The sequence below is a fragment of the Bufo gargarizans genome, chromosome 5 (assembly GCF_014858855.1).
Source record: "Bufo gargarizans isolate SCDJY-AF-19 chromosome 5, ASM1485885v1, whole genome shotgun sequence".
Lineage (NCBI taxonomy): Eukaryota > Metazoa > Chordata > Amphibia > Anura > Bufonidae > Bufo > Bufo gargarizans.
In genome coordinates this window covers 346494371-346968012 of record NC_058084.1, presented here as the reverse complement: position 1 = coordinate 346968012, position 473642 = coordinate 346494371, and the positions used below count along the sequence as shown (strand labels likewise).

Below are 473642 nucleotides of genomic sequence, written 5' to 3'. Positions count from 1 at the left end.
CATCTGCTGATGATTGGCAGTTCTCTCCTAGAGAGAAAGGGAGAAAACTAGGTAGAAGACTGTCAGTCATCAGCAGGTGGGCGGGAGAGCAGGAATTTATGAATAACCATGATTCTTCTCAGGTCGCCGTGACTCTTTTCAAGGCCTGGTCTACAATGATTATGATGCTGGTTCTCAGCAACCACTTACTTTTAACTTATAAATGACAGACCGCTGAAATCAACTCACCTGTCTGTACTTTATGCTGCCTTTAGTATGGACAACATAAAGTTGATGACGGGTTCCCTTTAAAGAATAAGATAAATATTCTTGTATATGCCTTGTGTATACCTGTGGTATTTGATAAGTAATTGGTGGGTTGTCGGCCATTTTGATTCCCCCCCCCCCCCCCCAGATATGATTTTCCTAATGAATCCTACATTTCCCATCATGCCTGAATTTGCAGAGACAGAGGGGGGTGAAGACTCCCCACACTGGCGGCCATGACAGACTAGTGACAGCTTCTATCCCCTCACACTGCAGAGTCTACATGTTCTCTTCTATGATGCAGCTTGATCTGGTCTACCCCGGTCATCTCTCTACTGGTTTTGGCTTACAAATAAGTGGGTCAAAGACGTGGTTTTGTATGCCCATTCTCGTATTGATCTAGCTGCAACAACTGGTGAATTTTCTGCTGGAGGTTCTGACAATATTCAGATTCATATGCATTTCAGCATTTATACAATCTGGTCTTATTGTCTCAGCCCAGAAAATGGCCGCCTCTCCTGTGCGGAGGTGACAGGTGCATCTTAATAAGATTAATGTCAATGTGTAGAGCATTGCAGTGAGCCGGGCGGCTTAGTCAACGGTCTGTTTAGAACGTGGAGTAATTGTATATATTTATATACATTTTCTTCCTCCGCCGCCTTTTATGAGTCTGTGTGCCAGTGGAACTTATCACCTTTAAAACCACAAGGGGAAAAAATAATGAGCCGCTTGTACTTGTTCTCAGTCAGAGGCAGTTTATTTAACTTTGATTTACATTTATAAGCAGCTTTGACAGGAGTTTTTGATTCATTAAGTTGCCATTCGGATTGAAAACATTAAAACCCCTGTCACCTTCCAACTTAATGGACTCTGTCCCCAACAAAACATATGAAAATATAATTTAAACTCACTTTTCACAGACACAGTACAATACATTCACTATACACAATGTAAAATAGTCCCATCATTACCTGTGGAATAATACTGTCACACGGAGTAGGTAAATAGAAACTGGAATCCGTTTTATAGCTGAAAAGAATTTACATGCAACAATGATATTATTTTACAACTGTTTAGCTGTTGCTCTAACATCCTGCCTGGGATATAAAGAACTCTGCCAAAAAAAAAGATACAGGATTTTTTTTCCTTGCAGGCCTGCCAACAATGCAGAAGATTGCAAATTGCCTAATAGGGCTTGCTGAATGCTTCCCGCTTCATCCCCATGTCTGGATCAGGCAGCACAGAGGGCGTCACAGAATGGCCCCGGCTTTAATCATGAGCTTCATTTTCTTTAATTAGTGGTTACCATTCTCTAGTCTAATTGTTCATATAGAGCAGGCATGGCCAACCTGTGGCTCTCCAGCTGTTGTAAAACTACAACTCCCACCATGCCCTGCTGTAGGCAGCCTGGGCATGCTGGGAGTTGTAGTTTTGCAACATGGAGAGCCTCAGGTTGGCCATTCCTGATATAGAGGTCCATGCTTGGAGTCTATTTTCAAAACAAGACCCCCAAAATATTGTACGACTGATGCACAAAATCAGTGGCATGGTCAATGAATGCGTTTAAATGCTAATTTTTTTTTTATGTTGCTCCTCGGTATCTGATGATAAGCTACTACATTGTTTTTATGGTGTATCTATCACCTGACTGGCTGCCCTTGTAAAGAGGTTATCCCATGATTTTTAATTACAAACCATTAGAAAAGCATTCAGATCCAGGTGTTGGTTTGAAAACTGTAGAATATTTTTGGTGGGACAACCCCTTTAAGAACCACCCTAATTCAAATGACACCAAAACGATCATGCCGTTTGACTAATAGCTATTTGCGGAATGGCACGGACAGCCTTTACATATAACTGCCTATTCTTGTCCGCAAAGCGCGGACAAGAATAGGACATGGGTTTTTTTGCGGGGCCACGGAATAGAGCAACGGATGCGGACAGCACATGGAGTGCTGTCTGCATCTTTTGCGGCCCCATTGATGTGAATGGGTCCGCATCCGAGCCGCCAAAACGGCAGCTCGGATGCGGACCAAAACAACGGCCGTGTGTATGAGGACAATCACTGATGGAAATCACTGACCAAAACACTGATGTGCGAATGAATCTTTATTCACACAGTCAGCGTTCGCTTTTTTTGAGCCAAAACCAGGTGCAGGCTGTAAACACACATGAAGTGCAGATCGTTCCCTTATATCTAATATCTGTGTAGCCTGCACTCCTGTCACTAAAGGAAATCACTGACCAAAACACTGACGTGTGAATAAGGCCTCATGCACACGACCGTGCCCTTTTTATGATCAGCAAACTGCGGGTGCCCTCATTGGCTTTAGTGGGTTTGTAGTGCATTTGGGTTTGACAGCACATGGATGATCCGTGTCTTTTCCACATCCGTATGTCTTTCTACAAAAAGAACACGTCCTATACTTGGCCAGAAAATTTGAACTACGGACCCGTTGAGGTCAATGGGTCTGCAAAAAATACGATGCAACATGGACGGACCACAACGGTCATGTGCATGAGGCCTTACACGGATAGGTAATATGGCACTCATAGAATTCTATAGGCCCATGCTGCCTATTATATGCACTGCCATACACTGCAAATACAAAAAAAATGATCCACCCAGCGATGATTTTTTTTATTTTTTTTTACATCATTGTATATTAAAATATTCTGAATTTTGTGCATCAGACATCCAATCCATGTATCTGTACAGGTAACTCCGATACAACAGCAATAAATGAAGGTGATGGTGCGTCCCCAGACTTCAGGTACATGTCACAGCATATCTTATTTCTATATGACACCTCTATATACATGCCCCCACCACAAGGACATCCGTGAGGAACTCTGCCAGCAGAAAAGACTTCACAAGAAGGTGCCAAGCTCATCTCCAGAACAACAGTCTTTGCATCTACTGTTACTTCTATGCTCGGCGTTCAGTTTCTGATCCCGTCACAGCACTGAGAAGTATTTTAGGTTGGTCACTTTATTCACGTTATAGAAAGGATCTGTTTTTTTCTTTTTCCACAAAACAGCTCCACTCTTCACCATCAGGTGATGTCTGGTATTGCAGTTCACGCCCATTTTAATGGAAAGGGGCTGAGTTGCAATACCCTGACATAGCCCAAAGATTAGAGTGGCACTGTTACTGGTTTTAAAAAAAAAAAGTCCTTTTTCTAGTCCCATACCTAAAATAATCTTAATTTTTATCTACCGTCTTTTCAAGTCAACCAGTAGTGCTGTGTGTTCTGTGCATTAGATGAGCGAGGAATGATCCAGACATGTTAATGTAAGACAGGTGACTGTAACTGTGCCACCTGCGGCACACAGCACTGCACCCGGGTGTGCCATACGGCTAAACAGATAGCTACATATGGAATGAAACAAACATTACAAGCAAGGAAAGTACAATTAAAAAATAATCACTATAAACATCAAACGAGAGTCTCTTGAAATTCCTTTCCAACTGCCTGGCCCCCTTTCTGTGGCTAGAGTTGGAGGGGTGCAGTCAACTTGCACATATTCTGTGCTGTATTCACAATAATTGGCATTTCAGAAAACATTAGCTCGGTTGGCAATAGAGAACTACAAAGTGCTTTAAATCTCCATCTTTATAACGGAGACATTTATCACAATTCAGACAAAACTACTGGAAATAAACCCCACAGAATGAATACTTGGGCAGCATTGCATGTTTTTGTCAACACGGATGTATCGACGTGAATACCACATGACATGGCGATAATGTAGGAGATACACCTGTATGCACGGGGGGGTTCTGTAGAGGATGGCATTCACACCTCCTTCATCTGATCCTGTGGATACAGCAGTCCCTTAAAGAGTTTGTACAGTATTAGGCTACATTAACACAACTGTATGAATGAGTCCGTATCCGGACCTATTCATTTCAATGGGGCTACAAAAGATGCGGACAGCACACCGTGTGCTGTCCACAGCCCAGCAAAAACTATAGACTTAGAGCATGTCCTATTCTTGTCCACAATTGTGGACAAGAATAGGTATTTTCTATGATAGCGGCGGTCATGTGCGGCCCGCAAATTGCGGAAAGCACACGGCCTGGTATCCGGTATTTTGCATATCCGGAAAACACTACGGTCGTGTAAATGCCTTAGACAAACATGGCTGCTTTAATTTAGAAACAGCACCACACCAAGGGTTGGGTAGCTAAGGGAGAGTTCACATCACCGTTATTTTTCTGTTCTTCTAATTCGTCAGAAGGACAGAAAAAATAAAAATAAACGTATCCTGTGCATCAGTTATACACATTTGGCATCCGTTTGAGGCCATTTCCATCTAAGATCCGTTTTAGACGGAAAAAAAAGTCCTGCATGCAGTACCTTTTATTTCCGTCTAAAAAAAACGGATCTCAGACGGACATGGCTCAAACGGATGCCAAATGTGTATAACTGATGCGCAGAATCCTTTTTTTTTTCTGATGGAACACTCCCTAAGCTCTAATGAAATAATTGATGCTAAGCTGCTATGCCACACACAACCTGGGAACAGGTGTGGTGCTGTTTTTGGAAGAGTTAAGCCATGTTTTGTAATACCTCACAACCCCTTTAATAAGATGTTGTCTCCTGGACAGAGTCCCCTTAGGGCTCATGCACCCATCAGTATCACAGTTCCCTCCAGACGCGGCATATTTAGAGCCAGAAATTATATATCATCCTATGGGATCAGGAGAAAATCCCAGAGCAAGGTCTTACATTACTGGATCTGAGCCTATCCTTGACACTTAATATAAGACTCCTGTAGGGGCCATGTTCACAGAGCCTTAAATCAGATTATCCTAAAATCCAGAAGGGGGTCCAGAAGTGTGCCCACTCCCCAACACCATAAGCCTCTATCTCTTCTAACCCATCCAACACGTTCACTATATTCCAACCACCTGTCTTGCAAACATCATCCTATATGATCTTTTACCTTAGAACCAGCAAAAAATCTCCCCAAAAAACTAGACCATAAGTATAAAAAAATAATAAAATGTATCTCCGACCTCATCCCTGAGGCACCTAGTACAGCTTACACGAGCCTCAGAACATTGAGCAGATCCAGCTGCTCTTTTGGCTACAAAACAAATGAAGGCCTTCTGCTCAGTGTGGATGACCAAGAGGTCCAACTTCAGTTCATATGATCACCAGAATAAGCCACTGAGCGATTAATATGACTCTTAAAGGCGAACTACTGTAAAACCTATATCTAAGGCCACATTTCTTAATTTATTTTTCCTATAGCAAGCTCAAGGTACAAGCTGCAACCCTGTTTGTGTCGCCACAACATTTACTGCCCCTGAGCTCCAGTGCTTCCCTGTTACCATGGTGACCTTGTTCCTCACAGCATCCAATCAGAATCCAGCTTTTATTTTTAAATTTTTTTTAGGTATCAGATTGGTTTCTCTAACACCAACTATCCCTATGATAACAATGAATGGCCAGAGCACAGGAGTGGGATGTATCGTGGTGTCATTTGGAGAGACAGATCCACTCAGCTTAAAAATATTTGAAAAAGGTTGTCACACTTTAATACGGGCTTTCTGAATTCTCCTTTAAATTCCTATAGGTTAAATGTAAAGCTCGCACAATCTGTTTTCTTTTATATAAACAAGACAATATCGTATGACTCTAGAACCTGAAGTCTATGGGCAACAATTAAGGTTTGCATATTCGTGGTCACTACTTCCCTAGTACGCCCAACTGCAGCAGATCTACACTTGTCCATCACTATGTTCCCTGTGAAGGTACAAAAGTTCAAAGTAACTGAGGAGGCCATTTCAAAAAGGGACCTGGTTGTTACTCCTGTGACTCTCGTGGAAGTTGTCAAAAATATACAACCCCATTAATCAAAAATACTTCCTACTAAAATATAGTCAGGCACAATTCTAAAGGGAAACATATTACCCGTTACCATAAAAGGCTTCTAAAAAACTTTAGAAGAATTGTGCCACTTAGTAAATGTACGAAAAGTCGACCCTGAAGCATGAACTAGCCCTGGTTCTTCTCTTTGTGCTCTGCTTTTGCACCTTTAAAATGGCACACATGTGACCATCGGTACACTTGCCCTTCTGAACTTGTCTCAAGTAGCAAAGAAAAAAGAAAAATGAGAAATCATCTTCTGAATTTTAAAGGCTATGGATACCTTTGAGGAAATTTTTTATGATTATATTTTACTCATTTTGGGCTAAAAATCATTTGATTCAATTGGTCTTTTCTAAATATTATCAGCAGTTTTTGTGATATCTGCGGTTAAAAAGCTGTCTATTTGCAGACTGTCCCTCCTGAGTTCCTTTAGCTGACAGCTTATGTGAAGCCTTATACCTGATCTCCTGACCTCATAAACACTCATTTATGCCATATTTTTAACAGTTTGACAAGAGTTTAGCTGTAATGAGTGTTTATGATGTCAGGAGATCAGATGGCTGATGGAACTATGGACGGACAGTCTGCAAATAGACTGATTTTTAACTACAGTTATCACAAAAACTGATGAAAATGTTCTCAATTGCTAAAAAAAATTTAAGCCTAAAATGAGAAGCAATCATAATTTTAAAAAAATGCCCAAAGGTGTCCATAGCCTTATGTTGCTAAGCTCCAATCTATGGCTCCTTACCAATTGTTGTAGGAACCACTGAATCCTTGTGCTGTCTAGACTAGACCATGCCATATGATACAGCCAAAGGACACTATAAATTCCTGTAGATCTACAGGGAGTCCATGTCCTGTTCATTGTGCATTCAAGAGGCACCCTATTCTTCCCAAGAAGGAAAGGAAACCCCTGTTACAGTATGCAATGGAGATTTTTTTCTCATGGACTCACAGGTACAATACGGGCCCATGTATCTGTAATACGGGGTCATGTATCTGTAGTACGGGCATGTGCATGAACCATGGGACATGACAATATGATGTAGTGAACCTTCAGGTTGGATAAAAAATGACTGAGCAGTTCCATCATTTTTGGGGTGCTCTTTACGGCACATTACCTTTAATTTGTATTAAGTCCTGTGTTGCTAAAACCTGCAATGCTGCTTGAAATATGAAAATTATATTTGGCTAGGGTGGCATGGACAACTTTGCATCTGTGGGCAGAACAACCAGAAACCATGGCTGGTTCTTCTTACAACATTAATATTGTCTCACTGAGTCAGTGGAATTACCCATTGTGTTTACTAGGCCATCCCGCCAATGTGCATAACATGGTGGCAGCAAAGAGAGGGTGAGTTACTTCACCTCTCTTAGTACTGGCTTCCTGGCCTACCACAGAACATAGGTGGTGACAGTAACCCAGCCAACGTCTATAACAGAAGACTTTTTTTTAATCCTTTTTCTTTTTTTCCCCTGCTAGTTGCAGACAAGAATTTTAGCACTTTAAATGGTAACAAAAATAGGATAAGCAAGATAATAGGAAAATGATAGCAAGCGCGACCTTTATATGTATGTCATTTAAGTATGAAAATATTTCTTATAATATGTTAAACATTCTTATTTATACTTCCATTACCTCTGCAACCAATACCAAATATACTTATACTGAGTCTAACAAGTAAGGCAGGTTAGCGAGTCTGAACGCGGTGGTCATTTGGTTTTAAGCGCACATTAAGCTCCTGTCACCAGAAAACAATGAGAGGATTAATGTGGTAGTAAAATTCTGCAACAAAATGACTCAAGTTTATCGAGAGCTTTTTAGGTTCAGTTTCCCTCAAGTACAGAGGATAGATGTATAACTAACTATGTATGGTTCACGTGGCGTTTCCAGGAATATCGTCAGTTTTTATAGTTTGTGCCCTTTTCCCTAGTTGAATTCATTAATGGGGGGAAAAAAGTCTATTTTGTACAACTGAAAAATAAAATACTCCCTGACTGCTAGAGAAATGGGACTTAAGGAGAGCCCTGAACACGGAAAATTGTCCTTATTGAACCAACTTTCCCACCATGCCGATGAATGGACCATATCAGAACAATAGTCAGGTCAGGGGAAGGCAGTAATCATTATGTCTATGGCCAGCTTACAAGCCCTTGCGAAAAACTGAATGGACTAAGTGGTCTTCTCCGTGGACACATGTAAGTCCTATTTCCTAGTCAAAATGGACTCACACATGCCAGATTTGTTGCCAACATTTCTGCACTCCTCAGAAGGAGGCTTGTAGTAACCCACACACTTGCTGCCAAAACAACCCCTTTCAGATGAATGGAGCTGATTTTAAGTCACAGAAATTCTAGCCAGGAATGTGCTATGTGTTTTTTTTGACTTGCGCCATAACTGTGATGTGCTTCCTCGGCCTATTTCCTTTGATAATGCCTATAGTACATATTTAACGCTGCTATAACCTGTCTGCATTTTTTGTCACACACTCTTCTCTACATAGGAGGTACGGTTAAGCTATATGACCACAATAAAATAATGACATGTGACTATATCTTGTTTTGTTGCTGCAAAACTTTGGGCCTTGACTTCTGAAGAATTTCCATAGGAAACAAATTCACATGCAACAAACTGCATCCACCTAGCTTAATCTATTGAAAACAATGGCATACAACTAGAAGCAACACTGTGATGTGAACCTGCCTGATAATGTCAAGGCATCATAATCAAAGGGCTAGAGTAATAGAGAAGCAATGACTGGAGGGGTAATGGGTCCATGGACATGCCGTGTGAGACATATAAGATGGCACGGCCATGACTTACTACTGATCACTTCATTGTCAGTCCTATATATAAACTGATGTAGACATCTAGGTCCAAAGCAACCAATCAGAGTACAGCTCTCATCCAGGTTGGAAAATAAGGTATAAACTGATCGGTTGCGTTGGGCATCACCATATACTTTTTGTCTACATGGTCTTTTATAGTCTCTTTGGGGCTTCTGATTAGAGATATCTATATACAATTCTCCACGTTAATGCTCATATCTAACACTTTATACACAATGTCGGCTATATACATATTCATCAATCCTTCACTATGGAATCCTTTGGCATACATATCAATGTTATTCTGTGCACCTGGGACATTTAGTGCAAGTTTTGCTGTGGAGATAATCAGCCATATTGCCGGCTGGAGTCCAGATAAACAGCTACCGTCATTCATAGTCACATATGAAGGAACACTGAACCTAAGTCCCTAAGATAAAACTTGGCCAATATTCCTTAAAGCGTAGGCCCACAAAATTTGTTGCGTTCTAAATCAAAATCCTCTCAGTTGCTCTTTGTTGCTTCCTTAGTCTGTTGCTAAGGAGCAACTGACATGACTTGTAAAGGCCAATCTCATTGATCATGAACCTACTTCTATTGCCACCAGTCATGGGTGGTCTCCAGACTCACTTGGCAGTAAAATAGTTCTAATGGTCTCAGTGCTGAGATTACTCTCCCCATTCACATAGCACATCTAAACAACACAACACGCATCCCAATTGACTGTACTGTCTTTTAAGGTTGGGAGGGAGAAGCGGCTGTTTCCCCCATTGAAGGTTTGACCATATATTATTGTTATTGTAGCACCGTATCAAAGTAATGACAATGGGTCTGGTAAGGAACATGTGCAAAGTACAAAAAGGGTCACTTTAAAGAAGAGAGATCCTTCCAAACAACTGGAATCCTTTCATTAAAGCATGCACTGAAACATAGGTTTCGTAGGATTTTGGAGCACTTTCTCCTTAAAAGCAACATAAAGGAAAAAAATAAAGTAAAACCAGAAGGTGGCTGTTCTCAGAATTAGCATCTGCTGGTGAGGGTTTCTTGGCACAGATGTCTTCAGCTTTTATTGCTGCATTTTCCTGATAATCTCAGCAGAGACAGGAGGATGGAAATTGATTGTGTGGTGACGGAGACCCTGAGCTGTCTTGTAACTCTTCCCACAGCGGCATTTGAAAGGTTTACGGACTCGTATTTGCGTTCTGTGTCCATTCTTGGCGTGGTACTTAATACCGTTTACATTCTGTGGGTGAGAGGAAAAACAATACAGATGTTAAATTAAAATGTGAGATTTTCTCAAGATTATGTTCCTCCTATATGCCAAGAAATTTGCCTTTATGTCTATAATGCCCATGGACTTTAAAGGGGCTTTCCAGGATTCTTATGGTTTTGAACAGATATGCTCATGTAGCTACTTACCTCATGTGCATCTTCTCCATTTTGGACTCTCCTGACCTGGTTTCACCATGTAAACAAATCACTCTGGTTCCTATCCTGTACGTAGCACTTCCTGTTGCTGTATCCAACCAAACCCATGATGCACTTCTCCTTTCTCTGCCACACCTCCAGCACCGCCCCTAACATCCAGCTAGTTTATAGCTCCTCCCAGCCAGCTAGTTTCATAGACACTTCTCTATCATTACTTCTGTTGCTGCTATGATAAGCCCATGGACATGACATCACAGAAAATAAGAAAGAGCAGCATGTCCACGGTCATGTGACCACAGCCCAGAATCGAAGATAGGAGCAATAAAGGTAAAATAAATATATTATAAAATTATGGCTACCTTCATAAATGATTAAACTATATAGATGCAAACCAAAAACCCCTTTTTAAAATAGGGTCCTTTGGCATGTTTGACTGGTATATGTCTGAGCTGTATTGAGAACCATAAAAATTAAGCATTCAAAAAAACATGTATTACAAGTTACACTGTTGAATGACATGAATGTACTGTAACTATAGACATACAGTTGTATACATCTAAGGCTTATGCAAAATAACTGGAGCCCCAGTCATGGGTCTTCAACACAGTAAAAGCCAGTTATTCCTCCGGGGAAGGAAAACCAAGCAAATGGGGAGAGTTTCAAACTTAGTACATAGTAACCAAACAAGGTATCAACCTAGCCTTATAACTGTTTTTGGAAAAGCTGGGTGATAATTAACATGGCCTTCAGGAGGCTGGTGTCACACCCAGCCATAGCCAATAACATGATATTTTTTTCTGGCATTTTTGAGGGGCTTTGTAGTTTTTGGTGCGTTTTTTGTGGCTGCTGTTTTTTGCAGTGTTTTTTTAGGCAAAAACACCAGCTCCAGATGTTGCATGGAAATATTAAATGTAGGACAAGCCGGCATTTCTTTTGCAGCGGCCCTTTTTTTAAACCCCAAGGGTCAATGTTATTTTTTTTAAATCACAGCATGTTCTGGGTTTGGATTTTTCTCCTATAGACATCCATTGTTTTGTTTTGTTTTTTGTATCTTTCGAAAAAGCAAGTGCCAATATGTGTTTACACTTTTTGTATCATACTGCTTTTCAGAGGAAGTGACATTACGGGAGGGGGGTGGAGGGGTACATACATGCCTATGAATTAAGATGGTAAAACACACTATATTGGCAAAAACAACTAATGAACTCTGAGCAAGACAGGCTTTTTGTGCTCCCCCCAAAAAACAGAAAAATTTTTCTAACTGATCCTTCAGGTCTTCATTAGTTTATTTCTGTCCTATAGAGCAAATCTACCTAACTATAAAATAGATAGATAGATAGATAGATAGATACAGTAGATAGATAGATAGATAGATAGATAGATAGATAGATAGATAGATAGATACAGTAGATAGATAGATAGAAAGTTTACCATCCATATATATATAGTGTAACCTACAAATATGTTCCCTCAAGAAAGACAAATATACATGCCCAATATAATGAATCACAAAATAATAAATTTATTAGACAAAAAAATCTAAATCACATAATTAAAAACATACGTAGGGTGAACAACATCAGAAGTGGGTAAAAATAGCCACAATTGCTATACCAAGATACTGGCCACTGGCCTCAGTACCCCCAAAAAAGATGTATAACATGTCAGAAAATATCAGGGGGAGCATGTGGTGGGATAGAGTAACAATACCAACTCATATAGTAGCCAAGTAAATAACTATCCACCAATATAAGACGAGGATGTCCTACTCAACCCTCAAATAACACTGACGAAGCTGAGGCATTTCCTCGATCATGTCTACAGGTGGGTTCTGTAGGTGGGAAGTTTTATTTATATTTTATACTTATGTAGCCTGACCTGATAGTTTATTTTGTAGGTCACAGTATATATATATGGATATGCCCCTGCTGTTAATTGTTTGAGGCTATGTGTATGTCTAAAGTTTTACCATCTAGTCTGCTAATAATTGTGACAGCCCTTAAAATGACGGCCAAAATACGCAAGCGGTTATTTTAAGATATTGGCTGCAGTGAGGCTAGTCCAGAGAGTATTTAGGAATTCTTTACAAACAAGAATTGCCAACTTCACACCCATCCTAAGTAAGATCCAAAGCTGTGAATAAATAGGACAGTTAGGCCCCCTGCACACGAACGTGTGCACCCCGTTGCTGTATTGCGGACCGCATTTGCGGATCCGCAATACACGGGTGCCGCTCCGTGGGCATTTCGCATCACTACTTGAATGGGTTCCGCAAATCCGGAGATGCGGAATGGTGCGGAACGGAAGCACGGAACGGAACCCTACGGAAGCACTACTGGAGTGCCCTATCTTTTTGCAGAACGGCCAGATCGCGGACCCATTCAAGTGAATGGATCCGCCATCCGCTGTGGCTGCCCCACGGACTGTGTGCCCGCATTTTGCGGGCCGCAGCACGACCTCGGGGTGCACACATTCGTGTGCAGGGGGCCTTAGGACAATGCAACATGCTCAGGACCAGAAGGGTGCTGTGGAACTAACATTTATGCTGTGGAACTAAAAATTCACCCCAAAATCTGCACTAAATGTGCATTTTTTACAAGCTGATGATGGCATTATTATTATTTTACTTATTGCAATTAAATACATAGTGAAAAGCGGCTGCATTTCTGCAACAGAAAGGACTGATTTAAAGATCCACAGCATGTCTAGAATACTATGCAGATTTTTTTTACGCTGAGAATGAAGGTAGTTAGTTAAAACCCCATCTTGTCCAGGATTCTGATATGGCCATCAATATCGGATCGGCGGGTGGGGTTTGAAACCCTACACTGTGTAGTGGACGAAGCTGAGAATTGCAGAGCTGCTCCATTCACTTAAATGGGAGTAGCACTCCATCCAATCTGATATTGAAGGCCTAGCGTGAGGATAGGGCATCAATATCAAAATCCTGGAATCCCTTGAAACTTATCTCCTATTCTTAGCAATTTCACATCCACTTGCAATTTAACCACTTAAAAATCTGTCCCACTTCTGAGCACATCAGGTGCCCTAGATGCCGGGTTACTGCTGTTTTAAACAGCAGATACCCGGGCCTAATTATAGGATCGGTGAGAACGCCAATTTGCAGACATTTTAACCCTTCAAATGCCAGTGGTCAATTGTAACCATGGCATCTAAGGCGGCTCTCAGGCGCTGACATCGGGGGAGCAGTTTGTTCCTTGTGATAGCCTCAGTCCCTTTGAAGCATCCGAGGCTACCAAAGCAGTAGGCCCCAGGTGGCAGGATTCCATAGAAACATAGTGCAACTCCTGTAGGCAGCAAAGGTAATTCAGTGCAGTCTATGGGACAAGCAATCTATCAATTGCTTGTTAAAGTCTCCTAAAGGGACTTGCAATATGTGTTAAAAAAATAAAGTTTTTTAAAAATATAAAAATATAAAAAATTCAAATCATCCCTTTTCATTTTTAATAAAAATAAAGATTATTTGTATCACCATGTCCCAAAATGGCTATACTATATAAATATAAATCTATTTATCCCATACTGTGAACACCGTAACGGGAAAAAATCAAGATGGCCGACGACACTTTTTCATCGCTTCACCTCCTGGTAACGTTTTATACTTTTTTTTTGGGGGGGGGGGGCCCCAAAAAATGTATAAAACATTACCAAAATGTTATACACACTCCAAAACTGTATCAATAAAAACTACAGCTCACCCCACTAAAAAGGGCCCCCACACAGCTCTGTAGACAAAATATAGTATACAAATGAAGATAACAGGTCAATTTAACTGCAGAGGGAACCTCATAAAACTGAGGAAATTGCATTTTTTCTTTCCAATTTCACCCCATTTGGATTTTTTTTCCCAGGTTTCCCCTACATTGCATGCAATATAAAATGGTGCTATTAGAAAGTAAAACTTGTCTCGCAAAAAACAAGCCCTAACAGATATGTGAACAGAAAAAAACTGTTTAAAAAGTTATGGCTCCGGGAAGGAAGGGAGTAAAAAACTGAAAAAACAAAAACAGAAAATTGTCCCATTCTTAAAGGGTTAAGACAATCCAGGACTAAAACAACCAATTACGCCCCATGCAAATGAACGTGGTTTGGTTCCGCATCTGAGCTGCATTTTTTGCGGCTTGGATGCAGACCCATTCACTTCAATTGGGATGCTAAAGAGTGCTGCCCTCATCCGTTGCGCCGCACAAAAAATAGAACATGTCCTATTCTTGTCCGTTTTGCGGACAAGAATAGGCATTTCTATTATGGGCGCCCCATTCTGTTCCGCAAATTGCCTTAGTGCGAGTTCGTCAAAAGGGTACACTGATATTTACCATTATAGGTAATTTGCAATTAAAACGCTATGTGAACGACCTTGGATTTTTGAGCATGCCCTTGAGTACATCACTAACTATTCTGAGTTTCCAGTGGATTCCAGAATAATAAGGATATTACATGACTGTAACTAATATGCAAATTAACTCATTAAATCCGTGTATTGCTTTACAATAACATTTTTAATGGCATTTTGATTGGCAATGAAATTCTCAATAAAAGGCCTTGCGCAAACTACACATTTTATATGTTATTTTCTAGCAATCTGAATCACACGCTCCACAGGACTGGTGGTTTTAACATCCTTATTCTCTAAATATTTATTTCTTTAAACATATTTTAAAAGCATTATCCAGCAGTCCTAGAAAAACATGGCTGATTCCTTCCAGAAACATTCCAGTCCTATCCATGGCTGGTACCTGGCAATGCAGCTCAACTCCATTGATGTGAATGGGGCTGTGCTGCAATACCACACACAGCCTGTGGACAGGGTGGCGCTGTTTTTGGAAGACGGCAGCCATGTTTTTCTATTCCTGTACAACCCCTTTTAGAGTTAAATTAACAAATGATAAATATATATTATCCTCCTCACATAGGAATACAGACTGCACAGTAGTTACAGTTAACATGGCTGTGCTGTTCGTTTCTGATATCAAGCATTGGCAGTGGTGAGCGTCCTCCTCTGCCTGCTATCAGACGTTTATTGCCATTTGGCATTTTAATTGCATTCTCCAGATTAATTTTTGCTCAGATGTGACACGTACAGTGGTGTTAACCCTTCGGGGAGCGCTGGCACAATGCACTTCCTACAACACGCGATGTGTGGACAGGGGCATCTTTACAACATGAAACAAACAAATAAAAATCATCTTGCACTTGTATAAAACGAAGCAAACGTTCTGTTAATGGGACTTGATGAGCAGTAAACTCTGCAGATCATAAATACCCTCGGCTTGTTAAGTCTGCGCAGCTGCGGAGCGCACTGAAGACAATTATATGGCGGCTCTTATCATTCATGGCCTCTGCCTTGAAAAAGTAAAGTCTGTAAAAACCTCTGTTTGAAATGTGCCCATAACGAAAACGGTAAGAATTTGACACCTGACTTGATGAGCTGGAAATTTCCCTCTAGTCACAGCTTGAACTCTCTCTCAGATTTTCACTACATACAAATTAATACTCAAGGCCAGAGGCTGTGGCAGGAAGGAACTAGTATGCACCAATACATGGAGAAAATGTATTCCCTGTATATAGCACCAAATGGGCTTACAATCTATTTCCCTTCTTTCCAAACATGCACCCTAGCGTCATTTTCATGGTAAGCCAATTAACCTCTCTCAATATACTTTTGAAGATTAGGAGGAAACCCACAGAATCACAGAGAGAACATACAAATTCCATACAGATGTTGTCCTCGGTCAGATTCAAACCCAGGGCCTCAATGATAATAACCACTGAGCCACCCCTCTGTCATCAGCCACTTTCCCTAATGGATCTAATCCTTTTTCCTACCTTAAATACACAGGAAATAATTTCATAGGATATCAATTAGCCTACAGGTATCTTTTTGGATACTTGCGGATGTTCCGCTGGAGCTAGATTCAAACCCACAACCACAGCGATCCAAGGCGATAGTGCTGACCACTTAGCCACGGTGTAACTAGCAATGACAAATGTTTGTCTTTTTATACTGGACCATTTCAATAAACTAATATTTTGTACCTATAATATATGCATATAAATATTATACTGAGTGACATCATTCTAAAAAGTGTGAGGTCATCATATATGTAAGGATACGGCCACACGCTCAGGTTTCCTGATGTACGTTCTGAAGCCAAAATCAGGAGTGGATCCTAAAAGGAGAGAAAGTACAGAGGACAGATACGTAATTCACTTCTGGTTTTGGCTTCCAAAACTGCATGTAGCTTAGGCAGGATACCGAATCTCCTTGAGGAGACCAGTCCTGTATGGAGACTTACTGGCAATGCTCCATGAGAAATGAATGTTCAAAGAGGTATCTCCCAAGAAAGAGAACTGGCAAGATGGTTCTCTTTCTTGGGAGATCCCTTTTTACAAGACTGCATGCAGAAACCTGACCGTGTGGCCATACCCTCACATATCAAGTTGAGGATACGATTGCATCATATTAAGCTTGCGCCATGAACATAACTATATACTGTATAAAGGGCAGATACAACGTCTCCTCTTCTTTTTCGAATTGACTCCTGGTTTTGGCTTCCAAAACTGCATCAGGAAACCTGACCGTGTAGCTGGACCCTAAAAACCTGCTAGGCTAACCGAGTGTTACCTATGAAGTAATAATGCATCATCTTGTTCCTTTAGTCCTGCCTGGAAAACACTTAAGGACACACATAGCTCCCAATACAGGATTGTGCCATGAAAGGTGAGTAAATTGCGCTCAGAATGTCTGGAAACTTGATTTAAAAGGGTAAGAGTAAGTCTTTGTGTGGCTGTGTCCACAACCTAAGCCACACCTGCAGGGAAGGGGTGAAAATGAATTATGACCGAAGACAAGATTTCGTTCAGCCCTAATAAAACGCACAGAGCATAGGAGCAGCAGGCAGGGGGTAAGCAAAGTAAGGTTGGAGCCGGATCTGAATGAGTAACATAGAAATAAATTCAGCTTCTATAATTACCGGGGACTTGCTACTTCTTTTTCCACTCTGCTAATGTCAACATTTTGTTTTGTGTATCGATGGCGCTTGCCAAGGTCTAAAGGTATGAAGTATAAAACAGTGCCAATCTTGTAAATGGCTTTTAATGCCCTGGTTAACTGCACTGGAGGCGACAAATTATGAATTCAGATGACTCTATTTAGTTTTGAGAAACACAAATATGATTCACTAGGGAAGCGATGTGGCAGATGCACGGCTAACAAACTAATTGAATGAATGATGAGATGCCAGTCTAGAACTGGTGGAAATAAATATGGGACTTCACAATCCACACTGCAAAGTTGTTGAAGATAAAAATTATCAATAGCTGTACAGTGCTTCCAAACTGTGGAGCTGTGGAAAAAACCTGTCCACAAAGCCATTCGTCCTAGCAGCATTGGCCAATTTGATCCATATTATCCTTGGCATGGTCCTCTGCCAACCATTAACGATGGCCAAGATTTCGATTGTGTGCACATTTGGGTGGGCAGTGACTACAATTCTAATTGCTTGAAATTATTATACCAAAGTAGTGGTTTCCATAGCTCACAGGCAATTCTCTGAGAAAACATTTTTCATCATCAAGATAACTCTGGAACATTTAGGGTATGTTCACATGGTGGAAGAATGTATTTGCAGCAGAAGTCCAAGGATGACTCCCGGATTCCTAGTGTGAATGCCACAAAGCCGACCTCCTTTAATGTGGGACTATGTGTCGAAATCCGTGTGGAGAATCGGTCTTCTGAACATGCCTTTGAAGGGTATAAACATGTTTACAACCAATTGTTTTATTGTTCCAGTTCATGTAAAATAAAAACTTTTAATATTTAAAATATCCTAATGATTTGTATCTACAGCTCCTATACAGACCAACAGTATATGTCTCCATGGTTACAGACTACAAACTATGTGTAGATGTACTGGTCAATATGAGAAATCGCCAAGATGCATTATGTTTCAACATTTCAGGACCATGAACAATACACCGAAAGGTGACCCCCCTAAAATATATTTATATTCAGATTATTTCATCATTAGATATATAACTGATGGTGGAAATAAACTATCCCTGCACCTCCTATGCTCAAAATATTTCATCTAGAATGTTCTGTTGAGTTCATAAACTACGTGCTTGTATAATTCCTGTGAATCCGCTAACCATGGCTTTGCCTCATTCACACGTCCGTGATGATATCAGTGACAAGATGGTCAGTGGTTCAACTGTGATGATGTCCGTAAAGGATCCGTGTTTGGTCCCTGTATCAGTTTTTTTTCATGTGTCATCCATATTCCACGGGCACTGCCCAGCTGAAAATTAGTTTTAAGAGCATCTACTAGCAATGATCCGTGAAACACGGATGAAACAGGAATGCCATCTGTGTTGTGTCCATCCTTTTCCATGGACTACAATGGGAGTGATGGATATGTAAACAAAAATAGGGCATGCTTCCATGGTGTAACCCCAGATCCCCAAAATATGGTAAATCATGAATGTGTGAATCAATGGGTATGTGTGTTGTCCATGGAGGCCTAACTAATACTATGCAGACTACTCATCAGTGAAACTACAGGCTTGACAGTGATATATATAAGTGCTAACAAAGCAATAAAATGATAAGCAAAGCATGCAAAGTTTACTGAAAATAAACACATAAAGCAGTGCAAGCTGAAGTGCACGTAGGAACAAGGTAAAACTACTGTGACAACATGAGCAGCTATGAAACTCACATAAAAGATCTGCAAACAGACACAGGGTAGGTCAAGGGCAGAGTTAATGTGTCGATTGTCAGGGTGCAATTTTAGAAATGGATGTGAATCATAAATGCATGACAACCTATGATGAGACTCAGGGAATCAGCTCTCAAACCTCAGTGCAGTGCAACATCAAGGCCATCAGAAAGGTCTGAGAAACCAGGAAAGAGAAGCTAATGCCAAGTCAGGCCGTGCCAAGAACAGCACTTGCATGGCTTACCTTCTAACAGATCCGACCCACCTTTTGGGTAAACAGTAAACTTCCTTTTGGCAGCGTGTTCAGTTACAATATATCCAAAACCCTTACAGACCAAGTAAAGCGGCTTATACGATCTTTAGCCAAAATGACAGCATTTTGAGATAATTTCTCAATCTAACACTAATAGGAAAGCATCAAAAATGATTTTAAGATTTGTCAAAAACAGGGTTGTAGGTTATAGGGTTGTGATGCTATTTATCCATTAGTACATAAATCTTTATGCACAACTTTTTTTCTGTTTGCTTATGTAACTATTTTTGGCGCTTTTTATTCCTGATAATACATCATTTTTATTTTAGTATTTTTTTTATATACCTGGGAAATACATAAAAAAATGTAAAAACAGTCTTTTTCACATTTTTCATTTTTTACTAATACACAGTGCAATTAAAATAACTTTCTAAATGAAGTCTTCTTCCCATAATGGTTGTTTTTATATAAGGAATGTATGGGTTATGGTTGTCGGGGGTGAGGCTAGAAGCAGTGGTGTGACTTTTTTTTGTTTGTTTCTTATTCTACATTTTGTGCCCCCCCCCCCTACCATAAGGTTATACAAGCACTTTGGGTGCATTTAAATATTATATTTTTTTAGCTGCTGATTTCTCCTGTAACTGGGGCTGACATATTAGCCCTAGTTACAGGGGGAATGCAGCCCCCAGAGGCTTTACAATGGTGTGAAGCAGCTGAGGAAGGAAGGGGGGGGGGGGGGTAAAGAAAGGTACCTCCAGTCCTGTCAGTCAAAACTAGCTCATTTGAGACCCAAAGATGACCCAATAGAGTGTGCCCTGAGATGGCTTGCAGCAAAGGAACCGCTAAGACCACCGAGCATCAGAAATCGGGAGTGCGGGATTTAGACTATAGGTAACGCTTGTCTACAGCTAACAGACCTCACAGGTAAGGGTGCCTCTGGCTGCCCTTTCCTATCCATGTACTGTTGTTTGGAGTCTGCATGTAGCAACTAGGAACTGCAGACATTACTAAAGAAGTTGGACTTAGGTGAACCCCTCAGCTGAGTTAGTACGTTAGGCATTGTTGGGTAGAAGACCGTTTCACACACGAGCACCAGAGAAAACACCTGCTTCAGCTAGAATTTGTTGGAACAGTGTTATCAAGTTTTGTTCCTCCATCTTGAGTGGAACATTTTATGGACCTTGTATTCCAGTAAAGACCTCTTAGTTTGGTTCAACTGAACTTCGCTGCCTGACTCTTGTCTTGTTGCACCACACCAGTACACTACCAAGGGAACACACCTTCCATCAAGCAGGAGACAACAACCAGGGTGTGACCAGGAGGAGATCAACTACTACTCACATCATCCAGATACACCCCCAATCCACTATGGCAGTCTTGGAAGCAGTTGAGAAGGATATTGCCACCCTTGCTGATCTGTATATTGAGCACTGTGTATACAGCAATGGAGATGGCAGGGATGGAAACACATGTCCCTGCCAAGTCTATGGGGGACCCAGCTGTCAGTAACATCGAGCTCCATGCTCCTGCCATTTCTGCAAGGACATTCATGAAGTGCTTGCAGAGATAAGCACGGGCGTTCTGAACTTATATCGTCTATGGGCAGTCCAGAAGTGGGAAATACTTATTTTTGTTTGACAGTAAAATGGAAATTTGACGATGTAATGTCTACATATACATCTAATTTGTTAGATTTTCTCATTCTTCTATGAAAAATAAAAGGGTTGTTTCAAAAAGATATAAAGCTGGCAACCCCTGTTATCCCTGGGAAAGTTAGGCCAGCCATACAAGGCCAGCCATACATTCAGATGAATGGCCAGGACGGATTCATTAGGTTACTATATGGACGGCAGTCATCCTGATTTAAAGGGGTAATCTAATCCCTGTAATGACCCTCCTCTAGAGCATAAGTACCTGATCCCCAGCACTCGGGTCCTTCCAGATCCCTGCTTTGCAGGCCACAATACGGGAACAGCCGGACAATGGCCGTGTGCATGAGGCCTAAAGGCTCATGCACACGAACATATTTTTTTTCGTTCTGTTTTTTTTTACAGGTCCTTATACGGAACCATTCATTTCAATAGGTCTGCAAAAAAAATAAAAATTCAGTTTCCGTATATCCGCATGTCCATTCCACAAAAAAATAGAACATGTCCTATTCTTGTCCATTTTGCCGACAAGGACAGGCATTGTTACAATGGATCTGCAAAAAAATCGGATCCAACACGGATGTTACGCAGAGGTCATTTTTTGCTGATCTTTGTTTTGTTGTCTGCAAAATACATATAGTCGTGTGCATGAGCCCTAAGTTGTCTACAGAAAGAAAAAGCAACGTGATATTGTAGCTGGCAGAAAGTAATCACCTACGTTTTTCCCATAAAAAGAGACATTACTACACTTGTGGAGCTCTGCTGCCAGCAGGCCACACACAAGGCGCTACAGCTATAGTTACAGTCATGTGAAAAAATTAGGACACCCTTTGAAAGCATGTGGTTTTTTGTAACATTTTTAATAAAAGGTTATTTCATCTCTGTTTCAACAATACAGAGAGATTAAAGTAATCCAACTAAACAAAGAAAACTGAAGAAAAGTCTTTTCAAGATCTTCTGTAAATGTCATTCTACAAAAATGCCTATTCTAACTGAGGAAAAAGATAGGACACCCTCACATGTATTCCCTCTTAAATTGGCTCAGATCTCACACAGGTATATCACACCAGGTGCACATAATTAGTAGATCGTTACTCTGCATGTTGAATGAGGCTTGCCCTATTTAAACCTCAGACATTTAGTTTGGTGTGCTCCTGACTGTTGAAGTGAGAGTGAGCACCATGGTGAGAGCAAAAGAGCTGTCAGAGGACTTCAGAAAAAAGATTGTAGCAGCCTATGAGTCTGGGAAGGGATTTAAAAAGATCTCAAAAGATTTTGAAATCAGCCATTCCACTGTCCGGAAGATAGTCTACAAGTGGAGGGCTTTCAAAACAACTGCCAACATGCCCAGGACTGGTCGCCCCAGCAAGTTCACCCCAAGAGCAGACCGCAAGATGCTAAAAGAGGTCTCCAAAAACCCTAAAGTGTCATCTCGAGAACTACAGCAGGCTCTGGCTACTGTTGATGTAGAAGTACATGCCTCTACAATCAGAAAGAGACTGTACAAGTTTAACTTGCATGGGAGGTGTGCAAGGAGGAAACCTTTGCTTTCCAAGAGAAACATCGAGGCCAGACTGACATCTGCCAGAGATAAAGTTGACAAAGACCAGGACTTCTGGAATAATGTTCTTTGGACAGATGAGTCCAAAATTGAATTATTTGGACACAACAGCAGAGGACATGTTTGGCGTAAACCAAACACAGCATTCCAAGAAAAGAACCTCATACCAACTGTGAAGCATGGAGGTGGAAGTGTCATGGTTTGGGGCTGCTTTGCTGCAGCAGGACCTGGTCAGCTCACCATCATAGAATCCACGATGAATTCTACTGTGTATCAGAAGGTGCTTGAAGAACATGTGAGACCATCAGTTAGAAAATTAAAGCTGAAGCGGAACTGGACCATGCAACATGACAATGACCCAAAACATACTAGTAAATCAACCAAAGATTGGCTGAAAAAGAAGAAATGGAGAGTCCTGGAATGGCCAAGTCAAAGTCCAGATTTGAATCCCATTGAGATGCTGTGGGGTGACTTGAAAAGGGCTGTACGTGCAAGAAACCCCTCAAACATCTCACAGCTGAAAAAGTTCTGCATTGAGGAGTGGGGTAAAATTTCCTCAGACCGATGTCGAAGACTGGTAGATGGCTACAAGAACCGTCTCACTGCAGTTATTTCAGCCAAAGGAGGTAACACTTGCTATTAGGGGCAAGGGTGTCCTATCTTTTTCCTCAGTTAGAATAGGCATTTTTGTAGAATGACATTTACAGAAGATCTTGAAAAGACTTTTCTTCAGTTTTCTTTGTTTAGTCGGATTACTTTAATCTCTCTGTATTGTTGAAACGGAGATGAAATAACCTTTTATTAAAAATGTTACAAAAAACCACATGCTTTCAAAGGGTGTCCTAATTTTTTCACATGACTGTATATTCATGGCACTAATATGATGCAAAGGTATGCTCAACTTAATATGTAAGCGTATGGCCACACGGTCAGGTTTCTGCATGTAGTTTTGTAAAAAGAGATCTCCCAAGAAATAAAACCATCTCGCCAGTTCTCTTTCTTGGGAGATACCTCTTTGAACATTCATTTCTTATGTAGTATTGCCAATAAGTCTCCATACCATGGAGCACTGGCGTAACTATAGGGGTCGCAGCGGTCGCAGTTGCGACCGGGCCCCTAATCCAGGGGGGCCCAGAGGGAATACTTCCATAATGGAAGCGCTTACTAGTCTGTAGGGGGAGGGGGAGAGAAGCGCTGTGAGCGCTGTCCAGTACTTACCCCTCCTCCTGCTCCCTCTTATCAGGGCCCGCGCTGCTGTGTCCTGGCTGCCTGCAGCGTCAGGACGTACAGAGCGCACTCTGACCTGACGCTGCAGGAGGTCAGGTGACTGCAGCGCGGGCCCTGAAAAGAGAAGACAGCCAGGACAAGGAGAGTGGCAGCAGGAGAGGTAAGTTACTTTATTATTTTACAGTCTGATCTGAGGTCTGAAATGGATGTCTAATGGGGAGTCCGGAGAGGTCTCACTGGGGGTCTGGAGAGGTATAATGGGGGTCTGGAGTGGTCTATGGGGGTCTGGAGGTCTGACTGGGGGGTCTGGAGAGGTCTGACTGGGGGTTCTGGAAAGGTCTGACTGGGTGGTCTGAAAAGGTCTGACTGAGGGGTCTGGAAAGTTCTGACTGGGGGTCTGGAGGTCTAATGGGGGTCTGATTAGGGGTCTGGAGGTCTGATGGGGGTCTGGAGGTCTGATTGAGGGTCTGGAAGGTCTAATGGGGGTCAGATATGGGGTCTGGAAATCTAATGGTGGTCTTGAGGTCTAGTGGGAGTCTGGAGGTCTAATGGGGGTCTAGAGGTCTGATATGGGGGTCTGAAGGTCTGATATGGAGGTCTGGCGGTCTAATGGGGGTCTGGAGGTCTAATGGGGGTCTTCTCTGAGGTCTGATATTGGGTCAGAGTGTTACATGGAGGTCTAATGGGGGTCTGATCTGAGGTCCAAAACTGGGGTCTGACATAGAGGTCTAAAGGGGGTTTGGTCTGAGATGGGGGGGGGGGGGATCTCATTTAGGGTTTTATATGAGGGTCTGATCTGAAAGGAAAGAGGGAATTTTTTTGTACTAGCGCACAATATAAAGGGGTGTTTTTGTACTGACGCACTATATGTGTGGTACCGGTATTTTCAGGGCGACTGTTTCTGCAGAAAAGCATTGGGGAGCACAGTGGACACAGTATTGGGGGTGGCAGGATAGGGTGTTGAGAAGGAGGATGGAAAAGTAGGAAAGTAAGATGTCTGTATGTTAAACGCCCCCTGTTGGCTGAGAAGAAATGTTCACATTATCTAATTGTCCTGAGGGGGGCACACAGCTTGGTTGCACACTTCACGAGGGTGGCTGAGGACAACCAGGGGAGGTGTGCAGATTGAAAAGGAAGAGGTCTATGATCTATAATTGTACTGCTATCATGAAAAGGAATAAACTATCCTCTATTTGACAAGCGATTTCACACAAAAGCCTTGGGAAAGAAGAAAATAAAAAGCATCTAATATTTATTCAAGTCTCTGTATCGTTACTTTTTATTTGCCGCTTGCTCCATGTTTGTCAGCTTTCCTGTGGCTCATTAATTTCATTCCCTTCTGACTTAATGGTGTGCACGATATCCTTGAGACAGTCCTTGTGCATTCAAGATGAAGGTGGTGTGATAGGAAAAGCAGGCAGGAACAGCCCGGGCAATAAAAGGAGGGGTGGCAGTCACACAGAGAACAGACAGGATGTAGCAAATTACGAGCCCTCTACCTCTAGCTTCTCTCTTCTAAAGAAACACTTGCCGCAGTCTAGGGATGCCCCCTGGGAAAAGGGACCCCTGTTACAATGGCAATGGCTAGTTTGCTTCCTGACTTAAGACATTGTCGTTTTACAATATGCCCTCCCACCATCACCACTTTACTCATAAACACTGCATTCTTGGGAAGAAAAGGATATGTCTGTGTAATGGGCATCTGTGATTTTCTGATGTCTAAACCTAGACGAAACAGATAAAAAAAATAAAAATAAACCTGCACCGGCCTCTTACTAATTGAGCCGTAATTAAGAACAAGAGCGTCTTACAGTAGGGTTTCTGGATGTGCCATGCTGTACCCACTAACACTAATTTATTGTATCTGGCTGCGCCATAAATATGTTCACACTGTTCGAGGCTTAAATGGACAGGAATAAACATCATGTGAGACACAAGTGTTAGTGAGACAGTCAAGAAGCTGGGGAAGAAAGCCGCTCATACACAGCGGTGACAGCCCCGGGCGCACCTCTGCTGGGGCAGGGGCTGGGATACCATGTTTAATTACACCTCTAATACAACATTTTTTACAGTCCCTCTTTTTTTAACTTACATAATATCAAAAGTCCATTCGCCTCGTGGCACAAACCAGAGACAAAGGCAATTAGGAAAGCAGCTATTTCGGCTGCAGTTCTATTGGCGTGACAAAGCAGCAATGCACAATCTGAACACGGCTTGAGCAAGACGGAAAATATTCATGGGGAGAAGTTACTGAGTTGGGTATCTTTGGATCACAAGTAATTATTGCACACTGCAATAGATATATAATCATAAAGAAGAGTAAATTACCCCATAACCCCGCCTCATAGTTTACTAGTCCCTTAGCGATCTTGAGATGGAAAATGGACATGAAATATGTCTGCCTTTAGGAGATGGTGGAGAAGAGGTGGTTCCTAAGGGAGGTCTGCATTTAAAGGGGACCCGTCACCTCTCCAGACATGTTGTAGAAACTACTTGTATTCTCCATATAACAACATCTATTCTTATGACTCTATGTTGTGCTATTCCTTTATTATTCCTACTGGAATTTATGAATGAATTGTCAGCAGCTTGCAGTAAATGTACAGATGGGTGTCTCTGTACAGTCTGACACCGGTAGCCCTGATTGGACAGAGTGAGACATACCAGTTACTGGTAACACCCAGCAGTACCTTAACTGCAGACAGCTGGCAATTGATTTGTAAACTTCTAGCAAGAATAATAAAGGAATGGCACAGCACAGAGTCATAGGAATAGATGCTCCAGAATTGTTGTTACATGGGGAATGCATGTAGATACTAAGAAATGGGGGAAGGGGAGGTGACAGGTCCTCTTTAAAGGGCATCTGTCAGCAGATTTGGACCTATAAAACTGGCTGACCTGTTACATGTGCACTTGGCGGCTGAAGACATCTGTGTTGGTCCCGTGTTCATATTTGTCCGCATTGCTGAGAAATATGAAATTTTAGGAGCAACAGGGGCATTGCAGTTACACCTAGAGGCTCAGCTCTCTCTGCAACTGCTGCGCCCTCTAGACTTTGATTGACAGGGCAGGTGTGATGATGTTTACACTACCTGGCCCTGTCAATCAAAGTGCAGAGGGCGTGGCAGTTGCAGAGAGAACATAGCCTGTAGGTGTAATGGTAACGCCTCCGCTGCCCCTAGAGGTTCATTTGCATATATTTAAAAAAAAATCAGCAATGTGGGCACATATGAACTCGGGACCAACACAGATGCCTTCAGCTGCCAAGCGCACATGGAACAGGTCAGCCAGTTTCATAGGTACAAATCTGCTGACAGATGTACTTTAAAGTGCACCACAACAATGAGGCTTATCCAGTAATATTGCCTGTCCAAGATAATTTTGTTAAAGGGGTTGTCTCATCAGAGAAAATGGGGGAATATCGCTAGGATATGCCCCCATTGTCTTATGGGTGCCGCTGGGACCAGCATCTATATAGAGAACGGAGCCCCGCAAGGTGGTGGCTGGCGGATTCCGGTCCGGCCACCACCAAGCCGGCTCCCCATAGAAGTGAATGGGAGCGCACCGCGCCTGCCCCATAGAAAATGAATGGAAGGGGCATGCGCAGTGCGCCCTCCTTCACTTGCAGGCCTCCGTTCTTGATGTAGGTGCGGGACCTGCACCTATAAGACAATGGGGGAGTATCCTAGCAATATACCCCCATTGTCCATGATAAGACAACCCCTTTAATATCACTGGTTAGAGCAAAAGCTGGTAGATTTTGCACCTTACAAGCCCAGAAGAGATATAGTCATAAGGTAGGTGTACCCAATGGCATACCAATATCAACTGCTATGGGTCCCAGTACCTGAGCAAGAGTCCTCCACTCTCATGTTTCCCAAGTTAAACAAAATGGCTTCTTTAACATATAAGTAGACCAAGGTAATAACTACAAGTAACTATGGAACCATCATCTGCAGGATACCAGTAAACAATGATCAGAAGGTGAGCGATCAGAGGATCACTGCTGTACTGCCATAGGAAACATTAAGGAATTTGGGTAAATGGGAAGGAGTGAAGCAGTGCGTGATGGAGCGCAGAGCCATCATCGTTCCATTTCCTGAAGTTACTGGATGCAGTTGGTGGTCCTAGTATTGTGGGCCCCATGGTTAATTGTTACGCCCCTGGCCATTTCGACAGCCGCTGGAACATTCCATACGCAGACAGGGGGCTAGTTAAGACACATATGCTTCTTTGAATGGAGCGCTCACTGAACTCCTGGTCACTCACTCCCAACTCACTGACAGCAGTGTCCTTTACAGGGACATGTCCTACTAATTGTAAGACCGTTTATTCGACCTCTATATACCACATTTCAAGGTCCACAGGGAGTATTCCTGTTTTGTGAAAAATAAAGCAACATTCTCTGCTTGCTGTCAGCAAATTAAAATATTTTTGTTAACTATTCAGAATCTGGAAACCTTTCTAGGTCATGTCAAACTGACGCAGATGAACAGCTCACAAGGCTAAATGCACACGATCAAAATTGGGTGTGGATTTGCGTGTGGAAAATCCGCACCGTAGGTCCTACACATTGTATTCTATAAGAAAATGAAATTCCCATCTACACGATGCATATTTTTTCCGTGCAGATTTTTATCAGCGGTGCATATTTTACAATCCATAGCATGTCAATTTATTTTAGTTTTCCTGACCGGATTTTCTCTATTCACGTAGTAAAATCCACAGATTGTCTGGATAAATTTCCCTGCGAACACCTGCGGATTTCAGGGCAGATTCTCCGCACATAAATCCTGGGCGTGTGCATGTACCCTAAGAATCATTGACGGAGATTTATCAAACTGATGTAAAGGAAAACTGCCTTAGTTGCCCATAGCAACCAATCAGTTTCCGCCTTTCATTTTTCAAAGGAGCCCTGAAAAATTAAAGTGGAATCTGATTGGTTGCTATGGGCAACTAAGCCAGTTCTACTTTACACCAGTTTTGATAAATCTCCCCAATGCATTGTGTTTAGGCTTTACGCACATACATAGGAGAAATCATAATCACATTACCTTATATCTCTTTTTACATCCAGGAACTGGACAGGCAAATGGCTTCTCATCCCCTCCATTCATACACATGGAGCTTAGAATTGCTTCAGAACTAATGGCACTCTCTGTGGTCCACGACTCGTCACTGTCTGAGTCTTCATAGTCTACTTCTTCCTCATCATATTCGCTACCTGTGGAAAAAGAGAATATATGAATAGAGCCTATGGCTGATGGTGGACATCATCAGTGAATCATTACTGTGGAACCTTCCTTAATACTGAGGGTACAACATTATAATGAAGGCAAAGTGACATCATTGAGATATGAGATGGACACTGGATCATTAAAATATTTAATGGAGCCAAAAATGCTGTAAGGCTAGTTTCACACACTAGCGGTAAGAGATTCGGCAATGCCAGATGCAGAGCCTGCCGAATGTCTTACCACTAGTGTGAAACTAGCCTAAAAAAACATTACTCACCACTTCTATCTCCTGCCGATCCAGCCCAGATGCGCCAACGGTCCCCCATCTGGTTTTGTTTACAAAGTGCCATCTCCAAGGTAAATGCATTTAGTACAACATTTGACCACAGAGGCCACTGATATGGCTGGTATGGCACGTCATCACCAGTAACTTGTCATGTCAAAGTCATGGACAGCAGTTTAACAAACATCTCATTTAGCTAAAAGATTTGAAAAGTATAGTGGAAAAACACAGGGGCGGACTGGCCATGGACCTTATAGGGAAATCTCCTGGTGGGCCAATACCCAGCTAAGTAAATACGAATCTGATGCTCCCTATACTAATTAATGGTAGGAGCATCAGGGACTTATGTACAGCCGCAGGGGTCCTCCTGAATTCAACTATATCGCTGTCCTCAGGATGGTAATAATATTAAATACTGCAGCAGGTGGGGCAGTATTTGTGCTGCACTGTGGTATTTTGTGCCGGACTGCGGTATTGCTGCCCCCCCTCACACTTCTGTTGTCGACTGTTTGCGTTGTCCCTGCCTACTTGTGTTGTCCCACCTCCTGTCAGTTTGGACCTGTCTACAACATGGGGCCACTGTTAGGGTTTTTTTTTGTCCAGGGCCACTTTAAGTTCCCAGTCTGGCCCTGGAAAAATCTCCGAATTTTATGAGGAAAGTCCTCCATTACTGCTGACTTACGAGGGCAGGGTAAAAGTTGATGGTTTCTGAGGAAAATATGAAGGGCCCCTCCTGAGTAATACAGCCATCATACTAGTTAAATAATACAGCTATACAATGCCATCTAACAGTACCAGTATATATTTTCACATCTCATTTTCCTACACATCCCTTACTTATACCTCTAACGTGCCCATAGGCCTCCTTGCAAGCAGCATATGGCAAATATTGTCCTTTTGGCATACACAGGGCTGGTATGCAATGACAAGCAACGTAATGTTTTTTTCACAAGGGAGCCTATGGGTGATGTATCCCATTGTATGCATGTAGAGTGAGATGTGTCACCATCTTCCGTCTGATATCAGGAGACCCTTCTGATGTATATGTCTCTGACACAGGCCCAGATGTGAATAGTTCTCAATAAGGCCACACAATACCCAAATAGCAGTACTGTACAGTGCTAATAATAATATCACTATGCTAAATACCAGGGGATTATGTCTGGTGTTGACGACGAGTGGTGGAGGCCCCTAAAAGGTGGCCAATTAACCAATTTTGCCCATGATATACTCCAGCCTTGCCTTAGGCAAGTACAAAAGGCTGGCTCCAACTCTTCCACAAGACTCCGTTACACAAGAATTTATACCATCAAATGAAAAAGAGGAGGGTTTTAGCACAAAAACGAGAATGCAAGCAAAACCCACGAACGTTACCTCCCTGCACCGCTAAGCTCTTCGTCTTGTGACTAGCATGAAAAACCTTTCTCCAAGGTAGGGAGCAAAGCATACCATCCCAGTGCCTAAGAGCTGCCCAATGCTTAGGAGCATAATTCTACAGATCATAAACCGTGTCAAATAATATGTTGACAAGTCCTAATGCATTTACTAGCCCTGTGGAATTAATGGGAATTATGTCAGAACATTAATAAGAGTTACAGCAATTACGGTCGCACAGTTCAGTCCCTTAGGTGTGGGAATGAATGGCATTGTAAGGCCGGCCAGGCCTGGGTTCTGTGCGCAGCACAAGGTGTCCGGGCACCTGGAGCTCATTTCTCTTTTCATTTCAATTTGTGTTTTAAGCTTATTAATCAAGCTGTCGGAAGGGGAGCAATGCAATCGAGCGGGTGGGGGGCTCGTTTTACTACTGTGCTGTAATCAAAGGAAACCTGGAAGCTGAGACTCTACAAAATTCAGTACATGGGACTGTACCCTTCTGTGATGGGAACAGTCAAGCGAAAAGTAAAAGATATATGTCATGGAGGGGAAAAAACGAGTTCTTTATACCCTGTAGTGTGAAAGACAGACAAGGAACATGTTCTATGGGGAGGTACCCTACATGTAGTTACTTTCACCAGACTCAAAATGACTACAATTCTCTTAAAGGGAATGTGTCACCTATGACTTTAAACCAGAATGTGTCACCTCTGACTTTAAACCTAGACTAATTAGACCAGATAGCGACGCATATCTTTTTTTTCTAATCTGTTTGTAATTTCTGATTGCAGATTTTTGTATTCTGTTTCCTGAGCATAATTATGGGGGCGGCCATCTTGCCTTAGCTGTTCTTAACAGCATTAAGAGATATGCATTACAGCAGCCGCCATGGACCATAGACACAGTGGTCTGGAGATGATCCTATTGACTTCTATGCAGTGGCGTACCTGCAATAGAGGGCAGAGCCTCGCGACTGCTAAGGAGCCTGAAAGAAGGGGGTTCGGCACACGAAACTTGCTCTACTCTTCCCTGGTTGAAAACAATGCACTTTCACACAGCCACCAATTTAAAGAAATTATTACAGTTTCCATGGTAGTTGTATTAATTCCTATGCACTGAGCTCCCCCTAGTGGTGGCTGCAGCCAGCTAGCTTTGTAATAGAAGAGAAAAAGATTTATCAATGTATTTTTGACAGTTTTCTGGTGTATATACACTGAACAAAAATATAAACGTAACACTTTAGGTTTTGCTCCCATTTTGCATGATGAGCTGAACTCAAAGATCTGAAACATTTTCTACATACACAAAAGACCCATTACTCTCAAATATTGTTCACAAATCTGTGTTAGTGAGCACTTCTCCTTTGCCGAGATAATCCATCCCACCTCACAGGTGTGGCATATCAGGGTGCTGATTAGCCAGCATGAATATTGCACAGGTGTGTCCTTAGACTGCCCGCAATAAAAAATAAAAGGAAATTTGTCAGAAATCTGGGGCATGTTCTGCATTGCCTGGGAGTGATTGACACATGTACACTGGGAAACTAGGTGCACGGGGCCCACACTAAGTTTTGCTATGGGGCCACTATGAGATCTGTATGTACCCCTGCCTCTGTGGGAGAGTTTTCTAGGCCTGCTCTGTGACCTGTGCAGAGGTCAGGAGGTTTATATTATAAGCTGTGATATAACCTATTCTGAATCTATAACCTATGGTGGATCTTGTGTAATCAGATGTTATCTGTCATTGTAATCCTGCCTGTGATAATAATGATGAAAAGTGGTCTGTACAGACCAAGTGGCACCTATTATTAGGCTTATGGTACTTTCACACTAGCGTTATTCTTTTCCGGCATTGAGTTCCGTCCTAGGGTTTCAATACCGGAAAAGAACTGATCAGTTTTTCGGCCTTATATACTATGTTACTATGTAAATGCTGGCTGTCGGGTGGACAAAAAACTGTTGCCAGATAACCGCCGAAACTCACTGCAGTCAATGGGGATCCGGCGGTGAAGTAGAGGATACGGCAATGCCAGATCATGCGAGATCTGGTAGGTTGCTCTGTGCTGGATCTAGAGATGTAAACGAGGACTTACTTTTTTTGCTTATTTGTTTTCTTAAAGTCCCTTCTGACCAGTTCCAGTGGGACTGGAGTGCTGGAGCCTGCTCAATGCAATGCACACATTAGGGAGTCCTCGTATTCCTGAGTGTAAGAAGAAAGCTGTAAATCATCTGCAGAAGGGCAGGGGGCAGCCGCAGCTCATGAAGATAAGGATCCCAGCGCTCAGGTCCTGCTGGAGTTTACCATCAATGATTTAAGGGTCTCTGTCACTAGACTATGCTACCCTCACAAAGGGGGGCATGAGTGGTGACAGATTCCCTTAAAAGAGGTTGTGCCACAAACACTATTCTACAGTTTTCAAACCAGCACCTGGATCTAAATACTTTTGTAATTGCATATAATTAAAAATTTGTATAGCGCCACCTGCTGTTTATTGTTTTCCTTATTTCTCTGTCCACCTAACTGAGGTGGTCGCACACGCTCAGCTTAAATGTTTAACTGCCCCCGGCCGTATGTTCTGTTAGAAGCTGTGGCAGTTACAGGGAGAGAGCTGAAGCAGAAAGGACACGGTCCCTAAGAAAAGACAAGCCCCTGAGCTGTGATAGGTGTAGAGCTGCAGCAGCAAAGACACGCCCCTGAGCTGTGATAGGTATAGAGCTGCAGCAGCAAAGACACGCTCCTGAGCTGTGATAGGTATAGAGCTGCAGCAGCAAAGACACGCCCCTGAGCTGTGATAGGTATAGAGCTGCAGCAGCAAAGACACGCCCCTGAGCTGTGATAGGTATAGAGCTGCAGCAGCAAAGACACGCCCCTGAGCTGTGATAGGTATAGAGCTGCAGCAGCAAAGACACGCCCCTGAGCTGTGATAGGTATAGAGCTGCAGCAGCAAAGACACACACCTGAGTTGCCAGCCTGACATAAATTTAGCAGAACAAATGGAGCAATGAATGGAAAAATCTCTGGATCCATGTGAGGTACAGGGCTGGTTCTAGCTTTGTTAGAAAGGTATTGTCATGTTCTATATGATGTCTGATTTTAACTTTTTACATCAATCATAACATTATCCCTTTAAATAGCTGTCAGTTCAAAGATGTCTGACCAGTAAGTATGACACGGCTCACCCGGGCCAACTCTGGCATTCTTCGTTCTCACACCATGTCCAATCCCACAAGCCCCAGCAGGGGGATAGTTGGAAGGACCCCATACGTGTGACATTGAAGGCAGCTTTCATCAATATTAGGCTAGTTTCACACTAGAGTTAAAATCTTCTAGCAGGCTGTTTCGGCAGAGGCGCCCATTGACTATTATGGTACCCGGCGGGGATCTGGCATTACTGCCGGTAGTCAGCCGAACAAAAATCGCAGTGTTTTTTTTGTCTGGCTGATTCCTGGCACTAATGACGGAAAGAAAACCAGATCCCCCAGGGTCCCATTATAGTCAAGGGGACCAGGCAGTGCTCCACCCCTTTCCGACTATGCCGAATATGATGAACTCCAGCTGTTCCTCTGCTGGAACAGCCTGCCAGAAGATTTTACCGCTAGTGTGAAACTAGCCTTAGCGTGCATGGACCTGTGAGTTCTTCCAACATGCCTGATTTAGGTAAACTTGTATCCCCCATTAATTAAATCTGAAGCATCTTTTCTGACATCTCCGTGTTGTACTGTTCCTATGTAGAAATGCACAAAAAAACAGACAATTTGTTTTACTATTCCCCGTATCATACATTTCCAGGAGGAATAAAACAGAAACAGAACAATGCAGGGTTTATCAAAAGGCCTTTCACATCTATAACAGATTTTAGAGTATACTTCTGCTCTATATACTGTAGGGAGCGGAGTGGAGGAAGATTTTTTTGCAACAGCTTAGACCATTTGCATCAAAACCCACATATATCGTATACATAGATACCTACATATAGATTTTGCTGAGCATTCTCTGCAGATTTTGCAGGGGAAATTTTGCGGGGAAGAAAACTTCTACTTGAACTTACTCTAAACCCATCTCGAGAACTAACCTCTTCCAACAAACCTGCTGTTCTTGTAAGCGCCACTTTATAGATTATAAACGTGTGTGCTCCAGGCTATCTAAGAATATGTGTGCATATGAATGTATTACTTATAAATGTTTTAAGACATGTACAAACACAGAGCTATAGACGCATAAAATTTGTATATAAAATGTAATAGTGTATGAACAAAAGCCTAATGAATTTGTACAATAGATGTATTCAGTATCGTCAGATTTATTCTTTCCCTCCTGCAAAAAAAGTGTAGTTCGCTTTATTTGAAGAAATCTTTATGAAGTTAAAGAAGGTCAAATGTTTGATTAATACTTGACATTTACCTATATTACAGAATACTGGTTTACTCCCAACTGTAAGGTACTTTCTAGTTTAATTATCATAATTTATGCGGTATATAAATCTGTCAGGCTAGTTTAAGCAATAAAATGAAAAAACAAAACAAAATAAAGATTACCTACATCTTTCAGCAGATAAGAAAGTTAGGAACTATATACGTAGTACATTATAAATTGCCAACTAACGATATAAATGTGCTGTACTGCAGGATTACAGTGTACACTCCCCTAGGATAAAAATTTTTCAGATTATAGGATTAATTTACATAAAAGAGGTGGGTATCTGTAAATACTTAATCATGTATTATTTCTCACAGTATGTATAATACACTTCAGAGCTGTATTCACAATTCTGCCATTGTCTATTGATGATTGTTGATTGTTTCCAATGACAACCAGTAGTATTGACATAGCAGCCCTGGGCTAGTAATCTAAGCTGGCAAAACACATTAGATAGCTGTAAGCTGAATGCTTGTTTGGCTATCTCTCCCGATCCTCTTACATAGTGACCTCCACAGTGCCCACCCCTTTAACAGTGACTTCCACAGTGCCCTCCCTCTTAACAGTGACCTCCACAGTGAACGCCCCTTTAACAGTGACCTCCACAGTGCCCGCCCCTTTAACAGTGACCTCCACAGTGCCCACCCCCTTAACAGTGACCTCCACAGTGAACACCCCTTTAATAGTGACCTCCAGTGCCCGCCCCCTTAACAGTGACCTCCACTGTGCCCATTCCCTTTAATAGTGACCTCCACAGTGCCCGCCCCTTAACAGTGACCTCCACAGTGCCTGACCCTTTAACAGTAAACCTCCACAGTGCCCGACCCTTTAGCAGTGACCTCCACAACAGCTGCCCCTTCAATAGTGGCCCCTGCCATCTTAATAGTGAACTTCACAGTGCCCGCCCCTTTACCGGTGACCTCCACAGCGGCCTGCCCCTTTAATAGTGGCCCCTGCCCCTTTACCAGTGACCTCCACAGAGCCCTTCCCCTTTAAGGCTAGGACTACATGACGACATGTGTCGCGCAACATTTTGTCGCACTTATGTCACGCAACAATTTTTATAATGATAGGCTATGGTGTCGCACTGCGACATGCTGCGACTGTGACACGCTGCGACTGCGGCATGACAGTCGCAAAAAATCCATTCAAGATGGATGCATGTAGCAGTGTAGTTGTGCCCTATGTGTTGTGCAGCCCTAGCCTAAAGCTGACCTACAGCAGTGAAGAAAAAGCTGGGACCCCCACAAGATTTGTTTCCAGGTAGCAAGGGATGTGTAGACCAAGTTTAACGGTGACCGCCCCTTTAACAGTGACTTTCACAGTGGCCGCCCCTTTAATGGTGATCGCCCCTTTTAACAGTGACTTTCAAGGTGGCTGCCCTTCAGCAGTGACTTTCACAGTGGCCGCCCCCTTAACGGTGACCGCCCCTTTAACAGTGACTTTGGTGACCGCCCCTTTAACAGTGATCTTCACAATGGCTGCCCCTTTAACGGAGACCGCCCATTTAACAGTGGCTTTTATAGTGGCTGCCCCTTTAACGGTGACCGCCCCTTTATCAGTGACCTAAACAGTGGACGCCCCTTTAACGGTGACCGCCTAACAGTGACTTTCACAGTGGCCGCCCCTTTAACAGTGATTTTCACAGTGGCCGCCCCTTTAACAGGGACCGCCCCTTTAACAGTGACCTCAACGGTGCCCACCCCTTTAACAGTGGACTCCACGGTGCCCGCTTCTTTAACAGTGAACTTCACGGTGCCCGCCCCTTTAACAGTGAATTCAACAGCGCCCGGCCCTTTAACAGTGAACTCCACAGTGCCCGTGTAAGGTTATATTTCCCTACCTCGTGAGATTTCCCTACCCCGGCATTCTGCGCCTGCACGGCACACCTCCTCATGTCATGTCCGGTGCGACCGGAAGTGACGAGGGTAGGGAAATCCCACGAGGTAGGGAAATATAACGTTACACCCGTCCATTTAAGGCTACTTTCACACTTGCGGCAGGACGGATCCGACAGGCTGTTCACCCTGTCGGATCCGTCCTTCCGCTATTTCGCCGTGCCGGCGCTCCATCCCTATTGACTATAATGGGGACGGGGCGGAGCTCCGGCGCGGTACGGCAGTTCGCGATGAGAGGCCGCTGGACTAAAAAGTCGGACATGCAGTGCACTGCCGAGCTGCGCCAGAGCTCCGCCCCCGTCCCCATTATAGTCAATGGGGACAGAGCGGCGGTCCGGCGAAATAGTGGAAGGACGGATCGGACAGGGTCAACAGCCTGTCGGATCCGTCCTGCCGCAAGTGTTAAAGTAGCCTAATAGTGGCCCCTGCCCCCCATGCATGTAGCAGTGTAGTTGTGCCGTCATACGTCATATGACTGAATATTTCAGGACCTGTGAACTGCTAAAACCTGTGATCAGTTTTTATGGCAACCTGGAGTAAGACCTGCGAGCTTCTATTGGCTGATAAGGGACATGTGACCGTGTGTATGGCAGTTAGGATGGCAGGCTTGTATTGGCTAATGCAGGTCTTTTTTGGGAATATTTCAGGAACGGTATGTCCTAGAGAGCTGAGACCCCCACAATATTATTTCCAGGTAGCAGGGGATGTGTATACCAAGTTTCGTTGAAATCGATGGTTGCGTTTTTGAGTTTTCGCGGAACATATATATATATATATATATATATATAAAGTCCTTCTTTATGTATATAGAATAATATGGCTCTGCCTGATTGGAGCAGAATTATTTTTCCAAGTCTGGTAGCTGAAAGCTGCATGAGAGATTGCCTTTAATATTTAAACTTTAACCCCACGGCCATAAAACGGATGGCGGTGTAATCTATCCCTTGTCTAGATTATGGCATACGCAGGAAAAAACATGGTGTAGTTTTCAGAAAACAAAGCAGGACATTTTCCACCTCCAGTCACGGGATGTTAATGGCATTCTGGCAAATGTTTAAACGATCTCCACGCCGCCCCTCCATCAAACACTCAGCAAGAATTAAAAACAGTTGGGGCAGAGAAAAATTAACATCTGGTACAAGCTTATACTGTATGCGCCTTCGAAGCACTCCCCTAATTAATGTGGTTTTGGCATGTGTTGCTGGAGAATGTAATTATAAGATAGAAACACAATTCTGAATACGCTTACTAACAAACTCCCTGGCCGCATATAAAGAGGCTTTCCAACTGTTTAGAGAACCAAGTGGATCTTCTAGGCTTGGAAGAGGAAACACTATTGGGTGTATGAATGGGAACAGGAATGATACATGAACACTACAGCGAGCTAATATATGAATCACTGAATAGTATTCACAACTCTTCTGGGTTTAGGCTGTGTTTCAGTTAGGTTTAGGCTGTGTTTCAGTTAGGTTTAGGCTGTGTTTACCCTTGAGCTTTATGCTTTCCATAGGGGGCTGTGCTATAGCACAGTCTGATGCACTATTTTTACAGTCAAAGATACCTGTAATCCAATGGGAACCTAAAAACTGATCCAACATAGTTGTCATGGCTCCTTTATGAAGGAAAGCCATGATGCTAATGTGGATATAAATAAATGTAACTGTATTCTCCTCTTTCAGGTGACCACACTAACGTGGAGGATGCCCAACTCTCCCAAGATGACAGATGTCGAAGGAAAGAAGGATCAGGCACTTGGATTTCAACATGCCCAATACTTTTGTTCTCAAGTAAGATAAGTCACTGCCATAGATGTCCTCCCCCTCTCTACAAGCAATATCCACAGACGCATGCTCGGCCAAGCCAAGCGTGCATGTGTATGGGATGGGTTTGGACCGACAGCTGTTAGCCATAAACTATCTGAGGTGTATGGCTGGCTTAATTCCTAAAGGGCATCTGTCAGCAGATTTGTACCTTTGAAACTGGCTGACCTGTTCCATGTGCATTCAAGGCATCTGTGTTGGTCCTATGTTCATATGTGCCCGCATTGCTCAGAAAAATGAAGTTTTAATATATGCAAATGAGCCTCTAGGCGCAACGGGGGCATTGCCATTACACCAGAGGCTCTGCTCTCTCTGCAACTGCCGCACCCCCTCCACTTTGACAGGGACAGGTGTGATGATGTTTTCACTGCCTGGTCCTGTCAATCAAAGTGGAGAGGGCGCAGCAGTTATAGAAAAGGCAGAGCCTCTAGGTGTAATGGTAACGCCCCCATTGCTCCTAGAGGCTAATTTGCATATATTAAAACGTCATTTTTTTTCAGCAGTGAGGCACATATGAACATGGGACCAACACAGATGCCTTCTGCAGACAGATACGCTTTAAATTCATTTAACGGATCTGAAACATCTGATACTATAGAATCATGTCAGTTTAAGGCCTCATGCACACGGCCGTTGTTTGGGTCCGCATCCGAGCAGCCGTTTTTGCGGCTCAGATGTGGACCCATTCACTTCAATGCGGCCGCAAAAGATGCGGACAGCAAGTTGCTCCGTTCCGTGGCCCCGCAAAAAAAATAGAGCATGTCCTATTCTTGTCCGTTTTGCAGACAAGAATAGGCATTTCTACAATGTGCCGCCCGTTCCGTAAATTGCCGAAGGCACACGGGTGGCTTCAGTTTTTTGCGGATCTACGGTTTACGGACCGCAAAAAAAACGGTACGGTCGTGTGCATGTAGCCTAAGGCTGAGTTCACATCTGCACTGTGAACTCCAGCAGTCTGTTCCGACAGAGGAAAAGACTGCCGAAGTTCACCTTATCTGAAATAGCCAATGCACCGCCAGATCCCCATTCACTGTAATGGGATCCGGCGGTAAACGGCCCGCTTTCCGGCATACATGTTGTGTGTAGCATAGTACAGTGCCGGAGTTCACAACGCAGATGTGACCCCAGCCTTAGGCATTCCAGATTATGGGAAGTTACTATTGTTCATAAACCATTTAAATCGTCAAGGGATTAAGAATTGCTAATCCAATTTTACAAGAAACAAACATCTTAAAATGTAACTTGCAGAACCTGTCTTCAAATAGCGATCTTGGCCTCTCCTTGTGTACATAACTTTTTAAGATGCTGGACAGCCAGATATATGCTCTATGTATTCTGCACTATATAAAGTGACATCGTAGCCCTAATCCCACATGAGGCCCTGACTGCGTCTCTTTGATGTCCGTGCTACTTAGGATCGACCTGATTAATTAGAAGTTTTAAAGTCTGATCTACAGGGATCCCCCCACTGTGGCCGAGGCTCTGAGATGTCACCTGCGGAGTTTGGCACACAGCTCTGTACTCTCAGACGTGGTACCGTTTAGGACCACAGTGTAAAAGGCCTGTAATGGGTTTAATAAAGTAAATGGAACAACAAATGCAAACCATATTTAGGCTTCTACTAGCCCCTCACTGTGCTGTTTGGGGAAACTCCAGTACAACGCGCTTCTTGTCTGGTAAGGCTGATAAAAGTAGCACGGTGAATTACCTAAAAACACAATTGTGTTTGATGGCAGATTAATAAGTAAAAATAGAATTAATGGATTTTAATATTAGATTTAAATTGAAAACATAACTTTTTTCAAACAATAAAAATTGCTACCTCGACTTCCAGGTGCGTAGCTTGACACAGCCCATAACCTAGCGCCATTCTCATCCCTGCTACAAACTATGGAGATTTATTTCAGACCGCCATTTCATACATCACTGTAAAACTGGAGTTTGCTGGAGTAATAAGCGCTAAATGTATTAGAGGGCACCTGTCAGCAGATTTGTACCGATGACACTGTCTGACCTGTTACATGTGCGCTTGGCAGCTGAAGGCATCTGTGTTGGTCCCATGTTCATATGTGCCCGCATTGCTGAGAAATATGAAGTTTTTATATATGCAAATGAGCATCTAGGAGCAACGGGGGCGTTGTCATTACACCTAGCGGCTCTGCAGTTAATGAGGACTCTGGAAGCTGCAGGTCCCATCCTTACCCTTCATTATCCCTGCTCTACTGTATTACTTTTTGCATTATTCCTGTACTTTGGCATTATTTGTGAATAATACTTGCATGTGGTATCATTATATGTTTCTTTACTCTCTATGCTATGGTGTGTATTGTCCCTGTCTCATCACTGTATAACTAACGCCTGTGCTGTAACTCCATTATCCTGGTCTCGCGATGTCACTGTGTGCACTATCCTTGTTCTATGATAAGGCTGTAACTTTATTATCCCAGTACTGTGACATCACTGTGTGCATTATTCCTGTACTGTGACATCACTATGTACATTATCCCAGCATTGTGACATCACTGCGCACCATCCCTGTACAATGACAATACTGCACATATTATTCCAGTACTGTGACATCACTGTGTGCACTATCCCTGTACAGTGACAACACTGTGCATACTATCCCAGTAATGTGACATTGTTGTGTTTATTATACATGTACTGTGACATCACTTTGTGCACTATCCCTGTACTGTAACAATGCAGTGCACAGTATACCAGTTTTGTGACATCACTGTGTGCACTATGTTTGTTCTGTGACAACGCTGCCCATATCATCCCTCTATTTTGACATCTGTGTTTATTATGCATGTACTGTGACATCACTGTGTTTATTATGCATGTACTGTGACATCACTGTGTTTATTATGCATGTACTGTGACATCACTGTGTTTATTATGTATGTACTGTGACATCACTGTGTTTATTATGCATGTACTGTGACATCACTGTGTTTATTATGTATGTACTGTGACATCACTGTGTTTATTATGCATGCACTGTGACATCACTGTTTATTATGCATGTACTGTGACATCACTGTGTTTATTATGTATGTACTGTGACATCACTGTTTATTATGCATGTACTGTGACATCACTGTGTTTATTATGCATGTACTGTGACATCACTGTGTTTATTATGCATGTACTGTGAAATCACTGTTTATTATGCATGTACTGTGACATCACTGTTTATTATGCATGTACTGTGAAATCACTGTTTATTATGCATGTACTGTGACATCACTGTGTTTATTATGCATGTACTGTGACATCACTGTGTTTATTATGCATGTACTGTGACATCACTGTTTATTATGCATGTACTGTGACATCACTGTTTATTAAGCATGTACTGTGACATCACTGTGTTTATTATGCATGTACTGTGACATCACTGTGTTTATTATGCATGTACTGTGACATCACTGTTTATTATGCATGTACTGTGACATCACTGTGTTTATTATGCATGTACTGTGACATCACTGTTTATTATGCATGTTGTGTGACATCATTGTGTTTATTATGCATGTACTGTGACATCACTGTGTTTATTATGCATGTACTGTGACATCACTGTTTATTATGTATGTACTGTGACATCACTGTTTATTATGCATGTACTGTGACATCACTGTGTTTATTATGCATGTACTGTGACATCACTGTGTTTATTATGCATGTACTGTGACATCACTGTTTATTATGCATGTACTGTGACATCACTGTGTTTATTACGCATGTACTGTGACATCACTGTGTTTATTATGCATGTACTGTGACATCACTGTTTATTATGCATGTACTGTGACATCACTGTGTTTATTATGCATGTACTGTGACATCACTGTGTTTATTATGCATGTTGTGTGACATCATTGTGTTTATTATGCATGTACTGTGACATCACTGTTTATTATGCATGTACTGTGACATCACTGTGTTTATTACGCATGTACTGTGACATCACTGTGTTTATTATGCATGTTGTGTGACATCATTGTGTTTATTATGCATGTACTGTGACATCACTGTTTATTATGCATGCACTGTGACATCACTGTGTTTATTATGCATGTTGTGTGACATCATTGTGTTTATTATGCATGTACTGTGACATCACTGTTTATTATGCATGTACTGTGACATCACTTGTGTTTATTATGCATGTTGTGTGACATCATTGTGTTTATTATGCATGTACTGTGACATCACTGTTTATTATGCATGTACTGTGACATCACTTGTGTTTATTATGCATGTACTGTGACATCACTGTGTTTATTATGCATGTACTGTGACATCACTGTTTATTATGCATGTACTGTGACATCACTGTGTTTATTATGCATGTACTGTGACATCACTGTGTTTATTATGCATGTACTGTGACATCACTGTGCACATCATTTAATTGCTGAGTATACAAAAAGTATATTCTCAAAACTATTAGGAACTGTTAGAGAAAAGTGAGTCAGTCTATTCCAACAGGGCCTAACACGACTTAGGAAAAAGATGGAAGGATATTTCTCCACTTTATCTGTTGTGTATTCTGAGAGCGGCTCTGTGCCAGTCGCTGACACCCGCTGTGGCAGTCCTAGGTACATTAGTAGGATTACTTCAACAAAATATTTCTAAAGACATTTTGGAAATGTGGATGTGCCAGGGTGGTTATTCACTGCCAGGGTGGTCCTCTAATCCACAGTGTTCATTACAGTAAACAGTATTCTTGAAGCTGCAGCCTTCAAAGCTATATCTAGATTACAAGGAAAGGCTGTGCATCAAAGAAAGTCAAAAATAAGGTAACCACGTGTCCAAAATTCTGTGCTTCAAGTTTGCATACTTGTTTGCCTTTACACTATCCAAAATGAGTAATAACTGTCCACAGCCTACAGCATAGAGAGTGCCTAGAGGACATTTAGGAGCCTCAATCAGTGGAAAAAATTGCAGATTGGTGTCGTCCCACCCCCCTGATGTAAAAAATCCAGAGGTTTAACCTGATGACAAGTTAATGATGCCTTTGAATGGTTCCAAGCAGTACTCCCTACATTAGGGCCACAGATTATCTGCAGAGTGTCGCAACTAAATGACAAGACATAATTGAATGATTTTGCACATGTGGTATAACGGCGATAACTTTATTTGTACTTGTTCCGTTTTTCGTTTTATGAGGGCTAAAGTATACAAAAAGTGTAAAACAAAAAAAGTATAGCCCGTTGAATTGGCCAATTTACCCTAAAGTATTAAAATGGCTTGCCCATTTTGATACATAATATGTGTACCGTATAGTACACATGGCTGTGGCGATGGTTTGGGTTAGTGTGGGTGGTGTGTTTCTTTCTCTTTATCTGTATATTATTTTATCATATTTTTAATTTACAGATGCAGCAATCAGCTGTTATTTGTGAAGAAACCTTGGCATAAAGGTCCAATCACACGACCAAAATGTTTTACTGTCCGCAAATTGTGGATCCGCAAAACACGGATACCGGACGGGTGCATTCTGGTTTTGCGGAATGCCCACGGCCAGCCCTGTGATAGAAATGCCTATTCTTGTACGTGATTACAGACAATAGGACATGGTCTAACTTTTTTGCTTGGCCGCGGAACAGAACTATGGATGCGGAACCGAACTATGGATCTTTTGCTCCCCATTAAAATGAATGGGTACCCACCCATTCCGAAAGATTGCAGAATGGATGCGGACCCAGAAATATTATCGTGAGAATGGACCCTTAGACCCCTTGCAGACTAGCGTGTCCGGATTATGTCAGGATGCGTTGCGGATGCGTTCAGTGAAAACTGCACGATTTCGCAAACAAAGCCATTCAGTTTTGTTTGCGATCGCGTTCAGTTTTTATTGCACGGGTGCAATGCGATTTACTGCGTTTTGCATGCGCATGAAAAAAAATGAATGTTTACAAACAACATCTCTTAGCAACCATCCGTGAAAATAGCATTGCATCCGCACTTGCTTGCGGATGCGATGCGATTTTCATGCAGCCCCATTCACTTCTATGGGGCCAGCGTTGTGTGAAAAATCGCTGAACATAGAACATGCTGTGATTTTCACGCAACGCAAAAGTAATGCATAAAAACCGCCGCTCATGTACACAGGCCCATTTAAATGAATGGGTCCGGATTCTGTGCAAGCGCAACGCGTCCGCATCACGCATTGCACCCGTGCGGAATTCTCGCTCGTGTGAAAGGGGCCTTAGAGTTAAATTTCCCTGCAGCGCCGCCACAGGAGAAATTAGGTATGACACAGTGCCCATTCAAATCATTGAGTCTGTATAATGCAGGAGAAGACAGACTGCGAAATGCTCTTTATAAATGCTTGAACCTGACCAAGAGAGGAGGATCTAGAACATGGCATCCAGTTTATTAAGAATTTCCTAACAGAGAATATGAAATGTCGGGGGCAGGGCCAGAATTGGTTTTGCCCTTCATGGTGTCATTGAAAACATAGTATTTTTTTGTGGTATTCCCCCCCCACCCCTTCCTATTTTCTCTTAAATTTCTCCTCAGATTTTCACTGAGCCGGTCACAAGTCAGACAGCTTCAGGATTGGTCAATTTGGTTGCTGGGCAATTTTGCCCAGCGTTGCTATTGGTTAGATCTGTTGCTGCCTGGTTGCTGGGCTTATTTTCGATTTTTAAATGGAACTTTGATTGGTGATGGGACCTTTGTTGCGGGAATTTCGGCTATTTATGGAGCAGTACTTATATTGAGGATTCAGTCAGCGTGTCAAGATTCAAGCTGGAAGTTCGTCCCGCCTGCCCTCCCAAAGATATGTTGCGGTCTTTGGAATTTTTTTTTGGGGGGGGGGGGGGTTAGTCGCCCAGCCTTCTGGGTGGTTAAAAGATAAGTGGTAATGGACCTTATTATTTATGGGTATTTCAAATTTATAATGGTTTATTTGCTTTTGGTTACCCCAAAAATTTTATAAAGACCGCGGCCATTTAATCCATACTGAATTTTGTTATTATTTACGATATTGTTTGTTTATTGTTCAATATGACACCATTTGGCCCCTTTCACACGAGCGAGTTTTTCGTGCGGGTGCAATGCGTGACGCATCCGGACCTTATCCGTCACGCTCGTGTGAAAGAGGCGTTAGGCCTCTTTTAGACGGGCGTTGCGGGAAAATGTGCGGGTGAGTTGCGGGAACACGCACGATTTTTCCGCGCAAGTGCAAAACATTGTAATGCGTTTTGCACTCGCATGAGAAAAATCGCGCATGTTTGGTACCCAAGCCCGAACTTCTTCACAGAAGTTCGGGCTTGGGATCGGTGTTCTGTAGATTGTACTATTTTCCCTTATAACATGGTTATAAGGGAAAATAATAGCATTCTGAATACAGAATGCATAGTAAAATAGCGCTGGAGGGGTTAACATTTTTTAAAAAATAATTTAACTCACCTTAATCCACTTGATCGCGTAGCCCGGCATCTCTTCTGTCTTGATCTTAGCTGTGTGGAGGAACAGGACCTGTGGTGACGTTACTCTGGTCATCACATGGTCCATCACATGATCTTTTACCATGGTGATGGATCATGTGATGACCGGAGTGACTCACCACAGGTCCTGTTGCTGCACAGAGCTAAGATCAAGACAGAAGGAGATGCCGGGCTACGCGATCAAGTATCACGATCGGCGTAACTGTCACATATGTGACACGGAGGGAGGAACAGAGGGAGGCCCTGCCCTAGTGAGAGGGAAGGTGGTGACCCCTGACTCACCTTGCGGCTGGCGCCTGGCTGCCCTGTCGTCCCTAGACGGGTTCCTCACCCGTACGCCGATCACGTGCCTAAAACCCTGGCTTTCCCTAGGATGAGCCCTAGATAGTGAACAGGGCGGTGGGAACACTAGTCCGCACCACTAACTCTAAAGGAAAACACCAAGGGGAGGACAGACAATACAAACTAAACATATAATCCCAGGTGGGCAACAACAGGAGACAACAAAAGCCCAACAGGGATCCGGAGGGTAGCACTCTGGAACAACAACCAGATTCTCAGCTCCAGTGGGTCAGCATAGATGTCCAGGCAGGAAGCTCTATAACTGGCAACAAGAGAAGTGTGAGAGGAGAATATAAGGAGTTTGGGAGTGGCAGACAAGAAACAGCTGAGGAGGAGAAGCTACGGATCCCTGAGTGAGACAAAAAGGATAGCAAGGCAAACACAGAAAACAAACACTAAGAAACACCGTGATCTTTAGACATAGAGTGCGCAGCCACCCGCTGCGACTTCCTGACCCCGGGTATAACGGAGTCAGACGTGGCTCTTGACACCCTCGTGACAGTACCCCCCCTTTCACAAGGGGCCTCCGGACACTCAGGACCAGGTCTCTCCGGATGAGAGACATGGAAAGCCTGAATCAACCTGTTGGCGTTTACCTCTGACGCTGGAACCCACATTCTTTCCTCGGGACCGTAACCCCTCAAATGCACCAGATACTGAAGAGAGCGGTGGACCCGACGAGAATCAACAATTCTGGATATTTGAAACTCCAGATTACCATCCACAACAACAGGAGGAGGTGGCAGCGGTGATGGTTCTAGAGGTGGAACATACTTCTTGAGCAACGACTTATGGAAGACGTTATGGATCTTAAAAGTCTGAGGTAGCTCCAGGCGAAAAGCCACAGGGTTAATGACGGCTACAATTTTATAAGGACCAATGAACCTAGGACCCAGTTTCCAAGAGGGAACCTTCAACTTAATATTCCTAGTAGACAACCACACATAGTCATTCACTCCTAGGTCCGGACCTGGCGACCGTTTCTTATCGGCCATGCATTTGTATTTACCACTCATATTTTTCAAGTTAGCTTGCACCTTCTGCCATACCGATGAAAGAGATGAAGAAAACCGTTCCTCTTCGGGAACCCCAGAAGACCCCCCCTCTTTGAAAGTACAAAATTGGGGATGAAAACCGTATGCACCAAGAAATGGTGACTTGCCAGTGGATTCCTGACGGCGATTATTTATGGCAAACTCGGCTAACGGTAAATATGATGACCACACCTCTTGGTTTTCAGACGCAAAACACCTTAAATATGTTTCTAGGTTTTGGTTGGTACGCTCAGTCTGTCCATTCGACTGAGGATGGAAAGCTGAGGAAAAGGATAAGTGTACCCCTAAACGGGTACAAAAAGCTTTCCAAAACTTAGAAATAAACTGGGTTCCCCGATCCGAAACCACATCGGAAGGGACCCCGTGAAGCTTCACGATTTCACTGATAAACACCTGAGCAAGAGTCTTAGCATTAGGAAGTGCGGGTAGCGCAATAAAGTGTACCATTTTGCTAAACCTGTCTACTACTACCAAGATAACTGTTTTACCCGCAGACAAAGGTAAGTCAGTGATGAAATCCATTGATAGATGTGTCCATGGTCTATTGGGGATGAAAAGTGGCAATAAAGACCCTGCTGGACGTGTATGAGAGAGTTTCGCGCGTGCACAAGTAGAACAAGTAGACACGAAATCTATTACATCCTGACGCAACCTTGGCCACCAAAAACGACGAGACAATAGCTCCAAGGTTGCTTTACTACCCGGGTGCCCAGCAAGTGCCGAATTATGATGTTCCTTCAATAACTCAAGACGCAGGTTTAACGGTACAAACAATTTCTCTGAGGGGCAAGAGGCCGGGGCGTCCCCCTGGGCCTCTAACACCTTTCCCTCTAGAACAGAGTGTACAGCAGAGACAACCACTCCTCTTTGTAAAATAGGTACCGGATCACTAACATTACCCCCTCCAGGGAAACTACGAGACAATGCGTCTGCCTTGGTATTTTTTGCCCCAGGACGATAGGTGATTACAAAGTTAAATCTGGTAAAGAATAGCGACCACCTAGCTTGTCTAGGGGTGAGACGCTTAGCCGATTCTAGGTACAGAAGGTTTTTGTGATCCGTAATTACCGTGACGGGGTGGATTGCTCCCTCTAAGAAGTGACGCCACTCTTCAAACGCCAGTTTAATCGCCAACAGTTCCCTATTTCCAATATCATAGTTCTTTTCTGCTGCAGATAATTTTTTGGAAAAGAAAGCGCAAGGACGCCATTTGCCAGGAGACGGACCCCGAGACAATACAGCCCCCACTCCCACCTCCGACGCATCAACTTCAACAATAAAAGGCTGGGAGACATCAGGTTGAATTAGGACAGGTGCCGAGGTAAATCTCTCTTTTAGAGAGGAAAATGCAATTTTAGCGGCGTCAGACCATTTAGAAAAATCAGTCCCCTTCCTAGTCATGTCAGTAAGGGGTTTAACGATCACTGAATAATTTTTAATAAACTTTCTGTAGAAATTTGCGAAACCCAAAAACCGTTGTAGAGCTTTAAGGTTCTCAGGAAGATCCCAATCTAAAATTGCCTGGACCTTCCCAGGATCCATACGGAAACCTGAAGCAGATAATAGATATCCCAGGAATTGTATTTCCTGAACGGCGAAGACACATTTTTCAATTTTCGCATATAATTTATTCGTCCGTAGGACCTGCAGTACTTGCCTGACATGTACTTCATGTGTTTTCAGATCAGCCGAATAAATTAAGATATCATCTAGGTATATGACTACAAACCTGCCGATGAGATGACTAAAAATATCATTAACGAAATGTTGGAAGACAGCAGGGGCATTGGTCAGACCGAAAGGCATGACTAAATTTTCGTAATGCCCCTCAGGGGTGTTAAAAGCTGTCTTCCACTCATCCCCTTCCTTGATACGAATCAGATTGTAGGCCCCCCTAAGATCAAGTTTGGAGAACCACCTAGCACCCGCAATCTGATTAAAAAGGTCAGGAATGAGAGGAAGAGGGTATGGGTCTCGGACGGTTATCCGGTTTAGCTCACGGAAATCTAGGCAAGGACGCAGGCCCCCATCTTTCTTTTTAACAAAGAAAAACCCTGCAGCCACGGGTGAAGAAGAGGGTCTGATGTGTCCCTTGGCCAGACTCTCGGAGATATAATCTTTCATGGCTTGTCTCTCGGGACCCGAAAGATTATACAACCTGGACTTGGGTAATTTTGCACCGGGAATCAGGTTAACCGGGCAATCATAAGGACGATGAGGTGGTAGCTTCTGACAACCCTTTGCAGAAAAAACGTCCTCAAAGTCCGAAATAAATGTAGGTAGGGAAGCTATGGAGGCGATTAAGCAATTGTTATTTAAGCAATTCTCTCTGCAATGCTCACTCCACTCCAATATCTCCCTGGCCTGCCAATCCACCACTGGATTGTGCGCTACCAACCAGGGAAGACCCAATACCACAGGAGAGGGAAGGCCCTCCAGAATGTAACATGAAAGACGCTCCTTATGGTGGTCCCCTACCCGAAGGTGTAAGTTATGGAAAATGTGAGTGAGGTTTCTCTGAGACAGAGGAGCAGAGTCAATCGCGAATATGGGAATGGGTCCAGAGTGCAGCGTACAGAGAGACAAACCCATAGTGCGGGCAAAATGGGCATCTATCAAATTTACCCCTGCACCACTGTCTAGAAAAAAAGAAATAGACTCCGTCTTAACACCAAAAACAATAACCGCTGGCAACACAAATTGAGATGTTCGTATGGAGGAAACGTATACCCCCCGGCTGACATCCTCCGCACAGCCTGGGGTTACTAGTTTTCCGACGGTCTTTTGTTTTTGGGAAAGGAGGGACAGACATTAATGAAATGACCCTTCCCCCCACAGAAAAAACAAGCCCCCCACCTACGGCGAACCTCAGGAGGACGGACCTGACGAGAAGTTCCTCCTAGCTGCATAGGCTCATCCAAGTCAGTACAGACTAACTGCTGCTTGGGAGAGGTTACCGATTGCTCAGGCATTTTCGATCTCTCCCTAAGACGTCTATCTATCCTGATAGAGAGGGACATAACAGCATCAAGGGAAAGGGGGGTCTCATACAGCGCCAGCGCATCCTTAACCCTTTCAGATAACCCAGAGCAGAACTGACTCCTGAGAGCCGGGTCGTTCCACTGAGTATCCGTAGCCCACCTGCGGAACTCTGAGCAATATTCCTTTGCTGGCCGATCTCCCTGTAGGAGTCTCCGTAACTTCGACTCAGCCAGGGCGACACGGTCAGGGTCATCATATATGAGACCCAAAGCCCCAAAAAATCCCTCCACTGACCGGAGAGCCTGGGAACCAGGGGGTAACGAGAACGCCCAGGATTGCGGGTCCCCCTGAAGCAGGGAAATAATCCCCACCCGCTGTTCTTCATTACCTGAGGAGTAAGGGCGCAGCTTAAAATATAATTTGCAGGCCTCACGGAACAACACAAATTTGTCCCTTCCCCCAGAGAATCTGTCAGGAAGAACAACCTTGGGTTCTGTAACAACCTGGTTACCCATAGCAACCGCTAGGCTTACGGTCTGCTGCATTTGCTGCTGCTGTTGGAGGACAGACGCCTTCAATCCTGCCACCTCCAAAGACAGGCCTTGAAGCTGTTTTGCCAAAGCAGCAATAGGATCCATATTGGATTCTAAGTAGAGAAAAAAAAAAATTATATATTTTTTTATTTAGTTTTTTTCTCAAAAAAAATAAGGGCCAGTTATAATATCACGATCGGCGTAACTGTCACATACGTGACACGGAGGGAGGAACAGAGGGAGGCCCTGCCCTAGTGAGAGGGAAGGTGGTGACCCCTGACTCACCTTGCGGCTGGCGCCTGGCTGCCCTGTCGTCCCTAGACGGGTTCCTTACCCGTACGCCGATCACGTGCCTAAAACCCTGGCTTTCCCTAGGATGAGCCCTAGATAGTGAACAGGGCGGTGGGAACACTAGTCCGCACCACTAACTCTAAAGGAAAACACCAAGGGGAGGACAGACAATACAAACTAAACATATAATCCCAGGTAAGCAACAACAGGAGACAACAAAAGCCCAACAGGGATCCGGAGGGTAGCACTCTGGAACAACAACCAGATTCTCAGCTCCAGTGGGTCAGCATAGATGTCCAGGCAGGAAGCTCTATAACTGGCAACAAGAGAAGAGTGAGAGGAGAATATAAGGAGTTTGGGAGTGGCAGACAAGAAACAGCTGAGGAGGAGAAGCTACGGATCCCTGAGTGAGACAAAAAGGATAGCAAGGCAAACACAGAAAACAAACACTAAGAAACACCGTGATCTTTAGACATAGAGTGCGCAGCCACCCGCTGCGACTTCCTGACCCCGGGTATAACGGAGTCAGACGTGGCTCTTGACACCCTCGTGACATCAAGTGGATTAAGGTGAGTTAAATTATTTTAAAAAAAATGTTAACCCCTCCAGCGCTATTTTACTATGCATTCTGTATTCAGAATGCTATTATTTGCCCTTATAACCATGTTAGAAGGGAAAATAATAATGATCGGGTCTCCATCCCGATCGTCTCCTAGCAACCGTGCGTGAAAATCGCACTTCATCCGCACTTGCTTGCGATTTTCATGCAATCCTATTCACTTCTATGGGGCCTGCGTTACGTGAAAAACGCAGAATATAGAGCATGCTGCGATTTTCACGCAGCGCACAAGTAATGCATGAAAATCATCGCTCGTGTGCACAGCCCCATAGAAATGAATGGGTCGGGATTCAGTGCGGGTGCAATGCGTTCAACTCACGCATCGCATCCGCGCGGAATACTCGCCCGTGTGAAAGGGGCCTTCGATTTTCTGAAGTAGAAAATCCTTTCAAAAATATGCCCTTTCAGGAAATATGTCTTTAAAAAACTGTATGTGACAAAGATGAAAAGAGCTATGGTAGGTGAGTCCCTGATACAAAAATGATGCAGTGAAATTTCTGAAAGGCCCTGAACTCTGGGACAGAGCGGTAACGTGTTCATTCCGTACTCCATTAGCCCTCCAGTCATTCTGACATTTAAGAAATGTCCTGTGCTCACAATGTGGTGGAGTTTCTTCCAGGTTCGCATACATGCACGGATATAGGTGAGAGCAGTCTGCTCCGCATCTCCTGACTTCTTTGTGATCTCCCTGCCAAGGATGGTAATGTAGGACTCTGGACACACACTGCAGTGGGAGTTACGCTATCACATTTCAATTATTTTTTTATTGCTGAAACCAGAATCTACCTTCAGCCTTCTTATCATCAAATACAAGACAAAATGGAGTGTTGTACCATTGATTTATAGAGAATAAGATTATGATTGTTTTTTTAGAGACTTTGCAAAGCTATCTTAAAAGCTGTGCCTATAGAGCCGGCATACCACAGTCAAAGAGCAACGATACTGTGCGAATCGGTTGTTAAATTACAAGCTGAAGCCTTTCTTAGAGAAATGGTGGTAACGTTTACAGACGTTAAGGTGACTGAGGTTTGCGTGCTGTTTGGCAAGATCCTAAAACTGACGAGGTGCTTAAAGGGTTTTTCTGGGACTTTTACACTGATTACCCACATCAGTATCTAATTGTTGGGGGTCCGACACCCGGGACCTGCACCGATCAGGCGCTGGCAGTAGTGCCGCGGCCTTCTCATAGCTTACCAAGCACAGCGCCGTACATTGTATAGTGGCGGTGCTTGGCATGGGACAGGGCTGCTCCTAGGCCAAGTGACCAATGAATGTGTCTGGCCTAGGCTAAGCTGAGATAAGGCCCCGGCGTTACTGCGAGCGCCAGTGCCATCTCAAACAGATGATCGTTGGGTGTCCCGGGTGTTGGAGCCCACCGATCAGATACTGATGACCTATCCAGAAGATAGGTCATTAGTATAAAAGTTCCAGAAAACCCCTTTAAGCCTTCCCTGAACCTATAAAACTGACACGGAGAAAACACAGTGGTCACTGCTTGAGTTGTAGAGTCACAAATGGATTGTTTGACCTTATAGGTTCACAATGTCATTAGACAGGGGGCTAAAATTAAAAATGCCTACTTTGTTGCTCCCAAGTCACTTTATTCTTACTTTACGTTCAACTTTCATATGTCCATAGCAGTGTGTCAGGAAATGCACGGGCTTAGGTATGGCAGACAGGACAGACAGATATGCAATGTGTAGTGTCACAATGCGTTGAGGAAAGTTGAGTGAGTACTTCCAGTGGCACTGGTACTGCCATCTTGTAGAAATGGAGCAACTGGAAAAACACGTCAGTGGTGTAAAATATAAAAGTGTAAGTGTAATGCCTCATTCACATGTTCGTGTCCGTGATGAAATCCATGATAAGATGGTCCATCCGTGAAGATGTCTGTAAAGGATCTGTGTTTGCTCCATGTGTCCATTTTTTGCTCTCCGTGTGTCATCCGTGTTTCACGGACATTGTAGAGCTGAAAATTAATTTTCATAATGGTCCCTAAAACACAAAAGGCATTTGTGTTGCGTCGTGTTTTTCACAAACCCAAAGACTTTAAAGGAGTTTTACGAAATTTTAACCCTGATGACCTATGCTCTGGATAGGTCAAAAAGATTTGTAGGAGCAGCACACGAAGGTCTCAGCGACCACACCAGAATGCACCAGCCCCGCTACAACCGCAGAATCTCCAGTATCTTCTTTATTGATAGTACTTCAATGAATGGGCACACACGGCGACAAATGCAACGTTTCGGCTACATCGTAGCCTTTGTCAAGCTACAACAAAGGCTACGATGTAGCCGAAACGTTGCATTTGTCGCTGTGTGTGCCCATTCATTGAAGTACTATCAACAAAGAAGATACTGGAGATGCTGCCGTCACCTTTTACTTATTTATCTCTATGCTCTGGATAGGTCATCAGTATCTTATTGATGGGGGTCCAATGCTTGGGACCCTCGCCGATCAGCTGTTTGAGAAGGCCCGTTGCTCGCAGTAGCGCCCCAGCCTTCTTGCGGCTTTCCGTAGGCCAGTGACGACATGTTTATCCATCAGGTGGCCTAGGCGCAGCTAAATCCAACTCAAATGAATGGGGCTAAGAGCGATATCAAGCACAGCTGCTGTATGATGTAGCTGTGGCGTTCACAGGAGCACCAATACCTTCTCAAACAGCCGATCGGCGGGGGTCCCAGATGTTGGACTCCCACCAATCAGATATTAATGACCTATCCACAGGAAAGGTCATCGGTATTCAAATCTCCCCTTTTAATAGGCATGATGGATCCGTGAAGGGACAAAATAGAGGATACTTCCGTGCTAAAACACATACATACATTCAATTGAATGGGTACGTGTGCTGTCCATGGAGAGCTGTACATGTGAATGAGGCATAACACTGTTATTGACAAAGGCCCGGAACATTGATGGGAACAATATGCTTTCTAGCCACCCGGTTACTTTTAGGACATGCTTGTTTTAAAATCACTGGAAAATAGTAGGAATCTCAGGAAGTGACATTTTGCAATGGACTAAGGTGTGGTCTATGCAATTGCAAATTTATGAATCCATGGGGGTTACCAAATATGGATGAAGGCAAAGCTATTGCAGTGAATTCATTGAACATGTGCTGGCGTGCCCTTCCAAATGTAGCCTTCATACAGAAGGAAAGTCGTTATCCATCTCCTCTGCTTGCCTTTGGGGATTGGGAAGGGTCACTGACAAAAAGCCAGGAGACGGTGTCCCATGACTGTCTTCTTTACAGGATATTACTGAACTAGCTTCTTCTCCAGTAAATAATTTATGTCAATGAACAGAAACAGTATATTTTAGTGAACATTTAGATTTTCTATATATTAATACTTTAATTAAAAAAAATAATACAGAACATATTTACTCAGTAAGCAACTTCATACTTCAATGTGGTCTTCCACAAGCTCACCAAGAAATCGGTGTAGTTTAGGCAGAACAGATTTCCATTTTACCACATAAAGAAGCAACTAAACCAAGTTATCAACAGGTAACAACTGCCTAAAAGATATTGAGCCAATTGGGCTCCAAAAAGGTTCTACCAGATGGTACTTTTATGTATTAGTCCACCAAGAAATTAGGATGCCATACCTCTTTACACACAGCAACCAACAGCGCTTGTACGGCAGCCCACCCAGGCCTTGTGCATATGTGCTGAAGGTGCTGTTGACACATCTGATCTTTATACTTTGTCATAAACTCAACAGCTATCATCCTCCGATTTGGTGGTATTTATATTTTTGGAGTCGGGACATTTCCACTCACTGCGAATTTCCCTTCTCAGATGGTTTTAGTGCAATTCTGAAGGTGAACCTGTAAATGTGCTTATAATTCAGAATTTATATTATTGACCTATCCTGCTGATCAGCTGTTAGAAGAGTCCGGGCGCCCTGTAGGTGCCCCAGCCTCTTCCTAGCACATAGGACTTTAGCGTACATCTGTCACATATCCTAGTTCAAGTCAATGGGGCTGAGCTGCTATACCAAGCACAGCCACTATACTATATACGGCGCTGTGTTTGTAAGCTGCTAGGAGCCCGCAGTGCTCCTGTGAGCGTGGCGGCTCCCTGAAACAGCTGATCAGCGGGAGTACCAGGACTCGGACCCCTGCCAATGTGATAATGATGACCTATCCTGAGAAAAAGTCATCATTCTCAATTCCTGAATAACCCCTTTAAAATATATTGCTACTAAAGTCCCTTTTCTAATCTACAGTTTAATGTTTACGAAGGATCCAGTTAGTTTATGAGAAGCCATAAAGCCATTATGTAATCATTCAAGCATGAGGTTTGTGTCTTCAGATGAAATGTCATCTACTATATTGTTCAATGTGGTTACCTTCTGGGGCCAAGTTTGTCAAAAGGAAGACGCCAACTGTATATGTCAAATATTCATTTTTAAAGGGTATGTCCACTATTTTAAGCTCATGTTACATCCAGAACTTCATTCAGAGTTCTGCTGATTGACATTCAAAAATGTTGACAAGTTTCTCTCCAAACAAATTTCAACCTGCATACAGTAGTTGAGTTGTTATAATGTAGCGGGATAGTTCATTATTCCAATTTCACATTATGATGTACAGTATAGTGCTCAGAGTAAGGCCCCTTTCACACGGTCGAGAATTCTGAGCGGGTGCAATGCGTGAGGTGAACGCATTGCACCCGCACTGAATCCGGACCCATTCACTCCAATGGGGCTGTGCACATGAGCGGTGCATTGCGTAAAAATCGCAGCAAGCTCTATATTGTGCGTTTTTGACGCAACGCAGGCCTCATAGAAGTGAATGGGGCTGCGTAAAAATCGCAAGCCTCTGCAAGCAAGTGCAGATGCGGTGTGATTTTCACGCATGGTTGCTAGAAGACGATTGGGATGGGGACCCGATCTTTGAGAAAAATCGGCATGTTTGATACCCAGACCCGAACCCGGACTTCTTCAGAGAAGTTCGGGTTTGGGTTAGGTGTTCTGTAGATTTAATTATTTTCCCTTATCACATGGTTCGGGTTTGGGTTAGGTGTTGGGTAGATTTTATTATTTTCCCTTATCACATGGTTATAAGGGAAATAATAGCATTCCTAATACAGAATGCTTAGTAAATTAGAGATGGAGGGGTTAAAAAAATAAAAATAAAATTAAACTTACCTCATCCAAGTGGATGAGGTGAGTTTAATAATTTTATTTTTATTTTTAAACCCCTCCATCTCTAATTTACTAAGCATTCTGTATTAGGAATGCTATTATTTCCCTTATAACCATGTGATAAGGGAAAATAATAAAATCTACCCAACACCTAACCCAAACCCGAACCATGTGATAAGGGGAAATAATTAAATCTACAGAACACCTAACCCAAACCTGAACTTCTCTGAAGAAGTCCGGTTCGGGTCTGGGTACCAAACATGCCGATTTTTCTCACGTGCGTGCAAAACGCATTACAATGCTTTGCACTCGCGGGGAAAAAATCTGCCATTTTCCCGCAACGCACCCACATCTTGTCCGGCCCTCACACGCGACGCCTGTGTGAAAGAGGCCTAAAAGCTATGATTCCCTGAATGCAAATTTCCAGTAAGGGATGGCAAAGTCTCCAGAATTAGAGATGCAGCTCTGGATTATAATCTAGCCTGTAACTCAGGATCAGTACAGGATGCACAGTATTTGCAGATACTGAACATTTGATGTACCCTAGGTTATATCTTATTGTAAACTGATAGTTCATTATTCCAATTTCACATTATGATGTACAGTATAGTGCTCAGAGTAAGGCCCCCTTCACACGGGCGAGAATTCCGAGCGGGTGCAATGCGTGAGGTGAAAAATAATAAAATCTACACAACAGGTGAGAGTTGCATTTGCATGCAGCAATCATCTCCTCTACAAGGGGAATAGTGAAGGCTACGGTAATCACTCTTCCCCATACAGATTCTTTGTTTCTGGGCAGCAGATTGCCGTTTACACCAGACGACGTGCTGCACCGATTTTGGTGTCTGCAGGAATGGAGATAAATGTCTGATCGCTGAGGATTCCACTGCACAGCCCCGTCTGATCATAAGAACAGGGGTCCCATTTTAGTTCTCACTGCACCCCATGCAGCCAGGATGGGCCTAAATGGATCAGCAGCTGAGCATTCACTCTGCTTCTTATTGCAGGCTATGCACAGAATTGGAAAGAGACACCCAGTGAGTTCCGTCAAAAGGGCTCAATGCCGGAAAATAACTGATCAGTTATATCCCCATGCATTCTGAATGGAGAGCAATCCGTTCAGGATGCATCAGGATGTCTTCAGTTCAGTCTTTTTGACGGATCAGGCAAAAGATAAAACCGCAGCATGCTACGGTTTTATCTCTGGCCAAAAAAACTGAAGACTTGCTTGAATGCCAGAATGCCAGATCCGCCCTTCCGGTCTGCGCATGCGCAGACTGAAAAAAAGGTGAAGAGAATAAATGCCGGATCCGTTTTGCCGGATGACACCATAAAGACGGATCCGGCATTTCAATGCATTTTTCTGACTGATCAGGAATTTTCAAGACGGATCAGGATCCTGATCAGTCTTACAAATGCCATCAGTTGGCATATTTTTTGCCGGATCTCTCTGCCGCAAGTGTGAAAGTAGCGTAATCAGACATTTATTTCTATCCTGTGTATGGAAAGTAAACTTGGCTGTCAAAGTAAAGATATTAAAGGGCTTCTGTCACCCCACTAAAGTGATTTTTTTTTTTTGGGCTGGTGAAATTAGTTATATTGCGATATATCACAATATAATTCTGTCACTTACTTTGATCCAGCAGTTTCTTCCAAAAACGAAGTTTTATCATATGTAAATTAGGTCTCTAACAGCAAGTAGGGCGTCTACTTGCTGCTAGCTGCCGCAGAAATCCGCCCCCTCGCCGTGTTGATTGACAGGGCCAGCCGGGATCTCCTCCTCCTGTCGGCATTTCAAAAATCGCACGCCTCTGTGGGTTCGGCGCAGGCGCTCTGAGATGAGGAGGCTCGTCTCCTCAGCACTCCCTCAGTGCCCCTGCGCCGATGACATCACCGAAATAGAAGACGTCATCGGCGCAGGCGCACTGAGGGAGTGCTGAGGAGACGAGCCCCCTCATCTCAGAGCGCCTGCGCCGAACCCACAGAGGCGCGCGATTTTTGAAATGCCGACAGGGCTGGCCGGAGGAGGAGATCCCGGCTGGCCCTGTCAATCAACACGGCGAGGGGGCGGATTTCTGCGGCAGCTACCAGCAAGTAGACGCCCTACTTGCTGTTAGAGACCTAATTTACATATGATAAAACTTCGTTTTTGGAAGAAACTGCTGGATCAAAGTAAGTGACAGAATTATATTGTGATATATCGCAATATAACTAATTTCACCAGCCCAAAAAAAAAATATCACTTTAGTGGGGTGACAGAAGCCCTTTAACCTTCACTTATAAAAACTTTCAAATCTGCCCAGTGTATACATAATTATAAAGGTGTCACTTTGAAACCCAATGACTAGATATTACCTAAATTAAGATTTGTTCCAAACTCATTCCTCTTTTGCTCAGAAAAAGGCACTGCATTTGTTAAGTAGAAATTGAAAAATACTTGATAGACAGAAACAAGCCTCCTCATTTATTGCTGGTATTCGGTGCTCCGTGCAGCAAGAATTCGATAGCTTAGTAATGGATATGACAGACACCGAGTACTTACGTCCAGACCACATCATAAATTACCATTTTCAACAGTGGCTAAGTAAAAACTTATGTTTTACTCTTCCATTAAGCAGCAGCCAAATGGAACCGTTGTCTGCGCTCATTGATGAAATAACTTTGGCGTATTTATTAGGTCTTACCATCTTTAATTGGAAATACTTCATGTATGTACAATACAATCTCCTTTTCTTCAATGAATATTCATTTTAAAGGGGTTTTCCGAGATTCTGATATTGATGACCTATCCTCAGGATAGCTCATCGATTTCAGATCGGTGGGGGTCCGACACCCGGCATACCCGCCGATCAGCTCTTTGAGGATGCAGTGGCACTCCAGTAAATGCTGCAGCCTACTTTCAGGTTAGCAAGCACAGATAAACTTGAATGGGATGGAGCTGCGCCAAGGCCATGTGATTGATCCTTAAATGTACACCCTACGGTCTCAAATTGACTATTGAGGGGCAGCAAAGTGCAGTTGCGGAAGCTTAGCAAACAGCTTTTTGAATGACTAATCTATTTTTTTCCATACGTCACATTCCCATAGTAAGAGGCAAAGCCAGGGGCGGACTGGAAACTAAAAGTGGCCCCAGAAATAAACTAAAAGTAGCCCGATGTTGTAGATGGATTAACATTGACAAAAGGCAGAGCCAACAGAAGTAGGCAGTGCCAGCAATACCATAGTGCAGCACAAGATACCACCCCTGCACCACCAAATACAGTGCAGAACAAAATACTGCCACCCCTACCCCTCCTGAGGATGGCGATCAATGTGATCAATATGTACTTATTCGGTGGCTTGAGAAGGGCTCAGTCAGCGCCCTGTCCATCAGCCCACCTGGAAATTTCCCTGTAGAGCATATGGCCAGTGCGTTCCCTGCCAAAGCGCTCTTACGGGAGTTTTCTGGGACTTAGATATTGATGGTCAATCCTCAGGGAAGGTCAGCAATATCAGATTAAGGAGGGTCTGACACCCAACACCCCTACTGATCATCTGTAAACTCTACAGTGAATGGAGCCGGGAGCAGAAGGCTCTATCCACTGTGTAGCTTCTGGCACTGGCGTACCGTTTCACTGACCGGCACAGCCAGTACACAGTGGAGGGAGCAGTTCTGCTTCTGGCTCTGTCCTCTGTATAGTTTCCAGCACTGGCAGCTAAACAGCTGATTAGTGGTGATGCTGGGTGTTGGACTCTTACTGATTTGATATGAATGACCTACCCATAAGTCCAGGAAACCCATTTAAGGCTACTTTCACACTAGCGTTAATATTTTCCGGTATTACAATTGGTCATAGGGTCTCAATACCGGAAAAAAAAAACGCTTCCATTTTGTCCCCATTCATTGTCAAGAGGGACAAAACGTAACTGAACAGAACGGAATGCTCCAAAATGCATTCCATTCCGTTCTCATACCGGAGAGCAAATCGCAGCATGCTTCGCTTTGCTTTCCGTCCTGGGATGCGGATCCGATTTCTCTGACACAATCTGTCACAATAGAAAACGGATCTGTCCCCCATTGACTTTCAATAGAGTTCATGACGGATCCGTCTTGGTTATGTTAAAGATAATACAACCGGATCCGTTCCTAACAGATGCAGATGGTTGTATTATCAGTAACGGAAGAATTTTAGCTGGACCCTGCAAAAACGCTAGTGTGAAAGTAGCCTAACAGTGCCAGCAGAGTGCCTCCAATAAACAGTACCAGAGCAGAGTGCCTCCCAGAAACAATTTTGCCACCAGCAGTGTTCCACATAAACAGTGCATAAAATTTGGTTAAAAAAAATTCTGTCTGAAGCCCCCACTAGGGGGAGCTCAATACATATATTTAGTATTTTTACAGCTCCTAGTGTCAACTGGGGCAAAAAAAATACATACAGTGTATAGCTAGTGACACTGCAAACAACCCTTCTTGCCTTTTTGAGAGAGACTTTTTTCTCTGCAAGGAGTTTTCTTTTATTTGGCAAAGTAGGCAAGTGTGATATATCTCACTTCACAACATACCTCAACCCATGTGCAGTGAAGTAGTGATCATGTGTGCATGAACAGTACGTGACTGCTGAGGTCAGTGATTGGCTGCAGAGGTCAAGTGATGAGGAACAGGGCTTCATCCCTTCTGGATAACAGGGACCAGAAATGGCATGGACTAGAACACTGGAGTGATGGCACATTTTAAAGCTTATTTTATTACTCTATGATATTTCCTGCACATTTCGGACAACCCCTTTAAAACAGCAGCTTCCTTTATTGTCTGTGACAACTAGTACTACACTGATTTTTCTAAATGGATTTGGAAAATTGCTAAAATTATTCCACTTGTTTGATATTTTACAGACTTCATCTAGTTATTGGCAAGCTGTCAAAGAATGAAGCAGTCGGTGTGAGATGGGTCCCCCCTGTTCCACCGCACTCTCCAGGCTCTGGACTATAATTATTGCACTATATGGCTTTTCATTTCTACCCTGCTGGCAACTGAATAATTTAATATAACTTTTTTTCCTAATTATGTTGCAGAAACTGATATAAGTATCCAATGAAGATCAACTCCATAAAGCAATGACCGTTAGCTAACATCGTTTGGGGTGCTTCTAAAATTTTCATGCATGATTAACAATTTCTAAATTCTAATCATTGTGCAGGAAAAGGAGTGTTTACATTGGAATCTTAAAGTCATTATATACTGGCCGTCAGGCATAAAAAAAAAAAAACGCCAGTACCCAAAATGAGGGTGAATAGGAGTTGTACTTTCAAGGCAAAAAAGATGAATTTATGACGTCCATAGTCAGATATGAAAAGGCGAGACTGCTCTGCAGCGTCTCCGGCAGTGATGTGGGATAAGACTTTCCAATCCACAGGGCTTAGAGTGTCTGGTACATACTTACTCAATTATTCCACTTATACAACAAGCTATAGACCTGTGTTTAATAAAACAGGAGCCTCCAAGGTGGTTACGTATCTAATATACTAAGAATGCACACCAAAATGCTGTAATTCTCCAAAATGCTAAAATGTAATTAACTTTAAATTGCCCTTCTATTTTACCCCAAAAATGTAACAAGAAAAAGGCTCTACTTTTATCCACCAAACATAATGGACAAACTACGAATAATGAAGCAAACTTTGCATGGTTACAAACTATCTGAAATTACTGCTACTCTGCGAAGTATTATTAAAGGGTTTGTCCACTTTTGACAATCACTATTAGTTACAAGGTTTTCTGAAAATAATAACAGGAGTATAACTTTTCTGCAGTGCCTCCACAGGGGAAATGAAGCATTGCATGGTGCAAGTCTTCCAGAAAGAGAAATGTGTCTCCAACTACCGTAATTGATGTTAATGGATATGTAAAGGGATTGTCTCATCTTAGACATTGGTGGCATATCGCACATGTCATATTAAAGGGTCACTTTTTTAGTTAAGAAGGAAAGTGATATGAAGGTTAAATCACCAGAACAGCAGTGCTAACAGCGTCAGCAGCTAGAACTTCAACATCCAAGACTAACCTTATGTTAACATAAAGCTCCTGTGACATTATTAACGGTTAGTGAGAAATATCACTTCAAAACCAGCTTAAAGGAGTTGTGTCAAAGTCCCCACCGATCCTAAGAACTAGGGTACCGTTCCTCTTTTCTGGTGGAGCAGCAGGTCAAGGATGTGCCCTGCTGCATTCACTCTCTATGGGACCTCCTGAAGTAGCCAAGCTCTGTACCGGGGTATCTCAGGCAGTCCCATAAAGAATAAATGGAGTGGCAGCACATGCTCAATCTGCTCCTCTATCAGTGGGGGTAAGGCTGTGAATAGGGTACAACTTTTAAAGTTGGCGCAACTTCTTTGAAGGCTATGGACACCTTTTACATGAAAAGATGATTTTATATATGTTTTAGTCTGCAATTTTCATTCATTTATTTTCACATCCCTGATAATCAAACTGCAGATTGCTTCTAGTTTTAGACTTTTTTTCATGAAAATGGTTTCCTCCCATCCATGCTAAATGTAAGCTCTATTTGTAGAGGATGCTGCTGTCTTTACTAGCTCTCATGTATTAGCACAGCTTCATTCCTGGACTGATTTCCACTTGTACATTTCACAAGGGATCTCCTCTCACTTCCATTGACAGAAACAGATTCTGTGGAGCATGTGCTTTCCTCCCTAACTACAGCCTGTGTGAGGTTGCCCTTAGATGCTTTCCCCCCTCTCCACACTCTGATCTGTGTGTACAACCTCCTCCCCAGATTCAGAAGCATCAGCAGCTAGGTGAAGAACTATCCCACACTCTGCAGAAGCAAAATAGGAACAGATTTTTAAAGCAGACTATCTAGAAAGTTGAATGTTGCATTTAAAAAACGAATGAACAATAAACATTCAGGGCAAAGGTGTCCATTGCCATTAACTCATCATTTATTATAACTTGGACAGAAACAAATTTAGTACTGATTAATAAATACATATTAGAGACTAAGGGAGCCATTTATTAAGCTGAAAAAACAGCTTAGGGGTTTATTAAGACTGGTGTCCTAAACGCCGGTCTTAATAAATGTGCTCCAAAATGCCTAATCACTATCATGCAGTACTATCTCTTACCTGTAGGGGTGCTACTGCGGAATGAAGACGATGGAGTGATGGGTGGAGTGACTGGAGGGGTGAGGCTGCCACTGCCATGGCGGGGCGGTGTTGACACATTTCCACGGGATACAGAGCTTGACAATGTTAGGGAGAGCTTGGGCTGAATTTTCTTCTTTAAGGTTTCTTGTTCACGTCGAGCTGCTTCAGTCATAAATCTATGAAAAAATAAGAATGTAAATCAAGTGCGTCGTTATCATTCATATGGCCCCAAAGCAAAATAAGACGGGGCCCCACCACCTAGTCTAAGAAAATAAACAGCACCATAAATAGCAATAATTAAAGGTATGCATAAAAGCACAATATATCAGAAAACCCACATTAGGACAAAAAGCCACCATATTTTATTCCCCACAAAAAGCTACAATGTTCTTGAACCTAACTGTCCCCCAACATCTTGGCCCCATAGCAAGTGCTATGGCTATAGTTACGCCCTTAATGTCAATCCTCGTACAAGTAGAAAATCTACAGCCGGACAAATATTAAATATTTTGGATATTTAGAATATAATATAATGACTGCTTGATGATTATTGTACACCCTTACAAGGAGATTATGGTGAAATCACTTTATTTATCGCCTTTATACTGTATATGCACTCAAACTAGAAACTGTAAAAAAAAAAAAAGGGGTGAGCACCCAAAACATCTACTGAAAAATAGAAATAATTTTATTGGCTAGTAAGAAATGTACAAACACAAATACCAGTAAAAACACTTAAAAGTACACTCGGTATATAAATGCAAGGAGAACGACCTTGATACACACCTACCTCCCAGAACCCTCCTTCCCCAACAACATGTAAACTTGGGGTCAATAAAGTGATTCCACATGAAAGGAAAAACATCTAAATGTATATCCCAAAATCAGCAAAGGAAAATAGGAAGATGTGCAGCAAAAGCAGAAATGATAGCAATGCAAAGAAACAACATAAGCATATCACCAATAATGGGAACTGGTCCAGAGGCAGGAGGGGGGTCAATGTGCGCCAAACGTGTATCGCCACATCTGGTCCACCTTTATATATAATATCAGGAAAACACAGATGTAAAGTAGATGAAATGGAAGACAATAAGGCACATCTGTCAGAAAATATTGCATTTACTAGTAGGAGACTGCTGCTTTGCCCTCTACCATACTTTACACTGCAGCTTGAATACTGTGTATAGACAAATCCCCATCAGAATTCCACTATGAAGACAGATCATGGACACTGATTTCTCTTACAGCAAAGATACAAAAATTAGTATACTAAAAGCAATAAAAACACCAAGGCAGAACTCTGTGTTGTTTCATTCTTTTGTTATTCCTCCTGGAAATTTAGGAAAAAAATAGATAACTGGGTGTTCCCAGTTTATCTGTCAAAGGGGCATGTAGCTACACTGACCAATCATTGCTGATAGTTTCAGACTGTATAGTGACACCCGACTGTCAATAAGAATAGTAACACCCAATTTCCAATCATTCACACATTTCCAGGAAGAATAGCAGAATAGCATAAGGAATACTATGCATCATGATGAAAGCTGACAGATGCTCTTCAAAGGCACTGTCTATGACAACAACCCCTGTCCGGATGCCCTATCTGACCAGGCCTCTCTGGCCTTAAAATAGGTCCAATCATCAATGTCATGTACCGATTGTCATAAAATCTGGGAGAATGTAGATTTAGCATCCCCATACCAAATATTAGCTGTCACTAGGGAAGCTGCTTGGCCTGGATAGCTCTTTGCAGCAGTGTTCTTCTCTGGATAATAGGGTCTTCTCCAGTCCTTTATATGGTTTAGGGAAAAGGACGTTACGAGACATTTCAGAGACTGAATAATCATGGTCTTTGAATGTTTCTTTCAGAAGCCAATTTCTAATGTCAGATCTGGTTAGGACTACTGGATTTTATTGGGTTTGGATAGCAAACTAATAAGGCTTTTGTTCTGCAGGACTGAGCGTCACAATGGGTAAAGGCCTGGAAACATCAGGGGAAAAAAATGAAAAATATCCTAATACCATTAGGTCAAACAGAAAATGTTATTACATTTGGACTCCATGCATGAACAGATAATATGGTGCCTATTTCCAAAAGGAAAATTAACTATAAAAAAAAGTCTATTTGTTAAGACAAACCAAGTGTCAGAGAAAGATCCAGAGCAATTATAATGACTGTTTCCCAATTCAGAACTGTGGCAGATAGTTCTCAAAAAAATCAAGCAGTGTCCCCGTCTGTCACTATTCTGTACCATAGCCTGCAGGTGACATTGTAAACATTGAGGATGGGAGTGGTACGGTTCTTACTATGAGGGGTACCTGTTGCATATGTTGCCCCTAGACCATCATTCTAAACATATATACAGTACAGACCAAAAGTTTGGACACATCTTCTTATTCAAAGAGTTTTCTTTATTTTCATGACTATGAAAATTGTAGATTCACACTGAAGGCATCAAAACTATGAATTAACACATGTGGAATTATATACATAACAAAAAAGTGTGAAACAACTGAAAATATGTCATAGTCTAGGTTCTTCAAAGTAGCCATCTTTTGCTTTGATTACTGCTTTGCACACTCTTGGCATTCTCTTGATGAACCACATCTTTAAATGCTGCTAAGGCTACTTTCACACTAGCGTTTTTGCTGGATCCGGCAGGGTTCAGCAAAAACACTTCTGTTACTGATAATACAACCATCTGCATCCGTTATGAACGGATCCGGTTGTATTATCTGTAACATAGCTATAGCATAGCATAGTATAGAAAGTCAATGGGGGACGGTTCAGTTTTCTATTGTGTCAGAGAAAACAGATCCGTCCCCATTGACTTGCACTTTGGACGGTTTCCTTTCCGGTATGAGAACGGAATGCATTTTGGAGCATTCCGTTCTGTTCAGTTAATGAATGGGGACAAAACAGAAGCGTTTTTTTTTCCAGTATTGAGACCCTATGATCGATCTTAATATCGGAAAATATTAACACTAGTGTGAAAGTAGCTTAAAGGGAGTCTGTCACCTCCATATGGCCATATACAGTGCTTACGTGGCTCTGTAGCAGACCTATACAGGATTGTAACGGTACCTTTGTTCTTTTCTTTAGACCTGCACCAGCAGGAAAAACAAAGTTTAATTCATATGCAAATGAGCACTCTCAAGTGCCCAGGGGAGGAGTTCAGTGTGTAGGTGCCCAGGCGGCTCTGCCTTCTTTTCACTTTACTCCTCCCCAGCCTCTGCCTTTGCCCGCCCTCCAAGTCTCTTGCCTCATCGATAGGGCAAAGGAAGATGCTGGGGAGGAGTAAAGTGAAAAGAAGGCAGAGCCGCCTGGGCACCTACACACTGAACTCCTCCCCTGGGCACTTGCGAGTGCTCATTTGCATATGAATTAAACTTCGTTTTTCCTGCTGGTGCAAGTCTAAAGAAAAGAACAAAGGTACCGTTACAATCCTGTATAGGTGTGCTACAGAGCCATGTAAGCACTGTATATGGCCATATGGAGGTGACAGACTCCCTTTAACAACAGCTCGGGTAAGATGGTTGACCCAAAATCATGTGCAGAATATAGAACCAAAAAAAGCCTACAATTATAAAATAAAAACAGATTAAAAAAAACAAAAACGTGTCACTATCTGGTTTTAGTTTGTAAAAAAAAATTATATACACTGCTCAAAAAATAAAGGGAACACTTAAACAACACAATGTAACGCCAAGTCAATCACACTTCTGGGAAATCAAACTGTCCACTTAGGAAGCAACACTGAGTGACAATCAATTTCACATGCTGTTGTGCAAATGGGATAGACAACAGGTGGAAATTATAGGCAATTAGCAAGACACCCCCAATAAAGGAGTGGTTCTGCAGGTGGTGACCACAGACCACTTCTCAGTTCCTATGCTTCCTGGCTGATGTTTTGGTCACTTTTAAATGCTGGCGGTGCTTTCACTCTAGCATGAGACGGAGTCTAGAACCCACACAAGTGGCTCAGGTAGTGCAGCTTATCCAGGATGACACATCAATGCGAGCTGTGGCAAGAAGTTTTGCTGTGTCTGTCAGCGTAGTGTCCAGAGCATGGAGGCGCTACCAGGAGACAGGTCAGGAGACGTAGAGGAGGCCATAGGAGGGCAACAACCCAGCATCAGGACTGCTACCTCCGCCTTTGTGCAAGGAGGAACAGGAGGAGCACTGCCAGAGCCCTGCAAAATGACCTCCAGCAGGCCAGAAATGTGCATGTGTCTGCTCAAACAGTCAGAAACAGACTCCATGAGGGTGATATGAGGGCCCGACGTCCACAGGTGGGGGTTGTGCTTACAGCCCAACACCGTGCAGGACGTTTGGCATTTGCCAGAGAACACCAAGATTGGCAAATTCGCCACTGGCGCCCTGTGCTCTTCACAGATGAAAGCAGGTTCACACTGAGCACATGGCAGACGTGACAGAGTCTGGAGACGCCGTGGAGAACGTTCTGCTGCCTGCAACATCCTCCAGCATGACCAGTTTGGCATTGGGTCATTAATGGTGTGGGGTGGCATTTCTTTGGAGGGCCGCACAGCCCTCCATGTGCTCGCCAGAGGTAGCCTGACTGCCATTAGGTACTGAGATGAGATCCTCAGACCCCTTGTGAGACCATATGCTGGTGCGGTTGGCCCTGGGTTCCTCCTAATGCAAGACAATGCTAGACCTCATGTGGCTGGAGTGTGTCAGCAGTTCCTGCAAGACTAAGGCATTGATGCTATGGACTGGCCCGCCCGTTCCCCAGACCTGAATCCAATTGAGCACATCTGGGACATCATGTCTCGCTCTATCCACCAACGTCACGTTGCACCACAGACTGTCCAGGAGTTGGCAGATGCTTTAGTCCAGGTCTGGGAGGAGATCCCTCAGGAGACCGTCCGCCACCTCATCAGGAGCATGCACAGGCGTTGTAGGGAGGTCATACAGGCACGTGGAGGCCAAACACACTACTGAGCCTCATTTTGACTTGTTTTAAGGACATTACATCAAAGTTGGATCAGCCTGTAGTGTGTTTTTCCACTTTAATTTTGAGTGTGACTCCAAATCCAGACCTCCATGGGTTGAAAAATTGAATTTTCATTTTTTTTATTTGTGTGTGATTTTGTTGTCAGCACATTCAACTATGTAAAGAACAAAGTATTTCAGAAGAATATTTAATTAATTCAGATCTAGGATGTGGTTTTTTTGTGTTCCCTTTATTTTTTTGATCAGTGTATATATATATATATATATATATATATATATATATTACACGTCGTTTAAAATCCCATTCTCTTGCATGGTACCATACTTTTATGAAGGATGCAGGGCTGATACATACGGTACATAGGACCCATGTGAAAAACAGTGCAGACAAAAAATGCAAGTGTTTTCAAGTAACCAGTCAGAATCCAGCTGCTATTTTTTGAAGCACTGGTCAGAATGGAGTAAATTCAGTTACAAAGGTAATTTTGGTTAAGCGCCAGAGCAAAATAATGGTTTTGAAGGTTTTCAATAATCATCGGATTAAAGGTTATGATTTCTAGTAGCATGGATTAAGGCAGACATTTAATCAGTCTACCCAGGACGAGGTTACAGGAGGACAGCCGGCAACGGCCGCTTCTGGCAGCCACATATAACTAAGCTTAAAATAAGCGTATGTGGATTGCAAAGCAGGTGCAGGCTGAGCGGTCTTTTTTTCAGTTCCTCAAACTAAACCGAGTGGGTGAGAAATCAAGATTTTAACGGACTGCACAACCACCACAAGAAAAGTATAAAAAAATATTATTTTAAAGTGTGTGTGTGCAAATATTATTTCTGAGCTTTTTATATTATTAATTACATGGCTGGGAGGAAAATCTATAATGCTGCTTCTGTCCTATTTTATGTAAAAGCAGATTAAAGTAATATGTGCCTCCCAAGTTGTGGCGGAACTACAGTGGAAGAAGTATTTTCACAGGGGAGCTACTTCCTTGTTACCCATCAGCATATCAAAGAGCTTTCTATCATAAGAACTTTGTATGTTTATTATCATGTATTATGATTAGTAAAAACGTTGGGACCCATAGTGAACTATTGTAATGTTTGGCGGAACCTTTACTTAAAGAGGACCTTTCACCGATTATGACACTGTGAACTAAGTGTACAGACATGGAGAGCGGCGCCCGGGGATCTCACTGCACTTACTATTATCCCTGGGCGCCGCTCTGTTCTCCCGCTATGCCCTCCGGTATCTCAGGCCACTAAGTTATAGCAGGCAGAGATTTCAGTCACTAAGGTATGGTAGGCGGAGTCTGCCCTTGTTCTGCTGTAGCGCTGGCCAATCGCAGCGCAGATATATGATGTTTACTGCCTCTTTAATATATAAAAAAAAACAAGAAAATGAATGACGAAGAATGCTGGTAAAGACTTGAAGGCTTGATCGGCCTCCTGAGATCTGATTGTGCTGTTAGCGGGGTTAGATTTTGCATGTGCATGAGACCTAATGCAAAAGCATTGCAAGACTCTGGCATTCATCCGAAGCTTTTAGCTGAGCAATGTCTACGAGCAGATGAGATAATGTGCGCACGTGTTCTGTCACCAACTGTCCAAACACGAAGGCCTTCCTGGGTACAGTAGGTTGTTTATGTGGTAGCAACGTACACGTCTCGTGTAAGGAACAAATCTCCCCCATAGCCTTATTAGGCTACTTTCACACTGGTGTTTCTGGGTCCACTTGTGACATCCGTTTCAGGGCTCTCACAAGCGGCCCAAAATGGATCAGTTCAGCCCCAGTGCATTCTGAATGGATAAGGATCTGTTCAGAATGCATCAATTTGGCTGCGTTTGGTCTCCGTAGCGTTTTTTAGACGGTCACTAAAACGCAGCTTGCAGCGTTTTGGTGACTGTCTGACTATGCAGAGCCAAACGGATCCGTCTTGACTTACAATGTAAGTCAATGGGGATGGATCCGTTTTTCACTGACACAATATGGTGCAATTGAAAACTGATCCGTCCCCCATTGACTTTCAATGTAAGTCAAGACGGATCCGTTTTGACTAAGACTTTTTTTTAATGAATAATGCAAACGGATCCGTTATGAACCATCACAAGTGTTTGCATTATTGGTCCGGATCCGTCTGTGCAGATACAAGACGGATCCGCACCGAACGCCAGTGTGAAAGTAGCCTCACTCGTGTACCCCTCAACTAAGAGGCATGAAAATCACTCCCCTCATCCTCACCATCACTACTGATAATATATATGGGACAATGTACTCTCTACTGTAAATTATAAGAATATTAGAAGTCTCCAACCAGAGCCACAAATAAGTGCATTTATACTGAATATTCTTTGTAGAGTATACTGGGGGGGGGGGGGGGGCACCATTTTTTCTTATGATACACACACCACAGCTGTTGCAGAACCTCTTTTTGAAGAAGAGAGATTATTGTCCTCTATAGATTGATTTATTTTCAGCAAGAAGGTCTAAAGCACCTCAGGTGTGTTATGGTGTTGTAACCATGTAAGGCTCTGTTCACATTTGCAATACGGGTGCTGCAATATCAATGCGGCAGAACTTAACCTACCCCATTATAAGTCAATTGGGTTCGTCAGGCGCAGGGTCCATTGTGTAACTGATCCGCAATATATGGAAATATATATAAAGCCACATAGGTGAGACACTTTCGGTTTTGCTCCCATTTTGCATGAGCTGAACTCAAAGATCTGAAACATTTTCTACATACACAAAAGACCCATTACTCTCAAATATTGTTCACAAATCTGTCTAAATCTGTGTTAGTGAGCACTTCTCCTTTGCTGAGATAATCCATCCCACCTCACAGGTGTGGCATATCAAGGTGCTGATTAGCCAGCATGAATGTTGCACAGGTGTGCCTTAGACTGCCCACAATAAAGGGGGGGGGGTCAGAAAACCAGTCAGTATCTGGTGTGGCCACCATTTGCCTCACGCAGTGCAGCACATCTCCGTCGCATAGAGTTTATCAGGTTGTTGATTGTGGCCTGTGGAATGTTGGTCCACGCCTCTTCAATAGCTGTGTGAAGTTGCAGAATATTGGCAGGAACTGCAACGCGCTGTCGCATACGCCGATCCAGAGCATCCCAAACATGCTCAATGGGTGACATGTCCGGTGAGTATGCTGGCCATGCAAGAACTGGGATGTTTTCAGCTTCCAGGAATTGTGTACAGATCTGTGCAATATGGGGCCGTGCGTTATGCTGCAACATGAGGTGATGGTCGTGGATGAATGGCACAACAATGGGCCTCAGGATCTCACCACGTATCTCTGTGCATTCAAAATGTCATCAATAAAATTCACCTGTGTTTGTTGTCCATAACATACGCCTGCCCATACCATAACCCCACCGCCACCATGGGCCACTCGATCCACAATGTGGACGTCAGCAAACCGCTCACACGTCTGCCATCTGCCCTGAACAGTGAAAACCGGGACTCATCCGCGAACAGAACTCTTCTCCATCGAATGTGAGCATTTGCCCACTCAAGTCGGTTACGATGACGAACTGCAGTCAGGTCCAGACCCCGATGAGGAGAACGAGCATGCAGATAAGTTTCCCTGAGACGGTTTCTGACAGTTTGTGCAGAAATTCTTTGGTTATGCAAACCGATTGTTTCTGCAGCTGTCCGGGTGGCTGGTCTCAGACGATCATGGAGGTGAACATGCTAGATGTGGAGGTCCTGGGCTGGTGTGGTTACACGTGGTCTGCGGTTGTGAGGCTGGTTGGATCTACTGCCAAATTCTCGGAAATGCCTTTGGAGATGGCTTATGGTAGAGAAATGAACATTCGTTGCACGGGCAACAGCTCTGGTAGACATTCTTGCAGTCAGCATGCCAATTGCACGCTCCCTCAAACGTTGCAACATTTGTGGCATTGTGCTATGTGATCAAACTGCACATTTCAGAGTGGTCTTTTATTGTGGGCAGTCTAAGGCACACCTGTGCAATATTCCTGCTGTCTAATCAGCATCTTGATAGTTGCCTTTAAATCCATGTACTATAGGTTACTGAATGGTAAAGAAATACGCAGTGGTGTACATAGAGAAGTAAGGGCCCCATAGCAAGGCTCATACCAGGCCCCCCCACACAGGACAGAAGGGTTTCTGCATAAAACCCTTTCAATGGGCCATTTCTTTAGAACAGGCATCCTCAAACTGCGGCCCTCCAGCTGTCGCAAAACTACAACTCCCAGTATGCCCAAACAGCCTACAGGTATCAGCCTACAGCAAGGCATTGTGGGAGTTGTAGTTTTACAACAGCTGGAGGGTCGCAGTTTGAGGATGCCTGCTTTAGAAGGTAGAGTCCTGACCAAGTCTTCACCCCCAGTAGAAGAGGAGATGATTAAAACTGGGCCACCTCTTGCCATGGGCCCTATAGCAGTCGCATGGTCTGCTGCTATGGTAGTTACGCCCCTGGAAATACAGTAATTCTTACTAAGGGCTCATTCAGACAAGAGATGTTGATGTCCAGGTTCTGACACAGCGTTAAATGGACTGTGTCTGGACTAAACACTGACCCATTCTAGTCAATGAGCCAATTCATATGTTAGATTTTCGGCATGCAGATAGCACCACTTAGGTCACATTTTCATGCAACAGCACGGTAAATACAGACAGTACAGACATGGAGAAGTTTAACATCACGCATCTGAAAGGGACCTTACATTTCTGCTCTTGGGCAGGTGACAGGAACTTTGTTCCCTCGCTCCCGTCTCGCTTGCACTGCATTTTCCCACAATCTGGGATTCTCATACCCAATAATATGTGGCTTGCTTTTATAAGCCAGACCGCTAATGCATTGAAAACACATAGTAATACACCGAGGCTTAGGACATGGAAAAATCAATGCGCGGCAATCTTTATTAATACGTTAATGGAGAACACAGCGGCAGAAAAACTGGAAAATATCATCTAACTCACTTAATGTTAATTGGAGCGGCATACACCAAAAATGAACTTTTCCTTTTAGGCGATGTCAACAATGCATTCACACAAATTACAGCGGTAATGAATGACTCACGCACATTACCTTAATGAAAGTAATATAATAACAGTACAATATATAGCCGCTTGGATTTTAACAATTAAATGCCTATTTCTTCAGACTCCTGCTCCAAAAACTATTACCATCTGACAGCTGTAGTCCGGGCCGAGTCTGATGATTTCATACTTGGTGCAGAGCCTGGAGAAGGGACACTGCCCACAATTCTAGGTTGTTTACCAGACTCGGGCTAGACTGCTGCAAGAAATATGTGAGGCTAGCAGTCCCTTCCCCCAGGACTACGGCTCAGCGGTGTGCAGTACAGTACAACAGCGCCCTCTGCAGGTCAACAGGTGCATTCACATCCTATAGGTTAATAGAATTCAGCGAATTAGGCAGTCACCATAGGGAATAGATGCAGCACAATAAATATTTCTAGATTTCCTCTCTATGATCACAGCTTGTTTTGACGTATGCTTTTTTTAACAGTTTTAATTTAAAGCCAAATCCATTATTGGAAATGATCTGGCAATCATAACGCGGTTTTATGAAATCCCATCCAGGTACTGCTCTATTTTAAGAACTGCAAAGGGTGAAATCCACAGCAAATTCTGAATTCAACACTTTTTTTTACAGTGGCCATCTCTGCAGTAAATTGTGTAGCTTTAAAGGGCATCTGTCAGCGGATTTGCACCTATGAAACTGACTGACCTGTTGCATGTGGTCTTGGCAGCTGAAGGCATCTGTGTTGGTCCCATGTTCATATGTGCCCGCATTGTAGATAAAAACTAAATTTTTTGTGCCCTCTGCACTTTGATTGACAGGTCCAGGCAGTGTAAACATGATCACGGCTGGCCCTGTCAATCGAAGTACAGAGGGTGAAGCAATTACAGAAAGAGCAGAGCCTTTAGGTGCAAACGTAACGCTCCGTTGCTCCTAGAGGCTGATTTGCATATATTAAAACTTAATTTTTCTCAACGGTGTGGCCACATATGAACATGGGACCAACACAGATGCCTTCAGCTGCCAAGCGCACATGTAACAGGTCAGCCAGTTCCATAGGTACAAATCTGCTGACAGATGTTCTTTAAATATATTTCTTTATATTTCTAATCCCTTTGGTTTTGGCAGGTTTCACTTGAAATGGACTCTTTCACAGTTCCTTACACAGTGCTAGGTTGGGCATGGTGCCGTTTCAGAAGACAGTCATGAAGAACATGGGTGTTTGAGGTGGTCCCAGTGGACAAACCCACATCAATGAGACATTATTGGCTTTAAAGGGGTTGACCTGTGGCAACAACTTGTCCCCTATCCACAATGTTAATACAAGCCATTTACTAATGTATTGTGATTATCCATATTGCCTTCTTTGCTGGTTGGATTCATTTTTACATCATATTATACACTGCTCGTTTTCCAGGGGTTGCGACCACACTGCAATCCAGCAGCGCTGGTCATGCTTGCACATTATAAGAGAAAATACCAGCCCATGTGCACTCCCACGGTCCCAGCCAACAGAGAGGCCAGAGCCTTTTTCTATAGTGTGCAAGCACAACCAACACTGCTGGATTACAGGTTGGCCATAACCCCTGGAAACGAGCAGTGTATAATGTGATGGAAAAATTAATCTAGCCAGCAAAGGAGGCAATATGGACAATCATAATACATTAGTAAGTGTCTTGTATTACCATAGTCTACATTATAAATGCCATTTGCTAGAGTGAGTTAAGGCTACTTTCACCCTTGGGTTGTTCATTCTGGTATTGAGATCCGGCAGAGGATCTCAAACACTGGAATTAAATGGATCAGTATTGATTTTGTACTTCAGGATGCATCTATTCGTGAAATCAAAATGGAAAAACGGGATCCATTACTAAAAATACATTGAAAGTCAATGGATGACGGATCTGTTTTTTAGGCATCTAAAAATACTGATCCGTCACAATTAACTTACATTGTTTTCAGTGCTGGATCAGTTTTTTTTTTTATTTTTTCGTTTTTATGAACGGACGCAAAACCACAGCTTGCAGCGATTTTGTGTCCGGTCACAAAACGGAAAGCTGATGGAACGGAAGACATCCTGAACGGATCTCTTTCCATCCAGAATGCATGAGGACTAAACGGAAACATTTTTTTTCCGGTATTGAGATCCTCTGCCGGATCTGAATACCGGAAAACAACAACGCAAGTGTGAAAGTAGCCTAACCCCTTAAGGTGGCCTAACACATTAAATGACTGGTGCCCGAAATTGATGGTTTTGGCAGAAATGGACGACCGTCTAATATGTATGGGAGTGTCCTGACTCTACCCCGACTGGAGATGATGGGGAAAAGAAGGCTCAAACAATTGGATATCAACATGCCTGATACTATTGTTTTAAAAGTAAACATAGAATGTGTCGGCAGATAAGAACCATTTGGCCCATCTAGTCTGCCCAATATACTGAATACTATGGATAGCCCCTGGCCCTATCTTATATGAAGGATGGCCTTATGCCTATCCCATGCATGCTTAAACTCCTCCACTGTATTTGCAGCTACCACTTCTGCAGGAAGGCTATTCCATGCATCCACTACTCTCTCAGTAAAGTAATACTTCCTGATATTACTTTTAAACCTTTGCCCCTCTAATAGAAACATATTTAGATCTAGTCACTGCTAGATTTTAGAACTACCTGCACAGGACAGAATATGTTACATGTGGTATAACTGTTCGTATTGAATCATTTTGATGCATACAGTGAATATGATTCATTTAATAAAAAGCCACTTTTTGCTTTGATGACTTAGTGCTGTGCTTCACTTCTATGAATGTTGCTGGACAAGGAAGCTACCACCAAGCAATTCTACCTTTACTAGTGTGCTAACCATAACAAGAGTTACTAATGGGCATACCAGGCCTGTTATCAACTGTTTTGTAATGAATCTTAATGTATTTTATTGACTTATAACTCACTGTATCCGGAGGCCCCTCTTCCCCGAGAGGACAGGTTGCATGCAGCTGATAGTCTATGTAGAGGGGAGGGCTCAAAGGAGAATGGAGCAGTGATACACACACAAAGATACTTCTGAAGGCTCTGGTAAGTGGTATACCTCATCTCAGTGATTGATTCATAGCTACAATGATTGCTGCTATATAATGGCTGCATACTGCTGCTTCTTTTGAGAGATAGGGGAGGAGGATCTATTCTTTTCTCTGTGCTGTGTATGGGAGACATCATAGGAGCTATTCTCCACCTCCAGTCTCCATAGACTTTTATTGACATCATGTGACCTGATCCCTCAGTCAAGCTAACAACCCCTACAGATTCTAACACTGAATTAAGACTAAGTGAACAGTTAAAGAACCATTGGAAAGAGGAAAGGAGCCTGGCAAGTAAAGAAAGAGGCATTTTATTTTATCTATTAAGCTATCTTCCAAAGTTCCTTATCTCCACTTGTACTACTGATTTATCCAAACTTGTTTATAATCAGATGTACACTTTAATAGGCAGTGATCCTTAAACTGCAGAAAAAAACAATATAATATGAAAAACAGTCACAAGTTGAATGTTTTCTGGTAAAACCAAGTTGTGTACACTCAGTATTCGTCATTCTTTATACTTCTAGAACTAGCAAGCGCACAACTAATCATAATTACAGAGAGCACAGAAGTTCAGAACATAATTTGTCTGATCATCTATGCACTTGACCTAGGTCAGATTTTACTGTAGGAATCAGGAGACAAGAACAGTCACAAAGATGTGCGTGAAATTAATAATTGATTGTTTTACGGAATGTTTATATCATCTCAAATGGGTATTAGAAATAATGTCTGCAATTAATCCGGCTCTTCACACCAACAGATCATCTTCAGCTTTCCAAACAAACTGTAAATTAATTATTAAGCAAAGAGCGGACTGCTGAATTAATAGCTCAAGGCAACAGTGGCGAGGGTTTTATTTCTAATGAGCAACTAATAGTGTGAAAGTGGTTTCATTACTGTCTGATGGAGACAAATGTAAACAGATGGAAATGAATCAACTGCAGTGAAGTTTTGTCAGTGTCAAGCAGTTCAGAAGATGGTTAAGCAGACACAGAGATCAACATATGTATTTAACGTATAAAAAAAGACTCCAGTCTTTTGGAGTACTATATTAAATGGCAATTAATCTAAAAACGGAAGAAAAATTTCGGGGAATAATATCTATTAACCCGCAAGACAGAGATGTAGCTTCTTCTCTGATGCCTGCCATATTTGTGATCAGGTAATGAATCTCCATATTAGCTTGGCATCACCGGCTGGGCCAGAGTCCAAGACAACATGCTTCAATGGCATCACGTTGAGGACCTCTGTGAAGAACATTTTAACATTATGGCCTTCAGCTGACAGAAGGCACCAAGTGCCAAGATGAGAATTCCCCAAGTTCCATAAGATGAAAAAAGATTGAGATTCCTCAGTGGTTGATACCGGAATCTCAATCTTTTTTTCATCTTATATTTACTGACTAATACAGTACAAATATATATTTTTTACTTTAGCGAAACCAAGTTCCACATACACAGATGTACGTACAATGAGAGCAATAGATTTAAGAGGTTGTGTATAGTATTATGTGTGTGTATGCATATATACTGTGTATATATATATATATATATATATATACACACAGACACACACACACACACACACACACACACACAAACCATATTTTTCCACCTGTAACAAGCACCCGCCCATAATATACGCAACTAATAACGCAAAAATACGGAAAAAAAAAAGAGTCATATCTCAGATCAGACCCCCAGTGTTAACCAGACCTCAGCACAGAGCCCCGGGTAGACACCCAATGTTAATCAGACCTCAGATCAGACCCCCAATGTTAAAGAGGTTCTCCGATAATTAAGAAAATAAAATTACTGAAAATACTTAAATATTATTTATTATAAATATATTACCAAATACCTTTCATTAGTTATAAGGGTTTGTTTTGTCTGGGGAGCTATCATTAGCATAAATAAAATGGCCACGGTGTTATGACTACACACAAAACCTGTCCTAATCACACAGCCGGACAAGTTACTTCAGAACACTGAGCTAAAGAGCTGCCTCATCCTCCTCTCTGCTCTACCTGTCAGGGATTATGATCCTGAATACAGTTGAACATAACGTTGAGACATAAAGTACAGACAGGAGGTGGGGGTGTGGTAATGAGCAGCAGCTCTTGTATGCAGTCTCCATTACCACAGTCTGTCCTGTCCGTCCTCTCAGTACTTGATGTCTCCTCATGAACTCCCTTCCTACAGAGATTCAGCTAATGATCATCTGTATCCAGGATCATAAACCCTGACCAGCAGAGTAGAGAGGAGGATGAGGCAGCTCATTAGCTCAATGAAGTAATGAGCCATTATAACTAATAAAAGGTATTTGGGAACATATTTATAATAAAGTAATATTTAAAGTAGAACTCCAGCAAAACTTTTTATTCTCTGACCTGCTAGAAAGTGATGCCATGTGACCAACTTTCTGATCTCCAACTGACATAGGACAAGATGTCAGTTATGACTGAGGGCATGTACCGAGTGCAAAGCTGCTAGATATATGAAGGCACAAAAAAAGACACATTAATACAGTATGTGGGGAGAGCGGAGATATGGGGAATCATACTATGGGAATACTGACCCTAGATGCTCCCTTACTCTGGCTCAGCCCAAAGATACACCCATAAGGTAGGAGCACTCTGTCCCCGTGCCTATTCCTATTGTTCCCCTATATACCCTATCAAAAAATGTTTGTAAAACCCAACGTGTTTCCCCATATATATTTGTAATAATATTTCAGGTTAATCAGGGGATAGATCCAAAGAAAATGGTAAACCAAATTAAATAAACAAAAAGAGTTAAACTTCAATGTCAATTTGATACTATGGTTACCATACGGTTGGCCCAAGTCTGCATAGGGACTCTACGCTACTAAGGATACGCGTACACCAATATACAGATAAAAGGTAAAGGTAAAGGTCCAATCGAACCACTCACGTGCACCAGCAGCAGCAGGGCTGAGGCAACTCTATTGTGCAGGCTATCCTATTTAATTTGGTTTATCTGAACATACCCTAACAGTTCAAGGCTTTCACCCAGTTTTTGTTTTTTAAATGTATTTATAAACTTAGAAATAATAAAATTTTCGAATACACACAAAATTCTGGTTACACACCTTTCTATGCTCAGTAGAATAGTATAGCCAATGGATAAGTTCTGTGAACCATGGTATCATTCATGTGACACTGTTCACATCATGTGACCAGGGTCGGACTGGCGCAGCAAAGTACCAGAAGAACCCTAGTAAAACAAGTCTCTTAAGGTCCTATAGGGAGAGTGTGGGCCCTCAGAATAATTTCCTCTTGTGAGCCCAGGAGACTTCAGTCCAACGCTGCATGTGACCCACTGACAATCTGTAACTAATAGTGTTATAAGACATACTGTACATATGCTGGGTCAGCACACAGGTCGCATCCATGAGATAACTAAATAGGACTAATGGTGGAATAAACATTATTATTGTGGTTCTTATAATAACTACATTATAGTCACCTCAGACATTGAGGGTATATCGCTAGGATATGCTCCCAATGTTTGTTAGGTGCGGGTCTCACCTCTGGGACCTACATGTATCTTTAGAATGGAGCCCGCAAGGTGAAGGAGGGCGTGAAGCTGGCTCGACTATTTCTGTCAGCCCCACAGAAGTGAATAGAGTGGTGGCGCACTTCCTACTCATTTCAAAGAAATTGCAGAAAATAGTAACGCGCGCTGCTCGGTTATTTTCGGCGTTCCCATAGGAATGAATGGAGGGTGTCCGTCCATGCACGTTGCACCCTCCTTCACTAAAGACAGGTGCGGGTCCTGCATCTATCAGACATTAGGAGCATATCCTAGTGATATGCCCTCAATGTCTGAGCTGAGAGAACCCCTTTAAACCATGTCATGTTTAGTGTCATTGTATAACCTATTTTGAGCTTGTATTTTGCCTAAGGATCTTTACCGGTGTTATTTGGTTAATAAAGAAGACATCATGACTCTTATTCTCCTTCATGTCTATATTCAACTTTGATTTTAAATTTACTCAACAATTAGTGTTCCTAATATCCATCGTTGGTGTTACATTCTTCAGCAGCGCTGCCTGTCTCCTTGTATTATAAGTGCACACTTTGTTCTACACAGAAATTGGCAGTTCATTTATTTTTGCTGATCACGCCTCAAACACTGCGGCTGTTGTTACGGTGACTACCTGCTGTGCACATCACAGCTACTGCACAGAATCCAATGTATGCCTATAGCTACATGCATGCTACCTCAGCTGCTGAATTATGTCCGGTTTTCTTTTCCAAAACAGACAAACTTTCAAGTATTGCTCTGTTTCCTTTCTCCCATTTGCCCATAGTTTCCCAGGGAGGGTAGGCCAAGAAAAGTAAACCCTTTCAAAGTGCAGTCTGATTAGCTTAGTAACGTTCTGCTACAAGACCCAAACAGAGCAAAATTGAGAGCTGCCAGTCACCATAGCACAAGTTCACAGCGTCGTCTGGCCAATTCATCACTGTGAGGTGTTTTGCATATTTCTATAGACTCAGTTGGCCTCATTTACCAAAAGTGTAACAGTCTATCGATCTATTTGTCTATCTATCTATCTATCTATCTTAAGTCTATCTTAAGTCTATCTATCTATTGGTCTATCTGTCTATCTATCTATCGATCTATCCATCTCATTTTTATCTATTGTCGGGTAAACACTATCTACACTCCTCAACACTGAAATTCCAACACCAACAATGACAAACTGTAAGATTATGTAAATTGAGGTAGTAGCAGATGTCCCTGAGATCTACAGATGATCAAATTTTCAAGCACCTAGCTCCAATCTGTAGTATGTGGGAGAAGCATAAAAGCCAGATTGAAAGCAACTTTTTTTTTAGCCACATGAAACCTCAAAATTTTATCAAGACGGATGATTGTGCGATGCCTCTTGTTAGTTGACATGCCAGTTATCACCACTTGTCAAAAACTGAGAGGGATGGAATCCTTGAACTAAAAGACCTTGACTTATCACTCCAGCAGATCACTACGCACCTGGGCCAAGATGTCTGCCCTATTCATTGTTGCCTATCCCAGACAGAGGGTTGGGAGGACAATGATGAACTGGAACTGGACAGCAAGATGTGCACAGAGGTGAACCTCTGCACAGACGGATGGTCTAATTTATAAGGATCCATTCTGTACTACTAGTGAAACTGGATGTCACATCCTAAGCCTAGGGTGGAAACAGTGTCTACCCAAACCATCAGAAGATGTCTGAAGGACTATGGGCTATAACCCAGGTGACTAGCTACAGGTGTTCTATTGACTTCACGGCACTATCATGGTGCACAGCAAGGTGGCAATAGAGGCTGGAATGGAGATCTCTCCTCTTTAGCGATGAGTCCCGCTTTTGTCTCAGACAGTACAATAGCAGGAGATTGGTCTACAAACCACGTGGGATGCAACATGTGAGGTGATGTGGGTGTCATAATATACGGTAACCGGACACAATTAGTCTTCATTTCAGGCACAATAACAGCTCAGCGTTACATTGATTTGGTTGTGGAACAAGTGGTATGACCATATCTTCAAAGTGTCCCTGGAGCCGTTTTAAACTGTACAACGCCAGGCCACATATTGCTTGTGCTACTGTGAGCTGCCTGCATGGCCTAAACATGCGATCACAGAAGAGGAACGCCTCATGACTTGTCTCCCATTGTGCACATCTGGGATATGACTGGTCAGCAATTGAAAAGGAGCTGCCAGTAGAAGATCTTGATGATTTTCATGCCCAAGTGCTTTCAGCGTGATAGTGTGTATTTCTGCACGTGGTGTTCATAGTTAATACTGAATAAATTGAGATGTTTTGAATATGGTATTTCCATTTTTTGTATTATTTGCATATCATTTACATGTCTATCCATCCTGTGATTTGCATAATTCCACGTTCTTCCTTGCAGTTTCAATGTTGAGGAGTGTATGTATCTATAAATGTATCTATCTTTATATCTATCCAATGTCATGTAACAATTTCTTATAGGACTTGATACTTGACAATATTCCAAAGGTGGTTAGTTTGCTACTGCTCTATTGTGTAATAAATAAAGAAACTGTCCCGCAAATAAAAACAAAATTTTCCCTCTTCCACCAGCTACTCTCAATTTTACCAATATTTTACCAATATTTTTGCAGTGTGTTTTCACTGCAGCAGCCAAGTGAGCTGCTCTGTGTCCAGCTTATAATTGTAGCAGTTCCCTCTCAAAGAAGGAAGTCCCAGCATGACTTCGAGCACTAATCAGTAGCTAAACAACATTATGTTAAATCCATTCTTATATCTGTAGTTTTTTTTTTTAGAGCTTCCAACCATTTATCCAAAAAGGGATTTACAGTGCACAGAAATGTGATGTTTTTAATTTAATGGACTGCTGACAGACAACTTTTATCACTCTACTGTTTTCAAGATTCCCTTTGGGACAATGCTATTTTTACATGATGCTACAGATTTAGCATCATGTGGGACAATCTAACTGTGAAAGGCTATAGGAGAGGGTGTCTGTAAACTGATCACATGTTGAGATCTTATAATATGGATCTGTGAATCATAATAAGAAGCAATATTAGTAATTTTTTATAAACACATCTTTATATAGTCTACTGCAAGAAATCTGTATCAATGCCCAACTTCCTTCCTGTAACAGAGACTCTAAAATAAAAGTTCCTAAAACTGCCGCGGTTTATATCATTGTGCTGGCATACAGATGTGTACAGCATGAGGCATGCCTGCTGAGATCTGGAGAGGGCTTGCTGTGTGAGGGCCATTTGCGCTCTGTTCCATCACTGCGCACCATGTAAACAGATCCATTCTGCTATTAAATGTCTTGTACAAAGAATGGCTGGAATACACTTTGCAGTTTATATCTTCTAAAGCTTTTACAAGATTTGTACCCCAGCTTCTGACAGATAAGGAAAAACATTCAGCAAAGTAAACTTATGTATTAAAGAACCACTGTACCTTCACACAATCTTATTTCATTTAATAGAGAATGGTGTAACTATTAAATTTCCAAATCAGTTCAGTTGAAAAATCTGCCTGCATCCACCTGAAAAAAGCTGTAATGTCACGGCCACAAGGGGTCTCACATGCACCTACTTTGCAGTCCACTGCCTGTTGTCAGGCAAGATCCGCCTCTAATAACAGAGAGACAGAAGACGGCAGACAGGAAATGGGGCATGTCACTGCTTCTGAAGATAACAGGAATGTCCTGATCTTCTGTAAGTGTGATTTCCCCCTCCTTATCTCTTCTGTGAGCTCTGGAGCTTAAACAAACATAGTGAGAACTAAGGGAAATGACATTACAGCAATACAGTGCTGGCAAATTCTACGGAGGGAGACACCTACTGCTTGTGAGAGAATTGCATCTAGCTGTGCAGCTGAAACAGGAACTAATGAGGATTAAAAAGACATTAGGGAAGTCCAAACAAAGACATTCTTTCACAGTTATGATTGTACAAAGAAGCACAGTCATTATACAAACTTGTTTTGAAAATTTAGCCGAAATGTCACCTATTTATAAGTTTTATCCCGCTGAAGAGATTTTACCAATGTGACTGTGATAAGGCTATATGTACTCAGCCTCGATGGCGATGATCTGATATAATATTCTGATAAAAATGTGCAAACGTTGAACCTGTCTAAATTTTCTTGGACCTACTGAAAAACAAAACTGAGTGATCAGCTCATATATTGGCTATTGTGAAGCTCGTCTAGTTCATAATATCTTACCAATTGGCGCTTCAGTCCAGAAATAACCAGTTCACGTTTTGTTGTTCACTTTATGAACATTCAGATTGTAACAAAATATCACTGGTATAGATTTGTGAATCAATATTGAAGAAAATCTTATTTTTGTGGAGAATTTTTTTTTTTTTTTGTGTCCATAACTAAAGGGGGCTTCTAAGATTTTATGAAAAATTGGGACTCCCATTCCCAGCTGGGCTTGCAGAGGTCATGTCCTGTTCATTGTTCACATACCACTGCAGCCACTCACTGGCCTGAGTGGTCACGTTTGTGTGAATGGCATGGGACCACTGCAGTCCCGGTGGGTTTCAGAACAGCTGGTACCGAACCAGCAGCAGGACATGCAGAAGGTAAGCAAAGATTTTCTCTCTATTTCATACTGCCCCTATTCTCGGCCAAATTCTATTTTTTGGGAAAAAAAATGAAAAACAATGTTAAAGGTTTTGCCTTTTGAAACACAACCCTTGTCCATATGCTCATTTAGGTCATATGGATGTCATAGAAGAAGGTCTCCCAATCAGGCCCGCCATTAAGAGCCAGATAGGCAGACAGATATGCTCCTACAAACCAGACTCAACCATGAATTACATGGATGGCCATTCATCCAACTGGCTGGTAAGTGATACTACATTTATCTGATTAGATTGAGGATTATCTAGGCTAGACCTGCACCTTTTTTAGCCCAGCCACTTTAAAGTACAGGGTTTGCTTAAAAAAAAGTCCATCATATGTGAGATAAACAATATGATGGGAATATACAACTATAGCATGAGTTGTCTACTATGTAAAAAAAATTGAAAACAGAAAAAAGGAAATTCTTGGACCATTTGTAGAAATCTAACTCTAACACAGCCTAATAGGCATCACGTGAGGGACAAAGCCAATTACCTACGACATACTTTTCTCTAGCAAACTTTGTGCATGATCTCCAATGTATCAAACTGATATAGCAATTAAGGTGCCATACATCACTGCGAGTGTCCCAGATATAATTTAGCAGTGTATTCTTCTTTGAAGACCAGTGTCCAATAAGATTAATAAAGCAATAAAGGGGTTGTCACATGGAAATGATTACTATGCAATGAATAGGGCATTTCAAACTAAGTATTACTGCAATCTACATCCAATAAAGCTACTGTTATTTTTTTTTATGAATATTGCATTATCCTTTCTGGTAGCACCCCCTGCTATCTCTTCTTCCGGTCTATCTTCTTCTGCATTCAAAGGTGGACTGACATGCTCAGTTGCTTCCATGTTTTCTTCTTCCTCTCAGTCTAATTTCATAGAAATATATAACCATACCTCACTCTAGACAGTGGAGAAGGAATTTGGGGCTGGCCATTCTATAGTAGCGAGCTATTTGTATGCAGGGGAGGAAGTGGTTAACAAGAGCGGATTGCAGTGTACTCCCAGGAGATGCAGGTGTCTGATGGTCACATGGGGCTAACTGCTGCCCCCCCCCCCCCCCCCCCACAGAAAGTGAATGGACAAGAGCTGGCAAAGGGTGAGTAAAGAAGATAAAAAGGGTGAAAATTACACTGGAGAACACATAATAATGGAGTGCATTATATTTTTATTGATGTAAACTGAGAACTGATGCTCAAAATAAAGGATCCTTTCTTTTCTGTTCTTCTGACAGATAAGAACAGAAAGCTCAACGCAGATGTGAACACGACCATATGTGTTTTGCGGTCCTCAAATCGCAGACCCCCAAAACACGGATCCCGGCCATGTGCATAACACCATTTTCTTTTCACTTTAAGAGAAATGTTCTATCCTTGTCTGTTTTTAGAACATGTTCTATCTTTTTTGCGGGGACATGTCCTTTGTAGACCCATTGAAAAGAATGGGTCTGAATAAAGTTCCGCAAATGCGGATCAAATGTGGACCAAACATACGGCATACGACTTCTGGTCCCCACAGGTTACATAGAACCCCCCCCCCCCGAGACTCTCTCAACTCTGCGGACTATGTCACACAGTTCTGCGCTCCAACATCCTATACTATGAATTAAATTCTCCAATCTTGAAGGTGAAATTATGAACATAAGCTAAAATGCAGGATATAAGAGAAGAAAGACGGGAGGCAGCGCCTCATGTGTGGTGCGGTTCGATATTGAAATAGTGGTATCCAAAATAGTTGCGCTTACCCTCTGCCGCTGTGAGGAGTCACAACAGCTATATTTCACTTCGCTGGCATTATCCGACCAGCATACGGAATGCCTGCGCTGCTGCCTGGGTTCCTACCCGTGCCGGGGATGAGGACGTCGGGATGAAGCGGTCAGTGAGAAGAATAAATGAAAAGTTGGAACCTCTGTATCGGCGCTGTCAGCAGGAAAGCAGTACCTGGTACCACATCCCTGCTGACAGCGCCGATACAGAGGTTTCAACTTTTCTTTTATTCTTCTCTCTAAAATGCAGGATAAGGATGAATGGTATTCCATTTAGAAGAACATGTACATGTCATAATGACTCTGTGTTGTGACTTTCTTCTGGAACAGAGAACCTCTCGGTGACGGGGGTTGTAATAATTAGGAAAATGTGACAAAAACTACTGAAGTGTAAACTAATTAAAAGGAAGTTGCATTAAATGACATGTACAATGTGTCCCTAATGTTAACAGATTAGCTTTCGTTCTTATTGAACTTCACTTCTAAAATGTGTCATGTTTTTAGGAACCATTCAATGTATAATGTGCCTGTGATTTGTATGATGTATTCTAATCATAAAGATGGGGGCTAACAGTCCCAGCCTGTCTATGTGTTAGTCTCAGTTCACACTAGTGTCATGAGCTATGCTGAATTCACCTGCAAACAGATACCAACGAATCCTGATGAAACCCTACAAACCTATAATGGGGTCTGCCAGGTTTCGGTCAGAGGTTTGGTATTTTTGACAGCAAGAATGCACATGGCCCATTTAATGCTACAAAATATACAGGAGCCTCTGTTGTACTGACAAGCGGTGCCAATATGAACAGAGCCTTACATGGTGGGTAGAGATAAGCGAATTTCATATTTAGAAATTCGTTCACGGTTCATTTGGTCGTAAAAGCAGAATTGCGTTATGGATTCTGTTACCACGGACCATAAAGCAATTCTATGACGGAGTCCTCTCCTGCATAACGGAAACGGGACGGATCTGTTATGCAGTCCATAGACTTCTATTATGACGGAATGAATAACGTAATGCCTCTAAAGGCATTCCGTTATGCATTCCGTCATAGAATTGCGTTATGGTCTGTGGTAACGGAATCCATAACGCAATTCTGCTTTTACCACCAAACGAAGCGTGAACGAATTTCATAACATGAAATTCGCTCATCTCTAATGGTGGGCCATTCATTTTAATAAGGTGGCATGTAGTATTACATCTCCCTGTATTACTAGTCACAGCTTTCCCTGGCAATAAAAGCGGCTGGCTACGGTTTTCTTAAGATAGACCCGTGTAAATCAGCTGATCGACATTCATAAGAGGTAACAAGGAGTACCATTTTATAAAACACAATTATGTATTTATGTATCTATTGCTCTTCAATAACCACAAGCCAGCATTGAAAGGGTTGTGCACCTTGGGCAGACCTGTGAGGGGAAGCATACAGAACCGGGCCCCAGGAGGTGAATGAGAGCGCACAGCGCAAATGCGGCCACCCTCCTTCTGAAAATAGAGCCAGTCCCATAGATATGAACAGAGAGGTGGTCGTGCTATTTTCAAAACTTCCTTCGAAGTGAATAGAGAGCATGCGCGCATGAGCGGTGCCCTGTCCTTCACTTTTGGGGGCCCGTTTGGGAGATAGAGTCAGGTCCCAGAAGTGGGACCTGCAACTATCTGACATTAATGGCATATCCTACCAACATAACAGCAATGTATGAGATAATAAAACCCATTTGAATAGGTTTCTCAATAGATAACCTTTTTATAAATAAAAGTTGGCCACGTAGCAAGGAAAATGTAACATCACATGGCTGCCTTTCAAATGAATGGCCAAGCATGTAATGCAAGGATGAGAATGACCCGAGCGGCTCTCAGTCCTGGCTTATAGAGGGGTCATAGGACCATAAACCTCTTCTTGATCTGTATATAATGTTGGAAAAAACCATGTGTAGGGTAGTGGATGTTTATATAGGGGCGGTCCCACTAACAATTTAGAGAACAATATAGAATATGAGGGAGCTTAAAATATAACTTTTACTATTAGACCTTTTAAGAAAATAAGCGCCACAAACAGATGATTGAGGTATGGCTTAAAAAGTATGGAACAGTCTTACCATTTCGACACACCCTGATAGGGATCAGCCTAGCGTGGTTGAAAAAATACCGTGTCTCGGACGATGATTAGATGTGGTCGTAGGTTGTTTGAAGATGTAGACTGGTGCAGGAACCAATGTCCCTAGTAAGCCCTGGATGGGGAGTGGGGCATTACTAATGTACACCTGTCTACACAGAGTTCCTACCCTGCAAGGGGCGTCCCTGTCCGGATACCTTACCCTAAGATAGGGAGGTATCCCTATTTATGCCCTTTAGGATAGTTCCCGACGTGTCACGTTTCAAGTGGTATATCATCAGGGGGAAAAAATCCAAAATGTGCAAAAGGCAATCCTTAGATCAGTGGATCTCTTGGATTAGAAAGAACAGGACATTGACGGTCCTATGGAAAGGAGGACCCCACTAATTGTTTAGGGGCGCCTCCGGGGCAGCTGAAATGTAAAGGACACATGCATGCTGATCATGGATACGTTCTGTACCGGCAGAGAGAACAAACTATTGGGTGATTGAAATCCAACTGCCTAATGCTTATGTTCACTGTCTGCTGTTGAGGGAGAGCCAGGAGGCCTCCATACACATCAGATGGATTGCTGGTCCCAACAAAATACTCTGGAGGGATTCAAGAGTGGAGACCCAGTTGTCTATACCTGTTAGGCTCTCTCTCCCGAGAGAAGGCAGAAGCTCCAGTACTAGGGGCAGAACACCATCTTTCCCTGTGCAATTAATTGCATAACATCTAATCACTTTGGAATTGGAAACTGGTGCAATCCAAGAACAGACAGAATAGCAGCAAGTTTACATTTAGTGCAGCGTCTTCATCAGCCCATTATTACACATGGCTGGTTATAGGACAGCCTGTTTTGCGAAATTATTGACAAGAGTCTCAATTACTGGAACTCTATTTTTGGATGAAAAACCAATGGAGCTTTGTTTAAAATGAACGGGCAATCTTAGGTGGCAGTTAAAGGAGGAACTGAGCAAGTATGTCAATCTTAGTGAGCTGGACAGAGAATTTAGAAAAAGGTTGAACAGTAGGTGGCACTATACAGATACATTTTATTGAATAACTCATAAGCTATACTACATTTTTAATGACATGCAATTATAAAAGTATTCCAATCCAGGTGCTTGTTTAGAAAATGTACAGTATTTTTCATGGGACAACCCCTTTAAGGGAAGTTTGTCGTATATTTGTCTCACTGGCTGTGAAGAGATATTACTCTAACCATAAATGCTAGGTGGCCTATTTTGTGAAGATAAAGAGGCACTTAATATTTTATTAATCATTACTGAGTATTTATTGTGTGACCCTGACAGCGATCTGCTGCCATGATAAATTATCTGATCCAAGCAAAATGCAAAGAAAGAGCTAATTAACCTAACACAATCTACTTAATAAAAGCTTTTCTTGTCATTTACAATTTGGTCGCGTGGGCGCCATTCATGCACCCAAACAAGGCTCCTGCTGGAGCGATTTCTCATAGGGCTCTCTTACTTGACAAATGTAAATAAAGTGTTTTTGAATGCCTGAAGTGACCTTTTATGATCAGCATCACAAGAACATATTAGCTAATTGCCAGATAAATGTCACAGTTAGAGATGATAAACGTATGGCCTAAACACTGCTGGATGTTGAATTTAAAGCTTCAATGTAATACATGTCACCTAGCGGTGAAGGATTTGCTGAGGAATTTTCACTGAGGGAGTACATTCAACTTCAGAGATGTAGAGAAAGGGAGTTGGTTACATGCTGCTGAATGGCTGCATGTAATTTACCTGTTTGGTGTTTGAGATTGTGCTTGGACTTCTTGCTGTGAGAGAGGTAGACAGCTCTACTGTACTAAAGTTACTCTTTGTAGTTACTGGTTAGGCTACTTTCACACTGGCGTTTTCTGCGGATCCGTCATGGACGGAATCCGTTCAGATAATACAACCGTCTGCATCCGTTCAGAAAGGATCAGTTTGTATTATCTTTAACATAGCCAAGACAGATCCGTCTTGAACACCATTGAAAGTCAAATGAGGATGGATCTGTTTTCTATTGTGCCAGATTGTGTCAGTGAAAACAGATCCGTCCCCATGGACTTACATTGTGTGCCAGGACGGATCCATTTGGCTCAGTTTCATCAGACGAACACCAAAGCGGAATGGAGACTGAAATGATGCAAACTGATGCATTCTGAGCGGATCCTTTTCCATTCAGAATGCATTAGAATGCAAACTGATCCGTTTTGAAAGTAGACTTAAATGGGTTTTCCTTCAAATAAGACGTGCCATCACATCATGACTGGTGAGGGTCCAACCTTGAGGAACAAAGAGGAAGAAGCCGCTTCTCTGCAAAGTGCTGCCCCCAACCACTTGTGCAGGGAACTGCAACACAACTCCATTCAAGTGAAGGAGATTGTTGTATTTTTGCTGCTAAGAGCATGGAAGGGAGTAGAGAGTGCAAAAAAAGATAAAGCACTTGATTATGAGTATCGGTGAAGGTCCTGATAGTCCAAGCAAAGCTATGGCATATGGTATCAACATGCCAACAAATTCTCCTAGACAGAAAACCTTTTTGAATAAAAGGTTTTGCTGGAGTTTGTGATTATAAACTGACAAAAGCAAGATTTAAAAGGAAAATAAATATGCTACAAATGTGAACCCTTCAGAAAACTAAATCAGATTTTCACACAATTCCAAAAAGCAGATAAAGATAACCAAATTAAACAAATGAGTCAAAAATATCAGACCTGGTCATTTATTTACTGAGGAAAATGATCTAATGTCACACGTCTGTGAGTGACAAAAATATTTTAACCTGTATAATTTTAAGGTTAAATTAGAATCAGGTGTTTTCAATTAAAGGGATTACAATCAGGGGTGAGTGTGTTTTATTGGAAAAGTTTACAAAGTTCACAAAACCATCACTAAAAGGTTTCGACTCCACCAATCCACAGTCAAACAGCTTGTTTATAAATGGAGGAAATTCAAGACCATTATTACCCTGCCCAGAAGTGGTCGACCAATAAAGATCATGCCAAAAACAAGGTGTGTAATAGTCTGCGATGTCACAAAGGAACCCAAGGTAACCAGCAACTAAAAGCCTTTCTCACATTAGCTAATGTTAATCTTCATGACTCCACCACCAAGAGGACACAGAACAGCAATGGTGTGCATAGTAGGATTGAAAGCAGAAAGTCACTGCTCTCCAAAAAGAACAGTGATGCCCATCTCCATCTGCTGTTCGTCAAGAATTACTGGAACAAGCCAGAAGGCTATTGGAACAATGTGTTTTGGGTGAGACCAAAATAGAACTTTTTTTTGTATAAGTGAGAAGAATTATGTTTGGAAAGAAAAAACACTGCATTCCAGCATAAAAACCTATTCCCATCTGTAAAGCATGGTGGTAGCATCATGGTTTTGGGCCTTTTTGCTGCATCTGGGCCATGACTGCCTGCTATCATTGATGGAACAATGATCTGAATTATACCAGCAAATTCTAAAGGAAAATGTCAGAGCATTTGACAGTGAGCTGAATCTCAAGAGAACATGTGTCATACGGCAAGACAACGACCCTAAACACACAAGTTGTGCTACCAAAGAATGGTTAAAGAATAATTAAGTTATTGTTTCGGAATAGCCAAAGTCTTGACTTTAATCCAATAGAAATTGTGGAAGGACATAAAGCAAGCAGTTTACTGGAGGAAACCCACCAACATAACAGAGAAGCTGTTTTGTACTGAGGAATGGGCTAAAATTCCTCCCAGCCTATGTGCAGGAGTAAACAGCAATTACTGGAAATGTTTAGTTGCAGTTACTGCTACACAAGGGTTAACACCAGATACTTAAAAAGGACCTGTCACCACTCCTGGCATGCCTGTTTTAGTAGCTTCACGCATTCCCCGTGTAATAACAATTCTGGAGCATCTATTCTTATGACTCTATGTGGTGCTATTCCTTTATTATTTCTAATAGAAGTTTTGCATGATTTGCTAGCAGTCTGCAGTAAGGGTACAGAGGGGAGGTAACCAGTTGGGGGGTGTCCCTGCACAGTCTTACTCTGACCAGTCAGTGCCGCCATGGTCAGACTGCACAGGGACCCCCCCCCCCCAACTGGTTACCACCCCTCTGTACCCTTACTGCAGACTGCTAGCAATTAATTCATAACTTCTATTAGAAATAATATAGGAATAGCACCACATAGAGCCATCAGAATAGATGCTGCATAATTATTACATGGGTAATGCATGAAGCTATTAAAACAAGCATGTCAGAAGTGGTGACAGGTCCTCTTTAAAGCAAAGGTTCACATATTGTTGCCTCTCACACACATGTGATAGTGGATCATTTTCCTCAATAAGTAAATGACCAAGTCTAATATTTTTGACTAATTTGTTTGTCTTTCTCTACTTTTAGGATTTATGTGAAAATCTGATGTAGTTTTAGGTCAAATTTATGCAAAAAAGGTTCACAAACTTTCAAGAACCACTGTATATGCAGTTTCCCTACCACCATGCCCTTATTTATTTCTCGGTGTCCTCTTTTTAATGATAGCCCCCTTTGTTTTACTTGAAATTTTTATTGCAACATTAACATAATTCTGAACATATAAAAGTTAGAAACTATTTTTCTACATGAAAAGCAGAGCATGTCACTTTTTGCCTGAAGCAACATCAGGACATTTAATGATCTTTATTTTCTTATACCATTTTTTTTTTTAGAACTTGGATATATGGGAGACTAAAACCGCAAATGCTAATAGAGCAGGGCTGACAGCACTAATATGGATCAATTTGATGTCGGCATACACACTATAAGGTAACAATCTATTACAGACAGTGATCTGTCTAGGAAAGTAAAAATACAAAACCACACCTCAGAAAAAAAGTTGCAGAGCTTTAACTATAGATTCATCCATTGTAGGTGCAGTGAGACTAAATACACATGTTAAGCGCCATAGACTGCCATTTAAATAGCACAACGTGCAGTATGCCTACGTGTATGCCTATAGTACAACAGCAGCGGCACTCGCAGTAGCGCTGCAGCCTTTTTGCGGCTTCCTGCAGGCCAGTGACGTCAGGACTATTTCACGTGGCCTGGACACAGCTCAACCCCATTCACTTCAATGGGGCTTGAAGAAAGAAGCAAGAAGGCCACGGCGCTAATGCGAGTGCAGCTGCCTTCTAAAACAGCTGATCAGCAGGTGTCTAGGGTGTCGGACCCCAGCTGATCAGATGCTGAAGACCTAGATAGATCAGTAAGAAAAAGGTATAGAACCCCTTTAAAAATATTTCTGTACTTTGCTCCATTCAGCTTTCCCTCAACCCTGTCAAGTATTCCTGTCCCAGCTACCGACATACAGCCCCTTCACCATGATGTTGCCACCACCATGCTTCACTGTAAGGATAATATCGAGCAGCGCCTTGTTTCCTCCAGATATGATGCTTAGAATTGAGGCCAAAAAATTCAATCTTGGTTTAATCAGACCGCATAATGTTTCTCAAAATTGTGAGAGTCTTTTTGGTGCAAACTCCAGGCATGCTTTCATGTCTTTTTTGAGGTGAGGCTTCTTTCTGGGCACTCTACCATAATGTCCATATTGGAATGCTGCACACAGGATCTTTGGAGCTCAGCCAAAGTGGCCATTGGGTTCTCGGTCACCCCTCTTACCAAGCCCCTTCTCAGTCAATTACTTAATTTGGGGGAGGGGCAGCCAGCCCTAAGAAGAATCCTGGTTGTTCCAAATTTCTTCCATTCCACTGTGCTCTTGGGAACTTTCAGTGCAGCAGAATTTTTTTTTTTTATCCTTTTGTATCAAGATCTGCGCCTCTACACAATAGTGTCTCTGAGCCTTATAGGCAGTTCTTTCCTCCTCATGGCTTGGTGTTTGCCTGATATACATTGTCAGCTGCGAGACCTTATATAGACAGCTGTGTCTTTGCAAATCATGTTCAGTCAACTGAATTTACCCTAGGTGGACTCCAAACAAGGTGTCAAAACATTTCAAAGATGATCAAGAGAAATGGAAGGCCCCAGAGCTAAATTTTTATTTGCAGAAATTTCTAAAATTCTGTTTTCACTTTCTCATTATGGGTTATTGAGTGCAGCTAAATGGGGGAAAACTTTATATATATTTTTATTTTATTTTAGCAGCTGGCCGAAACAAAACAAAACGTAAAAGGGTCTGAGGACTTCAAATAAATTCTGTGTGTGTGTATATATATATATATATATATATATATATATAGTAGGGATTCACTCTGGTAGGCAGGGTAAGCGGACGCAGTACAGAGGCAAAAATCAGTTTGTAAATCAAAACGTCAGTGTTTATTCACACATAAGGTACAGCACAAAACGCAAGTCACTTTGCAGTCTTGGTGTTTGTTCACACACACAAAAAGTTCATAAAGCAAGAAAGTCACCTTATCTCTTGGGTGTTAGTTCACACCCTGCTGGCAGTTCTGCCTTGTCAAGTCCATAAGCAGGCTTTAGGAGGCCTGTTTCCCCTACACCCGGGTCTCAGCCCTCCAACTCGGCACAAGCCTCAGATCCCAACACAGAGATCCCCTCTGCTGATCCCAACTGACTTTTAAAGGCACCTGAGATCCAGTACGGTGTTTGACCCCACCTGGCTTGCCTCATGGCTTTCCACTCATTTTTGAATTACATTGATCCAAGTGTCAAGTTTACTTTGGTACACTCAAAAGATAAGTTACAGTTTCTTGACATAGAGGTTTCTATTAGGGGATACGAGTTGGTCACTGATCTATACGTGATAAAAATACCCTTTTAAGGTTTGGAAGTCACCACCCACGACCCATGATTAAGTCTCTTCCTCTTAGTCAAATGTTGCGGGTAGCCAGGATAGTGGGATACGGGTCCTGTCAGGGACCTTAGATTAAGGCCTCATGCACACGACAGTATTTTTTCATGGTCCGCAAAAACGGGGTCCGTAGGTCCGTGATCCGTGACCGTTTTTTCGTCCGTGGGTCTTCCTTGATTTTTGGAGGATCCACGGACATGAAAAAAAACTCGTTTTGGTGTCCGCCTGGCCGTGCGGAGCCAAACGGATCCGTCCTGAATTACAATGCAAGTCAATGGGGACGGATCCGTTTGAGGTTGACACAATATGGTGCAATTGCAAACGGATCCGTCCCCATTAACTTTCAATGTAAAGTCAGGAGTCCCTTTTATACCATCGGATCAGAGTTTTCTCCAATCCGATGGTATATTTTAACTTGAAGCGTCCCCATCACCATGGGAACGCCTCTATGTTAGAATGTACTGTGAAAACTCATATCCCACAGTATATTCTAACACAGAGGCGTTCCCATGGTGATGGGGACGCTTCTAGTTAGAATATACTACAAACTGTGTACATGACTGCCCCCTGCTGCCTGGCAGCACCCGATCTCTTACAGGGGGCCGTGATCAGCACAATTAACCCCTCAGGTGCCGCACCTGAAGGGGTTAATTGTACTATCATATCCCCCTGTAAGAGATCAGGGCTGCCAGGCAGCAGGGGGCAGACCCCCCCCCTCCCCAGTTTGAATATCATTCGTGGCCAGTGCGGCCCCCCCCTCCCTCCCTCTATTGTAATAATAGGTTGGTGGCCAGTGTTCCCCCCCCCACCGCCCCACCCCCTTCCTCCCTCTATTGTAATAATTTGTTGGTGGCACAGTGTGTGCCACCCATCGGCCCCCCCTCCCTCTATAGCATTAACAACATTGGTGGCCAGTGTGCGGCCTCCCACTCCCCCCGATCATTGGTGGCAGTGGAGAGTTCCGATCGGAGTCCCAGTTTAATCGTTGAAAGTCAATGGGTCCGCGAAAAAAAACGGAAAACTGCACAACGGCCACGGATGCACACAACGGTCGTGTGCATGAGGCCTAACAAAGATGGCTACTAAATTCCAGACTAGAGGATACGCCAAGAGTCTGATTTCTGACAGTATCTGTAAAAGTAAAACTAGAATGATGAATGGAGATCCAAGGAGGCTTAAGAGTGCGATGCCCAGGATTCCATTTATCACTGACTATAGCATCAATAGTCCACAGGTTTCATCCATTGTCAGGAAACCCTGGTCGGTTTTGGCCAGTGGGTTTGACAATATAGAGGAGTTTAGGGTTCCTCTATTGTGCTCCTTTCATAGGAGTCGTAATTTAGGTGACAAACTAGTCAAGTCGGACGTTGGGTCCTCCAGAGTCAATTGTAGCACGTATTTTGGCTCTACACGCAAGGGCTGTTATCCGTGCTGCAATTGTGTTAATTGCCCCTATATGATCAGGGGTGAATCTTTTGTGAATCCAGCCTCTGGTAAAGTAATTAGAATTCAACAATACCTTACGTGCGATTCTACATATGTGATTTACCTATTATCATGTCCGTGTAACCTGTGGTATGTTGGGGAAACAACTTGGGACGTTAAAACACGCCTGAACCCACATAGGTATACCATAAGAAAACAGAGGCTGGATTTACCCGTGTCCAAACATTTTAAAGATGCAGGACATTCTGAGCGTGATTTGAAATTCAGAATACTTGAGCAAGTGCCTTTGTCCAGAAGGGGTGGAGACAGGACTATACGTTTAAAAAGAAGAGAGCTCTACTGGATCTTTGAGTTACAAACTCTCAAGCCCAGAGGCCTCAATGTGGAATTTAGGGTCATATGAATATCTCTCACCGTTGTCCTTTCCTTTTCCTTTCCCCCTGTTCCTTTTCCCTTCCTTTCCCTCCTATTGTTCTGATTAATTCTGCTTCCTCATTTTTCTTTATACAGGCTTTATACATGTGCAACTATTGGATTTATTCCACTAATTGATTTATTTTTTACTATTTTTATACAGATGGATATACAAATATTCACAACAATGAATTACCTCCTTGGAAGCTATAAGACAGCAGGACCAGACTGGCGGCTATGGACACGTGCAATTTTTTATTTATTTTTTGTACAATGCTGTATGCATGTAATCACATTGAGACATATGACGACACAGGCATGATTTGACCTTGCACAATCTTTTGCACATTATGGGGTCTTTGGCACAGTGCAGATTGACATCTGTTGGAGGTCATGTATCTGTGCACATTGGATCCATAGGGCGATATACAGTCTGTGTGTGATTGGATGTTGTCATTGAGTACTTCAGGATAGGGAACGGGATGCAAAATCGTTTTACGGCGACGGTGGCGTCCCTTGGTTCCATTTGGGCACGCTGCCCCCGAACAGGTGACCCCTGGCGGGGACGCCATGCCCCCTGAGAGAGTGTGTGACTGCCTATGACAAGTGGACTATTATATACACAGTAAGTTCAGCACTGGAATTATTGGTACATAAAAGTATGGGAGTAAGTTTGAAAGGGTGATAATGGCGGGATGCCGCTAGCCCGATTTATATTGTTCGACTCCCCCTCTTAAGTAATTATTAAAGAAATACTATAGTATGGATTGTCCACTGGTGTGAATGGTGGTCATGTGACTCCGTCATGTGATTGACAGACTGTTTCCACTTTACTATGGGTTGGAGCATGCTTAGTTGATGCTCAGTGCGAGGTCACCATCTTGGTTGTGGGCGCCTATGTCCTCTATGTGATAGAATAGTCTCACGGGATGAGAAGAACTTTACGCCTGCGCACTACGCAATCTCGGATGCCGACCAGGTACTGCCGTCTCAAGCTACATGTGAGAACTTTTGATTGAATAAGTTATTTGTTTTTAATTAACACGATCATGCACACCTGAGATGCGATATTGTTTAATGAGAGGTTTTGTATGTTATGCACTGTACACATATGAATTTATGAACACAATATTGGCAAATAGCACTTGACTATGACTTTTGTCTGTTTTTATTGAGATAAAAATATGCACATTATTTTGTATATTGTTTTAACACTGTTTTTATGGATATTTGATGTATAATCATGTAATCACTTTGTTAATTATGTATGCTATATAAGCACTTGATTTTTCACTATGTATTATGGCTTGACAAAGGCTCCATGGAGTGAGTTGAAACGTTGCTGTTACCACATGGGTTAATAAAATACCCTCTGTTTTTCACGGATATTTGAGTGCTGCCTTGGCCTTTTTTGCACATATCTAACAAGACCGGGTCCGTGGTCTGCTTCATGGTATTGCACCAGCTTATATTTGTGTGCGGCTCTTCAACTTTTTTAATATATATATATCTATATACACACACATACACATATATACGTGTGTGTTGTGCTCTTCAGACTCAACTGGCCATTTAAATGGCAAAGTTATACTTTTGTCAAATAAATATTTAATAGCCGCTTCCTTATGAAGTAATACTATAAAACACATCAATCTGAATGTTAAATATGAAAAGACTTCTTAATGTTTTCTTAATAACAGCAATAAAGTCATCTAAGCCAGCCAAACAGTCTGAATAAGCTGTTTTAAATGTCTCTCAGGGACTACGATACATTTCATATTAAAGAATCCTGGCCACTGAAGGCATAAATAACACTATAATTGGAAATACACTAATACACGAGTGAAAATGGACCAAAAACATAAATGAGTGATGTGAGAAATATACACTCAACAGAGCGAATTCGCAAAGAGCTGCTTTCTATGCTTTTACCTCTTAAAAGTTGAATAGTTTACAGGCAGCTGCCAACTTTTAGACTTTCTAGAAAATGTCAACTTGACCTAGTAGGAATTAAGAAGTATTTTTAAATACCTTAGAATTTAAGCTTCGTAAGTTATTAGGGCAATTTAGAGCTTCGGATTAGGCCAATGACATGGTACTATAGCAAATACAACTAGACAAAGGATTTGCACCATCTAAGCCCCCAGACTTCCATCTTCACAGTGTCCATTCGGAGTTATGTCCGTGGCTTTAGACGATGTAGATATGACCAAGATTATGGTAATGCATATGCTGCAGAATGATAGCTTCTGAGTCTGACCAATTACAATTAGTTGTATTGCTTATAAAAAAATGTCTTAAGGCCTTCTACATGGGCTGAGAGAGTGGACAATGATCGGAAACAAATGTTCCTGTGTCATAGACTCCAATGCATTAGCAGCATCTCCGTAGGAATATAGCTGCAGCAGCCTCGGATCATTTATGAAGATCGGGGCTGCCACAGGGAATGACCAACTCCTCCGAACGCCACTACGGGGACCTATTCCAGGCCCAGAAGCACAGCACTTCCGTGTTTTCAGCCTTCAGATGCCATGGTCACATTTGACCAGATCATCTAAAGCAGGGGTGCACAACCTGCGGCCCAGGGGCCACATGCGGCCCTTGACACCATTCTGTGCGGACCCCAACCATCTGGTAACAGACATGTATGCTTATGTCTTGTGGCTGCTTACATGTATTTCTGCCATTAGATGGGAGTCCTGGAAGTGTAACTAGACATTAATGGTATATAATGTGTGTTCAATATGCCTAAGTACAATATTTCAGTTGTTAATACACCTTTAAATTTAAATTTCGGCCCTCGTCATTGGTTCATTCTGGCAATGTGGCCCCCAACCAGGAAACGTTGTGCACCCCTGATCTAAAGGGTGAAATGTCTGCGATCAGTTTATTAATGCAATGTCTGCAATCAGTGAATTAATTAAGTCATGTACTACTGAATCCAGGCTTCAAAAAGTTGCTAAAGAGGACTTTGCAACTTTTTGGGCTTATTTTCACAAATATTGTCGACATTGGCATTTTTCGCAAATAAAGTACAAATCGTGTAAAGTAGACATGGAATGCAGTGGGATTTCCACATGTTACATTCACATTACATCACGTTAACGTTTAACAGAAATTTCGGTTTCTCAAAGGAAAAAAATATGAAAAACAAGTGTGTGGCTAGCATCGAATAGTATCTTTCATACATTTTTTAACGTGTTTTACATGCTGGGTTTAAGTCGAACTCCATTTTTAAGAGCATCAAAGTTGCATCAGGCTTTATTGTGCTTCGCTTATGAACCATAAAATTTGCTCAGACCATATTAAAATATGCTCCATAAAAACAGCCTAAACTGACTTGACTTCATTAACGTAATGCTCCCTGCACTGTATCTGACCGCTAGTAATGCCTCAGACGCTTGTTGTGTTTTTCTTTGCCTTTCTTATCCACCATGTGTAAAGCACCTATATTTTCTTTCCAGACGATTGATCTTTACAAATGCTACCTGTGTGCGGATTATATGGCTCCAGCGGAACAGGGTTACAAAACTCCTGGGTTGTTTTACACTTTAGTAACCTACAATTTATTGAAATACTAAAATATTACAAGAGGCGCTGCAGTGTTTAAATATTTTTTATGTGGCTTTCAAAGAAAATGTGCACACTGAAGACAGACTGCCAAGGAAACGTAAATCTCAAATATGAGCCCATAAGAAGTAATAAGCATCTCTGCTAATGAATTTATTTGGAACTGTGTATAGGAAAGCAAGTTTCCCTTTTATAATGCCGGGGTGTCACTTTGCGTACATTCTACCGTTATTTTATTCGGTAACATAGCAACTAGCGTGTACTTGTAGAAAACGGGCAGGATGACGGACAGCTTTCCTATTAGAATTCCATAATCACATTCTGACTTGCTGATTCTTAGCTTTGCAGATTAAGAGAACTACAATATATCTATATTCTCCGGGGAGATTTTTTGTTCTCAGCTTACTGCAGTATTGCTACATATTTCCTATAATAGAGAAAAATTCATAATCCTGAAAGCAAAAAAACACAATCCTGAATGCAAAAAGGTACACTGCTCTCCCTCAGGTCCCACTCACGCGACTGTATTTTTGCGGATTGGATGCGGACCAATTCATTTCAATGGGGCCTCCAAAAATGCAGACAGCACACGGTGTGCTGTCCACATCCGCATGTCCGTTCCGCAGCCCCGGATAAAAAAAGGTAGAACATGTCCTATTCTTGTCATTTTTACGGACAAGAATAGGTATTGTTACAATAGGTGTGCAAAAATAATGGATGCAACACGGACGTCACACGAACGCATCAGAGTTTTGTGGACTGCAAAATACATGCGGTTGTGTGAATGCACTCTAAGGGCTCATGCACACGAACGTGTGTATTTTGCGGTCCACAAAACACGGATCTGCAAAGAATATAAATGACGTCCCTATTGCATCCAGTTTTTTTATTCATTTTTTTGCAGATCCACTGTAACAATGCCTATCCTAACAGAAATCTTTTTTGCGGAACGGCCATGCCGACATCTGTTTTTTTTGGGGGGATTTCGGACCGATTGAAGTGAATTGTTCCGCATACGGACCACAAAAAAAACACAGAACGGACACAGGTAAAAAGCGCTTGTGTGCATGAGCCCTAAGGCCTTGATGTACGTGAAAAAAAAACTGTCTGTGTTTCATCCATGAAGGATCTGCGTGCCCACTTTTTGTCCTCCGTGTGTTATCCATATTCCACAGACAATGCTTAGCTGAAATTGAATTTCTAAAGCATCTCTTATCAGCGGTCAGCGAAAAACAGAACAAACACAGACGCATCCGTCTGTTTTTTTCACGGACACATAGAATATGATGGGTGTGTCTTGTCCGCATCACGGACCAAAGTAGTGTATGACCCATGGTCAGTAAAAAAAATGCTAATATGTGAACCAGCACATTAAAATAAACAAGGCCATAAAGGGTGACTACCACAAATTTACGGAAACCTAACCTATTGCTCTGTACACAGTATAGTTTCCAGAATCGGCAGCTGCCCGAAATAGGTGATTGGTGAGGGTGCAGGGTGTCAGACCCCAACCAATCTGATATAGATAACCTATCTTGAGGATAGGCCATAAATACCTACGAACCGGAAAACTCTTTTAAAAGGGTTGGATATTTTATTTAAATTGTGCACCTGTGAATCCCAATGTTGATTGTATGGCACTTACAAATACATCTTTATTTTATCTTCTGGGATGTTTTCTAGATTATTGAAATCACGTCATCATGCCTCCTCCACTGAGACACATTGGAGCGGAAATATTGAGAAAGGTTTATTTTGCACCAGAATATTGTGCTGGTGCCATTTTTTGTTTGCTAATTTTGTTAAATGTGTCTAAATCTGTGAAGTTATTTTAAAAAGTGGTGAAAGGAAGATGTGACACCACGTGTCATAGCCTAGGGCTTTATGTTATCAGAATGTTACCCTACTTTTTATACTACCTGGATGTTGGTATAGTTTTTGTCCAAAACATGCCAAAAACTGTCTGAGGCCTCATGCACATGACTGTATGTTCGGTCCACATCCCATCCGCATTTTTTGCGGATCAGATGCAAACCCATTGATTTAAATCAGGCCGCAAAAGATGTGAACAGCACACCTTGTGCTGTCTGCATTTGTATGTCCGTCCCGCAGCCCCGCAAAACAGATAGAACATGTACTAATCTTGTCCGTTTTGCAGAAAAGGAAAGAACATTTCTACAGTAATGGTGGCATGCACATGGCAAGGATTCGTGTTTTGTGGATCCGCGTTTGCATGAGCCCTTAAACTATGACAAAAGAAGTTAGGCTACTTTCACACTCACGTTTGGTGCGGATCCATCATGGATCTGCACAGACGGATCTGTTCAGATAATACAACCGTCTGCATCCGTTTGTATTATCTTTAACATAGCCAAGACGGATCCGTCTTGAACACCATTGAAAGTCAATGGAGGACGGATCCGGTTTTCTATTGTGCCAGATTGTGTCATAGAAAACTGATCCGTCCCCATTGACTTACATTGTGTGTCAGAACGGATCCGTTTGGCTCAGTTTCGTCAGACGGACACCGAAACGATGCAGGCAGTGTATTGGTGTCCGCCTCCAAAGCGGAATGGAGACTGATCGGAGGCAAACTGATGCATTCTGAGCGGATCCTTTTCCATTCAGAATGCATTAGGGCAAAACTGATCAGTTTTGGACCGCTTGTGAGAGCCCTGAACGGTTCTCACAAACGGAGAGCCAAAATGCCAGTGTGAAAGTAGCCTTATAAATAGCCCCCCTATATAATGTGCCAGTAGCCATACCCCCCCATAATGTGCCAGTAGCCATAGCCCCCCTATAATGTGCCAGTAGCCAGATAGGGCCCCCCTATAATGTGCCAGTAGCCATATTGGGCCCCCCTATAATGTGCCAGTAGTCATAGCCCCCCTATAATGTGCCAGTAGCCATACCCCCCCTATAATGTGCCAGTAGCCATACCCCCCTATAATGTGCCAGTAGCCATACCCCCCTATAATGTGCCAATAGCCAGATAGGGCCCCCCGATAATGTGCCAGTAGCCAGATAGGGCCCCCCTATAATGTGCCAGTAGCCATATTGGGCCCCCCTATAATGTGCCAGTAGCCATATTGGGCCCCCCTATAATGTGCCAGTAGCCATACCCCCCTATAATGTGCCAGTAGCCATACCCCCCTATAATGTGCCAGTAGCCAGATAGGCCCCCCCTATAAGTATCCAGATAGGGGCCCCCCCCCCCTATAATGTGCCAGTAGCCAGTAGCCAGATAGGCCCCCCTATCAGTGACAGAAATAAGGAGGAAAAAAAGCCAGTCAGACTTATACTTACCTCCTACCTCCAGCCGAGTCCAGCACCTTCACTGAAATACTCCCATCCCGCCTCCAGCGCTGCTCCTTACTTTACGGCCGCGCAGCGGCTCAGTCAGGCGGCGCGATGACGTCATCTCGTCGCCTGCGCCGGTCCGGCGGCCTCTCTGATAGGCTGCCGGCCGCACGCCTCCCCAGCTCCCCGTCTCCCTCCGCAGGGCAGGCTGCAGTGTGCAGTCACATATAATTCCGGCCCAGCCGGCCGGGACAATGAGCTGACAGAGAGGCCCGGGGGGCAATTGCCCCCCTGCCCCCCGGCCCAGTCCGCCCCTGCTGCAAGCGCATTGTGGGTGATTTATGCCTTCTGCGCCAGGCTTGATATCTCTTGCTCTGCTGGAGCATGTGCCTAATTTATGATGAAGCGCACATCTTGCCATATGTTTGACACATCCTCCGTCAGTCCACGTGCCTAAACAGAACTCTACAGCAGCTCAGAGCTGCCACAGATTTCTGTCTTCTTCTGAGCCAGAAAACTGGCGAAAATTAAGACAAATTTGTTGCTGCTGCACGCCTCGTTGCAATGGTGTCTATAAAGTCGCACACTCAAGGTTTACAACTTTTTTATGCCACAAATCAGGTGCAGGGAGATGATAAATCTTCCCCTTAGGCCCCTTTCACATGGGCGTTGCGGGAAAAGGTGCGGGTGAGTTGCGGGAACATGCACGATTTTTTATAACCATGTTATAAGGGAAAATAATAATGATCAGGTCTCCATCCCGATCATCTCCTAGCAACCGAGCGTGAAAATCGCACCGCATCCGCACTTGCTTGCAGATGCTTGCGATTTTCACACAACCCCATTCATTTCTATGGGGCCTGCGTTATGTGAAAAACACACAAAGCGGAGCATGCTGCGATTTTAACGCAACGCACAAGTGATGCATGAAAATCACCGTTTGTGTGCACAGCCCCATAGAAATGAATGGGTCAGGATTCAGTGCGGGTGCAATGCGTTCAACTCACGCATCGCATCCGCAATGCACGGAGAACGTTCGTGAGGACTTTGTGACGGATCCAGACCCATTAAACTTGAATGGGTCCGCACCCTCCATTCCACAAAAAGATAGGACATGTTCTATCTTTGTGCGGAACGGAAGTACGGAACGGAACCCCACAGAAGCACTCCGTAGTGCTTCCGTGGGTTTCCATTCCATGCTTCCGTTCTGCACCACATCTCCGGATTTGCGGACTCATTCAAGTGAATTGGTCCCGCATCCGTGATGCGGAATGCACACAGAACGGTGTCCGTTTATTGCAGATCAGCATATGCGGTCCACAATGCAGCAATAGAACCCATACGTTCGTGTGAACAAGCCCTTAGTGCTGATAGTAGGTATACAGGACCATAGCGCACTTACTGTTAGAGCTAAGTGCTAGCCGTTCAGTTCTCCACTTTTTTCGCTGTACTCAGGAGGGAAGAGAGAAATGAACAGCGCTGCTAGCAGTTGCAAAGGCAGAGGGCGCATTATAGGGAGGCAGGGGCTGGGGTAGTGAGCTAAGAGATAACAAAAAATCCTACCCCTTAGGTTCCACCTAGCCATCTTCAGCGCTCAGTAGAACGCAATGCTCAATTACAGTGTTGCGATAGAAAATCTACACCCTGTTTTCTAGAAAAAATAAGGGCAAATGTATAAGGCCTCTTGCACACGACCGTATGCCCTCCGAGACATACGGTCCGTGAGCGGGCTATATGTCCCGGAGTGGCATACATCGTGCGCACGGGAGCGCACAGAATCATAGGTTACTATGATGCTGTGCGCATCGGGCTGCCCGCGGGACTATTGTCCCGCACTCATAATGTCATATGAGTGTGGGACAATAGTCCCGCGGGCGGCCCGATGAAGTGCACAGCTTTAGGCCCCATGCACACGGCCGTTGTTCACGGCCGTGTGCGGGCCGTGGAACCGCGGCCTGGATCCCTCCTGAGAGCAGGAGCGCACGGCGTCACTGGTTGCTATGACGCCGTGCGCTCCCTGCTGCCGGCACAGTACAGTAATACACTGGTATAGATCATACCAGTGTATTACTGTATTGCGGCGGCAGCAGGGAGCGCACGGCGTCATAGCAACCAGTGACGCCGTGCGCTCCTGCTCTCAGGAGGGATCCAGGCCGCGGTTCCACGGCCGTGTGCATGGGGCCTTATAGTAACCTTTGATGCTGTGTGCTCCCGTGAGCACGACGTATGTCGCTCCGGGACATACAATATGGCCTGCTCACGGACCGTATGTCCCGGAGGGCATATGGTCGTGTGCAAGAGGCCTAATAAAGTATATTACAAAAAATCTTTACATCTCTTCACATGTAACCCTCGAATGATTAAACCAGTGCTCTTAAAGAGGACTTGTCACCACAAAAATTCAAAGCAATTTGAAAGCACCATGCTGTAGAACAGGAGAAGCTAAGTGGAGCGATGTATATATTATTATTTTTTTGGGGTGGGGGCTGAAACGTTGCCTGGGAATAAACGGGTCATCACCTTTTTACCACATTTGGAGTGCTGCCTATTCTTTGGAGATATTACATTGGAGGAAAGGTTGTCCACCTTTCCAGGGGATTTTTGCACCCCAACTTCTTTTTCCACTGTGCTGCTGTTACTATTTGTTTTTTGTTTTTATATATATATATATATATATATATATATATATTGCAACACATTTTGTGGTGACAGGTCCTCTCTAAGGCCAGCGTGAAAACTGGACGATTTGTGTGTGATTGTGGAGAGTCACAGAAAAATATTAACCCTGCCCCCCCCCTCCCAAAAAAACCTTGATATACTGTAAATGATACGTCCCTTTTTCATAATACATTCCCTGCTTCTTCCATGCTTTGCTCATGCTTGGTCACAACTGGTTAAATGTCTTAGGATTTGTCCAACTTAACATAGTCTCATTATGCTTTTTTCACAGCTTTCCTTGAACGCTCTGATGTGCAGATGTTTTTCAGATGCACGCCTGTAAGCACTCACATGCATTTAAAAACTTTACATGTGTTGAAGTGCACAGGTCTTTGTCTATAATAAAGTTAGGGAAATAAAAAAATGTGAGACACTTGCCTTCATGTATGTAATGCAAGACAATGCAACATATGACAACTAGCTCTTATCTACTTCCCACCACTATGCTGATGATCTCATGTATGCGGGTCCTCCTGAACACCACCCTGACCGCAGGTGTCAGGCAAAACAAGGATGTCTAGGCATGCAGGATTTCAAGAAGTGTGCATGTGTATGGTAGAGTGGAGCCTTTAAATGTATACAGCCAGGGTCAACTGGATGGGTCAACAGTCCATTGAGAAGGGAAAGACGCTGGATTTCCAGATGCCCAGTCATTTGCCTGGGAAATAAAGGTCGCCATTGGGGTCTGGCAGGCAGCACATTTCTATATAAAAGCTGGAGGAGGTATCTGTTGGCTAAATGAGCATTTATCTAAAAGCTGTCTCATGCAGGAACAGCCTAAAGGTGTCCATACACATTAGATGACTGTCGGCCCTTTCTGATGACTTGGGCAGGACCAGTTGACCATCTAAGGTGTAGGTGAAAAATAAGGGTGGGGTGTGTTGGATTTCTTGTTGAATTTCAACATCCTTTGTTCTGAGTACACATGCACACTCGGCCAAACAAGCTACTCTAAGGTGTATGGCCATCTTCAGCCTTACTATCTAAGTCCTAGATCTAAATACAATCCATAAGGAGACCCCCCAAACTAGAAAACAGAGAGCATACACCCGTAACATTGCAATCCTTTCTGATACATCCTCTCTGTCTTTGCTAATCATTCATTTTATTATCCACCTTCAACTTTCACAGTTATTCTGCTATTTGTTTTGCTGTTCTATTTTTCATGTACACATCCTCAAATTCTCTAGGACTATGAGATTTTTACTTTTTGTGTGTGTGTGTTAACCTTAACTGAATGGTACATGCAGAATACAGGCTGCCACAATTGCCACCTGTATCCTGCTGACAGATTTACAGAGCGGCAACAAGAAATTAGATTTCTGACGATTCACTGTTTCCCAACATTTTCCCCAGTACTACATTCAAATCTGTAAGAACAACAAATAGACAAATATTCCCCTTAAAATCTCTTAAAGGGCTTTACAAAAACTTATCATATAGCCACAGGATAGGGGGATAGTGTCTGATCGTCAGGGGTTCTGACCTCTGGTGCCCCTTCATTCATGAGAACAGGGGCCAGTGCTCATCCGGCAGTCATGTATACACGCTGCCATTCCATTCACCTCAGTGGGGCTGCCGGAATTAGATGAGAGCTTGCACTCTGCTATCTCCAGCAGTCCCATACAGCTGAATGGAGCGGAGAGCATGGCTGCCTGTCTGCGTCTCCATTCAAACGGGGAGTGCGGGCCCCCATTCTTGTGATTTGCAGGTTCCTCAGAAGTTGGAACCCGCCAATCAGATCGGGGATAAGTTGTCGGAATAGGACAACCCCTTTAAAGACATCTTAATATTCCTGTAATGATGGTTCTGGTCTTTGTTTACTTGGCAGCTTACTTAACATTTTTGTAATTTGTTCTTAACATCTGTTGTGTAGTACTTTTTTTCATCCACTGGCCTGACTTCATAAAAATACAACATTAAAATTTCGTCCAAATCTGAGGCATCTGCATTGGCTTCACTTGGATAAAGGAAGGTATGTTTTATGTGAAATTACAGCATTTCTATTTTGTTTCTTGTGTTACTGGAGAGAATTGAATGGAAAATGCATGGATACAAAACATATAAAAATTTGTTTCTAATATGGCTGCCGACGTGGGCCTCTATCGGGTCTGTGCTGGAAAAAAAGCAACTCATGAAAGGGATTTTGGCTGTGTATTTTACCATGTGCTTTGGAAGCAATTTCCATGGATGTTTCACGTACTGAGCATCTATTGTACTAGTAGTACGACACATAGAAAATAGGCCATGCCACATTCTTAAATTACAAACGCAACATAAAAATATTACAATGCGGTGATGTCAACATAACCACAGATTCTTATTCTTATTTGTCCTACTTGACAGTAATTCTGTTTAGAATATAAAAAGTACATTGAAAGCAATGTGAAGGGGTCACACATATGCTGCAGCAGGAAGTCAAATGGCAGTTTTTTTTTCTTTAAAAAAAAGAATAAAAAAAAAAAGATAAATAAATGTAATTAATAATGTCATTTTTTCAATAACTTATACTCTCCCAAATGTTTAGGAGACATACTGTATAAATAAAGGGAGACTCACTACAGATCAACTCCATGATTTCAATAGTCTGTCACTTACGTGTCAATGTGCACCCGGTTTCAAGAAGTTAAAGGGGTTGTGCCAAGTTGAGAACTTATGCCCTATCCACAGAATAGGGGATAACTAACTGATCACATCGGGCCGAGACCCTCAAGTACACAGGTACCGTTCCCTCGATCTGATAGAGCGGCAGGTCGGGCATTCTCTATAGTACAAGCACAGAGCTCAGCTAGTTGCGGCAGCCCTTTAGACAATAAATGGAGTGGCAGGGTATGTGTCTGACCTGTTGCTCAATCAGATAGGTGGAACGGGACCACCGATCTTGGGAACGGTGGAGTCCTAGCGGTCAGACCTCCAGCAATCAGTCTGTCGGTCTGTCACTACTTTATGCTGCCCTCAGAGAGGTCCTGACAGGTTTCCTTTAAAGGGGTTGACCACTTTCTGGTTAAAGGGCTTCTGTCACCCCCCAAAGTCATTTTTCATTTTTGGGCCAATTTAAATCCTTACAGTGCGATTATTCAATATATAGTGCATTTACCTTTTTCTGTGGCTTAATTTCTTTAAAAACCGCACTTTTATAATATGTTAATTGCCTCGCTACCAGCAAGTAGGGCGGTTGCTTGCTGGTAGCCTCTGCATCCTCCTTTAAAAAAAAAACGCCCCCTGCTCCTGTTGATTGACAGGGCCAGTGAGCGCTCTCCTCCTCCGTCTGGCCCTGTCTGCATTCCAAATCTTGCGCCTGCGCTGTACCGGTCTTCAGTCGGCGAAGGCGCACTGAGAGGAGGACGCTCGCTCTGCGCTCCTTCATCAGTGCGCCTGCGCCGATGACGTCACATCTACACCCGATGCAGGCGCACTGCATGCGCCGACTGAAGACCGGTACGGCGCAGGTGCGAGATTTGAAACGCAGACAGGGCCAGTCGGAGGAGGAGAGCGCTCGCTCACCCTGTTAATCAACAGGAGGAGGGGGCGTTTTTTTTAAAGGAGGATGCGGCGGCTACGAGCAAGTAACCGCCCTACTTGCTGGTAGAGAGGTAATTAACATATTATAAAAGTGCGGTTTTTAAAGAAACTAAGCCACAGAAAAAGGTAAGAGCCCTATATATTGAATAATCGCACTATAAGGATTTTAATTAGCCCAAAAATGAAAAATTACTTTTGGGGGGTGACAGAAGCCCTTTAATGTTGACCAATGTGTTTGTAGGATCATTATATGGCACTTACTGATATATCCATTGCTGAAATTCTGCACCATTTTCTATATTTCATAAGGTATGCCCCCTTGTTTACAAAGTCTTTTGTGCATTCCACACAAGATGGCTGCTGGTGGAGAGTCACGTGACCAGACAAATCACCTCCATGTGATGTCTCCTCCATTTAAATACACAGCGCCTGCCATCTGCACTTGTTCTGTTGGGCGTTTAGTGCAGGTGCTGTGTGTTTGAATGGAGGAGACATCACATGGAGGTGATCTGTCTGGTCACATGACTCTCCATCAGCAGCCATTTTGTATCAGCTCACAAATACACTTGTCAATAATAACCAGAAAGTGGCAAACACCTTTAAGCATTTGGTTGGTTTCCACTTGCAAGAAAGTGTGTGCTTAGGACAGGACATAGGCGATGTGGTGTATTGCATGGGTACTGCTGGAAGCTGAATGGTGGCTGTGGTTGGCTTTAAATCTAGTATTGGTCTTGAGCCATATCGTACGGAATCACTGTAAGGGCTCTGTTGCTGACGCTACTGTAAGGTCACTGATATATTTGCCTAGTTGTGGGTGTCCTACTGCTGGAATGCTTGGTGATGGGCTGTAATTGTTGGTGGAATTCAATGGCCCACATTAATACATGCTTGCAACGAATCATCCAGAGCTGCAGCTCTGCACTCAATGACATCCACATGCACTAAAGAAACATATTATGGGATTGTCCCTGAAAGGGGTTTTGTCAGCAGTTTTGACTATGCTAAACTGTTGACAGCACTAGGTAGGGGATGGAGAGAGCAGTACAATCAAACCTTCTCATGGGCTTTTCTTGGTGGCTTAGAAATGAATCCTTTACTACTGGTTACAACCATAACCTCGGGTAATAGCAGCAATATCATCTATGCCCCAACGCCTAATGTTCTTGGATAAAGCAGATGCAGAGAAGCATAAGGAACAGAACACAATTTTTAAAAAAAGAAATGGAGAAAGTTTACAGACTATTCACGGTCGCAACAATAAATCCAAACACCGATAGGACCCTTTTAATATCCTACCTGGTATTATACACGACAAGAAAGAGGCGGTTGCGAAGGCAGGAAGAGGTTGGACTGGCGGCCACTGGAAATTTATTTTGTTAAAATGGTTTTGCTATATATTTAAGGTTGCTTTGATAAAAGAAAAAAAAGAAGATAGCAACGGTGCATACAATGGGGGTACTATATTTCACTGTCTTGTCATTGGTTTAGGCCATGGATGTCAAACTCATGGCCCTCCAGATGTTTCAAAACTACAACTCCCATCATTACCTGATAGCTGTAGTATGCCCAGGCATGATGGGAGTTGTAGTTTTGCAACAGCTGGAGGGCCACGAGTTTGACATCCCTGGTTTAGGCCTTACTCTTGTTGGAGGATAGAATGGGCCTCTAACTTTCTGCACCCCCAATGATCAGCTGTTTGAAGGAGCCGCTGTGCTCGGATGAGTACTGCAGCCTCTTTATCGACGTTCTGGACATGGTCCCTACTGCAGAACACAGTACTGTTTTCAGAAGCAATGCAGGGTATTACAGCTTTGTCCATTTAAAGGGAACCTGTCACTGGGATTTTGTGTATAGAGCTGAGGACATGGGTTGCTAGACGGCCGCTAGCACATCCGCAATACCCAGTCCCCATAGCTCTGTATGTTTTTATTGTTAAAAAAAAACGATTTGATACATATGCAAATTACCCTGAGATGAGTCCTGTCCCTGAGATGAGTCCAGCGTGAAGGAGCCCAGCACCGGCCCGCATCCTTCGAATCTCCTCCTTGCTCCCCGACGTCAGAGAGCTAGAGCGTCATAATATCGCGATGCGTGAGCTAGCGCATGCACAGTGTCATCATAGTGTTCCTTCCCTGTGCTGGCATCAGCCTCAGGGAACTAACTGCGCATGCGCTAGCTCGCGCATCGCGAGATTACGGCGCTCTAGCTTTCTGACGTCAGGGAGTAAGGAGGAGATTCTGAGGATGAGGGGAGTTGCTGGGCTCTTTCACGCTGGACTCATCTCAGGGACAGGACTCATCTCAGGTTAATTTGCATACTGTATGTATCAAATAGGTTTTTTTTTACACAATAAAAGCACACAGAGCTATGGGGACTGGGTATTGCAGATGTGCTAGCGGCCATCTAGCAACCCATGTCCTCTGCTCTATACACAAAATCATGGTGACAGGTTCCCTTTAAATGAATAAGGCACTGACCAATCTAATTTTGACAGTATATCCTAAGGTTAGCCCATCAAGTTTAGAAGGCCGGATAACCCCTTTAAACCATCATGTTCAAGAGACGACAATATCCAACGCTAGTCTACAGATGGAAGAAATTTCCCCATCACCTTGATGATTTACTATGACATTCACATAAAGCAAAGTACAGTACGTTGCAGCCTTTACTATATTAATGAACAAAAGTCAATGGGTTACTCAGCCATTTTCTTTGTGCTAGACAAGTAAAGTGCTTGATATTTATCTAGGGCCTGAACTATGTTTTCATTTAATAAAAGTCAAGCTATTGTGTTGGCTTAAAATATTATGTATTAAAATGGAAATATATTATTTAACTATCGCCTTTTAATGAGACATTACTTGAGCTAAAACAGATTTTAGCCATAGCTCTCGGGTATTAACTAATTAAACTTTCAGAAGTCATTTCAAGCTGGGCGCCCCCCAAAATAAACTGAGCTGGGTAGAAAGCATTACGTTTAATAGAAGCACTACTATTATCTTGTGTACCTATCTTAACGACTTACCATATGTCTTTGTACATTGTTTTTACACAGTTAATAGCTTGCAAGGCATGATTCTCATGCTCAAAAATTAATTAATAATACAAGTACAGTAGAGATGGTACAAAACATGCCTATGTCTTACATTCACCAGCTCTGGCCTCCTTAAAGGGACACTGACAGGCCCTATAAACATATTTCGATATTCCTATGCAGTCATAGGTCTATTAAAGTGTATTCCAATGATATAAGAGTACCCCCTGTCCGCATTGTAAACCATGTAAAAACTACTTTATATTCATCTGTCAATCACATTTCTTTGTGCCCATGGAGTGTTTTTTCTAATACCTTCGTGCCCAGCCGCGCCCTAACTGTCGATTCCTACCGCCGCCCAGCTCATTATTATTCACTGCGCTGGGCGGCTCTTACATTCCCCGATCCTGTCAGATCCCGCGCATGCCCGATAGAGACAGAGAGCAGCCGCATAGAAGAAAACGGGACGCAGGCGCATTCAATTTCAGGCTTGGGAGGGTGCCAGATACAGGTATCCGGCGCATGCACAGATGGTCCGATTGAGGCCGATGCCCATAAGTCTCTATCGGGCATGCGCGGGATCTGACAGGATCGGGGAATGTAAGAGCCGCCCAGCGCAGTGAATAATAATGAGCTGGGTGGCGGTAGGAATCGACAGTTGGGGCACGGCTGGGCACGAAGGTAGGATAAAAAACGCCCCATGGGCACAAAGGAATGTGATTGACAGATGAATATAAAGTTGTTTTTACATGGTTTACAATGCAGACAGGGGGTACTCTTATATCATTGAAATACACTTTAATAGACCTATGACTGCATAGGAATATCGAAATATGTTTATAGGGCAGTGGTGGCGAACCTATGGCACGGGTGCCATAGGCGGCACTCAGAGCCCTCTCTGTGGGCACCCGCACCCTGGTGTACCAGTATGCCTTAGACATTTCCTGCCATTCATCAGCGCAGGCGCACTATGAACAGCACAGACAGCGCACTGAATGCAGGCAGGCTATTATAGCTAAATGATAAAGTACATGGAAGATATACTATATTGGTATTCAGGGTAAATTGACGTGTTGGCACTTTGTGATAAATAAGTAGGTTTTGCATTGCAGTTTGGGCACTCGGTCCGTAAAAGGTTCGCCATCACTGTTATAGGGTCTGTCAGTGTCCCTTTAAAGAGGTTTTCCAGGATTACAAATAGTAAGGCTGTTAACAGCCTGCATTTGTGGGAGGGGCGTCTGGCTATTTATCCCCCTACCTGCTGCTCAGCCAGGCGCCCGAGCCTCACGCATCACTACGGCATCGCGCTCCCTCTTCCGGTCAGTGTCTGTCCTTCCGGTGATACCGTGGGCACGTGCCGCCGACATGCGCATCACCGCACGCCAGCTTGCCAGGTAATCGGGGCTCAGCTGGCCCCGCACCAGTCGTGTACCACGTCCGGCCTGGTCTCTGGCCCCTGGAGTGCGGGGTTGAGATGCCGCTCTCCCCCAGTATGTTCCGCCCACGGAGTTACAGGCGGCTGGGTTGGGGGAGCGGCACCCTAGAGTCGTGTTCCGCCGGTCACATGCCGGCTCAGGTCATGTGTCGTGCAAGAATTAAAGCTCAGTCAGTTGTTCTGCCCTGACTGTTTCATAACGGGGTGAAAATCTGAAAGGACTGGGGCTAATTTTATCTCATGGGAAAGGGTTTTGGGTTCGGCATAATACTTTCCAAAGTTTTCCATGTCTGTAAACATTTATTATAGCGCAGCACTGGGCAATTATTCAGCCTGCAGAGATTCACCCCCTCAAAAAGGCCCTGATCTGCTTAACAGCAAATGGCTGTACATTGATTGCATATGCCGTTTTAACTCAGTGCAGCGATACATAGGCTGTTTTATATAAAATATATATATCTGAATTATAATCTTACACCATCATAATACCAGAATTGGCGGTCTAGGTGCAGGGGATGTTTACACTTTACTGTTTTAACACAGCGGGTTTTTGTTTCTGTCTCAATTTGCTTCTGTCAATGTTCCTGGATCGCCCAGGTCGTCAGTGTCCCTGGATCGCCCAGGTCGTCAGTGTCCCTGGATCGCCCAGGTCGTCAGGGTCCCTGGATCGCCCAGGTCGTCAGCGTCCCTGGATCGCCCAGGTCGTCAGCGTCCCTGGATCGCCCAGGTCGTCAGCGTCCCTGGATCGCCCAGGTCGTCAGCGTCCCTGGATCGCCCAGGTCGTCAGCGTCCCCGGATCGCCCAGGTCGTCAGCGTCCCCGGATCGCCCAGGTCGTCAGCGTCCCCGGATCGCCCAGGTCGTCAGCGTCCCCGGATCGCCCAGGTCGTCAGGGTCCCCGGATCGCCCAGGTGGTCAGGGTCCCCGGATCGCCCAGGTGGTCAGCGTCCCCGGATCGCCCAGGTGGTCAGCGTCCCCGGATCGCCCAGGTGGTCAGCGTCCCCGGATCGCCCAGGTGGTCAGCGTCCCCGGATCGCCCAGGTGGTCAGCGTCCCCGGATCGCCCAGGTGGTCAGCGTCCCCGGATCGCCCAGATGGTCAGCGTCCCCGGATCGCCCAGGTGGTCAGCGTTCCTGGATCGCCCAGGTTCTGTCTTCGCTTTCTAAAGCCACCCTTCGGGGTATTCAAAAGGAGGGGAAGGGATCCGTGAGCCATAGGCAACCTGTGTCCGGTAAATGGTTCAGGGATCTTTCTTCGTCATTGGATGGTAATCCTTTTGGGCCCTTCACTAGCCTGATTTTGAAAGCGGCCATGTATCTCACCTTTTATGGATTCCTCCGGCCTGGTGAGGTTCTGGCGGGTCCAAATCGCCATAACCATCCTCTGAAGCAGCATCAGTTATGGGGCCAGGGCCATTACACTCCCCTGCTACCTTCCACCAAAACCATTCAGACGGGACCCCCTTCCGAGGTTAAATTCTATCCCACTTTGAACGATTGGTGCCCAGTTCAGGTGCTGCATCAACTGCTAGCCCTCAACCAAGGTTCATCACCAGATAGCCCGCTCCTGCCACACGCAGGCAAGCCTCAGCCTCAGTTTATATCTTTCATCCGTGCCCTCGCCCAGGGTCTAGGCTATGACCCCAAGGTAATTTCGGGCCACTCACGTCGCTAGGGGCAGCCTCCGCTGCTTCTCGGCATCAGGTGCCAGCTCATGTCATCCGGTCCATGGGGCGGTGGCGGTCCTCCTGCTTTACTAGGGATATACCCAATCCTCAAGTAGAGATATCTCGTGCCTTTCGATCACTGGCTTTGTAGTTTGCAATTAAGTGTTGTACCTAACTGATGTTTTTTGCCCCCTTTTTTCACTGGTGTACCCGTGCCCGTGGCTCCCGGCACAATTCAGCCACTATGTTCAGGGCAGGTTTCTCTGCGGGCGCCGGCGTTGTCCTAGCCCTGACCATAAATAGTAAGGCTGTTAACAGCCTGCATTTGTGGGAGGGGCGTCTGGCTATTTATCCCCCTACCTGCCGCTCAGCCAGGCGCCCGAGCCTCACGCCCCTCCCTCCCGCCCTCTTTCTCAAAGCTCCCTTCAGGTATGCCCCCTTTTTTCACTGGTGTACCCGCGCCCGTGGCTCCCGGCACAATTCAGCCACTATGTTCAGGGCAGGTTTCTCTGCGGGCGCCGGCGTTGTCTTAGCCCTGACCATAATATTTTTTTAACAGATACCTTATCTTCTCCATGATTTTTTTTTTACAATTTGGACTCTCCTGACCCATATTCACCATGTCAACAAATCATTCTGGTTTCTTTACACCCTGTATGTAATATTTCCTGTTGCTATTAGAGATGAGCGAAATTCCGGTTATGAAATTCGTTCACGCTTTGTTTACTGGAAAAAGGTGAATTGCGTTATGGATTCCGTTACCACTGACCATAACGCAATTCTATGACGGAATGCATGTCTTTAAAGTCCTCTCCTGCATAACAGAAAAGGTACGGATACGTTTTGCAGCCCATAAACTTCTATTATGACAGAATGAATAACAGAATGCCTCTAAAGGCATTCCATCATAGAATTGCGTTATGGTCCGTGGTAACGGAATCCACAACGCAATTCACCTTTTACCAGTAAACAAAGTGTGACCGAATTTCATAACCGGAAATTCGCTCATCTCTAGTTGCTATATCCAACTAAACTCATGATGCACTTTTCCTTTCTCTGCCACAGCTCCAGCACTGTGCCTAACAACACCCAGGTACTTTATATCTCCCTCCCACACAGCTAGTTACATAGACACTCCCCTACCACTGCCCCTGTTGCTGTTCTGGCACATCCATGGACATCACATGGACATGGTCATTTGACTACTGACATCACAAACAGCTTCATGGACATGGTTATGTGACCACTGCTAAAAACGGAAGATATATCAATAAAGGTAAAAGAAATACATTACAAAATTACAGCTACCTTCGTAAATTATTATGTTAAAGGAGGTTGATGCAGACTTAAAAATCCCTTTAAGTAGAAGGTGAATAAGCAAAAGATTCAGCCCCAAGCTCTTTAAAGTGTCATTTCATATTTGACATTCTAATTTGCTCCTAGTACCACATGCTTTCTCAAACTCTGGAGTTACAGTTGATTACTACTACTGTTCTAATTCACATTACGGCAAGAACCACTCAACTATGTAAAGATACAGTCCATCATTATTTTAAGACAAGAAGGTCACTCAGTCTGGGAAATTTCCAGAACTTTGAAGGTATCTTGAACTGCAGTCATGAAAACCAACTCCAAACGCTATGATGAAACTGGCTCTCATGAGGACCACCCCAGGAAAGAAAGCCCAAGAGTTACCTCTGATGCAGAGGATAAGTTCATTAGAGTTACCAACCTGAAAAACAGCAAATTGTACATCAATGAGATCAAGCACCAGCAACATCTCAACATCAGAGAAGACTGTGACAATCAGACCTTTATGACCAAATTGCTGCAAAGAATCCACTACTGAGGAACAAGAAGTAGAGGAAAAAGAGAATATCCTGGGTCAAAAAACAGCAAAGGAAAGAGCATTAGATCAGTGGAAATCTGTACTTTGGTCTGATGAGTCAAAATTTTAGATTTTTGGTTCCAACTGCCCTGTAAGATGTAGAAAAAGTGAGCAGATGGTTCTAAATGTGTGTTTCCCATTATGAAGCATGAAAGATGAGGTGTGATGGTGCTTGCAGGTGACATTGTTGATTTCTTCAAAATTCAAGGCACACTTGATGGACTTATGTCTTTTTTCAACTGTATTAACAGAGCATTTGGAAACGACATCCCATCCCATCTGATTTGCGTTTACCGGGACCATTATTTGTTTTTCAACAGGACAATGACCCCAAACACACCTTGAGGCTATGCAAGGGCTATTTTACCAAGGACTGGTGTGTCCTGTGTCAAATGACATGGCCTCCACAAACACCTGACCTTAACCCAACTGAGATGGCTTGGGATGAGTTTGACCACAGAATGAATGAATAGCAGCCAACAAGTGCTCAGCATTTCTGAGAATTCCTTAAAAACTGTTGGAAAACCATTCCAGGTGACTAACTCATGAAGCTAATTGTCATTGCGGCATCCAGTGCCCACCGCTCCTCCACTCTCACTGGCAAGCACTGCTCTGCTCACCTGCCCTCTCGCTGCCTGGCAGTCAGTCCTGCCGGTGTCCTGTCATCTGGATGGCCGGCCACAGGAATGCTCCTCTGCCTAGTGGAGTGTGCCTGAGCAATAGTTTCTACTCAGTGGCTCCTGCAAAGGTGTCACACTCGCTTGTCTGCATTTGCCATGTATCGTCTTGGGTATGACCCTGATCTTCGTGTAGACTATGAGCTGCCTGCCCTGACCTCAGACTGTTTAACGTTTTTTTTCACAAGCTCTGCTTGCACCGACCTAACCTGTTACTGACTACAATTTTTTTGTCCTTTCTGTGTTAGGCACCAGTGTCTCTTGGCCTACGTGAGTCAGAGACTAGGAGGTAACGGCCTTGCGCTTTCCCTGCAGCAGAGTCCAGATCCCTGTATAGGGTTAAAGTGTGAAGACAAGTAAAATCTGTCTGGTTGACACACTAGTTCCACAGCCACTGTCTAGCACTGACTGAGAAGATGCCAAGAATGTGCAAAGCTGTCATCAAAGCAAACGGGGGGTACTTTGAAGAATCCAAAATATAAAACATATTCTGGTTTGTTCAACACTTATTTTGTTTACTACTTAATCCCATATGTGTTCCCTCATCATTTCCACATCTTCAATATGAATCTACAATGTAGAAAATGAAAAAACAACAAGAAAAAACATGGGATGAAAAGGTGTGTCCAAGATGTGACTGGTTCTGTGAAGAAAAATACCTGTAATCCAACATAAACAGGACCAGGCGGGTGACATATTATTAGATAATGGGGATGACTGAAAAGTTATATAAAGTAATTTAATATTTATTGCTAAATGGTATTTTTTATTCAATTTTTAGGTTCTAGGTCTGTACAATTGAAAATATTGGTTTAGTTCTGTGTGATCAAAATATCTTTGCTATTCATTGCTGGATTAAAGGGGCATTTACATATTGATGGCCTATGCTCAGGACTGGCCATCAATATCAGATTGGTGTTTCAGGCACCCATTGGTTCCATCCACTGTATAGCGGCTATGCCAGGGTACTCCATCTCTGCATCCCACAGATGATTGGTGAGTTGTCGGGTACCAGATGACCTATCCTGAGGATAGACTATTAATATCTGTCCTGGAAAACTTATATAAGTATATATTTTCCCTGGATTCTCACAATGAAAAATTGGGGGAAGGAGGGACGAGGCAGGGGATTCCATTACTGTGTGGTCCTTTTTCAGTTGATAACACTGGTCATTCTACTGTTGACTGGTGGAGCACTTTCTAACATTATCCGCTTTGTTCCTACTATCCCCTTTTTGATCTTTACTACCTTAGATGTCAAAGAGAAAGAAGTGTTTTATCAAGTTCAAGAAAGTTACATTTTGGTGAACTTAATCTCTGATAAAAGGATTGAAGATAAAGTCAAATACATAAATCTTTCGGCAACGCCAATCGTTTCCCTTTTCCCTGACCTAGGAGCGATTTGTGCACATCTTGTTTAAATTTATCATCTAAAGTTTGTCTTTGTCTTTTTGCAGAGAAAGCTCGCATAGCATAATGTAGTGATCTTAGTCCATGAATAAAAACACATGATCGGCGCAGACACATAAAAATGGGAAGAAGCAGGAATTATTATCTGATGAGAGATGTGTGGCTTTGATCCATCAGTCTCTGCCTCATGTCAAAGAAATCCGAACCAGCTCCTTAGGAGTCTAAAACTTCCTCCATTTCACTGATCTCTCCGTAAGAAAAAAATGGTTTCCTTAGTCACACGAATGAAAACATTTAGTCAACTGGAACACACGTCGGTGCTACAAACTGGATGTGAGCCGAAAGTTTAAACTTTTACGATTTTGGTGGATCACACGTAAAGCGTGAGCGCAAATATGGTGACCATTGAGGTCAACAGAACAGAACGTTGGCAAGATAAGTCCATAATGATGTCTCAAATTTCAGAGCTATACCTGCTGAATAATTCTTCTAGATGTGTCTGGAGCATGCAAAATTCTAAAATAGGGAGAATATAATAGGGACACAACATAATATTCTATGGCAAATGGTTAAGCATGGCTCATTGATGGATCCTACTATGGGTATGTCCACACAGGGCACAGATGGTGCGGAACTACGGGCGGAAAATCCACAACATTTCACAGTAGCAGCAAAATGTAAAATGTGCATGAAAATTGACAGGCGGCACAGATTATAGGCCTGCAGCATGCCCATGTTTGTGATGCATAGGGTGAGATCCATGGCGTGTCCTCAACAAAATTCACCAGAAAAATCGTCATGTATCTCATGTGGACGTTTGCTATGAATTTGTCATGGATTTTGGCACAGATGCAAGTTGAAGATATAAGGAACAATGTACTGTAAACAATATCGTTTTTGTACTGGGCAGACCTGTTCCAATACTAGTTAGAAACTCAAAAATGATATGATATTGCTTCACATTTTCCTCTTAGGCCTCTTTCACACGAGCATGTCCGGATAAGGTCCGGATGCGTTGTGGCAAACCCGCGCGAGTAGGTACACAATTGCAGTCAGTTTTGAATACGATTGCGTTCCGTTTTTATCGCGCGGGTGAAATGTGTTTTTCACGCGCGTGATAAAAAACTGAATGTGGTACCCAGACCCGAACTTCTTCACAGAAGTTCAGGTTTGGGTTCAAGGTTGTGTAGATTGTATTATTTTCCCTTATAACATGGTTATAAGGGAAAATAATAGCATTCTGAATACAAAATGCATAGTACAATAGGGCTGGAGGGGTTAAAAAAATAATAATAATAATTTAACTCACCTTAATCCACTTGTTCGCGCAGCCGGCATCTCTTCTGTCTTGTTCTGTGAGGAAAAGGACCTTTGATGACGTCACTGCGTTCATCACATGGTCCATCACCATGGGGATAGATTATGTGATGGACCATGTGATGAGCGTAGTGACGTCATCAAAGGTCCTATAGCTCACAGATGAAGACAAAAGAGATGCCGGCTGCGCGAACAAGTGGATTAAGGTGAGTTAAAAATGTTTATTTAATTTTTTTAACCCCTCCAGCCCTATTTTACTATGCATTCTGTATTCAGAATGCTATTATTTTCCCTTATAACCATGTTATAATGGAAAATAATAAAGATCGGGTCACCATTCTGATAGTCTCCTAGCAACCTTGCATGAAAATCGCACCGCATCCGCACTTGCTTGCGATTTTCACGCAGCCCCATTCACTTCTATGGGGCCTGCGTTGCGTGAAAAACGCACAAAATAGAGCTTGCTGCAATTTTCACGCAACGCACAAGTGATGCGTGAAAATCACCGCTCATGTGAACAGCCCCATAGAAATGAATGGGTCCGGATTCCGTGCGTTCAACTCACGCATCGCACCCGCGCGGAAAACTCGCCCGTGTGAAAGGGGCCTTAGGCTACTTTCCTGCTCCGCTTCATTAGGCCAGAGCGTGTGACCACAGTTTAGCTACAGTGTCTACAGGAGTGTGGGGTAGTCTGAGACACACCTCCTGTCTCATTGGTTCAGGCTGTTCCTCTGCTTCTTCCTAGCAGTGTATTTCAAAACTCCTTTAGGGTATGTTCACACGTAGCAAATCTCCAGGGTTTTATAGCACCAGCAAAATGGATGAGATTTTAAGAAATATTATCCAAATGCTGTGAAAAAATTGACCTGCAGTGCGAATTTTAAATCTGCAGCATGGTAATTTATGCTGAAGATATCCACCACTGACAGTGGGGGACCTGACCTGCTAGAATGCAGAAGCAGGAATTTTAAGGGGTTGTCCTGCCATTTGTATTGATGACCTATGAAGAGGAGGTTGCCCTCCATGCGAGCTCTGCTTGCTGTTCATTACACTACACGTTGTCTCCTCTGGAGCGGTGACGTATTGTAATGGCAAGTGCTTGCTCCATTCAAGTGAATGGAGCAAGTTCTTGTCATTACGCTGCACTTCCGAGACAAGCGCATGGAGCGCCACCTCCTCGCCGAACAGCTGATCAGCGGGTGTGCCGGGTGTCGGACCGCCGACGATCAGATAGTGATGACCAATCCTGATGATAGGTCATCAATATCAATGGCAGGACAACCTCTTTAAAGCCCAGCCTATCATCTTGATTCTGGAAAGTCATGCACTAGGCCGCAATCCCTATTGTAAACATCTATAGGATTGATATTTGCATTCACTAACCGTACTGCGGATACAATGATTATTGTGGCGGCACAATGTGTCTAGATCAATGATGCGTAGTTTTATTGCCGCTCTCAACTTTCCTAAAAGCAGGCCAATCAATGCTCTGGTTACTCACAAACAAGTGAACAGTAACGATGATTAGCTGGAGTAAACAAGTATCACAGAGGGCTATCTAATATATAATATATCATCCCTTTGCAAGATAAAATATTGTAAAACAAATCTTCTAAGTACATGAGATGTGACTGATATTTTTCTGGTCTAATTGCAAACATTAAAGACTCTGCACTACAAGAGCACCAATATGCTGAGTTAGGGTACTTTCACACTAGCGTTTTTGCTGGATCCGGCAGGGTTCAGCAAAAACACTTCCATTACGGATAATACAACCGTCTGCATCCGTTATGTACGGATCCGGTTGTATTATCTTTAACATAGCCAAGACAGATCCATCCATTGAAAGTCAATGGGGGACGGATCAGTTTTCTATTGCGTCAGATTGAGTCCGAGAAAACAGATCCGTCCCCATTGACTTGCATTGTGGGTCATGACGGATCCGTTTTGCTCCGCATCCCAGGACGGAAAGAAAACCGCAGCTGGGGTTTGCTCTCCGGTATGAGAACGGAACAGAATGCATCAGTGCAGGATAAATAATGTTACAAATGTTCAAATTTAGGCCGTATTTTCCATCCACGTGCTATCTGCATTTTTTACGAATTGCACACGGATCCACTACGGTCATTGATTCTGCAAAAAAAATGGACAGCACATCGATATCATCCGAGTGCTGTCTGCAAACGCAAAATTATAGAGCAGGCCCTCTCGTGGTCCGCATTGTGGATGAGAATAGCCATTTCTATTGATGGGAGTGAGGAAAATGTGGAAAATACACAGAAGGTATCCGCACTTGGCGGATCCGTGGTTTGTGTATCGAAATGCAGATATAGTCGTGTGCATGAGGTAAAAAAATCCCTATACAGCAGTGGTTGACCTGTTTCAGCTAAAAAGCCTTACCCATCATCCAACATGAGGCTTTTTAGCCGACCATTTAAAAAAATAAAAATAAACTCTGTGAATTTCATTGGACTGTTTCTGGTGTTGGATTTGTTTTGCTACAGTTCGGAAAACCTGATACTCCAGGAGTTAACGTGGACAGATCTTGAGAAGAAGACAGGATAAGCTGGATTTGTTCTTTTTTTTTGCCTATAATGTGATATACAGTACACAAATATGGTAGAAGAGCTACTATACGGTGAAATATCTTTGTGTCAGATATGTGCATACTTCAAATATTACAAATCAGTTGATTCAGGCAACAAAAATATCATTTTTTGCTCCTGATATTATTAGCATTATTATATCAAATGTTTATTCAGATGAAGATGCCATTTTTTTTCTTTATGCTCCAATCATTGACTTTTTGCTCAAAAAGAGACAAAAAAAACAACAAGCCAGCACAATGACATAAGGAATAAATAATGATTTATGTTGTTAACAACTATTATACTTAGCTCTAAAGCATCAAATCTGTTTGTTGGGGTCGTAAATCTGGCTACAGGGCTCTGCACTGTGGCTCAGCTTCATGCTACAGTTCCAGAATCAGTCACCACCTTGTTAGCTATTTGTTGGAGACGGCACGCTGAAGAACACGCTGAAGAACGCCAGAACAGTTCTCCTGGACAGATCATTGCAGGCGGCACTAATATATATGTGTACCTTCATTTACATCAAATAATCAGACATGCACATACCTGTTGACGTAACTCAACGCAACGTACGTTGGCTGCTGAAGTTCCTGCTTCTCCAAGACGCGTGGATCTGTGTCTGTAATACAGAGAGCAATTCCGTTAGACCACACATAAAGCAAGCAATGTATAGTACATTAGGTACTGTCCTAGTACACAGCAGCTTAAAGTGTAACTGCCATTTCCCTACCAAAAAGGAAATTCCTAACATACAGTATGTAATGCTGAAGGGAAGATATTCATGAAATTGCATTTTTCAGCTAATTTTACCTTTCTGATGTCTGTATTCAGCCCTTAGCAACCATATTTCTCTGTGCCTGTATTTCAGCTCCTTACTAAAATCTGCTGCACCTCCTGGTGTGATGTTTGCTTATTTTTTGAGGCCGTCCTGTATTTCACTCACTTCCCATAAGCCCTTGCTCACCTTACATGAACTAGCAGGACCAATCAGAACACAGATAACTTCCCACAGTACCCAGAGCAGTTTGTATCCTCACATACAGCTAACCAGAGACAATTCCTGCAATTACATTAAATCAGTAAGCATTTATTTTAACCTCTTAACAGCCAGCTGTCCCTCATTCTCTTCCAGACTAACAGGGAAGGAGGGGGCTGCTTTAGCTGCTTATATCTCTGGTTTGGTAGCAGCTAGAAATATGGGCTTTGTATTGTCTGAAAGCTGACATTCCAAGAATGTCAATACCAGAATGACATAATTCTGTTCAGCACAGGGGAAGATATCAATGATAGAAATTGGAATACTGTGAATGAAGCTGAAAGTAAAAGCAGATTTTATCCGTGATTATTCCGGACTATTTCTAACAGTGATTTCCCATCTGTTGCTTGGACTAGAGCTGTCATTCTGGTCTTGTATAAAAAGCCTGTCAGCTTTCAAACAAGACCAGTGGCATATTTCTATCTGCTACCATTGAGAAGATATCGCCATCTAAAACAGACCTCCCCCCTCCACTTTCTGCCTCAGCCCAGCTCCAGGCAGTCAGGGCTGAGCTCCTCCTCCCAGAGCTCCTCCGTCTCTGGTTATAATACTGAGAAGACGGACTGCACATGGCAACGCTGTGAGATGAGAGGTGCTGAATAGGAAAGTAGCATGCATACAGCAGGGTGTACTATATCATTAGGGAATAAAAAATGAAACGGCAGTTACACTTTAACAACTGTTTAAATGAACCTCATCAAATTTTCACTCAAATGCATTGAGGTCCTGATTCACATTTACAATAAAATTTTATTGCATTTATTTAAATTTACTTGAAGGGCATCTGTCACCATGGTCATCCCTATTAAACCAGTCAAACTGCCTGGTAGAATTGATCATGGTGAATTAAATGAGCTGCCATTGGATGTACTGTTGCAGCAAAATGCTTACTTTAATTCTTATGCAAATGAGGTGCAAATGAGGTGCTCAGAGTACTGAGGGGCAGGCCTAGCTTACGCATTTATATAGAGCTGCTATATTCATCAGCGCTTTACAGTAATTAGCATCCGGCTGTCCCCAATGGGGCTCACAATCTAAGCTCCCTATCAGTGTGTCTTTGGAGTGTGGAAGGAAACCAGAGTACCCTGGGGAAACTCACACAAACACGTGGAGAACATACAGACTCCATGCAGATGTTGTCCTTGGTCAGATTTGGCACCAGTGTTAACCACTGAGCCACCGTGCTGCCCCATGGGGCTGCCCCTGCTTTGGGATGTGCACTGCACAAGTCTCTTTGCTAGCATGTGCGAGATTTTAAGGCCAGGCATTAGAACAGTGAAAATGGGGAGTGGACGAGGAAAAGCAGTGCTCCAAGGGGAAAGGCCAAAACCTTGGTGCTCTGAAAAAAAAACAAAAAACACTTTGGTGGAGATTTAGAATTTCCCTTGCGCCTGAAAATGTGTTAAAAAGTCACAATTGTGAAAAAAAAAATTAAATTGTCACATCTCTCAGTTTTACGCCACCCTAGCCACCAGTGATGGTCAGTTCGCAGTGTTCGTCAGCGAACACATGCGGGCTGCCATCTTTAGTAAGGTTAGACTCACCCGTCCGGCGATGCACAGGTAAGCCCTTACCTGTGCCTGTGCTGGGAGCCGGTCTAAAATCAAATGCGATCACCGGGAGCAAGCAGTTCCAAGAACAGCCGCCGGGGGCCTTCATCAGGCTGTTCTCGGAACTGCCTGCTCCCGGTGACCGCATTTGATTTCAGACCGGGCTTACCTGTGCATCGCCGGACGGGTGAGTCTACCTTACTAAAGATTGCAGCCCGCATGTGTTCGCTGGCGAACACTGCAAACTGACCATCACTGCTAGCCACTTTCCCTAAAGGGGGCGTGGCAAGCAATTCCGATAAATGTATCTTCATTTGGGCCAGTTTTCTGGTGCAAATGAAGCCATAAATTTACAGCAACTCTGAGCTGTCACAGATTTCTGTTTAGGTGCATGGACTGCAGGAGGATGCACCTAAATTAGGCGCATCCACCGGTGGCGCAGAGGATATCAATACCATCGCAGAAAGCGCTGGTCTTGTCAAATCTCCCCCTTTGTCTATGTATTTAAACCTGAAAATTTCAAGGACCTGAAAAACAAAGAATTATAGAATGAAAATAACGATTCATTCTATAATTATTACGCGTGGACTAGGACAAACACTTTTGTTTAACCTAAATATGTTGCATTCAAAAGTTAATGGTAAACAGAAGCGTAAGGCCTCATGCACACGACCGTTGTTTTATTCAGTGTCCGTTGTGCCGTTTTCCATGATTTTCTGCGGACCCATTGACTTTCAATGAGTCCGTTGAAAACTCGGCTAATGCACCGTTTGTCATCCGCGCCCGTGATCCGTGGTTCCAGTCCGTCAAAAAAATATAACCTGTCCTATTATTTTCACGGAAAACGGTTCGCGGACCCATTCAAGTCAATGGGACCGCTAATAAACACGGAGGCACACAAGATTGTCATCCGTGTCCGCATTAATTTTTTTCCTATCATTTGCATGGCAAACCTGTCATAAAAAAAAAATCTAACTTTCCTTTATGTCTGGTGATCCTCCAAAAATAAAGGAAGGCACACGGAAACAAAAACGGAAACGGATCACGGAACAACGGAACCCCATTTTGCGGAACGGAACACAACAACGGTCATGTGCATGAGGCCTAATGCTCATTTTCCTTTTTTCGTTACGATTTTAAAATCCGCAGCATGTCTATTATTTGTGCGATTCTGCACAGAAGAGCGGTTTGCCCTGGCAGTAGTTCACATAAACAGAAAAGCTGCATGAAATTTGAACAAAAAAACAAATCAAAACTACACAAAAAAAAGCACCAAAACCGCTATAAATAGAGCAGATTTATGTGCCTTTTTTATTGTGCAGTTTTGGTGTGGATTTCATGAAGAATTTCAAGTACCCTTAAAGTTGCATTAAATCTATACATTTTATAATAGTATTTTTCATACCACATTCAGCTTTTTTGCTATTACACGGATTTGTATCTTTTTTTTATAAAAATCAAATACACGGATTTGTATCTCTTATAAGCTACACGAACCATTCATCTATGTAACAATGTAACAGTGTTCTACCGCAAACATTACATCTTTATTTTCCGCCAGCAAACTTTCCAACCACCACCTTGTTTACCCCGATGCTTAGTGTAATTTACTATTACTCCTTGTGACATATTCTAAAAATATGCTATTAATTCACCATTAAGATTCTGATTAAATATGACTGTTCATTCCCCCATATATTTTCCCTTTGTCTATGCACAGGGAAATAGGGAAAGATATATATCAGCGCGTGGAAATAAGCTGGCGTACAAAAATGCACTGCGGCGCTCACAAATTCTGTTACTTTGTGATTTGTGCTTTCTGACAGTTGCAAATAATGTTCATTCAGCATTTTATCAAACCCTACCTTGCATCACTGTTCTGCGGGCCTATTGCCTCTAAATCCAGCTACCCAGAAAAAACATGTCATCTGAATCATACATATTCCTCCTAAGTTCGGCCTGTTTTATTATGTTGCCAACCATGCTCCATAGGTTATATATTACTGGCTGAAATTGACTGTCAAAGTGTATCTGTTCCCTGCCACAGGCTTGGAAAGATTTAACCCCTCGCACTCCTCGGCCTCTTAATACCTTGGTCGAGAAGCTGACTGCAGACTTCGGCAGCGCCTTACCTCACTGCAATTAATGGGAAGGTTTATGGCAGCGAACCGATAAAATATTTATGTCTATTGAACAACTGAAGTTTCTCCAGCTTCTTAAAGTAACATTGATTTTTGCTTAAAAAGTTTGTTAATGTGAATTAGTTGACCTGAACTGAAATGCTGGGGACGCGCCGCGTCTGTTATTTTTTTCTTTCTTATGGGCCTTATCATCACTTCTGGTAATCATTGCAACAAAAAGATTTAAAATGAAATTAAAAGAAAAAAAAATGAAGCTCTTGAGTCGTCAAAATGTTACTAATTGCGTTTAGCTGTTTGATAAAAGGAAATTATTATAAAAATGACATATTATTCATACTAGGCTGCTGTTCTAAACATATATGGTGTTTTTTTATTTTTATCGAAACATTAGGAAAGCTGGGTGACAAACTTTGGGCTTGTTCACATGACCGTTGTCCCTCCGTTGCCATATTGCGGCCCGCATACGGTGGGTCTGTAATACACGGGGAACTGGCCGTGTGCATTCCGCATCACGGATACGGACCCATTTCATTCACTTGAATGAGTCCGCAAATCCGGAGGTGCGGAACGGAACGGAACCCTACGGAAGCACTACGGAGTGCTTCCGTGGGTTTTGTTTGGTGCCTCTGCACCGCAAAGAGATAGAACTTGCTCTATATTTTCGTGGAACGGACGGATCGCGGACCCCATTCAAGTGAATGGGGTCGCAATCTGAATGCGGCAGCCCCACGGCCGGTGCCCATGCATTGCGGACCACAGCACGGGCACGGAGGGGCAACGGTTGTGTGAACAAGCCCTTGGTAGGGGTGAAATCGCAACCTTTCCATAACATGACCTCTTTTATGTAGAGCTGATGGTAACAACCACACTGCTCTTATACTAGGAATGTAAATTCTTTTTGCTTTTGTGTCTGCTGTGGCTTCCGGCAGTGGCCATCCTCATCTACTATAGCTCAGCTGCGTTGCAGTACCTGAGAAGGGCCACTACACTGTGCACAGAGTTTTGGTGTTCCATACACGCTTTAGGCCCCTTTTACACGGGCGAGAATTCTGTGCGGGTGCAATGTGTGAGGTGAACGCATTGCACCTGCACTGAATCTGGACCCATTCACTTCAATGGGGCAGAACAGATGAGCGGCAATTTTAACGCATCACTATATTCAGCGTTTTTCACGCAACACAGGTCGCATAGAAATGAATAGGTCTGTGTGAAAATGTGGTGCGATTTTCACGCATGGTTGCTAGGAGATGATAGGGATGAAAGCAACCCCATTAAAGTGTATTCACTGTATTATTTTCCCTTATAACATGGTTATAAAGGAAAATAATAGCATTCTTAATACAGAATGCTTACTAAAATGTGGATTGAGGGCTTAAAAAATAAAAAAAATTAACTCGCCTCATCCACTTGATCACGCAGCCGGCATCTTCTTCATGCTTCTTCTTTCAGGACCTGCAAAAGGACCTCTGATGATGTAAGGCTACTTTCACACTAGCGTTCGGGCTTCCGCTTGTGAGTTCCGTTTGAAGGCTCTCACAAGCGGCCCCCAACGCATCCGTATGGCCCCAATGCATTCTGAGTGGATGCGGATCTGCTCAGAATGCATCAGTCTGGCACCGTTTGGCCTCCGCTCCGCTCAGCAGGCGGACACCTGAACACTGCTTGCAGTGTTCAGGTGTCCGCCTGGCCGTGCGGAGGCAAACGGATCCGTCCAGACTTACAATGTAAGTCAATGGGGACGGATCCGTTTGAAGTTGACACAATATGGCTCAATTTCAAACGGATCCGTCCCCCATTGACTTTCAATGTAAAGTCTGGACGGATCCGTCTGAGCAACTTTCACACTTAGAAATTTTTCTAAAATATAATACAGACGGATCCGTTCTGAACGGATCCCATCGTCTGCATTATAGGAGCGGATCCGTCTGTGCAGACACCAGACGGATCCGCTCTGAATGCAAGTGTGAAAGTAGCCTAATCGCGGTGAGTACATTTTTTTTATTTTTTAACCCCTCAGTACACAGTTTAGTAAGCATTCTGTAAGAATGCTATTATTTTCCTTTATAACCATGTTATAAGGGAAAATAATAAAATGAATAGAACACCTAACCCAAACCCGAATTTCAGTGAAGACGTCCAGGTTCTGGTCTGGGTACCACATTCAGTTTTTTTCACGAGCGTCCTAAAATGCCCACATAGATGTAGGACGCTCAGTGAACCACTGAGGCCTCTTTCACATTGGCATTGCGGGGAAAGGTGCAGGTGCGTTGCGGGAACATGTGCGATTTTTCTGCGCAAGTGCAAAACATTGTAATGCGTTTTGCACGTGCGTGAGAAAAATCGTCATGTTTAGTACCCAAACCCGAAGGCTTGGGATTAGTGTTCTGTAGATTGTATTATTTCCCCTTATAACATGGTTATAATGCATAGTACAATAGCGCTGGAGGGGTTAAAAAAATAAAAATAAAAATTTAACTCACCTTAATCCACTTGATTGCGCAGCCCGGCTTCTCTTCTGTCTTCTTCTTTGCTGTGTGCAGGAAAAGGACCTGTGGTGACATCACTCCGGTCATTACATGGTCTGTCACATGATCTTTTACCATGGTGAAGGATAATGTGATGACCGGAGTGACGTCACCACAGGTCCTTTTCCTGCACACAGCAAAGAAGAAGACAGAAGGAGATGCCTGCTGCACGAGCAAGTGGATTAAGGTGAGTTAAATTATAAAAAAAAAAATTTAACCCCTCCAGTGCTATTGTACTATGCATTCTGTATTCAGAATGCTATTATTTCCCCTTATAACCATGTTATGAGGGAAAATAATTATGATCGGGTCCCCATCCCGATCGTCGCCTAGCAACCGTGCATCAAAAAAATCGCACCGCATCTGCACTTGCCTGCGGATGCTTGCGATTTTCATGCAACCCCATTCATTTCTATGGGGCCTGCGTTACATGAAAAACGCACAAAGAGGAGCATGCTGCTATTTTCACGCAACGCACAAGTGATGCGTTAAAATAACCGCTCGTGTGCACAGCCCCAAAAAAAATGAATGGGTCAGGATCGGGTGCGGGTGCAATGCTTTCAACTCACGCATTGCACCCGCGCGGAATACTCGCCCGTGTGAAAGAAGCCTAACAATACTCACAGCCTTGCACAGAACATCACCAACCAGACGGCAGCTTATTTATGGCTTTATGTGAGATGGATCGGTAAGCGGGCCAGGATTACCCAGAAGCCCCTGTTCCACTGATTCTGCAGGTGCACAGACTCAGTACAGATTGCCAGAAGCCGTGTAGATGCCGGAGCTGAGCAGAATTAATAATGATAAATGTCGTTATCTCTAATGATTTCCTGACGCACACCGGGCACGCGCCAGAACTGCCTGACTCTGCACTTTCCAGCCAGTTAAAAAACACAAAATTCTTGGGCCTTTTTCAATAAATTATTTCAAATCTGCACGAGCGCCGACCATTATTAAAAGGCTGCTCTGTAAATCACGCGGCGTTTTTTCATCTTCTGCCACTTTTACGACAGAAAAATATCTTCATCATATGAAATTATGCGCGTCTCGGCTGTTACCCACCTCTTCTCCATATCAATTATTACCGCGCAGTAATGAGACGCGCTGCTATACGGGTGTGAACAATTGGTCTTAACTATAACCTTTCCAGCTGTCATGGCAGCCTCAAATATGCAATTAAAATGAAAAATAAGTGTGCGCCGAGGATTCATGCATATTACTCCTAATAACACGCAGATACAGACAGCGGCAAGCGGGTGGCAGCACGGAGAACATCAATCAGAGCCCACGGAGAAGTGCCCGGAGGGCATCAACAGTTCACAACGCATGGCACTAAATTTCGTGTTTAGGACATGCCAGTGTATATTCAGATGTCTTCTACTGTTATCTTTAGCTACCTTTTCACTTACCTCTTCTAAGGAATTTGTCAGCGGAGACATTTTAAAGTCTTGCACTTTAATAGCGGCGCTTCTACACGCTACTTTTCCTACTGGTTAGGCCTCATTCACACAACCGTACCAAGGAGTCCGCACCCGTTCCACAATTTTGTGGAACGGGTGCGGACCCATTAATTTCAATAGGGCCGCAAAAGACCTGGACAACACACCGTGTGCTGTATACATCCGTTGTTCCATTCCGCGGCCCCGCAAAAAAGATAGAGCATGTCCTATTCTAGTCCGCAACATGTCCTATTCTAGTCCGCAATTGTGGACAAGAATAGGCATTTCTATCATAGTGCCAGCCATGTGCGGTCTGCAAATTGCGGAACGCACACTGACCAGCATCCGTGTTTTGTGAAACTACAACTCCCATGCATGCACACTTACTTGGCTGTTCTTGTAACGCCCACAGAAGTGAAAGGAGGATTCTGGGAGTTGTAGTTTCAGAACAGCTGGAGGTTGCTGATCTCTGTACTAGAAATGTGTGCAGAAAAAGTAGGCTGGGTGTTACCATTTGGGGGGGGGGGGGGGGGGCGGGGGGTGTCCCTGCACTGTCCAATCACTGATGATAGAGCCAGACTGTGTAGGGACATGCTCTTTGACAAGTGGAATAAAGAGATACATACATTTCTAGGAGTAATAACAGACGATTGGTACAAAGATAAGAAAAGATGATCCAGAACTGTTATTTAAAGGAGTTATCCAACACATACAACGAATAAAGCATTTTAAAAAATAAAGTATTATTGCAATTAAGGATGAGCGAATCGACTTCGGATGAAACATCGAGCAAGCGCTCCATACAGTATTAGAATGTATTGGCTCCCATGAGCCGAAGTTATTACTTCGCAAACCCGAGTTCGGTAAATGGTTTTTAACAGTAGAAATGAATTTCTTAAGTTATTACGTGAAGTCTCGAAGTAATAACTTCGGCTCATCTGAGCCAATACATTATAATACTGTACGGAGCGCTCACTCTGCACAGTATTCAAACAAAGTTTTATGGGAATCAACTTCGGATTGTTTCATCCGAAGTTGATTCGCTCATCCTTAATTGCAATTGGGTTTTTTGTATTTACATGACATTTTCCTCTCTAGTAGTGCCCCCTGCTGTTTATCATAGATGGGCAAACACGCTGAGTAACTTCCCTGCAGTGCTGGCATAGTGATCTCACAGAGAAGCAGGTGAAGTGCTCCACACAATCTTCATTCATACATCCCTGCTGCTAAATTGTGTCTCTAGACCAGTGATGGCGAACCTATGGCCCGGGTGCCAGAGGCGGCACTCAGAGCCCTCTCTGTGGGCACCCGCACTGTGAAAAAAGTCTATGGTGTACCAATATGCCTTAGACTTTTCCTGCCATTCATCAGCGCAGGGCGCACTATGAACAGCACAGGCAGGGCACTGAATATAGGCAGGCTTTAATAGCTAAATGATAAAGTACATGGAATATATACTATATTGGACTATAGTATTCAGGTTAAATTGCCGTGTTGGCACTTTACAATAAATAAGTGGGTTTTGGGTTGCAGTTTGGGCACTTGGCCTCTAAAAGGTTCGACATCACTGCTCTAGACAGTGAAGACGGACATTTTAGCATTACATACCATATGTATCTCTGGGGCTATATATTTTCTATGCAGGGGAAGAAGGGGGTTAACACGAGCTAATAGCCATGCATCCTGGGAGATGTAGGCTCTTGATGAGCTGCTGCCCACCCACAGAAAGGAAAGCAAGTCCTCCTACATATATGTGAGTAAAAACAGTTTAAAATCCATGTGATAAACCCTTTAAGGAGGAATGTATATACTAAGGGCTCATGCACACGAACGTGTGCCGGCCGGGCCGCTGCAGCGGACCGCAAATTGTGGTCCGCAATACAAGGGCACCGACCACAGGGCCGCAGCATTCAGATCGTGGACCCAGTTACTTGAATGGGGTTCACGATCCGCATGCGACGGTGTATGCACTATTTTTTTGTGGTGCAGAGGCACGGAGAGAGACCCCACAGAAGCACTCCGCAGTGCTTCCGTGGGGTTCCATGCCTCCGTTCCGCACCAACCTTCCTGATTGCATTCCTATTGAAGTGAATGGGTCCGTGTATTGCGGACCCGCTGTTTGTGGGTCGCAATACAGGCAAGCCGGGCAACGGCTGTGTGCATGAGCCCTAAAACAGAGATATGAGGAGAGGTGACCGGTCCTCCTTTAGGTTTAGGTCTTATTGGAATTATTTTGGTCAGTACTGTGCCCTTTTGGGTCATTACTCTGATCTTCATAGATTTTGAGTGACATTTACTATAGATCTGCCTTGCAGCATTGTAATTAACTGGTGCTATAACTGGTCGCCATTCAGCATCTGCTACCTTTAAAAAAGATGAAGGTACCGCAGATATAGAAAATTGACTCCACTAGCTTCTCACAAGTTTTATAGTGTATTTATTTATACCATACGTATCTGATTCTGGGTGGTCTGACTTCTGGGCCCCCCACAGATCCAGAGAAGGGAGAACCGGACCTCTGTTTACAGAAGAGACTTGGACACATGTATGCAGTCACTCTCCACTGAAGTCTATGGGAAATACGGAAACAGCTCAGTTTTCAGATAAATCTCCCTCTCATACTCCAGGGCTGAGCAGCAGAAATTTATGTACTTCTGTCAGTTTCACTGCAACAAAACTATGAGCCATGTCTATATTTTTCTAAAGGATTTACATTGAAAAAATGGATTGCAGTCAATTTTATTATTTTTATGGGGTGAATAAGTTGGTCCACAAGCCAACTGTAGGCCAAAAATACAACTGCTTCTAAAGCCAACAGTCACGTCACTTTTCAAGTTGAATTCTAGCTTGTACGCACACAAAATCAGGGTGAATAATTTTCTCACTTTTATTTTTTTAGTTTCCATAAATGTATTATGTTGGACATGAATTGTTAAAGGGGTTGGCCTGTCTCACACATTGGTGGCATTTCACTAGAAGATGGGACCCGCACCTATCTCTAGAACAGGGTCCGCAAAGTGAAGGAGAGCACACAACACATTAGAAGCATGCTCTCCATTCTCTTCTAAGGGAGTTCCGAAATGAGCCAAGAAAGGACACTCGGCTACTCCCATAGAAGTGAATGGGAGAGTGCACCAGACAAGAGCGGCCACCTCTCCATTCACCTCTAAGGGAGTTGCAGAAATAGCCAAGCCAGTCTCATAGAAGTGGAGGGTGGCCACGCCTGCATTGTATATCCTTGTTCACCTTGGGGGTCCTGTTCTAGAGATAACTGCAAGTCCCAAGGGTGAGACCCACACTTATCTGATGTTGGTGACATACCCTAGCAATATGCCACCAATGTGTGAGATGTGCCAACCCCTTTAAGCTTCATTCATACTTGTCAAATATATGTCAAGATAAGAATGCCCTAAAAATCTAAAAAAAAAATCAGTTGTGGCTACTGATAACCCCAACCCATGCACATCAACTGTGGAAGCTGAGATATAGGGGGTTGTCTAAGTGGTCTACACACTGTACAGCTGCTTTAGCTTCCCTTGTTCCTGTAAGATGTAGAGAACCCTATGCATTTTTTTCCTTAAAAAAAAACACAGGACAAAAAAGTCTTGCATGTGAGACTATTTTGTCCACTAAAATGGCAGACTCTCGAACGGAAACTTCTGTTATTTCCATTGTTCTGTTCCTATAAAGCAGCAGAACTAAGGAAATCAAGTTTGCTAATGTGAACAAGCCCTACTAAAACCATCTCTCTGCACCCTAAAGAAATAAAATGGCGATTAAGTTAATCAAACATATAGAATATCATAGTTGTTAACAGTCACAAATTTGCTGGGACTGAGGAGGAGCCTGGCCTGCAGAAGAAGATTTGGGGCGAGAAGAGGCGAGTATTTAAAGGTGTCAGATATGGGGTCTGATGAATTTTAGGATCTGGAGGCAGAATTCTAGGGACTGATGTAGGGTCTAAATATTGGGGTCTCGGGTATGGTCTGAGGTCTGAATATTGGTTTTTAGTCAGTGCTTTGAATACTGGATTTTGAGGGCTGAATGTTGGGGGTCTGTATTATGGGGTCTAAATTATGGGATTTGGGGTGTGAATTATGAGGTCTGGTTTGGGTTGTAAATATTTGGGTCTGATCTGAGGACTGAATTTTGAGTTCAGGTCTGGCACCTGAATAATTGGGTATGAATATTGAGATTTGGTCTGGTGTCTGCAAACATATTGGAGTCTGGACTGGATTAAAATACATTAGTAATACACTTTTCTCACAAGGGACTGAAAGTGCAGAAAAGGTTTTTCAGGCTTAAAAAAAAAAAACTATAACAGCAAAATAGGTCTGAGATTATTGTTACGGGCAATACCCTCCTTCGATAATGCCCGCACTGTATGATCCTTACATTGAGGAAAATATCCAGGGAATATTATTTTTAAAAAGTATATTCATGTTATGCCACACCCCAACAAGACAAAACATGAAGTGCCCCTAGAAAATGTTCAAATGTTGGCAATTATGGGATATTCTGGTTTAGTTCACTACCTGAACAGCAGACAGGGGACTAATGTTAATCATGAGAGCAAGGTAATTCGAGGGAGATACAGCAAAATGTCTTTCTGTTTTGGGCAAGAGCAAAAGTGTTCAAATTCTGAGCCGCACATAAAACAGATTTAATAAAAGGTCAAACCTGGAAGCCAACATGGAGAGCGGTGAATGAAACGTATATATCTCTAACTAGGAGATCATTAGGCCTTTTTACATGGTGTAATGTTTTTGTAGCTTATGGTAATGTGGACTGATTTAAAAGCTATAATTATCTCCATGGCCCATGGCATTTATTAATGGGCGATTCAATTTGGCAAAAACCTTCATTAATCAAAGCAGCCAACGGTAGACCCTGAGAATTAAGGTAGAAATAACAAGCGGAGTAAATCACTGGTGCATTTAATAAATATAGCTGAAGGCTCCAAACCTATATATGTTTTCCCAAAGAAAAGAAAAATGGAAAGTAGATTCTACTGGGCAGCACTACTTACTGTATATGCATCTGTAAGCCTTCTCAGATGACATATGGATAATATAGTAATATATATAATGCACTCGTATAGCAATTATAGCAAGCAATAAAATAATTATAAAATTTAGTTTTATTATAAAAAAAATAAAGAAAAAAAAACATATTACACCTTTAACCCTTTCAGGACACAGCCTATTCTTAATTTTCATTTTTCCTTCCGAGTCTTCCAAGAGCCATTTTTTTTTTTTCCGTTTTCTGTTCATGTAGCTGTATAAGGGCTTGTTTTTTGTTTTTTTTTACAGGACAAGTCGTATTTTTTTAATGGCATTGTTTATTTTACTATAGCTTGTATTGAAAAACGGGAAAAAAAATTATTTGTTCTGTGAAATTAATGGCAATTCTACCAAGTCTTTTTTTGGTTTTGTTTTCACAACCTTCAATGTGTGCTAAAAATTACATGACCTTATTCTGTGGGTGAGTAAGGTTACGGCGATACCTAATTTATATAGTTTTTATTATGTTTTACTACTTTTAAAAAAAAGATATTTTTCTTTGCATCGCCATATTCTGACAGCCATAACTTTTGTATATTTCTGTCTTCCAGAAGTCTATGAGGACTTGTTTTTTGCAGGGCGAACTGTGGTTTTTAATGATACCATGGTATAACTTTGAAACCCATATGAATTTTTAATCACTATTTCTTAAAATTTTTGGGGTGGACAAGGTGACCAAAAAATGGTAAAGCGTACACCACTCAGAAAAATATTTTTATATTTAAGAATTTTTAGATGCAGTGATACCTGTCAAGATTAATACTGTTCATTTATTTTTATATTTAAACGGGGAAAGGGGTTGATTTGAATTTTATGGGGTTTTTTAAAAATATATTTTGTAACTTTTTTTTTCCTCATTTTTATTTTTAGTCCCCTTAGGGGAATTGGACATGCAGTCTTCTAATCACTTGTCCCATAGATCACAATAGAATACTATTGTGGTCTAAGGGATTCTGACACTTTTCCTGAGAAGCCACGCCTCATGCACAGCTTTTCAGGTAGTTGGCCATGACAACCCAGGGAAGTTTCCCAAGGTCCCAGGCCATCATGGCAATCAGAGCCCTTCAATTTCACTCTGGGTCTCCAACTGGAAGGTATAGGGAGCCCCATCCTTCTGCCTAACCCCACAGATTATGTGATTGCTATTGATTGGTGATTTTATTTTTCTAATTTTCACAACTTTTTATGTTTGATTGGTTTTTCCATGTTACTATATAAAAAAAAAAATCTAGGGACACTAGCCTAGTAATATGCTGATATTTTATGTCCTGTAGAAATCCCTCTTCAGCAGTCATCTCATTATAATTACAGATAGGCTTACAATGAAAGCAAGCACCTATATACTGATAACACAAGATCCACCATTCAAACTAGGCAATGTCATTGCTCACCCTCTCCCCTTCATTGCACAGGTCACAGAAGATGTCTCCTATAGACAGCAATGAACATCTCATCTCTATTGTGTCTATGGTCTATGTGCATGACTCTAAATTATGTTATCAACAGCTCAGACAAGATGGCTTCCCCCATAATCTTGTCTAAATCTACAATCAGAAAATAAACACATTAGAAAACAGAATATTTATCGGGTATCTGGTAATAATTGGTAGAAATAATACAGGTGACACATTCCCTTTAAATTAAGGCCTATGTAAACATTCTATCACCTGGAATACGCTAAGAGTTATTTGGACAGTTCTTTAAAGACTCAATATTGGCATTTTCTAACTACTCAGTAATACATGATGATACAGTCAGTACAGAGATCTCTCCCCTGCTCTACAGTATTTATACCCAGGGCTGTGACTCGGGGACATCCTCTGCGTCTGGAGGAATAAAGGTTTCTACACTAACATAGAAGAGAATTCTTTACTGTAAGAGCAGTGACATTATCAATCTCTTTGCCTGTGGATGTGATAATGGTGAACTCACTAAAAGAGTTAAAGAGGGGTGTGGATGTATTTCTGGAGGGTGATAATATTGCAGGTTTTAGTTACTAGCATGGACGTAACTATAGCCATAGCACTTGCTATGGGGTCCAGAAGTTGTGGGAGCCAATCAGGTGTACCTTTTTGTGGGGAATAACAATATGGTGTTTTTTATCTGATATATGGTGCTATTATACCTTTATTGCTACCTATGCTGCTGTTTTAATTTTCTTTCACTAGGTGGTAGGGGTGCAGATGTTAATATGTTATTTTGGCCTCATGCACACGACAGTTTTTTTTCACGGTCCGCAAAAACGGGGTCCGTGGCTCCGTGATCCGTTTCCGTTTTTTCGTCCGTGGGTCTTCCTTGATTTTTGGAGGATCCACGGACATGAAAAAAAAGTCGTTTTGGTGTCCGCCTGGCCGTGCGGAGTCAAACGGATCCGTCCTGAATTACAATGCAAGTCAATGGGGACGGATATGAGCTACTTCGTGAACCTCAGATCCGACAGTATATTCTAACACAGAGGCGTTCCCATGGTGATGGGGACGCTTCAGGTTAGAATACACTACAAACTTTGTACAAGACTGCCCCCTGCTGCCTGGCAGCACCCGATCTCTTACTGGGGGATATGATAGCACAATTAACCCCTTTAGGTGCGGCACCTAAAGGGGTTAATTGTACTATCATATTCCCCTGTAAGCAGGGGGCAGCCCCCCCCCTCCCCAGTTTGAATATCGTTGGTGGCACAGTGTGCCCCCACCATCGCCCCCCCCTCCCTCCCTCTATTGTATTAAATCGTTGGTGGCACAGTGTGCCAACCACCATCGGCCCCCCTCCCTCCCTCTATTGTATTAAATCGTTGGTGGCACAGTGTGCCAACCACCATCGGCCCCCCTCCCTCCCTCTATTGTATTAAATCGTTGGTGGCACAGTGTGCCAACCACCATCGGCCCCCCTCCCTCCCTCTATTGTATTAAATCGTTGGTGGCACAGTGTGCCAACCACCATCGCCCCCCCCCCTCCCTCTATAGCAGTAACATTGGTGGCAGTGTGCGGTCTCAACAGTAGAAGATTCATACTTACCTGCTTGCTGCTGCGATGTCTGTGTCCGGCCGGGAGCTCCTCCTACTGGTAAGTGAAAGGTCTGTGCGGCGCATTGCTAAAGAACTGTCACTTACCAGTAGGAGGAGCTCCCGGCCGTTCACAGACATCGCAGCAGCAAGCAGGTAAGTATGAATCTTCTACTGTTGAGACCGCACACTGCCATCAATGTTACGGCTATAGAGGGAGGGGGGGGGCGATGGTGGTTGGCACACTGTGCCACCAACGATTTAATACAATAGAGGGAGGGAGGGGGGCCGATGGTGGTTGGCACACTGTGCCACCAACGATTTAATACAATAGAGGGAGGGATGGGGGGGGGGCGATGGTGGGGGCACACTGTGCCACCAACGATATTCAAACTGGGGAGGGGGGGGGTCTGCCCCCTGCTGCCTGGCAGCCCTGATCTCTTACAGGGGAATATGATAGTACAATTAACCCCTTTAGGTGCCGCACCTGAAGGGGTTAATTGTGCTATCATATCCCCCTGTAAGAGATCGGGTGCTGCCAGGCAGCAGGGGGCAGTCTTGTACAAAGTTTGCAGTGTATTCTAACTAGAAGCGTCCCCATCACCATGGGAACGCTTCTGTGTTAGAATATACTGTCGGAAATGAGTTTTCACGAAGTGAAAACTTAGATCAGAAAAAGCTTTTATGCAGACGGATCTTCGGATCCGTCTGTATGAAAGCAACCTACGGCCACGGATCACGGACACGGATGCCAATCTTGTGTGCATCCGTGTTCTTTCACGGACCCATTGACTTGAATGGGTCTGTGAACCGTTGTCCGTCAAAAAAATAGGACAGGTCATATTTTTTTGACGGACAGGATACACGGATCACGGCCTCGGCTGCAAAACGGTGCATTTTCCGATTTTTCCACGGACCCATTGAAAGTCAATGGGTCCACGAAAAAAAACGGAAAACGGCACAACGGCCACGGATGCACACAACGGTCGTGTGCATGAGGCCTTTGCCTTATGAATTATAGTCAAGCCCCTGTTGTGTGGAAAAAGGCTGTTGATTCAAGGCATGTTGGGAGTTGTAGTTTTGCAACAGCTGGAGGGCCAGAGGTTTGGCATCCCTGATCTACAGTATTTTTCTGTACCCTTCATTAACATATTGACCTGAAAAAAAAAAAAAAAAAAATTGTTTTATATTTTAGAAAACTGTAACAAGATATGGTTTTATTTATTAAGATTTTTAAAATACATATATTATTATTATTTTGTTGATATATCGAATATATACAGCTGAGTGTATGTGTGTGTGTAGGTATGTCCGCTAAAGGAAACCTTACCGTCGCATTTACAATAACTAAATTTGGCACACAGGTACAGCAGGTGTCTGGGTAGGTATTAGACCGGGTCTCAGCTCTCTAGCGCGTAGCGTTCCTGAGATATTCCCAAAATAATGCAAATATGGCACAGCACATGACCTAAATTAGCCAACAGAAGCCTGCTCTTCATATCCCAACTGCCATACACACGGTCACATGTCCCTTATCAGCCAATAGAAGCTCGCAGGTCCTTAGTCTCCACATACACACAGTTTTACACCAGGTTTCCATAACAACCCAGCCATTTTTCTTCACTGCTACAGGTCAGCTTTAAAGGGGTAGGGCGCTGTGGATGACACTATTAAGGGAGGGGAGTGCTGTGGAGATTACCGTTCAGGGGGCAGGTAGGGTAGCCATTTAGGCCACTCTCAAAAGATGGACTTGAAAACCCTGCCCCCAAGTCCCGCTACGCCACACTCCTGATCTGGTTAGGTCACGCCCCCTCCCGCTCCGCAGCTGACAAGGATTGAAAAATGAAGGTAAAAATCAACTTCTGTCAGCTGTAGGGGTGGGAGGGAGGGTGACTTTCTCCCTGCAGCTCACGCTCAGACAGCACAGTGCTGCTGTCTGAGAGTAAGCGGTTCATAAGAACATCCCTGTGTCTGTCCAGGCCCTGCGTCGGACGGAGAACAGGGAGTCTGAAAGCCGGACTGTCCAGCCTAAAACCGGACCTCTGGCCATCCTAGGTTCAGGCTGCTGTGGAGGTCACAGTTACGGGGACGGTCTACTATGGAGGTCAGTGTTAAGGGGCACATTGCTGTAGAGGCCACTGTTAAGGAGATGGGGTGTTGTGGAAATCACTGTGAAGGAGATGGGGTACTGTAGAGGTCACTAATAAAGGGGCAGCTGCTGTGGAGGTCACTGTTAAAGGGACGAGCTGCTTTGGAAGTCACTGTTATGGGGGTGAGATGCTGTTGAGGTCACTGTTAAAGAGGTGGGCTGCTGTGGAGATCACTGATAATGGGGCAGGATGCTGTGGAGGTCACTGTTAAAGGGGCAGGCGCTGTGGAGGTCTCTGTTAAGGGGAGAGAGAACTGTGGAGGTCACAGTTAAGGGCACAGTCCGCTATGGAGGTCAGTGTTAAGGGGCGGGGTGCTATAGAGGTCACTATTAAGGGGGTGGGGTGTTGTGGAGGTCACATTTTAAGGGAATAGAGCTCTGTAGAGGTCACTGTTAAGGGGGCGGGTTATTGTGGAAATTCCTGTTAACGAGACGGGGTACTGTGGAGGTCAGTAATAAAGGGGCGGACCGCTGTGGATGTCGCTGTTAAAGGGAAGAGTGCTGTGGTTGTTACTGTTAAGGGGGCAGGCTGCTGTGGAGGTCACTGTTAAAGGGACGGGGTGCTGTAGATGTCACTGTTATAGTGGATACTGTCGATATCTTCTAACGACACACACAAACATTAAATGAAATAGATGAAATATACCCGTGCGAAGCTGGGTCCTTCTGCTAGTATATATATATATATATATATATATATATACAGTGCCAACATATTCCACAGCACTGTACAGAGATTGGCAACACATAGAGATCCTGCAATAGGATGAATCCTGTAGTTCTTCATCCTTAGGCCTGCATGACCGTTGTTGTTTTGTTGTCCACAAATTGTGGATCTGCAAAACACGGATACCGGCTGCGTGTGTTCCGCATTTTGTGGAACAGAACAGCCAGCCTCTAATAGAACAGTCCTATCCTTGTCCATAATGTGGACACGGAATGCACACGGAGTAATATCCTATTTTGCAGCCCCACTGAAGTAAATGGTTCCCCATACGGACCGCAAAAAACAAAAAAAACGGAATGGACACAGAAAAAAATTATGTTTGTGTGCATGAGTCCATATTGTTTTGGCATTCTTCTGAATAGCGACTAGAGCAATTATCTTTTTTTTTTATCAGCCCTAAAGGATTATTACCCACAATGCCATTCAAAATCTTGTTGCTACTGTAGTTCATGGATGGTGAGAATGGCTATTCAGCACAAACAAAGGGGGGGTGGACGCGTCTCATTTTATTAGGAGGTTCCATGTAAACCTGCCAGTATCTCCTAGGCAGGCAGTCTCAGTGTATACACCAGGGGATACATGGGGCAGCCACACATCTGCGTGCAGCATTCCTCTCACCGACTGTGACTAAATAGGTCCGGCTCTACTATAAATAGATAAAAGGCACTTGCACTATTTTCCCCTATATTTAGAGCCTACATCAAATTGCAGTGTGACCCGAAAGATTCACAAGCAGGCAGCATGTAATTGCTTTATTCTAATGTACCCATCTTTTATATTATTCAGCAAAACTACCACACAGGCCACTTCTATATCCCTTGCTATTCATTTCACGATCAGACATCACCACTCAGGCATAGATTTGTCATTTAGGGTCCATTCACAAGTCCGTAGTGCATTTCGGATCCGCAAATTGCAGATCCGCAATACACCCGGCCCGCACCCCCATAGAAATGCCTATTCTTGTCCGCAATTGTGGACAAGAATAGGACAATGCTCTATTTTTTTCCGGAGCTGCGGACCGCATCCATTCAGTCCCCATAAAGAATGAATGGGTCCGCACCGATTCCGCAGAATTGGGGAACGGGTGCGGGCAACACTTGCGGATGTGTGAATGGAGCCTTACTGTTAAAGTCATTAAAATGCATGATTTGCTGCATTTTTAACACTGATTTCCAGGTGAGATGGCATCACAATAAAGCCTCATGCACAAGGCCGTTGTGCGGCCGTTCCGTGCATTGGGGACCACAATTTACTGTCCCCAATGCACAGGCAACATCCTTGCGGCGGCCAGGATGGATCAAGACCCATTCAACTTGAATGGGTCCATGATCCAGTAGCATGTTCTATTTTTTGCGGTGTGTAGTGCTTCCGTGGGGTGCCTCCGTTCCGCACCACAGCTCCGGATTGCGGACCTATTCAAGTGAATTTTGGGGGGCGTAATATGGCCGCTGTTTGGGAGGCGCAATATGGCCAGGCAACGGCCATGAGCATAAGGCCTAAGAATGAATGTGTAGTGCAAATAACTCCAGTTAATCTCCTTAAAGGGGTTGTGCAAGATGTTCATATAGACGGCCTACCCTTACCCTAAGTTCACACCTGAGCGTTTTACAGCGCGTTCAAACCCGCTGTAAAACGCGCTGTAAAACGCTTAACACATGAAAACCAATGCTTCCCTATGGGAATAGTTCTCACCTGGGCGTTTTACAGCGCGTACGATCGCGCTGTAAAACGCCCGACGCATAATCAAGTACTTGAGCTTCTTTGGGGCGTTTTGACGCGCGTTTGTGGCCATAGGACACTGCAGTCAATCACACAAACGCGCGTCAAACGAGCGTTTACTATTACAAAAAACGTGCATAAAAACGCGCAACAAAAAAGCGCGGAAAACGCGCGTTTGAGAAACGCTCAGGTGTGAAAGCAGGGTTATGATAGGCTATCAATATGTGATCAGTGGGGTCCGACACCCGGTACCCCCACCGATCAGCTGTTTGAAGAGAGATAACATGTCCTAAGCACAGCTCAGTCCAATTCAAGTGAATAGTGCTAAGTTGCAATAGCAAGCAGAGCCGATATACAAGTGAGGGCGCTGAGCTTTGTAAGCTGCAAGGAGGTGATCAAATTGATCAACGGGGGTGCTGGGTGACGGATCCTCACAAATCTGATATTCATGGCCTATGGCAGCTTGCAATTCATCAAGCAGAAGTATTGGAGCATTTAAAGGGGTTGTGCCACTAATATAAATGTATCCCGCCCAACAGAGATCGCTGTTATATCACTTTCCCCAAATACCACCATTTATCAAAACTGCCTTATTCTAAAGTTAATTGCCTACCAGTGCACCCTGGGGCAAATCGGTCTTGTAATGTAGGAAGCGCAATTCGTAAGAACAAGGGGCATGGCTAATGTCACATGTCCTGCTGATATCAGTTTACATCTCACTGCCCTAAGGCAGACTCATGACAAACCAGGAGGTAAGATTCAAGCACGGGGGATAAGAGAAAATGAGGTAAATAAAAAAAAAACATATCCAAGGAGGGATGGGAGCTAGAGTAAACTGTAGAATAAAAATTCGTTTATGGCACACCCCCTTTAATGGGGGGAGCTCTGGATTCACATGAGGTACCGGGTTGGTTCTGGCTTTGTTAGGCCTCTTTCACACGGGCGTGAGTTTTTTTGCCCGGATAAGAGCCGGGTGCGTTGCGGGAAAATGCGCGATTTTTTCTGCGCAGGTGCAAAACATTGTCATGCGTTGCACTCGCGTGAGAAAAATCGCGCATGTTTGGTACCCAAACCCGAACTTCTTCCTAGAAGTTCGGGCTTGGGATTGATGTTCTGAAGACTGTATTATTTTCCCTTATAACATGGTTATAAGGGAAAATAATAGCATTCTGAATACAGAATGCATAGTAAACCAGCGCTAGAGGGGTTAAAAAAAAATAAAAAATAATTTAACTCACCTTAGTCCACTTGCTCGCGAAGCCCGGCATCTCCTTGTGTCTCCGCTGCTGATGAACAGGACCTGGGGTGAGCTGCTCCATTAAATACAGGTTAAGGACCTTCGATGACGTCACTCCGGTCATCACATGGTACGTCACATGATCTTTTACCATGGTGATTCACCATGGTAAAAGACCATGTGATGACCGGAGTGATGTCATCGAAGGTCCTTAAGCTCTATTTAATGGAGCAGCTCACCCCAGGTCCTGTTCATCAGCAGCGGAGACACAAGGAGATGCCGGGCTTCGCGAGCAAGTGGACTAAGGTGAGTTAAATTATTTTTTATTTTTTTTTAACCCCTCTAGCGCTGGTTTACTATGCATTCTGTATTCAGAATGCTATTATTTTCCCTTATAACCATGTTATAAGGGAAAATAATAATGATCGGGTCTCCATCCCGATGGTCTCCTAGCAACCATGCGTGCAAATCGCACGGCATCCGTACTTGCTTGCGGATGCCATCCGATTTTCACACACCCCATTCACTTCTATGGGGCTTGCGTCACGTCAAAATCGGAAAATATAGAGCATGCTGCGATTTCAACTGAACGCACAAGTGATGCGTTAAAAACATCGCTCATGTGCACAGCCCCATAGAAATGAATGGGTCAGGATTTAGTGCGGGTGCCATACGTTCGCCGCACGGATCGCACCCGCACGGAAAACTCGCCCGTGTGAAAGGGGCCTAACGCTGGGTTCACACCTAGGCGTTTCTCAAACGCTCGTTTCTATGCGCGTTTTTGTCGCGCATTTTATGCGCGGTTTTTTTAATAGTGAACGCGCGTTTGACGCGCGTTTGGGTGATTGACAGCAGTGTTGTCCAAAGAGTCTATGGCCCAAACGCGCGTCAAACTGCGCCAAAAAAAGCTCATGTACTTGTTTGAGTGTCGGGCGTTTTACAGCACGATCGTACGCGCTGTAAAACGCCCAGGTGTGAACCCTTCCCATCGGGAATCATTGGTTCTTACCTGTTGTGCGTTTTACAGCGCGTAGAAACGCGCTGTAAAACGCTCAGGTGTGAACCCAGCGTAAGGGTAAGTTCACACCTGAGCGTTTTACAGCGCGTTCAAACGCGCTGTAAAACGCTAAACAGGTGAAAATTAATGCTTCCCTATGACCCTGGTTCACACTTGAGCGTTTTACAGCGCGTTTGAACGCGCTGTAAAACGCCCGACGCATAAACAAGTTCTTGAGCTTTTTTTGGGGCGTTTGTCGCGCGTTTTGGCCATAGACTCATTGGACAACACTGCAGTCAATCACACAAACGCGCGTCAAACGCGCGTTTACTATTGCAAAAAACGTGCATAAAAACGCGCGACAAATACGCGCATAAAACACGCGTCTCAGAAACGCTCAGGTGTGAACCCAGGGTTAGAGATTGCTATGGACTGTATGATTTCCGATTTTCAGTAATTATGGGATAACTCCTTTACTCAACATTGGATGTCTTTTTAATTTTGGGTACAAATTCTCTATAATTCTCTCTCTATATATAACATAACACTAAACAATCCGTGAAAAAAGAATCTATGCAGATTGTGCACGAGGAACCATTATCTTGTTTCAGTGCACACAGAGCGTCTTTCTCGTGAAAATAAAATATATAAAAGGCCGTTCTTACAATAAAACACCAAGTAATTTCTCGGCTTCCTTAAAACACAAAAAGCACCACTATACTGGACGTAAATATCGCTGAAAATAGGCTCGGGATTACATAAACGGCGTGGGATGGTGCTTTTTTAAGTGGAAATTTTCTTTGCACACAATGGTCTAGTGTGTGGAGAAAAGTAGCTGGTTGCTCGGCTTCCCTTCCCATGTAGAGCAGTTGTGCTCTGCTATATGACTTAGCGCACACAGCGGGATATCGTGGTAACCAGGTGCAGAGAGATTGACAGTGGAAGTTTTATGACAGCTGTCACTTTGCAGGACTAAAATTAAAAGACACTCCAGTCAGCAAACCTTTATAGGGTTGTACTCATTTTTTTTCTAAGCCGGGTAATGCCTTACATTCACCTAAATAGGGATTTCTAAAATTCAAAAGAAAATATATCACGCGCGCGAGCACTTTTTATGTCAATTGTAGGTTGTTGATATTGTTAATCATCCCGTTACGATAAAAAAAAGACACTTTGTAAGGCTGTAATCCACCTTATTCAGCAGCTATGTTTTAAGCAGGACATAATGAGGGTCAGGCACCAAAAAAAAGGGCTTTCGGTCCAAATTGGTCTCGGCTGGGAGACATATTCAGAAAAAAAGTCTTGCAATATATGAGGAGTAAGTCACATAAGGGACTTTGTATGGCAGGTCGTTATTACGTGAACAGGTAATGTCAAGTTTTATTTTAGAACATAAAAAATGTCCTAAATGGTATCAAACTTAGTTTTGTTTTTGCCGATGTTGCCATTTTTTAAAAATTTTAAATTTTTTCTTTTGCAGCATTTTTTTTTTATCTGTGCAGATGTCAGCCACTATATTTAATTAGGAAATGCACTACAGACACAACGTTATATTTCATGGCTTTTTATACTTTGTTTTTGTGCATTTTTAGCTCTTTTGGGAGTCTTTTTTTTATTTTTTATTAATTTTTTATTGTTTCAAGCACAAACACAGTACATACTGTCCATAAACAACACAGTACAACGTACATACACGTACATAGAATCAGAGAGACTAGATACCCTGCCAGTAAAACAGTAATGTAGTTTTCCATGAGTTAGCACTTAAATATCTGGAGCCTTTACAAACTCATCATCACTATCAATCAAAACAGGGAGCAACCATGTTTACGAGTGACCACCTTCTTTGTATGAAGAAGGCTTCAGGTGCAGGTCAAGTCGTCCTCTGTCTAATCTCCCAAGTGTACCTTTTAATCTTTGTTAGATACCATTTGGTGAGTTTGAAAGGGGACATCAGAGTATTTTGTTTTTGTTTTATGCAGCTATGTACAGTGTTTTGTTTTTTTTTTTGCTGGCCTTTTTCTATTTGGCATCTCTATAGGAGTTGAAAAATGAAGAAAAAATGTGTTTAAAATGTTACACAAAAAAAAACTACAAACTGCAAAAAAAAAAAAGGTAAGTGTGACATAGGCACATGGCATTTCCCACCACCGATCCTTTATTGTTTTTTAAAGGCTGTCCTTTAATATAGTCCCAGAAACAGAGTACAGAAACATATTGAATCTTATTGTATTTATGTGTAAAATTTATTTTTAAGTTTTTGTATTCTTATAATGATTATTATTAGCACTTTAGGGTAATTTACATTTTTGTCATTTCTGTGTTATGTACTGTGTGTTTTAATCATATCCATCACAATTTTCCTAATTTTTGCCTTCTTCCTGTTTCCCACACTCTGACTGCCGTTATACACGGTATTACATTTTTCTGTTGTTGATTTAAATAAGTGAGTTGCTTTATTATCGTATATATGTGTTTGTACTGTCGAATGGAAATTTCTGATATTGGTGATATACTGCCACCTAGTGACTGTCATAAATCCTGCAAACGCCTGACTTAGGAGTTTTACAATTTGGGCAACAATCAATTACGTATGGCAACATGTCAATTGTTTGTGTGATTCCCCACCTTCTGTAGAGTGCTTTTCCCCATGTTCTATACATAAACCGAAAATCCGCACAGAAAACGCAGAGGTCAGATTTCATGCAGATTTTCTGCACACAAATCTGAACCGTGTGCAGCCACATTTTGTGCCATCTCATGCATTGGGGGCACATTGCTAGAATATGCCCATAATGTCTGAGCGGTGCAGGTCCCACCTCTGGGACCCACACCTACCTCTAAAACAGCCCACAAAGGGAAGGAGAGTATGCGCAGCCACCCTCCATTAATTTCTATGGGACTCCCGAAAAGAGCCGAGTGTTTGGCCTGCTTGGCTATTTTCACCACTCCCACAGAAATGGATGGAGGGCGGTGGCACATGCACGGTGTGCCCATCTCTGTTTTAAAGGGTTTCTACCACTTGGATTTGACATAATTAGGTGTCAGACACTAGCGCTCCGCTAGTGTCTGCTCTGCCAAACTATCCTGCTATAATAGATTTTGGGGCAGCCGTTTACCTAAAAAAATAACTTTTATTAATATGCTAATGACCCTCTAGGTGCTATGGGGGTGTCTTTAGCACCTAGAGGATCGGTCTACCTTCTCAAGATGCCGCCGCTCAGCGCCTCCCTCCAGCCCGCCCATCTGCTTCGGAATGCATCAAACGGACGACTTCACGCGCATGCGCCGTGCGCGGCTGTATTCGGCACATGCGCAGTGAATGTCCGACCGCTTCCCTGCTCAGACATCTCCACTGCGCCTGCGCCGATGACGTCATATGTCAAATCCAAGTGGTAGAAACCCTTTAAAGATGGGGATATGCCCCAACCTATGAGATGGGACAACCCCTTTAAACAAATGCACCTGTAATATGCCCTACATGACTCGTCATGGATGGATACATGCATCTGTTCATCAGGGGCTTCCTGGTTCAGAATGACAGACATACAGCAGATTTTAGATAAAGGAGGGTGTAACTGCGAATTGCAAAAAACTGTGGAAAAATTGATGAAGATCTACAAATGTATCGAATGGCTAACTGCATCAGAGTTATAATTAATAAGAAAGAGAGAATATTATATTTCATAACATTTAGGGCTCGCTCACACGGGCACCGTCTGTGGGGCAGCCGCATGGGGATCGAATGGGTCCGCGATCCGTCCGTTCCGCAAAAAGATAGAGCAAGTTCTATCTTTTTGCGGTGCGGAGGCACGGAACGGAACCCCAGAAAGCACTCCGTAGTGCTTCCATAGTGTTCCAATCCGCATTTCCAGTTTTGCGGACCCATTGAAGTGAATCGGTCCGCATCCATGATGCGGAATGCACACGGAACGGTGCCCGTGTATTGTGGATCCGCAAATGCAGTCCGCAATATGGCAACCGGCAGCACACGTTCGTGTGAATGAGCCCTTAGGGCTTATGGACACGATCATATGCCTTCCAAGACATATGGTCCGTAAGCGGGCCATATGTCCCGGAGCAGCATACATCGTGAGCACGAAAGCGCACAGCATCATAAGTTACTATGATGCTGTGCGCATCGGGCCGCCCGCGGGACTATTGTCCCGCACTCATATGATATTATGAGAGCGGGACAATAGCCCCGCGGGCAGCCCGATGCGCACAGTATTAGGCTACTTTCACACCTGCGTTCAGGTGTCCGCTCGTGAGCTCCGTTTGAAGGGGCTCACAAGCGGCCCTGAACGCAGCCGTCTGGCCCTAATGCATTCTGAGTGGAGGCGGATCCACTGAGAATGCATCCGCCTGCCAGCGCTCAGCCTCCGCTCTGCTCAGTGAGCGGACACCCGAACGCTGCTTGCAGCGTTCGGGTGTCCGCCTGGCCGTGCGGAGGCGAGCGGATCCGTTCCGACTTATAATGGAAATCAATGGGGACAGATCCGCTTGAAGATGACACCATATGGCTCAATCTTCAAGCGGATCCGTCCCCCATTGACTTTCAATGTAAAGTCTGAACGGATCCGCTCAGGCTACTTTCACACTTAGAAAATTTTCTAAGTTATAATGCAGACGGATCCGTTCTGAACGGAGCCTCCGTCTGCATTAATATGAGCGGATCCGTTCAGAACGGATCCGCTCGAACGCTAGTGTGAAAGTAGCCTTATAGTAACCTATGATGCTGTGCGCTCCCGTGTGCACGATGTATGCCGCTCCGGGACATATAGCCCGCTTACGGACCGTATGTCTCGGAGGGCATACGGTCCTGTGCATGAGTCCTTAAACTGATCCAAATAAAATTATCTGACTGCCTCTTGCACATGACCGTAGGGCTTATTCAGTATTTTGCGGTAGAACAGTACTATCCTTGCCCGTTATGTGGACAATAATAGGACATGTTCTATCATTGAACGGAACGGAAGAACTGAAACAGAAGGCATACAGAGTACATTCCTTTTTTTTGCGGATGCATTGAAATTAATGGTTCCGTATACGGTCCATAAAAAACGGAACGTAACTGGAAAAAAATAAAACTTTTGTGTGCAAGAGGCCTAATTCTAATGTCGCACATTTCTTATGAGAGAGCAGGACATAAGAAAGCATTGAAAACACTAAAAGTCGCAGGGAGTGTGACAAGAAGTTTTCATCCCACCTCTGACACCTCTCTCCAAAATGGTCCCCCAACCATCTGCCCTGGATGCGGCCGCTAGAGGTGATCGGGACTATAGACAGTAAGAGCAATGCTGTTTGCGTAAGGCCATGTACACATGTGACTGATTAGCTGCGCATTTGCCTTTGTGGATTTTCATGCAGGAAAACTACAGTACCAGCAAAGTGAAGGGGATTTTAACAAATTTCATCCACAAGTACCAAAACCTTTTCTTATTCCGTAGAACAGTGTGTGGTCCTTAGAAATTTTTTGGGGGTTTGCACACCATGCATTTTTTAAGGAAGCAACTACAGTATGTACCCTCTCTTATATAAATTCCTTTGTGGATGTCTATAATTAATAAAGCAAATGTTAAAATTTAAAAACACCATAAAAACACAGACACATCAGTTTTTTTCACTCTGGGGCAAAAAACAAAAACAATGCAAGTTTATGTCATCAAAATACCAGATACGAGATTAAAAAAAAACGCCAAGTGAAGAAAAACACTATATACAACTTTTTGTACTGCACTTCATGAATTCCTTACAGGCGATATCTGGACGTGTTTTTTTTGCGGCAAAACCCCCCAGCAAACGCACTGCTACAAATGTGGCATTTTCTTTGTGCTCATTTATTTATTGAGGACGATGATCCAACAAGTCTAATATTTCTGACTCATTTGTTTTATATTTATCTACTTTTAGATATAGTTTTAGGGTCAAATTTATGAAGAAATATAGAAAATTCTGAACTTTCAAGCACCAGTATAGAAGTTAAATACCTTTTACAAAAATCAGGTTTTACTCATATAACAAAAACGGTTTCCGTTGTTCTGTGATCTGTGTCCGTTTTTTCTTCCGTGGGTCTTCCTTGATTTTTGGAGGATCCACAGACATGAAAAATGAAAAAAAAAATCTAAGTCAAGTTTGCCTTTGAAATGATAGGAAAAAACGGACACGGATCTTGAATGGGTCCGTGAACCGTTGTCCATGAAAAAATAGGACAGGTCATATTTTTTTCACGGACTGGAAACACGGATCGCGGATGCCAAACGGTGCATCTTCCGATTTTTCCACGGACCCATTGAAAGTCAATGGGTCCGCGGAAAAAACTGAACAACAGCCGCGGATGCACACAACGGTCGTGTGCATGAGGCCTTAAAGGAAATGTGTCACCCAAAAAAGAATCTGCCAGTTAAAATCAGATAGTAGCACACATCCTTTTTTCTAATCCGTTTTTATTTTCTGATTGCAGATTTTTTTGTTCCATTTCCTAAACATGATTATGGGGGCGGCCATCTTGTCTGAGCTTTCTTAACAGCATTTGCAAAGTATTTAAAAAAATTGCTTTATGGCAGCCCTATGGTCCATAGACACAGTGGTCAGGAGAGGACCTCATTGACTTCTACGGGAGAGTTTTCTAGGCATGACCTGTGACCTGTGCAGAGATCACTGTACAAGAAAAGAATAGATGAGCTCTGACAATCACCTATTGTGAATGGTGGATCCTGTCTTATCTGTCATTCTAATCCTCCCTGTAATTATATCACCTCTGTGTATAGATAAGCAGATAACTGCAGTGACGTGATCTCTACAGACGAAGAAGTGGCGCCTATTATTAGGCTTAGGGTACTTTCACACTAGCGGCAGGACGGATCCGACAGGCTGTTCACCCTGTCGGATCCGTCATGCCACTATTTTGCCGTGCTGTCGGTCTGCCGCTCCGTCCCCATTGACTATAATAGGGACGGGGGCGGAGTTCCGGCGCAGCACGGCAGTTCGAGGTGAGAGGCCGCCAGACTATAAAGTCGGACATGCAGGACTTTTAGTCCGGCGGCCTTTCGCCGTGCTCTGCCGTGCTGCGCTGGAGCTCCGCTCCGTCCCTATTATAGTCAATGGGGACAGAGCGGCAGACCGGCAAAATAGCGGCAGGACGGATCCAACAAGGTGAACAGCCTGTCGGATCCGTCCTGCCGCTAGTGTGAAAAAGGATTTTATAATTTTTGTTTAAATATATGGAATACATGAAAAACATCAAAAAATCTTTAAAAATATGTTAAACATATAAAATTGATTTATACAGATCATTTTCTGATGACACATTCCCCTTAAGGATGATCTTGTAAGTTTAGAGGATGCCGTACTATGCGTCATGTAGCAGGATGCCATCCCCTGAAGCGCTACAGCCATGCATCCCAGCAGGGCCATCCGCACAGTAAGTATACTATCACTTCTTCACGTGGAGAATGTGTCATAATTGTTACTAGAAATGACTGTACCAGAGTGACTACTACACGGTCAGCTCCCCCACACATGAATGGGGGCCGTCTTGTGTCCAGTATTCGTAGCCTCTGGCCCTCCACTAAGTCAATGACATTGTCTCGCTGCTTGAAGAGTCTATCCTGTATCCGGTGCCATTACTGCTTCCTGCGAGGACTCGGAGAATACAATGATTGGGGGCGGTCAGGGTCACCAGGATAATGAGAGTTGTAGAAAGTAAGGCTATTACATGATGAGACTAATATTTACTATAGGAGTAGTAGTAGTAGTAGTAGTATAGGTATCTACATACAATAGACAATATTATTCTACAATAATGCAAAATCCACCACTTTTAGGCCTCCTTCACACGAGCGTGACGGATTGGCTCTGGATGCGTTCAGGGTGCGTTCAGTGAAACTCGCACCGTTTTGCAAGCAAGTTCAGTCCGTTTTATCTGCAATTGCGTTTAGTTGTTCAGTTTTTTCCGCGCGGGTACAATGCGTTTTGACGCGTGATAAAAAACGGAAGGTTTACAAACAACATCTCTTAGCAACCATCAGTGAAAAACGCATTGCAACCGCACTTGCTTCCGTATCCAATGCGTTTTTCACTGAAGCCCCATTCACTTCTATGGGACCAGAGCTGCAAGGAGGCTGATAAACACCACTTGCTGAAGCGAGACAACCCCTTTAGGCCTCATGCACACGACCGTATGGAACAGCTGGCCCCTAATAGAACAGTCCTATCCTTGTCCGTAATGCAGACAATAATAGGACATATTTTTTTGCAGAATGGAAATACGGAAACCGAATGCACACAGAGTAACTTCCGTTTTTTTTGCGGACCCATTGAAATGAATGGTTCCGTATACAGTCCGCCAAAAAGACGGAACGGACACGGAAAGAAAATACGCTCGTGTGCATGAGCCCTTAAGGTAAGCACTCTCTGAAGTTGAATTAGGGACAAGGCGTTTTACTCTCTCAGTAGGCTGGACCTATAATAGACCCCTATAGGAATAAACATGGTGCGTGCACGATCTGAACTAATTTTAGCAATGATGACAAGAACAGAGAATGATAACAGTGCATCCAGGAGAATATACAAACGCAAGCCTGCAAAGGCGAGTTTGGCTCCGGATGAGCGACATTTGGACAAGTTAATGGAAATGCAGGAGGCCTGTGCGTAAACAGTGATGAGAAGAAGTCTAAGCATGGCTACAACACTGGACGTCTCAGCGAGGAAAGATACTGTACTTCTGGCAAGTTCGTTTACAAGTGATCCGATTTCTAAAGATTTATTTTATAATACGCCGCACAAGTTGTTGAAGCCAGAACACCTCCTGCTGGGTGAGGACAAGCAGAGAAGTACATAATCTGCCTGAGAACTGAATGCACGCTGCCTCCCCCTACACCCTGCCTGTCCCTGCATGCTAGCACAGGAAAACATGAGGACACTGGATAAAGCTGGAACCATGACTCACTGTGCACAGCTATGTCCCTTGGGCAGTCACTGCATACATTTTTGTGTGTTAAAAATGTAAAAAATGTCTGAATCTAAGGCCAAATCTCATACCTTGTTATTTGCTGTACTGGAGGGGCCATAATATACCATATATATTTGGGATGCATTACAATGTATATGTCCAGAACCGCCATTGAAAAATGATATATCATTGGTGGTAAACTGAGGGAGGGTGGTGACATGGTCATAAGGCAGCTTTTAAACATGGACAGATTATGTAATCTGAGGACACCTTTAGGTGGAACTGAAGAGAGAATAATCTGACCCACATACTTTTTAGGTCCCTAGAAAGTTAGAAAAGGGGTCCGAACATAAAAAGAAATAAGTCCAGCTCACCAAATCTCCATCGTGCAGCGGAAAAGCCAAGGCCAGCTCTATGTAGTAAACTTCAAAGAAAAAGACTTCCAGCACCTAGTAGATTAGAAAATTGCATCCTCTTTATTCCAAAAACAACATCGTGACTAAAGTAAAATGGGCAAACATCCCGACACCTCCCGTCAGATGGACACGTTTCGAACCGATCGGTTCTTACTCATGATCATCATCGAAACATGTCCATCTGACGGGAGGTGTCGGGATGTTTGCCCATTTTACTTTAGCCATGATGTTGTTTTTGGAATAAAGAGGATGCAATTTTCTAATCTACTATGTGCTGGAAGTTTTTTTCTTTGAAGTTAGAAAAGGGGTGGCTGTGGAATTAATGGCCAATATAAATGCTTATTAAATGGAGCTATTTCATTTAAAGGGTTTCTCCGCTTCTGAAAATCTCTGCTTGCTAAAACTATCCTTTGGCAAAAAGCAAATCGCTAAGTTTCCCACTGCTGGGAATGCTAGCGATCAGCTGTGCGTTGCGTGAAAATCGCAGCATGCTCCTCTTTGTGCGTTTTCCACGCAACGCAGGCCCCATAGAAAAGAATGGGGTTGCGTGAAAATCGCAAGCATCCGCAAGCAAGTGCGGCTGCGGTGCGATTTTCACGCACGGGTTGCTAGGAGACGATAGGGATGGAGACCCAATCATTATTATTTTCCCTTATAACATGGTTATAAGGGAAAATAATAGCATTCTGTATACAGAATGCTTAGTAAAATAGCACTGGAGGGGGTTAAAAAAAAATAAAAAATGTACGGTAACTCACCTTAATCCACTTGATCGCGCAGCCAGCATCTCCTTCTGTCTTCATCTTAGCTGTGTGCAGTAACAGGACCTGTGGTGACATCACTCCGGTCATCACATGATCCATCACCATGGTAAAAGATCATGTGATGGATCATGTGATGACCGGAGTGACGTCACCACAGCATACAGCTAAGATAAAGACAGAAGGAGATGACAGCTGCGTGATCAAGTGGATTAAGGTGAGTTAAATTATTATTATTTTTTTTTTAACCCCTCCAGCGCTATTTTACTTAGCATTCTGTATTCAGAATGCTATTATTTTCCCTTATAACCATGTTATAAGGGAAAATAATACAATCTACAGAACACTGATCCCAAGCCCGAACTTCTGTGAAGAAGTTCAGGTTTGGGTACCAAACATGCGCGATTTTTCTCACGCGAGTGCAGAACGCATTACAATGTTTTGCACTCGCGCGGAAAAATTGCACGTGTTCCCGCAACGCGCCCGCACATTTTCCCGCAACGCCCGTGTGAAAGAGGCCTTAGTGTTTGATTTCCCTGCAAGCACCATCACAGGACCAAGCACAACTCCACACATTGTATAGTGGCTGTGCGTGGTATCGCAACTCAGCCCCATTCACTTCAATATGGCTGAGCTGTGTCTAGGCCAGGGATCAGCAACCTTCAGCACTCCAGCTGTTCTGAAACTACAACTCCCGGAATCCTCCTTTCACTTCTATGGGAGTTCCAATAACTGCCGTGTAAGTGTGCATGCTGGGAGTTGTAGTTTCACAGCGGCTGGAGGGCCAAAGGTTGATGATCCCTGGTCTAGGCCATCTGACTGATAAACGTGATGTCACATGGCCTACTGCAAACGCTGGTGCCTTCTCAAATCCAGATGTTGGATTTCCATTGATCAGATACTGATGATGACCTATAGGTCATTCGTTAAAAAATCTCAGAAAACCCCTTTAAATAATTAAAGGGATTCTGTCACCAGGTTTGGGGCTATAGAGATACGGACATGCACGGCTAGATCGCCGCTAGCATGTCCGCAATATATGTGTCCTATAGGGCTGTGTGTTTTTAATTTCTTTAAAAAAGGATTTTATAGATATGTAAATGAGTGTTGAATGTGTCCAAGGGGCTGTACGAACCTTACTTGTGCCCAGCCGTGCCCAGCCACGCCCGCCTGTGAAAGAGATAGATAGCCGTAATCTTGCGATCCGCAGTTCTTTCCCTAAGGCTGATGCCAGCACAGGGAAGGAACACTATACCGGCACTGCGCATGCGCGAGCTCGCGCATCGCGAGATTACGGCTATCTATCGTTGATGAAAGGAGGAAACATAGGCGGTGCTGGGCTCCTTCACAGGCGGGCGTGGCTGGGCACGGCTGGGCACAAGTAAGGTTCGTACAGCCCCTTGGACACATTCAACACTCAATTACATATGTATAAAATCATTTTTTAAAGACATTAAGACCACACAGCCCTATAGGACACATATATTGCGGAAATGCTAGCAGCGATCTAGCCGTGCATGTCCGCAGCTCTATAGCCCCAAACCTGGTGACAGAATCCCTTTAACTACGAACATGATAAATTCTAAACCGCAAATATACAATTTGTGCAAAGTTTTTCCTGTCTTTGTTCTCCTGCTGCTTTAAAATGTAGATTAATTGGGGACCACACAGCCCATTTTTCCTACAAGTGGCTGAAAGACTGACAGACAATTCTTATTTACACCCTGCTAGTAAGTGTTGGAATAATTCACTGAGCTGGCTGGTAAATAGGTGTAAAAAGTCGATGAATTAAGCCCAACTATTTCAAGAAACTGGAAATACCGATCCCATATAATCACTGACGGAAATTGGAGGACATAAATTGTATGAACCATGTTACCAAACATTTGTGTGAAGACAGCTCCGGGCCCAGCCAGCAAAAGTTATTAAATATGAGGTGCAGACAACGACGCCTGTGACTCTCTGACAACACTGCTTGTACTAACAGTCACAAGTCATAAGAAAACCCGCAGCTCAGCGTGATAACATCGCACATATGACAATACATTGACAGCTATTACAACCTTTTTCTCCCGCTATTGACAAATGATCCGACTCTAACAAAAAAATGCATTTATCCTCTTTGGCTAATGGAGCCAGCAGGCCCCGGGCTAGAGGTTTGACATCTCCTTACAGAACACCTGCAAAGGAGCGCGCTCGCTTATGAGAGACTCGCAGGACTCATTTATCATCCTGCCTCCTGTTTAATTATTACGTTTGTGCCATAGCAACTCTTAAAAAAAAATAAAAGACTGATCTGAAAAGTAAAGTGTCCGCGAGTATTGGTGCACTAGAGTATTCTAAGTTTTTCTCCATGATGCGTTGAAGGACAGGGAGAGATGTCATCTTATCTCAGATACTGGAAAGTAGAGCTAAAGTCCAGGAGGTCTTGCCATTGTGCTGGTTGGTTCTTGACCTTTACTTTCCAGCATCGAGCCTTTGTAATAAGTGAGCTACTGGTATCTGAGGTTAGCTTCCTTACAGCGGTTATCCAGGAACTTGATATTGATGGCCTATCCTCAGGAGAGGTTATCAATATCAGATTGGCGGGGGTCCAGATCCTAGCAACCACACCAATCAGCTGTTTGAAGAGGCCGCTGCGCCCCCGTAAGCACTGTGGCCTCCTGACAACTTACCAAGCACCGCGCCGTACATTGGATAGTGGCTGTGCTTGGTATTGCAGCTCAGGCCCTTTCACTTGAATGGGACTGAGCTGCACCTAGGCCACATGAACAATGTACAGTGACATCACCGACCTATGAAGAGCTGATCGGTGGGGGTCCCGGGAGTCCTAAGGATAGGCCATTAATATCAAATTTGTGGAAAGCCCTATCAATAATACCCCTTCCATTTTGTAAGTCCCCTGATGATCTTTTTCGCGAAACATAGCATGTCAGGACATTAGGATTAAGGGCATGTTGTTTAGGGTTAGGTTTCAGACAGGGTTGCCTTTTTCAGGCCAGGTACTTTGTGGTTAAATTATCAGGGACCCCCTGTTAGGGAATGCTAGGAAAAGTTATGCCAATTGCTCCAGTCCTTCTAAAACTCCATTGACGTCTGAACGGCATTCATCTGTATTATGAATAAAAGTTAAAGGGGTTGTCCTACAAAAAATATTCTACAGTTTTCAAACCAGCACCTGGATCTGAATACTTTTGTAAAAGTATGTAATCAAAAATTTAGCATAGCTACTGAGATATATCATGAAATGTATCTGTATAGCGCCACCTGCTGTTTTTTTTTTCTTAGTTCTTTGACCTGCTCACTGAGAAGGCCGCACATGCTCAGTTTCATCCTTCAACTGCCTTCTGAGCTGTGATAGGTAGAGCAGAGACACGCCCCCTTAGCTGCAGCAGAAAAGACACTCCCCTTGAGCTGTCAGCTTGATATAAATGTAGCAGAGCAATGAATGGGGGGGATCTCTGGATCCATGTGAGGTACAGGGCTGATTCTAGATTGTAATGTACTATATGATGTTTGATTTTCATCTTTTACATTACTCACGGGACAAGTCTTAAAGCAATGTTTCACCCCTACATTTTCTTATCCAAAGTAGATAACCCCTTTAACTCAATAAGAAATAAAGAAACATATATCATATATTTCTCTAATTTGGCGTCTATTAATCCAGAAATTCTGATGAATGACAGCTTGCAGATGACCGGCTAAGTTAGTTTTCCTACCTTGCAAATTAGATTTTTCTACATTACTTTACACATGTATGGCTTTCGTTCAAAACACATCTGTGGACGTGAGCATCATACATTTGACTCACATCTACTTAAGTGACGACCACCTCGGCCAGGTACACTAGTTTCCAAGCTGACTCCAATTCCACCCACCATAACATCAAAGGCTGACTCCATGCATACTGAAACGCGCTGCAAAGAATCTTTGTGTGTGTTTTATTTTTATCTGCTACTTCCAGTAACAGTCCGGGAAGTCTTGCCAAATTAGACATTTTTGTTTTTACGAATGCAATTTCAGAATGCCGTCCATTCCAATACTTGTCCACGTTTACTAGGTCCGGTTCACGCTAGTTTTTCTCTGACTCACTCTAGTTAACAGACAAACCACTTAGTACCCGGATTCATAGGACATGTCGTTCGTGCGTGCGTGTGTGTGCTGGAATTCCAAACCCTAGCAAAAGGTCAAGTTCAATTCCATGAGGGCCAGATTGAAATGATCATTTTTATGGGCATCTACACACCCATAAGGAACACATTTAAACATACCATGGAAGAGAAAAAAAAGGGGGGGAAAAAAAAATCTAAAGAAAGAACCATTCTGCCACCTAGTGGTCAACAGAGAGAACGCAATTGCCGCAATGATTTATTGTGAGGGTCTAAACTCTCTGGTGTGGGCTAGTTGTAAAGTAAAAATATTGTTATTTTCTTCAGTATCAGAGAGGTACTCAAGACGCTGCTGGTTCACTTAGAGTGCACACGGCTTTTGAAGTTGAATTGACTGAAGAGAAAGGAGTTTTAACCTCCTGCGCACCATCCATATAATCTGCTGAATAATGGAGGCCTAAAATGTTTTATTCACTGCAATGTTTCTGCTTTCTGTCATTTTAATATACCTAATAGGATCATAACTCACAGGGGTCACACATTGTAAATATACTCCCAGTGCTCGCTTTTTTGGATCGGCAATTAGCCTAACGTTTGTTACTTTGCCTACTATAAACAGTTTAGCATTGCCTGGTTGTTAATGGATTGCAATTAAAATCTTCTTTCCATCTGCAGGAGATGGCACCTACGACAGTGAAGAACTGCAGTCAACAAGTTCCATGTGCAACAAGAATGGGAAGAATCTGGAGATCCCAGCTTAGATCTTGCTGTTGGAACAATGGGGGTCATTTATCTAACTGGTGTAAAGTAGAACTGGTTTAGTTGCCCATAGCAACCAATCAGATTCCTCCTTTTTATTTTCCAAAAGAGCTGTCCAAAATAAAGGGGGAATCTGAAGCCAGTTCTACTTTACAGCAGTTTTATAAATGACCCCAATATCTTGTGTAGCTTTGGTACCAACACAACTGTTGCCAACCATTAGAGATCATTCAGATGGCCGTATGCTGTCCGCAAAAAATCAGATTTTTTTTTGCGGACAGCTCAGCATGTCCGCAAAAAAAAAAAACTGATTGTATTCCTCATTTTTGCAGACCCATAGACTTCAATGGGGCCACATCCTGATTTTCACTGACAAGTATAGGACATGTTGTATCTGTTTTAGGCAGCCGTAGAATGAAAGAAAAGGGCCCCATAGAAGTGAATATGTCTGCATCTAATCCGCAAAAAAACGGATCCGCATTTTTGTGGATAGCATACGGCCGTCTGAATGAGCCCTAATATATATAATACATGGGTCCTAAAGGGGTATTTACTGATCACTATCATACTGTACATGTAACACATCAGTGTGTAAGAACATGTTCGGTTCTATTCATTACCTCATAGATCCGTGACCCAGGACACATCCATGGTTTATATCCAGGGCTGAGACAGGGGTCTACCGCACTGGACAGATGTGTCCTTTTTTACCTTTCCTTTCGGTTCAGCATATCCCAAGGTGTGTGGTGCGAGATGACCAGGTTTTTAATGAAAACATGATTTGGTGATATTGTATCATAAGAGCTCTACCCTGTACAAATGTGGCCATCTAGTGGTTGTGATATGTATTGCGAGTTATCCCAGGGTTTAATAAAGTTGTAAAACTCACCTTACCAATCCCCTGCTGGGGGATATCTCCGACACCCCCTATGGCATACTGGTAGGGAATTTAGATTATGATCCCCCTCGGGGGAGACAACAATGTTTGTAAAAGCTCTGAAGAATATGTTGGTGCTATGAAAGCAAGAGAGAAAAAAAACAACATGACCACTGGAACCACTCACAGGATGCAGTGGTGACATGTTGTCACTTCAGGACCTCAGGGCGGGCTGCAAGGAAAAATCGCTAACCACTGAGCCACCATGCTGCTGTCTGTCACCCAATCGTCACCAACACCTTGATGCATATACATATCTAAACCAATCATAAAAAGCAGAGTGATGTAACTTTTACCTATGTGAGGATAACAGCAGATATCTGTAAAGAGAGATTAAAGGGGTTCTCCGAGCTTTTGTCCTGTGGAAGAAAGATAGTTTGGTTAATACTTAACCCTACGTTGCACCGCCAATGCCACCGTCTCCGCTGCAGTCACACAGGCTGCAGACTCTTCTGCTCGGGCCCCCGACCGATGTGTGTCCTTCTCTTTCTGTTCAGCTGCATAGTAGTAAATGCAGCTGAACACAAAGAACAAGGGCCCACATCTGATCGAGATCCCAGAGGAAGCGCCTGCAGCCTATGTGAGTGCAGCAGAGCAATGGAGGGGTAAATATTAACGGATCTTTCTTCCACAGGATAGAACAAAATACTGATTACCTAAAAAGGTCAGAGATCCCATTTAAAGGGTTTATCCATTTTTTAGATGTTGATGGTCTATTTTTCAGGTTCGCCATCAACACCAGATCGGTAGGGGTCCAACTCATCACCCCTGGCGATCAGATGTTTTACAGGGCCATGGCCCTTATGTCATCATTGCAACTGATTGCAACTGTAGAGAACGAAGTAAACCTTTGATGAGCACCAGAGTACCTTCAAAAAGTTAAAGGGGTTTTCTCACTTCAGCAAGTGGCATTTGTCATGTAGAGAAAGTTAATACAAGCCACTTACTAATGTATTGTGATTGTCCATATTGCTTCCTTTGCTGGATTCATTTTTTAATCACATTATACACTGCATGGTTTCCATGGTTACGACCACCCTGCAATCCATCAGTGGTGGTCGTGCTTGCACACTATAGCAAAACGCATCAGCCTCTCTGGTGTTCGGGACCATGGGAGCACACATAGGCTAGTGCTTTTTCCTATAGTCTGCAAGCACGACCACTGATTGATTGGAGAGTGGTCGGAACCAGGGGTGCACCTAGCCTTTCTACTGCCTGAGGCGAAAACTGAAACGGCACCCCCTCCCACGGAAATTTCTTAACATAATAATCCCTTTGCCACAATGAAAGCGCTCATTGCCCAAGGCCCTTCTGCTGCCCCTCTCTTGCCCCTACCTGATGCTGCCTGAGGCGTTCGCTTCACCTGGCCTCATTGGTGGTGCACCCCTGGTCGTAACCATGGAAACGAGCAGTGCATAAGTTAATGGAAAAATGAATCCAGCCAGCAAAGGAAGCAATATGGACAATCACAATACATTCGCAAGTGGCTTGTATACATTTTTTCTACATAATAAATGATGTTTGCTGAAGTGAGACAACCCCTTTAAATGTAAAAAGTTGGACCCCCTCCAATCTAATATCAATGACGTAGCCTAAGGATTGTGCACGATAATAAAAAAGTTGCACCGCACTTTTTTTTTAACACAGAAACAGCGCCACCATTAGCCATGGGCTAAGTCAGGTATTACAGCTCAGCCCCATTCACTTAAAATAATTTAAGGAATTGCTAAGTATGTAATTCTGCAATATTTATTGAAAAAGGTGGTCTGAGTTTTTTTTTATTTTACTCAAGTGCCGGGAGTCATGTAAAATAAAACACTATTTACCTTCCCTTTCTGCGCCTGCTCCGATCCAGCGGCACCATTCTGTCATTTCCCCCGGGTGCAGCCACTGAGGTATTGTTTGGCTGCGGCGGTGATGTTCTGTATACTGCCACAGCCAACCACTGGCCTCAGTGGTCCCACGCTGTACAACGCTAAGGCCATTGATTAGCTGCAGCGGTATATGGAATGTCACCATTGCAGCCAAACAATACATCACTGGCAGCAGTCTGGCGAAGATGACAGCGTAGCAGCGCTGGATCGGAGCTGGAAGGGGAGTTTTTAAAATTATTTTACATGGTCCCTAACACTTTAGCAAAATAAAAAAACTCAACCTCTTTCAAGATAAAGCTCCACTATTAAGTATTTCTCCACCCAATAACAAAATGGAGGGCATGCTGCTTGGTACAGGTAAACCAAACAGACTGCAATGGAGTCTGCATCAATCTAGCTGCGCGCTGCGCTGTAATCACGGTCAGGGATGTCAATATGGTTATTATAGCACTGGTGTTTGATATTCACAGTGTTTTCTCCTCTCTTCCAGTAATTTTATGGCCACTTTCACTGTGTCCGAAGACTCAGGACATCAAAGTTACTGATATAAATGCCCCGAAGCAAAGGACGGACATGTGAAAAGAATGGCGCTCTTAGTCCTGGAGCTGCCATAAAAGCGCGCTTTAAGGCTTTAAAATATTTAGTAATACATAAAGAGACTGCGAGAGTCTGAAATCATTAACAGGAGTCTGAGGGCGACCATACAAAGTCCTCCAGTGAGATCATCTGGGAAGAGACTTAAAGGAAAACTGTGACCATTTATACATCTTCCTCTGGTGTGAGGCTGGAAGAAACGCATAACCCAGCCAGGTGCTTGGGGCATTCTCATGCCAAATCCTTGGGAGGATGTAGCGCAGCTGGCAAACTAAGACACGGCTCAGATGCCAGTCTCTATTAACTCCTTGGATGCCAGGGCGTCAGGCAGGAAAGCGCTGTTTAGTCTTTGTCTGCATAAATCGCATAGTTAAGCTTTCCTTGCATTCATCCCCGGGCTGTAAATCATGGTGACCTTGTTTAACAAGAAGCCGAGGTGAGCACAGTTTAACCCCTAGATAATTCATTATTACATGTGCTTTGTAAGAACACAGAGGGAAATGATTGGGTCAGGCAGCAGGCGTCCATTCCTACACACCTTGGGGGAGATTTATCAAAACTGGTGTAAAGGAAAACTGGCTTGGTTGCCCATAGCAACCAATCAGATTGGTCCTTTCATTTTTCAGAGCTCCTATGGAAAACTAAAGGTGGATTCTGATTGGTTGCTATGGGCAACTAAGCCAGTTCTACTTTACACCAGTTTTGATAAATCTCCCCTAAGGTGTAAATTGAAGTTCCTGCATCTGAATGCAAAATCTTGAATAGGGCCGGCAACTATAAGGCCCCTTTTACATGGGTGAGTATTCCGCACGGGTGCGATGCGTGAGTTGAACGCATTGCACCCGCACTGAATACCGACCCATTCATTTCTATGGGGCTGTGCACATGAGCGGTGATTGTCACGCATCACTTGTGCGGTGCGTGAAAATCGCAGCATGCTCTATTTTGTGCGTTTTTTCACGTAATGCAGGCCCCATAGAAATGAATGGGGTTGCGTGAAAATCGCAAGCATCCGCAAGCAAGTGCGGATGAAGTGCGATTTTCACGCACGGTTGCTAGGAGACGATCGGGATAGAGACCTGATCATTATTATTTTCCCTTATAACATGGTTATAAGGGAAAATAATAGCATTCTGAATACAGAATGCATAGTAAAATAGCACTGGAGGGGTTAAAAAAAACTAAAAAATAAATTAACTCACCTTAATCCACTTGATTGCGCAGTCGGCGTCTTTTCTGTCTGTCTACTGTGCTGTTTGCAGGAACAGGACCTGTGGTGATGTCACTCCGGTCATCACATAGTCCATCACATGATCCATCACCATGGTAAAAGATCAAGTGATGGATCATGTGATGACCGGAGTGACATCACCACAGGTCCTTTTCCTGCACACAGCAAAGGAAGACAGACAGAAGAGATGCCGACTGCGCGATCAAGTGGATTAAGGTGAGTTAAATTATTTTTTTGTTTTTTTTAACCCCTCCAGCGCTATTTTACTATGCATTCTGTATTCAGAATGCTATTATTTTCCCTTATAACCATGTTATAAGGGAAAATAATACAAGTTCGGGTTTGAGTACCAAACATGCCGATTTTTCTCACACGAGTGCAAAACGCATTACAATGTTTTGCACTCGCGCTGAAAAATCGCACATGTTCCCACAACGCACCCGCACCTTTTCCTGCAACGCCTGTCTGAAAGAGGTCTAAAGAGGCATTTGTGGTACTGGTCGCCTCATACAGGCATACAGGGACAGGCTGAGGCTACAGTATAGCAGGGCACGCATATAAAACAATTCTCTAATATGCTTCTGTTATCAGGGGCACACACACAACTCATAGGGCCCTATTCAGAAAGAGCCAGACAGAGAGATGATCTAAACGTGCTATGTGTAATATAATGTTAATCTATGGTTATCTCAAATCACAATCTGGCAGCAGCCACCACTAGGGTAATCTCTACCGCCAGTATCAAACTCAATGGTAGCTGTATTAAAGGAGTCTTCCGGGATTTACATATTGATGGTCTATCCTCAGGATAGGTCACAAAATCAGGTTGGTGGAGTTTCGGCTCCCAGGATTCCTACCGATCAGCTGCAAGAAGAGGCAGCAATGCTCCGTGATTCACACGACTGATTTTGAAAAACACGCTTAAAAAATTTGCAAGAGATACACACGTCTGTTTTTTTGCAGTGCAAAAAAAACGTGCTTTTTTTTTGTCTGAAAAAGATAGAACAAGTCCTATTCTTGGCTGCAAAATGCAGTTCACAGACCGACTGAAGTCAATGGGCCCCAAAAAAACAGATGCAACATGGAAGTCACACAGACTTCATCCATATTTTGGGGATCTGCTTTTTGCGGACTGCAAAATACATACGTCGAGTGACTGCCCTTACAGTTTCCCTTATTTCACTGATGCACGCTGTCTGCATTTTTCACGGACAGCACATGTACCCATTTATTTCAGTGTGTTTGTTCACACATCAGTATTTTTTTTTACGGATTGTGGGTCAGTAAAAAAATCATGGGGACATACTCCACATTCTCTATGGGGACGGAATGGATGTGGACAGCACACAGCCCCGATCTTCGGGTCCGCAGCTCCGCAAAAGATAGAACATGTCCTATTCTTGTCTGCAGCTGCGGACAAGAATAGGCATTTCTATAGGGGTGCGGGGCGGGTGTGTTTCTGATCCGCAATACACCACGGACGTGTGAATGGAGCCTTAGGCCTCTTTCACACTACCGTTTTTTTTTTTCTGTTTTGCGGTCCGTTTTTTGCGTTCCGTATACCATTCATTTCAATGGTTCCGCAAAAAAAATGGAATGTGTTCCGTATGCATTCCGTTTCCGTATTTCCGTTCCGTTGAAAGATAGAACATGTCCTATATTTGGCCGCAAATCACGGTCCGTGGCTCCATTCAAGTCAATGGGTCCGCAAAAAAAACGGAACACATACGGAAATGCATCCGTATGTCTTCCGTATCCGTTCCGTTTTTTCTGAACCATCTATTGAAAATGTTATGCCCAGCCCAATTTTTTCTATGTAATTACTGTATACTGTATATGCCATACGGAAAAACGGAACGGAACAACGGAACGGAAACACAACGGAACCAAAAAAACGGAACAACGGATCCGTGAAAAACAGACCGCAAAACACTGAAATGGACATACTGTAGTGTGAAAGAGGCCTAACAGTAAGTTACTCCAGCATGTACCTGATGCCATTAACCCCATCGTTGTATGGTGTTATATATTTTAATATGCACCTTGTGTTTTGTTATGTGCGTTAATCAGTCAGCGCCAAGCAGCACCCCTAAGCCCCGCCCACCCCCAAGCCCCGCCCCAGAACCCCCACACCACCCGGTCCCTGGGAAAATTGTCTTGCATGAAACTGGTCCTTGGTGCAAAAAAGGTTGGGGACCAGTGCACTAGGGTAATAGTTGCAGGTTCTGTCACAAAAACCTTGTCGCCATCCTGACAGACCCCGTTATAAGTCAATGGGATCTGTCAGTTGCCATTCACGTCCGGTGAATGATGGATCTGAACAGAGCTTTCTATCTTTGTGCCAAAAATTTTGCTTTACGGGTTAAAATGTAGATGGTCTAAGACAAAAAACTTTCTCATCCTCCTCAGTCAGTGATATGTCTTGAAGGAGAACGTCTTCTCTCCACTTATCTCATTTGAAAAGAGCATGCAGAATGTTAATACATTTGATACGTCTGACACCAGAACACCTTGTGTCACTCAATGCTAAAGGCTGAACTCTCCCAGACTTGACACCATAGTTCAGATGGATCCGGCTTGAAAGCAAAGCTATGATTTACAGCAACGTAGAAAAGTTCAGCTTGGAGACTAAGTGATCTGAGAAGAGCTGATTGATTGTGATGCGGAGTGCGGAGCGCTGCAGCCGGGGTAATATTCTGACATATCCAAGACCCAGCACGAGCAGCACATTTCATTACCTCACGTTATTTATGTTCTAACTTTCTTAAGTGCCATTAGCTATTATTATGTCCGAATGCCTTGTCACCAGAATATAACAACAGGCACAAAGAATACACTAAGGGGGTCATTTATTAAACAGAAATACGCCTAAATTAGGCGCATTTCTGGTGCAAATTGTGACACAAAGGTCCTGCGACTTCTCCCCACTCACTCCAGGTCTAAAAAAGTGGCCGTGGAGCGGGCGGGGAAGGGGACGGGCCAGCAGGTCTGCAAAATATGGATCCGAAAAAAAAAAAAACGAATGACATCTGTGTGACATCCGTATAGCATCAGTTTCTTTTTGTAGATCCATTGTAACAATGACTGACTGTCCTTGTCCGCGAAACGGACAAGAATAGGACATGTTCTATATTTTTTCTGAACGAACATGTGGACATATACGGAAATGGAATCCACACAGAGTAATTTCCGTTTTTTTACGGACCCATTGAAGTGATTGATTCCCCCCCCCCAACATCTGCTGTTGGGGAAGAGCTGAGGCACATTAGATGGTCGGCCAGTGATGACAAAAATGGCACATTGTACGGCTAGCTTTAGGCGCTGTTACATTAGCATCTTGACTTCTATTTATAAAGGAACCATAACAGATATACCGGATAAGGCCTCATGCACACAACTATGTATTTTCAGGTCTGCAAAACACATTTTTTGGAACGATCATACGGATGTGGCAAGCACACGGATATCTTCCATATGCATTCCGCATCTGGATCTCTGTGGCACAAAAGATACAGCATGTCCTAGGGTGGCCACTGGCTTTACCCAAGAAAGCCGGACCTCACCGGCCACGTTCCCAAACGATAAACCACGCCCGCCTCAGTGAAGCTACGCCCCCGCCTCCGTAAAGCCATGCCCCCCATCGCCAGCCAGGAAAAAAAACAGGGTGAGAAGAAGGAAAACGTTTCTGAGGGGAAGGTGATTTGGGGGCATCCGCGGGCTTCTCTCCCCCTCAGTCAGCCACAGGGAGCCATGTCTGCGGCTCTAGTGACTGACTGGGGGTGAGAGAAGCCTCAGTCAGTTGCTGCAGCTCACGCTCAGACAGCGCAGTACTGCTGTCTGAGCGTCAGCTACTGAAAGGGTGGACATCCCTGTGTCCGTTTAGGCCCTGCGCCAGACGGAGGACAGGGAGCCAGAAAACCGGACTGTCCGGCATAAAACCGGACGTCTGACCACCCTATCCTATTCTGGTCAGCTGGGTGTGAAACTGGAGCAGCATAGGAAAAAAAATTATATACAATATCATATCGAAAATGCATACTGATATCATGACTTAGATGACCTGAAATCAGGAGAAAAAAGTTGACCTCAAAGGCAGCACGAATCCTTCATCTCCACGCATCACCTCTCCCTTCAGTATGGAGGTGTCATTTCCTACATCACTGAGATAATTCCCTCTCCCAGACCTGCCCTTCAATACGTTTGTCTGTTCTCTGGTGAAAGATCATCTGCCGGAAGGTGGATTACCACACGTACTTTGTATTATGTTCCAACAGACATTTGAACGTTTATTTACTTCCCGAATACTGCCTCTCACATTTGATGTGACTGGATGTGTACAATGACATCAAAAGCAATGGGCCTGACATATCCTAAAGTTTAAGCTCAGAAGGTTCCTAGTTTTTTAGATTTTGTGATGTGCGAAGAATCGACGATAAAGTAGGCATTGGAGTCTGATTGAAGAAAACAACGGACAACGTATTGTTATTTATGTACTGTACTTATGTACCATATCAAGTGCACAACCTACCTTGTCATACTGACATGAATGTCTTGGGATGCATATACGGTATAAAAAGCTGCAAAAGCTTGATGCCTATATAATAAAGAGACTTACACTAAAACAAAACCAGTACGTTTATAATTTATACACTTAGACAACTTAATTTGCATAAATATTTGCCCGAGTACCAAACTCTTGGGTTGGGAGTGATGATATCACACTTTCAATGATGTCATCAGTGAGAGTTTCGAAGTATATGTAATTGCACAATTTTACAAAGTGGTGAATTATACGCTAGGTCAATAGCTAGGCTAGGACGTGTGGTTTTCCATTAACAACATGCATCAACTAGCCACTGGATAGGTAATAAATATATGATTGGTGGTGGGCTCACCTCACGAAACATCAGAACGGGGCTCCGCAAGTCTCCTGTGTGACTAATGCTCTATTTAGGCTACTTTCACACTTGCGTTCGGGGCTCCGTTTGTGAGTTCCGTTTGAAGGCTCTCACAAGCGTCCCCGAACTGATCCGTCCAGCCCTAATGCATTCTGAGTGGATACGGATCCGCTCAGAATGCATCAGTCTGGCACCGTTTGTCCTCCGCTCCGCTCAGCAGGCGGACACCTGAACGCTGCTTGAAGCGTTCGGGTGTCCGCCTGGCCGTGCGAAGGCAAACGGATCCGTCCAGACTTACAATGTAAGTCAATGGGGATGGATCCGTTTGAAGTTGACACAGTGTGGCTCAATTTTAAAACGGATCCGTCCCCCATTGACTTTCAATGTAAAGTCAAAACGGATCCGTTTGCACTATCATGAACACAAAAAAAAAAAAAAAAAAAAAATTTTTTTTTTTTTTTTTTGTTCATGGTAATGCAAACGGATCCGTTCTGAACGGAGCCACCGTCTGCATTAATATGAGCGGATCCGTTCAGAACGGATCCGATCGAACGCTAGTGTGAAAGTAGCCTACTTCTAAGGCCTAGTTCACACGATCGTATGGCTTTTCTAGTTTTTTGCGGTCCGTTTTTCACGGATCCGTTGGTCCGTTTTTGACTTCCGTTGTGTTTCCGTTTCCGTTCCGTTTCCGTTCCGTATGTCCGCAAAGAATAGCCGTATGGTTTCCGTTTTTAATCCGTTTTTTGCGGATCAGAAGCGAAATAGAAAAGGTTGGACATCATCAGTTTAGGCCACATCCCTTTTTCACACCCCCTATTTAAGTTGGTCATGTGATATTGTGACTCCATTTTCATCAGCTTGTTTCAGCATTGAGAGCGTATTTGGAATCCTGTGTTTGGCAGACATTGGTTTCTGGCTACAATTTTCTGCTGTATCATGGCTGAGGAGGAACTGGTTCTCTTGTGCTGGCTGCTTTCTCGGGACTTCGATCCGCAGCCAACTCTGCAGAACGTGGAACCGAGGAGGAGGAGGCAGTGGGTTCACCCTATTGTCTCTCAGCGGCACAGGAAGGGTCATTTCCACACGCTGTACGTGGATCTGCGACAGCATCCTGATAAATTTCATCGGTATTGTCGTATGTCTGTGAGCAGCTTTGACTTGTTGCTAGCGACTCTGCGCCCTGGCCTCACCTACCAGGACACAAATATGAGGCGCTGCATTTCTCCAGAGGAACGGCTCATCGTCACGTTGAGGTATGCATCGTTTATTTTATAGAATGTGCATAGTATTACATGTTATTAATGTTATCATTTTGTTATGTGTCATAGTGTTGCGCCAAAATTTTCTATGGTAAATATAGAAATAGTAGTGTAGACGGGCACTCTATACCAGGAGACACACACATATAGAGTGCACGTCTACACTACTATTTTTCCATTTTCCATTTGATCTGACTGGGTGATTCAGGCTAGACGACTAGCGCCTATACATATTTACTGAGCGGGTGACCAACCACTTTGGTTATATTAGTTGTAAACGGTGAATGTTATAGTATATAATCTTTTTTTTCTTTTTGTTTTTCAGATTCTTGGCAACAGGGAATTCATTTGTATCTCTGCATTTTGAGTTCCTGCTGGGAGTCTCGACGATTTCTATGATAGTTCGTCAAACATGTGATGTGATTTGGCAGCGACTCAGGGAAGCGGTGATGCCAGAGCCCAAGGCTGAGGATTGGATCCGAATAGCTGAGGGTTTTTATGGTGATGCGCAGTTTCCCAACTGCATTGGGGCACTGGATGGCAAACACATTCGTGTTAAGAAGCCGCCTCACTCAGGGTCCCTGTACTACAATTATAAACAGTATTTCTCTGTCGTGCTAATGGCCTTGGCTGACAGTAATTACAAGTTTATAATTGTGGATATTGGGGCATATGGTAGCACTGCAGATGCGCGCATTTTCAGTGCTTCCAGAATGTGTGAGAGACTTCGAGCCAACCAGCTTGCCCTACCAGAGCCCAGATTGCTGCCAGGTTCTGCGGGACCACCGGCTCCATTTGTAATTGTGGCTGATGAAGGGTTTGCTTTGGCACCACATGTCATGCGACCCTTTCCCAGACGCAACCTGGATGACAGCAGACGTATCTTCAACTATCGGCTGAGTAGAGCTCGTCGGTATGTTGAGTGTGCGTTTGGAATACTCACACAGAAGTGGAGAGTATTCCTGTCATCCTTACAGATGGCACCGGAGAATGCCACCCGGGTTATTCAAGCGTGTGTCATCCTGCATAACTTTGTCAGGATTAATGATGGTCCCTCAGAAGTTGAGGATTTGGAATCTGGTACATATTCTTCTTCCGGAGGATTGGACCAGACCCTTCACGGACGACCTGGAACTGCAGCCCTTGCAGTTCGGGCCCTCTATGAAGAATATTTTTCAAGTCCTGAGGGAGCAGTGCCGTGGCAGATGGGCGTAATTCATGGCAGAGTGTAAAATAATCTGGACTCTGGTAATCCTAGTAACTTTATTTTCCTAGTTTTTTATTTACTTTTTTGGTTGGTGGTGGGGTTATATATTGATAGTGTAGGGACTCACAAGACAAAGAGGACCCTTGACGTGGGCTTGTGGGCTGGGGTTATATTGTATGAATTGTCAAATAACATTTGTGTAGTTGAAATTGCGAAATTAGTCAATTTTCCGGACTACAAAAATCAGATATTTGATTGTATACAACAACCCTCTAATACCTCTTCAAAACGAAATCCGACTTGTGTTATGATTGCATACGCACCCATATGTTGCAATACTTATTCCAAACTTGTCATTTTTCCCCGAGGCATGCCGAAGACTTTTAAAGATGCTGTCCAAGGTCCCGGATTCGGAGATTATTCAAGCACATACAACATGATTCCGGAAGGTTGAGCAGCGTTGACTTTATGTGTATTTCCAGCCCAAGTTGTAATGATTCATCAATAAAAAGATGTGTATGACGTTTGGAGTGTAGTGATGTAATTCAAACATGTAATGTTGTATACTGTTTAAATGTTGATGCTAATAAAAGGATAGAGATTTTTGCAATCTTTGTATATATTTTTAATTAACATTTTCCATGGTAAAAATAAAAGTGCTTCATATTCAGCTATCAAATACCCAACAAATAAACAAAAAACAAATTACATTTCGGATAATTCCCGCATAAAAGGGCCCTGTGTGCTTGGGCCAGCCACATTAGGGGGTGGTGGGTATCTAATCCTTGGTACAGGACAAGGGGGTCGAGGGGCAAAATCATGTTCCTGAGAAAATAGGGGCTGGGAATAAGTTTGCTGGATGGGCTGTTGGAAATACATACTGGGCCCTGGTTGGGCTGATGTGCCAACGCTTATAGTTAAAGCCCGACAATGTACATTATGGACTGCCCGCACTAGCTCCACTGGGTCCATAGGGCTTTTTAGAATGTTGGCTACAGTAGCCATAACCGAAACAAATATATCTTGCTTTTCAGCAGACAAAGGTTCGATAAGTGGCGCTAGGCCACTGAGCATTCTTTCTTCCTTGCCCTCAATCCTTCTCTGCCTTAAATACTCGAGCACCTGACTTTCAACAATGGCTCGAGTATTTAAGGCAGGTTCGGCAGGCTGTGGTGCGCCCCTTCTCCGCCGTGATGGTCTCCTTAATAAAGGTTCGGGGCTCGAATGAACCTCAGCCCCAACCTCCACAGCAGAAGACTCCTCCCTCTCTGCCGGATCCAACGGTTGCGACAGTAGTGGCTCTTCAGTGGCCAGAGAAGGGGAATCCTGTGGAGCAGCCACACGCTCCTCATCACTGGTTGTAGACTCCAGGCCTCTCTGCTCTTCCAGGCTGTCAACGGTGCTGTGGAATGAGAGAGTAATGTAAATAAGATTGGTATATATATATATATATATATACATTGTATGAACATATAAGCCACATTTCGTAACCCACACTGGATGACATGGGTCCAGTAAACGTGTCAAATATTGAATATCAGGATAACTAATCAATCTGAAAAGGCGTTTGGAGATCCTTATTATGTTAATATAGAGCTGCACAGATGGTTGTCCCTTATCGCTATCCTCACCTGTTTATAATGTTAGCCATTTGTTCCGGTCATATCAGGATAAACAATGGTAGCTGGAATACTTTAGTGATCATTGTGGTGACAAGGGCAGTATATTCACACTAGATATTATAACAACATGTACCTGGCTTAAGCACTCAAGCCATAGTTGTATACTAGCCTATAAAACATTACTGGTAAAATGAAAATTTTTTAACTAAAAATAAGCCACTAATAATAGATTTGGGGACATTCCTAAGCAAACATTCTAAATAATCTAGGCATTTCATACTTACGGCCTAAGGTCCAGCACTGGCTTTAAGAAAGCCAACTGCCGGGTATAAAGGTATGGCTTCTTTCGGACGCCTCCATCACCACTTTTGCCCATGGCCTGAACTCGTTCCCGGCGGAACTGATCCCGGCACGACTGCCAGCGAGTCTTTAAGCGTTGGACTGTAGAAATATAACATACCAACAATTGTAACGTAAAAAATGTAATCACACGTATAAAATCACATGACAAAATATGGTTACTACTACATTAAAACCGGCAAATACTTAATTTAGTATACCATATACTGGAGATTTTCTAACCTAATAGGCTGAATAACCTGCAAAATAGTAGGATTGTTGTAACCCGGGAATCATAACAGGCCTTTAAACATTATTCACACTTGATATTTGGACATTACAGGGATACACAATATAAGTATACAGTATACAGTACACACACAGTATACCTCTAATCATGTCCACACATGAAATATATATCAGACTGCAGCAGGCCATGGTTATAATTGAGGTTTTAGTACAGCAGGTGAGCCACAGGTGGCCATGGCTGATGAATAATCAAGCAATATATAGTGCTGAGCACTTTCACATTGAAAACACAACATCCTCATGGTGCACATTAAATAAAAAAACATACTGATTTACCTGCTTGTGTAATATACTCCAATATACACCACTGCTTGACAAGTAACAATGACATTATAGGCATTTTACACATAAAACACATCAACATGGGTTGTCATACCTAATTTTCGGCGTTTGGAGGAAGTGCCCTTCTCCCACTCTCTGGGCAACATGTCACGGGTCACCTCGTCCCATGCCCGCTCCTTGCACATGCGGTCGTGATAGGCCTCCGTCCGAGTGTCCCAAAGCAGAGGACGTTCCTGGATCAGCAGGATCAATTTCTCCACATCCATCTTGAGAAGCTGCTATCTTGCAAGGCAGACAGGCTGGGGCCGGTTTCAGCACCTGCACATGTGCTCTTGGCAAAGTTTGTAAACACCGAACACATGGCTAAAGTAGGCTGGGCCTGGTATTTCTAAATTAGTGATCCGCAAAAAACGGATGACATACGGATGTGTTCCGTATGCATTCCGTTTTTTTTGCGGACCCATTGACTTTAATGGAGCCACGACCCGTGATTTACGGCCAAATATAGGACAAGCTCTATCTTTCAACGGAACGGAAAAACGGAAATACGGAAACGGAATGCATACGGAACACATTCCGTTTTTTTTGCGGAACCATTGAAATTAATGGTTCCGTATACGGACCGTATACGGAACACAAAAAAACGGCCCGTACACCCGCAAAAAAAACGTTCGTGTGAACTAGGCCTAAGGCTACTTTCACACTAGCGTTCGGGCGGATCCGTTCTGAACGGATCCGCTCATAATAATGCAGACGGAGGCTCCGTTCAGAACGGATCCGTCTGCATTAAAATTTGCAAAAAAAAAGCTAAGTGTGAAAATAGCCTCGGACAGATCCGTCCAGACTTTCAATGTAAAGTCAATGGGGGACGGATCCGCTTGAAGATTGAGCCACATTGTGGCATCTTCAAACGGATCCGTCCCCATTGACTTACATTGTAAGTCTGGACGGATCCGCACGCCTCCGCACGGCCAGGCGGACACCCGAACGCTGCAAGCAGCGTTCAGCTGTCCGCCTGTCCGTGCGGAGGCGAGCGGAGCGGAGGCTGAACGCCGCCAGACTGATGCAGTCTGAGCGGATCCGCTCCATTCAGACTGCATCAGGGCTGGACGGCTGCGTTCGGGTCCGCTCGTGAGCCCCTTCAAACGGAGCTCACGAGCGGACCGACGAACGCTAGTGTGAAAGTAGCCTTAGGGACTGCTGAGTACAGAGCTTGGCTATCTCCATCAGTCCCATAGGAGTGAATACAACAGTGGTCACGCTCCACTTCTGCTCCATACACACAGGGAACTCGAAGGGTCCCCGTTCTGTTGACATATGGGGGTCCCAGGCAGTAGTCAGACCACCATTGATCACATTATCATCTATCCTAGTTCTTTTGTAGTTAATGGTATTGTCTGATAAAAGGAAAATGTATGGTCGGTGGAGGTGTGACCGCTGAGCCTTTGCAGTGATATACTGTTCTTGCACACCTGACTGTAGGGGCCAGTGATTGGCTGCAGTGGTCAGGTGGATGAGGAGGCGCACCATCAATTCTGGTCTGGTGAGGACAGGAGTCGTGGAGCTGGAATGGAGGGACTTTCAAAGGGTGAGTGACTCTTAAAAAAAATAAAAATTAAACATACCCCCCACCACTACTTCATTTTACTGTTTGGTTGGACAATCCCTTTTAGATTGATAACATGACAACAGTAAATGTATTACTGTAATTACAACTATGAGAAGCTGACAGGTTCTAAAGCTCAGTCACAAATTTTAGGTGCGGCAAAAATTATTTGTGGGACATTTCTTAAGTAGAGGTAATGGACATGCACCTAATGTGAGCGAGGGAGAAGAGTAAAACATGGAGGACTGTTATTTCGCACAGTTTGTAAGGTCTTCTGTATTCCTTGTTCCCGGAGTTATACCCGTAGATTAGGTGTGGGCTTAGCAGGGACAGAACGAATGAGCGATGATATACTGCTGACCAAAGAAAGTGCCATCTACAGATGAATGAGACAACCTGCACTGTTCAGGACAGCGAACACGAAAGCCAGGAGTCCAAGCGCACTGGTGTTCACACCCAATAACCGAGAAGAACTCGGCCAAATGTTTATGCACTTACAGTGCGTTACTTCACGTTTATGCATTTCACATTAGAAGAAGGGATACATGTATATTAAAATTAAATGAAGTGCTTGCTTCTCCTGCCAGCCGCCAGGAAACCAGCTCAGAATAAAAGAGCGCGCCCACATCTGGGAATGAAGTGGAGAACACACACTTTTAAATCCTGCTGCAACTTTTTCCCTGTAGCGGTGGTCATTTCTCACGAACCCCTTATGTCTACTGTGGTTGGTAACCAAAAACATTTCCAAGGCAAACCAACTGTGAATCTGCCAGCATTAACCCCTTTGGTTGATGCACTGGCACTCAACAATAATTCTTACCAAAGGCTTTTGACTCTGATCCACTGCAGAGAAATTTATAAATTGCTCAATATATGCATATATATGTAAATATATTTTTTCTATTTGGGAATCATAAGATATTCTTATTGTGAATATATTTACAGCAAGGAGGAGAAGAAAGAATCTTGGAAGATGGGGTTCTCTGGGATCCTAAGGAGAGGCCATCAATATCAGATTTGAAAGTGTCCAGAAATCCACACCCACAACTGATCAGCTGTCCAGGAGTAGGTCTAGGGCAAGCATGTCAAACTCAAAGGCTAACATGGGCCAAAAAAACAAAATTTAAGTTTATGTGGGCCGCATAAAAAAAAAACGCCTGGCCGTGCGGAGGCGTGCGGATCCGTCCAGACTTACAATGGAAGTCAATGGGGACGGATCCGTTTGAAGATGACACAATATGGCTCAATCTTCAAACTGATCCGTCCCCCATTGACTTTCAATGTAAAAGTCTGGACGGATCCGTTCAGGCTACTTTCACAGTTAGAATTTTTTTTACAATATAATGCAGACGGATCCGTTCTGAACGGATCCACCGTCTGCATTATATGAGCGGATCCGTCTCAGACGGATCCGCTCTGAACGCAAGTGTGAAAGCAGCCTTAGGGGCGAGAACCTGGGATCTTTCATCCCTTGTCCTATTCAGCTCTATCAGGGTGAATAGGACTTCACACTGTCCCTGCTGCTCTGTGCCTTGTGCACACAGCATCAGGGATGTTACCATGGCAACCAGGGCTTCTGTAGCGTCCTGGCTGCCATGGTAACTGATCGGAGCCCCAGGCTTACACAGCTGGGGCTCCGATCAGAAGCTGCCACTGCACCACCAATGAGGGGGAGGGGAGAGGTCCCTGTGGCCACTGCCACCAATGATTTCAATACTGGGGGGGTTGAGAGGGGCTGGCGCACTGTGCCACCAATGATTTTAATGGGATGGGGGGGTTGAGGGGGGGGGGGCACACTGCACCACCAATGATAAATTACCCCTTTATACAGGAGGCGGGTACTGGCAGATCAGCAGTTAACCCCTCAGGTGCGGCACCTAAGGGGTTAACTGCCTCTGATCGCAGCTCCCTGTCAGGGGCAGGGTGCCGGCAATGCGATTCTGCTGCCGGCACCCGCCTCCTGTATTGTGTTAAACTTCTTTCACTATCAGGCCACACAGAGCGGCGCCCAGCGATGTCTCAGCACTCACCATTAGTCCTGGGCGCCACTCCGTTCGCCTGCAGTGCTCCATTACTGTCTCCTCTCCTGCTCCACATGCTGCTGATTACTATCGGAGCGATGGGAGGAGACATCAGCTTCACTAGTGGGCGTTCCTTCTTCCTGGCTGTAGCGCTGTCCAATCGCAGCGCAGGGAGAAGGAACGCCCACTAGTGAAGCTGATGTCTCCCCCCATCGCTCCGATAGTAAGCAGCATGTGGAGCAGGAGAGGAGACAGTAATGGGGCACTGCGGGCGAACGGAGCGGCGCCCAGGACTAATGGTGAGTGCTGGGCGCCGCTCTGTGTGGAAATAGTCCAATCATTGGTGGCGCAGTGCGCCCCCCCTCCCCCCCCCCCTCTATTCTCATTGGGGGCGCAGTGCGCCCGCCCCTCCTCCCCCCCTCTATTCTCATTGGTGGCGCAGTGTGCCCGCCCCTCCTCCCCCCCCCCTCTCTTCTCATTGGTGGCAGCGGCAGCAGCACAGGGGGAGGGAGGACAGCTTCCTTCTCCCCGTGCTGCTGAGAGAACATGAGCGCGCCGATAGCAGCGCGCTCATGTTCAGAAATACTTGCCGGGCCGCAAAGATATTCATTGCGGGCCGCATGCGGCCCGCGGGCCGCATGTTTGACACCCATGGTCTAGGGGTTGGATCTACAGAGCTCTGTCCACTAGGTAGTTGATGGAGATGGTTACTGCAGTACTGCAAGTTAATGGATTATAGATGCTACTCCTGAACAGCTAACCGATGGGGGTGTGGGGTGTCTATTTAATGTTAAGGACCTATCATAAGGATAAACTTGTGAAGAAAATACCTGCACTCTTAGCATTGGTAATAGGTGCCAGCAGAGAACTTTTCATTCACCAATATCCCAAAGGAATCCACGACACTCAAAAGCATAGGATGCAAATCAGTTCACAATTTTATTAGGGTGGGAATATATCCAGTTCAAATCCAAGTAGATACGAGAAAATAAAATCTATACTATTCAAGCAATTGCACAACCATACGTTTTGGTCCAACAAAGACTTTTTTTATTGGTTAGTCTGTGGCATAAGGACCCAAACGTGTGATGATGAGTCCATTGTATCTAATGCCCTGGATATATTTCTACACTAATAACATTGTGAACTGATTTTCATCATATGCTTTTGAGGGCCGTGGATTCTATCATGAGGCTAGGCCATCGATGTAAAAGTCCTGGAGAACCTCTTGAAAGCTCTGGCTTTGGAAAACCCTTTAAAGAGGACCTGTCACCACTCCTGACAAGCCTGTTTTAATAGATTTATGCATTCTCCATGTAATAACAATTCTGGAGCATCTATTCTTAGGACTCTATATTGTGCCGTTCCTTTATTATTTCTACTAGTAGTAATGAATGAATTGCTGGCTGTCTGCAGTAAGGGTACAGAGGGGAGGTAACCAGTTAGGGGCGTGTACCTGCACAGTCTGAACATGGCAGCACTGATTGGATAGAGTGAGTATGTGCAGGTACACCCCCCCAACTGGTTACCTCCCCTCTGTACCCTTACTGCAGACTGCTAGTAATTCAGTCATAACTTCTAGTTGAAATAATAAAGAAATAGCACATCATAGAACCATAAGAATAGATGCTCCAGAATTGTTATTACATGGGAAATGCATGCAACTATTAAAACAGGCATGTCAGGAGCGGTGAAATGTCCTCTTTAAAGAGAATATATCTGCTGAATATGGTGCTCTGTGTAGGGGCAGCGTGTTACACTGAACGGCCCATACTCCTGTTAGCCAAAACGGCACAAAAAATGTTTTATTTGACTAATAGGAGCAATCAAAAAATTGGACGGCACTATGTTTTTTTGTGACATTTTTTTCTAACAGAAATACAGACCTGTATCTGTAATATTCCGCCCCCTTACAAAGGGCAACATTATCTATTGACAGACCCACCTTAAAAAAGAGCGGTTCTCAAATATAATATTAATATCAAAATTATTCTCTTTACAATTGGGAACAGTCTGATACAAAATTGAAGGGCTGCCAAGTACAAATCCACTGACATAACAGAGGCAAAACCATGCCGTTCTGCTGTCAGGTTGTAAAAGCCATGGTGAAAAAACATGCAATAGCAGCACCAAACATCCATCCAAACCTCATAGTTACATATGGCGTAAAATATCCATGTGGATTTTAGCATATGCTTTTCAACTTCATAGCATGCTGTATATGTCCCAGCACTTTTCAGACAGAATACATCCACACGGGCACGTCTACAAACCCCTGGAGTTTCACAGCGTTGGCTTTGTTCACCATGTGCCGTGGATTCAAGACCCAATGAAATCTATTACAAGTAGATCCATATGCTCACGCACAGCTCCACTGCGGATTATAAATGACAGCAATTTGAGAGGGAATTCATCCGATTTTTTTCACCCTGTTTACTGATCAGCATAATTCCTAACTCTGCTTTTATGACTGGTCAGTAAATGAAGCCTAAATTATATGTATTCGTTGGCAGCAGAGGTGAAGAATTATAGAGAGACTTTGTATAGATAACTTTCTAAAGAGGTTGTTTAAAGTTGTACTTTAATGAGATCAAACCTTCATTATAAATTATCAGTAGATTGCGTTTAGATTTTACAGCGTCCACGGTGTGGTATAAATTACCTTAACTCTATTCTGCGAGTTAGTACTATTGTGGCAATAGCAAATCCATCACTTTTATGTTTTACTACTGTTTTGCACAATTAAACACGTAATAAAAATAATTTGTTTTTGTGTTGCTATTCTGGTTACATTGTTGAAAACATTGTTCTCTGTGTGTTTGTGTACATAACATGATAAAAAAAAAAGCAATCCTGCCACTGTTTTTTTATTTTTATTTCTTTACGCCATTCACCACCCGGGTTATTACATAACTGGATTTTAAAGTTTGGGTCATTACAGACGTGGCAATAACAATGATGTGTTCTTTTTTATATATTTTTCTCTTTTTTTATATATTATATTTTATATAATAAAGCCATTTTAATGGGAAAATTGTTTTTTGTGTTTTTCCCTTATTTTGTTATATTCCTTCCTTTATATATTTGTAAACTTTATTTAATGTTTTTTGTTTTTTTTTACTTATCATTTTAGTTCCATCAGAGAGCTTGTATATACTGCAGCTTATTAAGCCTGTCAGAATATTGCTGACAGGTAACCTATTAGGCCCTTTTAGATGTAGTAAGTCGGCAGATCTAGGCTCCCAGCTGCCATAGGACAACATCGGCACCTTGCAATCACATTGTGAAAAACGGGGGAACAAAGTGGTGAAAAAGTGAGCCCTTCTCTCTGTCAAACCATGTAGATGCTGTGGTCAGCCTAGGGGTTATGTGGCTGGGACCAGAGCTAATCTTCAATCCCGGCGGTTAGCTTGGGGTAACAGTTGTATAATACAGCCAGCACTTGCATGTGATGATGCAGCATAGCTCCTGTGCATGCACCATCACTGTTCAAGGGATCAACTTGCTTACCACGATATAATAGAGTACATCACGAGGCGATAAAGAGTTAACAGCTTGCTGCATAATTTTTAAACATTTTAAGTGACTTATATAGTCACTACCCACAGAGAAGATATCTAGTAAAAAAAAGACCTGCAGCAGCTTAAAGGGGTGCATATTAGTTATTTTATTATTTTAAAGCCCTGGACAATCTTTAAGATCCTGAATCTTTTGTAACACATAAATGTCGCATTATTCCCCTTCTCTTTTTCCCACTTTTAAAAGGCGTTAGGACATGACAAGACGATGATCAGAGAAGACATCACCTGTCAGTTACTGGATTTTACTGTATAGTCACTTCTATGGTTTGCAGAGTGCCTGTGTGGTGCTGGCATCCACCACTATATGGTTACTGTATGGTGGTAACATTGGTCTTTGTATAGTATATTATACATCTGGTATTATTCATTCCATATGTGCTCAATTTCTTTTTACATGAACGCATGGTCAAATTTATGAAAAAAACTTACCAAGTAACTATTTGTATAATGCCCCTCTTTATTTTCACGATCACACCCACAAATATGGCGCTAGTCAGATAGCTCTGTCTCCAATGCTTCAAATACGATAGTCCTGGCACTATGTTTTAAGGATGACACCCCAGATTGGGAATGAGGGAGGATGGACATCCACGTGTGACAATGGTCTACATCTCACTGTGTGCAGCCTTGAAATGAATTAACCCAGCGCTGATATTCCGGGTATTGTACAGGCTGACATATCCAAAGACAAAAACTCTAACGACTAACTTAGGAGACCTTTATCAAGTAGAAGATTAATACAGCATATAATGTATGTTTGAGGTAAGAAGATTACCGAAAGGAGACCATGAATCACTTTGGTGTCTTGTAGTGTCAACCCACCCCTGACAGTAACATAAAGGACAGGCAGACAGTCTGTCTCGCAGAACCTCGTTTTGCTTAAGGTTTAGAATCCATAAAACTACCTCAGTGTCATCCCCTGTCTCCTTTGTGCACATTATTATTCATATGCAGATATTTTACTGCTACAATCAAGAGAAAAAGGACAACTGCTTCAGACTATTTATTGTTTTTCTACTTCCAGTAGATCTTTAACAGGCAATTTATGGCACTGTCATGGATTCACATCTTCTCCACAACCGGAGACTTTTTTGAGGTTTCTTAAAGGAAAAGCATTAAAGAACAGATAACAGCAGAAGTATCTAGCTTCCTGAATGACTGTCTGTGACTAGCAAAACTAGGGTACTTACAAATATTTTTGGAGATAAAGTAGTGACAATATCAGAGTTGAAATGGCCCTTGGATAAGAAAAAAGATCTTGCAAATAGAAGCTGGTGTTCTGACTTCAAGAAAGCCAAAGGAAATTTGACCTTAGTGTGGGGGTTCCTTACTTCAACATTGCATTGATTGCTCCCAGAGTATTAATATATTAATTCACCCAAAACAATTAAGGTGACTCACACAGTAAGGCCAGTTACACAGAAGATGTTTGGTCTGAGAAACACTCCGCACTTGCATTTCCCTGACCGAACGCTGCTCCTCTGACCCCAACTCACAGCATCACAATGACTTATGATGCTCTCAGTTCCTGCCTGACTGCAGGTCTACTGTACTGTAATCATGGCATTAGGTGTGTACAATACAGTAGACCCGCGTCAGGTAGGAACTCACAGCATCTTAAGTCAATATGATGATGTGAGTTGGGGTCAGAAGAGCAGAGTTCAGTCCAGCAACCATGGCCAACAAACGGAGCATATTCCATGAACTAAACACTTTGCGGGTCATCTACTAATCTGAAATGTGCCACCAGGAGCAGATGGCGGCACAACAGTTAGTGCACCTCTATCTGCAACTTTCCCCGCTCACGCCAGGTCTAAAATTGTGAGCGTTGTGGGGGCGGGGAAAGGGACGGGCCGGCAAGCCTGTGTCATTCATCATTTTTTACACCTGTTTTAGGCGTAGAAAAAGGTCTAAGGGTGCATTCACACGGCCGTAAGTGTTTTTTGCGGTCTGAAAATTGCGGATCCGCAAAACACGGACACCGGACGTGTGCGTTCCGCAATTTGCGGACAGCACATGGCCAGCGCTATATAGAGAATGCCTAAGCTTGTCCGTGGCTGCGGACAAGAATAGGACATGCTCTATCTTTTTTGCGGGGCTACGGAACGGAACAACGGATGTGGACAGCACACGGTGTGCTGTCCGCATCTTTTGCGGCCCCATTGAAATGAATGGGTCCGCACCCGTTCCGCAAATTTGCGGAACGGATACAGACTCATTTATACAGTCGTGTGAATGCACTCTTAATGTAAGACAGCAAGGAAGCTGTCTTACATTTAGAACTGGTGTTGGATGCACCAAAGTTATGGAGTGGCCTGCGCCTCTTTATAACCGGCACAACTACCGTCAGCTATGCCCCTTTGTGTGAAATTAGCCTTAAAGTAAATCTGTGGGCTATAAAATTTCCAGTGTGTAGATATTAATTACCTATCCTCAGGAGAGGTCATCAATATCAGATTAGTGGGGTTCCAAGATCCGGAGCCCCAACATTTAAGCTGTTTCGGGCAGCCACCTGCACCAACTAAGTAGACGAGCCAGAAGCAGACAGCTCCACCCAGTGTGTAGTGGCCATGACGGCTTATTGCAGCTGAAGGAGCTGCAGGATCAGACTACAGAGAGCTTGTTTGTAGTCAGTTACTATGGAGACACAAGGATCTGCCTTTTGAAGACTATTTGCAGATGTATTGAAAGAGTTTTAAAAACAAAATGTTACAAAGGTTGGCATAGTCCTCAAAAAATATATAGCGCTAACAAAAAGAGGACAACAGTTCACATGGGGTCAACAGAGCAAAAAGATTTCAACCACTTACTAATGCTACACAGTTATCTAGGCAAATAAAGGTGTCCAACCTAGCCCATCTAAAACAGCAGTAGAAGTACAGTAAGAACAAAAGCCTGATATTTGATGCATGAAATTGCTGTAGCTTTTAATGTTTTTAGTACTATTTTGATTCCGACTGTAGAAACAACCATGGTGCACCTCTTAGTTAGGGCTCATGCACACGAATGCATTTTCTTTCCGCTTCCGTTCTGGGGTTTTTGCGGACCGTATGCGGAACCAATTACTTCAAAGGAACTGTAGAAAACACAGAAGTTACTCCGTGTGCATTCTGTTTCCGTTTGTCTGCATAGCTGTTCCGCAAAAAAGTACTGCATGTCCTATTATTGTCCGCAAGTTAATGGGTCCTCAAAAAATACGGAAGGCACACGGAACACATCCGTATGTTATCCGCATTTTGCGGATACTGTAGAAATGCTATGCCCAGCCCATATTGCTCAAGTGTTTGGTGATTAATAAGTTACTGTTTCTGTATATGATCAGCAAAAAACTGATTAAATACGAAAACCATACGGATATGTTTTGTGCAATAACGGAACGGAAGAGGACTTAAATCAGAGGAAAAAAAGCCTCAGATACTGAACGGATCCGTGAAAAACGGACCGCAAAACAACAACAGTCGTGTGCATGAGCCCTTAGAACGCCGCTTCTATTTTTTCCCCTGGTTTGTACCTACAATAACTTTTCATTCAATCTACCGAATAAATAATATGTATGCAAATTCCACACATCTATATTCCGCACCAGCAGAAAATGAGCCGGGTGCCAACAGAATGTTTTATAGTCACACACTTTTTAACTATAAAAAAAATTCAATTTCCCTTTTGAAAGTATAGGTGTTATTAAAAATAAACACTTCACAATTTACTGGTTTTGGGTTACCGGGGATTCCATTGAGAGGCTGTGTCATGACAAAGTGTAATGGAGGAAACATCGACAGTGCACCACAAAAATCCATCTCTTGTAATAAATACCACACCAGGAGATGCCGGGGTGAACCAGACCTAAAGCTGCTTTCCTTCTCCAACGTACAGACGTGGACAAAATTGTTGGTACCCTTTGGTCAATGAAAGAAAAAGTCACAATGGTCACAGAAATAACTTTAATCTGACAAAAGTAATAATAAATTAAAATTCTATAAATGTTAACCAATGAAAGTCAGACATTGTTTTTCAACCATGCTTCAACAGAATTATGTAAAAAAATAAACTCATGAAACAGGCATGGACAAAAATGATGGTACCCCTAACTTAATATTTTGTTGCGCAACCTTTTGAGGCAATCACTGCAATCAAACGCTTCCTGTAACTGTCAATGAGACATCTGCACCTCTCAGCAGGTATTTTGGCCCACTCCTCATGAGCAAACTGCTCCAGTTGTGTCCGGTTTGAAGGGTGCCTTTTCCAGACTGCATGTTTCAGCTCCTTCCAAAGATGCTCAATAGGATTGAGGTCAGGGCTCATAGAAGGCCACTTTAGAATAGTCCAATTTTTTCCTCTTAGCCATTCTTGGGTGTTTTTAGCGGTGTGTTTTGGGTCATTGTCCTGTTGCAAGACCCATGACCTGCGACTGAGACCAAGCTTTCTGACACTGGCTAGTACATTTCTCTCTAGAATTCCTTGATAGTCTTGAGATTTCATTGTACCCTGCACAGATTCAAGACACCCTGTGCCAGACGCAGCAAAGCAGCCCCAGAACATAACAGAGCCTCCTCCATGTTTCACAGTAGGGACAGTGTTCTTTTCTTGATATGCTTCATTTTTTCGTCTGTGAACATACAGCTGATGTGCCTTGGCAAAAACTTCGATTTTTGTCTCATCTGTCCACAGGACATTCTCCCAGAAGCTTTGTGGCTTGTCAACATGTAGTTTGGCATATTCCAGTCTTGCTTTTTTATGATTCGTTTTCAACAATGGTGTCCTCCTTGGTCGTCTCCCATGTAGTCCACTTTGGCTCAAACAACGACGGATGGTGCGATCTGACACTGATGTTCCTTGAGCATGAAGTTCACCTTGAATCTCTTTAGAAGTCTTTCTAGGCTCTTTTGTTACCATTCGGATTATCCGTCTCTTAGATTTGTCATCAATTTTCCTCCTGCGGCCACGTCCAGGGAGGTTGGCTACAGTCCCATGGATCTTAAACTTATGAATAATATGTGCAACTGTACTCACAGGAACATCTAGTTGCTTGGAGATGGTCTTATAGCCTTTACCTTTAACATGCTTGTCTATAATTTTCTTTCTGATCTCTTGAGACAGCTCTTTCCTTTGCTTCCTCTGGTCCATGTCGAGTGTGGTACACACCATATCACCAAACAACACAGTGATTACCTGGAGCCATATATATAGGCCCAATGGCTGATTACAAGGTTGTAGACACCTGTGATGCTAATTAGTGGACACACCTTGAATTAACATGTCCCTTTGGTCACATTATGTTCTGTGTTTTCTAGGGGTACCATCATTTTTGTCCATGCCTGTTTCATGAGTTTATTTTTTTACATAATTCTGTTGAAGCATGGTTGAAAAACAATGTCTGACTTTCATTGGTTAACATTTATAGAATTTTAATTTATTATTACTTTTGTCAGATTAAAGTTATTTCTGTGACCATTGTGACTTTTTCTTTCATTGACCAAAGGGTACCAACAATTTTGTCCACGTCTGTATATTATGCCATCCCTTACACCTAAACTGTTTCATAAAAGCTGGTTTACTGCTAGATTTGAACAAGAGACATGATATATATTTTTTATGCTCAATATCACACTCCTGCCCCTTTAAGAATGGGGAAACTATAAAAACACAATTTCACACCTGTAAATTTAGAATGTAGTTTTCCATGATTTTTTAATCCTGAAATTCCAACTCACCTGAGAAGAAAAGTGCTTCCATCTCAGTGAGCAGGGCAGAGAAATTAGAAAAAGAGCAAACAACAGGTGGCGCTATACAGATAGATTTCATTGAATAACTTAATGGAACTGAATCGAGTAATTCGACAGTAAAAATCCTTGATGAAAATTTTTTGCATCGAGGATTTATCTGTGTCATGTGACCACAGAGCCAGAGTGAAGCGCTTGCTATTACTCACCACTCCGTGATCACCCGCCGGCCCGTACCGCGCTGCACTGTATCTTGACACGTCGTCAGGTCATAGTGCACGTAAGCGCTCACTATGACCCGACGCTGCGTGACGTCAGGACGGCAGTGCAGCGCGTAGAGAAGAAGATGGAGGAGCTGTGGAGTGGTGCCCCTACAGGAAAGGTAAGTACTGGCACTGGGGACATGGCTAGGAGGGGAGGTGGTGGCACTGGGGGGAAAGCTGGTGGCACTGAGGGGGAAGCTGATGGCACTGGGGGGAAGCTGATGGCACTGGGGGGAAGCTGATGACACTGGGGGGGAAGCTAATGGCACTGGGGGGCAGCTGATGGCACTGGGGTGGAAGCCAAAACGGCGGCTCGGATGCGGACCCAAACAACGGTCGTGTGCATGAGCACTAATGAACATGACATCACTGGTCTAAGAAGACACCCCAGCGCCTCTTTAAACAGATAATTGGCAGGGGTGGTGGGAATCGGACCCCCACCAATTAAATACTGATGACCTATCCTGAAGATCAATATTCTACTCCCTGAAAACCCCCTTTAAATATGTCAAATTCTTTTAACTATTCAAAACACTCAGCAATCTCGCATTACATCTAATCAGAAAGAATCGGGTTGCTTTGGACAACACCAGTCTCTTCACTTGTCCTCGTCTCACTGCGTTACCAAATGATATATTAGTCAAACGTCCACATATATTATAGCTTTGCCACCCAAGTGGAAACTCGGCCTGACAGCAGATTCAGAGGATAAAATCACAGATATAAAGAAAGGAGCTACAGGAATGATTAACCAAACCACACCTCGGCACCCTGGGGCTGCAATCACACTTTATGAATACTCCTGTTTAGTAATGAGACTCGTATTTCCATTCTTTAGTTACAATATATGTCCGCAGGGATACATTTTAAGAAGGTGACGTTCTGACTATCCTGGAAGAAGAACAGTAATCTTTGTAAAGGAAAAAAAGAAAGATTGTTAAATAATTCACTCCATATATTAGAAGAACAAATATGAGCCTGTCACTAGAAATAATAAAATGTGGCGACATATCGCAGAATTTCCATGCATGGGCGTAACTACCATGACAGTAGCTGCTATGGCGCCCAACAAGTCAAGGGGTCCATTTTCACTCAGATATAAGGTGCTGTGAGGGACGGCTATGGGAGCATTGAAACTGTATGCAGCCCCATTTTAAATTTTACTAGGGTGGCATGGTTACCCCTGTGTGTATTATCACTTCACTAGTTTTTGCATTATTCCTGAACAGTAACATTACTGCATTATACCTTTTTGCGTTTGTCGTTTCGGTGATATCACACTGGACATCATCACCGCACTGCGACATCGCCGTCCTGTATAATTTCTGTTCTGTAACAACACCCTATATTATTGCATTAGTTTGTGCACAATCCATGTATTGTGACATCACTGTGTTCATTATCCCTATACTGCGTCACTATGCACCATAACCCGAGCCGTAACTTCACAGTGCACATTATCACACCATTGTGACATCACTGTGTGCATTATTCATGTACTGTGACATCACTGTGCACCACGCTCTGGGTTGTAACTTCACTCTTTACATTATCTCATCATTGTGACATCACTGTGTGCATTATTCATGTACTGTGACATCACTGTGCACCACGCTCTGAGTTGTAACTTCACTCTTTACATTATCTCACCATTGTGACATCACTGTGCATTATTCATGTACTGTGACATCACTGTGTGCATTATTCATGTACTGTGACATCACTGTGCACCACGCTCTGAGTTGTAACTTCACTCTTTACATTATCTCACCATTGTGACATCACTGTGTGCATTATTCATGTACTGTGACATCACTGTGCACCACGCTCTGAGTTGTAACTTCACTCTTTACATTATCTCACCATTGTGACATCACTGTGCATTATTCATGTACTGTGACATCACTGTGTGCATTATTCATGTACTGTGACATCACTGTGCACCACGCTCTGGGTTGTAACTTCACAGTGCACATTATCACACTATTGTGACATCACTGTGCACCACGCTATGAGTTGCAACTTCACTCTTTACATTATCTCACCATTGTGACATCACTGTGCATTATTCATGTACTGTGACATCACTGTGCACCATGCTCTGAGTTGTAACTTCACTCTTTACATTATCTCATCATTGTGACATCACTGTGTGCATTATTCATGTACTGTGACATCACTGTGCACCATGCTATGAGTTGCAACTTCACTCTTTACATTATCTCACCATTGTGACATCACTGTGTGCATTATTCATGTACTGTGACATCACTGTGCACCACGCTCTGAGTTGTAACTTCACTCTTTACATTATCTCATCATTGTGACATCACTGTGTGCATTATTCATGTACTGTGACATCACTGTGCACCACGCTCTGAGTTGTAACTTCACTCTTTACATTATCTCACCATTGTGACATCACTGTGCATTATTCATGTACTGTGACATCACTGTGTGCATTATTCATGTACTGTGACATCACTGTGCACCACGCTCTGAGTTGTAACTTCACTCTTTACATTATCTCACCATTGTGACATCACTGTGCATTATTCATGTACTGTGACATCACTGTGCACCACGCTCTGAGTTGTAACTTCACTCTTTACATTATCTCACCATTGTGACATCACTGTGCATTATTCATGTACTGTGACATCACTGTGTGCATTATTCATGTACTGTGACATCACTGTGCACCACGCTCTGGGTTGTAACTTCACAGTGCACATTATCACACTATTGTGACATCACTGTGCACCACGCTATGAGTTGCAACTTCACTCTTTACATTATCTCACCATTGTGACATCACTGTGCATTATTCATGTACTGTGACATCACTGTGCACCATGCTATGAGTTGCAACTTCACTCTTTACATTATCTCACCATTGTGACATCACTGTGTGCATTATTCATGTACTGTGACATCACTGTGCACCACGCTCTGGGTTGTAACTTCAATCTTTACATTATCTCACCCTTGTGACATCACTGTGCATTATTCATGTACTGTGACATCACTGTGCACCATGCTATGAGTTGCAACTTCACTCTTTACATTATCTCACCATTGTGACATCACTGTGTGCATTATTCATGTACTGTGACATCACTGTGCACCACGCTCTGGGTTGTAACTTCAATCTTTACATTATCTCACCCTTGTGACATCACTGTGTGCATTATTCATGTACTGTGACATCACTGTGCACCATGCTCTGAGTTGTAACTTCACTCTTTACATTATCTCACCATTGTGACATCACTGTGCATTATTCATGTACTGTGACATCACTGTGCACCACGCTCTGAGTTGTAACTTCACTCTTTACATTATCTCACCATTGTGACATCACTGTGCATTATTCATGTACTGTGACATCACTGTGTGCATTATTCATGTACTGTGACATCACTGTGCACCACGCTCTGGGTTGTAACTTCACAGTGCACATTATCACACTATTGTGACATCACTGTGCACCACGCTATGAGTTGCAACTTCACTCTTTACATTATCTCACCATTGTGACATCACTGTGCATTATTCATGTACTGTGACATCACTGTGCACCATGCTCTGAGTTGTAACTTCACTCTTTACATTATCTCATCATTGTGACATCACTGTGTGCATTATTCATGTACTGTGACATCACTGTGCACCATGCTATGAGTTGCAACTTCACTCTTTACATTATCTCACCATTGTGACATCACTGTGTGCATTATTCATGTACTGTGACATCACTGTGCACCACGCTCTGAGTTGTAACTTCACTCTTTACATTATCTCATCATTGTGACATCACTGTGTGCATTATTCATGTACTGTGACATCACTGTGCACCACGCTCTGAGTTGTAACTTCACTCTTTACATTATCTCACCATTGTGACATCACTGTGCATTATTCATGTACTGTGACATCACTGTGTGCATTATTCATGTACTGTGACATCACTGTGCACCACGCTCTGAGTTGTAACTTCACTCTTTACATTATCTCACCATTGTGACATCACTGTGCATTATTCATGTACTGTGACATCACTGTGCACCACGCTCTGAGTTGTAACTTCACTCTTTACATTATCTCACCATTGTGACATCACTGTGCATTATTCATGTACTGTGACATCACTGTGTGCATTATTCATGTACTGTGACATCACTGTGCACCACGCTCTGGGTTGTAACTTCACAGTGCACATTATCACACTATTGTGACATCACTGTGCACCACGCTATGAGTTGCAACTTCACTCTTTACATTATCTCACCATTGTGACATCACTGTGCATTATTCATGTACTGTGACATCACTGTGCACCATGCTATGAGTTGCAACTTCACTCTTTACATTATCTCACCATTGTGACATCACTGTGTGCATTATTCATGTACTGTGACATCACTGTGCACCACGCTCTGGGTTGTAACTTCAATCTTTACATTATCTCACCCTTGTGACATCACTGTGCATTATTCATGTACTGTGACATCACTGTGCACCATGCTATGAGTTGCAACTTCACTCTTTACATTATCTCACCATTGTGACATCACTGTGTGCATTATTCATGTACTGTGACATCACTGTGCACCACGCTCTGGGTTGTAACTTCAATCTTTACATTATCTCACCCTTGTGACATCACTGTGTGCATTATTCATGTACTGTGACATCACTGTGCACCATGCTCTGAGTTGTAACTTCACTCTTTACATTATCCCTTCCGCATCTCCGGATTTGCGCACCCATTGAAATGAACGGGTCCGCATCCGTGATGCGGAATGCACACGGAACGTTGCCCGAGTATTGTGGATCCGCAAATGCAGTCCGCAATACGGGAACAGGACACCAACGGTCATGTGAACGAGCCCTTAGGATGATCTTAATAGATGAGGAACATGAGAACTGGTTCTAAACTAACAAAATATCTGTGAGCGTAAACGGCCAAATTAGACTAATCTCATCATCTGTAAGATTGGTCTGATTGGTCAGAAATCTGTCATAAAGCTTTAAGGTGGATTTACACAGTACGTATGTTGGGCTAATTATCGGGAACATTACTATACAATAATTGACCCAGATAAACAGGCTTGGACTGGCCCATGAGGGAACAGGTGAATCCCCTAGTGGGCCCCTGAGCAAGGGTGGGCCTTTAGTCCTCCACCCTCTGCACAAGTGGCACATGGCACAGTAGACTGATTGCAGGATATATACAGTATCTCACAAAAGTAAGTACACCCCTCACGTTTTTCTAAATATTTTATTATATCTTTTCAAGGGACAACACTGAAGATATGACACTTTGTTACAATGTAAGGTAGTCAGTGTACAGATTGTATAACAGTGTAGATTTGGTGTGCCCTCAAAATAAGGGCTCATGCACACGACAGTATTTTGCGTTCAGTATACTGGACGTTTTTTGAGTTCAGTATGCGGAATATATACTGAACCATTCATTTGGTGTCTCCGTGTGCATTCCGTTTCAGTTTTTCAGTGCTGTGAAAAGATAAATCACGGTGCTTGGCTCCATTCAAGTCAATGGGTCCGCAAAAAAAACTGAAAACATACAGAAATGCATCCGTATGTCTTCCGTATCCGTTCCGTTTTCGCTGAATCATCTATTGAAAATGTTATGCCCAGCCCAATTTTTTCTATGTAATTACTGTACAGGGAGTGCAGAATTATTAGGCAAATGAGTATTTTGACCACATCATCCTCTTTATGCATGTTGTCTTACTCCAAGCTGTATAGGCTCGAAAGCCTACTACCAATTAAGCATATTAGGTGATGTGCATCTCTGTAATGAGAAGGGGTGTGGTCTAATGACATCAACACCCTATATCAGGTGTGTATAATTATTAGGCAACTTACTTTCCTTTGGCAAAATGGGTCAAAAGAAGGACTTGACAGGCTCAGAAAAGTCAAAAATACTGAGATATCTTGCAGAGGGATGCAGCACTCTTAAAATTGCAAAGCTTCTGAAGCGTGATCATCGAACAATCAAGCGTTTCATTCAAAATAGTCAACAGGGTCGCAAGAAGCGTGTGGAAAAACCAAGGCGCAAAATAACTGCCCATGAACTGAGAAAAGTCAAGCGTGCAGCTGCCAAGATGCCACTTGCCACCAGTTTGGCCATATTTCAGAGCTGCAATATCACTGGAGTGCCCAAAAGCACAAGGTGTGCAATACTCAGAGACATGGCCAAGGTAAGAAAGGCTGAAAGACGACCACCACTGAACAAGACACACAAGCTGAAACGTCAAGACTGGGCCAAGAAATATCTCAAGACTGATTTTTCTAAGGTTTTATGGACTGATGAAATGAGAGTGAGTCTTGATGGGCCAGATGGATGGGCCCGTGGCTGGATTGGTAAAGGGCAGAGAGCTCCAGTCCGACTCAGACGCCAGCAAGGTGGAGGTGAAGTACTGGTTTGGGCTGGTATCATCAAAGATGAGCTTGTGGTGCCTTTTCGGGTTGAGGATGAAGTCAAGCTCAACTCCCAGTCCTACTGCCAGTTTCTGGAAGACAACTTCTTCAAGCAGTGGTACAGGAAGAAGTCTGCATCCTTCAAGAAAAACATGATTTTCATGCAGGACAATGCTCCATCACACGCGTCCAAGTACTCCACAGCGTGGCTGGCAAGAAAGGGTATAAAAGAAGAAAATCTAATGACATGGCCTCCTTTTTCACCTGATCTGAACCCCATTGAGAACCTGTGGTCCATCATCAAATGTGAGATTTACAAGGAGGGAAAACAGTACACCTCTCTGAACAGTGTCTGGGAGGCTGTGGTTGCTGCTGCACGCAATGTTGACGGTGAACAGATCAAAACACTGACAGAATCCATGGATGGCAGGCTTTTGAGTGTCCTTGCAAAGAAAGGTGGCTATATTGGTCACTGATTTGTTTTTGTTTTGTTTTTGAATGTCAGAAATGTATATTTGTGAATGTTGAGATGTTATATTAGTTTCACTGGTAAAAATAAATAATTGAAATGGGTATATATTTGTTTTTTGTTAAGTTGCCTAATAATTATGCACAGTAATAGTCACCTGCACACACAGATATCCCCCTAAAATAGCTAAAACTAAAAACAAACTAAAAACTACTTCCAAAAATATTCAGCTTTGATATTAATGAGTTTTTTGGGTTCATTGAGAACATGGTTGTTGTTCAATAATAAAATTAATCCTCAAAAATACAACTTGCCTAATAATTCTGCACTCCCTGTATACTGTATATGGCATACGGAAAAACGGAACGGAAAAACGGAAAGGAAACGGAAACACAACGGAAACAAAAAACGGAACAACGGATCCATAAAAAACGGACTGCAAAATACTGAAAAAGCAATACTGTCGTGTGCATGTGCCCTAACACACAGCCATTAATGTCTAAAGCAATGGCAACCAGGATCGGCGTGGGGGGGACGGGGGACGGGACAAACTGGGCAATTGCCCAGGGCCCTTATTGTCTAAGGGGCTCCTGCTTCAGTGCTGCTGTTCAGCTGAACGCCTGAGGAAGCAAACGGGCAGACAGCTGAACAACTGTACAACACTACAATGCAGTGTAAGGTCCCCTCCTTCACATATAAGAGAAATCATTACCCTAGTGCTGACAGGACCTGCGATAATGTCAGATGCAGGAGGCGGAGCTCAGCAGAGAAGAGAGAATGAAGGACCTGTGATGACCTCACCATCATGTGACCAGAACAGGAGGCAGAGCTGTGCAGTGCAGTAAAGTAATGAAGAAGACCAGCCATGCATGTGAAGAAGTATGGATTCAATGTAAGTGTCAGGGATATGATGGGAGTTGTAGTCCTTTCCTATTATACCTCTTGCTATGTAATATCAGAGTACATTACAAGAGGAGGTATGAGGAGAGGACTAAAACTCCCAGCATGTCCAGGCCATTATTATATAATATCAGGGTACATTACAACACCCTGGATATGCTGGGAGTTGTATACCTCCTCTTATAATGTACTCTGATATTACATAACTGCTTGGACATGCTGGGAGTTGTAGTCTTCTCTTATACCTCCTCTTGTAATGTACTCTAATATTACATAATAACGGCTTGGACATGCTGGGAGTTGTAGTCCCATCCTCTTATACGTCCCCCTGTAATGTTCTCTGATATTAAATAATAATGGCTTAGACATGTTGAGAGTTATAACCCTCTTCTGTTATACCTCCTGCAGTAATGTGCTCTGAATTAGCACCGGCCGTGCGGGGACCGGCCGTGTGCTCCCCGCATCACGGATGTGGTGAGGAGGCACGGAACCCCACGGAAGCACTACGGAGTGCTTCCACTGTGTTTCTGTCTGTCCTCCGCACCGCCCAAAAATATAACATGTTCAATTTTTTTGCGGTGCGGGCGGATCACAGACCCGTTCAAGTTGAATGGGTCTCGATCCTTCCCGGGTGCCGCACGGACGTCGCCCGTGCATTGGGGACCGCAAATTGCTGTCCCCAATGCACGGAACGGCAATGTGCATGACGCCTTAGGGTCGGGACGATGGATAAGGGAGGGTAGTCATTCGCCTAGGGTGCCACTTCGCTACCTATAATGGGGGGCGCACTCACAGCGGTCCAACTTCACAAGCCTCAGGCTGCTAGGCCTCAAGCATGTAAGGCATTAGAACAGAGCAATAAGCTGCAATGACATCACTGCAACCTCCTGTTCTGGGTCTCGCATGATGACGTTATCACATGAGACCCGGAGCAGGAGTGGTGATGTCATTGGGACCGCATGCATCAGGACGCAGCAACACAAGCCACAGATAAAACTGTGGTCTGCATTGCAGAAAACAGCGGGGGGACGGGAGGGAGGCGTTTTTTTTTATTTTTTATATATACTAAATGTCCGCACTGCTGGGGGCACCAGGGAAGGGGGGAAAGAGATCATTATATATACTTAGCACTACTGGGGAGGAATGTAGGAGCATTATATACATACTGGCACTACGGTGGAACATTATATAAATATATATTGGCATTATAGTGGGGAAGCGTTATATATTGGAACTAGTAGGGGGCACTACAGGGGGACATTAGAGCCACTGGGAGCATTATGGTTATATATTATTACTACTATAGTACTGTAGGGGCGTTGTTATTATTATTTGATGCAATATGGAGAGCATTGCTACTAATGGGGGCTATCTTGGGGAGTATTATCACTATTGGGGGCACTATTGTTAAAGAGGGCAGTCTGGGTGTATAGTATAGTATAGTGTTGGTGGACATGGGGGGAGCACAACAGGCACAGTATTGGGGGTAGTTTTAAGAGGTTCTCCGTGTTTTTTAATATTGATGACCTATCCTAAAGATCGGCGGGGGTCTGACACCCAGCACCCCCGACGATCAGCTGTTTGAGGAAACGCTGTGCGCTCCTGCCGTCTCTCTTCTCTCTTCCTGCTCTGCTGCTGTATGTCTATGGGACAGCAGCAGTGAACAGCACGCACCGTCTCCTCAAACAGCTGATCGGTGGGGGGTGTCGGACATCGGCCTGTGTTTTTAGCACATTATTACAAGATGTGGGCCCCCTCTTTTGATTTTGCCCAGGGCCACATTTTGTCTAAAACAGGCCCTGCTGGCAACAAAGGTTAGTACACGCCAAATTGTGCCCAAAGTGTCAATATTTTGTGTAGCCACTATTATTTTTCTGCACTGCCTTAACTCTCTTGGGCATGGAGTTCACGAGAGCCTTAGGCTACTTTCACACTAGCGTTCGGGCGGATCCGTTCTGAACGGATCCGCTCATAATAATGCAGACGGAGGCTCCGTTCAGAACGGATCCGTCTGCATTATATTAGCAAAAAAAAGCTAAGTGTGAAAATAGCCTGGGACGGATCCGTCCAGACTTTCAATGTAAAGTCAATGGGGGACGGATCCGCTTGAAGATTGAGCCACATTGTGGCATCTTCAAACGGATCCGTCCCCATTGACTTACATTGTAAGTCTGGACGGATCCGCACGCCTCCGCACGGCCAGGCGGACACCCGAACGCTGCAAGCAGCGTTCAGCTGTCCGCCTGTCCGTGCGGAGGCGAGCGGAGCGGAGGCTGAACGCCGCCAGACTGATGCAGTCTGAGCGGATCCGCTCCATTCAGACTGCATCAGGGCTGGACGGCTGCGTTCGGGTCCGCTCGTGAGCCCCTTCAAACGGAGCTCACGAGCGGACACCCGAACGCTAGTGTGAAAGCAGCCTTACAGGTTGCCACTGGAATCCTCTTCCACTCTAATGACGACATCACAGAGCTGGTGGATATTAGAAACCTTGCGCTTCTCCAAGTTCAGTTTGAGGATGCCCCACAGATGCTCAATAGGGTTTAGGTCTGGAGACATGCTTGGCCAGTCCAGCAACTTTACCCTCAGTTTCTTTAGCAAGGCAGTGGTCATCTTGGAGGTGTGTTTGGGTCATTATTATGTTGGAATAATGCACTGTGGTCCGGTTTCTAAAGGGAAGGGATCATGCTCTGCTTCAACTTGTCACAGTACTGTACATGTTTGCATTCATGGTTCCCTCAATGAACTAGAGCTTCCCACAGCTGGCAGCACTCATGCAGCCCCAAACCATGACACTCCCACCACCATGCTTGACTGTAAGCATGACACACTTGTCTTTGTACTCCTCACCACCACACCTGCTTGACACCATCTGAACCAAATAAGTTTATCTTGGTCTCATCAGACCAAAAGACATGGTTCCAGTAATCCATGCCCTTAGTCTGCTTGTCTTCAGCAAACTGTTTGAAGGCTTTCTTGTGTATCATCTTTAGAAGAGGCTTCCTTCTGGGACGACAACAATGCAGACCAATTTGATGCAGTGTGTGGCATTTGGTCTGCGAACTGATAGGCTGACTCCCCACCCCATTAACCCCCGCAGCAATGCTGGCAGTACTCATACAACCTCTGGATATGACGCTGAGCACGTGCACTCAACTTCTTTGGTTGACCATGGCGAGGCCTGTTCTGAGTGGAACCTGTCTTATTAAACCGCTGTATGGTCTTGGCCACCGTGCTGCGGCTCAGTTTCAGGGTGTTGGCAATCTTCTTATAGCCTCGGCCATCTTTATGTATAGCAATAATTCTTTTTTTTTTAGATCCTTAGAGAGTAATTTGCCATGGGATAACATGTTGAACTTCCAGTGACCAGTATGCAACACATGACAGCAGGGAGGAAAAATGGCTAATTGAGCACAATTTGGCAATATTCACTTAGGGGTGTACTCACTTTTGTTGCCAGCCGTTTAGACATTAATAGCTGTGTTATTTTGAGGGCACACCAAATTTACACTGTTATACAAGCTGTACACTGACTACTTTACATTGTATCAAAGTGTCATATCTTCAGTATTGTCCCATGAAAATATATAATAAAATATGAGGGGTGTACTTACTTTTGTGAGATACTGTAGGAATTGGCAGTTCACAGAATCTCAATCAGCCTATACGACCATATTTAAAATGGGTAGATGATTTAAGAGACTACACAGTTTATTATTACAGATGCATCGGTGGTGGAGAAGACTTCTAGACCCAGGGACACAGCAGCTACTGTCCTATTTCCCCAAAGACCTGCCATCTCAAAGTCACTGCAGGGACCCCATAATCAATCATCTTGAGCGTCTCGCTGCTGCCTCCCGCTGTGTGAGTGGGTATTATTTGAATGTTGCTGTACAGTGGGCCCCCAGAATGAATTTTACTGGTGGGCCCTAGGCATCCCAGTCCGACACTGCGTGTAAATAAACTGCAGATCTCCCGATGAATGAGCAAAACACTCGTTCATCTGTAAAATTATCTTTCATGCAGCAGATCGTGCTGTGTGGAGGTCAATCTGCTGCCCGGAAACAATGAATCTGTAAGCGGAGGAGCAATGGCAGTGGCCCTCACTTGTCTCCACACAGTGGTGGGGACAGTTGCATGTAAATGACGAGTAGGCAATTATTGGGAAGGGACTGTCCCTTCCCGATAATTGCCTGCTACATCGGCGCTAATACTAAGATGTAATGGACAGGCTGCAGGAAAAGAGTACATAAGGTTTGTTTCTAGTCTGGAACCAGGGAGACACACAGGTCCGCCCTGGAGATGTAAGCACAAAACGCACATTTTTAATTTAGACTAGCTGTAAAGTTGCTCCATCTTGGTAATGCAGCTCAGGCCCATTTAATTGAAATGGTTGATGTGTGCTGTCTCATTTTACAGTAAAACTGAAAAGTAATGAGCTCACTGTCACTATCAGGAGGAGGATTAATGACAGGATGACAGGTCTATTGTACTGCCTCAGATAAGGCACACACCAAAAAGTGTAGACAGCAGAAACAGAGCAGGAGGAGGGGGCAAAGTTATCTGCTGATGTCCCCGGTCATCTCAGGATCCAGACTAGAAAGCATCTCTCTCCTTCAATAAAGAGTGAAGTAGCTCGGTGGAGAACTGCAGTCCCTCCAGGAAGTCAACAAAATACAATCTAAATGTCAAATAAGGGAGCGAAAGAAAACAAAAATAAAGCATACAATAAAAAAATGTTCTGCCAATGGAGTCCTTTTAATGGGTTTGTCCACTTGTAATGCAAGATCATGGTAAGCCTCTAAAAAGCCCTTATTAGGGTCCATTCACACATCGGCATGAATGGGTCCATATCCATTCCGGAATTTTGCGGAAAGGGTGTGAACCCATTCATTTCAATGGGGCCACAAGAAATGCAGACAGCACACCGTGTGCTGTCCGCATCCGCACTTCCATTCCATGGCCCCGCAAAAAAGATAGAGTATGTCCCATCCTTGTCCGCAGCCACAGACAAGACTAGGCATTCCTATCATAGTGCCGGTCATGTGCGGAATGCACATGGCCGCTGTCTGTGTTTTGCGGATCCGCAAAACACTTGCGGACATGTGAATGGATCCTTAGGCCTCATGCACACGGACGTTTTTTTTCACGGTCCGCAAAACGGGGTTCCGTTGGTCGGTGATCCGTGACCGTTTTTCCGTCCGTGGGTCTTCCTTGATTTTTGGAGGATCCACGGACATGAAAAAAAAGTCATTTTGGTGTCCGCCTGGCCGTGCGGAGCCAAACGGATCCGTCCTGAATTACAATGCAAGTCAATGGGGACGGATCCGTTTGATGTTGACACAATATGGTGCCATTTCAAACGGATCCGTCCCCATTGACTTTCAATGTAAAGTCTGGAGTTCTGTTATACCATCGGATTGGAGTTTTCTCCAATCCGATGGTATATTTTAACTTGTAGCGTCCCCATCACCATGGGAACGCCTCTATGTTAGAATATACTGTCGGATATGAGCTACATCGTGAAACTCATTTCCGACAGTATATTCTAACACAGAGGCGTTCCCATGGTGATGGAGACGCTTCAGGTTAGATTATACAAAAAAACTGTGTACATGACTGTCCCCTGCTGCCTGGCAGGTGCTGCCAGGCAGCAGGGGGCAGACCCCCCCCTTGTTTTTAACTCATTGGTGGCCAGTGGGCCCCCCCTCCCCTGTTGTTAACTCGTTGGTGGCCAGTGTGCGCACCCCCCTCCCTCCCTCCCTCTATTGTAATAATAGCATTGGGGCCAGTGTGCGCGCCCCCCCAACCCCCCCCCCTCCCTCCCTCTATTGTAATAATAGCATTTGGGCCAGTGTGCGCGCCACCCCAACCCCCCCCCCCCCCCTCCCTCCCTCTATTGTAATAATAGCATTGGGGCCAGTGTGCCCCCCCCCCCCCCCCCCCGATCATCGGTGCCAGCGGAGTAGAAGATTCATACTTACCTGGCTGCTGGCTGCTGCGATCTCTGTGTCCGGCCGGGAGCTCCTCCTACTGGTAAGTGACAGGTCTGTGCGGCGCATTGCTGTCACTTACCAGTAGGAGGAGCTCCCGGCCGGACGCAGACATCGCAGCAGCCAGCAGCCAGGTAAGTATGAAAATCTTCTACTCCGCTGCCACCGATGATCGGGGGGGGGGGGGGGGGGGGGTCTGCGCACACTGGCCCCAATGCTATTATTACAATAGAGGGAGGGGGGGGGTTGGGGGGGTGCGCACACTGGCCCCAATGTATTAAAACAATAGAGGGAGGGAGGGGGGGGTTGGGGGGGCGCGCGCACACTGGCCCCAATGTATTAAAACAATAGAGGGAGGGAGGGAGGGGGGTGCGCACACTGGCCACCAACGAGTTAACAACAGGGGAGGGGGGGGGCCGCACAATGATATTCAAACTGGGGAGGGGGGGGGTCTGCCCCCTGCTGCCTGGCAGCCCTGATCTCTTACAGGGGGATATGATAGTACAATTAACCCCTTCAGGTGCCGCACCTGATGGGGTTAATTGTACTATCATATCCCCCTGTAAGAGATCGGGTGCTGCCAGGCAGCAGGGGGCAGTCTTGTACACAGTTTGTAGTGTATTCTAACTAGAAGCGTCCCATCACCATGGGAACGCCTCTGTGTTAGAATATACTGTCGGATCTGAGTTTTCACGAAGTGAAAACTCAGCTCTGAAAAAGCTTTTATGCAGACGGATCTTCGGATCCGTCTGTATGAAACTAAAACCTACGGCCACGGATCACGGACACGGATGCCAATCTTGTGTGCATCCGTGTTCTTTCACGGACCCATTGACTTGAATGGGCCCGTGAACCGTTGGCCGTGAAAAAAATAGGACAGGTCATATTTTTTTCACGGCCAGGAAACACGGCTCACGGATGCGGCTGCCAAACGGTGCATTTTCCGATTTTTCCACGGACCCATTGAAAGTCAATGGGTCCGTGAAAAAAAACGGAAAACGGCACAACGGCCACGGATGCACACAACGGTCGTGTGCATGAGGCCTTAATCTGAGACTCACTAATTGCTATGAACATGCTCACTGGTTGCTAGGCAATGTGTCCCTAGCAACAAAACTGTCAGATATCACTCAACTGGTTCAAATTGGTTTGGCACTAAGGGTGGGTTCACATCACAGTTTTGCAATCCATTTAACATATACAAAAAAACCGCATACGTTAAACGGACGCCTCAGGCTGATGCCACACAGCTGCATCCATTCACCATAGAGTTCCATTGTAAAAAAAAACAAAAAAATGTACAGTACAGACCAAAAGTTTGGACACACCTTCTCATTCAAAGAGTTTTCTTTATTTTCATGACTATGAAAATTGTAGATTCACACTGAAGGCATCAAAACTATGAATTAACACGTGGAATAATATACATAACAAAAAAGTGTGAAACAACTGAAAATGTCATATTCTAGGTTCAAAGTAGCCACCTTTTGCTTTGATTACTGCTTTGCACACTCTTGGCATTCTCTTGATGAGCTTCAAGAGGTAGTCACCTGAAATGGTCTTCCAACAGTCTTGAAGGAGTTCCCAGAGATGCTTAGCACTTGTTGGCCCTTTTGCCTTCACTCTGCGGTCCAGCTCACCCCAAACCATCTCGATTGGGTTCAGGTCCGGTGACTGTGGAGGCCAGGTCATCTGGCGCAGCACTCCATCACTCTCCTTCATGGTCAAATAGCCCTTACACAGCCTGAAGGTGTGTTTGGGGTCATTGTCCTGTTGAAAAATAAATGATGGTCCAACTAAACGCAAATCGGATGGAGTAGCATGCCGCTGCAAGATGCTGTGGTAGCCATGCTGGTTCAGTATGCCTTCAATTTTGAATAAATCCCCAACAGTGTCACCAGCAAAGCCCCCCCCCCCCCCCCCACACCATCACACCTCCTCCTCCATGCTTCACGGTGGGAACCAGGCATGTAGAGTCCATCCATTCACCTTTTCTGCGTCACACAAAGACACGGTGGTTGGAACCAAAGATCTCAAATTTGGGCTCATCAGACCAAAGCACAGATTTCCACTGGTCTAATGTCCATTCCTTGTGTTCTTTAGCCCAAACAAGTCTCTTCTGCTTGTTGCCTGTCCTTAGCAGTGGTTTCCTAGCAGATATTCTACCATGAAGGCCTGATTCACACAGTCTCCTCTTAACAGTTGTTCTAGAGATGTGTCTGCTGCTAGAACTCTGTGTGGCATTGACCTGATCTCTAATCTGAGCTGCTGTTAACCTGCGATTTCTGAGGCTGGTGACTCGGATGAACTTATCCTCCGCAGCAGAGGTGACTCTTGGTCTTCCTTTCCTGGGGCGGTCTGCATGTGAGCCAGTTTCTTTGTAGCGCTTGATGGTTTTTGTGACTGCACTTGGGGACACTTTCAAAGTTTTCAAAATTTTTCGGACTGACTGACCTTCATTTCTCAAAGTAATGATGGCCACTCGTTTTTCTTTACTTAGCTGCTTTCTTCTTGCCATAATACAAATTCTAACAGTCTATTCAGTAGGACTATCAGCTGTGTATCCACCTGACTTCTCCACAACGCAACTGATGGCCCCAAGCCCATTTATAAGGCAATAAATCCCACTTATTAAACCTGACAGGGCACACCTGTGAAGTGAAAACCATTTCAGGTGACTACCTCTTGAAGATCATCAAGAGAATGCCAAGAGTGTGCAAAGCAGTAATCAAAGCAAAAGGTGGCTGCTTTGAAGAACCTAGAATATGACATATTTTCAGTTGTTTCACACTTTTTTGTTATGTATATAATTCCACATGTGTTAATTCATAGTTTTGATGCCTTCAGTGTGAATCTACAATTTTCATAGTCATGAAAATAAAGAAAACTCTTTGAATGAGAAGGTGTGTTCAAACGTTTGGTCTGTACTGTATATGTTTTGTTTCCCTTTGTAAAAAAAAAAGTATACTTTTTTTTACTGGACTGTGCAGGATACAAGAACGTGGTGCGCTGCGTTTTTGTATCCTTTTTTTGTAACGTACACGTCAAACGGAAGCATAAAACGTGATGTGAACCCAGCCTAAGCTGACAGTAGAGACAGCTTGGTAAGAGGTAACCCAGGCCATTTGGGGCTGTATATTATAGTCATGCACCACCTGCCGAGGACCTGCACTGGGGAAAGGACATAATATTGAGAACTCCTGGCCTTAGAAATTAAGAGGCAGCTACAGTAATGGAATTATTATATAATAGGTGCCACCCTGTGAAAAATTTAATCTAAACTATTTTAGCTCAAACTGCTGGTAATCCAGAACGTTCATACCAGTATTAGGACCTTCCTGATTTACCACCATCCAGTGATTTATAAGTGACACCCTTGCTTTGCAGAAATGGCATTCACTGGACGTGGTCCCCAGGTGACTTTAAATGTGTTCTAATTGCATTCTTCAGGGCGACTGAAAGCTGACAGCTTCCGCTCCCCAGCTCATTATCAGGGCACATCAAGGACTCATTCCACAAGACAAGCACCTGGTCTACATTTATTCCAACGGCCCAAAGCAAAACGGGAAGGTGCTTAATGTTCAACCACGTTGGTGACATTTTTACGACATCCAAAGTTCAGGAACAAATAAATGAATAGTTTGAAAGCAATACAAACAGAAAACGGTGACAATAAAAATTCGACGTTCACATATCAATTTTAAAACATATACCACCCGTATAGCTGGCGGGGAAGCCAAAAGTTCAAGCAGTGATAGAAATAAAATAAAAAAATCAATCCCAACAGTTCTCAATCGCTTATTCCGGGTTATTCTTGCATATATTTTGCTCTCCCCCTGCATCATTTATACTGCTTTTCATTACAAGTCAGGCATCGCATAAAAGTGCTTTGCATCCTGCAGTTCACATATCACGACTGCCGCTGTTTGTTCACAGTTTAACGCTGATTAATTCTTGTGCCGCTCGGCAGTACCGTCTAAGCTGCTCCTCGGAAACATTCAGATGACACAGCACAGTAAATATTTTCTGAAATAGCAGCTTTAAAATTGAAATCAGCTGAATACCAAATGCAAAATCTGTAAACTGTGTGCATCAAGTGTGTGTGGGGGGGACTCTTAAAGGGGTTGTACCATCTAACCATTCTCTTACTGTATGGCCTAATAGAGCAGTCATCGGAAAGGTGCTAGTGGATTTTTTTTTTGCCAGGGGCCACACTGGTCTGCTCCCACTCTGGTGAACTCTAAGGCCTCTTTCACACGGGCGTCAGTTTTTTTGGCCCGGATAAGAGCCGGGTGCGTTGCGGGAAAATGCGCTATTTTCCCACGCGAGTGCAAAACATTGTCATGCGTTGCACTCGCGTGAGAAAAATCGCGCATGTTTGGTACCCAAACCCGAACTTCTTCACAGAAGTTCGGGCTTGGGATTGATGTTCTGAAGATTGTATTATTTTCCCTTATAGCATGGTTATAAGGGAAAATAATAGCATTCTGAATACAGAATGCATAGTAAAACAGCGCTAGAGGGGTTAAAAAATAAATAAAAAAATTTAACTCACCTTAGTCCACTTGATCACGAAGCCCGGCATCTCCTTGTGTCTCCTCTGCGCTGAACAGGACCTGGGGTGAGCTGCTCCATTAAATACCGGTTAAGGACCTGCAATGACGTCACTCCGGTCATCACATGGTACGTCACATGATCTTTTACCATGGTGATTCACCATGGTAAAAGACCATGTGATGACCGGAGTGATGTCATCACAGGTCCTTAACCTCTATTTAATGCAGCAGCTCACCCCAGGTCCTGTTCAGCAGCAGAGGAGACACAAGGAGATGCCGGCTTCGCGATCAAGTGGACTAAGGTGAGTTAAATTATTTGTTATTTTTTTTTAACCCCTCTAGCGCTGTTTTACTATGCATTCTGTATTCAGAATGCTATTATTTTCCCTTATAACCATGTTATAAGGGAAAATAATAATGATCGGGTCTCCATCCCGATCGTCTCCTAGCAACCGTGCGTGCAAATCGCACCGCATCCATACTTGCTTGCGGATGCCATCCGATTTTCACGCACCCCATTCACTTCTATGGGGCCTGCGTCACGTCAAAATTGGACAATATAGAGCATGCTGCGATTTCCACTGAACGCACAAGTGATGCGTTAAAAACAACGCTCATGTGCACAGCCCCATAGAAATGAATGGGTCAGGATTTAGTGCGGGTGCCATACGTTCGCCGCACGGATCGCACCCGCACGGAAAACTCGCCCGTGTGAAAGGGGCCTAAGGCCCCCTGCACACGAAAGTGTGCTTCCCGTTGCCGTATTGCGGACCGCATTTGCGGATCCGCAATACACAGGTGCCGTTCCGTGGGCATTCCGCATCACGGATGCGGACCCATTCACTTGAATGGGTCCGCAAATCCGAAGATGCGGAATGGTACGGAACGGAAGCACCGAACGGAACCCTACGGAAGCACTACGGAGTGCTTCAGTGGGGTTTTGTCCTGTACTTCCGTTCCGCAAAAAGATAGAACATGTCCTATCTTTTTGCGGAACGGCCGGATCACGGACCCATTGAAGTGAATGGGTCCGCGATCCGCTGCGGCTGCCCCACAGACTGTGCTCGTGCATTGCAGCCCGCATTTTGCAGGCCGCACCACGACCACGGGGCGCACACATTCGTGTGCAGGGGGCCTAAGGCTGGTTTCACACGGGCGTGACGGATTTGTTCAGGATGCGTCCCGGGTGTATTGCGGCAAACCCACGCGAGTAGGTACGCAATTGCAGTCAGTTTTGACTGAGATTGTGTTCCGTTGTTCATTTATCGTGCAGGTGCAATGTGTTTTGCACGCGCGTGATAAAAAAATGAATGTGGTACCCAGAGCCGAACTTCTTCACAGAAGTTCAGGTTTGGGTTCAAGGTTGTGTAGATTGTATTATTTTCTCTTATTACATGGTTATAAGGGAAAATAATACTATTATGAATACAGAATGCTAAGTAAAATAGGGCTGGAGGGGTTAAATTTTTTTTAACTCACCTTAATCCACTTGTTCGCGCAGCCAGCATCTCCTTCTGTCTTCATCTGTAAGGTAAAGGACCTGTGGTGACGTCACTGCGCTCATTACATGGTCCGTCACATAATCCATCTCCATGGTGATGGATCATGTGATGAGCGCAGTGACGTCACCACAGGTCCTTTACCTCACAGATGAAGACAGAAGAGATGCCGGCTGCGCGAACTAGTGGATTAAGGTGAGTTAAATTATTTTTTAATTTTTTTAACCCCTCCAGCCCTATTTTACTTAGCATTCTGTATTCAGAATGCTATTATTTTTCCTTATAACCATGAAATAAGAGAAAATAATAATGATCGGGTCTCCATCCCGATCGTCTCCTAGCAACCGTGCGTGAAAATTGCACCGCATCCGCACTTGCTTGCGGATGCTTGCGATTTTCACGCAGCCCCATTCACTTCTATGGGGCCTGCGTTGCATGTAAAACGCACAATATAGAGCATGCTGCGATTTTCACGCAATGCACAAGTGATGCGTGAAAATCACTGCTCATGTGCACAGCCCCATAGAAATGAATGGGTTCGGATTCAGTGTGGGTGCAATGTGTTCACCTCACGCATCGCACCCGCACGGAAATCTCACCTGTGTGAACCCAGCCTAAGGGACAATGTGTACATTTAAAGGGTTTTCCAGGAGTAAAATACTGATGACCTATCTTCATGTGATTTCCTAATATTGAAACTTTTTATTATTATCATTATCAATAATAATTATCGCTAGCACATTAAAACAGCATTTGGACTTCTTGATATTGCTTTTTTAACTCTTAATCCAGGTTATGAGAAGACAGGTGACGTATAGTAGTTATTGAAGCAAACCTGTAAAAGATGGTACGTAGTCCAGAGTTAATGAGGTTATGAGTTCATTCCATCCCAGGGAACATCTGCATGTGTACATACTCCAAAAATATACTCATGGGAAAAAACAATATTGAGACAAGACATAAGGCCACTTTAAGATAGGTATTAGTAAGTAAGGTTTTTTTTCATAGCATTTATAGACAGAGCAGTGATGTCCAAGCTGGCCATACATTAGATGTACCGTATGTCAGCTGATCCTGCCAATTTTGGTGGGTTCAGCCAGGCCAACCATCTAATGTGAATGGGTGTTCCTGACTCTCTCCCAGGGAGATAAAGATTGGGCATGTTGGATTTCAATGTGCCTGGTTCTTTTGTTCACTGGCTTTCTCCCCTTTCCCATTTACAACACATGCATGCTTGGCCAAGTATGGGATGGGGGTGAGTTGACTGTGTATTTCTGGAGTCAAGGGATACATTTGAAAATGTATGGCAACTAAACCTTGCCGATGTTACATCATTTTAGCTTTAGCTCAACTTACATTTCCTTCACAAAAAATATAGTAGTGATTTACTATGCAATCCCACTGTGCAATATGAAATATAGCTGCTACTAGAGGTATACCAGTAAAACAAGAGACTAAGTCGTGGTACTCTTGGCAGTCATTCAGGGTCTTACTTAACTTCTTATTTTAACTTTCCTTGTAAAGTAACATCTCAAATCTAGAGGCTTGCTGTAGGTAAAACTACTGGTTTCTGGTGATGGTGATGCTAATGTGATGATCCTCCTTAGTGAACACTCATACTTAGTCTAAAACTTTTTAGGACCAGAAGAAAGATATGAAGACTATGTAGAATCCATGGGTCACACTGAAGGCTTCCAGCTCTGCTTCTTGGTGAAAACTGAGTTAGCAGCAGCTAATCCCTGTCCCTCAGGAGTTTACTGATACAAAGTTAAGGATTAACGGATGGTAACACAACACGGGCATAATGCTAAGGCCATAAAAGTTACGGATGATTAGGTCAAAGGTCGCTTCTAATGTAAAATGCATATATATCACACTTGGTCATCAAGATTTGGAACTGTTCTATAGAACGAGTCCAAAAAAGTTCATAAAAGGATACCATGAAAATACTAAACTGCGCATGGCATGGATAAAAATAATCACTGTGGTTTTGTTATACAAAATGTATAAAGTACATGACAACTACATAAAATTATTTCTACAGTATTTACTGTTACATGTGAAATGTACACACAAGTTGTATCAAATGACTTAAAGGGGTTGTCCGGGTTAGGAGTGGAACCCGGACATACCCTTATTTTCACCCAGGGCAGGGCATGGGCTCTTTTCTTTATCATAACACACTGCCGGGCGGAAGCTTCCACCTGGCAGTGTGTTCGGTGACGTCACCGGCTCTAATGGGCAGACTTTAGCGCTGCCCTAGCCATTTTACAGGCTACGGCAGCGCTAAATCCCGCCCATCAGTGGCGGTGACGTCACCGGGCTTCCTGGCAGCCCCATGGAGAGCCAGGTACGTCACCGGATCTCCAAAAAATGCCTTTGCCCTGAGAGCATCGTGGCAAAGGAGAGCATGGAAGCATGAACTGCTCCGATGCTCAAGTCAGGGAGGCTGCCTGGGTGAAAATGGAGTAATGTCCGGGTTCAGCTCTGAACGCGGACAACCCCTTTAAAAGTTAAATTCCATCAGCATTCTCCATCTGTAGCAAAACTACAACTTCCAGCATGCTAGGAATCAAGAATGGGCCAAGTTCTCTTGTTGCCCAAGGCAGAGATATGAGAAAGCCCACTTCAGTCCTTAAACTGGTTGTCCGGGTTCCAGACATTGATGACCAATCCTCAGAATAGGCCATTGATCGATCAGAACAGGTCATTGATCACTTGACAGCGGTTTTCAGCAGCCACTGGCGTCAGAATGAAGCTGAAAGAAGATTTTGTCCAGCTGACAGAGTTTGACTGAGAGAAGCAGGATGGTCACTTCAACAAATTGCCTGCCATATAGGCCGTTCTCATCTAGCTGTTAGAAGGTGTTCGGGGTAGTGATTACATGAGGGCACGTAGACACACAGCAGACAGGCTCCAGACCACCAGCATAGAGGATAATTCGATTCGCTGACAAGCAGACACACCCTTCTCTGGCCAGACCATTTCCAGGTTCTTGGCAGAGGGACTGAGGGAAGAGCGAGCATCGGACGTCACTGGGCTCGGCGCATGCCCAGTGACGAAGATGAAGCTGCCGCCCTCAGTCTCCTGATGATCGCACAGGCGCAGCCCTCAGTGGGTACTGCGCCTGTGCGAGACTTCGTTCGGCGTGAGGGAGGGGGAGGAGAGGCAGGAGAGGCTGTGGCAGGCTGGGGGCGGCAGTTAGAAAATACAAGGAAGGCGGGCTGGGCACTGAAAGAGGGGCGGTACTGGGCTCACTAGGAAGAAAAAAACGCCCCTCTGGGCACCTTCAGGACGCATTTCCTTATTGATCAAAGTCGTTTTTTAAAGTAACTGCTGGACGGATTTCAAGATGAAACAGCACAGCCTAATCCAGGTAAGCTGTGCTGCATGGCTGCTTTTAAATCGTTTTTTGGCTGAGGGGAGGTGACAGAATCCCTTTAAACATGCCAAATATATCACAAAATATATATCAAAGAAACAACAGCGAATTGACAAAAGAAAAATATTAACTAATTACAAAATATCAGGCAGAAACCTTCTAGCTATGTTCTTCAATAGAAAAAGAAGCTTTGTGTTATCTGAGCTGTAAGAATAATAAAATGCATGTGCCTAGTAACCACATTCGTCACATGAATTCCATTATAACACCTCGGGGACCCTTGCAGTGTTCATCTTAACCTACGAAATCTCCAGGCCTTCCTTGTAAAGAATATACCTTCAAGCCTGATGAAAAAGGCAATACAGCCCCGGATGTCTTCACTCATTTATGAGAACTCCCACACAATACCACCCCGAAAGACCACATGTTGATGTCCAGATTTAGGTTGAATTGATCAAATGTTATAATATATGATTTTTATACTAATAGCTATATCTACCGTAGAGGATTTCATCTTCATAATGTGTAAGAAAGCAGAAAGTATACATCCTGCAGATACCCTATGAGAAAATGTGGACAGGGTGCTGCTAACATGTTTTGAGTTTTCCCTGCCATGGCCGCCTGGTCTTTAGGACCCGTCTTTTTATGGTGTGTTGTATCTGCCTTAAGGGGCAAGTCCTGCTCAATGACAGAACACCGGCATCACCATTGTTATAATAAACAGATGCCGTGCAATGCTGATTTTATGGGATATGGAAAGCCAAGAAGGCCTCTTATCAGGCCAAATGTTCAAGTGCTGCCTTGAGCCAATTAAACAGACGTGCAAGTTGACTTCTAAATGGATGCTTTCAAGCTCCTCGCCCAAGCAAGCAGTATGTGAGCCGGATACCTTCTTCAGGGTCCTATGTACTGCTTGTTCTAATTGTTATTTCCACCTTTTTACTGGGACACAATGAAACTTCAATAACAGTGCCCATGCTAAGCCTGTCTGTGCTTCCCTAAGCCTGAAATCGTATGCTAAAAGTGGAATGTTTGCAATCTAATCCCTGGCACAGTTCCATTTGTACGGTTCTTTTATTTCCCATCTGCAAGCTGGTAAAGTTTGTAGAACATATCCAGTGATCCTCTATTGGATCTGATAATTCCTGGGCTTTTATTATACTTTTTTTTTTTTTAGGAAACCGAGTACATGTATGGAAACTCATAAAGTGAGGAGGAGGCGGGTAACAGTGGAAATATGGTCTTTGCCAGGAGGGTGGTCACAGCAGAACATACACCTGTCATCAGGTAATTTAATAATAAACTTTATAGTCAACTTTTTAATAACTGTTCTGCAGCAGTAAAACCTCTTATTCAGCCCAAGAGCAAAGATCTACTGTGTTCTTTCAAACACCTTAGCAGACAGATTCATGTATATTTACACCAGTCAAAACGCCAACATCACATTTTTTTCATCTACTAAATTTTTATTTATTTTTTAGCTTTCCAGCTTTTTTTTAAATCTTCATGTAATACTCCACTAAGGCATAGTTCACACAAACGTTTTTTGCAAGTGTACGGGCATTTTTTTTGTGTTCCGTATACGGAACAATTCATTTCAATGGTTCCGCAAAAAAACCGGAATGTACTCCGTATGCATTCCGTTTCCGTATTTCCGTTCCGTTGAAGGATAGAACATGTCCTATATTTGGCCGCAAATCACGTTCCGTGGCTCCATTCAAGTCAATGGGTCCGCAAAAAAAAAACTGAACACATACGGAAATGCATCCGTATGTCTTCCGTATCCGTTCCGTTTTTTCTGAACCATCTATTGAAAATGTTATGCCCAGCCCAATTTTTTCTATGTCATTACTGTATACTGTACATAGCATACGGAAAAACGGACCGGAAAAACAGAAAGGAAACAGAAACACAACGGAACTCAAAAACGGAACAACGGATCCGTGAAAAACGGACCGCAAAAAACTATAAAAGCCATACGTTCGTGTGAACTAGGCCTAAGGGGGAGTTCACAGCATTGTCATGTTTCCATTCTTCTGATCCATCAGAAGAACAGAAAATAACGGATCCTGTAAAAAAAAAAAAAAAATCCTGTGCATATGTTATGCACATTTGGCATCCGTTTTAGCCATTTCCATCACGGATTCGTTATTTGAAAGGGAAAATAAAGTCCTGCAGACAAGACTTTTGTTTCTGTTATAAATAACGGACCCATGATGGAAAGGGCTAAAATGGAAAAAAAAACTGACACTTTTTCGCCACCATTGAAATGAATGGTATTTGAGACAGATCCATTCTTTTCCATTATTTTGAAAAAAAATAACAGAAAAGTGTAAACAGAACATGAAACGGTGATGTGAACTCCCCCTAATAATTTCTTCCCCCTAATGCTACAAGTAAATGTAAACAGAGAAAGTTTGCAGGGAATATGAAAATTAAAGGGGTTGTCCAGGTTCAGAGCTGAACCTGGACAGCCCTCCATTTTCACCCCGGCAGCCCCCCTGACATGAGCATCGGAGCGGTTCATGCTCCGATGCTCTCCTTTGCCCTGCGCTAAATTGCACAGGGCAAAGGCATTTTTCTGAGTTCCGGTGACGTACCGGGCTCTCTATGGGGCTGACAGGAACCCCGGTGACGTCACCGGCACTGATGGGCGGGATTTGGCTCTGCCCTAGCCAGTAAAACGGCTAGGGCAGAGCTAAAGCCCGCCCCTCAGAGCCGGTGACGTCACCGAACACACTGCTGGGCGGAAGTTACCGCCCGGCAGTGTGTTATTTAAAACACAAGAGCCCGTGCCCTGCGCGATCTAGCGCAGGGCACTGGAGCGCATCGGAGCATGAGATGCTCCGATGCTAGGCTCAGGGGGGCTGCCGGGGTGAAAATACGGGTATGTCCGGGTTCAGCTCTGAACCTGGACAACCCCTTTAAGTACAATTCTGAAGACAAAATGAAAATAAAAAATAAAATCATGGTTAAGGACTCCTGCACTCGAACATGTGCGCCCCGTGGTCGTGCTGCGGCCCGCAAAATGCGGGCCACAATGCACGAACACAGTCCGTGGGACAGCCACAGCGGATCACTGACCCGGCCGTTCCGCAAAAAGATATGACATGTTCTATCTTTTTGCGGAACGGAAGTATGGGACAAAACCCCACCCCATTCAAGTGAATGGGTCCGCATCCGTGATGCGGAATGCCCACGGAACGGCACCTGTGTAATGCGGGGGTCTAATTCTACTTAAAGTAAAAGCCAAAAGTATAAAAGTAAAAGCTAAAGTAGCCGCTTTTAACAAGCCAGCATCTTAAAGGAAAACTCCACCCAAATGAAGCATATGCCATTCCAAAAGGCTTACCTAGATAGGTATAAAAGGCCTCATCCACATTTCTGTTTTCACTGCCGTGTGCTGCATTTTCCCCTGCAGCACACGTACCCATTGATTTAAATGTGTCTGCTCACATGTCAATATTTTTTTACTGACTGTGGGTCAGTAAAAAAATCATGGAGACAGACACTACTTTGATCCGTGATGTGGACCAAGCATGCCCATAGAAGCCCATGAGTCCATGAAAATCACGGACACACCGCGGATGGCATCCATGGCGCGTCCGTTTTTCACTGAAGACTGATAGGAGATTATTTGTAAATAAATTTTCAGCTGAACAACGTCAGTGAATTAAGGATGACACATGGACAGACACACGGACCAACCACGGATCGTTCACGGATGAAACATGTACGCTTTTTATTACGTACGTGTCACTAATACTGAAATGTGGACGAGACCTAAGGCTTACCTGTACACGAGTGCGGGTGAACGCACATACAATCCATACAAATTTCCGTGCGGATTTATGTGCAATGCCTAACAGCAGTTTTTGGTGTGGATTTGATGCGGTTTTGCCGCAGATCTCACCCTTCATTGGAAAAAGGTGAAATCTGCAACTAAAACTGAAAACATAGCTGATATGCTATTTAAATTTAAATCTGCGAGGCCGGTCAATTTCGGCACGGAAAAAAACCCGCAAACTGTACATGGGATTAGTGTAATCTCATACACTTTGCTGGTACTGTAATACACTGTGGTTTTTCTGCAATGTGTGCAGGTGGCCTAAAAGTACATCAGAAGACAATCCTATGGAGGTTGGATTCACACGTATTTTTATTTCAGGTGTTTTTGCATCCTCTTCGCCATAGGGAAAAAATCCCTGAAAAAATGCAATTGACACGTGAAAAAAAAACTAAAAACGAATGTGCTTTTACCTGTGTTTTTATTTTAGAGGCAATAAAAACAAAAACAAGCAAGAACCAAGGATGGTTTCATGCTACGTAAAAAAAAAATATATATTTTTGTCTGCATGTTACATGCTGGCTAATAGGAAATTGTAAAATGTCTCACAAGCACTGCTTTTCTGTAGTTGCATTCTATGACAGTTTACTGGCTTTTTTCGTCCCTTGATATTTTTTTTTAAATCACAGAATGGTCTGGGTGTGGCATTTTTTCAGGCGTTTTCATTACACTTCACCATAGGAACAAAATATGTTTGAACTCAAGTGTGACTTAGGGCTCTTTCACACTTGCGTTGTCCGGATCCGTTGTGTATTCCATTTGCCGGAATTACACGCCGGATCCGGAAAAACGCAAGTGAACTGAAAGCGGATCCGTCTTCAAAATGTGTTCAGTGTTACTATGGCAGCCAGGACGCTATTAAAGTCCTGGTTGCCATAGTAGTAGTGGGGAGCGGGAGAGCAGTATACTTACCGCCCGTGCGGCTCCCGGGGCTCTCCAGAATGAGGTCAGAGCGCCCCATGCGCATGGATGACGTGATCCATGCGATCACGTCATCCATGCGCGTGGGGGGCCCGAACGTCACTCTGAACCCCCCCGGGAGCCGCACGGACGGTAAGTATAATGCTCCCCCGCTCCCCACTACACTTTACCATGGCAAACAGGACTTTAGCGTTCCGGCAGCCATGGTAACCATTCAGAAAAAGCTAAATGTCGGATCCGGCAATGCGCCGAAACGACGTTTAGCTTAAGGCCGGATCCGGATTAATGCCTTTTAATGGGCATTAATTCCAGATCCGGCCTTGCGGCAAGTGTTCAGGATTTTTGGCCGGAGCAAAAAGCGCAGCATGCTGCGGTATTTTCTCCTGCCAAAAAACGTTCCGGTCCTGAACTGAAGACATCCTGATGCATCCTGAACGGATTTCTCTCCATTCAGAATGCATGGGGATAATCCTGATCAGGATTTTTCCGGCTAGAGCCCCGACAACGGAACTCTATGCCGGAAAAGAACAACGCAAGTGTGAAAGAGCCCTAAGGCCTCATGAACGCGACCGTTGTGCGGCCATTCCGTGCATTGGGGACTGCAATTTGCGGTCCCCAATGCACGGGCAACGTCCGTGCGGCGGCTGGGATGGATTAAGACCCATTCAACTTGAATGGGTCCGTGATCCGTCTGCACCGCCAAAAATAGAACACGTTCTATTTTTTTTGCGGTGCGGAGGCCCAAACAGAAACACCACGGAAGCACGAAACACCAAGTGAATGGGTCCGCATCCGTGATGTGGGGAGCACACGGCCGATGCCCGCATATTGCGAACCCGCTGTTTGCGGGCCACAATACGTGCATAAGGCCTAAAACACAACAAAAAAACACTAATAAAATTAAACTATCTAAGGCTACATGCACACGACGTATGTGTTTTGCGGTCTGCAAAAAAAAACTGATGACATCCATATGCCATCCGTTTTTTTTTTTGTGGATCCATTGTAACAATGCCTAAAACGGACAAGAATAGGACATGTTCTATTTTTTTGGGCGGGGCTACGGAACAGACATACGGATGCGGATAGCACACAGTGTGCTGTCCACATTTTTTGCGGACCCATCGAAATGAATGGGTCCGCATCCTATCCGCAAAAAAAACAGAACGGACACGGAAACAAAATACGTTCACGTGCATGAGGCTTTAAGGGCACGTTTACACAGCGGATGGTGTCAAAATCTGTCGCATACTCCTCGGCAGAAATCGCAGTGGTTGTTCACTTTACACTGCCGCAGAACCACTTATGGCTTAGCTCCACTAAATGGAGCCGCACTGAGGGGCAGACCCTGCAGTGGCTCCAAGCGAAGCCCGTCCCTTCTTGGTGCAGGCATGGCCTGTGAACTATAGCACTGCCTAGATGCAGTGTCCGTGCCAAAATTCCAACGGCAAATTCCGCCATTTAAGCAGGAACTAAGGGTAGTTTCACATGTGCCCTTTTTAGGCAGTTTTTTGGTGAGTTATTGAAGCCAAAGCAAGGAGTGGATAGTAAATGGAGGAAAAGTATATACTGTAGTAAAGAATTTTAATCTACATCCAGTTTGGGCTCCATAACTGCATCAGAACAGCACCTATGAATGCACCATCATTTTTGTCCACTAAAAAAAACACGCCATAGAAACCGCTTGCCTTTTTTCCCATACCAGATATGGTTTTTATAGCTTTTTTTGGGGGGTTTCAAAACAAATGTAAGGAGGACATTTTTTCCCAGTCATTTTTATTTTCGCTACAGAGAAAAAGATGAAAAATGCCTGAAAAAATGTCATTGCTTCAACATGCTTTCTCCAGAGAGAAAAAAACACACACCACATTCATTTATTTAATATTGGAGGCAGGTTTTGTATTATAGCTATAATCAAGTAAGTCTTGTGTAACACCAATTAGAAAAAATGTCCTGCATTTAATATTTTCTATAGAATGTCAACTAACATCTGGAGCTGGCTTCTTTATGCAAAAACTGGACCAAAAACCCCAGGTATAAAAACGCCTCTAAGGCCTCTTTCACACTTGCGTTGTCCGGATCCGGCGTGTACTCCACTTGCCGGAATTACACGCCGGATCCGGACAACGCAAGTGTACTGAAAGCATTTGAAGACGGAACCGTCTTCAAAATGCTTTCAGTGTTACTATGGCACCCAGGACGCTATTAAAGTCCTGGTTGCCATAGTAGGAGCGGGGAGCGGGATACTTACAGTCCGCGCGGCTCCCGGGGCGCTCCAGAGTGACGTCAGAGTGCCCCATGCGCATGGATCATGCGATCACTTCATCCATGCGCCTGGGGCGCCCTGACGTCACTCTGGAGCGCCCCGGGAGCCGCACGGATGGTAAGTATGCTGCTCCCCGCTCCCCACTACAGTTTACCATGGCTGCCAGGACTTTAGCGTCCCGGCAGCCATGGTAACCATTGAGAAAAAGCTAAACGTCGCATCCGGCAATGCGCCGAAACGACGTTTAGCTTAAGGCCGGATCCGGATCAATGCCTTTCAATGGGCATTCATTCCGGATCCGGCCTTGCGGCAAGTGTTCCGGATTTTTGGCCGGAGCAAAAAGCGCAGCATGCTGCGCTATTTGCTGCGGCCAAAAAACGTTCCGTTCCGGAACGGAAGACATCCTGATGCATCCTGAAGGACGGACTGTCCATTCAGAATGCATTAGGAAAATCCTGATCAGTATTCTTCCGGCATAGAGCCCCGACGACGGAACTCTATGCCGGAAGACTATAACGCAGGTGTGAAAGAGCCCTAACACTGCACATGTACATAAAAATGTCACCAAACACCTGTGTGTGGATCCACCCTAAGAGTGTTGTCACATAAAGCTTTTCATTTTTCTGTTTTTCTTTTTCTTTTTGCTGTGTTGCCACGACCAGATGTTAGCAAAAAAATAGAACATGTCCTATTATTGTCCGCATTACGGACAAGAATAGTACTGTTCTATTAAGGGCCAGCTGTTTCGTTCTACAAAATACGGAATGCACACGGACTTCTTCAGTTTTTTTTTGCGGCCTTAAGGAAGCTTTAGGTCTGCCTTCACATGGAAATATTTGGTCAGTACACTGCACTAATATTTGTAAGGGGTCATGCACACGGACGTATTTTCTTTCTGTGTCCGTTCCGTTTCTTTATGCAGACCGTATGCGGAACCATTCATATCAATGGGTCGCAAGAAAATGGAAGTTACTTCGTGTGCATTCCGTTTCCGTATGTTCGTTCTGCCAAAAAATTTAACATTTCCTATTATTGTCCGCATTACTGACAAGGATAGGACTGTTCTAGTAGGGGCCAGCTGTTTCGTTCTGCAAAATACATATGGTCGTGTGCATAAGCCCTAAACCAAAACTAGGAGCGGGACAGAGTTAGGCCTCCTGCACACGTTCGTTTTTTTTTTCTGTTTACGGGCCGTTTTTTTACGTTCTGTATACGGTCCGTATACGCAACCATTCATTTCAATGGTTCCGCAAAAAAAACCAGAATGTACTCCATATGCATTCCATTTCCGTTCTGTTGAAAGATAGAACATATCCTATTATTGCCCGCAATTTACCTTCAGTGGCTCCATTCAAGTCAATGGGTCCGCAAAAAAAACGGAACACATACGGAATGTACTCAGTATGTGTTCCGTATCCGTTCCTTTTTGCGGAACCATCTATTGAAAATTTTATGCCCAGCCCAATTTTTTCTATGTAATTACTGTATACTGTATATGCCATACGGAAAAACGGAATGGGAACAGAAACACAACAGAAACAAAAAACGGAACGGATCCATGAAAAAACGGACCGCAAAACACTGAAAAAGCCATATGGTCATGTGCAGGAGGCCTTAGGCCTCTTGCACACGAACGTTGTGTGCCCGTGGCAGTATTGCGGCCCGCATATAGTGGGTCCGCAATACACAGGCACCGGCCCATGTGCACTCCGCGTCACGGATGTGGACCTATTCACTTGAATGGGTCCGCAATCACGGAGATGTGGAGCGGAAGGAAGGATCGGAAGCCCACGGAAGGAACGAAATCCCCCCTCTTGAAAAAAAAACTAATGATAATAGTTGAAATTCGATAACACGTTGTCGTCACTGATGTTGAATTCCTCCGAGGCCCCAACAATTATTAATTCAGCGTACATAAAAGAACAAGTACGTATGTGGCTGGAGGTAGATTACACCGTCATTGGATATCAATTTTACAGCGGGCATGTGGACTACAGGCCCCAAAAATTATGCATTCACCGGACAGATGTGGCTGGAGGTCTATTAGATGGTCAATGGATATCAATTTTACTGAAGGACAGTACAAATACAGGTCAAATACATATGTTTAAAAGAACTAAAAATATAAAATTGGATTAAAAACATGGCTAACGAAATCCCCCCTCTTGAAAAAAAAACCTAATGATAATAGTTGAAACACGTGGTTGTCACAGGTGTTGAATTCCTCCGAGGCCCAAAACATTAGGCACTCACTGGACAGAAAAGGCCTTTTATGCCGCTGTATTTACCCAAGACAGGGACCATTATTTGTTCTGGGTGGTGAAGGATATTTTTTGAGCTGGCATGAGGAAATTGAATTAAACGTGGTCGTCGACTCATCACATGTGTTGAATTCTCCAAGATCCATGCCTCATTCATTTTTAGAAATGTGAGGTAGTCCACACTGTCGTCAGCTAGGCTAGTGCGCTTATCGGTCACGATCCCCTCTGCTGCGCTGAACGTCCTTTCGGACAAGACACTGGACGAGGGGCAAGCCAACAGTTCCATGGCAAATTGTGCCAGCTCTAGCCACAGGTCAAGCCTGCACACCCAGTAGTCCAGGAGTTCCTCGCTTCTCAGATCGCCCACATAGGTCGATAACCCAATGTAGTTGGACACCTGTCGGTCTAGGCTTTCCCTGAGGCTGGATCCGGAGGGTGGCTGTCGATGGGTTGGCTACAAGAATAATCTCATATCCGAAGTGACCAACACATCTTCAAAAAGCCCTCTTCTTGCATGCGCTGTTGGATTGGTACCCGCAACTGTTTCTCTGTGAGTGGAAATTCCTCTGCCAGCGCCTGCAAAAGCAGAATGCAGCATTTCTCGAAGCAAGGCCTGGAAGTAGTGCATTCTGACAGCCCTCTGTGATGCTGGTAGCATGTCCGCCATTTTGTGTTTGTACCGGGGGTCTAAGTACGTTGCCACCCAGTACTGGTTCTTGCCCTTTATGCTATTTATACGGGGGTCCCTCTTCAAACACTGGAGCATTTACACTAAACTGGAAGCGGTGGAGTGGCCTGGCTGCTGCTAATCGTCCAGGAGAATGTCGTCCTCGGTTTCCTCCCCCCAGCCACAGACAACACCAGGGATCCCCGAAAAGTTTAAAGCATACGCTTCTTGCTCCTCCTCCTCTCCGGCACCATCCTCCTCTGACTCCTCTTCAGACTCCTGTTGACTTGTCTCAGATGGAGTAGCCCCCGTTGGGAATTCATCCAGCATTGCGACTTCCTCATCTTCCTGCTCCTGCTCCTCGACGGCTTGATCAATGACACGACGCAATGCACGCTCCAGAAAGAAGGCGTAAGGTACAATGTCACTGATGGCGCCCTGGCTGCGACTGAGCAGTTTGGTGATCTCATCAAAGAAGTCTGCATGTGTCGCGCATGAGCAGCCACTGGCGCAGTGAAAAAAAACAAGGTCCCAGAACCTGTCCTGCCACAGACTTCGTACGGGTAGTTGTTAATTGCACGTTTCTGCTGGAGCAGCCTATCAAGCAAATACAAGGTGGAGTTCCAGCGCGTCGAGCAATCACAAATCAGACATCTGACGGGCAGGTGGTGTCGCTGCTGAACGTCAGCAAGGCGAGCCATGGCTGTGTAACATCTTCTAAAATGGCCAGAGATTTTCCTAGCCTGCCGCAAGACGTTCTGGACCCGGGGTATTTGGCAACTAATCGCTGCACGACTAAATTCAGGACGTGTGCCATGCACGGCACGTGTGTCATTTTGCCCTGATTCAGTGCGCTCATGAGATTGGCACCGTTGTCGCACACCACTTTACCAACTGTCAAATTGAGCGGGGTAAGCCACTGATCGGCCTGTGACTGCAAAGCTGAAAGGAGTGCAGGACTGGTGTGGCTCTTGGCTTCCAGGCACAACAGTCGCAGCACAGCATGGCAACGTCTCACCTGGCACGTCGAATTGGTTCTGGGGAGCTTGGGGAACGCAGCAGAAGAGGCGTTACCAGTGGAAAAGGAGGAGTCAGCCGAGGAGGAGACGGAGGATGGAGTAGGAGGAGGAGAAGAAGAGGCAGGCCTGCATGCAATCCGTGGTGGTAACGTCAAATCCACACAGGTGCCACGGGTTACATGCTTGACGGCTGTCAGAAGGTTCACCCAGTGGGCAGTAAAAGATATGTACCTTCCCTGCCCGTGTTTGCTAGACCACGTGTCTGTGGTCAGATGTATCTTGGCACCGACACTGTGTGCCAGAGATATATTAATTTGCAGCTGAACGTGACCATATAGTTCAGGGATGCCCTTCTAGGAGAAATATTTCCTTCCAGGGACCTTCTATTGCGGTGTGCCAATGGCCACACATTTTCTAAAGGCCTCCGAGTCCACCAGTTTACATGGCAGTAGTTGGCGGGCTAGCAGTTCCCGACAAGCCAGGCGTCATCATCTTTTTACGCTCGAAAATTTGGGCCACGAAAGCCTGCCTTTTGCCAGATGAAGTCGACGACGGCACGGTGGAAGGTGGACTGGAGGACAAATGGGAGGAGAGAGGAGAAGAGGCAGGAATTGGAGCACCGGGAGTGTGGCTGTGTGGGTTCTGACGGTGTTGCTCCCACTGGGCTTGGTGATGAGAGGCCAGATGCCTTTTTAAGGCAGTCGTCCCTAGGTGAGTGTTGGGCTTACCGCGACTTATGCGTTGACAGCACAGGCTGCAGCTGGCAACACTATTGTCAGCAGCGGACAAAAAAGACCACACTGCGGAGCCATGTGCTGGCGTCCTGGGAGCGCCAGATGTGACCATGCATGGTGGGTGGCTCGTTCTCGATACATTAGCAGTCTGCTCTTTGCCTCCTGTGCACTGTAAGTTATGACTGCTTCTCCTCCCTATCTGCTGCTCCATCTCTCCCCTCCTCTTCCTCTATTGTGGGCACCCAGGTGACATCCATCGACACGTCATCATCGTCACCTTCACCACCACAGACATTAGAGATCTCGGAGTAGGCAGCAACAGCGGGGACCACCCTCCTTGGGCTGATGTGGGTACTGTCGTCAGACTGCTGAGTGGCGACCGTTGATACCTCCTCTTCCTGATCCGATGCCAAGAATGGCTGCGCATCGGTAAGGTCTTGGAATGTATGGTAAAATAATTACTCTGACTCGAGCGGAGGGGATATGGTGGTGGTGTCTTTGGGGGTGGACACAGCAGAGAGTGAAGAGGGTGCAGATAGAGAGGATGAGGAGGGTGCAGAAGCGGAAGGCTGAGTGAGCCACTCAACCAACTCTGGTGCGTCCTTTGACGTAATCGCACGCACCTTCTGCAACTTCTCACTTAGGCTCCAGCCTGGTGCACCTGCCCGACCCCTACCACCCCTGCAGAATGGCCTGCCTCTTCCTCTGCATGTCATTTTCAAAATTACCTGGTGACAAAAGTCACTATAGAAGAGCAGTATTTGTGGAAGAAGGTATATCACACCGCTGCCTCAATCACTTTTTTTGGGGGGGAAACTGGTATATTACACCAGTAGAAATTATTTGTTACAATAGCGTTTGTCACTCTGTGTAGCTGCAGTAACGCAGCAAAACCGCAAACAAATGCTGCACTACCCAAATGCACTATATAGAAAGTATATTATTGGTATATAACACCCCTGCCTCAATAACTTTTTGGGGGGGCAAGTGGTATATCAAACTAGTAGAAATTATTTGTTCCAGTAGCGTTTGTCACTCTGTGTAGCTACGATAATGCAGCAAAACTGCAAACAAATGCTGCACTACCCAAATGCACTATATAGAAAGTATATTATTGGTATATAACACCTCTGCTTCAATCAGTTTTTTGGGGGGCAACTGGTATATCACACTAGTTGAAATTATTTGTTCCAAAAGCGTTTGTCACTCTGTAGCTGCGGTTACGCTGCAAAACCGCAAACAAATGCTGCAATACCCAAATGCACTGTATAGAAAGTATATTATTGGTATATCGGACCCCTGCCTTAATCACTTTTTTGGGGGGGCAACTGGTATATCACACTAGTTGAAATTATTTGTTCCAATAGCGTTTGTCACTCTGTGTAGCTGCAGTAACACTGCAAAACCGCAAACAAATGCTGCAATACCCAAATGCACTGTATAGAAAGTATATTATTGGTATATCGCACCCCTGCCTTAATCACTTTTTTGGGGGGGCAACTGTTATATCACACCAGTTGAAATTATTTGTTCCAATAGCGTTTCTCACTCTGTGTAGCTGCGGTAACGCAGCAAAACCGCAAACAAATGCTGCACCACCCAAATGCACTATATAAAAAGTATACTATTGGTATATAACACCCCTGCCTCAATCACTTTTTGGGGGGGCAACTGGTATATCACACCAGTAGAAATGATTTGTTCCAATAGCGTTTGTCACTCTGTGTAGCTGCAGTATCGCAGCAGAAACACACACAACTGCTGCACAATACAAATGCACTATAATAAACTTTCTATGTTAGAAAGTATATTATAAGTATATCACACCCCTCAGTAAGTCACACCTATCGATAGCACACCTATACCAGTCCTTAAAAGGACTTTTGTGGCCCTATTAGCTAGCGTTTGGTGTCCCTAACAGTCTGTCCCTGCTCCACACAGCAACCTCTCCCTACACTGGCTAAAGACTGAATACAGGTTTATTTATAAGGTAGGGGGTATGTCCATGTGCTGAAATGTCTCAATTGGCTGTCCTGTACCACCTGATGGATGTGTCATGGGTCAATGTTCTTCACAATGTAAAAGAGTATGGCGCCGGGAAACGACCGCCGGGCGAACCGCAAGGCCATCTCTAGTGACCAGTGACTGGCAGCAGTTGTCCCATATTCACACTGAGACATCATCGCTGGAGCAGGAAGTACAGAGAATGGTGGGGGACGGTGAAGCTTTTCAGTGGGAATAGCAGGGGATTGGTAAAGTGCTATGGTAACTATTACTACTATTATTACTTTATTGCATTCCAATACGTTTTTTTCCCCTAAATCTACATGGCTGGACAATTTTTTCATCTTCATATTCTCACCTCTGGCAACAAAACTTTTTCTTATGTTTTAACAGTTACTAAATATTATTTTTTTTTTGCCTTTGTTATGTGGGTGCATTTTGGCTGAACCTTAACTATGCAGGGCTGCGCCAGCAAAGACTCATAATGGTAATGCAGAGTAATTATAACGAGAGAGACGGACAGCCTGGCAAATGTGTGGCCACATTCTACACACAACAGCAATAAACTAATGGCAAATAATAAATTCTGCTTTAGCCTTAATTAAACAGACAGCAATCTAACAAGCAGCTGGCTGATGGAGCCTGAAGTCTACTTGAGCCACAAGTGAATGTGTTGTCCATAGACACATAATGTCCTTAGAAGAAGAAATCAGTCTTGCTGGATTTATGAGCTCAGTAAAAGTCTGTAACCATTAATCACAGGAATTGTATTGACAGCTTCAAAGTTTGAGGTCTTACAAAATTAATGCATTTGGTTTTTCACACCATTGATCCGGCAAGAAAATTTGCAGAATTTTTTATTTTATGGGTGAGGCTTTGACATCTTTACAGGAACTGTATATTAAACCGGTGCTTTTACGTTATGGGGGATTTTTTTTGCATGTGTTATATGCAAGCAAATCCTACGGACATCAACCGTGCTCTCATTCTCAGGGCGTTCTAACTACTCATTGCAAATATTGCTAGGCAGTTCAGTTAATCCGTGTTTAGATAGTTTCATGTACTGATTCATGCCTCCCAGAACATGAAGCCACTAAATTTCATTTAAGCTCCCCTAAATAAAGCAATCTTCCATGTCAGCACCTTGCTTTTTATGATATCTCGGCGTTCCAATAATTCTGCTTTACAACTAAATTCCGATTGTGCTTTAGTAAGTGCTGGTGGTGGCTAAACTTCAGGCCTTTGAGTAATGACTTGGTTGAGTGTAATTAGGACAGCCAGGTGCAGCCGGCCTGGGCACCAATAAAAAAAAAAAAACTTCTGACAGTTTACAACTTCCGTTTCAGTTTTTGGGGTACATACCATCCTGCCCAAATTACAGGAGGAAATTGTTTCCATGTTTTGAGCTGTCCTTCCCTTCCAGCACGGCCGTGTAAGCTAACTGCCTGCCCAGCATCATCGTGAATTGTCTTCATATTCATCAAATCCAAGAGCCTTTTTTTTTTTTTTTTTTGCCTAGGCTTTCACTTTAGTAAATTATTTTTACACAGTTTCTTATTTAATGTATCTATATATATATATATATAGGTGCTAATTCTAAGGAAACAAAAAGATTTACACCAATGTAAGGAGTGGAACATTCTAATTAAAGGAAAATTTTCTTATAACGCCAGAAAATTAAGCCATGTGCTTTACATCATTTCACAAAAAAAGAAATGGAGGATAAAATAATGCACTATAATATAATAAAGATATTCTAGTGATATAATGAAACAAAGTAACCCTGTATGCTAGGATTTCTACAAGGTCTTTATGTTTTAATACATGTAGTTTTTTTATGTGTTATTTTTTTTTTATTTTTGTATGTGTGGTATGCTTTTATGTGCTGCTACCACTAGGTATATTTAAATGTTGTACCCATCTGGGCATGTGCACACATTTTTCTAACTGTTCCATAGGTCTGAATGGGGTATATAAAAAAGGATGCACATGCTGCAAAAACAGGCCCATTCAGATATTTAGAAGGGATTTTTAGGAGCAGAGATTTTTATAATACATCTGTCACCTGTAAATAGGCTATAAAAACAAAGTGGCAACTAAAATCCTAAACATCACCGTTTCGTTTTCTGCTCATCTGATCAGAAAAAAAAAATTTTAGTTTTTTTTTTAAAGCACCAGTTGTACTTTTGGCATCCGTTTTTGTCAGTTCCATCAGAGACCCGTTATTTTTGATGGGAGGTAAATTCCCCCTTACAGGACTTTTTCTCCCCTCTAAAATAACGGATCTCAGATGGAACTGACAAAAACAGATGCAAATTGGGCATAACGGATGCTCAAAATAAAGGATCCATTTCTTTTGACGGATCAGAAGAATGGAAAAACCAGACGGTGATGTGAACCTGGCCTAAGGCCTGGTTCACAGATTGGCTCCACAACTACCGGATCCATTATTTTAATTCTTCATGTATTCATTTATAACTACTGTATATGTTATATGTTATTTTTAATGTAGCATAAACGAAGAAAGGCTAAAAGGAAACGATGTGTCATTTAATAGAGCTTCAAACAATTCCATCCCTCTATGACTACTTATTTGTTTGCATCATTTTTCATTCGGGGCATTGGAATGGCAGATGTGTATTTTTTATTGTTATTTTTTTTTCTCATTTGGGGGTTGGAGAGTCACTTCACTTCTTTTAACACGTTTGTAGTCTCAGTTTCTATTGATAACAAAATATGAAGTGAAAATTATGCCAACGAGGTTCATAAAAAACAATTAAAACTCAGCCATTTGTCTTCGAACGTGTAAGTATCCACAAAACTCACATTCATGTGTGAGCGTACCATCCACACACTGTCATCAGGAATAGATTTCATAGTATAACTATACTGTCTGTATAAAATTCTAATGAACACATTTACTACCACCACTTCCCTAGTAATGATTGATGATATATTCAAAAATATATATATATTTTTTAGATGAATATACTAATAAAACCCATATAATTAAATAATAATAATAATCATGATTATAATTATTAGATATATACACACATAAGTACAACATATCTAAACCCTACATAATTATAGTATAATAAGCATAATAATACAATGCATATAAACATACATATCTATATGTATGTCACTTTTCCTCTAAAATCATATATTTTTTTAAACCCCTAATACCATAGAGGAAATGCTAATGCACAGGCCTCATCAGTCCTTTGAGTCTGCAAACAAGAAAAGCGCCTTTCATCCTATTTTAAGTATGAATACTGGCACATGTTGGGATATCATATTACGTTTTTTTGATATCATAATCACAAGCATTTTTTCAAGGTTAAATCCAGCCAGAAAATAGATTTTTTTTTTTCTCTCCTGTGGAAAGACCTGCAAACCCCACCATGCAAAATGTAATTGTTAAGAAACATACATAATTAAAAGCCAGACGAAAGCCGGTGCACTTACCAGCGGTAAAGCAAACATTAGCATTTCTGCCTCTGCTTTAAGGCTTTTATTTTTATTTTTTCTGATCGACTTTGTCGAGTGCCATAAAAGTAGAAGCGTTTGCTCATTTTAAGCATCCACAAAAGTGGAAAGATCAATACGGGCCGTACAGTATCTCTCTATGACCCACTCGTTAAGTTTCCATGCGAACAAAAATGTCTGAATTGACGCCAAACCTTTCCTTGCGTGCCAGGAAAGCAGAGGGGGCTTTGTGAGGGCTCTCTAGCCAATATCACGGGAGAGATTTGATGGGACGGTAAGTATAGGCTTTGTTTGGAATCAAAACATTCCTACCGGTTTTGGTTCCAACAGAACCAGCAGTAGTCCTAGTAATATAATCGGGCGGTGTTATGCGAGCTTCCCCTACAGGCTATACAAGAAAGGGCCGCTGCTCAACCAGCAAAAAAACTGGGGAATATGCGTGCAAGGAATGTGTGTGTGCGCGCCGCGGAAGAGTTTAGGAATTTTCTCAGCATGTATTGCTCAAAGAGGGACAAACGTGTGAAAAGGAAAAGATTTCCTATGGATTTTGGAGATTTTTCTTTAACCCTTGTCTGGCGGAAAGAAATCCGTGCATGGAAACAGGTAATGGATTGTAACAGTCAGACAGAGCTTCTCAGTAATGGAACTAGACAGGAAAGTCATTTTGTGAAGGGGGGGGCTTGGCTATAAACAGTGCACATAAAAGGCAATATAACCTGTAGTAATAATGAAGGCGAGTTGCAGTATCAGCACATTAGCAGGTGTTTTTAGACCACAGACTAGTTTCACACACCTGCATTGGAGACGTAAACGGGGTCCTGAATGCAGGCAGTCATTGGCGCTGAATGGGGCAAGCTTTGCAGGCTTGCCACAGCTGAATTGGGCATTATTGGACACCAAACCATTCACGTCATTGACATATGTGATGGAGGATTCTTGTAGACATATGTTACTTCTCACCGCCCTGCTTTGGTAGACAGCAGCATGTGCTGAGACTCATTCAAGATTATTTAAAAAAATATAAATAAAGTATAAATTATATCCATTAGGCATATAACATTGCATATAAACACTACCCCATATTGATAGTGTTTATATTGACAATCTGACTAAAGGGCGTTGTCCGAGATTAAGGAAAATCTTGGACACCTACCACTGCTTAAAATTAACAAAAAACATTATATAATGTATATACAGCAGACCTCACAAGTGTCTATCTTGTGGAGGGACAGTCCCTCTTTTTGACCCAAGTCCCTCTGTCCTTCTTTTTGATCCGAGGGATAGATTTTCAGTATTACATTCACAATATTGATCCAGAAAGTGTTTGTCTGATTCCTCTCTGTATATTTGAGCCAACCTTTTATTTTAGCACAGGGGGCCACAGCACTCATCAATTGTATGGCTTTTCCGGTTGTACGTCCCTTTTGGATCTCTTCTCGACCCCAGGATCCGAATTCTTCAAAGTATATCACATATTTAGACAGCACTCCAGTAATAATTGCTAAATCGGGTATTTATTCAGCCAGACAGGTGAGTGCACATCAATGAAGATTATAGCGACTTTCGGGCTTATATAATTTTGGAGCCCTTTATCAAGCAATAAGTGTAGTTGCACTCCCAAACGCTGGCCACCATGTGACCACCATGTGTAGGGGTTGTCCATGATTTTTTAAAGGGGCTGGACACTTTCTGGTTACTGATGATTGATGTGTTTGTAAGTTATACTATATGGCACTTACTACTATAGTCTTTGTTGATATTCTGCACCATTTCCTATATTTCATAAGGTATGCCTCCCTTGTTGTCCAAGTCTTTTGCGCTGTCCACATAGAGGTCCTGTCCAAAAAATGGCTCCTGATAAAGGGTCATGGGACCAGGCAAATCACTCAGTCTCCTCCATTCAGATGCACTGCACCTGCACTTGCACAGTTGGGAGTTTAGAGCGGGTGCAGTGTAAACGGATGTGGCTGTATGATGTCTGGTCACATGACCTTTCATCGAGCGGCCATTTTATGGACAGGACCTCAAAGCGGACAGCACAAAAGACTTGCCCAACAAGGGGAAATGTCTTATGAAATTTAGCAAATGGCCACAGAATATCAACAAAACCTATATTAGTAAGTGGCATATAGTCATCTTACATACAGTGGCCAGAAAGTGGACAACTCATTTAATTATCTCACACAACCCTTTTACAGGGGTCTTCCTACAAAAATAATTTATCCCCTATCCACAGGATGGTTAGGGGTCTGACCTCTGGGACCCCACCAATCATAAAAACGGGGGTCCCTGAGTCCTCTGTGTGAATGAAGCGATAGTACACATGGGTGACTACCTCTCCATTCACTGTGTATGGGACTGACAGAAACACCGTAGCTGAGCTCTCTCCTAGTGGTCTGGTCTGATCATACCTTTATCACCTATCCTGTGAATAGATGATAAATATTGTATATGGGAAAATCCCTTTTAGATGGACCTATTGATCTTCCTCACTTTACGGCAGTCTGTAATTTCCTTTCCTTTCCTGCAGGATCTCCTATCGATGTCTGTAAACCGCTGTAGTCACCAGGGCCGTGGAGCTGGTACTCCAAAAGGTCCAACTCCTCTTTTTTAGGTCCGACTATGACTCCTTCATGAAAGGCCAAAAATTAGTAATACATTTCCTGTAGTAAACTGGCAATATCAGGCTTTTTCTCACCACTACAGGTCCTTCTAAAAAAATTAGCATATTGTGATAAAGTTCATTATTTTCTGTAATGTACTGATAAACATTAGACTTTCATATATTTTAGATGCATTACACACCAACTTAAGTAGTTCAAGCCTTTTATTGTTTTAATATTGATGATTTTGGCATACAGCTCATGAAAACCCAAATTTCCTATCTCCAAAAATTTGCATATTTCATCCGACCAATAAAAGAAAAGTGTTTTTAATACAAAAAAAGTCAACCTTCAAATAATTATGTTCAGTTATGCACTCAATACTTGGTCGGGAATCCTTTTGCAGAAATGACTGCTTCAATGCGGCGTGGCATGGAGGCAATCAGCCTGTGGCACTGCTGAGGTGTTATGGAGGCCCAGGATGCTTCGATAGCGGCCTTAAGCTCATCCAGAGTGTTGGGTCTTGCGTCTCTCAACGTTCTCTTCCCAATATCCCACAGATTCTCTATGGGGTTCAGGTCAGGAGAGTTGGCAGGCCAATTGAGCACAGTAATACCATGGTCAGTAAACCATTTACCAGTGGTTTTGGCACTGTGAGCAGGTGCCAGGTCGTTCTGAAAAATGAAATCTTCATCTCCATAAAGCTTTTCAGCAGATGGAAGCATGAAGTGCTCCAAAATCTCCTGATAGCTAGCTGCATTGACCCTGCCCTTGATAAAACACAGTGGACCAACACCAGCAGCTGACATGGCACCCCAGACCATCACTGACTGTGGGTACTTGACACTGGACTTCAGGCATTTTGGCATTTCCCTCTTCCCAGTCTTCCTCCAGACTCTGGCACCTTGATTTCCGAATGACATGCAAAATTTGCTTTCATCCGAAAAAAGTACTTTGGACCACTGAGCAACAGTCCAGTGCTGCTTCTCTGTAGCCCAGGTCAGGCGCTTCTTCCGCTGTTTCTGGTTCAAAAGTGGCTTGACCTGGGGAATGCGGCACCTGTAGCCCATTTCCTGCACACGCCTGTACACGGTGGCTCTGGATGCTTCTACTCCAGACTCAGTCCACTGCTTCCGCAGGTCCCCCAAGGTCTGGAATCGGTCCTTCTCCACAATCTTCCTCAGGGTCCGGTCACCTCTTCTCGTTGTGCAGCGTTTTCTGCCACACTTTTTCCTTCCCACAGACTTCCCACTGAGGTGCCTTGATACAGCACTCTGGGAACAGCCTATTCGTTCAGAAATTTCTTTCTGTGTCTTACCCTCTTGCTTGAGGGTGTCAATGATGGCCTTCTGGACAGCAGTCAGGTCGGCAGTCTTACCCATGATTGCGGTTTTGAGTAATGAACCAGGCTGGGAGTTTTTAAAAGCCTCAGGAATCTTTTGCAGGTGTTTAGAGTTAATTAGTTGATTCAGATGATTAGGTTAATAGCTCGTTTAGAGAACCTTTTCATGATATGCTAATTTTTTTTAGATAGGAATTTGGGGTTTTCATGAGCTGTATGCCAAAATCATCAATATTAAAACAATAAAAGGCTTGAACTACTTCAGTGGTGTGTAATGAATCTAAAATATATGAAAGTCTAATGTTTATCAGTACATTACAGAAAATAATGAACTTTATCACAATATGCTAATTTTTTTAGAAGGACCTGTACTTGTCAATGGCCGGACTTATGTAAAAAATGTTTTTTATTTCTGCTGTGACAGAGAGGCGTGAATAAGGTACTTTAACCCTGGGTTCACACCTGAGCGTTTCTGAGACGCGCGTTTTTTGCAATAGTAAACACGCGTTTGACGCGCGTCTGTGTGATTGACTGCAGTGTTGTCCAATGAGTCTATGGCCCAAACACGCGACAAACGCCCCAAAAAAAGCTCAAGAACTTGTTTATGCGTCGGGCGTTTTACAGCGCGTTCAAACGCGCTGTAAAACGCTCAAGTGTGAGCCAGGGCCATAGGGAAGCATTGGTTTTCACGTGTTGAGCGTTTTACAGCGCGTTTGAATGCGCTGTAAAACGCTCAGGTGTGAACTTAGGGTTAGGGGTATTCCCACATTTAAAAAAATGGCTGCAGGGTTCTCTCCAGTCCCTAAGTTGGGATAAATGGCTGCCTATTTATCCCAACTTAGGGACTTCGGGAGGCCAGAGAAAGCCAAAGCGGCGGAGTTACGCAATTTGGTAACTCCCATTGACTCGAATGAGAGTTGCACAAATGGTCTAACCCCGGAAGCTATGCTATTTATATAACTCTCAACAGCCTCGTGGAGTCCCCAGGTCAGGACAAAGAGGCTGGAGAGAGCCCGGCGGACATGTTTTTTTCAAAATGGGAAAACCCCTTTAAGTGCCCCGGTAAAATGTCTCTCTCGGCTCTGCTACATCAACCTATCCATCCTCTTCCTTCACGATTGATAGAACGAGCTCTGCTGAAAACCTGTGCGTGCACCATCAGTGAAGAGAGATACAACTTACTTGTCAGTGACTATGCGCAGTAAGAGCAGGTCAAGAGCGAGCGGTACCGCACATGCGCGGGTTTTCAGCAGGGCTCAGAGAGTGGAGCGGAGAGAGACTGTGCAGGCCAGGGCACTTCAGTGCCTCATTCACGCCTCTATGACCCTTCACAGCGACAATAAGGACTCATGCACACAACCGTGCCATTTTTTTGCGGTCCGCAAACCTCAGATCCGCAAAAAACGGAAGCAGCTCGTGTGCCTTCCGCAATTTGTGGAACGGGCAGCCAATTGTAGACATGCCTATTCTTGTCCGCAAAACGATCAAGAATAGGACATGCTATATTTTTTTGGCGGGGCAACGCAACAGATGCAGACAGCACACGGAGTGAATGGGTCCGTACCCGAGCTGCAAAAACTGCGGCTCGGATGCGGACCCAAAAAATGGTTGTGTGCATGAGGCCTAAAAACATTTTTTAGAAGGTTGCAGCCGTGGACAAGTACAATAAAGGTAGGTATAGACTCACTGCTTCTGTAGCTATGTAGCCAACGTATCTTGCAGAACACGAATCCATTCAAGTAAATGGGTCCGCATCTGCAAACGGCGTGCACCCGGTTGGTACCTGTGCATTGCGGAACGCTATTTGCAGTCCGCAGCACGGGCACAGGACACACACGCTCATGTGCATGAGCCGTTAAACAGAAGAATAAGGGAAGGGAGATGAATCAGCAGTCTCTTCCTCAATACAAGTGTGAATGAAGACAGTAAGATGTGGAAAGGTATATGGCTAGGATAAGGCAGCAATGTCTGATCAGTCGGGGTCTGCACACTATGGCCCACGATTATCCTTAGATAGAAGTGGCAGTGGTGCTAGAAAAGCACTGTGGCACTATTGGGGTCATTTATCACACTGGTGTAAAGTAGAACTGACTCAGTTGCCTATAGCAACCAATCAGATTCCACCTTTCATTTTTGACAGCTCCTTTGGAAAATGAAAGGTGGAATCTGATTGGTTGCTATGCGCAACTAAGCCAGTTCTATTTTACACCAATTTGATAAATATCCCCTATGTCTCTAGTCACGTCTGTTCTGCTTTTTCTGGGTGGCTGCATGGTCATCCACTGGCTAGTCAAAGAGGTTGGATCAGACATTGATGACATATGTTAAAATACCACCAATGTCAGCTTGCCGATGGCGGAGTGAGCAGCATGCTGTCTGAGCTCCCGAACACCGCCGGCATTTAGTGGCGTCACATAGCACCCAGAAGTCCGCGGATCTTTCATGGGTCGCAGGAGGGGCACGACTAGCACCCCTGCACCCGCATCGCGTGACTCGGGGGACATCACAACGTTTTTCCACCCGTCCAGCCAGCCTGAAAGCCCCAGCTCCGGAGCCACCACCTCCAAGATGGCGGAGCAGGCGCGGGAATCGAGCGCTTCCACTCCTCTGACCAGAGGGAAAACTGCGGCCCTCAGCTCCCGCAATCAGGGGGATCATCTCACCGGAGGACCTCCGGTTTCATATGCAGCAGCTGCAGCAGCAGTGAGTCCTACCTTGGGGTCCGTCCCTTCCTCGCCGGCCTCCAGGGGATCTGAGGCCTATCCAGGCCCCCAGCTTTCCCACCACAGCTCCCCTGCCCTGTCAACTGCATCAAGCAGGTCGCCCACAGCTCACCCCCATGAGGATGATTGGGACTGGAAGCTTCATCTGAAATCCCTTCCCACTACCGCTGAGGTAGATGCTCTGCTCAGTAGGATGGAGGCATCCCACAAGCAAGATATAGCGGCCCTGCATCAAGACATCAGGCATGTGGGGCAGAGGGTAGAAGATGTGGAGAACAAACAGGAGCAGATCTTTAATACTCTGGATTGCCACCGTGCAGTCATTAATGAACACACTGCTCAAATGCAGGACATTTTAACCCACATAGACGATATTGAAAACCGCAATCGGAGGAACAACCTCCGGATCAGGGGGGTTCCTGAATCTTTGGAAGATTTGCATACCTGGGCGCAACGCCATTTTGCTTCACTACTAAAAGGGAATTCTGACATGATCATTGAGATAGATCGGATCCATCGAGCACTTGGGCCAAAATACCACCAATGTCTATTATGAGTCAAAACCTTTAAAGGGAACCTGTCACTATGAAAATGCAGGGCAATCTGCAGGCAGCAGGTTATAGAGCAGGAGGAGCTGAGCAGATTGATGTATAGTTTTATCGGAAAAGATTCAGTAAAACTTGTATTTCATTCATTTACACCTCTGATCAGTCTTTGCTTAGGAGTCCAGTAGGCGGCCCTATCAGTGATTAACATCTAAGGCTACTTTCACACTTGCGTTCAGAGCGGATCCGTCTGGGGTCTGCCCAGACGGATCCGCTCATATAATGCAGACGATGGGATCCGTTCAGAACGGATCCGTCTGCATTATATTGTACAAACCGGATTCCCAAAAAGTTGGGACACTATACAAATCGTGAATAAAAACTGAATGCAATGATGTGGAGGTGCCAACTTCTAATATTTTATTCAGAATAGAACATAAATCACAGAACAAAAGTTTAAACTGTGAAAATGTACTGTGTGGCATCTCCCCTTCTTCTTACAATACTCAACAGAAGTCTGGGGACCTGAGGAGACCAGTTTCTCAAGTTTAGAAATAGGAATGCTCTCCCATTCTTGTCTAATACAGGCCTCTAACTGTTCAATCGTCTTGGGCCTTCTTTGTTGCACCTTCCTCTTTATAATGCGCCAAATGTTCTCTATAGGTGAAAGATCTGGACTGCAGACTGGCCATTTCAGTACCCGGATCCTTCTCCTACGCAGCCATGATCTTGTGATTGATGCAGAATGTGGTCTGGCATTATCTTGTTGAAAAATGCAGGGTCTTCCCTGAAAGAGATGACGTCTGAATGGGAGCATATGTTGTTCTAGAACCTGAATATATTTTTCTGCATTGATGGTGCCTTTCCAGACATGCAAGCTGCCCATGCCACACGCACTCATGCAACCCCATACCATCAGAGATACAGGCTTCTGAACTGAGCGTTGATAACAACTTGGGTTGTCCTTGTCCTCTTTGGTCCGGATGACATGGCATCCCAGATTTCCAAAAAGAACTTCGAATCGTGACTCGTCTGACCACAGAACAGTCTTCCATTTTGCCACACTCCATTTTAAATGATCCCTGGCTCAGTGAAAACGCCTGAGCTTGTGGATCTTGCTTAGAAATGGCTTCTTCTTTGCACTGTAGAGTTTCAGCTGGCAACGGCGGATGGCACGGTGGATTGTGTTCACTGACAATGGTTTCTGGAAGTATTCCTGAGCCCATTCTGTGATTTCCTTTACAGTAGCATTCCTGTTTGTGGTGCAGTGTCGTTTAAGGGCCCGGAGATCACGGGCATCCAGTATGGTTTTACGGCTTCGATCCTTACGCACAGAGATTGTTCCAGATTCTCTGAATCTTTGGATGATGTTATGCACAGTTGATGATGATAGATGCAAAGTCTTTGCAATTTTTCGCTGGGTAACACCTTTCTGATATTGCTCCACTATCTGTCTGCGCAACATTGTGGGAATTGGTGATCCTCTACCCATCTTGGCTTCTGAGAGACACTGCCACTCTGAGAAGCTCTTTTTATACCCAATCATGTTGCCAATTGACCTAATTAGTGTTAATTGGTCTTCGTTATGCTCAAATTTACTTTTTCCAGCCTCTTATTGCTACTTGTCCCAACTTTTTGGGGATTTGTTGACACCGTGGAAATTTGAATCAACGTATTTCTCCTTTAAAATGATACATTTACTCGGATTAAACGTTTGATCTGTCATCTACGTTCTATTACAAATAAAATATTGACATTTGCCATCTCCACATCATTGCATTCAGTTTTTATTCACAATTTGTTTAGTGTCCCAACTTTTTTGGAATCCGGTTTGTAGAAAAAATTCTAAGTGTGAAAGTAGCTTCAGACAGATCCGTCCAGACTTTGAAAGTCAATGGGGGACGGATCCGTTCGAAAATTGAGCCATATTGTGTCAAATTCAAACGGATCCGTCCCCATTGACTTTCGGATCTGTCCCCATTGACTTTCGGATCTGTCCCCGTCCCCATTGATCCGTCCCCATTGTAAGTCTGGACGGATCCGTTTGCCTCCGCACGGCCAGGCGGACACCCGAACGCTGCAAGCAGTGTTCAGGTGTCCGCCTGCTGAGCGGAGCGGAGGCCAAACGCTGCCAGACTGATGCATTCTGAGCGGATCCGCATCCACTCAGTATGGATTAGGGCTGGACGGATGCGTTCGGGGCCGCTTGTGAGAGCCTTTAAACGGAACTCACAAGCGGAGCCCCGAACGCTAATGTGAAAGTAGCCTTATTATGTATGCTAATTCAGAGAAGGCTATCAATCACGGAATAGCACCACCCACTGGACAACCTGAAGATTACACTGCTTTTTCATGGTGACAGTATTGTAGTCTATCTTTAGTTATCTCAGATAATATAGAGATAACTCTACCTACTTCTGTGCAGTCCCTATCCGCTTATGGGAAAAAAGGGATTATAGTACTCGATCTTAAAAAGATTAAAATAGACAAATCGCCAGGACCGGATGGCATACACCCCCGTATCCTAAGGGAATTAAGTAATGTCATAGCCAGACCCTTATTTATGATATTTGCAGATTCTATATTGACAGGGAATGTCCCACAGGATTGGCGCATGGCAAATGTGGTGCCAATATTCAAAAAGGGTCCAAAAACAGAGCCTGGAAACTATAGGCCGGTAAGTTTAACATCTGTTGTGGGTAAACTGTTTGAAGGTTTTCTGAGAGATGCTATGTTAGAGCATCTTAACGGAAATAAGCAAATAACGCCATATCAACATGGCTTCGTGAGGGATCGGTCATGTCAAACTAATTTAATCAGTTTCTATGAGGAGGTAAGTTCTAGACTTGACAGCGGCGAATCAATGGATGTCGTATATCTGGACTTTTCCAAAGCATTTGACACTGTACCACATAAAAGGTTAGTATATAAAATGAGAATGCTCGGACTGGGAGAAAACGTCTGTAAGTGGGTAAGTAACTGGCTCAATGATAGAAAACAGAGGGTGGTTATTAATGGTACATACTCAGATTGGGTCACTGTCACTAGTGGAGTACCTCAGGGGTCAGTATTGGGCCCTATTCTCTTCAATATATTTATTAATGATCTTGTAGAAGGCTTGCATAGTAAAATATCAATTTTCGCAGATGACACTAAACTGTGTAAAGTAATTAAGGCTACTTTCACACTAGCGTTCGATCGGATCCGTTCTGAACGGATCCGATCATAATAATGCAGACGGAGGCTCCGTTCAGAACGGATCCGTCTGCATTATTTTAGCATATAAAAGCTAAGTGTGAAAATAGCCTCGTACGGATCCGTCCAGACTTTCAATGTAAAGTCAATGGGGGACGGATCCGCCTGAAGATTGAGCCATATTGTGGCATCTTCAAACGGATCCGTCCCCATTGACTTACATTGTAAGTCTGGACGGATCCGCACGCCTCCGCACGGCCAGGCCGACACCCGAACGCTGCAAGCAGCGTTCAGCTGTCCGCCTGTCCGTGCGGAGGCGAGCGGAGCGGAGGCTGAACGCCGCCAGACTGATGCAGTCTGAGCGGATCCGCTCCATTCAGACTGCATCAGGGCTGGACGGCTGCGTTCGGGTCCGCTCGTGAGCTCCTTCAAACGGAGCTCACGAGCGGACCGACGAACGCTAGTGTGAAAGTAGCCTAACACTGAAGAGGACAGTATACTGCTACAGATGGATCTGGATAGATTAGAGGCTTGGGCAGAGAAGTGGCAGATGAGGTTTAACACTGACAAATGTAAAGTTATGCACATGGGAAGGAATAATGCAAGTCACCCGTACATACTAAATGGTAAAACACTCGGTAACACTGACATGGAAAAGTATCTAGGAATTTTAATAAACAGCAAACTAAGCTGCAAAAAACAGTGTCAGGCAGCTGCTGCCAAGGCCAATAAGAGGGTTGCATCAAAAGGGGCATAGATGCCCGTGATGAGAACATAGTCCTACCACTTTACAAATCATTAGTCAGACCACACATGGAGTACTGTGTACAGTTCTGGGCTCCAGTGAACAAAGGCAGACATAGCAGAGCTGGAGAAGGTCCAGAAGAGGGCAACTAAAGTAATAACTGGAATGGGGGGACTACAAAGATTATTAGAATTGGGGTTATTCACTTTAGAAAAAAGACGACTGAGGGGAGATCTAATGACTATGTATAAATATATCAGGGGTCAGTACAGAGATCTCCCCCATCATCTATTTATCCCCAGGACTGTGACGAGGGGACATCCTCTGCGTCTGGAGGAAAGAAGGTTTGTACACAAACATAGAAGAGGATTCTTTACAGTAAGAGCAGTGAGACTATGGAACTCTCTGCCTGAGGAGGTGGTGATGGTGAGTACAATAAAGGAATTCAAGAGGGGCCTGGATGTATTTCTGGAGTGTAATAATATTACAGGCTATAGCTACTAGAGAGGGGTCGTTGATCCAGGGAGTTATTCTGATTGCCTGATTGGAGTCGGGAAGGAATTTTTTATTCCCCTAAAGTGAGGAAAATTGGCTTCTACCTCACAGGTTTTTTTTGCCTTCCTCTGGATCAACTTGCAGGATAACAGGCCGAACTGGATGGACAAATGTCTTTTTTCGGCCTTATGTACTACTATGTTACTATGATACAAAATCCCATAAAAAAAAAAAAAATTGTGCTAGTTGCAACTTTTTATACATTTTTGTGCAAACTGACTTTTTGAAGCCCCAAAACCTGCTGCAAAGTTGATAAATTCCCCCAATATATAGAAATTATTTGAATTTGACTAGCATACTGTACGACCAGTTTAATGAAATCATTTGATTAGTAGCAAGTCATTAATATTTTCTGAAGTGGTTTCAATACCGAGCCCTCAGGGCGTCACTAGAGAGCGCTTTCCAGCAGTGCATGCCTTCGCCATAGGGATATAAGATGTATTGGAGAGCGTAGAGTATATAAAACAGTCCTGGGCACATCTATCTGCAGGTCTCCTCATACAGCACAGCGTGTTCAGGTCCTTCCACAGCAGATCATTACAATGAAAACACTATCAATCTCCCCAGGTAAGCATTGATTTGTACATGGAGACATCTCGGAGTAAAGCAATAGGTCTGAGAACTCTTCGTATTACTTCCCAATTAATTTCAACATTACAGATCAGATAAAAAGTTTAAAGGAGAACTAAATGACCCCTTCCCCCCGCCTTCTGTACAGACCACAAGGTTGCATTTATTATCGATCTTTTTCGAGGACAGGCACAATTTCACTAGGCAATTATGGATTGCACAATACTGTGGTTTTCGACTGTTCTCTAATGTACAAGAAACCGCTGTGACGAGAACGGGAACACGTAATTCGCCCAATTTACAGCCATAAATTTGACATCTCATTAACCAAAAATAAAATGTGCTGCAAAATGGTTGAATAGACGGAGCCCAAGTGCAGGTACAGAAACGTGGTGTTATTCCAAACTTTACATAATGACGGTGTAATTCACCGTTTATTAGTCTTACTGGCTATCGTTTTATATGGGACGCTGCATCACTGCCAAAAATGCTTTCAATTGCATCAAGCTGTTATAGTCTGACTTTCTCCTCACATGAAAAACAGTATTACTTAAAGAAGCACTCCGATTTTGATTGTATGCCCTGTTTGTAAAGTACATCAGGTACTGATGCAGTTAAAAGGGTTGTCCGGCTAAAAGCCAACAACCCCAATGGTCAGAGCCTGTGCCCAATTCAAAATGAACCACTCACTTGTTCTCAGTCCTGCCGTTCATGCGCCCCTGGCCCGTTCCGAGCTGCCTTCCAGTCCCTGCCAGACCAGAAGTGGCTTCGTCCAATGACTGCTGTGGCCAATCATTGGCCGTCAGCAGTCACATGTGCTAGAACGGCACAGCACTGCTAGTGACATGCAAATGTGATCATTAGGCCAGTGATTGGTCACAGGTCTAAGTCACTTGTAGCCTGGCATAAATCAAAAGCAGATGGGCAGCAGCGCAGGGATGATGGGTCTGGGGACAGGTCTGTTTTCTTTTAACTGGGCACAGGTTACAACCATTGATTTGAGTTGTCGGCTTATAAGCCAGACAACCCCTTTAATTTTGTAAACTACCAATGACTTTATTGCTGATTTCTTAGCTCTATTCCGGTCCCCTGTTGTAATTCGTGACCCACTCCCGAATCGTACAGCGTCTTCTATGTTGACTGCCATTCTCTCTATGCATTCCTACGAGACTCACATTGAGCGCATTTACTTACTTAACTTATTAATGGGGCAAACGATAATTTTTTATTGCTGTAGTGCTTCTTTAACCGCTTCCCCACATCCACTGTACATGTATGGCGGATGTCCAGTCTTTAAAGATGGTGCCCGCTCCAGAGTGGAGCAAGTGCCATAGCTACCAGGTGCCTGCTGCATCACACAGCAGACACCCGTAGCTAATGTACCACGATTGTCGCTAATATTGATTGTGGACATTTAACCCCTCAGATGACATGGTCAAATGTGACAACGGCATCTGAAAGGCCTAAAACCCCTAAGCTCACACTTCCTGGTCAGGAAGGCTTCCCCTGACAGATCAGGGAAGGCGTGTACTTAGGCCTGTACTAGGCTTCTAGGCTCATTACTTGCATATTACAATTCAGGCGAGCAGGTGGCAGCACTGAATTGTAATATAACAATTTCTGTATAATGGAGACAGTCCTATTACTATACAAATTGCAATCTGATGATTGCATGTTGGAGTCCACCTAAGGACCTAAATAAAAAGTAAAAAAAAATATAAAAATTTAAATCACCCCCCCTTTCCCCAAGATTAAAATAAATATAAATAAACAAACAATAAAAAAAACAATATCATGGGCATCGCTGACAGCCTAAAAAAGTTTATTGTGTGGCGTTTTTCTGCATTAATACACATGCTAAGGCATCTATTATAAACAATGGATATTTATCACCTATCCACAGGAGAGATAGATGTCTGACTTAGAACTGGGGTCCATGGCCTCCTGTTCTCCTCACTGCACAACCTCATCTCCATTAAAACTCACCTGAGGGCTGTCACCCACACGTCTGAGGACCACAAACTTGCCTGAGGCCTGTCACTTACATGTTTGAGGGGTTCAAATTTACCTGTGGGCTGTTAGCCACACACATGAGGGGCCCAAACTTTCCTGAGGGCTATCACCCACACCTCTGAGGGGCCCAAACTTTCCTGAGGGCTGTCAGCCACACACCTGAGGGGCCCAAACTTTCCTGAGGCTGTCACCCACAAGTCTGAGGGCCCAAACTTTCCTGAGGCCTGTCACCCACACATCTGAGGAGCCCAAACTTGCCTGAGGGATGTCACCCACACGTTTGAGGGCCCAAACTGTCCTGAGGGCTGTCACCCACATGTCTGAAGGGCCTAAACTGTCCTGAGGGCTGTCAGCTACACACCTGAGGAGCCCAAACTTGCATGAGGGCTGTCATCTACAAGTTAGCTACCGGAGGCTGCATTAAAATTAAAAAAAATCATGTCATAAAACAGGCATAGACAGGAGGAATACCAGGTTCCCATAGGTCCCAGTTAGTATTGTGCCCAACCTTCACCACAGATCTACTTAATATTGTATGGGCCTTAAAGGCTACAAAAAAATCATTGGGGTAATTTATCAAACTGGTGTAAAGTAGAACTGACTTGGTTGCGCATAGCAACCAATCAGATTCCACCTTTCATTTTCCAAAGGAGCTGTCAAATATGAAAGGTGGACTCTGATTGGTTGCTATGGGCAACTAAGCCAGTTCTACTTTACACCAGTTTGATAAATGACCCCAATGATTTTTTGTAGCCTTTACCCTAAGTTCACACCTGAGCGTTTTACAGCGCGTTCAAACGCGCTGTAATGCCTCATTCACACGTCAGTGTTCGGTCAGTGATTTCCATCAGTAATTTTGAGCCAAAACCAGGTGCGGCTCTAAACACAGAAGATGTGTAGATCTCCCCCCTTATACCTTATGTCTGTGGAGGCCCCAAACCTGGTTTTGGCTCACAATCACTGATGGAAATCCCTGACCAAAACACTGATGTGTGAATGAGGCGTAAAACGCTCAACACATGAAAACCAATGCTTCCCTATGGGAATGGTTCTCACCTGGGCGTTTTACAGCGCGTACGATCGCGCTGTAAAACGCCCGACGCATAATCAAGTACTTGAGCTTCTTTGGGGCGTTTTGACGCGCGTTTGTGGCCATAGGACACTGCAGTCAATCACACAAACGCGCGTCAAACGCGCGTTTACTATTACAAAAAACGCGCATAAAAACGCGCGACTAAAACGCGCGTTTGAGAAACGCTCAGGTGTGAAAGCAGGGTTAAGGCTAGGTCTACACGACGACATTTGTTGCGCCACATTTTGTTGCACTAATGTCGCGCGGCAATTTTTATAATGGCAGTCTATGGTGTCGCACTGCAACATGCGACATGCTGCGACTGCGACGCGACAGTCGCAGAAATCCATTTGAGATGGATTTTTCTGCGACTGTCGCGTCGCAGTCGCAGCATGTCGCATGTTGCAGTGCGACACCATAGACTGCCATTATAAATATTGTCGCGCGACATTAGTGCAACAAAATGTTGCGCGACAAATGTCGTCGTGTAGACCTAGCCTAAGGCCCATACAATATTAAGTAGATCTGTGGTGAAGGTTGGGCACAATACTAACTGGGACCTATGGGAACCTGGTATTCCTGTCTTTGCCTGTTTTCTTTCTGTTTTATGACATGATTTTTGATAAATGACCACACATATTCCTTGTCATTTCATAATCAGTAAGTCACTGTACTTGAGGGATGTAACAGCCTTTCGCTAGTGTCCACCAAATGTACGAATCATGGCTCAAGATGAAGCTTAAATGACATAAGACAATTTAAGGCATCCTGATCATTTGTCCTTATGGTGCCCGGTATTCCTGATGCTGGCCCAGTTTACTATTTCAGAGTAATGGCTCTCAGCACTGCAGCTCTTGACTAGCCTCCAGTGCCTCCCTCCATGCAGGATCCTTATATCACTGTGTAATGCTGCCACCTGCTGGACACAATAGTTATGTCTCCTCTAAAACAAAATCTTTACTGAAAAAAAGGGCACATGCACACGACCTAACCGGCCGGGCCAGTGCTACAGTCCACAATGCACGGGCACCGACCGGGGGGCAGCCAGATGCGGATCACGGACCCATTCACTTGAATGGGGTCCGCGATCTGCATCCGATGGTCCGCACCGCAAAAAAGTAGTGCAACTCCTTACTGCTTCCGTGGGGTTCCGATCCGTGCTTCTGCACCGCATTTCCAGGTTTGCGCTGTGCACACAGCCGGTGCCCCGTGTACTGGGGACCCGCCTTATACGGGCCGCAATACGGCCACGGTGGGGCAACAGCGTGTGCATGAGCCCTAAGTAATCCGCAGACTATATCTCCCACACAATCCTCCAACTAATGCCCCTGTATATGCATATGGTGGAATATCTAGGCCATTGTAAAAAAAAATATATGGATCCTACTAGGTTTGAATCTGACCAAGGGCATTATCTGCATGGTGTTTGTATGTTTAGCTCACACTCCAAAGATATACTAATAGCTGCGGAATACGTTGGTGCTATATAAATAATAGATACAAAATAAAGACACTTTGGGCATATGCTGGTACTCCCCCCCCCCCCCCATGTCATTTTCCTGGCGTCTACCTGACTTTGCTCTGAGTGAGTAAATTAATTACAGTACATTAATACAGGTTTTTTTTTTCTTCTGATTTCTACCCATATTCAGCTTTTTAAGGGATTGGAAAACCTCTCTAAAGCCCCTTTCACACGGGCGAGAATTCTGCACGGGTGCAATGCGTGAGGTGAACGCATTGCACCCGCACTGAATCCGGACCCATTCACTTCAATGGGGCTGTGCAGATGAGCGGTGATTTTCACGCATCACTTGCGCGTTGCGTGAAAATCGCAGCATGTTCTATATTCTTCATTTTTCAGGCAACGCAGGCCTCATAGAAATGAATGGGTCTGTGTGAAAATCGCAAGCATCCGCAAACAAGTGCGGATACGGTGCGATTTTCACACCTTGTTGCTAGGAAATGATAGGGATGAGCAACCCCATTAAAGTCTAATCACTGTATTATTTTCCTTTATAACATGTTTATAAGGGAAAATAATAGCAATGGGGCCGCATCTTTTGCGGCCCCATTGAAGTGAATGGGTCCGCATCCAAGCCGCAAATACTGCGGCTCGGATGAGGACCAAAACGGTCGTGTGCATAAGGCCTTTGTAGGTGGGAAAACTTGCAAAATCACCAGTGTATCAAATACTTATTTTCCCCACTGTACCTAGGCTTTATCTGGCATATGCCAATCGGGTACAGCCAACTATACACGTTTTCCTCGGAACACAGTTTCTAGTTTCAAAGATGCTACAGAAATTTTCAGGACCAGCAGGGGACCCAGGAAGTGTCAGAGCAAGAGCTGCAGAAGCCTGCTTTCCCCAAAAAATATTTTTCCTATTAATGAGATTTTTCATCATCACTACAGTAGTACGTATATTCATTACATACACATTCACACGCACCCTGCTGTGAAATCAGCCTTTACATATGCACAGGTGGCTCCTTCCTTCAGGAAATTCTAATTCATTTTCTAAAAGAGAAAAGTAGAAACAGAAAACTGAAATTTTCTGAACTGTGCTGCCCTCTGCTGGCTCATACTGTGAACTACGCTCACTAAATAAGGAATGGCAAATGCCCCACACGTGCCAAGCGCCAGTAGTTGAATCAGCAAATTAAAACCTAATTGCAAGAAACAGGTTGAAGTAAATATCGCCAGGAGAATGAAATGCCATCTGCAGATCAACGTGCAAACATCTCTAATGAAAAGGGCATATGTGGATAGTGATGAAGCTTACCAACGCATCTGCTGTCAGAGAATTCATTAACCCATTCTTCTCAAGCACATTGTTACAGATTTCTACTGAATGTCAAGGTACAGCGGGCAGAAATGCTAATAAATGAGAATTTACATTATGTAAGATAGTAGCAGCTAATCAGAGGAGATGGTACCTCAAATATTACTCCATATTTCATAAAGTCCTTATTCCGGAGTCTGTATACTAGGACGTGCTCCCTAAGGCATCATGCACACGACCGTTGTGTGCATCCGCATCCTCCGTTTTTTCTCCGCGTCTGTGATCCGTGATTCCAGTCCGTCAAAAAAATATAACCTGTCCTATTCTTGTCAGTGGAAAACGGAGGACGGACCCATTCAAGTCAATGGGTCCGTCAAAAAAAACGGATGCACAACTGGTATGTCACCCGTGTCCGCGTCCGTGTCCGATTTTTCTAGACCTTGGTGCAATAAAATTAGACTTTTCATTAACCTTCCTTTTTTTCCCCTGTCAGACAAAAAAAAAGGAAGACACAAGGAAACACAACTGAAGCAAAATCGGACACGGACCACTGAAGCCAAATCACTGACAGTGAAAAAACACTGTCGTGTGCATGAGGCCTAACCCAAACTCACTGCATCATAGATCCCTAGGATGCTGTGACTTCAGGTCTGTAAAGCTGCAATCAGGCAAGGGGAGACATCCAGAATACACATGTGTTACTGGCCTAAATCAGAGAGATTGATAATTATTTTTTTCTTACAGGAAAATTGCATAAAAAAATAAAAAAAATACAACATAAAATGCAGCCATATTGGTTGTCACCTTCAGATTATGGGGGACATTTATTTAGATTGGGATTTTTCACGCCAGTCTTAAATTCCTCTGCATCAAAGGAAGCATCAAAGTAAGGCCTCATGCACACGACAGTTGTTTTTCTCGGTCCGCCAAACGGGGTTCCGTTGTTCCGTGATCCATTTCCGTTTTTGTTTCCGTGTGTCTTCCTTTATTTTTGGAGGATCACCAGACATGAAGGAAAGTAAAAAAAAATCTAAGTCAAGTTTGCCATGCAAATGATAGGAAAAAAACGGACGCGGACGTGGATGACAATCTTGTGTGCCTCCGTGTTTTTTCACGGACCCATTGACTTGAATGGGTCCGCGAACTGTTGTCCGTGAAAAAAATAGGACAGGTCATATTTTTTTCACGGACTGGAAACACGGATCACGGACGCGGATGACAAACGGTGCATTAGCCGAGTTTTCCACGGACCCATTGAAAGTCAATGGGTGCGCAGAAAATCACGGAAAACGGAACAACGGACACGGGACACAACAACGGTCGTGTGCATGAGGCCTAATATAGAGGTGCAGACATTTACATAACTTTGGCGCTTCCTCCGGCAGCCCATGTGACTTAAAGGGGTTGGTCACTTTCTAGTTACTGGTGACCAATGTGTAGGTAATATGACTATATGGTCTTTGTTGATATTCTGCCCCATTTTCTATATTTCATGAGATATACCCCTTTGTTGGCAAAGCCTTTGGTCCTGTTCATAAAATGGCTGCTGATGGAGGGTCATGTGACCAGAAAAATCACTTTGTCCTCCAGTCACATACTCTTCCCTTGCCATCTGCCCTTGCACTGTTGGGAGTTTAGTTCAGGTGCAATGTGTTTGAATGGAGAAGGCTGAGCAACGTGTATCATCACATGACCCTCCGTCAGCGGCCATCTTGAAGACAGGAACTCTGAGTGAAAAGCCCAGAAGATTTGCCCAACAAGGGGACATGACTTACGAAATATAGCAAATAGCACAGAATAACAACAAAGGCTATATTAGAAAGTGTCATATAGTCATTTTACCTACACATTGGTCACAAGTAGCCAGAAAGTGGCCAACCCCATTAACTTAAGCCAATCCTCTTGGTGGAGTTTCATCTGAAGTCGATTTGCGCATCCCTAGTCACTGGCCTAAGAAAAGCAGCAAGAAGGTAGCGGCGCTCAGAGAAGCTGATATTCAGGGGTCCCGGGTGTCGGACTCCCACCAATCAGATACTGATGAACTATCCTGAGGATAGGTCTTCAGTAAAAAAAAAAAAGAATCTCGGAAAACCCCTTTAAGCATTCCCCCAAATCTTTATTCTCTGACCTGTTAGAAAGGTGCATGATGTAAACTGCATTGAAGGTAATCTTCTTACCAGTGGCTGTATTTGTGAGTTATAACCTCCCTTCTGATCCTCAGCTGTGTCATGTGACCAACACTCTGACTCTCCTAATTATGCCTCATTCACATCAGTGTTCGGTCAGTGATTTCCACCAGTGATTGGCCTCATGCACACGGCCGTTGTTTTGGTCCGCATCCGAGCCACCGTTTTGGGGCTGGAAAAGATGCGGACAGCACTCTGTGTGCTGTCCGCATGCGTTGCTCCGTTTTGTGTCCCCGCTAAAAAAATATAACATGTCCTATTCTTGTCCGCGCTTTGCGGACAAGAATAGGCATTTATATTGAAGGCTGTCCGTGCTGTTCAGCAAATTGCGGAAAGCGCACGGACCGCAAAACACACCACGGTCGTGTGCATGAGGCAATTGTGAGACAAAACCAGGTGCGGCTCTAAACACAGAACAGGTGCAGATCTTTCCCTTACGCTGGGTTCACACCTGAGCGTTTTACAGCGCGTTCAAACGCGCTGTAAAACGCTCAACACATAAAAACCAATGCTTCCCTATGGCCCTGGTTCACACTTGAGTGTTTTACAGCGCGTTTGAACTCGCTGTAAAACGCCCTACGCTCAAAAAAGTTCTTGAGCTTCTTTAGGGCGTTTTGTCACACGTTCCCATACATAGACTTTCGGGAACGCGCGACAATGGGCGTTCGCTTGTCTCGATTGTAAACGCCGGTACAATCGCGCATACAGAGCGCTCCTTTCAGAACGCTCAGGTGTGAACCCAGTGTTAGGCCCCTTTCACACGAGAGAGTTTTCCGCGCGGGTGCAATGCGTGACCCATTCATTTCAATGGGTCTGTGTACATGAGCGTTGTTTTTCACGCATCAGTTCTGCGTTGCGTGAAAATCGCAGCATGTTCTATATTCTGCGTTTTTCACGCAGCCCTGGCTCCATAGAAGTGAATGGGGCTGCGTGAAAAACGCATTGCATCCGCAAGCAAGTGCGGGTGCGATGCGTTTTTCACTGATGGTTGCTAAGAGATGTTGTTTGTAAACCTTCAGTTTTTTATCACGCGCGTGAAAAACGCATCAAAACGCATTGCACCCGGGCGGAAAAAACTGAACAACTGAACGCAATCGGAGACAAAACTGACTGAACTTGCTTGCAAAGTAGTGCGAGTTTCACTGAACGCACCCTGAACGCATCCGGACCTAATCCGTCACGCTCGTGTGAAAGAGGCCTTACAGTATATCTTATCTCTGTGGAGGCTCCAATCCTGGTTTTGGCTCACAATCACTGATGGAAATCACTGACCAAACACGGACGTTTGAGTCCGCAGACGGCGCCACACGGTCGGTGCCCGTGCATTGCAGACAATATGGGGTCTGCAGCGTGAGGCCTAACAGGTTCTCCCTGAAGCTAATTGCAGCTCATATGATTATAAGGGTTTTACAATGATGACTAGTGTTGAGAAAACTTGTGTTTTCCAGTTTGGCGTACAAGGTTCGGGTTATCTAAGAATTCCACTACAACAGACCGTAATTTATGGTGTGTGGTAGAGGAATCTTTAACGGTATTCTTAGATAACCCAAACATTGTACGCCGAACTTGAAAACACAAGTTTGCTCATCTCTAGTGATGACACATGTTTTACTGCAATTATGGAAAATCCTAGCCCAAATAAAAAGCATGATTGCAACTAGAGATGAGCGAATTTCCGCTTATGAAATTAGTTCACACTTTGTTGGTTAAAGGCGAATTGCGTTATGGATTCCGTTACCACCGACCATAACGTAATTCTATGACGGAATGTCTTTAGAGGCATTCCGTTATTCATTCCGTCATAATAGAAGTCTATGGGCTGCAAAACTGATCCGCCCCGTTTCCGTTATGCAGGGGAGTCCTCTCTTGCATAACGGACACGGGACGGATCCGTTTTGCAGCCCATGGACTTCTATTATGACGGAATGAATAACGGAATGCCTCTAAAGGCATTCCGTCATAGAATTGCGTTATGGTCCGTGGTAACGGAATCCATTGCGCAATTCACCTTTAACCAACAAACGAAGCGTGAACGAATTTCAAAATATGAAATTCGCTCATCTCCAATTGCAACCTTTACAAGTTTACAGGAAAAAAACTAGTATTGCTTATCTGCAAATGAAGTCCCATTGGAACACAATACATTGTGCGGCGCAGCTGGCGAGTTTCATCGTCGCACACTTGTGTAGCTCACACTTTGCATATTCTTCGTGCGGTTTCTATTAGCCAAAAGCAGGAGTCAAGCTTAAAGGCTGGAGAAGTATGAATGGAGGCTTTATCAATTTATTATTATTATTACTTAGTTTGTTTTTTAAATTGGCGCTAAGGCTACTTTCACACTGGCGTTTCTGGGTCTGCTTGTGACATCCGTTTCAGGGCTCTCACAAGCGGCCCAAAATGGATCAGTTTAGCCCCAATGCATTCTGAATGGATAAGGATCTGTTCAGAATGCATCAGTTTGGCTGCGTTTGGTCTCTGTTGCGTTTTTTAGACAGTCACTAAAACGCAGCTTGCAGCGTTTTGGTGACCATCTGACTATGCGGAGCCAAACGGATCCGTCTTGACTTACAATGTAAGTCAATGGGGACGGATCCGTTTTTCATTGACACAATATGGTGCAATTGAAAACGGATCCGTCCCCTATTGACTTTCAATGTAAGTCAAGACGGATCTGTTTTGACTTAGACTTTTTTTGAATGAATAATGCAAACTGATCTGTTATGAACGGATACAATCGCTTGCATTATCGGTGCGGATCAGTATGTGCAGATACAAGACGGATCCGCACCGAATGCCAGTGTGAAAGTAGCCTAAGAGATTCTCAAAGCAACTGATGTAAAGCCTAAATTTTAAAAATTGCAGCAGGTCTTCATAAGAGGAGCTACACTGCCATCTTGAGCCAGGAAAAGAATACTGCAATATCGTCAGCTTCCTAAGGCTCCATTCACACGTCCGCAAATTGCGGATCCGCCACACACCCGCCCGGCACCCCTATAGAAATGCCTATTCTTGTCAGCTTGCGGAATAGGACATGTTCTATCTTTTGCGGAGCTGAAGATCGGGGCCGCGCTCCGCAAATGCGGATGCTGACAGCACACTTTGTGCTGTCCACATCCATTCCGTCCCCATAGAAAATGAATGGGTCCGCACCCGTTCTGCAAAATTGCGGAACGAATGAGGACCCATTTGCGGACGTGTGAATGGAGCCTAACAGTGCAGGGACAATGTGCCTTCTATGGACAATGGTTTTCAATATTAGGCCTCATGCACACGGACGTTTTTTTTCACGGTCCGCAAAACGGGGTTCCGTTGGTCCGTGATCCGTGACCGTTTTTCCGTCCGTGGGTCTTCCTTGATTTTTGGAGGATCCACGGACATGAAAAAAAAGTCATTTTGGTGTCCGCCTGGCCGTGCGGAGCCAAACGGATCCGTCCTGAATTACAATGCAAGTCAATGGGGACGGATCCGTTTGATGTTGACACAATATGGTGCCATTTCAAACGGATCCGTCCCCATTGACTTTCAATGTAAAGTCTGGAGTTCTGTTATACCATCGGATTGGAGTTTTCTCCAATCCGATGGTATATTTTAACTTGTAGCGTCCCCATCACCATGGGAACGCCTCTATGTTAGAATATACTGTCGGATATGAGCTACATCGTGAAACTCATTTCCGACAGTATATTCTAACACAGAGGCGTTCCCATGGTGATGGAGACGCTTCAGGTTAGAATATACAAAAAAACTGTGTACATGACTGTCCCCTGCTGCCTGGCAGGTGCTGCCAGGCAGCAGGGGGCAGACCCCCCCCCCCCCTGTTTTTAACTCATTGGTGGCCAGTGGGCCCCCCCTCCCCTGTTGTTAACTCGTTGGTGGCCAGTGTGCGCACCCCCCTCCCTCCCTCCCTCTATTGTAATAATAGCATTGGGGCCAGTGTGCGCGCCCCCCCAACCCCCCCCCCCTCCCTCCCTCTATTGTAATAATAGCATTGGGGCCAGTGTGCGCGCCCCCCCAACCCCCCCCCCCCCCTCCCTCCCTCTATTGTAATAATAGCATTGGGGCCAGTGTGCGCGCCCCCCCAACCCCCCCCCCCCTCCCTCCCTCTATTGTAATAATAGCATTGGGGCCAGTGTGCGCGCCCCCCCAACCCCCCCCCCCCTCCCTCCCTCTATTGTAATAATAGCATTGGGGCCAGTGTGCCCCCCCCCCGATCATCGGTGGCAGCGGAGTAGAAGATTCATACTTACCTGGCTGCTGGCTGCTGCGATCTCTGTGTCCGGCCGGGAGCTCCTCCTACTGGTAAGTGACAGGTCTGTGCGGCGCATTGCTGTCACTTACCAGTAGGAGGAGCTCCCGGCCGGACGCAGACATCGCAGCAGCCAGCAGCCAGGTAAGTATGAAAATCTTCTACTCCGCTGCCACCGATGATGATTACAATAGAGGGAGGGAGGGGGGGGTGCGCACACTGGCCCCAATGTGTTAAAACAATAGAGGGAGGGAGGGGGGGTTGGGGGGGCGCGCGCACACTGGCCCCAATGTATTAAAACAATAGAGGGAGGGAGGGGGGGGGGTTGGGGGGGCGCGCGCACACTGGCCCCAATGTATTAAAACAATAGAGGGAGGGAGGGAGGGGGGTGCGCACACTGGCCACCAACGAGTTAACAACAGGGGAGGGGGGGGGCCGCACAATGATATTCAAACTGGGGAGGGGGGGTCTGCCCCCTGCTGCCTGGCAGCCCTGATCTCTTACAGGGGGATATGATGGGGTTAATTGTACTATCATATCCCCCTGTAAGAGATCGGGTGCTGCCAGGCAGCAGGGGGCAGTCTTGTACACAGTTTGTAGTGTATTCTAACTAGAAGCGTCCCATCACCATGGGAACGCCTCTGTGTTAGAATATACTGTCGGATCTGAGTTTTCACGAAGTGAAAACTCAGCTCTGAAAAAGCTTTTATGCAGACGGATCTTCGGATCCGTCTGTATGAAACTAACCTACGGCCACGGATCACGGACACGGATGCCAATCTTGTGTGCATCCGTGTTCTTTCACGGACCCATTGACTTGAATGGGCCCGTGAACCGTTGGCCGTGAAAAAAATAGGACAGGTCATATTTTTTTCACGGCCAGGAAACACGGCTCACGGATGCGGCTGCCAAACGGTGCATTTTCCGATTTTTCCACGGACCCATTGAAAGTCAATGGGTCCGTGAAAAAAAAACGGAAAACGGCACAACGGCCACGGATGCACACAACGGTCGTGTGCATGAGGCCTAACCTTATATTTTATATAAGCGTGTGTTATGGCCTCTTTCATGTCATGAAATTGACAATGATTATGTCACCTGTGCATCAAAATAAATACTGATTTGAAAAAAAAGTGCTCTGTAGAGATCATAAACCCACTGCCTACAGACTGACTCAAAATTCCACGCAAAGATTCCCAAAATACGGACACCTTCCGTGCGCAATTCGCATTCTCTCATTGTCATTATTAGAAATGACATACTTGTCCACAATACGGACAAGAATAAGACATGTTCTATAATTTGTAGAACGGACACTGGGATAAGGTTGTCACGATGCCAAAATTTTGATTTGATTTCGATACCATAAAATAGTATTGTGATACTTGATACCACGCGACAAAAATAAAAACCCCAAAAAGCCGAGTGCATTCTGTTTTTTTTTTGGAACATCCGGCCCAAATAGAACAGTCCTATGCTGTTTTTTTGGGAGGAATCGCATGTTTAAAAAAAAAAAAAGTTCTGTTACGGTGTCCACCGCATAGGAGATATTTTTTAATATTTAAATAGTTCAGACTTTTTCGGACGTGGTGACAACGAATATATTTTTGTTTATTGTGTTTATATTTTTATATGTAAAATTGGAAAAGGGGGTGATTTAAACATTTAATATTCTGGTGTTTTTTTAAACTCTTTTTTTTTTACTGTTTATTTCATAACTATTAGCCCCCTTAAGGGGCTAGAACCTGGGATGTTTTGAACCCTTGTCCTATTTTCCTAAATAAAGATCTATTAGGGTGAATAGGACTTTTCACTGTCCCTGCTGCCCTGGGCTTTGTGCACACAGCAGCAGAGAGCTTACTATGGCAGCCGTAGGTGGCTTCAGTAGCGTCCTGGCTGCCATGGCAACTGATTGGAGCGCTGTGATTTCACTTCTGGGGCTCCGATCGGATGCTGCCACTGCCACCAATGAAATTTCTGAGGAGGGGTCACTGCCACCAATTAATATAATACTGGGAGGGGGGGACACTGAACCACCAACGAATATAATTAACCTGAGAATTCAAATGTAAGCGGCGCCCGACCTCAATGACAGGGCGCGGCGATCAGCCGAACCGCGTCAGTTAACCCCTCAGGTGCTGCACCTGAGGAGTTAATTGACAGGGTTCGCGGGATCACATGCCCTGTCATTGAGGCCGGGTGTCGGCTGTATCACATTTGAATTAACGAGTAAATTATATTTATTGGTGGCTCAGTGGCCACAGCCCCTCTCCTCCTCCTCAGTACTATCTTCTCACTGGTGGGCAGTCGCATCACAGCCGGTAGGGAGGGACTCTCTCCTTCTCCACTGTGCCGGCCGAGGAGAACATGGTGTGTGCTGAGAGCGGCATGCACCATTTTCTCCAGCAGATACATGGCTGCACAGTAGTGCAGCATAGTATCGGAAAATAGCAAATCCCAGTATCGGATCGATCCAGGTGTAAAAGTATAGACTGGATATCCAAAGTTCGATACCCAGTGCAACCCTACACCTGGATGTTGACAGCACATCCATGTGCTGTCCGTTTTTTTGCGGACCCATAGAAATCCATGTCGGTGTGCAGTCCACAAATATGGATTGGATATAAAATACAGTCATGTATATGAGGCCTTATGTAGAGATGGCCCAACTGACCGATTTTGCAGTCAGTTGGGACATAGTTAAGGCTACTTTCACACTAGCGTTTTTCTTTTCCGGCATAGAGTTCCGTCACAGGGGCTCTATACCGGAAAATAACTGATCAGTTTTATCCTAATGCATTCTGAATGGAGAGTAATCCGTTCAGGATGCATCAGGATGTCTTCAGTTCAGTCATTTTGACTGATTAGGCAAAAGAGAAAACCGTAGCATGCTACGGCTTTATCTCCGGCGGAAAAAACTGAAGACTTGCCTGAGTGATTTTTTCCATAGGAATGTATTAGTGCATTCAAAATACCGGAATGCCGGACCCGTCCCTCAGACCTTTAAAAATGAGAAAAAAATAAATACCTGATCCGTTTTGCCTGATGACACCAGAAAAACGAATCCGGTATTGCAATGCATTTTTCTGACTGATCAGGCATTTTTCAGACTGATCAGGATCCTGATTAGGGTACTTTCACACTTGCGTTTTTCTTTTCCGGCATAGAGTTCCGTCACAGGGGCTCTATACCGGATAAGAACTGATCAGGCGTCTCCCCATGCATTCTGAATGGAGAGTAATCCGTTCAGTTTGCATCAGGATGTCTTCAGTTCAGTCGTTTTGACTGATCAGGCAAAAGAGAAAACCGTAGCATGCTACGGTTTTATCTCCGGCGAAAAAAACTGAAGACTTGCCTGAATGCCGGATCCGGCATTTTTTTCCATAGGAATGTATTAGTGCCGGATCCGGCATTCAAAATACCGGAATGCCGGATCCGTCCTTCCGGTCTGCGCATGCGCAGACCTTTAAAAATGAACAAAAAAAAAAAGCGGATCCGTTTTGCCTGATGACACCGGAAAAACGGATCCGGTATTGCAATGCATTTTTCTGACTGATCAGGCATTTTTCTGACTGATCAGGATCCTGATCAGTCAGAAAAATGCCTGATCAGTCAGAAAAAATGACATCCGTTTGCATACAGTTTGCCTGATCAGGCAGTCAGTTCAGGCAACAGAACTGCCTGCCGGAATCAAGCAACGCAAGTGTGAAAGTACCCTTAGTCTGAAAAATGCCTGATCAGTCAGAAAAAATTACATGCGTTTGCATACAGTTTGCCTGATCAGGCAGTCAGTTCAGGCAACGGAACTGCCTGCCGGAATTAAACAACGCAAGTGTGAAAGTACCCTTGAAATTCACAGTGTGTGGTTTTATACAAGACCTTGATTTTCTTTCATTCTAAAGATAATTTATCGTGCTCTGCGTTCCAGAATTATGACTTCAAAAAGTCACAATATTGGATTTTTTGCAATTTTTTTAACTTACTTGCACACAAATTTACCAATTATTTTTGATTTTATTTTTTATTTTTTTTGGAGGGGGGGGGGGGGGGATTTACTGTTTTTGCATTCTTATACCACTGACTCCAGTTTTGGAAAGTGGGTGAGGAAGTGGTTAACTATGTTAATAAGCATCACTCCAGATTTATGACTGTGATTTTAAAAAAAAGGTCCAAAACGCACTCCAATAGAAAAACTAGAGTAAGCTTTTGTAGACAAAAGTGTTAGGTATCAAGATGCAACCAAATTATCAAATAATGTGCGACATTTAATACATTTGGAGCAAAGTACGGCAACACAGACCCAAGCAAAAACTGGATATAAAAGTTAGGGCTCTTTTACACGACTGTACGTTTGGGCCGCATACGATCCTCATATTTTCCGTACTGGATGCGGACCAATGCATCTCAATGGCCGAAAAAGATGTGGATAGTACACCACGTGCTGTCTGCATACATGTCCGTTCTGCAGCCGTGGAAAAAATAAATAAATAAATAAATAAACAAACAACGTTCGTTTGCATGTAGCCTATAGAACATGCTGCGTTTTTCACGCAACGCAGAACTGATGTGTGAAAAAAAAACGCTCAGGATTCAGTGCGGGTGCTGTGCGTTCACGTCACGCATTGCACCCGCGCGGAAAACTCGCTCGTGTGAAAGGGGCCTAACGGTTCTAGTTTTGGCAAGGCCGTGCCCTGAATATCTCCAGCTGCACAGTGACTGATAACAGGACATACTAGTTCCAAGGTAATTGTGGCTTTGGATCCATTAACCGGACAGCGCTAATTTGATTGGTTGCTATGGGCTGTTATTATTTGCTCTGCTTTTAACAAATCTCCCTCTTATATCGACTTAGCGTACTCAGCGCCTACAAACGTTTGCAGCATATAAATGACGTAGCCATAGCAACAGACGGATCAAAAAGTGGAAACCTATTAATAGCTACAAAGTTACTTTAGTAATTGCTGAAATTAACCCCTTAAAGTAATTTGTTATTTAACAAGACAAAGCCCCATAAATCACAGTAGACTGCAAAAACGATATGGCGCAGGTGGAAACAGACTTGAGGAGGGGGCAATTGGCTAGGAATACACCTGTGTCTTTTATTACACCTTTGTCTTTTATGAGGTCGTTCAGTTTTAGACTTTTAGTTGATTATAAACGTATGTAAAAGGGCAATTTACCACCTATTTCTAATGCTATGTATACTAAGCAACCAAAGCGTAATTCTCGTGAAAGTCGTCTTCATCCAATCAGGAAATGGCGAGCTTGTTCATCATGACTGTGACTCGCTTTGGAGCCATAGCCTTGTGATAGGTGAAACAACTCTTATTTCCAGGCCCTGACACAGCCGGCCAAGAGAAGCATTGAACATTTCTTGCAACAGTGAATACTTTATGACGATATATTACATCTGATCAAAGTAATGAGCTGCCCTCTAAATATGGCCTAAGGACCAGCACAGAGCAGGCCGCACCCCGACCAGCACAGAGCAGGCCGCACCCCGACCAGCACAGAGCGGGCCGCACCCCGACCAGCACAGAGCAGGCCGCACCCCGACCAGCACAGAGCAGGCCGCACCCCGACCAGCACAGAGCAGGCCGCACCCCGACCAGCACAGAGCAGGCCGCACCCCGACCAGCACAGAGCAGGCAGCACCCCGACCAGCACAGAGCGGGCCGCACCCCGACCAGCACAGAGCAGGCCGCACCCCGACCAGCACAGAGCAGGCAGCACCCCGACCAGCACAGAGCAGGCCGCACCCCGACCAGCACAGAGCAGGCCGCACCCCGACCAGCACAGAGCAGGCAGCACCCCGACCAGCACAGAGCAGGCAGCACCCCGACCAGCACAGAGCAGGCAGCACCCCGACCAGCACAGAGCAGGCCGCACCCCGACCAGCACAGAGCAGGCCGCACCCCGACCAGCACAGAGCAGGCAGCACCCCGACCAGCACAGAGCGGGCCGCACCCCGACCAGCACAGAGCTGGCCGCACCCCGACCAGCACAGAGCAGGCCGCACCCCGACCAGCACAGAGCAGGCCGCACCCCGACCAGCACAGAGCAGGCCGCACCCCGACCAGCACAGAGCAGGCCGCACCCCGACCAGCACAGAGCAGGCCGCACCCCGACCAGCACAGAGCAGGCCGCACCCCGACCAGCACAGAGCAGGCAGCACCCCGACCAGCACAGAGCAGGCAGCACCCCGACCAGCACAGAACAGGCAGCACCCCGACCAGCACAGAGCAGGCAGCACCCCGACCAGCACAGAGCGGGCCGCACCCCGACCAGCACAGAGCAGGCCGCACCCCGACCAGCACAGAGCAGGCAGCACCCCGACCAGCACAGAGCAGGCAGCACCCCGACCAGCACAGAGCAGGCAGCACCCCGACCAGCACAGAGCAGGCAGCACCCCGACCAGCACAGAGCAGCGAGCACCCCGACCAGCCATAGCAGAGGACAACTGCTGACAGGAACTGATGGTCCAGCACTCACCTGAATAATATGCACACGCCTTGCTTTAGGTACAATAGTAAGAGGTGAAACCCTCGCTGTAGCAGACCTACTACAGCCATGCATTTCATGGTCAGCCATTAATTTGAACTGAGGGCCTTTAGTACATTACTCCTGATCACTTGGGGGTCTGAAGACAGGCACGCAGCGTTCTGCTGATAATGGGCTTGCTTCATTTTAGCGAGGGCTTGTCCTAAAGGGAACCATAAGGTTTATTCTGCTTGAATGAGGGGCAGCAGGAAATCCTGCCAGAGTCCATGATGACAGATGAAGCAGTGCAGTCTGTCAGAGAGAATATAAGCTAGTAATGGGGTAATAAGCCTGGTGTATGGCTTATTCCTGCACAACTTGAATGACAGGACTCTCCCTATACACAAACAGGGAGAAACAAAGAGAAGTCACACAGTGGACTCTCCCTGTGCCCAGACTCTTCTCCCAGTGTCCAGGCTCTTCTCCCAGCGTCCAGGCTCTTCTCCCAGCGTCCAGGCTCTTCTCCCAGCGTCCAGGCTCTTCTCCTAGTGTCCAGGCTCTTCTCCCAGCGCCCAGACTCTTTTCCCAGTCCCAACACCCTTCTCCCAGCGCCCAGACTCTTTCCCCAGTCCCAACACCCTTCTCCCAGCACCCAGACTCTTTCCCCAATCCCACACCCTTCTCCCAGCGCCCAGACTCTTTCCCTAGTCCCAACACCCTTCTCCCAGCACCCAGACTCTTTTCCCAGTCCCAACACCCTTCTCCCAGTGCCAACGGCCTTCTCCCAGTGTCCAGACTCTTCTTCATGTGCCCAGACTCTTCCCCTTGTGTCTAGACACTTCTCCCTGTGCCCAGGTTTCTGCAACTTGTTCTGACTTGCTCAAAAAAGGGGCAGGGCTTAGTGGTATGGGGTGGGGATTCATGAAAATGGGGAAGTGGCATAAGATGCAACACTGTGCACAAAAAGTGCACAATTCATATGCACAATTCTCTCTCTAAACCAACCAATAGTTTGTATAGAGTTTGACAAAATTGTCTATCCCTGCACCACATTTATCATCCAGTCTGAGCACCATCTTTAGATTTAATTAATTTCCCCCCATGTTTTATCTGAAATGCCACAGTGTTTCGGAGCAAATCAAAGCCCTCGGTCATGAATGACCTTGTTGGAAACTTTTTCCTCTGCAATTCTACCCACAGATGGAGGGTAGCTATCCTATAAGTCAATGTTCAACCCTTTTAATAGGCCTTGAGACATGACTTGGATAATAAGACTGCACAATGCATTTGGTAGCTCAAGATACTTCCTACTTGTCCGGCCCTGCTCTGCGATTGGCCTGCACTGTTCACATGAGCAGTGCTGACCAATTCGAGGGCAGCAGAAAGTGTCTTGAGCTACCAAATGCACAGTGTGCATCAGGCAGTCTGAGAAGCGGTGTGGCCATCTAGGATGACAGAAGGGGAACCCAGAAATAAGAAGATCTGCAGCTGAAAAGATGAAAAGGAGGACACCATGTAAGTGTTCTGTTCATTCCCTAGCTAGGGCTCATGCACACAAGCGTGCGTGCCCTGTGCTGCGGACCGCAAATAGTGGTCCGCAATGCACGGCACCGTCAATGTGCACGCTGTTTGCGGATGCGGACCTGTTGACTTGAATGGGTCCAAGAGATGGTCCGCACCACAAAAAATAGGATATGTTCTATTTTCTAGCGATGCGGAGGGACGGACTGATATCCCACGGAAGCACTTAGTAGTGCTTCCGTGGGCTTCTGATCCATGCTTCTGCACCACAAAAAGATAGGTGAAGTCCTATCTTTGGTCTTATCTGGCGGATGTTGACCCATTCAAGTCAAGCCACGGTGTGCAAACGCCCAATGTCCGTATATTGCAGACCAGCTGTTTACGGTCAGGAATACGAACACTGTACGCTCGTGGGCATAAACCTTAACCTGTTTTTTTTTCTTTCAAAGGAGGGTCGCTTTAAAAGAAGTAAAGTAAAACAAATGACCATATGTAACTGATTAAAATAAAATAAAAATGAAAAATAACACAAAAATCTCTGCAGAAAAACATACCGCATTTTTCGCTTCATAAGACGCACCCGATGATAAGCCGCACCCCAGGTTTAAGAGGAAAATAAGAAAAAAATATTTTTCATCAGATCTCATAGCAGATCCTCAGATCAGACCCCCATAAAAATCAGGACATCAGATCAGACTGCCATAAATATCAGGACATCAGATCAGGCCCCCATAAATATCAGGACATCAGATCACGCCCCCATATCAGGACATCACATCAGCCCTCCATCAGACCTCAGATCAGCCCACATTGTCAGACCCCCATCAGACCTTATATCAGCCCACATTGTCAGACCCCAATCAGACCTCAGACAAGCCTTCAATGTTAGACCCCCACCAGACCTCAGATCAGCCTTCAATGTCAGACCCCCATCACACCTCAGATCAGATTAAAATAAAAACCTCCTCTTACCTATCCTGCGCAGCGGCTCCTCTTCACCTCTGGCAGAAGTTACGCTCCCCTGTCTTACCGGCCTGCGCTGCTCTGTCACCTGACTGCGTGCAGTGTCAGGTCATAGTGTGCGCACTAAGTCCTGACGCTGTACGCGATCAGGACAATAATGATCCGGCCCCAGCAACGAAGACCTGGGAGGGTAAGTACTACAAGCGCTTGTGGTGCTTCGCTCCCAACTCCTGACACCTAATTCATACTAGTGAGCTCTTCCATAATGGAAGCGCTCACTAGTATTCGCTTTATAAGACGCACGGCCATTTCCCCCCCACTTTTGGGGGGGAAAAAGTTCATCTTATAAAGCAAAAAATACGGTAGATCAAAAAACAAGAGAGCGCATAATAAACAAAGACAAATATAACAGAAATTAGGGCCAATAGATCAAAAGAATAATACAGTAAAGTTCTCTGATCACCTAGTATCTAGTACTATATATCACAATAGCACAATGAGTATACACTGGATAGCATATAGCAAATATAGCTAATTCACCTCCTCCATTTGCAGAAGGTACACATGGGTGGGGATGGGTGAATGACATCTCCAACATGACTTATATATGATAGCAAGGTGGGTATAATGCAATTGACTATCAGAATCAAACATGGCCAATCTAATTTCTCCAATCAACCAGTTGCCCATTTGTGGCCAGCAGTTCTGTTGGATCTTACAGAAATCTAATACATCACTGATATAATAGCAATACGTAGATAATATCCTTACAAAGAGTACCGTATTTACAAACCACAGATCCACATGGGGTAGATGTTTCCAGCATATTCATAAACCAGATGGGCCTTGAAATCCTTATTTATAATGAGAGACAGATCTTGATAGGAAGGAAGTATATGCCAGTAATTATCTACAGACAGAAGGACAAGGTCGGCTCACTCAGTATGTAACATACTATATATCTGCTCCTCCAGGTGCTTGGAACAAACTGTCACCAGTACATGACTTATCACACAAGTCAACCCTGCAATGTTATCACCATACATATTAGGCTACATTCAACAGTCATGTCGCTCACTACCTGTAAAGGTCATGCTCGCTCTGGGCTACTACCACGCACCTTTATTAAGTCCAGTCCTAGAGTCAGTATAAGGCAGGCATGCTCAACCTGCGGCCCTCCAGCTGTTGTAAAACTACAACTCCCATAATGCCCTGCTGTAGGCTGATAGCTGTAGGCTGTTAAGCTGCTGAAAAAAGACTGGATTAATGTTTATTTAAGTAACTGTACGTGCCAGAGAAAAAAATGTCATTCCATTTAGCAATCGCTCTTATCTTGTGTTTAAATCTAGGCTGCCTGCCAAGAATAGTAGGAGAAAGCCGAAGAGTATGTAGAGAGTGCTGACATGCAAAAAAGAAGGCCGTGAAGAAGGTGTCAATGGCGGGGAAAGCTACAGGAAGCATCTCAAAGGGGTCATCTCATGAATTATTTCCATATTAAGTTCTGAATGGCTGTTAATAGTCATTGGCAGCATTTAAAAAATAGAAATAATTTTTTCATATTATTATTTTTTCCTTCCATGTGTTGGTGCTGATGCCAACTTGAATCTGAGCAGAATCCATCTACTTCTCCATCTGATAATATAGACTCTTCTTACTCCCCCTGCAGAAGGAGTCTTCTGAGCTATACTGCCATGGTAGAGGCTCTTCTCCTTCCCTGGCAAGTAGGCAGAAGTTATTTCTACAGCGAGCAGAGGACCACTATGTAGAGACCTGGCAGTGGTATCAGTGACTTAGCTGTTTGGCCAAGAATACATTTTTGAAAATGGGGCAGAATGGCTTAAAATGGTAAAAAAGGTAATACCCACCTTACTGACTGATAGCTCCCATTCCCGATACTTCCTAGGTCCCCCGTTAGACTCATCTTACTGTTCCCTTTTGGCGCAGCAATCTGACCACTCAGCCAGTCACGACATGAGGTGGATGACCACTGATTAGCTGAGAGGTCACATTTCTTGCTTTGAGAGGGACCAAGAAGTCGAGAACCGCAGTGGACCTGGAAAGGTTTTAACGGGAGCAGAGGAGACACACAAGAGACTGCACAGATACATAGGAACTAGGTTATAGCTCAGCACAGGTGCTCCATTCACAAGCATACAGGTCAGTTCTCTGTAATTTCCTCCATTATGTTGGGGCTATTTCTGAGTGACTGTGAGACGGTTAGGAAGGAGTTTCTCTTCTACGTCCTGTGTGTGCAGTAGATTACAGCTAGTCTCCACCCACCATGTCTGACAGAACTGGAAACCAGATATTCAGCAAACTGCTAAAAAATGCCAGACATGAGTGATATAATGGCCATAAATAGTGCTATTCCTCATGTAAACACTGTACTATTCACTAATGCAGAGTTTGTTGAAAGCTCTCTGCTACTTTAAGCTATTCTGCCCCATTTTTAAACATTTTCTTCCTGATCGGACAACTCTTTTAAAGGGGGTTTCCAAGTGTTTTTTTTTACTGATCGGTGGGGGTCTGACACCCATCGATCAGCTGTTAGAGAAGGCAGCAGTGCTCATAGTAGCGGCGCAGCCTTTTCTCAGCTGACCAGGCATAGCGCCGTACATTCTACAGCACCCGTGCTTGGTATCGCAGCTCAGCCCCATTCACTTCAATGGAAATGAGCTGTGCCTAGGCCATGTGACACATGAACGTGACGACACATGGCCTAGGAAAAGCTGGAAAAGGCGGTGGCGATACTGTGAGCACCACTATCTTCTCAAACAGCTGATTGGCGAAGGTCCCGGGGGCCAGACCCCCACCGATCACATACTGATGTCTTATCCAGAGGATAGGTCATCAGTAAAAAACATATAGAAAACCCCTTTAAGTGCACATTGCTATATACTTTAAACTGATAGCTTGTAAGGTGATGTTTTCTCAGCAGATAACATGTGAATAAGTTTGACCGCACACTGACAGCCAAAATGCCTCTATTCATAGCACTAGCATGTTTTCCCTCAGAAACAGTGGCAGCAGAGTGTGTCCCATAAACATTGCTAGCAAAGCAGCCCCCTGCACTCTCCCACACCGTCCAACCAGTACCGCCAGTATCTGACTATTTAGGGACTCACTCGTTTTGCACAGGAAATAGTAACACCCAGCTGGCAGTTTAAAAATAAGTTTTGAGGAGGAATAACAGAGGAACACAGAGTAATAAGAAATGATGCTCCAGAATTGTCATTTTATGGAAAACATGGCTATTTACTAAAGCAGACTTGTCAGAAGAGGTGACAGATCCTATGTAAAGATGCCGAACGTGATATGTAAAACATGGCTGCTCTCTTCTAAACACATGGCACACCTGTCAGCATGTTGTGTGTGGTATAGGAGGTCAGCCTCATTCACTTCAGTACATACCTGACATGACCCATGGTTAGGTGTGGCAATGTCTCTATAAGGCCTCTTGCACACGAACGTTGTGCACCCGTTCTGTGCATTGGGGACCGCAATTTGCGGTCCCCAATGCACGGGCAACATCCGTGCGGCGGCCGGGACGGATCGATACCCAATCAACTTCTATGTTTCTAACGTGAATGGGTCCGTGATCCGTCCACACAGCAAGAAAGTAGAACAATTTCTAGTTTTTTGCGGTGCGGAGGCACGAACAGAAACACCACAGAAGCACTCCGTATTGCTTCCGTGGGGTTCCGATCCGTGCTTCCCTTCCACATCTCCGTGATTGCGGACCCAATCAAGTGAATGGGTCCGCATCCGTGATGCGGAGTGCACACGGGCCGGTGCCCGTGTATTGCGGACACGCTGTATGCGAGCCGCAATACGGCCACGGGCACACAACGTTCATGTGCAAGAGGCCTAAGAAAGTTGCTGGGTTTTCTAATCTTGTACCATCTTTTAAAAAATTTCAGTAGCGGAATGGATGATATACATTTTCCTTATAAAACATGAAAAGAAAAAAAATGATTGAGAAAACGCTCAAAAATCTCCTGTGATTAAGATAAAAAGTCAGTAAATAACATATAAATGAACTCGGCACGGCAGGAAATAATGGCAGTTTTTAGAGATTCATATATCATTATCTCACCGCACTTCAGTTCTCTTCATTGCCAATCCTGATAAGCCTGTATATAAATGTACTGGCTGGTCCCACATTGGTTTCCCTTGCCGGCTTGCAAAGCGTGAACTCCTCTATGGATACTTACAGTACGTAACATGCTTCTCGGCCCAGCACGCTTCCACACTTGCACCGATGATCTTTATACACTTAACGGGTCCTTCTATGCGGGTAATCGGTAGGCAAAATACCAAAAATTTGCGCAGGATCTCGATATATATTATTCTCCTTTTTTCTTTGTCATACTCACAAGATAAAAGTGGTTGAAAGGCATATCATGAAACCAATGTTCCACTTTGCCCAAAAGCAAAGCACCCGTTAAGTGTATGAAGATTATACAAACCACCCGTTACGTATATGAAGATCATACAAAACACCTGCTAAGTGTACGAAAATCATACAAAACACCCATTAAGTGTATGAAGATAAAAAACAGATCCGCAAAAAATATGGATGACGTTCGTGTACATTCCGTATTTTGCGTAACGGAACAGCTGGCCCCTAATAGAACAGTCATATCCTTATCTGTAATGCGGACAATAATAGGACATTTTCTATTTTTTTGCGGAACGGAAATACGGACATACGGAAACGGAATGCACACGGAGTACCATCCGTTTTTTTTTTGCTGACCTATTAAAATGAATGGTTTCTGGGCAGTAAATGGATACACTGAAGGCCAAGAAGGATGTTACTTCATTATCCATAGAGGAGATCATGCATTGCAAGTCCAATGTGGGATCAGCCAGTACATTGATATACAGGATTGGCAATGAAGAGAACTGAAGTGCGGTGAGATTTGTATTATTATTTCCTGCAGCTCCAAGTTCATCTATATTTTATGTACATACATTTTCCTTAGCTCTGTGGTTATACTGGTTGCAGTACTCTGCTACGTACTACATTATGTGACCCAGTAAATGTATTATTTACATTAACCGCTTCATTACCAGAGCGTTTATCCCCCCTTCCTTACCAAGCCATTTTTTCAGTTGTAGCAATGGGCCTGCAAATAACTGATTCATTTCTGAGCAAACTTACATGTATTTGATGTTATTTTTTACGGGATACCTATTTAAAAAATATATATATATATTTAAGGAAAAACTGTAAAAATTATGATTTTTTTTTTCTTTCTTATAATTTTTTTTTCTATTACAAAGGGTTTCAAGACAAAACATTTCTAAAACCAATACCGTACGCTTTGACCCTGAAAATGGCGCTTTTATACGTTGGGTTACAGATAGGAGCCTACCACTGTGACGTATAAAGTTGTGCGGCGTTAGGGAAAAAGTTAAAGGAGCAATTAACATTAAAGGGTCTGTGGTATGAAAATAGGACATATGAACCTCATAGAGGAAAGCATAGGGGGGCGGGGGGTCACCTACTTAAAATGGACCTGTCACCACTCCTGAAAATGTGTTTTAATAAATTCTTGTAATCCCATGAAATCTGAAGCATCTTTTCTTAGAACTACTCTGTTATTCCTCCTGAGAAGTTCAGGAGTTCTAGGTGCTACCATTCCACATATCAAAGGGGTGTGTCTCTACACAGTTACACTGTCAGCACTGACTGGACAGTGGCAGAGTGTCAGGACAACCCCCCCCCCCCTAACTGTCAATTTAGTTATGAATTTCAAGGAGGTATAGCAGAGGAACAAGTACAACACAGAGCTTTAAGAAACGATGTTCCAGGGTTGTTTGTGTGGAATACAAGTATTTACTACAATAGATAGATGGGGGGAGGTGACAGGCCCTTGTTATGGCTCTATGAGTGAAGAAACGCTAGGGGGCTCGAGCCATTCAATCTAAGACCAGCCATACACATGCATATTACTTTCCACTGCAGAGGAAATGTCAGGCTGGCCAGGGCTTTCCTTGGCACAAGCAGCGTTTTGCTAGGGAGGTCTAGAGCTGAACCTGCAGCTGATCACTGTGGTGGTCCCCATATGGAAGGGGTTGTCTGTGGTATTAATAAAACATACATGCCTGAGTGTACGCAGAATGTAAGGTTTACATGCTGTGATTTTCCAAAGTTACTATGTTAGATTTTTCCGTATTTTCCACGTTTCCAATATAATCATATAAGGAATGTCTGTCCTGTCTAATATATTCACACAGGAAAAAGCACTGAATTCAAAACGACATCAACAGCTTCCCATTAATTTCAATGGGAAAAATACAGCCTAAGGGCTAGTTCACGCGACCGTGTGAAGCCCATGCCTGTGCAAAGTGCAGTCCGCAACGCAGCGGCAACGTCTGTGGGGCAGGCTCATTGGGATCGCAGACCCACTCACTTGAATTGGTCCGCGATCCTTCCATTCCGCAAAAAGACAGAGCAAGTCCTTTTTGCGGTGCGGAAGCACAGAACGGAACCCCAGAAAGTACTCCCTAGTGTTCCGTTCTTCCGTTCCGCATCTCCAGATCTGCTGACCCAATGAAATTAATGGGTTTGCATCCGTAATGCGGAATGGCCACGGAACGGTGCCTGACTATTGCGGATCCGCAAATGTGGTCCGCAATACGGCAACGGGCATCACACGTTCGTGTGAACGAGCCCTAATGGCTTAGTTTTTTTACGCAGCTGATTTTAATAAAGCGTCTCTGAAGGGGCAAGTCACTTCTTTAAAGATTTTTTTTGCTGCAATACCCTCTCAAGTCAGTGAGGAAGGGCTAAAATATGTTGGGTATTTGGCAGTATTTTCAACCTGTTGCGGAAAATACCTTGTTCTCAGAGCCAGATTAACCTTCTGATCCGAAGCTGTTTCTTTATAACGTCTTTTGCCGTATGACCATAGCCTCAGCATGTGAGGTCACTCCGATGATCACAATTCAAAAAAACAGAGGAGCACATTTACACGAAAATGGCGGCATCGCATGAAAAGTCGCCATGTGCATAGCCACCATACCACACAGGCATCTTCCATTCTATCAGTCGTGTTCAGAATGGTTCAGTAAATTAGATTACAGCAGTTCTGTAATCACCACTCCACACATCAGATGCTGTGATGTCACATCGACTTGATGAAAGAGAATAGTAATTGTCTGCTCATTACCAGCGCATTATTCAATCACTCTTTGTCTCTGCAATCAAGCTCTGGGGTTTTCAGCAACGCCCAAAATTATTAACATAAAAACCAAAAAAAAAAAAGCTGCATATTGGGATTGAGATCTGCAAGCAATCCAAAAATATTAGCCACAGAGCTTTAATCGACAACTCTACAGATAAGTGCAGAGTTGGTGACCGCCAACAATTTTCAATGTTATGGTTCAGACCTAGTCAACCAGGCAATCTTCTAATCATACCTAATTCCTATGTAGGTTCCAGTCCTGGCTTTGGCTCACAGCCACTGATGGAAATCACTGATCAAATACTGACTAGACACTGACTGTGTGAAAGAGGCTTAAAGGAGCAGTCTGAGCTTTGAATGAGAAAGGAGGTCAAGTTCAGACAACCTCAGACTCCTGTTTTACCGAACTACCGAAATGTCAGAAGTTTTGATCGGTGAGGGTGCTGAGAACCCCAAAGATTGCGGAAATGTAGAGGCAGAAGCTGAAGTTATTCCCTGCAGGTTGTGATTGGCAATCCCCAGAGAGGAATATTTAGCTGAAGACAGATTCCTAGACCTCCATGGACCAGTCTTCAGTCAATCCCATCTCAGCTGTCAAAACAAGTGTAACAACCCATACTATAAAATTATTCAACCGACGCAGTGGTTGAATAATGAGTTAAAAGATACTACAAGAGAATAAGTGCTCGGTAATGCTGCAACTCTTTTTGGAATGTGGAAACACAGAGACAAATGATTTTTACTAAATAATGTTTTTATTGTGCAAAGTAGTGAAAAGTATTGTAACCTTGTTGTTGTAATATTCTGGCCATGCACATAAGATACAAGTAGATTAAAGGGGTTGTGCAGCAATATATATTTGTGGACAGCGAGGTACAGCTTCAGCCAATAGCAGAAGAGCAGGAAGTCTGTGAGGTACAGCTTTAGCCAATAACAGCAGAGCAGGAAGTCTCTGAGGTAGAGCTTCAGCCAATAGCAGAAGAGTAGGAAGTCTGTGAGGTACAGCTTCAGCCAATAGCAGAAGAGCAGGAAGTCTTTGAGGTACAGCTTCAGCCAATAGCTGCAGAGCAGGAAGTCTCTGAGGTAGAGCTTCAACCAATAGCTGCAGAGCAGGAAGTCTTTGAGGTACAGCTTCAGCCAATAGCAGAAAAGCAGGAAGTCTGTGAGGTACAGCTTCAGCCAATAGCAGAAGAGCAGGAAGTCTGTGAGGTACAGCTTCAGCCAATAGCTGCAGAGCAGGAAGTCTGTGAGGTACAGCTTTAGCCAATAACAGCAGAGCAGGAAGTCTCTGAGGTACAGCTTCAGCCAATAGCTGCAAAGCAGGAAGTCTCTGAGGTGCGGCTTCAGCCAATAGCAGCAGAGCAGGAAGTCTGTGAGGTACAGCTTAAGCCAATAGCAGCAGAGAAGGAAGTCTGTGAGGTACAGCCTCAGCCAATAGCTGCAGAGCAGGAAGTCTGTGAGGTACAGCTTCAGCCAATAGCAGCAGAGCAGGAAGTCTAAGAGGTGCGGCTTCAGCCAATAGCTGCAGAGCAGGAAGTCTGTGAGGTACAGCTTCAGCCAATAGCAGCAGAGATGGAAGTCTGTGAGGTGCGGCTTCAGCCAATAGCTGCAGAGCAGGAAGTCTGTGAGGTACAGCTTCAGCCAATAGCAGCAGAGCAGGAAGTCTGTGAGGTGCGGCTTCAGCCAATAGCAGAAGAGCAGGAAGTCTGTGAGGTGCGGCTTCAGCCAATAGCAGCAGAGCAGGAAGTCTGTGAGGTGCGGCTTCAGCCAATAGCTGCAGAGCAGGAAGTCTGTGAGGTGCGGCTTCAGCCAATAGCAGCAGAGCAGGAAGTCTGTGAGTTGCGGCTTCAGCCAATAGCAGCAGAGCAGGAAGTCTGTGAGGTGCGGCTTCAGCCAATAGCTGCAGAGCACAGAGTGAAACCCAGTAACCTGCAGCAGTAGCTGTTCTTCACTGTGGTATTTAGGGCCTATAGTGTACAGAGCACCCTGGAAACTTACAGTAGAGGGTTCTGGTATGTTATATGTCCTGAGTAGGTCAGTTTTTACTAATTATGAAAATCTGCCAGCAGGAGTATCTATTACCAAGAAAAAGTTTTGGGTCAGAGAAAGCCAATATCACATTTCCAGTTTTGTGTCAGAAAATTGGATTGAACGTGATATAACCTTTGTCGGCGTGTAGTCAGCTGGCAGTTGTTACGTTCTCTTATATTCCATCTATGATTTGGCTTGCAGGGTTGAGTTGTTGTTGTGTAGATTAATTCTGTTTACCTACTGCACAATGACAACCATATGGGAGATGAAATGTTCAGCGGTGGGGCAGATGGAGTAAACTGCACAAACTTTGCCTGTTTACATTTCGGCAGAGCTGTGCCTGCAGCAGAAGCTGAATTATTAATATATTTCAGATCTGATGTAGCCTGGCCTGGTGCTGTCCAAGCTGTAGACTATAATTCTTCACTGAGCTTGGATGATAGCCAAACCAGAGCAAGCGCTAACATCACAAATACACTATAAAACAAAGCAAAAACCACGTCACTACACATGTCAAGATTAATCTCAATCCTCTACAAAACCCTAGTCCGCTGACTGGCTCCTAATAGACACTCATACTGTATGTGACAAATTGGGAACGAAACTTTGGCTGGAATATAATATCACCAAAGTGGGACAGCAGGATTCACCCTTATCTAGTCCCAAGCAGGACAGCCCACATAAGCATAGGCTAGAAAATCACCCATTTTATCTTTTATTGCAGGCTCAGAAACGACAACTATACGGTAAATGCAGGTCTAACCAGTGTTCTGAATGACACTGCCAGCCACCCAGAAAGAGTTTAGTGCCCCTGATTATCCTATGTTTTCGGGGGGTACTATATCTGCTTATGGAAAGCCCCTGAATCGGAGTGATACAAATGAGCTCTGACTAAGCTCTACCACTGATGCCACCAGATGTAGGGCAACTATCCTATAACTCAGGCATGCTCAACCTGCAGCCCTCCAGCTGTTGTAAAACTACAACTCCCACAATGCCCTACTATAGGCTGATAGCTGCAGGCTGTTCGGGCATGCTGGGAGTTGTAGTTTTGCAACAGCTGGAGGGCCGCAGGTTGAGCATGCCTGCTATAAGTCATTGTTCGACCCTTTAAACAGACATGACTTGGATAAGAGAAAGCCTGTATCTTATCTGCATACAGCTGTTTCGGGGTGATTGCCCCTCATTTTTTATGTTCACACGGCACTGGGACTAACATCTTTCTCCTTTCCATAGATGATGGGAGCAACCCCTATCTTTTTCAGAGGCAGCCTATGGGAATGGTTCCCCTATTAACCTCTTAGCCATTCACCCATTTTCTCCCTTGTTCTATATGTTTCTTCCTCTTCTTTCCTATTTCTGTGGAACCCCCACACATCTAATAGTTATCCCCTATCCTGTGGACCTACTGCCACCCACCCTGAAAGAGTTTAGAATCCCTCACTGGGACTCACATCCTTCTGCCCAATCTGCCACTCCGTTCGAGGGATTCAGGGCCTCTGTTGTCATGATCAGTGGGCGCCCCACGGTGGTACCCCCACAGATCTAATTGTTATCCCCTATTCTGTAGATAGGGGATAACTTCTAACAATCTGACCTTTACGGGGTTATAGTTTATTCAACTTTGTTTAGTTATGTGCCTCGTTCCCTATACCTCAATTTGCCCTAATCTCTCAAAATCATTAGTTATTTAGTAATACGGGTGTTTTGCCTCTATGGGGCAGCCCACAACAGATACATTATTGCACAAGCAAATTGTGTGCATCTTACAATATACAATATAAAAATACTATTACCTCTTTTGTTCTATAAAACAAGTACAAATCCTGTTACATGCCTCCTGCTGTTCTTATCAAAACTGTGGCTAAAAATACAGCTACAGAAAATAATTCAGATGAGATGTAATTGCACAGCCACAGCTTTACTTGTAATGGCCCGAAGCACTGGGGGTCACGGCCACACTGGCACAATTGCTTTGCCAATTTATGAAGGTGTCGCACTGCCATTAACAATGCAGACCAACTTAAAGGGAACCTGTCATCACCTTCATGCTGCCCATACTAAAGGCAGCATAGAGTAGAGACAGGTGAGTTGATTTCAGCGGTCTGTCATTTATAAGTTACAAGTAAGTGGTTGCTGAGAACCAACATCACAATCATTGCAGACTGGGCCTGGAAAAGAGTCCGGCCACCTGAGAAGAGTCCTGGTTATTCATGAATTCCTGCCCACCTGCTGATGACTGACCGTCTTCTACCTAGTTTTCTCCCTTTCTCTCTAGGAGAGAACTGCCAATCATCAGCAGATGGTCGGGGAGAGCAGGAGATTATGTATAACCAGGACTCTTCTCAGGTAGATCTGACTCTTTTCAAGGCCTGGGCTGCAATGATTATGATGCTGGTTCTCAACAACCACTTACTTTTAGCTCATGAGTGACACACCGCTGACATCAGCATTTCTGTCACTAATTTATGCTGCCCTCAGTGAGGTTAGCATAAAGTTGATGACAGGTTCCCTTTAACAGTGCAGTCTTTATTAAGCTTAATTAGAGCCCGCTGTTACAGTACAGCCGCGCGGTACTCGACAACAGCGCAGCCACATCACAACTGTGTCACAACCGCAATATGTGGTCGTAGCGTTTTATGTGGCAGAGGTTCAACTGGGCCTACCTGGAACCAAGGCCTGAGAGTGACCCCTGACAGATGACTGTGTAGCTTATTTCCAATTGAAGGGGCGGTGCAGTCATATAAATTTATATAGACATGATTATGCAATCACAATACAACTCACTTCCTAATTATAAAGTGGTAGCAGTTTGCCCACCAGCTCTCTTTTCTGATCCCCAGTCTTGTGACCTTCACTCTTCAGAGTACAGTCATGCAGGATGACGTAAGTGAATTGTATTGTGAAAACATATTTATGTCTGTGTAAATTTATATGACTGAAAACCCCTTTAAAGGGGTTGTCCAGCCCCCCCACAAAAAATTACTGACCGTCAAGAATCTGTTTAAAGACTCCTTCTGGTCACTGGTGGACCAGAAGTCATGACATGTTGTTTATGGTCACGTGGACTGCTGAAGCCCTTCACTGGCTTCAGAGGTGATGTGTTCCGAGCAGCACATTATAGCTCAGCCTTTGTAGTCAGGGGAAGCTCAGAAAAATGTCACCACTGAGGCCAGTGAATGGCTGCAGTGGTCAATGTGACCAGGAATGGGACAGCTTCACTTCTAATTTACTGGGGACTGGAAACAGCAGAGATAGGCCTCTTTGCACTGCAACAGAGAGCCGTTTGGGGGATGAGTGTGTATTTTTCTTTCATTCTTTTTTTTAGTTCTTTAACAATACAGAATAAGGTGTAAAATGGTTTGACCACTTTTCCTCTTTCCGAATGTGAACACAGTGCCAGATTTGCACTGTACAGTCGAGTCATTTGATACACACTAGGTCACTAGGGATACAATGTCTACCATCTACATTCTGTACAGTGTGGTTGTCAGGCAGCAGGTCCCAAAAATCCAGTCCCACATTACTCAGGCTGTTTTGGCAGAACTGCCACTAAGCTGAGGGCAAAGAAAGGACAAGGAGCCTTCACAGTTCGCAGATCTCTACCGTATTTTATCAGTTCCTTACTGCCCTATTACTTAGTTTTTTATAAAGGTTAATTTTGATGGAAAACTCCTTTAAAGCTTGTGTAATAAAGGTAAGTGTCTTATATCACAGTTGTCCACATGTTGGGACCTAGGTTATTCTACAACTACTAAATGTATATGTCTGATTCTTGGCTACCCAAACGTAATCTACACAACCAGAAGAACATAGCCGAACCATAAAAGATGCAGAAATCTAAAAGATAAAACGGACACCTGCTATTACTTTTTATTTATTTTTAATGGCAGGACTTAAAGAGGAGCTGTCACCTCTCCTGACATGTCTGTTTTAGTAAATAATTGTATTTTACATGAAATTACAATTCTGGAGCATCTATTCTTGTGACTCCATGTTTTGCCATTCTTCTTCTATTCTTGCTAGAAGTTTATGGATAAAGTTACAGATGGAAGTTACCAGTTGCCAGTTTTTTTTAAACTGATGATCTATCCTCTGGATCCTCTAGATCATCAGCAACTGATCGGTGGGGGTCCGACACCCGGGACCCCCGCCAATCAGCTGTTTGAGAAGGCAGCAGTGCTGGCAGTAGCGCTGCGGCCTTCTTGCTGTTTACCGCAGGCCCAGTGACGTCACGACTTGTATCAGCTGGCCTGGGCACGGCTAAGCTCCATTCAAGTGAACAGAGCTTAACCCTTCCCAGGCCATTGATACTAGTCGTGACGTCACTAGGCCTGCGGTAAACAGCGAAAAAACCGCGGCGCTCCTAGAGCGCCGTTGCCTTCTTAAACGGCTGATCGGCGGGGGTCCCGGGTGTCGGACCCCCGCCGATCAGATGCTGAACCCCTTAAAACCTAATATTTTACCAGAGTGAAAGGAAAAGAAGGTTGGCTCTTTCAATCAGTGATGGCCAGTTCGCCCGCGAACACATGCGGGCGGCCATCTTAACTCACAAGTCCGGCAATGCACAGGTAAGCCCTTACCTGTGACTGTGCCGTCAGCCGGTCTGAAACAAATGCAGTCACCGGGATTACAGTTTAACATCAAAAGATGAAAACGATCCTTAATTTATATTAAAGTTTTGCATAGGAGTGGGCTCGAGGGTGAAAAATGTAACATAATCTCAATTTTATTTCTTAGTTGAATATAAAATAATGATTAGTCAGGACTCACAGAGTCAAAGATTCCGGGCTCATACATACTATTGAATTAAAGGGGTTATTCAATCCCTTTAATGTCCCTCCCCATATGTCTGGGTCCCTCAAAGAGGTTGTACTTACCTTGCTCCCCGGCACTTGCTTCTGATGTCGGCACAGGCGGGCAGCCAACAGCAGGGAGGCTCATCCCATCATGGCCCCCTTCCAACCAACCCCCTTCTTCCCCCGACGCTGGATGTTTTCATCCACACGACGGGGAGATGCAGCGGCTGCCGTGCCAGCATCAGAAGCGACGACGCGGGTGCCGGGGAGCGAGGTAAGTACAACCACTGTGAGGGGCCCAGGAATATAGGGGGCATTATAGGTCTTCGATAACCCCTTTAAAGCTAACGATATAGATGAACAATTCAAGATAGGTCATCGATATTAGATCGGTTGGAGTCCAACACCCAGCATCCCTGCTGATCAGCTGTTACCTGTGGCTGGAACTCCTACTGAAAATGCAGCTGGAAGCACAGCTCCATTCCAAATGTAGGTTACTGCACCTCAGCTCCCATTCACTTCAATGAAAGTTAATCTGCAGTAACCCGGTATGGCCACTACACTTTGAATGGCGCTGTGCTATCAGCTGCATTCTCAGTGGTAGTCCCAGTGCTGGAGCCTGCAAGTAAAAGCTGATCAATGGGGGTGATAAGTGTTGGACCCCCACAGTCTGATATTGGTGACCTATCCTGAAGACAGGTATCATTATCATTAGCCCAGAAAAAAATCCCTTTTAAGTATCCATACATCATACAGATTTGCAATACCATTCCCATAGAGTTGTATGGGGGCTCTGTTTGCCTACAATTTCATATGGAGGTAAAATAATTTTTGGTCCAAAACCTGTATAAAAAGACAAAATAATTCTACTATGTTCCATCAGATGCTGTATTACATTGCAATGCTTCTACAAGAGAAAATCTCCATAATACAGCGCTGTATGTACCGCAAAACAGCACATGGAATGTATAGCTTCTCAGTCTCTCAGTCTTTTCTGTAGCCATAGCAAGAGGATGAAGGGTCTCACCACAGGGTAAGCCTATGACTTTGATTCTGAACCCAGTAAAATGTTAAAGGGGTCAGTTATGTTTGGTAAACCAGACACCAGTGTAGTCTGAGAATGGCTCATGCCGTATATAATCACTTAAAGGGGCTGTGCCACTAATAACAAGTATTCTCTATCCACAGGACACATAAGTGTTTGATCACTGAGGGTTTGACTGCTGGGACCCCCAGCGATCAGGAGAAGGGGGGGCAGCTAAACTGCCTCATGAGGATACAGCAGCTGTGTGCATGCAGCCCCATAGTGATAAGCGATGAGACCCCCAGCGATCAAATACTAGGGGATAAGTGTTACTAGTCTCACAACCCCTTTTAAGTCAAAACTGCCTCCCCCACTAGGCAGCTCCCCACCATGAGTCCTGCCTTGCAGTTTAAGCAGCACTTGCCCATGGGTGCGATTCCGGACCTCCTCCGCACACAAGGCTAGTCTCATGAATACAGTTCCATTGCAACTAGAAGCAGTCCCAGTGATCAGCGGATGCCACAGCTCTGGCTTCTTAGTGACGCACGGCCATACATTTCCCCTACAGTAGTGCTGTGTAGTACTAATCAAATGCACGAAAGACCGTGTCTGCACAATCAATGTAAATCTAAAGATCTGGAGTAAATACGGCTATGAGGGTATACATACAGTGTCACCTCCAGCAGTAACATGATATTATCTCAAGACTGCATTGCTCATATCCTTTAAAGGGATTCTGTCACCTCCCCTAACCAAAAAACCGATTTTAAAGCAGCCATGAAGCACAGCTTACCTGGATTAGGCTGTGCTCTTTTATCTTGTAATCCGTCCAGCAGTTTCTGCAAAAAACGACTTTTATTGATATGCAAATGAGCCCTGAAGGTGCCCAGAGGGGCGTTTTGTTCCTCTTAGAGAGCCCAGGACCGCCCCTCTTACAGTGCCCAGCCCGCCTTCCTTGCACTGTCTAACCGCCCCCAGCCTGCCACAGCCTCTCCTCCCCCCTCCCTCACGCCGAACGAACTCTCGCACAGGCGCAGTACCCACTGAGGGCTGCGCCTGTGCGATCAGCAGGAGACTGAGGGCAGGAGCTTCATCCTCGTCACTGGGCATGCGCCGAGCCCAGTGACGTCCGATGCTCGCTCTTCCCTGCTGACTGAGGGAAGAGCGAGCATCGGACGTCACTGGGCTCGGCGCATGCCCAGTGACGAGGATGAAGCTCCTGCCCTCAGTCTCCTGCTGATCGCACAGGCGCAGCCCTCAGTGGGTACTGCGCCTGTGCGAGAGTTCGTTCGGCGTGAGGGAGGGGGGAGGAGAGGCTGTGGCAGGCTGTGGGAGGTTAGACAGTGCAAGGAAGGCGGGCTGGGCACTGTAAGAGGGGCGGTCCTGGGCTCTCTAAGAGGAACAAAACGCCCCTCTGGGCACCTTCAGGGCTCATTTGCATATCAATAAAAGTCGTTTTTTGCAGAAACTGCTGGACGGATTACAAGATAAAAGAGCACAGCCTAATCCAGGTAAGCTGTGCTTCATGGCTGCTTTAAAATCGTTTTTTGGGTTAGGGGAGGTGACAGAATCACTTTAATTCTGCAGCATGCATACCATGAAGGCTCTAGTGATCAGACTGAGATTTCAGGGATGACAACTATAAAATCGAAATGAAATGAGGCTTAAGGCTGTATTAGACAACCTGATTTTGCCAGTGATTGTTGGGACGGAAGCGTTGCTTCTCGGCAATCGTCTGCTAGCTAGCAGAGGAGACAGCTGCGATTACATGCAGCAATCTCCTCCTCAGTATAGGGAGGAGCGATCATTATACCATCGCTCTTCCCCTTACTGAATCATTGTTTGCCGGCAGCAGACTGTGATTAGACACCACATGTGCCAATGGCAAACAATAGTTTTCAAGCATGTCAAAAGATTTGGATTGCCCGATGAACGAGCATTTGCTCGTTCATCGTGTAATTTGCGGCAGTATTACACTGCCAGATGATCGCTAACTAGCGCTACCACGAACACTCGTTAGCGATCATCTGGCAGAAAATCTGCCTGTCTAATACAGGCTTTAGACCCTTTCTGAATGCCTAGCAAAGCAGTATCCCATTTCTCGGGTTTTGTTTTAAAAGGACTACATGATTGCCAAGATTTTGCAAAGAGATTTGTGGGATGTGGGCTTTTGATTGTTGAGCAACAGTTCTATATAAAGAGTAAAAGGTAATTGTAGATCTGGACTTAAATATTACACGATGTATGACCAACATAAAATTAGGTTCACATCACTTTTGTGATGTCCATTTAGCATGTATGCCGGGAAAGAGCCCAACTTACAAGTTAAACGTGTTCATAGGGTTACATGAGCCAGACAGAGGCCAAAAGAGTATCCGATGACCTCTAGATGTCTCACAAATGTATTTTTTTTTTTACTGTGGAATCCTGTGGATGCCACTGTACGGCATCCACAACGTATCTGTTATGGAGTATTCATTAAATGGGGGCCATAAACATTTACAAGTAGGTGTTGAAATTGGGTTTCTTAGTCAAGAATAACTGAAGAGATCAACTATGTTACCGTCAATAGGTTTTAGGTTAATAAGGTCAGTAGGTGCTTCCAGTTATGTACGTTCTTTACATGAAAAGAAATAAATAAATTACAAAGAAAGAAACATAGAACTTACACTGCCTATCCTTTCATGCAACATCAAACCCTTCTTTGATCTACTGGGCTGGAAATGTCATTTGGAAGTTCTTGGTCATAGAGAGGTCTTGAGCTTTTTTGCTACATTGGAGGTGCGGAAAGCTTATTTGAACTTTGACAAACTCATTTAAAATAAAATTTGAAGCAGCTCCTTCTTTGTGTATACAGCTCCACTGCAGACCGATGTGTCTCCATAGTGATGGACTACAATCAAACTGTATAGTCTGATCCTGCAGTTACTTATTACTGCACTCCCTCTACTTTATAAACCATTCACATTAGCAGAAGAAATGCTGTCAACAGTCCCATTTTTTCATTTTTCATCCCTGAGAGCCATAACATTTTCATCTTTCTGCTGACATGGCCATACTATATAGGCTTTCTTTGTGCGGGACAAGTTGTATTTTAATGGTATTATTTTGAGGTACATACAATGTATTGAAAAAGTGTTTTTGCAGAGAATAGGGAAAAACAGCAATTTTGTAATTTGTTTTTTTTATTTATTTTGTTTTTATGGAGATTACTATGCAGTATAAATGACTTAAAGCGTACTAACCTTTCAACAAACTTTACATTAATCAATAGTACAGTGTGTGTACATAAGGAATAACACTATTTCTGGTAACTATGTGACTTGTATCTGGCATATGTCTATTTTGCAGATCTCCCAGAAATGGTGGGTGAGAGACACAGAAAGTAGAGGAGAATCTGCTTCCTAACCCTCCTTTACTCACTTAGAAGCATCCCCAGGATCATGGAGGATATTAAAGAGAAGGACTGACCTGGAAAGATGTGAATAAAAGACCTGCACTGAGATTAACTTACTATAGCTGCAGCAGTCTGTTGTCTCTCGGGGGAGTCCTGTCTCACTCTGCTCTTGCACATACCTCCCTCTAACCTTTCAATAGATTTGTACTGACATGTGTACTATATTCCTTCAGTGAGCTGCTCCCATCCTGGACTGATTCAAAGCATATTTCAAAGACAAAAGCATTTAGCAAAAGAAGGGGGAAGGGGTTGGTAAACAGCCTGTGTCATCAAAATACTACACATGTATGGCAGAATGTTTTAATCCCTTGGCAGCAGAGCTGTATATATACTGTGCATGTCATTAAGGGGTTAAGGTTAGAGGGAAACTACAACAAAAATAAGTTTTCCCTGTATTTCGTTACGGATTCCTATTCTCACCTGTTCTCTTCCTTGCTGCTTCTATTACTTAATATGACTTAGGGGCTACTGCATAGCAACAGTCTAAATCAAGCTTCAGTGACATGGTTTTTCTACTGGAGTCTACTGAGATCTGTGTGTCACACATACAGGCACCGGAACTTCCTGTATGATGAACCTGCATGGAGTATTCCTCGCAGGATCTTCACAAGGGAAGATTCCAGAAATCTAAAATTGACAAGAAGCTAAACTGCAGGGGAGTGAATACAATATAGTATAGTAGTGCATCGCTCGACAGACAATCAGATATGGTGGGTGGTAGAGAAACTATGGAAAGTTGTGTTTCTATTGGAGTTATTCTCTTGATAAATAAGTTAAGACAACCTAACCAAGCAGTAGTATGATGCATGGCCAAAACTGCATATGGCTTTACTATGAATTTTGTTTTTCTACTGGTGAAATAGGTGTTTCACACATAATAACCATATGACCTAAACCACAGCAATTCAAAATAAAGTGAGGTGTGTTTTTCCCACCATATGGTTTTTGACAATACCGCTCGATAACCAGGCATCTTCATTGTGCCTCTGTTCCTATCACCGCGTGGTACTTCTCATAGGCACATTCATTTATACATTAAGCACTATTTATCAGCTCCATGGACAAAGAATAAGGGTACTATTTACTGGGTGCAATAGTACCTGATGAAGTATTACTTACAGGCACTACACTACACTACATTTTTTCCAGAAGAGTAAAAATATTTCTATTCCTCTGAGCATCAGCTTGCAAAATAGGAGTCAATAGGAGGAGCCATAGAACGCTCAGGCGCTCAACGTTTCAGTTCCTTCTATGGGTGGAATTACAATAAGGTGCAATGGGCGGGGGTTGAGCCGTTCACAGCATGCCTGCGTTATTGCAACTTCTGCCTACAGGACACGTAATAAAATGTAAGAGACCTCACTGAATTCTCCCATGGGAATACTCTGTAATATAACTTTGGGTATCAACAGGTCCTCTTTGACAATGTCTCTTCTGGTAGTGCACCATTTAAAAAGTTTCTTGGACTTGTACGTCCCTTTGTAAAGGATTCTGAGATTCAAGCTAGGATGCTGGTCCACAGTTTAGTTGCCTGTGACCTAAACACTCCTCAAGACATTCTAACTCCATGTGTCCAGACATGACAGAAAAGTAGACAAAAAAATTGAACAACAGTTGAATGAACTATCTGGTGAACGATTGTCCAAACTGGCCATACATGTTCACTTATACCAAATGATGGACGAAAGATCTCTCTGGGAACGTTCTTTCAAAGATCTCTCATGCGGCTATCAGATGAAAATTTTAAACACGGCCAACTTCTTTTCAGATCATCATGGTCTGGTTGTATAAAACCATGATTTGTTTTTAAAAGGATTGTGCAGACAGTATATATCCTCAGGATAGGTCATCAATATCTGATCCGTGGGGATCTGACACCTGGCACCCCCACCAATCAGCTGTTTGAAGAGGAGGCAGCGCTCCATGGGAGGCAGGAAATTCAGGTCTGGTCTACAGCTAAACAGCAAGGCCTTGAATTCTGCTGCTTGTTTCATTTCTTGTCGGCAGAGTATGTCATGTATTTTTACATCTTATCAGCCAGATATAAATTATTTGCGTCTTGGACATCGATAAAGAGCGGCATAAAGTGGTTTCTTCTCTGCTAACCGTTTTACATTTATATTACAGATGAGTAAATCATTTGTAAATGAATCAGCTTAGTTTCACAAAAATTAGTCCACCAAACAAATACGAAGTTTTGATGATTTGTTTTGACGAATTGCGCAAAAACAGGGCCAGCGCCATTTTTTCTTTGAAGGTTGGCAGGAAAAACAAGTGGGAGGAAGAAGATGAAGGATCACATGACACTGGGAGGAAGTGGGGGGTGGCTTGCCCTATTGACTCAGAGGCTGACACAGCCTGATCAGCCAAACGGGAGCAGTGAGCAGGCAGGTTCTACTGCTAAGAAGGAAGAAAATCCATGCTGTTCCCAGCTAGACTTGTGAAATGATGCCTTGACAAAAAACAATTGCAGACATAAGCCAGTTGCTAGAGCTGTTATAGGGGACAGAGAATTGAGGATATAACTGGGTAGATTTTAGGGTTTTATCAGGGAAAGCTTAGTCCCGAGAGTGAGTGAGGGACTGGTCACTATCTCACTTGTTTTATACAGCTTGATAGGAAAGTTCTGCATTACAGAATCCTGCAAAAAAAAAACAAACATATTTTCCTGTATTGACAACCCGCCAGCTTATTTTTTTCTTTGTAAAACAGTTTTTACAGTTCAAAGACTTATTGACAGCACCCCAATAGCATACATTCTGCTACAAACAATGAGGTATTGTCCCCTTTTTCTTTGTAAAAAAAAAAAAAAAAATGTTTCTATTTACCGTTTAGAACTGGGCATATCAGTGCATTACCTGTGTTATTAAACGCAATCTATTACTGCAAGATAACAGTTCAATATTATAGCAAAAGCAATACTGCAATAACGCCATTATTTTACCCGTGTTATGGAATGGAATGCTTTGCATATTACTGCAAGATAACGTTTAGTGTTACATCAAACACATTTCGCCATAAAAACTGCAATATTACCTAAATTTTCAATACCTGTGTGCAATGTGTTAGTAGAAGGGGAGGGACATTTAACTGTGCATCTATCTATAAATTACAGAAAAAAAGAGTTGCCTTTTTTTAGTACTGTTTAATAATCTGTGTACCAAACCCGTGACTTTTCATTTATAGGCCTCATAATAAAATGGTAAACGGAAGAGTGTAAAACGATAGACCCCTGCCTCAGTATCCGAGAGTCAGAATGTGAGTAGTAGCACAAACAGCAGTAGCAGCACCAGCCATCTGGCCAGCAGTAGTAATAGGCCAAAGTTCAGTGCCTCAGTGCCTCGTTATAACTGAGGACAAAGAGGATGAGATGGTGCACTGGATCGCTCACTCCTATCAGTGACAACAGGGTGATGTGGATGCCACCTATAGGAGTTTAACATTGTGCCTTTAAAGGGAGTCTGTCATCACATTTACCCCTTTTTAACAGTTCCCATAGCGCTGCAGCCGCAACACAGATGATTAAAACGGTACCTTTATATGCTTTTGTGGACATGTAAAACTGCCAAAAACGAACTTTGATGCATATGTAAATGAGGGCTCGCAAGTGCCCAGGGCGGCGTCCACCGCGTTGGTGCCCAGGCATCTCTGCCTCTTCGGCTCTTATCCCCTGCCCAGCCTCTTCCTCTCTCCGCCCATCTGTTTTCTCTCCCTCTCAGCGAGATCCCGCGCCTATGCGATGACTTCCTTGGCCGCGGCATGCGCACTGCGATGCCCATTGCTGGCACGGCATCGCAGTAGATTATGCGCATGCCCCGACCAAGGAAGTCAGCGCGTAGGAGCGGGATCTCGCGGAGGGGGAGAGAAAACAGATGGGCGGACAGAGGAAGAGGCTGGGCGGGGATAAGAGCCGAAGAGGCAGAGCTGCCTGGGCACCAACGCGGTGGACGCCGCCCTGGGCACTTGCGAGCCCTCATTTACATATGCATCAAAGTTTGTTTTTGGCAGTTTTACAAGTCCACAAAAGCATATAAAGGTACCGTTTTAATCATCTGTGTTGCGGCTACAGCGCTATGGGAAATGTTAAAAAGGGGTAAATGTGCTGACAGACTCCCTTTAAGCCAGGGGTCACAAGGATACGCAAGAGAGTCTTCCTGTTAATGGCTTATATGAGAAGCATCAGCAATTAGACTGCCATGATGAGGAGGTTTAGGTGGAGGTGGGGGACCCCATACATAACAGCTGTGTTATTGATGCTAGTGGTGGCATTTGTAGCCACTGTGGTGGCAGTAGGGGCAGTGGTAATGACATTGGCACTTGGGGCAAATACAGAACAGGGGATTGAGAAAGATGCCAAGGAGCCCATAATGACATATCGCAGTTTAAAAGTGGTGGGGAAGGGTGAGGACTGTGATGATGATTGTGTGTTGGACAGGACCTGGGAGTCGAATCAAGGTGCTAAGGAGAAAGGTGGTGGCCAGGGCGGGAATGAAGAGTGGGGCAACATACGTCAAAAACCGCCAAAAGAACTGGCAGGGCCAGATCTGATTCTATTGTGGTCAGCTTGGGAACTCAAAGTGTGGTAAAGCTTAGCTACTGCTAGGTCTGTATGGCATTTTTTCTCCACAAGGCCAGCACACAAAACCACAGCTGTGTGCAAGATCTGCAAGATTAAAATAGGCAGTGGCATTCCAACACAAACTTTTCGTCTGCTACTGGGCAAAAACCATTTAACAAAATTTCAAAAAGTCTTGTTTTTCAGTTTAAAAGTCTTACTTGAGCAAGGCCCAGTACTGTTAAAAGTGCAAGATGGGAATGTAAGAAATGCGATTTCAATCACATTCGGCAGCCAAGTTGTTCATATGCTGTAAGCATGTTGTCTACTAATTCAGCAGAGTTTGCAGCTCGTCTGTTTCCAAGGAAGTTCTGCACTACTAGCACAAATGCATCCCAAGCTGCAAGACGCACTCGCTTTGTCAGATTCTTGCGCTGATCATAAGTAGTGTATTTGCCACATATGTAGCAGAAATTGTCTGAATCATTAACACATTTGCGTTTATCCATCTTAAAGGGAGTCTGTCACCACATTTGAGCATATTAGACTGATCAAATAGCGTTATATGTGCCACCGAGAACTCAAAAACTGTACCTTTGTTGTATCTAATGGAGTTTTCTTTCAGCCAAAAATGAACTTTTAAGATTCTGTAAATGCGCCCTCTCAAGTGCCCAGGGTGGCGTCTCAATCGTCCGAGTCCCAGGCAGCACCTCCTCAATGGCTCATAACCCCGCCCTCCGTGTGCCTCTGCCCGCCCGTTTACTCTCCTCCTCTCTCCTTTTCCATTGGGCCCGCTACGAATTTGACTGCGCAGCCGCAGTGGAAAAGGAGAGGAGGAGAGTAAACGGGCGGGCAGAGGCACACGGAGGGCGGTGTTATGAGCCGTTGAGGAGGTGCTGCCTGGGGCTCGGACGATTGAGACGCCGCCCTGGGCACTTGAGAGGGCGCATTTACAGAATCTTAAAAGTTCATTTTTGGCTGAAAGAAAACTCCATTAGATACAACAAAGGTACCGTTTTTAAGTTCTCGGTGGCACATATAACGTTATTTGATCAGTCTAATATGCTCAAATGTGGTGACAGACTCCCTTTAAGTTTCTAAACTGATAGCACTATAACAGATCACTTTATCAAAATCTGTCCAGCTTGCCTTATATACTTACTGCTGATATCAGCCTGAGTGCGTCCAGACAGGTATGGACATGTCCATTGGAATATCTCCAATATAATGCATTAATATTATAACTGAATAGGTTTGCATGTATAACTTAACGCTTTAAGGACCTCCGCCGTACATGTACGGCGGAAGTCTGGTCCCCAAACATGGCGCCTGCTCACACATGCAGCAGGCGCCATAGCCACCAGGTTTTTGCTATTTTAAATAGCAGAGACCCGCAGCACATGTATGTGATCAGCCATAAGGTTTATTGCATACATTTTCCCTTTCAGATGCCGTGGTCAAATGTGACCATGACATCTGCGCAGTTCGGAAGCGGAAGTCATGCACTTCCGATCGAGTAACAGCGTTCCCTGGCTGAGATCGGGGAACATGTTACATTAATCTAATAGGCTGAAGCTTTAAGCAGGCTTCGGTGCCTATTAGATGAATATACTAATACAAATCACTAGGTGGCAGCATTATATTAGTATAGTGCAAATGAAGTGTTCAATGGTGTCTATATATATCAATGAACACAATTCGGCAGTCTAATGATTGCCAGTTATTGTCATCAAAAAAGTTAAAAAAAAGGTTTAAAAAAAGTTTTTGCAAATAGAAAAAAAAAGTTCTAATCATCCCCCTTTCCTCAAAATCAAAATAAATAAACATCATGGGCATCGCCGGGTGCGAAAATTACCATACTTTTAAAATATAACATTATTAATGACATATGGCAAATGGAATAACGAAAAAAAAAAAAAAAAAAAGCCAATTTGCCATTTTTTGCAACTTCAACTACCCAATAATTTTTTTTATAAAAAGTCGCACACACTTTATCACTGAAAATAACAGATCATCCCGCAAAAAATGAGCCCTCACACAGCCCCGTACACATAACTACAAAAAAGTAAGGGTACTTTCACACTAGTGTTTTTCTTTACCAGCAAAAGGGCTCAATTCCGGAAAATAACTGATCAGGTATATCCCCATGCATTCTGAATGGAGAGTAATCCGTTCAAGATGCATCAGGATGTCTTCAGTTCAGTCATTTTGACTGATCAGGCAAAAGATAAAACCGCAGCATGCTACGGTTTTATCTCCGGCGAAAAAAAATGGAAGACTTGCCTGAATTTTTTTCCATAGGAATGTATTAGTGCCAGATCCGGCATTCAAAATACAGGAATGCTGGATTCGTCCTTCCGGTCTGCGCATGTGCAGACCGAAAAAAAGGTGAAAAAAATAAATGCTGGATCCGTTTTGCCGGATGACACCGGAAAGACGGATCCGGCATTTCAATGCATTTTTCTGACTGATCAGGCATTTTTAAGACTGATCAGGATCCTGATCAGTCTTACAAATGCCATCAGTTGGCATACGTTTTGCCGGATCTGACGGAACTGCTTGCCAGATCACTCTGCCGCAAGTGTGAAAGTAGCCTTATAGGGGTATAAATATGGTTATAAAAAATTGTTTTTTTTCCTCAAAGGTTTTAATATTTTTTTGTTAAGTATTAAAATGCAAGAAAAATTATAGAAGTGTGGTATCGTTGTAAACATACTTACCTGGAGAATGAAGATAACAGGTCAATTTTACAGCATAGTGTACAGTGTAAAAAATAAAAACCTTTATCAGAATTGCGTTTTTTCCCAATTCTATTCCATTTGGATATTTTTCCCGCTTCCTACTACATAGTATGGTGCCATTAGAAAGTACAACTTTTCCCTGCAAAAAGTAAGCCCTCATAAGGCTATGTGAATGGAAAAATAAAAAAGTTAGGACTATGGGAAGGTGGGGAGTGAATTTTTTTTTTAAATACCAGGGTCCTTAAGGGGTTAAAATTTAGATGTGTCAGGCAAGTTCATATTTGGAATCGGCGGCGCACTCCTTTTAGTATAAATCACATGTTTTTCTATTAGTAGCAAAATCATTGTTGCGCGGTGTAATGGAATGTGTGGCCATGAGAAAACTATTCACAACCAGCTTATGTGCATGCTGAATTCCCACCTGACCAATTTGCTGGCAATGCAATTGCTGCCGTACCACTTAGTTGTGGTAAGTGTGGCACAGTTCCGCACCTTCCCCTGATTTTAATTCTTCTCTAAGTCCTCATGCACATGACCGTGGTGTGTTTTGCAGTCCGCAAATTGCGGATCCACAAAACATGGATGGCGTCTGTGTGCGTTCCTCAATTTGCAGAACGTCACGGACAGCCATTGATATAACTGCCTATTCTTGTCTGCAAAACGGGGCCACGTAACGGAGCAACGGATGCGGAGAGCACACAGAGTGCTGTCCACATCTTATGCGGCCCCATTGAAGTGAATGGGTCCACACCCGAGCCGCAAAAACTGCGGCTTGGATGCGGACCAGAACAACGGTCGTGTGCATGAGGCCTAAAAATGTAGTCATTCTCTATGCCATTGTTTTCAAAAATGTAATTCTTCTGTATGTTATCAGCTTCAGTTTTCCCATATCGTATCAGTCAGACTTTTGGCTAGATGTCCGTGTTGTCGTTCCGCACCTTCACCAAAATGTAATTCTTTTCAAAAACTGAAATCTTCTGTCCACCATCATTTGGTCTTTTTCACAGGGCAGACATTCGTAAAAATGATCACGACATTATGGAAATGTAGCGCAGTACCTTCACCAAAATATAATTGTTTTCTAAATGACTGTGGCCTTTCCCCAACACACACCTTGTTTCCTGACCCTAGGGACTTCTGGCCAGCCAGGCTGGAACAATGGCTGGAACTGGACCAGTTTGCTCTCGCTGTGCTGTCTTGTCCAGCCTCCAGTTTCATCTCAGTCAGAGTATTCGTCAAACCCAAACGAACAAAGTTGTCCTGCGCCAGTGTACAAAACATCACTCTTAGGGCTCATTAACATGTGTGGCCCATGCCCGTATTGCGGCTCACAAACTGCGGGTCCGCAATATGAGAGCACCCAGCACGTGCACTCGGTATCACGGATGTCGACACATTCACTTGAATGGGTCTGCAATCCGCAAGATACGGAGCGGTGAGTGGTCCGTGGGATTTCGGTCCATGCCGCTGCACTGCAACAAAATAAAACTTCTATTTTTTTGTGGTGCGGACTGAATCTTGCGGATCGCGAGACCCATTGAGTGCACGGGTCAACATCTGAAAACAGTGGGCACACGCGTTCATGTGCATGAGCCCCTATCAAAAGGAATTAGGCATACATCTATAAGGATTTTAACACCCCTCCCTACCCCACTGAGACAGATGAATATATCTGTCATTGCTCATGGTGCCCCATCATGCCACTGCCGCTGTCTGCCTACCTACTATGTTCTGTACAGTTCGGCTGCTGCTGCCACCACCACCGCAGCTGCTGCTCCCTGTTGCTAATCCTCCTACCCCCCTACTGCAACTACCAATACCGATTCAAAGCCGCTACTACTACTACCCCAACACAGCTGAACACACATCTAGTTACTGCGTTGTCTGTCCACACTATGCTGTAACCGCTGGCGCTATCATTGATGCCACTATTGCTACTACGCACCTTACCCTTTCCACATACACACTGTACTGCTACTACACCCAAGCTTGTTCAACTTCAGAACAAGACACTTTTTCTTCTGACAATTATGTTTTTAAACAAGTTTTTTAATACCGTCAACCATGTGTTTACCCATAGCTATATATGTCAGTGTCACTCTGACACTCACATTATTTACTATGGCTGTCACTGCGCTAAAGAGCTTAAAGGGGTTTTCCGAGACTTTAATAGTGATTAGTGTTGATCGAACTTGTGTTTTCAGTTCGGCGTCTAAAGTTCGGGTTTGGGCTATCGAAGAATCGCGTTATGGATTCCGCTACCACGGACCATAACGTAATTTAGAATCCATAACGGGATTCTTCGATAACCCGAACTTTAGACGCCGAACTTAAAACACAAGTTCGCTCAACACTAATAGTGATGACTTATCCTCTGGATCGGTCATCAGTATCTGATCAGTCGGCTAAAGTGAATGGGGCTGAGCTGTGGTACCAGGCACAGCCGCTATGTACCGAACTGTGCGTGGTGAGCATGGAGAAGGCGGCGGCGCTGGCAGGAGCGCAGTATCTTCTCAAAACTGCTGATTGGCGGGGCCCGCGGGTGTCGAACCCCCACCGATCAAATACTGATGACATCAATATTAAAGTCTCTAAAAACCCTTTAAATGAGGGGGGGAGCAAAAATTCAAAAAAATAGATAAGAAAAAGGAGACGTTGGAATGTGTCATACACCAATTTTCAGGCCAATTGGAGCATATTTGTCTCGTGTTGAATCGATTCGTACACAAATCGAATTTTTCAAAAAATTCAAAGAATCAAACCGAAAACCAATTTCAAGAAGTTAGCTCGTCTCTAGCTCATATGCATTCCTCAACTGAGTGGGCATATTATTAAAATAATGCCAAACACAGTCCCTTCCTGGCTTCCTGCCATCTCATGTCCTGGACGCCCAATGAGAATATATACCACAGGAATAAACTCTTCAAAAGCCAAACTTTATGCTTAAGGGAAGATGAAACATAAACTACCATACAACTAATAATGTAAAAAAAAAATCTCCCCATACCCTGCAACACCCCCCGAAATGAACAGAACAGCAACGTTAATTAAGCAATTGCAGACTGCCACTACCAGACACAGTAGTGTGCAATTTCAAATTACCCAGAATACACATTAAAGACCTTGCTGATGGGACATAAATCTGACACATTGCCGTTTCTGGTGGCTGTTCCTGCTCTACCTTTATATTCTCTCAGTGTTAGGCTACTTTCACACTAGCATTTTTCTTTTCCGGTATTGAGTTCCGTCACAGGGGCTCAATACCGGAAAAAAACTGATGTTTTTATCCTAATACATTCTGAATGGAGAGTATTCCGTTCAGGATGCATCAGTTCAGTCCCTCTTACGTTTTTTGGCCGGAGAAAATACCGCAGCATGCTGCAGTTTTCTCTCCGGCCAAAAATCCTGAACACTTGCCGGAATGCAGGATCGGGCATTCATTTCCATTGAAATGTATTAGTGCCGGATTTGTTCTTCCGGTCCGCGCATGCGCAGACCATTAAATCTGTGAAAAAAATAAATACCGGATCCGTTTTTCTGGATGACACCGGAGAGATGGATCCGGTATTTCAATGCATTTGTCAGACGGATCCACATCCAGATCCGTGTGACAAATGCCGTCCATATTGGCGGCGACAGAACTGAATGCCGGAATCCTCTGCCGCAAGTGTGAAAGTACCCTTAAAGACAGCAGCAGGGAGGGGGGGGGGGGGGGGAGTTGTACAAGGCATCCAATGAGGGAATGTACCACTGGCTAATAGGGAGGAAAGCACACATACGAGGCAGATTGTAAGAGAGTTGAGAGAGGGCAGAGCACCCACAGCAGCAGGGGCGTCGCTAGGTTAAAACATTCGGGGCATGGGCCCCGGATGTTTTGTCCCATGCCCCGAATGTCCTGCCTGCCTGCTAGATACAACTGTATTGCCGTACACAGAACGGCAATACAATTGAATCTTACACTGGGAAGAGGTGAAGGACCTTTGGTGACATCACAGGTCATGTGATCAGCAAAACAGGCTGTGATAGGATGACCATCATGTGACCAGTGCAGGATTGGACCGGAGTGAAGAGGAGAAGGAGCCTAATGCTGATGTCTGTACAGGAGAGGTAAGTGAAGGGAGAGGCAGAGCAATGCTGGGAGTTGTAGTTATTTAACTGGGATGTATGTTAGGGCTGAAGGGAGGGATGTTATTGACATGGAACTGTGTGCTTGAGGTGGTGTCACGGCTGTAAATGAGCAACAAGAGCCTACACAGTGAATAGCAACTGACCGGACCCAAACTAGGGAGGATAAAGGGTGACCCCTGTCAGACCCTAAAAGCTCTCCCTAAGCTGCTAAGCACATGTCCGGATCTGAATGGTGGATCGAGACATGCCCGCGTACCTAAGGCTGATGACCACTGAAACCCCTACAATAGTGGAAAGGGCACGGCCACCGGTGCCCTGCTCAGTATATGGACGGAACCGGGGTCACCTCGGATCCAGTCAGCAAAGAAACAGAAACACACAATGTCTGAACACTTAACTGAAGGAGCAGCAGCTGCAGTGAAAACAGATCCAAAGTCAGCAGACAATATCCGAGGTACTTGCTTCAGCAGAACACAGATCCAGTGAAACGATATCACACGGGTGAAGATACTCAAGCGAGAGATACAGCTCAAATGAAAAGTATAATCCGCACCTCTACAAAGGAGGAGGGGTGATTTAAAGGCAGCGGAATCAAACACAAGAGGGACAGCTGGGAGGAAGGAAACAGAAAGTAAAGACCTCATCACAGGGGCAGAGAAACAGGGCAGAGGGAACTCCTCCAAGCTCTAGTAGTGACATCATCACAGGGGTGGAGAAACAGAGCTGTGAGAACGTCTCAAAGCTCTGGTAGTGACAGGTGGCTGGGGGAGGGAGTGATGTTATTTACATGGGACTGTATGTGGAAAGTGGATGGTGGGGGGGAATGATGTTTATGTACATGGGACTTAATGTTTAGGCCCGTGTTTCCCAACCAGTGTGCCCCCAGCTGTTGCAAAACTACAACTCCCAGCATGCCTGGACAGCCTTTGGCTGGAGGCACACTGGTTGGGAAACACTGGTTTAGGCTACGTTCACACTTGCGTTTGGTGATCTGCTTGTGAGATCCGTTTCAGGTCTCTCACAAGCAGCCCCAAATGCATCAGTTTAACCCCAATGCATTCTGAATGGATGCAAATGCATTCGTTCGGCTCCGTACGGCCCCCCGTTCCATTTTGGAGGCGGACCCCAAAATGCTGCAAGCAGTGTTTTTGTGTCCGCATGGCCTTGCGGAGCTAAACGGATCCGTCCTGACTTACAATGTAAGTCAATAGGGACGGATCCCTTTGTATTGACACAAAATGGTGCAATTGTAAACGGATCCGTCCCCCATTGACTTTTAATGTAAGTCAGGACGGATCCGTATTGGGACTTAGAAATTCAAATCTAATACAAACAGATCGGTCCTGAGCGGATGCATTCATTTGTATTATATCGGTGCAGATCCGTCCTGTACAAGTACAGGACAGATCTGCACGAACGCAAGTGTGAAAGTAGCCTTAGGAGGTGATGTTTACATGGGATTGTGCGTTGGAGGCAGCTGGGGAGGAGGTGATGTTATTTACATGGGACTGTATGGTGGAGGGAGGATTATAACTGCAGGGGGCACTGCAGATCCAGGGCACATTATAGGCGGTCTTATTACTACTGGGGGCTCTATAGGAGGGTCTTATAGATCCGCCTTATTTCTACTAAGCGCACTATGGGGGTCTTATTACTACTGAGGGGTCTGTAAGGAGCTTTATCACCACTGGGGGAACAATAGGGGGCCTTATTTCTACTGGGGACTCTGTGAGGGTATTATTAATATGGGAGGGCTCTTCTAATAATGGGGGCATTGTTGAGGAGCATTATCATGGTTGGGGCAGTGTTACTAACGAGGGCATTCTAGAAGGGAATTACTATTGGTGGGACTATGAGGAGCACTATTACTATGGGGGGCAGTAATGTTTCTTTAAGATAGTATTTGGGGGTATGGTGGGGGGGGGGGGGGTTGAGGTTTTGGCACAGCAAACAGCAGGATAACACTGTGGGAACTCCAGTTGGGGGATAATGATAGAATGTGAGGAAGCTAAGATGTCTGTGTGTCACACTCTGCAGAGACGAGGCGGCTGAGAGAAGTTGTCCAGACCAAGTGGAGAAGATGATGACAGAGAGGAGACGTCACCTGGAGGCCCTGGATGTGACAGGCAAGTGCCGCTGTATAGCAAGTACAGCATAGTGCGGGGGGACATATTTATTGGGGCTTCTGCCCCGGATCTTTTGAGACCCTAGCAACGCCCCTGCACAGCAGTCTCTGCAGGGGCAAAGAAATCATACATTTCTCAGTATAGGGCCTCAAGCACACAACCGTTGTGTGTGCTTTGCGGTCCGCAAACCGCGGATCTGCAAAACATGGATGGCGTCCGTGTGCATTCCGCAATTTGCGGAACGGCACGGACAGCCATTAATATAACTGCCTATTCTTGTCCGCAAAACGCAGACAAGAATAGGACAGGTTATATTTGTTTTGCGGACCATGGAACGGAGCAACGGATGTGGACAGCACACGGAGTGCTGTCAGCATCTTTTGGGGCCCAATTGAAGTGAAAGGGTCCGCACCCGAGCCGCAAAAACTGCGGCTCGGATGCGGACCAAAACAACAGCCGTGTGCATAAGGCCTAAGGCCTCATGCACACTGCCGTTGCCATTTTTGCGGTCCGCAAATTGTGGATCCGCAAAACACGGATACCGCAAGTTCCTACCATATTCTAAAATGAACAAGGATAGGACATGTTCTATTTTTTGGGACATACGGATGCGGAAAACAGACAGTGTGCTGTTCGCATCTTTTGCAGCCCCATTGAAGTGAATGGGTCCACATTCGATCCACAAAAAATGCGGGTCAGATGCAGACAAAACCCACATTTGTGCATGAGTGCCAAGAGAGGGGAGATTCCTCATAACATGTAGAAGGAGAGATGTTTAACTCTTTTAAGACCAAGCCAATTCTAGCGCTAATGTTTCGGGTTTTTCCTCCCCGCCATCCAACAGCCACAACTTTTTTATGTTTCAATTGACATAGCAGTATGAGGTGTTTTTTTTTAAGTTTTTGTGGAATGTATTTTTTTACAACACCATTTAATGTTCCATATAATGTATTGCAAAACTGTAAACAAACATTTTTTTTGAAGAAAAACGCAATTCCATAACTGGTTTTTGGGTTTCATTTTTACGGCCTTCATTAAGCAGTAAAAATGACATGATGTCTTTACTCTGCAGATCAGTACGATTACTGTGATACCAAAATTTTAATAATTTTTGTTATGGTTCCCTACGTATAACTACTTCCAGACCCCCGCCATACATGATGAGACTCCCACAGGCTGCAATGGTAATTCATTGCAGTCTATGGGAGCAGCAATCAGACCATCAAATGTTCTAGTCCCCAACAGCGACTCAAAAAAAAAAGTGTAAAAAAAAAAAGTTTTTAAAAATATAAATAAACAAAAATATATAAAAGTTCAAATCACCTCCCCTTTACCCATATTAACAACAATAATAGATTAACAAAAAAATTAAAAATAACTATAAACATATAAACACCGTAATGGAAAAAAATATAAATGGCTGATTCAGCATTTTTTTATGGTTAGGTTTCCCCAGATATAACAGATGACTGCTGGGAGTCCCAACAGAGACATAATCCTGAAAAGTGGTGCTAAAAAGTTTCAGGTGCAAGTGGAGAACTCCAACTTTAAAGGGGTTGTCTGATACTTTTATTATACTGATGGTCTATCCTCAGGATAGGTCATCAATATCAGATCAGTGGCTTCCTAAACCCCCTACCCAATTAGGTGTTCCTGGAAGTGGTCACCGGCACCACACAGCTCCATTTACTGTGTAGTGGACGGAGCCGGTTATTACAAAGCTGCTCCCATTCACTTCTCCTTCCACTGTATAGTTGGTAGTGGACTCCTGAGCTGCTGCTATTTATTATCAGCATGGAGAAGTAATACTAGCAGTACTACATCTGACCTCTAGGGGGAGGAAGCAGGAACTGACTGTAAATGCTGAGAGGCAGAGTCATGTGGTGTGGCGCTGCCTACAATCCAGACGGGGAGCCTACCTAATAAAAGTAGGAAAAAATAATAATAATGAGATTTAAAGGGGTTGTCCGGGTTCAGCTCTGAACTTGGACATACCCATATTTTCACCCAGGCAGCCCCCCTGATGTTAGCATCGGAGCAACTCATGCTCCGATGTGCTCAATTGCCCTGTGCGCTCTTTTGTTTACAATAACACACTGCCGGGCGGAGGCTTCCACCCGGCAGTGTGTTCGGTGACGTCACTGGCTCTGATAGGCCGGCTTTAGCGCTGCCCTAGCCATTTTACTGGCTAGGGCAGTGCTAAAGCCCGCCCATCAGTGCTGGTGATGTCACCGGGCTCACTGCTGGGCAGAAGCCTCTGCCTGGCAGCCCCATGGAGAGCCCGGTTCATCACCGGAACTCCTGAAAATGCCTTTGCCCTGCGCAATTTAGCGCAGGGCAAAGGAGAGCATCATAGCATGAACTGCTCTGATGCTCAAGTCAGGGCGGCTGCCGGGGTGAAAATGGGGATATGTCCGGGTTTAGCTCTGAACCCGGACAACCTCTTTAAAGCCATTTTTTACTGCTCACTGACGCTCAAATGACTTAATATGTGTTCGTGGGATCACCCATTTTGCATTGGAAATGACACTGATGACACCGGATGTGACGTTCTCCACGAGTGGCATAAATAATAGTTTCAAGCATCTCTTGAAAATTTCTCATAAGTATGTGCCCTCAGGACCACCAGTCTGATTAGATGACCCTTCCTACCACTTGTATGGTACATGACGGACTGGTGGTCCATGTAGTAACACACGACTGACAGCTAATCTGATAGCTTGCGGCAGATTATAACTAAAAAGAGATTGTCTCATAAATATTCTACAGTTTTGAAACCAGCACCTGGGTCTGAATATTTTTAGAATTACATGTAATAAAAAAATTAGTATAGCCACTGGGTTATTCAATGAAAGCTATTTGGATGGCACCACCTGCTGTTTGTTCATTTTATCGGAACGGATGCGTTTTATCCATGACGGATGCGCACCAAACGCGAGTGTGAAAGTAGCCTAATTCTCTGTCCGCCGCATTTGCTCAGTTCTATCCTTCAAATGCGACAAGCTGCAGCAGACAGGACACGCCCCCGAGAAAGCAATATTAATCTAGCAAGCAAATGGAGCAATGAATGGAGAGCTCTGGATCCATGTGAGGTACAGGGCTGGTCCTAGCTTTATAGAGATTGTCATGTTCTATGTGATTTCAATTTTTAACATTAATCATGGAATAACCCCTTTAAATGTGTAATCCAGGGTGTTAATATTGATGGCCTATCCTCAGGATTGGTCATCTATATCAGACTGATGGGGGCCGACACCCCACCAATCAGCTGTTTCAGGGTAGTCAGCACCTGCACTACACAGCTACATCCACCGCTGCCGCAGGTGCTCCAAAAGAGCTGATCGCTGGGGCCGGGGTGCTGGGCCCCTGGCAATATGATATTGATGACAGGACATCAATATTAGAAATGGAATACCCTTTAAAAGGGCTTTTCTTATAACTTAGGCAACTGTCTCCTATACTGGCCTATTAATTCCTCACAAGATGTCTGCTTGCTGTCAGTGAATACACTGTAGTGATCTGTCCACCTGGAAGTCAGAATTTGTTTCTGAATGCATCCATTCACTGACTGCAAGCAGATATCTTGGTGTATTAGAAAGTTGCATAACATTTCATTAATGAATACATCCTCTTTTTTTTTAATAAATTAAAAATTTTTTTTAAAGGGAACCTGTCACCATGAACTGCAGTGCAATCTACAGACAGCCTGTTATAGATCAGGAGGAGCTGAGCAGATTTATATACAGGTTTATGGGAAAAGGTTCAGTAAAACTTGTCATTTATTTATTTAAACCTCTGCTCTTTATATGCATCGGAGCCATGCGGGTGGTGTCACTCAGCGACTGACAGCTCTCCCTGATTGACATAGGCCTGGTGCACACTGCCGAGTAGCGGCAGGATCTCTGCCGGACCCTGTTAGAGTCAAGGGGCCAGCAGGCATTCGGTAACATCTGGCAATGCCGAATCCAGAGAGCTCGGATAGGGTGTTCTCTGCTGGATCTCAGGACAGCAGTGTGCAAACAGGCCTGTGCCATGCATCTGCTCAGCTCCTCCTGCTCTATAACAGGCTGCCTGCAGACTGTCCTGCATTTCGTGGTGACAGGTTAGGACCACCATCAAGACTGTATAGGTGGTACTGCTATCAAGACAAATAAGGGGCCCAAACTCACCTGTAGATTGGCCCCATACATCACTAAAAATGAAAGGACCCTACATAATAGACAGCGATGTCCAGACCTGGTTCCCATCGCCGTGCACTTTATTTCACATTCATCTAGTTTGCTGTAAAGGCCTCAATTGGTTTTCTATTCTGCCGTGCCCATGGCACCACTACATACATAGTATGGTGCATCAGTGGACCACCATGTTTAAGAAGAGACTGATCCGTCATCTGCAGGTGCCCACCAATGTATGAAATAGGGATGCAGGCTAATGGGCACCATGCAGATTACAGGGCCCTGACCATCTGCCACTATGGTGTCCGTATAATGCTGCTGGTGGCCCTATCCAGTGTATATGGCGGTACTCTGCCAGGGCCCAGACGTCTGCCACGGGGAGAAGTAAGGGCAGGGCAGGTTGGATCCTATCACAATCCAGTGTATATGGCGGTACCCTGCCAGGGCCCAGACATCTGCCACAGGGAGAAGTAAGGGCAGGGAGGGATGGATCCTATGACAATCCAGTGTATATGGCAGTACCCTGCCAGTGCCCAGACGTCTGCCACCAGGAGATGTAAGGGCAGGGCAGGTTGGATCCTTTGACAATCCAGTGTATATATATGGCGGTACCCTGCCAGGGCCCAGACGTCTGCCACAGGGACAAGTAAGGGCAGGGCAGGTTGGATCCTATCACAACCCATTGTGTATGGTGGAACCCTGCCAGTGCCCAGACGTCTGCCACCAGGAGAAGTAAGGGCAGGGCAGGTTGGATCCTTTGACTATCCAGTGTATATATATGGCGGTACCCTGCCAGGGCCCAGACGTCTGCCACGGGGAGAAGTAAGGGCAGGGCAGGATTGATCCTATCACAATCCAGTGTATATGGCGGTACCCTGCCAGGGCCCAGACGTCTGCCACAGAGACAAGTAAGGGCAGGGCAGGTTGGATCCTATCACAATCCAGTGTATATGGCGGTGCCCTGCCAGGGCCCAGACGTCTGCCACCAGCAGAAGTAAGGGCAAGACTGGTTGCATCCTACCCAATCCATTGGTCCTCGGGAAGATAAATGGCGCCTGAGCCGCTTATCCTATTTCCCTATTGATATAAACATATATTGAGAGACACAGCGGCCGATCCATGAGCTGACGATGTATGGGCACTTTTAGGGCACACATGCCAAGGACCACACTGTTCACTACTAACTGGTGTGCAACCCATGGAGTGGCCAGTCATATCACACCATGAGGGGTGCACCTGCTTATACCTAGGACTTTGCTGTCCAGCTGCCATGTAGCACTGACCTGGGCACTGTGGGGGCCCTTATGGGCACAGCTCAGTGTAATGTGCAGAAGAAGAGCTCAGCCTGGTGAATGTACCAGCTGCGGCTGCCCCACTGCCTGGTAGCGGGCACTGCGTGGTCCCAGGGGCACGGGCACACACCCCCTGCTACTCCTCCTCCTGCTCAGGCCTAGCCCCAGCACGACACTAGCGGCGCATATCATAATAATCCGGGGGCCGAGCCGCCCCCCGCCCCGGGCACACAGATGTGAGGGGCTGACGTCACTCAGGACTGACAGCAGAGGGGACACCTCGTGCCCCTCCCCGCCATGCCCAGTGTGTGGGGGAGCAGCACAGAGACCACAGGAGGTGACAGCCCTGCGCCCCTCCACACCACACCTAGCAACACAGCTGGCAGGACGCAGGGGAGTCTAATGGCTGCCACCGAGGGCAGGGGGGGCAGCATCAGTGTACCCCCACCCATGGGGCGGACACTGGACCCAAGCAGGGCGCGCGGAGAGCTGCAGGCACCAGGGGGGTGGGTAGGTGGGTGCATGTGATGCATGGCCGAGGCTGGCACTACTAGCTCCAGCATGCACACGCTCCGGGGTGCCCTGCACAGATGTGCCAACCTAACGGGGAGTTGGCTGCAGCCCCGAGACCCTGCACATGGGTCAGGATGCATGCACCAGTGCCCACCCTGCACTGCTCGGTGGGTTACCCAGGAGCACCCCGACCTGGGGGTGCACGGATCAGGGGTACTCACCGATATGGTTGTCCTCGATGTGCTCGATTAGCTCGGCCAAGGTGGTAAAGTGGAGCCCACAGCCTCCGAAGCGGCAGGCATTGGAGAAGAAGGAGGCAGCAGCGATGCCTGTCATCATGGTGTGGTCATTGAGGTCCCGGTAGGACTGTGAGTGGTGAGCCGGACAGAGATGGAGGGAGAGGAGGATGGCAGCCGGTGCTGGAGGAGGGAGGGAGGGATGGAGAGAGAGAGGGGGAGGAGGCAGCACGAGCGTCGGGAGCGGAGGAGGCGGCTGTATGGAGCAGCTGAGAGAGGGAGGAGGGGGCACCGCAGCTGGGACTGGGGGAGGAACCCAGCAACCTCCACAGCTGGACTGACAGGGGGACAGCCTGGTGTGACAGCTCCAGCCCCGCCACCTGACAGCAGCGCGACCTGCTGCCCCGCACTGACAGGGGGAAGGCTCCTGCTTGTCCTGGTGTCGGGAGCGGAGGTGACCACTGGAGACTCCATCATCTCCGGCAGCTGCTGCTCTCAGTCCACTTCAAATGCCGCTGGGCTAGAGGTCCAGTGGTCTGCTGGTTCAGACCTTCCATGGTGTCCAGTGGTATGCTGGTTTAGACCTTCCATGGTGTCCACTGGTGTGCTGGTTCAGACCTTCGATGATGTCCACTAGTGTGTTGGTAAAGACCTTCCATGATGTCCAGTGGTGTGCTGGTTCAGACCATCCATGGTGTCCAGTAGCAGTGGTGTGCTGGTTCTGACCTTCCATGGAGTCCAGTGGTGCTGGTTTAGACCATCCATTATGTCCAGTGGTGTGCTGGTTCAGACAATCCATGGTGTCCAGTGGTGTGCTGGTTTAGACCTTCCATGGTGTCCACTGGTGTGCTGGTTCAGACCTTCGATGATGTCCACTAGTGTGTTGGTAAAGACCTTCCATGATGTCCAGTGGTGTGCTGGTTCTGTCCTTCCGTGTTTCCCAGTGGTTTGTTGGTTTAGACCTTCCATGGTGTCCACTGGTGTGCTGGTTTAGACCTTCCATGATGTCCAGTGGTGTGCTGGTTCAGTCATTCCGTGTTGTCCAGTGGTGTGTTGGTTTAGACCTTCCATGATGTCCAGAAGTGTGCTGGTACTGACCTTCCATGGTGTCCAGTGGTGTGTTGGTTCAGACCTTCCATGGTGTCCAGTGGCATTCTGGTTCACACCATCCATGATGTCCAGTAGTTTACTCAGTCAGACCATGGTGTCCTGTCGTGTGCTAGTTCAGACCATTTATGGTGTCCAGTAATGTCCTGGTTGACACCATCCATCGTGTCCAGTGGTGTGCTGGTTCAGACTATCTATGGTGTCAAGTGATGTCCTTGTTGACACCATCCATGGTGTGCTGGTACAGACCATCCATTGTGTCCAGTGGTGTTCTGGTACAGACCATTTATGGTGTCCAGCGTTGTGCTGGTTCAGACCATCCATGGTGTCCAGTGGTGTGTTATTATAGACCTTCCATGGTGTCCAGTGGTGTGCTGGTTTAGACCTTCCAAAGTGTCCAGTGGTATGTTGGTTCAGACCTTCCATGGTTTCCAGTAGTGTGTTGGTTCAGACTTTCCATGGTGTCCAGTGGTGTGCTGGTTCAGACCTTTCATGGTGTCCAGTTGTGTGCTGGTTCAGACCTTCCAGGATGTTCACTAGTGTGCTGGTACAGACCTTCCATGGTGTCCAGTAGTGTGCTGGTTCAGACTTTCCATGGTGTCCAGTGGTGTGCTGGTTCAGACCTTTCATGGTGTCCAGTTGTGTGCTGGTTCAGACCTTCCAGGATGTCCACTAGTGTGCTTATACAGACCTTCCATGGTGTCCAGTGGTGTGCTGGTTCAGACCTTCCATGGTGTCCTGTAGTGTGCTGGTACAGACCATCCATGGTGTCCACTGGTGTGCTGGTACAGACCATCCATGGTGTCCAGAGGTGTGCTGGTACAGATCTTCCATGGTATCCAGTGGTGTGCTGGTTCAGACCTTCCATGGTGTCCAGTGGTGTTCTGGTTCAGACTTTCCATGGTGTCCAGTGGTTTGCTAGTTCAGAATATCCATGTTGTCCAGTAGTATGCTGGTTCATACCTTCCATGGTGCCCACCAGTGTGCTGGGTCAAACCATCCATGGGAAAGGGGGGACACGATCGAAACCTGTAAATATGTTAAATGTTTACATAAGGTTCAGGAGGGAAGTGTTCTAAATAAGAAGCTAATCACAAGAACAAGGGGACACAATCATAAATTAGCTGGGTGTAAGATCAGGACAAATCTCAGGAAATATTATTTTACTGAAAGAGCCGTTCAGGTTTGGAACAAACTTCCAGCAAATGTGGTTGGAAAATCTACATTCAGTGAATTTAAACATGCCTGGGATAACACATGTCTATCCTAAGATAAAAAAGGAAAACAATATAAGGGCAGACTAGATGGGCCAGGTGGTCTTTTCCTGCCATCAATCTTCTATATTTCTGTGTGTCCAGAGGTGTGCTGGTTCAAACTATCCATGATGTTTAGTGGTGTGCTAGTTCAGACCTTCTATGGTGTCCAGTGGTGTGTTGGTTCAAACTATCCATGGTGTTTAGTGGTGTGCTGGTTTAGTCCATCTATAGTGTCCATTTATGTGTTGGTGAGTACATCCATGGTGACTAGTGGTGTGCTGGTTCACTCCATTCACAGTGTCCAGTTTTTTGGTGGTTCAGTCCATCCATGGAGTGCAGTTGTGTACATGTTCAGTCCACCCATGGTGTAATAAGGTCCGTTCAGTCCCCATAATGTTCATGGAGGTTCTTGTTCAGTCTCTCCATGATTCTCAGTGATATGTTGGTTTGGCATGATATCCATTGGTGTGTTGGTCCAGTCCTTGGTGTCCGGTAATGTGTTGGTCCATTCATGATATCCAGTGGTGTGTTGGTTTAGTTTGTTCATAGTGTCCAGTGGTGTGTTGGTATACAGTTGTCCATCCTTGGTGTCCAGTGATGTGTTGGTTTAGTCCTTGCCTGATATCCAGTGGTGTGTTGTATAGTCCATCCAATGTGTCCAGTGTAGTGTTGATCCAATCAACCTATGGTGTCCAGTGGTATGTTGGTATAGTCAAACCATGATTTCCAGTGGTGTGTAGCATCCATGGTGTCAAGTGGTCTGTTGGTTCAGCCATCCGTGCTATTTAGTGGTGTGTTGGCCCAGTTTTTCTAGTGGTGTGTTCAGTCCATCCAGAGTGCCCTGAGGTGTTGTTTTAGCAGGAATATAGCTATATGGTATGTAAATGATGGCGGCACTCCTGGGCACCAAAGTCTGATGGGGTCAAAAGTCACGCATTTAAGTGTCCAAGTGAAAGTCCTTCATTGTTGGTTTTTGTGCATAATTTCCTCAGTTCCTCATCTATATTGGTTTCAGTCAGGGCCTTGGTTAGTCCAGTCCTAAATGTAGTTTTGTTTCTATTTGGATGTATATTTAGTTTGGATCATTGACAGCTATCATTTCTTTTCACATTGCAGAATGATGAGCAGACATTCTTAATTTTTTAGTTCAGAATTAATGGTTTATTTACTAGTAGCTAAAAAAGTAGCTGAGGCAGCAAAGTATCCTCACATCATAGATGCACCACTGCCATGTTTTTTTGAAGGTATATTTCTCACTGTGTATTTAAAGAGGACCTTTCATCTGGTAAACAATTGTGAAATAATTGTCATGAACTGTACAGCGGCGCCCCGGGATCTCACTGCACTTACTATTATCCCTGGGCGCCGCTCCGTTCTCCCACTATGCCCTCCGGTATGTTCGGTCACTTGGTTATAGTAGGAGGGGCTGCCCTTGTTCTCCGGGGCGTCTTCTTCTCCCAGGCTGTAGCGCTGGCCAATCGCAGCGCAGAGCTCACAGCCTGGGAGAAGAAGACGCCCAGGAGAACAAGGGCAGTCTCCTCCTACTATAACCAAGTCCCCTAAGTCTCCGCCTACTATAACCAGGTGACCGAACATACCGGAGGGCATAGCAGGAGAACGGAGCGGCGCCCACGGATAACAGTAAGTGCAGTGAGATCCCTGGACGCCGCTGTACAGCTCATGACACTTAGTTCACAATTTTTTGCCAGATGAAAGGTCCTCTTTAAAGGGGTTTTCCAGGGGGAAAAATATGTTTAAAAAACTAAAGCAGAAAATAAATATTACGTATCCTGAACTCACTGATCCCCCTGTTGCAGCAACGACATCTTGACAAAGAGTCATGTGACTGCTGCAGACAATCACTGGTTGTAGTGTGTTACCTTAGCGGCCATTGAATAATTGGTGCCTATGCAGGAAGGATAGTGGATCAACAGGTTGTATTTTTTTGTTATTTTCATTTGTTTCCTAAATGCAAAATGAAGCAACTTTCTAAATATAATATAACAAAAACAAAGACAGGTGCACTCTGCGGTCTTACTAAGCCCTCAAAGTGGTGTTAAAATTGAGAGATTAGCCAACATGTCCTACGTGAGGACATGTCTGAGCCCGAGCACCGCGCCAAGGTTTCTCAAGTAGCTCGGGACCTAACGCTAGACCTACCTGGGCCGTATGGGCAATACCAGGAGCCAGTTGGCGAATTACAGGAGCGCAAGGTCCGACTCAAAGCAATCTTCCAGTAACCTCCAGCATGTGACCATGCATACAATGGGAGGAGGCAGAGAGCTCTGAGCCCCACCCAAGACTGGCTGACATAGCCCAGGCCTCACATGTGCACCAGAATGCTGCCTGTGGATGAAACATTTTTTGGGGAGGTGTAGAAACTCCTAGTTTGAATGCGCCTTTATTTCCATCTACAGGCAGCATTCTCGTGCACATGTGAGTCCCGGGCTATATCAGCCAGTCTTGGGTGGGGCTCAGAGCTCTCTGCCTCCTCCCATTGTATGCATGGTCACATGCTGGAGGTTACTGGGAGATTGCTTTGAGTCGGACCTTGCGCTCCTGTAATTTGCCCACTGGCTCCTGGTATTGCCTATACGGCCCAGGTAGGTTTAGCGTTAGGTCCCGAGCTACTTGAGAAACCTTGGCGCGGTGCTCGGGCTCAGACATGTCCTCACGTAGGACATGTTGGCTAATCTCTCAATTTTAACACCACTTTGAGGGCTTAGTAAGACCGCAGAGTGCACCTGTCTTTGTTTTTGTTATATTATATATACTGTTTATCACATCCACACATTTGCTATCCTGGGTAGAATGTCCATTGTGGTACTTGTGGTCCGCTGCAGGCATCCTCCATTGTATGCATTTTTGCTGGGGATTGCCATTAGCAGCGGACCACAAGTGCAGGATCTGCCCCCCCTCCTGTATAGATGCACCACTGCATATGAGGTTGAGCACTTCCTGCTTTTTAATACCATGCCAATCTGTAGTTTGAACTTTCTAAATGGTCTTCATTAAAACTTACTTGCTCCTGCAGAATGTATGTAAATCCCTCACCTAGCTGGTGGTGCTGCTGAATCTCATTACCGCAACTCCTGTTTCTAATAGCTCTCTCTCTCTGCGCCCCTATGTTACAGGTAACACCAGGTAGGTGGAGGAGGTTAGAAATGACAGATCAGTTTGTGTAGAGGAGGTGTAGTGTCCCACTAGGAAGGAGTGGGCACTACACAAGGGTCAATTGGGTAACGTGTTACTTCTGCTCACAAGGGACAGTGATATTGTATTTATCCATGCATTGTAATGTATTTCCTGTGTGTTCTTACATGTATGGTTTCCCTGTTATATGCTTATCAGGCCTAGTTGGGTGTAATTAGACATCCCAGACACTAGAAGGAGATAGGAAGCCCCTAGTATAAATGTCCAGGCCCAGACAGGGAGGGGTGAGGTCATAGTCAGGAGTCTGTGGAGACAGAAGTGAGAAGGCACCAGCCCAGGCTATGCTGAGGGCCTCCTCCTGACATGCAGCTGGATAGTCCTGGTTCCTAGCTGCACCAGGAGGCTAGAAGGAGTACAGCCTGTTTGGAGACCGTGTGTATTCCAGGGGACTAGAGGAGTCACCTAGTCAGCCTGAAGCTCCTGAGACTAAGCTTAGCTCAGTTGAGACACCCCAGTAGTAGGACAGCACCTCCTGGGAGAAACCTGCAGCCACCTTTCCCATCCAGCAGTGAAGCCAGCTAGGAAACAAAGGTACTGTAACCTAAAGCAAGTGCCAATACTGGAGGAAGGATTTTATACCAAGGATTTAAGCCAGCAATTAGGCACCCGGGCCTTGGGATCCAGCCAGCTAGAATAGCTGTGGGGATAGAGCAGCATTGTACTGCAAAGCATTAACTGTATACCCTCCAAGTATCTTGCAAGATTGAAACCTGCTGTGCTAACAAGTAAACCTGCTGTGCATTTTGTACTGTAAAGGACTGCATTATACACCCCTGCAACTGATTGTATAAAGTTGGACTGTTGTCTAAAGTAAAGCAACGTTTGGTTTACCAACTGTGTACTCTATTAATCCTCCTGCAAACCGGTGTGCCACCGTTACAGGCACTGGCGTCACGATTCTTAAAGGGACCTTACCTAAGGCACTCAAAACACCTACAACATCCAGGGCACCTCACAGGCCTGGTCCCTATTTACCGAGTGTGCCCCAGAGGAACTAGTGTCTACCTCTCCTTCACTGTTGCATGCCTGCCCAGGGTTCTCCTCAGAAAAGTGAGTAACCCTCGATTGCCCATACCGTGACCTCACTATCGCTATACCCTGCAGGTCTTGCGTGCTGCATAAAGAGAGGATCCAAGGAAGGTAGCTCACATAGGCTGTTGATAGGCAGGAAAACACACTAGACAGTTTGCAGGCGGAGAGTCACTTAGGCTGTGTACAAGTGTAAAGAAGAAGCAGAGACCAGCAGCAAACTCCACAGGGTGCAGGGAATATCAGACACTCCTCAGCAATAAGGACTGTCAGTATAAGTGAGGGGAGATCCTTCATGGACTGTGGAAGTATACATCATACAGCAGTACAGCAACAAAGCTGTACTGATAAATGAGAGCTAGGCAAGGTAGTAGCATCCTGGACACCGACTTTTCATCTAACATGTAGACATGAGAAAAGTCTAAAACTAGGAGTCCACCAATTATGTGAACTGAAGATAAATGAAGGAATAAAGATTGCAAACTGAAAGTTTTGTGTTAACTCAAGGTAACCACTAAGGTATGTAAAACTCATTTCTTCGTGCCAAGTGTATCCATAGCCTTTAAAGGGTTATACCCATCTCAGCCACTGATGGCAGCATATCACTAGTTTATGCCATCAATGTCAGTTAGGTGCAGGTCCCACCTCTGGGACCCACTCCTATCTCCAGAATGGAGCCCCTGAAATGAAGGCGAGTGCACTGCACATGTGCTCATGCTCTCCATCCACTTCTATGGGAGTTCCGGAAGTCCGATAATGGTGAATGGAGAGCACACCATTATGGGACTGCTTGAAATAGCCGAGCCAGGTCTTAGCTATTTTCGGAACTCCCATAGTGGAGAATAGAGGGTGGCCGCACTCAAGATGTGCACCCTAATTCACTTCAAGGGGCCCTTTCTGAAAATAGGAGGGAGTCCCATAGGTGGGACCCGCACCTATCTGACATTGATGGCACATCCTAGCGATATGCCATCAGTGTCTGAGATGGAAATGATCGAAGAAGTGATTTTTGTAGTTGTTAGAGCCAACTGCAAAATGGCTGCATTCAACATCCATTTCCTTGTACATCCATCAAAGCCTACAACATTGTATAGGAGAAAAAAAAAATACACAACCCTTAAAAGGATATTCATATCTGGGACAGTTATGGTATATCGCTAGGAAATGTCCAATATGTGCGGGTCCCACCTCTGGGACCCACATCTCTCTCCAGAATGGGGCCCCAGAGTGAGAAGGAGAGCAAGACACACATGTATGGCCACCCTCTATTCACCGCTGTGGGACTTCTGAAAATAGGCAAGGGTTGGCTCTGCTATTTTTGGAAGTCCTATAGTGGCCCTTGTGCCGCTTGCGCTCCATTCACTGCTATGGGACTCCCAAAAATAGCAGAGCATGTTGTGCTCTTCGTTCACTTTGGGGTCCAATCTGTAGATAAGAACCTCCACATATGTGACATTTGTGGTCCTTTAATCAGCACTGCTATCCTTTCATTCTTGCTATAGCAATATCCCAATACCCATTCAAAGGGTTGTCATCCCCTTTTTGCTGCCTTCTCCAACGCCGACAGCTTTTTCCCTCTACAAAGTAACAGGGGGACGACTGTCAGAGGTGGGTGGGCAGAGAAGCCTGACTCTCATGACTACAGCGGACTCCTGCTTCACAATGCTACCTAGGTGCTGCAAGAAATAAGTGACAGACTGCTCCAATCAGCGTTTAGCACTACTGCTACCCTCAGAGATGACAGCATAAAGGGTTCACAGGTTCCCTTTAAGTAAATTATTAATTCTGAAGACAAGAGGTTGAGGATAACAGCATTGCCTCTGCAGAACCAGCTCAGGGGAAATCTGACAAAGCACTGTAGGCAAACCCCCATTAATTTAACCCCTTTCCACACCATGCCTTAAATGTACTGCATGTCAATCATCATGTTGCCACTCCATGCCCTACATTTGCAGCATAGAGATTGCACCAGCTCAGGAATTGAGCCTCCGCCTTCAGCAGCGGGTGTCAGCTGTAAGATACAGCTGACACCATGCTGCAACAACAGAGTTCTGTGCTAATGCAGATCCCAGCCATTTAACTCATTACATGCCTCGGTCTGTAACAACTGTGGCATCTAAGGGGTTTACGGAGGGAGGGGGCTCCCTTTTTCCCCAATCAGGCCCCCCATGATGCGATTGCAGGGTTCCAATGGTTGCTGTGCCAATTGGAGGCCTTACAAAGGCCTACAGGTCTGCCATGGATGGAAGCCTATCAGGCCCTTGGTCTGATATGCCAAGTGTCAGTGTAAAACTGGCAGGTACAATACATGGCAATAAATAACTATTACTGTGGATTGTACCAGAGATCAGACCATTGTATGTTCACGCCCTTAGTTAAAAAATAAATTTCAAGTAAAAAAATTGACCTCCATTCTGCATTTATTTCCGTGAATCACCTAAAGGGTTAACAAACTTCCAAAATGCCATTTTAAACCTTTTTAGGGGTTCCGTTTTTTTAAACGGAGCAATTTATGGGTGACTCCGCTTCACACTATTTAGGAAAGACCTGGTCAATAGAAAAGGCGGTGGTGTGTGCCTGTATGTGAGGAGCGATCTGAAGGCGAGTGTCAGAGGCAATTGTGGGTGAGGATGGTGAGGATGTGGAAACCGAGGAATTACAAAGGGATATAAACACTGAAAAAATACTTGGTGTAATCTATAGACCCCCCCCCCCCCACATCACAGAGGAGATGAGCAGAAGTTTAACTGTATAACCAAACAGAGCGGGCTGCGCAGGCTGGTACAGTGGTCATAACGGGAGATTTTAACTTCCCAGACATTGAATAGGGTCATAGTTCTGCCTCAACTGTAAGGCCTCTTTCACACGGGCGTCCCGGATTTTCTCCGGATGCGTCGCGTGTGCATTGCGGGCAAACCGCACGAGTAGGCACGCAATTGCAGTCAGTTTTGACTGCGATTGCGTTCCGATGTTCAGTTTTTTCCGCGCGAGTGCAATGCGTTTTGCAGGCGCGTGAGAAAAAACTGAATGTGGTACCCAGACCCGAACCCGGACTTTTCACTGAAGTTCGGGTTTGGGTTAGGCTACTTTCACACTAGCGTTCGGGCGGATCCGTTCTGAACGGATCCGCCCATAATAATGCAGACGGAGGCTCCGTTCAGAACGGATCCGTCTGCATTATATTAGCTAAAAAAAGCTAAGTGTGAAAATAGCCTGGGACGGATCCGTCCAGACTTTCAATGTAAAGTCAATGGGGGACGGATCCGCTTGAAGATTGAGCCACATTGTGGCATCTTCAAACGGATCCGTCCCCATTGACTTACATTGTAAGTCTGGACGGATCCGCACGCCTCCGCACGGCCAGGCGGACACCCGAACGCTGCAAGCAGCGTTCAGCTGTCCGCCTGTCCGTGCGGAGGCGAGCGGAGCGGAGGCTGAACGCCGCCAGACTGATGCAGTCTGAGCGGATCCGCCTCCATTCAGACTGCATCAGGGCTGGACGGCTCCTTCAAACGGAGCTCACGAACGGAAACCCGAACGCTAGTGTGAAAGCAGCCTTAGGTATTCTATTCATTTTATTATTTTCCCTTATAACATGGTTATAAAGGAAAATAATAGCATTCTTAATACAGAATGCATAGTACAATAGCGCTGGAGGGGTTAAAAAATACATAAAATTAACTATCCTCATCCAATTGATCGCGCAGCCAGCATCGTCTTCTTTCTTCTTCTTTCAGGACCTGCAAAAGGACCTTTGATGACGTAATGCACGATCAAGTGGATGAGGTGAGTGAATTTTTTAACCCCTCAGTACACATTTTAGTAAGCATTCTGTACTAAGAGCTATTATTTTAATACAGGGAAAATAATACAGGGAATACACTTTAATGGGGTCTGAGGTCGCTTTCATCCCTATAATCTCCTAGCAACTATGCGTGAAAATCGCACCGCATCCGCACTTGCTTGCGGATGCTTGCGATTTTCGCACAGACCCATTAATTTCTATGGGGCCTGCGTTGTGTGAAAAACGCAGAATATAGAACGTGCTGCGATTTTCACGCAACGCACAAGTGATGCGTGAAAATCCCCGCATATCTGCACAGCCCCATTGAAGTGAATGGGTCCGGATTTAGTGCGGGTGAAATGCGTTCACCTCACGCATTGCACCCGCACGGAATTCTCACCCGTGTGAAAGGGGCCTAAAGGGGAGAAGATTCCTCAACTTGCTGCAGGACCACTTTATGGGCCGGTTTGTAGAAGCTCCCACTAGGGGCGATGCTCTGTTGGATCTGGTCATTTCTAATGATGCAGAGCTTGTTGGAAATGTTTCTGTTCGAGAAACACTAGATAATAGTGACCACAATATAATTATATTCCCCCTAAGCTATAAGAAGAATACTCTGTCAGGCAGAGCAAGGACGCTGAATTTCAAAAAGGCTAATTTCACTGGGTTGAGGGCAGCATTTTAGGGCATAGAATGGGAGCAGCTACTGTCACATAATAATACAGAGGATAAATGGGAGAGCTTCAAATCCACATTGAGTAATTGCACTAAAAAATGGATCCCTTTAGGTATAAACGGCTAAAATTAAACCCCCCATGGCGTACAGCTACTGTAAAAAAGGCGATAAAAGACCAAAAAAGGCATTTAAAAAATACAAATCTGAGGGGTCAGCTGTAACATATGAAGATTGCAAAGGCCTTAATAAAATCTGTAAAAAGGAGGCAAAATGTGCAAAAATACAAAACGAACAGCAGGTGGCAAAAGAGAGCAAAACAAATCCCAATAAACTCTTTAAAGGGAACCTGTCACCCAAAAATCGCCTATTAAGCTGTTTACAGTACCTTATAGTGCTGTATAGTTGTTTCCTGATGCACTTTTTGTTAGTTTTGCAGCATGTATGCTCAGTCAGAAATCGATGTTATATTCAGCTGCTGCCCCGTGCTTCAAGTCAGGCTTGAAGTCACGGGGGCAGCGGCCTCGGCGTCTTACATGGCCCTCTCCCCGCCCCCTGCCTCTGTGACTGACAGCCGAAATCCGATTCCGGGACCGCGCTCAACGGCCGCATGCGCAGTAAAGGGCGGCAGGAGCGCGGTCCCGGCTGCCGCGCGTACTACGCGCCGTCTTACTTTCGCCGCACTGCGCATGCGCCCGACATCCTGTATCAAACGCGCCCACGCCCGGCATCTGGGCGCGGGCGCGTTTGATACAGGATGTCGGGCGCATGCGCAGTGCGGCGAAAGTAAGACGGCGCGTAGTATGCGCGGCAGCCGGGACCGCGCTCCTGCCGCCCTTTACTGCGCATGCGGCTGTTGAGCGCGGTCCCGGAATCGGATTTCGGCTGTCAGTAACAGAGGCAGGGGGCGGGGAGAGGGCCATGTAAGACGCCGAGGCCGCTGCCCCCGTGACTTCAAGCCTGACTTGAAGCACGGGGCAGCAGCTGAATATAACATCGATTTCTGACTGAGCATACATGCTGCAAAACTAACAAAAAGTGCATCAGGAAACGACTATACAGCACTATAAGGTACTGTAAACAGCTTAATAGGCGATTTTTGGGTGACAGGTTCCCTTTAAATATATAAATGCTAAAAAACCAAGGTCTGAGCAGGTAGGTCTCCTAAATAAGGCCTCATGCACATGACCGTGTTTTGTTTCCGCGTCCGGTCAGTTTTTTTTGCGGATAGGATGCGGACCCATTAATTTCAATGGGTCCGCAAAAAATGCGGACAGCACACCATGTGCTGTCCGCATTAGTATGTCCGTTCCGTTGCCCCGCAAAAAAAATAGTGCATGTCCTATTTTTTTCTAGTTTGCGGACAAGGATAGGCATTATTACAATGGATCCGCAGAAAAAACGGATGCCATGCGGAACGCAAAACACATATGGTCGTGTGCATGTAGCCTAACAGTAAGGCCTCATGCACATTTGCGGATAGGATGGGGACCCATTCATTTCAATGGGTCAGCAAAAAAATGCTGATAGTTCATCCGTTTGTGTTCCGCGTCAGTTGTCCTTGTTTCCCTTCAGCCAAAAAAATAGTGCATGTCCTACTTTTTTCACATTTGCGGACAAGGAGAGGCATTTATTACAAGGGGTTCAGTGCTGGGCCCTTTATTAATTCATTTATTTATTAATGATATAGAGGACGGGATTAATAGCACCATATCTATTTTTGCCGATGATACTAAACTATGTAGAACTGTACGGTCTATGGAAGATGTCCACAAACTACAAGCTGACTTTAACACTCTGAGTGATTGGGCATCAACTTGGCAAATGAGGTTCAATGTGGATAAATGTTCTGCTTCTTGGTAGTAATAATCTCCGTGCTTCAAATGTTCTAGGTGATGTCACACTGGGAGAGTCACTTATAGAGAAGGTCCTTGTGGATGGTAGATTAAATAACAGCATACAATGTCAATCAGCTGCTTCTAAGGCCATCAGGATATTGTCATGCATTAAACAAGGCATGGACTCCGGGGCAAGGATGTAATACTACCACTTTACAAAATGTTGGCGCAGAATAGACTACCTCCGGACGTGGTCACAGCAGGAACAGTGGACAGTTAAAAAAAAGGTTTAGATTAATTCCTAAAAGTAAATGACATTAAGGGCTCATGCACACGACCGTATGTATTTTGCCGTCCGCAAAACACAGATCTGCAAAAAATATGGATGACATTCGTGTGCGTTCCATATTTTGTGGAATGGAACAGCTGGCCCCTAATAGAACAGTCCTATCCTTGTTTGTTATGCGTTATCCTTGTCCGTTATATTTTTTTAACGGGGCCGCAGAACGGAGCCACGGATGCGGACAGCACACAGAGTGCTGTCCTCATCTTTTGCGGCCCCATTGAAGTGAATGGGTCCACATCCGAGCCGCCAAAACGGCGGCTGGGATGCGGACCCAAACAACGGTCATGTGCATGAGGCCTAACTTCCGTTTTTTTTGCGGACCCATTAAAATGAATGGTTCCGCATACGGTCTGCAAAAAAAAACAAAAAACGTAAACGACATGGAAAGAAAATACTTTGTCTGCATGAGCCCTAATCCTTATGAAAATGTGTAGAAATCTGGGTCTCACTTCCTTCTGGGATTCACGTCCCTACCTATCCCTTAGTTGAACTTGATGGACTTATGTCTTTTTTCAACCGTATCAACTATGTAGCTATGTAAAGCCAATTAAATGAATTGATCCGTAAAAAAAATAGAATTTGAAAATGTTCTTGAAAATGTATAAAATTGCTGCAAAAGTTATAAGCTCGTTAACCTTGTCAAAAAATAAAAGTACAGTTGAACAATGATGCCAACAGAAAGTGTACATATGGTAAATATTAATTATTACCTAGTTTGTAAACGATAACTGTCTTAAAGGGGTTGTCTAGGAGTGGAAAAAGATGGCTGCTTTCTTCCAAAAATGGCACACCTGTTCACAGGTTGTGTGTGGTACTACAGCTAAGCACCATTCACTTCAATGGAGCTGTGCTGCAATACCATACACAACCTGTCGACATGTGTTGTCCTGCTTTTGGAATAAAGTAACCATGCTTTTATTATCCTGGACAACTCCTTTAACCCCTTAGTGACCACCCATACGTGTTTTTACGGCGGTCACTAAGGGGCCTTAGGCTGGGCCGCCGCGTTTTTACGGCGGCCCGGTCTAAGCGCTGCACGGGGGAGCCGTGCAGCGGGGAGCGTGGACCCGGCTCTCACATGAGAGCCGGGGCCCTGCTCTAACAGCCCGGACCGGCAGAAGTGCCGATCCAGGCTGTTTAACCCTTTACATGCCGGGCACAATGGCGCCCGCTGCATGTAAAGTGGTGACAGAGGGAGCGGACTCCCTCTGTCTCCCATCAGCACCCCGAAAATAAGATCGCGGGGTGCTGATGTGTTCGGAAGCTTACCTTGCTTCCGTTCAGGGCCCCGAGCCTGTCTGTAGTTCTCTCCAGCAGGCTGTGCCTCTCTGGTGCAGCCTGCTGGTCAATGTTTGAAATGCATTGCTATTGAAATGTAATTCTTTATAGAGATAATGCATTACATTTTAAAAGCAATCAAAATACTGTATATTATAGTCCCCTTGTGGGACTTTTAAGTAGTAAAAAAAATAGAAAAAAAATACACATTTATTAAATTAACAAAATTCCATAAAATAAAAAAATATGCTTTTTTTTCCATTGAAAATACGCTTTTCAATGAAAAAAATTGCAAATAGAAAATATCCCCCATATGTTTGGTATTGCCGCGTCCGTAACGACCCGAACTACATAAATATTACATAAATTATCCCCTATGGTGAACGCCGTAAAAAAAAAAAAAACAAAAAAAAAAAAAAAAAGAATTTCAAATTTATTCTTAGTTTCCACCGAAAAAAAACGTAATAACAAGCGGTCAAAAAGCGCCATTTACTCCAAAATTATACCAATGAAAAATACAAGTTGTCCCTCAAAAATCAAGTCCTCACACAACTCCATAGAAAAATAAAAAAAAAGTTATGGGTCTTGTGAAGTGGCAATGCAAAATCATTTTTATGGTTAATAAAAGGGGTTTTATTGGAATAAAAAGTAGTAAAACTTGTATAAATTATAAGTATTTAGTATCACTGTAATCGTATTGACCCAGAGAATAAAGATATTATGTTATTTGTACGGAAAAATGAACGCCGTAAAATTTATAATGTAAAAACGCAGTGGCAGTATTGCTATTTTTCCCCATCTCCCTCCCAGAAAGAGTTAATAAAAGTTAATCAGAAAGTTATGTGTACCCCAAAATGGTGCCATTAAAAACTACAACTTGTCCCGTAAAAAACAAGCCCTCATAAAGCTATATAGACGAAAAAATAAAAAAGTTATAGCTCTTGGAACGTAACCATGAAAAAAGGAAGAAAAACGCTTGGTCATAAAGGCCCAAACAGGCTTGGTCACTAAGGGGTTAAAAGAAGAGAAATTTAAATTTGGAAAAATTTAAATTTTGTTAAATTTTCGTGACATTTTTGATTTCTTAATAAAAACAAAACATATTAACCAAAATTTACTATAACAAAGTGTTATGTGTAACCAAAACCAGTCTCAGAATCACTTGGATAAGTAAAAGCATTCCATAGTTATTACCAGATAACAAAATTTTTTGGGTTGCAAAGGCATTCGGATGTCCTCTACACAGCCCTTTCATTCTGACATAACAGACATGACCAATGTGACCTCACATGGATCTGTGACATAAGAGAAGTAATATTATGCAGAAATACGTCTTTTAAACTGAAAACTGGTTTCCTAGAAGGCGCTTCAGAGGATCCCACCTCAAATACTTCCATAGCTCCATCATGAATAATAATGCTAGCTCAGCCATCTCTTCTCTTTGCCAGAAAGTTCACATGCCATGTCTCTCAGAGTAATGATTTCTATGAGTTTAAAGTACTAGAGGATCCCTTGGTGAGCCCAGGCTCTGGTGGGCCCAAAGAACCTCAGTCCAACCCTGCTCCTGTCAGACAAATTGCCTACACTTTCAGAGTCTAGGAGGTCTCGCAGTTTTTTTTTCAGACCCCTGGACAATCCAGGAGGGTTGATAAATATAGATAATGATACAGTATATCTGTTTTCTCCAGCTTCATATACAGCTTTTCTTTGACATCATGTGGATGTCCAGGTATGGGTGCATTGCGCACATATGGCAGAGGTGGCACCAGGATGCACTGGAGGAAGTAGAGAAGCTTGTTTAGTTACTGTGATGCTCCAAACAATGTTCTGCTGAGAAGCCTTAGGTTCTGCCTTTTATGTGGATGTTATTGTGATACATGCCACCTACAATGCATTTCAAAAGTCTTCAGACCCTTTCACCTTTTTCACATTTTGTTATGTTTTGCGCCCTTGTGCTAAAATAAAAAAAAATGCATTTCCCCCATCAATCTGCACTCAAAACCCCATAATGAGAAAGTGAAAAAGAGAGTTTTAGAAATATTTGCAAATTTATTCAAAAGGAAACATGAATATGTCATATGGACGTATGTATTCAGGCCCTTTGCTATGACACTTGAAATTTAGTGCTGGCGGCCTCCCTTTTCTACACCTTGATTGGAGTCTACCTGTGGTATATTCAGTTTATTGGACATGATTTGGAAAACACAGCCCTGTCTAATGTCTCACAGCTGACAATGCTTGTAATAAAAAAATAAAAAAAATTAGCCAAGAGGTGGAAAGAACTGCCTGTTTTCACGGATGCGGTGTGGGTGGGAAACTCCACACCGAGCACAGGAGGAAAGGGGACAGAAACTAGGCCTGGAAACTAGGGTAGAGGATAAGGTCACCTCCTAGAACAACCCTAATCCAAGTCTTGACTAACTATCAGTATGAACTGACCTCAATGGTAAGAAAGTTCATACACAGGAACCTAGAGCCCTAACACACCCTGTAGTGCCCTGGTATAATGACAGGACTTGAGACACCCTATTCCTCCACCAGAATGATGAACAAGAGTCTACCTCAGACCTAGATACAAAAGACAGGGAAATACAACAAAGTACAAATAAGGAAGATGACACTTAACTTCACGAGGAGCAAAGGCAATGCCAGGAGCTCAGCCGAGATCCAACAACTAGCAAGGCTAGAGTCCATAAACTGAAGATATAAACCGCACTCCCAGAAGGGGTAAGCAGTAACAAATAGGGGAAGTTAAATGACAAAACTAACAACACCTGCAAAAGGTGTGGTCATAGCCAAAACAACACAGACACAAATGATCCACAAGGAACAAATCAGATTAACCCACGCGTTGCCAGTTTCTCTGATCTCCTGACACCTGTCACGGGAGGGTTCGTGACACCTGTAGAGCCCAGAGATAGGATTGTGTGGAGACACAGGTATGGAGAAGGGTGTAACAAAAATTTGTGCTGGACTGATAGTTCCCAAAATCACAGTGGCCTCCATCATTCTTAAATGGAAAACTGTTGGAACAAAAATGACTCTTCCTAGAGCTGGCTGCCCCACCAAGCTAAGTAATTGATAGAGAAGGGCCTTGGTAAAAGAGATGATAACCCAATAGTCACTCTCTCTGAGCTCCAAAGATTCTGTATGCAGATGGGATAAAGTTCCAGAAGGTCAACCACCACTGCAGCACTTCACCAATCTGGGCTTATGGCAGAGTGGCCAGAAAAAGTAAAAGACACATGAAAGCCTACAGGTTCTTCAATAAAAGACACCGGAAAGCTGGCCTGGAGTTTCCCAAAAAGCACTTACAGGACTCTCTGTCACGACCATGGACATGGTCGTGACTCCTTGGGACCCGCATGCATTTGCCCGCGGTCTGGTATTGTCAACCACAGGTGAGGGCTAGTTTCTTGCCTCACGTGTGGTTGCCGCTGGCAACTTGTGGTTGTTGGGCAGTGGAGCAGCCTGAGCTGGTTGCTGGGCGGCTCGCTGTCCATGCATGCGGTTGTCTTTGGCAACGTGTGTTTATGTGTGCACTTTCCTTGTCTGGTGTGCACGGGGTTTATTGTGTGTATTCCCCTTTTAGTTGCTGTCTTCCCTTCCCTGGTGTGAGAAGGGTTAATTCCCTTCTTAGTCTGTGAGCACTGGGTGTGTCTGTGTGGGTGTGGCTACATGGGCTATTTAACCTCAGTTGAGACCTGAGTTCTGAGGGGTACTCCAGCCTTGTAGTAAGCTGGAGGCACTCTCCTGGTCCCATATACCATCTGCCAGTGAGGGCCACCCTTGTGGTCATAAATTGTGATACAAAATGTTTTATGTGATGTTTAGTTGGGGTTGTTTTCCTTTTCATATTTTATGCACCTATGGATCTGGGTTCCTGTGTGTTTGTGTGTGTGCTGTGTCCATTTATGTTTGGGTGTGGACACTAGTTTGTATTGCACGGGATCCAGTCAGTGTTCTGTGGAAGTTCTTTTCATCCTCCTGCCATATCCATAGGCTGTTCATGTTCCTATCCCCTTGCAGCTTGGCCACTTTAGACTCCTGTTTCTCCGCATCCAGGAGGAACGGGCTGTCTACCCGGCTCCTAGCTCAGGGATCTGCGGAGGGTGAGTAGGGATCCGAGGTTCCTGAGCATGAGCCCTCCTACCTTCAAGGTCGGCTCATGTAGCTAGGAGTCAGGGTCAGATTAGGGAAGCTCTATGAGGTGACCTGCTCCCTAATTCTGTGGTCTTGGCCAAGTAGCGACCTACCATCTTCTGGCATCGCACGGCTGAGGGTTTTCCCCATCCTTAGCCGTGACAGTATGACCACAATGGCTCCTCACGTGGCGTAACCTTCGAAAGAGGGTGCAGCATGCATCGCCTTCTTCTTTTGCGGTGCATGCGTGTTCTCCGGAGGGAGAGCGTTTTGGGGATTACCGTTGATGGCGCGGTGAGTGGCTAGTCCCTGCCATTCCTTCACCATTGCCTGTTTTGGTGTCCCCTTACCTTTTTATTCTTTCACCGTGGTTTGTTTGGTGTGCGGTTGCACACCTTCGAAAGAGGGTGCAGCATGCAGTGCCATCTACTTTTGGCCTGCATGCGTGTTCTCCGGAGGGAGAGCGTTTTGGGGACCACCGTTAACGGCGCGGTTGGTGACTTATTCCCCCCCACCTTACCTTCCGTGTCCGTGTTGGTGATCCCTCGTCCCTCTCCATGTTCCTATCTCTGGTCGTCTGCTGGCAGCTTTCCGTTAGTGGTCCGGCTGTGTGCTGGTTAGGAGTGTCTGCTGGCAGCGACTGGAGTGGGGACGTGAGTGGAGAGTGGGCGCAGTGTCAGTGCGCTCTCCCCGGGCTGTTTCTTTGCTGGTCTCCGGTTCCTGTGTGTTGTTCCGGAGCCTGGCAGTCGGCTCCTGGTCCCTGTGTGTTGCTCCAGGGGCCGGCAGCAGTCCTGGGGAGACGCGCATATTAGGACACTGATTCCCCTTCTCCTATCCCCTTGTTTGGTCCCGCACCAGTTTCCTTTTTTTTGGTGGGGGGGCATTGAGGGGTGGGAGTGTCACGACCATGGACATGGTCGTGACTCCTTGGGACCCGCATGCATTTGCCCGCGGTCTGGTATTGTTGTTAACCACAGGTGAGGGCTAGTTTCTTGCCTCACGTGTGGTTGCCGCTGGCAACTTGTGGTTGTTGGGCAGTGGAGCAGCCTGAGCTGGTTGCTGGGCGGCTCGCTGTCCATGCATGCGGTTGTCTTTGGCAACGTGTGTTTATGTGTGCACTTTCCTTGTCTGGTGTGCACGGGGTTTATTGTGTGTATTCCCCTTTTAGTTGCTGTCTTCCCTTCCCTGGTGTGAGAAGGGTTAATTCCCTTCCTAGTCTGCGAGCACTGGGTGTGTCTGCGTGGGTGTGGCTACATGGGCTATTTAACCTCAGTTGAGACCTGAGTTCTGAGGGGTACTCCAGCCTTGTAGTAAGCTGGAGGCACTCTCCTGGTCCCATATGCCATCTGCCAGTGAGGGCCACCCTTGTGGTCATAAATTGTGATACAAAATGTTTTATGTGATGTTTAGTTGGGGTTGTTTTCCTTTTCATATTTTATGCACCTATGGATCTGGGTTCCTGTGTGTTTGTGTGTGCTGTGTCCATTTATGTTTGGGTGTGGACACTAGTTTGTATTGCACGAGATCCAGTCAGTGTTCTGTGGAAGTTCTTTTCATCCTCCTGCCATATCCATAGGCTGTTCATGTTCCTATCCCCTTGCAGCTTGGCCACTTTAGACTCCTGTTTCTCCGCGTCCAGGAGGAACAGGCTGTCTACCCAGCTCCTAGCTCAGGGATCTGCGGAGGGTGAGTAGGGATCCGAGGTTCCTGAGCATGAGCCCTCCTACCTTCAAGGTCGGCTCATGTAGCTAGGAGTCAGGGTCAGATTAGGGAAGCTCTAGGAGGTGACCTGCTCCCTAATTCTGTGGTCTTGGCCAAGTAGCGACCTACCATCTTCTGGCATCGCACGGCTGAGGGTTTTCCCCGTCCTTAGCCGTGACACTCTCAGACTGTGAGAAACAAGATTCTGTATTCTGATTAAACCAAAATGGAACTTTATGGCCTCAATTCTAAGCATAATTTCTGGAGGAAACCATCACCTGCCCAATACTATTACTACAGTGAAGCATGGTGGGAGATTAGCCAAGGTTGAGGGAAATCTGAATGGAGCAAAGTACAGAGATATTCTTATTGAAAACCTGATCCACAGTGCTCTGGACCAAAGTTTCACCTTCAAACAAGACAATGACCCTAAGCACACAGCCACGACAACACAGGAGTAGGGACAACTCTGTGAATGTTAATGAGTGGTCCAACCAGAGCCCTGACTCGAACTTAATCAAACATCTCTGGATAGACCTGAAAATGGCTGTCCACCGAATGGCTGTCCACAGTGGCGTTGCTAAGGCTGGTGTCACCCGTGCAGTAGAAAATGGTGTCACCCCTCATGGGACTAGTCACGTAGGGGACGTCCATCAAGCTCCGCCCTGGCACCGCGCAGCTGACATCCCTTCACGTCCTTCACTGAGCCTGCCGACCGACCGAAGCAGTAACGCGGGGGGAGGGTTTGGATAGTAAACAGACCGCTGACGTGGGAGCTAAGCAGACAAATTGCAACAGGGGGGGATTTTTTTTGGGGGGGTTGGGGGTGCTAGCAGACAGATCGACAACAGGGGGGTCAGATTCAAATTTTTGAGAACAGGTTCCCTACTCAACGGCGGACGCGGGGCGTCGCGACACGTACACCATATATATCCAACACACATACACATAAATACACCATATACATGGTACACATACATAAATACACTATACAGCAGCACGTACCTCTCACATCCAGGGCCTCCCAGGTGACGTTTCCTCCAATGTAGATCTTCTCTGCCATCATCTTCTCCATTTGGTCCAGACACTTCTTTCAGCCACGTCTCGTCTCTGCCGAATGTGACACACGGACATCTTAGTGTACTCACTTTTCTATCATCATCCCTCAACCTGGAGTCCCCACAGTGTTATCCTGCGGCTCGCTGTGCTCCCTAATACCCCCAAATACTATCCTGAAGAAATAATAGTGCTCCCATAGTAATAGTGCTCCTCATAGTCCCACCAATAGTAATTCCCTTCTAGAGTGCCATAATTAGTAATACTGCCCCCTACACTGCCCCACATTAAGTAATATGCCCCCCACACTGCCCCACATTAAGTAATATGCCCCCCACACTGCCCCACATAAAAGGGGTTCTGCACTTTGTTTTAACTGATGATCTATCCTCTGGATAGATCATCAGAATCTGATCAGTGGGTGTCCGACATGCTGGACCCCTGCCGTTCAGCTGTTTGAGAAGGCAGGGGCGCTATAGCAGCGCCGCGGCCTTCTCACTGTTTACCGCTGGCCCAGTGACGTCACGACTAGTATCAACTAACGTGGGCGGGGCTAAGCTTTGTTCACTTGAATGGAGCTTAAACGCGTCCAGGCCAGTTGAACAGTGAGAAGGCCGTGGCATCGCTATAGCGCCACTGCCTTTTCAAACAGCTGATCGGCGGGGGTCCCGGGTGTCGGATCCCCGCCGATCAGATGCTAATGATCTATCCAGAGGATAGATCATCAGTTAAAACAAAGTGCAGAACCCATTTAAGTAATATGCCCCCCCACACTGCCTCACATTAAGTAATTTCCCCCCCACAATGCCCTCCATTATGTAATTTGCCCCCCACTAAGTAATTTGCCCCCACACTGCCCTCCATTATGTAGTTTGCGGCATTTCCAGGAAATGCACTTTAATGCTCCATGAGTCATGGAGCATTAAAGTGCATTTCCACCTTCTGTTCAAGCTTTAACCTGGCTGGACCTGGAAGCCCCAACCCCCTAAATATAATAAATACTATAATGGGGTATTAAATAAAATCATCTAAATATAAAGTTAATATGCGCTCTCTGCGCTACCTACCACACCTCCTCATTCTCAGGCGCGGCAGGTCTGGCTGGCTGTATGAGTGAGTCACTGCTGTGACGTGACTCACCACCCAATCCATTAGCTCCAAACTCCAGTCCTGGTCCTGCTGGCTGCTCCTGCAGTGCAGCCGCCGCCGCGCCACTCACCAGGTAGTCACACCCCCTTCACCACGTGACGGCCAGGCCGATGTGCTTGCGAGTGAGTAAGGAGAACTCTGGCGGGTGACACCCCATCAGACTGGTGTCACCCGGTGCGGCCTGCACCCACCGCACCCTCCTTGCAACGCCACTGGCTGTCCACCAAATCCAGGTGTGCAAACCCTGTGGGATCATACCCAAGGAGACTCGAGGCTGTAATTGCGGCTAAAAGTGCTTCAGCTACGTACTCATTGAAGGGTCTGAATACTAATGTCAATGCAAGCTTTTATTTTTTCCTTTTTAATTAATTAGCAACGATTTAGAACATTCTGTTTTCACTTTGACATTATGGGGTATTAAGTGCAGAATGATGGGGGAAAACGTGCATTTTTTTTTATTTTAGTACAGGGCCACAACATAACAAAATGTGAAAAAAATGAAAGGCCCCTTTCACACGGGCGTTGCGCGAAAATGTGCGGGTTGTTCTGTCCCCACATGAAGGCGAATGAAGGTGTAACTGATAATGACCTTGTGACTGTCCTACCTTCGTATCCAAGCAGTGGAGCAGACCGGACCGGCAGATGCTCAGGTTAGATGGATCCAGACGCAGACATGAGGATGCAATCAAACGTGGGTTTATTTGATCCGGAGCAGCAACATACGGTTATACAATACAGGGATGCAGTAGCAGTGTAGATGCTGTCATGTGGATGTCTTTCCTGAGGCTAACTGCTGAGGCAACTGCTGGTCAAAAACTGATGCCTTACCAAGCCAAGATGTGTGTCTCCAGTCACAAGGAGTGCAGCACTGAAAATGGCTACAGGAAGTGACCGGACCAAGGCTGCTAAAACCACGCCCAGAAAGAAAAACTTTATAGACAAGGAACAAGGCGTGCAGCATACGAATTCTGGCCAGCAGATGGCAGCAGAGAAACAATACGTAGAAACAACATAGCAAAAGGAGATATAATAATACAGTGCATTAATTAAATTTGAAAGAAACAGCACACTCCCCGTCTGAAATTCACTTTGGGGATTTCACTATGACGAATGTCCATAAAATATAAACAACCTGTAAAAAAACATGTTAGAATGCAAAACATAGATAGTCCTGTTTTCAACTTTGAATGGAGAAGATCTGCGAAGCTAAATACAGTCCTGTTCACCCGTCAGGGACGTTCTCGATGGGTAGTATTAAGATGAGTTCATTGATTGGTCTTGAGAACGTTTTAAGCTCGCCTTTCCTGAAGATCTTCAACTCCACCTTCCGGACTTTACCATCCTTGCTAGGGAAAACCTTTGAAATTAGCCCAACGGGCCAGTCAATCCTTTCGGTTTGTTGCTCTTTCATCAATACAAGGTCTCCTTCCTTCAAGTTTGGTTTGTGGTGTTGCCATTTTCTTCTTCCTTGAAGAACACTGAGGTACTCCTTTCGCCACCTGTTCCAGAAGTAATCTGCTAGATATTGTACACGTTTCCAGTGTTTTTGATAGATGTTCGCATGAGTGAATTCTCCACTAGGAATAAGCGTACTCTCAGTTTTTTGGGTAAGTAGAATAGCCGGAGTCAGAATGGCTGGTGTCTCAGGATCCATAGACACTGGCACAAGGGGTCTTGAATTGATAATGGCTGAAACTTCAGCGAGAAGAGTAACTAGAGTCTCATGTGTGAGTCTAGACGAGTTTACATCCATCAACATAGAATTTAAGATGTTGCGTGAGATGCCGATCATTCTCTCCCAGGAGCCCCCCATGTGGGAACTGTGAGGAGGGTTGAAAATCCAGGTGCAACCTTTTTCCGCCAACTGATCTTGAATGGACTTGGTGTCGATGTTAAGTTCTCTACAGGCTCCGATGAAGTTGCTTCCCTGGTCAGACCTCAATTGTTTTACTGGTCCTCTGATTGCGAAGAACCGTCTTAAGGCATTAATAAGGCTGGATGTGTCCATAGATTCTATCACCTCTATGTGAACTGCTCGCACACTCATGCAAGTAAATAGTACGGCCCAACGCTTACTGTTTGCGTGACCGCCGCGGGTCCTGCGTGCGGATACCATCCATGGCCCAAAGACATTTAGGCCAACATAGGTGAAAGGCGGCTCTGTACATAGTCTATCTGCAGGCAAGTCGGCCATTTGTTGGTGTAGTTGTTTTCCTCTTGCTTTACGACAGTGCACACACTGATGCAGTACTTGGGCCACACGTTTTTTCATACCTATTATCCAAAGGCCTGCAGACCGTAATTTGCCCTCAGTAATTTGCCTGCCTTGGTGTTCGGCCCTTTCGTGGTAGTGTCGGATTAGCAAGATGGTGATATGATGTTTGCTGGGAATGATGAGAGGATTTTGTTCTGCAATTCCCAGGTGGGCTTGATTCAAACGACCACCAACCCTCAGCAAGCCAAAACTGTCGATAACTGGATTTAAGTTGGCGAGAGGACTTTTTAAAGGAATCTGCTGTTTGTTGTACAAACACTTCCATTCTATGTTAAAATTTTCCTGCTGGACGTGACGTATTATGAGGTACTCACTATGAGAGATGTCCTTAGCAGAGAAGGGTTTATGGCAGGCATGCCAACCATGACAATCTTTATCTTGGTGAGTATTATGATAACATCTTGCAATGTGCACTAACCTTGCAATAGTTCTGACGAGTCTCATCCAACTGGAGAAACGCTCGAAGCGCTGACAACCGAAGCTGGCGGTTTGCTTTGTTCCAGTGACTAACGCACTAACTTCAGCGCGGATTTCTGGATCATTATCCGGATCCTGGATGCTGAAAGCTTCCTGTACACATTCGTCTGCCTCTCCAAGCAGAAACTCTGGACCTGTAAGCCAAGTAGAGTTAGTAAAGGAACCTATAGACATAGGCCTAGTGGCGTGATCTGCTGGATTAAGTTCGGATGGTACGTAGTGCCATTGTTCAGGTTTGGAGGATCTCCTGATTCTCTCTATGCGGTTACTAACGTACACATAAAATCGCTTGGTCCGATTGTGGATGTAACCCAAAACGACCTTACTGTCGGTGTAATACTGGACTTCAGCTATGTCGACACCCAGTTCTTGTTGTATGAAATCCGCAATCTCCACTGCCAACACAGTCCCACAAAGTTCCAGTCTGGGAATAGTATGATCGGGCTTAGGGGCTAACTTAGCCTTACCAAAGACAAATCCAACGTGATTCTGGTTGTTGGGTTCAGTCACCTTCAGATAGGCAACCGCTGCGATGGCCTCCGTGGAGGCGTCCGAGAACACGTGGAGTTCTTTCTTTATGCTAGAGGAAAGTGAGGTTTTAACATAGCATCTCGGGATATGGATCTCATCCAAGGCACACAAGGATCGCTTCCAGGCTTCCCATTTTTGCTCTTTCTCGGAGGGAAGTGGGGTATCCCAATCCTTGACTGTTTCAGAAAACTGTCTCAGTAGAGATTTACCTTGTATGGTGATGGGCGCTACAAATCCCAGCGGATCAAATAGGCTGTTTACCACTGATAGGACACCTCGTTTTGTAAATGGCTTGTCTGCGCAACTTATCTGAAAACCGAAGGAGTCAGCAGAGAGATCCCATCTGAGGCCCAAGCTCCTCTGCACAGGTGGACTGTCCAGTCCCAAGTTAATGTCCTTGAATCCTGGTGCATGATCACCTGATTCGAAGGCCCTCATAACGGCCAAGCTGTTCGAAGCAATTTTGTGTAGTCTAAGTTTAGCTTGGTACAACATACTTTGAGTCCTTTTGAGCAGATCAATAGCCGCTTCTTCAGTCGGTAGTGATTTGAGTCCATCGTCTACGTAGAAGTCCTTTTCTACAAAGTCTCTGGCGTCTTTACCGTACTCGGATTCTCCCTCTAATGCAGTTCGACGAAGGCCGTAAGTTGCCACGGCAGGTGAAGGGCTGTTTCCAAATACGTGTACCCTCATTCGATACTCTGCCATCTCTGCATTGGTGTCATTATTCTTGTACCACAGAAACCTGAGGAAATTCCGGTGGTCCTCTCTGACTACGAAACAGTGGAACATCTGTTCAATGTCGGCGGTGATGGCAACAAGCTCCTTTCTGAACCTCATCAGCACTCCAACTAGGTTATTCGTCAGATTAGGACCTGTGAGAAGGACGTCATTAAGAGATACACCTTGATGTTTGGCGCTTGAGTCGAAAACAACCCTAATTTGATTAGGTTTCCGTGGGTGATACACTCCAAATGAAGGAAAGTACCAGCACTCGTCGTTCTTCCCTAAGGGTGGAGCTGGTTCTGCATGGTTGTTGCGGAATATTTTGTCGATAAAGGCAACAATGTGTTCTCTCATCTCAGGCTTACTGTTCATGGTACGCTGAAGAGAGTTAAATCTAGACAGAGCTTGTTCTCTATTGTTCGGGAGTCTCACCCTGGTAGCTCGGAAGGGTAACGGAGAAACCCAGTGATTGGTTTCGTCTTTAAGGAACTCATTGTCCATTATCTTGATAAATTCTCTGTCTTCTACTGACAAAGCTACTTTGTCATCGTCCTTGCTTGTGTGAAAGACTAATCTTCCCAAGTTGTCGGCAAAGAAGGGAGGAATGTCGTCAGGTGGTTGTATGAGGTCTGGAGGCTTCTCTTTCACCTCGTAGTGATGAGGGCAAGGCTTAATGCAAGTTGTGCGTCCATCTCCACGCACGTACGTTTTGAAAGAGTGGACTCTTGGTTGATCCAAACATACATTTCCTATGACTACCCATCCCAAGTCCAGTCTCTGGGCGTATGGTGCATAGTTAGGACCATTACACTGTTGACGCACCTTGTGTACCCTTAGATTGTCTCTGCCAAGCAGGAGTAGAATCTCTGCGTTGTTGTCCATAGGTGGGATAACGTTGGCTAGGTGCCTTAGGTGTGGTTGGTACAATGCAGCTTCCGGGGTAGGAATTTCATCCCTATGGTTGGGTATTTGATCACATTCGATCAGCGTCGGTAGAGGTATTTCTGTATTCCAACTGACGGAACAAGCGATGAATCCTTGTGCCCTCCTGCCGCTAGTCTCTATGCGACCCGAGCAGGTGTTTAAGATGTAGGGTTCTGACGGTCCCTTTATTCCAAAGGCTTCAAAGAATTTAGGTCCTGCTAGGGAGCGGTTGCTTTGGTCGTCAATGATGGCATACATTTTTACTGCCTTTTCTGGTAGCCCCTTTGGGTAGACCTTGATTAGGCATATGCGGGCACAACATTTCTCACTCTGGCCCTCCCCACATACGTCCAAGCATGAGCAGGAAACAGCAGTGGCTGTGTTGGCATTATTTTGGGGCTCCCCGCCATGACTTGGAGCGGGACTGGTGGTGACAGTAGCCGGTGAATCCCTTGTGAGTGGAGTTGGGTGCATAGCCGAGGCGTGTCTTTCACTATGACACTCCTCACACTTGATAATGGATTTACAGTCCTTAGCCATGTGCTCCAATGAAGCGCAGCACCTGAAACATACCCCAAGCTCGGTGAGGACTTTCTTGCGCTCCTGTATGGTTTTGGATCTAAATCCTCTGCATTTGTTCAGTGAGTGTGGTTTTTTATGAATGGGACATTCACGATTGAAGGCCTTGTCTCCTGATGAGGTAGTGTACTGTTTACCAGTGGGTACTGCAGATGATGGTAGGTTAGTCTTTCTAACATTCACGCTGCTCTTAAAGTCTCTGTGTTTATGCACAATACTTTCATACCTTGATGATGGTGTCACTGAAGCTGTAGTATTGAACTCCAGGAAGTCGAGGCTGGGGTCATTCCTCATCTGGGACTGTTCATCGATGAACCTACAGAAATGAATAAATGGGGGAAAGGTGACGTCATGCACTCTTTTGTACCTTGAGACTGATGCCGCCCACTTCTCTTGCAGGCTGTATGGTAGCTTCACGACAATTGGGTTCACCCCATGGGCAGTATCCAGGTAGCACAGCCCGGACAGACGAGGATCTCTTTTGGCGAGCTCCAGTTCCATGAGCAAATCACTTAAATCCTGAAGCTTGTGGACATCCTTAAGACTGATCTTGGGAACGTTCTGCAGTCTCCTGAATAGTGCCTTCTCTATTGCTTCTGCACTGCCAAAGGTGCGTTCGAGTCTTTGCCAGGCTGTAGCGAGACCTGCTTCTGCTTGTCCTACATAGACAGTTCTAAGGCTCTTGATGCGACTTGTGGAGCCTGGGCCCAGCCAGTTGATCAAGAGGTCGAGCTCCTGCTCTGCGGTTAGGTTGAGGTTGGCAATGGCGGCTTTGAAGGTTGCCTTCCAGGCTCTGTAGCTCTCCGCACGGTCATCAAATTTTGAGAGACTGGTGTTAATAAGCTCTCTGCTCAACATAAACCTGGCAAACTCAGACATATCTGATCTCTCACTGCTTGTTGCCATGACAACTTGTGATGCCCCTGGGGCGTATGGGCTGTGTGGCGTGAAAGGGTGAGATGCTTCCGGGTAGAATGATGTTGCTGCAGGGTTGAGCTGTGGTCTAGCCTCTGTAGATTCTGATGACTGCCGCTTGAGCTGTGGAGGTAGGCCAGGAAACACCTGGTAGCCATCTTGCTGTAATAAATGCCCTTGAGAGGGCGCGCCTGGGCAACTGTTATTGGGTTGCTCAGGTGCTGTGGGTATCGCTGGCACTGCAGGTAGAGATGACTTGGAGGTTTCAGTGTTTGCTTGGACAGTACTGCACACTGGGGGCGGTGCAGATAACTGTTTCAGAACATAGTCACTGGTGCGATCAACTGGATCGTCTATCTCCTCTGGTGGTAAGCAGACTGAATCAAAGCCTTGGCTCAATGCTTGCTCAAGTAGTCTTACCTTTGCTAATGCAATTTCCTCTTCCCTCTCTGATTCAAGGATCTTTATTCGAGCCTCTGCTTCTGCCCTCTTGGCCGCCGCCGTCTGTGCTTCTGTTCTCGCAAGGACTTCTTTTTCGGTGAAGGAACGCCTCACTTTGGATAGCTCTGCATTTATGCGGGCCTCTAGTAATCTGTCGCTCAGGGCGGAGCTTCTAGAGCATGATGATCTGTAGGACCGCGAGGAATGTTTGGATGAATGCGATCTGTGTGATCTAGTTTCTTGCAAATGAGAGATGCGGAGTTCCACTTTATCTTTAGCGTCCAGCACCATGGCGTCTCTTTGTCTGTCTATTGATTCTGCCTTGCACAATTCTGATGGGGCTTCTTCGATATTAGAGTCTTTTAGAAAGGTTATATACCTTGTGGACAGTCTCTTGTATCTTTCATGGGCTGAGTTCAGCCGCCCGACGGCAACTTGTAAACTGGTGGCATCGCCTGAGGAGGACTTAAGTCCTGATATGAGGGAGGAAACTCGTTCCCATAGCTCTTCCAGGTTGTCACATAGCTCATCTTTCCTGGTGTGATAATTTTCCGTGATCTTTATAGTTGGTTTGAGAGAGCGCCTTGGTCGCGTGACTTGGTCTGCTGGAAGTGTGGATTCTACCTCCAGCTCTTCATAATGATCAGTATCAGGTTGAATTTCCTTTGTTTCATCACTGGGGAACTGTACGAGGTCCTTTTCGGCCATTTTGATTTAAGGTGCGCTGTCTCTTTAAGAAAATAAACTTTCGAATTGGGGGCTGAAAATTGCCGTGCGGCTCAGATGAGGCACCCCGATAAGGTTCCTAAAGTGTTTTGAGTAAATTGCGGGGTTTTGGTTTGAGGGAGGCCCCGCGTGAGTGAACAGTTCTTATATCCTGCGAGCAAGGGTTAATATAGGATGTAGAAAGTGGCTTGGCGAGTAGTGGAGGACTTCCAGGCAAGAGTATATCTACTGCGGACACCCCGTGCTTCCCCTTAGGCTTATGGGACGTGCACTGTTGCCGGGCAGATTTGCTGCAAGTGGGCCTGTTGCAAGGGAGGTTCCTGAGTGTGGCGCTGGGCTCTGAGGGAATCTGTAGCCGGGCATTAGACTTTGAGACGGGTATTTACTGGGGTATAAGGCTTTAAGGCAGTTTTTGACTGTTCTGTCCCCACATGAAGGCGAATGAAGGTGTAACTGATAATGACCTTGTGACTGTCCTACCTTCGTATCCAAGCAGTGGAGCAGACCGGACCGGCAGATGCTCAGGTTAGATGGATCCAGACGTAGACATGAGGGTGCAATCAAACGTGGGTTTATTTGATCCGGAGCAGCAACATACGGTTATACAATACAGGGATGCAGTAGCAGTGTAGATGCTGTCATGTGGATGTCTTTCCTGAGGCTAACTGCTGAGGCAACTGCTGGTCAAAAACTGATGCCTTACCAAGCCAAGATGTGTGTCTCCAGTCACAAGGAGTGCAGCACTGAAAATGGCTACAGGAAGTGACCGGACCAAGGCTGCTAAAACCACGCCCAGAAAGAAAAACTTTATAGACAAGGAACAAGGCGTGCAGCATACGAATTCTGGCCAGCAGATGGCAGCAGAGAAACAATACGTAGAAACAACATAGTAAAAGGAGATATAATAATACAGTGCATTAATTAAATTTGAAAGAAACAGCACACGGGTGCGTTACGGGAACACCCGCAATTTTTCTGCGCAAGTGCAAAACATTGTAATGCGTTTTGCACTCGCGTGAAAAAAAAACGCGCATGTTTGGTACCCAAAGATCGGTGTTCTGTAGATTGTATTATTTTCCCTTTTAACATGGTTATAAGGGAAAATAATAGCATTCTGAATACAGAATGCATAGTCAAATAGCGCTGGAGGGGTTAAAAAAATAATAATAAATGATTTAACTCACCTTAGTTCACTTGTTCGCGTAGCCGGCATCTCCTTCTGTCTCCTTTGCTGAACAGGACCTGGGGTGAGCATTCATTACATGAACAGGACCTGTGATGACGTCACTCCGGTCATCACATGGTCCGTCACATGATCTTTTACCATGGTGATGGATCATGTGATGGAGACAGAAGGAGATGCCGGGCTACGCGAACAAGTGGACTAAGGTGAGTTAAATTTTAAAAAAAAATTTTTAACCCCTCCAGCGCTATTTGACTATGCATTCTGTTTTCAGAATGCTATTATTTTCCCTTATAACCATGTTATAAGGGAAAATAATAATGATCGGGTCTCCATGGCACATGCGTGGGATTACGGACAGTAGGAGGAAAGATAGAGAAGAGACTAAGGGCGGGCAGACGCGGCGGATGGGTGGGCAGACGCGGAGGAGGAGGAGTTAATTGGTATGAAAATGACCCAGGGGCCTGGGCACCGGCCGTTGTAAGGCCGCCCCTGGGCACCTTCACAGCCTCATTTGCATACGGAATAAAAGTGTTTTTTGGACGAATGATGCTAGCAGGGAACTAACGGTAAGAACAGTTTTAATAGGGGGGATGCCGTGGACATAAGTGTGTTAATAGGTTAATAGGGTCAATCGGCGTGAAAGACTCCCTTTAACCAATAAAAAAATACACATCATGGGCATCGCCCGTGCTTTCAAGATATAACAATATTAATCTCTTACGACAAATGGCGTGAAAGAATATGCAGTTCTGGAGGTGACTTCCAGCTCCCATGGAGCTACCATGAAGCACCTGAGCTGCAGGGACTTGGGGTGTCGGACCTCAGTCAATCAGCTATTGTAGGCCTATCCTAACGATAGGCCATCGGTATGAAAATTCCGGAAAGCCCATTTTACCTTAAAATGAAAATAAGATTGAGTAAATGTTAGTACTTCCTTTAGGTGCATAGCATTGTGAAGAAAAACAGAAACGCTTCTTTACTTAGAGTGTAATAATCATCCTTGCAGACATCAATTAACATTCTTAAGCAGGGCAGGCTTTCTGTCCAATGGACTATTGCTAGCTAGCCCTGACAAATCAATTGAAAACATCTAGGCACTGCAGCCTTCCTTGTTACTTCTTTTTAATTGGATTGTGGCGGAATGTAGTGATGCAAACATTTTCTTTCTTTTTTTTTCATTATTTTTTTCAGCCACAAGAATTTCTGTGGTGAAGACAGCACGATTAATATATTTCTTCTAAGCCACATAAAACCAAGTGGGTGGTTTGTAATAAATAGAAATTCTCCAACTGATGACTGCAGTAATAATGTATTCATACTGTAAACTGATCATCTATCTAGATGTAATAAATCTCATATTGAAGTTTAGTTTCATTAAATTTAATTCTGTAAAAGAGATTAGGTTTGAGCGAATCGGCTTCATGTCTCACTAACGAAGCCGAGTTCGGCTTAGTATTTTGATGAACTGACATGTGATAGAAGTAAATCTTGCGATATTTGCAGAAACTTTGGTAAGACCTCCACGGAGGACATACATTTTACAGTAAGACGGAGCCGTTTTTTAAAAGAATCGGGGTTGGATACGGCAATCCAAACCCGATTCGCTCAACTCTAAAAGAGTTAATATTTCTTTTTTTTTAACTGTTGAAGTTGTTTATCCTTTTCTCTTAAAAACATCCCTTGAAGAAAATGACCTTTTATTTAACCCCTTAGTGACCACCCATACACCCAAGTTAGCACTTGGTCACTAAGGGGCTTTGGGTAGCCCAAGTTAGCGCCGGAGCTCCCTATTGCAGCTACCGGAGGTAGCTTAGGGTTCTGGGCAATGCTCAGAGCCCATGACAAGCGGTCTGTGGCACAGGGATCACGGAAAATGCTAGCAGCTGAGCTGCTGGCAGTAAACTTTCTGTCTCCTCTCACCTAAGAGAGAAGAGAGAAAGTCTCTGGTGCTAGGATGACGTTCCCCAGTATCCCAATCTGGGAACGTTGGGTCCCGATCCTCCCCTCCCAATCCAAGATAGATGCGCTCAGCATGCAGCGTACACATGCACAATAAGAATAAGATTTTCTCTCCTCTCACATAGGAAAGAGAAAGCCTCAGATGCCCCAATCGGGTCTCCCAGCATCCCGATCGGAGAAAGTTGGGTCCTGATTCCCCCTCTGCTGCAGCCCCCCTCCCCACATAAAAAGATTTAAAAAACTAAATGGTAGAGACATGCGCACTAGTTACTGTGCTTAGGCTCTGCCTGCAGCACAGTAACGATCAGGGACCATTACTATTGGTCCCTGATCATGTGATCTCCATGATAACCGTATCACGGAGATCACATAGAGCACATTAACTCAACACAGCCAAGACAGGGGCTATGCTTCTCTCTCCCCTCAGTGCAGTTGTTCTGGAGGAGAGAGAGAGATCAGACTTCTATCCTCGCTGTGCGCTTTTACTGTGAAAAAAAACAAACACCAAATCATACAAAATAATTCATATACTGTCCATCTGTAACTGTCGGTCAGTAGGTGTCCATCACTAGGCTTCCATTATAGTCCACCCATAATTGTCAGTGGGCGTTTGTTACAGTCCAGCCGTTAATGGTCAGTGGGCATCAGTCACTAGGGGTCTGTTGGTTGCTGTCGGTCAGTGGGCATCCATTACAGTCCATCTGTTACTGTTCGTTAGTGGGCTTTCGTCACTAGGCGTCCGTTTCTGTCCGTACCTGTCAGTCAGTGGGCGTCTATTACAGTCCGTCAATGTCAGTCAGTGGGCATCCGTGACTAGGCTTCCATTACAGTCCGTCCACTAGTGTCGATCAGTGGGCATCCATTACAGTACTTCCATTGCTGTCAGTCAGTGAGTGTCTGTCGCTAGGCGTCCGTTACAGTCCATCCATTACTATCAGTCAGTGAACGTCTTTTACTAGGCGTACGTTTGTGTTTGTCCATAACTGACAGTCAGTGGGCATCATATATTATATATATTTTAATGTCAATCAGTTGGTGTCCGTTACTGTTAGTCAATTCATGTCTAGTCATCCAGTCAGTGGATGTCCGTTATTGTCCATGATACCATTACTTAAATTTTACATTATACACTTTTTTGTTAAAAAAGTAAAATTAATTAAATTTATTGGGCATACACAGCAAAACGATATAGGCTTGCTTCAGCAAACAAAATAACAGTTCATGGAAATAACAAAAAATGCGGTGATATAGGCTTCTCATCAGCTTGTAGATTTTCACCTAGAGATTCCACTTTGCATGGTCCCAATTGTGATTATAATTTATTAGCCGTTAGTATATAATGATTAACCACCTTAAATTTGTTAAATCTTTTATTAGTGGATGGCCACGGTGCTTATGTTACCTATTATATAATATAACTAACCAATTAAATTATCCATATCCAATAAACATAATTTAACCAACAACATAGTCCACCCAAGAGTGACTTAACCCATACCACCATAAAGCAAAGATGTATAGCTAACATGCACCGAAGCCTACTTCAATCACATTTTGTAATCCAATAAACATAATAACTTAACCAATAACATAGTCCACTCGAAGAGTGACTTAACCCATACCGTATGTCAATCACATTTTGTAGTCCAACATTAAATATACAGTATACCCCTTCCAATATCTGACAATGTTTGTTTAGATTTGTCATATAGACCTCTAACATATCCTTCCAATTCTTTATGTCTATACGAAGAACCAAGAATTGAAGTCATATATTTTTCGATATTTTTGTAAATTCATATTTAGATTTTTTTCCACAACTTTCATTTTCTTAGAATTCCAGGCCCATCTTGGCAGTATTTCCAAAAAGATTATCTTAGTCAATGGGTAATGAATGTGGATATTTTCCATTGTATTTTTTAAAGCCGTTTATTAGATCGTTTGTATGCTGCAATTTCAAACGAATGAATAATTAGCATGTCAGGTGTCGGACAAATTTCTAACAACTCTATACATTACCTAAATATATTTTTTATATGAATTCCATAAATACTTTTCCAGAAAACATTGACCTTAGTACTGAAACCTAAATTATCTGCATTAAATTTAAAAGAAGAACGTTTTCTGGCGGCAGATATTCTTCATAGAATCTGCAAGAGATTAAATTAATAATAATTCAGGTCTGATGTATAATTGTTTTATATCTTGTAGAATATCTTGTAGAATTCCATCTACCAATTTTCTTTATAGTTTTTTCCTTTAAACCTATCTTAGAAGCTAAAGTTGCCGCACCAATGCGGAAAGAATGTGCTGTAATTTTTTCTTTTTCTAAACCGTAATGGTTTTTGCATTTACGTAAAATGGAATTGAAATTTGGTTAATGGGGATCTGTTTTTGTGCATAAATAGTGGGCCTGGTTTAAATTACCTATTGGTTACTAGTGTTGGGCGAGCATGCTCGGCCAAATACTAATTTTACTAGAGTATTGCGATGCTCAGCATATCGTGGTGTTCGGCTGAATACGGCGTGAGCTCTAGTGCGATGCTCAAGTCTCCTCCCCGCATGTTTGTTGGCTGCTACGCAGCCAATAAATGTACAGGTAAGTACTGCCATTAACTGTAATGCCGTAGCCATGTTGGTTATTGGCATTACATTGATTGGCTGGCCGAAACGCGTCATCAGTTGCTATAGAGCACCCGATGACACGTGTTCGGCTCAGTCTTAGTCAGGGAGAGCTGGAAAGCAGAAGGGAGAGATAGTGTAGAGAGTGAAATAGGAATATTTTAGTTTTTATACTTGTTATAGACCCAAAAGTCCTTTAAAGGACTATAAATGTATCTGGCAGCAATATGTATTTTTAGCGCAAACTGCTTTAAAGAGCTTGCAATTGTTTGGCCGCTGCAGACAGCGACATTATCAGCGCTACATCTCCTGTCTAACGTGTGCGCAGCCTAAAAATATCTGTAACATCCAGTGTACTTTTTCCATAGACGGTGTCCGCTGCGGACAGTTACATTACCAGCACTAAATCTCCAGTATAACCTTAGCGCATCCGAAATATCAGTGACATTCAGTGTAATTTTTTTCGCCACTGGTGACAGCGACATTATCTGCGCTACATCTCCTGTCTAACGTTTGCGCAGCCTAAAAATATCTGTGACATCCAGTGTACTTTTTCTGTAGATGGTGTCCGCTGCAGACAGTTACATCACCTGCGCTACATCTCCTGTATAACGTTTGCGTATCCGAAATATCAGTGACACTCATTCAGTGTAATTTTTTATTAGGTGGTGGTGACAGCGACATTACTTGCGCAATACCTCCTGTATAATTTTTGTGCATCCTAAATAATAGTGACATTAATTCAGTGTAATTTTTTATTAGGCAGTCGTGACAGTGACATTACTTGCGCTATACCTCCTGTTTAACGTGTGCGCATCCTAAATATCAGTGACATTCATTGAGTGTCATTTTTTATTAGGTGGTGGTGACAGCGACATTACTTGCGCTATACCTCCTGTATAACGTTTGTTCATTCTAAATATCAGTGACATTAATTCAGTGTAATTTTTTATTAGGCAGTCGTGACAGCGACAATACTTGTGCTATACCTCCTGTTTAATGTGTGCGCATCCTAAATATCAGTGACATTCATTCAGTGTAATTTTTTCTTAGGTGGTGACAGCGACATTACTTGCGCTATAATTCCTGTATAACGTTTGTGCATCCTAAATATCAGTGACATTCATTCAGTGTAATTTTTTATTAGGCGGTGGTGACAGCTACATTACTTGCGCTATACCTCCTGTTTAACGTGTGCGCATCCTAAAAATATCTGTGACATTCTGTGTACTTTATTTGCACATACACTTACAAAACCTACGCTACTGTACGTGTGACATACTTGCAAGTATATATACCTTTTAATATGCGTAAGGCGAGCAGTAAAGAATGTGGAAGTGGCCGTGCCGCTGATGGTGCACGCAGAGGCCGTGGCCCTGGGCGGTGTGAAACTGTGCCTTCTGCACAAGAAACACACAACACACTCATCCACGATACCTAGCTTCATGTCCCAGTTTTCAGGGCGGCGCAGGACACCACTCTCGAAGTCAGACCAGTGCGACCAGGTGGTCGGTTGAATTGCAGCAGATAATGCTTCCAGTCGGTTAAGCACCACCCTGTCTTCCACAAAGTTTAGTCTCAGTAGCCAAGAGTCTGGTCAACAGAATCCTCACCCTGATACTCCTTCCTCCCACCATGGAGAGTCTTGGCAAACAAGTGATCCCACAGTCGGATATTCCGAGGGGCTGTTTTCATCCATTCCTTGATTTGGGCCTCTCACCAAGCCTGCTTGAAGAAGTACATGAGTAGATCTTGTGTCCTGATTCCGAAACTATGGAGCATTCACAGTCAGAAGAAGATGATGGTGGGGAACGGCAATTAGTGTTACATGAGGTTGATGAGGATGAGACACAGTTGTCAATAACTGAGGTTGTTAGGTCAAAAAGTCAGGAGGATGACCAGAGTGAGGAAGTGGAAGAGAAGGTGCTGGACGATGAAGTCACTAACGCGGGCGAACACTGCGAACTGGCCATCACTGCACTCAGGCTGATGTCAGCAGTAAGTATATAAGGCAAGCTGGACAGATTTTGATAAAGTGATCTGTTATAGAGCTATCAGTTTTGACACTTAAGATGGATAAACACAAATGTGTTAATGATCCAAACTATTTCTGCTACATATGTGGCAAATACGTTATTTGTGATCAGCACAAGAATCTGACAAACGAGTGCGTCTTGCTTACAAGTATTACTTTGACTGTAAAATTGGAGATCAAGATAAAAGCTGGGCACCTCATGTTTGTTGCACTGTGTGTTACTCTGGGCTAATGCACTGGTTGAATGGTAAAAGGAAAGGAATGGCTTTTGCAGTGCCTATGGTTTGGCTTGAGCAGAAAAATCACCCTTCAGACTGTTACTTTTGCATGACTAAAATTGCAGGATATTCAAAGAGAGAAAAGTCACAAACTGTGTATCCTGACTGTGAGTCTGCTCTTAAAACCAGTACCACACGATGTAGAGAATCCAGTGCCTGCCCCTCCCAGAATTGAAACAGACGGTTCTGATCCTGATGAAGAAGATGTTGATTGTCACAATGTATTTCCTGATCCAGAACAACTGGAGAGTCAGCCGCACCTGCTGAGCCAATCAGGTTTAGATGATCTGGTAAGAGATCTGTCATTATCTAAAGAAAAGTCAGAACTACTAGCTTCTAGACTTCAGGAATGGAATTTGCTACAACGAGGCACCACAACTTCACACTTTCGTCATTGACACACCAAGTTAGCTGCATACAATGCAATGGAAAGCGATGTCTACTTCTGTACTGATCTAAATGGTCTTATGATGGAGTTAGATGGTACACATGTTCCCGATGAATGGAGGCTATTCATAGACTCTAGCAAAACAAGTTTTAAAGCTGTCTTGTTGCACAATGGTAACGAAAAACCATCTGTTCCACTGGCTCATGCGGTTGGAATGAAAGAAACCCATGCTTCTATGGAGTTAATTTTGAAAATGATCAAATACTTAGAATATAAATGGAAAATTTGTGCTGACCTGAAAGTGGCAGCACTGTTGCTTGGCCTACAGTTAGGGTACACAAACCATATTTGTTTCTTGTGCCTATGGAACAGTCATGATGACAACAATCATTACAAAATGTGTGGCTTCTCAGAGTCGAGTACACAGTCGGTTAGTACAATACAAAACACTGGTCGATCCACCTCAAGTTTATCTTCCACCACTTCACATTAAAGTTGGTTTAATGAAAATTTTTGTAATTGCACTTGATCGTGATAGAAATAGTTTCCAGTAGAAGTTTAGCAGACTGAAAACGGATGCTAAAATAAAGGCCAGAATTTTTATTGACCCCCGAAATCAACAAACTTAGGAACTTGCAGCTTGGGATGCATTTGTGCTAGTTGTGCAGAACTTCCTTGGGAACAGACGAGCTGCAAACTATGCTGAATTAGTAGACAATATGCTTACAGCATAACAACAACTTGGCTGCCGAATGTCATTGAAAGTGCATTTCTTACATTCCCATCTTGACTTTTTCCCACCCAATTTGGGACATGTGACGAACATGGAGAGCACTTTTAACAGTACCGGGCCTTGCTCAAGTAAGACTTTTAAACTGAAAAATGAGATTTTTAGAAATGTTGTTATTCCTTTACATTTTCATACACTCTTTACTACGCAAACTTTCATGTGGATCAGGAAATTGTTGGAGTAAAACTCGTTCTGTTCAGAATTATTCAATGCTTTCCAAGTGCTCAATTCATTTAGGCATACTTATGCATAGCAAAATTTTGTGACGTGTTACAACAATTCTGACTTTGGATTTGTAATCCGCACACTCTATTTAGCATAGAACAAATGTTTTTTGCCCAGTAGCAGACGAAAAGTTTTTTTTTGTTGTGTGGTGTAATGGAAGCGCTCATTAGTATTCGCCCCACTTTTGGGGGAGGGGGATGCATCTTATGGAGCGAAAAATACGGTATACACATATATATATATATATATACACTGCTCAAAAAAATTAAGGGAACACTTAAGCAACACAATGTAACTCCAAGTCAATCACACTTCTGTGAAATCAACCTGTCCAGTTATGAAGCAACACTGATTGTGAATCTATTTCTCCTGCTGTTGTGCAAATTGAACAGACAACATGTAGAAATGATAGGCAATTAGCAAGACAACCCATATAAAGGAGTGGTTCTGCAGGTGGGGACCCCAGACCATTTCTCTGTTCTCATCCTTTTTGGCTTTGTTTTGGTCACTTTTGCATTTTGTCATTGCTCTCACCCCTAGAGGTAGCATGAGGCGGTGTCTACAACCCACAGAAGTTGTTCAGGTAGTGCAGCTCATCCAGGATGGCACATCAATATGAGCTTTGGCAAGAAGGTTAGCTGTCTCTGTCAGCACAGTGTCCAGAGCATGGAGCAGATACTAGGAGATAGGCCAGTACACCAGGCGACGTGGAGGGGGCCGTAGGAGGGCAACAACCCAGTAGCAAGACCGCTATCTCCTCCTTTGTGCATGGAGGAGCAGTGCTAGAGCCCTGCAAATTGACCTCCAGCAGGCCACTAATATCCATGTGTCACGGCTGAGGATGGGGGAAACCCTCAGCCGTGAGATGCCAGGTGGTGTAGTGGCTACTCGGCCATGAGAACAGGATAGGGAGCAGGTCACCTCCTCACGCATCCCTACCCTGACCCTAACTCCTAACCTGCATGGGCCAACCTTTAAGGTAGGAGGACCCATGCGCAGGAACCTCGGAGCCCTGTCTTACCCTCCGCAGGTCCCTGAGCTAGGAGCTGGGTAAGACGACCTACTCCTCCTTGGCACGGAGGAGCAGGAGTCTCAATGGCCAAGCTGTTGGGAAAAAGGGGGACATGAACAGCCTCACGGGAATGGCAGGCGAACACCCAGTTCCACCAACCTGCCACAGCCATGCTGACTGGATCCCTGAGCAGACAGGAGACCAGAACCGTGAGCTGCACCAAACATAAGAAAGTCCCAACAGAACAACATACAACCACACACGCATAAAGACATCAAACATAACCACAATAATTTTTTATGACCACAGGGGTGGCTCTCACAGGCAGGTCAAATACACAGGAGGCTGCTCCAGCTAGCAGGGCTAAAGCAACCTACTAAACCATGCAAGACACAAGGCTATATAAGCCAAGAAGCCACACCCCACAGTCGGACACACCCAGTGACATCACACACACACTGGGAAGGGAGTTAACCCTTCCGGCACCACAGAAGGGAAAACACCAACTAAAGGAGAAGTGCACACAATACATAAACACAAGTGCACACGACAAACTACAAGTGCCTACAAAATATACACACCTAACATAGAGGTTGCTAGGTGCAACCGCATGCAACTGCAGCAAGCTGCCTAGCCACGCTCAGGCTGCTGCTGCACATACACATGAGACAAACAGTTGCCCGCGGCAACCACAAGTTAGGCCACACGCCAGCGGCCCTCACCTGTGGTTTTAACCCACACGAAACCGCAGGCAACCGCATGCGGTTAGAGAGTCACGGTCATAGCCATGGCCGTGACACTCCCACCCCTCAAAGCCCCCCCACCGAAAAAAAAAAACGAAACTGGTGAGGAACTCACACAAGGGGATGGGAGAAGGAGACGTCCACTCTCAGGACATGGTTCCCAGGAGGTCACTGTCAGCTGCATCCTCTCCCAGCTCACACTAGCCAGTCCGACGAGGACTGCAGCCCGCACCAGCGACAAGGGATGGAACCACAGAGAGTGGACGAGGGGACTCTCCACTAACGTCCCCACTCCAGTAGCTGCCAGCAGACACTCCTAACCAGCACGCAGCCGGACCACTTACGGAGTGCTGCCAGCAAACGACCAGAGATGGGAACATGGAGAGGGACGAGGGACCACCAACACGGACGGTAAGGTGGCGGGGAATAAGCCACCAATCGTGCCGTTAACGGTGATCCCCCCGGGACGCTCTCCCTCCGGAGAACGCGCATGCAGGCCACAAGAGGCTGGCCCTGCATGCTGCACCCTCTTTCGAAGGTGTGCACACTGCACACCAAACAACACCATGTGCAAGAAATCAGGGGAAGCCAAGCGAGGCAACGGTGAAGGGAAGGCGGGGAAAATGCCACTCACCGCGCCGTCAGAGGCGAAACCCCCAGAACGCTCTCCCTCCGAAGAGCGCGCATGCACCCCTTCCGCAGACGGCGGTGCATGCTTTACCCTCTTTCGAGGGATCCGCCACGCGAGGAGCCGCTGTGGTCATACTGTCACGGCTGAGGATGGGGGAAACCCTCAGCCGTGAGATGCCAGGTGGTGTAGTGGCTACTCGGCCATGAGAACAGGATAGGGAGCAGGTCACCTCCTCACGCATCCCTACCCTAACTCCTTACCTGCATGGGCCAACCTTTAAGGTAGGAGGACCCATGCACAGGAACCTCGGAGCCCTGTCTTACCCTCCGCAGGTCCCTGAGCTAGGAGCTGGGTAAGACGACCTACTCCTCCTTGGCACGGAGGAGCAGGAGTCTCAATGGCCAAGCTGTTGGGAAAAAGGGGGACATGAACAGCCTCACGGGAATGGCAGGCGAACACCCAGTTCCACCAACCTGCCACAGCCTTGCTGACTGGATCCCTGAGCAGACAGGAGACCAGAACCGTGAGCTGCACCAAACATAAGAAAGTCCCAACAGAACAACATACAACCACGCACGCATAAAGACATCAAACATAACAACAATTATTTTTTATGACCACAGGGGTGGCTCTCACAGGCAGGTCAAATACACAGGAGGCTGCTCCAGCTAGCAGGGCTGAAGCAACCTACTGAACCATGCAAGACACAAGGCTATATAAGCCAAGAAGCCACACCCCACAGTCGGACACACCCAGTGACATCACACACACACTGGGAAGGGAGTTAACCCTTCCAGCACCACAGAAGGGAAAACACCAACTAAAGGAGAAGTGCACACAATACATAAACACAAGTGCACACGACAAACTACAAGTGCCTACAAAATACACACACCTAACATAGAGGTTGCTAGGTGCAACCGCATGCAACTGCAGCAAGCTGCCTAGCCACGCTCAGGCTGCTGCTGCACATACACATGAGACAAACAGTTGCCCGCGGCAACCACAAGTTAGGCCACACGCCAGCGGCCCTCACCTGTGGTTTTAACCCACACGAAACCGCAGGCAACTGCATGCGGTTAGAGAGTCACGGTCATAGCCATGGCCGTGACACCATGTGTCTGCTTAAGCTGTCAGAAACAGACTCCATGAGGGTGGTAAGAGGGTCCGACGTCCACAAGTTGGTTTTGGACTGTCGGGCGATTGGCATTTGCCAGAGAACACCAAGATTGGCAGATTCGACATTGGCGCCCTGTGCTCTTCACGGATTAGAGCAGGTTTGCACTGAGCACATGTGACAGATCTGACAAAGTCTGGAGACACCATGGAGAACGTTCTGCTGCCTGCAACATTCTCCAGCATGACTGGTTTGGCAGTGGGTGAGTAATGGTGCGGGGAGGCATTTCTTTGGAGGGCCACACAGCCCATCATGTGCTAGCCAGAGGTATGCTGACTGCCATTAGGTACCGGGATAAGATCCTCAGACCAATTGTGAGACCATATGCAAGTGCAGTGGGCCCTGGGTTCTTCTGATGCATAACAATGCTAGGCCTCATGTGGCTGTTATGTGTCAGCAGTTCCTGCATGATGAAGGCATTGATACTATGGACTGGCCTGCCTGTTCCGCAGACTTGAATCCAATCGAGCACATCTGGGAGATCATGTCTCGTTCCATCCACCAGCGACTGTCCAGGAGTTGACTGATGCTTTAATCCATTTAGTCTGGGAGGAGATCCCTCAGGAGAACATCCGCCGCCTCATCAGAAGCATGCCCAGGCGTTGTAGTGAGGTCATACAGGCGCATGGAGGCCCCACACACTACCGAGCCTCATTTCCTTGTCTTGAGGCATTTCCACTGAAGTTGGATCAGCCTGAAATTTGATTTTCCACTTTAATTTTGTGTGTCATTCCAAATTCAGACCTCCATGAGATATTAATTTTGATTTACATTGATCATTTTTATGTTTTATTGTTCTCAACGTATTCCACTATGTAATGAATAAAGATTTAAAGATTTGCAACTGGAATATTTCATTCATTGAGATCTAGGATGTGGTATTTTAGTGTTCCCTTTATTTTTTTGAGCAGTGTAAATATATATATATATATATATATATATATATTTTATTTGCTTTGTTTAGAAAAATTCCATTTGGCAGCTTCACCAAAGTTTGACAATAAATTAAATTTGTTACAAATTAATTTAGCATGATTCGCTATATTAGAATGCCATTCAACCTATCAATCAATGGGACCGTTTTTTAACGCCTGCTGAGACAGAAGTGCACCCATCTAATGGCCATTAAAAACTGTAATATGCTAGTGCAATATGGCCTTTTGGTTTAAAAATAAATAAATCACTCACCTCATCACACTCAGTGCAGCTTCGGCAGATCTTTTTCAATTAAGAGGGGAGCAGACTGCCTCTGTGCAAGCAAGTGGATGAGGTGAGTTTTTTTTTTTAACTCAAAAGGCCATATTGTATTATTTTGTAGTATATTTTTTTCTGTTCTTTCTAAGATAACTCCAGCTGCCATTTTAGGAAAAATGATTAGTTACCACAAAGCGCGAGTAAATTCGGCTTAGTTTAGAATCAAATTTTTCCTAAAATTCAGACCGAATTCCTCTTCGGATGCTTCGCTTTGCTCAACACTAAGCGCAGATATATGAGTTTTTATGTTCCAACAGTTTTGATAGTCAAATGGACATTGTTTCAGAGGTGGAAATATATTCAGACAGTGGTGACTTATGCTCTGCTTCCATCTCCGGACGCAATAGCCCTATGGTGCTAGAAGACGTCGCCACGTCATCACAGCTTCACTTCTCATCTGTATACACCACAAAGATAAGAATGTGGCATAGTTCTAAGTCAGTAACAGAGTTACCCATTTAAAAATATATTTTTCTCTCATTTCATGTGAAAATTTATTTAAAAAAATTAGAAAAAAAAACATTATTAACTCCTATAATAATTTGCACCCAGCATGCTCACTACACCACTAGATGCATGCTTTAAGGGGTCTAATTTTTAAAATGGGGTCATCTCTGGGGGATTTCTGTCATATAGGCAGCTCAATGCCATTACCAGTGTGCAATAGAGCCAGGAACATTTTCAATTTGTATTCTGAAAGCCACTGGGAGCCCTGCCATATGTCAAGACAAAGGATTAGGGCCACAATGGGGATATTTGTAAAGATAGGAGAAATGGGGTGATACAATTTGGGGTGTACTCCTTCATTTTTATGTGCTCTGTACAAAAAAAATTATTGACTTTTGTATGATAAATGAAAATGTTATGTTTTTCATCAGCATTCATTTCTTTAAAAAAAAAAAAATCTACAAAAAGCTACACCCCTATATGAATACTTTAAGGGGTTCAGTTTTCAAAATGGGTTCATTTTTTATGGGGAATTTTCTATTATTATGGTACTTATAAGCCTCTGCAAACTTGGCTTGGAGCAGGATAAAATATGTACTTCAAAAAATTTTTAATTTATGTTAAAATGTCTCCTAAATAAAAAAATAAATAAAAAAAAGTCAAAGTGAAGCCAAAATAAAGATGTGGAAATATATTTCTGGTAAAAATATTGAATAGTATTTTTGTAAATATGTATTTGAAATATTGCAGTGTATTTGAATGCCAAGAGTGTGCAAAGCAGTAATCAAAGCAAAAGGTGGCTACTTTGAAGAACCTAGAATATGACAGATTTTCAGTTGTTTCACACTTTTTTGTTATGTATATAATTCCACATGTGTTAATTCATAGTTTTGATGCCCTCAGTGGCATAGTCATGAAAATAAAGAAAACTCTTTGAATGAGAAGGTGTGTCCAAACTTTTGGTCTGTACTGTATATATGTAAAATTGGGAAAGGCTGGTGTTTTTAATTTTTAATACTTTGATGGGTTTTTTTACTTTTTTTTTTTTACTTTTAGACTCCTTAGGGGGCAAGCATCTGAGATCTGATCACTCGTCCCATAGACCATAATAGAGAACTATTATGGTAAATAAGATTCTGGCATTCTGCCTGCTGAGCCATGGCTAACACACAACTGTACAGGCAGCTTACCATGACAGGCCTGGGAACCTTCAGTAGACTCCAGGCTGTTATGGTAACCAATCAGAGCACCGTGATTTCTGTCTGGGGCTCAGATCAGAAGGTATCTGCAGCATCTGAGGAGTTAAATGACCAGCTGTGCCATCAGTGCCGAGCCCAGTCATTGTGGCCGGATGCCTGCTGTATTATACAGCCTGCAGCCACCATGGATGGAGCAGGCTCAGTGAAGCAGCCCGTTCCATATAACCTCTTACACATTATCACATACATGTACGTGATAATGCGGGAAGAGGTTAATTATATCAGTTTTTGCCCTATAATACGCACTTTTTCCCCCAAACGTGTCATATGTGGCGCCTTTAAGGGTTAGGAGCTTATGTAAGCTTATGAGTATCTCCAACATGTTTCACCACATATGTGGCGTCTTCAGGGGTTACGAGCTTATGTAAGCTCCTAACCCCCTGAAGATGCCAAATATCTGGTGAAACATGTTGGGAGAGCTCTGTCTGTTATTTTAAAATGAAAATATTTTAGTGTTTGCCATAGCTAGGGGATCGACCTGCATTCTTTCCCCGGCTATGTTAGAAGGATATGGGAATGAGAAGAGGGCTAATATATAGCTGGGAAGAGAACCACAAGCAATAGACTAAAAGCAGGAGAGGATCATTTATAAGGAAGCTAAGACTGAAAGGATTTATTGTAACAAACTAAATGGTACATGAGAACAATTTAATATATTATAGTTGCAACATGAAGGTTGCTGATGAGAAGTCAATCACTTTCAGTTGCTCTCTGATAATATTGTAGCGGTGGTGTGGTTTAAATAACACAGCCACCGCTACTATATTCCTTTACTCAGCTATCAGTATCAGCAACACTCAAGAAAATAACCAAAAAACACTAACAGTTATTTTGGGTTTTTAATCTCACTGTAGGCTTTATTATAAATTATATAACACAGACAAAGATAACAATACAACATTGAAGACACTATATTTAGTTCTGTGTTTATTTTTAAATGGAGATAATAAAGGTTCGTTTTTATTGATGTAAAAAAAGAGAAAAGAAAGATTGTACGCCTAAAACAGAATTAATATAGCCTTATGGCTATCATTTTGAGTATGTGTTGAATACAGCACTCCTTGTGCTGGCTGTACTCACCGCTCCCTGAAAATCGGACATCACATAGTACATGACAATCTCTTTTTAACAAAGCTAGGACTAGCCCTGTACCTCCCACGGATCTCTCCATTCATTGCTCTGCTAGATTTATATCAAGCTGGCAGCACGAAGGGAGTGTTCTTTCTGCTGTAGCTAAGGGGGCGTGTCCATGCTCTCCCTATCACAACTCAGGATGCAGTTGAAGGATGAAACTGAACATGTGCTGCCATCTCAGTGAGCCTGACATAGAATTAAGAATAAAAAACAACCAGCAGGTGGCGAACTACAGATACATTTTATTGACTACAACATTTTTTATGTAATTATAAAAGTATTCAGATGCAAGTGCTGGTTTCAAAAACGTAGAATATTTTTTGTGGGACAACCCCTTTATGCTTAATGCCATACATGTATGGCATTATGCTCCCACATTTGTATGGAGTGGGCTGCTGCGGTGAGCCCGCTCCATACTCGGTGGGTGCCGGTTGTATCATATAGCTGTCACCCAGCCACAATGATAAGAAACGGTGATCCCGCCGAACCTCATCATTTAACCCTTCATATGCCGTGATCAATGCTGATCGCGGCATCTTTGGAGTTAGGCAGAGGGATGCAGCAGCAATGACGGGGGCTGTGGTACTCCTTCTCTATGTCTTTCGAAAGTCTTTCTGCAAAGCTCTAGGCAAATGCAACTGAAGCTCTTACTAGATATTTCTATCTAAAAAAAACTGATCTCAGACAAGAATGGCTCATACGGATGCCAAATGTGCATAACTGATGCACAGGATCTTGGCTGTGTGCTTAGGGCCATTGTCTTGTTGGAAGGTGAACCTTCGGCCCAGTCTGAGGTCCAGAGAACTCTGTTTCAGGTTGTCATTAAGAAAATCACTGTACTTTGTTCCATTCAGCTTTCACTCAACTGTGTCCAGTCTTCTTGTCCCCGTTAATGAAAAACACCCCACATAATATTGTTGCCACTACCATGCTACATTGTAGGGATGGTATTGTTCAGTGCCGGGTTCCCTCCAAACATGATGCTTAGGATTGAGGCCAAAAAGTTCAATCTTAGTTTCATCAGATCAGAGAATCTTGTTTCTCACAAAATATGTCAGCTTAAACAATGTCATCTCCCAATTATATTAAAGTACAGTAGATGCTCACGCTTATGCAACAAGGGATGGCAGAAGAAGAGCAGCTTATGCATTTTGCGGGCCATCATATACCTGTTGGGATCCTACATGGAGAAAGCCCGATAGAGGAGGAGGATGTAGGGGGAAGAGCTGCCACCTGAAGAGGAGGAGTTGGAAGGAGCCCAAAAAACCTGGGTCCTTTGACATGCAGGCCAGATTGGCAAGCTTTATGCTTGCTTGGTTATGTAATGACAGGCAAATCACTCAAGTGAAGCAGTCTGATGACTACTGCATAGCCATGCTTTTAGACCCTCGCTATCAAAGCAAAATATAAGAATGTTTTCCTCTTGCCAAAATGGATGTCAAATTACTTTATTACCCAGAAACATGGTGTATGCAGCTTGCCACAGCTTGTCGAGCAGACATCTGCCGTCCACGTATCTAAGGACCCCCCCAGAGACTCCCACCTACTGCAATCTCCACTACCACAAGCAGCAGAAGCCGTAGTAGCAGTCAGTTCAATGTCACCAACATTCACATAACAGAGCTTCAACACCCAGGTTCAGTCCTACCTGGACTCTGACCTTTCTCTGGCACATACCATGTTTTTTCTGACAGCCTGGAACGGTGGCCCAAACTGGCTCAATATGCTGTCTCTGATTTCTCTTGCCTATCCTCTAGTGTCATCTCAGAAAGGGTTTTAAGCCTGGCAGGGGTGTTGTGACCCCATGCCTCGTTCATTTGTCAACATGAACGAGGCATGGATTTGTGAGGATTTCCACACTATTCCGGCTGATGCCAATGAATAGATTTGCCCTTGCTGCTGCCTCCATCATGCGACTTCCACTGTCTGCCTACCATCATGTTCTGTATCGCATGGCTACTGCTGCCATCATGCCACTGCCACTTTCTGCCTGGCTACCATCATGTTCTGTATTGTATGGCTGCTGCTGACTTCACTGCCGCAGCTGCTACTCCCTGCTGCTAATTCCCTACTGTCGCTTATATTACCTCTATTGTCACTAAACAGTTGCCACTACTGATATTACTACTCCTAAATGGCCATATATACATCTACTGCTTTGTCTGTTCCATGCTGTGCTGCTGCTGCCACTACTATTGTGGCCACATGCCACTATTGCGCTACCCTTTCCACATCCACACTGTACTGCTGCTGGTCCCAAATGAAAGTGAGAATTGTTCCAGGTTTGTTCAGAACAGGCCACTCTTTCTTCTGACAATTAACATTTTTGCATATATAAATACAGGTAGGCATTCTGCTTGTCATTGGATGCTTGTGCAGAACAAGCCACTCTTTCTTATCAAATGAACATGTGTATATAAACAGTGTCAGGGATCTATCCCACTGAGACATAATTTTTAGATGCTTGGTCCCAACAAACCACTGTTTATTTCCCATAGCACCATGTGTGTTTAAACATCATCTGCCCCTGATAAAGGATAATTTTTGGAAGCTTTCTAATATGAAAAATCATAACACATGCAAAGATGCACTCATAGCTAGCTATGTCAGTGTCACTCGAGGCAATTGGAGCAACTGGCAATTGATTCATGAAGAATTGATTCGGGTCCAAACCAAACTTTTAGAAAAATTTGCTGAATCGGACACAAATCGAATCTTAAGTTCGATCATTTCATATACAGTACAGACCAAAAGTTTTGACACACCTTCTCATTCAAAGAGTTTTCTTTATTTTCATGACTAATTCATGAAAATTGTAGATTCACACTGAAGGCATCAAAACTATGAATTAACACATGTGGAATTATATATATAAAAAAGTGTGAAACCACTGAAAATATGTCATATTCTAGGTTCTTCAAAGTAGCCACCTTTTGCTTTGATTACTGCTTTGCACACTCTTGGCATTCTTTTGATGAGCTTCAAGAGGTAGTCACCTGAAATGGTTTTCACTTCACAGGTGTGCCCTGTCAGGTTTAATAAGTGGGATTTCTTGCCTTATAAATGGGGTTGGGACCATCAGTTGCGTTGTGGAGAAGTCAGGTGGATACACAGCTGATAGTCCTACTGAATAGACTGTTAGAATTTGTATTATGGCAAGAAAAAAGCAGCTAAGTAAAGAAAAACGAGTGGCCATCATTACTTTAAGAAATGAAGGTCAGTCAGTCCGAAAAATTGGGAAAACTTTGAAAGTGTCCCCAAGTGCAGTCACAAAAACCATCAAGCGCTACAAAGAAACTGGCTCACATGCGGACCGCCCCAGGAAAGGAAGACCAAGAGTCACCTCTGCTGCGGAGGATAAGTTCATCCAAGTCACCAGCCTCAGAAATCGCAGGTTAACAGCAGCTCAGATTAGAGACCAGGTCAATGCCACACAGAGTTTTAGCAGCAGACACATCTGTAGAACAACTGTTGAGGAGACTGTGTGAATCAGGCCTTCATGGTAGAATATCTGCTAGGAAACCAATGCTAAGGACAGGCAACAAGCAGAAGAGACTTGTTTGGGCTAAAGAACACAAGGAATGGACATTAGACCAGTGGAAATCTGTGCTTTGGTTTGATGAGTCCAAATTTGAGATCTTTGGTTCCAACCACCGTGTCTTTGTGCGACGCAGAAAAGGTGAACGGATGGACTCTACATGCCTGGTTCCCACAGTGAAGCATGGAGGAGAAGGTGTGATGGTGTTGGGGTGCTTTGCTGGTGACACTGCTGGGGATTTATTCAAAATTGAAGGCATACTGAACCAGCATGGCTACCACAGCATCTTGCAGCGGCTTGGTATTCCATCCGGTTTGCGTTTAGTTGGACCATCATTTATTTTTCAACAGGACAATGACCCCAAACACACCTCCAGGCTGTGTAAGGGCTATTTGACAATGAAGGAGAGTGATGGGGTGCTGCGCCAGATGACCTGGCCTCCACAGTCACCGGACCTGAACCCAATCGAGATGGTTTGGGGTGAGCTGGACCGCAGAGTGAAGGCAAAAGGGCCAACAAGTGCTAAGCATCTCTGGGAACTCCTTCAAGACAGTTGGAAGACCATTTCAGGTGACTACCTCTTGAAGCTCATCAAGAGAATGCCAAGAGTGTGCAAAGCAGTAATCAAAGCAAAAGGTGGCTACTTTGAAGAACCTAGAATATGACATATTTTCAGTTGTTTCACACTTTTTTGTTATGTATATAATTCCACATGTGTTAATTCATAGTTTTGATGCCTTCAGTGTGAATCTACAATTTCATAGTCATGAAAATAAAGAAAACTCTTTGAATGAGAAGGTGTGTCCAAACTTTTGGTCCGTACTGTATGAGTAAACAACATATACTATCATTCACGTAAATCTTCCATATGAGTTCTTAGAATAATTAACTGCATTCTGCCTCATCTTTATTGAATGTAAAATGCATTTTTTTTTTTTATATTAAATGCTAAGAATTCATAATTGACTGTATAATAAGATAGGTCACAAGTTCATTTGCTCAGCTTGCTTTTATTTAGAATTGAGTGTGATTGTCATTAAAGATTAATAGTTGTGGGAGGTGACAGGATGGGAAAGCAGGCTGCAGACAATGATCTAGTGATAAGTAAAACTGGCCAGTACACCTGCATCTCACTGACTGGGGTCACACATATGCAAACACTTTCCTAGCAGACATCCTGATCCTTCACTGTAAAACACATCAATATTCATTTACTTGTCTCTTTTCAAAGTCATTCTCGACAATATGATCATGATATAATATGAAAGAGGGATTAAGATTTGCAGAAAAGACTATACAGCCTGAAAAATTTAATTTGCTCTAATATTTAAGTAATGTTATATTGCAACAAGCAAAAGAATATAAAAGATTTTTTATGAATTATATATATATATATTTATACTTTGTACATTGATTCGAACTCCATATCAGAAATAGAAAAAACCCTCAACGGATTACTCATTATTAGGCTCCATTCACATGTCCGTAGTGTGTTTTGCGGATCCACAAAACATGGACACCGGCAATGTGCGTTCTGCATTTTGCGGACCGCACATCGCTGGCACTATAGACTATGCCTATTCTTGTCCACAATTGCGGACAAGAATAGGACATGTTCTATTTTTTTTGGAACGGAATTGCGGACGTGTGAATGGGGCCTTAATGTGATAACAACCTAGTGCCATTCATGTGCAGAGCTTGGTACCGAACTTTAACCTAGAGCACTGTACATGTACAGCACAGGATTAAATCTCGTGCTCCTGCAGTCTAGCAGGGGCAGGCCTGTTTCCAGCTGTCAGTGCCAGCCGGGGACTACAAGAAGAAGACAGAAATACACACACTTACATGCCTTGGCATGCTATCAGAGAGATTATTAATGGTTGTCCGAGGAAAAATGTTCTGCCATTCGGTATGTACTTGGGCGCACAAATCATCAAGATCTGCTGCTGGCAGCTCCCCTTGCAATTGACAAACAATCACATTCCAAATGTGCTCTGTGGGAGACAAGTCCATGGTAGCACATTTAAGCCACGCAGGCTGCTCACAGTAGCATAAGCAACATGCGGCCTGGCATTGTCTGTCCTCGTGCAAAACAGCTACTGGGACAGCTTGGAGAAATGTTTGTGCCACTTTTACCATGATCAAATCTGTGGTGATAGGCGGATGCAGATGTCAAAATTATTGTAGGTAACCCTTTCTTTTGCATTCGGGGATTGGGTCATAACCTCGTCCATGTTTCTGTTCCGAAGCCAGGCCAGGAGATTGTAGCCATAAAAGCAGTAAGATGGAACAACTTCACAGAGATCAGAGACCCCTATCATAAAATGTGAAGATGTCATATACCAGCTTTATACAGACAAGAACCCTTAGAGGGGTCAGGAAAAGGCTAGCGTCCTTTCTAGCCGAGATCACGCATGAAACCCCTATCTTGCAATATACATAAAAGAAATACGTGGCCGAATCTATACTTGGTCCAGGTGCTTCCTCCTGAGACCTCAGGCCTTGTATATGCTTCCATGGTATCAACATCAAATAGATCCCAGCTCAGTAACAGAGAGCAATTAGATAACTCCAGCCATCCTGCCATTACCTCCGCTATGTTTGGTACACATATGTGCGGGACATTAGGACGGAGTGGATGGAGGTAATATGAAATTGATAGGATAAATACCCAAAAAGATATTTCAATACAAAGATTTTGAGACAGACTTGGTTTACAGCAAGTGGTCATAAAAGGTCATTACCATACTCACTGGCCTCCTCTTACCTTACAGGTGGTGGGGTTATGGGGGATCTACAGACCCTTTTTAACACATGCATGGAGAAAAGCAAACTGTCATTTCTTTGGGGATCCCTAGCTTGATGGACTGACGAATATTTTTGCTTCCCAAGGCAACTGGACCTAACCGTCACGTAACAAATTAAGTTCTGTTTTTATTCCTTTTATTTTACAAACTGTTATTTTGCACTGCATGTATACCGTATTTTTCGCTTTAAAAGATGCACTTTTCCCCCCCCAAAAGTGGGAGATAAATGAAGTGCGTGTTATGAAGCGAATGGTGCACTGACACTGATACATCGCCGGCTGCTATGCTGCACAGCGCGGCCTGTGATGTATCAGCGGGGAGGGAGGAGGGGCTGGAGGCCGGCAATTGCACTCGTGGCGGGGCCTGGTGCAGTCACCGTACTCTTACACCGGACCCCGCTCACAGCAGTCTTCATATCTAAACTGTAGTCATGTAATCCTTAGCCTCTTGGTTAGCTTTGTTAAAGAAGCGCAATCTTCTGTAGTAGTACTTATTAAATCAAACTACCATAGCAGGCAGGCCGGCAGCGTAACATCGCTCAGTCCGTCTCGCGCCTGCTTCATTAATAAAGTGGGAGGAGCAGGTGTGTGGCGGAGTGAGTGACGTTACGCTGCCGGACGGCCTGCCTGCTATGGTAGTTTGATTGAGTGAATACTACTACAGAGGATTGCGCGTTAGTGAAACTGCAGTTTTTGGTGCACTTTATCATGCTGTAGGGACTGCACAGTGTCCTGCTCAGACTGCACAAAGAGCCCGCTATCTACCTGGCCCTGCTGCAATTTTTTTACTGCAGTGACCGTCACAGAAATGAAGTGCACATGGCGGGAGCAGAACGAGGAGCTCCTGATCCTCATACGGTATAATGTGGAGGTGGCAAGAGGTTAAGCATTACATGACTACAGTTTAGATATGAAGACTGCTGTGAGCAGGGCCAGATGTATTGGGGGTCACTATTTACACAGGGACAAGGGTTATTGGGGGGATATGTGGATGCAGCGGCGTAGCATGAGGGGGCCAGGGGGGCCGTTGCCCCGGATGACAAATTGTAGGGGGCGCCAGGCAGCAGGCAGTATAATGAGGGTGATGGAAGCCTATGGCTCCCATCCCCTACGTTCTGCCTCATAAGCTTCAGGCCAGGCCTGAAGCCTATGAGGCAGTAGAGCGGTGTAGGAAATTGCGATTACATAACAGTGACCTCCTGTGCCGGGTCTCACGAGATGATGTGATGACACAGCGCAGGAGGGAACGGTGATGTGTTCCTGACCGTCTATGCCGGGACATCAGAGCAAACGCTACAAGAAGCGATGAAGAGAGGTGAGTATTTTTATTTATTTTTTATGTAAGTACTAGGGGCCATACTGGGGGCACTATGGAGGTGGGGGAAAGAATGGGGGCCATTATATATTATTCAGAGTGGCCATTATATATTATACAGAGGGGCCACTATATATTATAAAGAGGGGCCATTATATATTATAATTATACAGGGGGACCATTATATATAATAATTATATTAATAATGGCCCCTCTGTATAATTATAATATATAATGGACCCTCTATAGAATATATAATGGTCCCGCTGTTTAATTATTATATCCTCTTCAGGACACATGACGTACCGGTACATCATGTGTTGTTCCGATCACTGCCGCCCGGCTGGCAGTGATCGGAACAAGGTGCCTGCACAAATCATTGAGCAGGCACCTAGGCTAAATGCGTGGGGGGGTCCCATGACCCCCCCATGTCGGCGATCGCAACAAACCGCAGGTCAATTCAGACCTGCGGTTTGATGCGCTTTTTGCCATTTCTGATCCCCGCGGTCCCTGACCGCAGGGATCAGAAACTTTACAATGCCCAGAATATATATGTTCTTCCTCCCCCTGCACCCCTGAATGATATTATGTGGGCGGGTGGTGCAGGGGGAGGGTTGCGGGCGGTGCGGCAGGCGGGATCGCGATCCCCCGCCCGCCTCCTTTTGAATAATCGTTGGTTTCTAGTGGGTATACCAGGGTGCCAGCACATTGCTGGCACCCTGGTATAAACGGCTGACATCGGACGTCACCGTACGGACCGCTGTATGGAAAAGGTTAACAGTAAGAGGGAGCTCCCTCCCTCTCCGATCGGGGGGCTGCTGTGCCTTTGCAGCCCCCCGATGGGAGAGGGAGAGAGCCCCCAGACAGCCCCCCGACACCCCAGTCCTCACCCTTCCCCGTCTGCGAAGTTGTGGCAGACGGGGAAGGTTCCCATGGCAACAGGACGCCTGCTCAGGCGTCCTGCTGTCCATGGTGCTGAACAGATCTGTGCTGAAAGCATAGATCTGTTCAGTGTAAGTAAAATACAGTGCAGTACCCTATATAGAGTACAGTACTGTATTATACAGACATCAGACCCACTGGATCTTCAAGAACCAAGTGGGTCTGGGTAAAAAAAAAAGTGGGTAAAAATCAAAAAACACATTTATCACTGATTAAAAATGAAAAAAATTAAATTCCCTACACATGTTTGGTATCACCGCGTCCGTAACGACCTGATCTATAAAACGGTCATGTTACCTTACCCGAACGGTGAACGCCATAAAAATAAAAAATTAAAAACTATGATGAAATAGAAATTTTGCCCACCTTACTTCCCAAAAAAAGGTAATAAAAGTGATCAAAAAAGTCGCATGTACGCCAAAATTGTAACAATCAAACCGTCATCTCATCCCGCAAAAAATGAGACCCTACTTAAGATAATCGCCCAAAAACTGAAAAAACTATGGCTCTTAGACTATGAAAACACTAAAACATCATTTTTTTTGTTTCAAAAATGAAATCATTGTGTAAAACTTACATAAATTTAAAAAAGTATACATATTAGGTATTGCCGCGTCCGTATGGACCGGCTCTATAAAAATATCACATGACCTAACCCCTCAGGTGACCACCGTAAAAAAATAAAAATAAAAACAGTGTAAAAAAAGCAATTTTTTGTTATCTTACATCACAAAAAGTGCAATAGCAAGCGATAAAAAAATCATATGCACCCCAAAATAGTGCCAATCAAACCGTCATCTCATCCCACAAAAAATGAGACCCTACTCAAGATAATCGCCCAAAAACTGAAACAACTATGGCTCTTAGACTATGGAGACACTAAAACTTTTTTGTTTTAAAAATGAAATCATTGTGTAAAACTTACATAAATAAAAAAAATTGTATACATATTATGTATCGCCGCGTCCGTGACAACCTGCTCTATAAAATTACCACATGATCTAACCTGTCAGATGAATGTTGTAAATAACAAAAAAAAAAAACGGTGCCAAAAAGGTATTTCTTGTTACCTTGCCGCACAAAAAGTGTAATATAGAGCAACCAAAAATCATATGTACCCTAAACTAGTACCAACAAAACTGCCACCCTATCCCGTAGTTTCTAAAATGGGGTCACTTTTTTAGAGTTTCTACTCTAGGGGTGCATCAGGTGGGCTTCAAATGGGACAAGGTGTCAAAAAAACCAGTCCAGCAAAATCCAGCCTTCCAAAAACCGTATGGCATTCCTTTCCTTCTGCGCCCTGCCGTGTGACCGTACAGCGGTTTACTACCACATATGGGGTGTTTCTGTACACTACAGAATTAGGGCCATGAATAATGAGTTTTGTTTGGCTGTTAACCCTTTCTTTGTAACTGGAAAAAAAATATTAAAATGGAAAATCTGCCAAAAAAGTGAAATTTGGAAATTGTATCTCTATTTTCCATTAAATCTTGTGCAACACCTAAAGGGTTAAAAATGTATGTAAAATCAGTTTTGAATACCTTGAGGGGTGTAGTTTCTTAGATGGGGTCACTTTTATGGCGTTTCTACTCTAGGGGTGCATCAGGGGGGCTTCAAATGGGACATGGTGTCAAAAAACCAGTCCAGCAAAATCTGGCTTCCAAAAACCAAACGGCGCACCTTTCACTCTACGCCCCGCTGTGTGGCCGTACAGTAGTTTACGGCCACATATGGGGTGTTTCTGTAAACGGCAGAGTCAGGGCAATAAAGATACAGTCTTGTTTGGCTGTTAACCCTTGCTTTGTTAGTGGAAAAAATGGGTTAAAATGGAAAATAAGGCAAAAAAAATGAAATTTTCAAATTTCATCCCCATTTGCCAATAACTCTTGTGCAACACCTAAAGGGTTAACGACGTATGTAAAATCAGTTTTGAATACCTTGAGGGGTGTAGTTTCTTAGATGGGGTCACTTTTAGGGAGTTTCTACTCTAGGGGTGCATCAGGGGGCTTCAAATGGGACATGGTGTAAATAAACCAGTCCATAAAAATCAGCCTTCCAAAAACCAAACGGCGCACCTTTCACTCTACGCCCCGCTGTGTGGCCGTACAGTAGTTTACGGCCACATATTGGGTGTTTCTGTAAACGGCAGAGTCAGGGCAATAAAGATACAGTCTTGTTTGGCTGTTAACCCTTGCTTTGTTAGTGGAAAAAATGGGTTAAAATGGAAAATTAGACAAAAAAATGAAATTCTCAAATTTCATCCCCATTTGCCAATAACTCTTGTGCAACACCTAAAGGGTTAACGACGTATGTAAAATCAGTTTTGAATACCTTGAGGGGTGTAGTTTCTTAGATGGGGTCATTTTTGGGAGGTTTCTATTATCTAAGCCTCACAATATGACTTCAAACCTGAACTGGTCCATAAAAAGTGGGATTTTGAAGATTTCTGAAAATTTTCAAAATTTGCTTCTAAACTTCTAAGCCTTGTAACATCCCCAAAAAATAAAATATAATTCCCAAAATGCTACAAACATGAAGTAGACATATGGGGAATGTAAAATCATCACAATTTTTGGGGGTATTACTATGTATTACAGAAGTAGAGAAACTGAAACTTTGAAATTTGCTAATTTTTGCAATTTTTTTGTAAATTAGGTATTATTTTGTGCAAAAAAAATAATTTTTTTTTACTTCATTTTACCAGTGTCATGAAGTACAATATGTGACAAAAAAACAATCTCAGAACGGCCTGGATAAGTCAAAGCGTTTTAAAGTTATCAGCACTTAAAGTGACACTGGTCAGATTTGCAAAAAATGGCCTGGTCCTAAGGTGTAAAAAGGCTGTGTCCCTAAGGGGATATATAATGGCCCCTCTGTATAATATATAATTGTCCCCCTGTATAATTATTATTTATAATGGCCCTTCTGTATAATATATAATGGCCCCCTGTATAATTAATATATATAATGGATCCCCCTGTATAATTATAATATATAATGGCCCCTCTGTATATTTATTATATATAATAACCCCTCTATACTATTAGGATATATAATGGCCCCCTCTGTATTATTACATATATATAATGGCCCCTCTGTATAATTATTATATATAGTGACCGCCCCAGTATTATTATAATAGATAATATGGCCCATCCTGCCGCATCCTGACCCCAGACTTCAGGTCACACTGTGTGTGTTGTGAATTCTGGGGCCTCACACCCATCTACTACATTATCTGTACTCAGAGAATTATCACTGTATTATCTGTGGTGTTACGTAGGACTGCTACATTATCTGTAAAATGGGGCATGGCCACAGGTTGGGGGGGGGGCGCAATACATGGCTTTCCCCGGGTGCTGGTAACCCACGCTACGCCACTGTGTGGATGACACATATATAGTATAACAGTGTCATCCACAGATATCCCCATAACAGTATCATCCACAGATCCCCATAACAGTGTCATCCACAGATCCCCCATAACAGTGAGTCATCCACAGATCCCCATAACAGTGCGTCATCCACAGACCTCCTCCATAACAGTGTCATCCACAGATCCCCCATAATAGTGTCATCTACATACCACCATTACTTCAAAACCCACCAAAAGCACACCTTTTGGTTCAAAATATTTTTTTTCTTATTTTCCTCCTCAAAAACCTAGGTGCGTCTTATCGTCAGGAGCGTCTTATAAAGCTAAAAATACAGTATGTCTGTATATCTTATGTGGTATTTTCTATGATAACTTCATTGTTTGTATGCACTGTCCTTTTTTAATATTAAAACTTCTTGTGTTCTAACGATTCCATGACCTTACCTATATTGCTTTAGTAACCTGCGAATTCTAGCAGTTGTAGAGTATACTTAATACAAGGTTTCTCATCAGCCTGATATGAAGAGTGGTGACAGCTAAGATTGATTAGTTTCAGATGATGGAGTGGTAACAGAGGGAGGTCCAGCTTGACCCTGCAGGCTTCCATCCTGAATCTAAGTTTGTGATCCTGTCAAAATCAATGTACACCTAAAATGAAGACTAGAGGGGTTCTGCTACCATACATTATGACACCCCACCCCACAATCCCAGGAGTAGGACCGGTGTGATGTTCCCTTGTAAAGGCCTCCTTATGGCATTGTCCACATGGTCTCCAGACCAATCTCTGGCTATCATTGTGTCTGAGACAAAAGCGGGACTTATTGCTGAAGAGGGTAGACCTCCATTGCTATCTTGATGTGCACCATCATAGCCTATGAGGGCAGTGGCATGAGGTCAGGAACACCTGTAGCTGTAGATCTTGAGGTACAGCTCATAGCCCAATATGCAAACTCCCTCTCATGGTTTGTGTAGAAACTGTTTGCTCTCCTAGGCTTGGGAAGTAACATTCAATTTCACTTGTAGTATAGGATCACTATGCACCATTCATCTAATCAGAGAGTCTATCCATGCAGAGGTTTGTACACATCTTGGCTGTCATTCCAGTTCATTGTTCTTCACCCAACCACCAGGACACATAATGAACACTGCTGACATCCCAGCCTAGGTCGTAGCGATCTGATGGAGTGATAAACCAAGGTCTCTCTTTTAAAGGATTCTGTCCCTCTCAGTGTGCAACAAGTGCCGATAGATGAACAGGAGGCATTGCACAATCATCCCACATGACTTTATTCAATTTTTGAGGTTTCATGTTTTGAGGGATGTGGGTGGTTCACCTCAGGAATGGGGGGGGGGGGGGGGTCACATCAGGGATGTGGGGGGCGGGGGGCAGTGAATCTTGTGAGGGTCACTGCATGTTGTGGGAATTGCCTCAGGAATGTAAAGGGCACTGCATGTTGTGGGGGGTCACCCAGGGATTTGGTTGCTGTCTTCCCCTTTCTCCAGGAAGCCCAGGCGCAGAAAACTGCTCTCCAGATGGCATGGCAGCTTCTACTGAGACATCAGCAGGTCCCCGAGTGACATAAAGTTCTCCTCCCGGCCCAGGCTGGCCCCTACTTTATAGCACAATTCCCACATCCCTCATGCAGTCCCAGCTCAGCTGCCTCACACATCTGTCATTTGCCGCCTTCCTCATGACATGCCACCTGACGTCATGGACCATCCATTCAGAGCTTCAGCTGCTGTTACCTGCTCCATTACCATGGAGATAGGGATGCCAATAGCTGTGTGTTGTCCAGCTCCCTCTCCTGGGGCGTGTCTCATGCATGTTGGGGCGTGTCTTATGCATGTGAAGCCCCTCATTTTTGTAATAGTTATAGTGATCTGAACAGGGGTGTAGCTATAGGCTCATGGGTCCTGGTGCAAGAGTTCAGCTTGGGCCCTCCCCTTCCCACAGTGCTTTGTGGCAAGGGGCAGGGGTGCACCTAACCTTTTTGCTCCTTGAGATAAAAATTGAAAAGCCCCACATAACAAATTCTCAACTTAATGCCTTCCCTCCAATCATTCTGTTAACGGGGTTGTCCTCTTTTTACTATTAATGACATATCCTAGGAACTACACAATGCCCTGATGGAGGCTCTGGTCATCAATATTAGATTGACAGAGGTAAAACACTCAGGACCCCCTGATCAGCTGTTAGAAGAGGCCAGCACATTCAAGTCAATGGAGCTGAGCTGTAATACCAAGCACAGGCACCATACTGTATTGCACTGTGCTGGGAAAGCTGCGGTGAGAACGCTGCGTTCACCAAAGTGGCTCCCTGAAACAGTTGATCAGCAGGGGTGGCGGGACTCGGACCCCCGCTCATGGGATAATGGTGACCTATGAGGATAGGTCATCATTATCAATTCGTGGATAACCCCTTTAAACATAACACAGCTCCCTTTAAAATCAATGAGAAGTCTGTGTAATGCTATGCAATGATTGGTTGCTATGGTCTACAGTTTTTGTTTTAAACAGTTTCAAAAATTACTCTCCTTGTTTCTACTGTGGGGCATTAAAGCACACTAAACATAGAACATTAACAAAAATATAACAAAGATCTCAGAATCTCTGATATTGTAATTGAAAGAGAAAAAGTTATGAAGAGATCTTCTCTATGTGTTCCAGGAGATCAGCCTTGTCCTCCCCTACTCTTCCTCACAATCATGCTCCAGTCTGTAAGACAACTATCTGCGTCACATGCCCCCCCCTTGTTTCTTGCCTGAGGTACGACACAAAGATTTTTAAAGTCAACCCTCTTGGTTCAGCCATACTCCCTTAGCCTGTCTCCAGCCAAAAATGGTAGATATCATGAGCAAATCACCCCGATGTTCTCTGTAGCGTTTTTACAAGTTATTTTTCAAGGATATGCAGAAACTCCTGCAGACTGAAAAACAGTGGGGGCCCATTTATCTGCTGTTTATTTTATAATTTTTTTTTACTTTTAGTGCTCCTTTAAAATCACCAAACCGCTTACCACATAGTCCACAATTGTGATAAATATTATATACATTTACATTTGGATGGGTTATACAGTGGCATGCAAAAGTTTGGTTCACAATTACTGTTACTGTGAACAGTTTAGCAAGTTGAAGATGAAACCAAGGAGGTTGCTGCTACTAACCATGCAGGGTTCCCTAGTATTGCTTCGGGCCATTTTCTTTTTTGTGCTTTTGAAAATGTAACAGATGAAAATAAAAATATTTTTTTTCCTAAAAATACTAAGGGAATTGTGTTATCTTTAATTTTATGCATTTTGGAGATCATTTTATCTTCAACTTGCTTAACTGTTCACAGTAACAGTAATTTTGACCAGGGGTGCCCAAACTTTTGCATGTCACTTTACATACAGTCCTGATCAAAATGGCAAAAAATCATATTTAGCATGGCTGGATCTTAACAAGGTTCCAAGTAGAGCTTCAATATGCAACAAGAAGAAATGGGAGTGAGACAAAACATTTTTTGAGCATTCAATTTAATGAAAACAATGAATAAACTGAAACAGGCTGTTTTTCAGCTGATCAAAAGTTTAGGACCACACCTCCCAAAAAAAATTAAACCCCCCCAAAACAGAAATCCAACTTCCAAACATGAACTCAGTAATGAGTAGCTCCGCCGTTATTGTTTATCACTTCAAAAATTTGTTTCGGCATGCTTGATGCAAGCGTTTCCATGAGGTGAGTGGGAACATTTCTCCAAGTGGTGAAGACTGCCACACGAAGGCCATCTACTGTCTGGAACTGATGTCCATTTTTGTAAACTTCCCTTGCCATCCATCCCCAAAGGTTCTCAATTGGATTTAGATCAGGGGAACACGCAGGATGGCCCAATAGAGTGATGTTATTCTCCTGGAAGAAGTCCCTTGTCCTGCCGGCTTTGTGTACTGTAGCATTGTCTTGTTGAAAAACCCAGTTGTTACCACACAGACGAGGGCCCACACTCATGAGGAATGCTCTCTGCAACATCTGGACATAGCCAGCGTCCGTTTGACGCCCCTGCACTTCCTGAAGCTCCATTGTTCCACTGAAGGAAAAAGCAGCCCAGACCATTATGCCGCCCCCTCCACTGTGGCACATAGAAAACATCTCAGGTGGGATCTGCTTGTCATGTCAGTAACGTTGGAAACCATCAGGACCATCAAGGTTAAATATTTTTTCATCAGAGAATAAAACTTTCTTCCACCTTTGAATGTCCCATGTTTGGTTCTCTCTTGCAAAGTCCAAATGAGCAGTTCTGTGGCGTTCAAGGAGACAAGGTCTTTGAAGGCATTTTTTGTTTTTGAAGCCCTTCAGTCTCAGATGCCGTCTGATGGTTATGGGGCTGCAGTCAGCACCAGTAAGGGCCTTAATTTGGGTCGAGGATCGTCCAGTGTCTTGACGGACAGCCAATTGGATCCTCCGGCTCAGTGCTGCTGAAATTTTTTGGGGTCTTCCACTTGACTTTTTTGTTCCATAACCCTCAGGATCATTTAAGAAATTCCAAATGACTGTCTTACTGCGTCCTACCTCAGCAGCGATGGCGCTGTCACGCCGGTGACAGGTTTGAGAAGGTCTGAAAGATTATCTGCACATTAGTTATCTGACAGCCTCTTTTGGTTTCACTTTGTCTGTGTGTTGCTGGTATGTCCACACCCCCTGTTCAGGTGTGGATCATGTGGCCTTCACCTCCCCCTATTTAGTCTGACTTTACCCATCACTCCTTACTCTTGATAGCTTCATTTGGTATTTGGAAGAGCTGGAGTGTGGTTCGTGGTGAAGTCCTGTTCGTCCATCATCCATCAGCCTCAGAAGTTAAAGGGACACTGACAGCCCCAATTAGCATATTTAGGTATATATACGTGAGTACAGGTCTTATAAAGTCTATTAAAATGATCTAAGTATCCCCCTGTCCACCTTATAAGTACCAAAATATAAAGTTATATAACCTGCTTGTCTGGTCACCAATCTGCCCAAGGGGCGGCGTTTCATCACAAAATGCGCCCAGCCAGCCGCTCCCAACTGCCAGTCTGAAGCGCCGCCCAGCTCATCAATATTCACTTAGCTGGGCGGCGGCTACAACTCTCCGGACTCAAGTGCTGCAGCCTCTGCTTTATGCGCATGCGCCGGGCACTTGAGTCGGGAGAGTTGTAGCCGCCGCCCAGCTAAGTGAATATTGATGAGCTGGGTGGGGCTTCAGAACGGCAGTTAGGAGCGGCTGGCTGGGCGCATTTTGTGATGAAACGCCGCCCCTTGGGCAGATTGGTGACCGGACAAGCAGGTTATATAACTTTATATTTTGGTACTTATAAGGTGGACAGGGGGGATACTTAGATCATTTTAATAGACTTTATAAGACCTGTACTCACGTATATATACCTAAATATGCTAATTGGGGCTGTCAGTGTCCCTTTAAGTGTTCCGCTTGTTGTGTTTTGTATTCCCCCCACCTTTGTTGTTTACTAGGCCTCAGCGAGACGCTGGTTCCTTCACCAGGGAAGGAGTGGGTTGTCTCTGCCCGGTCATTACTATTAGGGCAACTTAGGACCACAAGGGTTTTCTAGGTTCCTGTGTATGGGCATCTCTACCATCGAGAGGTGCCCATACAGATAGAAGTTAGGGCCAGGAGCAGGGTTTTATAGGTGGTGACCCTTTTGCTTCCCTAGCGGTGAGGCCTAGTGTCTTTTCCCTTCCTTCTTGTTGTCCTTTGGTGTTCTCCCCTAAAACATCCATCACAGGCGCGCTGTGAGAGACCCTGCTTATGCAGTTCAACAACCCGACAACTTTTAAAAAGGGAGAGTTTTTTTGCCTTTGCCACCACAACTTGTGACTACCTGACAGAAAATGACAATGAATCCACATCTTTGCACAGATTTGGCCTTTTAAAGGCATGTGGTCCTAAAATTTGGTTTAGCTGAAAAACAGCCTGTTTCAGTTTAATCGTTACTTTCAATTAATTGAATGCTCAAAAAATGTTTTGTCTCACTCTCATTTCTTCTTGTTGCATGTTGAAGCTCTACTTGGAACCTTGTTAAGATCCAACAATGTAAAATATGATTTTTTGCAATTTTTCAAGTGGTCTTAAACTTTTGATCAGGACTGTAGTACTTTAAATTGAGCAGTCCACCTACTGCTAGTTCAGGGATGCTCAACCAGTGGCCCTCCAGCTGTTGCAAAACTACAGGTCCCAGAATGCCCTAATAGCTGTAGGCTGTCCATGCCTGCTGGGAGTTGTAGTTTTGCAACAGCTGGAGTTGAGTATTCCTGTGCTAGTTCATGCTATCACAACTTTTTTCTTTAGGGGAGGAGGTTAGGTGTGGGCTCCAGTAGACAATGTCCCATCTCCGACTCCAATCTCTCATCCTACTCATTATGAAGGAAAATATTATCAACATGACAATAGTAGTTTCATCCCTTATCGGCCACCATAGGCCTCATTATGGTGGTCACTAAGTGGCCTTAGCTTAGGCTGCTGCTTTGTAAGGCAGCCTAGTTTAAAGGGAACCTGTCATGTGGATATTTAATTATAATCTAACTAATTATATACAATTATTAACTACTAAAAAGTGCCTTAGATGTTATGCAATGGCCAAGTCAATCACCTGACCTGAATCCGATTGAGCATGCATTTCACTTGCTGAAGACAAAACTGAAAGGAAAATGCCCCAAAAACAAGCAGGAACTGAAGACAGTTGCAGTAGAGGCCTGGCAGAGCACCACCAGGGATAAAACCCAGCGTCTGCGATGTCTATACGTTCCAGACTTCAGGCTGTAATTGTCTGCAAAGGATTTGCAACCAAGTATTAAAAAGTGAAAGTTTGATTTATGATTATTATTCTGTCCCATTACTTTTGGTTCCTTAACAAGTGGGAGGCACATATGCAAACTGTTGCAATTCCTACACCGTTCACTTGATTTGGAAGTAAATACCCTCAAATCAAAGGTGACAGTCTGCAGTTAAAACACATCTTTTTCGTTTAATTTCAAACCCATTGTGGTGGTGTATAGAGCCAAAAATGTTAGAATTGTGTCGATGTCCCAATATTTATGGACCTGACTGTATCTTGATCATTTGCACTGTATTTGCGAGGCTCTGTGGAAAGGGTTAATAAATACTAAGAGAGACTTTTGGAACTTTTCCGCAACTTGTAAAAGAGCATGTTTTGGAGGGAAAAAGCCAGACTTGTTTACCACCAAAAACAGACAGACTGACCTTTTGAATGTCTGGTTTTAGCTCTGTTGTTATGTCTGAAAACTTGTTTTTGTCTGGAAAAACTGCTTTGTCATTGCCATTGATTATCATTGAAGCTCTAATGTAAGTCTATTGGAGACGGGGTTGAAACAAGGTATCTGTTCGTGCTGAGTTTTTCCACTCCACCTCTCCCACTAGAAGGTTCCAGTATAGCTAGAAATGGTATATAAGGAGATCAGTCAGAGCGAGCCCTATGCTTCTCCTGTATTGTTTTGTACCTGAATTCCTCTAGTAAGGAAGTGCACTGGTTAACTGCAGACCCTGACTCTCTGGACTTATTTCCCATTGGGGTGCACTACGCCTTACCATCCCTTCCAGACAGCAGCAACACGTGGTGGCACCTCAATGGTGACCGGCAGCCATCCCAAATCTGGCCACTGCATTTGCAAATGAGCCTTTAAGAGCAACAGGATGTTGCTGTTATACCTAGAGGCTCGGCTGTCACTGTAACTGCCGGTCCTTCTGCACTTTGATTGATAGGACCAGGTAGTGAAAACATCATCACGCCTATCCTTGTCAAAGTGCAGAGGAAGTTGCAGTTGCAGAGAGATCGGTGCCTCTAGGTGTAACAGCAATGTCCCCATTGCTCCTAGAGGCTCATTCACATATACAGGTATTAAAAGATCATTTTGATCAGCAGTGTGAACATATGAACATGGGACCAACACCTTCAGCTGCCAAGCACACATGGAACAAGTTAGCCAGTTTCATATGTACAATTCTGCTGACAGATGCCCTTTAATCAGGTCAGAATGCCTGCCTATGATACGCACAAGTGTTAATTGTCAGAAGAAACAGTGGCTTGTTGGAATAAAGTCTTCAAAAATTATGTGTTAACAGGGGCAGAATGAACGCACAAGTGTTAATTGACATAAGAAAGAGTATCTAATTCTGAACTAGCGTAGAAAAATTCTCCCTTTTAAGTGGGAGCAGCAGGAGTACAGTGTGGATGTAGAAAGGGTAGGCTATTCATGGCATGTGGCTGCAACAGCAGCAGCAGCAACAGTAGTAGCATAGCATGGAACAAACAAGTGCTGGCTGTGAAGTGTTAATAGTAGTGGGAGAAGGGGATTTGCAGTGAGGAGTAGCAGCTGTGGTGGGGGCAGCAGCATCAACCATATGGTAGGGAACATGTTGGCAGGCAGGCCGACAGCGGCAGTGGCATGATGGCAGCAATAGCCAAATGGAACATGATGGTAGGCAGGAAGACATCAGTAGTGGCAAGATGGGGCATCATCAGCAAGAACAAATCTATTCATCAGCCTCAGTTGAAGGACTGTGAAAATACTCCCAGATCCATGCCTCATTGGTTTTGACAAAAGTGATGTTTTGGACACTGGCAGAAGACAACTTGGTCTGTTTGGGTGTCACCATGCCCCCTGTCGTGCTCAAAAACCCTTTCCAAAATTACACTGGAGGCTTGGCAAGAAAGAACAGAGAGAGCATACTGGGCCAGTTCGGACCACTGTTCTAGTCTTTTGGCCTAGATGTCCAGGGGGTCAGAGAAAGGCCAGAGTCCAGGTACGAATGAACCTGGGCATTGAGGTGGTAGGTCTCCATTTGCTGTTTTGCCTCAGCCTGGCGCAGCACATGAAAAAGTATTCCATCATGTTGAGGAGACTGATCTGGCTGTTGCTGCGGGGAGCATGTGTTATTTCCGCCAAGCTTAGCCCATCTATGTTGCTGACATTGTCGTTGACCACCTTGCTTCGTTAGAGTTGGCGGGGAGACAGCCAGTGGGGAGATTGCTGATTGATGAACTTTAGCAATTGATTGGCTGTGTAGTTCTGACACCGTATGGCAACGCTTTGCTGCTGTTGTGGATGTCCATGGAGGAGGAGCTGGATGAAGTGGATAAGTGCCTGGTGTGGGAGCCAGGCCAACACAAACATGGAGGTGTCAAAAGGACCGGGCCTCATTGCTGGGGTGCTTTCTCACAGCTACTGCAAAAAACATTGACCCAACGGGCCGTGAAAGACATGTATTGTCCCTTCCCATAACAGCTGCTCCAGTTGTCCAATGTGTTGTGTACCTTGCTGCATAGCGACAATTGCAAGAAACAGCCCACATTGTCTGCTACATGAGAGTATGAGACAGAGATGGCTTTTTGGGAGAAATATTGCTGGCTAGTTATCTTCCAGCAAGGCTGAGCATACACCATCTGCTCCCTAAAGGCAGCACACTCTACTAAATAGTATGGCATCGACTGCATCATCAGCAATTTGGCCAGGTGGGAGTTATTTATGGCTGACGATGGAGTGGAGAAGCAGGAGGAATCTGAGCGAGAGAAGCAGTAAGTGATGATGACGATGACAAAGACACCATACTGCCCATGGATGCGGCCTGGCTGTTACAAAGGAGATTGTGAGAAGGAGGAAACTCTTGTTGCTCTAGCTGGAAGACTGATCTTTATTGCCGCTGCTGCTGTCATCCTCCTCCTCAAATGTTACCTCCTACTCAGCACCCCGATTTGGCCCCCATGTTCTGTCTAACACACAATCATCATCAATACTCATCCTCCCCACCACTTTCATCAGACTGTGATATATCATCATGGGCTCCTCGGCCCCCATTTCAACCCGCTGCTAGGTACTTGCCCAGAGTGGCATTGTCGCTACAACTGCCCCCACAATCAATACCATGGCTATTGGGTGCTACTATTACCACCACCAACACAGCTATACCTGGGTTTCCTTGCCTCCTCCTGAACCTCCTCCTCAGGGAAGTCTAAACGCTGACTGCTCTCACAAGTCATCAACAAGGAGACTCTCTTGACTATCTGCTGTAAGTCGTGGTGGGGTTCCACTATGAGGGAGCAGTGAAGACAGAGAGGACGCCACTGAAAGGCTTCTTTGGGACTGCAAGGAGGAGGAGAAGGAGGAATGCTGTGGCCCCTTGCTCCAAGCCATCATATAAAGTCAAAAGCTTAATCATTAAATTTGATAGAAGCTGTCAATATCATGCAGCATCACAATGTTCATCCCGAACGAAGGATCGATGAAACGCATGCCGGGTTGGCACAATCCTGGACAGGGACACACTTTGGGTAAATGATTCATAGTTTCTGCTGCACTTGCACTTTACATTATTGTTGCTGTCATGTCACTTTGCCCTGGTGTTCTCATCCAGTGATGACGCCTATCTTTCCCTGCATTTGTTTTTAACCTTAATGTCAATTAATAAAGTGTTTAATTAATTATAATGTAGTCTGGCAATTGTTTGCAGGTTTTTACTACTTCTTGCTGGTCTGCTACTGATCACATTCTGGCTCTGGAAGGACAAGGCCTGGGTCTTTTTTTTAACCTTTACATATTATAGACATTTTATTATGAGGCCTAATGTAAAATCAAGATTTTACTAAATGAAAAGTCACGGGTTTGGTAGACAGTCACACAAATTAGGGAACATTATAGCTTAATTGCAAGCATGTTTTCTGTAACTGAAAGACAAAGGCACCATTAAATATCCTTCGGCTTCTACAATAACAATTAATCATGCTATTGACAATTTGGGAATAAAGCAGTATTGGCGGCTGTACGATTTCTACCTACTGTGCTTTTTGCATTTAAAAAAGCAGTTTCAGAAAAGACCTTGCAATGCGATTACTGTACCCCACCTCCACACCAGTATAACGATGCAGAAAATGCTGGTGTAACATTTGACTGCTGTGTTATTTGCATTTAAAAATGCTGCTTCACAAAAGGCCATTCTCTACTGTAAAATTAATGTTACAAACTTCTAATGCGATTATCCCCCCCTTCCCCCACAACACCACTATAACGATGTTGGAAAGACTGGTGTAATATTTGACTACCGTTTCAGAAGAGACCTTTCTCTACTGTAAACCACACGTTGCAAACTTGTAATGCAATTATTCTCAACATCATTATAACAATGCTGGAAAGGTGGCAACATTTCTGTCTTCAGTGTAATTTGCATTTAATTTCACTGGTATAATAATGGTGTTACCATAAAATTATTTTGCTATAATTCAATGTGTTTAACAACACCTGGCAGATATAATGCACTGGAAAAAAAATTGCAATTGCTCAGCAGCAGAATGCTATTGGGGTGCTGTGCTGGCAATAATAATTAGTATTACTTTTGGTTTGGGGAGAAAACAGCTGTATCTTTGTTTAAATGAGAATTTTTTATTTATTTTTTACATGCAGGTGGCTGGTTTTGCAGCGCAGAACTGAAAGAATGAGGTTCTGCAACAGCTGTATTTTTAAGCACTGTTCCCCAGCCCCTCACTCCCTCAAACTGCTTTTCCTAATCAAAGTCCCTAGTATTATACACAATTATTTATTTCTATCCTTTCCCTACACGATTCTTGTCCTGTCACCCTCATTACCAGCTCAACGACATTCTGCTCATTCTGCATAGGCATCTCCCTGCCGTCTGCCCCACTGATTGGCTGATCCAGGCCCGTGAGACAATCTGGGTAAGCCCCCCCATTTCCTCCAAGGTCATGTGAGCATCCTTCTTTATTCTCCCTCGTGGTTTTGGCTGCCAATATATGCAGTAAAATACCATTTTACTGGATTTGTCTGAAGCTAACTTGAAATGTGACATTTTTAACAAACCCGGTTTGCTCATTCCTACTCTTCACATATCCAGGGCCGGACTGGCCTACCGGGATACCGGGAAAATTCCCGTTAGGCCGGTAGCTCTGACTGCCGCACGGCCGGCTGTGCCGACAGCGAGGAGGCTGAGGCTCCTTGGCTGGTGCAGTAACAGAGGAGACCATTCCCCCCCATCAGCACGGCTGTCTGGCACGGACATTGCCCGGAGCCTGACTCCTCCCACACATGTGACTGATCACGTGATCATGACATCACACAAGGTCCTTTAGCCTGGTAGCTGCTGCTTGTGTGGAGCTGTCATCAGGCTGTTCAGCGCTGTCAGGTAGGAGGCTGACGAGGTCTTGAGGTCTAGTAGCCACACTGATGCTTCTAATGAAAATACTTCAATAGCAGCATCGAGGATGCACAGTCTCAGGCTAGAGGCACAATTATATAATCAAATGATCAGCCACATTCAGCAGTCTTGCCATACTGACAATGCCAAATCCAACCTGAGAGATCAAACTTTTGGCAGACAACAGTTTTCTATCATTGATCACAAATGATCCTGATCACATATAAATTCTCAACCCTAGCCAGCCAAAATTATCAACAGCTTTAAAAGATTGATGACTGGGCCCGGTGTTCTGCCAGATTCCTATACCTGGCAGAATGCTATACCCGGAAGTGACGCGGCCGCATCGGGATCAGCTAGAGGAGGGTGTGTGTGGATCTGCGCAAGCGCAGATCCACTGGATTCGTAAAAATAATTGCACCGCCGTGGGAGAAGCACCTACTTCATTTGCATGCGCAAAACTGTATACCGCGCGTGCGCACTCAGGGGTAGGTAGATTTTTCAGTGCAAAATGTTCTATCAGATCTCCCTACCCCTGAGTGCGCATGCGCGGACACATCATCTGGAGCAGTTCAGCCTCACCACATAGCAGAGGTGATTGCAGGATATTGGGGTGGTGGGATCACCACATAGCAGAGCTGAGTGCGTACGTGCGGAGTACGGTTTTGCGCATGCAAATGAAGTAGGTGCTTCTCCCGCGGTGGTGCAATTATTTTTACGAATCCACACACGCCCTCCTCCAACTGATTCCGGTGCGGCCTCGTCACTTCCGGTGCGGCTGCGTCACTTCCGGATATAGCATTCTGATAAGGTATAGGAATCTGGCAGAACACCGGCTGTGTCAGGGCTGTAGGAACCGGCTGCACTGTATGTTTGTGCGTTATGTAGCAGAGGCTCAGACACGCTGCATCTTGCTTGCATAATGCGTTTATAGTGACTTCATGAATCTTACAGTGCCAATCCGTGTGGAGTCCGCTCAGCCAATCACCGGCTATAGCGGGACAGCGCTGAGTGGTCCACCACTGTCTGCCAAGACAAATACGGGCCCCATTCTGGAGATCGCTGGGGGAGTCCCATCCTGTGGATAGGGGATACATTTTTAATTACTGGATAACCCCTTTAAAGTCATACAAGTCTGTCATACTACAATACTACATTTATTAAAATTTCCCTCCTCTGTGCCCCCATATAGTACAGCCCCCCCGCATGTGCCCCCATATAGTACAGCCCCCCCTCTGTGCCCCCAGATAGTACAGACTCCCCCTTTGTGCCCCCAGATAGTACAGACTCCCCCTTTGTGCCCCCAGATAGTACAGACTCCCCCTTTGTGCCACCATATAGTACAAGCTCTCCCTCTGTGCCGCCATATAGTACAGGCCCCCCTCTATTCCACCAAATAGTAAAGACATGTATGCAACTGGTATGCAACTTTTTCCAGGGCTGTTTTTTATCCCCAGTCCGGCCCTGCACATATCTATATATCCTTCCTGCCTGGTATACACTGCACCTGTATATTTTACCCTCTGTAGAGGGGAGGGCGTCATGGGGATATTCTGGGGGTAAATGAATATCGTCATCTGAACCAATTTATGTAAGAACACTTCTCTGTGTCACAGGTACAAGAAAATCAGGAAGAGATGGCCAAACATCCTTATCTCTGGACTGAAGGCAGTGGTGGTGCAGTGAAGCCAGGTAACAAAGATTTTATAATATAATATTTATAATATCATATTCACGGGGTACAGACAGGGATTAGGGTTGCCTTTTATAACCCACACATTGGGGGCCTAGTTCGAGTATTCCTGAATTCAGCAGAATGCAGGGGTGAGACAGCAAAGATATTGGGAATTCCCTGCAAGTTTTTAGGAAAGCCCAACATCCAGAAGGAAGAAGACAAAAACTGTAGTTGGACTATGCAAGAAAAGTCAGCATATGACATCTAAAGACCCAGACGAGGAAAAAGAAAAGCAAGGAGATGAGAAACCTCCTCCTTAAATCTGTTTTTAACAACTTCAGATATCCTAGGAGGAAATAGAAATATAAGCGCAAAAAACATCTCAAACAGAACCTTCATGGCAGTGGTATGGCATGGCGTGGGGAGGGGCCAGCCTTTTTTTGGAGTGTCTATGGGGTTTGGAGCTATTTGTTTTCAACTAAAAATTTTTTTTTAATTGCACACCATTTCTTTAATTTGTCACATGAATTACAAGGTGATTTTTCTGTCTACAGTTCAATCTTATTTACTTAAAAGGTTCCATCAGTTTCTATTCCACCAGGGGGCTGCAGAAATGTGACTTTTAAGAACTTTTTGAAAAATGTTGCAATGATAAATCTGGTTCAAAATGTAGCTCTACCAAAAAACATCTGTCCTTAGTAAATGTATTAAGGTTATCATTGGGGAGGGTTGTATAGGTTCCTAGGGTCACTTATAAGAGAAATCTTCTATCCCTTTTTCATGTTACAATCTTGGAGTTCATTAGCCTCCATCGTGGATTTCATGTCTTTATTCCCTTCATTTTTGTAGTGACTTTGCCAGGATCACAGATGGGAAAAACCTTCAAGGTTGACAACAGACATACCAAAATCAGTAAGTAGTCAATTTCTTTCTCTCTCAATCCTACTCCCATTATCCTCTACCCAGCCCTGACTGTAGTGGAGAACAACCATTGAGCGACTTCTTTGGGTCAAAGCTCCTATATAATGAAGTGTTCTGGAATATATAATGATGTGCCCATCACCCAGACGTTACCAGCCCACAGCCCAGCAATTGTTTCATTTTTGCCTAGCTAAGCTGCCAGTCTCTGCCTGCTGATATCTTCGTGAACGACGGTGCTTGCATCAGGAAGGTCTAGACATATTGCACAATGTCTTATAGAATATTTTGTCTTTAATGAGAATTAATTACCAGCATCTTGTCTCTTTATTACCAGTCACAGTACTTGTTGTCCTGGCTTTATGCAGCGCCTTATTTGTGGCCATAATTAGAATCATTTGCTGCTGGTGAGTGTCCTTCTTTTTATATTCTACATATGTCTAGATATACTTCCTGCATGGTATCAGGAATCATGTATCTTACCCAGTTTAGTTGGGACAGGGGGTCATGGCGATATTCTGGGGGTTCATGAATATTGTCACCTGGACCAGTTTATGTAAGGACATTTCTCTGTGTCACAGGTACAAGCAGATCAGGAAGATATGGCCAGATTGTCTTTGGACTGGAGGCAGTGGTGGTGCAGAAGCCAGATGACAATGATTTTATAATATAATATGTATAATATCATAGACACAGGGTACAGAGAAGGTTTAGGACTACCATTTATAACTGAAGATCCCACACATTGGGGGTCCTTCTAGTACCCCTGAATTCCGCAGAATGCAGCGTTGAGTCATCTTGTATTTATCGATGGACTGCATAAAAGATATCTGGAATTCCCTGCAACCTCCTTGCTTGTATTGCTCATATTCTTATAGACATATATTCTGTTAGATTAGAAAACTACATTGCAGTTCTTAGAGAAGCAGCAATTCGTCTTATTAGGAAAGCCTGATGTCCAGGGGGAAGAGAAGACAAAAACTGTTAAACTATGCTATGTGACATCTTAAGACCCTGGCGAAGATAAGCAAGGATATGAGAAACCTCCTTCTACAAATGGGTGTCAAATCTGTTTTTAAGAACTACAGATATCTTAGGAGCAAATAGAAATACATGTGTGAAAAACATTTCACACTTCCCTGCCCCCCATAAAAAAAACATTTCTACAATTTGGTTATTAACCCCCGCTCCACAAAAATAACGAAAAATAAAATAAAAATCTATTTTGGTGCTATCTATCTATCTATATTTTTTTATCTCAATATGATAGTGTAATGGATTATTTTCATTATCTGGATTTGATGCGTCTGTTACATATGATGGAGGGAGAAGATGGGGCTTCGATATGTTGGGATGAAGACAGATAGAGGGCAGTACAAACAAGCAATGGGAAGGGAATTCTGTGTAGGTTCTTCTCATCCTTTAGGGCTGGGCCCCTACTTTCTAAGAGTGCCAGCTGCATAGTATATAAGTCCTTGTCACTACAATCAGATTTCACTCTCTAGTTACAATCTCATCCTATGTCTCAGGTATATACCATTAGGAGCATAAGGAGAAGCAGCTCCTTATCTGCTTTCATTTGCACTGAAAAAATGGGGTAAGAATTTACTTGGGCCTCCTGGATCCCGCCTTCCCACACCCTAGCATGCAATCATGCCCTCCATCGTGATTTACTGTAAATACTTAGGCCTCTTTCACACGGGCGTCGCGGGTGAGGGCTGGATGCGATGCGGGTGCATTCACTTCTATGGGGCCTGTGTTGCGTGAAAAACGCAGAATATAGAATATGCTGCAGTTTTCACGCAATGCATCCAGATTTAGTGCGGGTGCAATGCGTTCACGTCATACATTGCACCCGCGCGGAATACTCACCCGTGTGAAAGGGGCCTTACAGTTCTGAAGACTCCAGGCAAAGTAGGGAAGAAGGGTAATAGTAGTTAGATGACTGGGTATAGTATAGGGGAGTACCTGGTATGTGTGAAATGAACCGTAAGTGGTAGGCAGGTGACATTATACAAACATATATATATATATATATATATATAATGAACTGTTGGTAGTAGTGAGGTGACATTATAAAAAGCATACTAAGTGTCTATTGATTCAATTGGGTGCCAAGTTCAGCGTACATGTGACAACATAATAAGGCAGGAAAGAAAAAAAGAAAATAAAAGAATATGCAGAAAAACCCCATGCTTGGTCCTCTAGACCACAAACAGGGAGTCATCCAGACTTTCCACCACCGGGCAGAGAAAATCCCCACCAGCGCAGAGGCCAAGGCGAAGGAATTCAAACACCTCAGAGGGACACTGGGGTGTCTGAGAAACTCAAAAGGATTTTTAATAAACATCACATCCCTGTCTGCTTCAAATCCAGCAACACACTGAGGCAACAACTGGTTCACCCCAAAGACCCAACGCCTAAACACAAGATGGACAACATTGTGTACGCAGTCCAGTGCAATGAGGAATGCTCAGAACTGTATATCGGCGAAACAAAACAACAACTACATCAGCGTATGGCTCAGCATAGAAGAGCCAAAACCTCTGGTCAAGATTCAGCCGTGTACTTACATCTAAAAGAAACACCTTTGAAGACAGTCAAGTGCGTGTTTTGGATAAGGAGGCCGATTGGTACAAACGAGGTGTGAAGGAGGCCATCTACGTAAAAATGGAGAAGTCAAGCTTGAATAGAGGCGGGGGGGGGGGGGGTTAGACATCTATTGTCTGCCACATACAATGCGGTCTTGACACCTTTTTCTGGGAGGTCATTATCACCTACTGACTCCAATTAGGATAATGGAATCAACACCTTTGACCCCATGCTGGGTATAATGACCTCTGACCCCATGCTGGGTATAATTACCAGATGTTGATTCAGTTACATATTTATTCCCAGAGAATTCTTGTACACTCACTCAGAATTGAGAAAGCTCGTTAGAAGAACGAGTGAAACGTTTTCAAGAAATCTACAGTAAGTTCAGTTGCCTTGATTTATTCTTTACAGATATACCATGACCTGGATAAATGAGAACCTTCACAGACAGTTGTATTATGTCTTATATAGCCATGACGGATCTGTCATGAACACTATTGAAAGTCAATGGGGGACGGATCAATTTTCTATTGTGTCAGAGACACATTGTGTGTCAGGACCCAGGATCCATCCTGCTCAGCAGTCAGCACCACATGGAGGACAGAAAAAGGCTGCTAGCAGCGTTATTCTGTCCACGATGGGGATGCAACCAAACGGAACGGAATACCTTTTGGTGCACTCTGTTTCGTTCTGTTCAGTTTTGTCCCCATTGACAATGAATAGGGAAAAACGGAAATGTTTTCATCCGCTATTGAGATCCTATGACGGATCTCAATAGCTGAAATGAAAACGCTAGTGTGAAAGTAGCCTAATGTGCAAAAAATGGGGATCGGATGTGGACCAAAAATATGGCCGTATGAATGAGGCCTAAGTCAGTGGGTTCTATTGGGTGATGCCAGTGTGATGGATGTGGAAGCCAGTTTTTATATTACAAGTATATTTCAACATGACATAAGCAGGTTGCATTACCATAATATCAGGGAGCTTTCTGCACAGATTAGAAGTGCTGCAGCAGGGCCGATCCTACACGGGGTGCAGTGGGTGCCCCGCACCCCAGCGCTGTCACCCGAAAGGCGCCGAGCGAGCCGCCGGGACTTTTTTTTTTTTGACTTTTTTTTTTTTTAACCACCTCCGGACCGCTGTTGCTGTACGCACAGACGCGTCCTGGAGGTGGTTGATTCATTCCTCCTGGACGCGCCGGCGCGTCCTCTCGCGAGACGCGAGATTTCCTGTGAACGCGCGCACACAGGCGCGCGCGCTCACAGGAACGGAAGGTAAGAGAGTTGATCTCCAGCCTGCCAGCGGCGATCGTTCGCTGGCAGGCTGGAGTGGAGTCTTGGCCTGGTCTTTCAGGGTGTTTAAGCACTGGGGGCTGAGGTGGGTTAAGCCGAGCAGCCGAGCCGCCGATTCGCCGAGGAATCTGCGAGCCGAGCGGGATGTCAGTGACGACGTGACGTCAGAGCCCGCGGCGCGCCGCCTCTGCGGCTGGAGATCATATAGCTCCGCTCGGCTCCACCCACCTCTGCCATCTTCAGACAGCGTGGTAGCTAGGAGGCAGAGGAGGGACTGGAGCGAGCGGACAGCGGAGCATTTTAAAGCTGCTGCTGCCTGATTCAGCTGAGCTGATTGAGCCTGCCCAGTGCCTTGAATGCCTTCTGCCTGGTCTGGATAGAAACATTGTAAAGGGGAGGAGTTAGTAAGATAACCACGCCCATGTGGGGGCGCCAGAAATATTTCTGCACCCAGGCGCCTGTGACCCTAGGATCGGCCCTGTGCTGCAGGCACTAGTACACTGACCTTATATTCTGTGTATATCGCGTAACCAATACATGTGTTCTGCCAGTTGAGCACAGCAAATGTTAAAATAACCTTTCCAAAAAAAATGCATCTAAAACTTGGTGTTCGGTGAATCTGTTGTCTTCTGATGCTCTCATTCTGAACAGGGGTTGTGAAACATAATGTACATTTTACTTAATAAGGTGTCATTTTTACTGTCTGAATGTATCCTCATCGTAAACCCAACAATTAAAGCCAGAAAAGTATCAATTTTGCACATCACGGCACATAAGTCAAAGTAAAGCACTTGTATGGAATTCTTGGCTCCACAACCCAAACTTTTCCACTTGATTTGTTTTACAGGAAGTTGGACAATTAATTTGTTTCTCAATAATTTGTATTATATGTGAGATGCATGTGGTGCGGGCATGCTTTCAACTGAGTCCTTTAAACTAAACGAAACCATTTATGACTCCATATGAATTGTGCTGCCAAATACTATATAATAAAGACATCTTGAAAAGGTCTTTATTCAGAACTATTCCGAAAAAAAAAAAGAAGGGATTTATGACAAGTCTCCTTCTGTTCTTTATAATCATGTTGAAGTAATATAGTATATTATTTCTTATTGTCATCAAGGCTTTTTGTATCTTATGAAGAATGTTGAGTTAGGGCATGTACACAAACGTCATTTTTGTCTGTGTATGGTCACTTCAACGGGGCCGCAAAAAAATTGAAAATATAGAACATGTCCTATTAGTGTCTGTATTATGGACAAGGATAGGACAGTTTTTTTAGTGGATGACCATTATGTTGCAAAAAAGGCGGAATGCACAAGGACATTATCCATGTTTTGGAGATCCTCAATTTGCTGACCGCAAAACACCAACAGTCGTGTGCATGGATACATATGTTAGTTACTTTTTGTTTTCCTTTAGGGCCATTTATGTTTAATGATAATGATAATAAGGCTACATTCACATGACTGTATGGGTTTTGCGGTCCGCAAATTACGGATCCTAAAAAAAAGGATGACGTTCTGTTTGGCATCCGTTTTTTTTGCGGATCCATTGAAACAATGCCTATCCTTGTCAGCAAAACGGACAAGAATAGGACATGTTCTATCTTTTTTGTGGGGCTACGGAGCGGACATATGGTGTGTTGTCCGCATTTTTGCAGACTCATTGAAATGAATGGGTCCGCATCTATCACGCTTCGGTGTGGGAGGTAAACACCAAACCGAGCATAGGAGGGAAGGGTGAAACAGGGAATCAGGCCTGAGAACTAGGGAAGGAAAATGGACACCTCCTAGTGAAAACCCTAATCAAAATCCTTACTGACAGTATGAAAAGACCCCAAAGGTAGGTGAGTTCATACGCAAGAATACCTAGAGTCCTATCAAGCCCTATAGGACCCTGGTACTAGTGGTAGGGATGAGACTACCTGTTCCTCCAAAAGGAAGTATGAACAGGAGTCTCCTTCAGGCCTAATACAAACAATAGGGAAATGCAATACACAGAACCCTAACAAAATACAAAAAGAAAAGGAAAGACTTAACTTCAAAGGAGCAATGGAAGCACCAGGAACTCAGCCGAGATCAACCACAAACTATCCAAAGGTCCAAACAGAAGCTATAAATCACACAGTATTGTGGGAGAAGCAACTATAAATAGAGAAGGTTAAAGGAGTTCTGCGCTTTCATTTAACTGATGATGTATCCTCTGTATAGATCATCAGCTTCTGATCGGCGGGGGTCCGACACCCGGGACCCCCGCCGATCAGCTATTTGTGAAGGCAGCAGCGCTCCAGCAGCGCCGCGGTCTTCTCACTGTTTACCGCCGGGACGCCGGCCCACTGACGTAACGACTAGTATCAACTAGCTAATCTCCATTCAAGTGAACAGAGCTTAGCCCCGCCCACGCTAGTTGATACAAGTCGTGACGTCAGTGGGACGGCGGCCCGGCGGTAAACAGTGAGAAGGCCGTGGCGCTGCTGGAGCGCTGCTGCCTTCTCAAACAGCTGATCGGCAGGGGTCCCGGGTGTCGCACCCCCGCCGATCAGAAGCTGATTATCTATCCAGAGGATAGATCATCAGTTAAATGAAAGTGTAGAACCCCTTTAAATTACCCTAATAGTCACACCTGGGGAAAGAAGGTGTGGCAAGCTCTAGGAACACAGACGTAATTTGATCCAAACAAAAGACATGTCAGATCAAACCACGTGTTGCCAGTCTCACCAATCTCCTGCCACCTTTCGCGGGAACGTCCGTGACAGCATCATATCCGCAAAAAAAAACTGAACGGACACAGAAACAAAATACGTTCATTTGAATGTAGCCTAATACATGAAAGGTGGGCTGTGTTGCCATTGATTCACTTCTCCCCTGACTGGCTGAAGCGGTCTCATGGTGTAACCAATTCAACCAAACTGCGGCACATTAAAGCAGACATACGTAGTGCTAACTGTAACTGCTGAGGCACAGCATCTCAGGCTGCTTCCGTCTCCCTACATTTATCAAAACTGCCTAAAAGAAGAACTGCGTGTTGCCCATAGTAACCAATCACAGCACAACTTTCATTTTACCAGAGCAGTTTAAGAAATAAAAGTCAAGCTGTCATTGGTTTCTATGGGTAATAAACAGTTTTTCTTTTAGCAATGCCCCATTGTACTGTGCTACAGGAAGAGGCATATTCACAATGAGTCCTGGTAAGGTCGTGCAGAGGATATGTAGTACCCCAGAGTGGGCACTACCATTGTTATACTGTCTCTACTGGTTAACAATGCATGCTAGCATTGTATTCTTTTCCAGGTCCTCTTATACTGTGCCTTAATAATGTATTTATGCAATGTTATGTGACATGTAATGTGTCTAGTTTTCCAGCAGGTGACAGTGTACCTGTCAGAGTACCTTTAGATAGGCTGGAACTTACTATTCCATTCTTCCCCCTGTTGGGCAGAAGTGGGCTAGTCCCGCATCCTACCAAGGGACGGGTTTCAGGAAGCTGTAGTTCATTGAGGGTTGGAGTTAGACTGTGAAAGAGAACACACAGCATGTCACAGTGAGGGAGTGTTTTCCCCTCCTGCAGCAGGAGTCTTCCAGAGAAAGCAGGTCAGAGAGCACTCCGACTTCTTGAGTTTAATAGATTGAGTATTACAGGGGGTCAACAGCCAAAAGAACCCCACTAAATGGTATCAGAATGTCTAGAAAGTCCGGTAACCAGCCTAAAGCCTGAGATTAGCACAGCAGGGAGAGCAGAGCACTAAGACCTGCCACCATATTGCATCCTGATGGAATCAAGTAAGGGTCCATTCACACGTCCGCAAAAGGGTCCGCACCCGTTCCGCAATTTTGTGGAATGGGTGCGGACCCATTCATTCTCTATGGGCCCGGTTGTGAAGTGGAGAGCACACTATGTGCTCTCCTCTTCCGCATTTGCTGAGCTCGGCCCCGAACTTCCGGCCAGCAGCTCCGCAAAAGATAGAACATGTCCTATTCTTGTCCGCAGCTGCGGACAAGAATAGGCATTTCTATAGCGGGTGCCGGCCGGGTGTGTTGCGGATCCGCAATTTGCGGGTCCGCAACACACCACGGACGTGTGAATGGACCCTAAAGGATATTTGCTCTAAAACCTTTGAAACCGATTGCATTGTCAAATTCAAGGTATTCAAGTAAACAGAATTGAAACGTTCCCAAGTCTGGACTTCACTTTATTCTTTAACTCAATCTCAGCAAGGGACACTGACCACCAGGAAGCGACAGCCCGAAGGTAGGAGCCGCATAAATCAAACTATTAGGGCCTCAACATACCACTCGGCATCCTAAACTCCGGGACTACTCCACCTGAAGGGGAAAAATGCTGGAGATAGGAGTTTAAGTGGCCCTGATTAAGTGTTGTATCACAGTGTACTCCCTTAGGCTGTTGCTCTGTAGGGGTTGGTGCAATGAAAATGTAGTATTGAAGAATGGAGCCAGAATTAAAGTATAAAAGTCTCTTTTACTAAGTGCAACATAGAACAGAAATTTTAATCCACCCAATAGCAGCAGATTTTAAGTGCAATCATCTGGCACCAGTAATAATGATGGAGGCAAGTTGGTTTGCTGCAGTTTAGTAATAGTATTGTACTGACTTAGTAGTAGTCTAGCCGGTGGGTGTCTTAGCTGTAGTCTCTCATCTTACAACAGTGTCTTAAATGTTGTATATGGCTGTTCACTCTGCTGTATCTCTTCTCAAGGATTTATTTGAGTTCTTGGTAAAACTTATCTCTCTGGAGAGCCTCTCTCAGGAGCAGGAGCTTTGTTGTGTGCCTCTCTAGTATCCTGCTCCTAGAAGCCGCTTACATTGCAAAGTGCAAAAGTATATTGTCATGTCTGTATTTCTGTAAGTACACGATAATTATAGGCCATATCTCACAGCCACCACTAGATGGGACTTGTGTCACCTTCTATAAAAACAGAGGAGTGAGTCAGTGAGAGAGTCAGTCTGGTAAAAACCAGTTCAGTCAGAGAGAGCACAGTGTTAGAGAAAGCACAAAGATGTGAAGCCGACACCCTAGTCACCCCTGGACCCAGGTACCAACCAGTGGGAGGCATGAAGGAGAAAAGAACAACTACCAAAAGCAGGCCAGATATAACAGAGAGGTGTACTGAAAGTCTGGTAGAGGTAACTTGTCTAAAATGACTTATGGACTCTACGGCACCTATGTTCAAGAGTTGCCTCCAGTGCCCAGACATACCAAATTAGAGTCTGGCCCACTGTGAGAATCTCGAAATCTCAATAGGGATCCTGTGGAAGTGTTCTGTAACTACAGCAACCTGTGCAAATAATGGAGCAGAGGAGTTTACCTTGGAGAATGCCCTGTTGGTTTCCAGAAGTACAGTATATACCACGTGCCTAGATGCTTGGTGTATACAAGTCAGAGAAATGCAGGATAAGGAAGATTGCCTAAAAAATAAAAAAAGACACTGGTTTGGCCTATGGTTGTCTGTGAAACTGTGAGAACTGTAACATCTGAGGAGACTGTATTTCTGAGTAACATCAGCAGGTCCTGAAGCTTCAGTAAAGAATTGTTTGCTGGACTCATTGGGGGAGATTTATCAAACTGGTGTAAAGTAGAACTGGCTTAGTTGCCCATAGCAACCAATCAGATTCCACCTTTCATTTTCCAAAGGAGCTATGAAAAATTAATGGCATTATTTAGATAGTCCCTCAAAGGGGTTGTCTAACCCCAAAACAAATTTTTGTGAGGGCTGGAAGAGGGATAGAACAAGAAAAAAGACAAAATGAAAGGAAACAAATGTACTACTAAATGCTGCTTGAGACCATCCCATCTCTGTTTCTGCTGGCCCTCGGCAAACCATGAGTGTGTCCCATCCGTAGTCTTGTGCTCCAATGCAGCCATTTAGTATTAAACTGGGGAGTGGAGTACTGTGGCCACATGACTCGCCAAAAATGTGGTGGAATGGCTCATCTGATCGTCAGAGGGATCATCTACGTGGAAGTAAATTTACAGCAACTAAAACAAGTGTTTCATATACTTGTACTAAAGATAAGAAACGGAGCTGAAAGAAAAAGTAACCAATGTTGTGGTCTTTTCGAAAGTAAAATGGATAACAACCAGATAACCAAGGGCTGACTGGAGGATACTGTATAATACCACCACCATTGACAACACGTGGAATCACATAAGAGAAAAGTGCTATTCTGAGATCTATATGGACAGGAGAAAAAGGTTCAGAAAATAATGATACATGCATGAAAAAACATGGTTATAAATTTCATGAGATTTTTTCAATTAAAGGAAAAATAATAAAACGGAGGAGGGTCTAGCTTTCAGTCCTTCCCAGTGTTTTATTACATCTTAATCCCAAAAGATACAAAAGAAACAAAAAAAATCCCAGAAATTGGAACCAACACTCAAGATCTAATAGTATTGGAATGTTGGACGTCAGCCCGGTGCGAGTGCTTAGAAAAAGGAAGGAGACGCTCTGAGTCAGTGCACACATTTATTAAACTGTTTAGTTCTGTTGTCATGGAAAATACATATATGTAGCTGTTGCCATGATCATGTTATACAGATGGACTATGCTAACTGACCTTTTTGAAAGTCTTCCACTGGTACTACCAGTTTTCGACTTTAGTCTAGAAGCAGCGTCATGGTCCATGAAGGGTGAAGGTTAATGAAACTTCCTCAATAGATCATTTTGTTATTTTTTTTATTAGATCTGATGTTTATATAATTTAACTAACACAACCTTGAACGCTGGTTTTGGCAGGACGCTTTCTTTACTTCATGTTAGAAATGTTTAACTGAGATGGCTCATGTTACTGTTCTTATGACACCTGATGTTCCCAAAGTGTCAAATGCAATCCCTTAAAGGATCAGAGTTATCTCTGGAATCATTTTCATACCAGAGGTTATAAAGTAATTTACAGTGGTAACCAGCATATAGGTGATCAACACCAATACATAGGCCAGCATGCAAAAGTATCTGTGAGGGATAACGGATTCTGGCCTAAATCAGTTTGCCTTTATTTCTGTGTTAAAAAACAAATTTCCAGTCATAAAAAAAAAAAAAATGGGGACTGATTATATTCAAACTAGCAGCAAACATATGTCACGACCCTTGGTCATGGTCGTGACTCCTTGGGAGCCGCATGCGGTTGCCCGCGGCTTGGTGTTGTCAACCGCAGCTGGGGGCACTTAGTTGTTGGCCTCAGGTGCGGTTGCCACGGACAATAGGCATGTGTGCGGTTGCCCTTGGCAACGTGTGATATTGTGCACTTCCTTGTTTGTTTGTTGTGCACGAGGTGATGTTTAGTATGCACCTGGACTCCTCCCTTCACCTGCGGTTGTCCGCGGCAACGTCTGGTGATGTTTGCATGCTGTGGAAGTGTCTTGGCCTGTTGGCTGTTCTGGAGGACACGGTTGCCACGCATGCCGTTGCTGTCGGAGACAGGTGAGTGAGGTTGTGTACTTTCCCCTTTATGTGAGTTTCCCTTCTGTGGTGCTTGAAGGGTTAATTTCCTTCCCAGTGTGTGTGTGATGTCACTGGGTGTGTTCTGACCGTTGGGTGTGGCCTCTTCGCCTATAAAGCCTCAGTCCCTGGCTGGGTTCAGTAGATTGCTCTCAGCCATGCTGGCTGGAGCAGCCTCCTGTCTCCTCCATCTGCCTGGTGGGGACCATCCTTCTAGTCATAAACCTCTGTCGGGAATTTCTATGTTTCACGGTGTTATTTAGGTGTGTGTGGGGTTTTATGTTAGTGCATCTTGTGGTCCTGGGTTCCTGTGGGATGTCTGGTGTGTGCTGTGTTCGTTGGTGTCTGAACCGCAGCACCTGCACATGGGATCCAGGGTTTGTTGTCTGTGGCAGGTGAGTGATGTGTTGGTCCCATTTGCCTGTCACTGCCATAAGTCTGTTATTGTATTCCCCTGTGTTGCTTGGCCGTTGAGACTCCTGCTCCCCCGTTCCTAGGAGGAGAAGGTTGTCTCACTCTGTCCCCTAGTACAGGGCCGACTTGAGGGCTCGTAGGGACTTTAAGGTTCCGGCGTATGAGTCCTCCTACCACCAAGGTCGGCTCATACAGACAGGAGACAGGGTCAGCGTTAGGGACGCTATAGGAGGTGACCTGCTCCCTATCTCTGTGGTCCCGGCTAAGTGGTAACCCTACCTTCTCCTGGCACCGCACGGTTGGTGGCTTTTCCCCTGATCCAGCCGTGACAACATATGTGATTATTATGACAGCTTCAATCTCAGGGGGCTTATGTCCAGTGGAGACTCTAGGAACAATATATAGGGGGAGGGGGGGGGGGCACAAAGATACCACAGTCAAAAATGGGGGGGCAAAAACAAAATAAGTATATATAAATAAGATTACAAAATACGAGAGAATTGCGGTATGCAGGGATACATTTATAATAAAACAATTTACTTACAAAAGAAGCTATTCAGTCGTCTGCTGTGCCGTCCTCTGCTTGCTTCCGCGGATTCTTTCCCCTTCTTTCTGTCTCTCATCAGTGCGCAGTACGGGGGCATCTGTGGATGACACTGTTATTATGCCTCTCATTAGCCCTCATTATGCCTCTCATCACTCCCATATCATCCCCCATGCCTCTCATTAGCCCCAGTATCAGCCCTTATGCCTCATTAGCCCCATTAAAAGCCCTTATGCCTCATTAGCCCCCATTATTCTTCTTATTAGCCCCCATTATACCTCTTATCACCCCCATATCAGCCCCCATGCCTCTCATTAGCCCCCATATCAGCCCTGATGCCTCATTAGCCCCCATTATAAGCCATTATGCCTCATTAGCCCACATTATGCCTCTTATTAGCCCCCATATGCCTAATTAGCTCCCATTTGTCTCATTAGCACCCATTATGTCTCTAATTAGCCACCATGATGCCTCTCATTAGCCCCCATTATGCATCTTATTAGCCCCCATATGCCTCATTAGCCCCCATATACCTCATTAGCCCCATTATGCCTCTAATAGTCTAATTAGCCCCCATTGTGTCTCTCATTAGCCCCCATTATGCATCTTATTAGCCCCCATATGCCTCATTAGCCCCATTATGCCTCTAATAGTCTAATTAGCCCCCTTTATGCCTCTCATTAGCCCCTATTATGCCCCCAGCAGCCGCATTTTTTATAAAATAAAAAAACACCTCACCTGCTCCTGGACGCCGCCTGCAATTTTCTTTCTCCTCAGTCGACTGTGCTCTGAACAGGCGTGCAGAGCGTGAAGTCACAGAGCGCCCTCACACTGTGCGCAGCCCTGCACAGCTGACAGCCAAGGACCAGGAAGCGGTAAGTACATAGCGTTCACCACTTCCTGGTCCTTCGGTACTAATGAGCGCTTCCATATAGGAAGCGCTCATTAGGGAATCATCAGGGGGGCATCCGGGGGGGGGGGGGGCAAAGAATAACATAGGGGGGTCATATGCCCCCCCTCGCCCCCCTGTAGCGACGCCACTACTTATGTATTCACTTGAAAAGCTTTTAGTGAAGGAGTTACGCACCTGGTGGGACCTAACCTCGCTATAAAAATATATTGATAAGAATATGATTCTGCGGAGTTTGAGACTCAAAAAGAAACCCACTACAGTATATTCAGAATCCTTCACCTTACAATGGCAGGCAATTTTATCAGATTGCTCCACTAAACTGATGCAATTAATTGTGCAACATGAGCAAACAGCACTTGCTGACATATGAATAAGCTTGAATATGAATAAGCTTGAGGATGATTTGATGCAAGTTAAGCAGAATAAATATAATCGGGACTTAATGGGCTATAAAAATGATGCAGTTTACACCTGGGCAGATAATAGAGCATCTACTCCACGATCAATTTTGAGGAGATCCCGTTCTAGGAGAAAATTCTCCCAGAGAGTGTCTTTTAGTTCTGCCGATTCACTGGAGTCATCATCTGGGGACGATGACACAAATGCACCGAAATTAGAGGTGTCTGCGAAGAATGCTTCCAAGCATAATAGGAACGCAAAAAACGACGCGCCGGAAGAAAAAATAAGAGAAAAATCCATCACGGCACAGGAGAAAGTAGAGGACTTACAAGTGGTAAATCTGTCTGCTACCATTCTTTTAGAGAACCAAATTAATGTTCTAAAAAAGGTTTATCTTTTTTCCCCTCTTATCACTTTGATTTATACAAAACTTATTCGATGTGAATAGATTGGCCCGTATTCTCACCCTCAGAAAACACTTCCATTCAAGTGCTTCAGAACAAGAAACAAATTCCAATAGGGTTGATCCTGCTGTCTCACTTAATGATTCTTCTGTCCTGCGTGGTTTACCTGCTGCTTCCTTTGGGGAATTAACCCATTCAGTGTGACTGCAGGAGATGCACAATAGACATGATGATCGCTGTTTGGTGAATAATTCTGCCACATTTAAGGTTAACAATAGAGATTTCTATCCATTGCAGTCTCGCTCACCTGCTTTGGATAGGTACAAGAATTGGTAGAAAAGGACCTATGTGCATTGCATAATGATAATAAACTGCGTCGCAGTGAGAATGCAACATATGATGGTTTGCATACTAGGTCTTTTTCTAATCTTCAGAAAAGTGAGACGGCGGCTTTACGGGCTTTGCGAGATAGGGATGACCTGGTAATTAAGCAGGCTGATAAGGGGGGAACGATTGTCATTTTGGATAGTGGCATTTATAAGTCCCAAATTTTTCTAATGCTGAGTGATCCGGATGTATACAGGGACCTCCAGGACAACCCGCTCCCCTCTTTTCATAAGAAACTATCCGACTTATTATCCACTGGCCTTATTTCTGGCTGTTTATTGCAAAAAGAAAAGGATTATATTTACGTTACCTGCCCGGTCATCCCTATTTTTCATGCTCTGCTGAAAATCCACAAAGATGTCTTTCTGCCACCAATGCGGCCCATTGTGGCGGGTATAGGTAGCTTTTCAGAACGTTTATCTGAGTGGGTAGATTCGCTATTGCAACCTCTCATTCCTCTCATCCCTGGTTTCATAAAAGACACTGGATCTGTGTTGCAGGCATTGTCGTCTTTCTAATGGAGAGAGGATTATGTATGGATTGCTGCAGACGTGGTGTCACTTTATACGAATATACCACATGAGTTGGCGCTACAATCTCTGTATTGGTTCCTTAATACCTACAGTAATTATACCTGTGAATTGCAAGAATTTTTGGAGATGTCGGTCAGGTTTCTCTTGGAACATAATTTTTTTATGTTCAATGGATGTTATTATTTGCAGGTATCTGGGGTGTCGATGGGGGCTAAGTTCTCTCCCTCCATTGGTAATATTTTCATGGCATGGTGGGAGAGGAGCTTCCTCCTCATCGACACCCACCCTTTCTGCGATCGCCTGCAGTGGTATGGGCGCTACATCGATGACCTGCTGTTCGTATGGTCTGGTGATGTGGCGTCCATACCACTGTTTGGCGAATACAGGTCCTTCTAAAAAAAATAGCATATTGTGATAAAGTTCATTATTTTCTGTAATGTACTGATAAACATTAGACTTTCATATATTTTAGATTCATTACACACAACTGAAGTAGTTCAAGCCTTTTATTGTTTTAATATTGATGATTTTGGCATACAGCTCATGAAAACCCAAAATTCCTATCTAAAAAAATTTGCATATTTCATCCGACCAATAAAAGAAAAGTGTTTTTAATACAAAAAAAGTCAACCTTCAAATAATTATGTTCAGTTATACACTCAATACTTGTTCGGGAATCCTTTTGCAGAAATGACTGCTTCAATGCGGCGTGGCATGGAGGCAATCAGCCTGTGGCACTGCTGAGGTGTTATGGAGGCCCAGGATGCTTCGATAGCGGTCTTAAGCTCATCCAGAGTGTTGGGTCTTGTGTCTCTCAACTTTCTCTTCCCAATATCCCACAGATTCTCTATGGGGTTCAGGTCAGAAGAGTTGGCAGGCCAATTGAGCACAGTAATACTGTAGTGTCCCACTAGGTAGAGGTGGGCACTACACAAGGGTCAATTGGTGTGCGCGTTACTCCTACTCACAAGGGACAGAAATGTTATATTTAATTGTGCATTTAATGTATTTTCTAATGTGTTTTTATATGCAATGTTCCCCTGTATGATGCAATAGCAGGCCTAGTTGGGTGTAGTTAGACATCCCAGACACTAGAGGGAGATAGGGAGCCCCTAGTATAAATGTCCAGGCCTAGACAGGGAGAGTTAGTGCAGAGTCAGGAGTCTGAGAAGACAGAAGTTAGAAGGCACCAGCCAGAGATATGCTGAGGGCCTCCTCCTGACATGCAGCTTGATAGCCCTGGCTGCTAGCTATGACCAGGAGGCTAGTGAGGAGACCTAGCCTGCCTGAAGCCAAGAGAGCCTTAGTTAGCTCTGAAGTCACCCCAGTAGCAGGACAGAACCTCCTGGGAGAAACCCATGGTCATTCACCAGACAAGTCAGGATATCACAAGTAAAGATAAGTAACACTGATAAGCAGATGCTTTAGAAAGTAAAGCAAGGAACTAATACAAGAGGAAGATATAGTTTTACCAAGGATTTAAGCCACCATTTAGGCATCCGGGCCTTGGGATAGAAAGCCAGACAGGAGTTCTAGAAAGAACAGTGTACGCTATTTCTGAGGAAAGGTACAACCTGATTCTGAGTGCATTGTGGATTTACCCTCTGAGTATCTTGCATAATCAATACCTGCCATCTTGTGAAATAAGCCTGCTTGTAAAGCTGTGAACTAAGAGACTGTGTCACCATCTGTATGTACAAAGTTGGACTGTTAAGTAAAGCAACGTTTGGTTCACTATACCACCTGTGTACCTCACTTATTCCAACTATCAACCGGTGTGCCACCGTCAAAGGCACTGGCGTCACGAACCTTAAAGGGACCTTGCCCCAGGCACTCAAAATACCCGTAACATCCAGGGCACCTCATCCACCAGGCCTGGTCCCTACATACAGAGTGTGCCCCAGAGGAACCGTGTCTACCTCTCCTTCACTGCCACATGCCTGCCCAGGGTTCTCCAATACAGTGAGCAACCCTCGTTTGCCCATAACCGTGACCTCACTTCGCTATACCCTGCAGGTCTGGCGTGTTGCAATACCATGGTCAGTAAACCATTTACCAGTGGTTTTGGCACTGTGAGCAGGTCCAAGGTCATGCTGAAAAATGAAATCTTCATCTCCATAAAGCTTTTCAGCAGATGGAAGCATGAAGTGCTCCAAAATCTCCTGATAGCCAGCTGCATTGACCCTGCCCTTGATAAAACACAGTGGACCAACACCAGCAGCTGACATGGCACCCCAGACCATCACTGACTGTGGGTACTTGACACTGGACTTCAGGCATTTTGGCATTTCCCTCTCCCCAGTCTTCCTCCAGACTCTAGCACCTTGATTTCTGAATGACATGCAAAATTTGCTTTCATCCGAAAAAAGTACTTTGGACCACTGAGCAACAGTCCAGTGTTGCTTCTCTGTAGCCCATTTCCTGCACACGCCTGTACACGGTGGCTCTGGATGTTTCTACTCCAGACTCAGTCCACTGCTTCCGCAGGTCCCCCAAGGTCTGGAATTGGTCCTTCTCCACAATCTTCCTCAGGGTGCGGTCACCTCTTCTCATTGTGCAGCGTTTTCTGCCACACTTTTTTCCTTCCCACAGACTTCCCACTGAGGTGCCTTGATACAGCACTCTGGGAACAGCCTATTCGTTCAGAAATTTCTTTCTGTGTCTTACCCTCTTGCTTGAGGGTGTCAATGATGGCCTTCTGGACAGCAGTCAGGTCGGCAGTCTTACCCATGATTGCGGTTTTGAGTAATGAACCAGGCTGGGAGTTTTTAAAAGCCTCAGGAATCTTTTGCAGGTGTTTAGAGTTAATTAGTTGATTCAGATGATTAGGTTAATAGCTCGTTTAGAGAACCTTTTCATGATATGCTAATTTTTTGAGATAGGAAATTTGGGTTTTCATGAGCTGTATGCCAAAATCATCAATATTAAAACAATAAAAGGCTTGAACTACTTCAGTTGGTGTGTAATGAATCTAAAATATATGAAAGTCTAATGTTTAAGAGTACATTACAGAAAATAATGAACTTTATCACATTATGCTAATTTTTTTAGAAGGACCTGTATACTTGATTACTACACCAATAGACAGGGTAGCACACAAAAGTATCTGGAAGTGATAACGAATTCAGGGCCAAATCTGTTTCCCTATTTCACACGTTTTTAATCGATAGGTTTTTTTTTGGGGGGGGGGGGGGGGGTTGATTATATTCAAACGAGCAGCATATATACTTGATTACTACACCAATAGACAGGGTAGCACACAAAAGTATCTGGGGATGATATTGAATTTAGGCCCAATTTGTTTCCCTTTATCCACATGTTGTTATCTGGCCAGAAGTAATGGTAGTAGTAGTAGGCCACAGTTGTCCCTGCTGGCTTTGGAAAGGTGCAACATTATAGTTGACGAGAAAGAGAATGAGATTGTAGGTTGGATGGCTCACTCCTCCTCTTAGTTGCAGCAGGTTGACGTGGAGGTGGCTTCAGACCGTGCCGTGGAGCCAAGGATCACAGTGTCCCTCCAGCTTCTCCTCCTTGTAGCCCCAAAGAAGTCTTTCAATGGAATCCTCCCAGTCTTCACTGAACCTTCCTAGAGGGGCGCCTTCCTTTTACCTAAGAAGTAGCAAGAAAACCCTACCACACCCTACAGAAGATAGTCCAGAGTCTCCCTGTTGATAACTTGTGACAGCAGTCAGCATTTGTACTGCCCTGAGGAGGAGGTGGAGGAAGAAGCTGCAGACTCCAGGCATAGCCATGTTGGTGGTTGTAGAGCGTCTGTACGAGCAGCAGAAAGCCGTGAGCAATTTTGTCATGCACCAGACAGCTTCAGCAGCAGGAAGAATGTGTAGCTTCGAGTTCAGGCAGTGGCAGCTCATCTGAGATAACCAGTACTCTTCTCAGGTGGCCGTGACTCTTTTCCAGGCCCAGTCTGCAATGATTGTGATGTTGGTTCTCGGCAATCACTTACTTTTAACTTATAAATAACAGACCACTGAAATCAACTCACCTGTCTCTACCTTAGGCCTCATGTACACGACCGTGTCGTTTTTTGCGGTCTGAAAACCGCGGATCCGCAAAAAACGGAAGCTGCCCGTGTTGCCTTCCGCAATTTGCGGAATGGAACGGGTGCCGGCAATATAAATGCTTATTCTTGTCCGCAAAGCACGGACAAGAATAGGACATGTTATATTTATTTAGCGGGGCCGCGGAATGGAGATACGGATGCGGACAGCACACAGAGTGCTGTCCGCATCCTTTGCGGCCCCATTGAAGTAAATGAGTCTGCATCCGAGCCGCTAAAACAGCGGCTCGGATGCGGACCCAAACAACGGTCGTGTGCATGAGGCCTAATGCTGCTATTAGTATGGACAACATAAAGGTGATGACAAGTTCCCTTTAAATTTCATGTGGATTTTGTCGTCTGTTACACACCAAAATCTATGTTATAACTGTGCAAATCACAATTCCTTTAAGGACTCATTTTTTGTGGGACAAGTAGAATTTTTGGGCACCATTTAATTGACCATATCTGGTATTGGAAAACAGTCCTCACTATGCACTAAAAATGACATGATAACCTTATTCTGCAGGACTGTACGATTATGGCGATACCAAATTTATGTAGTTTTTATTATGTTTTACAACTTAAAAAAATAAAAACCTTTTAAATAAATAAACATTTTATTTGCATCTTAAACAATGGACCGCTGGGATCCGCACCTATATCGAGAACGGAGCGGGGAGCGCTGTGGCTGGATGACCCCAGATTTCCTGTGGCCCATGCTCCCATTCATTTCTATAGGGCAGACGGCAATAGCCGAGCCAGCGCTCAGCTATTTTCGGTGGCCCCATAGAAATGAATGGAGGGCAGCTGGGCATGCGTAGTGTGCCCTCCTTCTCTTTCAGGGCTCCGTTCTCAATATAGGTGCGGGTCCCAGCGGTGGGACCCGCACCTATAAGACAATGGGGGCATATCCTAGCGATATGCCCCCATTGTCTGAGATGAGAAAACCCCTTTAACTTTTTTATATTTCTGTCTGCAGAGCTATGTGAGGGCTTGTATTTTTGTGGGGCAAGCTGTACTTTTTATCTGTACCATTTTAAAGTACATTTGACTCTTTGATTCCTTTTATTCAAATTTTTGGGGAGGGACATTCATGCAGGAAAAATATTTGTATATTTTAATAGTTCAGACATTTTTAGACATTTCGCAATACCAATAATGTTTATTTTTTTATTGCTTATTTTTTGTGTATTTTACTTTTTTCTGTAATTTTTAGCACCATTAGGGAACTCGAACAGATTGCCTGTACCATAGACTGCAATAGAATACTATTGCAGAGTATAGGATTTTACAGGCTGCCTGTAAGACCCTGCCTCAGGCATGGCTTTGCAGTTAGTTTCCTAAAACAAGTCTGTAAGCCTTTGCAAAGCTCGAGGCAGTCATAGCAATTTATCGGAGCCCCATGATTTCGATGCAGGCGTTTTAATTAGAGCACAGAAGGATTCTGACCGGTTTTCAGTTGCAGACGTTTCAGCGACAAAACAGACGTAAACATACTCTTACTACTTACGTAGTTACATACAGACGTACTGCTATAACTTACAGATATAATGCACACATTTATTAAAAAGCATCATCTCTTTTTATTCTTCCTTAAGATAAGTTTATGTACAGAAAGCCAATCTATTTAAAGGAAATGTGTCACCAAAAATGTTATCTGTCAGTACAAACCAGATAGCAACACATCTCATTTTTCCGGCATTTATTTTCTTATTGCATATTTATTTATTCTATTTGCTGAACATAATTATGGGGGCATCCATCTTGCTTGAGCTGTTTTTAACAGCATTTAGACGGCATTAAGAAAATTGCTTTACAGCTGCCCAATGGGCCATAGTCACAATGGTCAGGGGGGATCTCATTGACTTCTAAAAATGCTTTGTAAAAAGATTAATGCAAAACAACACACAAAGCTAATAGAAAAAAAAAAAAGACAAATATTAACTGTGTTAGAAAAATAATTTTTTTCATTAAAGGGACACTGACAGGGCCAATAAGCATATTGAGGTATATATATGGCACTACAGGTCTTATAATGGGTATTACAATCATATAAGTATCCCCCCTGTCCACATTATACATACAGTAAACTTTATGTTTTATAACCTGCTCCAACGGTCTTCAATCTGCCCAAGGGGCGGCGTTTCACCTCTCTTGCGCCCAGCCAGCCTTCCCCAACTGCCACTTTGAAGCGCCGCCCAGCTCATGAATATTCAGTTTGCTGGGCGGCTTCTGCGGTCCCCGCTCTGAAGCGCTGCGCTGAACAGTGCCCTGCGCATGCGGCGGATCTTGTGAAGTCGGGGACAGTAAGCGCCGCCCAGCGAAGTGAATATTGATGAGCTGGGCGGCGCTTACTGTACCGGACTTCACAAGATCCGGCACATGCGCCGGGCACTGTTAAGCGAAGCGCTTCAGAGCGGGGACCGCAGAAGCCGCCCAGCAAACTGAATATTCATGAGCTGGGCGGCGCTTCAAAGCGGCAGTTGGGGAGGCTGGCTGGGCGCAAGAGAGGTGAAACGCCGCCCCTTGGGCAGATTGAAGATCGTTGGAGCAGGTTATAAAACTTAAAGTTTACTGTATGTATAATGTGGACAGGGGGGATACTTATATGATTGTAATACCCATTATAAGACCTGTAGTGCCATATATATACCTCAATATGCTTATTGGCCCTGTCAGTGTCCCTTTAAGCACTGATTGGTTCTTTCTCCTTTATTATTATATTACCTTTAATATTCCTTACCGTAATTAATTACTTATTCACTTTAGCTAGTCAGCATATATAAGACACCCTTTGTGCTGTGAAGACTGCATTCCTGAGTAATTACCTGAGGGATATGCATTCTGAACATTGGAAATCCTGAGCAGGAGGGGCCAGAAGGTATATAGCTTTGTGTATTAATAAAGAGCTGTAAGCTTCTTTGAAAACATCCATGATGAAGGATGTCAAAAGACTCTCTTTTGTATCCGGCCATGGCTATGGGTCTGTGCACTGCTAGGACGGTTGACAAGAGTATCGGCTGAGACTGTGCCTGCCAGACAGAATCCTAACCAGTGATCACAGGTCAAACTGATTGTTTTTAACTATGTATGTGAGTTGTTTGTTTTATATTTTGCATCACATTTAGTAAATATATTTATTCACTTAACCTGTGTAAGCCTGTCTATTCTTGAATCTTTGAAAACACAGTTCCAGGATTTAAGTAATATATATACTTATTGTTCATAGGATGACATGGAGACGGTAGTAGAGGGAATCTTTGATTTTACATTGAAACAATCTCTTTTACATATTAAAGCATTACAGCAGTTTTCTTTTTGTCTATTAAAGAATGGTTTGGAGGCTTTTATATTTGCCCTGTGCATACCATTGTGCCTCTAGCTTTGCCCCTGCAAATTCATGCTGTCCTGATGGAGAAAATGGTTGGTGCTTATGTTAGCGCCCTCCCCATGAAAGGGGACTGCTCCACCCTGTTTGGGGGGTTCTCAGAGGGGCCTATTGGTTCCAAATTTACCAACTCCAAGGTTGGTAAGTATGTAGAAGGGGCAGAGTCTCATTGCACTGCACTTCCTTGGCTCTGGGACCTATTTTATTACACCTAGTGATAGATAACTGGATCACACTGCAGAGTTTCAGTGGTAGATTATCATATGGCCAGCTTGGGTGGCCGCCTAGGGCATAAGGTTCCTTTAACCCATGGGATACCAGCGCCGTAACTGTACGGCGCTAGGAACTGTGACTTAAATCCCAGGGCCATACAGCTACGGCACGCTAATTGGGCGGGTACAGGAGCTGCGCCCAACGAATCAGCAGCAAGGTGAAAACGCTGATGCCAGTGCATTAACAATAGCTGTGCCATGGTCAGTGCTGACCACGGCACATGCGATATCCTTGTCGGGTCCCCATCTCTGCCAAAACAGCAATTTTTTTGTCACCTTGCTTCACAAAAACTGTAATACCAACTGATCATAAAGTCGTATGTACTCTAATATGGTACCAATCAAACCGTCATCTCATCCCGCAAAAATTGAGACCCTACCAAAGACAATGGCAGAACATGGCAACACAAAAACAAGTTATTTTGCGATTCAAAAATGCTTTCACTGTGTAAAACGTAACAAAAATAAAAATAATAAACAAATTGGGTATCTCCATGTCTGTAACAACCTACTTAAAAATATCACATGATATACTCTGTCAGGTGAACTCTGTAAAAATAAAATAAATAAAAACTATGCCAGAACAGTAATTTTTTGTCACCGTAGCTTACAAAATGTATAATATTGAGTGATCAAAAAGTCATATATACCCCAAAATGGTATTAATAAAAACATCATCTCATCCCGCAAAAAATGAATCACCACATAAGACAACCCCTCAAAAAATAAAAACTGATAACACCCGTAAACCAATCCATCAAAATCTGCACTGCAAAAGCCATTTGGCGCTCCTTCCTTTCTGAGTCCTGCCATGTGCCCCCACAGCAGTTTACCACTACATATGGGGTGTTGCCGTATTCAGAAGAAAATGGGTAACACATTATGGGTGCTTTTTCTACTGTTACCCCTGCTGAAAATGAAAAAAATTGGGGCTAAAGCAACATTTTATTGGAAGAAAATAAACTTTTCATTTTCACAGCCAAGTGTTATTGAGGTTTATTTTGCTGTTAACCCTTTGCTGTGTTGCAAGAAAACATTTATTAACATAAAAAATCTACAAAAAAAAAAAAGGAATTTCGAAATGTCACCTCCATTTTCCTTTAATTCTTGTGGAACACCTCAAGGGTTAACAAAGTTTGTAACATCAGTTTTGAATAATTTGAAAGGTGTAGTTTCTAAACTGGGGTCATATATGGGTGGTTTCCATTACGTAAACCGCTCAAAATCACTTTAAAACTGAATTGGTGGTTAAAAAAAATGGTTTTAGAAATTTTGTTGAAAATTATGCTAACATAGAGTAGACACGTGGAAAATGTAAATTTATAACTATTTTGTGAGGTATCACTATCTGCCATAAAAGCTGAGAAATTCATATTTAGAAAATGTACTCTGTACTGAAGGGGTTAATATCTCATATTATTATCTGCCACTGGTTTACAGTCATTCCAAAAACCCAGCCTGCTATCACTATCTCTCTAATCGTCTTAGGTTACTTTCACACTCGCGTTTGGTGCAGATCTGTCATGGATCTACACAGCGGATCCATTCAGATAATACAAACGCATGCATCGAACAGATCGTTTGTATTATCTTTAACATAGCCAAGACGGATCCGTCTTGAACACCATTGAAAGTCAATGGAGGACGGATCAGTTTTCTATTGTGCCAGATTGTGTCATAGAAAACCGTCCCCATTGACTTACATTGTGTGTCAGAACGGATCCGTTTGGCTCCGTTTCGTCAGACGGACACGTAAAAGCATTCCAAAGTTATTACCACATAAAGATTTATTTAAAATTATCATGTCATGAAGGTGAAAACTGGCTGTGTCTTAAAAGGGTCAAATATAGAACTTTTTTCTAGAGATGTTTTACGCAACCCCTGGACTTGAACAAGTCGACTACTACTTTGGTCAATTTTGTGGACAGAATGTGGACATGCTATTCAATGGGTCAGTGAAAACCACGTATAGCACAAAGATGTCATCCAAGTGTGGTCCATGTTTCACTGACCAATTGCATTGAAAAGAGATAAAAAAAAGTTGTAAACATAAAAGGTTAATGTTTTTGCGGGCACAAAATGTATCAACAATAGTGATGATCGAGCATGCTTGGCCGAACACCTGTGCAGCTCGAGCTTGGCACATGGAGGTTCTCGGCCGAGTACCGCATGTGTTCGAGTACAGCATGTGTTCGAGTCTCCTCCCTGCACGTTTGTTGCCTGCTACGCAGCCAATAAACATCCAGGTCAGTGCTTTTCTCACTGTAATGCCAGTAGCCATGTTGGCTACTGGCATTACAGTGATTGGTTGGCCAGAACGCATCATCGGATGCTATATAGCACCCGATGACGTATGTTCGGCTCATTTGAAGTCAGGGAGAACTGATCATAATAAGGGATAGAGAGTATAGGGCGTGAAATTGAATATTTTTTTGGTACCAAAATGTTTCAGAGACCCAAAAGTCCTTTTAAGGACTATTATGTGTTACAGCAGCAATATATGGTTGTAGTGCAACCTGCGCTAAATTGCTCAGTGTTAGGGAGAGCTGTGCATAGGAAGGGATAGACAGTGTAGGGAGTGTAATAGGAAGATTTTTATACCAAAAACCTTTCAGAGACCCAAAAGTAATTTTAAGGTGTGTGTGTGACAGCAGCAATATATATTTTTAGCGCATTCTGCGCTAAATACTGTGTAATAGGCCGCTGCGGACAGTTAAATTATTTGCGCCACATCTCCTGTGTAAAGTGTGCGCATCCCTAAAATATCAGTGACATCCAGTGCAGTTTTTCCGTAGACGGTATCCGCTGTGGACAGTTAAATTATCCGCACCACATCTCCTGTTTAAAGTGCGCACATCCCTAAAATATCTGTGACATCCAGTGTACCTTTTTCCGCAGACACTGCGAACAGTGACATTACCTGTGGTACCTGTCCTGTATAACGTTTCCTAATCACAAATACCTTTGGAAAATGTTTTGCGCATACACTTTCAAATCCTACGCTACTGTACGTGTGACATACTTTCAAGAATATATCACATTTGAAATGAAGAAGGCTAGCAGTAAGGGACGGGAAAGTGGCCGTGATGCAGATGGTGCACGCAAAAGCCGTGGCCCTGGGCACGGAGAAACTGTGCCTGCTGCCAGAGCACAAGAAAAACAACCATCCAAGATACCTTCATGTCCCAGTTTGCAGGGCGGCGTCGGACACCACTCTTGAAGTCAGAAAAGTGCGTCCAGGTGGTCGGTTGGATTGCAACAGATAATGCTTTCAGTCGGTTAAGCATCACCTGGTCTTCCACCAAGTCCAGTCTCAGTAGCCATGAGTCTGGTCAACACAATCCTCACCCTGATCCTCCTTCCTCCCAACATATACAGTCTGGCGAAACAAGTGATCCCACACTTGGATATTCCGAGGACCTCTTTTCATCGTCATTACTTGATTTGGCCCTATTGCCAAGCACGCTTAAAGAGGGACATGAGATCTTGTGCCCTGATTCCCAACCACAAGAACATGATGGTGAGGAACGGCAATTAGTGTTTAATGAGGTGGATGATGATGAGACACAGTTGCCAATGAGTCAACCTCAATTACTGTCTGAAGAGGTTGAACAAGAGGTTGGTGAGGTCATTGACCCAACCTGGGAAGGTGGAAAGCCGACCGACGACAGCAGTACAGAGGGGGAGGGATCTGCAGCACCGCAACAGGCTGGAAAAGGCAGTGGGGTGGCAAAAGGGAGAAGACGGGCCACACCACATGGGCCCACAACTGTTCTATGGAGCACCTCCTTGCGGAAATTACCCTTAAAAAAAGGGTAGATGTTTCGCAGTATGGCGCTTTTTTGAGGAAAGTGCGGACGACACGAGAATAGTAGTTTGCAACCTGTGCCATATGAAAATGAGCCTGGAGCATAAACACTAGTAACCTCACCACCACCAGCATGATCCGCTACATGGCATCCAAGCACCGTAATAAGTGGGACGAACACCTGGGTCCACAATCTGTGTCTGCGGTCACACCACTGCCTTCTCTTCCCCTATGTTACGTGCTGGCCAATCCCCTGAAGAAGGCGCAGGCCCGGATGCCTCCCGCCCTGCACCTGGACCTTCGCAAGCACCATCAGCGACCACATCCACTTCCGTGTCCCAGCACTGCATCCAAATGTCCTTACCCCAGGCATTTAAACGCAAGAAAAAATACCCAACCACCCACCCACCCACAGGCCATAACACTAAATGCGCTGCTTTCAAAATTACTGGCCCTGGAAATGTTGCCATTTATGCTTGTAGACACTGAGGCCTTCCGCAGCCTGATTTCGGCGGCCATCCCTCGTTACGAAGTCCCCAGCGGCCATTATTTTTCAAGGTGTGCCGTGCTCGCCTTACACCAACATGTGTCCCGTAACATCACATGTGCCCTGACCAACGCAGTTACTGGGAAGGTCCAATTAGTCATGGACACATGGACATTTCCCTGACAGCACACTGGGTGAATGTTGTGGAGGTCGGGAGAGAGTCGCACCCTGGGATGGCACAGGTGCTACTGATGCCAAGGATTGTGGGCCCTACGTCGATCAGGGTTTCCACCAGCACCTACATTAGTGGCTCCAAACCCCACTTCTCCTCCTCCACTTCCACATCCGATTTATCCGCGTGCAGCACCAGTCAGTCATCAGTCGGTAGCTGTAAGCAGTGTAGCACTGCAGTGGGGAAGCGGCAACAAGCTGTGCTGAAGCTGATATGCTTAGGGGACAAACAGCACACCGCCGCAAAGCTGTGGCCAGACTGAGGCAGACACATCCCATGCCTAGCCCACGTGTTCAACTTTGTGGTTCAGAGGTTTCTCAAAACCTACCCCAATTTGCCTGAGCTACTGGTGAAGGTGCGCCACGTGTGTGCACATTTCCGCAAGTCATCGACAGCTGCAGCCAGTCTGTCAATGCTGCAGCAGCGCTTGAAATTGCCAGCTCACCGGCTGTTGTGCGACGTGAGCACACGCTGGAACTCGACGTTCCTCATGTTGGCTTTCTGAGCAGCAGAGGGCCATGGTGGAATACCAGCTGCAAAATGGTTGTCGCCTTTCCAGTCAGCTTCCGCTATTCACAAGCGAGGAGTGGGCATGGATGTCGGATCTCTGTGAGGTTTTAAGAAACTTTCAGGAATAAACACAGATGGTGAGCGTCGATAACGCTATTATCAGCGTAACCATCCCACTTCTGTGTCTCTCATTCCTCTGGTGGAGAGGACGAGCAAAATGCTGCAATACCAGAAGATCCTTGTTGAAAAATTGCTCCAAAAATTTCCATCTGACAACGCTGGCAGCAGAGCCCGTAGTTCCTTGGCCAACTGAGAAGGGGATACAAGGGGAACACACAGCAGTTCCAACAGAGGCAGGGCAACACTCTCCAGAGCCTGGGACAGTTTCATGACACCCCGCAAGCACCCTCACCCTGATGCACTACCTAGTGTCACAAGGAGGGAAACATTTTTGAAGATGGTGAAGGAGTACATAGCATACCGTGTCAGCGTGCTCAATGTTCCCTCAGTGACTTACAACTACTGGGTGTCCACGCTGGACACGTGGCACGAACTGGCGCTCTATGCCTTGAAGGTGCTGGCCTGCCCTGCCGCCATCATTTTGTCTGAGCGGGTATTTAGTGCTGCTGGTGGCATTATAACAGACGGGCTGTCAGGTTGACTCTTATAAAAACGAACAAGACCTGGATTGACCATGACTTCTCGACTCCACCAGAGGAAAGCTGATGAACATAAAGGCACTTTAGATGTGTTGTTTATAATGTATTGAATACACTGTATTCCCATGCACCCCTTCCACCACAAACAAGAGCATATGGTTGAATCTTCCTTTTCTCATCCTCCTTCTCCTCTTCCATTATATCAACACATGCGTATTCGTCGCATAAATGCCCTTGGCATATATTTTTTACAGGGTCAGCTCAGCTGCAGGCCCTTGCATATAATTTTTTAAAGGGTCAGCTCACCTGCAGGCCCTTGCATATAATTTTTTTGAGGGTCAGCTCACCAGCAGGCCCTTGCATATAATGTTTTACAGGGTCAGCTCACCAGCAGGCCCTTGCATATAATTGTTTAGAGGGTCAGCTCACCAGCAGGCCCTCACATATAATGTTTTATACAGTTAGCTCACCAGCAGGCCTTCACCTACAATCTTTTACAGGGTCAGCTTATCTGAAGTCCCTCGCATATAATGTTTTAGAGGGTCAGATCACCTGCAGGCCCTCGCCTACAACCTTTTAGAGGGTCAGCTCACGAGCAGGCCTGCACCTAAAATCTTTTACAGGGTCAGCTCACCAGCAGGCCCGCACCTAAAGTCTTTTACAGGGTCAGCTCACCAGCAGGCCCTCGCATATAATTTTTTACAGGGTCAACTCAGCTGCAGGCCCTCGCATATCATTTTTTAAAGGGTCAGATCACCAGCAGACCCGCAGCTAAAATCGTTTACAGGGTCAGCTCACCTGCAGGCCCGCACCTACAATGTTTTACAGGTTCAGCTCAGGCCCTCGCATATAATTTTTAAGAGGGTCAGCTCACCAGCAGGCTCTCGCATATAATGTTTTACAGGGTCAGCTCAACAGCAGGCCCTCACATATACATTTTTAGAGGGTCAGCTCATCTGAAGGCCCTTGCATATAATGTTTTACAGTGTCAGCTCACCAGCAGGCCCTCGCATATAATGTTTTACAGGGTCAGCTCACCAGCAGGCCTTCACCTACAACCTTTTACAGGGTCAGCTCACCAGCAGGCCCTCACCTAATTATACCTAATAGGTAATTTGCGCGCATGATGCCTTGCTTGGATGTGGTAGCTGTTTCTCAGGCTCCCTCTCCGGAATCGAACCCTGATTCCCCGTTACCTGTAGTTACCATGGTTTGCGCTGACAACAGCATTGAAAGTTGATAGGTCAGACATCTGAATGGATCGTCACCATCATGGGGAAGTGCGATCAGCCCCAGGTTATCTAAAGTCACCATAGCGGCAGCAGGCCCTCACCCATGATGTTTTAGATGGTCAGATCAGCAGGCCCTTGCTCAAAGTGTTTTTGAGGGTCTCCAGCAGGCCATCAATTATAATTTTTCAAGGCTGTGTATGATGCTTCCCTTATGTGTAACAAAGGGTGTATTGTAGTGCCGGTTCCTTGTAATTTTTGGCAGCCCTTTCACTTAGTGCATAGGCTTTATGAGTGTAGGAGTCCCACTACATGAACAATTGTACCACAATGTGAATGAGGCCCTCCTTTATGTGATATACAGGTTGTATCGGAGTTCCTCTTACTTTTAATTTTTGGCAGTACTTGCACTTTATATACAAGTAAATATACAGAAAAGAATGTTTCCTAACAATTTTTCATCTAAAATCGATTTTATCTTCGGTTTTGTGCGTATTATTGTCAGTCTGTAAAAGTGGCGTACTACTCGGACAACATCGTTCCCAGCAGCGACCTGGGAGTCCAAGATGCATCAAGACATCCTCCCCATGCTGTTCCTGAACCATTTTTATGGAGGTTTCGATTAATTTCTGACCTTTTCCTATGAACCAGGCACCCTCCCCTCTTCAGAGCGGGGGGGGGGGGGGGTCCTGTTTTAATGTTCGGGTTTTCCCATTGACTTCCATTATATGTGTTCGGCCCGAGCACCCGAGCACTATGGTGCTCGATCAACACTAATCAACAACAATTTAAATAAACATAGACATTTTTAACTAGATAGAAAATTATTTCATTTTGAATTGAGCCAGAACAGTCTTCCTAAGTATGCCATAATTAGAATTGATTACCCGTCCAAATGGCCTGAGGTGGCTTTTACATCTCAGATTACATCAATCAGAGTAATCATCCCTTTGCTCACTAGCAGGGGTCAGCGGGGACTTACAAAATGGCTTGTCTTTTGGCAGTCAGCCAAAGTTAACTTGAAACATTACTGTGGAATTTTAATTATTTTGTCAAACATGTCTTCTAAGAAACATAAGCATATTGAAATACTGATACCAGACTCGGTGGTGCACCTAGCCTTTCCGCTGCCTGAGGTGAAAATTGAAATGGCGCCCCCCCTTGCCAAATTCTCAATCCAACCTCTCCCCCAGGCTGTTAAATACAGATTTGGGTGGGAATGAAAAATATAGTGCTATGTTTTCTTGTCTCATCTTCTCCATTCAGAGATCAGACCACATTGATGACTTCTTTCAGCCATGTCTTGTCTCTGCAGAGTTTTTCACACAGACATCTTGGATTCCTCAGTTTTCTATTATCCCCCTCCTGGTGCCCCAACAGTGTCACCCTGCTTCTACCCCCAATACTCTGCCCCTGTGCTCTCCATCACACACAAATACTACTGCTATACAGATACAGTGTCCCCACCCCTAGTAATAGTGCACCCCAAGGTTCCACTAATATTAATCATTTTCTCTCAGACTGCTCTCATTAGTAAAAGTGCTCCCTACAGTACCACCAATAGCAATAATGCTCCCCAAGAGTGCCCCCATTAGAAGCAATGCCCTCCATATTGTGCCAAATAATGCCCCACTGTACGCCCAGTACTAATAATGCCACCATAGTGTCCCCAGTGGAAATAAGGCCCCTACATAGTGCAACCAGCATTAACAAGGCCCCTCAATAAGGCACCCCACAGAGCCCCCAGTAGTAATAAGGCTCCCTATAGTGCCTCAGTAGTTATAATACCCCCTATTGTGCCCCCAGAATACATAATGCCTCCTGCACCCCCCTAGTATTTATAATGACCCCTGTAGTGCCCCAAGTATTTATAATGCTGCAAGGTAGTTATAATGGCCCCTGTAGCACCCCCAGGATTTAAAAAGCTCATCTGCAGTTTTAACCCCTCTGTAGTGACCTCTGTATTATAATGCCCAATGTGGTGCCAGTATGTATAATGCCCCTATAGAGCTCTATTTATGATGTGTCCTTTAGTGCCCCCTGCAATATAATGCCCCTCTATAGTGCCCCATGTATTATAATGCACCATGTAGTGCCAGTATGTATAATGCCCCCATATAGCTCTATGTATAATGTGTCCTGTAGTGCCCCCTGCAATATAATGCCCCTCCAGAGTGCCCCATGTATTATAATGCACCATGTAGTGGCAGTATGTATAATGCCCCCATAGAGCTCTATGTATAATGTGTCCTGTAGTGCCCCCTGCAATATAATGCCCCTCCATACTGCCCTATGTATTATAATGCCCCAGGAAGTCGTGATAACATCACTGCAACCTCTTGTGAAGGGTCTCAGGCAACGTAATCACATCATCGCAAATGCCTGTGTCAGGACGCAGGTGTTCGTGACCATATGTTCGCGGTGCTTGAGACCCGCCACAGGAGATGACGATGATGTCATCACGAGTCCGACCTCTTGCGCTACACCTATGAGGCTGAATGGCGGGGACAAGAGCCATAGGCTCCTAACGACCCCATAGAGACAGGTTGGCCGCCGCCTGAGGCTTTTCATGCCTCATGGCAGATGTGACTCTGACCAGACTGCTAGCTTATAAACTGGCAAGGAAGATCACCAATTAGCACACTATACTTTACCCATATCATCAACAAAAATGATTGTATACTGTATTCGACATTAGTTTATTAAAGGGAATCTGTCACAAGTAAATTCACTGTTAAACCAGGCACAATGCCCTGTAGGGATAGTTCAGCTAAATGTAATAATACCTTTCACTTAGTGATCTGTTACCTCATGAAGTAATGGATTGCCAAGTGAACTGTATCATTACATTCAGCTGAGCTAGCCCTACAAGGCAGTGTGCCTGGTTTAAGAGTGCATTTCTTGGTGACAGACTGCCTTTAACCACCTCCCGTCTGCCCATAGACTATAAACGTCCAGGAGGTTGTTCTCTATCTCCTAATGGACGTTTTAAAACGTCCTTTCAGAGATCGCAGCTGCACGCTAATCGTGCAGCTGCTGATCGGGTTGCCCGCTGTCAGTGACAGCAGGGCAACCTTTACCCTGGGTTCACACCTGAGCGTTTCTATTTGTCGCGCGTTTTTATGCGCGTTTTTTGCAATAGTAAACGCGCGTTTGACGCACGTTTGTGTGATTGACTGCAGTGTTGTCCAATGAGTCTATGGGCCAGAACGCGGACAAACGCCCAAAAAAGAGCTCAAGAACTTCTTTATGCGTCGGGCATTTTACAGCGCGTTCAAACGCGCTGTAAAACGCTCAAGTGTGAACCAGGGCCATAGGGAAGCATTGGTTTTCACGTGTTGAGCGTTTTACAGCGCGTTTGAACGTGCTGTAAAACGCTCAGGTGTGAACGTAGGGTTAGAGAAGGCAGGGACAGTTCCCAGGTGTCCCTGTCTTCTAGATCGCTGTATACACAGTGCTCACCGAGCGCTGTGCATACAGAGCAGGATGCGCTATGCACTTCCTGTTCCGGCCCGGCGGTCATGTGATCGCCGGGAACGGAGAGTACAGGAGCTGTGTGAGGTCTTTCAGAGACCTCGATCAGCCCTGCACTGAGACTGTACAGCGCTGTATTGCGCTGTACAGCCTCTCTGGGGGGTGCATTTCTTCTGTAACTTGGGCTACTATGTCAGCCCTAGTTACAGGAGAAATCAACAGTGGAAAAAAATTAATAAATAAAGTAAATGTCCCCCAGAGGTCTTGTATGACCTTATGGGGGACGCAAAGTGTAAAATAAAAAAATAAAAAAGTGTTAAAAAAAATAAAAATAAAAAGGTTTCACATGTAAAAAAATAATTCCCCATGTAAGGAATAAAAAAAATAATTTTAAAATAGAAAAAATAAAATAAAATAGACATATTTGGTATTGTCGCGTCCGTGACGGTCGTCTCTATAAATATATCCCATGATCAACCCAGTCCGATAAACACCATAAAAAATTATAAAAATGTGTCAAAAAAAGCTATTTTTCTTCACCTTACATCACAAAAAGTGCAACACCAAGTGATCAAAAAGGTGAATGTCCGACAAAATGGTACCAATAAAGCCATCACCTCATCCCGCAAAAAATAAGCCCCTACATAAGAAAATCGCTTAAAAAATAAAAAACCTATAGCTCTCAGAACATTGAGACACTAAAACATCATTTATTTGGTTTAAAAAATGCTATTATTGTGTTAAAGTGAAATAAATGTAAAAAAGTATACATATTAGGTATTGCCGCATCCGCATCCGCAGCTCTATAAAAATATCACATGACCTAACCTCCCAGGTGAACACCGTAAAAAATAAAATAAATAAACTGTGTAAAAAAAAAGGCATTTTTGTCACCTTACATCACAAAAAGTGCAACACCAAGTGATCAAAAAGGTGTATGTCCCACAAAATGGTACCAATAAAACCGTCACCTCATCCAGCAAAAAATTAGCCCCTACATAAGAAAATCGTTCAAAAAATATAAAAACTATAGCTCTCAGAACATGGACACATTAAAACATAATTTTCTTGTTTCAAAAATGCTATTATTGTGTAAAACTTAATTAAATAACAAAAAGTATACATATTAGATATCGCCACGTCCGTAACGATCTGCTCTATAAAAATGTCACTTGACCGAACCCCTCAGGTGAACGCTGTAAAAATAAATAAATAAAAACTGTCCTAAAACAACCAATTGTTTTGTCACCTTGCCCCATAAAGTGTTATAATGAATGATCAAAAAATCACATGTACCCTAAAAAAAAAACTGGCACCTTATCCCCTAGTTTCCAAAATGGAGTCACTTCTTGGGAGTTTCTACTGTAAGGGTGCATCAGGGGGGCTTCAAACGGGACATGGCATCTAAAAAACATCTGGCACTCCTTTTCTTCTGCGTCCTGCCGTGTGCTAATACAGCAGTTTATGACCACATGTTGGGTGGTTCTGTAAACCGCAGAATCTGCATTATAAATATTGAGTTTTGTTTGTCTGTTAACCATTTTTCTTTAATTCTTGTGGAACGCTTAAAGGGTTAACAAAGTTTGTAAAATCGGTTTTAAGTAACTTAAGGGGTGTAGTTTCTACAATGGGGTCATTTATGGGGGTATCCACTATGTAGGCCCCACAAAGTGACTTCAGACCTGAACTGGTCCTTAAAAAGTGGGTTTTGGCAATTTTCTTAAAAATTTTAAGAATTGGTTCTAAACTTCTAAGTCTTCTAACGTCCCCAAAAAATAAAATGACATTTCCAAAAGGATGCCAACATAAAGTAGACATATGGGGAATGTTAAGTAATAAATATTTTATGAGGTATCACTTTCTGTTTTAAAAGCAGAGAAATTGACATTTAGAAAATTGCAAATTTTTCAAAATTTTGGGTAAATTTGGGATTTTTTCATAAATAAAGGTTAAATATATTGACTCAAATTTATGACTAGCATGAAGTACAATGTGTCACGAGAAAACAATCTCTGAATGACTTGGATAAGTAAAAGCGTTCCGAAGTTATTACCACATAAAATGATATATGTCAGATTTGCAAAATTAGGCCTGGTCAGGAAGGGGGCAAATGGCCCGGATGGGAAGTGGTTTTAAGCTTCTATGTCAGTTTTCTGGCATAGAAAAGTCGTACATTTTGGCAAAAGTCTTAATCTGCACCAATAGTTGCGACTCCCCCCTTCCCTTCATGACACCCTTAACACTTTTGGAAAAAGTGGCTGAGGCACGGCCAGCACCTCTGCACCTTGATACATTTAAAAATGTTTGCTAGAAAAGTAGCTTAAATTACAGCTGAAATCTACTCCAGCTCCTGGCTGGAATACCTTTCAGTTCTGGTACACAATCACCCCAAGATACACCACAAATTTAAAGAGTTGTGTACCTTATAATAATTGTGACCCACAAGGGCAGATTGGCCATAGCCTCTACAGAAAAATTTCCCAGTGGGCTGATACCCAAGTGGCCAAGTGAGGACTCAAGTAGTTATGTACTTGGCCGGCGATCACTCCATTGCAGGACAAATTAAGACCGGCATACACAATGCCAGTCTTAATGAGTCTCCCCAATAATGGATAAGTGATGTGGATAGAGAGATCCAGAAAAACAGAGATTCTTGAAAAGAAATATATTTATAAAACTTACAGCAGCAGTAAACTGGAATTCTGCCGTTTATTTATCGCTTTGCAATGCAGAGGGTGAAAGTACCACGTGCCGTGGTATTTGTATGGCCGATTCTTGTTATAATTGCTGGGTTGTGGCCAGATCTCTGCCAGTTCCTATTATAGTTAAAGGGAGTCTGTCACCTACTTTGAGCGTTTTAGACAGCTCATATCACGATTTAGCACAGTTGCCCAACATAAAAATAGTACCTGTATTGTGTCTTTTACATGTCCACAAACAAAAAAAAACACTTTATAACAATATTCAAATTAGGGCCAGCAATTTCCCAGGGGCGTCGTTATGGCCGCAAGTGCCCAGGCCCCTCTCTGATGTGCCCGAATAACCACTCCCCTTGGATTCATCTGGCCCGCCCTCCTCTCTTTATTCATCCTCTGGTTTAGATCTCATGCGAGCGCTGGTCACCACCAGGCCCGTGTATGCGCACTGTTGCATCAGTGCCTCTGTCCATAGTGGGCAGAGCAGTGTGCATGCACGGGCCCAGTGGTGACCGACACTCGCATGAGATCTAAACCAGAGGAGGAGGATAAGTAAGGACAGGACAAGTGGGCAGGCCAAAGGAATCCAAGAGGAGTGGTTATCTGGGCACATCAGAGAGTGGCCTAGGCACTTGCGGCCATAATGCTGCCCCTAGGCAATTGCAGACCCTAATTTGCATATTGTTATAAAGTTTTTTTTTTTTCGTTTGTGGACATGTGTAAGACACAATACAGGTACTATTTTTATGTTGGGCAACTGTGCTAAATCGTGATATGAGTGGTCTAAAACGCTCAAAGTAGGTGATAGACTCCCTTTAATTGGGCCAGCAGGCATTCAGGCAGCTTCCAGCAATGCCGTATACATCAGGCTGTTCCCAGTTGGAACAGTCTGCCAGATCTCTGATCACTAGTGGGAAACTAGAATAAAATTTACTTTTTGGGAGTACAATATTGATAACCTATATTCAGGATAGGTCATTAATAGTGTTGAGTGAGCATGCTCGGCCGAATACAAGTTCGGCTCGAGCATCGCTATGCTCAGCACATGGCGGTACTCAGCCGAGTACCGCATATGCTCGAGAGCAATGCTCGAGTCTCCTCCCCACACGTTTTGCGGCTGCTAAGCAGCCAATAAACGTGCAGGTAAGTACTGCCCTCACTGTAATGCCAGTAGCTATGTTGGCTACAGGCATTACAGTGAGTGGCTGGCCAAAACACGTCATCAGGTGCTATATAGCACCCGATGAGGCGTGTTCAGCTCATTCTAAGTCAGGGAGAGCGGAGCATAGGAAGGGACAGAGAGTATAGGGAGTGTAATTGAATTTAATTTTTCTACAAAAAACGTTTTCATAGACCCAAAAGTCCTTGTAAGGACTATTGTGTGTGACAGCAGCAATATATGTTTGTGGCGCAACCTGCGCTAAATTGCTAATTGTTAGGGAAAGCTGTGCATAGGAAGGGACAGACAGTGTAGGGAGTGTAATAGGAAGATTTTTATACAAAAAACATTTCAGAGACCCAAAAGTCCTTTTAACCACTTCAACCCCCCTAGCTGAAACCCCCTTAATGACCAGGCCACTTTTTACACTTCTGCACTACTTTCACCGTTTATTGCTCGATCATGCAACTTACCACCCAAATGAATTTTACCTCCTTTTCTTCTCACTAATAGAACTTTCATTTGGTGGTATTTCATTGCTGCTGACATTTTTACGTTTTTTGTTATTAATCGAAATTTTACTTTTTTAACTTTCAGTTGTAAAATTTTGCAAAAAACAACAACATCCATATATAAATTTTTCGCTAAATTTATTGTTCTACATGTCTTTGATAAAAAAAAATGTTTGGGCAAAAAAAAAAATGGTTTGGGTAAAAGTTATAGCGTTTACAAACTATTGTACAAAAATGTGAATTTCCGCTTTTTGAAGCAGCTCTGACTTTCTGAGCACCTGTCATGTTTCCTGAGGTTCTACAATGCCCAGACAGTACAAACACCCCACAAATGACCCCATTTCAGAAAAATAGACACCCTAAGGTATTCGCTGATGGGCATAGTGAGTTCATATAACTTTTTATTTTTTGTCACAAGTTAGCGGAAAATGATTATTTTGTTTTAAAAAATTTTTTTCTTACAAAGTCTCATATTCCACTAACTTGTGACAAAAAAAAAACTTCCATGAACTCACTATGCCCATCACAAAATACCTTGGGGTGTCTTCTTTCCAAAATGGGGTCACTTGTGGGGTAGTTATACTGCCCTGGCATTTTAGGGGCCCAGATGCGTGAGAAGTAGTTTGAAATCAAAATCTGTAAAAAATTACTGGTGAAATCCGAAAGGTGCTCTTTGGAATGTGTGCCCCTTTGCCCACCTAGGCTGCAAAAAAGTGTCACACATCTGGTATCGCCGTACTCAGGAGAAGTTGGGGAATGTGTTTTGGGGTGTCATTTTACATATACCCATGCTGGGTGAGAGACATATCTTGGCAAAAGACAACATTTCCCATTTTTTTTATACAAAGTTGGCATTTGACCAAGATATTTATCTCAACCAGCATGGGTATATGTAAAATGACACCCCAAAACACATTCCCCAACTTCTCCTGAGTATGGCGATACCAGATGTGTGACACTTTTTTGCAGCCAAGGTGGGCAAAGGGGCACACATTCCAAAGAGCACCTTTAGGATTTCACAGGGAATTTTTTACACATTTTGATTTCCAACTACTTACCACACATTAGGGCCCCTAGAATGCCAGGGCAGTATAACTACCCCACAAGTGACCCCATTTTGGACAGAAGACACCCCAAGGTATTCCGTGAGGGGCATGGCGAGTTCCTAGAATTTTTTATTTTTTGTCACAAGTTAGTGGAATATGAGAATTTGTAAGAAAAAAAAAATCCCCCAAAAATCCATAATTTTCCGCTAACTTGTGACAAAAAATAAAAAATTCTAGGAACTCTCCATGCCTCTCACGGAATACCTTGGGGTGTCTTCTTTCCAAAATGGGGTCACTTGAGGGGTAGTTATACTGCCCTGGCATTCTAGGGGCCCTAATGTGTGGTAAGTAGTTTGAAATCAAAATGTGTAAAAAATGCCCTGTGAAATCCTAAAGGTGCTCTTTGGAATGTGTGCCCCTTTGCCCACCTAGGCGGCAAAAAAGTGTCACACATCTGGTATCGCCGTACTCAGGAGAAGTTGGGGAATGTGTTTTGGGGTGTCATTTTACATATACCCATGCTGGGTGAGAGAAATATCTTGGCAAAAGGCAACTTTTCCCATTTTTTTATACAAAGTTGGCACTTGACCAAGATATTTCTCTCACCCAGCATGGGTATATGTAAAATGACACCCCAAAACACATTCCCCAACTTCTCCTGAGTACGGCGATACCAGATGTGTGACACTTTTTTGCAGCCTAGATGCGCAAAGCGGCTCAAATTCCTTTTAGGAGGGCATTTTTAGACATTTGGATCCCAGACTTCTTCTCACGCTTTAGGGCCCCTAAAAAGCCAGGGCAGTATAAATACCCCACATGTGACCCCATTTTGGAAAGAAGACACCCCAAAGTATTCAATGAGGGGCATGGCGAGTTCATAAAAAAAATTTTTTGGCCACAAGTTAGCGGAAATTTTTTTTTCATTTTTTTCTCACAAAGTCTCCCTTTCCGCTAACTTGGGACAAAAATTTTAATCTTTCATGGACTCAATATGCCCCTCACGGAATACCTTGGGGTGTCTTCTTTCCGAAATGGGGTCACATGTGGGGTATTTATACTGCCCTGGCATTTTAGGGGCCCTAAAGCGTGAGAAGAAGTCTGGGATCCAAATGTCTAAAAATGCCCTCCTAAAAGGAATTTGAGCCGCTTTGCGCATCTAGGCTGCAAAAAAGTCTGGAATATAAATGTCCAAAAAATTTTACGCATTTGGATTCTGTGAGGGGTATGGTGAGTTCATGTGAGATTTTATTTTTTGACACAAGTTAGTGGAATATGAGACTTTGTAAGAAAAAAAGAAAATAAAAATTTCCGCTAACTTGGGCCAAAAAAATGTCTGAATGGAGCCTTACAGGGGGGGTGATCAATGACAGGGGGGTGATCAGGGAGTGTATATGGGTGATCACCCCCCTGTAAGGCTCCATTCAGACGTCCGTATGTGTTTTGCGAATCCGATCCATGTATCCGTGGATCCGTAAAAATCATACGGACGTCTGAATAGAGCCTGACAGGGGGGTGATCAATGACAGGGGGGTGATCAATGACAGGGGGGTGATCAGGGAGTCTATATGGGTGATCACCCCCCTGAAATTGATCACCCCCCTGTAAGGCTCCATTCAGACATCCGTATGTGTTTTGCGGATCCGATCCATGTATCCGTGGATCCGTAAAAATCATACGGACGTCTGAATGGAGCCTTACAGGGGGGTGATCAATGACAGGGGGGTGATCAATGACAGGGGGGTGATCAGGGAGTCTATATGGGTGATCACCCCCCTGAAATTGATCACCCCCCTGTAAAGCTCCATTCAGACGTCCGTATGTGTTTTGCGGATCCGATCCATGTATCCGTGGATCCGTAAAAATCATACGGACGTCTGAATGGAGCCTTACAGGGGGGTGATCAATGACAGGGGGGTGATCAATGACAGGGGGGTGATCAGTGACAGGGGGGTGATCAGGGAGTCTATATGGGTGATCACCCCCCTGTCATTGATCACCCCCCGTAAGGCTCCATTCAGACGTCCGTATGTGTTTTGCGGATCCGATCCATGTATCCGTGGATCCGTAAAAATCATACGGACGTCTGAATGGAGCCTGACAGGGGGGTGATCAATGACAGGGGCGTGATCAGGGAGTCTATATGGGTGATCATGGGTGATCAGGGGTTCATAAGGGGTTAATAAGTGACAGGGGGGTGTAGTGTAGTGTAGTGTTTTGTGGTACTTTACTGAGCTACCTGTGTCCTCTGGTGGTCGATCCAAGCAAAAGGGACCACCAGAGGACCAGGTAGCAGGTATATTAGACGCTGTTATCAAAACAGCGTCTAATATACCTGTTAGGGGTTAAAAAAATCGCATCTCCAGCCTGCCAGCGAACGATCGCGGCTGGCAGGCTGGAGATCCTGTCTCTTACCTTCCGATCCTGAGAGAGCGCGCGCCTGCGTACGCGCGTTCACAGGAAATCTCGCCTCTCGCGAGATGACGCACGGATGCGTCCAGGAGGAATAAATCAACCGCCTCCCGGACGCATCCGTGCGTACAGCGGTCGGGAGGCGGTTAAGGACTATTGTGTGTGACAGCAGCAATATATATTTTTAGCACTTCCTGTGCAAAATACAGTGTAATAGGCCGCTGCGTACAGTTAAATTATTCGCTCCAGATCTCCTGTGTAAATTTTGCACATCCCTAAAATATCAGTGACATCCAGTGCACTTTTTCCGCAGATGGTGTCTGCTGCAGACAGTTATTATCCACGCCACATCTCCTGTTTAAAGTGTGCGCATCCCTAAAATATCAGTGACATCCAGTGCAGTTTTTCCATAGACGATGTCCGCTGCGGACAGTTAAATTATTTGCGCCACATCTTCTGTTTAAAGTGTGCGTATCCCTAAAAAATCTGTGACATCCAGTGCACTTTTTCCGTAGACACTGTGAACTGTGACATTACCTGTGGTACCTCTCCTGTATAACGTTTCCTCATCACAAATACCTTTGTAAATTTTTTTGCACATACACTTTCAAATCCTGCGCTACTGTACGTGTGACACACTTTCAAGCATATATCACATTTAAAATGAAGAAGGCGAGCAGTAAGGGACGGGGAATTTGCCGTGATGCTGATGGTGCACGCAGAGGCCGTGGCCCTTGGCGCGAAGAAACAGTGCCAGCTGCCAGAGCACAAGAAAAACACTCATCCAAGATACCTATCTTCATGTTCCAGTTTGCAGGGCGGCGCAGGACACCACTCTTGAAGTCAGACCAGTGGATTGCAGCAGATAATGCTTCCAGTCGGTTAAGCACCACCCTATCTTCCACCAAGTCCAGTCTCAGTAGCCCGGAGTCTGGTCAACACAATCCTCACCCTGATCCTCCTTCCTCCCCCCATTTGCAGTCTGACCAAACAAGTGAACCCACACTCCGATATTCCGAGGACCTCTTTTCATCGCCATTACTTGATTTGGCCCTCTCGCCAAGCACGCTTGAAGAGGGACCTGAGATCTTGTGCCCTGATTCCCAACCTCATGAACATCCACAGTCACAAGAACATGACGGTGGGGAACAGCAATTAGTGCTTAATGAGGTGGATGATGATGAGACACAGTTGCCAATGAGTCAACCGCAATTACTGTCTCAAGATGTTGATGAAGAGGATGAGACAAAGTTGTCAATCACTGAGGTTGTGGTTAGGTCAACAAATCAGGAGGATGATCAGAGTGAAAAAGTGGAAGATGAGACAGTGGATGATGAGGTCACTGACCCAACCTGGGAAGGTGGAAAGCCGAGCAAGGTCAGCAGTACAGAGGGAGAGGGATCTGCAGCACCGCAACAGGCTGGATGAGGCAGTGGCGTGGCAAAAGAGAAAAGGCGGGCCACACCACACAGGCCCGCAACTGTTCCACGGATCAACCCCTTGCGGAAATCTCCTTTGCAAAGGGATAGATGTTCCGCAGTATGGTGATTTTTTGAGGAAAGTGCGGATGACAAAAGAATAGTAGTTTGCAACCTGTGCCATACGAAAATGATCCATGGCGTGAATACTAGCAACCTCACCACCACCAGCATGATCCGCCACATGGCATTCAAGCACTGTAATAAGTGGGACGAACGCCTGGGTCCACAATCTGTGTCTGCGGGTCACACCACTGCCTCCTCTTCCCCTGTGTTATGTGCTGGCCAATCCCCTGAAGAAGGTGCAGGCCCGGATGCACCTGGACCTTCACAAACACCATCAGCGACCACATCCACTTCTGTGTCCCAGCGCAGCGTACAAATGTCCTTACCCCAGGCATTTGAATGCAATCACAAATACCCAGCCACCCACCCACAGGCCATAGCACTAAAGGCACAACTTTCCAAATTACTGGCCCTGGAAATGTTGCCATTTAGGCTTGTGGACACTGAGGTCATCCGCAGCCTGATGTTGGCGGCCGTCCCTCGTTAGGCAGTTCCCAGCCACCACTATTTTTCACGGTGTGCCGTACCCACATCACACGTGCCCTGACCAATGCAGTTACTGGGAAGGTCCACGGATACATGGACAAGTGCATTCGGCTAGGAACGCTACATTTCCCTGACGCCACACTGGGTGAACGTTGTGGAGGCCGGGAGCGAGTCATTGCCTGGGATGGCACAGGTGCTACCGACGCCAAGGATTGTGGGCCCTACGTCGAGAAGGAATTATCCATGTGCAGCACCAGTCAGTCATCAGTTGGTAGCTGGAAGCAGTGTAGCACTACAGTGGGGAAGCGGCAACAGGCCGTGCTGAAGCTGATATGCTTAGGGGACAAACAGCACACCGCCTATGGCAGGGAATAAAAGACCAGACTAGGAAAGATTAAAGGACCTTAACATGTGTAGCTTGGAAGAAAGACGAGACAGAGGGGATATGATAGAAACTTTTAAATACATAAAGGGAATCAACAAGGTAAAAGAGGAGAGAATATTTAAAAGAAGAAAAACTGCTACAAGAGGACATAGTTTTAAATTAGAGGGGCAAAGGTTTAAAAGTAATATCAGGAAGTATTACTTTACTGAGAGAGTAGTGAATGCATGGAATAGCCTTCCTGCAGAAGTGGTAGCTGCAAATACAGTGGAGGAGTTTAAGCATGCATGGGATAGGCATAAGGACATCCTTCATATAAGATAGGACCAGGGGCTATCCATAGTATTTAGTATATTGGGCAGACTAGATGGGCCAAATGGTTCTTATCTGCCGACACATTCTATGTTTAACTTGTTGGCGGCTTTGGAGCTCGGCAAGCTCAGACACATCCCATGCCTAGCCCACGTGTTCAACCTTGTGGTTCAGCGGTTTCTCAAAACCTACCCCAATTTGCCTGAGCTACTGGTGAAGGTGCGCCACGTGTGTGCACATTTCCGCAAGTCATTGACAGCTTCAGCCAGTCTGTCAACGCTGCAGTGGCGCTTTAAATTGCCAGCTCACTGGCTGTTGTGCGACATGAGCACACGCTGGTACTCGACGTTCCACATGTTGGCTTTGTGAGCAGCAGAGGGGCATAGTGGAATACCAGCTGCAACATGGTCGTCGTCTTTCCAGTCAGCTTCCGCTATTCACAAGCGAGGAGTGGGCATGGATGTCTGTCCTCTGTGATGTTTAAGAAATTTAGAGGAATCAACACAGATAGTGAGCGGCGATAGCCCTATTATCAGCGTAACCATCCCACTTCTGTGTCTACTCAAACACTCGCTGCTCACAATTAAGGACCGCGCTTTGGACGTGAAAGAGGTGGAAATGGGGGGAAGGCATTTCACAGGGTGATAGCCAGATCACCCTCAGTTCGTCTTCTGAGCGCAAATTGGATGATCAAGAGGAGGTGGAGCAGGTGACGGTTGCCTCCGCTAATTCCACAAGGAGGGAAACATTTTGGAAGATCGTGAAGGAATACATAGCAGATCGTTTCAGCGTTCTCAATGATCCCTCAGTGCCTTTGAACTACTGGGTGCCCAAGCTGGACAAGTGGCAGGAACTGGCTCGCTACGCCTTGGAGGTGCTGCTTTAAATGTGTTGCTTATAATGTACTGAATACACTGTATTCCCATGCACCCCTTCCATGACAAACAAGGGTTTATGGTTGAATCTTCCTTTTCTCACCCTTCTCCTCCTCTTCCATCATATCAACATGCTTATTCGTCACATATAATGCCCTTGCATATATGCCCTTCGCATATAATGTTTTACAGGATCAGCTAACATGCAGGCCCTCGCATATTATTTCTTAGAGGGTCAGCTCACCAGCAGGCCCTCACCTAAAATCTTTTACAGGGTCAGCTCACCTTCAGGCACTCGCATATAATTTTTTTGAGGGTCAGCTCACCAGCAGGCCTTCACCTACAATCTTTTACTGGGTCAGCTCACCAGAAGGCCCACACATAAAATCTTTCACAGGGTCAGCTCACCAGCAGGCCCGCACCTTAAATCTTTTACAGGTTCAGCTCACCTGAAGGCCCTCACATATAATGTTTTAGAGGATCAGCTCACCTGCATGCCCTTGCATATAATGTTTCACAGGGTCAGCTCACCTGAAGGCCCTCGCATATAATGTTTTAGATGGTCAGCTCACCAGCAGGCCTGCACCTAAAATCTTTTACAGGGTCAGCTCACCAGCAGGCCTTTACCTACAATCTTTTACAGGGTTAGCTCACTAGCAGGCCCGCACCTAAAAATTTTTACAGGGTCAGCTCGCCTTCAGGCCCTCACTTAATTATGCCTAATAGGTAATTTGCTCCCTCTCCGGAATTGAACCATGATTCCGCGTTACCCATGGTCTACATGGTTTGGGCTAAAAATAACATCGAAAGTTGATAGGGCAGACATCTGAATGGATCGTCGCCGTCACGGGGACGTGCGATCGCCCCCAGGTTATCTAGAGTCACCAAAGCAGCAGCAGGTCCTCGCCCATAATGTTTTAGATGGTCACATCAGCAGGCCCTTGCCCCAAATGTTTTTAAAGGGGTCAACAGCGGGCCATCAATCATAATTTTTCAAGGCTGTGTATGATACCCTCTATTGTGTGTAACAAAGGGTATATTGTAGTGCCGGTTCCTTGTAATTTTTGGCAGCCCTTTCACTTAGTGCATAGGCCTTATGAGTGTAGGAGTCCCACTACCTTAACAATTGTACCACAATGTGAATGAGGCCCTCCTTTATGTGACATACAGGTTGTATCGGAGTGCCTCTTCTTTGTAATTTTTGGCAGCACTTGCACTTTATATACAAGTAAATATACGGAAACAATGTTTCCGAAAAATTTTTCCTCTAAAATCGATTCTTTTCTTCGGTTTTGTGCGTATTATTGTCAGTCTGTAATAGTGGCATACTATTCGGACAACATCGTTCCCAGCAGCGACCTGCGAATATAAGATGTATCCAGACATCCTCCCCATGCTGTTCCAGAACCATTTCGGTGGTGTTTCCATCAATTTCTGTCATTTTCCTATAAACCAGGCACCCTCTCCTCTTCAGAGCAGGGGGTAGCTGGTTTAATGCTCGAGTTCTCCCATTGACTTCCATTATGCTCGGGTGCTCAGTTGAGCACCCAAACCTACCGATGTGTTCGGCCCGAGCCCCCAAGCACTACGGTGCTCGATCAACACTAGTCATTAATATCTGTTTGGTGGGGATCCAACTCTTGGACTGTTTAAAAAAGCCAAGTACAGCCGCTACACGATGTACGGCGCTGTGCTTGGTATGCTGTAAGAAGACTGCAATGCTCACAGGAGGGTAGCGGTGTCTTTAAACAGCTGATTGGTGGGACTGCCAGGAATTGGACCCCATCAATCAGATATCTTGAAGATAGGTCATAGGTCAGACTATGTCATGATTGATGTAAGAAATGAAAATTAGACATCATATAGTACATGACAATATATTTCTAACAAAGCTAGAACCAGCCCTGTACCTCACATGGACCCAGATTAATTTCTCCTATTGTTCTCTTCAGCCAGGCAGCTCAGGGCGGCATATCCTTTCATCTGCAACTCTCTCCCTGTAACAGAACATATGGCTGGTGGCAGTTGAAGATTTAAACTGAGCATGTTCGACCAGCTCAGTGAGACGGACCAAAAAATAAGGAAACAAATCAAACAGCAGGTGGCGCTATACAGATACATTTTACTGAATAGCTGACTAGCTATACTAAATTTTAAATTACATGCAGTATTCAGATCCAAGTGCTGGTTTGAAAAATGTAGAATATGTTTTGTGGCACAATCCCTTTAAATCTGTTTAAAAATGTGTTGTCTGAAGTATAACATACATTATTTCATTAACTAAAGAATAAATCCACTGAATTTATGTTCTAACCAAATCGCGTTTCCAGGAGCTGTGCTGGCGAATATGCTGAACATATTTAAATAATGACATGTGAGCAGAGATGATGTTGCCTATCAGCAGGGCTTAATGATATGTAATTGACCACTGTCATCAAGCTTTTCTTCATGTGTAACATTGGTGGTCACCTGGAGATCAACCAAAAGATCAGAGAACTGAGTAAAAAAAAAAAATCAATTTATGTAAGTAGCCGGTGTCTAATATTAATAGTAGTCACATGTTTAATATCAGCGAACTGTATTAAAAAGTAGAGCATTTCTAATGGCCTATAAGAACAAAACAAAAATGCAGTTCGTGGTATCCAAAGATACAAACTGTATAAGGAGTCATTGTACACTGTACCACAAACTAAACTACTAAGGAAATCCCCAGCACATCCTGCATCCCACTTCCGGAATCTCTTTCTTTGAATGCTGTATCTTTATCTTCCATCAGTCAATTTACTACAAATACTTCTTTCACCTCATACCCGCACAGGCATCTCATCGCATCCACAAACGCAATAGTTTCCTCTCTTGGCAAGCATCTAGTTCTATAGAAATGTTGCGGAAGAGTTCTGCATTATGTAAATCAGAGGTCTTGCCTTAGGGCATCTGTGCAGCCAGAAGCAGTGATGTGAATGTTTAACAGCCTGTTGCTTTTTCACTTGTATAATAAGATTAATTTGGTATTTCATGAAACTATCGATCTACAGTACAGACCAAAAGTTTGGACACACATTCTCATTTAAAGAGTTTTCTTTATTTTCATGACTATGAAAATTGTAGATTCACACTGAAGGCATCAAAACTATGAATTAACACATGTGGAATTATATACATAACAAAAAAGCGTGAAACAACTGAAAATATGTCATATTCTAGGTTCTTCAAAGTAGCCACCTTTTGCTTTGATTATTGCTTTGCACACTCTTGGCATTCTCTTGATGAGCTTCAAGAGGTAGTCACCTGAAATGGTTTTCACTTCACAGGTGTGCCCTGTCAGGTTTAATAAGTGGGATTTCTTGCCTTATAAATGGGGTTGGGGTCATCAGTTGCGTTGTGGAGAAGTCAGGTGGATACACAGCTGATAGTCCTACTGAATAGACTGTTAGAATTTGTATTATGGCAAGAAAAAAGCAGCTAAGTAAAGAAAAAAGCTCTAGATTGAGATCAATTATTTTAGCTATCCCAGGAATGCAGGAAGGTTTTAAAGTAAATGTGGCCCAAGGAAGCAAGCAAAATGGGGCCCCATTGATCGGCACTGTTACACAGGTTTGTACATATTACCCAAATTACAAAAATACTGTGATACGATGCCAAATAACACTTCCATAAAATACAGCCATTTAGGACCCAAATGAAACTACTGTTTAGTGTCTAAATAATAGGGCACTCCAATGTTTTATTAATGAAAAGTTAATGGGAAAGTCCCTGGTGGTCTGGGAAGAAGTTACTTGTTTGAGTTGAGACTAACCCTTATTTTTATCCCTATTCTATGTTGTTCCCCTTTTGATATGTTCTTAAAGTTGCTCCTGTCTGCTCTCCTTGTTGCACTGTATGTTTGACTGCCATGTTTGGATGTGGATGGCTGGTGATTGTACGTGGTCCCTGCCAGTATCTCTGGGCATCAGAAAATATACTGCATCAGTCAAATGTTTGGGCACCCCTTTTCATTCCATGGTTTTTATTTTCTTGTTTTATTTTCTACATTGTGTATTTATATTGAAGACATGAGAATGATGAAGGAACGAACAAATATAAAATTAAGTAGTAAACAGTGTTAAACACATTGGGGGAGATTTATCAAACTGGTGTAAAGAAAAACTGTCTTAGCTGCCCATAACAACCAATCAGATTCCACCTTTCGTTTTTCACAGCTCCTTTGGAAAATAAAAGGTGTAATCTGATTGGTTGCTATGGGCAACTAAGCCAGTTTTACTTTACACCAGTTTGATAAATCTCCCGCAATATGTCTTAGATTTTAGATTCTTCTAAGTATCCCCCCTTTTGCTCTGATGACAGCTTTGCACACTCTTTGCATTCTCTCAATCATCTCCATGAAGTAGTCGCCTTGAATGGTTTTCCAACCGTCTTGAAGGAATTTCTAGAGGAGCTGAGCATTTTTTGGATGCTTTTCCTTAAGTTCCAACTAATCCCAAACCATCTCAATTGGCTTAAGGTTGGGTGATTACAGAGACTTTCTGATGCAACACTCCATCACTTCTTGGTCATCATCAAGTGCCGGACACGAATAATGAAAAATAAACATGGACCCAAAGTCATATAATAATGCATAAATATACTAGCTCATCATTCAAAAATAACATAAAACAGTGGGAAATGTAGTGAGAACTGTATACTAACAGTATAAGCAGAGAAAATGAAGTGCAAAAGTCACAAACAATATAGTAAGGGCATCAGTCCGCAAGCATTATATGGAAAATGTGTCAGGCGTGGTGGGTCTCCTGTACATTATTTATTATTGTTCCTGTCCTGTTTGGGTGCAATCATTATACTGTGACCCTGTCAACTGATGCTCTTATGATTGTCTGTGACTTTTGCACTTAAGAAGGCTGAAATATTTTAAAATAAGTCTATAAGCAGGAAAAGTTATAAAATGATAAAATGAGCTATACTTTCACTTCAGCTTTGCTGTCTGGTCCCTGGTGTCTGAAAGAGATGACATCCCCTTCTACTTCATGTCGCTGCTACAGCCAATCACTGCTGTTGCGGTCACGTCTGTATAAATGGCCTGTGACCGCTCAGGCCGGTGATTGGCTGTAGCAGAGGTGTTAAGAGGGGCAAGACATCATCATTTTCAAACAGCAGGGATCAAACTGTCGCCACTGAATAAGTGGGTCATTTATAAGGTGACTATAGTTTTATTTTATAACGTTTCGCCAAAAATGACTGTCTATGACTATTTATTGGTGAGCAGTAGCTCTCTGAGTGACAGAACAACATTGAATGAATGAAGTGCTAACAACATTATACCATCTGCTAGACAACACAACATTCAGTACCCACAGAACACTTTCTCCATACACATGCATTACACTGCACTGCAAACATACTGTACATGCAAAACACACAAAAACAGAAATATATATATATATCTACACACATGCATCTATCTAGCACTCTCGCATGCCTCCAATCTATCCTCAACTCTGTCACCCAACTAATCCACCTATCCCCCCATTACTCTCCTGTCTCCTCTCTGCCAATCCCTTCACTGGCTCCCCGTTGCCCAGAGAATCCAGTAGTGATGAGCAGGAGGTGCCATATTCGATTTCGCGATATTTTGCGAATATTCGATTGAATATTCGTCTTATATTCGTCGATATCGAATATTTGTCATTATTCTATTTATCGTGAATAATATGCAATTTAATTATTCGCGAATTGCGAGTTTAACTGTATTAGGCAACTTTCCTATTGGTTGGTTATCTAGAATTAACGAAGATAATGAATATAGCGCTATATCCTCTATATTTGTTAATTCTAGCAAGCCAATAGGAAAGTTGCCTATGGACAGCTCTAAGTTGGATTCGCAATACGAGAATATTACTTAGCTTTTTTTTTTGCAATAAATAGAATAATGACTCATTATTCTATTTATAGCAAAAAATAGGCAAAGTAATATTCTTGCTTTGCGAATCCAACTTAGAGCTGTCCATAGGCAACTTTCCTATTGGCTTGCTAGAATTAACAAATATAGAGGATATAGCGCTATATTTGTTAACTTCGTTATTTGTATTTTACGAAATATTCGCTATATTGCTATATATTCTTGTTTTAGAATATGATGAATATTCTAAAAAACAAATTTATAGCAATATAGCGAATATATTCGTTATTTAGAATATTCGTCTTTTTTTTTAAATGTGTACTGTTATTCCACTTTAGCATATTCCTCCCCGACAAGCGTCCCCGTCACCATGGGAACGCCTGTGGGTTAGAATATACCATCGGGTCAGAGTTTTCACCATGGTGACAGGGACGCTTGTCGGGGAGGAGTATGCTAACAACTGTACAGATTGGGGAAAAAAATTCGAATATTCTAAATAACAAATATATTGCTATATATTAGTTTTTTAGAATAGTCGTCAATTTTATTTCCATATGAAAACATGATTCCTTCCTGCTTAAGTTGCTTGTGGGCCAATGACTCATTGGCCCACAAGCAAGAATCAGTGAGGAATCATGTTTTCAGATGTTAAAAAAGGAATATTAGATATAGCGAATATATAGCACTATATTAGAAATATTTGTGAATATGCAAAGTTGCGATATTCGCGATAAATATTCGCCATTCAAATATTCGCACTCAACACTAGAATCAACACTAGAATCCAGTACAGAACACTTACTGTGACATAGAAGGCCGTTCACAACCTGTCCCCGCCATACATCTGTGACCTGATCTCCTAATGGCTTTGGGCCCAAACAACCTAATGTTTTTTGTGGGAAATCCACCATCCTCCCGTTTGCATCATTAGCGGGATAGAGCTTTTTCTCTTGTTTTCTTTGGTGACCTACAAAAAAAAACCTTTGTTTGGACATCTGGCTGCCAAGCTAAGTATCAGAATTGCATCATACTGTATGTGTCTATCCTGATTCATTTACCCCCTGATGAGCCTGACAAATGTTTAGGCGAAACGCGTCAGAGTCTTGTGTTTTTTGTTTAGAGAGTGGTGGTGATGTCCACCTCTTATGAGAACCAGCCACTCGCTACCTTACTATTGTTATTATCTTTTTCCCTGTTTAGGGTTTTCTAGGGACCGGATAGCGTTAGGTTCGGGGACAGGGAACCTCTACCATCAGGGGGTCGCCCTGGGCGTAACACTCTTTTAGGGCCTCTAGGGTAAGTTATTCTGCCCTGCCACTTTTTGGGCTAGACTTATATCCCCCTACCCAAACCCAAGTATCTATCCCGTCACCATGAATGTTTTTTTTTTTGGGGGCCACTACTCCCCTACTCGATTGATTATTAAATAAAGGTATTTTTAAAAGTCAAATTTTTTTCATATATGCTATTTAATTCTGATCTCCTAATACATTTGTAAATGCAATCTCCGATCCTCACAAGGCCTCCTTCTCTACATATCCTCTTCCCACAATCGCCTCCAAGATTTTTCCTGTGCAGCCTCCGTACTCTGGAACCCTCTACCGCAACAAATTAAACGTTCACCTACCGACCGTGGAAACCTTTAAATGAAACCTGGAAACCCACCCTTCAGAAAAGCCTCCAACCTACAATAATCCTGCTGTCACTATACCTCCATAGCCATGTTTGCCCTTACTGTATCCTTCTCCCATCCCTCGTAGATTGTAAGTCCTTGCAGGCAGGGTCCTCTCTCCTTCGGTGCCAGTTTATAACTCGTCTTGTTCATGCCTATTTTATTATGTATGTACACCCCTTATCATATGTACAGCACCATGGAATAAATAAATAAAAAATAATAATAATACATACCCATTTATAAATACATACACACTGATACATAGATATACACATAGGAACATATATGTCTTCACATGGGACTTCCATGTGATATCTTACCTTATGATTACAGGTCCCCATGATGATGGCCCATGTACTTGAACCTCCCTCAAGTAGCCGAACAGGAATCACAGTAATGTGACTGTGACATTAAGGATATTCTGGATGTTTAATAATCATCCTTAAGATAGGTAATCAATATCAGGCACCCCCACAGTCAGTTGTTTGAGGAGGACGCTGTGCTCTGGTGAGCGTTGCAGCCTCTTTTCAGCTTGCCATGCACAGTGTCATTCATTGGATAGCAGCAATGCTTGGTATTGCAGCTCAGCCTCATTCACTTGAACTGGACTGAACTGTGCCTACACCATGTGACCAATGAACAGAGAGTTGCCCCCGCCCCCCGTCAGTCTGACATTGATGACCTATGTAGTGCATGTCCTGTTCCCCATAATACCTGCTGCCTCTACTACCAGGGCCGTCTTTAATACTGATTGGACCCTGGGCAAGAATTTACTTGGGCCCCCTGAATCCCGCCTTCCCACACCCTAGCAGGCAATAACGCCCTCCACCACAACACACACACACACACACACAAAAAATCCACACACCTCGTAGAGTAGTAAACTTTAATAATGATGAGTGGCCACTAGAGGTGTTCCTGGGCAGTCATGTAAATACTGCCTTTTTTTTCTGAAAAGGCAGTGTTTACATTAAAAAGCTTGCAGAGACATGCTATAGCCACCAGAACTACTACGTTTAGCTGTTGTGGTTCTGGTGACTATAGTGTCCCTTAATATAGATAAGGAAAAAAAAGAATCAGCCAAAAGTATCAGATTGGGTCACTGTCACAAGCGGAGTACCTCAGGGGTCAGTATGGGGCCCTATTCTCTTCAATATATTTATTAATGATCTTGTAGAAGGCTTGCACAGTAAAATATCAATTTTTGCAGATGACACTAAACTGTGTAAAGTAATTGACACTGAAGAGGACAGTATACTACTACAGAGGGATCTGGATAGATTAGAGGCTTGGGCAGAGAAGTGGCAGATGAGGTTTAATACTGACAAATGTAAGGTTATGCACATGGGAAGGAATAATGCAAATCACCCGTGCCCCCATAGATGCCCCGACAGTGTCCCCCAATAATGTGCCATTAAGATGTGCCCCCATAGATACCCCCAATAATGTGCCAGTAACAAGTGCCCCCATAGATGCCCCCCAATCATGTGCCAGTAACAAGTGCCCCCATAGATGCCCCGCAATCATGTGCCAGTAACAAGTGCCCCCATAGATGCCCCCCAATCATGTGCCAGTAATAGGTGCCCCCATAGATGCCCCCCAATCATGTGCCAGTAAGTAGTACCATATAAAAAAAATAAACACTTATACTTACCACCATCAGGCTGGCAGCGATGCAATGCAGGCCTCTTCCGGCCTGTGTGACGTAATTGCGCCCCCTGCACCGGCCTCTGATATGCTGCAGACCCAGTGCCTGCAGCCTATCAGAGGAACAGGGAAGGGAGACGCCTCGCCCTCCCCTGCCCCGCCGCAGCACATCTATCTGTATCGCTGTCCTGAGGACGCAGATACAGATGACTATGGAGATGAGCGCTTCCACAATGGAAGCGCTCATCTCCCTGTGCCCAGCCGCCGCCCCCCACTTGTCACCAGGGCCGCGCTGCCTGGGACCATCTCCTCACTTTGCCTAATTAGCGGTGCGGCCCTGCTAGCGCCCCCAGGGATTTTGCACCCGGGTCAACGGCCCCCACACACTACGCCACTGGCCAGCGGGGCTCAAGAGGCAGCCTCCTTGGGCCCCCAAGGAGCAACTGGGCCCCGCATTAAAGACGACCCTGTCTACTACACCTACTACACAACTAGCATGTTTTCAATTTCCTCCATTCTTGTGCCCATTGGATCCCTGAGCACCCAAGGAGAGGGACAACTGAGCAGTATGGAGAAGGCAACAAAATATACAAAAGCCATCATGTAAAGAGCTATAGGTGCCCCAATGTGTAGGCAAGTAATATAAGCCCTGCACAACTGCACAGGTCGCACACTCCTAAGGCTGGCCCTGAATCTGCTCAGCTCCTCCTGCTCTATAACATGCTGCCTGCACATTGCAGTGTTTTTTTTTATGGTGACAGGTTCTCCTGAAGTAACTATGAACAATGAATATGTAGACCACAACATACACATGAACACACACTCACAGTACTATGATTAGAAAAAAACTTGCTACATCCTATCACACAAACAAAAAAAGGAACAATACAATAAAATGATGTGCACCCCTGACTCATCTATAAGACGAGACAGACAAAAGTTAGGGTGAAGTTATGGTTTTCTTTATTTTTTAACACACGGTTGGTGAACTTGCTCACCTCAGAAGTTCCATAAAACTGAAACGAGAGAGTCATGCATGGTGGCGGGACATAGGATCTCATTTTTCAGATATGAGCAAATGATCAGGTCCCAGAGGTGGGATCCACATGTATCAGACATTTATGACATATCCTGTAAATATGCCATACAAGTCCACATTAAAATACCCCTTTGATCACACAAAAGCAGACGGACAAAACTAAGGGAAAACTGGAAGAAAAGTGTTTTATTTGAATGTACATCATGTGTATCATGACATGTAAAGATTAAAAAAACTGATTATACAGAGCTAATACATGATTGGGTTGGATTGTTAGAGGGAAAACTGATGCCTGCAGTATCAATACTATTAAGCAGTTTTGCAAAAAAATAAATAAAAATAAAAAAAGCATATTGAAAATGATTTAAAAAAACATATTTTATGTACCTTTATCATCTATCCTTACGGTTCAAAATTGGATGTGCTGAATTACATTCGGTGACCACAAGATGGCAGTCCTAGACAAAATCATCTTTCTAGATCAGGTCTTGCTTCTCCATAACAATGAATATTTCTCATTTCTCCTACTGCTGTTTACTGGCGCTACTATACATACTAAGGGCATGTTCAAAGGGTCATAACAAACAACTAAGGGCTCTTTCACACCTGCGTTCTTTTCTTCCGGCATAGAGTTCCGTCGTCGGGGCTCTATGCCGGAAGAATCCTGATCAGTTTTATCCTAATACATTCTGAATGGAGAGAAATCCGTTCAGGATGCATCAGGATGTCTTCAGTTCCGGACCGGAACGTTTTTTGGCCGGAGAAAATACCGCAGCATGCTGCGCTTTTTGCTCCGGCCAAAAATCCTGAAGACTTGCCGCAAGGCCGGATCCGGAATTAATGCCCATTGAAAGGCATTGATCCTTAAGCTAAACGTCGTTTCAGCGCATTGCCGGATCCGACGTTTAGCTTTTTCTGAATGGTTACCATGGCTGCCGGGACGCTAAAGTCCTGGCAGCCATGGTAAAGTGTAGCGGGGAGCGGGGGCGCAGCATACTTACCATCCGTGCGGCTCCCGGGGCGCTCCAGAGTGACGTCAGGGCACCCCACGCACATGGATGACGTGATTGCATGGCATGTCATCCATGCGCATGGGGCGCTCTGACGTCACTCTGTAGCGCCCCGGGAGCCGCGCGGACTGTAAGTATACCGCTTCCCCGCTCCCCGCTCCTACTATGGCAACCAGGACTTTAATAGCGTCCTGGGTGCCATAGTAACACTGAACGCATTTTGAAGACGGATCCATCTTCAAATGCTTTCAGTACACTTGCGTTTTTCCGGATCCGGCGTGTAATTCCAGCAAGTGGAGTACACGCCGGAACCGGACAACGCAAGTGTGAAAGAGGCCTAACAAGCATAAATCACATTTTATGACTGTATTATTACATTTAACACTCAGACAAGTAGAGGGTCATACCTCTCTTAGAATGTCCAGGAGGCTCCTGGAAAAAGGGGAGACCTCCCCCCCTCCCTTCCCGAACTCCCACAAGAGCTGGAAAATCTCAGTGGATCGCAGGCAGGGATGTTTTGTCTTGGAAAGCAACCCTCCATGTGAGATTATTGTACACAGTGTCAGGATACTTCAGCCCCCATAGTGCTCTGAGGGGGCATGGATGTCATGGAAATAAGTGTGATCTTCCACAAAAGGGTCCATGCCATTCAAGAAGGGGCAGGGTAATGTTGGCTATATTGCTCATAATCAAATTTCGCCTGTATCATTTAGCACAAAATGTTGCATATTAGGCCACCACCCTTTCCTTTGAAGCTACACCCTTTCCCATTAAGCCCCACTCTCTTGTTGGATATGGCGCAAATAATTACTTAACCGCTACATGCACCAATTTGCACCATATTTTGCCTATTTTCAGGATCTCATAGCAATGAATGAAAAGGATGCTATGAATGAAGGACACCTTTCTATTCATGGCTGGGCCCCGTTCTTGTAAAAAGGAAGTGGTCCCAGAGGTGGAACGCGTACCTATTGGACATTGATAGCATATCAATGTCCAAAAGAGAACACCCCTTTAAACATCTTAAGACCATAAATAATAAAATGTGTTTATTTATGAGGCAATTTAGTAAAATTGTCATAAATTCTTGTTATCCATCAAATCTGAATGGTAACCGCTTCAAGTAGCTCTGGGTACAATTCTATCCTCCAACCATTAGAGGGAGATTTAGCTCCATTTATTTCATACATACTATAGTTACCATACATTATTTTAATCTTTGTAGTCAGTGTACCTGCATTTGAAATGCAATATTTCCAATATTTGATCAAGTGCAGATGCCATCTTTGTGATGACACAATTTATATAGAATTCTTGTTTTTTTAGAAGTATTTTTGTTAAGTTGGATTCTCTTAACTTAAAATGTGCTACATCCTATCACACAAACAAAAGAAGGAACAATACTGTTCTGTCTTTATGCACGTTCACACAGTGTGCAGTCTGACATTCAGCATAAACCATTCCTGTCTTCCAAATAAGAGGACTGTTTTCTGTAGTCTAACTTGTTTATTGGTCAACAGCAGTGATGGACGAACATCGGCCGGGACGGTTCTCAAACGCGATCAAATGTTCGCGGACCGCAAGTTCACGGCGGGCCCCATTCACTTTAATGGCAGGCGAACCTGAAAAACCTTCAGCTCATATTTGCAGCCACCAAATACTTAGTAGAAGTGTACAAATAGTCCCACAACATGGACAGTGATATACTAGAGGGGGATCAATGACAAAAATTCCAACAAAAAATATGTATCTTATTTAGGGGACATTTTAATGCGTCTAAAAGGGAAATTCTCAGAAATTTGCCCTGTTGGAGCCTATAAAATTTTTATTTTAGGCCACAGAAGTACGGGCCTTAACCCCTTAAGGACCAGGCTCATTTTCACCTTAAGGACCAGGCCATTTTTTGCAAATCTGACCAGTGTCACTTTAAGTGCTGATAACTTTAAAACACTTTGACTTATCCAGGCCATTCTGAGATAGTTTTTTCGTCACATATTGTACTTCATGACACTGGTAAAATAAAGTAAAAAAAATTAATTTTTTTGCATAATAAAATACCTAATTTACCAAAAATGCAGAAAAATTAGCAAATTTCAAAGTTTCAGTTTCTCTACTTCTGTAATACATAGTAATACCCCCAAAAATTGTGATGACTTAACATTCCCCATATGTCTACTTCATGTTTGAATTATTTTGGGAATGATATTTTATTTTTTGGGGATGTTACAAGGCTTAGAAGTTTAGAAGCAAATCTTGAAATCTTTCAGAAATTTACAAAAACCCAATTTTTAGGGACCACTACAGCTCTGAAGTCACTTTGCGAGGCTTACATAATAGAAACCGCCCAAAAATGACCCCATTCTATAAACTACCCCCCTCAAGGTATTCAAAACTGATTTTACAAACTTCGTTAACCCTTTAGGTGTTGCACAAGAGTTATTGGCAAATGGGGATGAAATTTGAGAATTTCATTTTTTTGCCTAATTTTCCATTTTAACCCATTTTTTCCACTAACAAAGCAAGGGTTAACAGCCAAACAAGACTGTATCTTTATTGCCCTGACTCTTCTGTTTACAGAAACACCCCATATGTGGCCATAAACTACTGTACGGCCACACAGCGGGGCGTAGAGTGAAAGGTGCGCCGTATGGTTTTTGGAACCCAGATTTTGCTGGACAGTTCTTTTGACACCATGTCCCATTTGAAGCCCCCTGATGCACCCCTAGAGTAGAAACTCCATAAAAGTGACCCCATCTAAGAAACTACACCCCTCAAGGTATTCAAAACTGATTTTACAAACTTTATTAACCCTTTAGGTGTTGCACAAGATTTAATGGAAAATAGAGATACAATTTCAAAATTTCACTTTTTTGGCAGATTTTCCATTTTAATATTTTTTTTCCAGTTAGAAAGCAAGGGTTAACAGCCAAACAAAACTTATTATTTATGGCCCTGATTCTGTAGTTTACAGAAACACCCCATATGTGGTCGTAAACTGCTGTACGGGCACACGGCAGGGCGCAGAAGGAAAGGAATGCCATACGGTTTTTGGAAGGCAGATTTTGCTGGACTGTTTTTTTGACACCATGTCCCATTTTAAGCCCCCCTGATGCACCCCTAGAGTAGAAACTCCATAAAATTGACCCCATTATAGAAAGTACGGAATAGGGTGGCAGTATTGTTGGTACTAGTTTAGGGTACATATGATTTTTGGTTGCTCTATATTACACTTTTTGTGCGGCAAGGTAACAAGAAATAGCTTTTTTGGCATGTATTTTTTTGTTATTTACAACATTCATCTGACAGGTTAGATCATGTGGTAATTTTATAGAGCAGGTTGTCACGGACGCGGCGATACCTAATATGTATACAATTTTTTTTATTTATGTAAGTTTTACACAATGATTTTATTTTTGAAACAAAAAAAAATCATGTTTTAGTTTTTCCATAGTCTAAGAGCCATATTTTTTTCAGTTTTTGGGCGATTATCTTGAGTAGGGTCTCATTTTTTGCGGGATGAGATGACGGTTTGATTGGTACTATTTTGATGTACATGCAACTTTTTTGATCACTTTTATTACCTTTTTTGGGAAGTAAGGTGGGCAAAATTTAAATTTTCTCATAGTTTTTATTTTTTTATTTTTATGGCGTTCACCGTGCGGGGAAAGTAACATGACCGTTTTATAGATCAGGTCATTACGGACGCGGTGATACCTAATATGTGTAGTGTATTTTATTTTTTAAATTTTTATTCAGTGATAAATGTTTTTTTTTTATCTTAACTTTTTGTTCACTTTTTTTTTAAAAAAATTGACCCAGACCCACTTCGTTCTTGAAGATCCAGTGGGTCTGATGTCTGTATAATACAGTACAGAACCTATATAGGGTTCTGTACTGTATTTTACTTACACTGAACAGATCTATGCTTTTAGCATAGATCTGTTCAGCACCATGGACAGCAGGACGCCTGAGCAGGCGTCCTGTTGCCATGGGAACCTTCCCCATCTGCCACAACTTCGCAGACGGGGAGGGTGAGGACGGGGCTTCTGGGGGCTGCCTGGGGGCTCTCTCCCTCTCCATCGGGGGGCTGCAAAGGCACAGCAGCCTCCTGATCGGAGAGGGAGGGAGCTCCCTGCGCTGTTAACCTTTTCCATACAGCGTACGGACCGCTGTATGGAAAGGGTTAAACGGCTGACATCGCATCAACGATGCCAGCCGTTTATACCAGATTGCCAGCAATGTGCTGGCACCCTGGTATAACCTACTAGACACCAACGATTATTCAAGGGGAGGCGGGCGAGGGATTGCGATTCCGCCTGCCGCACCGCCCGCCTCCCGCAACGCCCCCACCGCCTGCGACACCCCCCCCTGCACCACCCGCCGCCATCAAATCGTGCAGGGGTGCAGGGGGGGTGTGCAAAATCTTGATTTTAGGCACTCTGAAGTTTCTGATCCCCGCGGTCAGGGACCGTGGGGATCAGAAACTGCAAAAAGTGCAGCAAACCGCAGGTCTGAATTGACCTGCGGTTTGCTGCGATCGCCGACACAGGGGGGTCACATGACCCCCCTGGCGTTGTGATAGGATGCCGGCTGAATGATTTCAGCCGGCATCCTGTTCAGATTAACCCCTGGGGCGCCGGAATGCCGATTTAAAGATAGGACGTACCGGTACGTCCTTGGTCCTTAAGGACTTGGGAAATAGGGCGTACCGGTACGTCCTATGTCCTTAAGGGGTTAAAAAGTAGGCATTCACCTGACATAAAATAAATTCTGATTATTTGGCTCGAGGTACATTATGCGGTCAATGGATAAAAATTTTACTGTAGGCCACTGGACTACAGGCCCCAAACATTAGGCATTCACATGACAGAAAAGATCAAGTGATTATGTGGCCGGAGGTATATTACACGGTCAATCGATATCAATTTTACTGCAGGCCAGTACAAATACAGGTCAAATACATATGTTTAAAAGAACAAAAAATATAAAATTGGATTAAAAACATGTCTAACGAAATCCCCCCTCTTGAAAAAACTCCTAATGATTATAGTTGAAATTTGATAACACGCGGTTGTCACTGGTGTTGAATTTCTCCGAGGCTGCAACAATTATTCATTCAGCGTACATAAAAGAACAAGTAAGTATGTGGCTGGAGGTAGATTACATGGTCATTGGATATCAATTTTACAGCAGGCCAGTGGACTACAGGCCCCAAAAATTATGCATTCAGCGTACATAAAAGAACAAGTAAGTCGTTGAAGGTAGATTACACGGTCATTGGATATAAATGTTCCAGTAGGCCAGTGTACTATAGGCCCCAAAAATTATGCATTTAGCGGACATAAAAGATCAAGTAAGTAAGTGGCTGAAGGTAGATTACACAGTCAATAGATATCAATTTACCAGAAGGCCAGTGTACTACAGGCCCCAAAAATTATGCATTCAGCATACATAAAAGTACAAGTAAGTAAGTGACTGAAGGTAGATAACACCGTCATTGGATATCAATTTTCCAGCAGGCCAGTGTACTACAGGCCCCAAAAATTATGCATTCAGCATACATACTAACATTCAGCATACATACATACATACAGACAGCATCTACTAACCTACCTAAACCTGATGTCTGCCTCTTGGTGTGCAACACCGTCATCACTCCTAGGCAACACGCCCGCTGTCTTGGGGTGACTTTTGACACTGATCTTTCTTTCACTCCCTATATTCAATCTCTCTCCCGCTCATGTTGCCTATACCTCAAAAACATCTCTAATATCCGCCCCTTTCTCACTATGGAAACAACAAAAACTCTCATTGTTGCCCTGATCCACTCCCGCCTTGATTACTGCAACTCACTATTAATTGGCCTCCCCCTCACCAGACTCTCCCCTCTCCAATCTATTCTTAATGCAGAAGCCAGGGTCACCTATCTGTCCAACCGCTACTCTGTCCGCCCTGTGTCAGTCATTGCACTGGCTACCCATACACTATAGAATCCAATTCAAACTGCTCATCCTCACCCACAAAGCCCTCCACAGTGCTGCACCACCCTACATCTCTTCCCTCATCTCTGTCTACCACCCTACCCATGCTCTCCGTTCAGCCAATGACTTACGACTAGGGTTGAGTGAACCCGAACTGTAAAGTTTAGGTTCGTACCGAACTTTAGGATTTTTGTACCCTGGGCCCGAACCCGAACTTTTCAGTAAAAGTTTGGGTTCGAGTTCGGTGTTCGGCGATTTAATGGAGCTTTTTGAAAGGCTGCAGACCAGCCAATCAACAAGCGTTTTACTCTTGTGCCCTTAAAAGCCATCACAGCCATGCCTACTAATGGCATGGCTGTAATTGGCCAGTGCAGCATGTGACCTAGCCTCTATATAAGCTGGACTCACGTAGCGTTGCACGTCACTCTGCCCTGATTAGTGTAGGGATAGGATGCTGCTGCTGTGAAGGAGAGAATAGGAAAGAATCTTTAATCTGAAGTGCTTGTTAACTCAGCAATCTACATAGATTAAGTTTTGTGGGTGCAGTGCACAATCTTTTTACCCTGCCGTGAGCCCAGTGACACAGAAAAATAACTTTTATTCGTCTGTTAGTTAGGTGGGTGGCGGCGGTCATTTTATGCAAGCTCAGTGCACCAGCACAGCATATGTGCATTTGTGACATTCAAATACAAGCTTGAAATACTGCAATAATAATATGGGTTTAAAAAATCACCCATTTTTTGCAAGACCCTACATCTGGTGCCTTTGCAGCATTTGTCAGTGTGAAATACAAGCTTGCAATACTTCAATAATTTTCTGGGTTTAAAAAATCACCCATTTTTTGCAAATAAACTTTCAGCGTTATTTGGTCGGGCCTAATGCGGCTCTATGAATGGTGAGGCCAGAACAAGTACAGGCGATAGTAGATTGGGTTGCTTGACAGTGCCTCCAGTTCCTTCACATTGTCTCCCACCCAGTTTCCTGATGAAAGATCAGAGTTAGCACCTGCAGCCGATGTCCATCAGTCTTTCACCCCACCCCGTCGCAAATCAGCCAAGCAGTCTCAGCCCCAAGTCATGCAGCAGTCTCCTCTGCTTTTTGATGACTCTGCTAGCTGGGTTTCCCAGGGCCATCCACATAGCTCTGCCCCAGAAGTGGAAGAGATTGAGTGCACCAACCACTTATGTTTCAAGATGAGTACATGGAAGGACAACCGCCTCACGTCTCTAATGATGACGAAACACAGGTGCCAACTGCTGTGGCTTTTGAAAGTGCAGAATTACTGGCCTTTGAAATGCTGTGATTCCGTTTGGTGGAGACGGAGAGTTTTAAAAGCCTTATGGCGGTGGCTGTCCCACAGTATGTCGTGCCCAGCCGCCACTACTTTTCCAGGCGAACCATCCCTTCCCTGCACAACCAAGTGGGGGACAAAATCAGGTGTGCACTGCGCAACGCCATCTGTAGCAAGGTCCACCTAACTACGGATACCTGGACCAGTAAGCACGGTCAGGGACGCTATATCTCCCTAACAGCACACTGGGTAAATGCAGTGGCGGCTGGACCTGAGGCGGATAGCAGTTTGGCGCATGTCCTTCCACCACCGAGGATTGCAGGGTGCTTCAGTTTGCCTTCTGTTGCTTCCTCCTCCCAATTCGCTTCCTCATCCGATCAGCGTAACACCTTCACCACCAACTTCAGCACAGACAGGGGTAAACGACAGCAGGCAGGTTTAAAACGTATCTGTTTGGGGGACAAACCCCACACCGCGCAGGAGCTGTGGACGGGCATGGAACAACAGACTGATGAGTGGTTGGTGCCAGTGAGCCTCAAGCCCGTCCTGGTGGTGTGCGATAATGGGCGAAATCTCGTAGCAGCTCTGGGCCTAGCCAGTTTGATGCACATCCCTTGCCTGGCGCATGTGCTGAATTTAGTGGTGCAGAGGTTCCTTAAAAATGACCCCGATATGTCAGAGCTGCTGTAGAAAGTACGGCCGTCTATGCACGCTTTCGGTGTTCTCACCCCACTGCTGCTCGCCTGTCAGTTCTGCAGCGTAACTTCGGCCTTCCTGCTCACCGCCTCATATGCGACGTGCCCACAAGGAACTCCACCTTGCACATGCTGGCCAGACTGTGCGAGCAGCAGCAGGTGATAGTGGAGTTTTAGCTGCAGCACGCACAGGTGAGTCGCTTTGCTGAACAGCACCACTTTACCACCAATGACTGGGCCTCCATGCGAGACCTGTGTTCCTTGCTGCACTGTTTCGAGTACTCCACTAATATGGCCAGTGCCGATGACGCCGTTCTCAGCGTTTCTATCTCACTTCTATGCCTCCTTGAAAAAACGCTTCGGGTGATGATGGAAGAGGATGTGGCACAGGAGGAGGAGGAGGAGGAGGAGGAGGAGGAAGAGGGATCATTTAATAGGGTTTCAGGCCACTCATACTAAAGTGGCTCCGAGGGTGGGTTCCTGCACCCACAAACGCCAGGTACAGCTTTTCGTTGCCTCTGGGCAGCCTGGCACACATGAGCGATTACATGCTGCAGTGGCTCCGCAACGACCGCCGAGTTGCCCACATTCTAACTTGTGCTGATTACTGGGTGGCCACGCTGCTGGATCCCCGTTACAAGGACAATGTACCGTCCTTAATTCCCTCACTGGAGCGTGATCGTAAGATGCAAGAGTGCAAGCGCACACTGGTGGACGTGCTGCTGGTGGCATTCCCACCTGACAGCAGGGGCACAGTAGAAACACAAGGCAAAGGCAGAGAAGGAGGAAGAGGTCGCCAATGCAGCTGAGGCACCTCCAGCACCTCAGAAGTTTTTTCAGCACGCCACAACAACCAGCACCACCAGCTAATATGGAACGTCTTAGCAGGAGGCAGCATTTCAGATACATGGTGGAGCAGTAGGTGTACACACGCCTACACGTAATGAATGATGGGTCTGCCCCCTTCAACTTATTAAAATGAACCAGGCATGGATCCCACAGGACTTGTCCGTACCTTGTGCAGAATAGACATGTATACCGGCCTTACCCAGCCATTGTTATACTATAGCACAATTGCTCATTGTTGTATTTTTGATATTTCCCACTCTTTTGGGGTGTACCCTAATTTAAACAAAAAAAATAATTAAAACCAAAAACCAGTGTTGGCTACCTCGTCCTCCTCCACCGCCGCTTCCACATACACCGCTACGTCCACTGCCTCCGCAAACTCCTACTCCATATGGACCTCCACCTCATAAATCAAGATAATTATTTTTTTAATTTGTACTTATTTTATGTCATTTCACTAATTTGTCTGTTACATATTCGGGTGAAATTCACCAATTTTTGGGTGTGATATACCACTGCTCTACCTAGTAGACAGGTAAAAACATTTCACTACTTTGTCTGTTACATTTTCGGGTGAAATTCACAAATTTTGGGCTGTGATATACCCCTGCTATACCTAGTAGACAGGTAAAAACATTTCACTAATTTGTCTGTTACATATTCTGGTGAAATTCACCAATTTTTGGGTGTGATATACCCCTGCTCTACCTAGTAGACAGGTAAAAACATTTAGCTAATTATTCTGTTACATTCTCGGGGGAAATTCACCAATTTTTGGCTGTGATATACCCCTGCTATACCTAGTAGACAGGTAAAAACATTTCACTAATTTGTCTGTTACATTTTCAGATGAAATTCACCAATTTTTGGCTGTGACATACCCCTGCTTTACCTATTAGACAGGTAAAAACATTTCACTAATTTGTCTTTTACATTCATGGGGGACATTTGACCATTTTTGCCGTGATTAAACCTCTGCTCTGCATAGGTGACAGGGACATACATTTAAAAAAATCATCTGTTAGGGTGGGTTCACACTAGCGTTATGGAGTCCGTTATGGCTTTCCGTTATAACGGAATCCATAGGATGGAATGCAAAACGGAAGCCTTTAAGAGGCATTCCGTTTTGCTCCGTCCTAATAGAAGTCTATGGGAAAACATAACGGATCTGTCTGGGTCCCGTTATGCAAGACAGAAAACGAAGTCACGGAACTTTGTTTTCTGTCTTGCATAACGGGAACCAAACGGATCCGTTTTGATTCCCATATACTTCTATTAGGACGGAGAGCAAACGGAATGCCTTTTAAAGGCGTCCGTTTTGCATTCTGTCATAATGCAAGTCATTGGGCAGCAAAACTGATCCGTCCTTCCGTCTTATGGATTCCGCTATGTTCCGTTATAACCATGTTGTAACGGAAAGCCATAACGGACTCCATAACGCTAGTGTGAACCCACCCTAACATTGTCAGGTGACATTTTACCAATTTTGCCGTATACAAACCCCTGCTCTGCATAGGTGACAGGGAATTACATTTCAAAAATTCTTCTTTAATTGATGCGCGCCACCTCCTTTACTTGTAAGCTTCGGCTTCAATAATTTGTCCCACTTTTCCGCCCGATCGACATTTAATTTCATCCATTGACCTCCCTTGGATGTGGTATCTCTTTCTCACGCTCCCTCTCCGGCGTGGAACCCTGATTCGCCAATAACCGTGATCAACATGGTAGGCGCAGAAAATAATATTGAAAGTTGATAGAGTAGATATTCAAATGGGTCGTGGACGTCACGGGGATGTGCGATCAGGCAGAAGTTATCTAGAGTCAACAAAGCGGCAGCAGGGCCTCTCCTGTATAATGTTTCCAAATCCAAAATACTGCAGTGACATTTCCTATAATTTTTAAATAATCATTCCAATAACAGGGCATCTTAAGAGTCCGTATTGTTATTTATCGTCACTACCTCCCCAAGTCGGGTGTGGGTAATTGCCGCGCGCCCCCTCCTTAACTTAGAAGCTTCTGCTTCAATACTTTGTCCCACAATTCCGCCCGATCACATTGAATTTCATCTATTAACCTCCCTTGGATGTAGTATCCCTTTCTGATGCTCCCTCTCCGACGTGGAACCCTGATTCGCCGCTAACCGTGATCAACATGGCAGGCGCAGAAAATAACATTAAAAGTTGATAGAGAAGATATCCAATTGGATTGTGAACATCTCAGGGACGTGCGACATGGTGGGGCAGTATGTGTGCAGAAGCCTACACGTACTGACTGATGGGTTTGCCCCCTTCAACTTCTGGGTCTCCAAATTGGGCACATGGCCTGAGCTTGCCCTTTACGCCTTGGAGGTGCTGGCCTGCCCTTCAGCCAGTGTATTGTCTGAACGTTTATTTAGAACAAATGGAGGGGTTATCACAGGTTATATTTCTCAATGTTTTGGGGTGTAAAAGAAAGAAAAAAAAAATAATTAAAACCAAAAAACAGTGTAGGCTACCTCCTCCTCCTCCACCGCCGCTTCCACCTACACCGCCACATCCACTGTCTCCTCAACCTCCTACTCCATATGGACCTCGTCCTCCTAGATCAAGATTTTTTATGATTTTTTTTACATATTTTATGTTATTTAAAGTCATTTCCATATCCACATTTGTTTGCAGAGCACTTGCCATGCTCTTAACTACATTGTGCTGCCATTTGCAGCCCTCTAGCCCTTTCCATGACATTTTTAGAGCCATTTTAGTGCTCAAAAGTTTGGGTCCCCATTGACTTCAATGCTGCTACCTCTGGTGTAGGTTTCTTAGACTGGTTGTCAGGAATGTGATTGCACTCCAGAATGGTCGGCAGTGAAAAGCAGGTCTGACCATCTATGGACTCCACCTTGTACCCACTTGATTTCTTCGCCGCCGTCTCAACGGTACCTGCACATGTTCTTAAGGAGTAGGGAGAACTGGGCCCTATGATGTTGAAGGTGTGGAAAAAGATGAATTTAGCTAAAGACCGGTTACTTTGATCATCTAAGATTGCATATACCTTGATCGCCCTATCTCGGGGACCTACCAGATAAACTCTGACAAGGCAGATTTTTGAGCAGGACTTCCCTCCTGCGAGTCCTTTACAGATCTCTGTACAGTGAGAAGTGACTAATGCAGTGTCTATGTCAGCGTCTGTCTGTCTGCTTCCTGTCATGATCCTCTGTTTGGGATGATACCTGAGAGGGTGGTCCAGGGTGTAAAGCCGTGTTGTGTTCTGTTCATGTCCCACTGACCTTACAGTTCCTGGCGAAGTGCGATGTTGTAGTGCAGCACCTGAAGCAGATGTTGTTTTCTTTGAGGAATTCTTTGCGGTCCTCTAAAGACTTCTCCCTGAAGGCTCTGCATTTTAGTAGAGAATGTGGTTTCTTGTGCAGGGGAGCATTCTTTGGTAAGATCTTTGGGTATGTTCTCTTCTTGAGAAGACTTAAACAGCCTGTAAGGAGAACCTGTGGAGGAAACATTAATTTTCTGGTGTTTTATGAGGTTTGACACCAGGGGTAGTGGAACATGACAATGTAAAGTCAAAACTGGGATCATTCCTAATCCGCGCCTGTTCAGCGACAAATTCTACAAACACCCTGAAGGGGGGGAATGGTACATTATGAAACCGTTTTTAATGGTAACCCTGCGTGATCCACTTCTCTTGTAGATTATAAGGGAGTTTTTGGACAATCGGATTGACACCTCTGGCGGTGTCCATGAAGGCTAGCCATTGCAGATCTCTTTCTGCCTGAGCAACCTGTACTTATATCAACAAGTCACATAGTTCCCTGAGCTTCTGGTAACCCCTACCCACTATTCTGGGAAAATTATCAATTCTCCTAAATAAAGCATTTTCTATACCTTTTATTGACCCATAGCACTCATCAAGTCTTTCCCACACCATCATTAGGCCTTCGCCCAGATAGTTTATGTTAATGTCTCAGATTCTTTTGGCATGTTCAGCAGACTCGCTTCCGAGCCACTTTACCAAAAGATCTAACTCCTCACTACAGGAAAGATCTAAGTCCCTTATGGAGTTCCGGAAGGAAGCTCGCCATTCCCTGTAGTTCTCGGGGCGATTGGTGAACTTTATAAGTCCTTTGGTAACCAGCTCCTGTTTAGCAAAGAACTTAGTGAATTCAATTGCAGCCTGGTTAGCGCCAATACTACCCGGAGTGTTATGCTGCGTGTGTGGTGTACCACCATACCTGTCATGGGGTAGCGTCACGGGTATAAAGATAGAGCAGAGGTGCCCCCCCTGAGCTGCCACCCGGTCACCTGTCCCTGCCTACTTGCACCACCCGTCCTAGGTGACGGGGCGCAACTGGGCGACAGTCCCTGACCTGCGTAAGAGCAAGCAGAGAGATAGAGACAGCAGGGAAGCGGACAGCCAATGAGAGGTAGCACTCGAGCAGACACGGAGGTGGAACAAGCAAGGTACCACCAAAAACGGAAGGGCGAGGCGGGTCAACTAGCCGGGGTCAGTCCAGGAGGTCATGTCAGTACGAGGGAAGAGGCAAAGACAAAATCCAAAAGCAAGCCGACGTCAAAATCTGAGAGGTAGCGTCAAGGTTCAGGGAGCAGGCAGAAGAGGTGTCAGGAAGCAGATCAAGGGTCAAATCCAAAGGTAAGCTAAATAACAATAATAATACACAGCCTAAGGGACCAAAATCACAGGCAACCTGTAGCCAGCAGGTTGCTTGTATTTATAGTGGGGAGTAAGGGTCATGTGACGTGGCCAGCGTCACATGACTGACAGACAGGCAAGTTGAGCACCGAGTGATCAGCAGACCTAGGAGCAGGGAGCCTCCCAGCTAGCAAAGCTGCCCTGGGAACGAGGCCGAACACAGATCCTCGCTCCCAAAGCTAAACAGCAGGTCTGCGGCTGATGGGAGACCGAGTGCGCCTTCAGCACCTCGTTACAATACCTTTTAGGGTTTTCTGGCTTAAGGTAGTCTGCATAATACTGTTCTGATGTGAAGGGTGTCCCTTTAGGTCGAAGTGAAGGTTGTAGCTTTCATTCTGCAGGGCGGTAGTTGTGGTCAGCATCGTATTGTCGAATACCGTCCTGCTGGAGATACTGTGGTTCAAAGTAGGATCTTTGACGCTCTATATAAGCTGGCTGATATGCTGGCTGATATACTGGTTTGTAGTTGTCAACTGTCTTGGGATGCTGATGGACATATTCTGAGACGCGCTGTGCTGGATCTTGTTCATCTAGATCTGGCCCAAGTACTTGCCTGTGTTTCTCAGACTCTGCAAACTCCTAGGCTTCTAAGAACTCTGCTTTGGCTACTGCGGCTGCCGCTTCTTTCTCTGCAGCGAGTTTTTCCAGTGATGCTTGCAAACATGCTCTTCTTCCAGTAACGCTCTCTCTTTTTCCAGTAATGCTCTCCTTTTTTCTTTTGACGCTCTCTCTTTCTTTAGCTGCATCTCTTGTGCAGCAAATGAAGACTTTACTTTTGCAGCCTCAGCTTCTGCATGGGCAAGAGCAGCCTTTTTTTTGTTATTGAGGACTTGCTAGAGCAGATTGATCGTGACCTGGTCCTGCATGATGATGCCTGGCTAGCGGACATTGTGTGCCTTTTGTTGGCTGTTTAACCCCTTAAGGACACAGCCTTTTTACACCTTAGGACCAGGCCATTTTTTGCAAATCTGACCAGTGTCACTTTAAGTGCTGATAACTTTAAAACGCTTTGACTTATCCAGGCCGTTCTGAGATTGTTTTTTCGTCACATATTGTACTTCATGACACTGGTGAAATTAAGTCAAAAAAATATTTTTTTTTGCACCAAAAAATACCTAATTTAACAAATTTTTGGAAAAATTAGCAAATTTCAAAGTTTCAGTTTCTCTACTTCTGTAATACATAGTAATACCCCCAAAAATTGTGATGACTTTACATTCCCCATATGTCTACTTTATGTTTGAATTGTTTTGGGAATGATATTTTATTTTTTGGGGATGTTATAAGGCTTAGAAGTTTAGAAGCAAATCTTGAAATTTTTCAGCAATTTACAAAAACGACATTTTTAGGGACCAGTTCAGGTCTGAAGTCACTTTGCGAGGCTTACATAATAGAAACCACCCAAAAATGACCCCATCTAAGAAACTACACCCCTCAAGGTATTCAAAACTGATTTTACATACGTTGTTAACCCTTTAGGTGTTGCACAAGAGTTATTGGCAAATGGGGATGAAATTTGAGAATTTCTTTTTTTTGTCAAATTTTTTATTTTAACCCATTTTTTCCACTAACAAAGCAAGGGTTAACAGCCAAACAAGACTGTATCTTTATTACCCTGACTCTGCCGTTTACAGAAACACCCAATATGTGGCCGTAAACTACTGTACGGCCACACAGCGGGGCATAGAGTGAAAGGTGCGCCGTTTGGTTTTTGGAGGGCTGATTTTTATGGACTAGTTTATTTACACCATGTCCCATTTGAAGACCCCTGATGCACCCCTAGAGTAGAAACTCCCTAAAAGTGACCCCATCTAAGAAAATACACCCCTCAAGGTATTCAAAACTGATTTTACTTACGTCGTTAACCCTTTAGGTGTTGCACAAGAGTTATTGGCAAATGGGGATGAAATTAGCAAATTTCATTTTTTTGTCTAATTTTCCATTTTAACCCATTTTTTCCACTAACAAATCAAGGGTTAACAGCCAAACAAGACTGTATCTTTATTGCCCTGACTCTGCCGTTTATAGAAACACCCAATATGTGGCCGTAAACTACTGTACGGCCACACAGCGGGGCGTAGAGGGAAAGGTGCGCCGTTTGGTTTTTGGAGGGCTGATTTTTATGGACTGGTTTATTTACACCATGTCCCATTTGAAGACCCCTGATGCACCCCTAGAGTAGAAACTCCCTAAAAGTGACCCCATCTAAGAAACTACACCCCTCAAGGTATTCAAAACTGATTTTACATTCGTCGTTAACCCTTTAGGTGTTGCGCAAGAGTTATTGGCAAATGGGGATGAAATTTGCAAATTTCATTTTTTTGTCTAATTTTCCATTTTAACCCATTTTTTCCACTAACAAATCAAGGGTTAACAGCCAAACAAGACTGTATCTTTATTGCCCTGACTCTGCCGTTTACAGAAACACCCAATATGTGGCCGTAAACTACTGTACGGCCACACAGCGGGGCGTAGAGGGAAAGGTGCGCCGTTTGGTTTTTGGCGGGCTGATTTTTATGGACTGGTTTATTTACACCATGTCCCATTTGAAGACCCCTGATGCACCCCTAGAGTAGAAACTCCCTAAAAGTGACCCCATCTAAGAAACTACACCCCTCAAGGTATTCAAAACTGATTTTACATTCGTCGTTAACCCTTTAGGTGTTGCGCAAGAGTTATTGGCAAATGGGGATGAAATTTGCAAATTTCATTTTTTTGTCTAATTTTCCATTTTAACCCATTTTTTCCACTAACAAATCAAGGGTTAACAGCCAAACAAGACTGTATCTTTATTGCCCTGACTCTGCCGTTTACAGAAACACCCAATATGTGGCCGTAAACTACTGTACGGCCACACAGCGGGGCGTAGAGGGAAAGGTGCGCCGTTTGGTTTTTGGCGGGCTGATTTTTATGGACTGGTTTATTTACACCATGTCCCATTTGAAGACCCCTGATGCACCCCTAGAGTAGAAACTCCCTAAAAGTGACCCCATCTAAGAAACTACACCCCTCAAGGTATTCAAAACTGATTTTACATACGTCGTTAACCCTTTAGGTGTTGCGCAAGAGTTATTGACAAATGGGGATGAAATTTAGCAAATTTCATTTTTTTGTCTAATTTTCCATTTTAACCCATTTTTTCCACTAACAAATCAAGGGTTAACAGCCAAACAAGACTGTATCTTTATTGCCCTGACTCTGCCGTTTACAGAAACACCCAATATGTGGCCGTAAACTACTGTACGGCCACACAGCGGGGCGTAGAGGGAAAGGTGCGCCGTTTGGTTTTTGGAGGGCTGATTTTTATGGACTGGTTTATTTACACCATGTCCCATTTGAAGCCCCCTGATGCACCCCTAGAGTAGAAACTCCCTAAAAGTGACCCCATTTTGGAAACTACGGGATAAGGTGGCATTTTTTTGGGGACTATTTTTAGGGTAAATATGATTTTTGGTTGCTCTATATTACATTTTTGTGACGCAAGGTTACCAAAAATTGAAATTCTGAAATTTCATCTCCATTTGCCATTAACTGTTGAGGAACACCTAAAGGGTTAATGAAGTTTGTATAATCAGTTTTGAATACCTTGAGGGGTGTAGTTTCTTAGATGGGGTCAGTTTTGGGGAGTTTTTACTCTAGGGTACATCAGGGGGGCTTCAAAAGGGACATGGTGTCAATAAAAAAGGCCATCAAAATCGGCCTTCCAGAAACCATGTCGGTCCTTTCCTTTTGCGGCCTCCCTTTTACTGATACAGCAGTTTACGACCACAAATGTGGTGTTTCTGTGAACTGCAGTATCAGGGTAATAAATATTAAGTTTTGTTTGGTTGTTAACCCTTGTTTTATTACCGGAAAAAACTGATTGAAATGGAAAAGTGCCAAAAATAGCGGTTTTGGCACTGTTTTTTTTTTTTTTTTTTACTGTGTTAATCTGGGGGGTTAGGTAATGGGATATTTTTATAGAGGAGATTTTTACGGACGCGGCAATACCTAATAAGTCTACTTTTTTTTTACAATTATTTAGGTTTTTGACTATATTATCTTTTTTGATACAAATCTTTTTTTGGGTATCTCTAAAGTCTAAGGGTCATTTTTTTTTTTTTTTTATCCAATTATCTCATGTGGGGACTCATTTTTTGCGGGATGAGCGGACGGTTTTATTGGCACTATTTTGGGGGCTATATGACTTTTTTATCGCTTGCTATTAAACTTTTTGTTATGTAAGGTGACAAAAAAATAATTTTTTTGCACCTATTTTTTTTTTTTTTTGACCGTGTTAATCTGGGGGGTTGGGTCATGGGGTATTTTTATAGAAGAGATTCTTACGGACGCGGCAATACCTGATAAGTCAACTTTTTTTACAATTATTTTGGTTTTAGACTATATTATCTTTTTTGATTCAAATTTTTTTGGGGGTATCTCTAAAGTCTAAGGGTCATTTTTGTAAAAAAAAAAATTATCCAATTATCTCATGTGGGGGCTCATTTTTTGTGGGATGAGTGGACGGCTTTATTGGCACTTTTTGGGGGGCTATATGACTTTTTGATCGCTTGCTATTAAACTTTTTATTATGTAAGGTGACAAAAAAAACCTTTTTTTGCACCTTTTTTTTTTTTTTTTTCCTTGACCGTGTTAATCTGGGGGGTTAGGTCATGGGGTAGTTTTATAGAGGAGATTATTACCAACGCGGCGATACCTAATATGTCTACTTTTAATAAATTATTTTAGTTTTTTTTGGGTGTCTCAAGTCTGAGAACCAGTTTTTTTTATCCGATGTCAGTGCTAAATTGGGATATAAATTTAGTACTCCATGGAAGTGTGATACTCCCTGAAGCAACCGTCAATGCAGAGGCCCGGATGATCGGGGCAAGTGTCGCACTGAGTAGTTGTGTCCTTCCGTATCCCCCTCCTGCGACACACTCTGCACTTTTTTTGGGTTCGTCCCTTCTTTCCAGTATGGGGGACCACACCTGGAAAGTGTTGGCCAGGGACGATCCGGGCACCTACAGTTCCCGAGGTACTCCGGCCTGCTCTTTCCCGGTCCGAAAAGATCAGGGCCTTGAGGACTGCCTCATAGAACTGGAGGAATGTCCCTGTGCTGCCAGCGCTTCGGGATAGTACAAAAGAGTTGTACATGGCAACCTGCACCAAGTAGACCGCAACTTTTTTGTACCATGCCCGGGTTTTGCGCATGGCGTTATATGGCTTGAGGACTTGATCAGAGAGATCAACTCCTCCCATATACCGATTGTAAGCGACGATACAATCGGGCTTGAGGACCGTTGCCGCGGTACCTCGCACAGGGACAGGGGTGATGCCGTTACCATGAATTGTGGACAGCATAAGGACATCCCTCTTGTCCTTATACCTGACCAGCAACAGGTTTCCAGTGGTAAGGGCACGGGTCTCACCCCTGGGGATAGGTACCTGGAGGGGGTGGGCAGGGAGGCCGCGTTGATTTTTCCGCACGGTCCCACAAGCGGACGTGGATCTGGCGGCAAGGGACTGGAACAATGGGATACTGGTATAAAAGTTATCCACGTAAAGGTGGTAACCCTTATCCAGCAGTGGGTACATAAGGTCCCACACAAGTTTCCCGGTAACACCCAGAGTGGGGGGACATTCTGGGGGTTGAATCCGGGAATCTCGCCCCTCGTACACACGAAATTTGTAAGTGTACCCTGAGGTACTCTCACAAATTTTGTATAGCTTCACGCCATACCTCGCCCGCTTGGAGGGCACATACTGGCGGAAAATGAGTCTCCCCTTGAACGCAATGAGAGACTCATCAACCGCGACCTCTCTTCCAGGTACATAGGCCTCCATGAATTTGGCCCCAAAGTGATCGATGACCGGCCGTATCTTGTACAGACGGTCATGGGCAGGATCACCTCGGGGGGGACATGCTGCATTATCGGAATAATGCAGACATTTCCGGATGGCCTCAAACCGGGAGCGTGTCATGGCTGTACTGTAAAGTGGGGCCTGGTATAGGACGTCCCCACTCCAGTACAGCCTGACACTGGGTTTTTTGACCAGGCCCATATGCAGCACGAGGCCCCAAAATGTCCTCATTTCGGCTGCACTGACCGGCGTCCAGCCACCGGGCCTGGCCAAAAAGGAGCCCGGGTGTTGAGCGACGAACTGTTGGGCGTACAGATTCGTCTGCTCCACCATCAGATTTACCAGTGGGTCACTGAAAAAATGACAAAAAAAGTCATATTCAGTGTAGCCCACTGTGGAAATCTGGATTCCTGATTGGCCTACAAAATCAGGAATCACAGGCTCGTATCGCTCTGGGCTACACCAGACAAGTTCACCGGCAGGGGGCTCCGGTGGATTTAACTGGTGGGCCGGGAAACCAGTACGAGCCCCAGAGCTGCTCGTACTAGTGTGGGCCACAGGGTCCCTAACATGGCGGTCCCCTTGCTCCGCCTGGCGGCGTCTCCGCCGCCTTGGGGGCTCATCATCATCGCTAGATGATGAGGAGGATGCGGATGACAACAGGAATGTGGGGTCATCCTCATCCTCACTGGGACTCTCGGAGTCAGAGGCAATCTGGGCGTATGCCTCCTCGGCCGAGAACGTCCGGCGGGCCATAGGGGAGTGTGTGTCTGCGTGTATATGTGCGTGTGTGTAACTCTTTATTTTGTGTGCGTGGGGGCACGGGTGTTCACGAACTCACCCTAAAACTAACAGAAAAAAAATAAAATAAACTAACTAAAAAAAAGGGCAAAAAATGTGGGGAAAAAAATTCAAAACCGCTGATCAACCGTCCGAAGTTGATCAGCGGTGGGGTGTGCGATGCGCTAACAGTGGCCGGACACTAAGTGCCGGCCACAGTCAGCGTACACGAAAAAAAAAAAAAATGCACCCCAAAAAAGGTGGGGGGGGGGGCAGGGGGGGGGGGCAAGTGGCAGCACCCCTGGGGGGTCTAGGGTCACACAGCTGTGCTGTGGACCCCAGACACCCTAACTTAGGGTGATGCAATCAAAGTTCAAAAACTAACTTTCCCTTTTTTTTCCCTGCCTAAACCAAACTTTCCCTAGCTGTCCCTATGTACCTGATGGGGTCCTGGGGGGCACAGATCGGGTCCTGGGGGGCACAGATCGGGTCCTGGGGGGCACAGATCGGGGTGCAGGCAGCGGTGGCAGACACGTGCAGGCAGCTCCTCTCTCCTCCGGCTCCGGAACACAAAAGGAGGAGGAGAGGAGCGCCTGCCTCTTTTGAATCTGCCGCCGGACCGCCCACAGACCAATCAGAAAGCGATCCTGAGTGGTGATGTCACCATCACCACTCAGGATCGCTGGATGGTGATTGGTGGGGTGAAATCACACCACCATCACCATCCTGTTCCGGGTTATCGGGACTTCAAAGACCCGAATAACCCGGAAACGCAGAAAACCGCAGGTCTGAATTGACCTGCGGTTTTCTGCGATCGCATACATGGGGGGGTCACCGGACCCCCCGGCGCATTTGCTCCAAGTGCCTGCTCAATGATTTGAGCAGGCACGGGGTTCCGATCACCGCCCGCCGTGCGGCGGTGATCGAAAATGCACAGGGCGTACATGTACGCCCTGTGTCCTTAAGTACCAGGGCACAAGGGCGTACCTGTACGCCCTATGTCCTTAAGAGGTTAAAGGGGTTGTCCGGGATCAAACTTATTTTTTTTAAAACATCTTACTCACCTTTAGTAGCCAAGTCTATGTTCCCAAGGTGGTTTGAGGTGTCTTTTACACTGGAGCATGGCTCCTACAGCCCTGGACACATTGTTTACATATCTGTTTATCTGTTTCTTCACTTCCTGCCGCACTGCATTGTGGGTCTCAGTGCAGGGCAGCATCTGCTGATTTCTCCTGTCTAACATCGTGTCCCTGCACCCGCCCCCCTCATACATATTCATGAATCCTGCACAGCCTCCACTCCTCCTTCGATCCGCCCCCCTCATACATATTCATCCTCTTGCCTCATATTCCTCCCCCATATGTACACCCATAAACTTCTCCTTACTCTATCTCTGGAATCTGTCATGTGCTCAGTGTTTGCAGCGCTTAGAGACAATCGGACACCGTCACACTGTAAGGGGCACGCTCCCACGCGCATCCATAAACATACCAGACACCGTCACTGTAAGGGGCACACTTCCACATGCATCCATAAACATACCAGACACCGTCACTGTAAGGGGCACACTTCCACATGCATCCATAAACATACCGGACACTGTCACTGTAAGGGGCACACTTCCACATGCATCCATAAACATACCAGACACCGTCACACTGTAAGGGGCACACTTCCACATGCATCCATAAACATACCAGACACCGTCACACTGTAAGGGGCACACTTCCACATGCATCCATAAACATACCGGACACTGTCACACTGTAAGGGGCACGCTCCCACATGCATCCATAAACATACCGGACACCGTCACTGTAAGGGGCACGCTCCCACATGCATCCATAAACATACCGAACACCGTCACTGTAAGGGGCACGCTCCCACATGCATCCATAAACATACCAGACACCGTCACACTGTAAGGGGCACACTTCCATCTATATATATATACATATTTCAAGGTAAACCTTATATACTGACCAGTTGAAACCGATGCATAACCACAGGAAAGGGAAATGCACACACTGCAGCTCCAAAAGGAGAATGTGAAAAAAAGATTCATTCCAAAACACAAGTACGGGGCTAAAAAAATTTGTTTAAACTAGTCAAAAGCAGCCTCATTACATAAATAGGATTATCCGTTTATTTCAAATCAACAAAAAAAAAAAAAGCAGACTGATTACACTAATATTACCTTTTCTTTCAACTGAGCCATTGTTTTATCATCTTTTTTTTTTTTTTACACAATCAACATACCATTGTCTAAATGCAATATATGCAATTAGCATGGCCATGTAATCCTGTGGTGAAAGGAATTCCTCCTTTCTAAAGCCTTCTGCCCCATTAGCTAGTAATTCTGATGGGAGGAGTTTTCTATGCTAACAAGCATAGTAATCCTCCTCCATTCATTGTAATGCTGAAGGTCCGGTGACGTCACCGACTGGGGGCGGGGCTTAGCGTGATGCCGGCCGGACAAGTAACCGCCCCTCCAACTTCTCTGCATTATCACCTAGACTGCCAGTGACGTCACCGACTGGGGGCGGGGATTAGCGCGATGCCGGCCGGACAAGTAACCGCCCCTCCAACCTCTCTGCATTATCATCTAGACTGCCAGTGACGTCACCGGGCTCCGTGAGCAGAGGAAGAGGAAGCTTTGCTCGCCTGCCAGGGACCCGGTACGTCACTGAAGATAAGAAAATACTCACTTCTGGCCATGAATTGAAAGCAGGAAAACAGGGCTTCAGCAATATGCTCTAAAGGTACCACATGCATGTTTGTAATGTTTTTGTTATTAGATTACTAATAGACAAATGTCCCCAATCCCGGACAACCCCTTTAATGTCTTTGTGCGGACTCAGTCTATGTAGAAACGGACTTCAACGTGGTCTGGATCGTGCTGCACTTGCTGGGAGCTGCACTCTCACTACTTGTGACTGTGGCAGCCGCTGCAATCTTATACGCAGGACCGCGTGTGTGATGGCGGCTCTGTGTAGTCAGATCCACTATCGCCGATGACTAGCACCTGTTTTACTGTTCTGTTTTTAAGCACGTTCACACAGTGTACAGTCTGACATTCAGCATAAACCATTCCTGTCTTCCAAATAAGAGGACTGTTTTCTGTAGTCTAACTTGTTTATTGGTCAACAGGATTGTGAATTGGTAAAACTACAAGAATGCAAATAACATGAATAAGTACAGGTCCTTCTAAAAAAATGAGCATATTGTGATAAAGTTCATTATTTTCTGTAATGTACTGATAAACATTAGACTTTCATATATTTTAGATTCATTACACACAACTGAAGTAGTTCAAGCCTTTTATTGTTTTAATATTGATGATTTTGGCATACAGCTCATGAAAACCCACATTTCCTATCTAACAAATTTTGCATATCATGAAAAGGTTCTCTAAACGAGCTATTAACCTAATCATCTGAATCAACTAATTAACTCTAAACACCTGCAAAAGATTCCTGAGGCTTTTAAAAACTCCCAGCCTGGTTCATTACTCCAAACCGCAATCATGGGTAAGACTGCCGCCCTGACTGCTGTCCAGAAGGCCATCATTGATACCCTCAAGCAAGAGGGTAAGACACAGAAAGAAATTTCTGAATGAATAGGCTGTTCCCAGAGTGCTGTATCAAGGCACCTCAGTGGGAAGTCTGTGGGAAGGAAAAAGTGTGGCAGAAAACGCTGCACAACGAGAAGAGGTGACCGGACCCTGAGGAAGATTGTGGAGAAGGACCGATTGGGGGACCTGCGGAAGCAGTGGACTGAGTCTGGAGTAGAAACATCCAGAGCCACCGTGTCCAGGCGTGTGCAGGAAATGGGCTACAGGTGCCGCATTCCCCAGGTCAAGCCACTTTTGAACCAGAAACAGCGGCAGAAGCGCCTGACCTGGGCTACAGAGAAGCAGCACTGGACTGTTGCTCAGTGGTCCAAAGTACTTTTTTTCGGATGAAAGCAAATTTTGCATGTCATTTGGAAATCAAGGTGCCAGAGTCTGGAGGAAGAACTGGGGAGAGGGAAATGCCAAAATGCCTGAAGTCCAGTGTCAAGTACCCACAGTCAGTGATGGTCTGGGGTGCCATGTCAGCTGCTGGTGTTGGTCCACTGTGTTTTATCAAGGGCAGGGTCAATGCAGCTAGCTATCAGGAGATTTTGGAGCACTTCATGCTTCCATCTGCTGAAAAGCTTTATGGAGATGAATATTTCATTTTTCAGCACGACCTGGCACCTGCTCACAGTGCCAAAACCACTGGTAAATGGTTTACTGACCATGGTATTACTGTGCTCAATTGGCCTGCCAACTCTCCTGACCTGAACCCCATAGAGAATCTGGGGGATATTGGGAAGAGAAAGTTGAGAGACGCAAGACCCAACACTCTGGATGAGCTTAAGGCCGCTATCGAAGCATCCTGGGCCTCCATAACACCTCAGCAGTGCCACAGGCTGATTGCCTCCATGCCACGCCGCATTGAAGCAGTCATTTCTGCAAAAGGATTCCCGACCAAGTATTGAGTGCATAACTGAACATAATTATTTGAAGGTTGACTTTTTTTGTATTAAAAACACTTTTCTTTTATTGGTCGGATGAAATATGCTAATTTTTTTAGATAGGAATTTGGGGTTTTCATGAGCTGTATGCCAAAATCATCAATATTAAAACAATAAAAGGCTTGAACTACTTCAGTTGTGTGTAATGAATCTAAAATATATGAAAGTCTAATGTTTATCAGTACATTACAGAAAATAATGAACTTTATCACAATATGCTAATTTTTGGAGAAGGACCTGTATATAGCATAGCACTCATGTACAGTAATATTACATTAACAGAGAAAACAGATGTCCAAAATGGCTGCCTATACATAAGACTGCATACCTAACAGTCATTACAGCTCCCTAAGTAACACTACAACCAACTGAACAGCTCTGCATAACATACTGTCCCTGAAACAGAGGTATATGTCTTACCAGATATACTTGCAAAAGGATGGTGGAGTTTAAGGAGATATGCATGAGACAGCTCTGCTGATGTCCTGTAAGATGGAGACTTGGCTTCTCTCTCCCAAAATGCACTACATTCCCACAATGCTTTGCACCTCCCAACAATACAATAATCTTTATTAACAGAAAAACAAAGTGTAATACATTTTTACCACCGCTAGATGCTGTAACCTAACTAAAATCCAAAGAAAGACAGGAATTGCAGCAGAATGAATTAGAGAAGAAATAGACGCGATCTGAAATGATTCTTAAACTCTGGCAAATGAACTAAGATAATTTTCTAGCCCTGCTGGACAGAACAAATACAATAAAATTATGTGCACCCCTGACTCTATCTATAAGACCAGACAGACAAAAGTTAGGGTGAAGTTATGGTTTTCTTTATTTTTTAACACACTAACAGATGGTTGGTCAACTTGTTCACTTCAGAAGTCCCAAAAGTTTTTAAGTATTCATGGGATATTGCATTATATAGAATGGCCACACTGGTTTTTAGAATACCGTTAGCTACTTAGTACGGAGCCATGCAACCTCCTTGTCCTGCTGTATGCTCAGCTGTATGTATGAAGTTATCCTTTTCTACAAGAAATGTTTCTATGACAGCATATTGTCAAATTTTATATGAAAACAATCAGAAAAAAACTGTGTATGCCAGAGGCATATGGAGGTATAGTAAAGGCTCCATGCATACCTAAAAGCTCTAATGTTAGTGTAAAACTATCCTTAGTCACCTGATTTTAACTATGGCTCTCTTGTAGATAAAAACTCATCACCTACCTGTCTGTAGACATCCCAGCTGTAGGAACCTCAATCTAATGGTTATCCCCTATTCTGTGGTTAACTTAACAATAAAAAAAAACCTCTTTAAGCCATTTCCAATTCTCATTTAGTCCTCATGCTCACTGCCAGCCCCACTCAGAGTCCCACTGGGAATTTTACTTGTACTACACTCAGTAGAGCTGTTTGGAATCATGGAGACTAAATGAAGATTGGGAATGGTAATGTTATAAAGTTGGTCATGGTATACTGTGGGGCGTGGTTATATAAAAACAGGAATGTCCACAGGTTAGGGCACAATACTTGGCTAGACCCGGCCCCTGGCAACAAACGCTATTCTGCTGATCCAATGCATACTGAGAACAGCCCACAAGACCTACTGTTGAACATTCTCTCACCCAGCGTCTAGCCATCAGGATCTGTCCTTGTCAAAGTCATTCAGATCATTACATTTTCCCTGTCCCAATACACCTCAAGAACCCAATGTTCATTTTCTGTGTCAATCAATGCCATTCATTTCACCTGTCAGTGGTGTTAATGATATGGCTGTTTGCTGTACATGTATATATATATATATATATATATATACACACACTGCCTGTCCCTTGAAAAAACTTGCCGGCAAAAAAATAAATATAGATTCTCAATGGGGTTAAGGTCTGGACTCTGTGGTGGCCAATCCATGTGCGAAAATGATGTCTCATGCTCCCTGAACCACTCTTTCACAATTTAAGCCCTGACATTGTCATCTTGGAATATGCCCGTGCACTCAGGGAAGAACAAATCCATTGACGGAATAACCTGGTCATTCAGTATGGTCAGGTAGTCAGCTCACCTAATTCTTGGAGCACATACTGTTGCTGAACCTAGACCTGACCAACTGCAGCAACCCCAGATCATAGCACTGTCCCCACAGGCTTGTACAGTAGGCACTGGGCATGATGGGTGCATCACTTCATCTGCCTCTCTTCTTACCCTGATGCGCCCATCACTCTGGAACAGGGTAAATCTTGACTCATCAGACCACATGGCCTTCTTCCATTGCTCCAGAGTCCAATCTATATGCTCCCTAGCAAATTGAAGCCTTTTTTTCTGGTTTGCCTCACTGATTAGTGGTTTTCTTACGGCTACACAGCTGTTCAGTCCCAATCCCTTGAGTTCCCTTCGCATTGTGCATGTGGAAATGCTCTTACTTTCACTATTAAACAAAGCCCTGAGTTCTACTGTTGTTTTTCTTCGATTTGATTTCATTAAACGTTTAAATGATCGCCGATCACGATTATTCAAGATTCTTTCCCCGCCACATTTCTTCCTCGAATCCGATCGGTCCCCACTATCCTTCCAATTTTTAATAATGCGTTGGACAGTTCTTAACTCAATTTTAGTAGTTACTGCAATCTCCTTAGATGTTTCCTCTGCTTGATGCATGCCAATGATTTGACCCTTCTCAAACAGACTAACATCCTTTCCACGACCACGAGATGTGTCTTTCTCATTGCACCAGTTGGGGTTAAATAACTTGCTGAGAGATAATCGTCCATGCAGTAATTATCCAATAGGAGGCTCATAGCTATTTGCTTAGTTAAATCCAGGTGGTGATTTTTTTTGGGGGACAGGCAGTGCAGGGCTCGAGTTCTGTGGGAACGTGTGGGAATAGCGTTCCTGCACTTTTTTCATAGCAGGAACGCCATTCCCTTTCAGGGCCGCCCGTCTTTAACACCGGGCAAAAGGACCAGGAAGCGGTGAAGGCTTTGTACTTATCGCTTCCTGGTCCTCGGTAGCTAACGCTTAAAGTTAAAATATACCATCGGATTGGCGAAAACTCCGATCCGATGGTATATTCTAAACTCGAGGTGTTCCCATGGTGATGGGAAAGCACATCTGACAGGGCGCTGCCATCCGCGGCACCTGAGGGGTTAATTGCACGGACGGCAGCTCCCTGTCAGAGGTCGGGTGCCGGGAATGTTTCTACAATGTTTGCATTGGTGGGCAGTGCGCCCTCCCTCCCCCTCTCCGGTATTAAAATCATTGGTGGGCAGTGCGCCTCCCCCCCCCCTCAATTATTGGTGGCAGCAGCAGTTCTGATCGGAGTCCCAGCAGTGTAATGCCAGGATGCTACTGAAGTCCTATCTGCCATGGTCAGTTAGTCAGCAGCATTATACTTACATGCACTTTGGCCGCCCGGTGCTTCTTCTTCTTCTTGTAACTCACAGCCCACCAATGATTTTAATACCGGGAAGGGCGCACTCTCCACCAATGATTTTAAAACCGGGGAGGGAGGGCACACTGCTTACCAATGATTTTAATACCGGGGAGGAGGGGGAAGGCGCACTGCCCACTAATGATTTTAATATGGGGGGGGGGGGGGCGCACTGCCCACCAATGATTTTAATACCGGGGAGGGTGCACTGTCCACCAATGCAAACATTGTAGAAACATTCCCAGCACCTAACCTCTGACAGGGAGCTGTCGTCCGTGCAATCAACCCCTCAGGTGCCGCGGATGGCAGCGCCCTGTCAGAGGTGCGTCCCCATCACCATGGGAACGCCTCTGTATTAGAATATACCATCGGATCTGAGTTTTCATTGTGAAAACTCAGATCTGAAAAGCTAATAGTATTATTTTCCATTATAACTATGTTAACTATGTCCACATTTTTTTTTCTTAATTTTTTTAACATTTTTTTTATATTCTGTATTATTATTTTTCCAAAAAAAACATACCTTACAATACAAAATATTCCTTAATTTCCATTTACAAAATGTAACACCCATCCCTCCCTTCACCTCCTCAGAAAAGGAAAAGAGGGAAGAAGGGGGGGGTTCTTTTTTCCTTACATTCTCTCTTAATAAATATCCTCCTCATCCCTCCCTCCTCACCTCTCGCAGTGTCACCTAACTCTCGAATTACGCCTGAACAGACATATAGTGCAAATTCCAGTTTTTGTTTACGTTTTATGTTGCACAAAATTTTCTGTGAAATATATATATATTTATTTTTAAAAAAAAATTGGGGGGGGGGGGCGTGGTTGCCGTGGATCTTGGGTGAGTTCCAACACTTTTTTTCCCAGGACTTGACCCCTGAGGCAGTGTATATATATACGGTATTGTAGAATACTATTGCTCTGGTCTTCCATTCTGAAGCTACGCCTAACATTATTATGCCCTGACACATGTTTGGAAACAGAAACTTATATGCTGATTACAACATTCTGAAACCACAACATTTTAAGGCCAAGAAGCAGTGTTCCAGATCACTTGCTTCTGTTGCTCCCTGTTCTCTAAATCTCAGTTCTGTTCCAATTCAGTTCCAGTTCTCATTAGCACTGTCATCCTAAAGGTCATGGTTTGTCTTCTATGTTGCACTTTTTGGCCATAGTTTGTCATGATTTACTGATAAAAGTGATCTGAATGTTGGTAAAGGGAAACTAAACCCAGAATCCAAACACAAAAAAGAACAACCAACAAAACCTAACATAATCTCCTTAAGGCCCCTTTCACACGGGCGAGTATTCCGCGCGGATGCGATGCATGAGTTGAACGCATTGACCCGCACTGAATACCGACCCATTCATTTTTATGGGGCTGTTTACATGAGCGCTGATTTTCACGCATCACTTATGCATTGCGTGAAAATCACAGCAAGCTCTATTTTGTGCGTTTTTCAAGTAACGCGGCCCCATAGAAATGAATGGGGTTGCGTGAAAATCGCAAGCATCCGCAAGCAAGTGCAGATGCGGTGCGATTTTCACGCACGGTTGCTAGGAGATGATCGGGATGGAGACTCCGATCATTATTATTTTCCCTTATAACATGGTTATAAGGGAAAATAATAGCATTCTAAATACAGAATGCACAGTACAATAGCGCTGGAGGGGTTAAAAAAATAATAATAATAATTTAACTCACCTTAATCCACTTGATCGCGTAGCCCGGCATCTCTTCTGTCTGTCTTCTGTGCTGTGTGGAGGAACAGGACCTGTGGTGACGTCACTCTGGTCATCACATGATCTTTTACCATGGTAAAAGATCATGTGATGGATCATGTGATGACCGGAGTGATGTCACCACAGGTCCTGTTACTGCACACAGCTAAGATGAAGACAGAAGGAGATGCCGGCTTTGCGATCAAGTGGATTAAGGTGAGTTAAATTATTTATTTTATTTTTTTAACCCCTCCAGCACTATTTTACTATGAATTCTGTATTCAGAATGCATTTATTTTCCCTTATAGCCATGTTATAAGGGAAAATAATGCAATCTACAGAACACCGATTCTTCTGTGAAGAAGTTCGGGTTTGGGTACCAAACATGCATGATTTTTCTCACGCGCGTGCAAAGCGCATTACAATGTTTTGCACTCGCGTGGAAAAATCGCCTCTTATCCAGGCCAAAAATATGACGCCCGTGTGAAAGAGACCTAAGTGTCTTTGTTATTTGCTTTCATTTCATCAGACATCGCAATTGCAGACCATGAAACATTAACTAGAAAAGTGTTGCATTGCTCTCAGGCTGCAGCCATGTCTTTCCCCTTTCTCCTTTGATGCTAGTGCACGTGAGCCAGGAAGTGCAGGAGGAAGGGGCAGAGTTTAGTCTGGATAAGTTTTGTCTACACAGCGAGCATGGCCATTTTAGCGGAAAGAATCTTGTAGTTACTAATAGTAACTACAAAATAAATTTGGTAACAGTACCAGCCACAATGCAAAAACTACCTGCTGTGGTATTTACATAGTATCGGCCATAGTATATACAGCTGAATAGCTAATCTGCCGAGTTACACAGTGATAATTCCTCCCTTTAAAATTGTGCAGATTTGCCTTTCAGCAGCTTTGGAAAGCTGGGAAGCATGTGAAGTATGCCTGAGATCAAACTACATACAGTCAGGTCCAAAAATATTGGGACATCAACACAATTTTTGGCTCTATACACCACCACAATGAATTTGAAATGAAACGAACAAGATGTGCTTTAACTGCAGACTGTCAGCTTTAATTTGAGGGTATTTACATCCAAATCAGGTGAACGGTGTAGTAATTAAAACAGTTTGCATATGTGCCTGCCACTTGTTAAGGGACCAAAAGTAATCAGACTATTGGCTTCTCGGCTTTTCCATGGCCAGGTGTGTGTTATTCCCTCATTATCCGAATTACAATGAGCAGATAAAAGGTCCAGGGTTCATTTCAAGTGTGCCATTTGCATTTGGAATCTGTTTCTGTCAACTCTCAAGATGAGATCCAAAGAGCTGTCACTATCAGTGAAGCAAGCCATCATTAGGCTGAAAAAACAAAACAAACCCATCAGAGAGATAGCAAAACCATTAGGCATGGCCAAAACAACTGTTTGGAACACTCTTAAAAAAAAAGGAACGCACCGGTGAGCTCAGCAACACCAAAAGACCTGGAAGACCAGGGAAAACAACAGTGGTGGATGACCGAAGAATTCTTTCCCTGGTGAAGAAAACACCCTTCACAACAGTCGGCCAGATCAAGAATACTCTCCAGCAGGTAGGTGTATGTGTGTCAAAGTCAACTATCAAGAGAAGACTTCAACAGAGTGAATACAGAGGGTTCACCACAAGATGTAAACCATTGGTGAGCCTCAAAAACAGGAAGGCAAGATTAGAGTTTGCCAAACGACATCTAAAAAAGCCTTCACAGTTCTGGAACAACATCCTATGGACAGATGAGACCAAGATCAACTTGTACCAGAGTGATGGGAAGAGAAGAGTATGTAGAAGGAAAGGAACTGCTCATGATCCTAAGCATGCCATCTCATCAGTGAAGCATGGTGGTGGTAATGTCATGGCGTGGGTATGTATGGCTGCCAGTGGAACTGGTTCTCTTGTATTTATTGATGATGTGACTGCTGACAAAAGCAGCAGGATGAAATCTGAAGTGTTTCAGGCAATATTATCTGCTCATATTCAGCCAAATGCTTCAGAACTCATTGGACGGCGCTTCACAGTGCAGATGGACAATGACCCAAAGCATATTGCAAAAGCAACCAAAGAGTTTTTTAAGGGAAAGAAGTGGAATGTTATGCAATGGCCAAGTCAATCACCTGATCTAAATCCGATTGAGCATACATTTCACTTGCTGAAGACAAAACTGAAGGGAAAATGCCCCAAGAACAAGCAGGAACTGAAGACAGTTGCAGTAGAGGCTTGGCAGAGCATCACCAGGGATGAAACCCAGCGTCTGGTGATGTCTATGCGTTTCAGACTTCAGGCTGTAATTGACTGCAAAGGATTGGCAACCGAGTATTAAAAAGTGAAAGTTTGATTTATGGTTATTATTATGTCCCATTACTTTTGGTCCCTTAACAAGTGGGAGGCACGTATGCAAACTGTTGTAATTCCTACACCGTTCACCTGATTTGGTGAAATTAAAGCTGACAGTCTGCAGTTAAAGCACATCTTGTTTGTTTCATTTCAAATCCATTGTAGTGGTGTATAGAGCCAAAAATGTGAGAATTGTGTTGATGTCCCAATATTTATGGACCTGACTGTATAAAAGATATACTTACAGTTCTCCCGATACTATATTCATGGGTATAGTGTAGACAGAATGTTCAGTTTTCGCTAAGTTTGACTTCCATAACATCTTTGCAAAGGTTGTTACCCAGCTTTCCTAGACTGCTGAATTCCAAATTTGATTAGTTATGTAGTGATAAATCCCTTCATATAGCTAGATCAACTTGCTGTTCTGGGTTCTGGAAAAGTTGGATGACAATACTGTAGAGCTGCATTGGTGACCACAGATTATGTTGCTCTGGTACCACATCATAGATTCACATAGTGTTCTAGGACAGCATTGTTTGTATGTTACAAAACCATTATGCTCCCATCACCTTCCCACAGAGATTATTACCCAGCTTTGAGAGACTGCCAAATCACCCTATTTATGAATTGGTGAATATCAAGTATTGTACTGTACAATAACTAGCTGGAATTTCTAGCAAGTAGAATGGTAGATCTGAATATGAATCCCTGTGACACATCCAAAGTCATTTGGGGTCCTAGGAAAGCTGGCTTGCCACCACGTGGAAGGGTAATATACTGCAGAATACCCAAACTATCAGGATAAATCCTGTTCCCCATTCCTAAATAGTGCCAATAGTGCTTTTCAGGATCCTGGTAGAGCCGAATAATCACCATGTGAAACTATACTAGAGAATGCAGAATACTAAATCTACCAAGACAAGTCCTCTCCCTCAACTGCTAAATTGCGCTATAGCTAGGCAGACATGCCTTTCATAATCCTGGGAAAGCTGGGTTACCACCATGTGGAAATATAATAGAGAATGCAGAATACTAGATCTACCAAGACAAATCCCCATACTCACTCCTAAATAGTGCCATAGCTAAGCAGATTTGCTTTTCAGGGTCCTGTAAAAGCTGGGTTATCACCATGTGGAACTGTAATAGAGACTGCAGAATACTAAATCTACCCCCTCCTCACTCCTAAATAGTTCCATAGCTAGGCAGATTCACTTTTCAGAGGCATCAGTATAAAAGTCTCTGAAAACCCCTTTAATACATTAGTGTGTGAAAAATTCTGTATATTCCAATGCAGTGATGCCACCTGCAGACCTGCATTGGAATATACTTGTAATAGGCCTGGTAGCCTTGTGCAGGCCTATTACCACATAGAATGCCTTTCCCGATTTCAGCGAAGGGGAGACATTCCAGCCCGTAGAGTGCATTTGACCATGGCATCTGAGGGGTTAAATGTCTGCGATTGCCGTTATCACCGATCGCAGACATTATCCCCGGGTGTCTGATGAAAAAACCTGGCCATGTTTAGAACACTGCACCCTTTTTAAACCCCACATTTCTGCCATACATATAGCAGCGGTGCTGGAGGGGTTAAAATGTTATCTATGAAAATGTTTTTGCTTTCTTTTATGAACTGTAGTAAGAAAACACTCATTAGATTGGGTATAAGATAGAGAAGAATAAAGGGAGAAAATAGGGTGTGTGTTAGAAGGAGAACAAATCAATAGGAAGGAGTTTCATTGTCCTAGACACTGATCCTTTGCTGTAATTGTGTAGGACAGGGATGCTCAACCTGCGGCCATCCAGCTGTTGGAAAACTACAAATCCCAGCATGCCTGGACAGCCTACAGCTAAAAAAGCATGCTGGGAGTTGCAGTTTTGCATCTGGAGGGCCGCAGGTTGAGCATCCCTGGTGTAGGGTAATATTAGTGTAGGGGCCAGTTTGACATGTTGGAGCAGATAGGCTCATATACTTTGATCAATATATATTAATTTATAAAGTGTATAAGTGAATGTATAAGCATTAGTACAATTTATAATGTAATCTATCTATCTATCTATCTATCTATCTATCGAAAGGATAAAGAATGTTTATAAACTCTTGACTACCCTAAAACCCCAAGGCCAACCTCTCAAAACCCTCAAGGCATACAGTACTAAAAATGTATCGTCTGATTATGCCTAAAACCTGTTATGGAAGATAAAAAGTTTCCGTGTGAGTTTTATTTGTGTTCTTATAAGAAGTCCAGGACGTCTGCACAGTATTAAATAATAAATGCAACCATTTGTGATATGAAACCTGATTGTAAGCAGAAGACAAGGTCAAGAACCCATTATGCTGCTTTTCCAAAACATTTTTCACGTGCCTTTAATAATAGTGAGAAGTCAGTCAGGGAAACAGATTTCATTGTTATTGAGAAAAATCAGTCCACATTTTTGAACCCGAGGAAAAATTATCTTTGTACATTAACCAGAATATGATCTGGTCCTCAAAATCTATTACTTTAATAATAACCATATATTCTGACCTACTGTATCATAGTTAACTGTATAGATATTGAAGCAGTGGGATATAATTTTAGTCATATGTACAAAAAGGACCAAAATCGATTGGCACTCAGTGAGACCGGTGGGTGAATAGCCTGTCGGATCTGTCTTGCCGCTAGTTCACGTGTGCCCCCGGACTGCTGCTCCGTCCCCATTGACTATAAAGGGGGTGGCAGCGCGGTAGCTCACGCCGAGAGGCAGATAGACTTCGGATACTTTCACACTAGCGGCAGGGAACTCCTGTGCAGGCAGGAGATTATGGAGGAGCGCAGGTGGGAAAGCAGGAGGCTTCCTCTATTAGTCGCGGTGGTCATGTGACCGCTGGCTGTCTTGGGGCAGGAGCAAAGCTGCAGGGTCTAAGGAAACTCTGATCAGTTCTGCCTGTGTGTAATTCCCCCACAGGGGGCTGTTTTCCCCTAAAACTGGGGCTCCTGTGGATGCCCCAGTTACAGTGGAAACAGTGGGAAAAAAAGTATGAAAAAAAAAAGCCAGTGTCCTCCAGAGGTCTTTTAATGATCTCCTGGAGGACATATTATGTGCCAAACATAAATAAAAATATAAGTTAAAAAAATTAAAAAAATAAATAAAAATTTACATGTTTTTTTAAATAACGGAAACCGTCACCATAGTCGCCCCATTCACTCAAACCTATACATGTTACATATCAAAACGATCATCACAAAATAGAGAACCCATTGCAATAATTAATATTTGTGTCAGCTTTAATATTTAAGAAATAAAAAGCTAAAAAAATGACTTTTTAAAATTAAACCCAAATTAAACCCCCAAAAATCTCTAAATCTAATCTCTAATCTATTTTGTTAGGGTACTTTCACATTTGCCTGCCAGATCCATCAAAACGTATGCCAACTGATGGCATTTGTAAGACTGATCAGGATCCTGATCCATCTTACAAATGCATTGAAATGCCGGATCCGTCTTTCCGGTGTCATCCAGAAAAACATATATCCAGCATTTATTACTTTCACATTTTTATCGGTCTGCGCATGCGCAGAATGGAAGGATGGATCTGGCATTCTGGTATTTTGAATGCCGGATCCGGCACTAATACATTCCTATGGAAAAAAGTGTTCAGTTTTTTGGGCCGGAGATAAAACCGTAGCATGCTGCAGTATTATCTCCGTCCTGAACAGTCAAAAAGAATGAACTGAAGACATCCTGATGCATCCTGAACAGATTGCTCTCCATTCAGAATGCATGGGGATATAACTGATCAGTTCTTTTCCGGTATAGAGCCCCTAGGACGGAACTCTATGCCGGAAAAGAGTAACGCTAGTGTAAAAGTACCCTCAGTCAAACAAATAAAAAAGTTAGGGTCACTAAACCACCATGTGCACAAAATCGCGATAAATTGCCTGGACATTCAGGCCTTTTTAAGGCCTGGTCATAAAAAGGGTTAAATGCATTGGGCCAATGGTCACAAAAATGAACTTTTAAGCTCATAAAAATTAGCTTCCCTTTATAAATTTCTTGAAATATTAAAACACACATAGCAGGCATTCCAGTTCTCTTTTGTTGTTTACAAGTGAAACTGCACTTTTATTTTCATACAGTAAAACCACAGCCATATATATGTGATCACCACATCCTACGGTTGTTTTATGGAGATCTCTTCAACAGATTGCTAAATATGTACATTTAACCACATGTAACACATAAGAAATATAACAGCACTCACACCATGTAACGTATAATCTCATAACTAGTTTACCAGCTGCATTTGCTACAGTGCTGCTAGTTTATATTAAAGATTTTCTGAGCGTGATAATATTGTTTAGTTGTACTATAGAAATATACTACTTATTAAAGTACGAACACAAGAAGATTTTATCCACTATCCTCAGCGGTCAGACCCCCAGCGATTTGACATTTAGCATCTATTTTGTGAATAGGTGATAAACGTTATCTGTGATATAACCCCTTTAACTAGAACTTTAAAATATAGAACTGATTTTAATGAGCACTTTTTATATTTTTTTTTGTGGAATGAGTTTACATTGGAGTAATTTCTGGGTGCGTTAAAGGAAATGTGTCACCAAAAATTGTCTGCCCTACAGTGAACCTTGTAAAAAAAATTGCTAGAATTGCAAATTTATTCTTAGCCGCTACCAAAAAAAACATAATAACAAGCGATCAAAAATCGTTATTTACCCCAAAATGATACCAATAAAAACTACAAGCTGTCCTGCAAAAATCAAGCCCTCACACAACTCCATATAAAGAAAAATAAAAAAGTTATGGGTCTTGGGATGTGGCGATGCAAAAAGACTTTCTTCTTTTTAATAAAAGGGGATTTATTGCACAAAAGTAGTAAAACGTAAAAAAAAACAATATGTATTTGGAGCCAGTTCTTTCCACTTCCGTATCCTACTCTCACCCAGAAAGAGTTAATCAAAAAGTTATGTGTACCCCAAAATGGCACCATTAAAAACTAAAACTTGTTCCGCAAAAAAACAAACCTGTATACATCTACAGAGATAGAAAAGTAAAAAAGTTATAACTCTTGGAAGCGAAAATGAAAAAAAAGAAGAAAAACGCGTGGTCAGAAAGGTCCAAAACCGGGTGGTCACTAAAATTTCAACCGTGTGGAAACTGAAAACTTGTAAACTGACGATTGATAGTCATTAGTGGCATGATGCAGGCCGCAGCAGGAGCCGTTCAGAACGTGATGGTAGGCAGACAGAGAGCCCGCAACAGTGGCAAGACGGGGCACTGGCAGAAAGGCGAAGTCTATTCATCAGAATCAGCCTGAGCTGTGAGAAAATGTTGGTATTGCTGCCGTAAAAACGCATGTACGCTGCTTAATGAAACTGAATCCCCCCCCCCAAAAAAAGAACACACGTAAATGAATGATTTAGGCATTAGTGGCATGATGCAGCCCTTAAAATGCAGCCATACAGAATATGATGGTAGGCAGACAGACAGACAATAACGGTGGCAAGAAGGGCCACCGCTGGCGAGGCGAGGTCTATTTATCAGAATCGACCTGCCTGAGCTGTGGGAAAATGTCAGTATTAATACAGTAATAACGTACATTTATGCTGCTTAAAGAAATTTAACCCCCACCCCCCAAAAATGTTAAAGTTTAAATCATGTGGAAACTGAATACAGTACATGTAAACTGACGATTGAAAGGCATTAGTAGCATGATGCAGGCCGCAGCATGCAGCAGCCATACGGAACGTGATGGTAGTTAGGCAGACAAACAGCAACAGGGGCAAGATGAGGCACTGGCAGCAAGAAGAGGTCTATTCATCAGAATCAGCCTGTCAGCTGCCTAAAGAAAAAAAAGAAAGAAAAAAATAAGTAATTTCAATCATGTGGGAATTATGGCATGATGCAGGCCGCAGCAGCAGACGTACAGAACGTGATGGTAGTTAGGCAGACAGACAGCAACAGTCTGAAGATGTGGAACTTCCAGCAATGTGAGGGCTATACATTGGAATCAGCCATAGGAGTGTGAAAATCCTCCCGAGTTCAGGCTTGGTTCATTTTGACAAAAGTGATGTTTTAGACACTGGTGGAAGACATATTGGTCCGTTTGGGTGTCACTACGCCCCTTGAGGTGCTGAATACCCTCTCTGAGATCACACTGGAGGTTGGGCAAGAAAGAAGAAAGAGAGAGTGCCGTGGCAGTTCGGGCCACTGTTCCAGTCTGCCAGCCCTGCCTGTATTTACATGGGGTCAGGGAACAGGGTATGCTCCAGAGACTGGCCAGAGTTTTAGGTATGCCTGAACCTGGGTGTTAAGGCGGGAGCTGTCAGCTTTCTGACTGGTCTTAGCCTGGTGCAGCATGTGACAAAACTGCTCCATCACTTTGAAGAGACTGAAATGGTTGCTGCTGCTGCTACTGCTGCGTGGGGTGACTGCGTGGGGTGGAGGGGGGCCTTTCTTTCAGACATGCTGGCAGCAGGCGTCTGTTTGCCGTAAGCTGCAGCAAGCTGTGTACAGTGTTTCCTGGTAATAACATAATTGTCCTCCCTTTCTGTGTGAGGAAAAATTCTCCCATTTTGGCTTGATAGCGATGGTCTAAAATAGATATCCAGTAATCATCGGACTGCTTGACGTCACCAAACTGCCTGTCACTGCATAAGCAAGCAAGTCTACAGATGGCCATTCTGGCCAGTGTGCCCGAGAAGCAAGTTCTTTCCACTTCCGCATCCCACTGAGACAATTGAATGTCGTGGCCGGTGTCACCGTCATCATCATCATTCTCTTTTTCCTCCAAATCTGACTTCACTTCCCCCTCTTCAAGTGACAGCACTGACATGTACTGTCCCTGTCCGTAAAAGCTGTTCCAGTTGTCCACCGTGGAGTCGCAAGGAGTAGCCTGCATTCTCCGCCACGTGATAGTACAAGACACTACTAAAATTATACTGCAGCAACTGCACTGCCAGCAACATGGCCAGGTGGGGGTTCAGCTTCTAGACAGCTAATTACCGTATTTTTCGCCCTATAAGACGCACCGGCCCATAAGACGCACCTAGGTTTTTGGGGAGGAAAATAAGAAAAAAAATTTTTTTAACCAAAAGGTGTGCTGTGTGTTTGGTGGGTTTGGAACTAATGGTGGTCTGTGGATGGCACTATTACTGGGGATCTGTGGATGACTGACACTGTTATGTGGGGGATCTGTGGATGATGGACACTGTTATGTGGGGGATCTGTGGATGACGGACACTGTTATGGGGGGATCTGTGGATGATGGACACTGTTATGGGGGGATCTGTGGATGACAGACACTGTTATGTGGGGGATCTGTGGATGACGGACACTGTTATGGGGGGATCTGTGGATGACGGACACTGTTATGGGGGGGATCTGTGGATGACAGACACTGTTATGGGGGGATCTGTGGATGACAGACACTGTTATGGGGGGATCTGTGGATGACGGACACTGTTATGGGGGGATCTGTGGATGACGAACACTGTTATGGAGGGTTCTGTGGATGACGGACACTGTTATGGGGGGGATCTGTGGATGACGGACACTGTTATGGGGGGGGATCTGTGGATGACGGACACTGTTATGGGGGGATCTGTGGATGACGGACACTGTTATGGGGGGATCTGTGGATGACGGACACTGTTATGGGGGGATCTGTGGATGACGGACACTGTTAT

The 473642-nt window shown here is 44.2% G+C and overlaps 1 protein-coding gene across 1 annotated transcript; it reads right to left on the bottom strand.

The window, feature by feature from the left end:
- Positions 1-2295: 2295 nt before the first annotated feature.
- JAZF1 (JAZF zinc finger 1) lies at positions 2296-304130 on the bottom strand. The gene is made up of 5 exons (XM_044294578.1): positions 303922-304130; positions 125880-125952; positions 64414-64610; positions 28877-29046; positions 2296-10206 (listed from the first exon to the last, which is right to left on the bottom strand). Exons 1-5 carry the CDS (start codon positions 304037-304039, stop codon positions 10030-10032), a joined length of 735 nt encoding a protein of 244 aa, XP_044150513.1. The 5' UTR covers positions 304040-304130; the 3' UTR covers positions 2296-10029.
- Positions 304131-473642: the final 169512 nt, after the last annotated feature.

Excerpts from the sequence above, each read along its gene's own strand:
- JAZF1 (XM_044294578.1), bottom strand. The coding sequence starts at position 304,039 with ATGATGACAGGCATCGCTGCTGCCTCCTTCTTCTCCAATGCCTGCCGC. Across the intron at positions 125,953-303,921 it reads CATCGAGGACAACCATATCG|ACACAGATCCACGCGTCTTG; the intron begins GTGAGTACCCCT and ends TCTGTATTACAG. Across the intron at positions 29,047-64,413 it reads CCGCAGTAGCACCCCTACAG|GTAGCGAATATGATGAGGAA; the intron begins GTAAGAGATAGT and ends CTTTTTCCACAG.